Below are 574,180 nucleotides of genomic sequence, written 5' to 3'. Positions count from 1 at the left end.
GAAAAAAAAATCTGCCTGAACCCATCCTACGATGACTGTCGACGTTAACGTGATCGTTCATGACATGTTGTGACACACCGCGTCCCCGAAGGCACCTATATTTGTAAGTTGTTGTAATCATTCTGACATTTGCGTTGCTTCGGCTATATGCGGTATACACTGTCTCTTGGATTGGCCTAGTTTACTATGACACTAGCTTGCCATGGTCGGCCGTGAATGTGACGGCATAACGAGAACCATATGATAACGACGCGGTGACGACGATAGAATGATGAAGGAGAAAAGGCGTCGATGAAACAACGATGGCGGTAAAAAGCGATGGCATGATGACATGGGATGATGATTCTAAAATGATGATGGTGGTATAACGACGACAGTGTGACAACGACGGCATGAGGAGAATAGGATGACGATGATGGGGTGGTGACGAGAGTATGACAACGAATGCTTGAAAATAACTGCACGACGACGACAGAACATTGACTATGGCATGACAAATATGGCATAATTACAGTTGAATGATGACAGCGTTATTCAGATCGAATTGAGGAATGGGGGCGTCGATGTAACGACGAAGGTGGTATGACGACGACAGCATAATGAGAAACGGATTACGAAGCTAGCATGACAGTGATGTAATGAGCGCGACAGCATCCCGACGAGGGCAGGGCATCGAATGCAAGATGAGGACTGTACGACGACGATGCAATGAAGATGACGTGACAACGACAGCATAGTCATGATGGAATAACGAAGAAGAAATGACGTCGAAAGAATGACGAAGGCGGTTTGATGACGATGACATGACAATGGGGTGACGTTTCTGAAATGATGACGATTGTACTACAGCGTGATGACGATGGCATGACGACAATAGAAATGACAAAGATGGCATCATGACGACGGCATGACCAGAGTCGGATGACGAAGCTGTAATGAAGACGATGGAACGAACACGACGTGATCACGACCACGAGCACACACCTAGCAGCCTAAGTTAGCGGACAACTTGACTCACTTGATTGGCGTAAGAGGCTACACAGACTCAAAGTGCCTGAAGTAGGCAAAGAACGCTAATAGCAATGAGAAGTAGTGAGAAAAAATCACGCAGACTCAACTATTTTGTCATCTAAATGAGGCGAAGCTTCTTTGACAAAGCAAGGTAGCAGTAGTAGCAGATGGCACGAGCACTGACTCGTGGTGTTTAGCTGTTGCGGGCTGCATCACAACGTGAAATTGGTGCTCGGCGAGTGTCGAAGCAAGAATGTTGATGATAGTTGTATGCACACAGATGTACCACGTCACATACGTAAATGCATTTAAGGCTTCATACCCCTTATGTCACAGAGCGAATACCATCGTGGGGAATTGACTGATAATGGACACAAACCTATTGCCGCATAACCACTGACCCTAGTTGTTTATGGAACTAGATAGGAACCAGAATCAAGTTGTCTATTGTGGCACATACAGTGTGTCCCAACTTGTCAAATCGTCAAGACAGTAGTCGGCACATACTCATTATCCCATATTGTCTATATGCACACCAAATATATATCCGGCAAGAAAGCGACGTCGAACCCTAGCTCTCGCGGAAGAGCCATAAAAAGCTTAGCCTTTAAAAGAATTACCCATCTAACGATGACTATCGATGGTGATGTGTATAGCATTGAATGAACATAGCGATACAACGTATTGCCACCGTCGAAACGAGTTATGTATGGCACGTGTGCTGCAGTGAGAACTCGGCGCCATCTGACGCCGCTGCCGCGGAGGCTGCACATGGCCTCCGAAATGCATATCGCGCCGCTACTTTGCGAACGCTAAAAAACGCGTAATGCTGCAAGCGGGCTCCTCTCTAGCGCGTCTTTCTGTACGCGCTGCGGCATCTAGTGGCGCTGCCGAGAAGTCTGCGAATGGCCTCTGAGACGAGAAGGGCGGCGCACCGGTACTGAGTATTGTTCCCTCGCTTGGTTCCCATTCTTGTTCTCTCGAGTGGTTCATTCAAGAGCGGCACATAGCCAGTGCACTTGAGGCGCAGCCTCCCAAAGCGTCTGGTTGCGGTCCTTGAGGAATCCTTGCGAGGCGAGTTAGACTCCGTCCAGCATCGGAGAAACTTAAAGGATCTATTTTGTCGTTGTAGAGTGGCACACACCTACGAACAGATGCCCAGCGATCCCAAGTTGACATCGAAGAGGTTCATTGAACTACGGTACCTATCCAGTCCCCGTCCGCAGTAACATATGTTGGCTTGAAAGAGGTTGGTTGAAGGCTGGCATAGGTACATATTGCCGCATAAACATCGACCCAAGTTGGTCTGACAGTTGGTTTCGACCCATGCTCCCTCAGCACAGCAACCCGATGCGCTACGCGTTCGACCATGGACAACCCAGTGAGCCAGTTAGGTGGGAAAGTGCTAGAGACAAACATAGATAGATAGATAGATAGATAGATAGATAGATAGATAGATAGATAGATAGATAGATAGATAGATAGATAGATAGATAGATAGATAGATAGATAGATAGATAGATAGATAGATAGATAGATAGATAGATAGATAGATAGATAGATAGATAGATAGATAGATAGATAGATAGATGTAGTGCTTCCTTGCACTTTTTCTTACTCATGAACTCATCAGAAACACAGAAGCAGAGCGGGCGAAAGGGACCACCTGCTGCCCCAGTAGAGCACGCCAGGTGTTGCGTGAGGGGAGAGCGCATCGCCGCGACGCCACGTCACCCTCGCTTTTGCTTATCCACGAATTCCTTGATCGCGCAAGCTCTCGCCTGCGTTCCAACTGTGCAGCGATAAGGCCACATCAAAACGTGCAAAGCGTCTCAACGCGCTCGCTTGCCCGCGTTGAGTTCATTACTCAGAAGAGCGCTCAGCGGCTATTAATTGGACGTTAATGCTTTCGCATTCACAAGTCATACGAAGTGCATAGGTGTCCCAGGATTCTTTTTATAACTTGGCACGGCTTCGTTGAGTAATCTCAAAGCGGATTTCCTATTACTGTTCGCGCTTCTGGCTCATTGTACGCTTGCGCACTACATTTCTTTAGAACAGCTTTTAGTTCACATACACTTAATGTTACTGCGTAATTTGTTGTAAGCATGTCAGTCATGGGGGGACCCTTAAGCATTTGTGCTTTTCTATAGACATCTTCGGCTGGACGGGTCGGAGCGCTCTAGAGCTCCCTTAAGAGCAGTGATGTAGTACAGCAGGAGCACCATAGTACACTATAACGGTACGCCCATACTTGAGCTAGTTAAGAGAGCGCACGCCTTGCCCCCCGTTCGACTAGTTCTTTTCAATCACTCTGCTCACGCGTCAAGCGCACACAGCCACTCCGAGCCCTGTCCTCGGGGCAGTCGACGAGATTGTGAGCCTTTCCCGTCATGTGATCACCAAACAGTGTCGCGGCGCCTCCTTGAGCTACGTCTCAGCGTACCTCGGCCACTTCGCGTGTTTGCGTCTCAGCAAATGATCGCGCATGCGCCGTTTTCCTTGGCACCGTCGGGTGCTTTGGCTAGACTTTTGTGCGAAATAGGAGGTTTGCTGTAGTCACGCCCTTTCGTCTCTGTCATTGCTTCCTCCGAGAACAAGTCGCACGTTCGGCTTCTGTGTTCTCCTCTGCCTCCGAGTTCGAAAAACGCTGGATCCGCCCGACTCTGTGCCGGTGGATGTAGGCGACCAGTCAAAGATGTCATTATTATTTGCTTGACAGTCGGGCAGAAAGAACTGTGGGTTAATAATTTTCCACAGCCTGTACACCTCTTTGCATCCGTTATGTTGTTGTTGTTGTCCTGAGTGGCCGTGGCACATACCCACAGTGGGGGATTGGCCAAGAATCGGGCGGTTTATTTAGGTGCCTAAAAATAATAATGATAACAAAGGAGTTAACAATTTGGGCGTGTGAGTTTAAAAATAAACGTTATGTTTCTTGTTGCCTCAACACACGGCTCCCTCCGTCGAATCGTTTCTATCTTAACGTTTCTTCCTTTCCCTCCGCTGAATCGTAGAAGAGGCTAAGTAACACTGGTGACAGATACAATGTATTTACACTTCCAAATTAGATTCAAATATGGTGATAAAAACGCCAAAAAATATTTTCCAAGGAAGTAGGAATGTGTTAGGATAGATGATTTATGGCTATCGAGTTAGTCTCCTGTGTTCAGATTTTCGGGAGCACGCACAATCCTCATGGCAATCGCACTCTCTGCGAGGCAGGTGATCGTTACGAGTTGCCGGGCACTTGCACTGCCAGGCCGAGGCGGCAAAATAAATAGAGTAAATATGGCACGGAGTACGAACGGACGGAAAAAAACTTTAATAAGAAAAGTACCTGCGAGGTTGCCAGCCCGGGCTCAGGCCACGCGGGAATTATGTGCGGTGAGGCATAGCCTTTCCACCGCTGCCCGGACCCGCTGGATTGCCCATAGTTGGTCGTGTAGTTCCGAGCTAGTCAGAGCGCTTAGCCATCGCTCCTCGAGAAGGTCCGGTTCTATGTTGTCCTCTACATATATTGATCTCACCTGTGCGCACTTCCATAATATGTGTGCCATGTCTGCGTGTTCGTGCTTGCAGACCTTGGAGCTCGCGTCTGGGTATTGTCTTGAATTTACTCTGTTTAAATGTGCTGGGTTTCGGAACGTTCTGGTTTGCAACCTTCTCCAATCTGTCTAGTTGTCGTTAGGTTGTGGGTATGCTTCTCTTTGTTTCGTATAGTGTGTCAGTATGTCATGGTACGTGACCACACTGTCCCTGTCGTCTTGGATTGCTACTTCGTCGTCGTCGCCTCCTCCGTGTTCTCCATCGCCGCGGCCGCAGTCTTCCTCCCTTCCCAGGGGGTTTCAGACTGTTGGGCCGTCACTGTCCGAGCCGCAGTAGGTTAGTTCTCGCGCGACTCGGTGGGCTTTCGGAGTAAATGTGCTGCCTTCTGCTCGCATGTCTTGTACCTGTCTTTGGGAACCCAAGGGAGTTGTCTAGTTCCAGATCCACGGCTCTGAGCCAACTAATGAAGTGGCTGGCTCCCTCACGGAATTATCCCTCGATGGCCCTTCTTATGCAATTAGGTGGAGTTTGGCTTATATAACCGCTGCTTATTATAGAAAATTTTGACATCAAGACACTGCAAAACTATCAGTTCCGTTATCATCACGTTTTTACATCTCCTTTTTTTTCTGGACAATCAGTATTATCCCACGCGTCAATTCAAAGTTTGACTTGAAAGATAGTGCCGCGTTAACATAATTTGTTTCTTTAAACACGTAGGCTCAGGCGTCATGCCCTCTGCGCTACGTTTTCAATGAGCCGAAGTCCGCTGAACATTTCTTTCGCATGCTTTTGAGAAGGGCATCGTTTCTTGAACTGTCCGTGCATGTACCAAGGGCCACCATTCGCAAAACAGCCTTGCGCAAATGCTCCCCACCATTTGCTATCACCGATGTCATCGTCTCATTATCACGCCACTCACAATTTCTGGGCGTCCGAAGAACGGCCAATACGCAAACATATTCTTCCGCAACAGAGAGAGAAAAAAAGAACAATTTTATCTTTCAAAAATCTTCGTGAATATGTGCACCGATGCATGCCCGCTGCACTCACTTTCCGAGCCATCTATTCTGGCGTCTCGTTTTCTCTCGGCAGAAGAAAGCCACACACCGAGCTGTGCTGCTCCTTGATACAAAATACACTATCCTGGCAGAAACACCACGAGCCGAGATCAGAGCCAAATGGCGAGTTGTCTTTATCGTATTCGTTGGTACACTTTGTTTTCTTTGATTTCGCTACTCAATATTGCCCCTGGGTACTCGGCCGATCCTCTAAAATGAGTGTGTCCCCCTACGTACGATTCCTGCATAAAACGTGAAGATATAAGCCGGTTCACGGATGTCTTTGACGTGCTTAGTAGAATGATTTATTTATTTATTTATTTATTTATTTATTTATTTATTTATTTATTTATTTATTTATTTATTTATTTATTTATTTATTTATTTATTTATTTATTTTCAATACTCTCGGCTCTATAGGCATTACAGAGAGGAGGGGCGTACAAAATCGGCAGTGGTTTCCTTAAATTTGTTAACGTCGGTGAAGGCTGTTCGAGAAATAAATGAATTCATTTCAAAGCTAGTTCGACAGGGCCGTACACCCACCTTGAAGTTGTGGTCAGTTGATGAAGATATACAAGATGGAGAAAGGGGTAACTTATCATTGAGAGTAGGGTTGGTACAATAAATTGCACGCAAAGGAGATAAACAAAAGTATTTCGGCGCAGACAAAGAACCTGAAGACCAAGGCCTGATTTCATTGCAGGTACACTTGATGCTTGAGAGTTATTTGAAGCAATAAAACGGGGGGCGCAGTTTTAGACAGTCTCTAAAGGGTTAATTAAAGTTCTCTGATTAGGATGACAAATGGAGCATGCATATTCTAGTTTAGGTCTTATTTACGTCCTATAGAGGCGAAGCTTAACGGTGTTCTTAGCAGCTATGAAATGACGCCGTAAGAATCCGGGCGTGCGGTTAGCCATGTTAGATACGTAGTTCACGTGCATTTTCCAGGACAGATAGTGTGTTATGTGAATACCCAGATATGTGTATGATTTATTTAAAATTATGTGGGTTTTTTTTCTGATTATGAGGCACGCCGTAGTGGAGGAGTCCTGAAATTGTAACCACCTGGGGTTCTTCAGCGTGCACCTAAATCTAAGTACACGGGTGTTTTCGCATTTCGCCTCCATCAAAATGCGGCCGCCGTGGCCGGGATTCGATCCCGCGACCTCATGCTCAGCAGCCCAACACCATAGCCACTGAGCAACCACGGCGGGTTGATATTTGTATGATGAGACAAGTGATAACGGAGTGTTATCAAGAAGATATCGAGGGGTTTTATCGTGAGGGCGGCTAGATATAAGGAGGTGTTCGCACTTAGCGTTGTTAAGTGTCATGAGCCAGCCGCTGTACCCTGAAGAAATTGCGTTCAAGTCCGATTGCAAACATGCTTCACAGGGATTAGTAATTAAAGGATATATCACATAGCAATCTGCGAAAAGTTTAATGTGGGACATGACGTTGTTAGGAAGATCGTTAATGCAAATTAGGAGCAAGAGAGGACCTAACACAGAACCTTGAGGAACTCCAGAGGTTACGGAAACAAAAGGGGAGTCATATAATCATAAACTGAGACATGTTGGCTATGGTTGGAAAGAAAACATTTAAACCAGCCTAATACCTGATCTTCGATATTGAGAGCACCGCGTTTAATCCGTAGTAAATCATGAGAAACAGCGTCAAGCCCCTTAGCAAAGTCTAAGAAAATGCAGTTCACAATAATGTTAGTATCCGTAGTGCGAAATAAATCATTAGTGAAAGCTAGGAGTTGTTTCACACGAAAAAAAAATTCTCAGCCATGTTGACATTAATTGTAAAAGTTGTTAAATTCGAGGAATGTAACAAGATGAGAATAAATTATGTGCTCAAGAAGTTCACAGGGGACGCTGGTTAGTGAAATGGGCCGATAGTTAAGCATTGAACCGGTACTGCCTGATTTACGTAATGTAACCACCTTCCCCGCCTTCTAGCCATGAGGGATGGAACAACTCTGTAATGACCGTTCAAATATTTCACGAAGAATCAATGATGAGCACCTAGATCTACTTTTCAAGAACTTCGTTGTTACGCCGTCGATACCTGAGCTATATGCAATCTGTTCTTCAATTAAACATGTCGCACCAACGGAATCAATGATTATTAGATCCACGGGTAGAAAGTCGGATGTACAAGGATGAGGGAATGCTATCGGCAAGGTAGAGGAAGAACAAGATCCAAAAAATACATTCAACACTTTGCAGCAGTCACTGTGGTGTTGTTATTATCGCAGAGACCTACAGTACTCTGCTTATTCCCGCTGACCACATTCCTAAATTTCCTCGGGTTACCTCAAAGAAGGGACGAGAGTGTGTGTTGGTAGAAATCTTTTTGCTTCAGACGAAATTTGTTTATACTCCATGTTGGCGGTGGCGTAAGCGTTTCAGCATTCGGCCGTTTGAGTTGCCTTGGCCCGCCGCAACAGTATTTTCTTTTTCGTCAGCAGGCGCCGCAGGGGCGGATTAAACCGCGGTGCACGAGAGATGGATATAATACGCTTCTGAAGCATTAATTGATTAATTAAAAAATTTACTTTTTCTTTGAGTCAGGTCCAGTCTTGATCAGCATTGCAAGCGTGGAAACTTGGAATGAAGTGAGCGACAAAATCCATTAGTCCGCTGTTCATAGACTCAAATTTGGCGTCCTTATACATAGTCTTGGATAATTTCTGGCGTTTTGGCATCGGAACAGAAGTGTGCAGTTCCAAATAAATGAGACAATGATCACTTAAACGAAGTAAATATCCTAAACAGGAAACAAACTGGGGTGTAGAAGTGAGAAGGAGGTCAAGAATGTTAGCACAGTGCTGAATAGATCGTGTAGGCTTAAGGACAAGCTGCTAAGAATTAAAATCCAGGCAATTGTTAATGAAGAGAGAGCGCCCAGATGAGCCGTCAAGATAAGGGAGTAGAGTCATGCCGGTCAATTGCTGGAAAATTAAAATCGCCTAGAAGAAAGAGTGGACTTGAAGGTGACCGGATAGTTAACTCATTTAATGCATCATCTAAATCGAAACTAAATGACATGGGCTTTCTAGGTGGCCGATAGCACAAGCAGAAGAAGGAGAATAGGAAGAAGAAGAAGAAGAAGAAACAACTTTATTGAAGAATGATCCCGCAGTTTTCGTTGTGGTGGCCTCACGTGGCGGCTCGAAGTTCTTTCACTCGGGTGGCATCTTCGGCTTGCCGGACGGCCCAGAGATGGTCTGCCAACTCTGAACTTTTAAGAGCCGCCTCCCAGTGGCAGCGACGCCGACGGAGAAGGCCCCCGGCGACTCCCACAACCGGGGCGGCGTCGGGAAGAAGCGAGCTCGAGGCTTCCTGTACTCTGGCAACGGCCGCGATTATGGACGCGTCGCGAACGGAGGTGGTTTCATTACCGTTGTTACCGACACATTCCCAGAGAATGTGTCGCAGCGTTACACTCTGTCCACAAACTTTACACGCATCTGTTCGATACAAACCCGGGTAGCAGTGATGTAAGACGGCGGGGCTAGGGTTTGTGTGCCCCTGGAGCAAGCGTAATGTTACCGCCTCGCCCCTGTGTAATTTATCGTGAGGTGGCGGGAATGTGCGTCTTTCGAGTCTGTAGTGTTGGTTGAGGTATCTGGACGGGGTTAGGCGATCACCCCACGCCCACTGTGATTCTTGTTCCCGCATTTTTGTCGTGGTGTCCCGATCCGGCAGATCTGATGCCCCGCTCTCGGGGGCGGAGGCGGCGTTCACATAATCTGCGGCGGCTCGGCGTGTGAGACCTCGAGCCGTGACGTGGGCCACCTGGTTGCCCGCGAGCGGGACGTCGGTGTGTGCCGGGGTCCAGAGGAGGAAGACCGTAGAATTTTGGGGTTGCGAGGGCGATGACGAGTCGCCGTCGTCACAAATTTGGAGTATGCGGGCCGCTTCCGGCGAGACGCGACCGCGCGCGAAGCCGCGTATTGCCGCCTGCGAGTCGCTGATCACGATCGCAACACTCGGCACCGCGGCGAGAGCTATAGGGCTATTGCGGTTTTCAGCCGCCTCTGTGTGTCCCGTGGTCACCGTGGTGCTCGCGAGGCACTTACCCGTGCGGTCAACAACCGCGATCGCGTGTGCGCTTCTCCCTCCTCCGTACCGCGCAGCGTCTACGTACACCGCCTCGTTGCTGTTGCCAAACTTCTGAAGGTCGCTTGTTCGTTTGTTGCGTCTCCCGGCGTGGTGCGGCGAATGCACGGTTCTTGGGAAGCGGCGGGATGATCAGGCGGTCGCGGACCGAGGCTGGAACCGCCGTCTTTTCTCCATGCTGAGTGTGGTACGTGATGCTGAGTGACTCGAGGATGCATCCAGCTGTCTTTGACTTCGATAATCGTTCGTATTGCGCGACATCGTACGCCTCGATTAACTCGTCAAGTGAGTTGTGAAGTCCGAGCTCTAGAAACTTGTCGGTGCTCGCGTTGAGTGCAACGCCGACCACACTCTTGAAAGCCTTTCGTATGATGCATTCGACCTTTTTTTCGGACCCTATCCACTTCAGGTAGGGGGCAAGATACGTTATGCGGCTTATCGCGTACGCCTGCACTAGACGGATCGCGCAGTTTTCACGCATACCATTGTGTTTATTCGTGATGCGACGCAAGAGTCGGATCGTGTCATCTACCGAACGACGACAAAAAAAAATCACGATATCTGATAGTGACAGGTGCACACACGATTCCAAATGTGTAGCAATATCTAAAACACGAGAACTCAAGCCATCCCGTATGGCGATCAGCACCCCGCCACCACTAACGGTCACAGCGAAAAAAAAAGTTGAAAACACTTTCACATTCAAAGATTTCATAATCTGAAATATCACTCGAGAGTCAAGTTTCAGTCAAGATAACAATGTCAGCTGAACACGAATCAATAGCTGAAGACAGATCATCACGTTTTTTTACTTACACTGCGCACATTGGAAAAAAGGACGGAAATTGTTTTTGCGACTGGGCGAACAAGTAGCTATACTGAAGAACGGCTAGTGGTGAATGGAGGATTCGTGATATTGTTCGTAGAAGCCGAAACAGCAGATGTGCCTCTACTCTCTCTAGGACGACTGTCGGCAAAATCTTTCACAAATTCGCAATTTTTTTTATTTACATAATTCTCTTTGGCTTTAGCCATTCGATAAGTGCCACTCGGAGTGTTCCCTCTCTTGGCTTATCCTCCGTAATGGGTATGTCCCACTGTGACACAAGAAGTACAGAATCCTTAAGTGTTGGTTGATACGTGTCGTACTTTTGTGTTCATGTACCTGTTATCACCAAATTCTAGGCCTTGTGGTTAGCTCTAAAGCATTTAATTAACCGCTTTTCTTAAGCTTTCCTTCGCACATATTTAATATCGTGCGTTGTATCTGGATGTCTTTCTTTTTCTGAGGCATTTCTTTATTTAAAATTTAACGTCATGCAACACTTCATGTTCGGCGTAGACTTGGAGCCGATTTGGAGCCGCTATTGGGCATTTGATGCAGATTTAGGTGCTCCCTTTCATATTAAAATTGCGTACCTCCTCCGCCGTCAGCACCGACTGATGGTCACCGTTGTGTCTCGTGTCGCACCAACAATACAAGGTTTTAGATATCGTTATAGTGCAATAGTGCAGACGTTGTTTAAACAAGCATGCGCATTGGATAAAAACAACTACGCTGGACATAACAAAATGCTGATCACCAATAGCGTGCACATCCTAATCGTATTCTGTATCGCATCTGAGTTCCTGTTCACGGCGTAACCATTACATCATTTCCTTATTCCTACTGAAATGTACTTCAACAACGTTCGGTAGGGCTCTTCGTGCGCGCTAAATGAACACAGGGACTGCACTAAAGAACACGTGAACTTTTACACACCAAAGCAAGTAGTACTAACCAAGACGATGTGGACAGTTTAATTATTCGAATGAATTTTGGTTTGTTGTACAACTGGAATTAATGCAATGACAAAAGATATGCAAGGCCTGGATGCGGTGCATGTTTGAGCAGCAAAGCGGCCCTCGACCTGGCCCGGTGAGCAGTAATAGCCAGTGGGGCCCCGGAAGAGGGTATCCAAACGCAATAGCCAAGCACGTGCTTTATATCAATAAAGGTGTTTCTTTCTCTCTCTCTCTCTCTCTCGCTTGAAGCTTGAGAGCACAGCGACTACGTGGTAAACTGGCAGTTACACTGATCGACACGTGACAGTCACGTGGGACCGCCATGGCGTGTTCGCCCCTATACGAGCTCGACTGAATCTGTCGAGCTCATAAGCGGAAGCGACTAAAATGAGCTGCCCTTGACGCGCCGCTCGGCGCGCAGCATTGCAGTGGCGAGCCTAGCATCGAGAGAGAGAGATGCGCGGTTGAATCGGGGTGGGGGCGGCAGCCGGCATCCGTGCAGACCATTACGGTGAAAGCGACTTGTCGCCACTTCAGCCATAAACGCCGGCCTTCGCCCACCACCCTCACCACTGCCGATTAGCTGTCCTCCGGGCCTCTCGTTGTCCTGCACAGAAGCTGCCGAAGCAGCGGCCGCAGGAGACCCGGGTGCCGCTGAAGTGGTGCCGTCCGAAATAAGAACGCGCCTGCGCCAGCGCGTCCTCTCCTGGGTTGGAGGCCACCGGCTGTAGATGAATGGCGGCCTCTCAACGTCTTGTTGCGCGATCTCATTTCCTCTCGCGGGCTTCGCAGTTCCGGGGCGAGAGCCAATCTGGACGGTGAACGCTTCGCACGTCCTCGCTCTCCGATCGACTAATTTTCGTTGAGCGTGTTCGCAGGGCCAGTTTGGCTGACTGCTGTTGGCCGGCGTCCAAACATCCGTAAGTTCGGTGTCTTCGTCCTCAAACCGTGTCATCCTAGGAACCGCGGTCCATACGGAACAGTCACAAGCTTCGCTGCTGTACCAGCAAGACGGCGTTGTCGGTGATTCGTAGCAACAGCGGGAATCCATAGTTTCTCCTATGTCGATTACATCTAGCAACTCGACGCCCTCGGACGCGGCTCGGCGGCGTTGCTTGGTAACTGGCTGTCGAACTAGTTCCGACCTGTGTTTTCTGATGATCCCGCCGGAGAGCTCGCTTTCGGTGAACCTGTACGACGTTGTAGGCCTTGGACACAAGTGCTGAAGGTTGATCGAGCATGTCGCTCTGTCTTGTTGCGGCACATCGGTAATACCGGCATCCCTGTATCCGTAGGCGCTAGTAACAGGTACTTTGGTCGCTGACGAGGTCACTAATGAACTTAAATTGGTTCTTCGGCCTGCGCGGCAGGGCATCAAAGTATAAGTTGAAAGCGTCGATACTCTCGTCCTTGGCATTGCTGTTGGTTTTCTCGTTTGGTCATTATTTGACTCCTCCGTGCGATGACGCGGAGACTTGTCCTGTCTTAGTGCCTCTGTGCTCTCTTGTAGCAAGACATGCCGTACGGAGGACCAGGGACCGTGCGACGACGCATGGGAGGTGCCCAAGGTGTTCCACTCAAAAGGACCGCTTCTATGTCTCTTGACTGTGATGCCGTGGGTGGTATACACGGCATCTTGCTTGACCACATTTGGCGAGTCACCTGACTGAGAGCCATCCTCTTCTAACCGTGACCATTCCTGGCGAGGCGGCATAAATCTAAAGATTTGGGTGGCACTGAGGGTAAAAATTCGAAGTCGGCTGCTTACGCGCTCTTTGAGCTGGCACGTTTTGAGTAAGTTGCGCAGGTTTTTGATACGAAATTCACTAGTGGCTCTGGGTGAACACGGAAGGCCCGGAGCAATTCGCGCCTTGTCGTCTGGATCTGTGCTCAACCTGCAAACAGCAGACACTTTGTAAACGAGAAGTATTTGTAGAGCTAGCCACTCAAGAAGTATACTTTCTCTTCCGATAGACACTAACACACTAACCTTTTTTAACAACCATAAGCGTGTAAAATCAGCTGGTTGCCTGACGAGCATACTTAGGGTGTTAACTTCAGATCTTTTATTTGATTAGCACCCTTAAGGAAGGGCGTTTTGTTGAAGCAGGAGCAAAAAGAAAAAAAAACGTCGCCCTCAGCTCCTTATACTCTCCACTGTTAACGAGTTGCTTGTTAGCATCACCACATAATTAATATCACAGGAGTATCAAGTCATGCGTAAATAAATTGCGTAAGAAATACAAGAGGCCGATTCGAACCCATGAACTTCACGTGGAAGCTAGACACCCAAACTATTGCTCCACACAGGAGCCATGTTGCAGCGGTTCAAATATTACCATATGCACTTATAAACTGTCGAGAAACTAAAACTGCTTCATTTAATAAGAAACACTGCATAAGGTCACATCTTGCGTCGCTGAAAATTCTTTTATTACCCTTGGCACCTAACGTCCTGCATGAAACTCTCAACTGTAGCGAACGTGCTAGTAGGTGTACGAACACCTTTCGTATAGAGTGTTAATTGCTCATCGTGTTTTTATTTTCTCGCTCACGCCCTTCTTAGGAAATGGTTGGAGTGAAATGGCTGCTAAATTTGTGTACTTAAAGGTATAAAGTTTGAAAATGACGTCTGAAATGGTGAAAATTTAATGGTTGTTAAACTTTTCAGTGCGTAGGTTCCAAGGAGGCGGCAGTGGCGGCTTGAACACGTGGTGTAATTCCTTGAGGTGTTTAGAATTGAATCATGTGCTTTTATTCCGAATCGTAAGGTTCAAACGAGAATGCGATGCTTGAAGTCACACAAATGATTGATGTGAAGGTTTATATAGCTAAATTTTTTTTCGTAGCTTATTGTGTCACCCGAGACGAAGGTATCAGAAGATTTTGCAAGTAATAATGTCTCGAATTACATGCGGGAAGTTGTGCGAGCCACTTACCATAGTTAACGTTCTCAACAAGCTCGCAGCTGTCTTGCGCACTATCAAGTTCATTTGCAGATAATTTGAATATTGATCTATCTGTTGTGTCTGTACCATGTTCTCTCTTCATGCGATCACAAATTGCATGACTCATCAGAAGTTCCTGTCAGTACTCGAACAGTTTGTGACAGGATGATTCCAGTATCAGTTAAACAGCTCGTCGCGCTGCTCCTTGAGTTGCCTCAAAGAATGGCATTATTTTAAGCAGCGAGAATGCGAACAGGGAAAGCTTGTGTATGCTTCATGACATAAAAAGTGCGCCACTGAGGTGCCTGGAAACATTAGGACAAGTGCCTGCCTGACGTTCTTTAGTTATGCTTGTTTGGTTGGACCTTTTCTTTTTCAGTTACAGAACGCTAACAAAGAGGACGTTTTTGTGCAGACGTAATCCAACTTAAATAAAAGCTTTCCTACCAGACAGCTCACCTGTTATAGCCAACAAAGGCAAGCACAATGAACGCCAGGATGAGCAGCACCGCCGGGAACATGGTAATCTTCAGAGGCTTCCATGCTTTTATTTCTGCAAAACCCATATAACAGTCGCAGAAACAGCGTCCGCAATTAGGCACTGTTAGCCATTGGCGAAGCAAGATCGGCTCTCATGAGAAAACAGGCAAACACGCCCTTTGTCTTCCGCGTTAATGATTGCCACGTAGCAGTTGGCTGAGTCGCTATCTTTAAATAATGTATACAATGTATCGGCGTAACACCGTTTTCACCATTACGTGAAAACGATGTCTTATTGCCGGATTGCAACGAAGCCTCTGTCGTAGCTTTAATAAGGCTTGTTCTGAAATTACAGCATCGTCGTGCCTCTTTTGCATTTTCCCGCTCGTATTTTTGTAATAGTGAAACAAACGTACTTCTTTCCTCAACCCTGTAAAAAGCCCAGATTATGGGTAGAATGTTATGATGAAACATTAGTTGAAAAATAAAGCAGCTGAGCTAATCTTGTAGAAAGCCGCACGAGGAAAAGGTTGAAGTAACGCTCAAGATAATGGTGGTTGGGCCGATAACGACGATAAAACATCGGCAACAATAACCACGTCAACGATGGTGGCCCGCAGGCACGCGAATCAAGGTTGCCGAGTCTAATCACGTCCGGGGACAAACAGAAACCTACATTGAAGTTACGTAGAAAGAAAGGCGATCTTATAGATGGTGATCCCTGCGGCAGGCGTCACGAAAGATGACTCAAGCATTACTTTCAGCTATCAGTGCCCAAAGTGGACAAGTAAATGAGTAATAATATAAAAGAATTCAATCACACTGACGACGATCGTTCATAGAGCTGTTGTTAACAAACAACAGGCTGTCCTGCGCTTTTACCGCATTTAGAGCCATAACAATTAGGCTACTAAGACAACCAGACTCACTTGGCAGGCAGAGGGAGCCATCAACCGAGGGATAGAAGTCAGTTTGACACCGGCACAATGAGTCCTCGCAGCGCGTTTGTTGGTTGGCGTAGCGGCATTCGGCATCGCTCAAGCAGAACTCCCTCAGCCGCCGAGCTGCAACAGGGCAGGCGACTTGGGAAATCAGGCAAAAAGCCAGAACCTCGCCCACCCACACATGAACACGTGCGCTGGTGGCGCAAATGCATATGGATAACCTTACTTCCACCCTCAAGACATGACGTACCCTAGGGGTGGCTCGCTCCCTACGTTGCTGTTGTGCCGACCAAGCTCCAAGAAATTCGGAAGGACACTCCCTCCCGAAAACTGCTTTTCAAGAAAAGACAAGGGCCTAGCTTCACGGAACATTTGTCACTTAAACGCCCGGCAATCGGTCCGCGGAGGCATTCACAGGATTCTGTGCATATATACGGGTAGATTTAACGTGAAGGCAGATGTGAGTGAGCAGCGACCTCGCGTAATTCTGGTGGTGGCCAAGCAATTGCATGTCTGAACAGCACCTTGAAACAAAGTGCACCCAGCTAGTCAGGATGTCCACTTACTTCTCTAAATTATATAAGTGTGCAGAATGTACCCATGCAGATATTGTAGGTGGATTAGCAACGACGAAACTCAACAGCACATTAAGACAAAGTTTGCGTGTTTGCGGAAGATGTCGACTAACAGCGGATGTGAGGTCGCATGAAGTGGTGATACAGAAGAGCGAAAAGCACACTCACGCATAAAAGCTTTAAGTGCAACAGTGGTATACAAGTACCTACGGTAGGGTTACTAACACAAAAATGGCCTCTGTATCTCTGTCTAGATACATCCAATCTATTTATTTCATAACACGAGCAAGTATTATTTGGCCGTGTCACCGTCTAGCATGACAACTTCTTCAAAGGCCCAGTGTGTTTCCTATATGGGGAAGTGCACACATAACATTTCCAAAACTTGCCGTACAAAGTGATGTATACTTCTTACAGTTGTTATACAGTTGTTATTATACAGTTGTTATCCCGCTGTAGCGCTCTTGCTTTTCACGGGCTCTTGAAGTAAACGCTGCTGACGGTACCCAACTAAGTTGTCTTTAAAAAGAAACACACACAGATCTAATCTATAGAAACGGCGCTACATAAAATCTTACACTATCTTCATCTAAGGCTGAGATCCATCAGATGCATAACGTAAGAATAAGTACGCAATGAGACTCTGAAACTCAAATAAGTTTTTCAATAAATCTATAAAGAATCCGAAGTCATTCCCGTGAAAAAAAAGAAACATTAAGCAGCGCTTTCTAGCGTCTATAGACGTAGGCAACAAGTAACAGCTAAATCTGTTATACGCCTACACAACCTACAGATCCTTTTTAGAGCGTAGAATGATAGACAAAGCAGTACCACATGTTGTATACAGCATGTACCAGTACGTCGAATAAATGTTTAAATTTTTTCTGTTGTGTAGCCAACACACGTACATGAGACGCAGGCGTAGCTGCCCGCGTCACGCACCAGCACAGGCACGTGTTCTGGGCAGCCGCAAGTGCCGGATGCCAAACACACCAGGACAGTCGCGCAGTGGTCGTGCTCTCTGCATGCGGATCCCGGTCCAGTTGAAGCGGTTTCTGCGTGTAGACGCCGTCAGCGCGGCCTTCATGCTACCTGCGTGACTCGACACTTTTTGTGGTGAAGTTTGGCGATATTTGCTCCTGGAGCAAATGATATCATTTGCAGAAGTGCTCTGTCGGGATCATCCCCGACCAGACGAGCTTTCGTAGGACCAACCCTATGCTTCTGTTGCACGTGTTAGCCCTGCAAGTGTACAGGGCTAACGCAGCTGAGTAGCGAAAGTCTGAGCAGGAAGCGTTAATACAAGAGGAAATGAGCAAAACGCTGGTCTTCATGGCCAATCTTATTAAAGATTTGTATAGTTTACATTTTACGAGGAAACGATATATGAAGCTGCAGATTGAGCCACGTAAACTTTTTTTTGACCAATGCATGCATATCACCGGTGTCCAATTGAAACTACACCACTAAAGCTACACATTAACGGATCTTGCGAGAGATTACCGGAACGTCTGATGCCCTATGGTAGATTATATCGAAAGTGCAAGTCTAAAGACATGTTTTATTGTATGTTGACTTGCTCGTGTTTAAATTTATTTCATTGCACTTGCATTAATTCTAATTCTGCAATGCTAAGTAATGCTAAGAGTAACACGTGCACGCATTTTGTACCTGCCGTGGTCAACAGCGATCATCACTCTGGTGTCTTGGGTAGAACTTAAGAAACGTAGCTAACAAAATGCGGAAAACTTCTCGCTTCGAGCATAATCTTGCTCGCAAGAAATATATTGTAAAACTTAGTAGGCGACAACGGGGTGCCTTTATGTTTGTATAAGCAGTTTTATATCCTCTAAAATAATAGCTCCTCATTCTCGTCGATGTATTACTGTAGTTACTAATGTCTCCGCATTTAGATTCCGCTAGAAGGGAAGAGAACGAAAACTACGCAATTCTTGCTCACTCAGTTACAACGATGCACTCCACTAACCTATTGCAAACGTTAAGTGTGCGCACAGGTTGATCTGGTGCTCCAGCTCTTAGTGGTACAAACACTGTCAATAAAATGAAACACGAGCGAATGAATATATTTCAGAACGCTGTTTCGTAGTCCCGCATTCCCTGCTGTCAGCGGTACCCGTGTCATAGTGGGGAGCTTCAGAGGTTCCAGCGTCCGGATACTCATAGGTAACGTCATGCGAGATGTGCTATACTCGGTATTCCTCTGCGGTAACAGTTTACTTAATCTGATGCTAGTTAGGCGGTTCCACATGCTCATATACCTATAGCATCTTCTTATGTTCTCATCTCGCACTGATCTACGCCTCATGTTCGCTAATGCCATCTGTCTGGCCAGCACATATATTCATTCTCTAGAAATAGGGAATAGGTATGTATATGTGACGTGTTAGAGTACGGTAAAGCCCTTGGCTGGGTGCGGTGAATCTTTGTGTCCCGTAAAACGCAGCAGGTGCCAGATAACGGATTACCGCGTCACGGTATGGCCGGGGGGTGCTCTTTTGTTCGGCAATACAGCACTGTCGAGTCTGTCCACAATCCCCACCTGCCCTTTTTGTATACTCCCCGAAATCACCTTGCAACCTACGCCACTGCTATCGCAATCAGCATCGGTATTGTCTGACAGGGAGATAATCCGCGATAAACAGTACAGTGCATTCATGCAAAGAGATTCCTCGCTCTTCTGCTGCAATAGGTATGACAATTTAATGCCTTTCTAGTGAAGCAGACCAACCAAGCAACACTGGAATCACGATAATATTAGTCCAACGCAGAGCCAACGTGTCCCCAACGTAATGTAAAGACGCTCCACGTTGATCTTACACCGGATATGCTTTGTGTTCTGTGTGGGAATTTGGTAGATACGGACTTAACAGTTCGTACCTACGGATGAAAAAAGATTAGCTTTAGAATATTGTATGGCACTTATTTGCACCGAACATACGCGAGATGGCTAATAGCGGAGAGCACAAGGGGAAAGCGTTAGACCGCGACGGTTTCAAAATAACTGATTTTCTCAACCCGTTGATGAACACCCCGCGAAAGAGCCTCTTGGTGCACCAATGCCATGGCCCGATTTTCGTACTAGGTGTCTTATCGACTTTGTGCAGCGCTGGTATCGTAAGTGCTTTGATGACCTGACACAGACGGCATACCGTTGCTGGAGCCAATTCGTGTTTCTTCTTCCATGGTATCCTCGACGTCTCGTGGTGAGTCTGAGTCAGTCGAGGTAGAAACATAGGGCTTCGATTCTTCTCCCAGTCTACGCGAAAAACAAAATAGCGAATGCTAAGCTGATCGGCGTTAAAGCTTCTAGAAAAACAGCGTTCGAACCAGGGGTGTGTTTAAACATTACTGTAGGAAATTCGTGTAGTAAAGCTCGTTTCGTTGTTATAAAAAGATAAGCAATTGATAATCTCGCATCTTACATTTCATAAAAGGGACCGAGTCCCTGACATCAATTGCAACTACCAAACAATCTATAATGACAAAAAAGCAAACACAGCCGTCTTCACTGAACCACTTGGAACGCTACGGTACTGTATATGACGCTAGGCGCCAACTATGGGGCATGCCGCCTGTACAACAATATAAAATCCTACGCAATTTTATAGATCGCCACAAAGGTAGTATATGCAGAACCATACATTAGCTTGCATCCAAAGAACGACACGCAACATTGCAATTTAGGAAGCGATGTGTTTACGTGGAAGAGCACGCCTGGCAAGTACTCTGTGTTTCTCCTCCACTAGGGAGCCCTCATGCAAGTCTTGCATGCAGGCTGCCTATCTACCGCTGTTTCACCATGGCTTCTACGCGCGCGAAAACGAAAAGCAAATACTCAGTGCTGTATAAGCACGAAGATGCGTAACCGCTACGTGCAGCATTCAGCCGTCAAATGCAATGCCTCGAAGTCTCGAATCTCGAAGTCCGCGCAAGGCAGGGCCGAACTATTACGGTTTTTGTCACATAATTAGGGTGCTTAGTAATCTTTCATGATGCTGTTGATGGTGAAAATAATATAGTTTTGTTTGTTTATAGCCCTACTTTACCCCTTTCGATATCGTGCTGACATATGCTGTATTTTATGCGGCAGTGTCGTGTTATGCATAGACACACCAAGATCGTGCCACATACGTAACCTTATTGGCACCGCCAATAAACCAAGAGGCACTGAAAGCGCTAAGACCCCCATTTCATACCAGCATACGGAATGGCGCAAATTGGTGCGCTGCCACCGACACTCACCACAAACAGTTACGTACAGCCGTTGCCAGTGAAGCAGCAATCACACACTAGACGAGCGCGGTCGCCGCTCGAATAAAGCTTGCAGGAAGCGAGCCTCTGTCCTTCATAGTGTTCTCACCTTACGACGTTAAAGTCCGGAAAGGCGACTGCCACAGGCGCCAGGAGAACAAGTCCGGTGGCAGCTAGAACAAGGTGCGAACAGGTCATTCTTGTATGTTTGCTTGCTGGCCCTCTGTCTTGCTTGCTTGCTTCCTATATTATGGCACGTACCCATTACGGTAGATTGGCCAAGAAGCCGTCGCTCTAACGGGTAGGGCGGTGGACAAAACTTGAGGGAAAAAGTTTATCTGAGAAAACAGTTTAAATTATACAATGACACAAACTATTGTTAGAGATTTTTTTTTCATAGGGGTAAATGTGTGCTTTTTGAATGAGATAATACAAGGTAACAAATTTCGATCAATTTAATTTGGAATTCTGTCGAATAATAAATTACAAAACATTAAATTAACCAGGGGTACTATAACGTAAAGCTGTTCCAAACTTTTCTATTTCATTTCTGTAATCAACCCTCCACGTTTAGTCAAAACATTTTCGGCCCATCCCCACTGCGCTTTTCTGTCAAGCGACGCCACCAAAACCGCGAGAACGCCCCATCTGATAAGGTATGTACACACTAATTATGCGTTATTAGACCAAACGAAACAAAAATAATAACTTTTCATTCGACGCCTTTTTCGCCATTAGCGAAAAAAAGGCGTCGTTTGACTAATTAATATTGGTCAAACGTTATTTGGCAGCGTCCGCTTCGCCTGTCTGTAACGCGACATCACAAAACCGCGAGAACTCACCGCGTCAAAATGACGTGTGAGCGTTAAAGAAGCATTAATATGCCGCACAAAACTAAATTTTTTTGCCTGAATAGCCGGCGCTGCCCCTTTCCGAAAGGAATAAAAGGTGGCTGCCCGCCTATCGCTCTGGCACTGGCTGCTAGGAGCTGCTGGAGAGCATGAATTTATTTGCGTATAATAAATTATTTTGCGTGGTATCGCCCTTATCGATAACCTTATCAATACCTTTCGGCACGCAGACAACATCGCTCTGCCAACTCTTCCTTGCTGAGCATCTGTTTTAGTGGCATTTTAACCTTCCGTTGTAGCCACCACGATTTTCAACCAGCCACCGCAAGCCATAACGGAGGCGCACCAATTGAACACGTCAGTACCGCCCTCCCAATACGTCTATCTATTTTCACTGTGTGGAGCTTGGCCCCATCGAAACTCTCACCACTTGAGCCGCTCCTGGCCTCTTGTCAAACAAATAAGTAAGAAAGAATGATACATGTAGGCAATTCTATTCGCTTTGAAAGCAAAAAAGTAACATCATATAAACGAGAAGTGCGTTTGATTGGGCTTTTAAACAAAGCTGTGGGATACCGTCCGATGGTGGTTACGTACATCTGACGTCAGGAAATTGGAATAAAAGAATTGCTGGCTCTCCGGTAATTGATAATAGATGCAAGCATGAAATTGCAACCGGCAAAACATATTGGTTGGAGATTATACTAGTCACAATCTTAAAGAGGGTGCAGTGCATGTTCGCGCCGACACACCCCACCAAACCACACCGCACCACGCCATAATGTGCACTGGTCCATATGGACGCTGCCCAGCTAGAAGAAAACCACTGAAGGTAGCACGGCAGACAGCGAAAGTCACCAGGAAGACAGATGGCAGTGCCCAGCTTGAAGAAAAAAAGCACCTGAAGGATGTGCAAGGCAGCGTGGCACCATCTCTCGAGGTGACGCAAAAAACCTCGCCGCGGAACTCACAGACCACTGATGTTGAACAGGCAACCATGTTTGAGCACTAGAAGATTACAACGAAGTATATGGTGCCACGTATCCGCCTTTTAAACGTCGCTATTGGAAATTGCAAATAAAACTTCAGCCTGCTAGAAGTTACAGCTTGAGTGGTATTGTGAACAAAAATTTTGAAGAAATTGAAAGAAATATTTTCGTAACTTGTTCGGGTAGTAACTAGCGTATTTAATGCGGTCCTGTACGAAAGGTAGGATGCCAGAGAAAGCGTCTTTAAAGTTTTCACTGGTTGCCCGGATAATTTCGTTCTGTTCTCGCAACTTCTCCGGATGTTCTCGTTTGAGTGACCAGATAACGGCTCTGGCTTCTGCCTGAAGGTCACCTGAAGGTCGCCGACAACGAGAGTTAAAAGCATTTTATGCTTAAAACAGATTGTAACAGTTTCGTGTTATAACGCCCAAAGTATTCTTCTTGTGTCACAAACAAATTCGCATACGGTCATGCATACTTACTATGGCTAAACCCCATTGTAGATGCCCCAAAGGTAAGAATGTCTTCAGTGTTTACAGCAATTCGTAATTTTCGAAATGGAATTCCGAAGTATATCTTTCTCAGGATTGCAAATAGACAGCTGGTTAATGAAAATAATGAATGGTTTCAGGTTCTTTACAGATAAGGCATAGTGGGGTAGAGGGGATAGTGCCAGGTCAGACCTGTGTAAATAAAAATTTAGTGGTGGAATATGGCATCGTAATTTTGTGAAGCTGATTTTCAATTTACGTGTGGAAAACCATTGATTGTCCTGAGGGAAAAACCAATGGTTTAAGTCTGTTGTTTGGAATGTCTATTTTGCAGAGTATTTTAAAAGTTGTAATTTTCTCAATCTAGCCGCGGTGGTATAAGCAGAGGACGGCAGAACATTCATGACTCATCCATCTAGGAATGTACGCGCAAGTGTGTCGGCCATTTTATTTAAAAACAAATTACGGTTGCCTGGTACCGATGCCACGCGCACCAGGTGTAAGGTCGAAGGAATTAACGATTCTAGTACATTCAAAACTGTACTGTCTCAGGCTGAGGTGAGCGCTGTGCACACTGACAACGATTCGGGCCCTATTACAGCTGTCGAATAATTTACAGGAAGTTTTCGAAGAGCTGCGATAATTGCTAATAACTCTGCCTGAAATATGTGTGTCAAATCACGAAGTCGCATTGAATATGACTAGGATAACGCCTTACGAAAAATGCCTACACCCGCTTTCTCTTCACACGTTGACACTTCCGGCGCTATTACATTTTTTATCTTCAACTGCGCTAAATGATCTTGCACAGGCTGTTTAAATATCTAGTGGGCAGGAGTTTAGCACTCGATTGAAATATGTCGTCAGATTCAATCTTGGTGGTATTTGCCGCCTTTTGGGGGAGGGGGGAATGATCTCGAGAATCTGAGCGTTTAGTGGTTCTAGTTGTGCTTGCACAAAAAGAACCTGCGGTTGGTAAAGACTGTCTGTCCCCCGAGCCCAACCTTCCCTTTCTTTGTATTCTTATCGTTCCCATTTTTATGCTCAACCTGACTACATGCTGTTATAGTTGTGCTTTTCTTCGCCCACGAGGGGTATCGACCAAGCAATGATTAAAAAATCTATGTACACTATTTTCACAATATCAGAAAAACAAGGCAAAAGACAAATAAAGTTGCCAATGTGAAAAGTAAAAAAGCGGCTCGTTCGAGAGAAACTTAGCTTGTTTTATTGGTGTTTTGGTGTTACTCAGTATCTGTTAGGCCACCATTTCCCTTGTAGAATTACATACACATTCAGCCTGCCCAGAAATATATCCGCCAAAAACGTTCCGTGTACGTGAATTGAACCGACATGGAGGGACCTACATTGCAACCTGTTTGCACTTCATGTTAGTAGATCTCTTGTGAAGAAAGCGAACAGATCAATATGCTCAGTCTGCCCATCCCTCAAACAGGTGGCGCTAAAATATGAGGATTTAGCACACCACATGATCGTCTCTCGTGACAGGTTATATCATTTGAGTTATTGTTTCAAAGACTGGCGGAGGCCGGATGAATGTGGCGAGACACCTAATTCGTTAAAGCTGTTCTCCAACCAAGGAGAAAATGTGTTGTTACCAGCACCTTCAATTAACTCATAAGCAGGAATGTCAGCTGGAATAACATAGGGTCCCTCTGAACAATGTCTTCTAGAGCCATATCAGGCGTTATTTGTGGGCAACCTACGACACAGCATGCCTGTGCTTTCCAACGTACGTTCAGCTTGTCTGCTGTCTTCGGAAAGTGTTCAGGCCCAAGCTCTGCGAACACGCCCGCACCTGCCACGGTGTACATTGACTTCCGGCGCCATAGAGGAATCACGGACCTGTTCAATTGAAGTTTACATGTCTTGTGAGCGACTTAAAGCTCACCTCCGACGGCTGACTGGACACACACAGCTTCCCTTGTCCATTCAAGGAAACCGCAGCTACTCAAGATGTCTCACTATTCACAAGCATATCATTCCCACATGCTTTCCAACTACCGTCATCTCTGAAGTGCCACCGTGAACCCTGCGTAGAGAAATGTTGCGCATTTACATGAATAGGATTTCGAAGAATCTGCATTTCCCTTCCATTGGACTTAAACAACTAATTTTAGCCCATATAGCTGGGCTTTACGATGGCTCTGTGCTCATATACACATACGGATCCATCACTTCATGCGCCTCGACCACAGCTTCTGTGAGCCTTCAGCTGGGCACATCCTGCTAATATAAATTGGACAACAAATCGTGTTCAACAGCTGCAGAACTTGTTGTAATACGGGCATCTGTCAGCTTTGTATCCTGCCTGACACCACGTACATTGACTATACTTTCGGAAAAAAATCTGCACTGCAAGGCCATCAATTTTCTCTCCAGAAGAGGTCAGTATTATATGCTAGCATTATACACTTCCTACAAATATTTGATCTTGCATGGCACGGTCACTCAATCACCTTCCAATGGCTACCTAGTCACTGCGGCTTGACAGGCAACGATCTACCTCATGCAGAAGCAAGAACTGCTGTTTCTAAGGCCGTCGAAGTAAATATTCCATACAAGCGAAGTTACGCAAACTCTTTGTTGACTGCACAGCGGATTACTGGGCTGAACCAGACCATTAGTACAGACGCCTGCGGGAAATTGACTGGCAGGATTTTTTGCCAGCGATGCCGGTCCAGCGATGCCGGTCAAGCATACTTCACCGGATTCGCCTGGGTGTCGCCTCCACTCGACGCTATGCACATCTTATCGGCCGTGCCGACAGCCCAAACTGTGAACGCTGCCAAATATCTGAGACTCTCAAACATGTGTTTGCGACTGTCCTCTCTACTCATCACACCGGAAGACGCTGGTTTCCGCGCTAGCAGGCACTGGCAGGCAAACATTGCCTCAAAGTACTATTTTGTCCACAATGTGTGATCGTACAGTAGCCACAATAGCTACAAGGACTGCTCTAGACTTTTGGAAGATCACAGTACTAGACCCAAACCATCAAGGAAAGCACTGTGTTGTGTATATATATGCATCCCTTCTTCCTGACCGCATCATCATCTTTCATAATTAAGTTTGTCCCCTTTCCTTTTTCTCCTGTGCAGAGTAGAAGGCCAGAGCATGCAAGCTGAAGGTGATGTCTCTTCATTTCTAATAAATTATCTCTCTTTCTGTCGCAGTCTGTCGACTGGAAAGCATTGTGGATTACGTCAATCCTTCCACACATATCGCCTGCTCCATTGTTGCAAGAACAAGCTCTGTTAAGAACAATACATGAGCTTGATGATCGAAGGTTATTTTTCAAGAATAGCTTAACAGGCTACATACTCGTTCATGTCTGCATCTTCATACCTACATGGGAGATACAGCTGCTCCACAGCCAATGCGCAGCCCTGGTCATACATGCCTTCGGTCACAAACAAGCCGACTAGCAGAAACTCCGCACTTCTGAATATGAAGTGGCTCTACGCAACAATATCGCAAGAAAATTGTTGCGGAATCTCCCCACTGGGGAATTCTCTTATAGCACGCAGCATGATTTGGAATCATTTCTCATGAAGCTTATACTCTACCCTTGAAACCAAGACTACCGCATTTTAAGAGAACTCCAAAGAATACCACGCACATTGTAAGGATCTCCCCAGTAAACTCCTTTTTACTACCGATCTTGTGTTTGGTAAATGAAATAAATATTGTAGGCTTTTTCTTTCGCATAACTTGCCCACCGACACTCCCGCCTGCGTTCCAACGTCTCCTTTTTAGAAGCTTCTCTCTGCTGTTGCAGACGCAATTCTATTGCTTGCGTTTTCCGCGCACACCCGGCCCACGCAAGCTCTCGTCAGCGTTCTGACTGCGCCTCAGTGAAGGGTTGCGTTTCGCATACGTTTCCTCCCTGCATTCTGACGTCTCCGTTCCTCGTCACTGAGCAGTCTCTTAGAGCGTGGCATAGTCGCAGAATGGGAGTCATGGTTACTACATAGGTTTTTTTTCTGATTTTCGTGCTTGCGTCTTGAGACGTTCTTTGTGAGATTTGCAGACCTAAGGTGAATTTGTTTCGGCGATTGACAACTTCGAAGTCTCTCGTAGTTTTGTTACGCGTGATTCTATCTAAGGAGGTTTCCACATGCCACGCTGTTGCCGTCTATAATGAGCCGGCTTTCGTGCCAAAATCTTGAGACGCGCTGCCGTCGCCCTTTCTCCGCGCGTATTCGACAAAGAGGCGAGAAGGCTCTCTTCTCGGGTTTTCTGCCCGCGATAGCACGGTGATAAGCTGCTTCGTAGTTTTAGCGTGACCGTGTAACGGCGACGCCTATCGCGATTGCCGTATCGTCTGCCAGCGTCACGCCCCCACCGGGCGTCTGAGATTTCCCGAAAAGCATCACAAAGATCGGTGTATTACACGACTGACGTCTTGAACCACGGTCGCGCTATATATTAATTTCAAAACATGCCCACTTAAGGTTCAAGCTCCAATTCTTCTGTGTCCCACAGACAAATAAGTGATAATTAGCAACGCGTTGTTAAATTGAGTGGCGCGTCCTACTTTCTGGAAAGCGTGTGCTTGTTTTTGAAAGCCAGATTCGAATTTATACTTATCTGTTTGTAAGTGGCAGGGATTATTTTTTATTTGTAGTTCATTACTTTAAGAAATGGCACTTCATGTGTTTTTTCTTACTTCTTTTTTTGCGTTCAGTGTGCCGTTGGGCTTCCTGCAATGACTTCGGCGGGTATCAGATGTCGCCGAACCAGTTTGAAAGTTATATCTACATCTTGCAACTAAAACATTCTAAGAACGTTCTAAACATAACGTAATGGAAACATTATAAGATATTCACTTTTTGCAGACTACATGAATGAACCGCCTCTTTCCGCAGGTATCGATAATTAATGACAGGCATCCTTATGGTGACCTTAAGAGGCCCAACATGTATTTTCCTTTTGGTGTTCCGTTGAGTGGAGCGACTACGCCTTTGAATGTGAGTCGTTAATACGAAATAGATGCTGTTACAAACAGCCCCGAAGCGGTCATCTCGGTGCCTTTTCTCGCTGGCCCGCGTCAACGTTCTAGCTCCAGCCAATCATGATAGCAATCACCGTGATGACAAGATGACCACCCCGATCATGACCAATCACGAGCGTTACATGCTTAAGAAATTATTTGTGAATTCCGGTCCAGTGAAAGTATGCACAAAAAAACATTTACGCTATAATTGCTCGTAAGAAAATGGTGCAGCCAACCCCGATTGGCCAGGCAGCTCAATGGCGAACAAGCGACCGCTCGCCCGCGACGCTTTGTTGGTGTTAATGTAACTCCGAGTGAGCCAGTGAAAAAAAAGCAGAAAAATACGAGAAAAAACAGGCCTCAGGAAGACTCTCTGCTGTTTTTTGGTCTTCCTTTTTCCCATTCTTCGTTCACACAGTCTAAGTATCGCTTATTTCTGAAAAGCACGCAAACTCGCCCAAACCTGAACCCTATAGTACGCTCCCCCGCACAATTAGGCAGTTCGCCTTCCCTGGTCCTAAGAATTTTCGACTTGGATCCATGTGTTTTGTATTTCGCCGATTAATATCCCAAACAAGTAGGTACATTTGAAGGAAGTTCCCCTCTGTCCGATACATATAACTTTAACGGAAGGTTTTGTTGTTACAGAAAAATTACCATTACAAATAGCTGAAATCACCTGGTGGTAATAACAAGCGCATGTGCGATCCTTGTCTTCTTCATGTTCGTATGCAGTAGTTCAGGGTATTGTATCAGTTGTAGTCTTGTACACACAACATACTGGTCATTCTTTCCACTGTGAATTTCTCACCAACGCTTCTGAGCGCTGATTAGCCTGAGCGTGCGGGATTGAATCCCGGCTTCCGCGACCACATTTCGATGGGGGCTACATGCTCGTGTACCGTGCATTGTGTAGCGCACTTTACCGGACCCCAGGTGGTCAAAATGAATCCGGAGTCCACCCCTATGGTGCGCCTCCTGATGGTTTTGCACGTAACTCCCCAGAACTTTTTTTTACCCAAGGCTTCCGGGTGAGGTAGAGGAGCGAATGATACTTAATAGTTTATTAGGCGGGCTTACAGCTTCTTGCCTTGCGTATTCATGCAACGTTCCCAGGCATGCAAGCACAGCTGAGCTAGTACCCGTGGTGCGAATGGCAACTAAGAACAGAAGCTGCCTTACGTGTGATGCTGAAGCAATGTTCATGAATTGACCACTCCAAGTCCATGAGTGATTCACAACAATGACACAGGTGCGATATGAATGAAAGAAAAAACGCCCGTGCTAATGATTCAAGCCATGATGGAGAGTAACTGCAAATGTCCATGTGCGCATTCACTTGGTAACGTTAGTGAGCTGATTGAAGTTTTGAAACTCCCAGCTATCGATACTCGTTGTCCGAGTCCTCGGTCGGTACTCTGCTCCAGCACCTCCCGCGTGGTGCTCAGGTCCTTCCGTGATGGACAGCCTGAGTGGCATGTGGACGCCGTCACCACTAGTCTTCTCACCACTGCCGTCTTCGTCGTCCACTTCGTCTTCGTAAAAGTTCTTGATGCCTTTGCAGTAATAAGCCATACAGGCCTGGAAGATGCAGCCGGCTAATAGCAGGGCTGTTGTGACACCGTGTATAAGGAAGCGAAGTTTCTTCAGATCGTAGAGCCAGCAGGCTCCCCGCTCGCCGCACCGGTCCTCCCAGACGATGCACGAGGCGTCCGTCAGTGCGCCATAGATTAGTGGGTACGGGATAAAAGCTGTTGGGAAAAAAATGAAGATAGTATCAATAAAATAAATGGCGCTTATCTCGGGGCCACAAACGCTCATTACTGTATGATTTTTTATCATTATTAGTCGACTCTTTCCAAAGTTATTTTCCTATTGACTAAGAATGAAGTAAAAGTGCCTGGATTAGTTTAATAGATGAACTACTGAATCTATTCACCAGTGAAGAACGTGCTTTCGCGTTAACCTAGAGGGACGTCTATATCGATTTAGTACGGACTGATTAATAATTGTGCCTAATCGAGTACAAAGCAAATAACTATGCACTGTGAGAGCTTTCCGACTGCGATGCAAATCTATCAGGCGATTCTCGATTGCCAAAGCGGCAAAAAGGTAACGTGTGTTTCAGATATATATATATATATATATATATATATATATATATATATATATATATATATATATATATATATATATATATATATATATATATATATATATATATATATATATATATATATAGAGAGAGAGAGAGAGAGAGAGAGAGAGAGAGAGAGAGAGAGAGAGAGAGAGAAATTTTATTTATGTAGCCGGCAGATTGGTGGGGGGGACAACCCCGCCTAGATGGCGGCCAGAAGCCCTTGAGCTCTAGCGGCATCCTCGGCCTGCTGGACGGCCAAAAGGTGGTCTTCGGGGTCCGAGCTGAGCCATACGGTCTCCCACTACTTCTAATTCTCAATTTATGACCCTGTCGGGGCGCCCGAGGGATGGCCCAGATAATGTGATCCAGGTACGCCCTTTAAAAATTTATTCTTCAATTATCTCCATGTCTGTGTGCAGGTCACTTCCATTTGAAACACGGGCAGAATTTGGAAAGACTGCTTTCATTTTTTGCTATTTTGGTCCTTCATCATTGACTTGCACAAGACTACCCGTGCTATAGTTGCAATCGGCTACTCGGCTGATAGAGTGGATGATACGAAATGAATAGACGCGGAGGCGATGAACTATTCGGGCCAAGTAACCAAATTTTGATTAGCACGCATTTCATTAGAAGGCTAATCTCACTAGCTATGTATTCGATGTTCAAATTTTTAAATTCTTCACATGCCCTAAGCTGGTCGGGATTTGTTTTTCTTTGCGGAACACCGGTGCGCAGTTAGTTGTTTATTTGCGCGGTTTTCCATACGTCATATTATTGTTGAATAATTGCGTACAGTCATTCGTGAAGAAGCTGCATAAATCGCCTGTGAAACTTATTGTCTTATAATTAAATGTTCATACTCTGTGGGCTGGTAGGTTCGTATCCAAATACCTCAAAGCACTTTTTCCGTTGTGGCTTCTCCCTGGAGACAGCCACAACAGGTGGTGCTATTTATTTTCAATCTATTTGCTAACTGAAAAGCAGTAGTTGGTCACAGAATATGGCGGTAGCCACACTTATCGTTGCATTCGCCTGAAGTTGCATGCTAGGCTTGCCGCCAAACAGAAACAAATACTTTTGTTAGAGAGTCTCTTTCTCTCTCTCTCTCTTTCTCTGTCGAAAATTTATTTACTTTAATAAATATAAAGCCATCACAGCAACGTTGTCATTTTGCCCTACCGTAACATTGTCCCTTTTATGCAGCAGCATACAATGGCAGCTGGAATGTGGACTTACCGAATGCGTTCATAACTACTGACACGACGATCAAGGAGAGGCTTTTATCGCGTGGTTCTATGCACCTGCACGGAAACAAACATCAATATTTTTTCTCCCTATTTTTCTTGTTTATTAGATATTAAAAAGAAAACTCGAAATGGGGTCGGCTATTTCAACATCACAGGTATGGAAAAAAGAAAACGTAAATGAAAGTAGAAAAGACTCAATAGTCTATGACAAAACGGCAACGCACTAACAGCGCAAGGCCGTAGATTTCGAAGAAAATAAAGAGAAAAAAACTGATTATTAGCCTACAAGAATAACACAAGCATGCACAAGTAGTGTATACAGAGCAAATTCTCTGTCCGTAATCCATAATTATGTATGTAATGTGTGTAGTAAATGCGTATTAGGGCCACTTAGGTATAAAAAGCACTGGCTAGGCATGCGCTAAAATAATGTGGCCCACCGGGAATAAAAAAAAAGGCACGCTTACTATTCTACTCGCATCAATATGTTATGTTGTTAAACAGCATAATTTAAAGAGCGTGACACAGGACCCGAACAAGAACCGCCGGACAGGGCCCTGCTTCTATTGCTTAGCATGTTGTACCAACCACCGCTGTTGAACAGCTTGTTAGTCTGTTATATAAACGACACGCAGTGATGGCGTTGCTTTGTTTTTATCGCTGTTCTGTTGTGGTAAGCACCACAATCCTCCTTATCCTATGAGGAAATGGAGGTCAAATCCCCAACTAATGGACACAACCAGGTAGGGAGAGAGGAGCGTTGCCATGTCAGAACAGCCTGCGAAATTTAAAGCACAAAAAGAAACACTTTACAGGTAGGCTGGAAACAGTCCCGAAAGGAAACTCCTTTGTACGTTAGTAGGCTGCCTATGCCCGTAAAGGCATTTCCGCGTTGCTTACTGGAGCTGGCACTCAAAGAGAAAATATGGACATTTAGGTGAGTGCGACGATATTCGCTCAGAATACTATCTTGTCATATTCCTTGCATTTCGCAAATTGGAAATTCAAAGCGTGCATCAGTCTGATACGTCTCGTAATGCTCAATGCTTCAACATTCGTGTGTATGTTCCTCCTCTTAAACGTATCTCATCTATTCGTCTCAATAAAACAAGGACACATGAAATAAAGTCCTACCTTAGCGCGATGATAGTGGAACCAACGTGCGTGCTTCCCAGTACCACTTGAATCACGAAGATGACACCAGCGAAGATCATCATAGCGTCAAAGCAGTCCTGCTCGCATTTGCTGTTTGAAACATTTCCCGTGTTGAACTTATTCATTCCATGTTCCGACTGCAGGCATAGACAATCCAGAAATTCCTGCAAAGCAAAAGAATTATTACAGTAAAGTTCTTCGTTTATGTTTTCTTTCCTTTTTTTTCCATTGTTTCTTACGACAAAATTACAGCGTTCATCACCGAGACAAATATTTCTCCTTCCAGGAGCCTTCTAAATATTGTCACAGACAAAACCTAGCAAGAATAAATCTCGCGCTAAATGTACAGAGCATGTGCTCCAGATATCTGACCTGGTCTGGCAATAAAGTTAGGTCCATGACCCCGTGGTTTGTTTTGACGCCAAATAATAACCAAGCATACTATATTCCAATGGCCATGCGACAGCAAACCCCTTAAAACAGTTCTTTTCTGTTTTGCTTCTTCATCGTCCATGTACAGATTTAACGCTGTGTGCGTGCTACGTCGGCGGCACTCTTTCTGTCATGACACATATTCTTTTGGTTCGCTTACTGCGAGCAACTAAAGAGTGCCGCGTGTTCGTGGTCAGTGTCATTTGCACTTGAACATGAAGCAGCACGAGGAAGGCTCACTGTCTGATTGAACTGGCTGGCCGGACAGCCTGCAAAGCACGCCGAGAAGTACTGCGTTCCTGTCTCTTGGTCACACACTGGACGATGGACTCTCGTGGAGCAGTCGCATCCGTCGCTGCACTGGTTTTGGATGGTCACTCTGCGAATGCGTGGACAAGGAAAATGGTGTACGTGAAATAACCCGACCGCCGCAGCTTCACGTGCAGGTGCTAGCGCATACACATTTGAGCCATGCTCAGCTCACTGCTGGCAGCAGCTGCACTAGTGGTGGAAATGTCTTGTCGAGCTATCGACAGGTTCGTCCTCGACCTTTTTATAACGACCAGTGACTGCTCCTTGCCGATAGCAGTCCCTAGTTAATGCGTCAAGTACATCCAAACTGTACGTACTAGACTTCTCACAAATTCACAGATCCCGCAATTATGCAACCCTATTTCGGTTTTAAACGCGCCGGAAAGGTATGCAAAGGCTGCTGTGGCTCTAGGTTATGGTGCTTGAAATGCAAGGACATTGCAATAGCCAGGGAATTGGTTGCATAGCAATGTTTCTGCATATATATATATATATATATATATATATATATATATATATATATATATATATATATATATATATATATATGTTGTCACAAGATACCACGACTGTGTTCGACGTCTTGAGACAACAGATGAAGTCACATGGAGAGCGCTCAGCCGAAAGTCATGCGCCACTGGCATTCTTCCTGTATAGCGAGAGTCACATAATGTAATCAAATTTCACCAACGGAAATAATAATAATAATAATAATATTAAATGGCCCCTGAAACGGGTCGAACAAATTTGGTAGACGCGTAGGGTACAGCTTAAGTAGAACATTCGCACCACAATTTAAGTGAAGCGTTACGTATTAATGGAGCTACAAGCGATTACAAGTTACCCTCCTCCCTAGCCATGCTTTTCCTCCTCAACTCGTTCGCCGAGCATCGGGGCTAAGCTCCGCTTTCACTGGTTCAGCGTCACGATGCGGCGTTACATCGTCCACTTCCGGTTGTTTTGGAGCCCGCCCCCGCTCGCGCGAAATGTCTCTCCGCTAGCGGCATGGCCGTCAACCCCAAGCGAGAGCTATCGAAGCAGCGTGCGTTGCGAGCATTCTGTCGTAGCGCCGAACGTGTCTGGTATTCCGGTAATCACACACTAGCAGAACGTTGCGACGGAACGGTGAAGGCATAAACTCAAGCTGATGAAGGAACTTTAGCGACGTACGTGAGCTGCCTGATCGGTCTCCACGGTCCGGCCACCCGTTGGTGCAGAGCTTAATCAACCAAAGAAAGAGCTAATGTTGCTCGAACCAAGTGTAAAACATTTTAAACATCTACAAAAACAACGTGTTAACGATTACACTCCTGCCAAAAATTTACGCCAGCAGCAAAGAAGAATACATTTTGTTACTGCTACTGTGCGTGGTCGAGCTCTATGCCACCAAGTGGCTGCACCGTGCAGACCATTCACATTTGCGCTTCTGTTCATCCCCTGAAACACGGCCAGGCCCTGTCCCCTTGCGCTTGCGTTTACCCTAATACCAGACTCGCGAAACGCTATTGCGTAAGTAATCTTCCGGTGTAAAGTGATGGCCGCAATCGCGCGAATCCTGGCGCCCATCGGATAGCGGCGCTGTCCACTGCGCTGCAGCCAGTCCGCTCGTCTACTGGCTTGCAGAAGGACATGATGTCACAGCTTGACATATTGCCAGTAGCTATGTTTGCAGTCCACAACGCAAAAAAGTCGAATCATAGCGCTCGCGAAAAGACAGACCGAAACTGACTGCGGAGCTCTCGTCAAAGACGGAGCACGTTGTAATACAAGCAGACGACACTTGCTGTGTGCCGGAAGTGCTTAAGTGCACTGAAAAATTGTTCTTGTGCATTCTCTTTATGTTACCTTCTTGTTATAAAAACAAATTAACTAGCATTCGAACTATTACAAACATCATTTGTTTACCATAAAGTTGGAAAAATTATCGATCACGCGCCCTAGGGTCAGCCAATTGGATAGCTCACCCCAATGACGTCATATAGGCGATTTCCGTCATATGGGTAGGGGCAGTTTAAAATTCCGCCTAGCAGTGTGCTGTGATCGGCAGCGATGTGCATCTTTAAAACCTTATAATAAATCACACACTTTACGCGTAGCACTTAGATGTGTCAATTAATGATCAGAAGGACCTACTCTAACGAATCAGTACGTTTCTAGAAAATCGTCAAGATCGTTTCAGGGTCCCTCTAATCCAGAAAACAAACAGCAGTAGCTACTTCAATCTGTTGCCATTTTTGGCAGCTTTTAGCCTCCATTTCAACGAATATGAGTGATACTAAGATTTATGGGACTGTTTTGTTTTCTTCTTTCTGTGGCATCAAGCAGGTCCAATGAAAGAACGAGAGCATGGGCTGCAGTAAATTAGTGTTGTCGCTGTACCCGCACAAGGTTATCAACATCGTGTTTCCCACATGGGCTGCACATTCGCCGTTTCTATTGCATCGGTTTTGGCAATGCAATAATTTCTAAAATGTTACCTCGAGCCAACCATCCTCTCAAGTGCTCAGTCATCTGTAAACCTATTCTAAACCTGGAAAACGTCTTGCAATAGACTAGTCGACAAATACAAACTGTGAAAAGCCAACAATTGCGTTTTGCGAGGAAGTTCAACAAAGAATAGTATATCCATCATTTCTGTCCTATCTGCGACTGAATATTTATTCTGTTAGAGAAAGCAGCTTGTGCTTTGTGATTTTCACACCTAAAAACATCACTGTCTCGTTGAGAACTACCCAAACCTCTTTATTACTTCGTTAAGTAGTTCGTTTGTTCTCCATCATTGGTGACAAGAAAACGACAATCCGTACAGCACGTTTTTTTTTTCTTCCCAACCGTTGTAAAACGAAGCTTTCACGCAGTTATCGATTTCTACATAACAACGTGATCAAAACAAATCTTTCGCTTGTTTTGCAGCACCTCGGTGGAGAAGAAATACACAAATTTTTGACTGCTATGACTTACATGCTCGTTAAAAAAAACCCAAGCGGACAAAATTATTGGGAAGCTCCCCACTACGTCAGTCTCTGTATACTCACTGCTGCTTTTCTACGCTAAACTTAGAGGTAGGCGAATATCAACTTTTTTGTTACGAATAGAATACCAATAACAATGATCGAATATCGAACAATCATACGCACGCGCCTATGTTTTCAGCACAAATATTTATTTCAATATAATGCGGTACCATGCCTATACTTCCTATAGTACAAAAACATTACAGCTAGCTATTAAGGTAGGGGCAAGGAATTATTTTTATACACAAGATCACTAATTCTTCTAAAACAAATAGACGGATAACCTCTCAACTTATTTAGAGCCTGGTTGCAAACAGGCTTTCCAAAAATAAACAACTAGGGTATGACTATAGCTTTCCAAAAGCATTAAATAAATTGTCGCTGACAAAAGGGCAGATATTGGGCAAAAAAATAAAGCTACTGAAGGACTTGTGAGCGGACCACACATCTAAACAGGCTCTCAGGAAGAAATGAGTCACTTAATGTCGTGTAAAATATAAAAACTGAAAACCACTGCACTTCTAAAGACAATAAAGGATAGACTGCAAGCGAGGGTCACAGGTGGCAAGCAATCTTTCACAGCGCAACTGGAAAAAAATCTTGCATTACCTTTTTTGCATCTGCATTGCTTAAAAAAATTTTGTCATTTTTGCATTGTCAAAAAATTTTGATGATCTTCCATACTTTATTTGGCAAGTAGATAACAGCAGAAATACTTACACAAGATTATCTTGCTAAATTTTGGTTAGCTTGGAGCATTCGAAAAAAAACCTGTTCTAATAATCGTGCGAAATATTCGATTCGTATACAAAAGTTGGAATATTCGCCAACACCTAGTTAAATTTCACACAAACAATCAATGAATGAAGGCAAAGCTATCTGCGAAACCCGCCATTTTTTTACTTCGATCTATATAACCGTAAGTTCGCGTCAACCACCTGTCTGGCTGAAATTCCCGTATTGGATTTGCCTTTCTGCAAAGAAACACGTTATCTAACGAGCCTTTATATGGCTTAAAGTGACAGAGCATAAGTGAATCAATAAATAATGCTCACCCGCTGACCGCATCTGGAACCACGGGGTACTGTATTGAACCACAGTTTATTGCCATGAGAGAAGTAATGCCAACTGCTGCGACGAACACCACGATAACAGAATGTATGCCGACTACCCGGGGCGTCGGTTTCACTTTGTGCACGAACACGGCACCCAGCACAACGCCGACCACGCTCGACAAGATGTAAGTTGGGCCTGCGTGTACAGTTTCATTGCGTCACAGTTAGAATCAGTGTCAGAGAACTAAACCAAACATCTCGTCATTCCTGAATCGGAAGGTCACGTGGTCCCCATTGTGCCGTTAAAGTCTTGTGCTCCTAATGCACGCACCTGAGTTTCCATTGCAATATCAGAAGAGGCATCATACACGTAACTAACGACTGTCAAGTCGCCTGGCAGTGAAGGAAGGGAACAGATTCTCCCCAAAAAGCATTCCCTAAGCATTGACATAGATGTCATTAGCTTTATCAGGCAACCGTGGTACGTCAGTTTAACGTCAAAGCCCTTATTTCACGCAAATTTCTGTTTGCCAAACGTCAACGGCGATGTATCCGGCCATGAAGTACGGACTTCTTCGAATATTTAGAAGCGACTTTGGCTAGTGACATGCGTGCTTCCGGGCCCTGCTGCAGTGCTCCAGAAGAGTGAGCATGACAGAAGAGTGAGCATGACAGCACCTATCATTCCCTGTAGCTTTTCGCAACAAAAATTCTATGCGTACACCCGCATGTAGTGGGACGAGAAGAGGTAAGCCAGATTCAACTCCTTCGTGCTCTGATGACTTCGCTCTTGTGACCTGTCACCGGAGGCGAGTTAGATATCTCACCTCTCCAGCGTAGGGTAGCCAACCAGACGTCTTTGTGTTTAACATCCCTACGTTCTCCCTTTCTTTTATTCCCTCCTCATCAGCCGGCACAGTGAGAGAGTCACTTAGGAGTGGACTGAAATCTTTCTCATTTCGTTTTTTCACCCTTTTCTTTCCAGGTGCCAGGACGGCGCGCACTATCCTTCTGTTGAAATCGACGAGCGCCGTTCAAGCCGTTGTGTCCACTGATCCATCGGGCTTTCCGTTGCTCCCAACAATTGACACCACAACGCTCTGCCCCCAAAGTCCGCGTACACTGAAGCGCTCTTCTCAAGTAGCCGACCGAGGTGAGTTGGGATGTCCTTACAATAGCCAACTTCCGGTGACCGACACCGGTGTTATTTAAGAGTTTAATTCATAAGTCGATATAGCTGTTGAGACCAGTAGCCTGTCACCCGCAAAGCGCCTCCGAAACTTTCGAAAGATAGTCTACATTCGCTTTTAATTGTTCCCCGACTTTTGCAACCAAATTCAAGGCGGCTGTTGGGCAAGGTCGGGAGTGTTGTGTGTGTGAGAGAGAGAGAGAGAGAGAGAGAGAGAGAGAGAGAGAGAGAGAGAGTTCGGCTGACAGCTGGGGAAGTGTACAGTTTGGCTACCGCACTGCACGTGAATAGAGCACAACCAGCACGTGAACATCGGTAGGCCATTAGGGAAGAGAAGAGAACATGAGGAAAGATGGCAGAGAGAGGGACATGGAGCAGAATAATCGGGCATGGATGTGGCAGCTGTTATAGCCAACCAGCACTGTGAAAGACAAGTAAGAAAGTTGTCTGCGTATATACTCTAAAACTTTGGAGCTCTGTTAATTCAATACGCTATGTGCACCAACTAACGCAAATGTGCGAATTCCTTGTTGCAGTACCAACATCTAACAACACTGCATGCATTTTATCATGCCCTTTTGCTAATCTTTTCTACATAATATGCCTTGCGGCAAAACCCTCAAATAAAAAAAAACGCACTAATGCGAAACGTGGTGCCATGCGCAGTGGTCTGAAAAGTTTTGCATACAAATGGGTTCGTTTGCAGTAGGCGTAAATTGCCAAAGAAAACGCGTGCATGATCAATCTTTGGCCATATGAAATTTCAGTTTTGTTAAGTACCAGCCCGCAGATTTTTCGCAGAGTGAAATAAATAAAGTGAATATATTTGGTCGAATACCCAAACCCAAGCAAAGTGTTAAACATATTCTGCGTTGATTAGAGCAGCATCGAAAGTAAATATGCATCAGAGGGTCGAAAATCGTTTGGTATCGTGTGTTCTTTGTGTGCCCTCGTTTCTTACCGCTGTGCATTTCTCGGTCTCACCAATTCCAATAGTCCATCTCTTCTCTAGACTGCCCACTGAGCGACTAAGGGGAAGTCCTTTTCCACTTCCTGAACGGTTAGATGACTACCTCATAACTTTTTTTTCACCTAAGCCTGATAAGTCCATAGCTTTTTTTTTGATAAGGTGTTGTGATGGTTCACTGTTGATGCAATGGCTATGAAACTACATATTAGCTTACCGCACGTCGATGACTGCGCTTCTGAGAATCCATCCGTTACACTGATGTGTTTTACAACCTCTGAAGTAAGTTCATGCTTCATTTTTTATCTACGAACTCTACCTGATTACTAACACATCCTTGCCTGATACATTACACCTGAGCTCACCAAGAAACTCTGATTCTAGTCCGACATTGTTCGTGATATGGTTCACTGAACTCACCAGCAATGAGACTGGCCTTGGACGCTGTCTGAGAGAACTGGTGTTCCGTGTAGCGCGGAAACGAAATGTAATAGCCCGCCAGAGCAATGTAGCTAACGATTGCTGCGAGAATCCGAAACACGTAGACGGGATTTCGGGCCAACCTTGCGAGTCCCTGCAATCCCTCTGAAAATAAAACAAAAAGCACACATAAGTGTTACCATGCACGCACAATCGGAGACTTCTATTCAAGTGCTCACATTTATAACGGCTTCAACGTTCCAAATTATTCTGCTACAGGAGAACTGTGATTGCCATGGAGAAGCGTCAGTTTCTGAGCAAGCGCATGGAGCAGATAAGTTCTCAATAACCTTCAGTCGTAATTATGAATGTCACACTAGCATTTATGCGAATTTTTTATCGGAATTTAAGGAAAACAAATAATTTAGCCATTCGGACCCTGCTTTCATCATTTTAAAGCAATGTGCTGTACTGTAGTATCCGACTTCGCTCCTTCGACGAACTGAACACACTTTCCCAGTGCAGAGTAGCCAACCAGGCTCCGCGCTGGTTAACCTCCCTGCCTTTTATTTATCTTTTTCCCCTCTCTGTGCATCAGGTTAAATGATGTTTCACCCCCCACCACCACTACTTTCTTTTTTCCATTACTGTCACTGTAACGGGCATCGTGCAACTGAAAGCAGTTGTTTATCATTTACAAGCTCCTCAATTTACCTGAGGTACATTTGGGAACTGCATCACGTTTATTCAAAAACGCATGTAAATAGGCAACGTAATTACACTCAATAAGACGGTTTTTACCTAGAGGTATCCACACAAATTTTATATATTTCGCTGTGTTTAGGAATAAAATGTACGTTATTAGAACCGTTATTCGGAGGTCCTTTATCTCGAATGTTCCAATCTGATCCGATTCGGATGTTCCCCTGATCGGACACACATAATGTAGATGCGTCTGTTGCTTCAAAAGCAATTTTTGCTCAAGGGGAAACTTGACTTTGAAAGGTGCTTAGTTACATCAGAAGCCACTAAGTTGTACACCCTTGGCTGAGGCCATGTACGGAGATTAACTGCTAAATCCACGCGCACAGACAAGTCAATAGCTTATTAAATGTGATAGTACAAATTGAGGGAAGGGAGGAGGGTGTGCGGAAGCATGAGAGTATATTCATTAGACGTAGTGGTGATAAGCCAAAGAAACGTATGTTTTAAGTAGACAGTGCATCGATTATTTTTACTACAGTGGACATTGACGTATCGTTTTCTTCTGCTTCCGTTATTTTAGGAGGTAGCGGGGTTACCTCAAGCTCCTCAAATGAAGCTTTTGTACCAATACCATTTGCCACTTTATTAGGCTATTTATAACGTGACAAAAATAAAATAACTCCTCTCAACTGAACATAGTGGATAGGGAATACTATTCAACTGAGGCAGTTTGTTCACAGATAAGAAGAGTTTGAACAGCCGGACCGAAAACAGGTATTGAAGGCCACACAAGGGTATAATACATATGCGCTTTTTTTCACTAAAACAGTGAGCATGAAATAAGTAAAAAGGAGCAGTCTCCACCATGTCCGTCCACAGTCCCCTCCCGAAACTTATAATCTTTCAGCTCTGCTGTTTCCGACCAAACAAAAATCGAACACTGAGGTTTAGTGTCCCACCTTTGATGTCCGCTTTCATGCTCGGGTTCTTGCTCATCGCGTCTCCTTTGTTGGCTTCGGCTTTTGACCGAATCTTTTTGGGAAAGAACAGCATTGGAAGTGTGCTGAGGAATAGGCCGAAACCGATGAAGATGTAGCCGAACCACCAGGCGCCGATCCAACGAGGGTCGCCAGGCTGAAGCGGGGACGCACCTGCAAGCGTATGCAAGAAAGCGAAGGCTCACGAGTCGTTCGAATTTGATCATTGGCTGATTTCTAGCGGCTTATTTCGCAGTGACAGCAAAATATGTCTTAATTCATGGCGTTCGTATCAAAGCGCACGTCGTGTATTTTCTTTCGTTAGCTCACATTCCTATAATCATGCCCTACCGGTTGAGTCGATCCTCACACTCAACGTCATGCTTAGTTTTTGAACCTTTGAAAAACTCTAATGCAACCTGATATTCCTAAATGTAAGATGGTGGAAGTAGCGCATTGTAATGATCTTATTAACCTTGGCTACACTCTTAATAACTTAGCGTTCAGCTCTGTCACTTTGTACAAGTACATTATGGTACTGCACTTAGCAAATGGATACCGACCAGGGAATTAGCCATAAACGCAATTTTTCCTTTCCGCCTATAAATGGAGATTGAAATTGAGGGCTTGACATTGGCAGCTTGGTATTACGAATTTTCCGGTGCATTTGTCAATTTGACCTCGTCCATATGAATTACTAATCAATTGGGTTTTATTCGGCGGGCCTCCTGGCCCTATGCCGTTGCTCATATGTCTACATATAACTCATAAACGCTCACGACATATGCATGTCAGCAATTATTAATGCTAAGCGCATACTTGGATATCTACACCGAAACGTTCGAACTGCTATTTCTCACCTACAGCTTATTTTGCACAAATATTTAGTTCGATCAACAGATCCCAGATGCTTCCTCCATCTGGGATCCCTCTAGCAACGCATAAAGCCTCATAAGGCCTCATAAAGGCTCACAAAGGCCCTTGAATCTGGTTGAAATTGCTCCGTTTGTTACATACTTTCTGAACATTATCGTTACGCAAGCGTTTCCTCAGTGAAACTTCGAATCAGAATTCAAGGGGAAGAAAAGATGGGCTACGATAAAACAAACCAACTCTGAGTGCACTCACACGACATTCCAGCTTCTGGCAAGATCCGGGAGCTACAGCAGGAAATTTCAATTTCAATTTTCAATTCAATTTGTTATTCACTCTTTATTTTCTCTTAGACAGAGAAGGAGACAGGACTAAAAGATCGCAAGCTTGACAGAGGTCCTGCCCCCTTTATCAACTTGGCAGTACAGTACACAGGCAAAGATTTTCATTTTTCCAAATAAATACTGAAACAAGATAACACAACACTTATAAAAAGCAGCGCTATGCATTGCAGCACCAAACACAGATATTAGAAAAACAAATGCAGGTTATGTGGAAACGGGGAAAACGGTATAGCTTTAAACTGAGTGCAATATCATTACGTAATTTCACCTAAATCATCACGTAAGTCAAGGCAAATACAACGTTTATTATCGTTTTGGGGACACAGCAGCGTAATTGAGGCCTCAGTCGCAGAGATTCCCGCGCTGCGCATGCCGACTGCCTGAATCACGGCAGCCATTCCGCTGTGTGGTGAAGGGGTGATGCCAAGCGTGGTACAGGGGCCAGAATGAAAAATCCAAGTCTCGCCTAAAATAAAAATTAAAAATGAGATAATGACGGAAATTACGGCCAACGAACAGGCCTATCTAATTCTCTTGGGTCATATTTTTATGTAAATCATCTCACTACAAGAATCTGAACTGAAAGTGTACCAAAAACAACAATTTGGTATGTTTGTCTCGTTTCTTTTTTTTTTCGGAAAATCCGAATAATGTATTGGCGCAAGAGAATGTTCACTGTAGAGTACAGTTCTATGTCAGCGAAGTAAAATAAATGCGAGGAACCAATTTATAGTAATAATGCCAGTAAAAATGTGGCAGATTTTTATGCAAATTTGGGTCTCTTGAGGCACTTTTTCCGACTAAAGTTGCCGATAAGCGCCGTCACATATCGAGAGCTAACCTTTTCAGGTTCAGCAGGCGAAGTTGAACTGCTTTACGCACCGAATAACTTTGTAATTTTCTTGAATAAACCTGCTTCACGTACTTGAGCAACGCTTTCAAAGCACGTCACGTGAGAAATAAATTTTTTTCAGCAAACCTATACTGAGAAATGACTGAGCAACGAAGTAAGAAGGCCTGACTTTTTTGTTACGAAAAGACATTAGATGTTCGAGCGACACGTTTGGGCACTTGGCGTAGAACTACTCGTTTGTCTTTGGATTTGGCGCTCTGCTTATTCTCTGCCAACTGACGTTTGCCCACAGCCACGTTCCGCAAACAGTCCCAATTGAAGCAGATGTGGTGTCAAAGAAATGATCAAACATCTCCTGTGTGACTGTCCTACACAGGAAGACGAGAGGAGCACTTAGACGACCGTCCTTTGATAGTGGAGAAGATCTTGGGCCGTGACCTCGTGCGTCTGTTATGTACAAGGCCACAAAGGCACCGGTGCGTTTCTTGAAATGCACCAGCCTGTATGACCGCCTGTGACTGACTCAGTGATGAAAGTTTGTGTGTGCAATAGTGCAAACTGTGAACTTCCTTCTTTATTCCTTCTCTTTCAGTCCCCTTTCCCCTTCCCCTGTGGAGGGTAGCCTACCGGGCTCAGCCTGGGTAACCTCACTGCCTTTCTCTTATGACTTTTCTCTGTCTCTCTCTCTCTCTGCAAACAGTAAGCGTTATTAACCAATGATATTAACATATCGACTGCTGAGGCGGTTGAGTGTATGCATCAATGCTGTTTATCTCCAACGCGTATGTGATATGATGTGAAGAACCAGCAGTAACGCGTAATGACCTAGTGACTGCTCTAGTTTCAGTTTTTCAAGTGAAGCTTGTATTGGCTCACAAGTGGTGTTGTCTTGGTCACGCTAAAGAACCCCAGTTGCTCCCAGAGCAGAGCAGCTGCGGTAAAGGACGGTTTGATGAGTTCAGAGCTGTGCCGGCGCCGGTGCGTGAGTCATTAGCAAAGATTCCAGCTGCATAGGCGCGTGCTCACGCCATGCGCGCAACCAGTCAGAGCCATTTCGCTCCCACTTGGGAGAGAAAGGGCAGGAAAGGGCTTCCCGCACGCTGCGCCGGCTTCGCTTCCGTTCAGTTCAGTCTCGGAAAACGGATGGACGGCCATGCGTTGTGCGTTCCCCCGAGGAACGGGCAGCGTTCGACGAGCGGCGGCGAGAACTCGCCCGTGAAAGGGCTCGCCGTTGGCGCGCCGATCCAGCAGTTAGAGCCGCCCGAGCCAGGCAATCCGACAACAACGAGAAGATACCGAGCTGACAGAGCGTGAAGCTGAAGCAATCCAGCACCGTTATTTGTGGTTACTTAAAGGGACAAAGCGAAAAATTATTTCTTCTGCATCAGCGAATTACCCTTCTACAACACCAAAAACACCACTCTTACAACTATAAGACGTTTGGCAAGCCAGAAAAAGCGCAAGAACGAAATACGGGCGGCGACGCCTACTTAAGTTCCCGCACCTGGGGGCTGTGACGTCTTGGATTTTGATGGCATCTTCTAGGGCCTACTAATTATATATAGCGGTACAGATTGACTACATTGTGTTCTAAAGGAACAAAATATTAAGCCTGCCAAGTTTCGGGAACCTTTATTCAGCCAACGCGGCCCAAATGCGAAAACATACTTTGGAATTCCTGACGTCACGCTGACGTACCGGCGCTGGGGTTTCGGCGTGAAATTGAAATACTGATACTTGGACCTTCATTTTCTCATCTAATAATCAAACTATTTTTTAAATGGCTGCCTGCAGGGTTCTGAAACAATGCTTCATTAGTCTAAACTGATTTATTGTTTCGCTTTTGTGTCCCTTTAACCCTGACGAAGGTCAAGTGCACGCAGGGCAAGCTTCGCTTAACCCCATCTTCCAGTAGGGGAAACGTTGGTCTTTTTTTTTGCATTTGGTGGCTTCTTGATGAATATTTACCGCCAAGCGCTGTTTTCACAGAACACAGATTTGATACAGCGATGGAAAGTAAAATGTTTGGCTGAGATAACATTCGGTAGACGATGGGACAACTATGAGTAATGAGCAAATAACTAGCACCGTAGTCTCATGAGTGTGCGGCCACCAACATTGTGATGGGCAAGGCATGGGCTGCGAACGTAGGTGCACGTAAACACACACGCACTGGAAAGTCATTAACTACTGCTTTTATACTTCTAGCGCTGAGAAGTAGCTATCCTATAGTTAAGGTTGAATGTAACTTGATGTGACTATCTTAGGTGGTGTTATGCGTAATTCAATTTACGCTCCGAGACTCCTATTCGCAACAATGCTTTTGTTCTGTTATCCTCGGCTCAACTATAAGACTTCTGCAGACAAGCAATGGAAATTTGTCAAATCTTTATTCTCTGTCCCTTTCTCTCTAGAAAAGTTGGCTCCTCTATTTAAATATGATTTCACACTACAGTGTACAGTAATGTCAAATCAATGGTCCGTTTGCCTTTCCCAGAAATTGTCAATTAGTTAGAAATCCAGTAGCATCTTTCCCCAAGAGTACATTGGCCTCATTATCACCATTAATCTCTCCCATGGCACGACCACAAGAGTCATTGGTTCTTGGTGGTCAGCGATCGCTCCCGTCTTCTTCCGCCCCCACAGACCTTTGATCAGCGTGAGAACACCTAGTGTGTCGGCGTTATTTTTCATTCTCATAACAAGTGGCTGTACACTGTGTCTTCATTTTCACATTTGGGACTGCTTGTTGGCATAAACCTTCAAGCACCACCGTAGCGCGCACTTCTGGGAATCCGCTTCTTCTGCATGGTGTTACAGTCAAAGCGGTCGCTTCGAGAGGATGACCCCCGCAGAAATATGCCTTGTAAGCGGTCGCATGGCGAATGCCTTTTCCACGTTCCGGCACGCTCTGCCACTTGGACGATTCTGCATCCAGTCGAAGGACTGCACATGTATGGTGCTTGGCAAGTGTTCTGGCTGTTCCGTGGGCAGAGCCGTCGCCTCTGGTTGCAGAGCCCTGCCGTCGCCAGCCTATTCGCTCTCCTGTCTGTAGAGCAGTGTTTACGTCGGCCGCATTGTTAGCATTTATTTATTTATTTATTTATTTATTTATTTATTTATTTATTTATTTATTTATTTATTTATTTATTTATACGCCTACGTTTCTCCCATTCGGGCATTAGAGTAGGGGGGGGGGGGGGGTATTTACATAATTAAAACACATGAAGTATGCACCACATACATGAGGGAACATTATAACTATCATGAGAAGCCAACAAACAAAGACACCAAGGAAAACATGGGGGAAATTACTTGTACTTCCTCATTGAACTAAAGCAATGATAAATTAATCGCAATGAAAGTGGATGAAAAAAGAAAGCTTGCCGCAAGTAGGGAACGATCCCACGTCTTCGCATTACGCGTGCGATGCTCTAACCAATAGAGCTACCGCGGCGCGGTTTCCCCATCCACTTTCTTGGGTATTTATGTGTTGCTACTAGAACTAACTTTGTTAATGTTAGCCAGCGCCACCACTCACAAACCTTGTCGGCGGATGTGGAACATCATTTCGGCCGCAGGCATCCCGAGTACGTGACATTTCTGGGTGAAGGCAACTGGTCATTGAACCCCCACATGCTACCTGAAGGCATCAATGTTGCCGGATTCAAGACCCTGGTTATGTAAGAACGAGAAGAAAGGTGTTAACTGAGGGGCCCAATTTTTCTTATAAATATAAAAAATTAGCGAACATTAGAGAGACAAAAATACACGTGTACAAATTAGCACAGTCGGTAGAATTAGCATGTGAAAGAAAACGCGGGAACAATACTATTCTATGACGGGCTAAGACACGTGAAGGGAATGTGAAACCTATTGTAGAGGTGCACAACCAACCAAAGTGGGAACGCAGTAACAGCACTGGTAAGCAGCTAGTCCAGAACGCAACATACACTGATTATGGTAAGTAAACACGGCATAGACGACAGGCTCCATCGGTGCTCCTTGGGCCTTGCACCTGTCAAGAGACATGCTTCGTTTTCGCTTCGCTGTAGGTAAGGTAGCGGAGGGCTGATTGTTCTGAGGTCAAGTAGATTATGCTTTCCATTTCGAATATGTGTATCTTGCCCTATTAAGGCTACCTAGGGCGTGACATGCATGTCCACTAGACGGCCGAGGGAGTGGCCACATCACAATTATCGCCTAATAATCAATCTGATGTGATTCATTTAGCAAGCTGCGAAGTGCTGTGCCTTACACTGCATAAGACTGTTAGTCGCAAGGATGAAACGTATTTATATGAATTTCTTTTAGTATACTGTGACTTCCTTTACACCGTACATGTGAAATATTTGGTGACAGTAAAGCTATCTTACAGTTCTAATCTGCGGAAACATAGTCTTCAATACTGAAAGCCAACCAGGAATTTCAAAGTGAGCTATCTATAAACGAACCTTTCTCGAAAAAGCCATAAAAACACCACAGGAAACTATACTATTTGACGCGCTTGTTTAGCTGCCGATTGGCTATGTACACTTGTGAATGGGTAATGTTGAAATCGGCGACGAAAGTAACAAGTTTGGGCTAATAACTTCGGCGCAGAACTATTCTGCATATTGCGAAAGTTTTCCGCATAGCGAAGCAGCCTACAGAAATGCAGATTGCAATCGAGCCGTCCTACGAGCTCCCGGACCGTATGAATTGGTGGACCGTTGATGCGAGCTGGAAAAGTCTGCCTTCCTTTGATGAGAAAGGGCGTAGGATTGGCGAGACGCCATCCCAAGGACATCGACATTTGGATGCTATCTGAAAAGCGAGGTTAATAAATGCCGACATCAAAGAAAAACCGTGCAACAGTAGAGCGGGTTGATAGAGTAAAACAGCCCATAACGTCGTGATTCAAGTGTAGAATCTATACCATGAAATAAGTTATGGTTGTTCTTTTTTTATCAGCCATTCCTTTCGTTCTTGGCGTATCATTATTGGCTTTTCGCTGGTATTTGCATGCCATCAACCGCTTGTTTTTCCCAATGTGATTGTGCTTTAATACGGACAAATGAACTCATTACCGGAACACGGTAGTGCACGAAATCTAAAGTACATGGAACACATTATCTGGCGATCTCAAATAATCTCCTAAAAAAAACACTGACCTTTCATTTCCTCGGGGTAGCTGAGGCTAAGCGAGGCCAGTGTGAAGCCCAAGACAGGTCCCAGGAGGCGGAAGACATACAATGAGCCTAAACGCACACGGAGATGCCAACGAAGATGCAAGTAAGTGTGTGTACGTCCTTTGGAAAAAGTATGCAGGTTACTATAGGCTGAACTGAAATGGCAACCACGCCATTACTAAAACACGGAATCTTGAGCAAGTTTGTATGACTGCATAAGAAAACTGCACAGCGTGAAAAACAAAGTGCGAAAAGTAAACAAGAACACGACAGTGCTAGACCCATTCTCTCTTGCTTTTGGTCCTTGTTTTTTCGCGTTGTGCAGCTTTAAGCGTGCAGAAATTCATATCGACTGTCAATTGCAATGTTGCTAACGCTCTCACAGCTTTTGAAGGCAGTGCACTTTCACGAAATTCAAACTTTCAGCATGGCCCTTAGGAAACTTAAACCAAAGCAGTAATCTGTAGATACTTCTATAAAAGGTGCGTGCAAACTTGTAAGCATTACATTGCATGCTTATTTACCTTTTCATGTTGACAAAGAGTCGGATATGATTGTTGGCCAGACTATTAGCGCGATCACACTGTATTGTTATACGGTTGTTTGCAACACATGACGAATTCCAATTATTAGTCAGCAGTAGGAGCCAGGTACTCGCGCCCTACTTCGCCCACGACATATTGTTGTGCGATCATATTTACCGAAACATCCGAAATATGTAAACAAAGAAATCCATGACACACAGCACATACAGCTACACCCCCCCCCCCCTCTTTGCTCTGTTCCCTTCATGTAAAGTCAATAACGATGTGCAATAAAACTTCAGATGGAGCTTAACGTAAAGTCAATAAGACCAGCCAAATACGAACAACCGCCCCTTATCCTCCAAAAAAATTGATAGGGGAGAACTTCAGCTGCTCAACGCTTGTCTGTAACAATGAATACTTGAATGAAATTCTGAGGTTTCACAAACTGAAACCACGGTCACAATAAGTCGCACGCTGTAGATGGGAACTCCGGATTAATTTTCACCACCTGGGGTTCATTATGGCGCACCCAATTCACGGTACAGAAGCGTTTCTGCATTACGCCCCGTCGAACTACGAACGATCAATTTATATTTTTTTTCAACAACATTCATGCCACTGTATTCTATCAAACCTGTGATAATTACGCCGAAAGAACGCATCAGCTCCCTCTAGAGATAATGGGCGACGTCCCTTTTGCCTATACAGCTAAAGTGACTTCAACTTAGCGGTAGCTTTGCAGCGTCGTGATTAACAAGCTATGTGTGTTCGCAAGCTTTAGATCTGCTAAGAAATAGGCGTGGTGTACACGAAAAAGAGCAGACGAATACTCTGACACCTCTATTTTTCTTCATTGTTCGCGGCCTGAAGCAACAATCGGTGCCAAGTAATTTTCTTTTTTTTTTGTAAGCATGGCCAGCCTTTTCTTCAAAAGAGAAAATTACATGAAACGTTTCTAGTTTTCCTCCCTTTTTTTTTCTGCCTACACTGAGTGTGACGTTAACGCCGGCGTATCTGCCTGACGTTTATCCCTGCAACTTGTCTATACAAAAAGAAACATTCAACAAGCGAAAAGGTGAATACTGCCGACTCGCGAACTGCCAGTGACGGTTGTGTAATACTGGCACCGTGCCTGTTCACTTCGTGACCACCGCTCTTATCACAGCCACAGGTTTTACATGGTGTTGTTTGTCGGAAGGGATAGGGGCGGCGACTTAATCTGCTGATTTTTTGTTATTATTATTTAAATTCCGCCGCACTTCTTTTCAACCAGGAAACACGCAGGACGCGGAAAAGCGCTGTTTAAGGCGATAAGCTATCTGCAAAATAGCATATTTATCCTTGTTTCGCAATTTGTCTGAGCAAGACGCCTTAACTGCTGATTAGATCGACTTTATTGTGACAAAGCAATTCAACAGCCGTTAGAGACGTCGTACTAAAGGAATGCCGAATAATTTGAACCTCGAAAACTTTTTCTTCCCTCTTCCAATATGTATGGGGCCGCTGTAGAGGGGCGTCCAACCCGTGATCTCGGGTTTAGTGAAGTAAGGCGCAGCTACTGAGTCACGGTCGTGAGAAAATTGCCATAAGTTATTGCTGAACAATGCTCAACGCAGCAAGCACTGGCACATTACCAATGCGACGAGGGTTTCACATAGTTTACGTGTATTATCACACCAGTTAGTCCAGTGATTGATTTCGGCGTAGTTCATAGCGTATCAGAAATCATACTTTTTTAGTGCTATCACTACCTTTAATGTTACCAGCACCAATGAGATGGCTGCAATTTATTAAGATCGTTTTTTGCAATATTGAATGAACTATTAAGCCAATTAAGCCACTACCTTCGATACAATGTTTGGTTACTCCCACAACTTCCTCACAGCGAAAGTGACTCGTGCAGCATTAGAATACGCAAATTTGGAGCAGCGTAAGCTATAAAATTATTTTACAAACATAATGCACTGCATATTAAACTGGCTTTGTCTTTTTCCTTTTCTTTTTTTTCTTATCGTAGACTTCAATGAAGAGTGAATAAAGGAAGTACCGTGTACGTGCGTTTTTGTCCTTGTTACAGCGAAACAAGGAAGATGTGGCGGGTTACGAGTGTCGAGATCTAATCTAATCACACATGACTTCCTGGGGAGGTGCGATATTCAAAGAGCAGGGAGCTAGTATCCAATCAGGACCAATTGAAATATTTCTCTCGACTCATCCATTTCATGACGAATATGGAACTGGCAGCTCTAACGTCACGTAAAATCACGACATTTAGATTACAGGCTTGTCTCCTACGGCGGCTCATACGAACGCACAACCTTTTTCGAAAGAAGCCAAGCTACTACGCGCATGACCGGATGTGTATAGTCTGGATGCTCTTCTCTCCGCACTGCTCAAAAGTACCTCCGAGTTTTGCTTTAGAACTCCAATACCGTTTATAGTGTCCCTGTGCGTCTTCCGACACGCACTCAGTGCTCACTCTCTCCCTCTTTTCCTCTTTTTATTCCCCTTTCCCCCACTCCCAGTGTAGGGTACCGAAACAGGTGCTCGCCTGGTTGCTCTGCCTGCCTTTCTTGTTCTTGCTCTCTCTCTCTCTCTCTCTCTCTCTCTCTCTCTCCAGTACCAGGATTTCCACGGGCACAACACGACGCAGTCCCGACTCATACTGACGCTTCAGCGACTTTACTTCCTTTTGACAAAGGCTGCACTTCTTAAATCTATGAAGAATAATCATGAACTTACCGAAGTAGACAGCCGAGTTCTTCTTCTTGACGTTGTCGTCCATGTAAGTGGTCCCGATGGCGTAGTAAGCTGAGCCGCCCAGTCCATTCAAGAAGTTACCCATGAAGAAGAATAGCAAAGGCCCGAGTGAGGCGGCGTCCTCTTTGGTCGCTTTGCAACTCGCCGCTGCCGCCTCGTCGTCCGAAGAGCCGCAGAACTGGGTCGTCTGGGTGGCGACGCCACCCACGGTCGGCAAGTCTCCCAGAAGGTGCTTGCCCGGACCGTACACCACGTAGGGCAGCAAGCTGGACACGACTCCGAGGAGCGAGAACAGCATGCCTCCGGCCACCCAGTTAGGTTTGCTGGTACGCCTCAGGCACACAATCATCACCAGGTTGGCCACGATGGGACTCAGGTCGTCGGCAATCATGATGATTCCCGAGGCGCGACTCGATAGCGAGAAGCGCCTCTCCACGGTAGACAGTGTCCCGACCAGGTACGTACGGTAGGCACCCTGAAAGATGCCCAGCAAACCGAACACGAGGGCGTAGTAACGGGAAGTGGCGAACTTCTGCAGCCAGTCCGGCCTGTAGTTGCCCACGCCGCACAGGTAGTCGCTGTCAGTTTCGGCTCCTTGGGTCGAATCCCGCGCCTCGTCTTGGTCCTTCTTCGGCGTAGGAACGTCCGCTGCTTCCGGCGCCGCCGGCCCGCACGCGCCGCCGGCATCGCGGCTGCCGTCGGCTTTGCGGCTGCCGTCGGCTTTGGGACTGCCCTGCTTGTGAGCATTCATGAGAAGTGGCGTCTCGACAGGCCGCCGAGGTTTCTCCGTGTTAGGCTCTCCCACCGTTTATCACGCTCGCGGCCTCTTCGGGCTGCCCTCTTTTTCTCCGGCCAGCGGCGGCGTCCGCTCTCGAGGGACAAAGCGTTTGAGCGTCGGGCGTCGATGGGCCAACTATTTCGTCACATCCGCCAGTCGTGCTAAGAAAGGAAGACGATGTTGTCGTTGCCTATGCGCTGACAAACTCCGCTCCCTGCTACGCAGGCTCTCGCGCTACCGCGGCAACTGACAGACATTCACTCTTTCGACAGCTAGAGCGCGTTCCTACTGACCCGTTCACTCAGTTGAGGGATCGCTCACTCAATCTTCTACCTATAAATCCAAGTCTGTACCAACACTTCCGCTTGCAAGTATATGGCTGCAGCCTTACAATGGCTTGCCAACCTGAGCGTGGAAGAATAAAGCCATTGCCTTGTTCCTTTCCTCAACGCTAATTAGCTACAGCATTGCTGCGTGAGCAAAAATTACTGCAGCGCTGCGATATGCAGTGAAGTTGCCCTTCCATAAGTGTACCGAGAGATCATTTACTCTATTCAATGGACTGTTTTCAGAAACTCGTACTCTTGAATATCTGTAACATGAAATATGTGAAAGTGGGCCTTACTTATTTTTTAGCATTTTGTTCCGTACCTGAAGATTTCTCTTGGGGAAGTAATTCACAAACCTCTTTTTTCTGTTTAGTAGAAACTGTATCCCATTACGATCACACGATATCAAAAAAAGATACTGAAATCCGAGTTGGAAACACTGTAGCACAGGATTCTTTAGCAAGGTGATATTGGACCAGTGCGACAAATGACAAAATAATTAACATGAAACGGAGTTCTTATCAGAAGCCATTGTGTCCACAATAACCATTTTAATAATCAGATATAGCACACGGGGATGCTCAATCCTTGCCCTAAACTGGATCTTGTTCTAAGGTATTTGCGCGTTCAAGGCACTATAACACACAACCATCGAATTAACACCAATACGTCAACACACTATCCTTCCTGTGTCTTTTGACGAGTTTCTCCGCTTTTCTTTTTTTCTTGTCGAAGCCACTGACCACAAAACAAAACTTGTACGGTTGTGACAAACTCTCTATTGTCGCTATATTGTCACCTTTATGCGGTTACTGCCGTTGCTTTTTCATACACGTAAGTCTGGACATTCCCTCCTCAAACACTTCCCGTGAAATGATGTCGGCCTGGGCACTGTGATGTGACGCGGAAAGCAAAGGAAGCCGTGGCTTCTAATAAAAAGCGTGTTTGCGGCCACCTAATGCGTCGGGTTTATAGAAATGTGTGCTGACAGCTACAATCAGTGCAGCACCAAAAAGCTCTCGCATGAAGAGCGCTCAACTCGCCCACTTACCTCCATTCTTCCAGGTGGGACAATATGCCGATACGGTGTCAACACATTGCACCAAGCCTTTTCACGTGACACCCACGTCTTCGCTGTCGATGCTCACGCAGGACTTAGGTCTCATCGTGTTGTTTTACTTTTTTTTGGCTGTGTTTTCACGTTATCTCTCTCGCTTCGTTCGTGGTGTTTGGGCTGGAAGAGCAGAGCGATCGGCGATACGCTTTGTCGAGTAGTCTGGCATCGGTCCACTTGCCCTGTGCCCAATACGCAGTGCGAACTTATCTGTGTGCTCGCGACGTAGCCGCGGCTTTCTTGGAAGTGGCTTCTTGAGAGAAAAAAAAAAGCTTTGTTCGCTTTCTTTCTTTTTTTTTTCTTCCAGTGTGACTCTGTGTGTAAGCGATCTCCACGCCTGTCGCCCGACTACTTGCATTGCTTGTTTGAAGGGTGGCACATTCGCTCCTGTCTTTTGTAGCGAAAAAAAAAGAAAGAAACGATTTCCAGCTTAGCCTCTGTAGTGCAGTTGCGCCTCTTCACTATTAGGCGCAAAGCACCCGCTCGAATATTCCCTTTTCAATTCCAGCTGTGGCCACTCGCGTTCCTATTTCCGGAAGCAACGCTCCTATTTCAGCTCCGGTTTAAAGTGAGTCAAAGTGAGAGAAAAGAAAGAGAGGGTGGCAGGGCTATCAACTAGAAAGACATCTGGCTGGCCACCCTGAGCTGAAGGAGGGTGACAAGACAATAAAGAGAGAGAAAGAGAGGAACGTGGTGAATGTGTGCGCACGCGCGAACTGAACCAAGCAGTCAAGGGGGCTCCCAAAAGCCGGCCATTCTTCAAAAAAAAAAAACAGCATCTTCACTGCTTTCTGGGCCAATGATCGGTTTGGAAGGTTTTCCAGTTGCGTCTGTAGACGGTTGGTGCACGGTCGTCTAGTGGCCGAAATGCCTTGGACATCGATTGTCCTTGTATGTCAAATCCTGAACAGTTGCCAAACAGGTAGTCTTATGCTCTCCTCGCACCCGCAGACATCACGTGCAGTGCTGTGAGTCATTTCGATTGTTGCTGAATAAGCTCTCGTGAAGGCCACTTCTCACCACAACCGATACAGAAGACATGCTCCGCGTCGGTGCAGTCCGAGTGGAGGCCCGAGTTGCAGCGAAGAGTTTTGTTTGTGCAGTCTGGCGCACCTTATGTGGGTGGTATTCTACTCAGCTAACGAAAGTGTGCGTGCAAGAAGGCGAAGCTACTTCACAGCCTCTGTCCTCGAGAGTGGAATAGAAACACAGAAGTCTTCTTCGTGTGATCTACAGATCGCGTCACAAATTACGCAGACAACGCTGCCTAGAATGGCCAGGCAAACATTTTTTTTTTTTAAATCTCGTACCCTTTGTCTATCAAGCGGTGTAGAAGTTCTTTGATTTCTGACATCAATTGGTCATGACTTCCATGTAGGAGGCACAACTGACTAAATTGTAATGGCGAATTTGAGTCGTAGAAGTAGAATTCACTGCTGGTGGGTTATCAGCTAAAGCCTCCTATAGCGATGCGATGATGGAAAAATGACGCGAGAGGAAAACAATGACACAATCAGGCGACGAGCGCAAGCTTTCAACTGGCATATTTATTTAAACGTCTCTCTATACTTTCCAAGCGCTGTAGGGCGACCTGTAGTGTAGACAGCTTTATTTCTCGTTTTCTCCTGTTCTATTGTTCTTTTGTTTTTGCTATATCTGCGTGTTTCTGTTTTTTCTCTACCATACCCTTTAGCCGTTGCAGTTTTTCTTGGTTTGCAAAGCGGTATGATTATGATGATGATGATGATGATGATGATGATGTGCAGAGATTATGGCGCACGGTTGTGTGTGCGTGCGGGGGTGTGTGTGTGTGTGTGTGTGTGTGTGTGTGTGTGTGTGTGTGTGTGTGTGTGTGTGTGTGTGTGTGTGTGTGTGTGTGTGTGTGTGTGTGTGTGTGTGTGTGTGTGTGTGTGTGTGTGTGTGTGTGTGTGTGTGTGTGTGTGTGTGTGTGTGTGTGTGTGTGTGTGTGTGTGTGACGAGAAACTCTTTGGAGCACTGAGTGTCGGTGGTATGGGGCCCATATGTGTAGTATAGTGTAGACATAGCAATCTCCTTGGTCATTTATTGTTTCGCAATACATTAGATAGCGTTCCCAAGAGTACGCTGCTATCTGACTGACACAAATGACAGGTGATACGGGCGAGCTTCTGTCCTGGCGCCTGCAAATGTATGAAGTCTACGTCGCTCTGCGAAGAACGCGCCGGTAACCGAAGATCCTGAAGCCGCTTGGCTGTGCACGTAAGCTATAATCTCGTGTTCGCAGTAGCTAAGGAGCAGGAGATCATATTGATAGAGTTCACAAATTATGCCACCAGCTGAGACCAGATGCGCAATGATAAACGGAATTCTTTCGTGGCACCGATTGCCAAGTAGCCGCGTCGCACAACCTAGAGGCCAGACAGGCACACGATGTTCGAACAAATCGCGAGATATCAGTCACATAAGCCATATTCACGAACCAGAAGCCATCATAAAGACAAGAGAACTCGGCTGGCACATGGCGGCACACCTCAAGACAGCTCGGTGGTACTAAACGTTGCTTTAAAAGAATCAACTGCACCATTTTTCTTAAATCGAGGAGGAAAATGACATTGGAACAGTACACATAGCGAGACCTGATGATAATACAAAAGTTCGACCATCTTCTTCGTATCAAGGTGGCCTCCAAGGGCTCTCTTTTGCAAGCCCGGAAGAATTTGAACAAGCCTACCACCTGAAAATCAGCGCTTATCCTTTGTGATTATCTTCGGGTTGTACCGCATCAATTTGTGGACAGCAGACCACTTAACTGCCGCCTAGTGGCACGCTAAGTGATGCCTTCGGCAGAAAAAGTATGAAGACGACTCAGTACATTGCAATGGAATGCCACGATATTCGCCCAGCAAGTACCGCATAAGGAACATTACCGTTCAAGAAGCGCTGTTATACAAAGCAGATGAAAGCATTAACTGGTCAGTGGTCGAGGTGAGCTAGATAAGGTTAGAGTATTGGTGGAAAACAAGCAGGGAAGAGATGGATAGAGCGGGGCTCATTACAGCTATAGGTAATGTATGCTCAATGTACAATGTAGAGATAGTGGTTTTATTGAAGAGAGAAAAGATGACGAGACAGGCAAAACGGTAGACTGCATTAGATATACGTATCAAGGCCTAATTAGGTCAAGCAGGGTAGACGACTGTTTGATCCCCGCCCCGTTTTGAAGCGAATGTCATTATAAATCAGCAACATCACAGGAGCACTGACGACTGTCACAAAAGTGTTCTAGCCACGGTTGTCACCGGTCTGAGCAGCCCCACCGAGGCGGGCGCAACCTTGTGCAGAAACAGGCTTAGTGCGTTTCTCCGGACTCCCTGATCAACCAACGGGTAGCGTCTCACCTGATAGAGTATGTAACGTGTTTGAGTCAGGCACCGTACGCGGCGCTGAAGACGATGCCCAGCCTACCGGCCAAACCACCGCCCCGTTCCAAAGGGGACGCTCATAACATCCATCCATCCATCCATCCATCCATCCATCCATCCATCCATCCATCCATCCATCCATCCATCCATCCATCCATCCATCCATCCATCCATTCATCCAGCCTACCGGCAATCGCCGCGCTATCCATTCATTTCCGATGAGCGCTGGTTTTACCCCGCTCAGTACATGGGCCTACTTCACTCGATCTGAAAAAGCTTTTGCGTAGATGCGCCCAAAGCAGCTCGCCTGATTTGTGTGATGCTATATGACTACAACTGTCACCGTTAACGCACGCTGCACCCTGCCCTGGTTAATAAATTCTTGTTTATTGTTTTCTACCTAGTGTCACATCGAGTCCATTAACGCAATGTTATATATATATGGCTTAATATATTTCAGTGTACAGATACTTGTAATCGGTGGTAAATATCAGTAAAACATAGGTAAGAATACTTATCAGAAATCGTGTACTTGATTAGCATGACTATACGTCTCATGAGAAATACGTCTCCATGATCTGTGCGCATTGTATTGACGTTTCAGTAAAAACTTATCAGCACTCCCTGTTCTTCACTGCTGATAAGCATTAACCGGGCCACCAATGCAAAATGCTGTTTCAGGCGAACGTTGTATTGATACGAAAGTGCTTCCAGTATTTCGCTATAATAGCGACAAAGGTATTTATTGTCGTGAGCAGTACTTCTTCTGAGCAGTACATAGTTTCACTATATTTAAGTCTTTAGACGAGATAAGGCTGCTGACGCTTTACGTGATGTGGCAGTAGCGATGTAAGGGTAACAGGTACCACAAGGACTAGACTGAGGCACGGCTCGATGGTGCCGCAAATATGACTGGGCAGTGACTTTGTTTGCTTCATGACTTTCGTAAGGGTGAACAGGTCGCGAACGTTTAGATGACGGGCCCCGCGCATGCCACCGGCAGGGCTACCACGGCGCCGAGTGTTCTTATACGCGACGCGTACCTGCGTATCGCGCCAGCCGTTCCCACCTTTCTCGCGCGACTGACAACTCGAGTGGGAAAACGTGCGATGTAGTTCAAGAGCTAGTGGGGGGCGTCGTCTTCCCCGCGAGGCCACCGTTGATACCGTTCATCTCCAGCGCGCCGTTCTCCGACTTGGACGTGGCCGCGTCTCCTTCGCCAACTTCCGCTTCGCCGTACATGTTGGGTACGCGTTTGGCGTAGTAGGACATGATGAGCTGGCACACCAGCCCGAGAGTCATGAAGACGATCGTGACGGCGTGGTAGGCGACGCGTAGCTTGTCGACGTCGTAGAAGGAGCAGTTGCCCCGGCGACCACCGCGGTCTTCCCACACGAGGCAGGTGGCGTCAAAGATGGCCGTGTAGATGAGCGGGTACGGAATGGCCCCTGCAACCGAGAACGTTCTCTTAGAAGCGTCGTGAGCAACGCGAATCTTCCGAGAATACACATTGCTTGGGCTTTTCTTTTTACGATGCAGCCCGCGGAAAGCCACGCACGTGCGGCGTAGAACTGTGTGTGTATATATATATATATATATATATATATATATATATATATATATATATATATATATATATATATATATATATATATTTATACTCACAGTGAAGCAGACGCGCGTATGAAGCAGAGTTTGTTATAGATATATATACATATATATATCATTTTCTATCTCTCTGCCAACATAAGGTAGGAAGTCAGGAAAGGGCGTGGAGTACGTTCGACAGGAATTTCCATAAGCAGATGTCCTTAAAAAGTTAAAAAAGGTAAAGTACTGCATGGCTATGATCTCTCGGTTTTTGAGGATAGAGATTCTCAGAATAACCTTCTATGCTGAGGAAGATGGCTCAACATCGATATAGGTGAATCGAGCGTCTTTGTATTTGTTTACGTTGGAGGGTTTCGCACACTGAGATTTTTGAGCGTTTGTCTGTAAGAACCTCCGCAATTTCTTTGATATTCTTCTTTCTTGTCTAAGATATACTGCAATTCCGCGCAAACATCTCCTGCAGCTGCTGCAACACAAGAGAATGCATTAAACGTTATGCTCTTGTGCGTTAGAATTGTCACGACTCGTGAACTGTTCATATTAACTCATCCTTAGGTGCCTTTTGCGTATGGCCATGACTTTATTATTTGGAAATTGTTGCTTCTTTTATCACCACACGTTGGAGCACACGAATATGCGTCTCCTTGTTATAACTCTATTTAAATACAGAGAACGCGGCAAATCGGGGTGAGGGACTGAGTTTATTTGTTTAGATGAATCAACACCGGCTCATTGTCAATATATATATATATATATATATATATATATATATATATATATATATATATATATATATATATATATATAAAGGAGGGAAGGCACGTAGAAAGGGGAACCCGTGACTTATACTGTCGACAGTAGTTCCAGCGGACTTTGCACGCTTCTGCCTAACGCATGCGCTGCGCACCCGAGCAGTCAACAGTTTTTCCAAGCTGCAATCTGCAGTATACCATATTCTCGTCTTGCTTTACTCAGTTCCAGTATGAAGAAAAAGGACAGGTGACAGGATGAGCGCTAACTTCCAACTGGTTTTATTCCACGACCCCATTACACATTATGGGGGCCGCTCATAGCACATGTGGCAAAAAACGATCAAAACTACAACCTCACACTATGGTGCACCAACTCGCCCATTCAGCAATGCTTGTTACAGTACACCTTACTCAATGTGCTACGTCTTCCACTCTGCTCCCCATCTGCAGTGTAACAGAGAATTGCGTGGCCACTGCCGAGGAAGGAGATCTATGGTGATTTTCTTTCTCTAACTTGCGTCGAATTAAACTCCCTGCCTTTCAACTTTTCTATGTAACTATGTACCTATATATGTCTAATCTAGCGATCTATAACATTGCCAGCCAGTGCCAAGCAGAAGATGAGAGGTCATAAACAGCTCCACTAACGTTGACGACGGAAACTATGCATGAGCTGTCACATCCACCCGTTCTGGTAACACTAAAGGTATATAGGCCGGTAACGCTATGCTAAAACGTCTAATATGCTGAAATGTATCTGCCGCACATGCGCAGTTGAGTTGAAGGAACAGCAGCGATGGTCGGTGCAGCAAATGTTAAAATACTCTGGTATGGCTATACCGTACAACTTGTTGGTAGAGAATCGCGAAGGATTCGCTTCTCCTGGCGAAGTGTTTGAACGCTAAGAACAGCGATGTCCGAGAGGCTGTCTCCGTATCCCTACTCCTTCCTACAGACCATACGTTTCGAGGTTATGTTCAATCTCGCACGTCCTGCGGGGGGTCCTCTAATGCCGGAAGACGCGCAACGTTAGAGAAACGATGTTGCCAAATAAGTAAGCTGAACCATATTTATTCAGTTATTTTCTATGCCTTTCCGATCGCCAGCGTTCTAATGCTTTCGAGCAGTCACGTTCACTGTACCAAGACTCCGGCGCCACGAGCTGGTTCTCGATATTTGGCGCAGCTATCGAGGCACGCGATTGCATGCAAGCAAGTGACGGACTGTTAGCGCAGCCGAAAGTTATCTCGGAAACATTCAGGAATAGATAAAATGAGGAAATTAGGTGTAGTGCACTTGTTTCTGAAGAAGGATCGCTCTTTAAAAAAGGAATTTTCAGGGCACTCAAAACCGAGAACGATTATTCTTTTTTTTTTTGTTTGCTTAAGCTCAGAAAGTACACACACGCGCTTCAACTAGGTGCACGGGAAATGCAGCTGTTCCTTCTCACTAGGGCAACAACAGCGAATGCTCCAAAGCACTCAACCTGGATATAGGGAATCATGGTTCGGTTTTGAGCACTCAGATAGATCTGAGATGTCCTTGGTAGTTTTGTTGAAACTTTCGAGAAGTGATAGGTATCTATGCTTTCGTAAGCCTGCGAGAGAGAGACAGAGAGAGAGAGAGAGCGAGGTTATGCTTGAAGAAAATTGAGTTTCTACGTATGTTGTATACACGTATGCGTGTTCGTCCGACTAGTAACTGGAAGAAATCCGGGTTATCCAGCATTCAGATGTACTATTAGAAAACAGAAGGTTGCACAGCATGCCTGGACGGCTTCTTGCAGCGGCTAAAAAAAGCTTTCAGGGGTTTATAATGCTATAGACGTGCTCCATGCCATGACGTGATGCAGAGAGCTGCTTTCCGCTGCCCACCACGACCTTGCTAATTCTGGCAGGCACGCGTGATTCTAATGGTGTTGTGCCTTTTATCATCGTACAGGAAAAATACGAAAGCCGCAGAATGTTGCGGCCGTGGTATTGGCGGCCAGAAGAAACAGCCAAGCGTTTCTCTTTTATTTTGCCCATGCTGCCGCGTGCCAGCGACATTATAAATTTCTTGTTTAAGAAAAAGAAGCCTATCTATAGATGTTTAAAACGCCATACAGGGATAGGCAGATGTATACAACGCTCTGCCCCATCGTCAGCTTATACGCTCTTGCATGGCATCACTGCTACATTAACCGGGATAATGCACTCCAACAAGCTTGGCACAAGCATTTATTCTAAGTTATGTTTCATCAATGTACTTTATAGATATACTGATTGAAACTAATAAAAAAATAATATATTGCTCAAAGAAGAAGCAGTCAATAAAAATGGGCAAAGTCGCACTACCAATAAAGTAATTTGGATTAGCTGAACATTACCATAGGTCTTCTTTTTTTTACAATGAAAAACTAAACTAACTAAGCTATATAAACAGCGCGAAGGCTTTCGTAGGTGGTCAGTTTGTCGTCATCGCTATTTTTGTTTCAATGAGTATTTTAAAAAATGAAGAACATGAAAATGTACCGCCACACTAAAGCTAATGTTGGTATGCGGCATAACGTCAAATCACTCTATAATTGGGACATGTAAGTAAGGAAACTGTAACTTGGCAAATTATGATTAGTAGGCTGCTTTTGTTGGCATTTTAGTAACACATTTACCCAAGTGTTGCCACAAAGCAAACAATAGTGACAAGGCGTCGCTGTTCTTTTTGTTTTTACACGCTTGGTAAACGGTTATTATTGACATGTATATAAATTCAAACATAGCGCAACATATACAACTTATCGAACGTCAACTGTCGTTCTTCTTACCTAGGAAGTTCAAGCAGCCGGCGAGCATTCCTATTGCTATTCCTTTGTCTGCTGGGTCAACACACCTGCGTTATATGGGTAGGAGAGCATGACATCCAATTTTTAGTGCTTCCTTCGGTGAATTTTCTTTAAAAAGTAAGAAAACAAACATAAATGTTTCCTTCACACAGGAATAAAAAAAGAACGCGCTTAGTACTGCCCTGAATTTCGCTTACCACAGGGGGGGGGGGGGGGGGGGGGAACGAAGCTCTATATTACCAGTGTGCAAAAAAATGTTCCTATCAGCTCCGGATCTAGCCGGTATTAGAAATCGTTTGAATTTTACACCCTTGATTTCCAACTCGAGAGAAATTGTGAGTTTTTAAATTAAATACACTCGTTTTGATTAAAAAAAAGAAAGCTCTGCTAACCGCGACACCAGTCAGTAATTTAAGGGTTGGCAAAAACTTTGTTCGATGTTCTCGGTGTTTCAGTGTAAAAGTAACAACAACCGAATACTATATCACGATTATGCTAATCAATTCGACGTGCGGTAACACTCGAGAGAAATTTGCCAGGATTGCTGTGACCGCAAACTTCAGATGTGAATGGGTTACAGAAACTGCGTCTCGCAGAAAGAGACGAACGCACAAGTAACTTGAGTGTTGCTCAGAGCCCGAAGTTGCATTGCGCGCGGAATTACTGGACAAAAGTTAGCCCCATGAATTGGTTCTCGAGCATAGAAACCGCTCAAGAGCCATGCTGATTGGACTTCACAAATAACACTTAAAAGTTAGATTTGCATACGAATATTTACTCTCGTTCAACGTTTTTCTATTCAGCATAGATATGTGGAAGTTATTGTCTGGAATCCAAATTTATATGCTCCTGTTCATATTCTTCAAGCGAATGCATACTTATAGTCATTCTGCACTAACAAGCAGTTCTAACTTTTAGGCTCTCGTCAGACATATTGAGAATGGTTGATTTCGCTGAGGTGAAGCCTACCAACGTGTGTGGTTGTTTCGTTTTTTTCTCACTCATAGTCAGCGTGAAATCATCATGTAACGCACCCGGGCCTCGGTACAGAATGCTATGAAACGTTTCCGCTTCCGGTAATATCCGGGATACTTCTTCTGACGAGAGAGCTTCGCAGAGGACGCTACCTCGAATCTGCCGCCATGCTTCCAGACGATGACACCTCGCCGCCAGCTACGCCTGCGACTGCTAACGAGCCCCTCCACCAAATAAATGTTACGTGAAAGCACAGTAGCGAATCTATTTACAGGGTTTATATACAAAGGTGGCAAGCAGAAGCCAGCTAACATTCAGTAAAGCACGTCGTCGTCATCAGATCACCAGTGACCGCTTATGGTTACGTCCCACTAAATCCACGAGTCAACTTAGTAGCACGTAGCAATAGGTTACATATTATCATTGCGAAAAGTTCGAAAAATTGCTCAAACAGGAAAATGGAAAACAGTGTAAAGGATACCTGAGTGTGATGAGGGTCGACCCTACCCGAGAAAGCTGCGATATCAGCTTTCCCAAGCTGATGATGAATACTAGGATGAATAGGTTTTGGCAGGGGAAGTCACAAAATCCCATAGCCATACTGGGTAGTGCTGCGTCGTTGTCAGTGCCCATGGCTTCCGTGATGCAGGAGCACTCCATGGAACCCTGCGACGCATGAGCGACAAAATTACGGAAACAGTGGGAATAAGCTGCTAAACAGGAAGTGGTGTGGAGATCGTGAGACGATCGGAAGACGTGTAGTACTAGAATATTTTAGGGACGTTTTTCCGCGTGACTTTGATTCAAGTAAGAAACTAAACAGGAAAACCCTTGGAAAGCAGTTCATGTAGTTGCAAGATATTTATTCTACACAATAAATCAGAACGCATCCGTGCGTAAGAAGCGGAGACCCACAATACTGGCTGAGTTTGTCGCCACAATTTAGCACGGCTAATACAATAGAGGTATTACGTTTACGTCATTCTATGAATGCCAGCGGCGTAGCCAGGAATTTCGTTCGGTGGAGGCTCACGTTCCAGCTCGGCCTGCTCCTTATAGAATTTCTCGAGAGATCGAATACATGAATAATAACTGCATTGCCATTGCCAAATATGTTGCAAACGAATTCGTGAATGCTACGCACAGTCAAGACATGTAAAATATGTATATTTTCCCAAAAGAGTGCATTCGTATGTCCCGAAAAATTGTGCCAGAAATAACTGATATCAATGCTTCCACCTTTTTGGTCTGTTTAATAAGTAAAGAAGGTATCACAGGAACATTAGAACTATATCCATTCAAAACCAGCAAAGCAGTGCATGAAGCTGATATGAAAAACGTGAATGCCATGAAATAAATAAGCTGAGGACAAATATTTTAATGAAACTTTGTAATTCAAGAACCTTGTTTACATTTATGTACTTATGCAACGGCCAGGGAAAATCTCATTGACGCTGTCCTGCGTTCCACTGTATTGCGCAGGAGCAGCCGTCACTGGTCGTGTATTGTGAGTAACTGCACCAAAATTATATAGAAAGCAGGAGTTCTGCAACATATGCATTAGAAATGCGAAGATACAATGCAATATACAAATGCGAAGCTACAGCTTGATAAAGGTCAAACAAGTGTCACTGGAAACAAAGCTCATTGCATGTATACACAAAACCTCGCAACAAGATGTTTAAATATAGGTGTAAGACTCAAATAAATCTACGTATCTAAGCAAAAGTCACTGTATATAATGCGTCAAACAAGGCAAATAAACATATTCGGCAATTACAGATTAACAGATCACAGAATCCTTACGTCCGCCCCCCTCCCTCCACTCTTCCCGATGCATCGAGCGCGACGGAAGGCAGCGCGCTTCCTCCCCGCTTTTCTCCCTTGCGCACACAGCACTGAGCCGCCACCATCGGCTCACCCATCCCCCCTACCCCCCTATGCTTTCACTCGCGCATGCAGCATGCGGCGCGCGTTGACGATCTTATCGCCCTTGGGTTTTATACGGAACATGACGGTGACGTCGACGGCAGGAATGCGCCTGGAGTTTCCGTATAATCGCTATCGAAATAATATAGTACGAGCCCCGTGGCCCATTACTTTCCGCAAAAGAAGAAGTAACAAAATCGAACTTTCACCATGCGACAATTCGTTACGCCACAGCAATGCCTTGACCACAACCTTGGCAACAATCGAATGCCTACTTTGGGCACCTAATGTGGCTATCGAAGGAATATCGGAGAAAACGTAGGACACTTGATCCACACAGAACCATACGCATACTGCTCAGTATCCTATACCGGCGAGGCAAAAGGCTTTCCGAAGAGGTTGCAATAACATCGAAGCGAAATTGATGCACTCGCGCGAGCGCGTTGCTGTCCTTGGAGTCTCCACAGTGGTGGCGGCGAGCGACCATTATTTATTTTTCTCATCTGCTAGCCAGAAAGCGTCCAAAACTTTGCCAGGCCAAAATCTACTTGGCCACAGAAATACTAACGTGCACCAAGGTGCGCCGCGCGGAGATCGGGACAACACGAGGAAAACGCATGTGCTCTGTCTGGCTCTGGCTGGCTCTGGCCGCCCACGGGTAGCGAGAGCAAGAAAATTGAAGAAGCTCAATGTATGCTGGTAAATAGAAGTCAAAGTAGAAAAAATAAATAACAACTTAGTTACCTTTGCTGGCTTTAGTGTCTTGATATGGATGCTTTGACGCAGATGAAAAAAAAAATGTAGGTATTCTTTTTTGTGACAAGATGGCACAAATGAGCTACCACAACGTTTCGTCTCATCGGACCGCGCTGCGTGCTGTGTCAACTTATCTGATAGTATGTTGATTTGGCTTATCTCGTTGTATGGTCGGGTGTGCGACTTCAGAAAAATCAGTGCACCTTCGCCTCAAATGTTTAAAACAACATTAAACCCACCAAGTTCCGCAGTTAAAAATCCAAAGCACGACTTTCGAAATGTCAATGCACCTTTCGCTTCAAAAGTTTATGAGAACTTTATAACCATAGGGTTTCGGAATTAAAATCCATGCACTCCGTAGATTCCGTGGCCTCCGCAAGATGCCGCGACGAGCCCGCGCACCATCAAACCGCTCCTGAAACTTTGTGCTTGGATTGGGCTCCTTGCTTTGTGTGACTCCAGGTGCATGGGCGTTGCGACGAAATCCAGCCCGAGTTTGCAACGTTCGCGCTGAAATGTCTATACGAGCATGAAAAAGGCATTCTAGAAAAAACCAAGACTCATTTCCGGCGCCGGGGTTGTTTTGGTCGGCAGTGCATGACAGCGCGGCAACTGTTCTTAGGGGGGGGGGGGGGGAGCTGAAGCCCCATAAGCCCCCCTCTCTGGCTACGCCCCTAATGACTGCATATTGATTCACATCATTAGGGAAGCAGGAAACGTGGGAAACATGGGCCATTATGTCAAGAAAAATGCCACAAAATGGCTGTGTATGGTTGGAATAAGGCAAAATGTTCAGTACCAGTGTAACCCAGTCGTAGTTTCTGCCCCCCTCTAATGTATATATCGCTCTTCAGAAATAAATAAGTAACGTTAAGCAACATAAATATTAAAAAACGTCGAGGCAGGAGATCTTCTAGGCTCACAGGTACGAGCAGTTGAAGCTTAAGCGTTATGACCATTATTACTCACCACCGATGCAACGAGAAACGAATTCACAAACCTTTTTCGTTTGCATTGCACGTGCTATTTAATTTTGGCGAAGAACCTTCGCTAATGATATATTTGCTATTACTACTAGCTGGTACTTGTTCTTAGGAACCGCTGCAGCGCAAGAACTGCTTTGTGAAAACTATCCCAGGTGGGCCGTAAATTTAAGGTATGTTTTCGTTCTTCTCGCCATGATTAGTTCAAGTGCAAACGTAGCTCCGGTATCGCCAATATCGGCCGCTCGGCGGAACGAATGATTAGAAATAAATAGAACCGAAGAAAAATAATCGGTAATAAATGCGTCCGCAGGATATTGGAAAGTCCAGGCCAACATTTGGCACCCACCGTCCGTTTCTTCTTGGTCTTCATCGCCGGCATCAAGGCAGAGACAAAAACAAATTGTGCATATCCCACGCCATGTGGTAATGGATGAAAGCGAAGCATTCATGAGCCAGCAAAGCAAAATTTCTCATTACGATGAGAGACGTGCTGCAGATTTCAGCGTCGAATCTTAGCCTCCATGGCGCACCTTCCTGAGCAAGCGGATTCCTGCCACAAAGGAAACCCATGCGGGTTCCTCGAAAGAAAAGATTCCCTGTTGAAGAAAAATTCGTCCTGGTCCAAAACTCGAACTCGGGACCACCGCCTTTCCAGGGCAGCCGCACTACCATCTGAGCTAAACAGGCGGCTAGCAGATGGCAGGCGAAGTCGAATTTATCAACCACTCAGAAGCAAAGGCAAGAGTTTGATGTAATAGTTTTGCGGAAGCCCTTTTTTTCCTTTATTAATTACTTCTCTCCACCTTGCGGGTTTCCGCATAACTGTTACATCGAACTCTTGCTTTGCTTCGGAGTTCTTGATCAATTCGACTTCGCCTGTCATTTGCTAGCCACCTGGTTAGCTCAGATGGCAGAGTGGCTGCCCCGGAAAGGCGGTGGTCCCGGGTTCGAGTCCCGGAACAGGATGAATTTTGTTTCAACTGCGAAGCTTTTCTTTCGAGGAAACCATATGGGTTTCCTTTGTAGCACTTAGCTACCTTTGGGTGGATGTCTCGTTTTCCCCTTATTAATTAATATATACTGTATGAAGAATACTATCATTTGTTAAATAACAGGAAGCATTACTGGTATTTAACTGTGTTCGCATTATTTAGGGCAATGTGCACGTAACACACGCCTATGTGTAAGGAAGGCTTTTGGATCAGCAAAGGCAACGTACGTTTCCTCTGTCGAGGCATCCCGCAGCGCAAGGCGAGAAGTACGTGGCCCGCTGTGTGACGTGACAAATGGGCTGGAAGCGTCCAGTAGGGCAGTCGCAGTACTCGTTGCACGGATTACTCAGGGACAGCCTGCATGCGTAATGGTATGGCATGACAATAAGGAACAACATGTAACAAAAAAGCAAGTGTATTTGTTGAGAATGCGCTTGCAACAGGTGAAGCATTACTTTCTCCCCATTGTCCAATTGATGTGGCACGTTTTAACAAAAACCGTGTGAGACATATTTGGGCAGCTTCTAAATTAATAAAGCAAACATCTGTAATAAAATTCTGCGCCGCGAAGTTAGCGAAACATTTTGTCAACCTTGGTCTATCCCTGATGTGGAAACAAGTTGCGACAATTAATAAAGAAACCTATGAACGCAGAGATCTCACTCCGTGTACCGATTTGTCAACATTATTTTTCGCATTCTTTGGAAACAACGCTATTGTTGGCATAATGCCTCCACCGTGGTTTTCTCGTTCATGTATGCGTTGCTCTTTCAGCTTGTAATCTTCTTTATCGGCTGTTATTTTTTTAACAACGAAAACGTTTCGATTGTTTTCAGTATTTCTTTAGCTCTTCTTTGGTCTACTTGGGTAATTTTCTGGCACCGCTGGCCCCATCATTGCCCAACCTTCTTAGCTTTTTCAGTTAATAAAGTAGAACACCAATCGGTGTCTAGAGTTTCTGACTTCGACGACATCAGGAGAATAAAGTTAAACGATTCATTAAGATCGTTAGTGTGACCCATGTGGTCTGCTGCCCTGTGAAGCATGTGCCAGGTTCATTGTGACAAAGCGTAGGCATGCGACAATTGCACACATGCGACAAGTCCGCGGACCAAGCGCGGCTCATTTCACGTTTTTTTCACACTTTGGCTCTTTTCAAATATCTTTTTCTTCACATGTATGTCTGTTTCGATTTGTGCGCAGAAACTACCAACGGATCATACTGATGCAAGTGCGCCAACAGGGGACACAAAGCGCAATGTTATGTATGTTTAACCAATTGACCAACTGTCGAATTTTCCTTGAGTATCTATTCGTTTCGGTAACTTTCCTCCTCATTTCGCTATGGTTATCAGGGGCTAGCAAGATTCTCCAGTCATCTGCCACCGACCAACAACAGTGCACCTTCATTTCAGGAATACCTCGCGGACTAAAGACAGTCATTGGCGGCATATTTACCTCCCGTCGCTTTCGACACGTGTGCCGGCCAATTGCCAGCCAGAACAGCCGAGGAAAATGCCCGCGAAGAGGAACGAAATGTTGATGAAGTCGGCGAAGGCTCCCAGCAGGCCTATCGTGCGAGCACGAGGCTTCCAGAAGCGTATGATCATTCCTCCGAGAAAAAGTCCAACCATCATGGCCAAGACTTTCGTGGGTCCTGCACAAAAAATATTTTTTATTATTTCGCGTTCTTGTGTTATTTGCCAGTGTGGTTTTATTTATTTAATTTATTATTTATTTATACAATAGTGCAGGCTCAAATGAGGGCCCAAGCAGGAGGGGCAGAATACATAAATATTTACATATGTACGTATATATATACATACACACGCACACATGAAAAGGAAATACAAAAGCAATGCAACATATGTAAATAAGGCGTAAATAAGGCACGATTGAAGAAGTAGCACAGTTGAATTTAGAACCTACTAAGTCTGATGCCAGAAAAAAGACGGATTCACACCTCTATCTGCAGAGAATCGATGTAAGCTGGAGACCGCTTTATCGCAAACATATCAAAATGTGCATTTCTGACGCACGTGTTGCAATCTGTGTGAGACGAAGCTTTATTAAAGCGGGCCGGTAAATACGTTACGACTAACGTTGATTCGTAAAATATTATTTACTTTTATCCTATGCAACGAGTATTTTTATGGAACGTTTGTTTATCCAAAAAGGTCTGAACTCTACTATCTTGCAATTTTTATGTTTATGTATTGCATCGTTAACGCGTTATGCCGAAGCGTAAAGTCCAATTCACGCGGATGCATAGCGTGAGACGTATTCCTACCGATGTCACAAGGCCGAAGGCGTCGTATGAAGCAATAGCTAGGAATTCTACGCAGCCTGTGTCACAGTGGGACATACCTATTCTGGAGGACTGTCCAAGAACGGGCACACCCCCAGCAGTCGTACATATCGAATGTCTAAATAAAAGAAAGTAAGTCAAAGTACTCTTGAAATGTAATTCACCATTCTTTTAACAAATTGGTGTATTTTCTGTGAGCAGATATAAAATGTTGAGGTTTTATGTAAGAATCGTAATGGGGGGCGTCTCCATTCTGGAGGATTGGCCAAGAACGGGCATACAGCAAGTGGCACAAACTGAATCGCTAAACCAAGGAAAATAAAGTATATACAAGAATCTATTAAACATAATTTTATTCTATTCTATTAGAGATTATTATTCTATTAAGAGATCAACGTACTTTATTACCCGACATTATACGTTCAGGTTTTATGTAGGATGTCAATATAATAATTAACCTAACTATTGTCTGCATACTTGTTCTTCAGCATTCAACGGCAATATAAGCCACTTCATTGTTAATTGTATGTGACCTTCATATATATATATATATATACGCAAACATATCCGTCGAGATAGCGAGTGACCCATCAGCACCCAGCGGCTAGGCAGCTAGGAAAAAGTGGGGAAAGTAGGCCATCAAAGCTTCGCTCTAAAGAACTGCAAAGCATATGCGGCGAGTGATAAAAACTGCCAGCAATGCTTTTACAGCTGCAATGCCTGCTATAACTTTCCTTTTTTGTTTTCTCGCCCTTTCATACATTTTCTCATCAGCTCGACAGCCAGTACAAACTAATTAGATGTAGTTAGCCACCTTTATTTACCATTGTTTGTTAATGGCATCACTCTGAAGGCATGTTCAAGCATCATTTTTTGACTGGGTCAGCCACCACTTCTTATGGCGTCGTGATGAGACTAGAGTAGTCCCATGAAATGTGCTTCAAGCCACATGCTGCAGGATGTGTGACTATTTTTGCATGGACGTAATGCCCCCCGCTATCACGCCGTTTCTGATGTCAAATGAACTAAAACTGGAACCAATATGAACCGTGTGGAAGACATAGTGGCCGAAACAAGACGCTGCGTGGTGCCAAGTGATAAGAGTCTGCAGATATTGAGGTCGGGAAGTGCACGATTAAACACACGGTTTTTTTTAACAGTGAGACTATGGACAGCTCTGCCATTAATCTCATTGAGTTTTGAACTGAAATGTTCTCCAACTAACGAAACGTTCGGCTCTAATTTTTTTTACCCAGAAGTCGGCGACACACGCTAAGAAACTTACCTGTAAAGAGGCTTGCCTTTGACGCCGAAACTCGGTACTGGTTCTCGACGTACTTGGGGAACATACTGACGTAGCCACCAATGGCGTTGATGACGAAAACAAGCGTTGCCATTTTCCACATCAACACGGGGTTCTTAGAAAGGCGGCTCACAGCAGTCTTGAACTCTGCGAGGATATTAGGTACTGTTATTGCATTTTATCGTTAGACACGTAATGTTATTCTCTAAACTTGATATATAGCTGTTCACATTCTTGATATCGCATTCGTGTTCTTTACGTTCGACATGTGAACGAGCAGGGTGCCACAAGCACAATGAAAAGCTGATTTCCCAGAACGGACAGTTCTGAGCAGTGTCCAGCGCTCGAAAAGGCTACTACGAGGACTTGTGCCTACTTCAGCGATACTTCGAACGTAAGCACGAGTTCGCCTGAGATCGGTGTTGTGTAAACTAAACGTGCTCGTTTCGACCGCTAGGATAGGCGACAAGAGGCAGGCAACTGGCCTTTTGTGACCTTTGACGACATTACTGTTCCTCCTGATAGTCTGCCAACTTTTTGGGAGCCGTGTTGTGCCAAACTACTTTGCATATTTGCTTGAAGTAAAAAAAAAAAACGCTTTTTTTCTCGAGAAATTTTACCTTGAATTGCCCTTACAAATTAGCACAAATTATTACGGCTGGATCGTGTTTGCTGAAAGGGCCAACTAACACCTGACCCTATGGCTAACAGCAATCGCACGGCATTCGTTTGTTGTTCACAGTTAAGGAGCATGCAAGGTTATGGTGCCAGACAATGCGGAGCCATGCTGCGTTACTGGTCTGAAAAAGCGCTCTCACCTCGTGCATCGTTTGCGATCTTCTCACCCAGAGATTTGGGTTCATTCTTTTTGTTCTCGGTGATCGTGTGCACAGAACTCCTCCGAATGTGCTTGGGGAACAGGGACATGGGCAGCGACATCAGAGCCATGGCGCCACCCCAGATGACGAAGCCCAGCCACCAGGCTCCGATCCAGTTAGGGTGCTTGCGGGTTATTCCGGGTTTTTCTGTTTTTGTTGTTGTTGTTTTTTTCGAATAAAGTAGACGTCATGGTATTAAAGAGAATATTTTTTTTTTCGTATATGGGTAATATGTCAACATATAAGATATCTCGCGACCTTTAAAGATCAGCTCTTCACTTAAAAATATTGCAACATGAAGAACAGTCAGGGAAGTATGTGTAATGTATACTAAGAGAGTTACATTAGAAACTCGTCAGCAGTTAAAACAGGAACTCATCACTGGTTCATATACCAATATGTAATAAAGTTGGGTAAACCAGATTGTTATTGTAATGTCGTTTGTGTAGGCAGCCGCAGTACATTAGTGTGCGAAATTTTTTGTTCTCTTTACAAGTAAGAGATATGTAAAGGAAGGTTAGGAAATAATTCAGTTTATTAAATGCATTGTGACGAGTACTCAGTAATGCAGTGATGTGAGTACAGGGACTGCACACCAACCTCGAAGGATAGGACCTGTGCTTTCTAGGTGGTTGTTCAAAGTAAAGGAAGCTAAATTCCATACAATGAGTAAGAGACGGGCAAGAACCTGCAAAATTTCCATAAGGCTGAGAAAGTTTCGTGCAAGTAAAATGATTTGTCAGCAGCACTCAGGTGGATGGCAATTTTGCGTACATACAAAGCTTAAACCAATCACTAGAACAATAAATTTGATATTAAACTGAAATACCTTATTTCCGGTCACCTTAACTATAACAGAAAGTTTTGATGAGCTTCCACGGAAAGGAAATTTTACTTTTCAGAGAAAAGGCGAGCCTAGCACAGTTGTACAGCCATTTAGTGCAACCATTTTTGCAAGGCCACGGCAGGTGTCAAATGACACCATTTCTAACCCCTCTCCTCCCCCCCCTCAACAACTACAGCGATCGCTTATGATCTCTTCAATATCCAGCAATCACAAGAGACTTCTAACTTGCAAGGTAGCCACTCAATATCACCAACAATTTCTGACGTGTGCTTACTGAAGGTTGAGTAAGTGTTCTAAAACTTTCCAAGAGCCTGGCGTGTGTGTGTTTTTGCGAACTTTGCATTACTCCCCTCATAACATAGCTGAAACTTTTAGCAACCCAGTGCACAAGTACCCATTAAGATGGTTAAAGTACTTTGCAACACCTTCAGTCCAAACTATATCTCCAATCTACGGAGACGTTCTGCAGCTCGCAAGGCAGGTAATTAATGACGCAGACGATTTCTGGCACATGTTTATATAGGCCGAATAAGCCTCCCAAAAAAGTGAACTCTGCACAAGTGCCTTGAGAGTGTCCCTGCGTTCTTAGCAACTCTTTTCTCCTGGAGCTCCTTGAGGCTCTTAGCAACGCACTGGAAGCGTCCTTGAAGAAGGCTCCTCCTTCGGCTATCTTCGGCCGCCTACGGCTGCGACCTCCGGCGTGGTCCTTACGACCACTTAAGGTATTGCTGCCACCTGGATGATTTTCCACCAGTGTAGCCAGGTTCTGTGGCGGTAGGACACTTTGCTCGGTGTGACGTGGCATGTCTCTGAATATGACCCTGACACTGCGTGAGTGACGGCTTAGCGCTTTCACAGACTGCTCGCACACAATCGTCTATTGTTTCGCCGTACCACCTTTGCTTCGTTCTTTTCTCTCATCTTTCTGTGCCCCTTTTAGCCGGTCCCTATACAGGGTAGCCAACAGGAGATATTCCGTGGTTAAGCTCCCTGTCGTTTCTTCAGTGTTAAATGCGAACATGTCTTTCAGCCAGTTTTGTTCTCGCAGTGCCGGATGCGGGTTGAATGTTGCTGTTTTAAGCAATTCGCGAGCCCTTCTTGTATCACAGTGCACGAAAAGGTACTGCAAGGTACTACAAACGCATTTAATCAGGGGTCGGGATTTGCGTCAAGGAGCACAATGCCCGCAATATTTATCCAGTCATATGTAGTGACGTAGTGCCATTTTAAAATATTTTCTTCTGGCACATGATTCGTCCTTCGCGAACATCCATAAACCCAGGAATTGGTTAAATATATAATGAACATCCTGTTTGTGTGCTGAAATTTATGTAATCGGTTTTATTAGGTGTGTTCCAAATGGCGCTGTTCGTTGTCAGTGGATTTTTCTAGTTTCGTTTTCTTGAACGGCCTTTTCCCTAAATTTCACCTAAAAAGCGTTTTTTATGTTACCTTTATTTTCTTTTGTTAATCGGTATTCCGTTAGTGAGGTGCTGCGGGCTGGGCACATTGCTTTTGTTAGCTCGAACTTATAATAATTTCTCTTACAGCTGACCTGACCCTTTCTCCAGCTGAAAAATACCGGCCGATCATGGCTTTCATCTTGAATGGTAAAGTCACAGGCGTGCCGGCGCGATTGCGCCCACCATGTATAACGAATCGGTGAAACGCGAGAAACGAAAGCAGGAGTGAAAATTCCTTGCTAGGAATTCTACCCTGCAAAGTCTCGTAATAAGACGGCCGCGGAGAAAGACAACATAACAAAAAGCAATTGCTCTCAGTTTCATACCAAATGGTGACTCATAGATGCTGAGGCAAACAGACGCCGACACATATCCCAGCATAGGTCCGACCAAACGCAGAGACATGATCAAACCTGCAAATAACATGAGCAAGCGAGTGGTTATTTCATTGTATCACTTTTACCGAGGTGCCAAAAATGTTGCCGCGGCTGTGTCAATGTGTTTCACCGTACAAGCACTAGAGACAATTTACCAGTGATTTTTCTAAAGCAATCATCCATTCTACGGTTCTGCAGCTAAGCTTTAGTTTAAGCGATAAGAACACGTTTATCGTGTCTATGGCTTTGACTGTCATTGACGAATGGTACTATAGGTTCTCACTGGAGTGACTGATGGTGTCAAATGTGAACGTTGTGGCGGCGAAGCGAAGATATCGCACATTCACTGTTCGCCTTCTCGCTTCATTGTGCAGTGAAACCTGATCTTGAGGGCGTAATTCATGGACCCAGCTCAGGAAGCGACTTAAGGAAAGCGACTCCGAATTTTGAGAGTATCAGCACTGCGCGACAGGACAACGAAAGTTATCAGACGCCTTACCTCGAGTGCGTAAACAATTCCTTCTTTTTTTCACGCTTTCACTTTTCATTCTCCTTACCTGCTCTGCCATTTATTCTTCCGAGCCTTTTCCCACTTAGGCCACAGAGGTAGCTTTGTGATATAATAAACACTGAATTCTTTCATTCGTTCTTCCCTCAGTGCAGAGTAGGCAGCCTAATTTTTTTTTTCTGGTTATACTTCGTTTCTCTCATCTCCTAATTCACTGTCTCGCTCACTCTGTCTCTCTTTCTTACGAGACCACGTTATAGAATAGAACACGCTTATATTGAAAGGTACAATGGAGTCATAAAATTGTAACGAAACTCGGTCTGTAAGATTTCTCGCTACAAGACTGCGCAACTGCCACCGAGGAACTCGTGACTTTGTTAGCTGACTTAGGTACTTCGAAAATCTCGAAGACTGCAATACTGGCAAAAGTATAAGACTGCACATTGAAAACAATCAAAATAATAACTCAAGACGTCACTTTTGCAAAGACTTATTTAGACACGATTGCGTATCACTGCATAACATGCAAAGTATAGCTTGTAATGATGATAATTTCCCAAACGTTTACTGGCATCGGTGTACATTTAACTAGGAAATGAAGCAGAGGCGTTTCCGGTGACACGTGCCCAACTACTACATTACTCTTAGCAGAAAAACATAGTAGGTTAGAAGACCTAATACGGCAGTTGTGGTTTTACTTAGTTTCTGTGCGTCCTCTACGAGGGGCACCGGCGCCGAAAAGATACAAAATTGTTCTACTTACTGAAGTAGACAGGAGAGTTCTTCTTCTTGACGTTGTCGTCGGTGTACGTTGCCCCCGAGATGTAGAAAGCCGTGCCGCCGATACCGTTCAGGAAGTTGGCCAAAAATAGCAGGCACACGGCCACAATGGCTGTTGGCGCGGGCGTCTCATCGGTTACACTGCTTGCCCCCTCGTTGAAGTCCTCTTCTGCCGCGGTGCAGAACTTAAGCTGCGCCCTGGAACTGTGCGACGCGACGTCAGATTTCGCACCAGACGTGGGCCCTCCTTGATTTATAAATCCTGGCCCGTAGATGATATACGGCAGCACGCTGCAGAAGCATCCTAGCACGGAGACCCAAACTCCGAATGCGATTATCTTTGGCCGGCTGATCTTCGTAGCGTAGTAGCCGATGAGCAAACTGGCGAAGAGCGCGCTTATGTTGTCCGCGATGAGGATGACTCCGAACGTCTTGCCCGTGAGGCCGAATTTCTTCTCTAAGGTGGTAATGCAGCCGTTGAGGTAGGCCTTAAGCGCCCCTTGGAAAATTCCGAACAGCGTGTAGAAAAGGAGGAAGTAGTAAGCCTTGGCGAATCGCTGGAGCCACGGCGGCCTGTATCCAAAGATGCCGCACATAAAATCCGGGTCCGTTTCTGGTCCTGCGTTGCCGTCATCTTCCGGGTCCTTCGTCGGAACGGATTCAAACTTGTGGGTCTTTCCGGAAGACATGAATACTTAGCGAAGCGCGGCAGTAGGGGAGCGAAGCAGTGAGTTGAACTTTGAATTATGACGCGTAAGACGTTCCTAACTCGGCACACTATCAAGCCCGAAACGTGACTGTGAATGTCTGCGCTTGACCAAGATGCCGGCTGGAGATCCACGCGGGTGCGCTTCGCCTGAGTGTGTGCTGCCCGAATGAAGGTGTAGATGGCTTTGAAGGGTCCGCAAAATCGGCCGGCGCCACGTTTCTGATACCCGCTAAACAAACTGCTGATAAAATCTAAATGCGTGTTTTCTAGATACGCCGCACTCCATGAATGTTTGCTGGAAGATATCGGGTCGCACAACGCGACCCGACGCTTCCTCTTTCTCTCTCTCTCTCTCTCTTCTTTCTATCGACTCGTTCTCTTAGCAATGACGTCACGTTCCTCAGCACTTTCCTACGAGCGGCATGATCTTGATAAATCTCTTTAAGTACATACGTGAGGCGCAGTGTCAGTTCACGACTTGAAGACCTAGATTCCACGCTCAAACTCGATGCGAGAAGCACGTTGCGAAGCAAGCAAGGTTTAGTACTCGCGCTTCGAGGCTACAAAATGCAATTTCTTGCTTTCAACTAAAGTACGCTGCACTGTAAAACAGAACATTTTTGAAAGACAGGTTAATGTTACAGAAATTTTCTCATAATATTGGTCATGATTGCTCTTACGCGTTGCATTTAATTGTATGTAACGCGTTACGTACATTCATTCACATGTTACATCATTACATTCCTACAATGTTACATTTAATCATGCTTGTAATTGTTATTATTCCCGCACACAGCTGTAGCGTCACCGGCGTTTTGCTTTTCATTGCTGGTACAGTTTACAGCTACCCGAAGCTACAGTTATACTCTCATATTTAAGATTGCATTGTTGTTTATAGTGATCCTTTGTTTTGTTTAGTATTAAGCCGAACGTGCATTATATGCTGCTGAGCACTCTAGCTATTGGCAAACTATCTTCCGAAAGCCCTCAAGTGTACATTTCCTATATATATATATATATATATATATATATATATATATATATATATATATATATATATATATATATATATATATATATATATATGTATGTATATATATATGTGTATATATATATATATATATATATATATATATATAGAGAGAGAGAGAGAGAGAGAGAGAGAGAGAGAGAGAAATTCTTACTTGTGCATAATTATCCCAAGAAGCCAGCGATATTTTCCCGGGAATTCTAAAGGTATACTTGATTAATTAAAACAGTTTTGGTAATTAGCTATCAAACTAATACATTTATGACACGTGTTGAAATTCAATAATAGTAGCCCGGGCAATATATTTCCTTCAAACTCGAACAAATTTGGCGCATGACGTCATTTTCTAGATATGCGTTCCCAGAACGTGCGACGAACTACACTTGCGTTCGCATTTTTTTCAGCCTACTTTTATGCTTGAATGCATAAAAAGGCGTTTTGTTAGACAAGTGGAACAGTGCATTTCGGCCGGAATTTTGACGGTGTTTACAAGAAATCTGGCACTAGCATCGAAATTCCTTCCAAATTTATGTACCTTGAGAGCTCACTGGTTTTAATTGGCAGGTCGCATATGCAACCTCTCAAAATTAATTACTTAAAAGTATCTAAGGAATTTTTGCTACTTCTACTAATATACTTTTCAACGTGTCCTGAAAATATTATGTGCCGCTTCAACTAATGCTTCTCCAAGAGTGAAATCGTGCTATCTGACATTATCAGTAACTTAGGGTGTTTTACGCACCAGAACCATCATCTGATAACGAGGCGCGCCGTAATAGGCAATTAATTTTGTCCATTTGGTATTCTTTGGTGTGCACCCAATGCACGGCACTCTGAAAATCTTTAAACCCGCCGTGGTTGCTCAGTGGCTATGGTGTTGGGCTGCTGAGCACGAGGTCGCGGGATCGAATCCCGGCCATGGCGGCCGCATTTCGATGGGGGCGAAATGCGAAAACACCCGTGTGCTTAGATTTAGGTGCACGTTAAAGAACCCCAGGTGGTCGAAATTTCCGGAGTCCTCCACTACGGCGTGCCTCATAATCAGAAAGTGGTTTTGGCACGTAAAAGACCATAATTAAATTAATTAATTAATTGAAAATCTTTAATGTCGCCCTCATCGAAATGTAGACGCCGCGGCCGAGAACCAACCGCTGTAAAGGCCGCTCCGCTATCATATCGGACGAAAAGGCTGCGGCACTGAAAGCGCGACGAAGTTTAAAGCGCAACGTCGCGGCCGATCGTAGCTGATATTGATACGACGCGTTTTTCTCGGCAAGCATCTGCCACGACGTGCCGTATCCGTATTTGCGGCTACATGCCGTCATTCATCGTTTGCTGGTACGACCTCCGTTTATTACTCCAACCGTCAATCAGGTTTCATTGCCGCCCATGGTGTCTGGCTCGCGCTGGAGCGTCACCGCACCAGGAAAGAGAAAGACATACTGAGCTGTCATCTCCTGCTCTTGAACAACTGTCTCTGCGCCTTTTACATAAGAGGTAGGCCGACCGCGTACACATATGCACTGATGACTCGGCAACCTTCCAGTGTTCATCCAGAGCCGTGGGTTTTGTCAATGAGAGTCACCGTCGTCAGCTTCAAGACGACATCGACGGCTTCGGAACTTGCAGCTAATCGCGTCGCACTTCGTCTCGTCAGTCAAGAACCTCGAAGATGGTGGATATTCAGCGATTCGAAGGCAGTGCTACACTCTATCACCCTGCTATCACCCCTGCGCCGCATACCAGACGAACAACTAGCATTCGAGATTAGAAAATCTCGAATGCTAGTTGCTAATCTAGATGCTAGTTGCTAATCTCGAAATCTAGAATGCTAACGAGCACGCCAATAAAGCTGCTCTCTGAGCTCCTCAAGGCAGCAAAGAAGAATCTATACCTTCTCAAGGTCAAATGTCGCCAGATAATTTCGAGTGCTTTCACAGGATATCACTTTATGCATCTGGAATACCCCAAGTTTTCAAAGCAACCAGCTGCACCACCTGGGCTTTTCGATCCACCTTCGCATTCCAAGTGCACTTTGCCGAAACAACGCCACCCTCAATTGTCAGCTATGAGTTGCCTCCACGAAGCCTTTTGCTTTTTGTATTGAAATGGCCGACAACACTGCGAGTTGCTCTGCGTAACTGCCCTCGCTGCAGTGTACAGAGATGATCGTCTGTAACCGCGCTACCTCACTTTTATCACAGGCCGTTATCAGAGCAAGCTATTTGAGAATGCCCACCTCATAAGTTATCTCAGGAGAGGACGACAAAGGCATTGCTACAGTTTCTAAGCACAACTGACTGTACCCTGAAGTGGCGCTGAATGTGCTGCACGTGATCCTATACTGTGACAGTATATGATGATTGTGGCTTGTTGTCATCGTGTGTCTGTGAGCCCTGAATCTCTCTCTCTCTCTCTGGCAACCACAACATAATTTTGAAAACTAAAATAGTAGGGAATGTACTCTTGAGCGTAATCGTCCTCCAAGCATGTTCGTGTCGAATTCGAAATATGGGCAAAGACCAACTTAAGCGCAATAAAGGATGACGGACGAGTATAGAAAACAGATGGGGTAGCGCGTTAGCTTCAACTGGCGCTTACTGCTCACACAATGGAATCTTTATACACTGAAGGTGTCGCAAAGGGGCAACATTTGTCTGTTTAAAGAACATGCCTCTGCGACAAGTGTGGTCCATTGGGGACGTCTTCGCTGTGTAAAAATTCCGCTGTGTGAGCGGTGAACACCCGTTGAAGTTAGCGCTCTGTCCCATCTCTTTAACTATTCTCATTCGACGTCTTTTATGGTGCTTAAGTTTGTCTTAGCTTTCAGAAAAATGAGCCAATAAGCCCAGCTGCCTTCGTTAACCCAACTACTGGAGTTAAGGTCCTAAAGAAACTGAGTTATGAAAGACGCCGGATTAAGTTCGAGCACCTAGGTTTCTTTAACGTTCACTTATACCAGTGTAGGTGACTGTCTCTCTTTTTCTTTCTCTTTTCCTTTTTTGTGTCATTCTGCTCCCACTAGAATACAGCCGATGCGACGACTAATCTACCCCGCAGCCTCGTGCTTAGCACCCCAGCGCCACAGGCTCTGATTATTATTATTATTATTATTGTTGTTGTTGTTGTTGTTGTTGTTGTTGTTGTTGTTGTTGTTGTTGTTGTTGTTGTTGTTGTTGTTGTTGTTGTTGTTGTTGTTGTTGTTGTTGTTGTTGTTGTTGTTGTTGTTGTTGTTGTTGTTGTTGTTGTTGTTGTTGTTGTTGTTGTTGTTGTTGTTTCACATGGAAACACGCATATACACTGGGGAAATAGGGAGATATGGAGACAGCATGGTTGGAAAGCGCCACCGAGAGCGGCAAGACGTTTAAACAAGCAGTAAAACGAAGAAAAATAACATACGGGTTGCACCAGTTACATAAGAATGTAAAAACCAGAGAAAGAATTTTCTTCCCACTCAGCCACCATGGCGCTTTCCAAGCATGTTGTTAGATCTAATGTGCTGAGATGGATGGCCGTAAACAAATTAAATCCAGTATTATGCAAAAAAACACTTATATATATATATATATATATATATATATATATATTGTTGCCGTAAGGTGTTGAGACAATAGCAATCCCTGCTCAGAGCATGATATTGTATGAGTATACTTATAGGAAAGTAAACGGAATGTGCCACAGCACATAGCCTTATGCATGCAGTGCACATCTATTGGGGACGTATTGCCATGAGAACTTAGTGAATTCCTTATTTATGATATATTTTATTGCACTAATGGTCACCGTTTGAATACCATAGTCTATAAGATTGAGTAGTCGATCCCAAATTTCGGAGTCAACTTGTCTACTTTTCTGTTCTAGTTCTTCTTTTTTTAATAAATGTGTCTTATATACTATTAGGCGCGCTGTATTGGGATAGGAAATGCCATGAGGAAAACTCAAGACGATACGCAGGAAGCGCGCTCCTCGTGTATCGGTTCAATTTTCCTGTGTCAACTAATGTGCCCCAAGACAGCGAACCTAAATGTCAGCAATGCACAACCAAATATCTATTACCGCCTTTTCAAACGTATCTGTCCTTCTTCCTTTTATAGAGCGGTTTGAACAGCTTCGTAAAGCTACCCAGCTACGTTCACTTTCCCGCCGTGCATTTTATGCCATCCCAGAGTGAGTCCATTACAGATGAGGCCAGTTTCTCAGCAGGCGAGAGGGAACTCCCGTCAGCAGCGCACTTGCTGCTGCGCTGGTTTCTCTCCCTCGGCAGTCATCTTGCGCATGGCGTCTTCGTCCAGTTCGACCATGCGTAGGCAGTTGTCGTCCCACGCGGTCGCGGCAGCGGCGGTCTCCTCCGCACGGGCGTCCGCTTCCCCGTACAAGTTGGTGACACGCTTGCTGTAGTAGGAGACCATCAGGTTGCTGAGGAGGCCAAGGCTCAGGAACGCTATGGTCACGCCGTGGAAGACGATGCGCAGCTTGTCCGCGTCGTAGAACGAGCAGTTGCCTCGGTGGCCGCCGCGATCGTCCCACACAATGCACGTCGCGTCGAACAGCGCGGAGTAGATCAGCGGGTACGGCACGGCGGCTGCGCAGATACACACGAATCAGTAGAGCCGTAACATTCTTGGTAGACAGAAAATGGTGCGGGGAAATGAAGTGGTGTGCCCTACGGAGACCATCAGTGACACAAAATATTTCACTTGCATTCTTGCGGACAGACACAGGGGGCATATGGGCACGTACGGACTGACGTAGGGACGTGGACGAACGGAAGGATGGCATTCAAGTTCGACCCGAGTAGGATGGTACTCACCATTAACAATTCGCAGTGAGATTTCCCTTTTTTAAACTTTGCCAGCTATACAGGAACACGTTAGGAACACGTTTTAAGAGCCTCTTCTCTTGATACGCTAGTCCATTTTCTTTGCTCCGGAAAACTGCTAACTGCTCTACTGAAGTGAAGCTCTACTGCATTGAATGCGAAGAGAGTGGCCACCATAACACATAATGATGCACGTTCGACGCCTTCCTTTTTTTTTTCCTCCTCTGCAATGTAACATCACACCCCTGTTGGTTTCGCCACTAAATCTCATGAAACTGTCGTGGCTCAGACGAAGGCACGAATTAGCTCCGTATTTTTCTTTATGTGTGTGTGTGTGTGTAAATAGAACATTATTCAGACATTCAGATTCAGGCACCTGATGTGAAATTGAGATCAAAGTAATATCGCCTGAATCACTGGACAGCGCACATTGAAAACATACCAACCTAGCAGATTAAATGCCGCTCCAATCATCCCTACTGCAAGGCCTTTGTCCGCTGGATCAACGCATCTAGAACAGAAATAAATGTCAGTCAGTCAGTTTTCGACAATCGTTTTTACCAGCAACAATAGACACAACAGTCTGTTCGATATGCTTTGGTAAAAAATTATGCGGAACCTGGCCGCATTTTGTAATCTATCGGAACTGAAGCTTTCGTGAAGCGCGTAATTAAATGCTGTACAACTGAATATTTTACGCGCAGCGTTTTGCTCCATGCCCATTACGAGCCCGTCAGCGAAGGTGTCAAGAAGCGGAGACCATGTGACCGCGAACTACATTGTCTCAGCGAACGGTCCACTTATCTATGGCACCGTATACAGGGGCAACGCACCTACTACAAGAGGTCGATTCTGGAGATAGTGTGCAATAGCAAACTTATTTTGTCAGAGGCCGACCAAGGAGGTGAGCCAAACTACGGGAAAGTAGGCGTACAGAAGGTTGCTTTATTGAAGGAATTCTGCTCTTGATTACGTATTTTGTTTGCAGTTATCACATTTAGGTACAATTTGTTGCTGTTTCACTGTGTCAGAAAACGGGGCCAGCAGCCGGCCTTGTAGTGCCATTAAAGATGGAAGTGCTGTCCTGTGTAGGAGCTATTCGGCAGGACAGCTGCAGCACTGCAGTATTCAGCAGCAGCAACAAAAGGAAAGTCGAAGGGCAGAGGCAAAAATGCTTCGCTTTAAAATTGTACTCTTTTGACTCATCTATACGTTTTTTTGTACGTCCACTTACAGGATGGCGCAATCTGCCCTCCACTAACTGCGAGTCTGTCACGAGATAAGCTTTTAAGTTATGCACACCCGCATAGGAGGGCGTTTTGTCGCGTCTCTTCGGAAGCTTGCAATCATTGCGAGTCACAGTGGCATATATAAAAGACCTCGTAATCAACGAAGCCTCAAATCAAACTTTTATCAATCCAGATGATGAGAACAAGCACTCTGACCTGAAACTGACAATCACTCCTCCGACCCTCGGTAGCTGTGCCAAGAGTTTGCTGACGCTGGTCAGGGCGACAAGGATGAAAAGGCTGTCGCATCCGAATTCACAGAAGCCGTCCGTCACCACAGCATCTTCAGTGGTGCTGTTGTTCATGAGACAGCTGCAGTGCATTGTTCCCTGTGCGAAAAAGACTTTCGTGTTTCTACGTGCGCGGTTGTCATCGACACAAAACGATATCAAGGTTTGTCAGCGCAAAAATGTAGATGTTGAGCAGCGTGACCGTACAAGACGGTGGATAATAAAAGCAATCGAAAAGTTCTTTTCATAAAGGGTTATATGCTGAAACGCGCAGATGTGTCTATGCCAATACAAAGTTATGTCGACACATTGTACTGAATAGATGACGTCTCCTTCGAGATTTGTCAAGCTCTAAAATGCGTATTTCAATAAAAAGCTTGTTTCAGCATAACTGCTTGTTCCTAGATCTTCACGAAATTATATCTGTCTTCGTTTATATCTTTAATGTGACGCCATCAGCGACTTTTAAGGCTGTCTGGCACGTCATGAAATACTATCAACAAACTATAAACAAATATCCCTAGTGGTATCGAAAATTCAACCTGAATAGCTGTCCGTGTCTCGTAGAATCCTCACTCTGATGATGTTTCCCTTTCAAAATTATTTCCCATTTCGGTATGATTGGAACGTGCAATATGAAGGAAACGACACGCAACGGTACATTCTCGATGGTAAGGTCTGCATGTTGGCGAGCATTTTCTTTTCGGATATACGTTTTTTTTTTCGAAGAAGTGGTAAGATGAAACAATTGCGGTAAATTTACAAGTTTCACGCAAGCGCGCCAACTCATCCCCTGTTTCATTCCGTAGTTGTCAGGCATCCTGTATCTACTGCGTCTTTAGTGACTGGGGCTTTCATTATTGTATACCTGCCTGCTGGCACTACTATCGGCTTGCACAACAGTGAGATGGAAGATTTCCGCGAGCAAGCACGCGTGCCGCAGTGAAGCGAAACGGCGGGTTTTGAACCTGAAAAATGAGAGAGAAGCTCGCCCCGACTTTGCCTGCAAAATGTAACTTCTAGGTTCAATGGCTACCGGAAAACATGTAAGGTGCGTTCAGCGGGAGTCTCTCTAATAAGTGATATTATCTATTTTCTCGGTAAGAACGCCTCATAGAAACTGACTCACCATGGCTGGCGCTTTATATATACAGAGATAAACTTCGTGTGTATGCCCATGTAACGGCAGACAACCTTACGGCAATGTGTAAAGTTCCCGACTTATGCCAGGAAGCCATCTAAAGTCGCCTGTGCTAGAAAAGAGCTGTCAGTACGTCCTGCGTACGAGACGCTATCTTTTCTAATACTGCCCAGCCCTTTTACGTTTAGTTGCTATACCCATCGTCCAAACCAGTTTCCCTTCTGCCGCTACTAATAACAATGAAAAACGCCTAGAGATGCTGCCACCACGTGGCGAGCCGCATGTGTGGTAATGTACAAAGAGCGGCGAGAGAGCAAGGCGCCAGAATGACCGAGAAAAAATTGACACAGAACGAAACCCTTAAGAATGCTTCTAGTCGGTCGACAGGCGGCAGCCTTCCAAGTCAATGAGCTTGAGCGTCCCGCTCGCACTCGAGTTCTCGCGTCGCGCATTTATCAGACAAGCTATTCGAGTAGCGGAGCCACTCGATGACAACAGCCTATCTCCTCAGCTCACCTTTAGCCCTCCCCCACCCCAGCCCCCCTTTAGCGGATCCCTCAGAGCAACAGGAACCAACGGCTCGTAGAGTCGAACGTAGGGGAAAATAAATGAAGTGCTCTCAGGTGGGCGCCATTATCATGTCGCGGTAGGAAAACAGGTCTTAAAGTGATATGCAAGTATAGTTTTTAAAGCGAAGCTTCTTTTGCCTCTTCCTTCGACTTTCCCACTGCTGCTGTTGCTGATGCTGCCTGGTACAGCGCGAAGGGTGGTAGCTCAGAGCCTGTGTATACATGACAGGAGCGAATCAGAGGGGAAAAGCGACGCGAAAATCTCGTTTGAACCCCACCTCGTCGAATGTGCACAATGCCCTCTGGAGCTCCCTGGGCGTCGCCACATTTGCCTCTTGAAATCTGTCATTATCTGTGATCGCCCTCAAGAGCACTGCACAAACTCCAATGCTTCCCTTTCGACTAACGTGCCAGTCCAGAGGGGCCGTGATAGAAGTGTGGAAAGCAGTGAGAAGAAGAGGGCGTTCCCACAAAAAAAAATAGGGGGAGGGGGGGCAGGTGACGCGATAAGGCAGGGAAACCCTACTACTATACGACATTAGTTGCGGGGAAGCTGGATACGCTTAAGTTCAAGGTAAGGTACAGTACGTTCCTGCTATTTCTGAAAAATAAACACCATAAAAATATGTCAAGTGGACAAAATACGCAGGCCGTGCAGAAACAGAGCCACATAATTAAAACGCACCGCAGGGTCCAGGCGACCCTATGGATCGGTCGACCGTCTAATCAACACTTCAGTGCCCACTGCGGTAGCTTTGCGGCTATGTCATTGCTAGAGGTCGTGGATTTGGTCCCGTCCGCGGCAGCCGCATTTCGACGGGGGCGAAACAGAAAACGCACGTGCACTTAGATTTTGGGACACACTAATGAACATCACGGTGTCAAAAATAATCCGGAGTCCGCCACTACGGCGTACCCCATAATCCGATTGTGGTTTTGGCACGTACAGCCCCATAGTCCAATTCAAGTTTAATACTTCTGCCACGGTGCGATGGGTCATGTGAGGCAATGACAATGCTCGACCCTCTCAGAGGTTATGGAATATGGCGCACAACAACGGCTCAAGCAAACACCTCTCCATGTGTGTTCTGTGAACTACGCAGACAAACAGCAGTAGTGCACGCAAGGTAACGTTTAACATCAACTTACCACTATCGTGCTAGACTACACGTTGAATAAATTAATCTTTCACCGTCAACATCACCGCTAGTTATCGTCAATGAAAGCAACCAGCAAAGAAAACTTCGCTTACATTGATTCCCACAGTGCGTGGGATCTGTATAATTTTTTTTATAATCACTATCCAGCTTTATAACACAGCATGTTATAAAGCCTATCAGGTTTTGTATGGCCTTCGAGATTGCAGTGTATCTCTGCTGCCACAGTGAGACGCTTCGTAATCTCTAAGACCGTGCTTCTGGCGTGCTGCGACGTCACCGCTCACTCTTAGACGAAAGGAATGCGCTCTGCACAAGCTTAAATATGCCGAAAATGGCGGTTTTGTTCGCATTTCAATTTATAGCGTCAATAGCACGGATTGTGGAAAGCCGATTACAAAACAATTGTGGGCGTCAGCATATCATAGTAGTAATAACCATCCAGCGGTTGGCGGAACCGACCGACGGCGTCTTCGCCCTAATTTCGTCAACATAACGCATCTCTAAACCAGCGAACAGAAACCTGGTTGTCACTGGGTTTTTAACTAAACCGCGACCACAAACTGTGAGAAGTATGCAGCTATTGTCGTCCGTGCGCCTTGTTCAGTTTCTCCCATGCGGAACTATGGTGCGCCTCATCAGGGCCCGTGTACGCAAAGCAAGTTTGCACATTAGAAGCATTCTCGTATAAAGGTGGCGGCCAATCATAATGGGCACGAATGTCTGCGAACAAAACGTCTTTTTAATCTTCTTTTCTTGGCTCTGTCAGATAGCTGACGTCAGTCCCCATATTATCGCTTGATCACTTTTAGCAAGATCGCTCGCATGCTCATTCATTCGCTTGGCCACTAACACAATGTCCGTCCCTCTAGTCAGGAGTGGCATTGTCGTCATTACGTAGTGCAAAAGCGGATGCATCCACTAAAGGGGATGACTACTACTTCGATTCCAAGACATGATTTGCTCTCCAGTGATCTGAGCAAGCTTTGAGCGTCGATACGGACATCCACCACCAATAACCATGATGGAGTGCATCCTTAAAATGTCTCAAAATTACGTAGAGCAAGAAGGGGTGCCTCGGTGGTCCTTTTTCCATTAGAATATCAAGTCGGCTTCGGGTTTATATGTACCACAGCGCAGTACGAAATCTTAACAGACACTACGAGCGACCGCCGTTGCATTTGTCATTACGTTTTATGTGGCACTAAAATGGGTGAGGTGACACTGTTATAATATGGTATTGTAAGAAACATCTAATACGTAACAAAGCAGAACGACAAGGGTTTCGAACTTATTAAACCTCAGTTAGACTATCCGCCCGTTGCTGAACATGGCAGACAGAACCAGAAGCCCTGGGCCTACATTGCGTTGTTTATATTTTTCTGGCTGCGAATTTCTTTTTTACTTGATTGGATTACATGACAGTGAGCATTACCGTGCGTTCTCTTAAGAAAGGATTTCTGCCTTCACGCAAGCTTAATTCCAAAATTACTAAATTTTCTGAGTGGTATTCATGCTTTAGGGAAAGACCTGACTAAATTTCAAACGCAGATACCGCTATTTCACAGTCTTTGTAGGCTACAGCAAAACTAAATAAAAGATGAGCAGAAAACAGAGACTCCACACTTGTCTTTAGATGTATGTAAGAAACTCCTCTGCGTATCTGATGCCTGGCAGCAGCGCAACAAACCAGCAAGACACATCGAGAGATAATTGCTTATCTTCGTACACATGCCTGGCAAGGAAGAAACGCAAGGGGCCCCTCGAGTGAAACCTGAAGTACTACAGGTGCCACCCAAAAGCAGCGTTAGCTGTCCCGAATATATATGACCTTATTGTTCGACATGTTTGTTCTTGTCAGCGCACCGATGCCGACTTTCCGAGTCTTCTCGGCCGGACAGCGAACTATCGACAACAAATACGTTGCCGAAAAAAGTCCAAGACAGCGAAATCTGCAGAAGCTCGCGCTTAAAAAGTTTTGCTTACATTTCCGTCTTCGGAGCAGCCAGCTGCGCAAGGCGAAAAATACGTCGCTTTTTCTAAAACGTGGCACACTGGCTGAAAGGAACTGCCTGTACAGCCACAGTCCTTGTTGCAGTCGTTGGTTATAGACAGACTGAAATGTAGAAGAAATCGAACATAGTGGGTGCTGTTAAAATCACATACTGAATTGACGCCTTTTCTCAATACTTAATGAACAGTCATCGGCGATAAGCGATGGCAGCATATATAACATCATAAAATTGTAGCTCAACAAAGAACAGCAATATTACGTGGATGACAAACGCCTTTCTATGTGCTACTACGGGCGTGAAAAGTTTTCTGGGAACAGGATTTACGAAATAATTATTTCTTATTTTCAGGGAATCACGAATGAATATCATAAAAGCAAAGTCTGCAATCCATACTAGCTGTCTGCATATTATATGCTACAAAAACTGCATTTCATTCTTTCAGGCACCTCATGCCGGAACTGAGAGAAAATTTAGCCTTTCTTTTCATAGAATCTGCACCCGGCAGACGTTTAAGACCGACTGACATTTGCATAGAAAGAGTGAAGTTGAACGCGAGCAGCTGTGGCCCTTTTAACCTTACAAATAGGTCCCTCACTCAACGAGAACAGCTGAGCTTCACAATTTTTTGTCTTGGCGTTGAATGCCGAAAAACAATACTGCAACAATGGGCGATATGCCCATAAGGCACTAACAAGCTTCTAAATCCTGACCGCGTACGGATGGGCTAGTTGGTAGATCATGACTTAGTTATAAGCAGCGCACTTGAAAAAAAAAAGACGTGTCTTTGTTTGTGCCTGTATCCGTCTCTGTCCGTGTTCCCATACAGACAGCCTAACGGGGCAACCTAATCCAGCACAGCAAGCAACTCCTGAAAGCAGCCACATATTGGGCGAGAAAAAAACAATTTTAAGTTCACATGGTAGACCCATAGCAAAGGGCTCATGTGAAAATGTGTTGGAGCACGCGCAGTGCATGTGAAGTCTTTGGATAGCCTTGCCCGGTTTCAGCTAAACTGAACTGCATGTCAGATTCTGTTCATTCAAGAATGAAATGTACGATGGCTGCCATTACATGCCAAGTGATATGAGCAGCGCGGTGTCTAATTCATGATCGAGCGCACTAACGTGTCTTCATTTAATATGCTAGGCAGGAAAAAAAATTTTCTGCCTCGGGGAATTCATTTTTGAATTTTTGTTTCAATTTTGTTACCATTATGCGTACATAAACATGGAGTACTGCTGAATGTGACAGTTTTATACTGACAGGTTGCCTGACATATTGTCTAAATAAAGGGGAAGGTCAGGGAGGCGGTGTTTCTACACAAATCGAAGCATGTATGAAGTTCGTCTGATTATGAAATAACGTCTGAGTCTGAGTATGAAATAATTTTCTTACCGATGAACGATACACAATTTACTGTCTGTTACCGGCCACCAAATGGCAATTCTTCAAATTTCTTGGAGTTCTACGACCAATTCCTTGCAAGTGTGGCTGAGGCAAAGTATGTATTATGATATGCAGGGGATTTTTATTATTGATATGGGCAGCAACAATGCAACGACAACAAATTGTAGAAACATAATGTAATCCAACGAATTCTTTAAGATAACCAACCAACCAACAAGAATACCAACCGAGTCACATTCTGAGTTGAGCCTATTTTTTACAAACTTGTCCCACTACTGCACGAAAACGGACGTTGTATTTTGTCATATCAGCGATCATTTACCCGCCTTCCTGTGTTCAGAGAAAGACCGCAAGCGCGCGTGTGCACCCACGGTCATTTCTTATCGGTCATTCATAGCCGCAGCTCTCAGTTCCTCTCGCGAAACAATAATAAAAAACTGGCTGGAAAGTACTTCTTAGGACAAGTAGTGCGGAAGAATCGTGTGACTTATTCGTCGAAACATTTAAGCACCTGTAAGAGATTCACTTCGTAATAAAAGTACGTTAAGAAAATCGAAAAATGCTTAAAGTATAGGTAAAATCCGAACTGTCCAACGAGATTAAAAGAAAGGACCAGTTATGTTTGATTTTTATAGCCTTTCATAGCCCAGATGGCCTAGGAGCACGGGGGAAATAAATTAACTAAAAAACTCCGATTAGCACAAAAAGAATAATGTGCATTTTTTGTCTCTTAATACGGGACGACCCAGTGTATCGTGGAATCGATACAATACTTTACCTCATACCGACCAGAAGCTGAGTAACCTATTAAGATGAAGCTTTAACTCGGAGTTTCCTATATAAAAGTATGGGAAATGCGAAATCGTTTTTCTCGACAACTACTGCAGTATATTTGATGAGGTTTGTTGCATCCAAAGGAAAAAAGTTAGAATTTATTGACTGTTGGTTGCGAATACTTTATTTATGTCTTTAATTTTTAATGCTTATTCTCAGACTACCAAACCATCATGTTTACAACTCTAACTCAGCAATGAAAAATGGTATTACAAAAACAAATTAAATTATAGGATCTTACGCGCTAAAACCACTATCTGATCAGGAGGCAGGCCGTAGTGAGGGACTCCGGAAATTTTGACGTGCACCTAAATCTAAGTCAACTGGGATTCGATCACGCGAAACCGTGCTTAGAAGACCAACGCCATAGCCACTAAGCAACCACGGCGGGTAACGGTATTGTAGTACTTTGAATTACACCTAATGGTACATCTAAAGCGGACAAAATTGATATATTACACATGGCTCTTAAAAAGCGAGTCATACGTGAGCCGAGCTTGTGCAAACCTCTTGTAAACAATGTACCAAAATCAGGTAAGATATAAATTTACCTATCACTTTTGTCCGCTTTTGATGCTCTAATGGATGCAGTTAACAGAACTGCGATATCTGTTCCTGGTGAAGAGCTGCGAATTTGTTTTATATCATTCATATTTCCTTATTATATTCACACTTAACCAATTAGCCTACTATGTACAAGAACGAAGTACAACGACGTTTTCATACCTGCAAAGCAATACACATAACACAAGAACGGTTCATTCGGTAGGCTTATATTACCTCTTTTGGGAAACCAACTGTTAATTTATTCATCAGTGCTTGTGTCGTAAGTATCCATCAGTTTACCACCATGTGTTATATATGCGATGTAAAATTAAAAAAGAAAAGCTTAAACTATTTTTCATCAATTTCATGCTCAGGAAAAACAACAGGGCTATGAGACAAGGAGAGGCGAAATATGGAAGGTAATAACCATTTGTTTAAACTCAGGAATGCAATGCTTGTGCTATATGTTGCCATGTCTTCTCAATCCTTATGAATCTACTAATTTTATTTTGTTTTCTTGCGCTTCATGCAAGTTACACTCGGAATTTCTAAACGCGAGAACATAATTTGATAACGTAGATACTTTCATCGTTGTGTTATGATATTTGTTACCTTGTTTCATTACCGATGTGATCTCTAATAATGTGTTTATTTTTATGTGATCTCTAAATATGTCTGTGCTGTTGTGAATTCTTGTAATTGGGGCAGCGGGCTCGTCAAGCTGCCGAAGGGCAGCTTTTGTCTACCGCTTCTGTCTGCCTGTTCAAATAGACGAAATAAAATTGATTGATTGATTGATTGATTGATTTATTGATTGATTGATTGATTGATTGATTGATTGATTGATTGATTGATTGATTGATTGATTGATTGATTGATTGATTGATTGATTGATTGATTTGTGCTCGGGTCCATGTGCGCCGGGCCCGAATCATTTTCACCTACCATGGAGAGGTAACGACGAATAAGAAATAAAAACCGATTGGAATAAATTTACGTTATTTTGGCCCAAGTTTTTGAATGTTACACGCCACATTGAGAGAATGTAGCGTGTGACCGATGCCGAAGTAAGAAAGACCTACGCATTACCAACAACTATCTCAACAGTCTGTATTCACTTGTATGCAGACTACATACCTGTTAGAAGTGCTCATGCTGGTTCCAGCAAGCTGCCAGCCCGAACAGGAAAGGGACATGCCAGCAATGAGGAAGCTGATTTCAATAAGGTCACTGGCCGCCTCCATGAGGGCTATGGTACGGGCCTTAGGTTTTAAGAATCTGATCATCAGACCACCGAGAAACATTCCCAACATCATGGCCAGAATCTTTGTCGGACCTGTCCTAACACGAAAAAAAGAAGATAACAGTTAGTCTTGATCATTTATTTGATTTATTACTTTTTTGTTAACTTCTAAAATGTGTTCACTACTACAACAAGCTGTGCTGTAAGCCGCAGAAGGTATCAGCCTCACTGTAGGTGTAGAAATTTTGGAGATGCTAAAAGTTGAACGTTTTACATCAGTTTTCTTAATGAATGCAAGAAATGCAAACTCACGCTATTTAATGTGATATGTAAATATAAGAGCTAAAATTGCTAATCCGGCTAGTATGAAGAATATCATTACTGTAGTGATGTGCGGTACGTAAGTGTGATTCTAGCATAGATACGAGGTAAACGTGCAATATTCTATTTTAGTGCAATTCGAGTAAGAAAACTCAAAGGAAGGGAGCACTTTCTAAAAAGCACAAAAAGATATTGCATCGTACCCTTCTATTGCACTTTCCTTACATGAATAAAACTGAACTTGATGGTGTTTTATGATGGGTTAACCTTAGCCATTGTGGAATATTCGCTAAAACCTCCATGCGTACCAAAAAACTTTATCGCGCGTTGTGTGATCACAGGAACATCTCAACTATTTTCTTTTTTCCTTTCTTCTTTGATGAAAGGTAAAGTGGGGTAGGCCGGCACGGTGACTGAATATTTACTCGCCTGTAAAAAGGCTTGCATTTGAAGCCGACACCCTGTAGTGTATTTCGACATACTTCGGGAACATAGTAATGTAGCCACCGATACCGTTGTAGACAAACATCATAGTTGCAATCTTCCACATGAGAACAGGGTTCTTGCATAGCCTTGCGAATGACCGCCGGAATTCTGCGAATAAAAAGGAAATGCGAGCAAATAGGAGTGAAACAAACATTTAGAGAATAAGCATATCTTGTACATATACGACAGTATGTCTGTGTATAGTATGTATGTAGTGGATCAATACATTGTCAGAGTTAGACTCAGTGGCTTTTAGTACATACCAAATTGTTCAAAAGTAAATCGCGAACGAAAGCCAGTTCTTTGCATTGACCTAGTAACTATTCAAGACAGGGTTACGAGTGTGCGAACAACGCAACAACATTTCGACAACAGGAGTGATCTTCGTCAGGCCATGACGAAGGCAAGTGTCCATGTCGGAACCGTTTGCTTCAGACTGAAGCTACCGTTGTTTGCCTACTGCAGTTGAAATAAGAATCAATCTTTCGTTATGCATATCAGTTCGCTGTAGAAAAATTCGTTGTATAGGTGCTTGACAGTATATCCCTATCCAAGCAAATAAAATCTCAAAGAAAGCAAGCATTTCCAGAAAATCGGGGGAAAACATTGTTCAGTATACTGTTCGCACGGCACATTTCTTAATTTAATGAAACTTCGTGATGTTTCTATGATGGGTTAACTTTAGCAAATGTCATGAGGAAAACATGCAATACAATGCGTTCACTTTTCTTATATTCGCAAATCTTCAAGCTTCTGTTTTACTGGGAACCCGGCCTTTTGTTTGGATTAGAACTCAAGGTTGAAATAAGAAAGAACATGCACATTGCTTCATAAGGAATAATACGAGTGTACTGACTGCAAATATACATGTTAACTAGACCAAAAGTACGTTCACAGTGTCGCATACACAAAACACTTGGGAGCTAACTGAAGACTAGTTACTGAAAGCTACTTGGCCTTCCGTTCAGTGGACATGTTATTAGCGTCTACGACCGATATGCGTCCACATTGTGTTGTCCAACACGTGCTCAGGAGAATACCAGCTGACCCAAACCCGTTTCATTTTCACTTGTGGAACTTCAAACTAGGTGCCGCGCTGTCTGCTAGCTGGAGTAAGTCTACTAGCTGAAGTATGGGTAGACCAGGACTCTACCTGCAAAATCACCGGCGACTTTTTCTCTGAATGTATCAGTTGTCAACTCCGAAGAGGAAACCTTCTGCATCTCTTGCTTTTCGAGCGAGCGTGACTGTCGCCTTATGTGTTTTGGGAAGAGCGACATGGGCAGTGAAATGATGACAAGCGATACACCCCACAGGATAAATCCCAGCCACCACGCTCCAATCCACTTCGGATGTTTTGCTGTGATGCTTGGAGTCTCTAAAAGACAAAAGACAAATTGTTTAATCACCGTACCAACTAATTCTTCTTTAAAAGGTCGTGAGATAGCCAAACTCAGAGCTATCATCCATTCATTCATTCGTTTGCTGTTATTCAATGAACTACGACTATTTGCTATAGAACGTAAACATCCATGATTGCATGTGGGGGATGCCACAAAATATGCTCGCTTAACGAATCGTATGGCTATCTCGTAAAGACTAAGCAAGTTTTCATAGGGAATAAAGACGAAAGTATGAATGCAGACGGAACTGCAGTTCAGTGCAAATCAGTGGCAAATAATCTCGTCAAACTCATCGGCCAGAGAGAACTGCGAACAATACAAAAGGAGATTTTACGGGACCCACATCTCCGTACTCGTTCTTACACTAGCGAGGCCATTGTGTCATCAATTACTAAAGGCATGTCAGCATATAGGCTTTAAATGTTCAGAAGAAAAACTCAAATAATTGTCTCGGTATTGAAAGAAAATTCCGAGTGCTTACCAAACGGGGACTCGTAAATCCGGAGACACACCGATGCCATAACATATCCAAGCATAGGGCCCAGAAATCGGAGTGAGAACACAAAGCCTGGAATGTAAAAAAAAACGCTACTCGTTTCTCTTGCGCAAATTAAACGAGGTAATCCACTATACAAGACTGATTTTGCTCATTTGGGAAATGTTCGTTAGAAAAAGCTCGGAATACCTTGGAGCTGAGAAAACAGAAAAAGAAACTCCCGTGCCCTTCCGAAGGCTATCGCTTCTCACTGTTACTTCGCTCTGTTTTGTTCACGATATTTTTTTTAGAAAAAGTAAGATACGTTTCTCGAGGTACATGGCGGCCAAAACAATCACTGCTGCTTCTACGAGGTCAGCAAATAAAATACTACACATAGAGTACCATTGACGAACTAAATGCTTATGTAAATGAAAGCAAGCAGACTTCCTCGACAGAGCATACCAGTTCGGTGGGCAGTAAAGTTGATCATAAAAGTATTTTACGTGTAAAATCATTGGAATTACACGTGATTGATTTTCTACAAACATTTCATAAACTGTGCAGCCCCATAAATAGTAACTAGTCATGAACACACATACACACATAATTGTTTTTAGATGTCATAAGATACATTATATACAAGGATTGAGATCAGTTTTTCTTTTAATGTTGTCTGCAGAACTTCCCAAAATAAAATAGCATCCCTGTGGCTAATAAAAGAGTGTTCAATAGTTTCTCCCGAAGACGTTGCTCCACATAAGCTACTAGGCATACCCAATGCACGAAAACCCTCTCGAGTGTTTTACTGCACGCTACGAGTTTAGTTTTCACGCTGCCGTACAAAGAAAATATGTAGCGAAGCTTAGAATATTCAGCATTATGCAAGAATAAACAACTCACTAAAATAGACGATCGAATCTGTCTTCTTAGCGTTGTCGTCCGTGTAGGTTGTGCCTGATATGTAGAAAGCTGCTCCACCGAAGCCGTTCAAGAAATTCGCAAGGAAGAGAATGCACACAGCAAGTATGGCACTGGCAGCTGGCGATTGGTCGTGAGCCACAGACGCTTCATTGCTGTCCGCACGGCTGCAGAACTCCTTCTTAGAATCAGCGATCACCTGGTACGCTTGTTCCTCTCCTTGGAGAGCCGGTTGTCCTTGAAAGTCACCGATGAAACCGGGTCCGTAGATGAAATATGGCAGGGCCGCTAGCACGCAGCCCAGGACAGACATTGAGACAGAGAACGTTATCATCCTGGGTCTACTCACTTTACGGGCATAGTAACCAATCAAAAGGCTGGCGAACAGAGAACTCACATTGTCCGCGATCAGTATGACGCTGAACATTTTACCGGTGAGCGCGAACTTGCGTTCTATGGTTGTTATGCAGCCATTGAGGTAGGCCTTGAGAGCTCCCTGGAACACGCCGTAGACGATGTAGCACACTAGGAAGTACTGAGTTCTCGCAAATCGCTGCATCCATCGCGGCCTGTAATTAAAGATTCCACACAGGTAGTCGGGGTCGGCTTCTTCGGCTTTTGTGGTAGCGTCCGACGTCGGGAGTGCTTGAAATTTTGTACTTTTTGAAGGCATGTTTTCAACGGAAATTTTCTAACCGGCGGGAAAGTGACTAGCCGGTGAACTGGTAAGTCGCAACGCTCTAGGCAACGGAAGCAGGTTTTTCTTTCAAGTGCTCTCATCAGGCCGATGTGCATGCATGTTCTGATAAAGCGAAAAGGACTTGTATCGGCTTGATAACGCGAGAAACCTCCTGCTCCGCAGAGCCTTGTTTTTGGAGTTGCCACAGCAGGCAAGGTGTTATCTACAGACGGCGTCGTAAGGCCTTCGGGTAGCTTGTGACCGAAACGTACTCGCTGACCATTGATTTCGTGTGCACGTGACTAAGGAAATGGTCAGTGGCAGTCCTTATGTTCGCAGAAGTGAATGTTGAGTTCCGTACTGTCAGTTATTGTGAAATATATATTTTGCTGGACATAGGTGTCTTGAAGAAATTATGAGTTGGTAAGGAGGCCGCTTAGCTTTATTGGTGCAATACGTGGAACAAATGAGGGATAGGGACTCAACTTCACTTTAGTGTCCTTCTCTCTGCTTATCAAGAAATAATCGTCCTATTTCTGCTATACACACAAGTTTGCACGGAAACCGTTTATTCGAACAAGGTTTTTCAGTGTACCAATACGTAATGTCAGCGGCTGAGACTTGTTAGAGTACAGAGACAAAATTTCGAAATTGAAATAACTTGTGAGATTAACTTCTGAGTACACACACAATATCTGCAAAATATCAGTAGCAAGGGCAGCTTGAAACAAATTTATATTCAATATTAAAGTACGCGTGGGCAGTCAACCGCAATGTGCAGCACCTCCTGACATCGACATCAGTGTGCTGCAGCTTGTAAATATTTCAGACCGAAACAACAACAACGTTACGTCAAAAGTTTCGTTGCAATTTTGCACACCATTCACAGAGCGGACCGTGATGTTTTCTCTCTTGCTCGTCCCAGGACTGCGACTATGGTTCTGCGCCACTGCGCAGGCTGCGCTGCCAGTCTTGCTCGCCTTCATATGCAGGCTCCAATGATCCTCAACGTCTGCAGGATCATCAGCTGTCGCTCGTGGCGAAACGGAGTCCGCGGTATGCTTGGGCATTTTTTATTTTAAAGACGCAGAAAAATTTAGTTTACGCTTACCACTGCTTCGTTCTTACTGATATTTTGTGGGGAAATCGTATCTTACGTACGGTACGGATGGTTCAGTATTGGCGGCGAGAACTTGGAGTGGCGCCCTCGTGTGAGTGACGTCACGGCCAGCACACCGCTCGCTCCGGCTGGCTCGTTCCCTTCGTGCATGATTGGATGTGGGTGGCTCGAGCCGTACTTATTGAAGGATACGTCGGTTTCTTTCTGTTTCCATGCCTGAACCACAGTTCCTTATTAAAAAGCGCGTGAGTCGAGAAAATTTGCAGCTTGGATATCGCAAGCTATTAAGCGTTGAAGGGGTCTACTGGTTTTGCAATGCATCTGTTCGCCGTGTCTGTCCATAAATTTTGCGTAAAAAATAATGCCTGTAAATTCAACACACGAAGCTGTGTAGGATGCTTTGCTAAACACTTATCATTCCCTTACATTGCATTTACATGAAAGCAAAATTTTTGTATTTGGTATCAACATGTTATCCATGTTAGAAAGACACTGCCCAGCGAAGCAGTCATCCTGATTGTTGTTACTCTGGTGAGTTGTCCTAGTAAAACATGGCCACTTTATTCGTGCGTAAAAGAAAGAGTTAGGCGCACATTTCGTGTCAATAAACTTGCTTTTACTTTCACCGCTCTCTGAAACAAGCCACCCTAAAACTAATTGCTCATGGCTGCTAACACGACGGCGTGTCATGTAGAGTATCTACTTTGTTAATTCACAAATACTATAGTAGAAATCACCTGAAACAAAAGTTTCGTGGTTAAGATTAATAGATAGCCAATCAATTGCAAGCGATGAAATGTTTCATGGCGGCCCTCAGTAGCCTTTATCGGCAATATGGCACACCCCTCACGCAACCGTAGCAACCGACTTTCGTTATGGCGAAGCACGCATTGTTCGCGAAACCCATCAATTCATCACAACTTCGAATTGAAATCATGAAGCAGGTTTTACAGCGCCAATTGCAATGCTTAAATTATACTCGAGGTACTATAGCGCAGCTTAGTGTGGAAAAGGAAAATTCAAGTACCTTCTGTCTCACCATTTCTCAATCCAGCGTTATTTTAATTATACAAACGGAGAACTATTCACTTCGTCAGTACATAAACGAGAACCTCGCAAACCTCCATAAGGAAGACACCACAAGCATTACATATTTCACTTGATTTTTTACCCTTCACCGGGGAATTACGATATCTTCAATATGTCGCATACTACTGATGAATGACGCTTCGGCTTCTTTCTGGCTGCAGCCATACGGTGCAAAAAGCATGTTTCACTAAAAAGCTTCGGCTGAGCAGCCTGTGTCAGTTCGCCAAACAGACTCGTCATGTATATTCCTCAAGCAACAGACACCAGTAAATTGCTCAAGTGAGTGGAAGGTGTAGCACGGAAAAGGGAATATATATTGGTACATTCCTTTTCGTATTCTGCAAATAGCTGTAAGCATCAATTAGCTTTACCTTAAATTACCACTGCTTAAAATAAACACGTGAACAAGCGCCTAATTTTGAGAAGCAGTTTAAGAAGCAAGTGGTGCTGGTAGAATCTAAACTGCAGTGTTAGTTAAGTCGGCGTGTTACTGCCGAGCGATTCTGTGAAGTAATGCCAAAATTCTATATTACACCATGAACTACTCGTGAGCAGACCTGTTTTAGCGGATTAACATCAAGGTAACTGCTGTAGAAGTTATATATAGCTAGTGTTTGTGACACACTTGTTGCACCGCGGCAGGTATGGTATCATAACTGGATTCTTACATGCTATGTTTTTGTGGTTGTCGATCCGCGAATGAAAAACCCGCGATGGTCTGGTCTGCGCTTCTTCGGCTGGCACTGTAGCGTTACCTTTGAGAATTGTATTGTCGTCTAAGGTATGAGCTTTTTGAATAAATTTTCGCGAAAGAAGACGTCGCAAAATATATTTGAGACGACCGCCATAAGTACACAAGTAGAGGGAACGAGAGCGAACGAACGACAACATTGCATAAGGCGCCCGGACACCGCCCGAACCATGCCCGAACTGCAGCAGACGACAAGCGTGAGTCCTTGCACTGACGCACGCGAGCGGCGCTCGCAGCGCCTCTGTAGTTCGTTCTCGAGGTGAATAGTACTTTGCACTCTTACTTGCCTTTAAGAAGCAAAGCAGATAATGTGAAGTTGGCTTCATTTATAGACACTTTTCCCGAACAGTTAGCTCTAGAGGTAAGACATGGCGCTTTCGGCAGCGCACTGCACGTTGCGTCATCGAAAGCCCTCGAATAGGAAAACATTACCGCTTCTACCTTGCTACTGTGTGATCAGCTGTCGGAAATCCAACTGGGCTTCACTAACATATAATATGCTTCATTCGTGCTGCAAAGTGTGGAGCAGTGGATGGAAGACGTATGCAGTAGTTGGCTGCAAAAATAGTGACTCGCGTTAAGAAATTGAATGGAGTTGACAAAGTCTACGGACTGCTGGTTGCAGCTTTAGCGATGCATAGATTTCCTTGAGGATAAAAAAAATTCAGTCATTCACCAGCGTTGTATCGCTAACTTACAAAGAAAGGACTTCCACACCGGAACGTCTGCAAGAGTAAGTACCGCTCATCACACAGTGAAAATGGGAGTAGCGCCGCTTCCTAACGTAGTAAGTTTCTCGCACGCTATCTGCACACATCAACCCCAACTCATACGCCCACTTACGCCTATTCTATCGCCAACGTATCGAGAATAGTCGAAGGGGGGCACACGAATTAATGAGCCGCAGCGAAGGTGACGACGACTGGTTACGCCATGACAATACACAAATGTTCGAAGCTGAACGCGCTTAGTGACAGCCCAGAGGAAGTAAGCTAGTGACCAGCGATAATACGTCTTTGCTGCAAGCTATTACAAAGTACAGAACATCAACGTTCCGAGTCTTGTGCGCAGCAAGAACAAGTCTATCGCAACTGAGCACACCCGCGAGTGAATAGGCAGAAAATGAACAATTCCATAGTGACCGCACTGAGGAACCTTACTGACTGAGAAACATGATAAGCCGGTACTTCGAAGTATTTGCCAAATAAAGAACGATGGAGTAGTGCACATTGATCCTGGTTCAATTCATAAGCGGAAACGATTGACAGCCTGGGATGTACTTCAAGCACCGTATACGCTGCTCGCGTCGTTCGGACAAGCCGTAATGAGCTTCGAACTCTGTGACCAAAACTTCGTGTCGTCCCTCTAATCACAGACTGCGATACCTGCCGAAACAGAGGTTTGCTGAACCGCACCGGTCATCATGTACAGGGTCGTCCACTCTTAGTACGAACACGGCCGTGTTCGTACTAAGAGTGCACGGCCTTTGCACATGGCATTAGTAAATGCTCCATGTGCACGCTTGTGCTAACGTTTCAAAGCACTTCTTTTTTCTTTCAGTGCGACGTATTCTTTGCATCCTTCCAGGCACTTTGCGTGAGGTCGGTCGGTAGGTATTTTGTGTCTCGCCAAAGTATGCACCGCTGTAAGGAAAAAAAAGAAAATTCATGATTGACAGTGGAATAGAACTACTTCCTTTGAGCACATTATCCCAATGCTCTAACCATTAGGATACGATCACAATTTATTTTTGTGTTTCTTATCAGGTTCACAGTTGCACAATAGATAACGCATAGAGAAAGACAGTGGGAGGCATGGCAACGTGCCTGGAAAAATTGCGGCAGAACCCATCTCACGATGACTGTCGACAGTAATGCGTTTAACGTTGAATCAGCATAGCGACAGAACGTATTGCCACCGCCGAAACGAGTTATGTATGAGGCATGTGCTGCAGAGGGACTCCTTCTTCCATGCTTCCCTAAGAACACTTCCCTAAGCAGCGGCGCTGCGAAGTTTGCACATGGGCTCTGAAATGCGTGGTGTGCCCGTGAGTGCAAACGCTGACAAACACGTCGTTCAGCTGCCGGCCTTCTCTCTCGCACTTCTTTCCCAACACGCTGCGCCATCTAGGGGCGCCGCCGTGAAGTCGGCGAGCGGCCTCCGAGACGAGAAGCGTGGTGGGCCAGTGTGTGCGAGTGCTGAGGATTGCTCCGAGCTCGCTTGCCGCATATCCAGTGGCACATATACAGTGACCCACGTTCGTTGAAAAAGTTCACCAGAGTTTCATTGCGAAGCGGTACACACCCAGTGCATTCATGGTGGGGCACGCCAAAGCCTTGGCGTGAAAGACGTTCGTTGAAAAGTGGCAAATGTCTAGTGTTCTAAAACTGGTACAGCGCAACGTACAAAGGAAGAAACAAGCCGAGCGGGCTAGATAAAGAAACAGAGCCTTCTGTTCCTTTATCTGGCCAGTTCGGCTTGTTTCTTCCTTTGTATGTTGCGGTGTACCAGCTTTAGAATGCCGTACCAACTCGCCCAATCCTCAACCGTAGTGAAATAACCAGTGAATTCGCGGCGTAGCATACTAAAGCGTCGGGTTAGTGTCCTTCAGGAACCCTTGAGACGTGGGTTCCATTACGTCCAGCATCGGTGAAAATTAAGGTCTCTTTTTCATAGTAGCGTGGAACATTCCCAGTAGTACATACCTAGTTGCCCACGTTGGCGCAAAAAATGTTCATTTAAGAGTGGCACACACCTACGAGCACATACCAAGTGACCCAAGTTAGTATCGAAGAGGCTCATTGAACAACGGCACTTATCCAGTTCCAGTCTACAGTGAACAATGCTGGCTTGAAAGAGGTTCGTTGAAGGGCGCAACATGTCTACGCATCACCCCATACTCAGCCGCCCAATTTGGTTCTACGGTTGGTTTTCCCCCCTGTTCTCTCAGCACGGCACCCCGATGTGCTACTCATTCAACCATGGACGTCACAGTGACCAATGTAGCAGTGAAAACAGTTTAACACAAACAAACATGCATAGAATCATAGATAGATAGCCCCGGAATGTACGTGAAGAACCCTAAGAATGCGAACGCATTATATATATGTATATATATATATACATATATATATATATATATATATATATATATATATATATATAGAGAGAGAGAGAGAGAGAGAGAGAGAGAGAGAGAGAGGGGGAGGGAGGGAGAGGGGGGAGAGAGAGAGAGAGAGAGAGAGAGAGGAGAGAGAGAGAGAGATGTGGTGGGAAAGGGAGGTCAACTGGAAAGAGATTCTTGTTTGCTACCCAGCACTAGTCGAAGTGTAGGAGAAAGTTGAACACAGAAGCTAACCGTTACACATAGTATGGAATCCAGTACCTGCACGTAGAAAACGAAGATGGTATACCGTATGATGTTTTGAGGAAACAACAGCTTGTTTATGGTGTTGAGTCTTCCCTAGGACCCGATCACATGTATACTTCTCTCATTCCAAAGCCGACTAGCGCTTTGAGATGTTTGGCACGCGCGTCCCGTGCAACTCTCCCGTCTTCTTTGCTCGTGACAGCTCGCGCTTTAGGCGCTCCGTAATACTGCACTATCTCAGGAATCATTCCACATACTTCAGTACTGTCCGCGTAGCAGCCAACGCAACGTAGAAACTGCGCGACGTTGCATCGCCTTCATGATAAGCCCAGGTTGATCATGTTTTGTCCTTTCTTTGCTTGAGTGCAAATGTCATCGTTTTTTTTAACATGACCGCGCGACATTCCCGTAGATACATACGTATGATTGTATAAATATTGATCACAGATCACGTCACAATCCGCAATGGGCCCCCTAACGCCGTTTCAATGCATATACAGAGCCCAAATAATCACCGTGTATAAATTCGCGTCAAATGGCCGCAATGAAAATCATGCCGTTGCCTTCATGCGATCGTCATCAATGTGGTCATCTTCTTGCTGCTGTCCTCACACACACGTGCGCTCGCATCACACACGTAACATTACTCGATTTTCACAGATGCGTTGGTGCACATGGTAAAGCTTTGCAGAACACAAAACATTGCTAGATAGCTAGCTACCTGCAAAACGCTTCGCATAACATCGATTCCTACAATGCGTGGGACTTTCACAATGTTCTTGTTTTGTTGTTGTTTTTTTTTCTCTTTTTGCAGTACGAATCAAAATATAAACCATGTTATCATTGCGCTGTCTTCTCAGAAGTGTCCTTGATTTTATCTTTCTCTGGAAAATACATAGACCAAAATTTGTACGGCAACAACTAATGATATATTTTTCATACCGCTTGTGAAATTATTTTTTCAATCGCTAAAATACTTAACGTACTCATAAATATGTCAGTGCATTGTATATAAAGCAGTAGTGCCTAAGCATAAAAATCTAACAAGAATAGTTGCGCCTTTAGAGGCTATCAGGAGTTCGCGTTCCCAAACAATTATTTGTACTAAAGCGCTAATTTAAACAAAACTGACATGGATAAGAGAGATGAAATAAAAGAACTTTCTTTTCTCTTTTTAGGTGTTTGTGAAGGGGGCGAAGCGTCTTTTTCATACACGTCGCAGAAAACAACAAACAGACACGCAAGAACGACTTGGAAAAACTTGCCCGCGTTGTACCATGTTTGGGGTGCCGATTTTTAAAATTATTATTCGCTGTGCAATTTTTTATGTACATCACAAAAAAACAAGCCTAGCTTGTTGCCGGCGTTGCTACGAACCCCATGCTTCGCATATAGCAGAGAACAGTAATTCTTTCGCCCACAGAAAATAAGTGAAAGTATCAGCTCTGCGTTTAGCTATATGGGCTATCGAGCGAGCAGTTTCATTTTGCCGAGCCCTAGGCAAGATGGCGAATGACGTTTTCCTGCAAGCCGAAAAATAGCGCTTGACATTTCGAATATGTCTACAGGAACGCGAGAACTTAGGTTTGAAATTTAGCGTTACAAAATCAAGTGTTATGATATCCAATGAAAACAGTGAACACACAGTGGCAATACAGGGCCTGGAAATACCTTGTTTAAAAGAACATAAATACCTTCTTATATGGATAAACGAAGGCAAAAGATATATGGAAACACAGGAAAACAACAATAACAGTAAAAGAGAAGAGAAATGCCGCCATAATGAAGCACAGAGCGCTATGGAGATACAATAGGTACGACGTGCTCTGGGGTAGGCGGAAAGGTGTAATTGCTCCAGGACTTACTTTCGGAAATGATGATGTTTCCCTCAAATCAAGGGTACAATCGGGACTCAATGGCAACCAGAGGCCAGTGGGACGCCTCGCATTGGGCGCTCAGAGGAAGATCGAAAATGAAGCTGTGCAGGGTGATATGGGCTGGACAAGTTTTGAAGTGAGGGAGCTCATCGGTGAAACTGATTATGAAGAACGAATGAGGAACATGGAAGAAAGTAAATGGGCTGGAAGAGTGTTGAGGTATCTGTACAAGGAAAACATGCATTCACAATGGAGGAAAAGGACTAGGAAGCTTACCAGCATGTATGCAGCCTGTAGGGTGAGCGACACAACAACAAAGAACGTCAAGTGGAATGTCGGAGAGGCGGAAATAATGTCATGGGCGGCGGCAATGGAAAAGAAACCTGCCATGAGTAACCACATAAGAGGAAAAAACGAAATCAGGAAAGAAATAATTATTGATAGCTCAAAGGGAAGCTCATTAGCTTTCGAAGCGAGATCACGATGCCTTAGAACACGCACCTATAAAGAGAGATGAAGGAAGAAGCATGTGCTTGCTGTGGTAAAGCTAGGGAAACTGTCGAGCATGTTTATTAGGATGTGAAGTTGTCCTTCACTGGCCTCCTTGAAGCTTTTGGGTTCAGCGAGAGCAGGGACAAAGTAAACATGCCCGCAATAAAGATTAGTAAGAGGCGATTGGATGATTGGGGAAGAAAAGTAGGCAAATGACTAAAAACGGAGACGTACAACAACAAAATTCACAATAGGGGATCAGAAAGTTTGGTTAAGGAAATTCATAGTGTTTTTTTTTAACCTAGGTAGCAGATTAGTCAGTATAATAGCAAGAGCTTGATGGCGCAACCCACCGCCCCATTACAAAGGGGACGCTCCTACCTTCCATTCATCTATCCATCCATCCTCTAATGCAACAAAAATGAAGGATTCCAGTTTTTTTGTCAGAACTCCTACTATAAGGGCACTGGTATGTATAATACTGTACTGGTATAAGGGTCATAATATGTCATCCAATCAGGGAGATCCTTGCCATCGAGCCAGCCGTTATAAAGGGGGTATTAGCGGTGGTCGATACTTCTGTCTTCGATATGTACGGCTTAAACCCGAGTGTTTCAAACGGATGTAAGCAGCTTTTCGGTGCTCTTCGACACGAATGAACTACTGAGCAATCGATCATTGTGTTTTCCAGAGAATGCATGGCGTGCACATGCTATAATAGTGGCTCGCGCTATCACGAAAAGAAGGCAACATTCCATGAGCTACGCGAGAAAGAAGATGTCTCATTCTAGTCTCACGCTCCACAATTTAAATCTAGTTTGGCTTTACTTCTAAGCATACGAAAAACCGCCTGCTTCTTGGCCAATCCCCCATAGTGGGTATGCGCCACTGTCTGGAACACAAGACAAGATGTCTCAGCCGAATGCCGACAACTGCCACAGCAGATTGGCAACTGAGAGAAGCACAGAGAGCTTCAGAAAACCAGAATCGAGCTGCGCCGAAGAACCTCCGTTCGGCGACGGTCGCTTCCAGCTTGTGACCCTGCTCAACGTCGTGGTGGCGGCTGCAGCTTACGCACTACACTACGAGAGCTTCACGATGACTGCTTCTCATGGACCACTGGTGCCGTAGCCCCGAGGCATTTGCCAACCTCAGCGTGAAGCAGTGGAAAGAGCCGGCCATTCCCGTCGACAAACAGGGCGTGTACAGTCGGTGCACCATGCGCGAACCGCCTTACAGCAGCGCGAACAGCCGCATCGTTCCCTGCACGTCGTGGGAGTTTGATTTGAGCGAGTACGGGTACAACGCGGTCAGCGAGTGGGTGCTAGTGTGCGACAGAGCGTGGCTCATCTCGCTTGCCAGGCTCGTCTACGCCGCTGCTTGCATCTTCCCCGCGACGGTGGAGTCTAGGCTGGCGGACCGCGTCGGTCGCAAGGTGGTCGTTTCCGTCACCATTCCGGTGGTGCTCATCTCGGGCGTTGCCAGCAGCCTCCCGAACGACTTCCAGTTTTTCGTTGCATTGCGCACCGTCGTGTCTGCGGTGACGAGCTGTACAATGGTGCCACTCTTTGCCATCCTATGGGAGGTGTGCCCGCCGCGCAAGATACCCATCTACTGTATCGTATTTATCCTGATCACCATAGTTATCGGCGACAGCACAGTGTTGACCGCGGAGGGGCTCAAGCCCGGCTGGGCCACTGTTCAGCTAGTCCTCATGGTGCCGACCTTCTTGCTAGTCGGTTTGTACTTCACCGTGGAGGAGTCTCCCAGCTGGCTCGTGGGGACCGGCCGTGTAGGGGAGGCCGAACGGATATCGCAGCGCTTGGCAAAGCTTAACAGAGTGCCCACAAACCGCCGCCGCGAACAGTTCGCCTTGCAGACACGGGCGCACGCGCGGGATGTAGCCGAGACCCTAAAACAGAGCGACCCCTGCAACGCGCGCATGAGAAGCCGCTCGATTCTGCTTTTCTACATGGGACCACCGACGGCATTCCTGTGAGAGTCCTGGTTAAGATTATCGCCGCTGTCACGTCCCTGTCTGCGTGCGTCTTGTTTACGCGTTGGGTTCATCATTACGGCCCCAAACGCACCGTCGTCGTCAGCGGGCTCGGCTTCAGCGCCTCCTTGGCCGCCCTTACTGCCTCGCCCTTGGAAGAAGACACGCTCCTCCTCGACCTGCTGGTTATCGTCATGAAAACGACCGGCTACATCACTTTCTCGAACTTCGGCGTGTTGACCATCCAGCTGTACCCCGTCACTGCCCATTGCACTGCCACGGCCATTGCTCTCATCTCCATCCGTGTGGGCGATACTTTAGCGCAGATGAGCACCGTTCTCATCGGGCCCAGGTGGCACTTGGGCAATGGTCTCACCATCGCCGCTGTGTGTGATAGCGGGCGAGCACCTTCCCGACGAGCACATTCCCGACGAGCCCGCAACTGGGGCTTCCGTCATGCCTGATCACAAGCGCAGCTCACCCGGCGAAGTCTTAAAGCGGATTTTTCTGGAAACTCTGAAGCCACTGCGCAAGAAGCGCGAGAAGCACGGTGAAAAGAATACACGCCGAAAGCAATCAACGAACTTACTGAGACACTAACGGCAATATACCGAGAATCACTCGGCGGCGATAACTGACGCTCTGGATGCCGCCGCATTCTCGCCTTTCTTTACTTTTTTATTTTTTTCGTGACTGCTAGAATTATCGTGGTCTTTCGCAACGTGACTTCTTTTTTCCTTCTAAAGTTTACAATTTTCCTCAGTTGCGATGGTGTAGGCGCATTGTACAAAATTATTTTGTAGTATTGCCCGCGTGTGAATCTCTCTCTCCACAGTTAATTTTCTTCATTTTGAGTGTTGCGCCCACTTCGAACAGTGATATAGTCATGAAAGAAGTTTCAGGCTGGAGGGAAGGGTTATGCGTAACGACAGAGATCGCGTGTGCGCATACACACTCCTGTGTGTGATTCGTGAATTATGGGATTGCACTCCTAATTCCGCCCCCGTTGTCATTTTAATGTGACACGGTTTTAACATTAAGCATTTTGAACACACTGCCTTCTTTGGCGACATTGATTTATGGCTCGTGGGATCAGGGTAGCAAATCATTTTAATTTTGTAAACTATGCCGTTTGAGGCCTTCTTGTGTACGTAGGACAACGAAAATAGCGTCAAAATTAAGCTTCGGATGGAAAAGACGCACAAACTTAGAGCTCTCCACGGAGCTGCAATAGATGGGCAATTGGCAGAAAAAGTAAAACCTAGATGATCCCGTTCAAACTGCGTACGCCTAAAACGAAAACCGTTAGCGTGGTATTACTAAACGAAAAATGTGGACCGATTCAATAGATAGTACTGTAAATGAATGTGGGCCGATCCCGAAGGTCCTGATCCTGATAAGAGAGAAAATAAAGGTTAACTAAAGGGCTCTACGTAAGACTAAGATTGTACTAAAGCAGAGTAAGTGGTGTAGGTTTAGGTGAAGCGACACAACAGCGGTTGACCTCGAAGGAAGACAAGGTCTTGTGGGAGATCCTGTCTTTCCTCCCGAATAATAGACGCGGAAGGAAATGAAACGCAAATCACCTCACTAACGCGCCCCGGAATACTTTGCCTCTATTCGATGTAACACACTCCTTTACTCGGCTTTTCTAGCTGTTTTTAACCGTCTTGCACGCTAGTTCTTTCAACAACAACGGAATTATCAGGTAATTGTCGTTTCTGCATTCACAAGTAGGTCCACCTCCACGCATTGGCCATCTAAACGGTTCATGCTGTTTTATATGGCCTACATTCGATGATGCAGTGATTTCCTGCATGTTGAGCTCCTTATTAAGCAGTCGTAAATTTAAGCAGTTATGACCGTCTTGCACAATTTCACGAGCGTGTATCTAGGGTTATTCTGATGTTTCTAAGTATTGCATTTCTTATCAATATCGTTTTAATCTATACAAACAAGCAGGTACTGTAGTACAGCAGCAGCTTTCATGTTTATTTTATGCGTATGATATTGTGTTGCTAGCTCACAGGCAAAGTGATTTGCAACGTATGGCTAATATCTGTGGACAGGAAGGCAACAATTTAGGTTTGAAATTTAGTGTTAAAAAATCAGGTGTTATGATCAGGTGTCTGTTCACTGTTATGACAACAGTGAACAGACAGTGGCGATACAGGGCCAGGAAATACCTTGGGTAACAGAATATTATTACCTTGGTATATGGATAAACGAAGGGAATATAGATATGGAAACACAGTAAAAAACAAAAACAGTGGAGGGGAAGAAAAATGGCAGCCATAATGAAGCACAGAGCGCTATGGGGATACAATAGGTACGAGGTGCTCCGAGGTATGTGGAAAGGTGTAGTGGTTCCAGGGCTTACTTTTGGAAATGCGGTTGTTTGCTTTAAATCAGGGGTACAATCTGGAATCGATGTGAACCAAAGGTCAGTGGGTCGCCTTGCATTGGGCGCTCACCGGAAGACTACAAATGAAGCTGTGCAGGGTGATATGATCTGGACTAGTTTTGAAGTGAGGGAAGCTGGCAGTAAAATTGAGTATGAAGAACGACTGAGGAATATGGAAGAAAGTAAATGAGCTGGTAGAGTGTTGAGGTACCTGTACAGGGAAAAGATTGTTTCACAGTGGAGGAAAAGGACTGGGAAGCTTACCAGCATGTATGCGGCCGGTAGGTTGGGCAACACAGCAACAAAGAACGTCCAGCGGAAAGTCAGAGAGGCCGAAATCATCTAATCGGTGGCGGCAATGAAAAAGGAACCTGCCATGATTAACTACATAAGAGTAAAAAACGAAATCAGTAAAGAAACAATTTATGATAACTCAAAGGGAAGCTCATTACTTTTCGAAGCGAGATCGGGATGCCTTAGAACACGCACCTATAAAGCGAGATATAAGAAGGAAAAAGAAGCATGTGCTTATTGTGGTAAAGCTAGGGAAACTATGGAGAATGTTTAATTAGAATGTGAAGACGTCTACCCAGCGGATGATTTAGGCACCTCTGGCCTCCTTGAAGCCCTTGGGTTCAGCGAGAGCAGTGCAAAAGCGAACATGTCCGAAATAGGGATCAGTAAGAGGTGATTGGAGGATGGGTGAATAAAAGCAGGGAAACAACAAAAATCGGAGACGTACAAAAGCAAAGTTCACAATAGGGTACCAGATAATTTGGTTGTGGGAGTTCATAGTGTTTCTTTTTTCTTTTTTATTGTTTAACCTAGGTAGAACATTAGCCAGTATAATAGCAAGAGCTTGTAGGCGCAACCCACCGCCCCGTTCAAAAGGGGACGCTCATAACATTCATCCATCCATCCTCCCGATGTCGTTGCGGGCACAGTCATGTTTCCTGAGGCCCTAGGGTTTAGAGATAACAATAGTCATGTAAATAAATATGTGGTGGAAATTAGCAAAAAACGATTGGAAGATTGGTGGCTCAAAAGCAGAGAGGTGACATAAGGTTATATATAACTTATACGTGTAATTAACATATATATATATATATATATATATATATATATATATATATATAACTTCCAACACACTTAAACAAGAATAAAAAGCTGAGCATGGTGGCAAATGCCATCACCCCGTTTCCAAGAGGGCGCTCCTACCTTCCATTCATCCATCCATCCTCTACTGCAACACAAAATGCAGTATCCAAGCTTTTTTTTTAAGAACTCCTATTATAAGGGTACTGGTAATAATATGTCATCCAATTAGGGAGATCCTTGCCACCGAGTCAGCCGTTAGTGGGTGTTACCTGTGCTCGACACTTCTGTCTTCGATATGTACGGCTCAAACCCGAGTGTTTCATGCGCAGGAAAGCAGTATTTCAGTGCTTTTCCCCACGAATGAACAACTGAGCAATCGATCATTGTGTTTTCCAGAAAGTGCATGGCGTGCACATGCTATCATAGTAGCGCGCACTACCACGAAAAGAAGACGACTTTCCATGAGCCCCGCGAGCCCCGCGTCCGTGCTTGGGCACTCACACAGGAATGTGTGCTTCGCCTTAGAAAAATTTGTTATTGAATCAAACCGATTTCATTGATGACCGTATTATTCTTTTCATTCCTCCTCTATTGCCTCATTGATATATTATAGATAAATATTTTTTCCTCTTCGTAGCATGACAGTCTACTGAACCGTTTCGATTTTCTCTCGCCTAAGTTCCTGTAACAAAATTTTAGATTTTTATCTCTATTTTTCGAACACTTAAGCAATGTCTGCCCGACTCTTGGCCAATCCTCGCGAGTTGGTAAGCGCCAAACTAATCAAGGACATCATCATCATCATCAGAAGATGTCTCAGCCGAACCTCTACTACTGCCACAGCAGCTTAGCAACTGAGAGAAGCACAGAGAGCTTCAGGAAGCCAGAACCAAGCTGCGCCGACGAACCTCCGTTCGGCGATGGTCGCTTCCAGCTTGTGACCCTGCTCAACGTCGTGGTGGCGGCAGCAGCTTACGCACTACACTACGAGAGCTTCAGGTTGACTGCTGTCGTCATGGGCCACTGGTGCCGCCGCCCCGAGGCATTTGCCAACCTCAGCGTGGAGCAGTGGAAAGAGCTGGCCATTCCCGTCGACAAACAGGGCGCGTACAGTCGGTGCACCGTGCGCGAACCACCTTACAGCAGCGCGAACAGCCGCGTCGTTCCCTGCACGTCGTGGGAGTTTGATCTGAGCGAGTACGGGAACAACGCGGTCAGCGAGTGGGCGCTAGTGTGCGACAGAGCGTGGCTCATCTCGCTTGCCAGGCTCGTCTACGCCGCTGCTTGTATCTTCCCCACGCCGGTGGTGTCCAGGCTGGCGGACCGCGTCGGTCGCAAGGTGGTCGTTTTCGTCATCATTCCGGGGGTGCTCATCGCGGGCGTCGCCAGCAGCCTCCCCAACGACTTCCAGTTTTTCGTCCCCGTGCGCGCCGTCGTGTCGGCGGCGACGAGCTGTACAATGGTGCCACTCTTTGCCATCCTATGGGAGGTGTGCCCGCCGTGCAAGATACCCATCTACTGTATCGTATTTATCCTGATCACCATAGTTATCGGCGACAGCACAGTGTTGACCGCGCAGGGGCTCAAGCCCGGCTGGGCCACTGTTCAGCTAGTCCTCATGGTGCCGACGTTCTTGCTAGTCGGTTTGTACTTCACCGTGGAGCAGTCTCCCAGCTGGCTCGTGGCGACCGGCCGTGTAGGGGAGGCCGAACGGATATCGCAGCGCCTGGCAAAGCTTAGCAGAGTGCCCACAAACCGCTGCCGTGAACAGTTCGCGTTGTAGACACGGGTGCACGCGCGGGATGCAGTCGAGACCCTAAAACAGAGCGACCCCTGCAACGCGCGCATGAGAAGCCGTTCGATTCTGCTTTTCTACATGTGGACGGCACTAAGCTACGCCCAGGACAGCTATGTCACCACCGACGGCATTCCCGTGAGAGTCCTGGTGAAGGTTATCGCCGCTGTCACATCCCTGTCTGCATGCGTCTTGTTTACGCGTTGGGTTCATCATTACGGCCCCAAACGTACCGTCGTCGTCAGCGGGCTCGGCTTCAGCGCCTCCTTGGCCGCCCTTACTGCCTCGCCCTTGGAAGAAGACACGCTCCTCCTCGACCTGCTGGTTATCGTCATGAAAACGACCGGCTACATCACTTTCTCGAACTTCGGCGTGTTGACCATCCAGCTGTACCCCGTCACTGCCCATTGCACTGCCACGGCCATTGCTCTCATCTCCATCCGTGTGGGCGACACTTTAGCGCAGATGAGCACCGTTCTCATCGGCCCCAGGTGGCACTTGGGCAATGGTCTCACCTTCGCCGCTGTGACATCTGCGCTGTTTGTGATAGCGGGCGAGCACCTTCCCGACGAGCACCTTCCCGACGAGCCCGCAACTGGGGCTTTCGGCATGCCTGATCACAAGCGCAGCTCACCCGGCGAAGACTTAAAGCGGATTTTTCTGGAAACTCTGAAGCCACTGCGCAAGAAGCGCGCGAAGCACGGTGAAAAGAAGACACGCCGAAAGCAAGCAACGAACTTACTGAGATACTAACGGTGATATACCGAGATTCACTTGGCGGCGATAACTGACACTCTGGCTGCCGCCGCATTCTCGCCTTTCTTTATTTTTTACATTAGTGACTGCTATAATTATCTTGGTCTTTCGCAAAGTGATTTATTTTACCTTTTAAACTTTACACTTTTTCTCATTTGCGCTGGTGTAGGCGCATTGTACAACATTATTTTGTAGTATTGCCCGCGTGTGAATCTCTCTCCACAGTTAATTTTTTTCATTTGGAGTGTTGCGCCCACTTCGAACAGCGATATAATCATGAAAGAAGTTTCAGGCTGGAGGGAAGGGTTATGCGTAAGGACAGAGAAAGCGTGTGCGCATACACACTCCTGCGTGTGATTCGTGAATTATGGGATTGCACTCCTAATTTCGCCCCGTTGTCATTCTAATGTGACACGGTTTTAACGTTAAGCATTTTGAACACACTGTCTTCTTTGGCGAGATTGATTTATGGCTCGTGGAATCAGGGTAGCAAATCATTTTAATTTTGTAAACTATGACGTTTAAGGCCTTCTAGTGCACGTAGGACAACGAAAAAGGCGTCAAAATAAAGCTTCGGATGGAAAAGACACACAAAGTTAGCTTAGAGGTCTGCACGGAGCAGCAATAGATGGGTAATTGGCAGAAAAAGTAAAACCTAGATGATACCGTTCAAACTTCGTGAGCCTAAAACGAAAACCGTTAGCGTGGTTTTTACTCAACGAAAAATCTGAACCGATTAAGAAGATAGTACTGTAAATGAGAGAGAGTGAGAGAGAGAGAGAATCAACTTTTATACTGAGCCCTTAGTAAAGGTTGGCGCGCGCTGGCACCAGATGGGGTGGAACCTTCTCAGGTCCCATATGCGTCCAGCAGTTCCTTGACCCTGTGGGCCGATCCTGAAGGTAGCGCCACCATACAGTAAGAGAGAAAATAAAGGTTAACTAAAGGGCTCTACGTAACACTATAAATTGTAACAAAGCAGGGTAAAGTGGTGCAGATTTCGGTGAGGCGACTCAACAGCGGTTGACCTCGAAGGACGACAAGGTCTTGGGGGAGAGCCTGTCTTACCTCCTGAATAGTAGACGTGGAAACAAAATGAAACACAAATCACCTGGTACACTAACGCGCCCCGGCATACCTTGCCTTTATTCGATGTCAACCACTGTTTTATTCGCCTTTTCTAGCTGCTTTTAACTGTCTTGCACGCTAGTTCTTTCAACAACAACGGAATTATCAGTTAATTGTCGTTTCGGCATTCACAAGTAGGTCAGCTTCCACGCATAGGCCACATAAACAGTTCATGCTGTTTTATATCGCCTACGTTCGATGAAGTAGGGATTTCCTGCCTGTTGAGCTTGTTATTAAGCAGTCGTAAATTTAAGCAGTTATGACCGTCTTGCACAATTTCACGAGCGTGTAGGATTATTCTGATGTTAATAACTATTGCATTTCTTAGTAATATCGTTTTAATCTCTCATACAAACAAGCAAGTACAGTAGCAGAACAGCAGCTTCCATGTTTATTTTACGCGGACGATATTGTGTTGCTAGCTAACAAGCAAACTGATTTGCAACGTCTGGCTAATATCTGTGGACAGGAAGGCAACAATTTAGGTTTGAAATTCAGTGTCAAAAAATCAGGTTTTGTGGTATTCAATGACAACAGTGAACAGACAGTGGCGATACAGGGCCAGGAAATACCTCGGATAACAGAATATAGATACCTTGGTATATGGATAAACGAAGGGAATATATATATGGAAACAGGAAAAACAATAACAGTGAAGGGGAAGAAAAATGGCAGCCATAATGAAGCACAGAGCGCTATGGGGATACAATGGGCACGAGGTGCTCCGAGGTACGTGGAAAGGTGTAATGGTTCCGGGACTTACTTTTGGAAATGCGATTGTTTGCTTTAAATCAGGAGTACAATCAGGACTGGATGTGAACCAAAGGTCAGTGAGTCGCCTCTCTATGGACGCTCACGGGAAGACTACAAATTAAGCTGTACAGGGTGATATGGGCTTGACTAGTCTTGAAGTGAGGGAAGCTGGCAGTAAAATTGAGTATGAAGAACGAGTGAGGAATATGGAAGAAAGAAAATGGGCTGGGAAAGTGTTGAGGTATCTGTACAGGGAAAACATTGATTCACAGTGGAGGGAAAGCACTAGAGCGTTTACCAGCATGTATGTGGCCTGTAGGGTGAGCAACACAGCAACAAAGAACGTGAAGCGGAAAGTCAGAGAGGCCTAAATATTCTCATGGGTGGCCGCATTTAAAAAGAAACCTGTCATGATTAACTACTTAAGAGGAAAAAACGAAATCAGGAAAGAAACAATTTATGATAACTCAAAGGGAAGCTCATTAGTTTTCGGAGCGAGATCGGGATGCCTTAGAACACACACCTATAAAGCGAGATATAAGAAGGAAAAAGAAGCATGTGCTTATTGTGGTAAAGCTAGGGAAACTATGGAGCATGTTTTTTTAGAATGTGAAGACGTCTACCCAGCGGTCGATTTAGGCACCACTGGCCTCCTTGAAGCCCTTGGGTTCAGCGAGAGCAGTGGAAAAGTGAACATGTCCGCAATAGGGATTAGTAACAGGCGATTGGAGAATTGCTGGAATAAAAGTAGGCAAACGACAAAAAACGGAGACGTAGAAAAGCACAGTTCGCAATAGGGGATCAGAAAATTTGGTTGTGGGAGTTCATAGGGTTTCTTCTTTCTTTTTTATTGTTTAACCTAGGTAGGATATTAGGCAGTATAATAGCACGAGCTTGATGGTGCAACCCTCCGTCCCCTTCAAAAGGGGACGCTCATAAGATCCATCCATCCAGCCATCCATCCATCTTCCCTATGTCGATGCGGGAACAGTCACGCTCTTTGAGTGAGTGAGTGAGTGAGTGAGTGAGTGAGTGAGTGAGTGAGTGAGTGAGTGAGTGAGTGAGTGAGTGAGTGAGTGAGTGAGTGAGTGAGTGAGTGAGTGAGTGAGTGAGTGAGTGAGTGAGTGAGTGAGTGAGTGAGTGAGTGAATAAACTTTATTGCAGGTCCGGTGAGGACGCGAACTCGTCGCGCACCCGGCTAGTCCCACGTCGGGTACGGCAGGTCTAGCCCACCGGCCCGGTCGCGGGCGCGCCGGACGGCTAGGATTTGCTTTTCTAGAGCGGGGCTACGCAGAAGCGAGTCCCACCCCTCCTTGATGAACTTGGGGTATGTCGACCCGCACTCCCAGAGCATGTGAGGTAGAGTGGAGGTCTGGCCGCAGGACGGGCAGGCGTCGTCGCGATACACTCGGGGTAAGCCTCGTGGAGAGCGGACAGACACGGATATGTGCTGGTCTGTAGAAGCCTAAGCGAAACGGCTTGCGCCCTATTCAACTTGGGGTGAGGGGGTGGAAAGACCCTTCTGGACATGTAGAAATATTTAATAATCTCGTTTTGAGTAGCGGGAGCGTCCCTGTGACCGTAGAGGGGAGGGGAGTCGGTGCTCCTTATAGAGGAAGCGCGGTCGGTGAGGTCACGCGCAGCCTCGTGGGCAGACTCATTGAGGTTCGTGGGAGCACCCTCGACCGATCCTACGTGAGCGGGAAACCAGTGAATTCAATGGTTTGTGAGAGCATGTGGACTCGAGTGGCTAAGAAGACGAACAGCTTCCTTGGCGATGCAACTCTTCTGAAAAGCCCTAACTGCCGTTTTCGAATCACTATAGATTTCGGACCCACGACGGTCTAGCAGGGCGAGGGCGATGGCGACTTGCTCGGCGACTCCGGGGTCTGAAGTGCGAATCGAGGCGCTATCAGAAATCGTTCCGCTCGAGTCGACCACAACGACTGCAAAGGTCTTCCCGTCACTGTACTCCGCGGCGTCGACGAAGCTTGCTCTAATGTCGTGTTGCTTCATCTGTTTGACGATGGTTGCTGCTCTGGCCTTGCGTCTGCCCTCGTTGTGGACGGGATGGACGTTTCGGGGCACAGGGGCCACTACGAGCTTGTCTCGAATGCACCTAGTGATCGGCGTACTGACAATCGGGAATTCCGCAGGGTGGTGACCCAGCTCTTCGAGGATGCGTTTACCTGCCGCTGTGGGGGTCAGGCGACTGAGTTGCGCGCGTTCTTGGGCTTCGGTAATCTCCTCGGCGGTGTTATGTACCCCCAGCTTCAAGAGATCATCGGTATGGGTCCTGATGGGTAGCCCAAGAGCCCTCTTGACTATTTTGCAGATAACGTTGAGCTTGTCTCGCTCCGCTCTGAGCCAGTTGTGCATAGAAATCGTGTACGTGAAGTGGCAGAGTACGAAGGCATTGGTCAGCCTGAGAAGATTGTTTTCCTTCATTCCTCGATGCCGGTTTGCGATTCTGCGAACGAGGCGGAAAGCGTTGTCCGTCTTTGCGATGATCTTGCGGAGAGCAGTTCCGTTCCCGCCGTTGAATTCGACAAACACGCCCAGGACCCGAATAACGTCGACCCTGGGTATTATCCCCCCGTCACAAGTGCGAGGTCTGATGCTGCTTTAGGAGACTGGCTTCCAATCTTTGGGTCTTCCTCCCTTCTCTTTTCTGTAAAGTAGGAGCTCCGACCTGGCCGGGGAGCATCGAAGTCCGGTGGGGCGGAGACACTCCTCGATCACTTCAATAGCCTCCTGCATGGCTTCTTCGACTCTGCCCTCGCAGCCGCGGGACCACCATATGGTGATGTCATCGGCGTAGATGGTGTGCTTGCCATCCTTGACGCGCGCCAACCTCTTGGAAAGACCAATCATACAGATGTTAAACAGTGTTGGGGAGATTACGGCGCCCTGAGGAGTGTCCCGCCCTCCGAGGGGCACATCTTCGGAGCGGAAGTCTCCAATGCGAAGTTTGGTCTTCCTGTCAGTTAGAAAAGAGCTGACGTAACTGTGGAATCTTGAAGCGAGACCCAGGTCTGAAATGGTCTTTTCGATAAAGGTGTGGAGCGCGTTGTCGAAAGCCTCCTCGAGGTCCAGACCGAGCAGAGCCTTGACGTCTCTGGAACGGCCATCCACAATCTGATGCTTGATTAGTTTCATGGCATCCTGCATTGAGAGTCCGGCGCGGAAGCCGATCATGTTGTACGTGTAAAACTCGTTGTCTTCGAGGTACCTGTTAAGGCTGTTGAGGACGACGCGCTCCATGACCTTGCCGACGCAGGAGATCAGAGAAATCGGCTTCAAGTTTTCGATGTTCGGGGCCTTGCCGGGCTTCGGAATGAGCACCGTGCAGGCCATCTTCCATTCTGCAGGTACAATGCCGCTCTTCCATGACTCGTTTACCTTGTCGGTCAGAAAGACAATCCACGTGTCGTCGAGGTTTCTCAGCATTCTGTTAGTGACTCCGTCCGGACCCGGCGCAGACTTGCGGTTGAGCGCGAAGATGGCCTGTCTGACCTCGGCAATGGAGAAGCCTTCGTCCAGCTCGGGGCGTGGAGGGCCTCGGTAGTCCGGGAGTTGGGTCGACGGATCTCCATCGCGACGGACAGGCAGGTACTTCTGTATGAGCTTTGCGACGAGTTCATCGACCATGTGAGACCTGGTGGCTTCGTGAAGGGCCCGGGCCAACGTATGCCTTTGACTTGACTTCGAGCCACTTTCGTCGAGAAGGTACTTCAGCATACCACAGGATTTGCCGTTGCACATCTGTCCGTCGATGGATTCGCAGACCTCGTCAACCTGCTGCTGGCATAGCGCCTTGCTTCCTGAGGCCCTAGGGTTTAGAGATAACAATAGTCATGTAAAGAAATATGTGGTGGAAATTAGCAAAAAACGATAGGAAGATTGGTGGCTCAAAAGCAGAGAGGTGACATAAGGTTATATATAACTTCTATGTGTAATTAGCATATATATATATATATATATATATATATATATATATATATATATATATATATATATATATATATATATATATATATATATATATATATATATATAACTTCCAACACACCTAAACAAGAATAAAAAGCTGAGCATGGTGGCAAATGCCATCACTCCGTTTCCCAGAGGGCGCTCCTACCTTCCGATCATCCATCCATCCTCTACTGCAACACAAAATGCAGTATCCAAGCTATTCTTTTTAAGAACTCCTATTATAAGGGTACTGGTAATAATATGTCATCCAATTAGGGAGATCCTTGCCACCGAGCCAGCCGTTCGTGGGTGTTAGCTGTGCTCGACACTTCTGCTTTCGATATGTACGGCTGAAACCCGAGTGTTTCATGCGCATGTAGGCAGCTTTTCAGTGCTCTTCTGCACGAATGAACTACTGAGAAATCGATCATTGTGTTTTCCAGAGAGTTCATGGCGCGCATATGGTATCATAGCAGCGCGCGCTACTACGAAAAGAAGACGACATTCCATGAGCCACGCGAGCCAGAAGATGTCTCAGCCGCACGTCGACAAATGCCACAGCAGCTTAGCATCTGAGAGAAGCACAGAGAGCTTCAGGAAGCCAGAATCAAGCTGCGCCGACGAACCTCCGTTCGGCGATGGTCGCTTCCAGCTTGTGACCCTGCTCAACGTCGTCATCGCGGGAGCGGCTTACGTACTACACTACGAGAGCTTCAGGTTGACTGCTGGCGTCATGGACCACTGGTGCCGCCGCCCCGAGGCATTTGCCAACCTCAGCGTGGAGCAGTGGAAAGAGCTGGCCATTCCCGTCGACAAACAGGGCGCGTACAGTCGGTGCACCGTGCGCGAACCGCCTTACAGCAGCGCGAACAGCCGCGTCGTTCCCTGCACGTCGTGGGAGTTTGATCTGAGCGAGTACGGGAACAACGCGGTCAGCGAGTGGGCGCTAGTGTGCGACAGAGCGTGGCTCATCTCGCTTGCCAGGCTCGTCTACGCCGCTGCTTGCATCTTCCCCACGGCGGTGGTGTCCAGGCTGGCGGACCGCGTCGGTCGCAAGGTGGTCGTTTTTTTCACCATTCCGGTGGTGCTCATCGCGGGCGTCGCCAGCAGCCTCCCCAACGACTTCCAGTTTTTCGTCGCCGTGCGCGCCGTCGTGTCGGCGGCGACGAGCTGCACAATGGTGCCACTCTTTGCCATCCTGTGGGAGGTGTGCCCGCCGCGCAAGATGCCCATCTACTGTATCGTATTTATCATTATTACCATGGTTGTCGGCGACTGCACAGTGTCGATAGCGGAGCGGCTCAGGGCCGGCTGGGCCACGGTTCAGCTAGTCCTCATGGTGCCGACGTTCTTGCTAGTCGGTTTGTACTTCACCGTGGAGGAGTCTCCCAGCTGGCTCGTGGCGACCGGCCGTGTAGGAAAGGCCGAACGGATATCGCAGCGCCTGGCGAAGCTTAACAGAGTGCCCGCAGGCCGCTGCCGCGAACTGTTCGCATTGCAGGCGCGGGCGCACATGCGGGATGCAGCAGAGACCCTAAAACAGAGCGACCCCTGCAACGCGCGCATGAGAAGCCGTTCCATTCTGGTTATCTACATGTGGACGGCGCTGAGCTACGCCCAGGACAGCTATGTCACCAGCGACGGCATTCCCGTGAGAGACCTGGTGAAGTTTATCGCCGCTGTCACGTCCCTGTCTGCGTGCGTCTTGTTTACGCGTTGGGTTCATCATTACGGCCCCAAACGTACCGTCGTCGTCAGCGGGCTCGGCTTCAGCGCCTCCTTGGCCGCCCTTACTGCCATGCCCTTGGAAGAAGACACGCTCCTCCTCGACCTGCTGGTTATCGTCATGAAAACGACCGGCTACATCTCCTTCTCGAACTTCGGCGTGTTGACCATGCAGCTATACCCCGTCACTGCCCGTTGCACTGCCACGGCCATTGCTCTCATCTCCATCCGTGTGGGCGACACTTTATCGCAGATGAGCACCGTTCTCATCGGACCCAGGTGGCACTTGGGCAATGGCCTCGCCTTCGCCGCTGTGATATCTGCGCTGTTTGTGATAGCGGGCGAGCACCTTCCCGACGAGCCCCGAACTAGGGCTTCCGGCATGCCTGATCACAGTCGCAGCTCTCCCGTCGGAGATTTAAAGCGGATTTTTCAAGAAACTCTGAAGCCGCTGCGCAAGAAGTGCGCGAAGCACGGTGAAAAGAAGACGCGCCGAAAGCAATCAACGAACTTACTGAGATACTAACGGCGATATACCGAGATTCACTCGGCGACGATAACTGACATTCTGGCTGCCGCCGCAGTCACGCCTTTCTTTATTTTTAACTTTCGTGATTACTAGGATTGTCGTGGTCTTTCGCAATGTGATTGATTTTTTCCTTCTAAAGTTTACAATTTTCCTCATTTGCGCTGGTATACGAGCATTGTACAACATTATTTTGTAGCATTGCCCGCGTTTGAATCCCTCTCTCCACTGTTAACTTTTCATTCGGAGTATTGCGTTTGCTTCGAAAAGTGATAGTCACGAAAAAAGTTTCAGGCTGTAGGGAAGGGTTATGCGTAAGGACAGAGATCGCGTGTGCGCCTACATACTCCTAGATATGATTGGTGAATTAAGGGAATTTACTCCTGATTTTTTTCCCGTTGTGATTCTAATGTGTCACGGTTTTAACATTAAGCCTTTATGAAGACGTTGTCTTCTTTGGCGATATTGATTTATGGCTCGTGGGGTCACGGTAGCAAATCATTTTAATTTTGTAAACTATGACGTTTAAGGCCTTCTAGTGCACGTAGGACAACGAAAAAGGCGTCAAAATAAAGCTTCGGGTGGAAAAGACGCATAAAGTTAGCTTAGAGCTCTGCACGGAGCAGCAATGGAGGGGTAATTGGTAGAAAAAATAAAACCTAGACGATCCCGTTCAAGCTACGTGCCCCTAAAACAAAAACCGTTAGTGTGGTTTTACTCAACGAGAGAGAGAGAGAGAGAGAGAGAAAAAACGTTTATTCGGACCATCGAGGTGGTTGCTCTTGAGGTCGAGTGGGTGGCGTCCTCATTCCAGGACTCCAGTGGCCATGGCTGCTCGACGTACTTGCTGGACGAGAGCTTCTTGTCCCGCCAGGGTATCGCCGGTCAGCTGTACCTCCCACCGCTCAAATGACGTGCTAGGAGTCTTTAAGTGTTGAGGTTTGCCCTCGCACCCCCACGAGATGTGAAAGAGTGTAGGGCGTGTGTCGCCGCACCAGGGGCAGATGCCGCGATATGTATGTGGGAACATTTTACTGTATCTGTGTAGGTTTGGAAATGTGTTGGTCTGTATAAGTCGGAGAGCTACGGCATCTTCAGTGCTGAGCTTTTTGTGAGGCGGAGGATAAATCCTGCGGTTGAGTCGCTGGATCTCGAGTCGGTCGCAGTAATTGGATGGCAGGGGCATGAAGGTAAAGGGTGGGGATTGATGAGACGATTGGTCTTGCCCCGCTCGGTTGATTAGCGCTCGAGCTAGGGCGTTCGCCCTTTCGTTCCCCTCCAGACCCGCGTGACCCGGCGTCCACGTGATTTGATGGTATTCTTGCAGCCTCGGGCCTAGAATTTGAGCCGCCAGCAGCGGCGTTCGTCCGTTCGTAAAGTTACGGCAGGCCTGTTGCGAGTCGGTAACGACATGGACTTCCCTGCCTACCCTGTCTTCTTGCTTTATTACCAGCGCCGCGGATATGGTCTCAGCCGCAGCTGGGGTCTCTGCCCTTACGGAGGCCGCGAGGGTCAAGGAGTTGTCTCTCCCGTTGACGGCGGCTACCGCGAAGAGGCCCCCTACAGGGTACGCCGCCACGTCCACGTACGTTACGTACGGGTCACCCTTGAATTGTCGGCGATGTCTGTCGACGCGAGCCTTGCGTCGTCCTTCATGGAGTTCATGACTCATGTGCTTCGGTATCGGGTTCGCCTTGATCTTGCCTCTGACCTCTGGCGGGAGTGATCGTTGCCCATCGAGGGCACGGAGCTCCGTTGCCGTTCCGGTCCGGTGGAGGATGGCTCTGCCCGCCGCCGTGTTCTGTAGTCTGGTCTTTTGCGAAGCCATAACCGCGTCCGACAGCTCAGCGAAGTTGTTGTGGATCCCGAGGGCCGCTAACTTCTCGTTTGAGGTGGTGACAGGGAGACCCAGGGCCGTTTTGTACGCGCCTCTGATGATGGCATCGACTTGTTCTTGGTCGCGTTTGTTTAGCGAGTGATAGTGATACGGCATGCTATACGTTATTCTGCTGATCACCAGAGCCTGGACGAGGCGAATCGTGTCCTCTTCTCGCATGCCCTTGCGGCTTCTTGTAATTCGTTTTATAATCCGCGAGATCTGGTTGGTGGCAGACCTTAGGGTTTGGATGGTGTGGGAGGCTTTCAGGTTGCTCTGGATCCAAAAACCCAGAATCCTAGTCTTATTGCCTTCCGTTATCTTCTGGCCCTCAAGATAGAGGTCGATAGGGCCGGGGGACTTGTAGACTCCTCCTCCGTGCAACCGGATCACTTCGGACTTTTCGGGCGCACAACGCATCCCGCTCGCTGCCGCAAATCTCTCCACGGCCGTCGCGGCCTCTTGAAGGGTCGCCTCTTTTCGCGCTAGGGAGCCCTTGGTGGCCCAGAGCGTGATGTCGTCTGCGTACAGGGCGTAACCTAGGTCGGGGATCTTCCGCAGCTCTTTGGTCAGCGCTAGCATCGCGACATTGAATAGAATCGGGGAGATTATCGCCCCTTGCGGTGTTCCTTTGTTCGGCACGTCGATCGTATCCGATCGAGTCTTGCCTATCCCGATGGTTGCCGTCCGGCCCGTCAGGAACGATTTAACGTAATTAAAGATGCGCTCCCCGCAGCTGATGTCGTTCAGTCCCTTGAGAATGGTCTCGTGGGAGATGTTATCGAAGGCCCCTTTTAGGTCGAGTGCGAGCAGGAGGTGTTCTCCTCCTTTCGGGATGCCCTTGAGAACTTCTTCCCTTAGGATTAGGAACGCATCTTGAGGAGAAAGTCCCGGCCTGAAGCCAAGCATGGTGTGCGGGAAGACGTCACCGTCCTCTATGTAATGTTGGAGGCGGGTTTCGATGACCCTCTCGTACAGCTTGCCGAGGCACGAAGTCAGCGAGATGGGACGCAGGGCGTCGATCGCGGGCTTCTTGCCGGGTTTGGGAATGGTCACGATTTCCGCGTGTTTCCACTCGTTTGGTACGTGGCCCTTGCTCCAGAGTTCCCCGTTTAGGTATTCGGTCAAGTCCTGGATGTGCATCGGGCTCAGGTTTCTAATCATGGCATTGGTGATTTTGTCAACTCCGGGAGCAGTGTTGCGCTGTGAGGCTCGTGCCGCGGCATACACCTCTTCCTCCGTGATGGGAGCGTCCAGTTCCGGTCTTGGTTCTCCTTCATATTTTAGGAGGCAGGGTTGTATGGGGTCGCTACCCAGGTATCTGGTTTTTAGGGTGTCAATCAGATCCTGGTCGTTTCCGGGGAACTTGTGGGCGATTTCTAGAAGCGTCCGACTGGTTGTCGATTTCGCCTTGTCGGGCTCGATCAGGCAACGTAGGATGGCCCACGTCTGCGCCGTACTCAGGGTACCCTTGAGCGAGGTGCAAAACTGTACCCAATTTTCCTGCGTCAACTCGTTTGCGTAATTTCTGGCTTCGTCTGTTATTTTCTCGATTCGTAGACGTAGTTTCCGGTTTAACCGCTGTCGCTTCCACCGTTTGAGGAGGCCCTTACGGGCTTCCCACAAGTGTAAGAGCCGGCGGTCGACTTCGGGCGTCTCGACCGTGCGCTGGATGGTTTTAGTGGTTTGAATGTGGGCGTCCCGGAGGTGCTGCATCCATTCCGCTATGTCCGTTATACCATTTTCGGGCGGAGGGTACTGCCTGAATGCCTCCCAGTCCGTAAGCCTAATTTCGCCAATTGTTCTCTTGAGTTTCGGCGTGGATACCGAGATGCTGAGGATATAGTGATCGCTGCCCAATGTTTCGCCCAGGTGCGCCCATGAGTATTCCCTTACATTTTTGACAAATGACAGGTCCGGAAACGTGTCTCGACTTACACTGTTGCCTACTCGGGTTGGTTGCAGGAGGTTGGTTATCAATTCGAGGCCCATTTGGTCAACCGCATCGAGGAGCGACCTTCCCTTTTGCGTGTCTTGTTGGTAGCCCCAAGTCGTGTGTCTAGCGTTCATGTCTCCCACAACTACCAGCTGGTTGCAGCCAGCGGCTCTCACGCTGTCGTAAATGATGTTGCGGAAGTCGTCTTTCTGAGCCCTCGGCGGACTGTACAAATTCAGGATGAAAGTGCTACGTCTACCCCTCTTTTGCGGGAGGACTTCCACTAGCACGTGATTAATGTCATGATGTTGATAATGTTGTCCCACGGCCGTCACCGTTTTGTGAACTAAAACCGCGACCTTCGGTGATCCCGCGTGTTTAATTACGTAGTAACCCCGCAGCCTGATCGGCTGGTTCCCGACCTCCTGAAGGCAGATGACGTCGGGGGGGGTATAGGTGATTTTGGATGAAGAGTTGGAGTGAACTTGCCTTCTTGTTGAAAGAGCGACAATTCCACTGCCAGATCTCGAGGTGTTCGGGCGCGCTGCGTGTGGTGTTAGCCATTGCTGACGTTCATGTCACCGCCGTCGCAGTTGTCGGCGTCCCTGACATCACCCGTGTTGTTTATGCGCCTGTACGCCTTGACGCGTGGGTTGCTGATCTCATCGTCGACCCGCTTGCGCGAGCCAAACTCAACCTTGCGTATTCTTCTTTCAAGGTCCTCATGGCTTAGTGTGTTCTCCTTGACTTTATTGTTTAATTCGCCCATCTGGTAAAGCATCTGTTGTATCGTAGCATAAATACCTTCGAGGGTGACTACACTTGACTGGACTGCCGCTGCCGAGGCCGCACCGGGGAGCGATGAGGGCGTGGTGGTTCTTGAGGGGGGAGGAATGGAGATGGCGGGCTCGTGGCCTATCGTTCCGCTTTGTGACCCTGCCTGTGTGTTGTTGCTGGTTTTGCTTAGCAACGCTTCTAAGCGTTGCATGCGTTGGTTTAGGTCGTTAACCTGAGCCTTGAGTTTTTTATTTTCTTCCCTGATGCTCGTACATTCTGGGGAGCATTTACTATTTTCACTGGTATTTTGAGCGGAGGAGGTACTAGACTGATTCCGGCTCACCTTGTTGTTGTTGGCTTGGTTCTTCTTGCCCGATTGGTTCTTCTGTTTAGACGTGGATGTCGAGGTAGAAGGCTGCCGCTGCCCTTGCTTCTCTCCTAGCTTTGGCCACTCCGAGCGGAATAGGGTCCTGGACCTGGACTGGGACCGGGATCGGGATCGGGATCGGGATCGGGACCGGGATCGGGACCGGGACCGGGACCGGGACATTGAACTGGACTGGGCCCGGGACCTTGAGCGGCTCGCCGAGGATTCCGAGCTGAACCACCGTAGGCGGCTTCGCCTTGGCCTTCCTCCATCATTCCTCCTTCCTTCCATCCTTCCATCCTTCCTCCTTCCGGGTGGAGGATGCTTCTTGGTGGTAGACTGAGATTGTGCTAAAGCATGGTAAAGTGGTGTAGGTTTCGGTGAGGTGACTCAACAGCGTTTGACCTCGAAGAAAGTCAAGGTCTTGTGGTATAGCCTGTTTTACGTCCCGAAAAATAAACGTGGAAAAATAATGAAACACAAATTACCTGGTACACTAATGAGCCCCGGAATACCTTGCCTTTATTCGATGTCAACCACTGTTTATTCGCCTTTTCTAGCTGCTTTTAACCGTCTTGCACGCTAGTTCTTTCAACAACAACGGAATTATTAGTTAATTGTCGTTTCTGCATTCACAAGTAGGTCAGCTTCCACGCATAGGCCATCTAAACAGTTCATGCTGTTTTATATGGCCTACGTACGATGATATAGTGATTTCCTGCCTGTTGAGCTTGTTACTAAGCAGTCGTACGTAAGTTTTAGCAGTTATGACCGTTTTGCACAATTCCACGAGCGCGTAGGGCTATTCTGATGTTACTAACTATTGCATTTCTTTTCATCAAACCGAGTCGCTTTCGTGGTTACAATCATGGACACCACGTTTGAAATATTCTGCGTGGATTTTTTTTTTAGCTAACACCTCAGAGGAAGCACATCTTGCCCTTGTTGAAATAAAAGAGGACATATATCGTGCCTTCTTATTTTTTCTTTTCAGATTGTAGTTTTTGCGTCTTCATCTGCACAGCTTCGTTATCCCCAAAGACTTCGAAAGCACAGAAAATGGAAGACTGCAGCAACATAGTCATGCACGGGCATAACTTTTACTGCCAAGGCACTAACTACAAAGCTTGCTATTTGATGGAGGTTGCCTTTTCGCTTCTATTAAACAAGTGCACTGGGTCCGACTTTTCTGGGACCTTTAAATGCGGCGGAAACTTCTGCAGCCTTGTGTAGGAAAACTTTGAGCATGTGAAATCCATAGTTGGGGTAATGGAACTATCTCGTATTGGATTCATCCTCATCTCATTTCCTTCGGTGTACTTTTAGACAAATTATGTTTTGTTTAGCGAGGCGCTAGCCGGTGAAAATGAGTCCAACTTGGTCGTGTGGTTTTTGCAAATGCTCGCTCACAAAAACAGCGTTCCTCGCAGACACAAATGAAAGCTTCGCCTAAACCGATCACCCCCGTGCATGGTATCCACACATTTTTTTTTATTTTACCTTCTGGGTCGCAGGTTCTCGGACGTGCAAGGAGGCTGCGCATTTACGCTTGCGCAAACATGGCTGCCGTAAAGAATATGAGATTACAGCCCCTCACTCTACAGAAAGACATCTCGGACAAACAATAAGGCTTGATAACGCCCTGGTCTTATCACGTCTTGACGTACGAGCATCCCAATTACGTTGCGTTATCTTAAGGGCACAGCTTTCTCTCCTGCGGCAGGACCACTGGGCCACTGCGGTTCACGAAATTCCGGTGTATTGCCCAAATGCGGAAGGGTTGGAGCGTCACAAGGTGGCTATGGTGCAGCGTGTCGCAAGCCCTGTAAATCCTCCGGCCGGGCAGCCCAATGTATTGCTTTGATGAAGACAGCACATTGCAGGTGATACCCCGTGTAGAATGGAGGCTTCCTTGCGGCGGTCACAAGCGCGCCTGATATTCTGGAGAAAGAGGTGAGCTTGATTCATTTCGCTCTTGTCTTTTCAATTTGTTCACTGACCTCGGCTTGAAATTCCTCAGTTGAATCGCACAGATCACCTTTGCAGCGCACCTCAATACTTCACTGTCTATGGTGATCTGCGCCCGAGCTATGAATAGACGTTTTCATATGCGTGATATTCTGTGAAGGTAACAATCAAGGTACGCTTGTATTATCACAGTCATTCACGCTAATCTGCGTGAAATACGAATGAATGTCACTTCTTGCCTGCTCCAAGTGAGCAGTCCATACCCTTATCCTTGTTATCATGGGCGGCATATTTATACTTATGTTTGAAAAATATACTCGAAGTTGTGGAGCTCAGAACCTTCCAAACCATATATTCGTCCACAATATTCATACTCAAAATTCAACGTTTTCTGATTAAGCTGAGAAAAGAAATGAAAAAGAAAGCATTCCGAATTTTTCTGTAGAACTCGGTTTTCACCGAAAAGGGCCAGTGAAAGCAAAAATACTAGAACTAAGACGGCGATCGGCGCACCGTTGCTATGCTAGATGTGCTCCGTTAGAGCGAGCACGGCAAGGTCGTGGTCAAGGGTCCTCTTGTGCCGCACAAGCAATCTTATTTTTTAAAGTGAAGCTTTCTTTGGCTACCCTTCCGAGTTTGGCATGGCTGGCTGCTGCCTTCTGCTGGGTCGGTCGATATCTCTGTGGATATATTTATCGGGTATATACACAAAGGTGTTATTTTTCACGATTGGCCGGTACCGGACCTACTGCTAGCAAGTATCGCACATAGCACAAGCGCAGGTGGTCAGAGGCTGCAGGAAATGCTTTCAAGTGCGGACGTGAGCTCTAACACAAGCACGCTGTCGTCGCCATGTCGCTGTACTCATTTCGTCGCCTACGTTGTGTTGTGACCATTTCTTCGTTGTCATGCCATCGTCACTGTTCCGCCGTCTTCATCCTGTCGTCTTCGCACCCTGTCGTCCTCGTCCGCCAGATTCACGACCCCGTCGTCACGCCCTCCTCTTCATTCCATAGCCGTCACTCTGTCATCATCTTGCTGTCGTAATCAGGCCGTTGTTACCATGTGGTCGTCGTCATTGCGTCATCCTCATGCCATTGTCATTCCGCCGGCATAATCATGTCGTCATTAAGCCGTCGTCGTCATCGCATCGTTGTAATACAGGCATCGTCACCCATTCGTGGTCATACCGTCGTCGTCATGCCACCCTGATCGTTCCATCGTCGTCATTCCAGCCTCATCATCCGACTATCGCCGTCTCCGGCCACGCCGTCTCCGTCACGCCGTCGTCATCATACTGTCATCGTCATTACAGCGCCGTCATCCAATTGACATCGTGCTGTCGTAGTTCTTCCATCGAATTTCGACATAGCTTGTGAGAAGTGTAGTGCATAAGCATGAAGAATGCACTGCGCCACACTTACGAGCTTTGTTGCGGATAAACTTAAACATGGCATGAGATTTCAAGGTGCACAGGAGGACTTGGGCGCATCGCCATTAGTCCAATAGCCTTTATTTAACCGCTTTACCGAAGCTTCGCTTCACGTAGAGGCAAAAAAGCCACGTGAACGTTTGAAAAATAAAAACCAAAAACGCTGCACCTTGGCTATGGTGCAACAGCTCCGCTAGTGGAGAAAGGCAGAATACCTCACAAAGAAGTTGAAGCGAGAAAGATGGAGTGAAGGAGGATGGCTCCAGATTTTAACGTATCTATGGTTTATAAGGCATATCACTCTATAAGGGTTCCCCATATAGGCTAAGAACATATTCGTCGTACGGTACTCCATGGATGGTTATACAGCCTTGATAACATGAGTATCAGGGCAAAATGATAAGAGCCAGTTGTCTCTTCGAAGTGCGAAAGCAAAGCGTGGTCGACAATAATTGCCGCCATTAGGTAGAGATAACTGCGCGGCTGCACCTCACGTAGGAAATGGGAAGAAAAACTTCTCGACACGTGCTTGGCTAAGTACAGTCACATGTGACATAGCAAGCGCAGCTGCTAACCTTTTTCAATAGTGTAATTATAAATTGAGCAATTACGTTTCCACAATTTGGCGAGATTTCTTTATTCCTTTGTCGTCTTCCGTCTGTCAGCAATCCCTTCACCCAATGTGAGCCCTTACTGACAACTCGTCCGTGCGCATGATAGAGCACAACATTTTAAAGGGACGCTAAAACGATCCACTCAATCCGTTTAGACTGATTAAGTGTTCTCGCAAAGCTCCATTTTCGTTAATTTCGCAGGACTTACGTCGTTTCACTGAGGAGAAAATCAAGTACGTGTTTGCATTACTTGCATTTCGGGCGGAAAGCCAACGCCGGTCCGTCAGCGTGGCGTCACTCATTTGAAAGCACTTTGTCACATTTGGGCTGTTGTGACGCGATAAAAATTCTCAAAATTTGCTAAGTCCAGTTTCTATTATTTTTTCGCCCCATTAGCATGCAATGTAGTCGGTCATTACCGATAAACAATTAACTAGGCCCTAGCAGGCGCTGCCATAATCTATGACGTCACGGCAAGCCAGTACGGGATATTCACGGTGGTGTCGCCACTGGTCCTTCCTTTTTGCACTTTCCTTAGTTCATGAATCCTCTTCTCGCGGTAAAAGTGTCTTTTCTGGGAGTGTAACTGTATAATTTACTATTGAAGCTATACTTCATCATTACCAGCATCATCAGCCTGGCTACGCCCAATGCTGTGCAAAGGCCTCTCCCATACTTCTCCAACTGCCCCGGTCATGTGCTAATTGTGGCCACGTTGTCCCTGCAAACTTCTTAATCTCATCTGTCCACCTAACTTTCTGCTGCCCCCTGCTACGCTTCCATTCTCCTGGAATTCACTCCGTAACTCTTAATGACCACCGGTTATCTTCCCTCCTGCTTACATGCCCTGCCCAGGCCCCCATTTATTTTTCTTGATTTCAACTAAGGTGTCATTAACTCGCGTTTGTTCCCTCACCCAATCTGCTCTCTTCTCACCCCTTAACGTTACACCTATCATTCTTCTTTCCATAGCTCGTTGCGTCGTCCTCAATTTACGTAGAACCCTTTTCGTAAGCCTCCAGGTTTCTGCCCCGTAGGTGAGTACTGGTAAGACACAGCTGTTATACACTTTTCTCTTGAAACTATACTTATATTGCTCCTAATTGTCACATTAAGCTCAACCTTGTTGTCACATGCCTAGGCGGTCTTATGGGAAGCCTGATCTATGCATCATGTTACCGAGGTTGTTTCATGACGATTATATTTACTGACCCCTAAATCTAGGTTGTAAACAAAAATAGTTCTTTATTGGCACATGCGCAAATGTAAACAAAGAGGTCGCAGCTATATCGAGCACCTTGAGCTGCTCTCCATTCTCTAAAAACTCAGTAAAACAATGGCCGCTGCCTTCAACCTAGACTCATGTCCATAGCCGTCATGTTAGAGACTCAGTAAGGCTAAGTTTCTTCGCTACAAATCAGCAATATTTACACGTGTGCTTGTTTGTCTTTCTACGGCGACCGCTTTTCACCGGCTAACAAATGCTAAACGTTATCACTCGGCGCAAGAATTTTATCTGGTTCTGCTTTTAAATATTGGCTTTATACATGTTATGTCACTGTCGAAAAGCATTGTACTCATCAAGGGATGACGACTCATTACTGTTTTTTTATTTCTTTTACATATTGTAAGCGATACCCGTGAAGGATTTGCACCGTATACGTAATATAACAAGCAAACTAAGGACAGAAGCACCATAAAGGCGTTATAGCCTAGAAGAGAAAGCCCATGAACTAACATCGCCAAAGCACGACAGACGTCGCAGACAGAACGCAAGACGAGCACAAGTGCGCACAAACCCGGACAAGAGGTGTCCACGGTTATAGCCTTGAAGAGAAAGCCCATGAACTAACATCGGCAAAGCACGACAGACGTCGCAGACAGAACGCAAGACGAGCACAAGTGCGCACAAACCCGGACAAGAGGTATCTACGGTTATAGCCTAGAAGAGAAAGCCCATGAACTAACATCGGCAAAGCACGACAGACGTCGCAGACAGAATGCAAGACGAGCACAAGTAAGCACAAACCCGGACAAGAGGTGTCCACGGTTATAGCCTAGAAGAGAAAGCCCATGAACTAACATCGGCAAAGCACGACAGACGTCGCAGACAGAACGCAAGACGAGCACAAGTAAGCACAAACCCGGACAAGAGGTGTCCATGGTTCCCCGTCCCAGTATAGAACAAGCAAACTTTGAGCTCCACATGTGGGAGTGCTCGGGCCTTGGTGTTATTCGCTACCAGGTTCTCAAAGTTTTCCACGTGGAGCAACGACCGCATACCTTCCGGGAGGGGATCTACTCCGTGGGGCAGCCGCCGAAGCTAAAAAATAAATTCGTTCCATTCCACTCTGTGAAAGCGGATGTACGGCGAAGCTGATGTGGACGTCAGACAAAGTACTACCACCTCACAGCTGACGTTTGACGGCGTTACACAAGCACCACCGCCACAAACAACGTACGTCACGCGCACGTGTGCGGAAGTACAGCATGCATCCTCGTTCTTCTAGGCCGTCCGACAAGCGCAAGTGCCTTATTGAACTAAATGAATGTTTGAAAGTAAATTGCGTCGGAAAACACGGGAAGTATGACTTTAACACAACCTGCATGTGTGATAGCACCTGAGTGTAATTCCAATATATGAGAAAACATAATTCTGTTGCTCAGAAAGTCAAACACTAAGCCTACCAGCAGGCCTTTGTTTTGGGGCCCTCCGCCTGGCGCAAGTGCGTTATTGAACTAATTCAATTTCTCAAAGTAAAATGTGTCAGAAAATTCTTGAAATACGGCTTACGCGCAACCGACAGATATAATAGCATTGAATTGTAATTCAAATATACGAGAAAATATAATTCTGTTATGCCGAAACTCAAAAACAAACCCCTTTTCCAGCTGCTGTTCTTTTTTTGTGAGCTCGCCATGAAAAATTCCGACCAATTAAAGGCTAACAGCTTCGCCGTAAAGACACTAGACAGCCTCTGGGACGTCATCAGGAAATCACAGTTCTAGGATTTCATTTACTCCTGGCAACGCCGAAGGGACACAAAACCGTAAGATCCAGGTCCCTATTGGCTCCTTAGTCCAATAATATCATTTACAATCAAGCAGGCATGAAAAGGAGAAGGCTAACTAAAGATAACTTACTGGAAGATGGGAAAATTCCGTGATTTCACTGAAAGAAAATTAGGCCGACACATGCACTCTGACTGATAAATCTGGGGAAACCAAATATGTTACATAAACTACGCCCTAGTTGTCACTTCGGAACTATAGAAATACACTGCAATACTCTTCAGGTGAACGGTACCTCAGGTTCTCCGGAGGCCGCGTATTTCGCGACCGCACGCAAGAGGAAACGATGATCGCGGCTCAATCTCGCGCGCGAGAGGGAGGGAGGGGGAAGCGTTCTACTCCGGTAGCAACGGCGTACTTTGCGCAGGAGCGCACGGTCGCGCGCGCCCTATTATGAAAGCGATCTGCAGACGGCTGATACCTCTGTGAATGCTGTGTTCTCGCCGCTCAATTTGCGTTCAAGCGATAGACAGCAGGAAGGTCACTTCGCTCGCTGCTGCTGCCGCGCTTCCCCACGCCAGCGTTCTGACAGCGAGGGTCGGTCATCGAGTGTGATGTGTTCATTTTTGCCTGTGCGCGCTGACATTGTGCTTGTTAATTTACTTAGTAAGCGAATGTTTCCAAGTTTAAATGGCTGATATCCTTACTTTGTATAGTTGTCTACTAATATGCTATCGCAGTCGATGCTTCGCCTTTCGGGCTAAACTGCGACTTTCTTATGTTTCTTTAATAATAGTTGTACGATTCATCTCCAATAACAGCGCGCACAAGTCTCGGTATCTAAAATTTCTGAAAGCGAGTTGTACAATGTCCTCCCCGTCATTTCTACAGTTTGCCGGAAATATTCTGCACAGCATTTCGAGCTTTTAAGATGTCTCATTTAAGCTGCAAGCGCCGCATCAGTGTATCTTATTCGAGCTCAAGATTTTGGGCATGAACTGCCTGCCAGGATGTTTGTGCTTTAGGCTGCCTGTTATTCACTTACAGCACCTCACATAGTTTACAGCATCCGAGGTGCAACAACAAGAAGAATATTCGCACAGTCACAACGTTATGCATTGTTGTGTTTAAATTGGAGCCGACAGACAGGTTTTGTCATCTATGCTATAGAAAGTTCCGTTGCTGCCTTTATATTTCGTCGGGTGAAAATAAACCGTGCCAAGTCAAAGAACCCGCATTTTAGTAGAATCGCTCACCAAGCGCGAATAATCTGCAAGATTATTTTGCTCTGCTGGAGCCACGATATTGTTTTTAGTTATTTGACGATTCTAATCTTTCTTGTTCCTCTTCTTTTAGACTTAAGTTAAATTCACGACCTTTCAAATTTTCTTTATCCAATTTTGGCCGTTCGTCTGTAATGGGCATGTGCCATTGTCCCTGAGGTCATCATCATTACCATCATCATGCAATGAATTCATTTCATTTATTTATTCGTTCGTTTTGTTCATGTTTATTTACGTTCATTTTGTGGCGGCTAACGTGCTCATAAAGCAAGAGGGAAAAAGAGACAGGAGTTTTGTAGGCTACCTGCACATCGCGCGAATCGGCCTCGCAGCGACACTAGCGCCTCCTGGTGATGTAAATCTAAAACACAAGAGCGCCTGGCGCGTTTCTTGCATGTAGCGGCTGGTAATAGAGAGCGCGCAGCAGGCCTGTCAAACAGCACGAATACACGAATACAGCATTGAATGCGGTGCCAGGGTCGCTACACAGCACTCGAAGGCTCGAAGATGGTTAAATGCAGGCGCAGTGCGGTTTGTACCGTAATAAACGTCACTAGCGGAGCCAAGTTACCTTTCTATTATGGCTCTGTTAGTTGACCCTGTGATGAAGCCTGCTAGCATTATTAGACTGCGCAGGGTCAGCCAGGCACAGCGGCGATAAACTGTCGGAAGAGTTCATTCTTGCCGTTCGGCTGGAGTTACCAGCGCGGTTTGTCCTCCGTTCTCCTTCTCTTACTCATTTCAGTAACCGAGGAAGCGGATTGTGCAATGTTCAATAACAGAGGCGCTGCTGAAAGGGTGTTCTTTCTTCATGCAGACCATTTGGATTCTCCTTTGTTCGCACGTAGCCCTCGTCTCCCCGACAAGTGATCTAGCCTAGCTCCTCAAGCATACAGTGGCCTCTCTATACGCATGCAACCCTCGGTGGCCTGCGCTGCCAAAGTTTCAATTTGCGGTGAGATCAAATTGGTTGTATTGCTCTTAGTCGCATTGTTTTAAACGGCCGTGCTGACGTGACAGCGATCAAGCCTCGCTACGAGAAACGACGCGCGTCAAACCGGATCAGCAGCAACAGCAACCGGTCTTATCGCGGGAGTGAACCGATAAATGTCCCATTCTGCTGGAGTGCTTCGACTGGGACGCCAAGCTTGTTTTCTTTTTTCCGTGCGCCATGCCCCGCAGACGGCACAATAGCCTATCTCGGCTTCAGATAATCGATGTGGAAATCGCCACTACGCTGTTGAAACGCCCTGACTGTACTTCGAATGGACGCGACTGGAACCTCCATAATGTAAGTGAGCATTCTGAGGCGCCAAATGGTTTACCAAGAAGAGACGCAAGTGATAACCAAGGGCGAAGATTTTTTTTTTGTGTGTGTGCCACTGAGTTCTTTCTAATGGTGACGTCTCTTTAGACAAATATAGGTATTGGCAGGACTTCAGGAGCTGACTAGCTTCACGTTTAGATAGTGGCTGACAGCTTCGACATTCTGGCTTTGTCAATCGTGACTTTTCTGTTTGAAGCTAATCATATTTATGGCCCGTTCATGTTCTATCTCAGTGCAATGCCGAATGAGTTTGCACCACTGACTTATTAGGGCGTCTATTTTGACTAGCGGGGCTCACTCTAGACAGGAGGTGTATTGTGCGCGTGTATTTTTTATGTTTCTGTCTTACTTCTTTTTCTGATGTAGGCGATGAATGTAGCCAAACGTTTTCATCTTTGCCACCTACCTTGACCTGCACGCTCCCGGACTTTACGCCTTGGCGCATAATGATTATCAACAGCGTTTTATATTTTTAAGCAATAACGTACACTTAGTTTGGAAGGAGGCCTCTCTATGTGATGACGCTATCTTAGATATTTGAGGATTCTGTAGAAAAAAAGCAATATTTAACAAGAATTGAAATTGCGCACCTGTGTCTCTGCACGTGTCAAAAGTAGCAAGTCTCTAACTCATCGTGTAATACTCTATCGCAAACAGTGCTGCTTTCTCGTGGTTTTCACTATTTTGTGTTTTTATGGATTCTAATTCTTCAAGTGCACATGTTTTCGACCATGGTGTTGGCAATTGTGCACGAAAAGTAATTTAGTTGGTTAGTGCTTAGCGTAACTAAAAACGTGTTCCCTCGAGATATTTATTTAAAATACTTCATCGACACTATCGACACTTTCAAGCACCCCCTCCACTTCATCTCAAGTCGCCATTTTCCCAATCTCAGTCGCACTTCCGCTCGCTCAATGCAATCTGGCGACATTAACCGCAACATGTGTACTTGGACCACTGACACACTTGTCGACGCGAGCACTTAGGGCGGACGGTGTCGTGTGTAGAAAGCTCTTTCATCTTTTAACCTACCTGTCTTTCCTTCTTCCCTTCTCTCTCTCTCTCTTTCTCTCTTTCATCGTTTAGTGTTCCTTGCGGGAGGTATGTTTACAGTCACTTTTGAAGCGATACAATGTCTTCATAAGTGCATCTAATGGCTACCGTAGGGCACTAGTCGTCCTGCCAAGGACAGTTTACATTCATGGCGCCGCAGCAAGAATGTTCTCCGAATATACCACTGATATGTTCTGTTCTTCAGAGCAAGTCTGACTACTTTCTTTTTCTTTTTTTCTACGAGCGTCCATTAGCACTTCCTCGACCTCAGGCGCCAAAACTGCGGCTCAAGGGTGTCTCTCTGACGCCGTGCATTGAAGCACTATCTAAAAACGCTTTTGTGGCTGGACAATGGCAGGCCTAAGCCAGGCCAATGCTATAAGCTCCTACTCTAAATTCGATGGAACTGTACGCACCCGATACGAGCTCGAGAAATCGAAAAGTCTTCATTTCAGCTTCCTCGGGTTTGGTGAAGACTACCATAGAGCTGAAATCAAGGAATAGATAACAAAAATATTGATACCACAGTGCTTAATCATGACTCTTTAGTAACAAAAGTTGAAGCAACAAAATTACAATAATGATCAATTAAAGAAGAATATTCCCAATCAAAACAGCCAGAAAAGTAAGAAGAGATAACAGAATAAGCGACCACTTCCTCAACGTTGTTTTGACACATGAAGCTCTAAAGAAATGTCAGGCCAACAGAAAATGATGCAGTCATAGGGCAATGTACGCTACATGAATTTCTGAATGGCTCACAGTATGCAGTATCAGTAAGTATGCCAGAACACTGACCTGCTAAAAAAAGAAAGAAAAACAAGGCTCACATAATCTGACGATTGCATTTCAGTTGTTCTTGTTTTCGCACTTGTGGTGGTTCGAGAGACTCCACCTTCGTTACTGTAAGAATTGGAATGGCGCATGCCTTTTGTTGAGCGTACAGCACAACAACGTTGCATCAATATGCTATGCGGAATGCAAAGTTGTTCGCGTCCTATTTCCGGGAGTCATATAAGAAACATGACACTGCAGTCTCAAGGTTCTTGCTGAAAATAAACACTTTGAGTTCTCACTGGCTTCTATTATACAACAACAACGACATGCGCACCATACTTATGACATACAAAATACAGCAGTAATATATAATCAAGTATGTTGTTGGATACTTTTAAATTTCTGTAGACCCTGCGTGAAGAATGCGTAATCGAAAAAAACGACCTCTTTATCTGCACTGCGTTACTTTTAGGACCTAATGAATTCGCTGCAACATGCGTCATAACAATAATGCATGTATTGCACTTGACGAATCCCGGACTCTCGCGGACTCTCGCACAATCGCGGGCTCTCGCGGATTGTGCACCTTGAAAACACTTGCGCTATAAAATTTCAGCGAACGTTGAAGAAACCTGAGTTGTTGTAGTTCCTATGCGCAGCTCCTGGATGTAGACATCAAGCAAGCGTGCAATGAATTTCGCCGTTGATTTATTGTTCCGTTAGCCCCACTTATTTTCTTTTTCCTTCTGTAATCAGCATTCACCATTTCTTTTCTTTTTTCGCCTCATTGTTCCCTGTGCAGCCACTATCATTGCCTCTGTGCAATAAAGGGAATGTGACAAAGAAACTGCCGTGAATTTGGAGAAACAACAAATAATAAGGATAACAACAACGTGAGTCCCGTCCTCGTCTCGCCTCCGAAGCCAGCTGAGTCATGGCACCAGCAACGGAGCAGAGAGGCAGCTCCAAGCCAACGGAGAAGAAAGGGACGTGGCAAGCGTTCCTGGACTTCTTCACCAAACCGGTGTGCTACATGATCTCTTTCTCGGCGCTTGGAATCCTGCAAGGCTGTTACTACTCCTACCTCATCGGCATCAACACGACGCTGGAAAGGCGGTTTGCCTACGGCAGTCGCACGGCGGGCTTTGTCTTCTTCTCCGACAACTTCGGCCCCATCCTTCTGGGTGTCTTCATCGGCACGTACAGCCCGAAAAGACACAGGCCTAGGTGAGTGCTACCGTGTGTATTCGTTGCAACCATTGTATATGTAGCTTTCATCATTTCAGGTAGGTAAAAAAAAGCAGCGAAGTCAGGAAAAAAAGGCTGCTATTCGGTAAAAGGTTCTTTCGCTTCAACTGGACGTAAGAGCCGATTGCAGATTGCAACTAATTGCGATGTTGAGTATGCTATTAGCAAAAATGGTAGGTTCATGCCAAAGGGCACATACTTACTTGAAACATTCAATTTTTGGCCCAAGAAGTGCAAGTGCTTAATTCTGCGTATACGGAGGGAAGAGAGGGCAGGGCTACCATTGCGTGTAAGGTCTAATTCGATGATGTTGGGGGGGAAAAGCTACATGACGTGCGCCTTGTTTAGTAACAAAGTGTGGAAGGCATGGGCCAACAAAACAGGACCTATGTTCACAGGGACGTTCTTACGTTATAGGGAGAGGGGTAAAAAAAACAAAGTTAAAGCAGGGAGGTTTAGAGCAAAAGTCCGGTTTGTTACCCTACCCGGAGGAAAATGGAAAGCAGATTTAAAAATTATGCAGATCCCACGCACTGTGGGAATCCATGTAAGTGAAGCTTTCTGTTCTGTTTGCTTTGATCGACGATAATTAGTGGTGATGTTGACGGTGAATGTTTAATTTCTTCAACGTTTTGTCCAACACAAGAGTGGTGAGTTGATGTTAAACGTTACTTTGCGTGCATCACTGCTGTTTGTCTGCGTAGTATACAAAGCAGAAAGGGAGAGGTGTTTGGTTGAGGCGTTGTTACGCGCAAACAGGAACAAACAGGAATCAGCGCACAAAACCAAAGTGGCTCAAGTCACTACCACAGTCCATCTCGCAGGCCCGTAAATAGTAGGAAGCAGGCTAGCACTCTGGTTTCCTTTATCGACAAAACAGACTGGTGGGCTAGTTGGTATTGCATGTTAACAGTTTTTAGTGCAAAGAAACGCACGACACGAGAGAAGGCACGTTGGACACACAGGACTTTTAGCGCGCATGTCCGCTGTGACCACATTGGCGGATTGCCCCATATCCCTAACGCGGTACATAGGAACTGCCTCTCCGGTTTATAAGCTGTGCAGATGCTAGAGAAGATGTGAAATGTTTTCTTCACAGGCGCGCAAGTGACCCAGGTAGGGCTGCCGGCCCACCCAATTGTGAGCAAGTATGACTTAAAAACGCGACAACAAGCCACAGCCGGTACAACAGTTTCTTCACGCCTTGGTAGACCAGGCGGTAGGTATTTCTTCACACGAAGAGTCAATGGACGTAGGCGACCTCTTGATGAAACTCGTTGACTTCCCCCAAGGTCAATGTTCTATCGCGTGCCATCGAGCCAAGTGTAGCGGCTGCGTCGGCACTTGATAGTGGAATTGACACATATCTGTCACTGACATGCGCACAATGGACGGATTGGTTGGTGTGATCGTTTCCGCTGACACCGCAGTGGACCGGCAACGACAGATAAAATATATTGTGTCCATGTTATGTTGCTCGATTGTGTAAATGTTGTATCTCTGACAAAAGTTGTTCATGAGAACCACTGCGCATTGAACTCTGTATACTTTGGAGGGCTGCATTCCCGTCACAAATAATGGCCCAGCGATGAATTGGCTCCTGAATAATAAACTCAAGTGCCACTCGAACCACATAGAGCTCCGCTCCTGTAAAACTAACAAGACAGGATGTCTTGATCTTGATTTCCCCAGACTCCACTTATATGAAAACTGTTCCTGCGAAACGATTACATCTCACAGGACTTTCAGCATAAGCATGGGGTCGGGTGCTGTGTTCCTCCTGCATAAATCGTAACGTTGCTTGTTTAATACAGATTTTAGCACCCCAGCTTTTCTTTTGGAGCCAGGAATAGTGAGTTGGTACCTTGGGTGAATTGATGAATAGGACACAAGAATACGACAGCGCTTTTGCACCTTACTCGGCTGCTATCGCATCATCTGGCCTGCCTATACCTGCAATGAGGCCGTGTACACGTACGCCAACATCGCTGCACAGCAGTACTGCTCTCTGCCATCATAGCGGCAGAGAGGAGAAAATTTCATTAATAAGAATTGCTTGTAAGAGAAATTCCCAGTTATTCGCGATGCTGAACGCACGCAAACAGCTCTTACGAACGAAAAGCTTTTTTGAATTCGACCTTAGGGGTAACACGCGCCTAATCGTAGTTCTAGAAGCCCTGTGCCCAAGGCATACTCTAAAGGTACGCGGTAAATGTGTTTTCACTTGCGTAAGCGGAAACTACTTTCGCATCCTCTCCTCACATTATCACTCGACCCAACATCCCCCCGTCCATGCCTTACACCTGGGCGCGCGTTTAGCCTTACCACCCGAATACCTTCACCAGATTCTGTGGCTCTTCCTAGTGCGCCACGTCCACCACATCTATGGGGCGGTGGGACCCATTGCCAATCCGCCACCGTTAAGCACCACGTCCGCAGGCATGGACGACTCGGACTAAAATCGTCATGCAGTGAAGCGTTCTTTCTTCTTTTCCACAGATGGGTGGGAGTCGCTGCCGTCCTCATGGGCGCCTCGTGCCTACTCGCCTCGCTACCCTATTGGTTGTTCGGCAAGGCGGATGAGGCGTTCAGCATGACGGACCCCGAGGTCGAGTCCGACCTGAACCACTTCTGCCACGACCAGGAAGAAGATCGGCGCTTCGGGGAACTCAATTGCGCTCAGTCACGCAAGACCGAGACGCTTCCCGCGCTGCTACTTCTTGTCAGCTGCAACTTCCTCACGGGCATTGGCACTGCCGTGTACTACTCGGCCGGCACGGCCTATCTCGACGAGCTTGTCAGTAGGAAGCACTCTGCTGTCTACATGGGTGAGAGAGTAATGACAGTACCTATTGTCAGGGTTGAGTGAGTGAGTGAGTGAGTGAGTGAGTGAGTGAGTGAGTGAGTGAGTGAGTGAGTGAGTGAGTGAGTGAGTGAGTGAGTGAGTGAGTGAGTGAGTGAGTGAGTGAGTGAGTGAGTGAGTGAGTGAGTGAGTGAGTGAGTGAGTGAGTGAGTGAGTGAGTGAGGGGATGTGGGCTCACAGTGCAGGTACGATGCCGGCAATCTCCTGCCCGCCTGCCCGCCCTCTTCATAAGAAGTGTTTTTGACAGGCGACGAACTTATAGTGAGCCTTAATTGTGATGTCCCACAATATATCTCGCATCTCTGTGATTTTATATGACCTCTTCGAATGCCTCATTTGACCGAAAAGATTGAGCCCTGCGACTACGGAGGTTCTAGCGCCTAAATAATGTTACCTAAAGGTTCCCTAAGAGGACCACCTAAAGTATACCACGTTGAGAGTTTCGAAAAATGAGCGCCGAGCTAACATGCTCCGCCAGCACCAGCTACATATAGGCCGCTGTGAAAGTAGCTCCCACACATCAAAACTGACAGTCTGCTTCTCTTTATTATTTACCCTTTCTTTCCAACGCTGTGTTAAACGTGGTGCAATAATTTATTTATTTATTTATTTATTTGAAATGTCCTTACAGGCCTCGTATGAGGCATTAGGTAAGGGGGGCGTCACAGAAGAACTAAAATAGTATATATATATTGGGCATATAACAAAACATAATATACATACATTATTATTAGACAATAACGCTGCCTTTTCAGAAGTTCTATCTTAAGTACTTTTACTCAGAGCAGCACAATCTTGGGTGCTGCTCTAAGAGTGCTTGAGTGGTTGAGCTTTACTGGCTGAAACTACTTAGTTATCATTTATAGGATTTTTTTCTAAGAAAATATTAAAAATCATGTCTGGTAGTGCACAGCTGCACTAACATAGCTCAGATCGGTCAACCTTTGTCGCAGTTGAGCTTTTTTGTGTGTTTACTTCCTTCTTTGATATGCTAATATTCACATAACAGTGATGTGAAATTTTTTTACAGCAATCATGACTGTCGTTCGAGGTTGCGGGCCCTGCCTGGGATTCATTATTTCAGCGCTCATTCTCGCAATCTACGAAGATCCGTTTTGTGAGTGCCGGCATCTTTCTTCAAACTGATATTGAGACCCCAAAAAGGGATCACTTGAAAAAAATTATTGTAGTGACCAAATCGACTTCACTAAAAGTCGCTTGTTAGCCACTCCACTAGTAAACGGCCTTAGGATAATCAACAAAGCCCACGTTAGCTATCACGGATGCCATAAACAGGCTACAAAGTCATAAGGTTACCGCAGGTCGCAAAAAAACAAGCAAGTGGTAGAAGTTAGTTGGTTCAGCATTCGGAACAGAATTTTGATATTATTTTCTGTGCATTCGTGCGTGCTTTTCTTTCTCAGCACAGAAGTGCGCATTTCCAACCTTAACTTCACAGTATTATACACCACAGCTTCGCAATCTTTTTCACAAGCTTTCTCGCCCGGCGACATATATAATTGTTCAAGTTCTGATTGTTTTGTTTTTCCCGCAATATCAGCCCCTCCAGGATTAGGCGTTTTTTCAAACCACGGTATTACTTATTAATGACCACTTAAGGTTTTCGATGTACTTGAAGTGTACAACAATGACCCTTGAACTGGAGTGTTTTCTTTTTATGTATCAAACCAGACAACCCAGGATTCGCAGACGAAGACCCACGGTGGATAGGAGCCTGGTGGCTGGGCTTCGTCATTCTCGGCTTCCTCCAGCTCGTGTTCTCCGTGCCGCTCTTCTTCTTTCCCAGACGCATGAGTGACGATGAGTCGGACAAGCCCAATGAGGAAGAGAAAGATATGAGCATCAGAGGTATGTCACTGTGTCAAAAGTGCTTTTAAGGATAATCTTGCTTTGCCTAGCATCCGGGTTTAGTGTGGCGAACATTATAGGAGAGCCTCGCTCTTTAGCTCGTTGGTACATGATGCTAAGAATCAAAACAGCGCAAGAAACTGGATAACTAAGGCGAGCAAGCAAACCCAATATCACAGATTTCGGGTCTGCTGGATATATATGTAGATATACGTACAGTCTGTGCGTGTGTGTTTTTTTTTTTAGGCAAATAGCTTTCTTTGTCTCTTTCGCGCGTTTTCATGGTTGGTCGGGAATCAGACTCGGCAAAAAAAAACCGTTCGTTCGTTCGTTCGTTCGTTCGTTCGTTCGTTCGTTCGTTCGTTCGTTCGTTCGTTCGTTCGTTCGTTCGTTCGTTCGTTCGTTCGTTCGTTCGTTCGTTCGTTCGTTCCGTTCCGTTCGTTCGTTCGTTCGTTCGTTCGTTCGTTCGTTCGTTCGTTCGTTCGTTCGTTCGTTCGTTCGTTCGTTCGTTCGTTCGTTCGTTCGTTCGTTCGTTCGTTCGTTCGTTCGTTCGTTATATTCACTTACATTTACAATGGTGTCTGCGCATTCTTTTCACTCCGTACACTTCTTTTTTAATACGTATGACATATACTCGGATACTCGACATCCCTACAGATTAATTACCTTCCCACGAGGTCACCGTCTTCTAGAAGAACCAAAGCAATTAATTCGCTAACAAAAATGCGCGCAGAAACTCCTCTGGGAGTTGTCTAAGTATGCGTAAGCATTGTGCCATTCTTTCATCTCCACGCAGCCTAGTGTCATTATCAGTGCTATGAAACTTGGTACGACCTCTATAAATGAGAGCGCTGCAACGACACGAACTGCTGCGGACCGCAGCGCAAGGTGAATTGATGACGCAAGCAAGGTACTGCAGGTGGCGGCGCCAGGTGCGATGATGACGTTCCGATCATTATAAGCCGTTATCGGTCTTTAGCGCTTTATCCAACCGCGTGGAACTATTATAAACCATGATCAATCGTACTCCGGTGGCTGCCGTGCATGACGCGGCCGCGCGGACCGTAGCTTGAAAGCGATCCGCGATTCCGACAGAGTGCCGGCTGCTGATAGCTTGGCGCACAGTGTTGTCGCCGCTTACTTGGTGTCGAAGAGAGATGCGCAGCCCTTATCTTGAAAGCGATCTGCGAAACGGGCCGAGTGCGACGTGCTCTGAGAGCTCCGTGAGCGCCGTGTCCTCGCCGCTTTGGTCGGGTTGAAGCGACGGGCAGCACGAAGGTAAAGACGATCGCTGCTGCGAGCTCTGTATTGGAAACGATCGTCTTAAATGACGTTCGGACGGGTGGTTGTCTCGTTGGGTAAGCATAGAAATGTTTAGGCATTTAAAACATGTTGCGTTATTTGCCTTTCCGGTTACAAACGTTACGACACAGGTTTATGTCGGAAAGTTTAAGGAAATCGTCACGGAAGTGTAGTTCCGTATTTCTGCGTTTCAATATGGTCATGTAGACTGAAATAACTAGCGTGAAGTTATTCGTTCAGTTCTCCTGACTACGCATCCGGCATGGTACGTAAACAGGTAAACAAATCTGCCACGTAGATGGATGGCACAACATGAAGCTGCTGTTGCGCTTCCTTGTTTCCACAAGCTGATGCAAATGAAAAATTTTTGCGCAGCTCCCAATTGAATGCATATCACTTCAACATCGGCGGTGAGACAGAGCGCTTCATAGCGTGCTACACTGAAACTTAATTTTACACCGCCCCACGTCATAGAGGATCGAAACACGAGGAACGCTCGTGGATCGTTGTGAGTAATGACGTGAATTCGAAAAATAATTTGGGTACCAGTTATTTCTGTATACGTGGTCATTTTGAAATGCAGAAACATGGAAATAGACTCTTATGATGATTATCTTCCCCTTTTCAGTATAAGCATGTGCCGTAAAATTTGTGACTGGAAAGGTAAATAATGTAATCAGTTTATTTGTGAATTATTTGCTTTGGGTTTCTTTCAGATGATGCCTGCCTCGGCAGGTTATTCATCTGTAGTGACTTAATTCACGTAATGTTCACAGTCAGTTTTTCATGTGTTCGAAGTAATGAAGTCCACCATACATACATACATACATACATACATACATACATACATACATACATACATACATACATACATACATACATACATACATACATACATACATACATACATACATACATACATACATACATACATACATACATACATACATACATACATACATACATACATACATACATACATACATACATACATACATACATACATACATACACGAAGGTAATATATGCGCCGATTGCAGTTGCCCTTAGACGGACATATACGGAGCATTTCAGCACATTTTCAAAATTGTTTGAAAACTGCCGGTGGCAGATGGCACAGTTCTAGTTTATGAATTCATCTACTCGAAGAAGCTGACATTACTTGCACAATAAGCTAAAATACATAATCAATTAATTAACAAGTATTCACTAATTAAGTATCTAAATAATTACCTTATGACACATATATCAATTAACAAATTCTAGCGGGTGAGACTGCAAGGCATATCCACTTGAAAAGAATTGCGTGGATGACATCATTTATAAGACACGCGCCCTCAAACTTGCGATAAATTATGCACGGCCCTTCCACTTAATTTCTTAACAAAACGTCGTTTCCTGCGTTGAAGCACAAAAGTAACTGGAACGCCATTGCACTTCTCCGGAATTTTCGGGAATTAATGTCTCGAAACAGGTGTCATCATGAGAATTCCTTCCTAGTGGATCCGCCTTGCGAACTCCCTGGCTGTAATTTGTAAATTCCACTACGTGCCACAATTAATTAGTTAAAAACATAATTACTGGATTTTTGATAATTTATAGATGATGCATTTCATTTTTTCGTGCACGTACCGTCCGCCCCTTCGAGTAGACGAGCTCATGGACAAGAATTGTGCTATCGGCCACAATCAATTTACAAAATAATTTTGAAAATGTTCGCTGAAACAACCGGTAGAACTCTCCGTGCACTGAACGACAAAGCAGTGTTGTTTATGCACTTCTTTTTTGCCTAACAGAAGAATCTGACGGCAAGCCTGACCATAAGTCAGTTCATAGCAACCTCTAAGGCACAACGACGGCTTAATAATATAACACGTTCTTATTCAAGAAATTCCTCAATTTACATAATTTTCTTTAGTTCAACCATTCGGCATAGGGTATGTGCCACTTCAGAATGGTTATGTGTCACTGTGAAAGAAGGAATAGAAGCCCTAAATGCATTTACATGGATGTGCCGATGTGCGACAATTGATATGAAGTTGTCACCTTTACGGTGCATAAACATAAACATTGCATGATATTGCACGTTTGCATAGGATGAAGGCAAACACAGCTGCACGCATAACCGTTACTTGTTACACCGCTCGACCAAAGCTTCAATATCCATAGATTCGAAGATGTGCATTCGATCCGCATATTTCTTTTATCGTCGCTTTTCAAACTTCGCCGATTACTAATGGGTATGTAGGCCTCTCGGGTACAGCAAATAGATTTCCGAATTCCCGCATGCGTACTGCGCTGTGTACATTTCGAGATATCAGTAATACCGCACAGTAGGAGCGGATGTGATAAACAGCACCTAGCTGCTGATGACAGAACCAGACATGCTGTCCAGCCACTGCAAGAAGAATAAAGAAGGCTCTTCCTGCTCAAACGGCGAGATTGTCTGAATCTGGCAGCGACAGCGCGCAAATAAGCAGTTCGCAAAGCGATGTCGAGAGCTACTCCCTGACTCGCAGCTCAGCATATTTATTTTTTCATTCCTTGTGAGTGAAGAACCGGTTTTCTAGGATAAAGCGGTAGCCGGAAAAAAAGGAGGCCTGTACGGATTCCTGCCCTGACCACTTGCTCGTAACCTCGTTACGAGAACCCAACCTGAGCTGACAATCCTGGCGGTTGGGCGGTTTTGAGCAGTAAGAGGTTGACGTGAAGAAGAGACACATACTTCTGCAGCACGAATGGAAGCATGGCTCAGTGTCTTTGGCCCTCGCCGGGAGTGGGAAGTGGAAAGAAAAATGATAGAAGAATGAGGGAAGGTTTAGAGGGAGAAGGTAGCGCCCCATAGTGGGACTGGCAGTGGACGACAGCAGACTCCTGTGAATTGTCCTTCAGGAAGTCGACGACTGCCTTGAAGGCATGGCTTTGGCGACAGATGGAAAAAATCAGTTCCGCGATGGTGGAGGTGTAGAGTCCTCCATGCTGGCGGAGGGTAGCAGCGAGTTTTGCTCTTTACGCCGCGTTTTCTGGGTAGTGACACATGAGGCGCTCCAGCGTTTCATCTGCCCCGCAGTCTGTGCAGGCAGGGGAGGAGGCCTTGCAAAGTCGGGGCTTTCAGGCAACCGTTACTTGTATAGCAGCCAACTAAAATTCTCAGCAGGCGGGTTAGCGCTTGATTTCGCACAGTGGCCGGGATGTCCCTGCCCCCCTTTCCCCTTCTGTTCTTGCTTGAGCCGCAAGGGTTTCCCGTAGTTTTAACTTGATTTGCATTCTTAGGGTACTTCATGAACTTTCTGGGGGCTGTCTGTCTGTCTGTCTGTTGTCTGGCCATCCATCTAGAGTGTCCTTAACCGTTTTCTCCTCAACTTAGGTCACTGGGCAGGTAATCGATGGCCTAATGCGCATTGGGCTGCTGCGCTTAGGGAATCTAGTTCGATACCAACACTCGGACCAACTTTAGGCATTGAGTATGTGGCACTGGGAATGTACCGTGGTTCAAGGAAGCCCTTTGATGCAAACTTTAGTAGGTGGCTATGTACCAGTGCACATGTGCCATCTCTTCAGTGACAAAAAGGATGCATTAAATTTCCCCGGTGCTCGGTGGAATCGGGCCCTCGCCGTACGATATGATAGTGATTGATTTGCGTCCCCCTTGAAACGGGGCGGTGAGAAAAGTCACCTAGCCTGCTCGATTTAATCAGGTATTCTGTAACTGCTCTTCATTCTATCTTTTTTGCATACATCCCCATAATCTTCTTTTTTTCTTCTAAACTTATATATCTACCTTGCATCGCTACCTATGGCTGTAACTGGCCCGGTCGTATCGATTTCTTCCCTCCTTTTTTTTCCCGTCAATACTCTTATCATCTCTCGCTTATTTCGACGGCTGACAGGTTGAAGCTTCTGCCAACCTTAAATCCAAGCGCTTCTGGAAAGTGTGCGTTACCTACAGAGCTGGAAGATGTACGTTAGCTACGAGATTCCATTTTTGCTGCAATAGACACATGCCTCATCTTGTTGCGAAAATTTGCCGCCTGAAGGTTTTTGTCCGTAGTGAACCAGCTCGAGCCTCAAATAGCAAAGCACTACCCTTTGTGTTGTCGTACAGATCTTTCCTGCTAATTTCTTTCTTCCCATTCTTGTAATTCTACACGGTATTTTTTGTTTCCATTCTTTACATCCGATTCTCTGTCTCTATTTCTCTCGCTTTCTTCCTGGTGACTCCTGGTTCTCTATTTGGGACATAAATTGCCTTGCACTTGGTTGCCAACTTTCTTGACCTCTTCGTCCATTCTGCGTCGTCGCCTTTCAGGTACAGATACTTGTGCGCTTTAGCCGCCCATTTATTTTTATTATTGTCCCTGGATCTTTCTTAATGCGCTGAAACGTGTATCCAGACGTTTCAGCGTTGGCAATACTGTGTGTCGTTACATTGCTTCAGTGCTAACCGCATTAAGATCGACATTCATATTGAGATAGGTTCAGCTGATTTTTTTTAAACTTCAATTATTTAATATTTAGCGTCCCTGTGGTTCCAGTTGTCCACTAATGTGGCCTCTCTTTGCAATCTCTTAGTATCATGGTTGGCTTTGATGGTAGATGGATGGCCGCATAAAATCGTTGGGCCCAGGGTTCGACCTCTGGACTAGGCTCAGTCTTTCTACAACTGCGAAGCATTTCCTTTTTCTGTTAAACCTACGCTGGTTTTATTTGTAGCTGCGTTACTACAGTCAGGCGGATGACACTTTCCCTTTCATTCAATCTTTCAAAGTAGAACGCGATAGTGTTTTGTCAAGGATAAACCATAAAACTAGCCGCCTTGCCTGCACATCAATATTTATGAATATGCAGCCTCTCTCGACGTAATACTTTGTGGTAGACATCAGAAATTTTCGGGAAAGAGCAGCGCAGAAGGAAAAGCCTACTCTGTTGCCTAAGTGTCCGGAGTTTCCGTCTGCTTTCACTCTCCGTTTATCTTACGTCACCGATCAACTAGCCTAGTTAATATTGCTAGCGTTTCTTTCTTTTGCAGTATCAGTTGTTTATTTACTGAATGCAAACCTCCCAGCATATGTTCTAAAACTTTGCGGTTGTATATAGGTCCGAAAAAGTAGTTAGAACCATATACATATATGCCTCAGGAATACATATTTCCTAAGGCATTTCATTACATGGTGTTGCACTGCTAAGCACGAGATCGCGGGATCGAATCCCGGCCGCGGCGGCCGCATTTCGGGGCCAAATGCAACAATGTCTTTGTCCCATATATTAGGGGCCCGCCCTTGCGGTCAAAATTAATCCGGAGTCACCCACTACGGCGTTCCTCATAATCAAATCGTGGTTTTGGCACGTAAAACCCTAGAATTCAATTCAATTCAATAATTTTTACGAATTATTATTGTGCCAAAAACACGTGTCATTGCTTTGTGTTTTCTTTTTTTTTCCAGATGCATTCCACGCTTCAAAGAGGCTCATTAAGAACCCGATATTCGTCGCACAGATGTTTGCCCACGTCTTCAAGTGGTTTGGCGTCCTGGGCTTTTGCACCTACGTGCCCAAATATGTGCAAGAGCATTTTCAGCAGTCTCCTAGCGCTGCTTCAGTCTTAAGTGGTAAGGATCAAGTTGCGATCACTTTTGCGTTTTCTGCGTCAACGTGAGTAGGTTCCCATGGTGGTGTTGTATCTGCCAGGAAGCAAGGACAGAATATTTTCGAGAATGATCCTTGCCTGTTTGCCCCGTTTCTTTTCCTGTCACTTTTTAATAGGGTGAGGGTGCCTCTCTTTTCAAGCTCAGCCAGTGCCCAGTACTTCTGATCCAGATGTAATCGGCATCTTTTCATAGCGGAATACATGGCACAGCATAGCACAGCATCGCACAGACTTGCATAGCACAGCTAGCCCGTGCTTTGGTTACAACAGCACATCGTAAGACAGCCAAGCACAGCGTAGCACAACCCTACAATGCATCGCACAGCCACACAGTATCGCATCTCTAAGCATTGTAATGTTCAGACCAGCATTTGCGTGTTGCGCAACTTAAGCATCGTACAAATTTGCGTTGAAATAAATTGAATGCCGTCCGCCGTAAATATGCTTTTGTATCGCAGACAAATTAGAGTATCCGTCCCGAACTATAACGGTATCGTTGTATTGGAATCGTAGTCTGCTTAATACCTAATGACATGACACAACGTAATATTTCTGGAAGTAATTCATGACCAACTCAAATAAATTTAGGATCTCAATCCCCGGTGTGTAAACGGAGCACATTGCAAACGCAGTTATAATGAATAGCGGCGTCTTTAGTTAATATTCATTGACGCGCTTTACTTTTGACGGAGCAGCAAGGCAAATAATGACAAGCCGAAGAAAGTGTGGCTAATAGGGCAGTATCAAAAACGGCGGCCCCACATGGATGCACCGCATAGCCAGCACGTAAATAATTTTAATGAAACAAACTTCGTGAAGCGGTCGTTTGTGCCCCTAAATATGATTTATTTTTCTGCAGCACTTGAAAGCCACATACACAATGCTGTGGCGTGAACTTCTGTGAATGAATATCTAATAAACCACTTTACAGCTATGTCTATTTCTTCGCTTCGTAGTTCTTGCTTTTACCAGTGTTTACTCTTGATGTGTTGTATTCGCTTTCAAGAAATAGTAGGTATATTCTACTGCCTCTCCTTTCGCGCGCGTGAGTATGTGTGTGTGCGTGTGTGCGTGCGTGTGTAGTAGAATAGAGTTGTCTTCACTGTCGAACACATGCTGTCTTCTTTCTAGTGTATATTTTGGTTTTAATTGAATCATGTGCCACCAACTCGAATGCCTTCGTGCTAATGCAGCTATGTAAATGAGCAAATTAATAAATCAGTTTTAATTCTGGTTTCGCTCTTCTTAACCGTTCCGTTTTCACCTTGCAGGAACGTTTCCGATTGGATGCGCCATGGTGGCGACGCTTGGGGGTGCATTCCTGATGAAGACGTTTAGGCCTTCTGCTCGCATACTTACTGCCATCATTTTCGCAACAGAGCTGATAACAGCGCTGATCTTCATCTCGCTCATGGCTTTCAGCTGTCCTCAGCCGCCATTGAGGGAAAAGGGTGAACTCAGATCAAGGTACTGTCTAGGGTGCCAGAAGACTAGGTGAAAAGTGCCTTAAATATCGGAAACTCTACATATGGACCCCTGAACACAAATAACACAGTAGTCAGCAGCCTTATACACATACACACAAATACTTACTCCATGTGATTTCTATATTTTCTTTCGTTTCCTGTGTTATCGATCGCGTTGTTTTTCAACATGCTACAAAACTGTCATGCGCGAAAAACGTCAACTTCGTTCATTAGAACTACCGCGTCTCTTCAACTCACGCCACATAGTTATTCAGACATTGGCAGTGTGTTGGCAGCTTGGGCCTATCGGAGTTATACACGTAATCAGGAATAATTCTGTCAGTGCACAACAAGAAGGACTGGCCCTAAAGGAAAATGTTCAGAGCATCCACGTTCGCGCTTGCATTGCTCATTGTAGACTTTTCTTTTCTATTGGCATACGTATTTTTTTGCAAACTAGAGCTGAACAGCATTGTTGCTGCATTTTATTGTGGTAGAAGTATGCTAATCAGGATAGAAATTCCAACAATCTCGCAAATGCACTGAATATGTAGCTCATTTAGTGGTAGTCTACGCCACACTCTTGTTTCATTTTTGAGCTGAGCGCATTGCCTTGTGTTTATTTTCATCCCAGATTGGATCTCGTCAACAGCTGCAACCAGAACTGTTCTTGTGCGACCGAAGTGTTTCATCCAATATGCGAAGGCAAGACAACTTATTTTTCTCCTTGCTTCGCCGGATGCTTCACCAAAGGAACCAATGGCACAGCGCAGAGAGGGGTGAGGACCAATGGCTCTACGATTGTACTCCCTGGGGATAAAATTTAGCATTCTTTTGGAGATGTCAGCACAAATCTTTTGATGATAAATGCAACAAAATTAGTCAAATGTCCCTCTTCTTAAGGTTATACTTGATGATTTCAGGATTCAGTCGAGGCGCGCTGTAGTGCCATTTCAGGTACACGAGACTTAGTGATAAAGATTGGTGCTGTTCACGTAGAAATTACAAAGATTCAGGGCTAGAAGTTATGAAAACTGGAAAATAGTGTCCTTTCGTTCACAGCAGCATTCAAACGATGTTTGAGACAGGAATTATTGGTAAGTGAATATAAATAGTGCATGTACCACAGCAGAAAGAGGTCTGCTCTACAGGCAGTATAATTTACCCAGAGAATGTTACGGCACGAAATGGTATTGCAAACTCACAAAATGGTCTGCAAGGCACCCATTCCCAAGCAAGAAAGCCAAAACATACCTGGCTTAATCTTAGAGCCTTCTTGTATAAAGATGGCAACTATACATGACACATGCCTATTGCATATGCCTCTGTTGTAGACCTACGACAACTGCATGTGCGTCGACGCATTCGACAATGACGGCTTGGCCCGGCGAGCGAAGGATGGATTCTGCGAAAGTGACTGCCCGTTCTTGACCTTCTACATATTGCTGCTGTGCATCGCCTATGGCTTCTCATTCAGCACGAAGGCTGCTCAGATAGTCATTCCACTCAGGTAAAACCCGTTTCTTTCGTTTTCATTTTGATTTGCGCACAACTTTATTCAACTTTTGGCAATGAAACTAAATGTAGCACAGTTTGTGTCACTCGGAACGCTGCAAACCAGTTGTTGGAAGTCATAAGTTACTTTCAATCAGTGTATTGGTTATAGAAAAAAAAATCTGCTTAATCAGTACCAAAAAGTTATTTAACTGCTCGCTTAGCATCCCATACACGGAAATATTTACATACCTGTAGATACGCTCTGGTGCTATGGTGGCACTAGTGCTGGCATGACAGTTGTGATGAAACCATTCCTGTAATAACATTTTGTTTCTTACCACGGGGTTTCCAAGTCGTCCAGTTTTATTGCAATAGTCAGTGAACTCCTTAGTTTTTCATTGGTTATTGCATAATACGGTTGGTAAAAAAATACATATATGTAAGCAAAACCTTGTACTGACTTGCGCCCTAGCTTTATTCGCGTTAGTATGGTTTACGCTCGACGCAACCGCAAAACTAAGAGTAATACTATTCTTGTTTTATTCAGGTGCGTCGACCAGAGTGACAAGGCATTTGCACTCGGCTTTGCTGAAGGAGTTCTGGCATTATTCTGTAAGTTACCCCAAATTAAACACATTGTCTTCTGGGTCACTACAAAAGCGTGTAGTAGTTTCTTGTGTATTAACATGTTTTTCCATCTATAATGTAAAGCATGAGCCAGGCGCACCATCTCCGGATCATCGCCGGATAACAGTGAGACAAGATCTCTACCACAAACAGCCGCTCTCATGGCGACATCGCGTGATATTGCGCGTAGCCAGACAGCCAGGGCCCGCATTCACAAAACGCTGTTGCGCTATAGAATTGTTCGTAAGAGCAAATTCCAGCCAATCCTGATACTTGACATATTATTAGCGAAGGCGGCCAACCAATGGTTGGAGACGCTTACGAACAAAAAGCTTTGTGAATTCGGCCCAAGAACTCGTATTGCAATTGGCTATACTTAACTATGCATATCCGCTAGCGTAAACGCGTTGTCACAGTCCGACAACACAAACTTTCTGATCAGATATCGGACTGATATCAGAAACTTTCTGTATGACCACTCTGGATTACCTTAATGAGCGTCTTACTGTCAATGCAGCGCCAGAACTTTTCGTCGCACCTGTTTATCAGAGTTTTTTTTTTAAATAGCAGGCTCGTATTAGAAAGTTTATATCAGTTTATTCGAGTTTTTAATATCAGACCCATGTGAGAGAGCTTCTGATCGTAGACCGGTATCAGGACCTCTCTGATATGTGTGTGATACTAAAGATTGTCTGAGAAACTATCCGACGAAAAGTTATGGCATTCACAGTAAGGCGCTCATTAAAGTAAGCCCGAGGCCTCGCTTGGCGACGCCCTATTACAATTATTGTAGAACTGTTCTCTAACTGATCGCAGAGGGAAACAAATCTGTTATCGAGGATTTCACGATTGGTTCTCGTTAATTTTAATCATTCGCTCAGCGAACAAGCTGTACCCACTGGTGCTCCCATGCTATATGTGTTTACACGAATGTGTGTCTTTCTGTCGATGTAGGTTTTCTGTCCGTAACATTGCCAGCCTACCCACCCCTCGTTTTGCGCATTGCTTGCTCATTTTCAGCGTTCCTGCCCTATCCTCTGGTGTACGGCTCGCTCGTAGACTCCACATGCGTCGTCTGGGAGGAAAGCTGCGGTCAGCGCGGCAACTGCTGGGTGTACGACCAGCGCACTTTCAACTACTCCTTGCATGGCACCACTTTTGTGCTGCTCATGGTCGGCGTGGCTCTGAACTTCGTCGTGTTCCTCTTGAGCGGTCGGCTCGGAAACCTCTACGGACGAGAGAAGAGCTTCCTGGCAGACAGGAGGCGAGTTCCAGCCCCAGGAGAGGCCGACCTGAATTCGTCATCCCGAAGATCCTCCAAGGGATCCTTCAGAAAGCTGACGAGAAATGAGATCTTTCACATGGTGGCCACGAGTGATCCCGACGACGAGTGAAAAAAAAATGCAAGGACGCCGGTGTGGTCCCACTCGCAACCCTCGGCCGGAATAGGCCGCAGTCTGCGCACACTAGATTTGTTCGACTGAAGCAATAGGTTGGTCGCGGTTGTCACGCGAAAACAGACAATACTCCTTCTGCAAGTTTGTTTGCTTTCAGGCTTTCAATCAGCGATGACTTGCTATGCGACTTGGTTTGTGTGACAACAGGTTTAATGGGCATTTAGAATCAAGCATTGTGTTCTTCTGTTGGATCCAAACTGCGCTTCGAACATCGACGCCCGTTGTCTGCAATGGCGTGCCACTCTGTAACTCACTCCCGTTAGCGCACACATCAGTCCCAGACAATTTGCCTTGATCAACAAAGTGCATCTCTCAGGATTGTGGTACTGAAGGAAACATTATATAGAGATTGTGGCTTCGAGAAGTTTTGCAATGCGCTTTGTTTATTGCTTCGTATAGACCTGCGCTCAAATGCCTTTCGGGGGCATTTAACAGGAGCTGCAGCAGACTAAGCAATCATATAGTTTTTTACAATAAATTAGACGCACGCCCCCTGTCAATACGTACTTATTATGTGTAGTATGGCTATAATTTGTCTCCTTTAGTTGTGACGAACTCTAGAGGCTTGTGTGCCAAACTCGATATCGTCAGTACCTCGTGAGCTTAAATTTTGGTGGTGCCTGCGACAACAGGCCTCTGTGACTGTTTTGCTTTTGTGTTAATGATGATATCAAAAACACCGATGTCAGAATTGTATGCCCTGTCTCAGTCTCTATTTTTCAAGTTCGCATTCTAAAATTGAACGCCCATGCCTGACACAGCAGCCTTCTATAAGTGTAATTGCAAGACTATCGATTGCATATGCGATCTTGATATATATAAAGTATTTAAACTTGACGCCATAGTAATGTGACCATGCGAATTTTTCATGCTTCGAAAATCAAAACTTCTAATTTCTTTCTTTTTTTAGAAGTTGCACTGATAAAGGATACTTCTGACAAGAATTCCACGGTGACGTGCCAGTGGCTGGCAACCAAACTGCATGTGGACTGCTTCACAAATTCGGGACAGTGTAAAGGCTCTTCAAACACAACGTGCAGACTAAGGGCAAACTGATTATTATTTAACCTAATCTGGACAAGACCACACCACTCTATGTACTCTATTCTACCACGAACTTTTCTGCGGGAAGATAAACAAAAAAAAAGTTAATGCTTGCTAGATTCGAGTATGAAACTACATCAGTAACTACAGCTATCGTCACTGGCGTAATATAAGTCTTTGTAATCGAATTCAATGCACACGTCGGTGCATCGATGCAGCTGTGGGAGCTGCTTAGAGCTATGGCAGCTTTATGGCCACTGGGGAAGTTCTTCAAGATAGCATTATACGCAAAACATTTAAGAAATGCGGCATCTTAAATATGATGCAGGTACCGAAGATGAGGTGCTTTTGTCTGTTAAGGAAACCCTGAATGCTATGAAGAGTGACACTCGGGTCACTGTAGATCATGTGAAACACATTGTTTTTTCGTCCGCGTGAGAACTAATTACCGTAACTGTCTGTTTTTTACTGCAAAAACAAGTAAGTAAACAATGAAGTGGATTAAATTTACAAATGTTCGAAGTATGAAAATTGGGGTGCATGTTACAATCGAGGACATTCCCTTTTTTAATTCGGTCCGTGAAAATCAGGAGCGCGTTTTAACTGATTGCGCGTTATAAAATCGAGTAAATGTGGTAAACGCGGAAGCAGATGTTACCCGCTGAACATAAACTTTTCTAGCTTTACAAATAAGACACGTCCGTCTGCTTATACAGCAGGGGCACGTGTAGGTACGATTGCTGTGTATACGACAGACTATCGCAAAACATTCCTCCAAATCGTGCACAACCCAGGTTTTACAGAGTACTCATAACGCACATCAAATATTGCTCCTTACGGCAAATTGTATCGAACTTAGTCTATATTCACAAGAAAACACAAGCATGCAATTTATGTTCTCTATTCAGTTATACGTAAAAAAATCCTGCAAATCGCAAACGACGTTCGTTCACAGTGCATACTGAAAAAGAAAACAAGAACAGACTTGAGAGGAAAGTTTGCTTACTCAATTTTACGCCATCGCTGTTGGGTGGTCCAAAGCGTATTTTTCCACCAACTTCAGGTAGCATTTCCCACCAGTTGCAGCGCTTAAGAAACGACGAGATAATATAAAATAAAGCCCTGCAATTGTGTGAACGAGAAGAGTAATTGAAAAGCCATTACCATATATTGAAAATAAATTGTTCTAAGGTCGCCACTCGCTTCGCGCAAAGCGTCGAAGTCGCGAAAAGATTGCGCTGGAAGAACCTTTTTTCTTCGCTATTGGGCCCTTTCGAATTCACAACTGTGGTTTCGTATCGATATTCCTAATTCGAGCTGTGTTGTGCTGCTTCTTGCAATCGCCCTCTTCGTCTGCATACACAGGCGCAGCGTCATGTACAGGTGAATCCGAGTGGTCTATTACCAAAACTCTGATGCCCCTCAAGCGTTCCCCACCACCCATTTTTGTTTTTCTGGCCATGTCGGCCGCATTTCGATGGGGTCGAAATGCGAAAACACCCGTGTACTTTGATTTGGGAGCACGTTAAAAAACTCCATGTGGTCCAAAGAATCGGAGTCCCCCACTACGGCGTGCCTCGTATTCAAATCGTGGTTTTGGCACATAAAACCCCATAATTTAATTGTTTTTCTTTTCCGCGTGCTTGCTTTCGGTTTTTTTTTTCTTTTTTCAGTTTTCTATTCCTCGTAACCTTGTCCCAGCATAAGGGTTCAAACACCTTGCGGTGTATATTGTGAACCCACTACCGGTGAAACCGTGATTACGTGTAGCTGTACTTGGCTTCTCTGCGTGGAGCGCGTAATTAGCTGCACGGCGAACTAGCCCTGGAGGTAGTTGAAGGTAGCAAACCAGAAGCTTCTCCTCCAGTTAACCTCTTTGCCTTTACCATCCCACTTTTTTTTATCTCTCACATTATATTTGCGTGACTACCGAGGCAAGCTGCGAGACCCACCTGCAACTTCGTTTCAGAAACACTGAAAACAAAAATAAATTGTATTCGAATAGTCAACGTACGTCTAACGTTCTGCTCAGTTGTTTCTAAGCGCGCCTATGTTACTACACGTGCACTTTTTGAACGCACTCAACGCCTTTGCCACAGCTGCGGCCAAGTGCGGCCTACACCCAATTGTCAAGGGTCATGCATTTTCATTTAGGCTTAGCGCGGTCCGCCGATGTGCGATGGCATGGTGCGCGATGCCGCGCTGTCAAGCAGCTGTGGCAAGTTCAGCTTGGGAGCTAGAGTCTGAAAGTTCACGAAATACATATTCAATGTAGCCTCTCCGAACTTTTTCAAGCTTCGCCGACTCATAGGAGGCTATGGCCGACTACGACCAAGATTGTGGCAGTGATGGCATGGAGTCACTGGCTAACCGCCTATGCTACAAGCAGCATAGTGTGCATGCATGCGTGCCTGCGTGCACGCGAGAGAGATGGGGGAATAAAGGAATCTGAGGGAGTCGTTTTTTGTTAGTCACAGCCACACGAAGTGACAGATAGTAAAGCCAGAGAAAGCATAGGGGAAGTTAACTATTATGTTTCATTGAAATCTAGAAATTATAAAGTGGATTGTTCACTAACGACTGAGACTGATGCTCTGAGATCGTTATTACTAAAAATTAATATTCGGTACCTTTAAACCTTTCTATATGCTCCCAAGTGAAATTCACGTGCACAACCTTGTCTACCAAGCGTATATAACATGAGCCAAATTATCGTTTGACACGCCTACTTCAAAGTGATCTCCAATGCATGAAGTACACCTTGTTTCCTGTGAGAGGGGACAATGTCGCTTTTAGAGCACAGCTCTTAATAGCTCGACCCTGCGGCGAGCGTTTAGAACCGTATTAGAAGGCGGCGGAGAAAGGGGGGTTTGTACCTTCTGAATTAGCCAGTAGTCGCCAGGGAGGGAGATTCATTCAAGTGAGGGCTCTTCCAAAAGAGCAGTTTTGCGTTTACCAGCTCCTTGGTTGGCCGGACTTCCAGTGGCGAAAGACACTACATCCTAGGACGTAAATGTCGTTTTCTAACAAAATAACTCCATACAGACTTCATACTTGCCTTTGTTTTGAAATTGTCAAATACATCACATTTAATTCAATATACCGAAGCCGCTTTTTTAAAATATTCCTATTCGATTCGATCGGAATTTCCACTGCTCGAATGCATCTACTGGAAACACTTTTATTTTCGGTCAAAGGGCGTCGCTTACTCCAGGTAAGCCACCCCATATAATCTTTAATAGTAGAAGCTCTCCTGATGTTGTACCATCAGAAATACGTTGAGCTGTTCGAATCTGCATCCGTTCAAGCAGGCTACATAAGTTAACAAGATGCGGGTCCCGAACAACAGAAGTATGGTTTATGGGGAATTGCCTTAATGTTTCAAGAAGAAAGTATTCTTTTTATTTCCGTTTGTGCGATGTCCGAGGGAACGACTGATGAAAGTGAGCACATTTAAGTTCTCAAGTCCACTTTATAGGCATGCGCGGGCCCTTAAGCTTGAGTGTCTTGTCCATTCCGTCAACACGTTTGTTTCTTTTTGGCTTCTTTGCTCGGTTTGACATTATTAACTGCTTAATTTGAGCTCCCGAGCGTCTTTGATTCTTATGCAATCCATTGGCACTTTCCGTTGCAGCGAATAAACTGCCGCCAACAGTTGGTTTCCTTCGGCAGGTACATGACCACATTTCTTTGTGTTGGTGGCATCTCCTCGTTACTGGGAAAGCCGTGTGTCGAAGAAAGCTTTCAATTGACAATGGGCGCAGCCAAAACTTTGCAAGAACTCTGATGGCTTTTCGCGAAACAATATTTGCAGTAAAAGTAGCGTGATAATTACAGAAGTATGTAAGGCACGTCGCCTGCTTTATATTTTTTTTGTTTGTTTAGGTCGTGCGTATATATTTCGCATATGTGTCAGAACGCATTACGAGAGTTACCGTTCCCGTGGCTCGACCTACGCTTTCGAAGCAGGCACCCGCTGTTTTATCTGGGTTTTGATTCTGAGACATATTGTCTGCACTAGTGGACCTACACTGTAGGATCTAATGGATGTAAGCGCACTTTCACGTTCGCGTCGCCAGAGGCCGGCGTCTGTATATTTTTCAAAACCTCGATTATGTTTTAAATGTCTTTTAACACTGTGTGCAATGTCTGTTTCGTGCGTCTCTATCTCACAAGCACGCGGTTTTGCTCATAAGGTCATTTTTAATGCCTAACGCTAAAGACCTTACTTACGAAATGTAAGCTGTATAAGGCCGCCATAGAACACGGTAATAGCCTTGGGCAAGAAGTGTTTCTACTCTTTATTTTCCGCGTTATTCCGTACTTTACGTGCCTTGCAGGTCTTCAATGCTGAGAACGCTATCGCTAGGCTGTCCAAAACAAGTTTAATCAACCATCACTTGCATCATCCCGTGTTTGTTGGGGCCGCCTAACCTAGCCATCTTTGAAAACACAATATGAAATTTGCTTTTATAATTTACCGGTATTTTATCAGTGTTATCATTTTAGCAATGTTTACGCTACATTTTGTGACTTCTTTGTCTGTTTACGGCAAAGTTTGCCATTTAGCAATCAGTGACTTTTTTAGTGATGTCAGTGAACATTTGGCGATATTTTAATGACTTATAAGTTACAAAGATTGCTTGAAAAATGGAATTTAAGAACGCGCTTTGATATTCAAAAACCACATGCAAGTGGCCAGAACTCGTTGTACGATGCATAGGCTCATGACCACGATGACCCAACGGTTTCCTTCACATTGGGAGCCTTCACATTGTGCTAGGGCTTCACAGCACAGTGGTCGCCATAGCCTTGACATTGTGGTCACAGAATTGAAGTTTATTTACTATTTACAAAACATATTAAATGTACATACAATTGAATGTTACAAAACCTATGGTGTCATTAAATCCATTCAATTGGTAGACGCTTGGCAAGTGTTTCAGAGAACGAATTTACGAAAACCAAGTGGAATGAATTTTCCGTTCAGATTTAAAACACAGCAGATGAATAAGACATATCGGCTGTCTAAAAGCGTAAATATCGGAACGGCTTTGCTCGTTCCCGCTCGACTGAACAAATTGCTTCCGTTTCTCACACCTTTCAGACCAATCAGTGCTTCAAGGCGGCTTTCAGCTAGATCAAGGGCAAAAATATGGTATTTAACCTGTACAAAGCTCGGGTAATCGTCATTGCCATGTTAACAACATGCGGCCAAGCGCGTTACACAGAATCTAGTTCTGCTACCACGAATGTCGACAAGCACAAAAAATTTAGGGACAACATGCAGCCTAAATGCATTTTCATGCTAGGAAAACTACGTTGCCGGTGCTCTCTTGAATCGTGCTGTATTTGTGAACTTCCAATCTGAAGATAATGAAAATTTTAAGCTGTCATAATCCAGTATGTAAATATTAGAGATAGACAATGTAATATCGACTTTTTCAGAAGCGAATCGTATACGAATAGTAATTATAGAATATGGAATAGACAAACGCAGACGCACATATCTACAGCAGGAATAAATGTTTCAGTATAATTAGGAACTACCCGCCGTGGTTGCTCAGTGGCTATGGTGTTGGGCTGCTGAGCACGAGGCCGCGGGATCGAATCCCGGCCACGGCGGCCGCATTTCGATGGGGGCGAAATGCGAAAACACCCGTGTGCTTAGATTTAGGTGCACGTTAAAGAACCCCAGGTGGTCAAAATTTCCGGAGTCCTCCACTACGGCGTGCCTCATAATCAGAAAGTGGTTTTGGCACGTAAAACCCCAAATAAAAAAAAATAATTAGGAACACGCTTGCACTAAATAGACAATCCACTATCACGCACACTTAAGATCATTTTAAACACAAGATCACAACAGTCATGAAAAGAACTACACGAATAGCCGCTTGACATCAGTTGCATTGGCGCCAATCCAGAAATGCACTGGCGTTCAAGTTAATTTGTTAACAAAACGTCGTTTCATGCACTGAAGCACACAAGTAACTGGAACACCAATGTATTTCTCCGCAAAGTTCGGGAATTTATACCTCGAAACTGGTGTCGTCCTGAGAATTCGTTCCAAGTGTATCCGCCTTGCGAAGTTCACTGCTAGAATTTGTAAATTGTAATATGAGTCATAATTAGCTAAAAAGTTGATCAGTGAATACTTGTTAATTAGTCGATTTTGCATATCAAATTTTTGTGCAACTAGTGTCCGCTGTATCGAGTAGACCGGCTCATAAATTAGAATTGAGCTATCTGCCACAGGCAACCTTTAAAAAATGTTGAAAGTGCGCGCTGAAACACCCTGTGTGCATATATATATATATATGCGGAGCAGACAGTACGACGTACGTTGAATTAGCACAGTATATTTCACTGACATATTGACTGGTGGACCAGCCTTTACTTTACTTTGACAAATGTGGTTACTCTGTCAAAGGCTGGTCCACCAGACATTATGTCAGTGAAATATGCTGTGCTAATTCAACGTCCGTCGTACTCTCCTTTTCTTCATTTCACTACCGGGGCCAGCGGGATGTCCTCAGCCACAACTATATATATATATATATATATATATATATATATATATATATATATATATATATATATATATATATATATATATATATATATATATATATATATATATATATATAGAGAGAGAGAGAGAGAGAGAGAGAGAGAGAGAGAGAGAGAGAGAGAGGTGACTTGACCCTCAACTCGAAATATAGTTGGCACGCCGTTAGCCAGAGCAACAAAGCTACCAAAGCTAGAAAAAGAAATGCTTAGCTGCGTTCTTGTCATTTACATTATTGTTAATCCATGTCATTTTACTCTTGTTTTCTAGGTTTGTGATTGTTATAATAGCAACGTTCCACACCTGTAGCATAGAGGTGTATGGCTTTCCGGAATTGTAAACGCATGACTGTTAGTGGCCATGATAGCTTTGATTATTTAAAGCGAATTTCCACGCATCATTTAACGACCACGCAAAAAATTAATCTTCCCAAGCCAATACCAACGTTGCACTTGGCTCGGAAATCGAAATAAGCTTTATGCCATGGCTAGCGTATTAAGATGCACTTCAACGAAGCAGGATCATTCGTTCATGAAAATAAAAAAACAACTACTGCCTTTTACACTCTTCTGATTATTATTTACCTTATTGCACGCAATACCATATTTGATATGCAAACGTTTCTCTGGCACAGCAAGGCACCTTTATGGATGTCAGCAAAGGTGAGAAAGCCTTCGGCACTTTGTGTTTTGCTCGGACACTCCAATATATGCGAGACTGCAAGCATTTATTAAACCAGTTTGTTATTATTGCACTATAGAATTGCAATGAACCATTGCAACAGTTACCCACTGCACTAATCCGTAGGTTCAGTTTTAAAGCGAATAGCTTCGTTTGGCTCGTTCGCCCCTTTCCGTGGTGTAGGGTGGTGGTCGGGGCTTTCGCCGCCTATACAAAGGCGCCAGTGCAAAGGGTTCTCGCGGTAACCGAGCATGAGGACGCGTTAAACCGTTACAGCTCTTTGAGATGCACCTGCAGTAGCGTGATATCTCTTGGGGCGGCTGAAAGTTGGAGCTGTCGAGAAGGACAGCCCTAGCCTTCTCCCTCCAACCTCTCACCCTGTGATGGCTGTGCGAGAGGAGGATGGCAGTCAGCTTACACTATTCTATGTATGCTGTGCATAGCATAGCACAGCTACCTATGCTGCCTGTACTACCACTACATATTTGCCTGCATGGGTAACGGCTCCGTTATATGCTGATTATAAGCAGTTAAACAACGAACGTTATCTAAGTATTCTGACTGTAACAGACTACGCTGTCAAGCGCTTCGTTCCTTTAATCAAGCGAATGCCTTTATGGAAGGGCTCGACCATTCGCTTACAGGTATTAGTCGTCGACGGCGTTCTGGAAAGCGTTCTTTTCTTTTTTAATCATCCGCCGTGGTGGCGTAGTGGCTACGGCGCTGCTCTGCTAAGCCCGAGAGCGTGAGTTTAAATCCCGGCCACATTTCGATGGAGACGAAATGCAAGGACATCTGTATGCCGTGCACTGAATGCACGTTAAAGGACCCCACGTGGTCACAATTGATTCGAAGCCCCCCAGTACGACGTGACTCATAATCATGTCATGGTTTTGGTACTTAAGACCCTCGAATATTTATACATCTTTAAAGATTCCCGTAGAAAATGCACGCATGTAACTCAGTTATGCTCGATCCAACCTGCAACCATTCCTACTATAAGCTATAAAAAATGCTTGGTAATAACGGACGAAGACGCCGTATCATGATCAGGATGTGAATGCGGACATAGGCACACCGTCGGGGATATAACGATCATCCACGCACCGACAACTCCGTTACAAGGAATGAACGGCCGCATCTATCTCGAGAAGCAAAGGGGGGAGGGGGGGGGGGTCAAATAGCACTGCGCGCAACACGTAGAGGCCCACTAAAGGCATTATACACGGACATGATGATTATGACAATGACGACGGTGATGATGAGCAGAGGCACACTAAAGGCATTATACATGGACATGATGATTGTGACAACGATGATGGTGATGATGAGCACCCGTCGTGGTAATCCAGTGACCATGTCGTTGGGTTGCTGCGTTTGAGGTTCGCAGTGCAATCGCGGCGGCCGCATTTTGATAGGGTGCGAAATGCAAAAACGCTCTTGCGCTTCAATTGGGCACACGCTAACTAAGCCCAGGTGGTCAAAAAAGATATTATTAATTGTAACAGAACAGGTAACTAGATCGACAAGGCGGCCATCACTGTTTATTTCAACTCATCCCAGCCCGTCACTTCTTCGTCTTCGGAATCAACTTTCTCGCTTCTTCTTCTTCTTCGGCTAGGTTACACTTCCCCACTTTTCTACGTCACTCCTCCTGGAGTGTGAGTGAGTAAAAAACTTTATCAGCTCTAGGTTCGCTGGTCTTCTGCCGTCTTCAGATGGCTTCGTCCATCTTCTAGCACAACGGTCGGTTGCCCTTAATCCAGGGCTCCGCTGGATGCTGCTGCCAGTTGTGCTCGCCGAATCAGACCTTCTTGGTCGACCTGGCGATCGCTGGAGAGCACTCCCTCCCATTGCTCCGCACTCGGGTTTGGTATAACGGATACCACGTCTATCTTCTGGCACGCCCACGTTATGTGATACAGCGTGGGTATTTCGTGGCGCCAGGGGCATTTGTCATTGTATTGTGTGGGATAAATTTTGCTGAGTACGTTTAGGTTCGGCTACGAGCCCGTTTGTAGCTGCCTCCACGCGACAGAGTTCTCTCTGCTAAGAGAGTTGTGCGGTGGTGGATACCGCTTTCTGCAGCCCTTGTAGTAATTAAGTATCGCCGAATAGTCTTGGGGTACAGATTCGGTCCCCTCGAGGTCGCCTACGTCCGATGCTCGGTAATAAGTGTACCCTCGAGCTATCCTGTCCGCCTCTTGGTTCCCTGCCACTCCCGTGTGTCCCGGCGTCCATACTATCGTATGCCTAATTGGCTCTTCTTTTGTTTGTCGTTGGGTTATGTGGACTCCTCTTGGAGTGATAACGAAGGACGCTGCTTATGGCCGCAAACTCCATCCTTCCATTATTTATGTACCCCACAGTCCTGAGTACACTTTGTTGCACCGATAACTTCTCTACTTCAAAAGGTCCAAGAATATTTGCTTCACTGGCCAATAGTCGTTTTCGAACGAGCACAAGGTCTTGTAGTCCAACATCTGGGGATATGGTCTTGGGCGCCGCTTGTCAAAGTAAACATGGCTTTTCTATATCTGTATCGCTCCTCAGATGTTTTGCAGCGCTCAGTTAGCATTAGCCTGTCTGCAATTCCAAGCTCTTTGTCTACGCTTAGCTTTGGAACCTCGCCATAGGCAGCAAAATATGGACTGCACCCAAGAATGCTTGTATGATTCCGGTTATGATGAGCCACAGCCGCTTCTAGGCAAGATTTCCAGCCGCCGTTAAAATTTCGATACATCGACATGAATTGTTTCAAATCACGTATCACCCTCTCCGCCATTCCCTTTCCCTGCGGGTGATAGGTCGCACAACGCCGCAGTGTGATGCCACGGTTCTCTGCCCACTCTTGAATCTTCCTGCTAATTAATGCAGGCCCATTGTCCGATATGACAACCTTCAAATGGAGAATATGTCTCTGTCAAGGAAAGCTATGAAACTCTTTGCGTCTTCCTTGTTGGACGGTGCAGCCACCATTCTGGTACATTGATCCATTGCGACCAGAAATGACTGAGTTTTGCATACACCTGGACTTTTTCTTTTTTCTTTTTCAGCTCGGCGAAGTCTACATGTATGGCTTCAAAAGGTTTGTCCGAGTGATCAGGCAACACAAGCTCGTCTTGTCGTGGCCGGTACTTGGCTTTGTTTATCTGGCACAAATGGCATGATCTCACATAGTTTTCAATGTCTCTTTTGATGTGTTTCTATATAAACCTTCGAAAAATATTTTATGTGCGCCAGAAACCATCGTGGCCGCCTGACTCTAAAGTGTCGTGGTACAGGTGGAGTATTTTTGAAAGAAGAGTCTCGGGTACCATGAATTTTCCGTTTTCAAAGTGTAGGTGGTCTCATCCTTCCCACAGCTTGGTCAGATTAATCATCTCATGTAGGAGCTCAATTGCCAATCGAGACAATCGAGGGTATGTCAGATGGCGGCCTGAACGATGGAACATATCGAAGTCACATTGTTGTAGTTGATTTATCCAACGAGAAAGCTCCCCTCTTGGTTCCAACATGTTTAGAAGATATGTCAAGGCTTGATGATCTGTATATAATTTATACTTTCTTCCATCGATATATGACCGAAAATAGCGCACTGACATTAGAATAAGCCAGGGCCGCTTTCTCGGTCGTAGTACAATTAACTTGACGAGGGCTGAAGGTGTAGGAATAGTAACCTATCACTCGTAGCAGCTGACTCGGGGAAGATCGTGTGTCTCTTTGGTATAAAACTGCCCCGGAACTGTAGTTAGATGCGTCAGTATTCATCTCAAAGGGCAGAGTGAAGGCAGGTAGCATAAGCACTGGGTCAGACGATATACGATGTACGAGTTCCTGGTAGGCTGCCTCACACTTCAGTCCTGAGAAAAGGGACACCTTTTTTGGTCAGTTCAGTTAAGCATATTGCTATTTTAGCGAAATCTTTGATGAATGCTCTGAAGTGTTCAAAACGTCCAAGAAAACCTCTGAGTGAATGATGATTACGTGGCTTCCTAAGCTTCGAGATTCGTCGCACCGACTCTTGTTTGGTGCTCTTGGTGACGCCATCAAACTCCCAAGAAAAACTACCCGAGGCTTGCAGAATTCACTTTCGCTTTCGTTAACCTTCGCATCTGCATCACTAAGTGATTGCAGAATAGTGGTCAAGTGCTCCGAGTGCTCTTTTTCTGACCTCGAGTAAACTATGCTGTCATCAATATAGACGTTGCAAAAGCGTCCAAGATGTGGTTTCAGAACATTGTTCATCATCTTTTGAAACCAAGCTGGCGAATTCTTCCAACCAAAAGGCAGTCTATTATATTCATGTATGTCAAAAGGTATCACAAATGCCGAAGACCTTTTGGTCTCCTCTACTAAAGGCACTTCCCAAAAGCCCTTGCAAAGATTCAAGCGAGAGAAGACACTGCAACCACCAATTTCGCTGATAATTTCGTCTATGTGTGGCATCGGGAAAGGGAACAGGTCAGTTTGTTTGTTAATTTGACGGTAATGGGTGCAAAGTCTATAGGTTCCGTCTTCTTTCGGTGCTATAGTGGTGGGTGATGCAAAGGTAGACTTGGATGGTCAGATAACACCAGCGTCGAGCATCTTCTGCTGTTCTTCCTTGAGCCATATCTTCTTATCTCGCGACATGTTGTAAGGCTTGCGTTTCACAGCTCGAACAGTTGAACAGTTCACAGTTGTACCTCGAAACTCGAACGGTACTTTAAACTTGGATGTAGCCTCAGGATAACCTCCTACACAGAGGAGCTCCAGGTACATACTGGAGACGTCATCCGCTGTAGCGGGCTTCCGGAGGCTTTCACGAAATAGGGAGAATGATAATTACTGGCGATCATCTTGACTAGTAACTTGGCCATCCCATTAGAGATTTAGACGGAGCTCTTGCATTACTGGGCGTGACAAAATCATTTGATATTTTACTCCATTGAAAACCAACGCTGTGGTTTTGATACTCTTGCTCTGACACAGGACGATTACCTCCGCCCATTCATTGTGCACTTGTTTTCTTTTGCCGTCGTATCCATACATACACACTGACTGGAAAATCTTTCACTGGGTTCAAGTCAGAAATATGTTTCTTTTTCACAACGGTGATGGAAACTCCACTGTCAAATAACGTGCTGACATATTTTCCATTTATATGTACCGGAACGTATACCAAGTTAGTGCGCTCTACAAGAAATATTTTGTGTTGTGGTCGCATTGAATTGTAATCAGAGGTGTGTATCAGCCTTCCTGCTCTCCTCTTAATATGCGACTTGTTTATTCGGTGAAGTCAGTTCATCTTGGGATTTCCCATTATCATAACGGCTCACAGGTTGCTCAACATTATAACATACGCTTTTAAATTCTGTAGTAACTCTTCTGCGTTGTTTGACTTTCGAAGCTGAACACGACACCGCAGGTCTTTCGACAGTCCCAGCATAATGAGCGCGACCAATAAAGCCTGGGATAGAACAGAGTCAGTTAAATGCAGCAGTCTCCATTTCTCATAGAAATAGCGAAGAACCGGCCCGGAGTTGTAATTTTAAGACATAGCGTTATCCCAGCTTTGAAGCTTGTTCTCACTGAATGAAAATAAAAAGCACTGTTTCCACTCGTTCCATGGGCGTTCACCTTTTTCAGAAGCTCGAAGCTCGTGCCAAATCTTTGCCCTGCCTCTCAGGTACAGACGCACGTTCATAACTTTGTCTTTCTTCTCTCGCCAGCAATTCCTGTCACAAGCGTATTCGTAAAAATTAAGCCATTCCTGGGCACTTCCTTCGTACGACCAGTCGTAGACCTCCGGCCTGACAAGCTGCATGATGTCTTCCCCATTTGCCCAAAGTTCGCTTGCAATAAAAAATCAAATAGTTGCTGCTGATGCTGGCTATTCGTTTCTTGCAACTTGATTATATCGTGCATCAGCGCACTTGCACTGTGGTCCTCTAAATCGCAGTTACGAGAGGTTACTTCCGTTTTCGTGAAGACGGGATTTGCTGCGGTGGAACCGCGAAGCTCGCCGCACGACGTCTGCGTCATGCTGGGGATCACTCATGCCAATCTTGAAAGCCCTCGCCAGCGTTCGACTTCAGGTAAACAAGTTGCACTAGAAAGAGTTCAGTATGACAAGTGCTCACCCGAACAGGACCGCTCTTCACCGTAGACGCACTGTGCAACGTTCACCTGCTAAACACGGCAAACTGTAACGAGTAGCACAATGTTCCATATGCGACTGCGCCAAATTTGTAACAGAACAGGCAACTAAACCGACAAGGCGGTCATCACTGTTTATTTGTTGTTGTTGTTGTTGTTGTTGTTGTTGTTGTTGTTGTTGTTGTTGTTGTTGTTGTTGTTGTTGTTGTTGTTGTTGTTGTTGTTGTTGTTGTTGTTGTTGTTGTTGTTGTTGTTGTTGTTGTTGTTGTTGTTGTTGTTGTTGTTGTTGTTGTTGTTGTTGTTGTTGTAAGTGGCTGTCATGAATAGGGTGGTTAAATTAGGTGTATAAAAAAACAAGGGAGTTACAATTTGAAAGGTGGAGCTTAAAACGAAAACGTGTGTGTGGAGAAAGAAAAATAATGAGAAGAAAACCGTGTATAAAAAAGATCTAATAATAGATAAGAAATAAAAGAAAGCTATGGTGGGGAGAGAGAACGATCAGTCTAACATGGTAATCGATTGGTTTCAATGAGGTCATTTTGAATTACCAAGCAACGATTTCTGTGACTGAACCCAATAATGGAGGCTCCAAAAGATAAGATCACGGGCACTGGTAAATTTAGGCCAATATTGCCAAGCGGGATTTGGAGTAGTCGTTTTCTTATCATATAAAAACGCCTGCAAGACAACAAGATATATTCTCATCCATCATCTATCGGCTTATCCCAGCCCCCCACTTCTTCGTCTTCGGAACCGCCTTTCTTGCTTCTTCTTCTTCTTCAGCTAGGTTACATTAATCCACTACGACATGCCTCGTAATCGTATTGTGGTTTTGCACGTAAACCGGGGAGACGAAGACAAAGTGATTGCGATACAGAACGCTAGTTCTCTAGATCAATCATTTGTCTGCACTGGAGTCCTGGCCGTGGTGGAGTACCCGTATGTGGTACAGGGCCGCGTTTACAAAGTCGTAATAATTTCCTATGTTAATTGCCTGCAGCCCCGCCTGCGATATCTGCAGTAGTGACAGGGCTGTATCAATAGCGGGACAACTGACTCGACCATCATCTCCACAGGAAGCCACCAGAGACTGTTGCATCTTTAATGCGATTAGCAATCTTAGTGTGCTCGACGCACTTTCCGGGGCCTGACTGAGTACCTGTTTGTATTTCTCTTCATCTATCTGTGTCTCTAAACGATTTCCCGCAATTCTGTGTCACTGTGAGTGGGTAGTGCATGGTCTAATTGGTAGCTCATTGGGCTGCTGTGCTGCTGGAACAGGGTTCGAAACCAACAGTCCGGCCAACTTGGTTCGCTCTGTATGTGGCATTGGTGTTGTGCAGCTGTTCAGTGAATCTCTCCGACGCCAACCTGGAGCACTAGGTACGGGCCCCTTGGCTTGTGCCACTGTTCGATTAACCTGACGCCAAAATGGGGCACTGGGCATGCGGCGCTCTTCAGTGGATCTATTTGACGCCAACTTGGGGAATTGGGCATGGAACGCTGCGTGCGTGCCGCACTTCAATGACAAAAAAAGGGTCCATTAATATTTCGCCAGTACAAAGAAGAGAGAGAGCAGGGAGAGGAAAGGCAGGAAAATCAACCAGACGAGCACCCGGTTGGCTACCCTGCACTGGGGGTGCGGGAAAGGGAAATAAAAAAATGAAAAGAGCGAAAGAGTGAGCACTTACTGCATGTGGTAGGATACACAGGGACACTTTAAGCGGTCTCTTAAGCCGGTGCACTTCAAGTAGTGTACTAGTGCACGAATCAATTTCGTGCCAGTGACGGGTGTGGCCACGGTCCGAGTATCTTCGACTCGCAGGACAGTCTCGAGTCCAGTCGGTTTTAAGTTGTCCGCTGAGAGAGGCTTTGCACGTCGTAGCGAGGGCAGGTACACAACAGGTGCTCGAGGGTTTCCTCGCACCTACAGGAGTCGCACATCGGGCTCTCGGCCATTCCCGTACGATAGGAGTAAGCGTTCGTGAATGCCACTCTCAGGCACAAGAGGCACAGCAAGGTTCTTTGTCACGGGAAAGGCTAGCAATTGAAGGCACTTGAACTCCATAAATCTCGTGAATTTTTACGTGCAAGCAGGCCAAGTTTCCTGGCAGCATCCGACCTCGCCAAAGGTATTGGACGCATCTGGGTGTCTTCGTGGGCAGAACAGGCAGGTCTGTCAATAACGTCGTTGGCGACGATGCCACAGTTAGCAGGAATCCACTGAAAGATTATGTTGTGCCCTGTTTCCAGAGCTTGGTGGTGTACTTCCCCTATGTCGGACATCATCTGCTCGTTAGTTCTGTGAAGTAATGCAGACTTGATACCGTGAAGAGCTCGCTTAGAGCCACAAAATACGACCCATTTCCCTTTCAACTCTTCGGTTACGTACGTCATAGTGACACGGAGAGCTGGAAGTTCTGCCGACGTAGATGTAGTCATGTGTGACAATTTGAATGTAACTGCAACTTGCTTAGTTGGAACGACGAATGCGGCAGTTGAGCAGGTAGGTAATGTCGAACCGTCGGTATATATGTATGCAGTCATGATATGTCTGGTGCGGTAATATAAGCGTCAGTTGCTGCAAAACCGGCGATGGATGATTGGCCTTCTTTGTAATCACGGGAATAACAAAATTCACTTGAGGCGGTCGCAAGCACCACAGGGGAAAAGAAGGCTTCGCCACCAGTGTATAAGATGACGCACTCTTGATGAGTAATAATCACACTTGAAAAGGTCGCTTGAGGTGTCTCGGCTGGTAGGGAGGCTAAGTGATTCTTGGGGATCCTTGACAGATGGCGAATGTGCGCTATGAGAGAGTCGACAGCTGCGTGTGTCTGAATCATATGGTCTCCCGTGACGGCAATTGCTGTTGCTGTTGACCTTGTATGCTCTCCAAAGCACGAAAGTTCGTCTTGCATGCATTTGACAAAACTGTTAGACTGTAACGTAGGAGTCCGAGAAACAGTACCCTGTATAGCTGCAACACAGAATAGTCTGGTGTACTCCAGTTTTTCCCGCAGAGAAATTTGAAGGCCTGAGCAATGGCAACCAACTTCTTCAGATAGACGTAGCGAGGGCTCCGCGAGAGGTTTCGGTCAATGATGACACATAGAAAGCGATGCGTCTTAACATAGAACGCAGCTTTACCATTGATTGAAACTGGATACAATGGCATTTGTTTGCGCGCAAAGCCAACCAATGCGCACTTTTCGATAGACACACTGAGGCCTTGTTCGCAGTGCCGCCCGCTGAAGCCTAGCCCGTACCTGAGGACGAGTTGCCTCAGAGGCCCAGATGCAAATGTCGTCGGCGTATATTGAGGCGTGAACTATCCGCGGTAAGTACTCCGCAAGTCCTACCAGGACGAGGTTGAACAATATGGGGCTCAACACTCCACCCTGTGGCACACCACGGCAGATGTAATTAATGTTCCGAAGTTGGACCGTCTTCGACCTGTAAGAAAAAGCCCCTCTCAGTCAAACAGTCCCAAACCCGTTGATACATCCGACCACCAACTCTCACAGCCTCAAGTGAGTTCAGTGTGGCCTCATAGGCGACGTTGTCATATGCTCCTTTGACATCTAGAAAAAGTGCCACTGATAGGCACTTGAGGCTTTTTTATTCTTGAACACAGGTAACGATGCCATTGACCTTGTCGATGGACGAGCGACCTTGACGGAAGCCCGCCATGGCGTTCGGATAGATGTCTAATCGCTCTAGGTACCATTCCAAGCGAGCAAGAATAATTGTGTCCTTCACTTTGCCGACGCAACTCGAAAGCGCAATCTGACGATATGATGATAGATCAAGCTGAGACTTTCCAGGTTTCAGAATGGGGATCACGCGGCTCGATTTCCATTGTTTAGGAACGACGCCGTTATGCCAAGACTCATTGTAGTAGTTGAGCTGCTCACCACGTGCGTCATACCGAAGGTGGCACAGGGTAGCGTACGTGATGCCATCTGGTCCTAATGACGAACACCTACAGGTCGCTAACACAGCCTCGTGCTCTTCCAGTGAAAATATCACATTCATTTGTGGTACACGTGCATCAGGGATGTCATTCAGTGCTGCGTCAATAATGATGACCATGGACACAGCAACATGTGCACAGAACTTCAGCCACTTCAAGCTGCGAGCGGCGTTGGTAGAGGGCCAGAGCACCAAAGGCTTCCTCTGGTGCGGAGATGAGCGAAGACCTCTAACCATTCTCCATATGTGCGAGAGCGATCTTCGGGGACCAAGCGACACACAAAAAGTTTTCCATCGCTTGTCTTCAATCTATCCATACAACGCTGGACTTTATTTTGTATGCGTTGTAAAGCCCTCAGATTCAAAACGGACTTCGTGCGCCGATACCTTCTCTCGGCCTGTCGGTGTGCCGCACGCAGCCTCTCCAGTTCTATATCCGAGTCTGTTCGCCTTGCTGACTTTATAAGCGAGCAGATTAATGCTTTCATTGCTTCTGCGATTGCATATTCGATATTGTGTGAGAGGCCTTCCCGATATGCGTCATCGATATGCTTCTTAAACCTTGACCAATCAACTGTACGCAAGACAGGAGGAGCATTGCTCAACTCCACTAATCTTTATGTATGTTGGAGTATGGTCGCTTTCATGTGCCTCTGTGTCCGTAAACTATTGGATGCTCGAGGCAAAGTGCCGTGACACCAATGGTAAGTCCAAGCAGCTACTATAGAACTGAGGTGAAACAGCGCGAAAAAGACGAGGACACAAGGAAACAAATACGACAGACAAGCGCTGACTGCCAACTGGAAGTTTATTTGAAATTCACCGGACATTTATACCTTCTTTAGCATAGGCATGCGCACATCAGTCGCAAAAACATCTGCAAATCAACATTTTAATCTTTCTTCCAAAAATCTGATTTCTTTTCCCGACAAGGCAAGAGAGGGAGTGCTTACACATTTATCGCCTTCCTTTCTTATATGAAAGGCCTCTACTATTTCCCTTTCCTTCTTACTATTTCCTTTCCCTATGAATTTTGTCTTTTCAAATATGGAGGTGCATTGACACTTGTTAGTGTCCAGCTAAATGACTCCCATAGCCATTCTTTAGGTTGGTGCTGTGCTGACGAGCTCTTTCATTGAAGCACTGTCCCGTTTGACCTATATAAGATTTCCCACAGCTGAGCGGTATTTGATAGATGGCATTGCGCCTGCACTCAGTGAAACAAGTTTTATGATTAGTGGTGCACAGGTGCCTTTCGCGCTTGTTCATACGATTGCATATTGAGGACAACTTACACGGGGCACTGAAAACCAAATTAATGTTATGTCTATTGGAAACTTTCTTCAGATTGTGAGACAATTTGTGTAGGTATGGCACCACGTGCGCTTGTCTTTTGTCTTTGTTTTCTTCTTGGGAAGCATCGGAAGTTCTTTTCTCTTTCTGCAAAATGGCTTCGCATACTGAAGTGATCACAGAACTGGGAAAGCCTGCGTTCTGTAGTCGCGATATCTGATTTAAAAAACTATGATCGCACTCATGCTCACATGACTTACTAAGTGCTGCCTTAATGCACGTTGTTGCTATGCCTCTCTTAATCAATTTAGAGTGTGCGCTGTCGTAACGCAACAAGGTTTTCTTAGATCTGGGATGATATCCCCAGCATACGTGCTCGTCCAAAGAAAAACAGAGGTTAATATCTAGAAACTGAATACGGTTGTTAATTGGCAATTCATACGTGAACTTAAGTCCTCCCGATGAGTTGATGAACAAGTTCAAAATTTTCTTCGACCGCGTCATGAAAATCCATATAGGAATCTTTCTTCATAACAATTAAGTAGTCGTCAACATATCTAAACACTCGCGTTACAGGCATGTCTGCCAACTTAGCAGAAATTACATTGTCAACCGAGGATAAAAAAATGTCACATAAAATGGGGGCGATGGCTGATCCTATACAAATGCCAGTGCGTTGGATGTAGAATTGGCCATCATGATTAACAGCAGTTGAATGAAGATAAAAGTCTAAAAGCGCTAAAAAATTGTCGCTATTGACACAACCAGAATTCTGAAAATTAACTTCCCCGAAATCTTCTATCCTATCGCGCACAGCGCACATCAAACCATCTCGCGGCACAGAATAATATAAGTCCTCTACATCCACTGAAAATGCGGTTAGTGTGGTTCCCTGGTCTCCATTTATGGCCGAAATAACTTCTTCCGAGCTTCTTACCAGGAAAGGGTCATTTATCTGCAACATCTTGAGATGGCCTTGCAGAACTTTTCCTACATGACATTGCCATGACGTCTTCTCGGACACAATAACCCTGAAAGGGTATTCAGGCTTGTGTGTCTTGCAAGTGAAGAAAACATCAAGGAACTCCGTCTCCGCTTTGTTCACAAGCTGCCGTAAAGAGTCTAGGTGCAAGTCTTTGAGTAGCTTCAGGGCGGCCTTCTTTTGCTTTTTCGGGTTGAAGGGAACAGCTTTAAAATTCTTAATAATAGCTTGCATGGAAAGCTGTGGGAAATCTTATATAGGTCAAACGGGACAGTGCTTCAATGAAAGAGCTCGTCATCACAGCACCAACCTAAAGAATGGCTATGGGAGTCATTTAGCTGGACACTGTAACAAGTGTCAATGCACCCCCATATTTGAAAAGACAAAATTCATAGGGAAAGGAAATAGTAAGAAGGAAAGGGAAATAGTAGAGGCCTTTCATATAAGAAAGGAAGGCGATAAATGTGTAAGCACTCCCTCTCTTGCCTTGTCGGGAAAAGAAATCAGATTTTTGGAAGAAAGATTAAAATGTTGATTTGCAGATGTTTTTGCGACTGATGTGCGCATGCCTATGCTAAAGAAGGTATAAATGTCCGGTGAATTTCAAATAAACTTCCAGTTGGCAGTCAGCGCTTGTATGTCGTATTTGTTTCCTTGTGTCCTCGTCTTTTTCGCGCTGTTTCACCTCAGTTCTAAGTATGAACCAACTAGCCCTCATCAAGATCTTACTAAAGCTACTATAGGTCGTGCCTCGCAGAAATGTAAGGCTGCCGTCATTCACAAAGCCCATATCATGGTCGGCAGCAAAGGAGGCAAGACTTCTGCCTCTGAAGTCAAATTTAGTGCTTCCCCGTAGCTGGTGATGCGCGTTAAAGTCACCTGCGATAACACAGCGGCCATTGGTCACTAGTAATATTTTCTTAAGTCTTTTGCCATCAAAGTGAGCCGCTGGGATATGTAGGCTCTAATTAGTGTAAATGACACAGCCTTCTTTTTGACACGCAGGCGGACATATTGGTTGTCGTCATGAGGCTCTACCGTATTAGCGACGTATCTAAAGCCCGTGCGGATGTAGATCATTACTTTGGTGCGCGCACCGCATATGGACGAGATGAAATATTCATAGCCATACAGTCTGAATGGAGTTGATGTATTTGGTTCGCAAATGACCAGTATGGGGAAGCTATTTGTAAAAACGAATTGGCGAAAGTCTGCTATACGGGTTCTGAGACCTCTGGCATTCCATTGAAAGATCGACGCACCTTTAACTGGAGAGCAGAAGGGGACTATTGGTCGAGCCATGGTGCTTAAACGATGCTAGCTAGCACTGAATTTAGCACATCCAGTATTTGCAGAGCACTTCGAGCTGCTGATATTTGCATCTTGATCATTATCATGCGGATTGTATTAATTAACGATTGCAACATTGCAGCCATCTGCCTGTCATGGTCGCACAAATCACCGACAGTAGACGTTGGGGTTTGTCCATGAAAAGTTTATGTGATTCTGTTGGTGATTTCTGTCGTTTTTCTAGGGCCGGCCAAGATTCGGCAGATGTGCTCTTCTCAATGGCCTTGTTCTTTGTGGTCCTTTTTTCCAGAGTGCCTGGCCTGGGGGGCAGAGGAGAAGGTGGTGTTGTAGAAAGTGGCATGCGCGGCGCAGAGGCAACAGCCTTCCTTAAGAAACGTCGGTGATTGGGAACATCGCTTCCTGATTTTATTGGCAATTTCGCAATGGGATTAATGATCGCTCACCATCTCTTTCAAGATGGCCATTTTCTTCTTTACGTGGCCAATTCTTAGGAAGCTTCATGTGGCCCGCCGCAGTTGGAACACTTCATTACAGTCCCGCCACATTTACCTGCAGCGTGGGGCGCGGCGCATCGGAGGCATTCTGCCCGGTTTTCACAGACACTGCTCACGTGTCCCAGTTTCCTGTATTTGTGACATTGAAGGGGTTTCGTATGAAAAGCCGCACAGCATGTGCGATGTAACGATGTAAATGTAACGTCGTAGACAACGCCGGTGACTACAACAGACCCCAGAGGGATGTATGAGCGCACCTGAATGCCATCCAGGTCCGTTACGCTTCGTAGAGTGGTCAGAGCACCCACATGCTGGACATCAACCGCCAGTAGGTTTTTTCGGGTGTTCACTCGAATGTTCGATATTTCGTTTGGCACCGGGGCTTCCACTGACATCTACACACGTTGCTTGTTAAGTAGCTTCATGTTGACGGTAGGAAGCACAGGCACAAATATGATGGTATTGGCGTCCGGCCTCTACGTGTGTTTACTGTTTGCGTGCTTCACGATGAAGACGTCTTGGTGTTCCTCCTCTTTGCTTTGAGGCTCTGCACAAGCTGTAAGTCGTCATCGGAAGGGTCCTCACTACTGAAAAAGTAAACATGGGTGTCCTCGCTGTCGCTGCCGCTCTGTTGACCAATCCGCTTCCTGGAGGCGGCCACCGCTGACGCCACCATCGACGCAAGCAAACTACTGCAGGTGGCGGCGCCAGGTGCGCTGATGACGTTCCGATCAATATAAGCCGGTATTGCTCTTTGGCGCTTATCTATCCGCGTCGAACCATTAATAACCGCACTAAGGCGGCGGCTGCGTATGGCGCGGCTGCGCGAACCCTATCTTGAAAGCGATTTGCGAGGGGGACACAGTGCGCCGAGTGCTGATAGCTTCGTGTGCGCTGCGTTCTCGCCGCTTAGTGCGCGTAGAAACAAGAGCCAGCACGAAGTTCAGTTCGCTCGCTGCTGCGGGCCCTATCTTGAAAGCTTACATGACATCTTACGTGACAAACGGAGCGACGGCCTTTCTCATTGGGTAGGTATAGAAATGATTACGCAGTTAAATGAACGCAAACACCGCACAGCTGGTTGTAACGATAGCCCCACACCACGGTGAAAGAATAATTTAGGAGGCGCAACTCGGCTCCTTCCCGCGTCCTCATACGGTCATGTTGGGGTCCAGCGGCGGACTGTAGAGAGGCTCTACGGCGGACTAATGCTTTACGGCGGAAGCAGTGACAGCGTCGGCTACAGAACGCAGACCAAACTGCGCCGCACCCACTCCTGCGCCAGACAGCTGACCAACGTTACTGAATCACCTCACTTAGAGTCACGTGATGGTTCGTCAACGCAGTCGATCCGCCTAACGCGGAGAGCGTGGGGCGCGCTCTTGCATGCTCGCGCCCCAATTCTTGATGCTATAGCTTCAGTGCACTAGCTGAACACGACGCATGTCGCTAAACGAGATGGCAGCTATTACAACGGGTTCTCGATAAGCAGGCCGGAGCGCCATTACAGAGAGACCGAGCGAACGCGTGTCTGCAGTGGAGAATTTGTGCTCAGATGACTCGAAAGCTCACACGTGCACGCCTCTTTCGCGACCGAGCTTACCTGGAAGTCCGCAGTAGTTTGGAGGTTCTCACTATGAAAACGTCTGATTCGTAACGAGGATTGTAGACCTACTCATAACGAGTACTGTCTGGAAGTGTAACGCTGGTTTTACCGGAAATTTTTAGTATCTTCCGGCCCGCTCTTGGTTTCTTTGCAGTCAGGTGAAACTTCCGGAAAACGGCAAGGTACTGCCCCAGAGATCAACAAGGATTTTTTTGGCTAGTCAAAGATGACTGCGCCTTCGAGCCCAGCGAATTATTTACGCCTGCAGACCATTCCGCTGGGGAAATGCTTTTCGCACACGGAGTCACTTTTTGTCAGTTCTCGATCCTCTCTTCTAATAGATCATGCCCATTCTTGCAGGCATTCAGAGTCATTTGGATCTTTTAAAATTAGAAGGTTTCTGCGCAAAACCTATATCCGCTGTTACAGTTTGGGACGAAGCATCGGCGTCCCATCGTCTGTTATTAGTGAACGCTTACATAGTGAACACTTACGTCGTAGAGGAGCAGTTGAGAACTGCACAAATCACGAAGCGATCATTCTGACTGCTCGAAGCGAGCGGTAGAGCGGTTCCGTCTCTCCACATCTGCCCAAGCGTGCTGCAGAAATATGATGACGTTTATCATATTAAATATGATAAACGTGCTGGAGAAATATAATATTGTGATGCACAGTAGCTATGTGTCGCATACTGTGATCTGATTTTTTGTGGCGCATGTTAATACACTTGAACAATTTCTCGCCTTTCGTTACGTCGGGAAAAGAATGCAAAGCACCAAGCGCACTTTTCTATACGCGCCTGGCTACGATTCCAGATCACCTGCTCTTTCCAGCCTGTTAGTCTCTTGCTCTCATTTCCGCATAAAAGGGGCGTGAGGTTAAGTACAAATCTTGAAGAAAAAGTTGGGATGCCCGCAACACTTCCGGGGAAATCACTAAAGTAAACACATTGTGGGACTACTACACGAGGGACTACAATGGGAAACTATTAATATTCACTTTTGTTTCCTAATGTAGTTTCCGAAAGTAGTCCCCCGTTTAGTCCCCCAATGCATTTAGTGCTTTCCCTTTAGTCCCCCTTTAGTGCTTTCGCAGTAGCCCTGGGAAGTGCTGCGGGCTCCCCAAGTTTATCAATGGAAGCACACACATTTAGAACCATCACAATCTCTTTATTTACTTCATTGACAAGCGAGGTGGCGGTGCCTCTTCTTCCGTTTAGCTTCGGTCTCGCGTTTACGAAGGTCGGCGTCTTCTTGCCGCTTTGCACGCCGAACCACATTGTGCTGGTCCCGTGCTTCTTCTTCCGAGGCATACTTACGCGGTCGATCACCTGGTTTCGCAGGCGCCGCCGAGGTAGATGCTCCTGGATCCAATTTTCAACACGCAATGGAGACAAGCCAATGCGCACGTCTTTTTACATACAAGTGGCGAGCCCTCTCCCCTGACGTCACGTCCCTCAAGGCGTGCCTCGCCACAGGTGCACCAGGGGCTTGAGGTGCGCCGAGCTCCCCTTTCCCGTGAAGTCAGCAACTGCTAGGCGCGCCGCGCGAACGAAGCGCATTTTTGTCCCCGCAATAACACTTGTTGGTGTGGGTCTAGAGGTAACGCTTCCGGCTCTCACTGAAAAGCTTTCTAGGTGTGGCCTGGGCTCGAATCCGCTTACTGGCAAACGCATTCCGAATTTTCTCTTCAAATATCTTAGTTTATTATACTTGGATATGTCTGCTACATTCCAACATCTTGAAGGCAATCGTTTTACGTGACGGACGGACAGAGGAATGGACGGACAGAGGGATGGACGGATGGACTGATTGACGGACGGACGGTTTTCCTCGTTGTGTAAGCATAGAAATGCTAGCGCATTTAAAATTTCACGGTTAAGGTCATGGTTAAAACTCATTCTAAGCGCTTCACGCGCGGAAGCGCGAGAGGGTAATGCTCGGCAGTACGTTCCATCACATTTAAAGTGATATCAGCGCTAGTACACGCTCTATGGAATGTCACGGTTAGCGTCATAATTAAAACTTATGCTAAGTGTTTTACACGCGAGAGGTTAATCACGCTCGTATCGCCCAGTAATCAAGACGTATACGAGTAGCTTTTCTTATTCTAAAGGTCTCAAAAATTGTTCTGTAATTGAAATAAAGCTTTGAAGGCGCAACCACCTGCCTTCTATTACGCTTCCCCTGCCTGTAGATGCACATATTGTTTTAATGCGTTATCATTAGGAGGGTCAAAATGTAAAAAAAAAAATAAGATGTATGTGTGTGAAGTGAGGGCAGCCGATCTCGTGGTAGATGTAGAACCCCTCCTCAAGTTCTTTGATCTTGGAAAAGTCATGAGAGCACGGGTAGCGCTTTGGGTTGATGAGACCGGGCACCCAGAATCTTTGTCTCTGTAAGGGGTCTACCGTCTGGTTAGACGAGCACGCGCCGGAGAGGCTGACGTTGGGCATCAACGCGGGTGCAATGGTGGAGGAGGTGTTCAATGGACTCCTCACTGTTTCAGTGATGGCATACAGGAAAGCCAGCCGTTGAAATAAGGAAAGAGTATCAGTCGGTGAAAGGTGTAGTCACGATCAAAAGTTTGGGGACCACGGTACCAGGAAAAAATTCAAATATATACAAGCGCATCTATGCGCCGCCTGGAATTGGTTTAATACATTGTGTTATCAAACACGACCGGGTGCTCGTGCGCTCTTGAGTTCAGCCAGAATGCCGTGGCTAGGAAAAAAAATCGCGGCACCTTTGGTCCCCAAACTTTTGATCGCGACTGTATACTCAGTCGTAGCCGGCACAGCAGTATCACGTCACAACGGCAAAGGTTTGATGGTAATCGCAGCTGTAGTGCACTAACGTGCGCAAACAACGGTTGCAAATTGCAACCGTCGTAGTTGCAACCGTCGACACCAGAGTATAGCAACTTGCAACACTCCGGTGTCTTCCGAAAAGACACCGTAGTGTGTCGCGAGCAATTCTTTAGGTTATCTGGCTTCGTCCAATCTTGGTAGTGGTATAAGTGGGCGTGAGCGTTGTCTATGTCTTATCGTGGGCTCACCTGGCAGCTTCATCAACAAGATGGCTGCGGAAAATGCTGCAGTGACGAGGTAGCCACTGGAAAATGATATCACGTCCTTTTCAAAAGTGCTACCTTAGATTTCAATTACTTTTGAAATGAGCTGCTCATAATTCCTATGGCGCAGAGCCGCCTGCGGGCTTTGAAGACCCAGAGCACTGCCCATTTACTTAGCACCAATTTACCTGAACATAACGTATAATTACATGGTGATTCCTGCTCAATATATTCGACAGCGGCATGAAATGTGGCTAGTTGTGATTCTGCAGGCATGACCATATGTGAAGTCCAAAATTTAGCTGTGATCAGATAAGCTGCAACAACAACCAAAGCCGTTGAATGGGTAGACGTGACCTAACCGTCTGTATAAATGTGAACGCACTCCGCATGCATGAGATATTGTCCTCATGTTCCAAAAACAAGGAGTCCTTATATTTTCGTCAGCGCAATCTCGAGGTCATGCATAATAAAAATCAGCATTTCTTAGGCCCTCAGTGACACTTATTTGATGTCAGCAAACACCCGAAGCCTCCTTTGTTTTAATTTTGTCATCACAGTTCCTTCTTGAGGACTTAGGCTTCGAACATTTAACACTCCTCTTGCTGAACGCGCAAGTATTTTAAGGTTACATGCCCAATGCACTATATATGGCAGCAGATAAAGCCAGTGGTACCTACTACCACTGACTTTTGTTAGATACATATCACATTTCACATTTGTCGTGACCTTTGTACTCGTCAAAGACAGTCATATGTGGAAGTAGGATTTCAAATGACAACGCCCACAAATTTGTATGAACTAGGAACGCATCTGACGGGGCAATATGTGCAGTAAAAGCTATGCGATAATTGGAAAACCATTTCAAGACCCTCACGCTGCTTGCTTTTCCCTCGTGCGTTTGTTTTCGCATGTGTTACAGGTTCGCCGATTCATACGTTGCCCGTGGCTCCTAAGTACACGTCTCCGAAACAAGCATGCACCGTTTTATGTGGATCTTCATCCTTCCAGTTATCGTGAGTCCTAATAGGCCTACATTACAGGATCTCCGCAATGTAAGTACCATTTCTTAGTTTGTGAAAGTGTGAAATCTAGCTTTAATTTTATGTAAAAAAAGAAACAAGTTAATTTTATATGACCTGCTTTAGAAAAATGGACTTAAGGTAGCTGCATGGCGCACATTTATGTGCCGCATATGATACTTACCCATGTGTCCACATAATAGTTATGTGCCGCATTTGGTGTTTTGGGGTTCTTCTTTGGGGGGTGAGAAAGGATTGTGTGCGTCGCTTGTAACTTTCTCAATACAGTATGCATGACTTCTCAACAGTGTCGCATTGTGGGAAAATGTAACAAAAAGTTGGTATAAGAGTAGAGACGGGAGGAGATCACGGAGAAATAGCACCGTCGCCCTGCGTTTTAAAGTATGGTCAGAGCCGCGAGGAAAGTTGAGCAGAGTAAACAAAGTCAAGCAGTCACGAAAATGCGCACTCACGCTTTCGTGATGCTGCAGTGGTCGTCATCGGTGGCCCGTATAAACCTTTTCGTGGCTTGTTTCTGTACTAGCGAAGTGAATTTAGTCAACATACCCAAAAAAGGCGGTCGTTAGAATCTCATGGGCTTGAGAATTGTTAATTGTCCGTATTCAGTCAATCGGTGCCGTGCTGTTCTTTTTCAACAATAGTTGTATGTACACACGTGAGCAAAAGTATACGGACCAGACAAAGCCGATTTTTTTCCTCAGCCTGTGAATGCAACTTGAAATCGAGGGCTGCAGTCCAAACTTGGCATTGCGAACTTTCCAGTCTATACTCGTCAATTTCAGTTTATGCATGCTAATTGCAAAGAAATTTAGTTTTTTGGGGAGACCCTACGGCCCGTATACTTTTGCTCACGGGTGTACAAACAAGCGACAAGGCGCATGCTTGTACATACAAGTAATTCGCGTTAGTGAATGACTTCAAACGCGCGTCTCCTTCATGTTACGCGTGCCTGGCGTTGATAATATACAGCTTTATTGTTGTTTTCCAGTGCTACCAGCTTCTTGATAGTTTCATAGATATTGCTCCAAAATACGCGAATTTTTGAAAAACGAATAATGGACATCGTAAAATATCCACAGTTAAGTATAAACGCAATGCAATGCCGAACGACCAGTTAAAATAGTCAATCAGGTACGTTAACATCCCTGCCTTCTGTCTTTATTTCCTCCTCCTCCTCCTTAGTTTGCTGCTCGCTGTCCGAAATGTTTTTTATTAAAAAAAGAAATCCGAGGACACCTAAACACTTCGTATGAGTTGGGAATGCGAAAGCATTAATGTCAAAATGAACGCCACTGAACGGTTCTTCGAGTTATGAACCCCTCGCCGACGTTGGCACGAACTGCTTTAAAAGCGCTAGTGTGCTTTTTAAAGGAAACAGGACTCAATCGAAACTATATGGTGTGTTAACTGATGCTTTGCTTTTTTTACTGCGAAGCTGTATACCTCTACCGTCCAAGGAAGTATTCGTGTCGTTGTGGTAAGCAAAAAATTCCCCATATGTGGGCCGATACGGAATATAGTGCAATACCGGCCCGACCCGAGGCGGAAGTGAAGCAGGCGTTAAGCACTCCCCATGCGTGGACCGATCCCGAAGATAGTGCAATGCTGGGCCGACCCGCGGCGGAGGTGCAGTTCGCCATTCAGGGGCCCACATACACGACTTCCCTGGTCAGCCCTCTTACAAAGTGGAAGGGCGCTGAGTTCTTTCGTAATCTTTTCTTGTTGTCTTATCTTTTCTGCCCCTTATCCCATCCCCGTGTGCAGAATAGTCAACCGGACACGGGTCTGCCTTTCACTTTTTGTTTTCGTTCCCTTCTATGAACTCCTCGCAGGCCAGCGAGCGTGTTGAGACGCTTGGCTGCTGGATTAGTCCAGTGGGTAAGACACCCGACCTCTGAGCCTGGGATCGTAGGTTCAAAACTCACTATTACCAGCGTTTTAAGCAAGAAATGCTTTTAGCTCCCATTGTGGGCGAGCTTCAAGTGACCTTGAGCCAAAAGCCAGAGCCGTTATCCGGGCAAGTTGCGAGAACTAAACGAGATCATCCGGGCAACCAGTCAAGAAAGCATTACGGGCGCTGGTTGCTTCCCAACAAGTTACAACAAAGATTGCTTCCCAGTTCTTTCTAATGTTTGTTCACAATATCACTTGAGCCGTAACTCTAGTACGCTGAAGTTTGATTTGTCATTTCCATTAGAGACGTTCATAGCAGAAAGAGGCAGAAAGCGAAGCTTTCTTTGCCTCTTCGACTTTCCTGCCGCCGCCGCCGCTGCTGCTGCTGCTGCTGCCGCCGCCGCCGCCGTCGTCGTCGGCGTCGGCTCGCTGCCAAAATGGTGGAGTGAGGAGTCACGGCAGTAGCAAGCGAATTGACCTTCGTGCATCTTCTCGCTTCAACAAGAACGAAACGTCGAAAGCACAGCGCATACGAAGCTACCAGCGCTACACCCACTCCGTAAACATCGCAGATCGCTCTGAAGATGAGGCCCGCGCGGATGCACACTTTGGCCACATCGCATATCGCTTTCCATACACACGAGCGCCGATAACGCGTCACTTATTTCCTGCCTCGGTAAACTCTACGAACGTATTATCACTAGCCACCTGCAAAACTATCTCTAGGACAGTGACCTTCTCCCGCATTCTATGTGCGGATTCCGGGCACATCTTTCAACCCAGGATGTGCTGCTTCAGCTAAAAGAAGGAGTCATTGACACTGCCCCAAAGCAAGGAGAGAACATCATTCTGGCCTTGGACATCAAGGCCGCCTTTGACAATGTGAGACATCAGGCCATCCTCGAGGGCGTCGCTGCCCTTCACTGCGGACAACTCATCTACAGTTATGTTCAGACATTCCTGTCGGATCGCACCGCCACAGTCTCTCTCGGCCCAATCCGATCAAACATCATCAAAGTTCCGAACAAAGGCACCCTGCAGGGTTCCGTGATCTCCCCGCTACTGGTCATCGTAGCCATGTCTTGCGTATGAACTCCAGCACATCGATGGCATCCATCACGCAATGCGCGTGGATTATATCACCATCTAGGTCACACGAGGGTCCGTTGGAAAAAAAGAACATTATCTGCAACAAGCAGCCACCTGGGTCGAACAATACGTACAGGCACGCGGCCTCGCCTGTGCAATCGAGAAGTCTGAGCTCCTGGCAACACAAGCCCTCCCCCCGCCCCCCAATCGGCGGTTAAAGACCCAGGCTACCGCCTCCGTGTCGTTATCGCCGGCCAACAAATCCCAGAGAAAGCCATCATCCGTATATTGGGAATGTGGATCCAGTCAAATCGCCTTGTAAACCACATTCTTACCCTCCTCCGCACAACCATGCTCCACGTGGCCCGAATGATATCCAGGGTCACCACTCGTCGCCACGGTATGTGCGAGGAGGACACCCTGAAACTCACACGCATCTTCGTGGTTAGCAGGGTGACATACAGTTTGCCCTATCAACGACTTACCAACGGTGAACAGGACCTAGTTGATGTCATGCTCCGGAAGGCCTACAAGGCGGCACTCAAGCTGCCCCCGCTATGAGCAAGCTTCTCGCATAGGTCTGCACAACACCTATGCGGAACTTTGCGAAGCGCAACTGGCCGCACAACTTCAGCGACTTGCGCAAGCAGCAACGGGTCGCGCCCAGTTGCTTCCACACCTCGGCTAGACCGATGAGTTCCATGAAGCAGCTCGCCGCGAGTTCATTCCAGACCTCCTTAGCGCCACCTAATAGTCATCCCCATACCCCACACTATGGACCCCCGACTACATCACGGCCGGCGAGAAGCCAGAGTGGAAGCCCTCGAACGAAAGTACGGGCACAAGAACACCATAGATTATGTTGACGCCGCCAACTACGACCTCACTAACTCCAAGGCAGTAACCACAGTTCTGGACAACACACTCCAAGAACTTACCAGTGCCTCCATACGCTGCCACAACGTTACCGGGGCCGAAGAAACAGCCATTGCGCTTGCTCTTGCCCACGTCTACAGGCATAGACGATCGCTCGAAGTTCTGAAGGACTCCCAGGCGGCTTGCCGCAACTACCTACAAGGGAGCATCAGCCAACCTGCCCACAGTATCATCCTGAGCGCGACAGACACTGGCGAGCATCCTAATACCCACACAACCCCGATTCAGCATCGGATCATATGGACCCCGGGACATATGGGGCTGGAGGGAAACCAGGCAGCGGATAGGGTAGGTCGAGGGTATACGAGCCGAGCACCCTTCAACTCTGCCCCTGAGGAATCCCTTCCCGTCGCGTACGACTACTCGGCCATTTTAAACCACTATAGAGAACTTAGGTGAACCTATTCCCCACCCCACCGAGCACTAAATAAGGAAGAATCGGCCAGTTGGAGACAAATCCAAACTGGCACGTATCCCAATTTGCACAGCCTCAATAAAATACATCCTACGGCATACCCTCCTCGCTGTCCATGGTGCTCAGCCAAAGCCACCCTACACCATATCACGTGGGCGTGTCCGGCAATCACTACCGTACCTTTCATACAACACCCTACAGCGGAGCGATGGGAGGAGCTTCTGGCCATCGAGAGCCTGGAAGATCAGCTGAGTCTGACTGAACGGGCCCGCAGAGCAGCAGCCGCAAGCGGAGGCCTGCACTGAGGACTCCACGCATCGGAAGCCAAGAACCTCCGACCACTCGGAGTCTCTCCGCAGCAATTTCACTGCAAATAAGTTTTCATCATCATCATCATCTAGTGCAGCGTCCGCCAATCGCGTGCCCAGCTTTGGCCCAACGCCGTAGTAGACGCCGCGGTTGTCTGCACGCGGTGGGCAAAGAAGACATCGGCCGCCGGAGAAGAATGCCACTCCTCCCCTCCTGGCTCCCTTCCTCGTGCGCTACAGGAGAGGGCACGCTTCTGGCCAGCGCTCCTCGCACGCGAGATTGAACCATGTTCGCTGGCTCACCCTCGAAAACATTCACTCGCACATACAGCATACGACGCCGACGGCAGAAATGCTGGAGTGTTCATATAATTGCTATCGCAATAATAAACTTTTTCTAAAACGCCTTAATACATGACAGGACTGTGGCACAAAGGAAAGACGACCCGAGAAGCTCGTGTCAACGTTCACGCCGCGTCGCACGTGCACAATGCTCTCTGGACACCGAAAATGGGCGTGACCCCCCCCCCCCACACACACACACACAAAAGCAGTGCAGGAACTGCCGCACTTGCCACCCGCAGCAGCAAGGACGGTAGAGCGAGAAGATGGGAATAATGTTGGAGAGGGAATAGATGGATAGAGAGAAGGCAGTTTTGTGAGTTACAACGCAACAACCCAGAATGGCGTCGAAGCATGCACTTAGTGCCGAGGAGACGAGGGCTCGTATAATGCGTCGAGCGGTGCAAGAAGAGCACACACGCGGAGCAGGCAAAGTAACATTCAACATCCCGTCACGACTGCCGTATGCCGTCATCACTGCCAAATGTCAATGAACGCAAAATAGCAGACAAAGCTTCGCTTACATCGAATTCCACAGTGCGTGGAATGTGCATATTTTTTCTTCTCGAAGCGGACCGTAATTCTTGAATAAAGTTTACTCTCTCTCTCTCTCTCTCTCTCTCTCTCTCTCTCTCTCTCTCTCTCTTTCTCTAGAGTTTATTCTGTCTTTTATTTTATAGATTAATTTCTTTATGGCGATTACCGAGGCAAATTTAGAACAGACACGAGAGCTGGTGCGGACAAGGAACGCGCGGTAATTATACTCTGTTCCATACACAGCAGTCAACGCTGTGGAAACTGCAAGAAATTCGATGAAGTAATCACTCCGCGCGTTCCGTCCATGCTTCGCTGCGTGCCAACAGCGTTCGCTCACGCGAGCATGCACGTGAAGCTTCTCGCGACGGATTCCAAATGAAAAAGCCCGAAAAGAACAACAAAGCTAAAAATGATCTCAATCAACGCATTAGCAGCCGTATACCACGGTGTCTTTGTTTCTGAGGGTGAAAACTTGTTTCATTCAATACTGAGCCTGTATTGCACTTGCGCACATTTGCAGTAAACAAACGTCGAACTATATAGAAGTGCAAACGAAGCCACTGCAAGAAGTGTCTCTAGCCTCCCGAGCGTTGACTGCTATGTATGGAACAAAGTACAGGCTTCCGAGAGCGAGGGTGGCATGACTTCGCGGTGATGCCCTCTCTTTTCACGCAACACCTGGCGCGCCACTGCACCAGCAGCTGATCTCTATCGCCCGCTCTGCTCCGTCGAGGTACGCACGTGATGTGACGTCACAGCCAATTCGAATTTAGGCTGCTACAGGCGCCAGCTTTTTCGCTCAATGAATCAGTTGATGCTTTCCAATCAAAATTCGGCAGTGGCGGTTGGAAACGCTCGTTGGCGGTGGTGGAGGTTGCTCCTGCTTTGCGGAGTCTGAAATTATTCCGTTGTAAGCAAAATTTGTAACAATTTCTGGGGCTTCACGTGACAAAACCGCGATATGATAATGAGGCATGCGGTAGTGGAGGACTATGGATTAATTTTTTTGCCATCTGGGGTGCCTTAACGTACGCCCAATTCACAGTACATGGGCGTGCTTGATTTCGACCCCATAAAAATGCGGGCGCCGCGGCCGGGATTTCATCCCGTGTTCTCGCGTTTATCGACGCAACGCCATAGCCACTCCGCAACCACGGTGGGTGAGCAAAATTTTCGCCTAATTAAGCTTCTGTAGTCAATTTTATCTAACATATCCTTTTTCCTTGCAGTTTCTTAATACACACCAAAAGGTTTGGTTGTTCTTGACTAGCAAACCGAGGTTGACTGGAAAATACCAGCATAGATGCATATTTTTTCAAGTTGTAGACAACGAAAGCAATTGGTACAAAATATGCGAAGCCTACGAATACAGCGTGTTTTGGTGAGTACATGTGCCGCCCTGAATTCAATGGCATCACAAGGCCTAAACGAGTGGCTCACAGTCGCTTATTGTTCGGGAGAAACGAGTATTTAAATGTGTAATTTCCGGAGGAGTTGTATGGAGTTAAAGAGTAGTCGTGATGATGCCTCGTTCGTCTCGTAGTTATATGGCTTAGCTATACTTCGGTGTGGCGCAATAAAGAAGACTACACATGAAAGACTTGTGTTTCTCCATTGAATGACTCTGCATCGAAACACCCCATGGGGCTGCTCAAACGTGTCGCCTCGCTTAGAGCATGCAGTCGCAGCACTGTATGTTCGCTACTCATTAAACTTCTATGCAGTCGCATGGAGGAATAATAGATCCACTATAATCGCTTGAATCGGTAATGAAACTAGGACCTTAAGAATTTATGTTTACTAAAGGGACAAGAAAGCATTTCCGAAAGACCGTATCATTACGTCCAGCGGTAGAAGTGCTAAAATAACGAAACTATTAAAGCGACAAATATTGCTTAAAATTGTTCATTATTCTTTATTTCATATTTTATTTTATTTTTGCACTCGAGACTTGTGACCGTTTAATAGCAAAGCCCTGCACGCGTAGCTTATGGTCCCTTTCCTTTTCTTTTTCTTTATTTTTCTTTATTTGGGGGGGGGGGGTTATGTTATTAATCTTCTAACACCAAAACTAACGTCGTATTCAATTTATAGAGTGAAAAGTACTTTACGTTAAAACTGTCAGTCAAATAGAATCATTTTCTCATAACGAAAAGATCTACTGTCGTTTACGTCATTCTTATAATTATCATTGCGTTGCAGGGAACACTACTATTTATATGCAAACATTTCTATGGTGCAAAACGGCACTGAGAGAAACCCCGTCATGGATGTTAGCAAAGAAAAAGGTGAGATGACGTTTGGTAATGTATATTATGATTATATATTGACCAGATGGCATATGCGTATTCAAAAGCAACGCGATTCTTTAGAGCATTTAATATCTACTATATTACGCAATTTCAGTGAACTCCGCACGGTTGTCTGACGCACTGATTGGCTATGTCTGTTTTATTATTATTTGTTTGGAAAACATATATACACTTTGAAGCGTCCAGACACGAGCATGCGAGAGTGAACGAGGTTTATTCAAACAGAGGCTTTTTATAGCCTCGGGCAGTATCCGCAAGGAACATGCGCGATATACAAAAGACATGTGCCAAAGACGCTCCATCAGCCTTCTTTCCCCTCATGGCTGGTTACGATCCGGCGGGCGTCGGGTTCGCGTTGACCTCCGTAACATGGTGTGGCCAGACTCGGAGTTCTTACTGACATCACGATCGCTGCGGACGGCAATTTGAACTTGACTTCCGTCCGTAATTCGTTGGCTGTCGCTTACTGGCCCACCGAGGCTCTCGGATTTTTAACGCGACAGCGTTAAGGAGCTCATGTCGCAGAAAAGCCGGTGTCGTCGGCGTCAGCGTCGGTGTCGGCGTCGGCGGCGTTGGCCGTGAGCGATAAATCCCAGCAGGCACTTCATGAATAAAAAACAACTTGCAAGATGGGCTGGGTGGGAATCGAACCAGGGTCTCCGGAGTGTGAGACGGAGACGTTACCACCGAGCCACGAGTTTTCTTTTCTTTGTTTGTTCTTTATTTACCACTGAGCCACGTGTTAGATGCTTCAAAGCGGTACAAAAGCGCCTCTAGCGAACGCGGTGTTGCCTTAGAAACGAGCGGTTTCCAAGGCTCAGGCGTGCGTCGCTTGCTCAGGCGCACATTTCGTTGCCGCGCCGAACGCTGCGTTGCTCGACGCTCACCGCGTCCGATGCGGGGCGCGTAGTCGCTGCGCCGTAGCCCATTGTCTTACACCCCTTGGCGGGTCGACGGGAACGCTGTCGGGTTCCACTCTCGAAGGCGAAGCTTAAGCGTCCTCCAATTTCTCTTCAGTAACTTGTGTGTCAGGTTCTGCAGCTTCGGCTTGCTCTGCTTGAACACTCGACTCGTGCTTGATCCCCGTGTCACTATATATGCATCTATAGAGGCGCATACCACGTGGCTGGTCTTTCTAACCTTCGACTTGTCGTCGTGTCGATTATGAATCTCATCATCTTCTGCCTTGATCGTTGCCATGCGGGAACCTTGAGGCGCTTGCACAACGCCTGGCTTCCACCTGGCTCCTGTTATGTAGTTTGTGCACGAAACCGGGTCCCTAACTTAGCAGGTTCTGGGACACTCCGTATCTGCGTCAGAAAATGGGCATGACACGATGTTATCCAACTGGCATCGAGGCGCGAAGCCAAGAAGCATAGTGGCTGGTGTTTCCCCGCTTGGCCGAGTGTGGCGATACTGACGTAGAATTCTATCCAGGCAGCCTTGCAGCGCGCCACTAGGATTCTTGCGCAGTCCTATGGTCCTAGCTTAATCGTCCGGACTGCCCTCTCGACTAAACCATCTGATTAGGAATGACAAGGCGTGGTTTGTAAGTTACGAATCTCTTCTTCCATGAACAACTGAAACTGCACTTATGAACTGTGGGCCATTATCAGAGACCACGGTTCGGGGAAGGCCGAACCTACAGAACATTGCAGTGCCTCGGTAGTCTACTCCACACATCAATGGGCTCACCCATATCCACTTTGTGTGCAAGTCAACCGTGATGAGCAACATATGCCCGTCAACAGGTCCAGCGTAGTTTATGTGCACCCTTGACCACTTTTCCGGTGTTTCCGGCCACGGGATTGGCTTCTTGGCCGGTGGCAAGCTGGAACACTGCACGCACACAGGGAACGTGCCGACAAGATTTTCGATATCTCTATCCAGCCCAGGATACCAAATAATCGAGGGTGCGAACTTCTTAATTGATGTTATTCCTTGATATGCGCAACACGATATCCCGCGCAGCGACTTGAATTACTGTTGGATGGCCCCAGCAGACAATAGCATTTGCTAAGCACAAGTCCATGTCGTGAAAAAGAACAGACGCAAGTATTTATTTGAGCCCTGCAATTTCCGAGGCCAGCCATCCATGGATATAGGCGGCTATTTGTTTGAGGGTGCCGTCGGCTTCCGTCATTCCGGTCAAATCCCGTGGCGACACCAGCGTGGTGCCCAGATGCTCAGCGAGACGTACATACTCACGGGCGTCCTTGCTAATGGACCCCCGGGTACTGTGATCGTGCGGAAGGCGTGCCATGAGGCGGCTCAGGGCATCTGCTATACTGGAAGGGCCTTTCCCGGCTTGTACTCTATCTTGTACGAGTAACCGAGCAGCAAAAGCCAACGTTGAATGTGTGCGGCTGCCAGCGCCTGCAGCACGGGCTTGTCTGGGCTGAAAAGTCGTAGCAGAGGCTTGTGATCTGTAATTAACGTAAATATGTTGCCGAGCAGGTACTTGCGGAATTTCGTTACGCCAAACACCCCTGCCAGCGCATCACGCCCAATTTGTGCGTAATTCTGCTCCGCGGCGGTCAGGGTGCACGACTCGATCCAACCAGAGTGGCCTCGAGTCTCCGTTGACGCAGTGGTATAAAACAGCGCCGACGCCGTTCTTTTCTTGCTCCCCACTGCCAGCGTATGTTTTTTCTTCGACAGCTCGTAAAGCGGCGCGAGCACCATACCGAATTTACCAGAAACATGTAATACGTCAGGAAGTCGATAAAGGAACGCAGCTCAGACACACACGTTGGCCTTGGCATTGTTAATATACGGCTTCAATGATTTCCGCTTTAGGCAACAGACCTTCTGCGCACATAAGGTGCCCAAGATGCTGGACTGGACTTCTTTCTGTCGTATTTTACATTTGCATGGATGAAGCCTGACACCATGCTCTCGGAAACTCCGGACAACTTTGCGCAACTTGTGGAAGTTATCCTTCTCGGCCACAACCACGTCGTCCTAATAAACTTGAACACCTGGTAGTCCCTGCAGGATGACTTCCATACGTCTATGTAAAATGGCCGGGCCGGAAGCCACGCCAAAAGGTAGCCTGTTCTAGCAGAATAGCCCCTTTTGCATGTTCACCCCTAAAACCACCTTTTTTTTCCTCATCTAGTGGCACTTGACTGTATATGTCCTTCAGATCGATGGAGGTGAAAACTTGTCTTCCGCTCAAGTTCCCAAAATCGTCTTCTGTTTCAGGCAGTGGATATTCATCTGTGTGACAGGCAGTGTTGGCAGTTGCCTTGAAATCGCCGCACAGTCGAATTCACCTTTTTTTTTTACGACTGGAACGATACACGTTGCTCATTCAGCGTTAGCCACGGGCGTCAAAATTCCAGTTTCAACGAGACGGTCTATCTTCGTACAAACTGCTTCTCTAATCGCATAGGGCACCGAGTGCGTTTTAAAAAAAAGCGAGGTACTGCTCCCTCACGCAATCGCAGATGAACGTGGGGCCCTTTAATTATTCCTGGCTCATCCGAGAGCAAATCACTCAACTCGCTAAGTAATTGCTTCACTTGCCCCGAGTTCTTCTTAGTCGATGAAGGCTTACCGAGAGCGAATTTGATGCCCACGTCGACCACCTGCTTTCCGTGTTGTTCGAACGCTTTGATGACGTCTCGCCCACACAGGTTAGACCCAGAGCATCACAGTACCGCCAAGGCAGCTTCCAGAGTAGTCCCGTCGTACGTTACTAAGACGTTCAGTTGACACTCTACGAGAAGCTGACCGAAGAAGCAGGACAGTTGCAAGGCTGTTTTCTGAAGTCGGTGCCAGCGTTGACGGTTCTTGGCGTATGTGGGCCATGGGATGATCGACACGGGGGAACCAGTGTCCACTTGCATTCGAAGCGGCACGCCGTTCCATTCCAGGGTACAGAAAAGTGGCAGAACCATGTTTACCGACAACGCTTGTAGGATGAGCAGGAATTGCTCATATAGCCACCATTGTCCGACCCACGCCCTTCACAGCGAGCTATGCTGCTCTGTTAAAGCTGTCGTTGCTGGCACACACGAGCCAAGTGCCCTTGTCGATGACAACAGTAGCATTTTGCATGACGGAACTGCCTCTGTATGACCGGTTCCGCCGCAGCATGCGCACTTCCTTTCGTGCCGGCTGTCTAGCCCGCCCGCCGCATTTTGCGGTGGTTGAGATTTGCTCAACTGGCGCTTGTTCCTTACCACATTGATCGTATTGGATGCACGTGCCATCTGTTCCACATTTACAGCCTCCATCTCTGCTGCACGTGCTGCCTCTTCCGCGTCTTTCAGTGTGAGTTGCGTTTTTTGGCAACAATTTCCGGCGCAAATTCGCGTCGCACAACCCACAAACGAGACGGTCCCCCAGCATTCTGTCGAGCGTGTCACCGTAGTTGCAACCGTTCGCAGTATTTCGTATCTCGACTCTCGTCAAGCGTAGCTATACTACCGCCGGACGAGGTTAGCAAACCTTTGGTGTCCTCTTGGATTCCATTTATGCGGACCAAGCGCCTCACGCACGGCAAACAGTCTGGCATCGTATAGCAAATTATCAACTTACCGAGTTGGCGTGGACCAAACTCGGTAATAGACTCTTCCGCATAACGTTTCCAACGACACGTCCATTTATGTAAACCTGAGGAAGGTACAAGCTCTAAAATCGGTATAGAAGTGGGGCATGGCGCACAACGCAGATTTGAAGGTCTCGCTTGACTTTCTGTGACACATCAGCTTGTAGAGACAGAGATGGGGCTTCTTTGTCTCTCTTTTTTTTTGTGTTTGTTCCTCTGCTTCATGTTCTTCTACGTTGCGCCAGGAACAATATGTATGATAAGCCTAGGCATCAACTTGCCTAAGAACAAGTTCTTTTGGCTTGTCTCGACTGTACGCTGAAGTGCTCGGGATCGGTGCTGGAGAAGCTGGAGCATGCGGCCGAGATGGAAGAAGCCGAGGGTTTGAGTGCCAACGTCGCGAATCTGGTGAACTAGTCGCCATATACATGCTGACCTTGCGCTAACGGACCGTGCTGGGCCGGTAGTTGCGTGCGCCTCGTCAGCTGTCACCCTAGCCAGTCGTGACCCCTACGTGTAGAATTGCTGGTGTTATTATCATGCGTTTTGTCAGTAGAACCTAGACCTCGAACATTTCTCTTTATGCCTCGTATTTCTCGAGGCACGTGTTTCTTCTCACTGTTGCACAAAGTCAGCAACAACAATAATAATAATATTTGGGGTTTTACGTGCCAAAACCACTTTCTGATTATGAGGCACGCCGTAGAGGAGGACTCCGGAAATTTTGACCACCTGGGGTTCTTTAACGTGCACCTAAATCTAAGCACACGGGTGTTTTCGCATTTCGCCCCCATCGAAATGCGGCCGCCGTGGCCGGGATTCGATCCCGCGACCTCGTGCTCAGCAGCCCAACACCATAGCCACTGAGCAACCACGGCGGGTGTCAGCAACAACAAGAACAGACTATGAGATGGTGTGAAGCATCGTTCGGTGCATCTATACTGCATTCAGGACACGACGCCCGTGCAGCCTGGTGAAACAGTGGTATCTGAACTCGCATTGGCGATTACAAAATCTCACAATTCTGACGATGCTTGACGTACAGAAATTGTGCGCATTTAATGTGCATCAGTGTCGTGTTGCAACGACGGCCGAATCTGCGTCGGAACATTTGCTAACTATATTACGTTTGCCTGATTGCGATACGCTTGAATAAACATTGCATTGCATTCCCGTCATTTGCGTTACGTTTGTATGACATTTGAATTAACATTTGCGCAAACATTAAAGAAATATTCGTTTACCACTGAGTCCCATAGAAACGTGAGATTCCCCGATTTTCTTTTTCGTTTACGTTACATCGTGCCCAAAGAAGCGTGACAAGAACGAATATAATCGGCCCATTTCCAAGCTCATACCATGGCCGCTTGCAACAACACGAGATGTCTTATAATTACCCCAGTCAAAGAATTTTCACAAGTGGGCATGTGCTGCACATATCGCACAACATTCGTACGAACCATAGAGCACATATATATATTGTGGGTGCGTGCCACCCTCCCAAAGATGTCCTGCAGTCGGGAGAAATTCTGAAGCGTGTAAAAGTGACGTAATAGAAAATGGGTTGCGTAAAATTGAGTCACGCGCATTCTTTCGCAGGGGGACCTGGGATCCGGTATACCCTTCGAAAATGGGACCCAAGAGACCTCTGTGCTGTCCGCACTTACGAAGAGAGCGGTAAGTTTGAGGCTACAAGCCCATCTATAACGAAATTGTTTTTTAACAACTTAAGAGTCTTAAAGGTATGGCCGCTCTACTAATTCTGTATGGGTGTCAATATTTTATTTGGTGGCTGTGAAGGGGCACGAGTTATTTCTATAGACACATGAACCATTAACCGAAGAGCTCTAATCATATTATTACAGAAGTATTTCGGGATGTGTGTTCATATGTTTCTCGGCTGTAGAACGGATTCGAATTTTCGTGCGACAACCCACGACCTTTAATGGGAGGAAACAAGTAATAAGAAGTGACAGCGCATTCGAATGAGAATGTCAAGTGATTTAATCGATGTCTTGAGCGTGCAGGCTTTCGAGGCTTTCGCCTTCAACTTCTTTGGCGTATGTTAAAGTGACTGTCAATTATTGGCATGGTGAGTGGCATTGGAGCCAGCTGTGGAAGACAACGACGACGAACGCGCGAGCAGTAGGGTGTGTCTGCGCGAGGTGAGCTCACGTGACTTTCTGCACCACACGCCGCGTTTTCCAGACGATCGGGGTATGAACCACTTAGCGCTTTCGACTTAATGAGGCGAATAGCTTTGTAGAAATGTTCGGCTATTCACTTACATTGACAAACGTCACCGATGGTTTCTGCACACTTTATTGCGATAGCAATCATACGGACGCTCGAGGCGCGTTCATGTTCACGCCGTGCTGTCCAGCTATCGACGGCTCATACGCCGTTCGCGCTTGGAGGGTTAGAAAGCCTCCAGAGACGCGGGAAACGCCTCCTGCGCTTGTCTATAAAAATGAGGAAGCTATAATAGTGGACGCACTCTCAGGCTCTTCACTCAGTTGGCTCTGCAGCAGAGCCAGGGCAGTCTCAACGCTCTTCTAAGCTCTCCTACACCCTCTGTACCTCTACCACGTGGCCAGCTTCACACACATACTTTTTTCCACTTCGACATTCCTAATGCGAACGCATTAAAAGCTCTCACTTGACGACCGCGAGCATTCGCTGTCACAAAGCTGGCGTGAAGAGCGTCGGCATTGAGGAGCGAGCTCTTCGCGCTGCCCTTCGCCCCACCGCGGCTCCGCAACTTGGATTACACGACCTCCAACACTGTAGGCACGCGAGAAGCCGGCGCGCATGGAGGCACCAACCATCTTGACTCGCCCGTATACTTTTAGCAATCGCCGCGGATGACCTCCAAGATGCGACGCGCGGGCCACGGACGCGCTCAGCCGCGCTGACAGCTCCACGAGCAGCCACGTGTGGGTGTGCACGTGTCGCACGCTAAATTATGCATGACCTCCAAAATTGAGCGCGTGCGAAGAGAAAACGCACCACGCCGCCATTCTTCTCGGCTCACCCTCCCTCGCACGCTTTCCCTCGAAACCGCAGCATACGGCACGCGCAACGCTCATTGTTATCTCCCATGGACGTTATGCGAAATAACAGGGCGAGAGCAAAAATTCGCCTAGTGTGTGACGTGTTTTCAGCTGGCGACTCGGGACATCATCCGGGATTCTAGACACGTGACGTGTACGTCATAGACCTCCTATATGTAGCCGCGCGGAGCAAACAATAAATGCTCAATTTTTCTGCGTTCACCATGTAGAGAAGAAGGCTGGCGACTGGCATGTGATGTGCACACATGATGTTTCAAATAGCAACTTTGGCAGGATGAAAGCATGCGTAGCCAATTTGTTAGGCGACTGTGCGGGAAGTCAAGATATTCAATCTCAACATCGGTGATGCATTCTTTAATAATAGCTAGGTGGACTTCAACCCTTTCGGAAGTGTCCAAGAGAAAATTCGAGGTGTGTCCAGTGTCCGCAAGCTCATCACAGTGTGCCCGAAACAGCAAGGCTCTTAAGGGGGGAAGAGGAGTTTCGCAACGGTTTTTATGCGGCGAAGGTCGGTGTGGGATGGCGTGATCAATATTACATGCAATACGAGTGTTGGAGCCCCAATTTGATTTTAAATGTAATAATAAATTATTATTATTATTATTATTATTATTATTATATGATATAAACGTTACCTTGTGCATATCTCATTCGATCAGACAACAGCTTGTATGTATATATATATATATATATATATATATATATATATATATATATATATATATATATATACCAGTTGCTTTAACACGCAATTGCTTATTATAATATAAACGTTGCCTTCCGTATAGTGGGTGGATTGAGAATACTGCTCCGTTGTCTTCGATTTATCAGTGGCTCAGAGTGGCCGTATATCTGTGAAATATATAAATATATTTACTGACGTTCAAAAACCGTTTTTCTTTCCTTTTTTCTCCCAGGAAAGGTCGAGTGCGAACTGTATGTTTGGGATGAAACAGTTGGAAGGAATGTGACCAAATGTAAAAAGGTTTACAAGAATTACTGTAAGGGTAGAAAGCACCGGGTTTTCTCTCGCAAGGCATGCACTTAGAAAAATAAACAAAGGTGAATTCTCAAGAAGTATGCTTCTTGGCACTCCTTTGCAAAAGGTGTTCAGCGACATTTTATGCCATCCCGCGGATTCCCGTATACCTAAATACTCGAATTTCAACAGGAAACTGTGCAGCGAATCCCGCTTCTCGCTTCCATCGTGTCCTATCATACGCATCACATGTTTTGTTAACGTCATTACCCCACATTGCATCGCGGAATCATACATTTTGTCACAACTGATCCACACCCTCGATCGATGTCGCCAGAGCTCGAAGGCATGTGAACATTCACGTTGTCACCAACTTTCCTTTGCTTTCCTGGTCTTCCGCCTGAACAATTAGTGTCGACAAACTGTCACAATGCTACTGCCTGTGACGCAAGGCTGCTCTTACAAAGCCATAATTCTTTCTTATAATGGCCAACGGAACCGCCTATATGATACATTCGGGCTGTGATAAGACTATCACGCATCAAGCTCATCTGCGTCTACCCAGTTTCAGTGAAGTAAGACAACTATTAAGCACCTCACTTGACAGAATTGGCCGATGTTAAAGCAGAAAGGTATACCAACAAGCGGTGAACCAACATTATACAGTAGAATCTCGTTGATACGTTCCCGTTACGTACACCCGCGAGCAAAAGTATAAGGACCACAGGGTCGCCTAAAAAGTTGAATTTATTCGTAATTTACAAACATAAACGGGAATTAACGAGTACATAGAAAAGTTCGCAATGCCAAGTTTGGACTGCAGTCCTCAATTTCAAGCTGCGTTCACAGGCAGAGGAAAAAAAAATGGTTTTACCACGCAACCCCTCGTTCGTATACTTTTGCGCACGGGTGTAGTTTCCGTACCCCAACTTTCGCAATCGAGAACACAAAAAATGACGCAACAGAGTTACGCTCACTTTTTACCGGTTCATACGTTCCCGGAAAACACGATTTTTCGGCACCAATGTTCAGTACATTGCCATACTGCGATCGTATACGTTTTCTGGCCACTAGATCCAATGTAAACAAGAAAATGCGCGAGGCACGCATGATCGAGAGCAGTATATAGCCACCCGTCACACGCGAGGACGACGACGCGCAGTTTCTTATTCCGGTACCAGCAAATCTCCGCCCATGTCATCGCACGCAGCATTCACAGCTATCGCCGCCAAACATCTTGCGATAAGCATCTTCACCTATCTTATTTACAGCACATCATCAGTAGGGTCATTGGTAGCGTCCTGCATGCTTGTAGTAGGCGATAATCCAAACGCGCCGCCGTTCCCTGCTGCAGGCAGCGTGATGTGGGTATCACGTTTCGCTTTGGCGGCATCAAGTGTCACCCACCAATACGATTTAGTTTTGGTTTCCCATCGCCTTCTTAAAACACCGCACAATAGGAAACAGCAAAACGCGTCTCGGACAGCTGGAGCACCATCAGCTCTACAGGCTTCGGTGTCTCGTGCTGCAACGATCCGCACGATGCTTCGCATTACGTAGGTGCCCGCAATAGCTAAGTCTGTCAAATTTTTTTTAGTTACTTCAGATTGGACATTTTCCTGCTTAGTACGTTTTTCCCGCAGTTGTTTCCAAAATGTATAAACGAGGTTCAACTGTATTTGTCTTTCCTGCATGAAACAAACACTAGTGTCCCTCAGGCACACTGGAAATATTGTCTGCAAGGCTAAGATGACTTATCTACTGTTAACATTTTTTCTTACACATATGTGAGCCGGTGGCGTTTTCGTGGTGCTATGTTAGCAATTGAGTCAGTTGAAAATTTCTTTTAATGCTGCACCACTTTTCGAACAAGAGGAAAGAGCTTCTCAAAGCACCACTTCACCAGCTTGGATTGGGCTTTATTGTCCCTGTTATACCATCTCTTGTGATATCGGTCATTAGCTTAACAAGCGATATCCCGCTATATTTAATTTCCAGGGGAAAAAAAGACATAAATAAAGCTTGCCTGCTTATTTCTTTCAGTGTTAACTTTTTTTTTCTCTGCAGCAGCACTTGGTCTTCATAACTCTTCGAAGAATTAAGTTCTGTTAGTCTGACTTCTCAATCTAGTGAGATCTGTTCATGTTTGTCTCTGTGTGCGTTATACTATGCTTGGTCATTTAATTAAAGCAAATGTTTAACGCAATCTTCCCTACATTGTGCTGTCGTCTAATATTTTGCCACAGCTATCAAGGCTTCACCTTTCAGGTGAAACTGCGACTTTTTAATTACTATACTGCAAGTTGCCAAGTTGCAAACCAAATGGCTTGAAACTTGGCATGTGCTGCTGCTGTCACATGACATAACAAAATGTCCATCATGCGGACCACACTGTTTACTGAAATTTTGCAAATATAGTTTGGCTATATGTTGGACAGGCCAGCTTCTTAGCTGTACTGTACTAAAGCAAGTCTTTCAATAAAGGGAGGGTTTTATTTAAGACTTAGCCAAACACACACGCACACACCACACAACAATTTTATGTTATGCCCAGTTTCCCACAATAATGCACACGCATGAAGTGAAAAATTGGGAATTGATGTAGTCTAACATCTACTGCCGATGATGCCAGATGAACCAATGAACTATAGGTGCTTTGCAATCTGTCGCCCAACTGAACCAGACACCAGGAGCCAAGGTGTGAGCCCAATCCCACCTGCAAGATAAAATACCGACAGCTCTAGAGGCACACTAAATAGATTTCTCAGATTCGCACTAGACATCATACTGCATACATGGTACATAGGACTTAGTGGTCCACTCTATAGCATGCTCCAAAAATATAGGTTCCACTGGTCTATCTAGAGTTTTTCTTTGCTTCATGAATTAAAATGCATGTTTATTTGTTTCGTTTCGTGCAAAAGTGTATGTTATGTCAGTTGTTTTGCAGAGCTTTGCTTTGAGGGCACTGGCAAGGCATAAGTCAGCAACAAATTAATTGTATCAACGTACATTCTTATCTGCACATCACAAATAACTGCTACAAATAGACCAGTCGACCTCACCGCAATGCTTTAGGCACCTTCGATATATGGGTAGAAGTGCGAGTGTTCAAGAGGGCAACGTGAATTGGATAAAACATCATTGCGGTTCACATGAAGTTAAGACCCGCACAACAGAACTTTTTGCCTAAGGCTTGAAAATAAAGGTAGAAAAAAATTGGACTTAGTGGATTACCGCATTTTTGCGTGTGTAACCCACCTCGGCAAATAACCAACGCACCCAATTCCAACACCTCAGAAACAAAAAAATATCAGAGCGTATAACCTGCAGAGGTAACTTCATACAACAATGACCAAATCTATGTCAATTCAAATCTCAAATCAACACAGTCTTCAAGTCCCCGATCGTGAGTAAATGATTCGACTACGCCGTATATTCAGCCAACAGCTCTACTCTCTACCTCTTAAGCTTCTGCTGTGCTAAAGCACTACTACTGTGCGTGTGCTATTCACTAACTGCTAGCACCGCCATACCGCAAAACGGCAAGCAAGAAGGAAGGGGAGAAAGTGGACAGAGATGAATGGGCGACCATGAAAGAGGGGAGAAGAAAAGCGGGGTTCCATAAGAGATAACTAAACTTTGAATAGCAGAGAACTTCACTTTGAAATGTGGCTTTCCGGCATCATACTCCACTGCCATGAAGCCACACCTCAAGGTGAAATGCACACTGTTGTGAAGTCACACCTCAAGGCATATAACCTGCACCCTAACTTAAGTGTTATTGAATCATTGGTGCAGGTTATATGCACAAAAATGTGTCATTTTTAGTGCCTAAATCATGAAATTTTGCAATGAAAGAGCATCCTGGCATTGCAACATCTATTTTCTCTTCTCTTGTCTGTACGAGTGCCTATCTAGAGGCTTTCTGGGTTTCCGTAACTCTTGGTCACAAAAAAATTCATCACAGGCGTGTGCTATCGCTCACCCTCTGCACAACCCCCGTTTTTCCATGACCTACAAAACAGTATAAAACTTGTTCGCATGAAATTTCCTTCATCTCCCGTCCCACTTCTGGGCGATTTTAATCTTCCAAACATAACCTGGAACCATCAGCCTTCTTCACTCTCTCCCCTTTTCGGCACAAGCTAAGGAGTTTTTAGACTTGTGTGCAGTTTTTTCATTGTCACGACTAGTAACACAACCTACACATGTAGCTTCTAATGCCGCAAGCACCCTTGACCTGGTTTTGACATCCCACCCTGATACAAGCTCTGAGATTACACACCTACCTGGCATAAGCAATCCCTGCCTACTTCCATTTTCAATTAACGCTTTAACCCCCAAACCAACCAAAATCATAAAAACTATACCATATTTACAAAAATGCTAACTTTACCGCCATAAATAACGAATTAACTGCATTTCCCGACACTTTCCTACCGAATTTTGAAAATCATTCGCTTCAGCACGATTGGGACATGTTCGCCGCTAAAGTTCAGGAACTAACTGAAAAGTACATTCCATCCCACAACATTACCTCCAATTCTGATGCTCCTTGGTAGAATACCCATCTTAAGCACCTATGTAACCACACGAAACACCTATATCACTCCGCAAAACACTCACCAATTGCCACATGCTGGTCTGCTTATAAGTCCACATTTGACACGTACGTAACAGCACTAAAGAAGGCTAAATCTAACTTTCTATCTAACATACTTCCAACAATGTTAAAGACTGACATTAAAAAGTTTTGGGGTGTAATCAACCCCTTGCATGATGAGCGACTAACTCTGAAAGACCCATTGGGCATCCTTATACCTAAGGAACAGTGCGGTACCACCTTTAATGACACATTTGTGCAAAATTTTTGTCCCCTACAGTGACCGCCTAACTCCTACTCACCAGTACGATTATGTAGTTATGCCTCCAGTGATCATGGATACAGCTGGTGTTGCGAAACTTCCCCGAACCAACACTTATCACCTGGTTATGACTCTATTAACTCAAAATTTCTTAAAAATACCAACGCCGTTAGTTCAGTTATAATAACAAAACTTTTTCAGCAATGACTAAATGCACCTACTCAACCTAGCCAACGGAAAATTGTGGAGGTGGTTCCACTGCATAAATCGGGTAACAAAAATTTAACAGCTAATTATCACCCCATCTCACTCTCAAGCACTTGCTGTAAATTGCTCGAACATATAATTTTCAAACATCTCGTTCACTTCCTGGAATCCGATGCATTTTTCACACCAGCTCAGCATGGATTTAGAAAAATATTTTCATGTGAAACTCAACTTGCAATCTTTATGCACAAATTGCATTGTACATGTATTCTCGATTGTTCGTCATTTTTTTAGACTTCGCCAAAGCATTTGATAAGGTCTGTCATAAACTTCTACTTTATAATCTAAGTCAGCTGAACCTTGACACTAACATCCTTAAGTGGACTGAATGCTTCTTATCTGATGGCTCTCAATTTGTAACTGAAAACTGCCATAGCTCCCCGCTTTGAAGCGTAACTTCCGGTGTACCTCAATGTTCAGTACTTGGGCCTCTTTTGTTTTTCATCTATATTAACGACCTCCCTTTGTCACTATCATCTAAGATTCACTTATTTGCTGATGATTGTGTTATCTTTCGTGAAATAACTAAAGCAGAGGATGCTAACCGCCTTCAGTCTGATCTAGTTAATGTAGCTAACTGGTGCAAACATTGGCTTATGGAACTAAACATTGGCAAATGTAAAGTGAAGCGTGTATCCCGAATAACTAACAGCATGCATACATATTACCTAAATAATGTTCCCTCAGGATTAGTTCACTCTCATAAATGCCTTGGTGTGCATATCTCTGCTAATTTATCCTGGAATGTTCATACCGACTAAGTAATCTGCAATGCTAACCGCGTGTTTGCCTACCTACGCTGCAACGTTTCAACTGCCCCTTCATCCCTAAAAATGCTTCCTTATAGGTCTGAAACTTGAATATGCATGTGCTGTTTGGGATCCTGCCACTGACAAGCTAATTAATTCATTAGAACTCATGCAAAATACCTTAGTTCGTTTAATCATACGTAACTACAACAGAACTGCAAGTGTGTCTGCCATGAAAACCAACCTTGCACTTACCCCACTTTTTTCTCATCGTAATATCGCACGTTTAGTTCTTTTTCATAAAGTATACCATCATTCAACACTGCACAACAATTTCATTTTTCAGCCACAATACGTATCGCTTCGAATCGACTACTGTTATAAAGTTGGTCTTGAAACATGTCACACTAAAACTTTCTTGGAGTAATTTTTTCTGCGGTCATCCATGGATGAAACCATCTTCCTGGTGAAGTCGTATCCATTTACGATAACCAAAGATTTCGAGCAGTTCTAGCTAACATTGTGTAATTGAAGCATTTGTTTTTGTTGTTCTTTACTGTATGGTTGTAACCTAAGTACCTTTGTATTTACCGCTTGACTATGTTAGTTAGCTACCAATTTATCATGACGTTATTAACCCTAGCTAAAATTGTATAATCAGAAGCCTTTGTACTTAAACGTTCTAACTGCTTATATTTGTTTCTTTTCTAATTTGCTGTAACCCACTCCCCTCGTTAATGCCTTTGGCCCTGAGGGTATTAATAATAAATAATAAATTTGTCTATCGAAGAACATAATTCTGTTGTTTGTTTTGAGAATAGGCAGTGTCTACACATGACAACATTAAACATGACACCTGATTCTTGTGGGTTTTAGGCACTTGGTTGTGTATAGCGCTGCACTGGTGCAGAAATTCCAAACGATGTTTTATGGTTCCCTCAATCCCAGTCATAGCTTTGATGCTGACAATATTATGCAATGTAAAAAATTCTTATTTTATGAGTTTCAGTATTTCCACAGATGACTGTATGCTCTTGTAGCAATAACGGCCTGCAAAATAACATCACTTTTTGTTATGCAGACATTTGTGATCTTGGAAGCCATGCAAAGCAGTTCTAAGTGCTAACAAACTTGGGAAGCTCTTGATGGAAATACGTTGATGTATGTCTCTTGGTGATAAGTCTCAAACTTTGAGTATGCCAAGCAACAGTTCACAGATGGTTTCATATTGGTTTTCTGTTGTGTTCATTCTACACATAAATTTGTTTGCCATTCTGTGTTTGACAAGTTGTTTCACATATCGTGAGGAAGACAGATGCCCCTTTGTGTGGTTTGGACACCGCCTATGTAACTGTAAAAGGAGTAGCAAGAAAAGAAGTTAAACCTCCTTTTCAGTTTGTTCAGCAAGGCTCGCCATGATGCATATCTCAGTAATGTTGAAGGACTTTGCTGAAGACAGTCCTGGTCACTCGGGGGCACTCATTGCCTAATCTCATAACCCCAACTGTAACAAATAAAATTATTTCTTTTGAACTCAACCAGAAATTTTTGGTGTTATGAGGCACATAAAACAAGCAGTGACTTTCCAGATGCATTGTACAGCACCACAACAGAGGAGCACTGGTATCAGAGAATAATCTCAGCTTCAATGCTTCCCTGAAACACACAACATATCAGTTAGACAACTTACGTCTGTAATGTGACACTAAAAGTCAGATGCATGGTATAGCACTTTATCTCAGCAACAAGTTCTATGAAATGCAAGAATCTTCAAAAATTGTAAAGCACATTGCTGCATTTCCACCTAAGAACATGGTCCAGTGGCAACAAGAAAGGCAAAATAACCAACTACTACAGTAATTTAGATGCAAACAAAAAGTCGCTTGAGCACTCAAAAGATGTTGCAACTTGAAAAAAACATTCTGAACTTGTTTTGGCAAAGTGCTACCTCCACCTTCAAAAGTTGTGCCATCTTGGTTAGCTATAATATGCAAAATATATACATCTTTCTTTACCCAAAATCAGCAGCAGTATCAGCAATCATTAAAAGTTCAATGCTTGGGCAAGGATGCAAATATCATGTTTCTTGAATATTTAGTCTTCTTGTAGCTTGACCAGGTGTTTTTGTTGAACATTATAGTACTACTAATACAACAGAAAGAAAACTGATGCCTTGGAACTTGGGAATGGCATGGAGCTTTAAGCATTCCATGAACTTCAAAATGAATTAATCATTCAATCTCATAAGAGATAAAATCGAACCTCATATTGAAGTGAGTTCGGAAATGAGTTTCCATTTTATGGCTGTACAAACAATGTGTACTGCTATTCAATAAAAAATTTTTAAAAATAAGTGGTTGCTAACTTGAAGGCAGTAGATAATGCAGTCACTAGTGTGAGAAATGGACAGATGGAATTTTTCAGACAAATGTTTCGGTGAGCTTAATGTACATGTGGATCATAGGTCTCACAAGAGGTCATTTATCCACGTAGTCACAAGCTATTGAACAAAACTTGATAGCACTTGACAATAGCAATCAAAAGACCTAAGATTATAAAGTAAACATTTCAATTTTTATGACGATAATGAATAACCTAACACTGGGTATAAGAGTTTTTTGCTAGCTGTAATAAATTATGCACCAATCACCATCATTAGGTGCTGGAATATAAGTTCAATATATAGATGAGACACATAAGTAGTCCAACACGGAAATTTATGCACAAGATGACCAAAAGATGTACAAATTTCTGAATGCAATAATCTAGGGCTTAGCTGTAAGACAGCACGATACCTTCAGACGATAGTTATGATGACAACATAGATTAACATCAAACAAGAACTTGTGCCATGACGCAGTGCAGCCAAAATATTGAGCTAAGAGAGTATAGCTATATGTTGGAAGAAATCCAGGGAGATATGTTTGTGTGGTGACTTAAAGCCTAATGGTCGAACCTGAATTCTTTGTGAAGAAAAGCCTCGCATAAGTAAATGGAATTGACAAAGAAGGTTTGTGATAGAAGCCTTGATAACAAAGTCACTCTCCTCAAGGAGCCAAGGAGGACAGTTTTCTTCACTTTTCTGAGCTTTAAAGCAGCAGAAGTAAGAAAACAGCTTGTCACAGGGTGCAAGGATAACTCTGGGAAATTGCACAGAGGCTTCAAAACCTTCGACATATGCTGAACAGATCTATGACTTACCTGGTGAAGCGGATGCAGGTGCAAGTAGTGCACCAACAGGTGAGAGCCATGCCTCTGGCAAGATCACAACAGGTTGTGTCCTGTAGTTCCACACAAGGTAAGCGACTGTCATACCCTGAAACACAGACATCACCACCACATACATATAAGTAGACTGAAGGCACTTGATGCAGTAATGATTTGTGTGTGACAACAAATGTAATAATTGTATCAAAGAACACTGTATCTCACTGCCTCTGATAGGTTATGTGTATCATATGCCAAAGTATGCAAAAAGTATGTTCAGAATTTGAAACAACTCTTTGCGTTATACTTACATATAGGAGATCACTCATTATGGGCATGTTCAAATTACACATCCCCGAAACATGCTATTAAACAGCAAATTTTCACAGGGATTTAGCAGCTAAATCTTCTCAGCCTGCACACACAACTTATTCCCACACATTGGGATTAACTGCCGTGAACCACTGGTGACCCACGCTGCAGTGAACATATGTTAATCATGCTTGTAAATGGAACGAAAGTTACAGGTTCTTATCATCCTGGCTGTTCAATTCATAAGAGGTGGTAAAATTCATTCAAAACCTTCAAGGACTATTTAATAGGTTAACTGTTAGATAAATTGAAGAGCACACTTACCATGAGTGCATAGAGAAGTGCTGTGGCTGCCAGCCTCACCTTGAATGTGTACATTGACTTTAGCTGAGCTGATAAAGGCAAAAATACAAATGTCACAATGCTGGCTGCATTTCGATCAAAACAAACATACAATTTTTTGTCTCTGGGTGGATCAGCTAAGTGGCTTGATATGGAGATTTTGGACTGGCAAGTAATACATAGCATTCACGTGAAACACTGAGAAAGTGGAGCACGGTTAAAGAGGATCGACAAATGCAAAGCTCACTAAACGAAACTGCTGTAAGTGAGGCGATTTCACCAGGACAGCCAGTAAACGACGCGTACTACTTGCTCCCAGTAAAAGGACTAGCTCCACAAAATGTTTCGCAATTATTGGCGAGGTAAATAACGTTCTTATATACACGGATCGTGCTGACGGCAAGGTTCTGTTTGGTATTCGTGCTGACTATACTGCAACTTACCCTGGTGCGCCAACTCTTCCGACATCTTGTTAATCTTTCGTTGTATCTTTGCATACTTCGCGAACTCGTCGACTATGTTCATGCTTCCAAGTTCGGCCCTGAGATCACATACTTGTCGACGCATGTTCGATTCCATCTCTGTCTCCTGTGAAATCACCTGAAGCACCTGAAATCAAAATGTAGGGAAATCATAAGCAATATAAAATGCAAACCAGCGCTCCTCGGTAAGCTCAAATCAGCAACTTTAAATAGGTTCAGCAATTTTCTTGCACTACTCGTATTTTGCAGTTCAGTGAAGACGTCACGGGAACACAGTGCCACGATGTGTACTTGCCATTCTGACGACAAATGGGATGAATGCCGTAAACATGCCGCAGAACGTCACGAACCAAAAGAAGACATAGCTTTCTTGAGTTCCCATGTTAAAGCTTTGAGGTTAATTAAACGATAAAAATTCTTATCAACTGCCGAAAGGTATCCGACAACCAGAAGCCGGTCGCTTCATCAGCAGGTTACGATCACAATGCAGTCGAGTGTCTCTTTTCGGATGGAAACACAATCGCAACCGCAGTCGAATACGAACAGCCACAAGTAGCTTCTTCCTTTGACTATCTTGGCGTTGTCCTTAAAAAACAAAAACAAAAAAAAACTTTCGTTTCACACAGGTGTCAAAGTGCCTTTTTCCATTCACGTATTGATTATATGCGAGTTCTTGGGTCTTCTCGTTCTCGGCTGCTAGCGCAGCCAGCGATTGTTACGAGAGTTCTAGGTGTCGCTAGACGTTTCCTGTTTTGGTTTCACTTTTCCCGTATGTCGCCGGCGGCAGGGAGAATGATCGGTCCATATTTTTAATTTTCACTGCCACCGTAAGCTCGCCTCTATCAGTTACGTGTGCGCTCATCTGAATAATACTGCATTCAGGCTATCCACTACGTCTTCCGCCTGCATTGCGGCGCCTGACCGCGCGAAAAACTGATTTTATTCGTCGCGGCTTTGTCGTGCTTTCCTGACAGCTGTGCTCTCAAGTTGTCGAGTGTTTGCGGTTGCTTCGTGGACTGCAGTGCGCGCCCATGCTGCATCTACACGTACTGTTTGAGCACGTTGAGCCAACCTCGGCAAGATGTGACACAGCCGAGCGTCTGCTTTAAGCATGGAAGACATATTCCACAAACTTGTAAAGGAAGCTTCACATCAGAAGCACCCCGCTTTGCGTCAAGCATGCCAGGAAGCTCAAGGTATGAAGTTCTAGACCAACGAAACTACTAGCCATTTTTTCCCGACCAGTTGTTTTATATACAATTGTAGATAATCGTGTGCTCTTTTCTTGAAACCTGTCTCTTGCACTTGCAGAGGCCTTGGCAAACAAGTACGCTTTGTTGAGGAATCCGCCATATGAAGTCAGGTAAATATGATATTGTCCTTTCTAGTTTGTCCTTCTTGCGTTTCGTATGATTAGTTGCCAGATACAGCTGTATTTGTTTCAGACAAAAATGCTTTGACGCTTTGCAACTGGCGCTGGAATCCAAAGAAAAGAAGCTTGTTTCCCTGTCCTTTAGTGGCTTACAGGTACGTTCTTGTGTTTGCTTAGCACAAAAGCACCAGCTTTGTGATATAGCTTTTGTACCATATATGAATTTCCAAATATAGCTGCATACCTAGAATGTGCTTTTCGTGACCCCAACGGCAACGCTGCTCGCATAGCTTTCCTTAAGTTTTGCTTCGCTAACGTCCTCACGCCTGTGTTGTGTAGTTCCTAGAATGTAGTTTGTGTCCAATCTCTACAGTATTCCCATATATCCGCGCGCCACTATTGCAGTGACACTGTGTTTCTTCATCCGCGCAAATTCTTGTCATGATTCTGTCATGCTGAAGTGGCAGATTGCAAAACATTTGTGAAGCTTGCTAGTTAACATAGAGTGGGAGTTTATCATATAGCTTGCTCCAAATAAGGCATTTTTAATTAATTCCTTACATTGTAATTAAGTCCTTATGCCAATGCCATAAGAATATTTCGTTTACAGAGTCATTTCAGCAGCTTGCAGTGTAATGGTCAGCACCTGTAAATCCAATGACTGTTGTAATATGAGTAACTTATTCACATCATGCAACAGCAATGTTTCTCTATCCTAACCCATCTCATATACTGCCAGTTCAGTGGCATGTGCAACAGGCGTACAACGTTGCATTTTTAAAATCTGTTGTATTTGTTTACATCAGAGTATTTTATATTTATACCGTCTAGGCAAGTTTTTTTTTTTCTCTTTTTTTTGCTTTTGTCTTACAATCAAGAACCATCATTACTGCTGTCTGCATGTTCACTGGTAGCATCGACCAGTGGTTCTCAACCATTTACAATCGTTAGACTTATTGACCAACTCGTAGATTATTCAGGGCCTCCATTAAGCACATTTTCTTAAAGCACACACAGACAGCACAAGGTTTGGCTGGTGCCTTAGCAACAATTAAAGAGCTTGTATTTCAGTCTGACAAGATTACCCATTGCATGTTATGGTCACTCATCAATTTGTGTGGACTATTTCTTAGTTACTTTGTGTGTCATTTACAGCATGTCAAGATTACCGTGTGGGTGCTTTCTGTGGTAGTCACTGTGCGATATTGACAGAAGAAGTGTTATTGCGTGCTGATAGTAAGAGTGGTAGTGTTACATTCTGTTCACTGCAGTCAGTCTTCTTTTTGTTGTTGTTGTTCATGTTGTTGTCAACTGGTTTCCAATGTTCAATTTCTCCTAGATAAAAGAGAATAACATGTCCTCATGGAGACATGTTTCGGCAAACACCCTACCACACTTATGCAAAGTCTTGATAGACAGTGCTCTTTAACAGTGCATCTTTAGAATGGTCTCTGCAATTTCCGCTAGCAGTTTCTCAAAGACCCTGGGGGTATATATAGCTTAATATCTACTGGCATATATTGTTAATGGAAAACACTAATTATACATTGCACACACCAGAGAGCAGTTTATTGGTGGTGATTTAAATAGCTTGGACTTGTAGCAATTTTGTCTGTACCCACAAGCCCCGTGGTAGCCGTTTTTCCTTCTTATATGATGACATTCCAGTTTTGAGGTGCTCACAGATACATACGACCATTTAACATGATGTGTCTCTAAGGATTGCTAGCTCATTTGCTGCTACATTTACTATAACTAGTGAAAATTCTTATAATGCTAGTTTATAAATTGTGCTCACTGTATTACCGAAATTTTAAAGAATGCTTTGTAATAGCCTCAAGGTAGTCTTAAACTTGTTCTTCAACATCAGTGTGCAACAGTCATCGTAGAAATCAGTTGTAAATAAATGTGATTTACATTCACTGCACAATACGCAGTACAATACTTTTTGTATAATATGTGTCATGAACATGAAACAGCATGCAAGCAACTATTTTTAATGGTTAACGGTTCTTTATTAAGTTTATGCATATTGTCTAGTAGCTGCACATTCTTAATCGTGCTTCATTTTAATCTGTGAGTTCTATGCAACTGTGTAGCATTTTTTTTACTTCTCTGGCAACTATGTATACATGCAAGACTAGCTTATCTATATGATTTCATCAGAATGTGTAAACGAGCATAGCCTGTCAAAATTGTTTCATTTGCTTTGTAAACTAGACTACATTCAATGGTTTTTCTGTGTCTTGATGCTTGTTGAGGTTCTAAAAAGTTTGCAGATGGCATTTGAACAAATGTAATTTTGTTTCACTGCCATTTAAACCAACATTTAAGAGAACTGTGGCCTATTGTGGCAAATTTTCTGGATTTTATGCAAGTTTCTTTCAGTGTCTTTTGAATATAGAAAAGGCTAATAATTTAAAATCCATACATACTTTAAGTTCATTTTGAATTTAGTAGCAGAAAACAGAACAATTTCATCACTGCTTACATTGTAGAATCTTTCTGCCTCCTACTTTAGTATGACTGTTTTAGCAGACTAATTCTAAGCACTACACATGCCAAAGTTATTGTAGAATCTTTCTGCCTCCTACTTTAGTATGGCTGTTTTAGCATACTAATTCTAAGCCCTACACATGCCAAAGTTAGGCTTGCTTATTTGGTAAACAACAACTGCAGTTTATTAGGTTAGACAGGAAAATTTGTAGTAAACAATAATCGGAGTTTAACGTTCCTTTTATAATGCTCATTTGCTGTGTGCATGGTCACACATTCTTTTAAAACATACTTATCATTTCACGATCCTTGCAGCAACTGCTTCGAGAGCAGCTCTTCAACCCAAACCTGGAATGTGACGACGAACAGCTGTGGCTGCCGTCTCAGTTGATGAGAGCAATCTCATCTCTGGCCTCTCACACGGAGGAAGCACAAGTCGAAGGCTTGAAAGTAAGCTTACCCTGACATTAGGCATTCTTTGACAGTGAGTCGAAGGTGGTGATAAGTTCTGCATTTCTATCAGGCATGTGCAGTTACCACAGTCAGAATAAAAACTGCTTACACGTGCATGCAGGACAGTAGTCACGCAAATACAAATTCATTTCCATTATCACTCATTACAAAAGTAAAAGGACTGTGAGGCACAGTGATACTGATGCTTGCTAACCTGGCAGCTTGTTGCCAACAGCACAGCATTCCTCAATGAGAATTCACAGCTTCTTGAAATAATGCCATAATTTCAGTTGCTATTGAGCTTGGGTGAAAGAAAATATTGAGGTGAAGAGGGACGGGGGGCAGTGAGATGTGTAAGGCACATCTTTTTGCCTTTGCTTAAAAAATAGAGTGGCCTTCCTATAAAGTAATTTCAAGTAAGGCTGACTTCCAAAAAATCAATGTCAATGCCTCCAGCCCACTTATTAATTTCACTTTGTTGAAGAGCCCTGAGAGATCTGTATTAGAAATTGGTTTTAATTTGTATGTCAGATAACACAGATTTGGCTGGTCCCATCACGATCGAATTTACAGAAGTTGACTTTACATGTGCTTCCTTTTCTTCTTTCATTTAATTTTATTTTCCTATCAGTGCCATAAAACTTGAATTTCGGCTGGGTTGCATGCAGTTAGATTCTGTCTTTGCGCTTTCCTTTCTCAATATGTTTCTACACCACCCAGCGCACCTCCTCCCCCAATTTGCCTCCCATAGTAATAGATAGAAGTAATGATGGATTGAAGGTAACTCGCTGGCTGTAGTATACATTCAGTGATCACTCATATGATGAACAGCCTTTTAAAGGGCTTCTGCATAGTGTCAGTTCTCAAGCACTTGTTGCTTTTGGACACTAAACTCTAATTCTTGGATGGCCTTCCTTATGACTTGGTGCCTGTGCTGATGGTTTCATATTCATGTATATGTTTCAACTTGCAAGTGCTTGCTGACATATATCATAGATGATGTACTTGTGAGCAAGTGGAACATTCAACATTGAGTAAGTTTAATGTTAAACACAAGGCACAAGTATCACCAACTCTTGGCAATCTCATGTGGCTCGAAAAAAAAAAAAGGTGGCCTTTTTGACTTCTAGAATTGGGTTTGCTTTCAAGAATTTATTTCACAGCTTATTCACTTCTGCTGTGCAATGTATATCTTTGTTCAAATATAGAGCATTTCTATTCTAACCTAATAAGGCCACATCTACCTAAACTTTTCAACGGGCATAATTTTAAAACGATCACCACTGCATGTGTTTTACTCTTAACTACATAGAATGGCTTCATACTATACTATAGAAATGTATTAAGTATGAGGGGGGTGGGGTAAAAATATAAATTTTTTAGAATATGATTAAAATATGATAGTAAATGCGGAATATCGAATAGTCAAATGCAGACGTACTATATAGTTACATCAGAAATATTTCTTTTGGTATAATTGGATACCACATTTGTACTGACTAGTGAAAAAAGGGCAGCTAATAATTAGGGACAATTATGCTGAGGTTTAGACCCAAGATCAATAATTGTCATTAAAAAAACTGCACATATAGCCTCTCAACATCTTCAGAGTCAGGCTGCAAACAAGCTATCCATGAATGAGTGGCTGCCCTATGATCAGCATTCCAGAAATGCTAAATAAATGATTTCAAAAAAAAAAATCTGAAATTGTGGAAAAATAAAAATAAAAGGTAATTAAGGACTCGTGTGCCATAGACAATGTAAGAGGGGCCGTTGCAAGGAAAGCATCAGTGGCTGTAGCATAAAAGATAAAAGTGCTACATAACTAGACTGCCAAACACTAAATGACAGACTACAAGCAAAAATCATAAGTTGTCATCTAGGCTTCTGCCGTGACACCAAAAACAAAGCTTTCCATTATCCATTTTATTTCTGCATTCCTTCTAAAACTTCTGCCATTGTTTCACTTCTGGTAATTTTCAACACTTTCTTTGGCAAACGGGAAACAGTAACCCGACTTTCAGTTGGTTGTTGCAAAATGTTTGGTTAGCTTTGGTATTTAAAAAATACTGAATAGTTTGTTTTCAAATGTGAATACTTAGTCTGTAATATGCAATCCATATTCGAAACTTTGAATATTTACCCGCCCAGAGTAGAAAGCTCTTAACATTTTCGCTATTCTGGAAAAGCAGGACCTCCATTAAATACATATCGAGCCTCCTCCAATAGACTTGTGAGAAATGTAGTGCATGTAGCCTCTCTAGTTGGCCACCTGAGCAGAAGGCGCGCCTATCTCATGGAATAAGGAATTCAGATAAACCTAGGCATTTGTTTATCAGTGAAATGAAACAGTTCAGCAGTTTTTTTACTTCTTCAAGCCGCAGCAGTAGTGAAATGACTCAGCGTAATGTGCATGGCCAGCCTCCAACTACTTTGTGTACATGACAAAGCTTGCTGCCATGCTTGGCATTGATTGCTGCTCTACCTGTGAAGCAGATGTCACCTCAGGCCTAGAGTGCGATTTAATTACGTCCTGTGCAAGTGAAGGGCCGATCACGAATCACTATTATTATTTTTTCCCCCCTACCATCTGTGTGCCAGCTGTGGCTTGGGTACGCCATCGCAATGTTCTACTGAGCATGCGGTCACAAGTTCAGTTCTTAAATACATTTTGATGGGAGCGGAATGGAAAAGCACTTATTTATATTTATTTAAGTGCATATTAAAGAACCCCAGGGGATCAAAATTAACTTGGAGTTCCACCATGGCACTTATCATAGCCCCTGTGGTATACCCTGGAATGTTAAATATTTGATTGATTAATCAATAAATGAACAAATGATTCAATCAAACAGTTCATTGGCTGCATCTATCTTATACTCATGAATGGCTTAATTTCACCACTCTATGATTCTCTTCTCACTGGCAGGTGTAAAGAATGGCTGCCACCATTTTGATTGATTGAAACTTGATTGAAGCATTCGTTTGAATGTGCAAGAGACAGTAATGCCTAACGATGACTTCCCCCCCTTTCTTTTGTGTATTTCGTGTGTCCAATTCATCACTTACATCACTAATATTTCCTAATACATCAGTACTCATTACAAGTATACATCCAAACATTCACTGTTCTTGAACATTTCAAACACAATTTTTCTCGCACCTACAGATGAAGCAGAAATAGTATGCACATTTCTTTCTCTAAAAAACAGTAAAGCTGTCGATGTCGATGGATTTCAGGTAGAGGCGATTAAGCACGTAATTGACCTCCTTGCTCCTTGTTTAACCTACGTGTTTAATCTAGTCTTTTAGTCTGGCTGTTTCCCAAATCTCATGAAAATCTCAAAAGTTTCTGTTATATTTAAAGGTGGAGATATTAATGATGCTAATAATTACCGACCAATTTCTATAATTCCTGTATTCTCCAAGGGATTAGAGAAGATAATATTCTGCCGCGTAAATAGCTTCTTCAACAAACACAATATACTTTCGGAGTATCAGCACGGTTTTCAACGTGGTAAATATACACAGACTGCACTGTTAGCTCAAAAAGAACTGATAATTAATAACATCGAAGAAAGAAAGCTTACTCTGGGCGTTTTCATTGACTATAGCAAAGCCTTCGATACCCTAAACCATAACATTTTACTCGGGAAATTAAGTGCTTATGGGGTACGTGGTGTAGCTAATTCACTATTTAGTTCGTATCTGTCTGAAAGAAAACAATGCGTCTCAATTGCTAACTGTTTTTCATCCTCTAAAACCATTTCTTGTGGCGTACCTCAAGGAAGCATTTTAGGACCAATGCTCTTCAATATCTACATAAATGATATTGTTAAGATAAGCAATGACGCCTCATTCCTGCTCTACGCGGATGACACTAGTATTTTTGTTTCTGGACAAGATCCAACTGAAATTGTTGCGAGAACTCAAAGTGTACTTTCAGATGTGCTGCAATGGTCTACAGCTAATGGCCTACGAATAAATGCGACAAAAACAAAAGCTGTCTTTTTCAGATCCCGAGGCACTGAAGTCAACGTCAACCAATCATTAACGCTTGAGGGAATACCCGTCGAAATAGTGGAGAAACATAAACTTCTGGGCATGACTTTTTCTGCTCATATGACATGGACGTGTCATATTGAATCACTGACTAAATCGTTATCGCGTGCTGCTGGTGTTCTGTCACGATGTAGGCACTTTCTTCCAGAAAATGCTAAACTTCAGATTTATCATACTCTGTTTTCTTCCCATATAAATTACTGCCTGTTAGTCTGGGGCACCACAACCCTTAGTAACATAAATACAATTCACCTATTGCAGAAAAGAGCACTTCGGTATATTGCAAACGTCCCGCGCAATAGTTATACAGTTACATTTTTTACCCGCTATAAAATATTCAGTGTGAAACGCATGTTCGATTTTCGTTTAATGTATGCTTATTTCTTTTCAAACGAGCAATTCAAAGTTTCTATTAAAGATTTATCTAATATAAGCGTGCATTAGACTGATTCACGCACCCGCAGCACCGACAAGTGGCTTGTTCCTCGTTCCCGCACGACCTATTTTTTGCAGTCTCTTCGATTCACACTGCTGTCCCTACTTAATAAATATGAAGAGAAAGACGCCAACTTTTCTACGTTTACAAAAAAAGAAATGCGTGAATTTTTTCTAACTCTTGTCTAATGTGTTTTGTACCGCCCGAACATGATCAAGTATGTTTCGTTATTCCTTGTAACACGTTTATTTTCGTCATTTTATGATGTGTGTTCACGTGAACATTGAATATTTCAACTATAATGTACAACTGTTCTGGAGTGTACTTATACATTGACATTATTTGTTCTATTGTTCCGTTGTTGTATTTGCACAACCTCTTCTTAATTTTTTTTGAACTGCATATTTTACTTGATTATTGTAAATTTGTTTTTGAACGTATGAATCATAATACCGCTGTTATGTACGTGGGCCTTTAGGTATTTTCAAGTGGTGTTACTACCGCTTTTCGCCTAAGGGACCCCCAACTGTCGAAAAACTGTCGAAAAAAAGAAAGGCTTTGGCGTTGGGATGTGTGCTCTCACTCATCGCTCAATCACCCTGGAAACACTCTTGCAGGTCATCCTACAGTGCTGCTGCCTTCAGAACTGGTGCCTCTCGCAAAATGCAGTCTTCTCGATCGTCACGCTGTGCCTGGACATCTACAACCACGGCTCTGCTGGAACCAAGTCTGCCGCCGTGGCTTCGGCCAGCCAGAGCGTGCAGGGCTACGTCTCCTTCCTCTTTGAGTCTGCCGCAGATGATGCAGCAGACGAGGAGGAGAGGGTGAGATGATGGCATGATTTATTTACAAAAGGCTGGCAAGAGTACACCGTATGGTACTGTGTTTACCGATTATGCTGTCCCATCACAGCATCATTTATGAGAATGCACAAGCAAGGGATAGGCGTACACAACAATACTGCACAAGGTATCTTTTGTTCTGATAATGTCACGTGGAATGAAGCCCCCCCCCCTCTTTCTTTTTTTATTGCCTCCAGGCTTTTATGGAGAAATTAAATGAAATAAATGATAAGTTGAAGGACGATTAGAACAAAATTTCACTTTTGGCTAAATTAGTTACAAGTTACTGGTTTGGTACTGTGAAGCAATTTACGCTGCATTTCTGGTAATTGTCCGATTATTTTATCAACAGCCTTCAAAGAGCACCTTATCAGATGATACAGGCACATTGTGGTGAGAGGATATGGTGCAGATCCCAGAACACTGCATTCTAGATTTGCCGTGCACCACGTGATCTCAGAGGTCATGCCCAGGCATCACACTGGTTCCAGACTCTGCGTCATTTCTGGCAAGCAGTAATGGTGGAACTTTTTCAGTTTCGGTCTCAAAAATGTCGCTTTTTGTGAGCTTTTCATGATGCACCAGCTCATATTTTTGCTTGGAGGCTGCCACACTTTTACGCTATCTGAGAGTGGGCTTTTTATGCAGTTTCAAATTTCATTGCAGTTGGCCTTTAAGCTACTTTAACAAATCATACATCCTCAATACAAATTGAATGGAGTCTTATGAGTGAAAATTTCGCAAGTCAAAACGAACAAGGGAATCAAGGGCAGACAGGTAGCAATATTTAATGTTCTTGCCCCGGTCTTCCATGACATTGCGAATTTTGACCACATCTCTTTGTCGCTAGTTTATTGTTAATCAAAACAAAATTAGATACCTGCCAACTCCCCCAAATTTTATGTCAATTTCATGAATTCAGGCTTGTTCTATGATTTTACTAATGCCTTCATCAGGTCTTGTGGAAAATAAGTTATATTGATGAAAACATTTACTTGTCGGTCTCTGACCATACATTTGGAAGTCTGCTGATATTTTAAAGGACACCAAAGGGGTACTTGCTTGGAGCAGTTCTTTTTTTTTTACAACTTTCTGATGCAGGCAAAACTGGTGACAGCGTCACTGAACAAGTCACTCTGATCTAAAAACAGCATTGCTTGTCGGTCTTTGCTGTTCCAAGTTTTCTGCTGCTTGTGTCTTGCATCTAGAGATAAATCATCCTTAATAAAATGCATCCTCAGGCCAGACATTTAAAGAAATCTTTCTATTCTTCTCCTCTTCCCTTCTTGTGCTGTGTCCGAGGGATATTAAAAACTTCAACGTTGGCAGTTGTGGAACTAAAAGCTAGCCGAAATTAGAAACTTGCCGACTCAGCCTAGGAGCGTTCAGAAACTTTTCAGGAACTGACCCAAATATGCACAAATAGTAGATTTTTGCAATGTTTTACGATTCAGTGATTTACAATCACCTTTACAATTTGATTTTAGTTAAGAAAAGATCAGTATTTGAGGAAAACATGGCATGACAGAAGAGGAGTGTACAGGAAATAACTACTTGGGACTTATGCAGATTTGAAGTTTCACACCTTGACAGTATTGTATATTATTGCAGAATTGGCAAGGAATAAGCACTAAAGCATGAAAGGTATTCTGGGAAATGTTACTCTTTAAAGTGGTGGTGATATGGGTAAAAACTAGGTGAAATACAGTAAACTTCTTCTCAGCTCTAGTAGTAATGATGATCTGATTATGAGGCACACCGTAGTAGGGAACTCCAGATTAGTTTTGAATACCTGGGTTTTTTTTTAATGTGTGCTCATTTCACGGTACACGGACATTGTTGCATCTCATCCCCATTGGGATTTGAGCCCGCGACAGCATGCCTAGCAGCTTGTAACCCTCTCTCTCAGTTAACAGTAAATTTTTTCACATTTACTGTAATTATAAGTTATATTACTCATTAGTGTAACAAGCTTGTCAATAACCTCTTAACTGCGTTGACGATTTTAAAAAAATATTTAAGTGCAAACTTGTTTTAGACCTTCATATTTTGTGCCAATTTTTTCACAAAGATATGTTACCAGGAATGCCTATTGCATATTTGCTGACCTTGTAGAAAAAAAAACTGCTAAAGTTATTGTCTATCATATTTATTCATCAAAATGACAAAAACTGCACATATGCACATGTGCAAAATTTGTACAAAGTTCACGACAAGTTAACTCATTATCGGTACCAGAAAACATCATTGCGATGACAAATTGCCTCGTCATCCGCAGTAAGGTGTTAATAAGTTCGTGTGGTGTAGCCTCACAGGGAAATGCACAAGATTTATAGTCAGTAATTCATATGAGAGTTTCCTTATGTGCGGTGGCATAAACGCTCCTACCATGGTTCTTGTGCATTGTTCATGACAAAGTGATTCTCATCTAATAAAGAAAACAAACCAATAGGGGTGACAGCATGTTGTGTTGAAATGATATTACTTGGAAAACAGGTAAATTGTCATGCAAATGACCAACAAGGAATGTCATGAAGTATTCGTGCGAAAGAAAATTATCACTAAAATAAAAGAATGGACTGTCATAAAAATCAAGATAAAGTGTGCAAAATTTTTTTTGAATGATGAAAATGAAAATATTTAAGCCTTGCCTATGCATAGGCTTTTCACATGCAGTCTTGCCAGTGACAGACCCATCCCTTGGCATGAAAAAAATGTGGAAGGATTATCAGGGCCATCGTCTGTCATCCTGGAAGCAATAAATACTGCGTTGACGCTTCCCTTTAACATAAGGTTTTGAACGTCTTTTCCTACTTGCAAAATGCTGTATATGTACTAGGATTGCATGATGTTAACTGTTTGCCTTGCTAACATGATTTTTCTTGCAACTCGCTCACTAACACCACATCCCAAACAGAAAAGTGTGGACGAAGGATGCGATCCCTATAACGAAGGTTTGTGCTGTTGCTGTTGCTTTCAGTGTCTCATCATATTGTAACTTACCTATAACCCCTTTCCATGTCTAGTTTCAAACTTTCTGTGTTTATTTTCCATGCATGACAGTGCTGCTTTCGCCTGCTACACTGATTGCATGTTGTGCTTTTCTTCCTTTCTTTTTCTTCTATTCTCTTCAACTTGTGACCTTCCTGCCTGCTTTGTTAAAGTAATCACTATTATAACCATGTTTGTCTGAACGTAAAAGCTGTTCTTCAGAAAAATCTCTGTTGGAGTAAATTAGTAAGCCAAGGAATCGGTCGTGCAAAGTAGGCAATCATTTAGCTTCTGTGGAAGACAGCCAATTGACTGCTTAAGCCTTGAATGATTCATTGGAGTGTGTGTGCGTGTGCGTGTGCGTGTGCGTGTGTGTGTGTGTGTGTGTGTGTGTGTGTGTGTGTGTGTGTGTGTGTGTGTGTGTGTGTGTGTGTGTGTGTGTGTGTGGTTTAAATTCTCAAAGCTGTCTCAAGCTCAAGTCTGTAGTGGAGGGCTCCAAATTAATTACTGCGTGGATTTCTTTAATGCACACCTTCCACATTAAAGCATTCTTGCATTTCTACCTCATCAAACTACGGTCGTTGTGGCTGGTGAATAATCCTTATTCCAGTTGTAGGTTATTGTGGGAGTTCCTGTTTTATTGCGAAAGCAATACTGCTCGCACTTTCGGCCCATCGGTGGTCGTGGCGCCTCCTTACACAGCTGCGCGTCACGTGACCGTGTGACGTCACGCCAGACCGAGAGACGGAGCCCCAGCTCGCGGCATCGATGGTGGAGGCGAAGCCTTGCGCGCCGCTGCTGCGGCGCTACCGAGAGAGGGCGCTCGCTGGTGTGACGTCACGCTAGGAGGATAAATGGGGCTATAGCTCGGCTCCTCGCAGTGGTCGGCGCGCTGCCTTGCGCTATGTCGGATGATGTATAGCCATAAGTTTAACAAAGGGCAACCATGTCCACACCATCAGCCGAACCAAGGCGCAGCCAAGGGTATTGCTTTCACAATCTTCCAGGCGTAACCAAGCTAAGCCTTCAGCCAATTTTTGTTAACATTATTGATAACCTTCACAACATTTTGCATTGAATCCTCCACTTTCCTAAATAATATCAAAGTAATAAGCTCCATATCCTTTAAAGGGGCCCTGAAACACCTTTCTAACTAAGCATAGAATGACATCACTGTATTATGTTACATTGCCTCATGAATCTCCTGCTGCAAAGATTTTCTAATCCTTCAAACACAAGTGAAGTTAACTGTAGTTATCGGACCAATCAGGGCAGCTTTCTCTTTGCTTTCATTTCCACTAGCAAGCTGGAAGCTAACAGAGGAGATAGCAATAGGGTGCAAAGGACCACTTAAATGTTGAATGCAAGACAGCTCGTGGTGGCACCCCGTGGTGGCTACAGTATCTACACTGCGTTTTTCATCTCGCAGACGATGCAGCAACGCACAACTGTCTTGTTTAGACCAGCAGTACAAAGCTGGAATGGTTTTTCTGTATTTTTGAGATTGCAGACATATATATATATATATATATATATATATATATTTATATTTGACTCGATTGCACAATAATTTTATTACTGAGAATGTTCTCATGATCACGAGATCAGCCAATATGTGTTATGAGTCCAGTTGCGTATGATGAGGCTGCCTGATGGCATTGCGTAAGTGAGAGAAATAAATTTCTCGCTGCTTTTGACGCGAGATTGTGCTTTCCCGCAGCATGCAGTACAATATTTGGCTCCCATGTTCACAGGAGCCTCGTTAACACATCGGCAGCGTTTTCTCACTATGTTCAAAAAGTGTTTCAGGGCCCCTTTAAAATTGTGAAGTATGAAGCTTCCCATTAGGATATATTCTTTCTGTACATGGTAGCAAGGGAGCATTCACTGATTGCTTGTTTAGTTGGTGGCACTCGGTGTCCAAGCATTGTACATTCGTCGTGAGAAATGCCGTAGCAAAGTGCCCTGGGTTTATTTTGGCTATATTACATCCTTTATCAGACTCCAAGATGTTGTGCACAAAATGCTTCTCCACTTTTCTTCAGAATGCAGCAATCTCAGCTTTAAAGTGAACATGAACTTTTGTGCTGAGCAAGTAGAACACTTTAGCTGCTAAATTACTGTGGGAGATGAAAGTATGTGTTGTTCGTTGTACTACAGCTGCATGTTTAGATATGTTTTGTACGTAGTTGTTCTTCTTCATGAACCGCTTCAATTAAAACAATTGTTCACAGAATTGTAGCTCTGTGCAAAATATCCCTGGCATCAAGAAGCCCCCTGCATGTATAAAATCATTTTTCTGTTAATGGTCATTTCACAAGTGAGCGTGTAACATGCATTCGCATTGGGTAATATTATGGGTCGGATAATTTAGCCAACAAAGATTTTAAATGAGGGAGCGAAAGCCTTAGTGTAGTAACTCAGAACTTACATACTTATGTACAAAATGTGTGCCTTTTCTTCTTGTTTTCTGTTCCATACTGCCTTCGCATAGCTGCTGCTTTTTGGCTGATTGTTAAAGAAAGCGGAACATAATGTTTATTAAGTCCAGCATAACTGAATCTTATGCACCTCGATAGTGTCCAGAATGTAACAATAGTGGCATCTTAACAATATACTTGCTAATAAATAGTGGGTGCATAGAAAGAGTTTATCACCACAGAACATGTTTGTTTGCTTGATCTTATTTTTGTCTTAGAAATTTGTGGGCATGTGTGAGCAGCAAGCAGGCTTGCCTTTTTGAATGCAGTAATCAAGAATTCTGTATCTATGCAGATGAATTAAATGTTTTTTGTTGTCATTATTGACAACCATTTAATAAGTAGAGGCAGAATTGCATGTGCTCAGTTTAAAATAAATATGGAGAGATGGTGGGTATGGTGATATTAAGGTAGGCTATTTACAGATGCTTTAAAGTTCAATCGTAAAGTGCACTGGCACACAGAGAAAAGGTTACAGAAATGCAGACAGGATAGCACTGTCCTGTCTGCTTTTATGTAACCTTCTGTCTGTGTGTTGATGCACTTCAAGATCTGTTCAACCTGAATATTAGCCAACTAACCCATCTCACCATATTGTTCGTCAAAAATGTTCTTCATTCAAGCAACATCACCTGAGTGGCTGGCATACTTTATCCATGATGAGCATTTCTTTAACTATGACATTCAGGACTAACGTAAGTTTGGACTTTTGTATCTATTTAAATAGTTCAATTGTTCATTTGGTGTTTATTTTATTTTATTTTTCTTTTGTAGCGGTTGGACAGCCTCTAATAACTTGTATGTCTAACTATGTATATGCAAATTTGCAGTTCATAAAAAGAACAGCTGATTACTGCTTCAAGGGAACTATCGTAGACAAAAATAGTTTGAAGATAAAACATGGCATATTGTGCTCAATGCTATTATTGCATCTTGCATCTCGGTGTGTTAATTGTGAACCATTCCACTCTGTCTCTCGTCAAACTCTCTGCTGGAACTTGACACATTTGTAACATGCACTTGTTTGCTTGTTCTTTCAGGCCATATTTCTCCATTTGATGAAGTCGTGCCTCTGTTCCTTTTCCTCTGTGAAAAGCTGAAGGAAGACAAACGGTGATATAATGTTCAACTTTGTCAAAGCATTTTATGTGACACTGTTTGCCATGCCGTGCTTACATATTTTCATTTGATTTTTTTGTTAGGAATGGTGCCAGCTCAACGGCTCCACTCCTACTGCACTGTATTCAGACAGGTCTGAACTCTCTGAGAGGACAAGCCAGGAAAAGTCAGCCTTTTCTAGACTTCGTTTGGTGAGCGATACATCCTTGTAAAACTTAGGAGTCACCAGTGTTTGACATAACTAAATCTTATTCAGCCTTGTTGTTCAGCTGGCACGTATGTATCTTTTAGCATTACTTCTTTTAGCTGATTGTTGAGACAGAAATCTAAACAGCAGTCCTGGTTGCAGTGATGCCTTGTGATGCTACGTTCAAACCAAGATAATCTGTAATGTTCTTCTGTTATGTGAACATTCTGGTTGTGCAAATTTTTAGCAATATTAGGAACTTTCAACTGAATGGGAATTGTGGAAGGTATTTCTACAATTAATTAATTAATGCATTTATTTATTTATTTATTTATTTATTTATTTGTTTGTTTGCTTGCTTGCTTGCTTGCTTGCTTGCTTGTTTGTTTGTTTGGTGCCTCTGCAACACCTTGATATGCGCAGATTCTAAGACAGCCACAGAAGGCAGTAAAAGTCGCATGGACTTTGGTTCATCACTGTGTCGCAAGATATTGCAACCAAGGCTGCTGTTTGTGATTCAACCAAAATATTTTATCAACGCACCAATACTGAAATGATAGTGCTAAAAATGATAGCAACATTAAAGTGTACTGGTTGAAGCTCTGTTTAAAAGTATCTATTTGCATGTCCATTGCCCATGGGTGTGCGCACGCACGCACATGTCCATTTTTATAGCAATTGAAATTTTAGATCCATTATTTGCGGTCACTTGCTTTTTCTCACATACTCATCTTATTTTCTTTTATCTCATCAACTCCATTGCTCCTTTTTCTCAACTTTCCTGTCCAATTTTAATATTTGAAATCTTTTAACTTCATAAAATTCAGTTTTGCAATTACAAAGTTTTGGAACCTAAATCAGTTTCTTTTTTCCTGTTCTTTCATTCTGCTATAATAAGGCTGAGCAGAGTTTTTACATGTTTTCTCATATTCAGGCAGCAGCTTTGCCCAAGGCTAGTGGGCTGCCTTGGCTCGCCACTGAAGGACAAGAACATAGTGTCGGCACAGCGTTTTGAGAAAGGTGAAATGGGCAGGGGATCAGGCTGCCTCACTACTGCTCCCTCATACCACGCTGAAGAGGCAAGGCTTGTCTATGGGTGAGCATCACTGTGTACCACACTTTTCTCTGCATGACTGCCAGGAGCTTAGTTAGGTGTTCAATTGATAAGTGGCTGTAATGTGTATTGCTATTCACTTGACCTTATATGTGAGGCCTTTCTAGGCTTCATAGGCTGAAAATGATAAAATGACATGTTGTACTTCTGCAAGATCATAAATGTTCAGGCTTCATGATTGATTGATTGATCGATCAATCGATTGATTGATTGATTGATTGATTGATCGATCGATCGATCAATCGATTGACTGACTGACTGACTGACTGACTGACTGACTGATCAATAAATCAACAATTAGATTAATTCATTCTTCCGTTCATTCAACTGGTTTAATGCCCCAAAGCCACATTGAATGAGAGACACTGCAGTGGAAGGCACTGGATTAATTTTGGCCATCTGTGGGTCTTTACTGTGCACCTAAGTCTACATGAGCGCATTTACCTTTCGTCTCCCATTGAAATGCAGCTGTGGTGACCGGGAGTCGAACCTGCTACCTTGTGCTCTGCAGCAGAAGTCAGTAGGAAGGCTGTTTTGGCATTGCTAGTAAATGAGTTGACTGTTTTTGCCTAGTATTGATCCATGTAATTCGAAGGGGACCTGTGAGCTCGTACCTTATGAATTCAACATTAGCTCAAAAAATAAAATGCCTCTGTGAGCTCTGCGAAAAGGCTTATGCTGTCATGTTTCTTAATAAGTAATCTTTTCCTAATGCAAAAGAAGCAAACGAAGTAAAAGCAAGGTTTTGTGTAGACTTGCACCCACTTCATAGGGGGGAAGCGCCATTGTCATCAACTGGGTCTTAAAGCCAAAGAAATGGTAGGTTCAGAATCGTTGACTCATGGGCCAGTTGGTACATCATGTTGTTTCATTGAGTGAAATAAGGGCAAAAAGAAAAAATGGGGACAGGACAGATGATGTGGACAGCATATGTCCTGTCCGCATCTTTTCTTTCCACCCTTATTCCACTAGACGACACAGCAATGGTAGGATGGAACAGCGCAGCAACTGGTGCTTAAATGCCAACTGCAATGAAATTTCACTTTCGCTAAATTTGTTTAAATGGTGTTTATGCTATTGAAGCAATCTTGGCAAAGCTGCAGGGCTTGTAATTGTCTAATTCTTTCTTCAGTTAATTATTTCTTTCAATCATCATCATACCATTGTATTCATGCCGTAATCCTCACGCTGTCATTCTAACATTGTGATCACTTTAGAAACATTGTTGTCATGCTGCCATCATCATACTACCTTCGTCATTCCATTGATGTCATTCCTTCTCCGTCATTTTTTCGTAATCACGCTGCCGTCATTCAGTCATGGTTATCCCACAGTTGTCATGCAGTCGCCGTCATTATGTTGCTGTCATGCATTTGTTGTCATGTCATTGTCGTCATTCCAACTTCATCACCTGGTTGTCATCATACGCTGGTTGCCATCCAAATGTTGTCATTATACTGTCATCATCATTTCAGAATTGTCCTTCCGTAACATCATCCTTCTGTAACAATATCAATGGCGTAATGCCACCATCGCCATACTGCCTTTTTCATTCTATCGGCACCATTCCTTCTTTGTCATTCCATCGTTTTCACTGTGTCATCGTCATACAGTTGTCATCATGCCGTCATGATCATGGGTGAGTTGGGCAAGCGAGTACTATACCAAAGTGGGCCAATACTGGAGGCAGTGTATGCCACATATAGCTGAAGCAATGGAAGTCTCAGAATGACCACTACGAGTTTGAAATAAACATTTCTTCAGCTATATGTCATGTTGCTACATTACTTGAATGCTAATCAAATTACCTTTGACAGTCATCACTAGGTAGGTTCTGCCATAATGTTTTTTCTTTGATATTATAAAACGAACACAATGGTTTATTTCCGATTATCTGGAAGGAAAAAGAATTACACCAATAATGGCAAATTCACTCTTAGTATAGTCTTCACATTCCAATCTTCGTTTTCTATCTTCTACCTAGTTTTGTTCTGACACGCACACTTCCGCAATAGTGTCACTGTGTCAAGGTTTAAAAAAAGAGGGAAGTGCTGTAAATGTACAACAGTGGTAGAAGCACGCAAGAATGGTCCTTGCACCACGGCATGAATATTTAAATGGAAAATCGCCGCGGTAATGATGCACAAGGTCCAGAAGCCATCGCTTCTATCAACAGACGCACGCTCCGTGCGGCACAACCACGTCCACGAAGCATAGTGTTTCACAGTGTGCCAACAAAAATCTAGACTTCATGAACCCAGAGAGATGAGATAATAGCTTCTAGAAATATACAACAAATGGCAGAACTATCTCGGAGCTCTCCAATTTCATGCCACTATACACATATGACTGGAGATAGTATAGGACATACCGGTATGTCAGTGGCACTGAAAACAAAGGCACTAAGTCTTGCACTCTGTAATCAGTTTCACAGTTCAGTACTATGAGGGTTGTTGATTTGTAGCTAATAGTAACTGTAACTAAAGTCATTGTGTATTTTTCCTCTACTATCACTTCGCAGCATTGCCCTGGAGTTGGTGACCATCGTGGGTGAGGTTGGAGCCCTGCGACCTGTGTTGGGGTCTTTGTTTCACAGGATGTTGCTTTACCCTTTGCCCCAGCACTGTTTCGAGCCACTCAAGTTTGTCAAGCAGGTGATTCAATCAGCAACAACCTTTTCCATGGCATCTTTAACCCTCAAGATGCCACGCTCAAGATAACTAAGAGAACCTATACCACCTTTTGCTACTACTGGGAACACTTGTTTTGTGTTTCAAATGCTCTCATTAGCTCTCTTGAAGCAACTCATGCGAAAAGCAATATTGCAGACTCATTGCACCATCTTACAGAGAGGTTAGCTACGCATATAGAACTCGTAGGCTAAATTTCTGACTGCATGTAGAGCACATGTTACGGTACTCTATCCTTGTGTCTCGACAGTGCAGCCATGGTGAGCCAGCGTGGTTAGTTGGTCTATGCTTTTAAAAATGAACTGTTGATATAATATGACTCAGACAGAAGCGATGACGAGGTACTAGCTCATCTGTACCAAGGAATGTCCACTGAACGCACATGGCAGGCAGTGGCATTAGTAGGTTCAGTTGTGTAAAGGGCCCCTGAAATGGTTCGGACAAGTTTTGTAGACGCGTAGGGTACAGCTTAAGTAGAACATTTGCACCACAATTTAAGTGAAGCGTTATGTATTAATGGAGCTACAAGCGATCAGAAGTTACCCTCCTCCCTAGCCATGCTTTTCCTCCTCAACTCGTTCATCGAGCGGTTGGGGCTAAGCTCCGCCTTCACTGGTTCTGCGTCACGATGCGACGTCACATCGTCCACTTCTGGTTGTTTTGGAGCCCGCCCCCGCCCGCGCGAAACCTCTCCTCTAGCCGCTTGGCCGTCGACCCCAAGTGAGAGCTATCAAGCAGCGTGCGTTGCGAGCATTTTGTCGTAGCGCCGAACGTGTCTGGTATTCCGGTAACCACAGGCAAGCTGGTCATTTCGGCAAATGACTGGAGGCATAAACTCAAGTTGATCAAGGAACTTTAGCGTAGACGTACGTGAGCGGCTTGATCGGTCTGCACGGTCCAACCACATGTTAGTACAGCGCTTAACCAGCCAAACAAAGTGCTAATATTGCTCTAACCAAGTGCAAAACATTTTAAACATTTATAAAAACAACGTGTTGATGACTACACTCCTGTGAAAAATACACACCAGCAGCAAAAAAGAATACACTTCGTTACTGCTACTATGTATGGTTGAGCTCTGTGCCACCAGGTGGCTGCACCGTGCAGACCATTCACGTTTGCGCTTTGCTCATCCCATGGCTCATCCCGTTATGGCACAGTCAAGCGGCCAGACCCTGTCCCCTTGCACTTGCGTTTGCCCTAATACCGGTCTCGCGAAACGCTATTGCATTAGTAATCTTCCGGTGTAAAGTGACGGCCACAAACGCGCAAATCCTCACGCCGATCGGATAGCGGCAGTCCGACGCGCAGCCGCCAGTTCGCTCGTATGCTGCCTTGCAGAGGGACACGATGTCGCAGCTGCCAGTCCCTACGTTTGCAGTGCACAAGGCAACAAAGTTAAATCATAGTGCTCGCGAAACGACTGAGACCTACTCTGACCGCGGATCTCTCATCAAAATGGAGTACGTTGTAACACAAGCACACAACATTTGTGTGCCGGAAGTGCTTTAGTGTACTGAAAAATTGTTCTCATGCATTCTCTTTATGTTACTTTCTTTTTATAAAAACAAATGAACTAACATTCCAACTATTACGAAGCAAATTTGTTTACCATAAAGTTGGAAAAATTGTCGATCACGCACCCTTGTCAGCCAATCGGATAGCTCACCTCACTGATGTCATATGGGTGATTTCTGTCATATTGGTAGGGGCGGCTTAAAATTCCGCCGAGCAGTGTGCTGCGATCGGCAGCGATGTGCATTTTTAAAACCTTATAATAAATTACACGCTTTACGCGGAGCACTTAGATGTGTCAATTAATGATCACAAGGACCTACTCTAACGACTCAGTACGTTTGTAGAAAATCGTCAAAATCGTTTCAGGGTCCCTTTAACTCTCCATGGGCTCCGTATATTGCGGGCACCCCCGTACCTCGGTTTGCTGTCAGAGGGCGGGAGCGCCGCAGGTAGCTCTGCACGTGTGCAGATAAGCGCTGGCAAAGCTGCTCTGATCCTCCGTCTTCGCAACTTATGCACGCAGCAAGTGTTTTCACTGATGCGTTTTTTAATGTTTTATAGCAGATTGATTTAAAAAACTTTACATCACTGTGAAAATGCTGCTCCGCTCCCCCCCGGAGTGCGCTGTGGAGTCCTTAGTCCAGGGCCGCAGCAGCCCCGGCTGTCCACTGCACTCTATTATTCAGCTTTTGCTGACTAGTACTGATTAATTATTAATGCAAATGCTTTGTATCGCTCATGAGGCAGCATTAGCGTGACCACAAAATGGTCCAAAAACTCGAGGGAGCCCAAGTGAGCCAATTGAGGCAGTTGATGATGCCAGTTAAGGCAAAGTTAATTAAGGCAGAGTGAATTAGGTGAAGTTAATTAAGGCCCAGTTTATTAACATAGAGGTAAGGCATTCGAACCCACAACCATTGGTGGAAGTCAAACCCCCGACCGTGGGTGTTAATTGGGGTAAAGTTAATTAAGGCCCAGTTTCTAAGATATAATTAAGGTACTTGAACCCACGACCTTTAGCGGGAGTCCAACACACAGCCTTTGGTGTTAATTAAGGCATCTTTAATTAAGGTACAGTAAATTAGGACCCAGGTTTAATTACGATAGAGTTCATAGAGTTCATTACGGCACTTGAACCCACAACCATTGGTAGGAGTCTAAGCCACTTAATTGTGTGGCAATTAAGGGGAATTTAATTAATAAAGAGTTAATTAGGGCACTAGAACCCAGGATCATTGGTGGTGGCAATGCTTTTGCATGCATCCACCTATATATAACTAAGTCTTTGTTTCTTTCTGTCCTTATTAGAACTTAACATATGCAAATCAAATATTTCATCAGGGCAGTGCCTCCTGAATTTTATTTATTTAGTCATGTGATTAAACAATTAGCTTATTAGTACTAAAGTTGCTATAATCAGCTGCTGCAGCTGTCTGCAGGTCAATCAGGTAAGTAATTATTTAATTAGTACTAACAGGTGCTACTCATCAGCAGTTGTAGAGGTCAGCAAGCCAATTGATGCACTTTTAAAATAGTAGGAATAAACCCAAGGAACATTCTCTCAATATACAGGGTGTCCCAGCTAAGCTTAGCCAGAGTTTAAAAATACGTGAATGCCATGTAGCTGCTCAGAACCAAGGCAGTGTTTGCCATCGCTTATAGATACTCAAATTATTGTTTTAATTATACCTAATTAGATCATTAGTCTTATTTAATTAATTAACTTCTCTAATATTATAATTAGTGAAAAGTGTCAATGAGAAATTGTAGAGCAACATGAAAAACTCATGATACAGTTTCCTGTTCCTCAATATGTGCTACATAAAAGTCTTTTTTCCGAGTGTGAAACAAGCCTGCAAATACACACAAAATTGCTGCGTGACTGGCCACTTGAGGCACTTTGCATTATTCGCGAGCTTCTTTCACACTCGGAAAAACACTTTTATGTAGCACATATTGAGGAACAGAATACCGTATTGCGAGTTTTTCATGTCACTCAACAATTCTCTCATTGACACCTTTAATCTAATTATGATACTTGGTTAGGTGATTAATAAATAATTAGGACTAATTATCTAACTACGCAAAATGAAAAAAAAAATAATTTGAGTGTCTCCAAGCGACTGCAAACAATGTTACCTTGGCTCTGTGCGGCTGCGTGGCATTCACATATCTTAAACTCTGGCTAAAGTTAGCTGCAGAGCTGCAGAGCTGAGTATGCAGACACTCTCAGCACTTCATTTTGGGATGAACAAAAAAAAAATTAAGCTAGCACTATTTCTTTCATCACAGGACTGCATTCACAAGGGCAATGTCAAAACCTATATGAGCTCTGCTCGCTTGCAAGCAGACTTGCACATTCAAGGCAAGTTCTCGCTGCAGGGACGGAGCATAAACATGCACTCGCGTCACCAAATAAAATTGGATGATACGGGCCGCAAGCTCGTCAACATTGCACACGGCATTGAAAACGCACAAGGGTGCAGCAAGAAGCACCAAGACTACAGCAAAACATGCATGTGTACAAACAGCACCAACATGTGAACAGCCGTGAACAGCGCTTCGCCGCCCCACCTGCGCCGTGCTGACCGAGCAAAGTGCGAGAGCAACGCCACGAGATTCTAGGATCGGTGGTGGGTCCACGCAGTCACAGGAGTTTGAAAACTGAACCTTGTGTAGCAACGTTGGGGGAAGGGGGGTGAGGAGCAATCCAGAAAAAAAGAATGTAAACTGCTGACTATTGTCTTCCAGACACTTTCTCAAAGGAAGCACAAACTAGCACACTTTGGCCCTTGCGTATACTATTGTATCCATCCCTTCAATATGTGTATAGTATCAGGAAGAGAGTGAAAATTACAAATTTATGAAATTTTAGCGAAATCAACTCGGGAAGAAGCTCAAGGTAGCTTATTTAAAACAGTGAATATGACATCTATGTAAACATTAAAAAATGGTACATGCGCACATTTTTTCCTCGGGCAAGACAGAGGCGGGGAGCTCAAAACTGTCTTAGTGTAGTTGATTGCTTACATTGTCTCTTCTCGTTTTGCAGTGCATTTTCCTTGTTTTGTGCAAGTTGTTTTATTGCAATTAACATACCTACTAAATATTCTACATTTGCAGATGCTGAACAACCCAGAGCAGTTGCTGCAGTTTGCTGGGCCTCCTTTGTGGGAAGACACCAAAAACCCACGATTGAGCAGCCTAGACCTGCTAAAAATGTAAGCAATCCTGTGCTTGTTCAGGCTATTGTCTTAGTTTCAAAGCATTCAATCGCGCATCAACATCGATCGCTTTACACGGGTCCACTTAAATTGTGTTATAGAAGTAGCCGAAACTAACTTGTATACAGATGATTGGTGAGATTACCAATTCCCAAACTTGAAAAGTATCCACGAAATTTCCTGAGGTAGCTAAAGCTGGCTAACCTAGGCTACAGGTGAGGAGAGTAAATGAAAAAGTAAGGACGACCATGTCCCTACGATAGATGAAATGTAAGGCTATCATGTTATGTTTTAGTCCGTGTTGCTCTGAAACTGACCTGTCGCACAACTCACGCCAACTTGCCTTACAATATGTACTATTGTCCAGTGCAGGTCATACACCCAGTGTTTTTGTGTATCTCTTGTTGCACACTTTTTCACATTAGGTACTGAATGATAATAGTGTCATGTCCAAATTTTGCCTTCTGTGTTCCTTGCCTTGCCACTTTATTGAGCAGCATAATGTTGTTCATGCAGCGTTGTTGATGGGCTCGGAGAGTGCTGCCACAGCAATGAACCCAGTGTCTGCTACATCAGCGTTGAATGTGTGGTGGCGCTGCTGTCGAGTTTGGAAACCCTGGTTTCAGGCTCCAAAATCTCGGACCAGATGGCAGAACGCCTGAACTCCACGTTCCCGACATTGCAGAGTGCAGATTATGTTGGTGAGCGCAGCTGTTCTGTACTGAAAGAATCACATTGGGTAGAAGTGTGGTGGGACAAAGTCTGTTAAGCCTGATTTCCAGTTAATATGAAAAACTTGAGGACCTTTAATTTGATTTCTGAAACTGTAGTGCACTTGTGGAAGTGCTGACTCCTGAAAAAAATGGGCCGTTTTCCAAAATGTCAATACGGCATTTTAAATCTCTAGTACTGTCAGATCTCCTGTGAAGTGAATGTGCTCGTCTATAGTCCGAATATTTTAGTAAGACACTGTAAATTATTGAGGCAATAATACATGATGTGTGCGTGCATCCTAATGCTTGAAATCTTCGAAACTGCAATCAAGTTGGTAACTGACAGTCAAGGCAGTTTCACTGAGTAGTTCTCGAATTCAGGAGTAAAAGGCAATGTATAAAATGGGGGTCAAATAACCGTTCCATAATGTTTTTGCTTTTTCTGAAACCACCATTCGTCAGATAACCCACACATCCGGTGTGTGATTTGGCAATGCATCTCAAATCATATTGAAGTACTGTGTGCTGCTTATCCCATGTTTTGCTGCTGTTATTTGTCCACGGGAGAACCTTTCATGCAAAACTTCAGGTGTGTTGTTGATTTACTGTTGAAACTCAATATAACGAACATGGATATAATGAATCTTTGAATATAACAAAGGTATTTGCCTGTTGGATGCAACTTTGTTATAATGAGGTTTGACTACCATTTAAACATTGTTTCGTTATAAATGTCTTTGTTGGATGCTTCTGACTTCTCAGTCTTAATATTGTATGCCATGTTTTGCACAAGCACTTTATAGAAGAATGCTTTTTGTTTTGTTACTTGCAGGTGCGTCATTCCTATACGAAAAGTCAGCTCGAGGTGACATTCGAAACGGTTGGCAACGGACAGACATCAAAAGTGGAGAAACTGAAACTGCACCTGTGGTTGAAGAAGCACAAATTTTGCACCAGACCAGCATTAGCCGAAGCTCTGATGCCCACTTGGAAGATATCCAGGGTTCACCGAAGCACTCACTTGTGGATGAAGCTCTTGAAGTGTCAGAAGCATATGATGTGGAGCCTCCTGAGCAGCTGCCCACTGAATGCAAAGGTCTTGATGAAATGAAAGAAGAGAATCTTGATACTGGGACTCGTCTACCAGAACCAGGGGCAGGAGATGCTAGGGAGCATGTGGCAGTCACTCCAGAAGAGAGTAGTTTGCCAGATGAGGAGCTTCAAAGTGGCAGCTTTATGGAGTACAGCCAAGGTGATGAAGCGTCAGAGTTTGCAGATGAAAGCCTTTATGACACTGACTTGGTGAGTATTTAGGTTTTTGTACCTTTCATAATCTGGTGATTATTTATGACTTGGGCAGCTTTAAAAGTCTCATGACCTATTTCTACCTATATTTGGGGTTTAGTGAAGTCACCTAAAACTAAGAACCACTGTAAAAAATACACTGAATTTGCATTTGGAAGTTTTGTTTTGATGAGGTATTGAACAGCAATATGCCTCTACCCCCCCCCCTCCCCCCTTCTCAACAACACAAACAAAATAAAAAGAAGGAACTATGGTGGTAGTTATGCACAAAAATTTGTTGCAGCTTTGTTTGCAGGTTCTTAGTCTGGAAAATCAAGTAAATTCAGTGTTTTTACCACTGGCATTCAAGTGCACATTCAAGTGTTGTGTCTTGGTAGCTTTTTTGCAATATGTTTTGAGTAACAAACAGCAGACTGACATCGTTCTGAAACTATCGCACATGTAGGCTGAGAAACCATTGGAAGAAAAAACGGACATCTCAGCTGAAGCAAGAACTTCTGTAATGGAGAGAGCAGCAAAGACCTTGATGAAAGATGTCAACGAAAGCGAGCGGAACCGGCTGGAGAAGTTCTTCGAATCTAATAACGAGTTTGCGGAGCGAGAGCGCAAGACATCCAGGGATTTTGTCAATCACTTGGCCTCCTTTCTGCCGCGACTTCTGCATGTTCTCAGCTCCATTGAGGCTGACCAGGAGCTGCAGCAGTTTGCCAGTGACTACGCAGAAGGTGACCGCTGCCACGTTTCTCTAACTGTTAAAAGCAAAATGTTTGCGCTCAAGAATACAGAAGTTTGGTGTACAGGATAGCTTGAGGCCACTAAGGACATTATGCTGGGGCAGTCATTTGTTGGAATATCTATTTTATCCTGTGCCGGCACAGCTCAGATGTCAGTAGATGGCGTTATGAAAGATCTTTAACCACAGACGCACTTTCTATCATGATTTTCTATGTCCTGTCCTCATCAAGTTGATAGATGTGCTCGGCCAATCACTGTGGGGTTGGATGGAGCTAACATCCTGCATTTGCCTGCCCTCTACTGCCTCCAGTGGCTTATGTTAGCTCCATACTAGGTAACTGCATAGTTAATAAGTCTCTCAAATGGTGCTATTCAAGAACATTTCATCATAATAGAGAAATCTGAAGCCTGTGCTCATTACTCAGTGCCATTAACTTCACCAGTGCATATGATACTTCTTCAGATTTTGTTTTATAGACATCTGTAAGCAGTGCAGGATACCAGAGACAGACGCTCTGCCCTGTTTGACAACTGCGAGGCAGGGGTGCCATCGCCCCATTTGTAGCCCCATGGCCTGTGACCAAGCGTACTAATGAGATAGGTGACACATACATTATGCGGGATCTTCTTTCACAGAAAAGCAAGAGTATATGCTAAAGTGATTAGTATTCCAGAAGTCGCCTTGGCATATGTGGTATTGCCATGTGCATTTGCCTTTTTCTTTTCACTTGAGCACAGGAATTTACAAAGGTATTTACATGTTTCTGCTTCAGCCCAGATTCTTCTTGCAATGTCAGATGGTTTATTCACTGATCATTATGAACATTGTGTAGCAGCCAATCTATATTAAGTAATGGACACAGAAGTCGTCCTATAATGATAATGACTGTCTTCACAGCCTTCAGACATGTAAGCTGTAGAACACCATGAAAGTACTATTGAGATTGAAAGTTTCTGGGTTGTAGTATTGATGAAAAAGCAGAATTTCCAGGGAGCATGGGCACATATTCTTGAATTCAGAGTTGCAGTCTGTGGTTATTTTGTATACAACCAACACCGTCTCCCATTCATTTAGATGCTACATACTCAAGCCAAACAGGAATTGAGATTGTTCTTGAAATATGTGCCCCGGGAACTTTTACCATCGGCTATACATGACGTGTGGTGTACGACGAGCAGCAAATAATGGGAAATAGCAGGTTGACAAGAAAGCTAACAAAAAATAAGTGTGAGGAAAGGAAAATAAAAAACTATTGAATGGAGAGGCATGTAACTGAAGATGTCATTGTGCTTATGGCTGAATTAGGGTTGAATTATGGCTGAAGTATGTAGCAAGAAAATTTTTCAGTTATGTTGTTTTTTTAAACAGGTGGCAGTGCACTGTGCTTTGCAAATTGCCTGTAAAGCCTTATGACACATCCTCTTGCATTTTTGTTCAGCCCTCTGGCAACAACAGCAGCAACAACACACTGGCACTGAACTCGAGAGCACGCCACAGCATATCACAATTGTTAATGCTGATGGCATCTACCTGGCAACCTACTCAGCCCTCCTGTTGGACCTAAAACTCATCCACAGCGGATACCGCAAGAAGCTCACCAGGGAAGTGCCATTGACAGAGGTTGGTAACTTACAATTTAGTTTTTTCTTTTAACCCTTTCCATGCCAATTTTCTTTTCCAGAAAACCACCAAAATTTCCCTAATTGTTTTATGACTGATTTTTTGAGAACAGCTTTCATTATTGCAATATCAACAGTTCATTCATTATTCTTGTATGTATTTTACTGTAAGCTTTTTTTTTTCTTCATATTTTCCTGTTGCAGATCGGCGAGGCCACAGAAACAGTCTATATGATGTTTGATATCTCGTGAAACAAAAGTCAGGCTTCTTTTTTTGCTTGCAGAGTCATTGGCAGCAAGGCACTTTGGTTTGGTCTAGCCACATTCAAACAAGAGAGGCTGCCAGAGGCTCTAAATCTTTCTTGCAATTATCAGTAACAAAGTTGAAACTCCCAGTGCAATTCACTAGCATTTTACAGGTTTAATTGTTTACATGAGGTGAAAAAATGTCCAAAACCACCACTATTTCTGTGTTGTAAAAGATGGCTGCCATTTGCTGCTGCCAGCTCACTCTGTGCTGACACATTTAAAACCTGGTGGATACAGACTTCCAGTGCTTTTCCGCCAGCGACTCAAAAAATGTGCTTTCTGCAATGCTGAAGCCATGTGATAGTGCACATTCCACACCAGAATGATTGCCACTCATCTGCGGCACTGAGTAAAATACTGTATGTGGACAAGTGAGATTCGTCCTTGACACGAAAAGGGGTTAAAGGGACCACAAAACATGTTGAACATGGTCTGTAAGCTTGTGTAGTCACCAAGGGTTACTGTCATGAAAATCTGAGCTATCTCATATGCACGAGGGAGTTTACAATTGTGTTAAAGGCTGCTTGTCTTTTCCTTCAATTTTAAAAGCTCCTTCCACCTATATTGCTTATTCTTATGCAAGAGTAAGCACAATGGCTACTGGGAGGAGGATTTCGTAAACAGTCACGACTAAGCATTGCCTCTGCCAAAAGCAAAAGCTGAGTAATCTCTTCACTGACAGGGCAGTGGCTTGATCTGTTAGTGGAGAAAGCTACCATGGCACTGATACTATGAACTTTGAGAGATGTGGTGCAAAAGAGGGTCATGACAAGTGTAAGGTGCAAATGACCGAATGCCTTGTTGCACTACCTGTGCACAAGAAAACAGGGCTGTTACAAGTGGTAGCATAAGTGGCATTAGCTGTGGTGCAGGCTAGGTGTTTTTTGCTTCCAATCTGGAGCTCATGGAATCATATGGGGTTCTGGAAGTCCTGCTTACTCCATGACATTTAAGTGTAAATAATACTTTATAGCATTTTTGTTAAACTACTACACTCTTCTCCGATGCTCGAGTGCTCCCTAGCTTTCTAAGCATACACTGACACAGCCGAACGTGTTATAACAACAATGGGACAACGATTCTAAAATGATGTTGATGCTATAACGATGACAATTTTATGACAGTGGCATGAGGATAATGGAATGATGAAGACTGTATGACGAAAGTTGAACAACTACGACGGCATCATGACGATGGTATGACAACAAATGCATAGCATTGACTGTATAACAATGGCACAGTGATGATTCTGAAATGATGACAATGTTATAACGATGACATTGGGACAACAATAGCATGAGGACAACTGGGTGACGACAGGTATAGGACGATGACGACGTGATGATTACTTTATGACGACTATGTGATGACGGCTGTATGGTAATGATGGCGATACAACAACAGCGTGACCATTGAATGATGAAGCTCAAATGATGACAGTGGAAGGACCATGACTGCATCAAGAAGGTGTGACAATGAATGCATGATGACGATGGTATGACAATGGTGTCATAGTCGCAATTGAATGATGATGGCTTGATTATGATGAAATGAAGAAGAAGGAGTGACATCGATGTAACGATGAAGCTGCCTTTGTTGTTCAATCAACATCATTCCTTCTTCATCACACGACTGCTGTATGACAATGGCAAAATGATGGTTCCTAAATCATGACAATGATATAACAAATCACTGCATGACAGCAATGACATGGGGACAATGGGATGGCAACGGCAGCATGGTGGTGACTATATGACCAAATGGAATACTGCCTTTGACTGATTTGCGTCACATCACTGAACACTCCTCTCTCACATCTCTCGCTGTGGACAGCACCATCGGCGCAAAACTGAGGAACGAGTTAAAAAAGGCTAAAGCATTTTAAGGTCTTTCAGAAACACACGCAACACACATACTGTTTTGTATTGTACGGTGCTGTATGCCATCACACAGAGCTGCAATTTTTGTTAGCTCTTCAAGTTTTTAAATTGTTAACCAAATATCTCATGCGCAGGAAAAGTTTGTGGACGAGGTGCACGGAAGTGGCGTGCTGGTGTATCTCTCAGCAACATGGCTGTCAGAGCTGTATCAGCAAGTGCTTGCTAGAAGCTTGCTGTGCGAAGCTGGATATGAACCTGATTCCAAGACAAACCTTGCACTCATCAACTTGCTCACAGGTTAGCACTCATGCCTTGCACTCACATTTTTTTTTTTATTTCTATGTTCTCACTGCTACATATGCTCCCAGGAAATCACTTGCTGAGTACAGGCTACATATGCCTTTGGGTTCCAACTGTAAAAACAGCTACTGCTGGTGGATATAACATTCCCATAAAACATATGGATAAAATATAAAAGTTTCGTTCAGAGCTCAGGCATGCAATAATTGCTATGGCAAGTTTACAGCATTTCATGTCAGTGTAAATGATTTGATAGACCATACTGCATTGATATCACTTCACTTGTTCACTACCACCAATGGTGCCAAAAGCACCAGTTGTGTTCTTGTTGGCTGTTCTCTAGTGTCAGGGCATTTGGATGACTTGTACATGTATCTTAGGCGCTGGTGATGCTTCTTTCCTGCCCACGAGTACTTTCAAGCATTCTCAGTTTCTGGCTCCGATTCAGGCTTAAAGATGTTACAGACTGAAAGTGATGCACACAACCACATATCACGCTGTTGTTAGCTTAAAAAAACCAAAAACAACTTGTCCATGGAATAAAAAAATTAGGAAGTAGCAGCACCATTTCAGACAGCCTTTGCCAGCCTATGTCCTTTGACAATATACCTTCACTGTTTTGTTTTCTGAGGCTGCCAATGTGAACTGAACTAACACTCAACACCAGAGTTTACAAATGTTTGATTTTAAATGGTTTAGTAGTTGATTCCATCTTATGCCTGCAGATTTTCTAATTTTCTCACAGCACTTAATAATTCTCTGCCCTCCCTGACTTCACTTCCCTTCCCTTGGCACCCATTCTGCAAATGTAATAGACCACTGGTTATCAGTCCTACGCATTGGGCCCCAGGTGTAAGATATAATCAACTGGTGCTAGGCAGAGGTAATTGCAAATTAGTAGGAAAGGCCTTCATCCTGTAGTAGTCATCAGTAGGCTGATGATGATCATGATGTTTTAGTAGACATGTGCCTATCACCTGCTCCATGTTCTGCATGTCATGCCTATCGCAAGTCATTATCACATATAAGGTCAAGTTCATTGTTACTCATGACACTGCAAGCTTGCCACATTGCACGTTAATTCTTACTTTCTTTTGTATTTCTTTCACATGGATACTAAAAGTCAGAAGTTCAGGAGCATGGTGTTTCATAGCTGACCATTACAACATTTGCAGAAATCATGCTTATGAATCTCTGCCCTTTCATATATCTTTGATAAAGTAGTATGTTCTTTTATTAAACAACTCTGTTTCCTCGCTATATGAATCATCAATCCAGTTCACTTTATGCACCATTTTTCGTGTATATTATGGCGAAAATCATTACAAGAACTTAGATTTGTGGCACTGCATTATCAGTAACAAGCTTCCTGAGCCATGCCTATGATTCTTATTAACGAAAAATGTAGAGAATAATCCAGAAGATGTTGTATTGCAGGTGTGTCCCAATTCAGCAATAAGCGAAATCAAGCATACGGATGTTGGGTATCTGATGTGCGAAAACAGAATGAATAAATTATGATAATTATTTAAAAAGATATTATTACGTTAACGTAGGCTTTCTTCAAGCCTTTTGTCTATACCAAGAACCGCATCATTGATATCCTGTTTGGAGAAACTGCACATTAAAAAGAGGTTGCTCATTAGCTGATACATGCTATTATTAAAAGCACCATGTCATTGTGGGGCATGTAATGTAAGAACCTCTCTAGCCACTAGTGGTGAAGGCTGTTTTGCTTTCTTTTTCAGATGTAGATGGCCTGGGAAGTGATCAGTTAGGTTCACGTCAACTCTCCGATTATCGAAGACTTGAGAGAGCTGCCACCAATGTGGTGTTTACACCTTACATGCTGGCTGGTAAGTGGCTTGGCTACCCTTGAACGGAAAACTAAAAAAAAAAAAAAGAACTCTGAAATGGAATATCTTCTTTGTTCTCAGTGAGACAAAGATACATGAGAGACATGCAATCTGTTAAGACGTCAGCAGAAAAGACATGTTTTTATAGTTGGAATCATTGTGCAATGGGGACTCTCACTGCATGTGCTGAAACACAATCTGCGTAATTTGCTGGCTTTTGAATTAGATAAGTTGAGCTGTCTTGAATATGTAGCCAAAGTTTAGGTGGTAGTTTCAGGTATTCTCGCAGAAGTTCCTGCTATGTTACTGTGATGTCATATTCGAATTGCCGCAAGCTAACATTGCCATGGAACAAAATTTTATAGAGAAAATCGCATCTGGCAAACCTTTCCTCAAGGCACCCATGTCCTGCAGGAGTTAAATGAGAAGAAGTTTATTGCAACTGCCACTAGAAGAATTGTGCCATCACCTCATCTGCAAATGAAGTCATTCACACGAGCCAACCACTGGTGCTAATCAATCAATCAATCAATCAATCATCAATCAATCAATCAATCAAAAAGTGAGCTTTATTTAAACAAGTCAAGTAATGGTGTACAAAAATAGTTGGACCAATAGCCTATGTGGCTAGTAGCTGGTCCAATACACAAAAGTACATATACAGATCAACCAAATACATATTTGCTCAATGAGTAAGAAAATTTTTTTACATGAACAAGTACTTTTTTTTTTTTTTATGGAAGAGCTATTACGTTTGGCTAGACAAGAAGAAGCGTTTACATGCAAGATCAAAATTTCTGGTTACTTTTATTTCCACAGGCAAAGTGTTCCAAGTTATGGCGCCAAAGAACTCTATTAATCGTTCACCATATACATTGCTGCAATAAGGAAGGTTTAAGTTAAAGTTAGTTGTTTGCCTGGTGTTTGCATGTGGGAAGTTAAATATGGTGTTGGGTAACGGAAAGTTGGTGTTGAGTATTTTGTGAACTAAACAAGTGATCTTATAAGTTCGTAACGCCGTGAAAGAAAGAATACGAAGGTCAGTAAACAGAACGCTACTTGGGTGATGAACACAGGAAAATGTTATTATTCTTAGGGCGCATTTTTGCAACTGCTCTATAGGTGTTAAGTAAGTTTTATATGTTAGGCCCCATATTTCACGACCATAGCTCATGTGGGTATGAAACAAAGAAAAGTATATGCAACGAAGCAAGGCACGAGGAAAATATTGCCGGGCACGGGCCAGTGTGTAACAGCTGAAAGCGAGTTTTCTACAGACAACGCTAATTTGTTCTCTCCAGTGCAAGTGACTGTCTAAAGTAACACCTAAATATTTTAATGAATCAACACAATCCAGAGTTCGGTTCGCTAAAGTCAAAGTGAACTCACTCTAGTCTAGTATTTTCCTGTTAGAGTGAAATATAATATACTTAGTTTTATCAGTATTTAGGGCTAGTCTGTTTTCTGAAAAATATTTAGCTACTTTTAGCAGTTCACCAGATATAGTGTCTTGTAATTACGAGAGGGAGTCCCCTGAGTAAACTAAGGCGGTATCGTCAGCGTACATCAAAACTTTTGACAGGTTAAGTGCGCCCGGTAAATCATTTATATATAATGAAAACAGAATAGGGCCTAAAACCGAGCCTTGCGGTACACCGCATACGATATCAGTGAAAGCAGAATGATGTTTGTTAATTACCACTTGTTGCCTTCGTGCCTTAAAGTAGCTGTGGATGAATTGAAGCGTGTTTCCAACGATACCATAAGATTCCAGTTTGACTAACAGTATGGAATGACAGATTGTATTGAACGCTTTTCTTATATCAAGAAAGATTGACACAGCAATGTTATTCTTGTTAAGAGCAGAGTTAAACAATTGCGAAAGTGTTAAGACTGCGGTTGATGTAGATCTACCTGCAACAAAGCCATGCTGCTGCGGGCAGATAACGTTATTGCTTACAAGAAATGCATTTAACTGCAGCACAATGAGCTTTTCGAATAGTGTGTTAACTACACTAAGATTTGAAATAGGTCTATAACTACTCGGATGGTTCGGATCACCAGTTTTGTATACAGGGATAACCTTTGACACTTTCAGTATATTTGGGTAAACATTACTACTTATCGCATGGTTAAACACGTGACAAAGAGGCACACATAAGACATCAATATTGTTTTTCAATATCTTAACTTGAATGCCGTCAAGTTCGGATGCCTTATTAACCGATAATTTGTCTACGATACTTTTTATTTCCTCAAGAGTTATTTCACCAAACGAAAAATCACTGTCAACGCTTCTCTGGATCCTGGTTGTGGGAATTGAAAGTACAGACTGCTTAGATATATTGTCACCAACTTTTGAGAAATAATCATTGAAGTCATTAGCAATCTGAGGGGACGGATTTTCGGGAGTAACATACTGTTTATCCTGTAATCCTAATACATCTCTTACTATTTTCCATATTTGCCTTCCATTGCCATTTAGTCGTTTAATCAAGTTCGTATAATAGACCTTCTTTGATTTGCGAATTAGCATAATTGATTTATTTCGAAAAAAATTTAAACTGGCTTTTGTAGTAGTTGTTAGTTTTGTTATGTTTTAATTTATTATAATAGTAGTCTTTCCGTTTCAGTAGAGCAAGTATGGACTCATTCATCCATGGACATATGGTGTAATCATAGCTGTGTCGTGAAGCGTACCGCGATTCTTCTATCGCATTTGTAATGCAGTCAATAATGTTTTGACATTCCATGTGAACATTGTCATTGTAGGGGTTATCAAAATCTGTAGTGAGTAAGATGCTGCGTACACGTGGATAGTTAAGCCTTGTCGAATATTTGTGGTGCGTTTGGCGAAAAGAATGCAAACAATCCCGAGGCAGAAACAAAAATGTTGGGCAATGATCAGCAATTGTGATATCATAAACACCTGCCCGTACATTGATATCAATATTGCACAAAATATGATCGATGAGAGTTGAAGACATGTTGCAAACACGAGTACGGGATGAAATCACATTTTTAAGATTAAAGGACTGTAGAAAAAATATGTAATCATAGCAGTCATCTCTAGACAAGTCGATGTTCATGTCACCACAAATGATAATTGGATTGCGGACATGTATTAGAGGGTCGATAACAGTTTCCATCACAGAGATGAAATTATTAATACATGAGCTAGGAGGACGGTAAACTACGCCTATAACAACACCACATTCAAGTTTCACAAGAAGGGTTTCGGCACTTTGGTTGCTGTACGAACTGTTGACTAGGCATTGAAACCCGAGCCTGTGGCTTATAAAAAGCGCAACGCCACCACCACGTGCTGTACTTTCTCTAGGTTGCGATAGCATTGTGTATCCAGGTATTTTTATTTTTTCATCCCTTCTGAGCCATGTTTCTGTTATTGTGATGATATCGTAAGAAAACGAGTGTTGCGATATGTAGGGTAAAAATACGTCTAGATTTCTGTTAATACTACGGATGTTGCAGTGGACTAAGGACAAGAAATCATGTCCTTTCCATGTTTCTTCAATATCTGTTAAAGTCTTCATTTTTCTGTCTTTCTTTTTTTTACGCTTACTGCACCTGAGCAAGGTCCTCTGCACACATCAAATGCAGTACACGCGAATTTTCTGTTTTGCGCATGAGGATCTTCCCATCAGACAACCAACTGAATTTCCAGTTATGTTCCCTCTTTGCACTCAGCGCTTTGCCCAACAATACCTTGTTCGCTAGACACAAGTGTTCATTAATAAAAATTGGAGAAATATCCTTAAAGCCAAGAAGAGCCGTGTTTATTCTGTGCTTTTAGCCACGTTAAAGACTCTGTCCCTGACCTTACGGGACACAAACCGAACTACGATATTTTGCTTCGCTTGTCTCTTATGGGAACCCGATGAATTACCTCCATGTCTGAATCCTGGATTTCAGATTCGACACAGACAGCAATAGCTTTCATGGTTGAGGCAAGGTTTTCATCTGGAGCCACAGGAATGCCTTTCACCTCCAAATTGTTCTTGCGACTGTGCTGCTGCAGGTCGACCAGTTCTTTCTTAATTTCTTTCAAGTCTTTTGAAAGGCGGGTGTTCTCATTCGTAATTTCCTTATTCCTGGCTTTGACTTGAACAAGTTCCTTCCTTATTTCTACAATTTCTGTCTTGAACGTTTCAAATTTTTCATTAATGAACTCCATGCTCTTCCTCACGTAATTGATCTCCGTTTCTATGACTTTTTTTATTTCGGCGTGCTGCTTATTGAGCCGATCTGACAAATCTGCAAGCGCCTTAGCTACTTCCTTCACAGTCGAAGGTGGCTTATCAGACATTCTATTGGCAATAGATGGAGCAATCGAAAAGCCTAAGTGTTGTATCTATTACGAAGTGGGTAGTTAGTGACGTACCTCCGTAGAACAAGCAAGCGGTTACTTGTCGATCGACTCTGTGGTTGCCTGGATTGCTCCGCTATGATGCCTTCTTCTGCCGGGGCAGCGTTTATGTAGTCGCAGAGTGACGTCAACGCTGGTTGGAGCGCGGACACAGTTTGCAGCCTGGCCGCTGTAAGATGACTTGCACTCGACCTGGCGCTGCGCTGCTAGCAAGCTTCACAGCGACGTGGTGGCGAGTGATGATTTCGGGGCTGTCTGGTGATTTTAACTGCATAGAACAAGCAAGCGGTTACTTGTCGATCGACTCTGTGGCTGCCTGGATTGCTCCGGCTTGCTGTGGCTGCCTGGATTGCTCTGAATCCCATCTGAGTGCACATGATCTGGTTCTTTTGTGACCACTTGTCTTTCTGTTATTTATTGCAGGCATGAAGTTTGCTCGCCACGTGCTGACTGCGTGCTGGGACACTATGCTGGAGGTTCTGTCGGTGCTCCTTAATGGCACCAACTCCTGTGGTATTGCAAGCTCTTTGGGCCTCTTGCTAGGCACAGATGGTGCCAAGGAAGATCATCGCAAGGCCCGAGAGGCTGTAGCCAACTGCCTTGATGGGCTGCAGTGTGCTGCCAAGCTCTGCAATGTCCTTGGTGAGATTTTTTTCTCTGCATTGAGGCATTCAACTTATAGAAATTGATGGGCTTTAACAGTTCCAAGGTAACACCTTGATTATAAGAGATGCCGCAGTGGAGGGCTCTTAGGTAACTCTGTTCATGCCAGTAGCTCAGTTGCTGTAGTATTCTGCTGTTTAGCATGCGGTTGTACTCTGATGGGGATGGAATGCAGAAATATTAGTGTACTTATATTTAGGTGTATATTAAAGAATTGCAGGTGGTCAAAATCAATACGGAGCCCTGCACTGCAGCAACTGTCACAGCCTGTGACTTGCTTTGAAACTCTGGACCCCATAATCTGATTTTGATTTTTTTAAAGATAATTTCTACCTATTGGGGTTCTTTAATAATGTTTCAACATCAACATATGCTACTATTTCTGCATTGAACATCTGTTAGAATGAAGGCATAGCCAGTATGCAAGAACACCAGGCATTCAAAATTAATCTGGTGCCCTCCAATATATCATCTCTCATAGCCTAGATGCTGCTTTGGGACGTTGAATGCCATTTATAACACTACATTTTCACAGCTATCCTCATTAGTGCAAAATTCAGGCATGCGAGACTACTGTTGTGCTTTTGGTCACATGGTTCTGTTCTTTATAGGCCTGCAGACGAAATGTGGGGCCATCTTTGCCCAGCTGGCAGCGGCATCGTGTCCGGTTTTGGACCCCAGCGGGGCTGTGGCAGGCCACTCGCGTAGGTCAGCTTCCAGGAAAGACCGTCTCCGCAAGACGATGCTGTCTAGCCGCAGCAAGTCTGTGCGGCTGCATGCATCGCATGTTCTCAGTATGGATGTCCTGCTCAGCCGGGGCCTCGAACTGGGGAGTCACAGCGCTGTGTGCTGGAAGCACGTGTTCAGGTGCAGTGTCGCTTTACGATCTTCTCATGTGTCTTGGTTGCTACATTGTCAAATGGTGTGTACAGTTAAATCATGCATAAAGCACATGAAGTAGTTGAGCTGTGATTTAGCTCATTCTTTATCAAATTGAGAGATTTGCTATTGGCAGTCATTTGAATCCTTTTTCAATGCACAGGATTTGTTTGAAACTCAGAAAATGTTTTACTACAATGGTCATTTCTCTGTGCTGTAAAATCTCATTAATTTGAAGTCTTCCAGACTGAGAGGGATATACCAATTAAGCACGATTTTCAATTATCCAAGAATGAAAAAATGTAAATAGGAGTCGTAAAACGTGATACAAACGTGGCAAACCCTTATTGATTGGTGAGCAGTGCTAAGAAGTGCAATAAAACCGAAATTTTGGATGCCGCATGATGTGCCACTAAATTTTTCAGACTGATCCACGAGCATAAAGTTGCAACCATAGTAGAGTTTAATCAATTCGGCACCGAACTATGTGGCTGTAATTGAGAGGACAGTGTTACACTCGCAGACAATTTTCTGTGGCCATGAAGGGAAAGCTATGGAGGCGGAGCCTCTTCACATGTGTTACCGCACCAAGTAGTCCGCCAGCGTTTGACAGTGCTTTCGGTTGCTTGGAAAAGACACTAAATCGACGCAGCTTCCAAGTGCGATGGTTTCACGTTTGCTCAGACGTGGAAGGGAAAAGTTGTAAAATAATTAATTTTTTTACATTCACTTTTGCGTTTTGTCTTATTTAACTGTTGATAATAAGGTGTTTGTTTTCTCTTCCCCAGCTTAAACCAATGCAGATGAAAACGTGGGACTCTTTTCAGAGGCGCTCTCACCTGTGCGCACTTTGCCTCCATAGCTTTCCCTTCATAGCCAGAGAAAGTTATCCGCGAGTATAGTTAAGGCACGCTGTTTGGAGAGGCTACCAGAAGAATGAAAATACAGTCTGAAGCAACAGAAAATAAATGAAATGATGACGTTAATAAATTTAAAGACATGTCAACCACCTCTCCACATGTAAGCAAGGCTCTGTCATGTGACTTGTGCACTGCAATACAAGCAGCAAAGGCCGTGTTTCCCAAGTTTGCCACTTATCTCACTTGTCAAGTAAACTTATGAAACCATCACAGTCACCACTCTGGATGGCAGCCTCTTTGTCATTAGTCACCTTCTACCAATCAGCTTGCACAGCTGTCCATGACAGTATACACATATCAATTCTGTTGTACCTCATACAAATATGCCTGTAAATTATATTTATGGGGACGAACTCTTTGTCGTCATGTCTAATCTAGGCATTAGCTCTGGTATGCAGTGGTATGTCAGGTTAGGGTAGGCATTGTTAGGCTCCGCTAACATAAGTGCTGCCATACCTCTGCGGCATTGCAATGGGAAGGACGCCTTCACGATGGGCATGCTTAGCACAGAAAAATGGGTGGCTGAAGTGTTGTCTAGAGTCCCTTTCCCTACCTCACGATGGTGGTTTGATGACTTGCTGTGTATCAGTGTTGATTATGATGAGGCTCAGCTGCACTGTACATGTTCAGGTGCTGCAGCTACATATTGGAGCTGGAACAGAGCTGCTTCCAGGTTAAGCCAACTTCTTCATCACCTTCGGGGTCTTCTCACCTGAAGCTGCAGCTCTCCTCCTTCTCGTGGGGTGAAAAGGTTCAACAGGCACTGAGCCCAAAGCCCCAGCCTTCCTCTGACTGTCTGCTGCTTCAGCCACCATCTGAGCAGTTTGAGTGAGCTCCATCCTTGCCCTCAGACGAATGTTCCTTGTTGTGGTTTCTCTTTGCAAAACGTGTAGCTTGCCTCATTCATTTCATTTATGTCTAGCTAAAAGGGCCCCTCACCAGGCCCCATTGCAAATTTTGGTTATGCACTGGAAGTTTCAGGATGACATCTAGAAAGCTTATTACCGCAATAACTTTTTTAATTGGTTAATTATTAGAGGATCTGCAAGCCACATTTCTTCCCTGCCTGCTCCCATACCACAGTCGAGAGACTGCATCACACTTACGCCACAAATCCTGCCGCCTTTCTTTTTTTTCCTTCTTTGCTATGTGGTGCACTTCTAGTGGTGGTACTACGCATTATGCATTGGATGATTGATTATTGGCACATGCCGTAATAAGTGACTTTGCAGGATGTGTGTCTTATGTAGAGGCGCTTGCGCATGAAACCTTGACTCTCTGGCTAGAGGCAGGGCACACTTAAATAAATGTCACACCGGCTTCTGTTAAAAATTTCAACCATTTTTGTACCGTGCAGCTGTTTGACACTTTGCAGACACAAATGGCACCGTGGGACCTACACAACCCTGCTTGTCTATTTTCAGTGCCCAAACCTGGTGACGGGCCCTATAAAAGGGCTCTGCAGTGCCGCTCACTGATTAATCTGTTTCTACGCTCGCTCCCCCCCCCCCTCCCCCCCACACACACACATTTTCTTTCATAGTTTTAGGTGTTTGTCCATGCTTGGTGCAGCATGTGGGGTGCTCGTAATACATGACCAGCCATGAGCAAATGTGGCTTCTCATAGTCATTTTTCTTTTTTTCACCTGTAGCCTGTGAACGTGCTTCACTGTACCATTATAACAAACCTACCAATTGTGGCTTTTATATTTTACAAGAGTATAGTAGTACCTGCAGTTTTGCCAAGACACAAGAAGGTGTGAGGCATTGATGCTGAGATGCAGAAAGGACTGAGATGCAGGATGGATCAAAGAGTGCTATTGCAGAGCTCCCTTTCAGGCAAACAAAGTGTAAGAAAATGCCAGTCTGAAAGGCATTAGCTACAATAAAGCTTAGCTCAGAAACAAAAAATAAAGCATTTAAATTTGATAATGAGTAATGTGCTACTTTCATTGCTGGTCGGCATTAATGGAGAAATAATGTGATACACAAAAGTAAACATATTGTGCAACCTGATAACTTGCTAAAATGCTAGTGCCATTGTGAATATGAAGTAGATCCAGTAAAAAAAAAAAATGGCTGCTTTTTCTTTAACATTTTGTTGTGCAAATTTATCTGTAAGTTTCTCTTGGAGTCTTTCATACTCTGGGTATAAGATCCACACGTTCAAGTGCCACAACTTTATGGTGAGCTGCATGTTTCTTGGTGAAAATATTCCCAACTTGCCCGTGTGCTCTATACTTGCAAATTGTCGTTAAACAAGAACAAGGTTTTTTGCCAACTCCAACAAGAAGCTTCATTTATGGCGATTTCCACAGCATGTGAGATCTGCTTTGTATATATATATATATATATATATATATATATATATACACACACATATATATATGTATGAAACATTAACTGTACTGTGAGGTGGTTCTCTCTGCAGCTAACTTGTAGGGAAAGTGCCTTTAGCAACTGCGCACACTTGTAGGCATTTCTTTTTTTTTACGGTCCACCCTGCTTAGACATAAAAATTGTAACAGTTCAAACACATGCAACCACAAAGTAACAAGGACGAGACACAAGCGCTGACACCCTGCTTAGACTGTCACAAATTTCCTTGGATCCTTTGCCCGTGAAGTCTACATGGTAACTTTTGTGCACTTCATCCAGAAACCTGTATGCATCATCACTTCCATGTCCACTAATCCCACATGGTCATTTGGAATTCCTATATGAAAGCCTGTATGATCCCTTATAATTGTGCGGAGTTTTTTGGGACATGTGGGTTGTGTCAGCAAAGTAACTGACAACTTCGTTCAATATACAGGGAGGAGATGGCAGTGGAAGCCCTGTCAATGCCTGGTGTTGGTCATGCGGGCAGCGCCAATGTCGGGGACCTGGTGAAGAATGCCACCCAAGCCACTGGCTCCTCCATCCTCGTAGGCAAGCAGCTGCAACCACTAATAGAAGCACTCTCACAGCTGGTCGACAGGTGTGTGCATTTGCTTTGACTTGCGTGGTTGGGTCGTTCAACAACTTTGCAGAGCACATGCCTACCTTGGTTGGCCACGGTATTTTGCATAGTAGTATTGTCGTGCCAGCAAAAAGCCAACTCTAGGCTCAGTGCCTATCTGAAATTTCTGCTCTTAATGTTAATGTATCGGCATACTAACCACACCAAGTATGTACCTGTAGGTTTTCATCAGTGCAGCTGATTCTTTGCCACCCATCACTATGTTCTCCTTCCTTTGATATCCACTCGCTTAGTCAAACAGATTACTGGTTATTTTTTCTAGCCGCAATATAAGTGCAGGTTAATTCATTCCTCCTTAATTTTGAGCTAGGATTTTGGCAACTTCCATTGGTTCCCAAATTTAGGTTTCTTTTGATATCTCAATAGTATGTCTATTATTTCTGTAGGCTTTAGTGTATATACAGGGTGTCCCAACTATTGTGCACTGAGTACCTCCTGGTGAGTCTGTTTGATGGTGCTGCTTTCGGGGCAGGCGGGTGCGTGGTCGCATGGTATATTATTGCAATAGCAATTATACGGACACTCCAGGCACATTTCTGTCATCGGCGTCACTGTGATGTTCCATATAAAGTCCAAGTGCGATAACATCGTGGCCACGCGCCGTACACTTTGTGTGCTATCGAAAGCGTGCGAAGGTGAGCAGAGTATCTTGGCTCAGTCTCGTGCACACAATGGAGTAAGGTGAGGAGGAAGTGCATCGTCTTCGATCGTGTGCACGGCACTGCCGGAGTCGGGAAGTGGGCGTTCTACTCCAGCAGCGACTGCGTATGGTGCAGCTGAGCGCAACCATGCGGGCCCTATTTTAAAAGGGATCTGCGATGGAGACAGAGTCTACGTGCATTAAGAGATGATGGCTTCATGAGTGCTATGTTCTTGCCACTTAGAGACAGCATGAAGGTCAATTTGCTCGCTGCTGCTGCCACGCTTCTTCGCGCTGACGTTTTGACAGCAAGTGTCCATGTTCCTCGAGTGATATGTGTTCATATTTGCCTGTGCATGCATGACACCATGCTTGTTAATTTGGTTATTAAGCGAATGTTTAGAAGATTATACAGCCGATGAAACTACTATCCTGACTTTGTATAGCTCTCTAATAATTTGCTATCACAATCAATGCTTTGCCCTTCTGCTGAAACTGTGACATTTTTTCATATTTTATGCACTTTCTTTTGCAACCAGAAAGAATAAGCATGCAATTAGCATATTGCTGAGACTATACCAGTTTGGTGTTTCATATAGTAATTTTCTACAACTTTATAATTGACATCTTCACAGTTAGAACACTAATTTGTGAGTTAGATAATTAATCACAATTAAGCAGTTTATTGTCATCAACAATAAAAATTACTGGTGGCTGTCCGTCAAACTGACTGGGAATAATGTATACTTAATTCTATACGCCAAAAATAATCAATATATTTTTATTTAAAAAAAATTAAATTATAGGGTTTTACGTGCCAAAACCACTTTCTGATTATGAGGCACGCCGTAGTGGAGGACTCCGGAAATTTCGACCGCCTGGGGTTCTTTAACGTGCACCTAATTCTAAGTACACGGGTGTTTTCGCATTTCGCCCCCATCGAAATGCGGCCGCCGTGGCCGTGATTCGGTCCCGCGACCTCGTGCTCAGCAGCCTAACACCATAGCCACTGAGCAACCACGGCGGTTAATATATATATATATATATATATATATATATATTCTAGAGACACTACGAGTGGGATCTTTCCAGAGTAGGATCTACGAGCAGGATCTTTCTCTCTCTTTGTGCTGGGCAGGCTTTTTGATGAGGCAGCTGGCAAGCTGAACCTGTGTGCTTTGGTCGACTTCCTGTCGGAGCTCTGTGCTGCCAGCCGGAACCAGCTGTTCAACCATGGTGCCCCGATCAGCGCTCGCCACCCTGTGCTGCTGCTGAACAGACTGAGCGAGGTTATGCTTCGATGTTCCCGTGGCGGTCGACCACTGGTGCACATCATGAAGGCCTGGAGTGTCGTGGCTCCTCACTTTGTAGAAGTGAGTTCTCTTTCTGAGACTGGGAAGGCTTAGTAATTAAGTAACAACCCATCCCGCTGTGACTTTGTGAATTGCGAAATTCTGGCAGTGAGGTTGGCTGTGAATAAACCCTGCAACTGCTTGCTATCGCACTGCATAACATTCCTGACATATATCGGAAGTGGTGCGGGTTGTGTGCACTGTGAGATTTAGACTGGGTTATATACATGGTCTGCATGATCTGCCACATTATATAGCGCATTAGAGCAGCATTAGCATATTCAACACCACCAGAAACAGTGCAGCATGTGCATTATGGCTGTGACAGGTTGCGTGGCATGACAACATAGGTGAACATCCAGCGGAGAAGGGATGATGCACATCTTGGTACCTGTGTTGTAACATGTAGCAGGCAGCTGGACACTGGGCTGCCTTCATATCAAGGCCTTGATGACAACACTGACAGACACTTGCACTGTACCTGTCATGTCATGGTACTAGCATATGGCACAGGCCAGTAAGAGTGATCTGTTGCCAGTGTGGACATTGTGTTGAGGTTGTGATGCAGAGCATGGCTGGTGCTATTGCCAGGAGCACAGGTCAGCAGCCAGCTTTGCATCAGTGCTACCGGTTGATGCCACTGAGGGGCTCGAGACAGTCGTCATGTCTCTAACTCATAGTGAAAAAGGAGAGCAGGGGTGCTCAGTGGCAGAGGCAGTCACAAACTGTTTTCAGAGCTCAATTATTAAGGGTGGGCTGTTTTAGTGTGCAGCTATTAAATAAGTGGCACATATTCAAGGATCCTATAAGAAATCTTTATCTTCTTTGTTCGCTGCTCTGGACATAAATATTTCAGGTATCCTGAAACCGTGTGTTTGCTCTGTACAGACTTGCTGTTAAGCACTAGGTGTCACAGCACATTGCATAATTACAATTCATGGGTTCAACTGCCTTTAATGAGGGCCATTTCTTCCCTAAGGTGGCTTGTCACAAGGACCACGTGATTGCCAAGAGGGCAGTGGCTTCAATCCATGACATTGTGGGTGCCCTGTTGTCAACACACATTGATCTCCCTCACTTCCACTTCAATGAGGCGCTGTTCAAGCCTTTTGAGAACATTCTCTGCCTGGAGCTGTGTGACGTTGACATTCAGGAACAGGTAGGCTGCCAGGTTGCTAAGTATGTATAACACACATTATGCTATTGTATACTGCATAATGCTAAACTTTCTTAAACACAAATGCATTGCTTCACGCAAATGCATTCTGGTGTGCTTCACTACTCAAAAACGTATGAGATTTAAGTAATTCTGCTAAGCAGACTTTGAGACAGTGTAGATGAGAGTTCAACATATAACTTTTTCACTCTCAGGTTCCACACCTGCATGAGGTTGCGCCACATAATGAAAATTGAAACATCATAACTAGCACTGAAAGACACAGAACCATAACAAAAAGGACACAATGCTAGTCTTTAACTAATTTCTCACTTTCCAAACAGACCTAATCCATGGGGTGTGCACAGAACCAAGACACTAGAAAAAAAAATTGTTTTCTTTTCACAATGAGAAGTGATGTGGACAGATTAATAGGCAGTCTCTCTTAGTGATTAGAGCCAGTGGCGGCCAGGCAGATCATTTCCTCGTAATATTAAACTACTGCACAGCCACACTAATATGCTCCGTACACAATTTTTTTCTGTCTTCAGATTGTGAGCAGCATCTGTGAGTTTGTCGAAGGATCAACTGCAGAGATTCGCTCTGGTTGGCGGCCACTGTTTGGTGCTCTGCGGGCTGTGCGTATGCCATGTGCTGTAGCAGGACCCCACAGTCAACATGGCAGCTCCACCAGTAGTGCCATATCGGAAAGAGAACAGCTGGAAAGAACTCATCACCTGCGAGTAGTTCTTGACGTGTTTGATGCCTTCCTTGGCACGGACAATCCAAGTGTCTTTGCCAATGCTGCTGTGGACTGCCTCCTCTGCCTTCTGAAGCATGTCCGAGGACCAGGTACCTCCTTCCAAACTTGCAAGCGGTGCACTTAACAAAACCTCTTTGTTCACATTTGCTGTGTCCTTACAGGCTAGGGTAATGCCTATGATGGGAAGGATGTGTGCTCAATAAATAGCTGGTAAGATTGTAAGAACTAGTACAAAGAAAGTGATGCAGTAAATTACAATCTAGAGAGGAGCATAATGAATGTACTTGTTCATTCATTGGTAGGTTAGGGTCATCATGCATGCAATGAAAAGCAATTTCTTCTTTGTGCATAGGTGCATGTTTGTACATGAAGTGGGTGCTACAATGCATAGTTTAAAAAAGTGTCTGGTTGGGTTGTGGCAGGGCTGTGGGAAAATAAAGCAGGTGAATTGACTTTCGACATCATGAAGCTTTAGAACACCTAATTCCATTGTGGTAATCATGGCATTCAATAAAATGCGGTTCATTATAAATGTGAGGTTCACTGTAATACCACATATATACAGGCTGTCCCAGTTATCACACACCGAGCTTTAAAGAAGATGGGTCATTTTATCCAAATAAGATCAGGTGCATGTTGTTTCAAGTCTATTTGGGAAACCACCAGTATCCCCTGACATCTGGTTAGTTAATTAAAAGTAATTATCTAACTTTTTAATTATTGTTTTAATTGTCAAGATGAAAATAGAGATAACCGTAAGAAGTGTCAAAAATGAAATGTTTCCAGCAAGGTGCACATTGAATGCGTATTTCTTCCAGTGAGAGAGAAAACCCATAAAATATGAAAACTATCATGTGGCTATGCACCCATGTGCATGGGATAGCAGCGCTTTCAAACAATCTCTGTGGGAGAGCAAGCATGTATGCTGACCAGTCAAGTTCGAATTATCTGGCAAAGGCCAATTTCGGGATCCAAGGATTGGCCATAAGTGCCAACTGGTACTCTCAGTTTGCATCAAATTAACAAAAAAAATAAAATTAATCGGAGTCAAATTAACGGAATTCTACTGCACTTAAGCTCACTCACACACATTGGGCATTGAGCATGATCATTTGTTTTGCCTGCGCAAACACTGATGGCAGCGCCGTTTCATCTCATGACGTTACATTTTGCACCTCGTCTGTGGTGCACACACTAGTCATCAGTGGCTGCCATGCTCCACAGAGCTTTCACACAAATGAATATACATAGCTGTCTATTGACATGAAAACATTCATTCTGCTTGTAATGAACTCCACATTGCAGAAACACTTATAGCCTTTTGGTTACCTTAAGCTAGCAAACAGAGCTAGTAGATGTGTTTAGCCAATTTTTTGGAAGTCCACATGATTTGGAGGAAGCCTTATGCAAGAATAAACTTCAATCCATCGAACAATAGCAGGATGTTACATGGCAGTAGCAGAATGCTACAGAAGCAGAATGCTACCAAATGCCTATGGAATCTTGTTCTTGAAAATCAGACTTCATGGTCCCCGAGACATATATTGAACCTAAATTCCATCCCCTCACTATGCAGTGCTCCCAGGACAATTTTTTTTTTTTTTTTTTTGTGAATTGTGAATTTAGGAGACCAAAGTAGGTCTATTGGCTGCTTTACAGTTTGGTGGGTGGCAGTTTTAGGTTGTATACTTAATGTGATGCATAATGATGTGTGTTTTGTTGAATTTTTGTGTGATGTTGTGAAGCATATCTGTGTAATCTAAGAGTTGGGACACAAAGGAGGTAGGCCATAAAGACATGACAGGGCACTTTTTCATCTGCGAAATTGAACTTGCCTACATTATCTTGATTTTGCATGCCAGAGTTAGGTATTTGTGGCCTATAACACTTTCGAACTCGTCATACATTCATCTGTGACATTTTCTGTTCTCATTTTGTTTTCTCAGTGTTAATGTCATAAATTTAGTCAGTCAAATAGTACATCACTGACAACACAGCCTCCTGTCACTTGAACCTTTTCAGCTGAGTTGCAAGACCAGGCTGACCCTGAGGCATGCCTTGCTCAAGACGTGGAGGTGATTCCACTCAACTTGTGCCAAGCTGCTCTGCGCTACCTGGAGAGATGTGCCCAGATGCTCTCCTCCATGTACCTGATGCCGGCATGTCCCGTCTTCCACTCAGCTCGCAGGTGAGCCTCTTTCCCTTTGTACATTTTTTTGTATTTGTTAAGATTTCAGCAAACCTTTTCCATCTCTCATATACAGAGTAGACTCCCTTTAAAAGTACTATGTGACGACACCTCCTGCCTAATTAGCTGTTCACTTGCTTTCTCCCAGTGTCCCTATGCTTTTATCATTTCAGAGATCATTGCGTTGCATTGTTGCATTACAATTCAGGTCTCTCCTTTCCCCCGTCAAATGTCGGCATCCATACGCTTTAGATTTTAAGAACTTTCTGCATTTCATTCCGCCAGTGAATATGCTTAGTAATATCGTAGCAGGCATCGTGATGATACAAGAATGTAAGGCACCACAAAGTATTGCAGTTTAAGAAAGGGCATGTGATGCTGAACATTGTTAACTCAGTATTCAGACATATTTAAAGTCGACTTATAAGCAAGCATGTTATCTGAGTAGACTTGCTTTGCATTACTGCATGCACATTCCAATTACTTTGTCACCGGCAAGCGTGCCAACAACTAACTGCCTATCTCAATGTATCTGGCAAGCTTAGTGCTAGCGCACAGGCTGCAGTAAGATCACTTTCAATTCTCAGCGACCAGTCTGGTTTGAATTATCCGGCAAAGACCAATTTTTGAATCTAAGTAACAAAAGTTTGGGCTCATAGAAATGTATGGGCACTGACTAAAACATTCAGTTGGGATAAAATAATTGAATAATCTAATTACTTGAGATCGGATCAATGGAAGTCTACTGAATTGTGTTTTGGCTGCGAGCTCAAGTAATGCTCTGTGGCCACTTGTTGCATAAACATGTCACTTCACTTGTTTGCTGTTAAATAAGGTCGAATCTCTAGCTTTTTGCATATAAGAAATCCTCCCATTTTGTGACGCAAAATATCAGACTTAATTTTACATTGAATGACATGATGCATACCTATATCTTTCATTAATATTTGATGCACTGATTTCTTGCTCATAAATGCAAGCAGCGAGAAGTAGCATTGCCTGAAATGTATGAAATGAAGTACAGTAGAACCTTGTTCATGCAATCCCATTATTTACGATTTCCTGCCCCAATGTTCACAATCAAGAACATAAACAATTACCCAATATATTTATGCTTCATTTTTACCGGTTGATACATTCCCGGAAAACACAATCTTTCAGTACCAACAGTGAGTAAATCGCCAAACTGTGATCACACGATACATTTTCCAGCCGCTAGGTCCCATATATGAATAAAAAAAGGTGTGAGGCACGCACGATAGAGAGCAGTAAAAGCCCTCCATGATAGCTTTCTCACAATACTAGCCCGTCCGTGTCACACGAAAATGTCAACAGGCACTCAGTTTCCACCACCACCAACCTCGTGCTTTCACCACCAACCTCGTGCTGCAGTGATTCACAGTTACAGTTGAGTTTGCCAAATTTTTTACTGAGTTCGTATTGTCCGACTTCTCGGTTTGTCTGTTTTTCTCGTATTTTTTATTATTTTTTTTAAATGTATGTCAAGGTTCTACTGTATAGCTAAAAAGCACTTTTTCATTTGAGTGATATTATAGGTTTCAAGTCACTAGAAGGCTGTTTCACAGTCAGCAATTTCAAATGCTTATGAGTACAAGTGTTTTCTTGGTACAAGTGTATTATACTAAAGTGCCTGCCTTCCGATGAGCCACATTAAAAACCATATTAACGATGCTGTCACTTGTATATTAAGGGAATATATCTACAAATGAGGTGGCGTGGTTCCCCCACAGTTTCACGCAGTAAATGGATGAAAAGCTTTTTTATTTCGGAATGAAAAAATGGTAACATAGGGGGGGTGGCTCAAGCAAAAACAGTGATTTTTTTGTTCAGCTCTGGTCTGATACCTTTCTCCAAACTGCCCCAAAATTACAATTTATCTGCCCTAAAGACCACTCTAAAATGGCTTGGGCCTGTCCCACCCCTGAAGAGTGATTTCAAACCGATAATATATTTATAAGGGTTGCCTTGAACTACATAGTGTCAGCGTACACTGTTGACACTATGTTTCTGTGAATGAATGAACATATTGTTGCTTGTACTGACTGGGCATTACGTCGGTTTCAGTAAGTTCTTACAGAAAAACTGTGCTGGGGAATCCTGCAACAGTTTTCGTGCAATGGTGGCAACCTGTGTTAGCACGGTTGGTATTGAGGAGGCACAGGTGTATCACACAGGGTGGAGCTGGCGCAGTAGCGCCGGCGTAGCTTACAGGAGCATGCATCAGGCATAGCAGACAGTGGAGAATTTCCAAGCTTGAATATGCAGTCAGCGCCTACTTTTTGGGACTTCCTAGATGAATCAGGTATTCCGAAAAAAATGAATTCATGCTTTTTACTGTCCTCAAGAGCTCTAATTGCCACAGGCATGTCCAAAATAGCTCTGAAGGCCTGCCATTACACTTATTTAGCATATCGGTGATCACACTGCGACAGGTGATGGCAGGTGCACACGTGTATAATTATCGAAATCATGCTTTGTGCCACAACAGTGGTCCCTTTTCATTTTGGTATGCTTTACCACAATAAATTGCTTTTGTTTGATTGCCTAACACCACCATATTGCGACGAAGCTGACTTTTGTGAACCAGCATTATGCAACGCTCGACTGTTGCTGTACTTTCTGCGCTTTGAAGCTGTCCGCCAGGATGACAAAGGCGGAGTCATTGCCATTGCTGACAGCATACTCTTACAATGAAGAACACAGCAGTGAACATTACACATTAAAAAGCTTGGTAATGCACATCGAAGCAGCTAGGCCTAACATGGCCGCAGTAGCAGCAGCTGCCATCGAATTGGCTTGCGAGAGCGCTGGTTCGACACTGTTGAGATAATTAAAATGGAGGAGTTGGTGGCTTTGATTAATGCCGTTTCAGACTCATCGTCACGGCAAAAAGTCCAGCGAACAGCATGGCAATGGGTTTCAGCATATGAAAGTTCACTTGTCTTTATACATTGACTCTATGGGATACGTGGCAGTGTCGCAGAAGCATCCAAAAATTCGGGCGTTGGCTGTAGTCAGGCATTCTAAAAAATTTGGCTATAGCAAAGAAAATGCAGCTGATATAGTTAAACCTTGTTAACTGAAGTTGAAGGGGGAGCCAAAATTACTTCCTTATTTTCATTACTTTGTTATATCCTTTACTGCAATATATGCCCAATAAGGCGCACAACTTTAAACATGCATAGAAGAAGATGGCTTTGTGGCTCACAAAACTGCTATGTGGCTGATGAAATTTTAACAAAAGAGCAAAAGAATCTCCAGCTTGCACAACATGTATCTATTTAGCACCAGGTGGGACAGTTGCTTTTTGTGATGGTGTTTTGCGTCCACTTTCCACTGGCTCGTTTGTATTTTCATGAAACTGTCAAAACAGCAACATGTTCAAAGAGAACAGCTTGCATGCTGCCATGCAAACCATCGTAGAACATGATGTGCCAAATGTGCTGCTGATCCAGGCTGATCCGTTGCTCTCACATGGCACCACACTGTAAAGGAGGATGCCAGTGAGCATCGCCATGCCAGTTCGGCTGGGCCGCTCGTGGCCTTTGAGATTGCACTGCAGCTGATGAAATCTCGGAGGCCACGCCTAACTACACCAGCCTGCGTGTTGCGTCGCAGTGAGGGAGAGAAGTGGATGGCACTGGTCATTCGTACTGCTTCGCATAGCATCACTATCCCAGCACAAGCAGCAGCTCACCATCGCCATCGCTCTTTTCTTTCCCACTGCGGCATGTCATGCAGGCTGGTACAGGTTGAGTGCAGCTATGCATGGCCTCCGAGATTGCGCCTGTACGGTCTCAGAAGCCATGCCTAGCTGCACCAGCCTGTGTGTCACCACAGTGAGTGAGAGAAGTGTGATGGCAACAGTGAGCCGCTGCTTGCTTATGGCTACATGTGGCAGTGAAAACGTCCACTGTTGCTCGACGGTGTATTCAGTGCCGAGACTAGAGAGTATTGAACTTCCGCACTAAACGAGTGCTGAACCCCACAAAAAGTGATACATACACAGCGCGCTGCAGTCAGGCATTTTTGGTACCGGAGATAAGTCTAGTTCATTATATGTATTGGCAAAGTGATTTTATGTCATTAAAATTAGATTTTAAGTGGACCTTTGTGGCACTTTTAAGGAGAGTTTCATTTACTTAGTTATATCCATTATTTTGTTTTTTGTGGGTATTTATTATGTTCTTCTTCCTCGTCTGTACATAATCGTTATCATATGTTTATCTTTCCTCTTTGTCGCCGTTGTGTGCTCATCATCATCGTGTGCTATGCTGGGTCTTGGCCGAGTGCTCAGGCCGATTAAAGGTTCCAATTGCTACATCATAAGCGGTGGACGTGCGGAGTTGAAGTATTGGGGGCTACTAGCTCTGTGACGTGCTGGCAACACTGGGCATAATCGGTGACCTGAATGAAGCTCCAGGCTGTCAATCGGGTGAGCAGAGGACAAAGAACTGAGCAGCAATGGATCTTGGCCAAGTTCTCGGACTGTTTAAGGCCTGTTTAAGAGAGGATTGGTCTTCCGACAGCTACATCATATCACATTTCATTATAGCAAGGTTCTGCTGTAGGCAAGCATTTGCAAATTCTTGAGTAGATTTCGGGCAGTGGGAAACCACGTCCCTAAGATTTCCAAAGGTTGTGCAAAGTCCCATATACAGTTTTGCTGCCGTTGATGTAGGAGTTGCTCGAATTTTCATACATGTGTAAAGGCTTTTCTTAATGCTTTCTTCTTATTTTGCTTATGCAGGATCAAGTTCAACTCTGAGCCTAACTGTGTAGATCCAGTCTTGCCCAACATGGAACTCATTCTGTTCAAGGAGCCAGATTCTGTGTCTCAACACTCTGATAACGAAAACGCAAATGACGAGGAGGCCAGCAAGGTGTGGTACATTCAGGTGAGAGTCCATATTTCCTGGCTGGTACTAATTGGCATATGCAAAAGGCACATGCAGTAAGAGCTTCGTTTGTATCTCACAAGACTGACAAAAACTTGAATTATTGTGTTCTGTAATGTTCAGTTATCTAACGAAAACCTACCGAGAAAACATTTGGTAGAGAGTTTAGATCTGTTAGTAGCAACAGTTGAGCTCGTGGATAACTGTACCATTCCTGATGTCTGCTGATAATGCCTAAGCACTATAGGTGATAGTACAGATGTATGCCACAATAGCGCTGGTACTCATTGTTAGACTTTGTCCATTTTTTAGTAAGGCCAGTAATACCAGCATTTAGTAGTGTATGGTCTTGTGTGTCTCTTTGTCACTGTGTTCTTTCACATACTGCCTAAGAGTTTCCTCTCCTTTTTCCTGATTCATATGGCACAATAATCTTCTCAGATTCACCATGCAGCATTTGTTGTGGCTTATGAACATCTATGAATGCACGCAGAGCACTGAGGTACTTTTGATGCCATATTGTGTCAGCCAAGTTGTTTTGTTTCAAGCTTCAAATAACAGGTAAAAAAAAAAAGCTTTATTAGAATTTATGGTTCTGCAAGATGATCCTTTCCGGTTTCCCCGATATTGCACATCACTTTTCTGCTTTAACCCTTTCCCTACCGAGTTTTCTGGCCAAAGACAATACAAAAATATCAATCTTTTTTATTTGCCTAAATAATTATACGTATCTTGAAACAACCCAAAATATCCTTAAAAGCACTTTATTTGTAATATACATGCAAAATATTTTTTTGAAGATGTGCAGAGAGGATTGGCTTCATTGCACTGCACAGTGGGGAGTCTCCGACATTCTGTAGTTGTCTTTGCAAAAAAAATGTCTCTTGGAAATCCTAAACAATACTGTGACAAGAGGGGCTCATACGTGTGGTACATTTCAAAGCACGGAATAATGCAGAGTGTTACTCCACATTCCTCACACCAGGTATGTGTTTCCTTCCTGGAGGTCTTTGTGACATCTTTTCCTGAACGCTTCATGCAGATGAAGCAGTGTCTTGTTGGCTTCTGTTTTTTTGCAGTGGGAGGGAGGTACCTTGGAAAGTGGCGGGCGAGGAGTCTCGGTACCAAATTGTCGTTCACCCTTCCTTTCTTGCTGCGAGTTTCACTTCGGAAGTTTTCAGTGATTAATGCCTCCACGAGATTCAGTCGAAAATCTGGGTGTTTGTTTTTCCCAGCTCCAGCTTTCTTAAAAATGACAAAAGCATTGAATGTGGCCAGGTCGAGAATGTGACTGAACACCTTCTTATAGAATATATTTTGTTGGTGGTGTACAGACGAGTAATAAGAAAGATTTTGATCATTCTTATCTATACCTCCCATTGTGTTATTGTAGTCAAGCACTACATGTGGCTTTGTGAGCATCTCGTTCTGCTTGTTTCTCACTTCTGTGGCTGTTGCAGCAAGAACAGGGCTCAAGAGAGAGATGCGTTTCTTATTGCCACTGAAGGGCCATGCATGTCCCCCATTGAAAAGCAAGCAGGTCGACTTTCTTCAACTTTTTTTAGCTTGAGAAAGGTTTGTCCTTGCGTCTTGCACACACGGTACCATACACATCCGTTTACCATACACATGCGTTTTCCTTGAGATAAGAGAATTGACAGCTGAGGAGGGCAGTAGAAGCTATCTACTGTTAGGCAGTACCCACGATCAAGGTGTATCTCCATCAGTGAAAGGCTGGTCTTACCCTTTGTCCCTTTGTCCTTTACCCTTTGTCCCCATACACATGCTCCTGTTACTCTCGATCATTCCTTTCCCAGTGTATATAATCATAGTGGACACATACCCAGATGCCGACTCGCAGAACAAAAAGCTTCAACGTGAACTGGGCCCTTTTTAGAGGCATGTATGGCTTCCAAGCGAGGTGCCCCTTGTACGAAAGTAGGCTCTCATCAACAGAGACATCGCATTCTGGTGAGTAAACAACATGGCAATGCTCGATCTCAAACACAGGCCAGATCTTCCACAGCCTTGGCTGAGGATAATTTTCTTTGTCAAGGCCAGCTTCATCGTCAACGAAATGAAGGCTCATGAGTTCATTGAAAATTGGCGTTCGAAGGATCGCTCTCTATGACCAATACATAGAAATTTCCAGTTTTGGTATTATCCCCTCAAGAATAAGTATCGCCAGAAACATGTTGAGCTGTTCCGCAGTCAACTTCTGAAACACATGGCTCAAGTTGCGCCGAGCAAGAAACTGTTCAGCATAGTGGTTGATTTCATGGAGAATTAAATCTGTTATTGCATTCGTTAGAAAAAATTCAAAATACCACGCACAGTTCCCGTCCTCTGTCACAGGTACCTTTATGCTAGGTGCGGCCGGCCATGAAAGCAAACCTTGGAGGCGCCGATGGGGGGCTCTTTGCATCTATTGGCGTCCACTGCTGACACATTGAGATGCTGTCATTGTTCGAATCTGATGACTCGGAGAAGATGTGCTGCTCATTATCGTCTCTGCCACTCTTGGAAGAAAAACGAACTTCTTCTTCACTGTCCAAGTTCAACAAAACTTACACGAACAAACATTTTTTTTTTCTTTTTTCCGGAGTAGAGCCATTGCTTGCACATGCACGCACAAAGGACAATGCCATATTTAAATCCTAGTTGCCAGCGTCGACACTTTTCTTGAACAAAACGCAAGCTTTGAGTGCGTTTCTCATTTTTTTACTGCACTATCTTTGAAGCCAAAAAGAACTAAACAAAATTTATCGCGGTAGCTTGACTGTGGCAGTGCGCAAGCGCTTGTTTCAGCGTGGACGAGCCCAGCTCGTCTTCGGTGGGAGCCGTACAAACCGTGTGGACGAGCTCAACTCATCTATGGTAGGGAAATAAACAAATATGTACCTCTTGCATTTATGTATGGCTATTCTTACTATTATCTTTGTGTTGTAGATCATGCATAATTCTTTACCAAGTTTGAATATTTCTTGAAGGTATGTGTACCTGTAACATCTATTGCATGTATGTCTGGGTCCAAGGACAAGGGGAATCTTTGACACATTTAGAAATATGGTGGGGCTGCTTGAAACCAGCAGTCAGGAGGAAAATTCCTGGCCTAGCTGACAGCTTGAACTTCTCATCCCAGAATGAAATAGCTGAAGAGCGAGTGCCGGCCTTCGTTGACCAGACCGTGATCCTGGAAGAGCTTGATCGGCCAACAGGAGTGCTGCACGTGTGGTTTCTGCTGCTGGAGGGCCTGGCTGGGGCAGTGGCCACATGTCCTCGCCGCTACCAACCGCACACAATTGACACACTCTTTCAGATGTTCAGAGGACTTCGAGAGGTTCCTGGTGAGTTTCTTGCCACTGCATTCCATGTCAAGCAGAGCAAGTTGGCTAACTTATGGAGGACACCAGGGTTTCAGTGCATACAGCAAGCATAACCAAGTCATGATCAGCAGCTTACTACTACTATCCACGAGAAGAAAAGGGTGTGATCACTGCATTCTACCGATACTAAATTATGGAGCAGGAAGTTGGAGGTTAACAAAGAAGCTAGAAAAGTTGAGGACCATGCAACAAACGATGGAGCCAAAAGCGTTGAGAGTAGCCTTAAGAGACGAGAATACAGCTAGGACTAGACAGCAAACGGTGGTAGCCAGTATTCTAGCTCACGTTAAAGGACCCCTGAAATAACTTTCTAACTATTCAGAAAATCACCTCACTATTAAAGGACATCGACTCACTGATCTCCTGGCAGAAAAATTTTTTGAATTCTTTAAGTATATATAAAGTTAGAGATAGTTATGGCACTGCTATGCAGCTGTCTCTTCTTTCGTCTCCACTGGTGTGCTGGAAGTTGCACAGAGGGTATGGCAAGGGGCAAGTCCCCTCCTCCCTCGCCCACAAGCTGGGCATTTTCATTTGCTTTTCTTTATGATTCTACTTGCGGTTCAGGCGTGCACAGCTCTCCCTAGATGTGAGATGGGTGTTTGAGCATCTGTAGCTAAGTTATTTGCAGAGACCAGTCAGACCACACAGTTACAGAGTGTCACGCCGGTGAGATCGGTGTTTGAGAATCTGTAGCTAAGTTATTTACAGAGACCAATCAGACCACACAGTTACAGAGTGTCACGCCGGTGAGAGGGCTCGTCCCAGTATATGCTTTATGAAGCATGCTGGGGCAGTCGCGAAGGCTGTAGGCAGCAGACGCAGCTGCGCGCAGCTGTCGTGTGCAGACCAGAAGTGCAAAGATGAAGTACTTTTTGGTATTTTTGAGATTGCAGACATATGCGTATGTCATTTATTTAACTCAGAATTAGCATTTGTATAGCATTGCTGAGAATGCCATTGCAGTCACAAAATCTGCCAATACTCGCAGCTTGGCTGCTTGGGTGTAGCCGCTGACAACCTTGCGAAGGCAAAAGCAAGCAATCTTTTGCTGTTTTTTGATGTGGGGTAGTAAATAACCTGCTGCACGCAGAGCAATAATATTTGGCTAACATGTTCACAACAGCCTCCTCTACAAATCAGCAATGTTTTCTTAGTGTGTTCAGTAGGTTTCACAGCCCCTTTAAGAGGAGAAAACAGAGCTGCACAGTCTATGTAATGCACAGGGTAGATTACCTGCGGTATGTTAGAGTTGCAGAAATGGGTGTCAAGAGAAGGGAAGTACAGTTGAGGATGGTAGAAAATTAAGTGGCGTAATGAAATTAGGAAATTTGCCTGCATAAGATGGGGTCACCTGACACAGGACAAGGGTTAGCGGAGGTCGCTTTGAGAGGCCTTCATTCTGCAGTCGACATGAATAAGGTGGTGATAAGGAGGATGATATTCATCATCAGGGTTCTTGCTTTTATTATTGAGTACATGAAATGTACTCAGTAATAATGTACATGAATTTAAGCTTCAAGTGCACCTTCGCAGCATTTCGGAGAGCACCACCATGCAGCCACAGCTGCAGGCCAAATTCACATCCAGATTCACCTTGCAATGACAGTGCATTACATAGCAGTCTACAGTTAATTAAGGTTTCTTGCTTCCTTTTGATCTTGAGATGCCTAATGTGTGCGTGCATGCATATTTTTGTGTGTTTGACGTGTGCTGCTAACTGCTTAAGAGTGCACTTCGCATTGTCTGCCCTCAAAAATGAAGAGGTGGGAGTGGGCACAAGCACTTTTAACTGATGAAATGCAGTGAATGGCAAATGAGTGAGTGTGCATGTCAGCCAGACTTGTACGTAATGAATTACAGTGAAACCTCATTAAATCGTAGTTGGCCGGATCTTGGAAAAAGTACGTACTAAATGGTAGTACTGCTTAACCAAAATAGCGCAAGATCGCCCTCTTACCTGTCAAAAACGGAACTACGAAAGGTTGCAATGAAAAGGCAGAAATCATGCAGTATTTGTGCACTTTGCACGACAAAAGCATGTTATTTTCATCTGATGCTGCGGTGGGCTAGCACCAAGGATGACTGCCTCAAACTCACTCAAGCTACGAGCCAGCTTTTTCGCCATTCCCCTCTTCTCAGCAAAAACCCGCATGAGGCTGACATAGCGTGCAACATGTGCCACTGCCGAGCCTGAATCACCCGTGCTGTCGCTTTCCGTGTCGTTCTCACTACTGTCGTTAGGCGACACTTCGGCAATAACAGAGGTAACGGTGGTGAAAGTCAAACCTCGTAGCCGACTTATTTTCACAGTCACAGCAGCATTGCCTACCAACTTCTTCATGCTTCCAAATGCCACACACTGTAGTGAACAGTAGATCCCTCTCACATGCCAGCACCGACTTCTTTGTGCCACGTTCGATGGCACGAACAATGTCCAATTTTTCTTCTATGCTGAGCATCCGATTTCTGTGCTAGCTTGCCCGACACCACAATACGGGCCACAACGCTCCGACTCTGGACTCTGGCACGACACTGAAGTGATGTTGATGTGGCTTCACCCTTCCAAGCGCACTCTGCATTTACGCTTGGAGGCCATTCTGATCTCTGAAGCTCGTTCTGCCGGGCTGACGTACTGCCATGATTTTGTGACGAAAATTGGAAACACTACGTGTTAACCGATACATATGCAATAAGCTGGTACGGTTTATGCGGATACAAAACGCATTATGTTCAATGGCCGCTGAGTCGATAATTTCACTTTACTACTTTTAAAATGAAACTACTGTTTAAGTGGGCACAGTTTAACGAGGTTTTACAGTACATGTAATTAATTAATTGTAATCAACTACATTTTCGAGTAATATTGTAACTTAACAATGACTTTGTTTACTTGATGATGCATACTGTAATTCAATTACTTTTTAGTAATTAATTACATGTAATCAGTTATTTTATTAATGAGACAAGCAATAACAAATGATGCATCTTCAAGAACCTGAATTTCGCGACAACTACAGTAGAACACCCTACATTGTGCCAGGCAGCAGTGTCGCAAATGTACATGTTCAGGCAGGCAAACCTGAGAGGCTCACTAATAATTTTGCTTCCTCATCTTAATGCTCCACCAGATGTTGACTGACAAATTTAACACGTGCTGGTATGTCTCGATAGCAAAGGCCACTTAGGACATTATAGCCAGGAAATTACATGCGGACAGTTTTTTCAGTTTTTCGTTCATCCAACTAGGAGCGTCTTCTCCGAGTCCCAACAACAATGAAGCACTACGCTTCATAGAGGGCCCAAATGCCGAGCAACCACAATCTTGTGAACAAGATCCATATATGCCATAACACCACCCTACTCCCCCTCCCCCCCCCCCCTCCCCCCCTCCCTTCACAGCTTGCACATTGAGAGAACTGGCTAAGCTTGCCCTCATTTTCTTCGAGCAAGTTTTCAGTGTCGCTGCTGATGTCTCGACAGCAAAAAAGAGGGACAATGATCAACAAAATTTTTTTAGAGCAGTTGTTAGTGCAGATAAGCATTGTGTGAAGGGCTGCAGAGGATGCACTAAAAGTGCTCGGCCAGCTCATATTCTTTACTGTATCGATGCAATGTCAAATAAAGTTTAGAGGAAAGTATCATAGAAGTAGTTGATTAGTATTGTACAATTCCTCAATTACTTTCATGGGGCAGTAATCAGTCCCTGTAATGTATTACATTTTTGAATGAAGTGATTGTAATCAGTTGCTTTTTTCCTGTAACATATACAGTTCTTATGCCAGAACAGCCATGGTGCGGGACATATTTTACTGCAAAACAGTAACTCAACAAACAGTTAATCAAGCGATCGCATGAGCCATGCTAGTAGCCGAGTTCTTGTTATCTTATGAGCACCTCACATTTTCTGATCAGTTTCCTTTTCCTTTTTCACACTTTCCACGCTTATGCGAAGGGTGCCTGGGAGGTAAAATTACCCTAAAGCGCTTGAATGCTTTCAAATCTCTGGTGTCTCCGAATGCATTCCTTTTTTCTTTCTCCTTTTTTTGGCAAGCAGGCTCAAAGTGTTTACTATAAGAGCACAATAGCTTGAAAAATTGGAGCTGTATCTGAAGTTCAAGTGGGTAGGTTCCTAAATTGTTGGTGCAAATGAAACCTGGCCATTGCAACCAATAGATTGTTACATGTGGGGGGTGGGTCGTAAGTTGCTTTAACTGTGTATATATATATATTATGTATACCTGCATCGTGAGGGCAGGAAATTTTACATAGCACTTCTGCAAAGGATCTACATTGAGCTTGTGAGAAATATTCATAACCAGATTAATGGCTCTACTGCATCTATTTTTTGCAGGGCCAGAATTTGGTGTCTATGCTGTGAATCACTTGCTGCTTCCAATGCTTCAAGGATGGTTGCGTCGAGCTTCAAAAACATACCGTGGTTGGGATGGCTTTGCCAACAATTTCAAGCAGTGCTGTGGCCTGGCGACAGAACTGGTGGTGGAATACCTGGGGGAGCTGTCAGGTGAGGGCAAAACGGAAATGCCCACTAATGCTTTGACCACAAGCATGTTGCTTATAAAGCAAAGCAGCAGGGAAGCTCACAGTGCTTATCCATTCCATGAAGAAAAATTCTGATTGGGGGAACACGGCACTGCAGTTTGTTGATGATCCTCAGCTTAAGGTGTGCTTATCTTGGTGGCCACAGCTGACTGTGCTTAACTTGTCCTATGGATGTGTCTTTTGCAATTTATTGACATAAAACCTATAATTGATAACCTGTCCTAAACCTGATTGATAGAGTTAAACGTACGAAACCGTTCCATATGTAGGCTCCAAAAATCTGCCATATTTAAAGTGCACCAGTTTTGGAAGCTAATGTTTTTTTATTAGCTGGCTTGCACTTCATCAAGTCATTCTTTTCACTAAGAACTGCATTGGTAGGTGCCGTAAACACATGTTTGAACAACTAAATCCAGTGATTAATTCTATTCTACTTGCTTTTGTCGTGGTAACAATAGGGAGGAGCTTGGAGAAAGCAGTTGCTCAACAGAGTCAAATTAACATAGCACCTTTCTTTTGTACATGCAGCATCAGGTGCTCTTACCCAAGTACGAGGTCTCATGCTTATGGTTCATCAGCTGTTCCTGGTATTAGCCGAATGCATTGCTCAACCAGTGGAGGTTGTGTCAAGGCTCGGATGTGCCTGCATGCGGTATGTAGCATTTCTTTCTTTATTTTTTTTTCAGTTTTATTTCTTTATGCTTTCTCTATGGTTACCCATGTTTTTCAAGAGGTGGGGTTTTACATTATAGCATCTCCACAGATTCCTCACTGTGTGTAGCGCAGTCGACCCTGACCAGTTAGATGAGAAGAGAACATAAATTACATGTATTGTGTGATTTAGTCATTCCAAATCTTTGCATAATAAGAGTAGGTGAGTGATTCTTCACATTGTGGCATCACAGTCACGAGAAGAATAGGTTTCCAAGCTTGAAAGCTGCCTGAGAATCAAATTGTCTTGAAATTACCAGAATACAGAGAACTAAGTATTTCACGATGGAGTGTGAATTTTTTTATTTCTTTCTCTTTTCTTTTGTATTATTTTTTCTTGCAACACACGCCTTGCAGTGGACAAATTAGTTATAGTAAAATGATGTGAAGCTTCGTCCATTACTGCCAGTACATGTATGCCTGACAACCATTTCGTGTCGTTGGACAGTGTGATTTTTAACTCTTTCGTTACTGCGAGAAAATGATCATTTTTATAGGCCACGAAAAAAAAATTATTTGCTACTACAAATAATATTTCAGTGCACATTGCAGCATAGCATATTATGTGTAATGAAATGCTCTTTCGAAAAACAAACGTTTCCAAAAAAAAATGTATTAGGTAGGTCATAAAAATTCCAAAAAATGCAATTTTTGCTGCCAGTTCATAAAAACAATAAAAAACATTAATATCAAATAAAATTCGGAAGATACGTTTCAAAGATAAATAACCCAGCAATAGTGTCCGAAAAAATGAATTCTCAGTACACTGCCATTCTTCAGATACAAAAAGAAAATTAAGACCAGTTCATTGCTCATGCCATGCGATGAAGCAATCCTAGATTTTGTGAAGCATAGGGGCACTCCACACTTTTCCCGTGAAACGTCTGGTTTTTGTTCAACTTTGCAGTTCTCGTAACACATTTTGTAGTTCCGTCTCTTCGGCATCTTCTGAGCATGGTCCGATGAGAAGTCCAACAAACGTGTTTCACCAGTTCATTAGTCAAGCACCTCTTCCAGGACTGATCGCTCTCAACGTAGCTGGGCAACTACAAGATTATGCATACAAGCATATCTGTCTGCATTTTTGCAGATTGTCTTTATCACCTCTGCAGAGAAGATGAGTAGAAAGAAATCCCATGCCGTTGTAAACTGTCTTGCACTTATCTGTAGTGCTGGGTCGAGATGTGCTAGAGGTGGCCTTCTTGGCGTGAACGGAAATTTCGTTGCTGCCGATGGCAGCGCATCGTAACCAAGCAAAGCATGCACCCTGAAGATAATCAGTAGAGCTCTCAAATCCTGCAAAAAAATCGGCAGATAAGTGTACACAAGGAAGGGGACCGCTCAAAGTCGTATGGGAAACTCGCCGGTGAGCAGCTGTGGATGTCCCATGCTGACTCAAAACATTTGTCGCCATCAGAGCTTTAATCTGCTTTGCTGTCATCCTCGGAATTGTAACTCGAGTCCTCATCACTAAATTCAAGTGCGGGTGCAGCATAGTTTAGAGCAGGACGCTTTCCTCACGACACGGCCGTGCAGGACGATGCCGTGGGAAGGACTTTCAATAACTGTGCACCAAAAACTCTTCGAAACTGATTGCAAAAGCCAGGTCCACATGTTGGACACGCGGCAGACCTTGAGAAATATACTTTAACGGAATAAAATGACTCGGACTCCAAACCAAAGCTTAATAGTGAACAGGTGGCATCATTTTCAGTTAATTATCACCGCTCAGCACTGTGGGACAGCAAAGCTGGCGATATAATTTAATTCGTAACTTGCTGGGAGTCATTTGATTACAAAATTTTGATGCTAGTGCGACGTGATCATGAGCAGCATGCTTTTTTCTCGAGCACGGCAGCAGGTGTTCGCAAGAAGGTCCATCCAAAATCACAACATCGCTGTAGCGCAAAAACTTAAACTGATTCTGAGAGTGCATTGCTTGTACTAACTACTGGATCGCCTTAGCCCTTTCAAATGCCACTTTATCCCTTTGGTGGAAAACTTGCTTTTATCACATTCTTGCTTCTTCAGGGTCATAGAAAGTGTACAGCTACAGAAAAGATTGATAATTTTCATGTGTTTAGTGAGTTCTGTCAAGTTTACAAAATGTGGACTCCATGCAAAAATTCTCTACAGGGACATCAAATATGACCACATAAACTATTCTGTGTTTTGAAAAGCTTGAATATCCCTTATCCGGCCACTTGAAAATTATGCCTGGTGCATGGCATTGTGAAAAACAATGAGAGAAGTGAACCCGTTGCATACAACATGCTGACACTAAGGAAAAACACCTAACCATCTACCTTCCCGTTCATTTTGCTAAAATATTCTCTACGTTATTCAAAATTGCAGCACAATTCCATTCATAAGTGTTTAAGGATGTGCGCAACACATCTTAAATATCATTACTTTCATCAGTGCTTTTGCTGTTGATGCTCTATCTTGCTGCACACAATTGTGTACATAGCGTCTGAAAGGGTTAAGTGGATAAAAAATGGCTCCAATATGTCAAAATTGCCACTCTAAAGCATCAATCACCGATGATCGATTTGAAAAGGTCTGGTAACTAAAAAGTTTAGTTAATGCTTTTGCAAAACAATATAAGGGGCATACATGTATCTGAATCAGCGTTAGCTGATAACCTTTAACTTGTAGAGACCCCTACAAGTTTACTATCATCTGCATAGTGCAATATTATCCATAAATCAAGATAAGGTACAACAGATAGAAATCGCAGCAGCAATGTTACTTGTTGTCATGAGTGCAATATTTTTGCATTATTGATCAAGCAATGTCTGCACCATTTACTTGTAAAGAACATTGAAAAGGCGTCTACTATTGGAGCTCGTCTAAAAGTTCCATGAGGTAAGAGTGTAAGTCGATAACTTCTTTCATTTTTTTCTTTGTAAAGTCTAGCATCGCCATAAATTCGTACACAAACAGGAATATGTAAACTATAACACATGCTAAATTAAACCTAAGTGTGGTGTTGTTGGTTTGAATATTCCTTTGCTAAAATTTTGGTAGCCACTAACTATGCATCAAGAAACAAACTTAGAGAAAAAGTTTTACGACTATAATGAGAAATGACGGTGCATATTGGGACCATAACTGGGAGCCTAACGTTGGACATTGTCACAGCATCGTGCACGATCCGTTAGAATAGCATGTACATGCAAATGTGAATTCTCTTTGAAACATAGACGTCGGCTTTTCCTGAAATCATCACTGCTTCGTGGTTGAATTCGTAGCTTAAATTGCGAAATAGGGTGAGTTCATCATGTAGTATCTGAAGTGTGGTTCCGAAAACACGAGGTACTTTTTCAAGCTTTCATTTCACAATATACAATGTTATTTTATTGGTGAAATTACGGTATCAGCTAATGACGTTCATGGGAATTTACGTAAAATTTGAAAGAAAAAAGAAGCATCGCAAAGATTACAAAAGTTACCCATCAGTCACTTGAGTGGGCTTCTTGTGGACCACAACATCCATGAAAGTTCAGTCGTATGTGTTTAGCAAATGAAAAAACAATAAAAGACAGGCAATTTATTACATAAAGTTGCATTTTGTAGCTTTCTTCTCATCTGTACTTCCACTTGGGCAACTGCACAAATGAATTAATTAATGTGGTTAGGCTTTAGAAGCTTCCCTTCTAGTCTGCTTCCAAATGAAAACACCCATTAAACTCCCGCCCATCCGCCCAGTGCTTCATAACGAAACCTGTACAGTTTCATAAAATGCTTGCTTGAATTTCTTGAATTAATCTTGCGCATCTAATGCTTTATTCTGACTGGGGGATTTCTGAGCAGTTCTGATGACCGCTGGCAGGATTTCGTCGACAGAATATTTGCTCCATAGGAAAAGCCCGGTGTACTTTAATTCGCATCAGCACGTAAAGCTCACTCTTCACATAGGCATGTCCTGCACTTTGTTGATTTTAGTTCTAACAGTTACCCTTTTTCTGCCTTAAATTTTCAATCTCACAATGTCGACCGTGTTTCCATTTCCTCTGCCAAGTCCTATTTTGCGTGACTTTCCTTTCTGCATGTCGGCGTCCCCGCGCCTCCTCCTTATCCGTCCTAGCTGCTGTCGTCGTCTGCTCTCTATTCTCACGGAATCCCATTACTGTCTGCCATTTTTCAACCTCTCTATCTACCCTGTACTGTTGTACGCTGTGCAAAGAAACGGGTGGAAGCCTGCGACTGGTTATTTCTTTCTCCTTACCTCTAATAGACGTTTATGCCTTTCCCTAAGGCTTTCCCCAGGCTTACCCTGTTGCTATTATTGTTCCTCTGTCTAACGGAAATTCGACTGCATTGGGGCCTCACCCCTTTCCTGTCTCACCGTGAAACGAACGGAGCAGTCTTCCTTTACGGGAATGAAGGCTGCGTGCCTCAGTCCGCTCGCTGCCAAGACTTCCTTTTTTTTTCTGTTTCATCCTTAGAGCAATACCGTATTTATTCGAATATAAGGTGAGGTTGTTTCCCAGAATCATTAGCCTCGAGGTCACCCCCCGCTTTGTATTCGAGGCTAATAGACTCAGTTACTGTTTTAATATGGCAGCAGCAGCGCCACATTTCCGGCGATCCAGATTTTTAAACGGCAGCGCAAATTGTATCAGCTAATTTGGTAGGTGAAGCAGTGCCATATTTTCACGTGTATAACCCACATCGATAATTCGAAAAAGTTAACAGTAAAGACGGCGTGCGGATTATGTGGGAATTTCTCCTTGAGGAGTGGCTTCACAGCAGCGTGACTTTCACCTTATGCTGTGGCTTCACCATGTGGCGGCGTGTGCTGTTGTGAATCCACACCGCAAGGGGAAGTTCTCGCCAATCCAGTTTCGTTATCTCCTACGGAACCGCCTCCCTTTTCTCACCTCCGCGTGTTGAAGCTTCCTTCCCGCCAGGATCACTTAAAATTTGCCCCCTGTATAGTTCGGCGTGTTGAACGCGGCCCGCAGCAGCGATCAGCTGTTGCCACAACGCACGCGCGCATGTGCGCGGCGAGTGAGCCCATTTGCATTTGATGCAGACTCTGAACTCTCGCTTCAGCGCAGCTTAACTGTAAGCCAGCATGCTGCCGGCCAGCCAAGCTAGCGCACGATGTACTCTTGTCTAGAGGTTCTGACGTCAGATAGGACATGTTCGGGCGCCAAGCGCCGCCGGTCACGCTGATTTCATTTTCGCCGGCAAAGCGTACTGCGCCGCGCGTGGCGCACGTACGCGTTAGCTGTATCTGCGCCTTTAATTAAACGGTCCCTGAAACGGTTCGTACAAGTTTTGTAGACGCGTAGGGTACAGCTACAGAAAAACATTGGCAGTTCCGCCCGAAAGGCGAAGCGCCGATTGCGATAGCAAATTAGTAGATAGCTGTATGAAGTAAGGATAGTAGTTTTAAACGGCCGTACGAACTTGTAAACATTCGTTTGCTAACTAAATTAACAATGATAGAATGCGTAAGCGTGACTCAACGAGGACGTAGAAAGAAACAGACACACGGAGACAGCGCTGTCTTTGTGTGTCTGCTTCTTTCTGCGTCCTTGTTCAGTCGCGCTTACACATTCTATCATGGATTGAAACCAACTAGTCAGTCAACGTGTTTTAAGTAAATTAACCAGCACGGTGTCACGCGCGCACATGTAAACACGAACACACATCGCTCCATGACAGCGGAAACTGTGTGAAAACGCTGGACATATAGGAATCGTGGCAGCAGCCGCGAGCCAATTGACCTCTGTGCATCTGCCGTTTCAACGCGTACGAAACGTCGAAATCACAGCGCATATGAAGCTACTGGCACTACGCGCACTCTGGAAACATCGCAGATAGCTTTGAAGATCAGGCCTGCGCGTGCGCGCACTTTAGCCACGTCGCAGACCGCTTTCAAGACACACGAGCACCAGCAACGCGTCCCTACAGCTTCGCCAAAGGTGTCCGCGATTCGCGTTGTCAACGCTGTTGTAGACGCCGCGGTTGTGTGCACTCTGTACGGAGTGGCGGGCGAAGAGGACATCGAAGCACCGTAGCAGCCGCCGGAGAAGAGCGCCCTTCCTCCCTCGCCTGACCCCCATTGCCTCACACGTCACAGGAGAAGGCGCACATCCGGGCCGCGTTCCTCGCTCACGCACGCGAGATTGAACCGCGTTCGCCGGCTCACCCTCACGCGCTTTCACTTATGCGGAACCTCACGACGACGGCGACGGCAGAAATCCGCCTGGAGTGTCCATATATTTGCTATCACAATAAAACATTCGTGCCACATTTTAAGTGAAGAGTCTCATATTAAGAGCGCTACGGATGATTACAAGCCTCCGTAGCCATGTTTTCCCCCTAAACTCGTTCGCCGTGTGATCGGGGCTAAGCTCCGCCTTAACTGCCTCCGCGTCATGATGTGACGTCGTGTCGCCTACTTTCGGTGTCTTGGAGCCAGCGCGCGAAGCCTTTCCAACCTCTCCGCTAGCCGCCTGGCCGGTGCCGTGCGTGTACGGTATTCCAGTAAACGCAGGCGAGCTGGGCGTTTTGACGGATGGGCGGACACGTTAACCAAAGCCCCTCCATACTACTCCCGCTGTAATGAAGGGGCTTTAGCGTAAACGTGGCCTGAGCGCTGTACCTATTTAGTGGCGCAGGGCTTAACTGACCAAATACAGAGCTAATATAAATGTAAGCGAATGTAACGCTGCATTAATATCTTGCAGAGAGGCCTAATTACCAGGAAAGTACGTGATTACCTGATTACAAGTACGTGCGCCAGCGTCCAAAAGTATATAAGGTGTCTATCGAAGGCTTCACGTGCGCCAGCGTCCAAAAGTATATAAGGTGTCTATCGAAGGCTTCACAGACTTGCTGGGGTGCTTACATAATGACTTCCATGCTCTCTAACAGCTCGTAAAGCCGCACTGACACGATGGATCAAGAGAACAAAGTGTTCAAACCAAGTAAAACGAACAACATAATCTGCATAGACGAAATAATTAAAGAAATATGAAAATAAATGCGAACGAAGTGACAAGCCACCGGGACGGCCGGCTATCCATCATTTAGCGAAATCGACGCATTGGTTGACCCCGATACGCTAGCATGCCAGAAGTGCGAAAAAAAACAAAGGGGTCCAAAACGTAAACGTTGCACTCAGTTTTGTCCTTTGCGCACGTTCATGCGACGACAGGCATACGGAATGTACTGCTAGTTAAGCCAAATTCCGACTCAATATCATGTTTAATACAATTCAAAATAGACATCAGTATGCATACTTCAGACAAGTGCCTACAATCCCGAGGCCCTTTGCTCGTCATCCGGAGCTTAGTCCTGAGCTCCTCCCACCGTTCGCCTGCCTTGCTCAATTAGCCTCAGCAAAATTGCTAGGCTTTGTCCTCTGGCTCACGCTGCCGGCCATGATGGAGTAGACCGCCGCGTCGCCCACCGTCTTGGCTGTGGCCACTGCAGCTGACGTGTCGCCGTCTCTATCACGGACTTGAAGCGTGCGCATCGCTGCGCCAGAGGCTTCCTGCCGGGCGATCACCGGGAAGGGGTCGCTGGCGTTTCGGCCCACGGAAATGGCGTCGCTTCTGTTCCCGTCTGCAGCATGCTGCCTTTCCAGGTCCATACTGATCTCATTGCCAGCATTCACCGGACCCCTGGAGCTCACGGTTGACGAGGTTGCGTCACCCATCCTAGAACCACCAGGCTGAGTAGGCCTAATGAAACCGTCGCTCTTCTGGACAGCGGCCACCTTGGCGGCGCCAGAGGGCGCCGCGACGTAGTTGCGCACTTCTTCGGCGTTCCGCTTCAGCTTGCTGTAGTTGGTGAAGGAGTACGTGAGGACGCAGGCGCATCCCAGGATGGAGACGCCCAGCACGGCGAGGATCACGTACAGGCCCTCGCGGTTGACCAGCACCACCGGCAGGTTGACGTGCGCCCGCACCTCGGGTTCCATCGCGCTCACGATTCTGCGGCCGATGCCGGTTGAGTTGGAGTGCAGTGCGACACGGTATAAATGCTTCGAACTCGATGGTTGTGTCTGGAACTTAAGTCGTCTCGAGTGCAGCCTAGGCTTCCAGAGCATCCAGACTGCGACGCCGCTGCTGAACTGGGGGGGGGGGGGGGGGGGGGTTCGAATGTTCGGCAGTGCGCGTTCTGCTCGTGCTCTCCGCCACGCGACTTCTTCGTCTTCAGTCTCAGCTGTCGCTTACGCACCTCTTACCTGGATTTTTGCATTGCGAGCACTGCCACTTACTATGGTATGGACCTGCCCTTGAGGTATATTTGTAGAAGTAGCTTTTTAAAGTTCGTTCTGGAGTTTCGCGTCATTGGCACACCGTCTGCAGTGAGGGAAGTGAGCGATAGAGGCGACAGGCGCCAGGAGGTGTCATCTAACCTTAGTAGCCTTGCGCGTCTTTAGTTGTATGCAACACCACCGTCACAACTTGTACCATAGTTGTAGACGTGGTTTTCGTAGTTCTGTCTGCCACAGCATGCTGAGCGATGTTCTCGCTATTGGCCTTTTAGTATGCACACGGACGGCTACGCTGTGAAGTTAACATATGCATATGTTTGTCTATTTCTTCTTTCTGTATCACTCCCCCCTCCCTCTTTTTTGGGGGGGGTGATATTTTTTTTATTTTTGTAGTCGTCGTTGACTAGCTTGTGCGCAAGTGAATTTGACGGGTCGCGCTTTTAGTAAAAAACTCAATATTTACTTTTCTCGTAAGTCTTTATCTTTCTTGGTATTAATGTTTTCAGTTTGTTACGCGCCATTCGCATTAATTAAGCTGCCACTGAAGTCAAGCTTGCATCTTCCTTCATTCACATATTCGCTGCACGTCACACGCCTATGTAGCTCGCGCCGTCGAAAGTTGAACAGGTTTCTTTATTGCACGTAATTTGGTTTTCGTTCGCGCCCAGAGAAATTGGCTCGAGAGCCTTGTGTAGAAAGGGAACAGTGCATTTCGCGGGCCAGCTCGCCCGTAATTAAATTTTTATCTCGGCGACCTCTTAAGCCACCTTCGGGAACTGATTGATTCCTTTTCGCGGTCTCCTTTTCTTGCTTTTCTTTGTTTCTTTGCGATTTGTTTATTTTTGCTGAGCGTGATCGATACGAGAACCGCGTTTCGCTGTCTATCCACCCTTGCGTACTTTCACGGCTGGTGTCCGCGTGTGCGTTTAAAGCTTAAAGTTCTGACTTCGTTTTTCGCACTGCCCAGGACCTCCTTCGTTCCTCTCATCTTCCTGATAGTGTAAATTCCGCTTCGCTTTTCATCGGTGCTTATATCCCTTCTTCTTCTTGCCTTCGCGTATTGTAAACGCCGCTTCCGGTATGACACCCTCCCCACTTGATGCCCACTTCGGCTGCAATACTATTCGCCGGCCCCTCAGAGAAGGGAAGGCGCTGATATCCTCCGAGAAAGAAAAAACGAGACGATGATTAGTCATTCTGTCTGGTTTGTGCGTTGTCGCTTTCCTTTGTTCTCACGTATAGAGAAAGACTTGGAAAGAAAACGAATCGGAGGGGACAGGAGATAGAGGGCGCTGTTTATCTCGGACCAGACCAAGCGGGCGGTTTCGCCGGGTGCTGCGCTCTCTCCTTCTGTCCGCTGCCCGCGCTTCGCACTCGAATGTTTTCTCCGAATGCTAATCAGCAATGGCTAGATTGCCCGCGCTTCGGTGGAAACAATCTCTTGACGTCGTCTCGTCCGTCGCCGCGGCCGCCGCTTCGGGACGATTAATTACTTGGGGGGAAAAAGAACCGCCGCGCTGGTTGGTTCTTGGGCTTCCCTTTCGGATGCCCGCGAGTGTGTGGACGGGAAGACGACAGGCCACGTGACTCGCTTATATATTTGGTTTCGAGGCGAGGCGAAGAGGTCCTGGACTCTTCACTCTTTTCCTATCTGCAGTCGTGTGCGACGCCTTACTTTTCTCACCCCTTTTGGTGCCTTCTCTTTCCCTCTCTCTGTCTGTTTATTAATGGTGTGTCGGCCTTTAATTGATTAGCGTGTGATTTGAACGTCTTGCATCGCACTGCTCTCGTTCGCTATAGATAGCTTTCTTGGATTCTTTATACAAGGACAATCGACGTCCAATACATGACGGGAAAAGCGTGCGAGGGTGAGATTTTGGACTCTTCCTTCTTTTCCTATCTGCAGCCGTGTGCGAAACCTTACTTTTCTCACCCCTTTTGGTGCCTCCTCTTTCCCTCCCCCTGTCTGTTTGTTAATGGTGTGTCGGCCTTTAATTGATTAGCGTGTGATTTAAACGTCTTGCATCGCAATGCTCCGGTTTGCCGTAGATAGCTTCCTTGGATTCTTTATACAAGGACAATCAACATCTATAATGCATTGACGAGAAAAGCGTGCGAGGGAGAGCTGAGAAGGATGGTTGCTTGATACGCGCCGTCTTCTCATGCTTCCAATGTTAGAGGTCACGCGATGAAACACGCGCTAGGGGAGGAGAGCACACATCCTCTTCTCTAGCCCGGCCGTGGTTGCACATGGCTGTCCGCGCGGCTGAGCGCGCACGCGGGCCGCTATAGCCGCGTCTTAGAAGTAATCCGCGGCGGGTGCAAAGTTTGGGCGAGCCAAGATGGCTCGTGGCTTCACGCGCACTGCCTTTCCGTGTGTTTAGTGTGGAGGTTGCGTAATCCAAGTATCGGAGGCGCGATGAAGCGAGCGGCAGCACAAAGCGCTCGCTCCCCGCTGCCGGCGCTCTCCATCACGCCAGCGTTGTGGCAGCGAGTGTTCGTGGTCATCGAGTGAGATCTATTCATGTTTGTCTGCGCGCGTAATAACATGCCTGTTAATTTAAAGAGTAAGCGAATACTTACTTCAATTCATACGTCCGATAAAACTAGGAACCTTTCTTTGTGTATTTGTACGATACTTTGCTCTCGTTATCAATGATTCGCCTTTAGGGCGAGACTGCGACATTTTTGTCTGTTTGCCCTGTTCCCTTTCCCCTGCGTACGGTGGCCAAGCAGACGCTTACCTGGTTAGAATCTGTGCCTTCACTCTCTCTTTAATGCTGCATATATATATATATATATATATATATATATATATATATATATATATATAATATCTTTAAACAGCAGTTATGACTGAAAAATGGGACCGATCGAGTTCTTTCGGTCGTTCGCCACACCTCAGAAAACATCGAGGACGAGCGAAATATAATGGTGAGAGGTTCGTGAATAATGTTGCACAGTCCATGGCTATACGGAACCTCCTTCACATGTTTCTTTCGGCCACAAAATAAATTGAGGTAGAAAGTCGCAGCACATTTAGGAATGCAATGCAACTCTCTTGGTCGGCCCAAACAAAGATAAATGGCATAACATGCATTGGCTCTTAAATAACGAAAAATATTAGTCGCGAAACAAAAGCTAATTGCATGTCATTACTTGCAAACCAAGTACAAAGTTTGTTTCTTCGAAGCATCTGCAACTTTCGTTTACTTTACGACGGAGTGTTCAATAGGGCAGTGGGAGTTCTCACTGTTTCTCGTTTGCTTGTTTTTTTCGTTCCTTAAACACCTGCTGCCACGCTCTCCGTGTACCTTCTGTCTGGTATGCATTTCTTGTCCTTAATTGGTCTTGTCGTTTGCTTTAATGCCGACTCATGTTTGTGCTCCGGAAACCGTGGGCCCTCTGCGCGCTCTCCCTATGGTCTTCAGGTGTTGGTTCCCAACGTGTCTCTTAAATCTTTCTCCCTCTTTCTCTCATCTTCTTTCCTTTGGCCACTATACGCATTTTCGCGAGACCAATTTCTCCTTCGCCCCCTTCTCTTGTGCAGTCCCTTCTTTGTCAGATTCCCTGCTGTGAATGCACGGCATACACCGCTTCTCTTTGTATAACTGCAATAAAGAGGAATAATAGCTGAACAGGGGGAGGCAGAGCCGTGCAAGAATTAACAAAAGGGGGGGGGGGGGGGGTGGAATCCTGCTCAGGGTGGGATGAGCGTTGGGGACGCGCAAATTTGGCAACGTCACTAACGATGCTTGACTCACCACCCCCATCGCGCGCAAGTCGCCACCGTTTGGTTCCCTTTTTTCCCCTTTCTTTCTCTTCCTCCTCTTTGTTTCTCTCTCTCCCTCTCTTTTTTTTCTTTCTACATCTCGCTTGGCGTCAGGGGCGCATCAGCTTTCTTAACGCGCTTTGGCCCGCTTTGGAATGCGTAATTAATGCCCCGTTAATTACGATTTTATCGCGAGCGCCGCTCGCTTTCTTCGTTTCCCCGACTACACGCGCGCTCCCTGGCCTTGTGTCGCGGTGTGGGGAGTACTATATATCTCTCCCCGGTTCTCGGAGGCAGCCGTACGTGCTTACCCGTTGGTCTCGCAGGACGTGGCTCGCGGGGCCATGTGGCGCCTGTGGGGCAGTTCCTTCGTTCGTTTTTTTTTTCTGTGTGTGTGTGTGTGTGTGTGTGTGTGTGTGTGTGTGTGTGCGTGTGCGTGTGCGTGTGCGTGTGTGTGTGTGTGTGTGTGTGTGTGTGTGTGTGTGTGTGTGTGATTTGAGGCCCGTGCGTGCGTGCACTTTTCTGTTCTTTATTTTCTTAAATACCTCGCCCCGTTTTTTCCTGGTTTTTCTTTTTTCGTCAGCAAATTTAGGAGGGTTGTTTATACATCCTGAGAAAACGTTAACGGGCTTCGCCTGATTACTAGACGCATATCGATCGTTTGGTGCTTCTTTCGCTTCTATGTAACCTCCAATGAAACAAGATTTCATGTCAAAGAGACCATAGTGTGACGTCGATAAAATCTGCTACGGTAAGCAATTTTTTTTCTTCTTTTTTTTTCCAAGCGAACTTGGAGTGTTTGCAAAGCGAGTGTTGTCAGTTAAATGTAACGTTGTTACGATGACGGTATAGTAAATTATTTTGGCAAATTTTTGTCATCGCAGGCGAAATGTGCCTATACAGAGCTGTGTGCGCGAAGGATTATGCGACTAACAGGACACGGACAGAAAAAAAATATATATATATACTGGACGACGAAAGCGTTGCATTCATTCAATTTGTGTTCGTGTCCTAATTTACGCGTTGTTTTCTGCATCATGACTTCATACTTACTCGCTAAACTTTCAGTCTTAGTGAGATTCGGTGTCTTGTCGTAAGTTACCCGCCGTCGTGGCGTAATGGCTTTGGTATTGCGCCGCTAAGCCCGAGGTCGCGGGACCAAATCCCGGCCGCGGCGGCCGCATTTCGAGGGTGTGCAAAATTCAAATAACACCCGTGTGCCGTGCAATGGGTGCGCGTTAAAGAACCCACCCAGGTGTTCAAAATTAATCCGAAGTGCTCCACTACGACGTGCCTCGTAATCATATCGTGCTTCTGGCACGTAAAATCCCAGAATTTAATTTTTAATTGCAATAAATTAATCACTGTACACCTCGTAACACGCGGACGCGAATCGGAACTCGTACCTGCCAAGTCTCACGAATTTTCCCTAACGTTTACGAATTGGAGCTCGTTGCTCGATTTTACGAATTCTGCATTAAGTTCTACGCGAGAATGATTCTTTTTTTTTAGAGTTGCTGAAATATGGGGTGCCGCAAGATCTCAAAAATGTGGCTGACAAAAAAATTGTGGTGGTACCTGTGCCAGCTTCTTCTGGCTGCGCAAGATGCCATATGCCGCAAACAAAGCCACCCACGTATACTTCTGATGGGGAACCAGACGGGTGCTCGCTTCGATCGAGTTTATTCGATCACATAAGTTTCTAAAGCTGGCAAAATCGACAGCGGTAAAGTCTCTGAAAGAAAGAAATCTGTGCTACGTATAAAGGTATAAATAAGGGGCCCTTACATAGGGAGAGAGGACGAGTTCACAAACCACTAAAAGGATATGTCCTCTCCCGATCCTTCTATCGTGTCAGCCGCTACTTCCGTGTTTGTGTCAGCCGTAAATTGATTTTCTTTTAATGACATGTGGCTAGGAAAGACGCAGAACATGCTCAACATTGCAAGCTTTTGTCGTATCGTCTTCTTCTAAGTTCCTAACCTTAACTACTTCTAGACAAGTGGCAAGTTACCCTGGCAGATCTAAAATTGCATGCTTTTCTTGCACAAAAAAACACAGAAAAATAAAAAAAAACTGAGCACTTCGAATTGACAACGTTCACGCCACTACTGCGTCATAGGCGCCGTTATCTTGAGCGCGAAAATTCCATTGTGACTTTTATTTTATTCTCCAGAAAGTCGTCTCTTTAGCTAAGCAAGTAGCAGGTGGGCTGGGCTCGCCTTGTCAATACGTAATCAACCAAATATGCCTTAATTTAGCAGTTGCTTTTAGAGTGGCTTTGAAATCGACCGTTAACGTCGTTATGCGCGGTCCTCTACATCGCCATGTGCGCCGGCTCGTGGCCATCCTCGCACGCGCACATTTATACAAAGGCCAACGCGCACCCTCGATCGAGGCTATCTCTAGCCAAAAGTCTTGTCTCTCCCTGTAGCCTTATACATGCCGAACTTGCTGTGCCCCTCCACTGCGAGCTGATAACGCACTCGACGCTGTATAGCCCAGTGGCTAGCGCTTTGCGAGGCTGAACTCGAGGTCTCGGGTTCGATCGCGGTGGCGGCTGCCTCATTTCGATGGGAACGAAAAGCTAAAATGCCGCTGGTGTACTTAGTTTAGTTGCACGTCACAGAACCCCAGGTGGTCAAAGTTAATCCGGAGTGCCCCACTATACAGCGTGCCTCATAATCGGATCGTAGTTTCGGTACGTAAAACCTTAGAATGAAACTTTTTTTTTTCTTTGAACCGCATCGCTTTCTCTGATTAGGACCGCTGAGGTGCCAGCCCCGTCCTCGCCCGCTCAGGCCGCCGAGACCCTATAGCGATCGCATCCGCTAACCTGAACCCATGGGCAGAGCGTCGATAGCTCCAGTGATTCAAGCGAGCAGAGTACCCTCAACCGCCAAGCTGTGCATACGCTTCGTGTATGACTAAATAAAAACATTTTCTGAAAAACTTAACACAACTTCGAACATGTCGAGGCAGAACATCATCGAAGCGTCCGCTCGGTCGGTGGAGCCAACAGGCGCTCTCTTCCCAGTTGGGGAAGTTTTCTCTTTCAACTCGGAGACTAGTTTTCCGTTCGCTGCAGCTCGCATTTCGGCCGAACTCCGCAACATCACCGCCGGCGGCTGTCCGGTGGGTTGGTTTAACGCCGGTGTTGTTTGCCGTTCGTCCTTTGGGAGCTCCGTCGCTGTCGACGTCGGCTCTGCGTTGCCCAATTTGGCCACACTCTGCGGCACACCGCGTGGGTCCACCGGGCAGACTTCTTCGTTGCCGGGGGTGGCGGCGCAATCCATGAGTCTCAATTAAGCCGGTTCGAAGTTTGCTAACCTTTGTTCGTTCGCGACTCCTATGGCGCTGCCAAAGGGGCGAAGTTTTCGGTGCGTTGTAGGTAGCCCGCGAAGCCGTGCGGCGTCCTCTCTCCGCCTTTCCGCGAAGCAAGGGATCACGGTCACTTAACGGGTTGTGCAGCCATCGCGCGGCTGATTTTATCTTTCTTTCTTTTTTCTTGGCTGGCTTTTTACAGAGGCCTATGTCAAATGAAGAGGGGGGAAAAGAAAATTATAACCGTGAAGCTGAACGTTATGAATTACAGCGACCTCCTTGCTCTGGACAATAAGTTTTTGAAGCTTTTTGTATACTTTAAACCACTGTACAGGAACGTAAGAACGCATTATGAAATATACCACAGGGACAGTTCTGATAATTATCACGTTTGTTTTAATGAATATCCTATGAAGCAAAATGTCGCTTCAAGCAAACGTGACTGTCTGAGAACACAATAATACAGTATTTTGTACTGCGCGAGCAATACCCACGGGCTTAGTGTACGCGGCTATATGGAATCCATTGGCAATCGCTACGGACAGCCGTAACATTTCTCTTGGTTGAAAACTAGGGCCCCGGCGCTATGATAAAAATGGAAAGCGGCAGAATAAAGGCAGCTATATAGTGGGAGCGTGGAGGGGCGGGAAGTGCAAGCTCGTACGTATGTGCGCCTCAGTTTTCGCCAGGAACGAGCGTGAAAACCCGTCGAACCGCGTGCATAGATTTATTTCCATCTCGCGCTGGGCGCGCCCCTAACGAGGCGTTCGAGAAACGCTTTGGGTAAAAGCAGCACCGCTGCACCAGCAACGACAGCGGTGGCGGCGTTAGCGGTGAGGCGGGGAAAAACGAGCAGCAAAATTGACGCCTATACCGACAAGTGACGGAAACAGCTACAGCTCTGGCTCCTACAGCGGGACGTGACCGCGTTGTTTAGCGCGTAAGCCGCAGTGCGGCTATAACGCGCCCATTTCGCCGGCCTAAAAGCCAAATTCTTGCCTTCGCCGCCCGCACACGACGAACGACGTTATATAGCTTTCGTGATGCTATACGGGGACGTGCACTTTTGAAAGGAAAAATGCGTCCGCAGAATAGACGACCGAAACCAGGCCGCCGTGGCTTGTTGTTGTTTTGTCGATCGTCGCACGCTCATGCATGTCGTTAAAGGAGCATCGAGAAGTGATGGCGCATAATAGCCCGGAAAAGTTGAGGGGCTCGTGTCGCACCCTTACTTGCAAGCGCGTGCCCTAAAACGCTCTGCTCGAAAAATCCTCCTCCTTCTTCCATTTACCCTTTGTCGCCTTTCGCGTCCTGTAGCCCGCTCGCCTCCGACTCCTTTTTGCCTTCGGCGGAGCATTGCTGACTGCCCTTGGTTTTCGAAGCGCCATTTCGCGGGTAATAGGAAATGAAGAAGGGAGAGAGCTCTGCCGCCAGCGTCCGTTGGGATTGTGTTAGTATACTTGAGGAGGGAGTAGCGAGAGGCTAGGCAAAGTATGCGGGAAGAAGACCAGGGACAGATGATCATAGAGGGGGGAGGGGAGAGGGGATGGGGTTATATAGGGAAACGAACGCCCTTTAAACGGGTAGCCACGGCACGAGTGTGTGAGAGGCAAGAAGAGAAAGAACTAATTGGACGTTTTCGGCGCCGCGTGGGGGAGGAACAATTGGAACGTTTTCGGCGTGGATGCGCGCGAGTTATGGCTTTCTTCCAACTCGGCTCCGCCTTACCCGTTCCTCTCTCTCTCTCCCTCTCAGCATCCTCTTTATTCGCATGGGAACTTGTGAACTCTTGCATCCTTCCTCGAGGCACGGAAGCGTTTCCCTTGCGCGGTCTCTCTTTGCAATGGTAACGCACCGCCCCTGTTCCCCCGACTTCGTCCTTCGTCGCGAGCATTGCGATTGTTCGCACCGCGTGTTCACGCATCGCTCCTGAACTGCGGGATTCGCCGCCACTCGAAGATCGATTCGCGGGAGCGTGCTGCCTCCGTGGTTGTTTGTGTTTGGGGGTGTTGTTTGAAGGGGTCGCGCGGGAAAGAAAGAAAGGGTTGCGCGGAGTGAAGTTGGATGGTGGGGTTGGGAGAAGACGCGCCGCTATAGTGAGGGGGGGGGGCTATCATGCGTTTTAGGCAGCGGGCTTGCGGCGAACGAATTTGAGACCCGAGAGTCGTCGTCGCGCGTTCGGGCTCGCCAAGTATTTTGAGGGTTCGCGACTTTTGTTCTAAACACAGGTTTGGCGCGAGAGTTCCATCGGTCGCAGCGTCCCTAGCGACGTCGGCGCCGAGATAAATGAGACCGCGTTTCCCTAACTTGTGCCCGTCGCTTCCTGCGTTTCAGATCGTGAGGAATGAGTGCAGCGTCGGCGGTTATTTTTGTGAATTGAATCGCTGTTGTAGCGTTAAGCCATCTTAGATTATTTGAACCGGGCAAAGGTCGAAGCGTTGCTTAGGCTCGCTTTAGCGTCCTGCTCGTCGGAACTTCTTGGGCCGTTGTGATGTGGTTATCATTACAATTGTTTCCTTCTTGACCAAAGTTCGTTGTCCTGGCACGGGCGTTTCGCAAAGTGTCATGGTTTCTTCGTGATTTCGGATTCGCGCATTCTGGGTGTCTACTTTCTTAAAGAGTATGCAGAAACTTGTGGCTTGTCATGACGTCGGCTGTCAGTTTCCGTCGATCCTTGATGTCATAGCACCTGCAAGTGTTCTTAAACTTCTCTTGAACAAAAGTTATAAGGGATTTCGCAAAGTACCGTGTTCAATGATTCACTTAAAGTTTTCGCTTCTTTGTCATATATGCTAGTCGGCAAGATTTCTGACTACGTTTGGATCGCGTTATCAATCTGGTTTCTTTAATCTCTGTTGGAACTGCTGTCACGTCATTCCTTAATTCCACTCCGTACATATCCGATTGCGCTATACATACGCACGTGTATGTTTTCCTCGCATCAGCGACTTTCAAGACAGAAAATGGAACATCTATCAGAGAAAATAGGCACCGTCTGTCGAACGTATACCGTCGTCGATCGTGCATGCGGTCATAGCTTGCGTCAGGCGAAATGAAGGCTGCGAACAATGCTTCCGTCGCGGTTGCCTTTCCCCTGGTTCCTCTTCCGAGAGTTGTATTCCATCTCGACCGGTGCGCCAAGCAGGACGTTGTTGCACAAACATACAGAACCTGCATGTCTTTTGTCTGCAGTGCACCGAGCCTTCGCGTTTCTCTATAAACTCCTTACCGCTTTGGCTCCTTAACGCCACCCCGCTATTCTGCAGCCCCCCCTCCCCCCTCCAGCAGTTTCCCAGCCCTGCGCGAGCTTCTCAACCCGCGCTCAATTTGCTTCGCGCAAGTGCCGCGTCCCTCCCGAGCCGCTTATTAAATTCTCATGCTCTCTTTGGTTCTACGCGCGCCCGCCGCGTTTGCCGCGCGCACTCAGCTGTAGAGCGCGGACTTGGGGCTGATGCAAGTGCGAAGCACAAGACAAATTATAAAGTGCGGCAGAGTTCTAAGCGCGCGAAATCCCGACGGCGCTGGTCAACCCTTTTTTCGTCGTGTTCTTCGCGTCCAGCTCCCGAGTCCCCGAGTCCGAGGCAACAGTAAAGAGGAGGCGAACAGCGCGGGCGGGTACAGTATATATATGCCGCCGGGGAGTGAGTGACCACGTGTCGCGTTCGCCACTGGCCGGTAGCGCGCGCATCGTGTCCAGTTGGCATGCATGCATGCTCGCTTTGTCCGCCCCCCCCCCCCCCCCTCCTTGCTGCCCCATTCGTTCCGCGAAATTAGTCTTCGGGTCCGGCTTCATTTTTCACCGCGCCCCATTAGCGATGACGTAGACAGCTGCGTGCCTGCTGGGACACATGCAGTATATGCGCGGGACGTTCTCTGCCCCCCCCCTCCCTTCCCCCCGTTCTAAGAGGAAGCATGCGGAAGTCCGAGTTAGCTCGCTTGCCTCTCGTGCCTCTTCGGTCTCTTGGTTAACGTATGCGCCGTTTGAGCTCTGATCCCTTTGCTTGCGACAGTCGTGCCGGATTTAAGTGCCGCACATATATATGTGTGTTGTATAGGATTGAGCAAGGCGGGCGTCCGGCTTCGTACGTGTGTGGGGCGTTACTTGGAGTTCCTTTGGATGGAGCGCGCGACCTAATTGGGACGCGCCGCCTTCGCTTGTGCGAGTGAGTGCACAGCTTTGTCGAAATCATGTCTGTACTATTAGCCATGTAGGCGCGATTTGGACAATCCCGTGCGTGTCTGTTAACACATTGCGAACTGCTTGCTGAAAAGAAAAGTAATGAATTGCACCATCGAGCGCCATTGACCCTCTGTGATGGCTAGGTGCAGGTTGCTTTGTAATATGTGCTGGAGTGGAGGAGACTGACAGGCGACCGTGCTTGAACTGGTGATTTGGACTACATGTGGCAACAAATGGGCGACCGCGTTAACGGCCGGGAATCAGTCGGCCCGAAACGCTCACTCGTATTGCCAATATTATCTGTGCCGGTTTATTATTATTTTTTTTTTCAATGTCGAAATCTGATCGCGAATAATTTATCGGCACCGTTATGCTGCGGCAGTTGTGCACCTTTACCACGCCTGGACCCTCGTCATTTTTATATCATGCATTGGCCTCTCCTGTATATATGCATCTCACTTCGCTTCGTGCACGCACTTGACACGTATTGTTTAAGTGTGTATTTCTTAGTCATTGACCAGTTCGCTGTCGGAGACTATCGTATTAGATTGCTGCTACACTATAGCTCTATTCGAAAACATTGCTGGCGGCATCGTGGTGTGGTTTTCGCGTTTGCTTGGACTGCCGTTATTTGAGGCCTCACCGGCCGGGTGAGGTACGTGCCGGTTTTCCTATAACCTGCGTTTTCGTGATATGCCTACGCGATATTAAAAAAAAAAAAGATCAAAAGTCGCTGCCACCTTCTCGACCATAAGACGACAGTGAAAGAAAAATGAACAACGATAACGTGGCAATTCTGTATAATTGCGGCAAAGCTTCTCTGAATGCGGCCGCTGCTTCTGTGCGTCTAAGCGCACCGTGATTTTGTTCACCCTGCTCGCCGCTGTGTCGAGACTCGGCTGGCTGTCTCCCGCTGGCTCTCAAATTGGATTAAGATTCTCCCGTGTCGACGCGCGAGAGCGCGTTCTTGTTTCACTGCGACCGCCGTCACCGCTGCGGCGGCGCTAAAACCCCGCCGAAACCCCGACCCCCGAAACGCTTGAGTGAAACCGTGGACTGCGCTTTTCAGTGGGCGATTGTTACTGCTCGTCTGTCGCACTGTCTTCTCGCCGTTCCTATTATCCCCCCCCCTTTTTTTTTTCTTCTTTTTTTTAATTTTATCTGGAAGTTTACGGTATCCCGCTAGAGTTCTTAGCCTACACGGAGCGACTTCTCCCGAAAAAGAAAAGAATAAAGAAAGGAAGAAGAAGGAGACGAAGATGGAGAAAAACAAAAAACGAAATAGCTAGAGCCTCGTGACTGCTTAACTCCGGCGGGGATATGTCGGATTATATGTGTCGGTGGTTGGGGATGATTGTCCGCGGCTCCTCCTGCCGGTGTCTTTAAGCGATCGCGCCGTGTGTGTTTGCACCTAGAAATCTTTTAGAGATCCTTCCTTCGTTGCGGCCCGTGTCGGGCAACATTGCGTTGCTCCTCGCCGCCTTCTCCGCCTGCCTACACACGCGGCCACATTCTCTCACCGCTAACCGCCTTGCGTATGTCTTTTGTCTTTGCTCTCTCTATCTGCTGCGGATCTTCAGAGGCCCAAAAGCGGATTAGGAGGAGAACGCAGTCCAATTTGTACCGTCGAAGACTTCTCCATGCCCCCGAGTCTTTTTCTGTGGTATAGCCGAGCGCGTGGTGGGCGCGATTCTTTAAATAGTCGTCTGAAGCTGTTATAAAAAAAAAGAAAGCTGCACGCCATCTTGAAGAGGTTCGCGTCGTTCTTGTCTTCCTGTATGGACTATGAAGAGCCGGGAAGGAGCGCAGACCTCCCTCGTGATATCTTTCGCGTTATTATGTCGTAGTAGTTCCAGAAACTAAAGTGTCCTCAAGTCCGTCAATACTATATATTTGTCTTGCGTGGAACCTGTAGTATATGGCACGTTGGATGTCGTCCAGTCGCCATTCGTCACGAACACCCAGTAGCAGCATCACGGACTCGTCTCCTCGTCTGGAGCTTCAGCCTAAGTCGTCTCTTTTTTTTTCTTTTTTTTTTATAGCGGCAGTTACTTTGCGCTACCAAAACAGTCGATCGTCTATTAGACGCAATGGCGGCTAGAGTGTAAAGGAACTTGCTCGAAGAGAGACCTCTGTAAAACATGTTCCATGGAGAAGGAACCTTTAGAAGAAGCTAAGTTGCGCGATATTCATATTTTATTGGCGGCGAGATTGTACAGCAAGCCCGCTTTGTGCCTCCTTTAGTTCCGGTTAAGTTCTCATACTGTTCGTATTGGAGTGATCATATTTCTTGTATAAAGTGCACGGTGCTTCTGTGATAACATCGCTTGGCTGCCTTGCCGCGTGCCACCCTCCAGGATTTTGTACACGCCGTCCGACTTCACTACGCGCTCTCATCATGTACTTTTATTTTGGAAACGGCGATTCTAGATTTTCGTTTGCATCCGTTGTGCTCTGGCGTGTTTGTCGTAACCAGAAGGATGTGCAAATTTCAAAAGTTACTTTTGCTATATGTTTAGCGCTACTGGAGTGTGTGTACGGTTTGTTTTTTGTAATTTTTTAACTAAGTTTTTTTTTTTGCGTTAGTGCAGGGCGTAACAAGTTTTTTTTTTTTCAGCTCACGCGCGCTGACCTGGTTGTGATTTCAGGCGTTTTATCTTGCTTTTTTGTCGTTATTGTATCTCCCCCTGATAAATTAAGTGCGAGTGATTTGCTCCTTCATTTGCCGACTTTCAACGGGCGCTCTCTGCGTTTCTTCTATGTCTGCGTTTCACGCGTCGTAGAAGGAATATTTATTTACCCGGCCGTTCTTGAGGCTACATTTTTCTTTTTTGTACCAACTGTAACCCCCCTTACTCAATGCCCTTCGGTGGGCCTGTAAGGTATCATGAATAAATTTTAAAAATATTCCAGAAGTCTGCAACTGGAAGCGGACAATGGTCGCGGGAAATGCTCCTGCTGCTTCGTTCTGCCATGTTAATCGGCATCGCACATCAACGCGCCATGTACCTCGTTAGCCAAGATTGTAGGGCAGTAATGCCAATCGCGATCCTCTAATGCTCCCAGGTTCAGTTCCTTAATGACCACGACTATTTTTTTTGACGTAATAATTCTGCGGAAACCCGCAAGGTGGAGAGAAGTAATTGATAAAGGGAAAATCAGACATCCACCTGTTCGTAGCAATTGCTACAAAGGAAACCCATACGGGTTCCTCGAAAGAAAAGCCTCAGAGTTGAAGAAAAATTCGTCCTGGTCCAGGACGAATTTTTCTTCAACTCTGAGGCTTTTCTTTCGAGGAACCCGTATGGGTTTCCTTTGTAGCAATTGCTACGAACAGGTGGATGTCTGATTTTCCCTTTATCTCGACTATTTTTTCGTCATCAACAAGGCGTGTTTATTCTTCTTTAAAGAAACTCGTGTGGGAGTACCTTTGCAGGTGAACGGCAAATTCCCCTTACACGTTGACCCTGTGGTAATGTTGTAACGTTACACCTTAAAGCAACAACGCCAGACCTGCTCCTCGTTCTCTGCTGTCCGCAGGCACCTGCTGGTGAGCGGCGGTCCTTCGCTGTCTCCCGACCTCTGGCACGTGGCCACGTCCAGCGTGTGGCGGGCCACGCGCGCCACCCTGCTGTCGGCCCAGCAGCTGATGGTGTGCTTCCACGCCGGCTCGGAGAACTTCTACGGCGACGTGGGGCAGGCCAAGGTGGCCGTCCGCAGAGACTGCACCCGCCAGGAGGCCGACCGCCTCAGGCAGCTCTGCCGGCAGGTCAGGGCTGCTGCGGCGCGGTGACGCACGACGTCGGCGTACCTCTTCTGCACGTGATGTCCTGTTCGCGATCGGACCTCGCAATCCGTTTGAATAGTAGTGCCCTCAAACGAACACGAGTTGTGCGACGTAGTTTGGCCCCGAATCGGCTTGTCATTTTGGATCTGGCAGCGCAAACGGTACAGTTTGGGAGGCAGCACTGCACGATCGTAGCAAACAACGAGGCAGGAGCGCGCCAGATACTCTTGGAGCAAAAATGGAGATGGTCTCACGTGCAGTGTTCCTGCTTGTTTAGTATCTCACTCTTGTGTCAGGCCAGACGCTCCTGCAGATCTCGGCGTGCACTTTATGCGTTGCATGGCCGTGCCTGTACCGCCGCGACTGTGCGAGCGATCTCGAAACTTGCTCCCTGCTTGCGTTAGGAAAGGGGCCGAAATCGCACAGTTTGCAGCTATATCGCTGAACGGTAAGTTACGCAGACTACACTTTACTTACTTAAACTACTTTACGACTCGTAGTTGCGATTCCGTACTCGTGATGGTATTTTGGGCCACGTGTGTACTGTTAATTCCAACCTATCCTCGCCGACTGCGCTCCAGGAAATGCACGTGTCGTCGACTTGCGCGTCTCGTGCAGGTGTTCCTTCTGGACGCCCAGCGTGCCACCATGAACGTTCCTTCGTGCCGCGCGGAGTCGGCGCCCACAGCGGTCGACCAGGAGTGCTCCTTCATATTCCTTCTACACCCACCTGACAGGGACCACGTGCCAGCGACGGCAGCCCACCCCAGCAGCTACGTCGTCCGGTGCGTTTGTTTCTCCCTCTGACTCTTTCATATCTAGCGCGATCGCTTCCTGCGTAAACATCTTGTACGCGAAAAACAGTTGCATGTGTTTTGGTTCAAATACGTTTGTAGCCATGCGCTGGTCCTCACCAGATGATGTTGTAGCTTGCGCTGGCCATGATATATGTTAATATACATGGCGTGATTTTTGCAGCGCGAAGCACCAAAGTGCACGAAAGAAAAGTAAAAAAAGAAAAACGGACGGTTACAGAAAGAAGGACAAACGCGAGCCCTCGTGTGTGTCCTTTTGCTAATCCTTCGTTATTTTCTTTTCTTTCCGCACTTCGTTGCCTCGCGCCGCAAAAGTTAGGCCATGAACTTAGACCAATTCCCTCAAATCCGATATATTAAAATACATATGCTGATGAAGAGTTGCAAAGTTATTGCTGCAAGTGATCTAGTCTTCTTGAAATTCCGGAAAAAAAATGATTCGCCTTAAAGAAAGGACTTGGCTTCAGTGACGGCAAATGTTGTACCAGACAGCTTAAGAAGCTAAGCGAAGTTTCTCGGGCTTTCAGTATACTACTACGCGGGTATCCCTGAATTTACAATAAAGCACCCGTGTTAAACTTGGGGGATTGTCAATTCCTTTGAAAGAAATATTAACTTGTAGATTGGCCTTTTTTTTACGCTTCCACTGGGTTGCGTTTCGTGACGGATATTTAACGCATTTTCGCTTGAGAAAATGCTTCGCGCACTTTCAGGTTTGCTCCTGTAAAGGATACCTCATTGCGAGCACATGAGCAACGCGGGAAAGTCATAACTGAGAAAGCTGTGTCGCCAGTTTTGTTTTATTGCGACAACAGTTTATGAACACTCCGGGTGAATTTTTGCCTCGATGTGATGTAATGTATAAAATCCAGATGCAATACGAATGAGCGACCCACGCCGTCCTCCCGGGCGCCTAATGTCGCAGGTCACGTGATCAAGCTTGCTCTACGGTTGCAGATCACCTCCTCTAAACCGGCCGGGGCTGCGCATGACTATGGCGCAGCTGAGTGCATATGCGGCCCGTGCACCAGATTTGGGACGTAACATATACGGCGGGTGCAAAGTTTGGGCGTGCCGAGATGGCTCGTGGATTCCTGCGCGCCGTATTCTCGCTTGTTTAGCGTGGAGGTCGCGTAATCTAAGTTTTGGTAACGAGGCTGAAAGTTGGGCAAGTTTGTTTACGTTCGCGGTGAAAAGCAGCGTAAAATGACCACGGACGAACAGAAGAAACCCACGGACCGAGGCTCAGTTTCACAGACGCGGTGAAACGAGCGGCAGCGCGAAGAGTTCGCTCCTCGCTGCCGGCACTCTTCATCACACCAGCGTTGTGACGCCGAGCGTTCGCGGTCATCGAGTGAAATCTGTTCACGCTTGACTGTGCGCGCGCGCGACACCATCCTTGTAAATTTAATTAGTAAGCGAATGTTTACTGCAATTTATACTTCGGGTAATACTACGAACCTTATATCGTGCAATTGTCCAATACTTTGCTACCGCTATCAACGCTTCGCCTTTCGGGCGAGACTGCGGCTTTTTTTTTTTGATAATTTGTCAATTTCGATTTAATTTGCGTAGGGAAATAACCAGACGTGGCAAGTTACAATGGATAGCGATGCTTGCACTTTAAATCACCGCGGGCTGGCGTACAGGAACAAGAACACCGCGGGCTGACGTACGGCAGACTCGTGTAGGGACGAGCGATCGTCATCCGCAATAAATCCGTTTTCTTCTACAAAAGTAAACCTAATTGCTTGCTCTGATGAGAAGAGCGAGATGGCGGCCTGGTGAGCGCGAACACAACACACAGATTGCATTGAACACGATCGTCATCGAACAATGATAGTTTCCTCGCAGGCTTCCAATACATAGGAGGAAGAGAAGCGTGGCGAGTGATAAATACGAGCACGTTTTCTTTTGTTTTAGTGCTTTCTTTTAAAATCTTCTGTGGCTGCTGCTGTTGTATGAAGATTTAACGGAGATGCGTTCACCGCTGCAACGAAATAGCCTTGGTTACGGCTTCTTTTACTGGCATTAACGGAGACTCATTAACAGCGATTAACTTCGCGCATCAAGAACAATGTACATTGCTTCACGCCTTGGCGTGATTCTCGCATTCTTCCATTAGCGTTGCGCACGTCTATCGTCTAAGCTTTTATTGACTTCTCGTTGCTTGGTTTAAAACGGCTTGCAGGAGTAGAAGACTGAAGGAATGACATTTGGCAAAATCCTCGAACCCCCATCCCCTCCCCAGCCCACTTCTATTTTTTTCCGCGTGTTTTCAGGAAATCGCTGTTGTTTAGCCTTCTACCCTGTGCGAGACAAACAGCTCATTTGCTGTTTGGGTTGCTCATTTGGTTGCTCATTGCTCTTGCTACCTTTGAGCTCTTTCTCGTGCTTCGTGTTTATTCGTTGCGGTCAGTGTTTGTTGTGTTTGCTTCTGCCCTTTCGAGCCGGCGTAATCAACGCCTTCTTTCAAACCCTTGCCGCCTGTTGTTTCTTTGCTTAGCGTTCTTTGCTTAACGTTCTTTGCTTAACTTTCTTTGCCTTTTATTTCCTTGTTTTGTTCGCGCTGTATTTCTTTTTCCTTGAACGATCTCGCGAGTACAATGAGCTGTTTGATTAGCCTCTAATGTGAGTTTAACGATGCGTTGACGACTCCGGGGGCAACGGATGGTTCCCAGCACAGGCGCGAAGTCGGAAGCGATAAAAAAAAACAGAAAAAAAAGAAATCGAAGGGGTGATACGACTGCGTGGGCAGCGATGCATCTGTATCGGGAAACGGCGAGAAACGAACCGTTGCTGCTTTCCTCCGCAGAATCCGTGACAGCGTAACGCTCGTATCTGTCTCTCGCCTCGTCTGCGCTGAGCACTCCAGAGGTTGTTGCTAGTTCAGTTCTCGCTTTTCGGGACCGGGAGATAAGGAGAGGAAGGTGGGGGGGGGGGGGGGGGGGGGGGGGGAGGGGGTTATTTTCTAATTCTTGGGCTTAGAAAAATGAATCGTTTTAAATACTTCTTCGAATTCGTTTTATGGCCCCTCACCCTTTTCTTATTTCTATTTTTAAGTTTCTTGCCATTAACGTTCGTTTGTTAACATTAACGTTAATGTTAACATTTGTTTGCTCCCCTCTAACGATAACTCTCTATTCGCTGTGGGTGATTTTCTTTCTTTTTCTTTTTTTATGTTTGAATATGATACTTTCCGGTTGTATATATGTGGAGCTCGCGCAGAAAGATTGCGCATTTGCCCCTGCATGAAAGGCCACGCATGCCCTTATATTAAATCCGAGTGCCCACATTCCAACAGGTTCGTGAATCCCCAACAGTGTTGTATTTTTGTGTGGCCTGTCTAATCTTCAAACCTGCCGAGTCGCCTGTTCTTTTTTTTCACTAGCAAGCAGCTTCACATTCAGTAACGTCCGATGAACGGAAACAAGCGAGAAAGGCAATCGTCTGTTGTCTTTGTGTAGTCGAAAATCAATGCTTCTTTCGTAGCTCATACGCGCGATGTTCCACACGTCAGGACAGATACAGAAACGGTTTTTGTGCTCTAAGGAGGTCCTTGCTTCATTCTAAGGAGGTCATATAGAGTTTACAAATGGTTTGAAGTGGCTTTTTTGAATGCGTAAGCGTTTCTATGCCAACCCAACGAGGAAACCCGCCCGTCCGTCACATAGACGATCGCTTTCAAGATAGGGTCTGCATCAGCGAGCGATTTGACCTTGAAAGCCTCTCGCTTTAGCGCGAACTAAGCGGCGATAACACAGCGCACACGAAGCTATCAGTACTGGGCGCCTGTGTCCCCATCTCAGATCGCTTTCAAGGTAGGGCCCCTCGCGGCCGGGCCATACGCAGCCGCGCAATACGCAGCCGGCGCCGGTGTACAGTCGATCACGATTGATAATGGTTCGCATCGAGAAGAGGCAGCATCATCGTCCACTTCTACGTACGAGATATACCAAACGTGACACTGTTCAATTACGTCACGTACTATGGCACACATCGGCCAGTGCTCTTCCACGAAGCAGCGGCATCATCAAAACGCACCATCGTATAACATGCGTAAACATTGCTATTATACTCGCCTCTTCGTCGTCTCATACTGGTGTCAGTTAACATTTCGATGTTGCAACCACGCTTCTCCGTTTCATGATTCTTTCGGGGTGTTTCTCGCAATTATACCAAACATAGCATACGAAGACGAAACAGCAGGTGATTAGTAGCAAATGCGTACGCATCATTTAGATAATTGCCACTGGACATTCGGCGTGTAATTCCTCTCACTCTCTCCCTCCATTTTTTCGCTCAACTTTCGTGCATATCTTATTTGTATCGTCACTAAGGCAGTATAGCGGTCCTTAACGGGAGTTACTGCAAATTACGGCAACTATACTTTCACGACGAAAGTAAGTGTAACACCTATCACTGCAAATGAGAGAGCAATAGAGAGAGAAAGAGAAATACGATCGAATCGTACTATATATTGCCTACTCGCCGTTGCTTTTGGCCGCCCCTTGCGCACTAACGATGCTGCTTGATGCATTTTCTTCTTGCCCGTCCTTTTTCTCGTTTTAGGGTTCCGTTCCAGCAGCTGGTGGTGGGGCTTCTGTCTCACCAGATTCTACTGCAGACGCTGGCCACGCTGCTGCTCGAAAGCACGCGGTTCCGGCTGCCTGCCCTTGCCAGCGTGCTAGCTTGCCCCGCGTCTCCCGCTCGCAGCAAGGAACAGCCCGGGCAGTACCGCCTTGCCGGTGAGACCTCCCGGATATACTAACATCCCTGCATTTCTTGCGGCGTAGCTCATGTTTACAGTGTTCGAATGCTTAATGTTCATATACTTAGAATGGGGTCTGAATGCGTGAAGTCGTGTGTTGAGTCAAGCCAACTGCGATAGTCCGTGTGAGCTATGAGGACTAGCGTTCAATTTGTGTAGGACAAACAAAATAAGAGGGCACTCTGGGGTGCTGGCAGATTAACTCAGCTTGTCGGATACATCCTTGTCGCCCCTCGCACTGAAAGGTTATGCCGGCAGAAGCGGGAGGGGGCAGCGTATGTTACTAACAATTTTTATAATTACTGAAGCTTGTAGTGACCCTGCCTAGGCAGCAGAGCTTGATAACGAATTGTGGCGCGACGTCAATTACAGATGTTCAGGTCGTTTTTTTCTTTTCTTTCTTTCTTTCTTTTTTTGTCTTTTGAATTTAGCTCAAAACGCTGCGACTTACGCGGTTTTTTAGTGCAATGCGTTCTTTTGACCGCAGGTCAGCTGGAAGTCATACCCTTGGAACAGCTTCGCAGCCTGCTGTCCGTGCTCGAGGAATCTTACAGCACGGCCACCGACTTCGACGAGAGGCCGGGCCTCAAGTTCTTGGTGCAGAAAGTCGCTCGCTGCGAAGTGGCCGCCAACCTATTCAAGCAGGCGGCCATCAGCTGGGCCATTCAGGCCGTGGTCCTGCTCGAGCTATGCTTGGGCCGACCCGCTGCTCAGCCGCTCACGATGGACGTTGTGAACCGGCTCGTGGCGTCCGGGGGGTCTCCCGAAAGCGCCGGCGACGGAAAACGGGATGGAGAAGAAGGCTTCGACGACGAACGAGGCGATGTCAGCGAAGGTGAGGACAGCGAAAGTGACGAAGAGCCCGAGCGAAGAGCACGCGCGGGAGGTGATCGGCAAGTTCAAGAGGAAATCGAAGACTCGAAAGGAGAGGACGAAAAAGCCGAAGAGAAGAATGACGTTGTCGGGAAGGAAGAAGAAGCGCTGAAATGCGAGGAAGCAAGGAAGGATGGCAGTGCTGTTGATGCTTTCGAGGAGGAAAGCGAGGGGAAAGCAGACCAGGACGAGACGGCCCGGGACACCGTGGTCCGTGACGAACCTGAGCGGGACGCAGCTGCAGGCGAAGGTGTAATTCAGGGTGAGAGCGCCAAGGATGACGTAGCCCAGGTTGTCGACGGTCACGGCGAAAGAGGCGAGAGCATCGAGTATGGAAAGAAAGAAGAAATCGTGGAGAACTTGGGAAAGTGCGGGGATGTAGCTCATCCGGCACGAAAAGACGGCAACGTGTCGTCGTCATCGTCTGAAGTAGGACCACTCGAAGACAGGGAAAACAGAGGAAAAGCACCGATGGACTCCTTCGATGAGGATAAGTGCCAATGGAGAAAGAGGAGGCGACGACGGTTGCGCAAAGAGAGGCACATTTCCGAGTCCCTGAGCATCAGGAGAGCAAGGAAGAGTGTTAGCGAAGTACGTATAGCGCGGTTCCTCATTTTCTCTTCACAGTATGTCGAGGGCCTCCGTAATCACTAACTTGGGCATGCGCTTTCACCAGTGGTTTATAACTTCATTGAAAAAACAAGTTCACGAAGTGTTGAAGGTGTTCTCACGTTGTCATGACCTGAACGAATAAGACATTTCGACAGGCGGGAGTTAAGAAGTTAACAGTTTATTAGGCCAGCTTGTGCACAGCGAAAATGAGAAACGATCAAAGCACAGTGTTAGCGGCGAGCACGCAGGCTTCGGCCGTCGAAATCTGATCTATGGGTCAAGTGCGCCGGCTGTTTATACGTGACTAATCGTGCATTCCAACGTAATCGCCGGTGCTCGCGTGTGTTTGACAATGTACGCCACCGTTCACGTCGTACGCGCAACCTGATTAGATCATACTTTTTCGCTATAAGATCGGATCGGCGACAACATGCTGTAAATTTCGAATGTGTGTAGGCGCGCCAAGCGATAACTTTGTAACAGCAGTTAGACGATGAAAAATGGTTGGAAAAGAAAAAAAGATAAACTATGTACGTGTGTCAATATCGTAATGTTATTAACCTGACGTATGTGCGTTTTACTATATACTTATTGCGCCATGCTCGAATGGCAGATGGAAATTCTTGGCGCGCATATTCAGTGAAATTTTGTTCTCTTCACGCTCTCTGTCGAGAATGAGCATTGAAAATACTGTGGCCGATTATCCATCTAAGCGCTGGAATGTTGCCGTACATCTTGCGTTGGTGTGTTCAGTCTGGTACCGTTAGATCTCTGCGAGAAAAAAAAAAGAAAGAAAAAAAGGGGGGGAGCGAAACCTGCTGCGTAGCTGCCTTGTTTGATGCTTCCGTGCATAGGCGAGTCGGGGAGTTTGGCCGCTGTGATGTCACCTGGAAATGTAATGGTAGAGTAAAGTGCAGGAGTAAGACATTTTAGAATTAGAGGAATGTTCACTGGATGGGAGTATACCAACCAGTGGTCATGGACATCACGGCAATTCGTCTCTTTTACAAGTCGATGACTAAGTATCGATGTGGACCGCGTAGAGGCATGCCTTTTGTTTCGCTTGTGTGGTCTAACGAGTGCTTGGCTGCGTTGCGTTGTGAAACTGCAGTGAAGCCAGTGTTAGGGAATGTACACCTGGGCATTTGATCTCGAGCGAGTTTGTTCCTTTTCAACTGTAAGGGTGTGTTTTAAATAGAGGGAAAGTGTTTCGAGTGCTTGTTAGCATGGCTTTCTACTTCTAATGTCTTTCGCTTCGGCTTAGCGTCGACCTTTGCTGCGTCTGTAGCTTTACCCGCACTGTTTTTATTTTCGTTCCGGCCTCTAGGCTAGCGGCGAGGAGTGGAATCCGTACCGGCGGCTACGGTCCCTCTTTGCCGAGCTCTGCGCGCATTACGCGCGGGTAGCTTCTCCCGAGGCCAAGGAAGGCGCCATCTTGGACCGCGTGAGCGACCAGCCCATCTTCTTCCTCATGGCGCAACCGGATACCCTCCCGGAAATCTTGCCGGACAGACGCATGTCGCGGTGAGCAACTCGTTTATCTTCTTCGTTCCTGTTCAGAGAGAGCTGGAAGTGGCTATCAGATAGTTCACCGGTCTCGGCCTGTTGTCGTGCAGTGAGGTCGCCTTAACGATAAGGGCCTGTGACTAAATAGTGGGACCGCGAAACGATAACCGATGCTAAGATGTCTGTCTGATCGGCGCCCGTGGTGCTGCTTTAGATTAGCTGACGTCTTGCTATCGTCTAGTCTTGCAGTATCACAGGTGCATCGGGTGTAAATGGCGAGTTTGCACATGTAATTACGTCGCTTGTGTATGTTAAAATATATGTTTCGTCATATTACGGTTTTAGGTAGGTACTGCGAATTTTTTTCTTCCGTATATACATTCGCACACCCGCTCATAGACGCGCTAGCTGTTCGAATAATTGTCTTCTTAGCAATGTATTCTGCTAGTTTAGGCACATATGCTTCTTGAGAGTGCCATTGAACCGCTTTTCAATGTTTACTGTTGGGGAGTGTGTGTCCCGGCTGACAGAATCGGCGAAAGGTCATTGAAGAACCTTACCTAGTTGAGCGAGTCGGTACGATTGCAGCCGTACCTACAGTCCAAACAAAACATCTTTTGTTCCCGCTGTCGGTAAACTGGTAAATGTCATTGCGCACCCGCCGACGTGGCTCGATTGCTGCGACGTTCTGCCGTGGATTAGATTCGAGGCCGCTCCGACCGCTTTGCCAACAGAGCGGAATGTACAGGCGCAAGATACTTCTCTACTAAGATTATGGGGTGCACATTAACGCTGCGGGGCGTCAAGCGCTCTGCGGAGCAAGGACTCAGTAAATACTGCAGCTGAACCGCAAAAGGGCATTTATTACACTTTCTGTGCAATAAGTAAGCTAAAAAATAGAATAGTTCCTCGAGCGAGTAATGTTCGACCATGCCCGACGCCGAAGCCGTTCGTGGCCGTAGTCTCGTAAACGGAGGCGCATTCTAGCGATCCGGAAGCCCTCCGCAGTTGGCTCCCTCGGAACGCGCGCTCGGTGCGCGAGCTTTGCCAACCCGCAGCCAGAGAGGAGGAAGTAAGCGCTCCTTGCGCCAGAGCGCCCACACTTTCAGTAGCGGTAGCATTCGAACACTGCGCCATCTCTCGTCGTACTACGCAGCTCCGACACCCGACTCCACCGCCGCGTGTGTGCTATGCGGGGAAGCCGGATGCTAAGACACGCGAAGGCCATGCGGAGGAAACGACATCAGGGGAGGCGTGAAAGTCAGCGTCTCCACAATACAATGTGGCCGGTATTCGTCCGGAGACCTCCCCCTACGGCGTCTCGCGTAGCCTGGATGTTGTTTTGGAGCATTAAGCCCCTGCTATCACTCACTAGAGGTAACTGCACCTCTCGTGCTGCAGGGCAGAGAGCGCCGGCTCCGCTGCGGGGTCCGAACCAGCGCCTCGCCATCCGATTCCACTACTGGCGACCGACTCGTCGTCAGACTCTTCCGAGCCCGAAATGGCGGCAGCGTCCGAGTCGGCGCTGCAGCCCGACCGCGTCTACTCGATCGTCACCGAGCGCGCCATCCAGTCCATGGTGTCCGAGTACAAGCGGCGCAAAACGAGGCACTCGATGCCGGCCCCCGTGCCCGCGGCGCCGCCGTCGACAGCAGGAAGCACCCTGCGCCACCAGAGGTCGTCAGTAAGCAGCGTCGTTAGCAAGAGGTCCTCCCTGTCGAAGGGCGCATCGATGGGCTCCGAAGAAGGCGCAGCGCTAGCCGACAGCGCCGGCACTTCGCCTCCCCCACTGCCTACAGAGGTGGAGAACCAGCGCAGGAGCTCCATACTCAAGGTGGGTCGACATTTGGAAGTGTCCTAATCTATAGGGCCGATTTCAGAGCGAGCCTGGAATTTTCCTTACTCTGTTTCTACCACGTTGCTTAGCTTATTGCAACGTTGGAATTCGGCTCTGCTCGTGGTCCGGTATCACTGACTAGTTAAAAAAGTAGAAACAAATAACAAATTTCACTCCACTCAGTACTTGAACTTGGATCCGCTACTTGTGGAATGGCTGTTCTCCCATGAATTTCATCGCACAGCTTGTAATGCATTGCTCAGATTGGCATAGGTAGTTCTGGCATCACCTCCAAACTTTTCAGTGGAGCATGTTGCTTCACACTATCAGAGCATTAAAGACATATATGGTCCTGAACATCATATTGTCGTGGTAACATCTAGCTAGCCCCATGATACTCAGGAACTCACACATGGGAAGCCTAGATCTTCATTGTGGGGCAGTGAACCATGCCAAAAATATTGGAGAAGGACGCAGCAAGAGTCTGTTTGATGTCAGGATGTGTAAGAAAAGTTTTTGAGAAGGTATGGAACTCAAAATATAGAGGTCTTATTATGATTGTTTGTTTTTGCCTGGAATTATACCAATGTCAATTTGTATTGAGGAGAATAATTCAGAATTATTGATAAAACCTCCAAAGTTCTTGGTACACTTACACTTTCTCACTGCTGAGAAGCTGTAGTTTTGGTTTCAGGATACAGGTCTGTTTTGTTACCTACATGCATGATAACCTGATGATTATACCAGGCTCTCCATTTTCAGACCCATGGTGTAAAGAAAATGTTGTTTATTAATTAACATTGGCATTTGCTAGATTGTGCTAGTGTGAACACTGTTCTAATGAAATAATATATGATTTCCTTGCTAATTTTAGAATTTGCTTGCTCAAACTTTATACAAAGTGGTTGCCTAAACACACCAGCAGCCACATATACAACATCACCGATGGATTTGCTGATAAATACAAGATGGGTTGAAATGTGGGCTGTTTCTCAGCTTGTATATGAGACTAAGACAGGATTAAGGAGTGATATAACCACACAGTTTTGGCCAACAATAAAGAGACAGCGTCTGCAGGTGAGGTATGTCCCTATTTATGCTCTAGATGTGGCACTGTCATTAAATGGTGGCAAATGACACACAAACGCTGCAACAGGGTTTCTGAAATTGTTGACATCTTTTCCCTCCAGATACTCCTGTTATACTTAATATCCAATTTTACTTTTGTGCATGCATAAAGGTATCAAGCAGGAAAAATGGGGCTCTTGATCAAACTTATTTGCAAAGAACTTTTATCTCAAGTGATACCAAAAATCTTTAATGTAAATTGCGATGTAACGAAACACATTTAAACTTCACGCTAATTTTGTTTCCTTTGCTTTTTCCTCTCATTCTTTTACTATAGGATGCAGAAGCCCACGTACAAGTCTGGTCCCAACTTGCCCAATCTGTTCTTGAACTTCACCTTTCTCTCTGCGAGGCTGAGTTCTTGGCCCTAGTTCCTGTTTTCTATGCAGGTGTTGAAGTGCTAATCAATTGTGGGCCTGCAGAGCCTGAGTTGAGGGCACTCACTGTGGACTGGCTGCATCGTGTGGCTCTCAGCTTAGGCTTCAGTGGCAGCCTGACATCTTCCAGCAGCTTGCGGCGACGCATCTAAATCATGGGAAACGAGCTTTGTGTGTTGGCGATCTCTATAATGTTGCCTAAATGTCGAGCCCAGCTTTATTGTTACTGAATTTTATCCACTGGCAGCACTTCTCAATAAGCCCTTAGCGATCCTTCATATCTTTTTTTAATATTTCTGCCAACATTGCTGCCTATAGCTCACTTTGTGGGACCATTTCGGCCTGCTTGATCTTAATTAGTTCTGCAGTATTGTAACGAGACAACAGTATGAAGCATTGCTATCTCATTATTTGTTTTAAGGTTACAGATACTTTCACAAGATTATGACTTTGCTCGTTTTGGCCGCAATGTGCTTGTCCTGCAGTTGATACTAGAAGCAGCTTGACTTAGTTTAATGTAAAACACACGTGTAAAAATTGTGTTTCCCTGTAATTTGAGGAAGATCACACAAGCTCCGTTCACATAACACACTTTGTTTATGCAGTAAACAAAGGTTCCAGCACATGACTTGCATGGTAATGGTTTTTAGGGGGGAAGATGAAGCAAATTCTATCTAGTTTGAGCATATATATTTCTTTGTACTGAATATAAAAAGATTACAAAAATAATGTTGATCGTCCCATGTTTGAATGCATACCAGGGAACAACAGTAAGCACATATATACAGAATATGAGTGTTGCAGCACAGAGGACTGTTCATATATATGGGATGGCTCTGCTCTCTCCCTCTACTTCTTACAATCACCTTTTCCTGTGATTGTTATTTGCATTTACTTTTTCGTTTGATTTCTTGTCACTGTTGGAACAGTCTGTCTTATCAGGTTGAGCATTCACTTATCATCTCTTTCTCTTCTGGCCGGTTTGTAGCACTATTTGTTGCAGAACACACCACCAAGAAACTAGTTTCATTACCTTAGTAGGCATTGATGTACCTCAGCATCAACTGACGCAAAGGACACCTTTATACGAAAGTCAAGTGCCATTCAGATTTCACCAGAGCTGAGCATATCCTTTCTTCTGCTTACACTGGGCCTAGTTAGTGGGCGCAATTATATTAAGTTAAAAACGTCACCAGCACCCAGTCAAGAGTTTGAGATGGTGTACTCTCACATCAGTTAATGTAGTACCTTGTGTAAGCAAGCATATTCAGAGTTTCTGAAGAATCTGTGCATTTAATTCCACTTTTGACTTGTTTGTATAAAATATAGGGAATGAGTTGAACAGTATACGTTTCAACCTTTGTAAAGTCATAAGGAAGATGCTGTCTGAAACTGTGCTGGTATAAAATTCATCATTGGCATATGAAAAACCTCTCAGTATTTGCATTTTCCTTCTGCAAGGCAAATCATTAGTGGTCATTTATTGCAATGGCTATGAGACTATCCTTAACTATATGTACAAATTCAGTACGAAATGCAAACCATTTCTGACAGTTCATAGTCTACTGTTGCACTGTTTGACTTGCTTTGATTTTGCATCACACATATTTCAATGAAGGTGTGCTGTTGCTGTGTGTTTGTGAGAATTCTTGCTATGTGCTGTAATGTTACATATTTTTATGAAAACAGAACATTAGTAATTAATCAAGTGCATACTTTTCTCAAGTCATGCTTTGTTTTGCATCTTTAAAATCTTTGTTTTGAATTTTCTTTCTGTGTGAGTTGTGATTGAATGTATGGTTTCTACTGACTCTTTAAGATTCAATTTCAGGAGGACAGGACAATCTATTAGTCCTTGTGGCATTTGCTTTCAAAACCAAAAGGCGAATATCTGTAAGTGACTTGAAGTTTTGTTGCCAGTTCTGTTATCAGTAATGGCTCTGCCATTATGGTTATGATGTTTCTGCAGTGGCAAACTTCACTTATAGTGACCACTTGTGGTTTCAGACTTTTTGAGGCTCTCTTGAGCTCTCAAGAGATCTCTCGTGCAGAGCTCCTTAAAGTTCTTGAGATCTGTGAAATAGCATTGAAATGCAATGCACTTAACTAAAAATTTATTTGCTTATTCTTTTGTGCAAGCCTTGGCTGCACAATTCTATACTAGACGACGACAACACGTTCAGGCCCTGTCCAACACCCTCGGGAATGAGCACACTCGGGAACGCTCATGAGCAGCAGCGGCGGCCTGTAGACACCGTGTCCATCACGGCCTGAGTGCCTAGCTCGTACTTCTATACTGTGACAGTGTGTTTAAGCAATGCAACATTCTTTCAATTCCTGGGTAAACTTTACACTTTTTGCTAATCTTCATGACATGCGTTCCAGGTGTATGAGCTATGAAGGTGCATTTCTTTTGAAAACTGTTTGTTGGATGTAAAATCTGTGTGTGTATGTCTTAGTATCATTTTTTTACCCTTTCTTATGGTCAGTGCATGGTTGGGTGCCAAAGGTCTTTATGTTCACACAGATGCTAAGCACAGTTCAAGGGAAATCGATATATATATATATATATTATACACACACAAATGTGTGTATGCCCGTGCAACTTGTCGACATCGCTAAGAACATTCAGGGTCAATGTGGAATCTCGAGCTGTTGTGTCTCATGTGATTAAACATCAAAGGAAATCATTTTTCTCTGTCTTCTTATTCTTTTTGTACTTATCATTCTTTTGCCACTTGATGTATGGACAACTCGCCATACACATTCCTAGACTGAGCTTACATTTCACAAATGTCGCAATAAGCCAAAATTATAAGCTCTGGGATTTAGGAATGTAATTAAAGCATTCAATGGCACAGCCATAAAATCAGAATAGGGCTGATTAGTATCAGATGCGGAATTATGGTAAAATATCGCTTACATGAAAGTTTAAAACGGAGCACTGTCGTTATCCTTTTCGATTTTATTTACAAGTGGAAGATTGGAACGGGCTTATGCTGTGGATAAGCTTGGCCCATATTTCGCGAGCTGTGGAGTGCAATTATGTTCAATGCTTTCTAAAATGCAAGCACGATTCGAAGGTACCCAATGTAGTCTAGAAAAGCGCAAGTAAAGCTGAGAGAATACATTCAGAATGCCAAAGGACTCAATGGAAAGCGTGCATCCAGCACCACCTGCCAGATGCAAATGGCGGAATGAAATGTACTGTACGACGTATTTCAATCACGAAAAAAAAAACTAATTTGATAAGTTTTAGGTTGCAAGCTTTCGATATACCTAACGGCCAACTGCAATGAGGCACCGCCGTCGGCGCTCCCGACGCCGTCATTTTGAAGACCATCTGGTTAACGCGACGCTGTTGCAAAAGCCCGCGTCGCCACCGACACACGAAGGGGAAAACATGGCGGGACCCCGACGCGGCAAAGCTTCCACGATATTACAGTGTACTAGACACTGTAACGATACTGCGGGCGGGATCTGTGTTTCCCCGCCCATGACGCGTAGGTTTCCTCTACAGGCAGGTACCCTAACGGCGCGCTGAGGGCAATACATATCCGGTGGTGTTACAGAGAACTGAGCTTCGCGCACGTCATTGAACACTCCTCTCTCATTGGTGAAAGCGCTCGCGGCGTCGCGTCTCTCTCGCTCACCTCCCTCGCTGCGGAAAGCACCAACTGTACGAAACTGACCAACAAGCTTGTCAGTTTTACGTGAAGCCGAAGCACTGAAAGAGAGAGCACTCTAGGTGTCTCAGGAGGCTGGCGTGATTAGCACGATTAGCAGGCCAGTAGCGTTGCAGGTGTCGGCACTCGATGGCGCACGTGATGGGATTAACGGACAACACGCAGACGCTGCTCGGCGCCGTCGGCGCTCTCGTCCCAGTTTGAACTTGGCTGAGCTTTAATTAAGGTATACGATTTACGGAAACAGGCGTATTCTGTTTTTGTACCTGGAGCAGCAGAGCTATCGCTCTAAATAGCTGCACCACCGTGACAGGCCTGTACCGCAGTAAGTGTAAGCGCGAGCTGGGTCTGAGGACGAAGAAGTCGCGTGGCGGAGAGCGCGAGCAGCGCGCGCACTGCCGAACATTCGAGACTCCATTTCAGCAGCGACGCCGCGCTCTGGAAGCACAGGTTGTACTCGAGACGCCTGTGGTTCCTGACGCTACCGTCGTGTTTGAAGCATTTCGACCGTGTTGCACTGCACGCCAACTCGGCGGCATCGGCGGCAGAATCGTGAGCGTCATGGAACCCGAGCTTCGGGCGCATGTCAACCTGCCGGTGGTGCCGATGGACCCATCGCCTCCTGTATTACAGGAGGCGCTGATCAACCGCGAGGGCCTGTACGTGATCATCGCCGCGCTGGGCGTCTCCAACCTGGGATTCGCCTGCGTCCTCACGTACTCCTTCGCCAGCTACAGCGGGCTGAAGCGGAACGCCGAAGAGGTGCGCAACTACGTCGTGGCACCCTCTGGCGCCGCCAAGGTGGCCGCTGACCAGCAGAAGAGCGGCGGTTTTACTAGGCAGCCTTCCGAAGCTGGTGGTTCTGGGATGAGTGACGCACTCTCGGCGACCGTTCTGCTGTATGCTGGGAACGAGATCAGCGAAGACCTGGAAAGACTGCGCGCAGAAGACCGGAACAGAAGCGACGCCTCTTCACGAAGCGCCAACGACCATTTCCCTGTGTTCGCCCGGCAGGAGACCTCGGCCGTCCGCAGCGATGGGAACGCTTCAAAACTGCGGTAGAGACGGCGACACATCTACAGTGGCCACAGCCAGGACGGTTGGCGCCGCGGCAGTCTACTCCATCATGGCCGTCAACGTGAGCCAGGTGTCAATGCTGAGCGATTTCGCCGAAGCTAATTGAGCAAGGCAGGCGAACAGTGGGAAGAGCTCAGGACTAAGGCTCTTGCTCTGAAGTGTATATATTTACGTCTAAATTGAAATGTAGGCAGGTAGAGAACTTGCATATTGACTATGACATAGTCCGAGATATGACTTGAGAGGGCAAAACATTCTCAATGCCTCTTCTCGGCATGGACGCGTGCACTTGAATAAACTCAGCGTGACGTTTGAGTTATTGGTCTTCTCATTTTTGGCATGCTGCCGTGTCGGGCGTCAACGGCTGCGTTGATGCGATGCCAGCAGACAACTGTTATAGGAAACGACCGTTCCTCTGGCCCGTCTTTTTGTGCGCATTCATTATTTTCCTATTTTTTATTGTTTTACTTGCCCATAAAACGTTGTTCGTTGTATTTTGTATTAACCCGTCGAATTCTATACGCGCGCAATTCGGCATAGCTCTCCTTGGCGCTTGCTTAACAATGTGGACTTATAGAGGAACTCTGTGGGATGCATTCGTTGGCACACTGACATCATTTGGACGCCGGCGCATGTTCAGAAAGCTTCTACAGCTTCGCTGATTGGCTGAAAATTCCGCCATTAGAGGCATGACAATATGGCGGAATTCGACACTCATGAATAGCACCCCTACTTCAATGGTTTTGGGAATGCCGGAGGAAATTCGCCAGATTTCTTCATCGTTACCGGAATGGTATATTCGACGATCTCCCGGCTCCCCCTGAGCAGACGGGCAGGCTCTAGCCCCTTCAACCCCTAAAGAGATTAGGCGAGGGAGGTGCTGAGGAGTTAGATCTATACGCCCAAAAAAAGAAAGTAATCCGCTCGTAACGAAATCTTACAGCGGCTCCGAATAGCCCTATATTCCGTTCCATACATAGCAGTCAACACTATGGATGCTAGAGAGACTTCTTGTGGCTTCGTTTGCACTTGGATATAGTTCGGTGTTTTTAGACCGCAATTGTGCGCAACTCGTTTTTATATAGGCTCAGTATTGAACGGAACAAGTTATAATCCTTAGAAACAAACACACTGTAGTGGTATACGGCTGCTAATGCGTTGTTTCAGATAATTCTTATTCTTGTTGTTCTTGCAACCCGTCGCGAGGAGCCTCACGTGCATGATCGCGCGAGCGAACGCTGTTGACGTGAGTGATGACGCGCGGAGTGATTTTTCTTGAATAAAAATTCTTGCGTAGCTTCCACAGCGTTGACTGCTATGTATAAAACGTAGTATAATGCCGAACAACTTTTCCTGTGGTTAGCTTTTGTGGTGACCAGTTGCACGATCGAGTACATTGACTAAATATGCCGGAGCACGTAACTTTTATTTGGCAGTAGCTGCATGTGACTGCCGATCAGCGATCGCTGCATTTTCCCATGAAAGCGCACTCTATAACGCTCAATGCGCACACCCGCTGGTTCTCGTTAAACGCATGCATTCGTTTCTTTAATCGATGCCACCGCACGAAGGAAACTCGAGCGTTTATGCAAGCATTGTGTGCAGATGCTGCAAATGTTTGTACCATTCGCACTGATGTCGAGCGTCGTAAGTGCGGCGACGCGTGCTCAAGACAATGCATGAAACAGAGTAGGGGACCGTGTTTAATTACTGCGGCTGCCAAACGGTGGCGTGCTCCATTTGATTAATAGCTTTTCTCGTGATGCATGGCCGCTACAAGAGGGGGCTGACTGTGTGCCCGTGCCGGCAAAGCTCGCAGAGCCGGCAAGAGAAGAAGCAAAAGCAAGATGGAAATGGAAGGAGGTGGTATAGGGAAATTGGGATCGCGATAGTACGCGGCTGTTGACATCCTTCCGCGTCTTACCGAGCTCCGTCTCACATCTCTGCATGCTTTCTACCACGCGTGTCGCTTGCACACGGAAAGCATACATTAGCTCGGATGTTTGAGACGGGTATAGTAAGCACAGAACAGGACAGCCATCTATAGGCTTGAACAGTCGTTTAACATGTCATTCCATATAATTTCAATTAAGCCTATACCGATATCCGCGACAGGTGTAAGCATGAACAGCTTATGACATCATAAGTCTACCACTGCTTTCAGTTAGCGAACACGCTCGAATCGTTGGTCAAACTATTTGTACGCGCTACTTGTTCTTGCAGAAACCATCGGTGATGACTGTCAATGTAATCGAATAGCCGCACGCTTCTAGAAAACTATTCGCTTTATTAAAGGAATGATGCGCTTGAAGGCGAATATTTGGATGCCGTCGTTGTTTAATTTGGCAATTCTGTTCGGAATAAAGCCATTAGCTAGCACATCTCTGTCGGTAGTATATAGGTGGTGTTAGGATCGGCCTGCAGCTATTTCAGCCCGCTGCACGTGTTCCGATCCAAGCGGGACGGTGGCGCACTTCAGAGAACTGCGGATAACCGGCAGCCACGTGGCGAGGGGTCAGCTCAGGGGAGTTCTCGAGGGGAGGTAATTGGCGGAACCTCCCCATGCGCTTTTCGAGACACCAGACAATGTGCTACCCGAGCGAGCCACCCGGGACGGCTCCGAGTTCGACGAAGCAGGCTTTGTGCGCAACACGACAGCGCCGCCCTGTTCTGCTATGAGGGAGGGAGTTGCCGCGGGAACGCCGACGAGGGCTCCTTCCCACGCGCCGACCAAGACGCAAGACAATGTGCTACCCGGGCGCGCTACTCGGACGGCTCAGAGTTCTACGAAGCCCCTCTGACGTCGGCTCCGGATCATTGCACCTATGTGTGTGCGTGTGTGTGAGCCCTCCTCCTCCTCCAAGTCGAGAGCCCGCCTCCTCCAAAAGGGCGGGTCATCTACAATGACATCGAGCGGAGTGCTTATAAGCAGCGATTGTCGGATGCTAGAGTGTGCTCGTCGTCGTGCTCGTTGTCGTGCTTGAAATGTACTCGTGAGCTGTGTGCTCGTAAGCTGTTTGCTGTATGCTCGTCTTGCGGGCTCCATTTGGGAGTCACGCTAGACTGTCGATGTATCTCATGTTCAACTGTAAATAACATGTAAATAAATCCTGCTCTCCTAAGTCCCGACGAAGAGTCAAGCTCCTTCCTACAGCTACGACTGCCAAATCTTACATCTGAATGGCAGCGGTGAGATCGGCCTACAGCTCGTAGATCGTCCGGCAACTCTAACAAATGGTGGCAGCGGCGAGATCGTCCGACGAATCTAATAGTGGGTAGCAAGTGCGTCTCAAAGAGCTGCTGTGGCTTTTGACGACAAAGGTGCCCTGAAATACAAACAACGCTTTGGCATCGTGCATCCTTGTTAACCTCTGATGACAAAGGTCAAGAGGGGAAGAGAAAATTTTGAAATACGCGTGAACAGAGTACAGTGTAATAGTGTTCAAGTGGCAGAAACCAGTGGTCACCAAACAGCCTTTACTGTTCTGCTTGTTTCTTCTGCTTTGTTTATATTGAGTGTGTTGTCTTGCATGCAGGATACATTGTATAGTCATTTGTATGCACTTGAACTGATACATACCTCTCGGTTGTACGTTTGCCTATGATGAATAATAATATGTTTTTTTTTTATAATTCAAACTCGGTTATGCAAGAGCACGCGCCTTTTGTATCAGCGATGAAAATCCGACCACCAGCCACAGACCACGGAAACCGCGAATGAGCCTGAGAAAGCCATTAACCCTAAAACACCTGCCATTGATCTGACATTGTACGGCAGGTATAGACTGAACGGCCCTGCATGCTCAGTGCGGTTGCACTTCAGCTCGGAGCGCTCAGTATTTTTTACAAATGACCAGTTTGGTGAAGGCGCTGCCATATTTGACGGCGGAACGCTCCATGTGCTGGGTTCTGTTAGGGATATAGCGAATGAAACGTTTCTTCTTTCTCGTCACGTCCGCAGCCAATGACTGCCTTGTTCATCTCCTTCACGTTCGACAGTCTGTTCTTTTCATAGAAAAAAAGAAAACTCAGTGGTGATTCAGCGGTAAATGCGAGAGAAGTGCGTGAGCATTATGTCGCACCTCTTAGAGGTCCCGGATCGATTATTTAAACCGCGTTCACCACATTGCAATGTGTTGTTCAGGGCGAAGTGTAACTGATCCTGGTCAGGAGCAGATCGCCGTCAGTTGCATTATATATACCACCTGACCTTCCCACACTTCACACTGATACACTTTTTTTTCCACTTTGACATTCCTTATGCCAACGCATTAAAAAATTAAGATGTGATGCAAATGCTTCTGCGCCGAGTTTTTAATTACTCCGCAGTTATGAGTGAAAAATGTAAAATTTACAGAGCATCATCCTATTGCCTTGACTTTCCTACAGTTCAGACTTCAGCGCGGTAAAACAAGGATATATAACTCGGACACATTTATCGGCACTCTACCAAAATTCAGGATTTAGAGGGTACAGCGCTGCTTGGTCTGCAGTGGCTAAGCACCTCGGCAAGTAGGCACAGTTCTTTCGAAGAATGATCGATAATTTACGGAACGATTGATGATTTACTTTCGTAACAGTAGAATTGGCTCCGCTTTGTTCTTAGCTTGCCCCAGAACTGGCGTCGGGGGTGGTTCGATAGTTGCAGTTCATGCCTTACTGGAAGCGATAGTGCGCTGATGCTTAATCACCGTCGTCGTCTTCATTCCGATAACGTTACCGCGGCCTTCTTTTCCTATGTCTAGCCAGACCGACTCCACCTCACTTGTTCATCGTCGTTGCCGTTCTTGCATTTACATTGGTTGTTATGCTATCCCAGCGTTCAGCAACGCAGTAACCGTTGCTGCAAGTTGCTGCTTCAGTTTAGTCTTCGTCGTTTGTGTTATTTCTGGGACATGTACGGCGCGTTCCGCAAGCGACGCATTCTGTTACTGGTGAGCACTTTGTTACGACGCCGGGTCACGGAACAGCGTCCTATTTACGATGTGCGTTGATGTGCGGAATTGTCTTCTTTATGAGCCAGTCAAAGTCGTCGATGTGCCGTTATAAGCCAAAAACATGGTGAGCAGATTTCGTCGTCATTTCCTTACCGTAGCCCTGCGGTTCTATATTGGTGTCTTAATACACCCACAAGCTTGCAGTGTTCAGGGCGCGAAGTGAGACGCTGTACTCGGAGCTTGTGAATGCCGGTGCTTCCGTCATTTCTGAGTGCTGGAGGCACCATGCTGATTACTTGTACACGATGAAGGCGTGAGCCTTTGTGAAGGCATTGTGACTGAATTTAGTGCCCCAGCAATCAGCCAGCGTCAAGACACGGCAAGACACGTTTGTCTAGTTAGTGCGTATGATCCGCAGTAATATTAGGTATGTTGTGCTTCAGAGCCCCTTGACGGGGGGCGCGCTTTGTCAAAAAAGATGGGAGAGGGAGTGAGATGTGATTACTGGAACTGCCAACTAAAGCATTTTATTGTGTCGCTTGCCTTGGTCATTTGCTAATCCGTGGTTCCGTTTACTTCTTGTGTGTGTATATTAGCCGCGTTTACATGAATGCGATAGTATAGCGTATCACATTTCTTGCCGCAGCGCAGCAGTACAATACCGTGTGTCACAACTAACGTTAGCGGAGCCAGCTGCTCAACGAAAAAGAAAGAAAAAACGAGCAATAAAAGCGGTGCAGGATACAACTATAAAACCTACCTTGTTCGGTTGTCGCGGCTCTAACGACCGAACATCGCAGGTCTTGTGATTGTATCTCGCGCCGTGTTTTCTAAATATTTTAATTTTTTCGTTGAACAGTATGGCTAACGTTAGCTGATACGCGACATCGTTTACGTGTGGAGCATCCCCCTCGCGCATCTCCGCCCGAAACAAGCCGAAACCAGTTTCTGGCGAGTGCCTTTCGCCGTTGAATGGGGAAGAGTCACATGACAGCAGTCTGTTTTCACTCTCCCCCTCGGCGTGATACGTCAACGTTTGCATGCACCACTTGAGTCGACTTTTCCGTCTCAATATTAGCATCTCCTCGCGCATTGATTAGATTCGTCTGCCTAGACCACTGCCGCCGTTTACATGGATGCGATGCGCTAAAAGTACGATGCGTTGCGCCATTGTCGCATTCATGTAAACGCTGCTGTTGTGTTTAGCGCCTATACTATGTACACGTTGGATACATACCGTGTACAGCGCATGAACTGATGTTGCGCCCTTGACTCAGATCCGCGTGCTAGCAAAACGTGGCGCATGACTTACAGCTGCTTATCCTACACAAGTCATGGCCCTGTTTCTTCAAAGAGCAGGCCGTCATTCTTTCGCATGCACAGATCTCTTGCATATTTTGCTGTACGGTGCTTATCAGTGAAAGTTGCAGGGAAAAAAAAGGAAACAAAGAAAGAATAATACGCTGAGAGCACATAACAGTGACAGACGTGGTCTGTTTTATTGCATGTCAGTATTACCTCCAAGGGTGGGATGCTACATGACAGATACGCAAGTCTTTGGATTCAGGTGAATATACTATGTACAGCATAGTTTGACTCAGGATGACGCGACACAGCGTTGTTGAACATTTCGGTTTCGATAGATCAACTTGGGCGCGGGCGGATCTTCTGAGAAGAGGTGCGTTTTATACGCGAAGGTCCAGCTCTGCGACTATTGGGTTTTTCGCAGACTACTAGTACACCAGGTCGAAACGTAGACATCTCACACTGACGTTACGATAGAGTGCTTTTTGCGTTTTCTCTTGCAGAAGGCGCCAAGGGAGCACACACATATTGGAGCACGACGTAAGCGGTCGAGGTGTCCAAGCACATATAACTGTATTTCGAGGTTGTGCATTATTGATAGTAAGGATGGTTCAGGAGCCCTTTGCACGATGTCCTACTCATTCACTATCCCCTGCACTATGCGCGCATGTTTGCTGTCAATACAGCGATTCTTCGGTCACAGAAGGCCCCTTGTCTGCTTCTTAGCCCATATGCTCGCAATCGCGCATATCGTTCGTGATGGCATCTTGTCGAGAAGAGCCTCAATTTGGGTCACGTTTGCCTAGTGATCAGCGCGCGAGGACCGTGGCCTTTGTAGGGCCCCACTGTATTCCATGTGACTAAGCACGGGTTCTCTCAGTTCCTCCCACCATTGGTGGCCGCATCGTGACACTTCGACGGTGAATTAGTCGTCGCCTTGTGACCCCTGAGCGTGGGCCTAGGTTACCGCAGCACTCACAGTTCCAAAAATAAATAACGTTCGACACGTGCTCTCACGCACACACGGACATCATCAGTACTGCTCGGCTGTGTTCAGTACGGCCTCCAAACGCTGTGGTGGTCTCCCGGCGTCCGTAACGAATCCAGCACCGATCCTGCGAGCGACGGGGTCTGTGGCACGACGACATCGTCCGCCGCGTGTTGCGGCTGCTGCTGTTGCGGCGCCAGTGACTGCAGCTGGTGTTGCTGCGCCCTGATGCTTGCCGCGTCCGCGTGAACGAGCGCGTTGTCCGGCCTCTGCTGTTGCGTCTGCTGCGTCGTCGTCGTCGTCGTACCGAGTCCTGCCGCGTCGATGACACACTTCAGGTCGTTGCCCAGGAACTGGAAGGACGGGTGGGACATCGATCCGTACAGCTGCGGGTAGAGCAGCGACGGCGGCATCACCGGAGGGCTCAGGTACACGCCCGTAGTCGTGTGCGGCTGCGTCGTGGTCGATGACGTGCCCGTCGACGTGCCGTTGCTACCGTAGTAGGAGTGCGTGGGTAGGAACCCGCCATAGTTGGCTGGATTGGGCAGGAAGTCGAGGCTCGAAGAGGAAGGCGACGAGCTCGAGCTGCCGCCGCCTCCTCCGTTGCCGTTGCTGCTACCCAGCAGCAGGGACGGCGGCGACTTGTTGACGCGCGGAGGCGTGAGGAGTGAGTCCGAGTGTTGGCTCTGCAGCGCGTTGCCTCCGGACAGGGCGTTGACGTCGAGCGTCAGCGACCGCGTGCTGGAGAGCGGCGAGTCGGAGGAAGGCGTCGAGGCTGTGCCTAGGAGCGTGGACGGCACGGCCGCGGCCCCCGAGTGGCTGCCGATCGTATCCACGGGACAGGAGCCGAGGCTCGCCGGAGAGTGGCTGCTGTCCAGGAGCGCTGCGAACAGGAGAAGGCGGGGGAACGCTCGGTTGAGAATTCGAGACGCCGAAGAACTAGGACTTCTGACGTTGGTGTATAGCAGCACATTTGTGTGCGCGTAGTCTGTTTATCAGAGACAAAGGAACATCGCCGTGGTTTACCAGTTTGGTGATGCGTGGTGATGTCTCTTCGCTACTTGGTAAAACCCGCTATGTGCAGCACTCATTTCAGGCCCCCAATGCAGAAAAAGGACGCTCGGCTAAAACGAAGGTTCATAGCATGCACTTACTGTTGTGCAGAGATAGCCCCGCAACGTTGTCGGATGCTGCGACGGCGGCCAAGGAGGAGACGTTAGCCGCGAGCGAAGTGGCCACCGCGGCGCTGGCGTCCAGCGAGTAGCTGACTGGCACGGGCGCAGTGCTGAAGCCACCGGTGGCCGTGGCTGGAGCGAGGTATGGGTTGTAGTGAGGGTAAGCCGCGCCCCAGTGAGCGTCGGCGGCGCTCAATTGCTGCAGCGCTGCCTGCGCCAGCTCTGAGAAATCAAGAAGAGATGGGAAGAAAATGAGGTGCAAGTCACGTGGGCAGTTAGTGACAGCAACCGTATACACTTGGGGTGTCATAAAGCTACAAGAAACATGAAAGGATGAAATAACTTTTACTAGTAAACTGATGCTTGATTTGTTTTGTTGCCGGCCTACAGAGATTTCCTTCTATCTATAGATTAGTCTCATCTTTCTTCAGTCTTGTCACCATTATTATTACTAAAGCAATTTTCTTTTTGCGTCAGCACATTATTCTACGACGAGCTCGTTGTATCACAGTGACCTAGCGAACGCCTTATGAAGCATGAATTACCAATTACATTCTTGCTAAAACTAGCGTAACGGGGTGTCTCTTGCTGCAGAGCTAGGTCACTAGCGTCTCTGGCATCCAAACGCCATTCTCTCCTGTGCATTGGTCGCTCCAAAAGCGATTCTTTGAGTATATATATATATATATATATATATATGTGTGTGTGTGTGCGCGTGTGTGTGTGTGTAATTATTACTCAAACTCTTGCCTTTGCTTCTGAGTTGTTGATAAATTCGACTTCGCCTGCCATCTGCTAGCCGCCTGCTTAACTCAGATGGTAGAGCGGCTGCCCCGGAAAGGCGGTGGTCCCGGGTTCGAGGCCCGGACCAGGACGAATTTTTCTTCAACTGCAAAGCTTTTCTTTTGAGGAACCCGTATGGGTTTTCTTCGTAGCGCTTAGCTACGTTTGAGTGGATGTCTCATTTTCCCCTCATATATATATATATATATATATATATATATATATATATATATATATATATATATATATATATATATATATATATATATATATATATATATATCGCAACTCTTTCTTTTTTTCATTTGTTTTTTTTTTGTTTTTTTGCTAGCACGACACGCGTATCATTAAACCGTCAAGCTATAGTGTTCTTCCGATTTTCCTCGAACGTATCGAAGGTGTCGTGGCCTTGCCCGACTGCGATCGCGAGTCTCACTTTGCCGTGCTTCAGAGATGGATGAGAAAAGAGAAGTAACGATCTCATCGTCGGTACTTATCGTTCATCATCATTTTCTTTTTCACAGTTTTGTATTTCAACTGTATGCTACACGACCATCGGAAGAAACGGTTCATTTTCGCGAGACCGTAATAGAGACCAATACGGGGAGCCACTTTCTGACCCACGACAAAGCACACGAAGAAAGCCAACGGGAGTCAAAGCGCGGGTCCGTCCCCGACGTATTGACTAAAGCGTCAAGGGCCGAGCGCATCTACCCTGTTTGCCGTGCGGATTGCTACCGAAGACCCGAGGAAACATTGTTGACCCGAAGCTATCCCCCTCCTCGAGGCATCGGGGGCGGAAGCGACCGTGCAAGCGGCTGCAGCGGCTGGCGCGACGGCCGCACTGCCTGCTCCGCAAGGATAAGGTTATTACACCGACATCTCTTCGCTCGGGGCGCAGAGGAACAATCGGCTCTGACTCGGGGTCCCCCTTCGTGTCTCGGAGTCTGGACCGCGCGATGAGTGCGCCCGTATGTCTTGAGACGCGAGACTTGTTTACGCTCGGGTCTTAAACGTACAGCGTGAGGGGGGTAATCTGGCGGTCTTGACGAATGGATCGTAAGGGCAGACGGATTGCCACAGGTTATCCCCGTTATGGCCATAGTCGCGGAAGTTAGTGGCGAACGTGCTACACGGCTGGGATTGTGTAGAGCCGCGTATATATACCTGGTGCGCCGCTTCCTTAAAGGTGCTTGACGCGCGCGCTATTCTATGCAGCCCCATAAGGGAGCAGTTTTTAGAGCGACTCAAGTATACAGGACGTCCGCGTGGCTTTGGGCTCAATCCGACTCCGTTTGTGACGACTTTTACGAGGTGACGTTTGACGCCGTGAACCTTTTACGACACTGCGCCTCTTGATGCTCTCTCAAAGAATAACTCTTTTGTCATGAATACTACGTGAAAAGTGCGTAGTGCTACATTTTGCATTGCAGTTCCAAACTTTGAGCCGCGAGTATTTTGTCCGTAGCGTCGCAAGGTAGTGTGCTAAAATTTCTAGTGCGGATATCTCGTTTTACCGTATATATATATACGGCCGAAGGGAAAATCGACCATTACAATACGCTCGAGATTCGGCTTGTCCCCACTTTTGCACAGCCGGCAGGAACCGCCTGACGACCTTTTGTGTTCGCGGCTGTAATGTGCTGTGCTTTGCGCGTCACCTTGGCAAACACGCGAGGTTTGAGGAACCTGGATCGGAGGCGTCCCGCTTAGCCAATCTGACTCATTGTTATGCGCCATTGCTCTGAGCGCAGAACCGGTCTTTATTCATGATCGATTTCTGCCTCTTCTTTTTTTGCTGGCCCCGTTTTTTATTGTTGCACTGGGCTGTTGGCAGGCCTGTCGGAAGGGCTCTCTTTAACAATCCATGCAGATGCGGCGGCAGCGTGGTACAGCTTCCTCACAGCGACCCTAATTATCATCCAAATTGAATTTCTCGTTCTTTCTTATTTGCTCACGCTGACGGTGTCCTTCTGTTCGTTCGTTGGTTTCCACTTTTTTTTAATTTTTTTTTCGCTTGTTGTTCTGCAAAGTTCATTTTATCGCGTCGGTGCAGCTCGCTCATCTCATTTTGCTGGATGAAAGCCTTCGCCGTGCTCTAATTTAAAATATGTGAATTCATTTCAAATGCTGTCTCATCGCAGACGGTTACCGGCGACCCCGCGTAATATGTCCGGTTATTGCTCAGCCATACAGTTTTTCTGACGTGCAGCTATATAATAAGACCTTAAACTTCCTAAATAGGCAGTGATTCCACAGAAAATTCCTATCTCGGTTTTTCTCGTATGAATATGGTTCTATTGACTTTAACAGTCGCGGTGTGTGCGCAGTTGTGGGAAAAGTTGTGCTCGAAAAAGTTTGCATTAGGCGTCGAATCTCCCGTCATGATCATGTTGACGCATTCTGGATTGCTATGAAATAGCGCAGCCCAACGCAAGCGTGTCGTCTTGCCGTGCTTAGAGCTACCGCACGAGCATATACAGTAACTCTATAGCCTTGTTCGTGTCAATACGGCATCTAGCACCATTGGGCGATATCAACGGAGCACGCGATGGCTATTCGCAGAAGACCACGAATCGAGGCTTCGAGTTACTCAAAACGTTAACATGCGTATTTACATACTCCGTCGATAGGTTGCCGAAACACATCAACTGAATTTTTGGTGTTCAGATACATAAACGTAGAGCTTAAGGAAAACCCACAAACCATATACTTCTAATAAGCCCGGAATTATGACTTTGTTGTTATTGTTATTATTATTGTCGTTATTATTATTATTATTATTCGAGAGTTTTGTCACAATGAATATTTAGTAGAAGAAATGAGCGAACGGCGAGCAACATGAGCAAACAATGGGCAACAGTGAGTTTCCGCATTTGTTGTCCATTATCGATCGGGTACATAGTCCCCCGGAGGCTTGACTTTTACCTCCCTGAGCATCTTGTTCATGCATTCGCTCATGCATCATGTTCATGCATCCTTCACTGTCACGTTCACGTCGCCGTTGTAGACACTGACCGTGGTGCGATCCAGCGCCGGGTATCCTCCGTGGTATGTCCAACGCCCACTGCTCCGCCGTCTTGCGACGCAGGTGGTCCCACTCCCGCAGAGGGTCCAGGAAAGGGGGCCGCTGGCCAAATGCGGTGGCGAATGCGCGGAATTGCTGCTGTTGGCCTGAGCAGGGGGACAGAAGGAGCAGAGCCCCTTAAAACACACACGTTGCTAAATTGGTACATTTAAAACGACGGCCAGCGACTATAGACTATGCTTGCTCTTAAGAACTTCCTTAGAAGTTACTCGAAAGTTCCTCTTAAGAACAACATTAGGGAACTGGCATATTGTGCGCGTGTTTAATGAACTATGACAGGCAGCAAGACGGCTCGTACGTCATGGGCGTGGAGTCGAATCGCGTTTGGCAATAAATGTGCGTTTTCTGCTCTGGTAACTTGTTCTGCCAAGGAATCATAAAGACGAAGAACGTGATGATGGTATTGTGTACATTGCGCTGTGCGGAAAAATTGCACTAAAAGAAGAGAGTTGTTCTCCAGCAATTTCTTCACTCAGCGCAACGTTCATATTGCATAACGAACTGCGCCAGCAGTCACTTGAACGTGCTACAATAATGGCACCTGCAAAACCCGTCTTAAAATTTCGGACAAGTATCCTAAATAGCTGTCGCCTTAATAAAGTGTTACTCTAATACCGGTCTCACAAGCTGCACTTTCGATCGCGATTAGCTTCCTTGCGCATGCTGCGGAAGGGAGCCAATCGCTGTCGAGAACTCTGATCCCGATCGGGCTCGATGGACATCGAGAATGCGCCATGTGACACGTGTATTATTAATAGGCCAGCAACAGCGCACCCCTGGTAACAGAAGCGCGTTGTTGATAAACAAGGCCGTGATTGAGAAACGACTTTCTTTTCCCTTTCACGGCGGCCTCCTGACACGCGTGCTATCATTCTCCGGAGGGACCCAGCCGAAGGTTATGTCCACAGTTGTCGCAATGTTGCACCGCGTCTCCCATCACGGGGAGGGCAAGATGCCACGCCACGCGTGTTCTGCAAGTCTTTCACTTGCTCGATGGCGCCAACCGACACAGTGCAACTCTTGGCAACACGCAAACACACCGCCCCTGCTTGCGAACCCAGTCCTTGAAGCTAAGTGTCCTGCGAAGCCCGTGCATTCAAAAGCAACGCAGATAGCGAAGCCGACCAAGCTCCTCCGCGGTTGGGGATCTGTTAGGCTCGAGCCAAGACGTATATATATATATATACGCTTGTGCTTTTGAGAGGGGGCAGAGAGAGAAACAGAGAGAGAGAGAGAGAGATTGAGCGCGTGGCACTGGAGATAGCCCAGTTTCCGTGCGGGATCGGAGGTGACGACGAAAGCCACGATGCGTGTTTGTTCTTGCGGTGTACCGGTCTGCGGCTTGAGATCTGAGCTACGCGGCCGATAAACAAAGAAGATTCTGCTTTTTTCTTTCCTTTGTCTTATCCTTATCTCTAGGTGCGCCTCCAAGTGCCCGCGAAGATGTGGCACAGCAGTAGGTCCCTGTAATATACCGGAGGACATGTCTATACCGTGAGCAACCTGACGTGGTAATGAAAATGAATTAAGCCAATGGATGCAAAGCAAGCGCTAGAGCGTTCCTAAGGGGAAAAAAATTCCACATTCTCATCATCGTTAGGTTAAGCTGGGGAACATAAAACATAAGCATCTTATCTATAACAGAAAACTAACACTAAATATACAATTGAGTCTTAAATCTGACTTGGTTTCCTGCTTTCCTCATCGACGATTGGGCAAATGCAAAGTAGTGGCTCACAGAAAATGAGCTTACTCCACCCCAATATCTGTTTCAAGAAACCAAAAGCGCTGTCGAAAACTGCCGGCCTTCTTGACGCAGTAACACAGGCGAAGAAACTCTTTCCGCGTATCCCTCTCTCCCATCACTGCAGCAGAGATATGTATAGTCGCAATGATCGGAATAAGGGTGCATGTTTATTTGTTCTTCCCACAAAAAAGTAGAAAATCAGGAAATTGGCACAAAGAAGTGTACTGCATTAACAACCAAATCTTCGTGTTGTGCCTTCTTCCGTTGATCGGTCGGTCTGTTGTCACAATATTGCATTGAACAGAATATGGAATCCTTGTCTCTGGGCGCAGCTCAAACTCGCGGCTTTTCGGTTGCGTGTCAGCTGCTCCAACCACTGCATCGAGGCAGTTTCAATGAAGTTACTGAATCGTAGGAGCGCAAGTTATGCAACTCGTTCTAGGTGCTGCCAGGCGATTAGAAGTATCAATTTGCACATGCTTCACGTGCTGCAATGCCGACTTTGCAAGCACTGGAATGCTATGCGCGACAAGGAAAAGACAAATTTCTTTGTGTGCTCAGCCAGATTCTTCGTGCGATAAGTATAGCAAATTTGAAACATTTGCCAGTGGATGAACAGCCTCTGGAAATCGTACTATTGTGCTAACGTACTTGAAATAACATTACCGCCTTCTGAAAGGCTTGTATAAACGCTTTTATCAGAGTTGCACATGGGTTCCCTTGGGATGTCACCATTTTATCTCGTTCGCTCTGTAAACTATAGTCTCGTAGTTTCTTTTATTCTTATTTAACCACATGGGCGCCTTCAGGCACTGTGTGCACATTCGTGCACGTCAAGATAGAGCATCAATATCAAAAGCGTCGCTGAAAAAATAAGTGAAATTTAAAGCTTGCCTAGTGCTCCCTGAACTACATTTAAGTTAACCTCTGCTTCGAGCTTAAATAACTGAAATGTGAAAATTGACTTAGAGTAAAACGAGTTGGAAGGTACACGGCTGGTGTTTACTCATGTTGTCTGTATGCGGGCATGTAGCTGGTTCGCTTCTTTCATTGTTTTTAACAATGTTTCGCATCAGGCATCTTTTCTAGGTGCTGGATAGCTTCCTTCCGAGTATTCCAATCACCAAAGAGTTGATATTCTCTTATCTGATGTTCCTGTAGAGAGTTCTCGTATGGAGTCCACATTATGTAAACTTGTTAAAATAAGACTCACTGAAGAAATGAAAATTGCTACTCCGCTCTGCAGTTTTACGCTTGTCATGATTCTGATGATGCAAGAAACGTTGGGAAACTTGATTTTCAGTGCACATAATTATTTAGCGTCTGACGGGGTGATTGAATTCCACTCCAATAAAGCTGGGTCATCACGGCCGGAAGCTTAGCCTGCGTCTACGTACTGAACAGCAGAACATACCTCACACAAAAGCCGTTTTTATTGTAGAACACACGAACAATATATATCTAGTCACGTACATTATAGATCAGGCATCTTGGGCTACACTTTCTGTGCTTCACGAAACATCCGGCACGACCCCTTGTGGTGAGAGGCACCAGCTGACATTGCCAGCAAAAACTGATGCCGGGTCCCATTGGTGAAAGTAAATTCGCCCACAAAATTGATATAAACGTTAGCAAACATTAACGAAGATGAGTTGAGCGCCAACTGCCGTTAGTAGTGAGTTCACCTCACATAGTTAAACTGAGCGTGTATGTATTTTTGTTTCTTTTTTATTTATAGATGTCCCTATTGTTTCAACGCTGATAGAAACAATATAGCTATCAACCTGCCGACAGTAAAATAACGAGTTGAGGGAGGGTGACAGGTGATTAAGCAATGAGAAGGCATGAATGTGCGAATCATGATAGAGTGATGGAGTTGGTGGCGTAGCTCCGTACGTATTGTGAGAGCATCTCAATTTGCGAAATGCGGTGCTTGTCTCTTACTACCGTTGTCTTGCGGGCATCCTCGTGCAGAGCACGCTGCCCTATAATATGTCGACGTTTACTAAATTGTCTTGATGCGCCACCACTTGTCCCGCTGAAAAGACGCAAACCACGATTCTCACACATTTTTATCTTCCCTCCTTACGCAAACAGACGCCACGCCGCTGACTTTCTTTTATCCATGCGTCAGCAGCAGGTGCTTTTCGCTATCAATCGTACATGAATGCCAGTCGCCCGCGCTCCGCGGCTCGCCTATATGTGTGTGGACCGCGATAAGGCAATGAGGAACAACTGTCGAGAGGCTCACTTTCGAGGGCCCCCAAGTCCCTCGTGCACGCTTTTCCTCTACACAATTTGTCCTTTTGCTTGAACTTCCTTCTCGTTTATACTAGGAAGTAGTTCTCGCACTCTTGAGTTATGCAGCCGCGTGCCCCAGCCACGGTCAGAAAAGTCCGGGGGGGGGGGGCTGAAAGTGATCGTCGTAAGGCCAGGAACGGTTTGCAAATCCGATATTTAGCTGACTATGCAATCATGACAGCGAACACTGAAGCGCTCAGGCGTTCACGTGGCTATGCATTTGAAGAAACACGCTAAAACTAATGTGCCTCAAAAAAGTGAAATTCGGGTTTTCGTAGACGATGTAAGCAATTTTGAGAATTTTATCCTCCGAGCATCGTGGCGCCCGCCCGCTATATGCCAAGGGATGCCGTATGTTTGGTAATTATCGGCCCTTGGCATTTTATCGCAAGTTCTTTATGGTGGTTCCAGTGCCTGCGCGAAGTCTGCGTGCTATGCCTGCAATCAGGACGTGCTCTTTGATATGATATGGATTTAATGTGACGATAACTACAATCACAGTTGCCGGGTCCTTGTTTATGCAAGGGCAAATGAACGAATGGCTTTATGAGAGACGCCACATTTCATTTCATTTCATTTATTGAACCCTCAGGGCCAAAGGCATTAAAGAGGGGAGTGGTTACAAAACAGAAATACATAAATAAATACAATGCATATTACAGAACAAGTATTATCATCTTCCTGTTATACAATGTTAGCTAGTGCAGAACGAAAATGCGGGTTATCAATTATGTTGACTATATCTGCAGGAAGGCGGTTCCATTCGAGTGATATGCGAGGCAAGAAAGACTGAAATGCAGTTTTAGTGTTACATGTTTCAATGCCAACTTTGTGACGATGGTCACTGCGGTTTGACACGTATCTGGGGGACGAAATGAGAGAATCGCGTAGCATGGGGTGATGGTATAGTTTATGAAAAAGGCTCAAACGAATTGTCTGCCGGCGGGATGCTAGAAGAGGTAAAGAAAGATTAGCTTTCATGCTTGTTACACTTGCGGTACGGTTAAAGTTGGACAGGATAAAACGAGCAGCGTTATTTTGAACCAGCTCAAGTAAAGTTATCAGTTTTTCATGATGCGGATCCCATATCGCGGCGGCATATTCCAAATTAGAACGTATTAGTGTTTTATAAAGCAGTAATTTCAAAGAAGATGGAGTTTTGGAAAAGTTACGGCGCACGTAGCCCAACATGCGGTTAGCTTTGTTAGTAATGTATTCAATATGGCGCGTCCAGTTAAGATCAGCACAAATATGAACACCCAGGTATTTATATGAAGTAACCGCTTCTAACGCAACGTTATTTAGGTAGTATACAGGCGGAGAGTTGGCACTTCTTGATATTCGCATAATTTTGCACTTACTAGTATTAAGTTCCATAAGCCATTCATTACTCCAAAGAGAAATGTTAGAGAGGTCACGCTGAAGAATGTTAGCATCGTCGGGGGATTTTATTTCGCGGAAAATAACACAGTCATCAGCAAACAAAAGAATGTTAGATGATACAATGGAAGAGAGATCATTGATGTAAATAAGAAATAAAAGGGGTCCAAGCACTGACCCTTGTGGCACGCCCGAGTAAACTTCGCTGAAAGGGGAGTTAAAATTATTGGCGTAAACGAACTGCGATCGGTTAAGAAGAAAGTATTCAATCCATTTCAGAACATTGTAGTCGATATTCAGTAGGGTTAGCTTTAAAAATAATAAGCGGTGACATACCTTGTCGAATGCTTTCGAGTAATCTAGGAAAATGCAGTCAGCTTCTGATGCGCGATCTAAAATATGGTGAAGTTTGATAGTGAAACTGGCAAGTTGTGTTTCGCAAGAAAATGACCTACGAAAACCATGCTGTGCGGGTGTAAAAAATGAATTAGACTCGAGAAAGTTCACAAGGTTAGTGAAGATTACATGTTCTAATAGTTTGCAACAAGTACTAGTGAGCGAGATGGGGCGATAATTTATAGGGGATGTTCTACTTCCTGACTTGAATAATGGAACCACCTTCCCGACTTTCCATTGTGTTGGCAGAGTGGAACTATCGAGAGTCTGCTGAAATAACTTTGTTAGTATTAAGGAACTGTAGACAATTGTATTTTTTAAAAATTTAGCATGAATGCAGTCAAAACCGGGCGATGAATGAAATTTTAGGGCATCAATAAGTTTAGCAACGCCAGAGGAATCGATGAAAATTTGAGGCATAGTTGGGAAATTATACCGGAGTGGAACGGGATGTTTGGTGTTTGATGTGCGCGAGAAGTTGAGAACAAAGGTTTCGTTAAGTTCTGATGCACATAAATGAGCCGGAATAGGGTCACCTGACGCGTCAGTTAAGTTAATAGATTCTTCGGTATGCGGGTTGATGACGCGCCAAAATTTTTTAATATTGGTAGATAGCATCGAAGGTAAAGTGTTAGAGAGGAAGTTATCTTTTGCTTGCTTAAGCGCAGTTACATACGCATCAGCGGCAGTCTTGTATGCGTCCCAGTGTGCGTTACATTGCGATAGCCAGGCTGTACGATAACGGCGCTTTTTTCTGTTAGATAGGCGTCTTATATGGGCGGTATACCATGGGGCTTGAGGATTAGAAGTGATGGTGCGTCTTGGAACATATTTTTGAGTTAGTTCGTGAACTTTGGCCGTGAACATATCCCAGTTAGCTTGCACAGAGCGTTCGTAAAAGTTTCTGAAGAAGTTTTGAGTAAAAACTGATAATTCATTGTTAATGGCATCGAAGTCTGCTCTAATATAATCTAGTATGGTCTTTTTCTTTCTTGCAGGTTTAGGACAGGCAGTGTTAATGTTGAAAATGAGCAAAGAGTGATCACTTATGTTAGGTAAATAGGTGATGGCTGAAGCAAAGTCGGCTCGATTGGTTAGGATCAAATCTAAAGTGTTGGCTGTGTTGACAGAGATTCTGGTAGCGTTAGTGACTGATTGGGTAAGTGAAAAAATAGAGCATAAATCAAGAAAATCGCTGGCATCGGATGAAAATGGAGATAGGGTGGGAGGCTGGGTAACCCAAGAAATACTCGGAAAGTTAAAATCACCTAGTAAAAACAAGGAAGCCGATGGAAATCTAGTGTGTATTATGTTAAGTTCGTCATGAAGGTCGTTAATAAACGAGCGTGGAGAAGAAGGAGGACGATAGCATACGCCGAATATTATTTTCTGATGGTCAAGAGTAACTGATGCCCAGACAGTTTCCAAGACGCTATTAGTGTAGATGCATGATGACGGTATGTCTTTCGAAATAGCAAGGAGTACGCCGCCTCCCCGTTGATTAGTTCGGTCATTGCGATATACTGCGAAGCGGTGTGCGTTGTGAAAGAGTTCATTATCGTGAATTTGAGATGATAGCCAAGTTTCAGTAAGTGCGATGATATGCGCAGAACAGGTGTCGATTGCCGATGAAAAAGAAAAGTTTTCTTATTCAAGATACTTCTGATGTTAGTATACAGAATCGTAACATCAGATGGCGATGATGAATGACCACTGCCCCTCTCGCGCCCCTAGGACGCCCCATGTGACGAAGCGCTTGATCCTTGGGGCGCGTGTTTGGATGGCTGCTCGATTTCATCGATTGTGTCGTTAGAAGGATTGTACATGAAGCATTTGCCGCGTATGTATAGCTTATTGTAGCGAAGGCGAAATTTGGGTGATCCCGGCCGCCTACGTTCGGCCGCCTACATCGGCCGCCTACGTTCGCGTATGCCGCCAAGGCCTACACGAGCGCTTACAGCAGCTGAATTTCAATGTCAGTTGAACTCAACACCTTGATTTTTCCTTTACGTCAAAGGAAGGGAGCATTCATTAAAAGTTAGTACAATTGGTAGCTTTGACGAGGTGAATGTTCCATCGACATGACGGCAATGGACCTGACAGGTATATAGGCATAATGAAGAACTGCATATTGGTGAAGGGGTACACCGTTGCAATTTTTTCATAATATCGCGCGAACATTGACCGTACGCGTGTCAGTGGTCTTGTAGCGGCTAGGGGTGGCGTTATAGGCGGAAATATGCGCGAGCGTGCAAAGCGATGTCCACTTTTAATGCATTCTGCTGCGCTGTTGGCTTCAGGAGTGCCCCTCAATCCTACAAGGCCGCTGTCACACAATGCGGTCGACGGTCGCGAGATATTTGCTATAAAAAATCCAACTATGTACTGTAACGTACGCATAACACACGCAGCTTTCTCAGCCTTCAAACAAGGCAAACAAAGGCGAATAAAAAGAATAGGAGCGCACGCGCAATATACATTACATTTGGAAGTCTGGCGTCAGAGAACTGTTAACAAAGCCTTCGTGAGAAAAAAATAATCGGTGTCCTTACATTGAACACAATCATTACAAAAATGTCTCGCGTCACTTTTACCGGTATTGTTGTCGTGTCAATGCCCTAATTTAATGTTGATTTAACGAGGTAGTGAGCCGATATCGTAGCATCTGCTTTCCGTAATTCACACAGCAACGACTGACAGTCGATTGCTCAGTGTTGCGAGTATCGTATACGTAAATTTATTAATTTCAAACCTTGAAAGGTTTTCTAATGTGTTGTTTTTCTTTGTTGCATTTATTGCACAGGAGCGAGATAGTATGAAATCATGAAGTTGAACCACACTAACAAAGCGCATTTACTTTAACAGTTCTGCAGTATGGGACAGATAAGGCATCTTACACACTACGCAAATGACACGTTTTTGCGTTATTGCAGAATTAAATGCTCATTTATGTTTTCAGCCGTTGTCGTCGTAACAAGTGCGCCGTAACTAAGAATGAAGGAGAACGAGTTGTACATTACAAAATTTACTGAAATGAGAAAAATCCCTGCAGTGACACCGCATAAAACCGACAGTGCGAGTCAATTTGTTGACGAGAAACGCTCCTGTTCGTCTACAGTAAGAGGAATTGTTAGTTTCTGCAGAACTTTCGGTTGATCAGTTCAGTATTTTAACTATGAATCACGCTATTATTCACTGTACACGTAAACCAGTTTTTTTTCCCTTGTTTATCTTTGTACTTGGTGCTTCGTAGCACCTTACGCCTCACCAAGCTAGTAACCACCAAAGCTGCTAGATTACAGTTTAAAGCCAGCAGTGCAAATGCCAGTTTGACAACCTGCTGGACATATGGTAGCGCACTTTCATTGCGATTCTCTTTTGTTAACTCACGTCTTGGCTCCCGGGGTCCGTCGACGGTGACCTTGATGGCCTTGGCATACGTGGCCACCTGGGGGGGATTGGTGCTTAGGGTGATGGTCAAGGTGAAACTCTTTCCTGCGCCAGAGAATAGAAAACAAAATAGGAGGTTTAGATGCGCAGCGCGATGCATTAAGCGTGTGGACGTTTGAAGCAATCGAAAAAAACAAGCTCCAATAAGGCACGTGCAGTGGGACACAAATGTTTACAAAAACAAGGTTCCACAACAGATCTGATTTTTTCAGCTCTGTTAATGTGTCGAGCTTCGAATTTACCAGATCGCTGTGTGGGTCGCAAGAAAGATATACTACAGTCTGAAACTTTGCATTCGAGTACTATATGTGTGTGCCCCGACTTTGCGGTAGTTAAGTCTTCTTGGCGCAAATCACGTGTTCCGTAACCCTTTGTGGCCCGATTGACACGACGCTACAAACTCGCTGAGTTCGCGTCAAACAGATTCAAGTTCTGCGTAAGTGCACACGGCAAGCGATAACCACAGCGCCGTCACACAGCTTCGGCGCTTGGCATTCTTTTTTTTTTCTTGCGGAGTTTTGTGCGCCACGCAGACTCTTGAAATAATGGTGGTGCCTGTTCGCGTATACTTTGGAGGCCATAGTAGAGGCAATACTGTACAGCAGACAGTGTTCTTGTGGGCACCGCAATTCAGTTCTTGAGAAGATTGCGGTGTTCACTATGAGAGCCTCCCACCGTCGCATACATGAATTCAGTCGGAGGAATTGCTAAAGTCTACCGATTTTTGTATTATTATTATTATTATTATTATTATTATTATTATTATTATTATTATTATTATTATTATTATTATTATTATTATTATTATTATTATTATTAGTTGCTTCGCATTTGTTTCGTTGACTGGAACATGTGCTGTGATGCTCTTTCGTCTAGATATGTTTAACCTCACCGTGAGACTCTTCGACCTCGAAGTCCCCGCGATTCCCGCCAGAACTGGCAGGGCATCCCTGGTATAGGTTCTCCTGCTCAGGGCCATGGTAACATTGAACGACCGAACCAAAGGTCTGTTTCATTTTTCCACAGGCCAGTCGCCGCTTCGTTTCTTTCATTAAATTCCAAGCATCTCGCGCGTCATCTTCCGCGCATCTGAGACTATTTCACGTGTATGCTCTTGAAAAACGAAAAGAAAAACAAAAGAGAAGCACCGCGTGCTTTTTTTTTTTTTAATGATGCCGCTTCCGTAGCGTTGAAACATGGTGTGAGCGTTGATGGCATTGCGCAGTGTTACGCATTCGCGTTCCCTTCGAGGAGAAAATTTTTCCGCGCTCCACCGAGCTAACTCCGTAGCAGTGTTACGCGCACCACTTTTCCGAGGCTACCGCCCCGTGTACACTCTCTCCGCCTGCCGCAGAGCACTTACCGGGGTCTGCGCCATTTTTCATCTGGTTTCATGCACCAACCCCTGCGCACCACTCTGGCCTGCCCGCATTAGAGAGCCGCAGCAGCAGCAGCAGCAGCAGCAGCAGTGAACTGCTCGTCGACATCCAAGTGGTTTTTTGTTTCTTTCACTTTTGAGCACTGCCGGCCGCCATGCGTGGCGTCTCTCCCTCTGCCTCTTTTATTGCTTTTTTTTATTTTTTCTCTCTCTGGAATATTTCTAATGTGGGGTACTAAGTAGGAAGATGAACATCAGCACTCGCGGGCATGGCTAAAGGGGCACGCCCTTTATTTGATGTTTTCGCCCCTCGAACACTTTTACCGGCAGCCGGGAAGGCCTTGCTTCTAAGCTGTTTCACTACACCGTGTCTTATAAGACCCACGGTTGTCGCTCTTTCTTAGCTTCCTCGCCTCTGCTTAGATCGTTGCGTGAGGGTGGGCTTACGTTTTTATTGTGCGTTGTCACTTCTTCCTTATTCACTGTCGTTCACGGTTGTGCCGCTGACATGTCTTCCTTTTTTGTACGTGCACTTCTTCGTCCATACTATCAGTGTGACTTGCACGTCGTGAAGTTCTTTCCTTCTTTTTTGTTAATGCAGCACATGTGCACCCACGCTTTCCTTGGGTGTAACTGCTGGAACCGAGTATGTACTCTCGCCTTTAGCTGAAATGGCTTTGCACAAAACGTGCTGTTAAACGGTGCCCTTAAAAAAGAAGTGGCTTCTTTTCAGAATTTCGAGGAACTGTATTGTGTTATATGTTGCTATCTTTTTCGCAGTGGGGCAGGGGTAGGTCGCACGAACTTTCGCCTTCTTTTTAATTTCTTCAATTTCAAATTAATCTTCATTTTTTTTAGAGTTACACGCGACGGGTGGCCGGTGCTGTTCTCGCTTCAGCACTCCCCTGCTGCTGCCTCTTTACCAGATACACTGAATTCAGTGACCGCGTGGCCAATATCAGGAGTGCAGGTACTTCGGTGACCGATATTGGAAATGATTTAAAAGGTCTATATCAAGGCATTCAGAAAGTTTCCATACTGACCTAATTGGTACAATCGCGCGCAAGACGTTTCGCCGCAGAAAACTCTCGCAATTTTTTTTTTTATTGCGTCAGGCATTGATGTTACATGGAACCGAGTTTCAGCGTAACGCTGATTGCGCGAACACACTTTACAGGGCAACGTTCAGAGCGCGAACTCTTAATCGTGATAATATATAGACTAGGTAAGTATAGATAAAATTGGGCATAGAGAGGGTAAATTAATCGAGATAAGATTAGCAAACTGTCCTTGTATAAGTCCTTGTATAACTGACATATTCATAGACAGTTGCTACAACAAATGCGCAGAATTGACGCCATTGGCCAAGCGAAGCGCAGTCGTTCAGAGCGCGACTTACAGCGGAGAGTTCGTATTACAAACGAAGTTTGTCTTTGATGCAAGTCGACGAAGTGTCCTCGTTATTGTAGTCGTGGTGCCATCTTCGTCATCGTTTGTAGCACACATCGTCATCAAACCCTCAACACACCGCCATCTTTGTCATCGATGTCGTCGTGATTATGGTCACGGTGCCGTCACCTTTGTCGTGCCATCGTTACGCCACCGCGCCCTCGTCGTTGTGATCATCGCGTCGTAGTTGTCATACCGCAGTCGTCGTCGCGTTTACACTTACCATTAAAGATGCATTACATCGAGAAATCCGGAGGCATTTTTTTATTGTTGTCATTATTACTTTTTTTTCGTTGCATTTGAAACGGTCGAAAAAATGTTATACCCAGTGAACTGATTTGCCCAGTAAGTGACCTTGTCCTTGTTCCATAATGAAATGGCGCAACCGACTCTGTGGAATCGGTCATGAATCAGGAGGTATAACTGTTACCGTCTTTTTATATATATATAAATTAAGCTGACATGAAATAAGTATCTTGCAAATGGGAGTTAAAGTGGTTACTGTTACAGATATGAATAATCAATTATCTAAGTATTACATAAAAATCAGTTATGTGAGCATAACAAGTATTAAGAAGAATTCTAGCATGCAATTCTTTTTGTCTCACGCATAAAAATGCAGAGTGCTCCACAAACGTTCCTGTGGCTCTAACCCAGTACGGTAGCCCCAAAGAAAAGAATTACAGGAAGAGCCAAATTCAAGCCAAGCTTCTGGAAGGGTTCTTATAAAAACATTTTCAGTTGAATAATGAAACGGCGGCATGTCAGAAAGAAGCTAGTGTTGCAGAGATTCACTCTCATTGCATAAAGGACACAAGGGCGACATAGCCAGACCAGACCTGTGGAGGTAAAAGTTCAGTAGGGGGACTCGGCACCGTAGTCTTGTAATCGTTAGTTCAGTTTTTCTAGAGGAGCACCATTTCTTGTTTCAAGAAAAATTGAGATGCCGGAAATCAAATGTTGACAACGATGATTGCGTGAAGTTATTTGCAGTAGTGTATTTTCTGAATCGCGTCGCAGAGATTAAAGCTGACGTAGGTAAAATGGGGATTATAGGACCCTCGTAGGATGCTACTGCGAGTGCATCTGCAGATTCGTTTAAGGTTAGACTTTCCTGGCCTGGCATCCGCACTAGACGACCGAGACGTAAGTGTATGGGGAGAAGAGAATGAACAGTTTCTAATGAATCTGACAATTTGGATGTGGTTAGGGAAGAACAAGCAGACAGACAGGCAATCAGTTAAGATTACGGCAGATGACAGAGATTATGGTAATTGGCGTAAAGCTAAGAGAATTGCCAATAATCTTGAAAGACAGGTTTGAAGTCAGGTAGCCGAATGGAAAAAGGCCAATCTAGATGTGGTGATACAATGCTCACACCTGCCTTTTCTTCACAGACGGTAGCATCAGTAGCTATAACGGTCTTTGTATCCAAGATTGCAAGGTGTTCTTCCAAAATACTATTCAGACATTTATAGAGAAAAATGTTTAGCATTGTTTGGAAAAATATCCAATTTTAGTGACAGGAACAGATAAATTTAGTAAGACCCCCTTGCTTAAATGAACATTTAATGGGTCCAATAGATTTTGTACGAAAACAACTTGAGGGAAACGTGAGCGATACCACTGGTAGTTATATAATTAACACAATTATGCTAATTAAGATTTTAATTAATCATTATACGGCACATATTTTAATTTTAGGAATTGTAGCTAGCGAATTGGCAAGGCTTATCCACTTGAAACGAATTTTCAGTACTGCCCCAGTTTCGATATATTAATGTTCAAGTTGTCCAACAGAACGCGTTGGCGTTCTGCTTTTCACCTTCAATGCATAAAACAGCGCTCTCTTTAAAATAATCGCCGCCCAAACAGTCCGTGCAGATGGTTAACCAGCGAAGCTGAAACGTGCGGCCCGGTGTTTATCACCGGGTCAATCCCGACGGTTCCTTAAACCACGGCTTGGTAGGCTGCCAGATCCTCGGTACGAAGTTGCTGCTTGCGCTCGGCTGCACAAGCCTGTTCTTGTGCCCGGGCTGCAGCATCGACACGGCGTAGACGAGCTCATTCCTGGTTCCGCTCGCGGCGTCGCTTATCGAAAGCTGCCTGCTCCTCACGAGTACGTATGACGTGTGGCCTACCCATTTCGGAGCCGGAGAGAGACTGCTGCGCGAAAGCTTGCTGCTACGCAGAGCAACGATGTCACAACTGATGCAGCCAATCGCGCGTCTCTATTTCCCTCTCTTTGCGCATGCGCGTGGGGTTGCACCGGAGTTTTCGGCGTACAGGCGACGGACCATATACGGCTAGCCATATACAGCTTCGCTGTAGAAATGAGCCTGATTCATTAATAATAATAATAATAATAATAATAATAATAATAATAATAATAATAATAATAATAATAATAATAATAATAATAATAATAATAATGCCATCGGGGCCTGGCGCTAAATTAGGCAGTTGGCTGAGCACATTTTTCAGCTCCGAAACTGTAACTTCTGTGAAGTCTTCACTATGAATAGGCGGCGCAGCGTGATAGGGCAAAATCGACTTAAAGCGACATTCTAGACCTTTAGCAATATCTTTCAGTAATTTGGCCAATGCAACCCGCCGTGGTTGCTCAGTGGCTATGGTGTTGGGCTGCTGAGCACGAGGTCGCGGGATCGAATCCCGGCCACGGCGGCCGCATTTCGATGGGGGCGAAATGCGAAAACACCCGTGTGCTTAGATTTAGGTGCACGTTAAAGAACCCCAGGTGGTCAAAATTTCCGGAGTCCTCCACTACGGCGTGCCTCATAATCAGAAAGTGGTTTTGGCACGCAAAACCCCAAATATTATTAATTTGGCCAATGCGCAGGGTGTTGGAACCACAGAGTCGACGCTTATTTGTGCCGGAAGGACCTCTTTATTTCTCAGAAAACGAAAGAGTGCTTTTCTCTTGGGGGCCTTTGAAAGAAAGTCAAAGTGCTTGCAATCAAGGTTGTCTTTCGCATTTGCAACTGTTCTTTTAACTGTTGCTGCCGCGAACTTATAGTCTCTCCGACTGCTAGGACACTGGTTATGAAGTAGCTTTTGCAACACTACTTTTCTTATCTTGTAATCGCGTGAGCACTCTGCATTTCACCAATGGTTAGACGGCCCACTTTTAGCTGGAGTGCACATTGAATTAAGACTTTTCTTTACGAAATCTTTTAAAACAGAAAATAAATCTACAGCCTTTTCTTCTTCATTATCCCATTGCTGATTAGACAAAAACCATCTGTATGACCTTTTTGAATGTGTTGAAGTTAACAAAAGTATTTGAATGCATAGTAATTTGAGTCAATGGGGTATACAAGCTCAATAAGTATAGGAAGATGGTCACTGCTTGTGCCCGAGTTTGTAGCAGACCACGAGGAGATAGACAAATTTGAGCCTGAGAAAGTGAGTTCTGTCGTGGCAAGTGACTAAATACAAATAAATGTGGCTGTTCTCGCGTTAATGCGTGATAAATTGTTGTTAGCAGCCCAATCCCACAAACGTTTGCCACTCGAATTGGTTTTGAACCCCAACGAAGTATGATGGGAGATAAAGCCTCCGACAAAAAGTATTTATTTTCTACAAGGCGTAATTATACTGTATATAGAACGCTGTAGTATTCTGAATGTCTGCGGGGAAATAAACATTAACTAATGTCAGAGGGACGCGGCCTGGAATAGAAATGTCTATAGCTAGAATTTCTCTTTTGAAGTCATTAGCTGGTAAGCCATTTTAGACCGGTGTGCAATTTTTGAAGAGATAAAGATAGCTAAGCCGGCATCACGAGAGGGATGGTCTAAATGAACTGTACGGTAATTTTTTTACATGAAATGTATTTTCTGCTGATAACCAGGTTTCTTGCAATGCAATGATATCAGGGCAGTGTTGGGTACAGAGGTAATATAAGTCGATTGCTGCGGAATAAATGGAACGGCAACTCCACTGAAGTATATTTAGCGTACTTATGTTGCGCTAAGTCCGGCCGCAGAAACTGCCTTGTCTATGATGCTATCCTTCAAGAAATCTTCTTTAGAAATATCTTTTAGGTCCTTGGCCTAATGCAACCAGCGCAGCCGTGGTAACAAGAGCCGCTATAGCTTTTCTCCAAGCCACTGGGCTCGACTCACGGCTTTAGAGATACCACAACTCTGTGAATTTGTATATACGCATCTCTTCCTTATACCATCATCATTCATCAGCCCTTTCCCTCCCCGTCCCTTTTCCCCAGAGTAGAGTAGCAGGCCAGAGCAAGTTATAGCTCAGGCCGACCTCTCTGCCTTTCTGTAAATAAATTTCTCTCTCTCTCTCTCTCTCTCTCTCTCTCTCTCTCTCTCTTCTTTCTGGTCCATTTTTTATTCATCTTATGTGACATTGTAGATCCCTGTGCTGCGCAGGAGATGCGCGGCGTTTACGAGCACGGGAGTCAAGCTCCATCTGTGTTTCTTGCGAGCCACAATATGAGCTCCAATCTGATTCCTGTTCCGCAAGATACACCGGAGAGGTCTCGTTAGGCCGAATTTGTGAAGGACTTCTTTGGGGATTGCAAATGAAATTCGTTCGAAAAATGTGGCTATACTTGCTCTGGATCACAGTATAAGCGCCATTATTTAGGCTGAATGCGTTGTGAGCCCTCCATAGATGATGATGTTGATGATTATGATGCCCAAGGGGAGATTGGCCAAGAGTTGTGTGATCAAAATGCCCACGCCCGTCTTTTCGTTGTTCACTGAAGCCCCTGTAGCTATCATATGTTATCTGTTTGTACGTGTGCAAGGTAATCTTGCAACGGGCTATTTAACATAACTTTGTCGTTTTCTTTTGTTGCCTTGACACATGAGTGCGGCGCAAGTCACGTGGCAGTCATCATCAGTATGGCACCAACTCGCGAGGACGAGGCCACGCAGCTGTGGCACGCGGCAGTCGCCATTGACTCGTCACAAGAACAGCGACTTCGGCGCCATGAGCGTAGCCACGCCAGCTGCCCAAGCGAGCTGCCCAGCATCGCCAGAGACGCCACGTCCACCAAAGTCCGTAAGGTTGTGGCTGGCGTTCCCGTTCTTGCCGCTCGCTCTCTTGGTGGGACTCATTATCTTGTTCATCGTAGCTCTCACCGCACCGGTGGCCGTATTGATTCCGCCCCGCACTTCGGCCTGCTGCCTCGGTGAACTGCGGCTCCTGTCTCTTCTCGTTAACGACACCATCAAACCATGCCGCGACATATTCGCTCACGTCTGCGCCACCTACTGGCGCAAGGAAATGCCAGGATCGCTTCGCGACATGCGTTTGAGCGAAGAATCGGCCCGCTACAAGCCGGATGGAAGCGAGGCGGGTAAGCTCATTAATAAGCACTACCAGGTCTGCTTGCAAGCCATGTCGAGGGCCGAAGAACTGGCTCCCGAAACTGTGACAAGCATCACCCATTTCATGGGCAATGAAGCCTACAAGACGCAGAGGGGCATGCTCCGTTTCGTCGTGGAGATGACGCTCAGGTACAGTCTCGAAAGCACCGTGTTGTTCCTGACTTCCGATCTGCGAGACATCTGGACAAAGCACGTGAAGACGTACAAAGAACGCCCAAGCGCAGACACTGGCGTGGTTGTGGTCATCACGCGACCCATCCTACTGCAGGTTAACGGCTCCATGGCGCCACTGTATGCTCGCGTTCAGCGGGAAGCACTCGAGGCCGTGAACCAAGCGCTATCGACCAACGTGACAAGACACGACATCGAGACACTGGTCGGGGACCTGACGATCGTGAAGGACGAGGAAGCTCTTTCAGCGAGCGACATGGGCGTCCTAACACTCATGGTCCCGAGTGTGCCAGAAACCGAATGGCGAGCACTTCTAGGGAGCATCGCCGGAACACCGCTCGGTGAAGACGTGTTCCACACCTCGACAGACGAGATCAAACACCGGCTTGGCGTACTCCTGGACACCGCGCGGCAGCCCACGACCATGGCTTTCCTCTTGGTCGACGCCACTTCCAATTTGATACTGAGCATGCTGAACTCCAGGCTCAAGACAAGCATCCACGAGAGGTACTTTAGTCGATGCACCGACGAAGCAAAGACCCTGGTCCCGCTCTTGGCCGTCCACAGGCTCAGCATGATCAAGTCCGGAGAGAAGCGTGCCGAGCAGTTCCGATTCGTATTCGAGAAGATAGCTGGCATCGTGGCGGACACGGCGCCCCGCTTTGGCGCGCCCAAGGACGCCGAATTTCTGAAGCAGTACGTTAAACGGTTTCGCATGTCCCTGCCGGTCGACATTTTCCGGATGAAAGCGCCGCTACCGAAGCTGGGCGACCGCTACGCGTGGAACTACATGTCGCTGCAAGCGTCCGGATGGACGGCGCAGAGGATGCCTCTGCCGAAGAACGTTCCGCGACGGGCGCTTAAAGACGCCGTAGAAACCAAGCACCTCAGCGAGCATGGCGACACCATATTCGTGTCCTTGGGCCTGTACACCGCCATGAACATATCAGACGACTACGACCCCGTTGTCGCATACGCCACAATCGGAATGTCCCTGGCCGACGCACTCTGGAACAGCGTGTTCAGACTGAGTTTTAACATCGAGTCGAGCCGCCTCTTCGACGTTGTCAACAAGTGTCGGAACGCTTCGGGACGTTTCTTCCCGAAACTCGTGTTCAGGTACGCCGAGCTTAGCTTCAATGCGACCCTGGAGGCAGCGCGGAGCAAGCATTGGTTCGACGAATTCCCGGTGGATGCCTTAACGAGGGCGTCGCGCTGTCAGCTGTTCTTCCTGCTTCTCCTTTTCCACTACTACTGCCCCGGCCGTATCTGGAGGCAGCGCATGACGGGACAGGAGTCGAATTACCTGTTCTCTAACACCGAGGACTATCACACCGCATTCGGCTGTCCCTGGAACGGTGTTAGAGACAATGCGACGGAGGTGTGTATTTCCGAGGGTCGCAACGCAATCATGAAAGCGAAAGACATACATGGGGCTAATGGCACCTGGTGATGCGCAAGTACACTTATGCGAAGGCATATTCGCTGTTCATAGGTATAGTGCCTGGCGTATTTTGTCGCTGTAATTATTCAAGACTGCATTCGGCGGAGCGCTTTAACGTATTGTTTGAGCAATTACTGATGTACATTTTTTGGACGTATAACTACTGGAGAGTAGTTCCTTTGTAGTCTAACCAAATGCATCATTTTCGTGTTCCTTTGTTTTCTGTCATATCCCCATCACACATATACCCGCCGTGACGGCGTATAGTGAATTTGACGTAGCGCTGCTGAGACCGAGGGGGCGGGATCGAATTCCGGTTGCGGCATGCACCCTCATTTCGATGAGGACGAAACGCAAAAACACCCGTGTACCATGCAGTTGAGTGCAGTTTAAAGGTCCCCGGTGGTATAAAAGACATAAAAGCACGTCGTGCTTTCACAGTACTTTAACCACTATACGACACAAACGCTTGCTTGTCTTGATCATCTTTGGTCTTGTACTCGCTGTGCCACGGTTTCCGGGAGGCAGCGATGCCAGCCTGACTTCGCGAACGTTCGTTTGTATATACTTGCTTCACCGGCGCACCTGCAAGTGTGACTATAGATACACTTCCCCTTACGTGATTTCATGTCACGGGTCTTGATTACGGGCTTCGTTATCCGCGATAGAAGTGTATATACAAGGCAGGCAAATCTGTTGACCGCGCCGCACCGTCGGCGTCGCGTTCCTAACCTTGGCGAGTACGACGTGTTTATGCTCAATTGTCTTCTCCGCTTTCACATTCTGCTCGTCTCGGTAGACCTTATCGAACGCCGGCCGACTGATCCGTATGCAAGGCCAGGCCAGATAAGGAGAGAAAAAAAATACATATGGAAGAAAGCTCCGGCCACTTTTTCGTATAGCGGCTGACACTTCTTCTTTCATGCGGCAAGGACAACCTTCTGCGGTCGGCATATCGCGGTGGCATATCTGCACAGGCACCGTTTCGAAAGCGAAAGAGTGAGGCGCAGTCTTCCGGGAACGGCCGGTTTTCAGCAGCGCATCTATCCATTCAAAAACGGACAATAATTGTGTCGCATTTTTGTTCTCGCTCGCAAAAAAAAAAAAAAAATCGTTTTGCGTGCCAACGCCACGACCCTTTAATGAGGCACGCCGTAGTGGGGGGACTCCGGAAATTTGGACTACCTGTGGGTTCTTTAACGTGCACCTAAATCTAAGTGAATCTGAGTGAATATGAACACCCGCAGTGGGCTTGCAACATTATTGGCGTTTGCGCGTTGTGGCGTATACAGACGCGCGACCGCGCGCTCAGCCATGGTTTTGACCGGTCCAACTTGCGAAACGAGCAAATTTTCCGCAAGTGTGCGCCTTTTCGAAAAGAAGCGACTTCCTTTGTCGCGGCGGTGTAATGCAAGAAGAAACGGAGAAGGAAGCTGAAGAAAGGCCACTTTCGCATCCATCAAACTTTAGAAAAGGAACGATGGACGTCGGGGCTAAAAGGAGCGCGACTTCTCTAATCCCCCCCACCGGGCGCTCCTTTCGTTTCCCACCACATTGTCAGCGCTGCTTCGCCTAATTCCTTGATCTATAAGCTTCGGGAGCCGTCGGCGTGCTGCGTGGTTATTACGAGGAAATCCGCCGTGCCTGCGCTCTCTTTCCAGACACGGTCCGTATGTATACGTTTTGGGGGCGCGCGCGCTCCTGTGGAAGGACGTCCGGTTCCCTGCGTGGATGACAATTCTCCTTCCGGCTTAGGAACAACTACAGTATATACGAGCCCTGCCGGTCTATAGCCCGCAGTCAAGACGCCTGCCGTCTCAATTCCCTGTTCGCCTCTCCGGTTCGTCGTGGACTCCCAGTGGCACGTTTTCCACTATACGTATACCGCGCGCGAATGGGGCCTGCAGCTCGTGAGAAGTGCGCCGCAAAGGTTGTGTAACACCTCTGCCACATTTTTCGCTTTTTTTCTTTTGCTTCTGCGCGTTAAATGATCACAAAATGGGAAGGCAGGATACTTTAGAGTTGGCCATTCTTTCGTCTCTATTTCTGCTAGAAATTGGCGCAACCGCGCTGTTGCGTTGACCCAACGCGGGAAATTGGGGAAAGAAAAAGCACTCATATGGGCTGGTTGGTAAGCGTTATAACTGAACAGATTAACAGCGCATGTGGCGGGACAGATGGAAAGAACGGACCTGGTGCTTGTCCGTTTCTTTCATTTGTCCCGTGCCATGCGGTTTTACTCCATTTAGCTTCGATTGGTAAGCATGTCGGAGAGTGTGAGAGCGATAAAGATCTTGAGCACGAACGCCGAGTTATGGTTATGGTGTCCCTCGAGATTGGCAAAGGCCTGTACTTTCTACCGAATTCCCTTTTTTTTTTTTTCGTTAACGCTCGCCGAAGAACGGCCGAGTGCCAGAATATGCGCCCAAACTTCTCGGCGGAGTTTGGACCGTTGAGAAGGATCCGCGGCGCCTCGCGTTGTGAAAAAGTTCCGGGGAGTGGCCTTTTCCCCCAAGGCGGACACTCTCTATATATATATGTGGTGCGGGGAACAGACGCGTCCTTTTTCACCCGGCAGCCACCTTGTCTCGCCATGCCAGCACCTTATTCTCACTCTTCCATTGCTCTCTCTCTCTTTTAACTCCCGACCTGTAACTGCGCCCTCGTTTTACCTTTCCTGCTGCAGCGCGACTGCTGCGGTCATTGTAGCAATGCCTCCTTTCCTATTATTCGTCGGTGTATTCGCCGTCCCCGAAACCACTCTGGTCTGCGGGGTGCCGCGTCTCGAGGCTTGAATACATCCGCGGACCTACCCATACACGCTCGCCTTTTCTTGCACAGCCGTTCGGTCGCGCCACTCTTGGCACGCCTGCCGTACCGAGTGACGCTTTATTTTCGCGGTGATCTCTCAATTCGGGAGGCCCGTTCTTTACGCCGGTATAGCTTCCCCTTAACCTCCTTTCTTCGGGTATTATTCATCCGTGTCTATCCCCTCTCTCCTTTCGCGCTTCAGAGACGACTTCCCTGATTTACTCGGTCACAACGTGAAATGGCAGCTCCTGCACCGCATACGCGAAAGTGTTTGTCCAGGCTCGCGAGACTGCATTCCAGAATAAAGCTATGTATTGGTGTATGTAGTCGCTACCATAGCGCAAGCTCTGTAATAGGTTTGAGCACAGTGTTGCCAGCAAGTGTTGTTGGTGATAGACTTATCAATGATGATGATTAGTATTATTATACACCCTCCTAAAAACTGTGGTACGTGTCGACATATTTGTCCTTTTCACCCTTGTACTGAGTATCTGAGTTCTGAAACACTTTTACCCGCTAAGATACGGTATTTAAAGAAATAGAATGTTCGCTTCATTTGATGTTTTCGTAAATTTTGTGCCGCCAATCTATCGCACATCTATTACTAGACTGCAGTGCCCACATCTACTTATGTTTACCTTACTGGTTCCTAAATACTCAGAGCCTTGTACAGGCGGACTATGTCCACATTTAATGCACGATGGATACTGTTACATGCTCAATGCTTGATGTACCATTTTTACACTCCCTCTGGCTCACTGCACACCACGTGTATATGTCTATGTACAGTCTGCAATGCTTTCCAGACGTGTAGCTGTCGTGCAATCTGTAACCAAAGTTTAAAGGCCGCCGCTCTCTCAACCAGAGCGTACCAGCTCTTGTACATGCTGGAGCTATTCACTATACACTATTCGCTATACGCTTTTCCGAGTTAGTGAACCCTATAGCCTTGCCACAGGCGATTGCCGGCAGCTTCGATGTATATAGGACGCTCCAGTGACTATAACGGTGGCCATGACACTTCTGAGACAGTCTGTCGATGCTTCGTGCTGTTTAGCGCTATAGTTTGCATATACTACCATGGGTTGCCGCACAGGAAGCAATTTCGCGTGAGACGACAGCTTGAAAACTGTAGAAAAAGTCTGCGCAATGTATATAGCTTTGTTTTTCACCCTGCCGTTGTTCTTTGATGCCAGCGTTTTCAAACACATCAAAAATCATTTGTTCTCAAACGCGTCAGTCTCCCCAGTGATACTCTCCAAAAGTTATGATCCACTAAGAAGCTATATACTCTTGCGCAAGTAACGACTTTTTCCATATCAATACCCTAATTTTTGCACTGGAGCTCTGGTACTCCTCGACAGGTGTAGTTTTAGCCAGCTTGTGCCCAATCGGTGTGAGCGTACTCCAGTAACGTGGTGCCATAAAACAGTAATCTCGAAAATGAGGTTAAATATGAAACAATGCCGTTACTCGAGTTAAATGAGCCGCCATGCAGTCGCTCCCCTTGTCATTAGCCAGCACGAAAGCGTAGTGCTTATAAGCCCTCGAAGCCTGTGCAGTTCACGTGAGGAGACGTTAACTCACCAACATTTTCAACGTGCACAGTGGGACGGACACGGTGCTCTCGACTCTCTGACGTATTAGGTTACCGCCTGATAGAGCATTGCACGTGCATGTTGCTTGAACGGTGATACAAACAAACGACTGGTTCTGACAACCTCGATCCTTCTTATGTGCATTCCTTGCAGGGAGCACGAAGTAGAAGACCGAATGACAATGAATAAATGAAAACAAATAAATAAGTAAATAGGGATGGGAATAAACAAATAACAAAATAACACGTGGATACGTTTGAGGTGGGAGTGCAAAAAATACAAAAGAAATACACGAAGTTGACCACCAGCAGGTATACAGGCGAGGACGCGATAAATAGCAGAGAAAAGCGCGTTGATAGACAAATGGATAACCAACGCGAAACCGATCTCGGCCCGGGGTCATCCCTGCCGATCCGGTGACCACCGAAACCATTAGGGTCGGCGGAAAGACTCGTGGTACATGCCCGTGCAGCGAGAGCTCCTCACTCAAGGGTCGGTTCGCACCGGAGCCCACCGTGCCCCAAGTATAGGGCCTGACGAACGCTCGCCTTCAAGGAAAGCGCTCCCCGATAACAAATGGAGGCTCGTTTACCGCCTCCCGCGTCGCTCTCGCCCGCCGCCAATCGAAGCGATGGACGCCCCACTTCGGAGCACACCGACGAGGGAACGATCAACAAAAGGGGGGAGATCTTCTATAAAGCGGCCACATTGAACACATTAGGCGTCGCAGCTTCGGAGTAGTAAACCGGTTATTGTGAGCGAGCCGCTGGTCAATTTGTTTTGCGGATGCCGGGTCTTCTGTGTATGCATATATACGCGTGATTCACGGTCTCGGGTGGGAAATAATAAAACGATAAGAATACTGAGATGTAACCGCGGCATCTCTGAACGTAGTACAATTGAGGAATACTTGCTGTAATTTTTCAGCTTGAGTGCCCAACTTTGGCGAAACCGCGCAGTCTGTTACATTACAATGGCTGCAGCCCACGAATTCACCTGAATTCACCTCTTACCTGTTACACCTGTCTCTGTTAAACTGTATACGTCTAGTCTCTCTCTTCATCACGTTATTGTCCTTATATATCTTTGCTTCGCACGCAGCGCAGTGTTTCGCCATAAAAGCACTGTGCTTACTATGTGTACTTTGTGACATAGAGTACAGGACTTCAGTGCTCTGTCTCATCGCAAAATGTCGGCATAGCAGACTATAACACTGCAACGAGAGGCTTTGTTTCCTTAATCCGACCGAAAGCATGATACCGAACACAAAAAGCGAAGGATCATTCGCTTCGGTCAGCACACCCGCGCACGCCGACGGAGGCGAACCTTTGCGGTGCCGAAGCAAAATGCGGCAGCGTGCTTTCTCTACTGCCCCTCCAAGGACGGGCGCACAACCCACAAATTCGGCAGCGGGAAGGGTCGAGGCCCAGCGTGCGGTGCGGCGGCTACACGCCGATAGATATCTGCCACGCGACGGCACTGATCGAGGGCCGATCGCGATGCCCACGGCGTCGGATGGCGGAAACAATAGGTGCTCAGTTCTCGTCCGATATCCGGGCCGCTTTCCACGGGTGCGGAAGTAAGAAGGATATAAATGACGTGAAATCTTTGCCCCCGCTGATTCCAGCGCACGCACAGTCCACCTAAATGTTTGCTTTCTTCATTTTTCTCTCTGGGAAACCAAGGGCAGGGTATAGGTGTTCTCCGCATTATACCCGTCGTCAGTTCGTGCTCGCCGATGCAGAATGGAGACGATTATAGTTTTGCCGCATCTCTGTTGTTGCTGCCGTTCTTTCTCCTGACATCAGTGACCAGCGCGGTGTGATCAGCGACCAGCATTTCCTATGGTTTACTGTAGAAAAGGCGAAATTGGCGTTGCAGTAGGCGGAGGCGGTTATAACTAAGTCATCAATTTGCTGCCTCAAATGCGCAGAACGTGCACCTATACGGCAATTCAGTGCATGCGTTCTGCTCGCGTTTCATCGGACTCCTATAGATGTTCGCAGCAACAATCACTGAGTCAGTCATGCTCTTTCTCTCTCCATCCTTACCCTCTTCTCTCTACCAGCTTAGCGAATCACCGCAGTACAGAATGCGACACAGAGGGGCATTCCATTTCACATCGCTTACAATATCGACGGACTCGCAGCGCTCACTTTCGCTCTCCTGCTGGCTACGTTCGCTTTCCTGTTTATCTCGACTAACTCGCCAACTAAAACAATCTGCCGCCATGTCCATCCGGGGCAGGCTCGGGAAAGTGTCTCCACACGCACACGCCGTCACTCGTTCTTGTCCTTTACCGCACCAGGCTGTAGCGCGGATTGCAAATCCCTCGGAAAGCTCTTCGTGATTGCGCGCAAGCGCATCCCGTAGCTGGTTCGGTGCTAAACAAATTAAGTTGCCTATACGCTTGTACAAACAAGCGCGCCCCCTGTCTGGGCTTCTCTAATCCCGCACGTTTCCCCAGATTGCTCTATAGCTTTCTATACACGGCTGGACATGTCCACTTGCCTGTGAGCTCCGCGAGCAGATCTGTACGTTCAACCGCGGCCCGGAACTGCCTCGAAAGGATTAACCAGTCGTCACAGAACAACGTACGGGGTGCGGACAAAGCGCTTACCTAAAAAAAAAAAAAAAAAAGAGAGAGAGAGAGAACCCTAGGCCTAGGAGATTTCGAAGCGCATGCGACGAAACGCTACATGCCTTCGTCCATTCTTCCATAGTTTTATTTTATTTTTTACTTTGCTAGACGTCCTTTCTGTTCTGCTTGTGAACCGTACGGTGTTTACACTAATTCCCGTCTACTGCATACTTTGCTCTCTGCTTACTGTGCAGGTTTAATGCGCTCTAATTCCGCTCCTAAATCCAGGTGCGGAGGAGGAAACGGAAGGGCGCGTTGACGGCACGTTAGTCTATAGAGTGCATCTCGCTCGCTAGTGTCCGCCGAGGCACGCGAGGGTGCGTAATTGCCATCTGTGCGCCGCCGTGAAGACAGCACCTTCTGCGTGTTTGGTCTATTTACGATTTTAGTGGACGGTAAGAGAACCTCGTAATGAGAAAGTGCAGGCCGAGCAGTTTGAAAGCATTTCGCTGGACTTTAAGTAGTATGTGTTATACGTTTGTTCTCTCCTATGCTGTGTGTACGAAGATAATGTGAATTTAAAATTACTATGAAAGATGTTGAATTGACGGCTGTATACAGCTGTGACAAAGCTGCGCACCAAAATAATACTATGAGGGACGTCGCTGAGGAGCGCGCCGGATTTGTTTTGACAACCCGCTGGGCTTTAACGTACACTCATATATGCGAACTCGAGTATTTCTTGCATTGTTCCCCAATCCAACTGCGGTCGCCGCCACCACGTGGTATCGAATCCGCGTCATAGTATTCAGCAGCGCAACACCTTATAGGTACGTAGGCATGAGCGGTATTCCGTTCCTGTTACAGTGTTAAGCACGTCCATCCATCGGCCGAGCAGACGTGAAACAGTTATGGAAACCAAGACATGACCATCTTGTTCAGATTCATACCATGCAGGTGTTTAAGAATAAACCGAGGTCGTAAATGTTTGTGTACCAATGGCTGGAAAACGAAATACTGAGTATCACTGCTCTTTCGTACAATCCGTTTCCGAACTTGATGTCGTGTACAATCACTTCACAGTTGCCGAAATTAGGCGCGTTCCCCGCTGACATCAGCTCGCTTAACAGCCAATTGAGCATAAGGAACCACTCAAAGACTTGTCAAATGCGCTGACACCAGCCTTCGTTGCCATCGCCTGTTCGCTGAACCACTCAAAACACGTTCGTTCCATCTCGTGGATTGTATCTTCCTTCTCTCTCTCAGACGCACGGACGCACACACATATACTTGCACAGAAGTCGCGTGCACAGAGGTTCGTTCCTGTGAACCCAAGCACGTGACCATTGTGGCTCGCGCATAGATGTTGGCTATACGTCGCTCCCCGCAGCCCACGTGCTACCGCCGTCGGTGCAGAAGAGCCATTTGTGTACAAGCGTCAAAAAAGGACGCATGTCCAGCGCGGAGGCGACCGTTAGCTAACGACGCCGTCGCTTTAGACGCCAAACCTTTCGGCAAACCGGTCTTCCCCATTCCTCATGAGCTGCACCCGGAATAGCGTCCACTGTTCCTAAACGGTGCCGTTTTGTCGCCTATTTGGGTAGATTGTGTAGCGTAAATGCCTACCCCATCCACGCCCAGCGGGATAAGAAAACAGCGACAAATCAGCTTGACGTCCCACTCGCTGACTCCACGACCCCCGCTGGAGTGGTGAAGTGTCCAGTCTGCGCTGCTCGCTCCGTGTAATGGACGGTCCGGCTTGCTGCGTGCGGTCATTAGATCTCCCGAACCCCTTCCCACGCGCCTCTCATTTTCGGCGGACCCTGCACCGTACCGCACGCCACCGCATTTCTACGCCGTGCATACACCCCTGATGCGTTTGAAACTGGATCCCATGTTCAGTTTCCCCGCTCGTTGTCCACTTTGGGGAGGACCCGGAGTGGAGGTGTTGTTCGCAGTCGCTTGAAAGCAGTATGGAAGAGGGTTCTTCCTGATGACCACTGCAACTTCTGGGTGGACTCCGCTCAATATGACTGTTGTGGGCAGCCCCTTCTCGGAAGTTTGCTCGCCGCGGTCAGTATAGGCGGGAAGACTTTCTTTTTTCCGGGAACAAATTTACCCTTCACCGGAAGCCGCGGAGGCTGACCACAGCGTACGCCGCGTGTTTGTGAGGTGGGCTTTAGAGTGAAAGCTTTTCATTGGCACTGTCACGTCGAATTCTAACAGGAGTCGTAACTGCTTTTAACTTCTCCCGTCTGCTGCTATGTTAGAAAGTTTTAGTGATGCCAAGCGTCGTATTATCTCGTAAGGTAATATGCCAGTTATGTGATTTGGACCTGCTCTGTTGTAACGGATGAAAAGATTTTCCGTATACAACAAGGTGATTTTTCACGCGACGAGGCAGCATGGCTAAACTTTCTATTCTGTTTGCACTTGCTGATAAAATTATGCGAACCTTTCTTCAGTAACCCGTAATATGTCTACCATTGATTCAATTGTAATAGCAGAGGCAATGCTAGAAAAGTTCACTTCAGTACCTAGCATGAACTGGACTTTACGTATTGAAAAGCCTTGCTATATGTATGGCTGAAACACCATGTACAGGATATTTTATTTTAGGTGCACTAAATTTCTAAAAATTGCCTGTAGGCGATAGCACGATTCTAATCCGTGATGTGAATTACTTGATCAGGCGGCCGCTACTTCTACGAGAAATCAAAACACTTAATTGAATAATTAACGTGATTACGTTAACTAACTCTTTAATTATTAACCTTACGGCCTCTATTTCAATCTACGAATTATAGCCGGTGATTTCGCATAGGCGTATCCACTTGGAACGAATTCTCAGGATTGCTCCAGTTTCGATATATTCATTTTCAAGGTGTCCGACGAAATCATTGGTGTTCCAGTTATTTTTTAAAGAAAACGCTGTTGTATTGATTGAAGCACAAGAGTAACTGGAACACCAAGGCATTTCGTCAGACAGATTGAAAATTACTATTTCGAAATTGGAGCAGTCCTGAGAATTCGTTCGAAGTGGATACGCCTTACAAAATAACCGGCTATAATGCGTAGATTGAAATAGTGGCTGTAATATTAAAAATTTTAAATAATTAACGTAACTATGCTAATTATTTAAGTATTTTGATTTCTCGTAGAAGTAATTGGTCAAGGATTTGAATTGTACTATCTGCCACAGACGATATTCTTTAAATTCGGTGCAGCTAAATAAACACCCTGTATATTCAGAACAAAATGTCGTTTCGAAATTTTAACGGATCCCTTGTTTACAATCTGAGCACCAGCAAGGTTATGATTTCGGAAACAAGGGATCCGTACGGGTCTAGAGACGTCATTTTGTTAATGGGCTGTAACCTGCTTCGTTCTTAACAATAATTTTACCCGTGCAAAAGATATTCCATCGAACTCTCAACTACACAATAAAAAAGCCGAAACTTGTAGGTTTCAGCACAAGAAGCACCCGGTTTGCCAAATTGGCTGCGTCATTTTCGCTTACCGGAGCTTCGTTGAAAAGTCGGACATTCAAGCTCATTTTTCTCCGTGTCGCTGTTACAATTGTTTTACGCCTGCTCCACACACATACACAAAAAAAGAAGAAAGAAAGAAAACGCGTGAAGCCTTGGTGCAGTACTGCCGTCTCCGCTGGTGTTTCCGCAAACTGTGAAGCAGGAGTCACATGGCACGACTCGGCACATGTGACGTGTCGAAAAGTTGGCTGCTCCCCGCCTGTTCCAACGCATGAGAATTTGTTGGAAACATGTTGGATGCCTTTCTTGGTACAAGTCGTATGTCTACATGTTAAGGGCGACGGTAAAAAAAAAAAATATCGTAATTTTTCTACACAATCCACGAACAGGGCTTAAAATTACTGTTCACGGTGGTGTCCGCACGTTGAAGCGCAAACTACAGATAAGCGCTACAGGTTACGTGTAGAGACAAGAAAACTGATTCCTTCTTGGTGGTATGAGCCTCCGTAATCTTTTCACGTAGAGTATTCGCACATCTTCAGTTAGGTTTAAAAAGGTGGGTTGTCAAACGACTTGTTCCAGATTTGATTTCGCGTGAATATCGAATTATGGAGGCAGCTGCTGCGGTTTTTAATAGGTACTCTGCTTTGTCATGTCAACTCACACCATTGTCGTACTACTGTATACGTTTGTGCCAGCTGTGCTAACCGCGCATGCTAGTCGCAATACAGGGGACAAGCGCGCAGTGTGGTCCTATACCGGCTAACGGTATTCGTCAATCGGTAACAGGATTCTGAAGTTTCAAAGTTTTGCGTCATCAATGGCACTTTCAGACACAGATACGTTAAGAAAAATAGCAGCGCGATTCTAGGTAAGGCGTCATAACCACGAAAGACTTTTATATTTGCAGACGCAGAGGCGCAATGATCAATAATCATTACGCACCTTTCGCGTAGTGGCATCAACAGATAACAAAACCTGAGAGCTTCACTTTTTGTATGCAGCAATCAATTAAATGAGCATGATACTTGTGGTTTCGTACTTCGATAAAATTAGCATAGAAAATGCGCGCCCCAGTGGAATGCTTCTGTCTTTCGTATGAGAGCGAAATAAAACTTTGCTGATAAGTCATACCATTATGAAAAATATACGGAAAAAAACTTGAACACGAAATTTCGACTGCATGCCGTTCTAGCAGAAAACGACAGACTGATGTGTTATATCATAAATAGTTTTTTTTTTCTTTTTTGTCTACATGTAGCTGAATCTTTCTCAGTGGTACACCCTACTAGTTCTATAGGAATATCTACGATGGTTTCTTGTTGGTGCCAGTGTGGTGAGAATTGCAGAAGCAACTACCGTTACTTTCGACGCAGCGTCTGTGTTCAAAGACACCACTGATAAAACATCTTTCAAGCAACATATCGGTGTGCCTATATGCTTAAGAGCCACTTTATCAATCTTACATAATGTTCAGCGGTGTAGGTAAATTGTTCTCGCCTGTTGTAGAAATAAATAGTCCACGCTCGTTGCGGAACATATTACGTTTCGCATATTACGTCACTACAAGCTTCCCTCCTGCACACAAATACTGAAACCCCAGTCCGTCGGATAACGTGGCCAAGAACATTTTCCCGCTTATACCTAGAGAGCACGTTGAAAACACTTCAGAGTGTGGCTGTCAAACAGCACATGTGGTTCCTTGCATCCTTGCAGCAGTTACACTGTTACCACCTTAGATTGGTAACTGCCAAAGTGGCAACGCACGCAGAAAGCCAAAGGAAGCGTGCCTCGTTCGAGCCGCCTGCTCGTAAACTCACCTCGCCCGCTTCTGCCGACGAATCGCAGGTCGTTGAACTTGGCCACCTGGTTCTTCATGACGGCGGAGGCGTTGCGCAGCTCCCCGCAGTAGTTCTCGTCGTTGCCCGCCCTGAGCGTCACCAGCGTGCCGTCGCAGACGTCGCCACCGAGCGCCAGCACGCGGAACGACATGGGCAGCGTCTTGTTGGAGCGCCAGTGGCTGGGCAGCACCGAGCACACCACGTTGGGGCTGCCGGTTCGCATCAGTTCTCCGGGGTGCTCGGCGAGCACCTGCGTCAGGGCCCGCTCGCCCGGGAGCATCGAGGCCAGGTCCGTAGTCGTCGTCGCCGCCGAAGACGACGTCGTCATCACGCCGCCGCTGTCTCGGGTGACACACGTGGACGAGATGGGAGCCGGTATCACAGTCTCCCGCGGCTGCTGCTGCTGGCCGGGGTGGTGGTGGTGGGGTTGTAGGTGGTTGCCGACGGCGCACGGCAAATGCATGGTTGGGCAGCGGCGAACCGGGCTCTCTCGACGGGCTTGCAAGGCAAGAAGGGGGAAACGGCGCGCTGGGGAGGAGAGTCCGCGGCCGGAACGTCCCACACGCACGCACGCACAGAGTTTTCGGGAGCGTGAACACTGGGAGGGTGGGGAGGATGTGGAGAGCACGGGAGGAGGGGAGGCGGCAGAAGAAAGTTTGGGCCGCGCGCTCGGAGCGCGCGATCCGAGTTTTGCGGATACGGTGTGCGCAGGCGCGCCGACGGAGAGGCAGAGGTCCGAGTTGCTGCACCCGAGGAGCGCGAAAGAAAAAGGCGGCGAGTACTTCTCCCGGGGTGCGAGTCTTGGGAGCCGGTGGAGGAGAAGAGAAGGGAAATAAAAAAATAGTGCGGAAGCAATACGGTGGATGCGCCGCTCTTCGGAAAAGTGGACTTTGCGTGCGGCAGCGAGGCGGTTCTTGCGGGCGGTCGCTGCTGGCGGGCTCCTCGCGGGGTGCGGCAGGGCGAGTGGAAGGGGACGAAGCCGCGATGTGGATCACCGCCGCTCCGGCCTCATTGACACCGGGGCGAGCGTGGCCCGCGGAGAGGGCCAGCCCCGTGGCGGATTGGCGGTCGACCTGAGTGACGTGTGCGTCGCGCCGGCCAATGGGAGCCTCGCCCGCGTCTCGCCTCCTGCGGTTTCGTTTTCCCGTACGGGCGCCTTGCCATGCTGGGCAGCCCGCCGCTGATGCACTTTGACGAAGGCGGGTGGGATAGAGTTTGGCGAGGGGGGCGGAAGGGGGTTACAAGGGGGGGGGAGAAGGCAGGTCGTAGGAATCGTGAAAGTGGGTGACAGGTCCGCTTCTACGAGTTACACTTCTTCTATTTGGAAGGAAACCTCCGTACTACATGGCTTGGATATAAGGATTTCTCCACTCGTTTCTTATATGCCATGATCATATTTTCAGAGGCCGCTGGAATTGACGATTTTATGTGCACGGGCAAGTCATACTATACTGTTTCACCTTGCGCGGATATGTGTTGTCTCGGTGAAAAGAAGTGTTCTTCGCTCCGTATATTTGACTAACGATATCTCACCCTTCTCAAGTATTTCCGATGCATTCCAATAAATCAACATGTTTCTCCTATTAATAGTTCACAAACTATAGTGACTTGTATGAATACCGCATCCTTAGTTCCTGAGCAATGTTTCAAAAAATGCGTACCAGTTTCAGTATCGTAGGAGAACTAGTTCTCTGGGCGCCTGCCACTGAAAGCGCGGTTGAAAGAAATCGCGGCTGAAAGAAGACCGTTAATTTGCATCATGATGGAAGAAGGAAAGCGTTTACATATCGTGGGATTGGAGATCTGCGCCAATTCGTGAGACGGTGTACAAGATCTTGATCCCGCAGTTACCGTGCTGCCACATATTTGCGTTTATGTTTCTTATAAAAGGCAGGAACAGTCACCGTGGGTACAGACTCCTGGACAGGCTGCTTCGATGCACTTTTTCATCGCTATTACGAATGAAACTTCAAAGCCTCTGGGCCTGTGCCTATTCGCAAGGAGCCTTTAAGCTAGAGAGAGAGAGAGAGAGAGAGAGAGAGATGGAAGCTTTATTATGCTGGAGATGTTAGCGCAGCTGTGGCCGCTTGACATGCTACTCCAGGTGATTGATGCTGATTATGATATACACTGCTAGAATTGTTTGTGAGAGGAAATTGCAGCCAGTTCTGATTCTGGACACATTACTATACAGAGTGCCTATATTGACACGTAGTCGTTTCTTTATTTTTGTCGCGCGTACTACAGCTTACCTGTTAAATAATTTTCGCTTCGGGGAAATAGACACCCTTTGATGGAATGCACACAGCTATGGCAGGAATAAGTTATCACACGCAGTGCCGTCAGTGTAAATGTGACGACGTTGTTCGTAGCAGCATGAGGTGTGTTGTGTCGGAAAATATTTTAATGCTGGCACATAGGTTCTTCTATGGCCTTTCATTATTGACATGGTCGTAGCGATAGACCAGGCAGATAACTTTCAAGGAGGCAGTATAAAGGCGCAGAAGAAACCTCGGATAGAGAGCAGACCAACCACTTCCGATATGTGTGTGCTAACAAGGTGATATTCAGGGTCTCTGTCAGCATATCGCGAACGAGCGTGATTTAACTCGTACGTTTGTACAATTGGCAGCGAGAGGCGCCTGTTTCCTGTTATATAGTGTGCCCATTGTTTATGTGTTCAACCGGAAGGGGTAGTAACATTGACAGATATATATTAAAGTTTATCGTTGCACTCGGGTTCTATTACGGCGTTCTAATGACATGTCATCATGGGGTGGAGCAGCGCGCGAGAGAACTGCGGCTTCAATGCAGAAACAGTGCCCTGGATGCTACCATGCAGGCATCTCAGAATGCTGGCGTGGGGAGGTGCTCCGCCAGCGGCATTGCATTGCATTACAAGCAAGCCAAAACCCTGTATTGAACAAGCTCCTTAAACACATTCACGTAGCGTATAAACTAAACCTTGCTCTTGTATGCTGGGTGCCAGGCCACTCTGCGATCGCAGGCAATGAAATGGCCGGCGGACAAAAATGCTGAACAAGCGGCTCATTGAGATACAGTTGAGTAAGGTAAGGGGTAAGGTAAGGGATAAGTAAGGTAAGGGGTAAAGTAAGGTGGGTACCTGGTGTAGACATGAAACCTGCGATACGAAAGGCGCTCCGTAATAATTGACAAGCTGTATGGGACAAGGAAGCTGAAAATAAGCTGCACCTGCTTAAACCGCAGTTAACCAAATCTTTCCCACTGAAGCTTGATAGGCTCACCGAAGTCACTCTGGCACGACTCAGAATAGGACACACTTATGGCACGCATAAATGCCTCTTGACTGCAACTGACCCTTCGACGTGCAGACGCTGCGGTGAGAACCTAATCGTCCTACATGTCCTCATTCTATGTCCTGAACTTCACCGAGAGCGAGTGGCTCATTTCAGGGGACCGTACTCACCCCCCCCCCCCTATACCTAGATATTCTTATCAGAGGGTGCACTGTTTAACTTTAAAAGAGTGCTTAATCATCTTGCACAAGTTAACTTTTTAGAAATCATCTCATTCCATCCTAACCGTCAGATTGTGCCTCACAGGGGAGTTACAGTCTGATGCACAAAAGTATGTCTGAGCTCTTGCACTTCTTGGGTAAGCAAGAACTGTACAGCAAGGGACTCGGACTATCCACAATCAGTTAACACGTTTGCCTGTAGCCAATGCATTTAAGGCCTTATATTTATTTTAACAATTCTTCTAGAATTGATACTCTAATATATATAGATCTATCTTACGCGTAGGCCTCTATAAAGCGTCTAATTTAAAACATTGTCTTAAATTCGCAATTTTGCTAAATCAAGACATATGTCCTGGCGCTCTTTGGCCTTAGATGTCCTTGCGCCAATAAAATGCAATAATAAATTATCTATCTATTGCATGTCGTCGCACCTCGGTGGTGACGAGATGATACTGACGCGGTCGCGACAGTGTGACGCACTTATCAAGCCAGGCATTAGCCTGGGTGCCTTAAGTCCGCCTCCCCCCCCCTCCCCTCGTGCTCACATCAGATCACGTGATCACTTGGCGCTATAGCTGCGTATGTGCCGTCGTAACCGGGACCACACGGTGGTGGCGGGCGTGACGGCGCCTCGAGAGTCCGTGTAAGTACTATCGCAACAACATAAATGTCGAGGCCCATTTTGCAGCAAAATAATTAAACTTGAGAACCATAGACGCAAAAATTCTAAACTCTTCAGAAAAAGTTTTATTTACATACTATAACGATAGCGAATGTATATGTATGTGACTTCGTACACAGATAACACATACGTATAGATGACCTGCACTTTCGCCCGAAATTTCTCAAGATTACCTCATGTCATTGCCTATCTGTTTTATGTAGATGTAGAAACATGTTGAATTATTTGATCATAGTACACAAAAGAAAAGCAACGTCCAGTGTGATTAGCTTATATGCTGCTACATTCGGCGTTAGGACTTTGCCTCGCGCGAGCGTCAGGTTTGATGACGGTTTTCATTTCTCCAGCGCACTTCCATGCAGAGGTACGCACTTGCTTCCTTACCCGTCGCCGTATAGCTCTGTGGCTACGACGTTCTGCATGCTGAGGTCGAGGTGGCGTGTTGGATAAATGGCCGCGGCGAAGGCATTACAGCGGAGGTGATATGCAAGAACAACAGTGTACTTATAGATTAGATTTAAAGAACCCCACATGGTCAAAGCACGGCGTCTCTCAAAGCGCCAGTGTTGATTTGTGAATCAGCACAGCTGCGAATCAATGAAGCGCTTTCTTTGTAAGAAATGCGAAGGCGGGATTATAGGTAATTACGGTGGCACAATGGACATGTGCCATTCTCTTGGTGAGCACGATGTCACGGCTTCCGATTGTACTAACTGCATGGATTGGACGCTCTGACCGGTAAACCTTTTATTGCGCAAAAAAGGGGGAAAACGTTGGGGGGGGGGGGGGGTGTGGAGTTTACTCAATGTTTCTGGACACACTGGCAAATACGAATGACCGTGGTTTAACCGAAACTGTCTATGGCTCCCTCAGTGACGCAGCTCGCTCCGCTAGAAAAATTTATCTTGTTTAATTTCTACCATATGGTCGAGCGGGGATAAATTTTGTCGCACCTCTGCTGCAATTTTAATGCTTGGTCGCGCACAGTTGGCAAATTGAAATATTTGAGAACTATTACAGAACTATTCGTATTTACGAATTATATTGTCTATATTCGATTTCCCGCCAAATAGAATATGGCAATATTAGTTAGGAACATTTGCCCACCCATACATGCTCATAACACCTGCGTTACTTTGAGAAGATTATCCAAATAAAGAATGATAAATAATAAATAAACAAATTACTTCCAAGTTAATCGGGAAAGCTTTAGCTCTGACTCCATACACTTGTGTTATTAGGCGGCGACGTAAGTTAGTCTTATGTCAAGGCACAGAATAAATATGAAATCCCCCTTCGGTAACTTATGCGTCAGGTGTACATTAATCCCGCCAAATGCAGTTAAAAAAAAGAAATAACCGGTTAGTATTTTAAACTGTTTCTTCTTTACCACTTTAGCCACTTTCCGTGATGAATCAAACAATCAGTTTATTAATATTATTATTACATCGTAGGTTAATTACAGCATATAAAATATACTCACGAGTGTCCCTATATGTACAAGACTACAACGGGACCCCCGGTGAAGATTACATATGAATAATACAAGGATTAGCAGCAGCGCGAACAATAGAACCGATATATGAAGCAAGGAATAGCAGTAAGCATAACGGAATAAAAAAAAACATAAGAACGCCTGAAAGCAAAAAACGAAGAGCTTGAGAAAAAAAAACAGCATATATAGGGGCACAAATCTACAACTAAAGCTGCACGAACGTCCAAAATTTAGCAAATAATCTCTGAATGAATTATTGAATGAGATTAAATAAACTTCGGATTTTATAAATATGGGTAAATGATTCCATAATGTGATCGCGCAGAAGGATGATGATGATTAAACGTAATTAGTAGAAAGCTTAGGCAGCAAAAGCTTATTGTTAGCGGTACATCTGGTACAGGTGGCATTTCCTAAAAGTTCGGAATCAATGAAACTATACTAGAAAGCTTATTCGTTATTCGTTTTTACAACACAATTAGACTAAACCGGAACAAGTTATTGATAGTCGATGTGTTGCTGCAGCGAAGCAGAGCATCGTTGGCTGGAAATGGCGTTTTAACTTAAAGCGAGCTGATTGGTCGAGACATGCGGCGAGGGTGAGATGTATGGCGTGTGTTTGTCACCGAGTATTGATGGACGAAGCGTTCGCGGCGCCGATGAATCGATTTTTATATGGCCGTACTTATGAGACCTTACAGATGTGTGGCCGGCCGGCTTTGTTCTGAACAGAATCACGCGGTGAAGCAAACATTACGTAAATATGCTCAGTTAACCGAATATCCGCCTTCAAATGCATAACCCTTTTTTTTAATGCCTAACTTTCTTAGACTACCTACCCGGTTTTTGTGTGCGTGCTGTTTAGTTTCTCACTGATCAACTGGGTCGATCTCGGAGACGGGAGTAATCAAAGCTGGTGACTTGGTGGGCGGCTCCTGATACTATTTTCCGAATTCCCATAAAGAACTGCAGGTCGCAGCAGAAACCATCTTCCCAAATTAAAGCGGGATGCCCCACCAAACTCAATTTCACGCTTCAAAATGGGGCGAACTTTGTCACAAGGTGGCTGAGTTTTGCACAAAACAAAAGACAGAAAAAAAAGCTAGGTTGGCACGAGGCGTAGGATATGTCGAGCGCGCAACAACGAACATGTTTAGCTATACGATAAGAAAGTTTATCGGTGGACTTAAGGTCTTGCGGTCCGACCCGTATGAGCGATACTTATCCAAGCGGCCTAATCCTCACAGGCATAGCTGCCCCGGCAAAAATCAGCGCGCGTCACCAGTACGTTGGTGTTACTGAGTCTCCTTGGTGAATTGTTCATTTCCCGCAAACTGCGACGTTGTACTCGCGAAATCTCGGGCGCACATCGCGCGAGGACGTAAAACTGACTAAGTATTGCCGAAAGTTTAGCGAGTTCTTGCGACTTTATTTGGTGAAATTAAGTACGCGTAGGGAGGCGATCGTCACAAAGAAAGAAGCGATGGGACAAGCACTTGTCTTGCATAAGATGTACCGATCAGTGCCATACCCAGGATTTTTTTTCGGGGGGAGCCGTACACGGGGTATTGCATGTAGAAACGCCGGCCATTTTGAAAAATTTATACTGGCTTATTTTCGTGTGTGAATTAAGCACATAGCACATATAATATTTGGAGGGTACTTTTAAATTAGTTGTACCTAAACGAGTAATCCATACATATATATGAGTCACGAGAGACATAATAGCGCCAGCGCCCATCTGCGAATCTTTGCGCGTCCTTTGAACATTGGCAAGCACGCATGAAGGCTATCGAGCGTATATAGGCGGCACTGTAGCTTGTAATACTCTATGGAGCCTTCGGAGCAGCGATCGTTCGTTCCCTCTGTCAGACATGGTGCGTAGTAGCTGATATGCACGCTGCGAATTCACCTGGTAACGACGGCGCAGAATGTCTAGGTTACTGAGGGCTTGCTGGAGGCCAAGATGTTAGCGGTTGATCATAAACGTGTTATTTACGACCATTCGTAACAAGATACTGCGACCGATAAGGCGGGCGGGAGAGGGAGCGCTGAGGTGATTTTGGGAAGTCTCAAGGGAATTTCAAAGGAAGAGGAGGGAAGTAATATCAGGAAAGTTGCAGTGTTTGAAAAATTTTGGAAACTGTTGGTCCCTGTGGAGGGGTGTATATATTTTAGTATCTTCCTAAAAGTTAAAGCATGAGAAAATTTCTGGCGGGGGGGGGGGGGGGCGGGCAGTCAGGATTTCTTAAACCACCCCGCAGTTGTGGCGCTGGTCCTGATGCATTGGTACCGCCCGTTAGCGCCAAATGCCGCTACTTCCGTCCTAACTCGGTAGACGGCAGCAGCCGCATTTTATAGCATTTCGTCTGCCAGATCTACTGCACGTCGACTGCAGCCGTAATAGAAAATGCAAAGGAACGAAACTGAAAGTGGGAGATGGGAAAATAAGTTCAAATACTGTTGCTTCCTTCATGAGATCAGTTATCAGTGCACTTTCAGAAGGGCCTGTCGAAAGGATTTCTCTATATTTATATTAATAAAAGAAGCCTGTCTAGGGACTATTGTAGCATCGCTTCTTTCATCGCCGGCCGCGTTTTCCTTCGATTTGTTTCTTCAATTGGAACAGTCTCAACCAGACGAAAAAAATCTGCGAAACCAAAAGAACCGATTCGAGGAAGCTCAGCAATCGTTCATTCACCTGCCTGGTTCCTCCGGGGGAACTGTGAGGGCCGCTCTTGTGTCACAGTGCAGGCAGCGAACATCCAAGCTTTGCGTTCGTTCCGGTCAGCTGACCGGCAACGTTCGTTCACGACGGCCCAGTGTTTAGCGCGCACCGTAGACGAGAGGAAAGGAGAGCGGAAAATTCCGTGCGTGATCCTGGGAACATTTACGGCTCCGAGCGCGGACATTAGGAACGGAGAAACGGACTCGGAAACGCCATCGGACCGCGGGTTTCAAGGTTTCGGAATGCAATTTCTGCCGCGCGCGCACGCACATACACATACATACACGCACGCTCAAGCGTCTCCGGGCTCGTCTCCCCTCACTGCCGGCCCAATCCTCTTTCTCTCGCTCCTTTTACGCATATACGGTCCAAGAGTATTCCTCCGCGCCGGCAACTTGCAGGCTTCTGCGGCAGCCCGGGTCCGCAATGACTGCCGGTTAGCCCCACCGGGAATCGCCCGGCACAGACAAACGGCCTAGCCGTTTAATTAGCGGCCGAATTCCTTTCTCGGTCGTCTCTGCGGAACGGGGACACCGAGGAAAATGGGAAGTTGGCCGGGCTTGGACTCTTTGTGTGACCCCTGCTGTCGACACGCATAGCTATAGACAAGAAAGTAGCTGAGAATGTTTCTTCTCCTCCATGTCCCGGCACTGTCTAGCGCCATCAACGGTATATATATATATATATCTTTTTCATGTTGCGGATGATCTTGCAGGTCGCTTATATGGCCGCGAAAGAAAGCTTGCCACTCGACTGTGCCGCAACGAGCTCGTGAACACGGCAACCGAAATGCGGCGAGCGTAACGAATGGTCGTAACGCATAGCAATCATGGTGGTTCGAAGAGAGAGAGAGAGAGAGAGAGAGAGAGAGAAAGAAAGAAAGAAAGAAAGAAAGAAAGAAAGAAAGAAAGAAAGAAAGAAAGAAAGAAAGAAAGAAAGAAAGAAAGAAAGCGACCGCAGTGGGGTGACTGCCCCTGAACCGGGCACAGCGTGTGGGACTTCGTTTCTAGTTTTGTCGTTTCTTCTTTTACTGCTCATCAGAATCGGTGCGCCAGGAAATGGGCGCCTTCTTATTGCGGGGCCACTTAGTGGATTTGTATATATCTGCACGTGTGCGTGGGCGCTGGCATGGTATATAGGTGCCTAATTAGAGCCTGTTTTGAAAGCCAAAAACAAGGCTGTCTTTTCTAATGTCTAACGACTTGTACAATGTACGTCACGTTCCAAGCTCTAACTCGAAAACAGTAACGTGTCAGCAATGAAACGTGGTCACTCGGTGCGAGTGAAACCGCGTAGAAACAACGAAACTTGAAGTACCTTGCAATGCGCACGAACTTTGGGATCGAGTGATGAATCAGCGAATTTGTGCATGACCTATACGAGAAGTCTAAATTGCGCGCTCACTAGGCGTCCTTTGCGACGATGACGACAACTAATATAACGCCGATGGATAAACGTAGAATCGAAGATGATGATGACAGAAACGATGATTGCACGACCACAAAAACTTACTGCAGAGCCTCCGCGGCTGCATTTGATCTACGTTGTCGGTATAGCACGAAGCACTGCGTCGATGATCAGCCTGTTTATACTTCAAAGAGTGCAGATTCTTAGGCTACTTGGTTCGCTGTATCAATTGAAGTCATAGCGCTAGAATGACAGGAACATGAAGACATGAAAGACGACAGGACGTACTGTCGTCTTTCACATCCCTGTCAATCCAGCGCTGTGACTTCAATTGATGCTTATACTTCGTTTCATACGTAGCAGGCAATGCCATGGAAGCTAATTACGAGTATTGCTTATCACGTACTATTTGTGGACATTTTTGCTTCGATGCAGTATGCGACGCGTATCATGTCTTGGTCGCGAGCGGAACTGCTGTAGTATACGGTGGCCACTATAGTCGCAGAAACGGGCCACTCCGCTCGATTGGCGGTAAAATACGTTAATATCTGTGAGGCCTTCAATGTAATAAATAAGGCATATTCTGCGATACTAAAATATGGCACTCATTTGTACGTCGATTTACATTACGCGTGTACCTATGCCTTTTCTTCATCTGTGACGCACAACTTCTGGTCGCAAATGCAAACATTATGAAACGTCTCTCCAACCTTCGTATACCGTTGTTTTCTATGTTATGAACGGAATATATAGCTTCAGGTTGCGATGCACATTGCAGATGCAAAGACTTTCCAGTGCTGTGAATAATCCACAACTGCGATCGCTATGGCAAATTGAATATATACGATAGGGGCATCAGATATTACAGCGCTATCTTGACATATACCTTCTTCTTAACTCTCAACTCTTTTTATTCCCCTTTCTTCCATGTCCGTGCAGTACCGTTGAGGTGTTCTCACATGGGAGATAGTTACGGCACTGCACTTACCTCTTCCTTTTCTTTTAATGGCCACCATCTCTTACGTGCACTGTCTTTTGAATCATGCACGCGCATATAGCAGAAGATACGTGTATAAACTTCTGAACTGATTCTTAAGAAGTAAATCTGTCTCATCTATTTCCTCTCAGATACGCCGATAAGACAAATTTACTTATTTTCCTTCAGGTACGTCTACCTTCCATTTCTATGTTTCTGTCTCCTCCCTTCTGAAGAGTATAAGGCTGGCGTAGTGCCCCGTCTGGTGGCAGTTGCCATCCTGCTCCTCGCTTTCTCTTTCCTCTCAAATGCATGTATGTTTTCGAACCAAGTAATAATAATGATATAATACGTGATGCAATAGCTCATCGACCGCGTTTAGTTTCGTAGCGTGCATTTCCACGACCGCTGATGAATGCGAACCCGGTTTGATGAACTGATATTTGAAATGGTGGGACGTGTAACTCCTTTCCCGGAAAGGAAACAGATAAGCGCTCAACAAATCATCGCCTATTCACATGACTCTTAATTGTGAACATCTTTCGCAACCCAGCTTCCTAATCTGAGACCATGTGAGGGCACTTTTTATGTAGCTGCCCATGAGGAGGCAAACGGTGCAAAAAAAGAAAAAAGGGAAACAAACAAACAAAGAAAAGATCCAGCAGATTTGTGTGACCTTGCAGAACGATGAGCTAAATTCCAGTTATGCTGTCTATGGTGCCGCCCATATCATGCCTGTGGTGCGCATATGCCACCTCGTGGGTTCGATTCAGCCACCGGCTCGGTGCAACATCTCGAGTTGACTTTCTGCTTGCGGTTGCAATGGCTTCCCTCAAAATGAAATTCGGTTGACATCGTGCGCAGAAGTTGACCACCGCGCCTGGTCGCACAAAAGGTTTCGCACCAATATATTATTTGCAGGTATTTGCAACACAGTCTATATACACGGCGATTACGACAAACAAACTCGTAATGTTGCCGTCGTCATATCATCAGCACAATTCCCGAGCTTCTTTTTAGCCATAGTTTTCTTATTTTTTTTCATAGCAATGTAACAATTACGCTTCACACTATAGCAATTGGAGATCGGCGCAATCACGCGTTTTCTCTTGTGACATCGAGGCTTCGGGGATTTGTAAAGCCTCCTGCACTCTGCAATAGAGAGCCTTACACCCCTAGGCCCTTGATACGCAACAATTATAACATACATAGAGAAAATAGAAAAATCTATTCAGCTCCGCACGGCAAACTCAGCGCTGCGGAGACAACCGTGTTGCGAAGATTACAGACGAACACATAAATAAATAAATCTGCCCACTCTCCAACCGATTTACACCACGGCATATATAGAGACATGTGCACGTGGTGTGGAGCAACCCCAACACTGTTTCACATCCCATGGGAGTGTGCAAAGCACGGCAAAGAGCATGAAACAAATGGCACATGGACCGAATGGGAGGCGCTGCTGTCTAGCCCGACCCTGGAAGATCAGCTACGATTGATCCAACGGGCTGAGCGGATGGCCCGTGCCAGTGGGGCGCTGTAACAGTGGCACCCCTCTGCCGGACAAACTCTATTTTTCACTCCCCTTCTTCCTCTGGGGAACTGGGGTAGGAGCCCGTCCGGTTTCTGTATATAACAATGTTCTACTGCTACTACTACTACTACTACTACTACTACTACTACTACTACTACTACTACTACTACTACTACTACTACTACTACTACTACTACTACTACTACTACCACTACATCGAGTCTTACGCCGCTTAAACGTTCTGAGTGACATGCGGCAACCTATAAAAGGCAACTATGTATTCGTGTTACAGGTGTCAATAGTGCATGACAGCGGTCTTTCCTTTTGGCAAAATTTCGTTAAGCCACTGCTCAAAGCTGGTCGCCGGCCAGGGTCTTTCACGCCTCGGAAACGAAAACACCCGAAAGAAAGGAAGGAAACAGCAACGAGAGAGGGCCAAATGCACTTGCCATGTGGACAGCACGCAAACCAAGGGTAATTCCCTGAACGTGAGAGACAGAGCGAGAGAGAGAGAGAGAGAGAGAGAGAGAGATCGAAAGAATAAGAAAAAGGAAAGTGACTAACAAAGTGAAGCATGTTGCACGTGTTGTGCAGTATCAACCCGAGCGGAATACCAAACCGGCCGCCGCACACCGGTTTTCGCGGAGGAAAAGACTGAGGGCGAACGCGTGCCCGAGCTCGCACTTTTGTTCCTGCTACACAACTGTTCGTGTGTGTGTGTGTGTTTTCTTCTTTCCTTATTCCAACCCCCCTCTCACTTCTTCCTTTCTTTTTCTTCCATTGTTGCCATCTGGTTTTGCGTCGTCGTTTTGTGTGCGCCGGCTCGCGCGCGTTTCTTCGCTTCCGCTGGGTGACGTTTCCTCTCCTCCTCCTCCAGCCTGGCTGCACTAAATGAAGTGGCCCAGCCTGAGTGTTGCAGCCGCGCGCGCTAGCCCCGAGGCGACCGGAGGCGCGACGCATCGGCGGCGGTGGCGGCGTGTGGCACCGGCGACGACCGTAAAACCAGGCCCAGTACGCACACGGCCGCCCTTCCTTCCATGGGGTGTTGTTGTTCTCTTTCTCTTCTCAGAAGCGCGGGCGGCAAATGCAGCCAGCGAGGCGACAGCGCGCGACACCAGGCCGTGAGGACCGCGGCGGTGTAGCGGGCGGTAAAAAAAGGCAAAACAGCCAGGAGGCTTGCGCCCCCGTGGCCTTCTTTTCTTTTTCCTCGCAAGTGGGGGAAATGACGGAGGCAGAGCCAATACGAGGCAGATAAAGCGATGAAAAGAACGACGGAGAAAGAGAGAGAGGGGGTGGGGCGAGGGTAAGCAAGAATAAAGCACAGAGTACGCGGGGAATCGCTCAGAAATTAGAAACAAGTGCGCAGCAGATACGAAGCGAGCTGAAGGTGTCAGTGTCAGCCAATGTTTGTATCTGCGCATGTGGTCTCGTGATGGACGTATACAGTGAGCTGATGACGTTGAGTTTGTAGAGTTCTGTTGTAGACGAACAAAACTCAAATGAGAAAAATCAGACGGGCGGAGAAGACCAAAATAATTGCGCTTGAGGTACGATACCTGTGTACTTGATTAAACTTCGACGCGCCATAGGTGGTTCCGTGTGAGGTGAAGGGTAACTGCAGCTTTACGTTGAATCCACCGGCAAATTTCTTCCATTTCTGTGTGTGTGTATTCTTGTATGAATCATGTGTCCTTGCGTTACGTTTGGCACACGTGGGTACACAGCTGTTGCTGTGTCAGGCAAATCATATTACAACCTGAAATACAGATGTCGGTGAACTGATGTTCTTGCACCACGTCTTGGCATCACACGTGCGCGGGGTTAACGCCCGTGCAGAAGGATGAACGAGGTATGGCAATAGGGAGGAGTGGGAGCTGCTAAGTTGTGCTTTACGGGGAGCAGTGCAGCTTTGAAAACTTCCGTGGAACAATGTTCTCAAACCATGGCTGTCTACGCAGTACAACATCAACTACGACCACCTCAAGCGACCTCGCAGCGAAGTTTAAGTCCAGCACTCTGATACGAGTGTGTTCTAAACTTGCTTCCCGCGTAATACCGGTGTCGATTCCAAGTTTGTAATGTGGCCAGTACGTCAACGTGGGACAGCAGAACGATACCCACGATTTCACGTAACTGAGACGTTGTCTTTACTCCTAGCCTGCGTCTTCTCGCAAGCCGGTGACCACGCTTGCTATAGGGGCTTCAGGCTTGTTTGTTCGCCGCCCGAGAAAGGTCGGTCGCCGAGCACGCGACCTTAAAGGCACGCGCCGGTTTCGGCGCCTCGCTGTGCCGCCAAACAATGACGGCTTCCAGCCGGCGCCTGCGGCGCTGTCTTGGTTTTGTGCCCTTCTTCTCCTCCCTTTTCTATACAGCCCCGCCCTTGTGACTTCTAGCCGTTCCTTCTGCCTCACCAGCGCACTGCTACGCTCCGGTCTATGCGTGCCGTAGGAACCTCTCCACCTCGCGGCGTTCCTTTGCGAACCGCGATCCTTGTCGCAATCCTTGTCCTTGTCGCGCTGGCGTACGTCGCCGACTCCCGAGGCGGTGTTGCGAGTGGTGGGACTTTTAGGTTTTCTTCCGCATTTTCGCGCCTTTCTTTTTTCTATTTCTCTTTCTTCCACTCTCTCTCGTCGTGGCTTCTCATCCGAGTGCTCGGTTTCTGTTTTACAAGGCCATAAAACCGGACCCAAGAGTGGCCAGTACTTTCGGCTGGGCTAAATAGCTTTCGCGTTCGCTCCTGCTTTTCCTCCTGCCGCGACTTGCTTTCTTTTTTGATTGTATGTTTTCTTTGCTGTTCCTTTGCTTTCCTTCCACCCTCCTGCTTGGTTTTGGCGCAGCGCTTGTTCATTGCAGCCCACAACACGCTGCATGGATTTGAAGTATTCCAGCGTCCTTGTATGCGTTGCTTCTTCCCTGCATTCAACATCTTTTTCTTTTATTTTTCGCGCTCTTTCTTCGTCGTTTTACGCACGAGAAGCCGCTTTCCATTCCTGCGTTCCACTGCATTTCATTGTACGCGCGCGCTGCCTGCTGCGCTCTGTCTTCTATTTTTGTTATAACGTGCGTTCTTCTCGCTGCACCGTAGCTTTCGTATCGCTCTCTATGCCGCCCGGCGTTTCACTTTCCTGCACTGCATCTTTGCTCGCGTCTTGTGCTCTCTCTCCCCTGACACCCTCCCTGCTCCGGTGAGCCAGCTTTTCCTCGTTACTCCTCCCCCGCCCTCGCATCCCGGCATCACTTCTTTGTGCCTGCGCCGCTCCCTTTATTTTGTTCATCTCGCACACCATGGGGAGATATGGGTTGTAAAACACGATGCGTCCCAGATTGAATAAACGCTTCGGGGAGCTGTGAAGGAACCGCGCTCCGCGTCAAAGATAGAAACGCACGCGGGCGAGAAAGACAGGGGATGAAAACAATGAAGGCAAACCAGAAAGAGAAGCACGCAGAAAGCAGCCAGCTTCGGCATCTAGTGTGTACGTGTGCTCGCGGCGGCGCGGGCTGGGCGAATTCATCGCTGCAGGACAGGGCGGCGTTTTTGTTGCCTCCAGGCGTGTTTTGACGCTCGGTTTGCCGGTAATTGTCGGGTGCCCGTGTTCTCGGCTCTCCTGGTTATTTGCCTAGTTTTCCTTTTTCCTTTTCTTTTTGTGTTATTCTTTTCAGTGTCGCTGTTATTTCAGGATGTTGGTTCTTTGCTTTCCATTGATTGGTGGTGCTTGTGGTGACCGCCTTGGCGTGGCGGTGACTAAGTTATCTGGCGGCTTTATGCCGCAGAAGTCCTTACATAGCAACTGACGCTCAGCGCAAGCGCGCACGCATGTGTACGCAAGCGGCTAATAAGACCGACTGGCGTTATTATGGAGTGTGTTGTTCGGCATGCGCGTATCGTTGAGAGAACAGTCATTGTCCAGCTCTAACCGCACTGGGAACACCTGCTTCTCTGTTTCTGATTAAGCACGGAAGTCAGCTCCCAGCATCGTGTGTGCGTTGTGGCTAAAACAAGTATATATATATATATATATATATATATATATATATATATATATATGGTAGCAGAAGGGAAGAAACAAACTGAATTAACACAGCCAGCTGGGCGAGTTGGTGACTGAACATATTCCTAGGGGCGGGCAGCGCAACCAGGACGAAGGACAAGAGGAAGTGCCCGATACTAGCGCGATACGATACGACCTTCGTCCGTGTTGCGCTGCCGGAAGAAACACTCTTTTCTGAAAGAACGTTGTTGTTGTTGTTGTTGTTGTTTTAGTGACACAAGGAAGGCGTATAGCGCTAACTGCATGACAGAAGACCAGCTGCAGATTTTCAGGAAGCTGTATTTTTATGGTGACGATAAGCACTCCGTGCGTAACCACTGTCATATAGCCAGCCACCCAATATGAAACCAAAGAAAGATATGAGAGAGAAACGCGAACGACAATATGATATGATAACCAGAATGCATGTTTGTGTGTGCGAGAGAGAGAAGAGAGAGGGAGGCCTTTTTTGAAAGGCGGGGATTTTAACCGGCGTACAGACATCGCGGACATGCTACTCTGCGTGGGGAAGGGAATTGGGGAGAGAAAGAGGAGGAGGGAGGCGCAAAAAAAGGAATAAGTTAAAAAAAATTGGGCACTGAGTTTTCTGACTCATGGTCAACGGCGTGCAATGGTATAGAGTCCTTCAATGTATGCACCATCCTACAATGAGGTGATAGAATTCGTCGCGTGAAAGGTGCATGAGGGTTACAGAGTAGAACTAAAGTTTGTCGAGTTGACCAATGTTTTCTAAGTATTGTGAATAAAAAGTTCATCGCATGCCTGTGTTGCGTGAGGCAGGCTAAAGGGCCTAAGACGAAGTCAAATGATAAAGGTCTCTGTGTGTGTGAATGCATGCAGTGTTCATACAACGCACGCTCGTCTGCATACGCTCAACACTCAAACAAGATATGCTCCACGGTTTCAACTGAGGAGTTGTTGCAGTGTGGACTTGTCACTTGACCGAGGCGGTACCGTAAGCCGTTTCCATTGGCGATGTTCAGGCGAAGGCGATGATATCCCTATTGCAAAAACCACCGCCACTGGGACCCAGTGCGCCGGATTATGGGCCCAGTGCAGCGCGCAGGACGCTGGGGCGCTGGGAAGGCGCGGTGTACTGGGAGGCACTGGCTACTCGTGCGAAAAACAGCTCTAGCACGTTAAATATGCGGTGCCTGCACACCGTATATATTTTTTGGAATACAGAAAGCAAGAAAGAGCGCTTTAGTGCAATAAAAAAGAAAAAAAACGTAAAAATAAAACTGCTCCGACAAGGATTCGAACGTCCGACCTGCAGACTCCAAGCCCGTCACCTTACCACTATGCCACGCCATTTTTTTTTCTTTATTGCCGGAAGTTTCACCTAGCTAACAAAAAGGGCATCATTTCTTGAAATAAGGTAAGCGATACATAAATATACACTCACACACATTCAACTTTGTGCGCATGCATATTGTGCGGTCAGTGACATTGTGGCTGGCCATGTCAAGTTTAAAATTCCTTTAATGTGGCGAGGGGCTCAATCCTCGCCAGCCAATCCGGAGGACATTCTTGTTCTTTAATTACATCAATGAACTTGGAAATAACTTCCCGGAAGAGCAGCCGTGCAGGCCGGCTGTCAGGCTCACAAAAGAAACCGGCCATTCGAGCCCTCCATAAACAGTGGAGGCCCATTAGCATGATTAAGTCCAATGGCATGCCATCCTCATTTTCTACCGTCAAAAATCTAATACCTAATGGGCTTAAAGGCAATTCTTTCTGTAGTGTTCTTTGAAGAACGTCCCAAAAGAAAACCCCTGCCCAACAATGCAAAAAAACATGGTCAATTGTTTCTAATTGTTTACATATAAGGCAGTTTGCTCCCCATGGTAAATAAAAACCCTTCTCTTGTAAAAAGGCCCGTACCGGCATAGTTCCGGTATGCAACTTAAAGAAAAAGGATTTAGTGCTTGGCTGCACCTGCATTTTCTTGACACGCTTTAACACGTCGTTTCCCTGTCCTCCACTGTTTATGGCTCTGTACATCGGAACCGGCATAATCATGTCAACTACATCCCTGTACAATTTCTTCCGCGACACCGAAAAGAGATAATCATTAGAAAAACGTACGGACAGAAAACGGACACTGTCAACGACTTCCTTTAGGTACCCTCGAAGAGCACCAGGCATACTTAAATTGCAGACCACGTACATCGGCAGATGCTTGCTCAGTCGTAACTGGCACATTGTGCGCAGAAAGGGGTCATGCACGTCTCGAAAGAAAGAAAACCGGTTTACTAGCTGCTTCGCAAAAAGATGTGACAGGCCTAAGCCCCCGTCCTTGACTCTCCTAAACAAGTTCGTGCGGCTACACCTCTCCCATTCTGATGCCCAAATGAACACAGCAAAAACTCTGTGGAACCTTTGCACATTTAAACGAGAGCAACAGAAAACTTGCATAACGTACCATATTTTGCTTATTAAAAACAAGTTACATACAGTAGCTCTCGCAAACATCGAGAGATGAGCACCTTTCCAATCTGTTGTTTTTTCCTTGAGTCGTTTGGCCTCTTCTAGCCAATAGTCCTCATTCCGCCGGTAATGTTCGAGCGGAACGCCCAAGTATTTAGCTGGCGCTTTAATCCATCTAATGTTGGCGAACATTTCCGGTGTTGACTGCCATTCACCATGCCAAAAACCGAGACACTTATTCCAATTTGCAAAGCTCCCTGTTGTGTTTCCGAAATGTTTAACAATGGTTGTTACCTCTGTAATGCTTTCTTTAGTTATACAGCACACCGCTACATCGTCTGCATATGCCAGGAGTTTCACTTCGGCTTCCATGAGTTTGAAGCCCTTTATGCTACTGTTTTGAATAATTGCCAAACATAAGCTTTCTAGATAGATGGCAAACAAAAGCGGGCTGAGAGGACACCCCTGGCGCACGGAACGCTCTATCTTAATGGGGGCCCCCAGTGTCTTGTTAATTATCAGCCGTGTTGAGCAGTTCCGGTACGCCAGAGCTACCCCATCAGCGATGATTGATCCTACATTCACGTACTCAAGAACTAATAACAAAATTTCATGTGGGACAAAATCAAAGGCTTTTTCTAAATCTATCTGCAGGATGGCAACGGCATATTGAAAATCGTCACAGCATTCCAAGACCCCTCTCATCGTGTGTACATTTGTCGCAATAGTGCGTCCCTTTATACCACAAGTCTGGTGTGGTCCTACAAGATCCTTAATTATTGACTGTAATCGGCTTGCAAGAACTTTCATTAAAACTTTGTAATCCGTGTTGGTCAATGAAATGGGTCTGTATGCTGTGACTAGCCTCAGCATTGCTTTTTGGTTCGTCTTAGGAATAAGGACGGTATGGGCTTCAGAGAAAGACGGTGGTAATCTGTTGGTAGTAAAAACTTCGTCAAACAACGCTTTCAACAAAGGCACCAACTCGTTCTTGAACGCTTTATAAAAGGCCGCGCCTAGACCATCCGGGCCTGGCGACTTATTAGGGCTCAGGTTATCTATAGCACTTTCTACTTCAGCATGCGTAATGGGTGCTTCTAGAAGTGACTTCGTTTCCGCTGATAGTTGAGGCATACGGGAAAGATAGTTTGCTCTGTATGCCTCGATATCGACTGGCTGGTATGCAAAGAGCCGCTCGTAATGCCGGTGAAAAGCACCTGCGATGCTCTCCCGGTCATTCAGTTCTTGGCCATTCTCTTCAATCACTTCTATTTCGTTTCGCCGCGCATGCGTCTTCTCGATACCTAGCGCCCGTTTCGTGGGCGTTTCACCCACGGCCCATGATTGTGCTCTGGCTCGAACGAGCGCCCCGCGATAGCGGTTCTCCTCGAATTGTTCCAGCTGTTGTTTTATCCTAAGTAGGTCTTCTTTAAAAAGACCTGGCGCTTTGCTTTCCAGCGCAGTTAGTTTCCGCAATGTTTCCTTCAGCCCGTTCTCTCTCATTTTTTCACGGTATTTCAAGACGCTGCTTCTTTCGATTGCCTTCACTTTAAAACTTTGTTTCAGTAATTCCCAATCAACACCTATCTGCTTATTACCGTCCAGTTTAACCTCGTTTATTTCTTCTGACACAAAACGGATAAAGTGCTCGTCGCGTAGTAGCGTTGCGTTAAATTTCCACAGATCCCAGTTAAAACTATTACATCTTTTTTTTCACCAACATTGCATTTCACTAAGCAATGGTCCGAGAAAGAGATGGGTAGTACAGTGTAAGTGTTACATGCAGGTATGATTTGAAGGGACACGTAAATCCTGTCTAGCCGAGCATGGCTAGAGCCCTGAAAATGCGTGTACTGCACCTCGCGTTCCCCTTCTAGACATTCGGCAACGTCGGCAATATCATGCTCGTCTATCAGTTCTTTTAATAATACGGTGCTCTTGTCGTTTGGTCTCTTTTTTGTCGCTCTATCCCTCCCACTCAATACGCAATTAAAATCCCCTAGCAAAACCAGTTGTTTCGTGACATTGAGATGCTTCTTAATCTCCGAAAAGAATAAGGTTCGGTCTTTATCCGCGTTTGGTGCATAAATACAAATGACCCGCCAGTCACGCTCGCCCAACGAAAAATCGCACCACACAATCCTACCCGACACACATGAGAAATAATTTTGTATCACAAGGCTTTGCAATTTTTTAACAAAAATGATGCAGCCAGCAGATGTTCCCACGGCATGGCTAACAAACACAAAATACTTAGACGTGAAACGAAGCACCATGCCTCCGGTTTCCTCCTCCCCTTCAACTTTTGTTTCTTGTACTGCCAACACGTCAATGTCCTGGTCCACCAAGAGTCGATAGACCTGACTCTGCTTTTTCTTGGCAGCCAGTCCTCGCACATTAAGTGTGGCGAAACTAAAAGACAGGTTGGAAGCCATCATTCACTAATATTTTTAAAGGGAAACCCGAAGCATGGTGCTTACCTTTAACGTCTAGCACAACGCTAGACGTCACCATGCTTGTCAAAGGCTCGACGACGAGGACCGTGTGGATGACCTGCCCCATCAGATCCGGGTCGCCGGTGAGCTGGCCCTCGTCGTCGCCCCTGGACGGCCGATGCAGTGTTTGCGCTGCAAAGGAAACGGTCACGTACGCCGCGACTGTAAAGTACCCCGATGTTCTCTGTGCCGACGTTTCGGGCATGTTGACGCCAAATGTGAGCGTTCTTATGCCGCAGCGGTAGGTCAGCCTGAAGGTGACAAGACAGCAGAGGAAGCCATGGACGTGGCTGAAGCTGAGGAAGCGGCCAGAGGTACAGGAGACGTGGCCAAACTGCAGGAGACCACCACTACAGTGGCACCTGCTGCAGAGAAGACACATCGCCCCCCTAAACTCCCGAATAAATCTCCGAGGACACCGGAAACGGCAGGGAAAGACGTTGAGAAAGGGGAGTATTTTCCGCAAGTTGTGGTCGGCGCGCTGACCGACTGCAAGGACGAGGCAGCTGACGGGACCACCAATACATCGGTTGCTGGCGCGGCCGTCAAGCGACCGCTGGAAAAAGAAGACCTCAAAGGTAGCCATGAGGCAAACAAGACGGATGAACCGCCTGCAAAGGCGCCTCTGGGGAGACGCTCCGGCTACAAGCCAGTGCCGAACGTCGGGGCAGGGAGGCGTGTCGGGGACAATCCGGCGCCGCAACAAAACCACTATGCCACGCCATCAGACGAAAATGCGCGGATAATTTGGCATGTCAAAGCCGAGAAGCAGTTTGTTTCGCAGAGCTACGTCTCGTACAGACATGGTTGATGTGCTATCGCCCAGCAACTAAACCTCACGTCTGTACCAGAAAGAAAAAGTTGCTGTCCTTATTCAGCAGTATGCTTGGAAGTGCCACGCCATCGATTTTCACTTGCGATTGCTATTTTAATTTCGAAAAAAAGTCCTAAATGAACCGCCGACCCGGGATGGTGTATGGCATGTTACTGCCGATTTCGATAGCCATTTCTTGTTCTTCACGCAAAGGATATGCACCGTTTCCTTAGTTCAGTGATGCCTTTCAGTCAACACGCATGTCTAGTGATAGATCTTCGTCAGAGAAGCGCGGGCTAGTGCTGGGAGCCTTCGGCGATAGCACACATACCTGTGTTTATGACACGTCACGTCTGCGGTCACCGCTTCCTGTGCTGGCACTGTAGACATGAAAAAATCGTTTATTTAAGAACATCGATGCGAAAGCTGAAATATAGAGTGATTTATCCGTGTTAGATTTCTTGATTCCTGCGCCTAGACACGCCAAGAGGACGGACTCGGCGGATTCGCTAGGCCTAAGCTTCGGTGGGGAGCGATCTCGGCGCGGGTAGTTAAAATAGCAATCGCAAGCGAAAATCGATGGTGTGGCACTTCCAAGCATACTGCTGAATACGGACAGCAACTTTTTATTTCTGGTACAGGGGTGAGTTCTAGTTGCTGGGCGATAGCGCATCAACCACGTATGTACGAGACATCTCTGCGAAACAAACTGCTTCTCGGCTTTGACATGGCAAATTATCCGCGTATTTCCCGTTGATGGCGTGGCGCAGTGGTAAAGTGACGGGCTTGGGATCTGTAGGTCGGACGTACGAATCCTTGCCGGAGCACTTTTATTTTTTACGTTTTTTTCTTTTTTTTTATTGCACTAAAGCGCTCTTTCTTGCTTTCTGTATTCAAAAAAATATATACGGTGTCCAGGCACCGCATATTTAACGCGCTAGAGCTGTTTTTCGCACGAGTAGCCAGTGCCTCCCAGTACGCCGCGCCTTCCCAGTGCCTTCCCAGCGCCCCAGCGTCCAGCGCGCTGTACTGGGCCCATAATCCGTCGCACTGGGTCTCAGTAGCGCTGGTTTTTGCAATAGGGATAGAGCTTCCAGATGGGGAAGACTGCTGGATGGCAGTCTATATCTGAGATGTAGGGCGATTTTTGAAAGTTTGAAAGTTTACTTAACAAAATGAACGTATACAATGGCAAAGTACACACTTTTGGGACCCAACAAATTTGTTAAAGGGTCCCTACCGATTGTTATTAGGAAAAAACACTTCTATGGCAGCTGTTTTTTTATACTGTAAAATCACATAAAACTGAAATAGCTGAATAAGTAAAACAAGAAAATACAGTAGTAGGGAAAATTTCACAGATGAGATACATTTTTCTAACATGTTTCTTTGTTACGTCATCGAAAACATCGGCACAGGAAAAGAAAATAAAAAAAATAAAAAGTGAGGACATGTGCAAGCATGTGCAGTGTTACGCATTGTTAATAAGTGATTGTTTGAATTGTTTAAGAAATATATGCAGTGTTCTTAGAGTGGTTAGGTCACTATCAAGCTTATTCCAAACTGAGGTGCCTGTAAACTGTAGTGTAGAGCGACCGTAATTAGTATTTATCTTAGGTAATAAAAAACGACAGCGAGATGCGTTTCCAACATTGCGAAGTGAGGGATGGAGCGAGACTGTTGTCAAGGCTCGTTTTTCATTAACATTACGGGGGCGATGTTATATGTTGTCAACTCGTAAATGTTGAGGATGTTGAGGGTTTTAAATGTTTTTCAAGGTTTCAAGGTTTTTTGAGGGTTTGAGTAAAGGAAAGGGTAATTGTGGGTCGGCAAGCTCCAGAGCCAATCCTTTTCCTCAGAAGATTATCTGTTAGCTAGTTGGGAAGCATCAGATCTAGTGAAATAAATCCGCGTATAGTTTTGCTGTTGAAGACCTTTGCGTGCCGCCTCACCTGCTTTTTCGTTGGTCAGAATACAACAATGAGCCGGTGTCCACTGAAATATGACACAGTAGCCTGATGCAATAGCCAAGTGATGTAAGTAAGTGATGTCGAAAGAAAGGGGCTGATGATTTTTTTTGTTTACCAGACTGCACAGAGTTTGTAGTGCTCCTTTAGAGTTAGTGAAAATCACCCATTTGTCAGGCGCTCGGCGCTGTTTGGGATCGGACTGCTGGTACGATCTGTTAGGAACTCGGCGCTGACGCCCGTGGTTGTACCTGGGTCGCAAGCCCCAAGGGTAGCGTTGGCCTGGCGGCCTGGGGTACAACTGGAAGCATCCGAAGGTCCCGGCAAAGCATGAGTCGACTGGTAACAACGAAACAACTTGTTTATTTTAACATCGCAAAGAGTTGGCGGTCAGGTTTGACCGAAGTAGAGAGACGGGAGAGCACTTCACTCAACAGAAGAAATCGGAGCCCTCCTTTTGGCGTCCGGGGGCAGCTGTTTTTATACTCTCGCAGTTGAGGGCAAGAAGGAACCCCTCAAAAGACGAGCACGTGAATGTACAATGGGCTAATGGTGACGCACACTGTCGTGGCGCTGCGCACGATCTCGTAGCACCCTGTCGTGGCGCTGCGCACGATCTCGTAGCACCCCGTCGTGGCGCTGCCGGTCGGACACAATGACTGTAACGAGAAGATGGTCCCTGCTTTGGCATCGCCTGTTTCGGGCACAATGACTGGAACGAGATCCCTGCTTTGGCATCGCCTGTTTCGGGCCCAATAACTGGAATGAGATCCCTGCTTTGGCATCGCCTGTTTCGGGCACAATGACTGGAACGAGATCCCTAGGCGGTCGCATCGCCGCAGACGCGCCTGGAAACACCTGGCGATGAGTGTTGCGGCGACGACGATCGGGCCAAAATGTCTGCCGCCCCGCCGCAGTCGCGCCGGCAAAACCACGTGTCGCAGGCGAAACGCAACAGACCGCCCCGCCGGGGGAAGGAGATCCCGATGGACAGGGGACTGCATCCGCTGTCCGGAGGGATGTCGCTCGATGATGCTCATAACCGAAGTCGGGCGTCCCTCGACGTTTCTTGAGCGCAGCGCACAGAGAAGGCCTCGTTCTCTCGTTCAGGTTCGCACGGGACACTGCAAAGTGACTTCGGGAGAGTTCACATTTTTGTTCTCGTTCCCGGCAAGCGTTAGAACTACGCTGAAAACTCAACCGCTCAGTCAGCAAGCACGGCACAACCCTCACTAAGCCCTGCCAGGCTCTTTCCCCTTTTTATACCACTGCCTAGTTCCTTACAGTAGTCTAGCATCACTCAGAACGCGTCCACAAATTGAAAAATTGCACTAGAAAGCATATCATCACTTTGAAACACTAAACAAAAGCAATATGTTAAAAAAAATCCTGCCTCAGGAAGAAAAACATCAGTAACAAACAATTTTGAGGCTGATTCCTACGTTAGGGGCTTCGACTTAAGCCATCGGCGTTACCGTTGAGACTCCCCTTTTTGTAACGCACCTCAAAGGAATATTGTTGTAAAGCGAGGCTCCAGCGCAGGAGGCGGCCATTTTTGGGAGAGATGGTCTGCAGCCATTGGAGAGGGCAGTGATCCGTCTCAATGATAAACCTCGAGCCGGCTAGATAGCATGACAATTTCTGAACGGCCCACACGAGACATGCACACTCTTTCTCGGTGGCGCTATACGCCTGCTCACGACTGGTCAGCTTACGACTAGCATACAGGACGGGGTGTTCTACTTCTCCATTTTCCCGTTGGCACAGTACAACGCCCATGCCTCGCTCACTAGCATCGCACTGAACAATGAACCCTTTTGTATAGTCTGGCGATCGTAGCACAGGCTGGCTTGTTAGGGCACTCTTTAGGGCGCTAAAAGCTCTTTCCTTTGTCTCGTCCCAGACGACTGTTTGAGGCTCTGTCTTTCTTAGAGCATCCGTCAGGGGAGCCGCGATATCAGAGTACCTAGGGATGTACCTCTGATAGTAGCCGGCGACACCCAAGAACGACCGAATATCGGTCTTTGTGCGCGGTTGCGGAAAGTCTCGCACAGCGGCCACTTTTATTTCAGAGGGGCGGCGACGACCCTGACCAATCACGTGACCGAGGTAGACAACCTCGGCCTGTGCTAACTGGCACTTAGGAGCCTTGACTGTCAAGCCCGCTTCGCGCAGGCGGGTTAGCACTGCCCGCAAGTGTGTCATATGCTCAGACCAGGATGCGGAGAATATCGCTACGTCGTCTAGATACGGTAAAGCGAATTCTTGCTGTCCCCGCAACACTTTATCCATGAGGCTTGAAAAACAGTATGGCGCGTTCTTCAAACCAAAACTCAACACTTTAGGACGGAATGTTCCCATTGGTGAAATGAACGCCGCATACCTACTAGCCTCTTCTGTAAGTGGAACCTGCCAATAACCCCTGACAAGATCTAGGGTGGAAATAAACTGAGCGCTACTAACTTTCTCAAGGCGCTCCTCGATGTTAGGGATCGGATAAATTTGATCCTTAGTGATGGAATTAAGCCTGCGGTAGTCGACGCAAGGACGAGGTTCCTTGCCCGGTACCTCAACTAAAATCAAAGGGGAGGTATAATCACTCTCACCTGCCTCAATAACACCGAGCTGTAGCATTTTCTTTACCTCAGCCTCTATAATATCGCTCTGGCGTGGTGACACCCGATACGCCTTGGATCGTACTGGCTCTGGGGAGGTAAGTTCTATATCATGAGTAAGTACCGAAGTCCTACCAGGCCTCTCAGAGAACAGACCTTGAAACTCTTGTAATAGCTGGTGTAGTTCGGTTTTCTGCTCGGGCGACAGCGGTGCTTTACTGATAAGGTCACTAATGACTTGACCGGTGTCTTCCCTGTTCGTCACTGAGCCTAGTCCTGGAAGCTCGACCGGAAGCTCTTCAGGAACGTTTACCATCATGCACACCACTGCTTCCCTTTGTCTATAAGGTTTGAGCAGATTACAGTGGTAAACTTGCTGTGCTTTCCGCTTTCCTGGCAGACTTACCACGTAGTTAACGTCCGACAGTTTCTGAACAATTCGTGCTGGGCCCTCCCACTGCACGTCTAGTTTGTTGTTTAGCGATGTGCGCAATATCATGACCTCATCGCCAACCTCAAAACGACGGGCCCTGGCTGTCCGATCATAATAAACCTTGGCCCTCTGCTGGGCCTTTGTCATTGCTTCACCTGACAACTCCTGTGCCCTTCTTAAGCGTTCGAGGAGCTTAAGCACGTACTCCACCACGACTGGGTCGTCGCCCCTACCTTCCCATGATTCTCGAAGCATGCGAAGCGGAGATCGAAGCGAGCGACCGTACACCAGTTCAGCTGGCGAAAACCCCGTAGCCGCATGCGGCGCGGTCCTTAAAGCAAACATCACCCCAGGCAGACACAGCTCCCAGTCAGTTCGATGTTCAAAACACAACGCTCTCAACACGCGCGTCATGACGGAGTGGAGCTTCTCAACGGAATTCGACTGTGGGTGGTACACTGAGCTGTGTAACAGCTTTACCCCACACCTTTCGAGAAAAGTTGTCGTCAAAGCGCTAGTAAACACTGTGCCCTGATCTGATTGAATTTCTGCAGGAAAACCAACTCGCGCAAATATGGACAGTAGTGCATTGACTATCTCAACTGAGCTGAGTTCTTTAAGCGGCACTGCTTCAGGGAACTTTGTCGCTGGGCAGATCACAGTCAAAATGTGTCTGTACCCCGTGGCTGTTACCGGCAGAGGTCCCACAGTATCAATAACGAGCCGTCTAAAAGGCTCCGTAATGATAGGTACCAATTTCAACGGCGCCCTCGATTTGTCCCCTGGTTTGCCCACCCGTTGACAAGTGTCACATGTCCTCACGAAATGGTCTGCGTCCCGAAAACACCCTGGCCAATAGTACTCTTGCAAGAGACGGTCCTTAGTTTTCTTAACTCCTAGGTGTCCGGACCACGAACCCCCATGTGACAAGCGCAACAGATCCTGACGATAGCATTGAGGCACGACCAGCTGATCGAACTCCACTCCTCTGCGGTCTAGATACTTCCGGTACAGGACTCCACCTCTTTCCACAAAACGCGCAGTTTTCCTGGCGATACCTTCTTTGACATTGCAGCGCACGTTTTCCAGGCTGCCATCCTTTTTTTGCTCGGCTATCAAAGCCGTCCGGCTGACTTTTAGCAACCTATCAAGTCCGTCTGACGTAGGCGCGATGAGCAAATCAGTAGATAGCTCTTCTAACTTTCCCGAATCGGGATTTTCCTCTCCAGTATCTGGCGCCTTCAACGCTACAGACTCAATTTTATTCAGTTCGGGCGTGCTCTGAATATCAGCTTGCTGCGCCTCTGACCCTTTTTCGTTGTTTGATAATGTCGGCCCCGCAACTACCGCCTTTGCAGCGAGCTCCCGAACCTTCGATCTGGTTAAGGCCTGAACACTAGCTTCACCAAACAAAAGCCCCTTCTCGCGCAGGAGGTGATCGGACCTGTTTGAAAATAGGTACGGGTACTGGGGTGGCAGCATAGATGACACTGCCGCCTCTGTCTCAAGCGCTCCGAAAGGTCCTTCAATAAGCACTTTTGCTACCGGCAGACACACGCTATGAGCTTCCACGGCTTGCTTGATCCATGCGCACTCGCCCGTGAACATATGGGGTTCTACGTAAGATGGGTGAACTACATCCATCGTAGCTGCGGAATCGCGAAGCACTCGGCACTCTTTCCCGTTCACGAGGAGGTCTCGCATGTAAGGCTCGAGAAGCTTCATGTTCTCGTCAGTGCTGCCTATTGAAAAAAACACAACTTTTGGTGTTGTTTCCGGACACTGCGCCGAAAAGTGACCCGGCTTCTGGCACGTATAACACAAGCGCGCTCGCCTCATCTCGAACCGCTTTCTGCGTTTGGCTGCCGCCGTCTCTTTACGTTTGGTCGGACTGCTTTCACTCGCATCCGCACTACGCGTGTCCCCCTTTAATCTCATGGGTGTGAACTTCGGCCTCTCAAACTTCGAGCCAAATTCACCCTTTTGACCGTCCTTAGCTCCGCGAGCCCGACGCGTCACAAACTCCTCGGCTAGCTCAGCGGCTTTAGCCACCGTACAAACGTCTGGCCTATCCAAGACCCAGTATCGCACGTTCTCTGGTAACCGACTATAAAACTGTTCTAGCCCGAAACACTGCAGAACTTTATCGTGGTCACCAAACGCTTTCTCTTCTTTGAGCCACTCCTGCATGTTCGACATAAGCCTATACGCAAACTCTGTATATGACTCACTTCTGCCTTTCTCATTTTCCCGAAACTTCCGACGGAACGCCTCCGCAGACAGCCGGTACTTTTTTAGCAGACTCGATTTTACTTTGTCGAAATCCTCTGCTTCCTCTCTATCCAAGCGAGCGACTACGTCGGCCGCCTCGCCGGGTAACAAAGTGAGCAAGCGCTGTGGCCACGTTTCCCGAGAGAACCCCTGCTTCTCGCACGTTCGCTCAAAGTTAACCAGGAACAAACCAATGTCCTCTCCAAGCTTAAACGGCCGCATCAGGTCAGTCATTTTGAACAATACGCGTTCTCCTGCACCGTGTGCCTGACTTCCATTACGAGCGCGTTCCATTTCTACCTCAAGACGCTTCATTTCCAAAGCGTGTTGACGGTCACGCTCTTGTTGCTCTCGCTCTTTCTGTTCTTTACGTTCACGCTCTTCTTTTTCTTTTGCAGTCTCCCTCTCTTCAATAGTCTCAAGGCATTCCGACAGCTCGTCATCCTCAGCCTCTAACTCAAGAATAGCCTTTAGCAGTTCTGGTTTTCTGAGTTTGTCCGAGACATCCAGACCCAACTCTCTTGCAAGCTCCAACAATTTCGGTTTGCGCAACGACTTCAAATCCATGGCTGCTCTGAATGCTGCTTTCTCTACTGCTTACTATTGTCTTGCCGCAAACTAACCCGGCAGCAACGACAACCACAATTACCAGCTCTGTTTCTGACACTAACAAAAAGCCTGGCAAAGCTCAGAAGAAGAAAGTCCCGCACTCACCAAACCTCGCAGGCAGGAATTCCGCGCAGTCGTTCCGCTGCAGGCAACCAGTCGTCACACAGGGCTCGTTGCACTGCTCCCGGATCGTCGTTGAGCTGCTCAGCATACTGTCAACTGCATCTCTTTGCTGCTGGCCTCCGTTGTCGCGATCTCGCCGCTGGCAGACCGTTGTTTGAAGTCGTAGGCGATCTCACCGCTGGCAACCAGATGTTTGGGATCGGACTGCTGGTACGATCTGTTAGGAACTCGGCGCTGACGCCCGTGGTTGTACCTGGGTCGCAAGCCCCAAGGGTAGCGTTGGCCTGGCGGCCTGGGGTACAACTGGAAGCATCCGAAGGTCCCGGCAAAGCATGAGTCGACTGGTAACAACGAAACAACTTGTTTATTTTAACATCGCAAAGAGTTGGCGGTCAGGTTTGACCGAAGTAGAGAGACGGGAGAGCACTTCACTCAACAGAAGAAATCGGAGCCCTCCTTTTGGCGTCCGGGGGCAGCTGTTTTTATACTCTCGCAGTTGAGGGCAAGAAGGAACCCCTCAAAAGACGAGCACGTGAATGTACAATGGGCTAATGGTGACGCACACTGTCGTGGCGCTGCGCACGATCTCGTAGCACCCTGTCGTGGCGCTGCGCACGATCTCGTAGCACCCCGTCGTGGCGCTGCCGGTCGGACACAATGACTGTAACGAGAAGATGGTCCCTGCTTTGGCATCGCCTGTTTCGGGCACAATGACTGGAACGAGATCCCTGCTTTGGCATCGCCTGTTTCGGGCCCAATAACTGGAATGAGATCCCTGCTTTGGCATCGCCTGTTTCGGGCACAATGACTGGAACGAGATCCCTAGGCGGTCGCATCGCCGCAGACGCGCCTGGAAACACCTGGCGATGAGTGTTGCGGCGACGACGATCGGGCCAAAATGTCTGCCGCCCCGCCGCAGTCGCGCCGGCAAAACCACGTGTCGCAGGCGAAACGCAACAGCGCAGTATATAGAGGACAGCTCCTTTGATGCCGGGAAGCTTCTGCTGTCATTAAGGATGTCCTCCGCTGTAGCCGATAAGAAAGCATTTGACTTGTTGAGACTGTGTAGGACCGTTCGGAGTATTCAAATATTTTCCTCTCTGTTAAATAGTTTTCTTTCCACTTGTATAGCTTTCCTCCGCGGCCAAGACTGGCCAAATCTGTGACAATGGCGTGATGAAAAACAGTGTCAAAAGCTGCCATAATGATAAGGAAAACGGCTGTCGGAATGCGCCAATCGTGAATGTCCTCTTCAAGTGAAGAGACGAGGGTGATGACATTGTCAGTAGCAGACCTGCTTCGGCGAAACCCGTTCATTTCTTCGGGAATCTTATTGTGGCTTTCAAGCAACCATGTAATACGTTTGTAGATCGTCCGCTCCATAAACTTGACTACACAGCTCAGTAGGCTGATGGGCCGGAAAGAGGCGTAGCTTATTACCACGCGTCAGATCTGCTATATACGATTCGTGGGATAGTTCAAATTTTCGAGCTGAGAGAAAGTTTTTGATACTGTAGCAAGGTGGCCACTCATCCCATCATGACAGTCACTGTTAAGTAGCATTCGCAGCCTGTTTTTTGGCTGTGTACTTTGGCTGCTTCACTTGTACCGTGGCGCAAAAGAACTGTGATCTACTGCATATAACCTCGCCGTTACAGAATGCTTCATATATCGTATGGTAGAGCGATCATCCTGAAAAGAAGTTGATCCCGGATTCAATCATCTGACCATGATATTTTTTTTCTTAAATTGAGGAGTTTGCTCATCGAGGGCACGGAAACTAGTAGGTTCCTTTGTAGCATACTGCCCCAGTCAAGTGTGTGAATTAGATTATCCTAAGATGGGGCATTTAGCGCGTGTTTACACTTTGCAGGAAGAGCAAATGAATTTGCGGAAGCCGACTTGGAGTCAAACGCCGGCGGCAAGCATAATCGATAACTCCAGCTGTATAAGATTAGGGTTCTTCTCTCCATACGTCTGTAAAAAAGAAAAAAAAAATCAAAGAAAAAGTAAAAAAAAGCAAATAAACATTCCGGTTCATTGAACTTTGCAGTCTCCGGGGGAGCCCGTGCCATCTGGTTTTTTGGCCACACAACCCAAGCGTCTTGTTCATGTGCTGTCAGTTAGGCAGCCAAACAGCTTCCAGCTGCAGATGCAACCATTTGCTTGCACAGCGTGCGCCGGCACAAGCGACGAAGACCGGGAAGCCGCAATGACGATTAGCGGGATATCAGTTAGAACGTGCTCTCTCGAAGGCATGGATGTTTGACAGCGCTGGGCCGTTGCTTATACTGCGGTTACTCAGGGGTGCGCTACGAGCCTCGTTGATATTTTACGTACATTGCGAATACGTATCGAGGTAGTATTGTGAGCCACTTTCCTCGCGAGTCTCATTATAGGCGCCTCTACAGATTCGTTACCTTCGTCGCTTGAGCGGTCGTACGCTATACACTTTCAAGCAGCTGTTCGAGATATCGGGAGCAGGTACGGCAAAAACTGACCCCATGAAGCTAATGCACTTATTTTCCCTCCTTATTTGACTTTATAGGAAGCGTGCGAACACGTGAATACTGGGAATGCTTAATTCTATATACATAATAGGACGAGCGAGTCGCAAGCTTTGTTGAAAATGCTAAAATGACGTAGTTTTAAGCCTTAAACTGCTTATTTGGTTATGATCGAGGCCGTAATATGTGGTTCCGTATTAATTTTGACAACTCGGGGTTCTTTAACATGTAACCAAAGCACAATGCAGGATCGCGTTTTCTCTCTCTCTCTCTCTCTTTATATATATATATATATATATATATGCCGTTTCCAGAAATCGAATCCGTGACCTCGTGCTCTAACGCGGCTACGGCAAATTAGGGAGTTACAATTCGTACAATCTCTGTGCATTTTTCTTTCTTTTTTTTTGCGTGAATTAACTACCAATACATGATGTCAAATCAATAATTGAAATTGTGCGTCGGTTTACGAGCACGGGAGCGGTTCCACGAGTCTACGCAGTCCAACCCCACCGGACGCAGCCGTGCAGCTAAACGCCGGGAGGACAACGTAAGCCGAAAGTGTAGGCGAGGGGACGTCGTCGCAGAATGGCGCGCTCGGCGCGTGTCGCCGCAGCATGAGGCCAACAGCGCGCGCGCGCACGCATTTCTGCGGCGAAGGCAGCGGCGCCGGAGGCGAAAGAAGCGACGGGGACACCCGGGAGCACGAGAAGCGAAGCAGAGTGGGGCCCGTTCTTCGGGCCAGCTCGCGCCCTTTGTGATTGTTCCGCGTTCAGCGCCACTTAACCCACTTTCACGCGTGTGCACCCCCCTCCCCCTTCCTCCTTCCACCCCCTAGCTACACGCCGCAGTCACGGTCCTGTTTTTCAGGCTCGTGACAGAGGCAGTGCGAAAGGGGAGGGGCGCACCGTCTCTGTCCACGGAACCGCCCCGACCCAGTGAGTGGGCTTCTTGTGCCAACCTCTGGCATGGACCAGGCGCTCAGCAGGCGGCTGCAGTATGGTTGTGGTGGAGGGCTGCGGGCTCCGATGGTGGCGTGCTGGCACTTCTCTTTCTGCGTCTCCCCCCATTTCTCTGTCTCTTCGTTCTTTCTTTTCGTTCCTTTTCTTTTAGGAGGGATGCTGCCGCCGCCTGTGGAACGGGACGCGTGCGGCGTCCCGCTGGGTCGAGGGCGCGCGTGCGATTGTGCCGGCGCATCGGAGGCGCCCACGTGCGTGAGGCCATGTAGTCCTGCGTCCGGCCGGCGCCAGTTTCTTGCGCTTGGAACTTCGAAGCGCACTTTTGTTTCGTCAGCGAGTTAATTTGGGCCGGTCGGTACATCGTGTAAACAGCGGCTTTCAACAGCGTGACACAGGACACAGCGAAAGAACCACGTGGGCATAGCGCTGACTAACAGCCACTTTTTCATCCACTCTAATTTCCATTAATTTATCGTTTCTTTGTTTCATTTATTAAATACAAGTAATTTCCCCTATGTTGTCCTTGGTGTCAGTGTTTGTTGGCTTCTTATGATATGACTAATAAAAATCGGGCCCCTCGGTTAACCCCCTTTCTTCTCGTTTATTACATAACGAGGGTCTCGAATCCGGCAACATTGATGCCTTCAGGTAGCATATGTGGGTTTATTGACCGGTTACTTCCACCGAAAAAGATCACGTTCTCGTGACGCCTGCGGCAATAAAGGACGTTCCACGTCCGCCGCCAAAGTCTGTGAGTGGTGGCGCTGGCTAACAATCCCAGGGTTCTACTAGAACATATAAATGCCCAAGAAAGTGGATAGGAAAACAGCGCCGCGGTAGCTCAATTGGTAGAGCATCGCACGCGAAATGCGAAGGTTGTGGGTTCGGTTCCCACCTGCGGCAAGTTGTTTTTTCATCCACTTTAATTTCCATTAATTTATCGTTTCTTTGTTTCATTTATTAAGCACAAGTAATTTCCCCTATGTTGTCCTTAGTGCCAGTCTTTGTTGGCTTCTTATGATATGACTAATAAAAATCGGGCCCCTCGGTTAACCCCCTTTCTTCTCGTTTATTACATAACGAGGGTCTCGAATCCGGCAACATTGATGCCTTCAGGTAGCATATGTGGGTTTATTGACCGGTTACTTCCACCGAAAAAGATCACGTTCTCGTGACGCCTGCGGCAATAAAGGACGTTCCACGTCCGCCGCCAAAGTCTGTGAGTGGTGGCGCTGGCTAACAATCCCAGGGTTCTACTAGAACATATAAATGCCCAAGAAAGTGGATAGGAAAACAGCGCCGCGGTAGCTCAATTGGTAGAGCATCGCACGCGAAATGCGAAGGTTGTGGGTTCGGTTCCCACCTGCGGCAAGTTGTTTTTTCATCCACTTTAATTTCCATTAATTTATCGTTTCTTTGTTTCATTTATTAAGCACAAGTAATTTCCCCTATGTTGTCCTTAGTGCCAGTCTTTGTTGGCTTCTTATGATATGACTAATAAAAATCGGGCCCCTCGGTTAATCCCCTTTCTTCTCCTATATATATATATATATATATATATATATATATATATATATATATATATACAGCATTACCTAGCCGATGTAATGCACTGCTGAGAAACTCGCGTGCTAGGTTGTAAATGTTTTTTTCCCTTACTCTGTATATGGAACTCAACTTACAAACACTGGAGAGAGATGTAGTCGGCAGGGGTGTAAGGAGTCGCCGATAAATTATATATAGAGAGCATAGACTGGTATCAAGTGTGCAACTGTGCAAATGTATTTTTTTTTCTTAGCAGGATAGACTGACGGGTTAGTTGGTATGACATTGTGTACAGTACTGTAGTGCGATCCTCCACATTTCAAACACGTGCGTTAAAATCTCGCGAGTTATTACTAGCACCACGTCCGCGCGCCTTCTTCGTCTCGATTGTTCCAGTTGTGCTGCACCACACATAAGGGTTCTTCACTCCTTTCGTAATCATGCAACGCGGCCAAAAGCTGATTCTCATCTGACACTGTCGCGTGATCCTCACTTGGAAGAGTGCACGCATAACACGTTTTTGAAGTCCTTGTAAAAATGTTATTGTTCTTGCGAAAGTATGCCTGAATTGTGAACACATCTTCAACGTGCTGTCGAATTCGCAGGTTTTGGTTTGATAAGCTGAGGCAGGGTAAGTGCGAAACGCGCACATCTCGCACAAAGTCGGGGCGACTTTTCAGAAAAGTAGCCGCTCACTAAAATCCACTCGACTTCTCACTTCGAGTGCTGGCCGCTATCGAATATAGATCATCACTCGAAGCCAAACTCCCAGATCGCTTTCTTCTCCCGGCTTCTTCATTCATCGAGGCGTTTCTTCGTCGCCTTTCTTTCGAAGCTACCGGACCAAGAGAAATTGCAAGGAACGAGCGACTCCCCGCGCGCCATGCTCTTGGAGAGAATGAAGAATCGCGGCAGAGCGCAACGGGACAAACCTGCGTCCGGTGCCGAGTTCATATTTCACTTTAAAGCCTTAAAAGATGACGCGCAGGAGCGCATCGCTGAATGGAAGGCGCCAATGCAAAAAAGAAAGGAAGAAAAGAAAAGCACAACAAATGTCATCCTCTGCTAGTCGGAAGTCAACGAGGCGTTGAAAAGAACGCACAAGGGCTCGATAATAAAGCACCTGATACATAAGGGAAGAAAAAAGCCGGCCAACAGGACTAATGTGTAAAAAAGAAAAAGGGGAGAAAAGCAAAGCTACTTTGTACAAAAATGAAGAAAAAGAATTCATCGGGACGAGTGTAAAAAAAGATTGGGAAACGCATAAAAAAAGGCAAGGGAAGCAAGCCGGATTGAGGGGCTAACACTGTTTGTTTATAGCTCCAAGTGAAACGTTTTCGCATCCCATTCCACGTTTGCCCTGCGTTGCCACGCGCACGCCATATCACCACCCTCGCTTTCGGTTTAAAGTGCTGACTTTTTTTTTTTTTTTGCTTGTCGGGTTTGGCGGGAACGGGAACACTGAAACGGTTCTAAGGGAGCTGCGTACCATACCGTATGATGCTGATCTCCCCCCTCCCCTCTCGCCACCCAAGTTTTCCTCCTTTTTTTTTCATTTTTTGTTCAGTTAATATTTGTGCCGGCGCTTCCACAATGTTCACGATCGCTTGGCGTGCATTACGGAATCCCCTCCCGCCGGCGCCTTCGCACTTTTTTGCCCTCCGAGGCTCGAAGGTCACCGTATCGCGTTTTAAAGCGCAGCCGGGGTCCCGGTCCTGCGTCTTTCATAACTTCGGCCTGCGACTTCGTCTCCTGGGGCCTCGGACCTCCTTTGTCCTTAACCTCGCCGGGACGAATCGTTATGAGAAGTAGCGCGGTTGTGCTCCTTACGCTGGTGTCATTCTTCCAGGGGCTCTTTTTTTTTTTCAATTTTAAAAAAGCACTTTGAACCAAATGGACTTGATGTTGAAACGACGCTGTGACGTGATTTTCCTATTTAGAGTTCTTTTTTGTAAGAGAAAGATGCTCAGCGAGCTAATACGAGATTTCATTGTACGAAACTCCATGAACAGTGTATGGCTTCCAGCAACGCGTCAGTAATTCAAAAGTGTTCCGAACTTGCGAGGACATGTTAGCGTGGCTTTGTTTTAATGTTTACACTGTGAGCCTCTGTAATTACGTTTTCTTCTCTCAAGCATTAGGTGACGCTGCTTCAGAACAGCTCTCCCATTTTATAAATTCTAGGTTCACGTTACTTGAGTCGCCTTATTTACAGTCACGAAGCGCTGCTACTTATTAACCATTTCTTTAGCTGGCCGAGTGCCTTTCTGTACTCGTAATCCGAGACGAACATAACCATTCACGAATTCACTGAAGTGCGTGCAACCTATCGCGAGCCAAACCTCCGCGAATACGATGCGATAGACGGCGTATATACGTACGTTCGAGGCTACTGGGCATGATGAGCGGAAAGTATTCAGTTTTAACGAGGCTCTCAGGCGTTTCTGCTAAGTTGTAGATTGCTTGTCTGCGACGAAACGATCACAGCGTAAGAGAGGTGGGCGTTGTCTAGAGGCAACCCTATATCAATTGTCATATATACGTGAAGTGCCCGACCATGTTTTATGTGACGACGGTGCGCTATCTTACATTGTCATAAAGGCGTGCCAAAAGCTGTGCCATGCTAGCGCGCGTAGCTAGCTAAATAAGCGACAACGCAAGTTCTAGCTTTCGCGATGTAGAAAACATTGTCGAGAGAAGCCTCCTGCACTTATTCTCCGCATTTCGTAGCCTCGTGTTTGAGTCGTTTATGTATAAGTGTCTCTGAACGCCTTGCCACGGAAGCGGTAGTCGTCTTTATAAATGAAATAAAGATGATGTGCGCGAGGTGGAGCCAAATGTATTGGTCATCTCTATGCTTCAACTACGCTCGGTCGACTCGCAAGCAGGTATATAAAATTAGTCGGGTAATTTTTTTTTTTTTTTTTTACTGATGAACCTGCAGGCATGGAATCCAAGCAGGTTGGTTACGACAGAGCAAAAAAAAAAAAAAAAACACTGTTACACGAGGTTTCTAAGAGTGCGAACACAGAACTATTACATATGATAACACGCGAAATACCAAGAAATATTAACGCTAAAGCGCATATATTTAACACAACAAGTAGGAAGGATGCACGTGTTTAGCTAAAGGAAAACCAATAAAAACAAAAAAGAAGAAGCCGATTTAAGTCATTTATGGTTCGCGGAAAGAAATAGTACTTGTACACGTTAGGTTCAAGCAAACATTTCTTTTGAAAAACTAGTGTGGTGTTTTTTTTTTTTTATTTGTCCGGGTATACTATAATCGCAGTACATACAGCAATAAGAGAAATTAAAGGCTCGCTATGCAGCGTGGGATGAGCGTAATGCATGCTAAACTCAGTGATGCATCGCAGAAAGAGGGAATTCATGGGGCACTGTGTCAAGAGTGGGAAATACGTACCAGGCCCGATAACACGGAAGACCATCGCTCATATAGCACTTCAGCAGTTTCAAGCTTTCTGGAATTTAGTAGAGTGACTTTGCCGACTCGAGGGAGCGTGTATTCTACAAGAAAGTACGCCAATGGAGCCTTCGTAGTTTTTGACGCAACAGAATTCACCGCAAAATAGCACAGACAGTCGTCAAAAGTTAGGACAGACGGACAGACTAGGACAGACGGAAGTGTTTCGGGTACTTGTCTAACTGCTCTTCTCTGATGCAAACTGGTATGGCGTCCTGCATTCAACGCGCCAAGGAATGTCTCGACATCCCTACTGCAACTACGCAGCGTTGATGCTGATACTGTGTAACCAATGACGCCGCATGAAATGCAAAAGCGCGTATTCTCCGGTTAAGGGAACGCTGCAAGGACGTCGCCACGCTATGCAGAGATGTCGCCAACGGGCGACACTTGTTTATGTAACGCGGCCGTTTTCGTGTCTCGTCGCGGTCGGCGTCGACGTTTGCTCTCGGAAGCGGCGGAGACTAAACCGACCGCAAGCGTGGGAACCTTCTTTGACCGTCGCGCTCTGCTCTTTGTCTATGCGGTACCCGCAGTGGATTACACGCTTGCAACCGGCGGCGTGCAATGCAACGCTTCGCTTCGCCCTTATTCGCCCGCGTATATTTGCGTTTGCCGACAGACTGAGGAGTGTCGGTGTCTCGCGACTTGATCGCCTGCGCTTTGAAATATACCGCAATCGGCTGGTGTACGGCGGTTTATAGAGTCGTCGCTTGGCGTGACGTTGCTTTCCTTATTTCAGAGCAGGGGTGTTCGAATGGCACAATTTCCGAATCGAATTGAATACGAATTTTCGTCAAAGACGGCCTTCGAATTTCGAATATTTCCCCTCTCTAAACAAAGTGAGAATTAGTGGCTCCCCTATGAGTCGACATAGACAAACACTGTAGCACGGGGTCGTTAACTAGTTCTTTGATGCGGATATTTGCTCCTTCGCTATAGATGACATCACCAGATGCATGTGTAGTAGACTTTAGTGCATTTTCGTCGAATGACCACAGTGCAATCCAATAGCACTACACACCGTACTAAGGAATCGAAGCGCTGGTTGATTGGCTACATAATGAATTGCCTTGCCTAAGTCGAAACAGCACATTTATATAGGCTGTCAAAGCCGATATATACTCGCTTAATGATTTGGAAAGAGAGAAACGAAGAGGGAAAGGTAGGGAGGTTAACCAAGGATGTGCCCCGTTGGCTACCCTTCATTTGGGGAGGGGGAAAAGAGAAGAGCAGATGAGGAGATAAAAACATAGTACAGAAGTGATCTCATGCGCTTGCTTGCTCGGGAACTGGTTCTTATGCGAGAAAACCGGCAGTATTATTCGGAAGAGTCTCTAACCACATCACCTTTTCTCCCTGTAGATTGTAACAGAAGTATTTGCTCGCAATATGCGAACACAACGAGCAGTCGACAACTTCAAATGAGAAATTTTCGAATAGAATGCAAATCTAATATCAAAGACCATTTGATTCGTACTAAAAATTTCAAGTATTCTCACATCCCTATAATTTGAAGTTGTTTCATGGTGTACGCGAACGTATACTGATTTCAGCTTCTAACCGTATCAGTTCATTCGCGGAAAATCTTCGAGCGACGATTAAAAGAATAAGTTACATTAGAGAATTACTAAACCTAAAACTCTTTGGAGGTCCAATGATTGACGTCCATTGGAAATTTTGTTTACTACAGGCTACTGCAGCGCCAAAACCAAGTTATAATTGCGACGGAACAAGTAAAAAAAGAAACAGTGTGAAGCATGTTTAACTTGAGATGAGCGAGGATAATGAGTTTCACTGATATTTTGGCTAGTGCAAACGCAGCAAAAAGAATTCTTCACCGAGTGGATGGATTGCAATATGATTATGTTTCTTACCTCTCACAACTTCAGAGTACCGGCAATGTGCACGCATCTAACTTAAGGACATTTGTTTAACTGTTTCCTTTCTAGGTCGTTTTTAACAGGTTGCGATTTTTGTCTGTCCTATCACTTGTAACTCTTTATGTAAGTTTACATTTTTAAAATAATTGTGGTTATTCACAGTGCTTTATTCTTTCCATTTTCAAGTGCTAGCGCGCGTTGCATTCGATTTTTCTTTCGATTCGCGAGAACAACCGAATAACAGGAAGTGAGTGCTTCCACTCTCTACACTTAATGCATTAGTTGACCCTAAATCCTGCCTACTTCGTTAAAACGTCGTATTATCAGTAATGTGTAGCGCGATCTTTGCAGTGCAGTACCTTGTAACTCGAACATCTAGTCAGTTAGAAGAATAAGAGCATACGAGTGGCTACATTTCTTTGTTAGCGACAACTATACAAAGCAACGGCCAATGGAGTGCAGAGAAAGCGTATAGAGAGAATTAATTGCTATGCGTAAATGAAATGGCAGAAGCAATATAAGGAGAAATGAAATTGGACGGAAAGATAACATATACTGTAGGCGGAAGCCGAAGCCAGATCTCCCGCATTACATTTGCGGTGTTTTCTTTACCCCTTAAGTTACTGCGGCGACCGTCTTCCCGTCCACATTCTTGTATCGGAAGTATGTGCTCATGAATATAGTACTGGGAGTGTTAGCTAGCACCACTCATGGCCAGGGCGACGGATGATCACTTTAACCGCTGGTGTAACGTGAGGCTCTCGCTTCCCGAGCTCCTTAATCGTGTGCCAGCTCTGTCACAGGACCGAACCGCAAAGAGCTCTGTTACACGTTGCCGACCAAAACGAACGAGGAGGAGAGAAGTGTAGCTGTCTGCAGTCGGTTCTACAGTCTTGACAGTTCTTCGTACCAATAACGAGAGCCTAAATGCGGAACTCCTATATACTGTAGATTCACAACCGTTAGCATCGCGTGCATGTGTTGTGACTCGGGGGGCAGCCCTCTCATTACAGCCTGTAAACACGTCACCGCCTTCTCGTAAGATGCGACCTACCACTTTCACTTGTCGGCTGCCAGGGCCATGAAAACTGCGGAAGCCATGACAGCCGCAAGAGGTCATCGTCCCTCATTAACGGTCTTCCGTGCGGCTTCCCAACTTACGCGTTCAAAAGCTGCAGGCTTTTCGCACTTTCCCCATCGTTTAACCGCTTTGAAGTTGTGCCGCCCTGCCCCGCGCAGCGTTCGTAACCTTTGCACTGAGGAGCCCAGTAAGTGGTCAGCAATCTCACCGCTTCGAGCGTGTTGAGAAGTTGGAAAACCAGGCATTTCTTTCAGCGCCTACGCGTTTTCATCCGTCGCTAGAAAACTTGGGGCTGTAGAAGCCAAGCTTGCCATTTGTCACGCTCTCTCGCGCGGTCTGTCACGTCGATGGCTTCTGTATGCGGCGCATCACCCTTTGCTTCCGGCACTCCAGTGCGTTCGCGGTCTCAAAAAAAAAAAAAAAAAAAAAGGAGCGGGTCCGTATAATGGTGAAAACGCAGGAGGGGAGGAGGCGACGGGGGGAGAGGGGGGGGACTACGGAGGTAACAAAGCTAACTGGTGATGTGGTCAGGCAAGTGAACGCGCCTAACCCTTTCGGTAGTTTCTGTTATCCAGCATGGCACGGCTTTTTTTTTTCTCTTTCATTCAAAAAAATAAAGGGGGGGGGAGTGAAAAAAATATCCTGTATTTCTCACGCTTCTTCACTTACCCGAGGTTTCTTTTTTTTTTACCCTCCATTTTCATAGCCGTCGTCGTTTCTTTTTTTCGTTCTTGCCTCGCTGTCAACTAGACACAAACCCAAGTGGTCGGCTTCTGTACCGGTAGCCATCAGCTTTCTTTTTTACAAGCCGACCTTTGCCTGTTAGTCGTGCTTCCCTAGGAACAGTAGCGGGTTATCAGCTGTGGCAATCGTAAAAGGTAAAAATGAGGAGCTAAAACGAATGAACACATTTTTTTTCTCGTTAAGATGCCAAACCATGCGGCAAAAAAAAAATAAAAGCAAGAAGAACAGGCTATTCGGCTTTTTGCATGATGGTGAGTTATGCTGGGGCGACACTTTTCTAAGAATAATGTTCTTTTTTTTTTAAAGGCTGAGTATCCATCTTCTCTAGGAGGAACAAACGTAGTTTGGCTTTTTTTTCTTCTTTTGTATAGATTCGCTCTACCCATTCTCTTTATTTTTACCTGTGCATTTGAGTCATGGTATATACTTATATGTTTTTTGGTAAGAACATCAGCACGTTCTTTACCTGTCACGCTTTTACAGGAGAGTTATAAATTATCATGTTACATTCCTCCGTGCATTGTATATATTTTGCAGACTTTTTTTATCTAGGAAATTTCACGCCGTCCGTTCACACACAAAAAATGCACGTGTGTGTGTTTGTTTGTTTGTTGAGAGCTGGGGATGAGGTTGCAGAAATATTGGTTGACTTGGCAGTGCGAGGCAGTTTCCAGGAATAACACAAAGACGATATTATTTTTTTAAACTGTGAGCTCCAAAAAAGGTGCAAGAAAAAAAAATTGTGAAGTAGCCTTGTAAAGGGGGGCCTTCGTTTTGTATGTGCTTGCATGCGCGCGCGCTAAGTGCATGAAAAGTAAGGGAATCCACACTCACTGAAATGTGCTTCTGTGATGAAACTTCGCGTAAGCCATTTGTACAAAAAAAAAAAAAAAGCGGATGCGTCAATGGTCTCGACATTGTGCTGGTATACTTTTGGTTGACTTACTGTGCTGGTTCGTATTTAAAAACGTGCCCGTAAAACATTTCACTGTAAACACTGCTGTCTAGCTTGCTCTATAATCGTATTTGTGCTCTATAATCTGGTATTTGTACTGAAATCCCTGTCCTCAGATTTATCAGTTGTCTTTTTCTCGTCGTATTATGATTTTTTTTCAATGCAGCAAATCGATATCTTAACAAGAGAGAGAGAGAGAGAAAGAAGGGAAGATGGAAAGGCAGGGAGGTTAACCAGACTGAGTCCAATTTGCTACCCTACACGTGGGGAGGGGAATAGGGAGTGAAAGAGAGAGAGAGAGAGAACTTAGGTTTAGGATGTCTATAGTCGGGCACGCAAGTCTGTTGCCCTCAGGTAGCGAAAAAGAGCTCGAACTGCTTTCTGGGCTAATGAACTGTGAGGCCAGGCTCCCAAGATCTTCGCTTCCGTAAATGGCCTGTCATCCAGTCTATTTAAGGCACACTGGAGAGTCTCACGTTGATTATCGAAGCGAGAACAGTGGTACAGAAGGTGACTGATGGTCTCTTCACACTTGCACTTAGCGCACATTGGTGAATCCGCCATTCCAATACGATAGCTGTAGGAGTTGGTGAATCTTCCTCCTACCCACAGCGGACACAGCAGTGTTGCGTCACGTCGTGGAAGGTTTGCTGGTAATTTAAGTTTCAGTGATGGGTCGAGGCTATATAAACGACACTTAGAGTTCTGTGGTGTATGCCAGCAACCTAACGTGATGGTACGAGCGAGACTGCGAAGCTCTCTTGCAGCGTCGACTCTGGATAAAGGTATAAGGAGTGTCGGTGAGCCAGCCTGGGCACGTCGGGCAGCGTCATCTTAACATGTTCTTAACATCTTAACAAGGTTCTCTACGCTAGTATAGCGTTACTGAGATTTTACTCTCTCTTTCTCTCTCTCTATCCAGCTTGTGATTCCATGGTTAAGGCACTCCCAAATTTCGCGTCTACGATTTCCTCCTCATTTTAGGATCTCGTTCGGTTCTTTGTACCGCTGTGTATTCTTTTCGTTCATTGCGATTTTTGTGACTATCAGAGAAAGGAAACGGATGCAATGTTTTTTAAGAGCGGAACTGTTTAAGCTTCAGTTCAGCCGTGGAGCGTTACCAGAAAACTCAGCCCAGCTGTGCGCCACCTCGCGTTGAGCAACCACCTGCGAGAGCACCGAACCACGTAACCTCCTCGCGCCCCACGCGCGTAGGACGGCGTCGTGACGTCACAGGCGAGTAAAAGCTCCGAACAGCCGGCGTGGCGATACACCCCTCGCCTCCTATACTCCGTGCGTACGTACTGGTGCCATGGGAAGACCGAAGAAAGTCCGGACGCCCGAAGAAGCGGCTTACCAGGAAGCGCACCGTACTGTTAAGCGAGAAGCGATGCGTCACAGCCGAGCTGATCCGGAACACCGCGCTGAAGATCCGACTGAGAAGAGGCGACGCCGAGTCGAGGATCCCGAGTTTCCGTCCAGGGAACGCAAGAGTCGGCGCCTGAACGCTCGACGCTGCCGAGAAAGCGATCCCGGCCTGAGACTGCTCGAAACTTTCAGTGTCAAGCACGCCGAGACAACAACTGAGCAAAACCTGGCATAACCTCGCAAAACCTAGAAACGACTTAGCCAAGCCGGCCAACAACATAGCAAAACCTAGCATAACCTCGCAAAACTTACAAACACCTTAGGGAAGCCACGTAAAAGGTAGGTGATCACAAGCTCCGCTGTTTACTCCAGCCTTGCACCACTAGTGCAAGCTGCGCACGCCTTTTTTTTCTTTTTTTAGCCAATATCTCGCTTCTATTTCCTTGAATTAGGTAGAATGGGAAAATGAACCTTCGTTTACCAGTGTGAGTTAGGCAAACTGCTCCTCCCAAGTTTATCGTGGCGATCAGCCAGGCTTACACCTGCAGCGTGTAATTAAAGCTTGTCTCTCTCTATCTCTCTCTCTCTCTCAGGCTCCAACCGAGGGGGCCCGTTACGATTTGCCTACGTCGGGCCACATCTTCGCATTGCCTTTGTCGCTTCATTCCCTCTCTCTGCGCCCGCCATTGATACGCGGAGTGCCTGAGGCGCCATCTGTGAAAGTACGGTCTTCGCAACTGTTACGCAAGGTTCCCGTTGTTAAGTGGCCTGGAATACACTATACTCGTAGTGCATCTTTGAGCTTGAGGTGACATGGGGTCATACTACAGATGAATCCCGTTGCGGACTTCGTAGAATAAGCTGCCGAGTACACCGGGAAGAATCGATGAGGTACCCGGCCTGTATATAAAGTATAAGTGCTATCGCCGTTTAACCTTACGCACAGATAATGCAACCGAAATAGTATTTAGGTGCATAACGGGAAATTGCAATATTCCAGGCAACACAGCAGCCGACGGAGCAGCACGACAAACACGTTTGCACATCGCCGAGATATCCCACTATCAGGAAGTGAACTGTTGTGTTTTCTAACATCATTCAAAATTTTTATTTACTAATTTACTTATTCCATATGCCCTCAAGTGCAAAAGCATGTAGAGAGGAGTGGGCTACAGATTGTGTATATAAAAAGACATGGTATGACTAAAATTCCGAGATCTCCGTTATATTTTACATTGATCCACTTATTGAATTCTATATTCTAACAACTTTCGATAGAAACATAGAAACTGTTATAAGGTTACGGCTGGGCACCACCTACACAAAACACAATTCTTAAACAGAATTGGCCACGCTGTAATTCTGCAGTATGATCGTGGCTTTATTGACGAAGACACATGGGTAATCTTTGGGAATTACGGCATCATGACACACTATTACGCCGACTCAAATAGTCTCCAATGACATCAGACCGTAGACCACTCATTTTAAAGAAATAATTGGGCCCGTAACCAACAAGAGTGATGCAAAACAGCACATATTTCTTAAAGACATCAGCATTGTTAGGTGTTAATAACACAAACATATGAAGAAAACGGTTTGTTTATAATAGCGTTCTTTATTTGTACTGTCGCTGTGTATGACACGTGATCGTATGGTGGTTCGCACTGCTGCAGGCTTTACTGTTTCTAATTGCGCTGTGTTATGTCACCTTCTTGCTGTTCGGATCGTTTCTCTGACAGTTTTTTTTTTGTACTGTCGTGGTGTTGTTTAATAATGATTTTGTAATAGAAACTCAGGGTCTGTACTTCTACTCCTGTCCACGTGGCTGCTATTTCTTGACTCCGACAATTTAACAGAATTCGCTGCAATAATGTGAAGTATACGATGATTGCCGTTTCAGGATGCGTGAAACAGGGGGCAGATCGGCTTATAAACGTGAATGTCTCTCCGTATACCCGTGCTTGCTGCACTTGCCGACACAGTTGCACTGACACGAATTCTTGTCTGCTCTTGCACATTCTTTTCGGGATATGTTTCAATCGTTTACATAGTCGCGCGAAGCCAAGTTGTTAAAAGGGTGCGACTTTCTTCTTCACCAAAACTTTTCAATTCACGACACCTCCCGCATTTTCATGCCTGGACGAAATCGAGGGAGGAGGTGCTCGGGATAAAATGACGACAAGGAAAGGTATTCGATAAAACGAGTAAGTGGTATCTGTCGCAAAGTGCTTAAGACACGCAGTTCGAGCAGTTACGGCGGGTGGTGTTTGATTTGCACACGATGTGGCTTCCATCTTTTCTTCTTTTTCTTTTTTTTTTTCTGCGAGCGAGCGGGAAGAAACACCTGCTGGCCGACGAGCGGCAGGGATAGTTTTGGGGGAACGAGCTTCTTCTCGCGTTCATGAATATGCAAACACCGTAAGCCGCGAATGAAGTGGTCGTTCTCGAGGCATTACTCGCGTGAGCGCCTAAGCTGCCTGAGTGCATAGAAGCCTACATCGACGCCGCATTGAGGCGGAAAATTCACCTTGATGGAACTTGTCGAGCCGTCCACGTATTTCTTGCTTTCTCTCTCTCTCTCTCTTTCCATTGAGTGCTGCCTCCATCCTTTATGCTTTGTCGCAGGTGCACATATTATATAGCAGGTGGGAAACGCGAACCGGGTTTTACTAAAGAGATGTGCGCCGGGACACGCGTGGGCCACAGGTTAACGTAAAGTGGCTTTTGTGGACAGCAAAAGCACCCTATTACTCAATGCAAAAATTTATTTTTTTGTTATCTGTGTGATTATTTTCTTTTTTTATTATTTTTGTTATGTATCGTAGTTAGGTATCTGTGTAAAGTGCTTGTTTTCTCGAGTAAGGCACGAACTGGCTGGGTGTAAATTTGTATTAAATTATTATTAGCCGAGAGCATATGGGTACCGCTCGCTTTCGAGCGATGAACTTTAATTCATTTTTAGGACGTTTCCTTGCTGATTATTATTTTTTTTATACCTGTCAAGTCGTGAACTACAGAATATTTCTTGGTGTCTTGCTGTATAGAAGAGATAAGTTCTTGTTCTTGCTTCTTCAAAGTAAAATAAAAAGAAACGCTAGAAAGAGCGCAAGCAATGTTAAATGCCATTCAGATGCTACGTACGCGGTCCACGCACATTTTTCTGTACTCTCGGGCTTACTTTGGGTGCAATACGCTGCTTTAGAGCCGTTAGAAAAGACTACCGGTACGGTTTTTGCCATGGTATAGGTGCCATCTGGTGTCAGCTATAAAGAGCGCAAACGCCCAATTTGTAGGCAAACAGTCGGATTTTTTTTTTTTCATTCTTGCAGGCCTTCTGCCTATATTCAGCCCCGGAATTTGAAGGACAACGGCTCTCCTGCACGGCTGAGCTGGCCTTCCTCTTTATCTGGCAAGCCTTCTCCGCCCATGCGGGCCGTTTCCGCAGCAGCATAAATTTCGCCGAGCTCAGCAAATTAAGGCCCCTTTCAGCCGTTGGCCGCCTCCTCACGGCTCACTGTCCCCGTCTTCCGCAACTCGAAGTAGCCTTGCTAATCGGTGCGTGACAGCTGATACAGCAACTCTCTCGCTCGGCAAGTTATCCAACTCGTTGCGACAGTCAGAAGAATCCGCGCAGGCTCACAAACACGTACAGCTGCTTTTTTTTTTCCCACCAAGAAGCACACACAGACCTTCCCGATCCGTCAGGTGAGCAACGCTGTAGCCGTATCTCCGAGCCCCTCTACAAAGCTCTTGTGTCCGAGCGGTCACGATCGAGCTACACAGCAGAGTCACGGTGCAGAGATGGCAAAAACAAGAAAAAAGAAAGAGGAAATAGGGACTGAGAGGCCACCCGGGGTTCTCTGTTGACCTTGGGGCTAAGTGGAGATCGATGTACCGCTTTCGTCGCCCACTTCCGTGTACACTGTTTCTCGTGAATGCGGAAAAAGGGAGCGACGACGCCCTTATAGCGCCCGCATTTTCCCTTGCACGCGTGCTCTTGTCCCACGTCTCCGCTGCGCGCTCTCCCGGTGTCTCTTCCCACTGTCTCCTGAATAATTCATCAGTGACGGACACTCGGGTGGATTCCTCTTCTTCAGGCGTCACGTCGCCGATGTGGTGCAGTGTCCGCCTTCTGTTCAGCTGCCAAGGGCGATACGGAGGCTCATGTCTTCCTCGGGTCTTCGTGCTGAGTTGGGCTTTATATTCATCGACGGGCTTGCCTCTTTATTATTTTCTTTTTTTTTTTGCGTCCTTCACATTTACGCCTCAACTGATCCCCCTTGTCTTTTAACCAAACGCAACGCTTTTGTCATCTTTATTATCAATGACGCTTTGCTATTTATCTTTCTTTCTTTAGTGTCTCGAACTGCAACCAGTGCACGTACGCAATTGCGTAGGCTTCAAGTATAGACTTCGCGTTCTGATTTCATTCGAGTAAGCATGGGAACTCGAGTTTCTATCACTCGAGTGGAAATTGGAAAATGTTAAAGTTCTAGCCGGACGATGACGTATAGTCTTACGTCCTTGACAGCCCTCTCTCACTAAACTGTTCGAACGTATAAATAACGTCTAACTGCGTCTTTTCCTTGGGTTATGTGGCTATTCAACACCCTTAAACGTTAGAGAGATAGTTTAACAATACCCGCAGACGGGCTAGATGGCGCATTACAGGTCGACCGAAATAAGCACGTGTGTCTTCCTGTGCGCTTATTTTCCGTCGATCTGTAAGAAAGATAGGGAGCATAAGCTACACGTTCTACTGGCCTTTACTCCTTGGTCTTCATCATCGAGGGTTCCTTTAATAAAGTGGGCTACGGATTTTTGGAGCCGTGAATCATCTGTAACTCTCTCTCTCTTTCTCTTTATTCTCGGGGAACAATGCAGTCTTTCGAGGAGTTTGGTTAGAAAGGTGGGATGAGGGGGGGAGGAGGGGAGGGGAGGGTGGCGGGTCTTGCTAGTACGCTTGGTTAATATGTGTTGTGTGTCTGGGGACTCTCCGAGATAAAAAGTAGAGTAAGGGACAACACTTCGGGTAGTAGACTACATTACTACCAAACATTCGTTGGTGCTTTGAAACCCACCGGCGAGATCACCCCTTGTATGATTCCTTCCGTAAACTCATACATCTGCGTCAAGTTCTCTTGGCTTGAGCTTAACCATTGTACACGCTCAAGCTTCAGTCAATGTCGGTAAGAATTTTCCTTTCACTGCCGTTGCCGTGGTGAAACGGCAGTCTTTTTTTTTTCTTAGAGCACCCCGTTCATGTCAACGTACTGAAGCCGTGTTTACTTTCCTCCACCAGGCAAACTTTGCGGAAAGCCAACACTTCGCCTCAAACCACTCCCTCTTTTCTCCTCCTTCCTTGACCTCTGCATTTGTCACGTCGCTCCCGCAGCTCTCGCTATTACGGTCGAGACGATATACGCCGCTTATTCTATTTGGGGGTTTCGCTTAAATCTGCGCGATGCCAGCCATGCAAAGCAGCGGCGAGATCTAGGAACACACTGACGCTGCCCCGGACTCTTATCGAATCAGGCGACCATCGCCTTTAAAACTTTTGAGCATTGTTGGGCAAAAACCGCTTCCCCGTGGTGTAGCGCCTCGTGCTGTAGATGCACGCGAGTGCGTGTGTCTAAACGGGACGCAAAGCTGATTTATGAGAGCCTTTCCTTTTTTTCTCCTTAACCTCTATTCCTACAGTATCCAAACCCACGCTCAAATAAATATGTAGTTTATTGCGTGCTTTTTTTTCTTTTCCAGCTAGTCTTAGACAGCTCTCTCTCTCTCTATTTCTCCCTGTTTGTCTCTCTCTCTCTCTCGCATGAGGCCCATCCCATCTAAACAGCAGCCCCAGGATTGAGGCGGCGCACGTTGTACGGAACAGGCTTTTGTTGCTTCGTCGCCTCTTCGTCTCTTTCTTCCCGGTCTGCCCCCCGCCTCCCCAACACCCCCGGGCGCCGGTGCGATTGAAACCGCTCTTAACTACGTGATGACCCCCCTCCTCTCTCTTTCTCTACTACGGCCCACCCGCCGGTCCTTTTCCCCCCGCTCCAACCACTGTACGTTTCTTTCGCTGCTTGGCTCTCCTTGCACTCCTTGCAGGCTATTCTGCTTCTTTCGAGGCCCCCCGACTACTTTGGCTGGTTTCATTCCTTCCATACTGCACCCGGTGAAGCTTTGCTTTGAATCGTGAGGCTTTGGAGACGGGCGCCTCTCTCGTAGAGTTTGAGTGCGCTCCACGGTCTCGTGGCTTGCCTCCGACTTCACTGCTACGTGTCAGAGTCCCTCTCGACGGCGAGAGTTCCGGCTACCGGCTCGATGAAGCTGCCCACGGCTGACGGTAACACGTGTGAGGAGGTCTCTCTCTCTTCACCACATAGTCCGCCATGGCGGGGCTATGTTACTTAAACGGTAAACACTCACTGACACGTACAGGCACGTACACACACAAAACGCAAGCACGCGGATGTGCACAGTAAACTGGCGCAGAAGTGGTGCATTCGATCAGGAGTGTTGCAGCGCACTAACCGAGAGACCTGAGGACATTGAATTCTTGAGGACTTTTGTGTCCCACACCGAAGTATGCACCTATTCGTAATAGAAGCACAAAGGGCAAGAAGCTATCGCACGAGTCTCGGTGCCATTCACATAAGCTTCGCTTACATGAGCTTCACGCGAGCGTGTCGAGTCGGAAGTCGAGATGGCCGAGCCCGATCCGACCACGTGTATACGCATCTAGCGTAGCGTGTTGGCGGAGTTAACTCGCCCATTGCAGGCGGATTGACAAAACTCGCCTGAACGCCCGCTCGAGCCGAGCTGCTAGCCTTTAATTGAACCCGACGAGTCGAATTCGGCCCGACAAGTCAATTCTACCCGACCTTATCGAGTTCATGTAAACGTGACATTAGTGCGAAGGAGAGGAGAAAGCGTAAAATGCGAAACCGCTTTAATTCAGGCGTGACAATAACGGCACATTATGGGGATATACGCGACAGTTGATTCATTGTGAAGAAAGGCGGCAAACTGTGTGCTCTCTCTCTCTCTCTCTCTCTCTCTCTCTGCAAATATGCGCAAGCTCACAACGCTTGCACCGCGCCAGATGGCGACGCAGGTTGCGTTGAAAGCAGCCGAGACGTTTCTTGCTATTCGCTTTCACCGAAAAGACAAACGCCCGTCGTTGGCCTGACCATCGACTTCCCTCGTCAAGACCATCACGACCCGCCGAAAGCTATTTATACGGCACCGAGGACTCGCGAGAAAACAACGGGATTAATAAATAGCGCGTCGCGGGAAAAGTGTCGGGAAGCCACGAAGAAGCAGAAAAAAAAAAACAATCTCCCTTTTGGCGCAACGGCTTTGTATGGAGGAGCCGCGACCCGAGGAACCAAAACACAATCTTCGCAGGGGGGGCTCTCTTCACGACAGCGGAGCGGTGTCAGGTGCGTTCGACAGGTCGCTGATGGCAATCCTACGTCGCCGCGCCGACACCGCTGGCGCTTGAAGATTGCTACAGAGGGTCCACTCTGGGCGCCTTATGACACGGACAGCTTCCCGGACAGCTATGAAGCCTCGCTCGCTCAGTACAGCGGCGGATGTATAATGCCATAGTTTGGCTGCACGGACGGGTATCGCGAGAGGTGACAAGATTGAGAGTAACGTCGTTGGGAAGGATCTCGCACCGTATTGTGAGGCGATTAGGTGTACCGTCGCAAGGGTATTTTGTTTCCCTATAAGCAATCTCTGATGAGGAGGCAGTAAGTATAGAAAAATTGTAGAAGTCGATAATAGTCGTATGTTCCCGAACATAAGATGTTCGTGAAACGCGCTGTGTCTACACGGCGCTGTGTCCGCGTCTTGCCACTGCCCTTCGTCCCTTTTCGTGCGCTAAAAAACCTCAGTTATGAACCAACACGCCCTAACCTACGCTCTTATAAGATGCATTTTCAGGCCGTGGTGTTAACCACCGTGGTCGAGGCACGCCGTGTAAGTGCGATTCAATCAAAGGCACAACAGGTGCCTCTTGAAGAAACTGCAGCGTGTTAAAGCCACCAGTATATATATGCGGACACCATAATAGTGATCGCGTCTCGTTTCCAAAGAACGTTTTAGCATGCACTGTTCAATACAGTATCTTGAGATCTTTCGCTCAACTATACCGAAGGTATTGCTGTGGCGCGAATGATATATATATATGCAAATTCATATAGAGAGACGTGCTAATATCCAATGATAAAAGCAGAATCTTCAAATGCCGTGTTTTGATCTTTACAGTTCGGCAACGAAATTATTAAAACAAATATCAGAGTTCACATTATTTTGTGTAAATCGCCCTCTTTTAATGAAGTTCCAAAGTGAAGAGCGACCGCCTTCAGTGAAATTGATAAAAGAGGCGACTTTGTTTGTTTTGTACGCTTTAGCAGATGTAATTTGTATTTCGGCTTTCAGGGATTGTATATTCCAATGACCTGTTCTTGATTATTTATTTATCGTCTACTGCACCCATACAATGGCTGCTGTAACGGCGACGTGCGAGTCAGCCGCGGAGGGCGAAAGGAATCTCAGTTGAAGTGGAACCAAATCAAATCGTGAGGTTAGGGATTTGATATATATATATATATATATATATATATATATATATTGCATGCCTACTTCTTTGCTAAGTTGCCATACTGCCTTGTTTCCTTCTGCAGCAATATTAAGTGCGACTATTATAATGAAGGCGCCTAATAATATTATAGGAGAATAATATTTTATAATATAGTCCTTGAATAGTACGGAAGTCCACCGTGCCGATACGCTGCTTTTAAGGGTGGCGATATGGCGCTTTGACTGTGTCTGGTTAAGCCTTCGTCGGCTACGTGGGACCGATACCCGAGAGCTTAATTGCAGAACGCATGCAACGGCGTTCCTTTATGTCTATCACCTTGTAGCCAGACTATCCCACTTCTCTGATAGCCTCAGCTAACTGATGCTTTAGTGTAAAGGTGTAGTTCAGCGTATGACGTGCTTACATATAAATGCAGGGTGCGGCTAGTCTGGTTGACGAATGCCAGTCAGAGCACGTAACATCCATTCGCGTTAGACCTCTCGTCTAGAAGTGTTTGCAAGCTTTAGAGAAACAATCGTTTCCACAAGCTGAATTTGCAGCTAATGACAGGTACTGCTGTTAAAACAAGTTCGGCGTCCTATTTTATCTGTCACTGTATACCTCCTAAGCAACAGAAGTCACACGGCACGTCTTGAACACCTTAACGAACACTGAAATATATGCTCCATTCGGAGTTCCTGGCACTAATCCCTTAATTATTATTTGTATTGTAGCTCATGGTTCTTGCAATCATTTACGATATGTACAAAGAGAGTGTGGTATCTGATACCTAGCTTATGCAGTCATGCGTTGTTTCTTCCATCCCAACGAGAGCTCTCCAGTCCAGCTGAAGTCACATGCTAATTTATTGCAGCTAAACTGCAAACAGCATGCTGTCAGAATTTTGCATAGCCATTATTTCATAAGGCTTCAGTTTATTGTTAGCTTTACATAAATGAGTATCATCGATTAGGCAAGAGAACACCACGAATACCTAACAATAATGCGAACAGCGCAACATACAGCACTTCTGAAATTACACCCTTGTCACTACACGTAATTTGGTCTTTGAAAAAGAGAAAGAAGAAAAAATAAATATACACAGAGTGATGGGTGTACTGCTAAAGTATTCTATAGGAAAGACAAAACCAAGCAAGACTTCCCGGCAGCTCAGAGCTAGAAGCAACTCGCATCGTACGAACGGCGTGTTTTAGTTGCGTGTTCAGCGGCAAATTTGGCCACTTTGCGACTATTGTCAAGAGGGGGCGGTCATAGCGTTCCTCTTGTCTGGCACAGAGAACCTCCTCTACGAGGCCTTCATTGCTTTTTCTTTATTTCCTCTTTTTTCAGTGATGTCCCGCCCAAGCGCTTTTGTCTTCCCTCCCCTCTATCTTTCCCTTCTCATTTCTCTCTCTCTCTCTTTCTCTCCGTCTCCCCTCTTTCAACCAGTCACTACGCTTTCGGTGTTGGCTGTTCTTTCTTTCTGCCTTTCACCCGCTCTCACTTCCAGCCGGTTCCTCTCCGCTTGCTTTGCTGCTTTGACAAGCCGTTCACAGCGACCGAAGTGCTGTAGTTGCCTCGAACCGTGCGTGTGTGCGTGTGCCGCGCTCGCGTGCCGGAACGAAGTGTAGCAATGAAACACTGTCTCGTTTCGCTGCGCTCAATTGACTAATGACTGCGAACGCCTGGGCGGCATGCCCCCTGTCTTTTCGCCCTTTACTCTCACCTTCTGATGTTGTTTTGCAGCCGCTTCCTTTACTCCTTGCAGTTCTCGCTCCTCGTTGCCATGTAACATTACAGCGAAAATTTAAAAACGTTTTAAGTGAGCCAGGAGAGAAAAATCTGCTCTGCCAGTTTAAGCGCTATTTGAAAGAGAGAGTGTGTTTGATAACGACCAGAGAAATTGACCTGGCTGGCCTGTTGCAAGCTCATGGCGTATTTTCTGGACGCATGTCTCAAAGCATATGGACGGTAGTTTTTATATTACCATTGAACTAAAAAGAAAATGGCACCCATTCCACTCTGTGAAGATGGAATGGCAGCGAAAGCTGACGACAGTCAAAGCTCTCAAACGAAAAGCTAAGTGCTTTCGCTGCCATTCCACCTTCAAAGAGTGGAATGCTTGTCATTTTTTGCGTTGCGAATCTGGCGTCGTTGCTCGTTCAGAAGTGCCCGGGCTCGCGATTGTCGCTTTCGTTCAGCATCGCGGGAACGTTCTTCGCTGGTGGTCGTTTCGCACCGGCGCCGTTTACATTCTCCTTGCTGTTCCCTCCGGCGCTCCACGTACGTATGTTGTTCTTCGGGTGTACGAACTATACGTGTCCGCCCCATCGCTAACGCAGCTATATTTAGCGCCGATACTTCCGCTGCCAATATACTGCGATAACTTTGACATCATGCTATTGTTCACGGCGAGCGTTCTAATTTGTTCCACATTTAGACATTAGCGCAGCCGCACTGCACCCGTATGGGTTTGTTTAGAAATCGCTAAGTCCGTTTCTGTTGCCGGACGCCGAAAAAACTACGGAAGGTTAGTCATGTACAGCTTTCGCCGTAAAAACGGATTGACGTGCTTTTTCGAACCAACAGTCTTTTGCTATTGACAGTAAGCACGATTAAGACCTCTCACAGAGGAACTTATTTTGAAATTCCGCCATCACAAGCCATCGCAGCAGAGGGCGACGAGGGCATTGTTGCGGTTTTTGAGGGCGACAGAATTGGACAAGCGGCTGTAGCCTGAACAGATGTTGATAGTGCTGCGAGTGTCACTGTGCTGTGCGATGACAGTATGCGGTGACAGTGACCGATTGTGATTCTGTGTCTATGCTCCTTTCTTTCCTTATCTCTACTTTGTTACCACTTTACCTCCCCCTCCCCTCTCTCCCCAACGTAGGGTAGCAAACCGGATCTTTTTCTCTGGTTAACCTCCCTGCCTTTCCCCTTTCCCCTCTCTCTCTCTCTCTCTCTTGGCGTCTCGAGCTTTCGTGCATAAATTTTTCTAATCGCCCTTTTCTGTGCAGTTATCAGCTTACTTCAAAACTGCTCATATATTGCACGAAAGAACTGGAATGAATTGAGCGCTTGTACCGGTAGAAGTTACGGTCATCTTTTGCAACAAGACTTGGAGAAGCATTTGCTACAATTTTCATAGAAAGACACCAGCAAATACAGCTAAAACATTTTGCCCGTACCCGAGAGAAAGAAAGAAAGAAAGAAAGAAAGAACATGAAGACCTATACAAAGGCGAGATAACCAAGCTCTAGTTTCTCCGTCCCACCTTAGCTGTGCCCTAGAGGCATCATTCTCCATCGACAACCGATGACAGCGCTGCACCAAAACATTTTCCCGCGTGGTTAAGAGAGCGTGAAATGAAGCTTTCAAAGCTGGATAACACACGAGGAGCCCTCGCGGGACGTGATCTCAGACGGCCAATAAACGTCGCGCCGTTTGGTAACTAGCGCCACGGGGTAGGCTTTGCTGGAAGCTGCAGAATTCAGACGAGAGGGAAAGAGCGGCCGACGGGCTGTGCGGAGGGAAGAAATAGCGAGCAGGGGGAAGCCTCTGGGATTGCTCGTTATCCGGGGCGGCACACAAACTCGAGCCGAGGCGAAGGGTCAGACATCGTGATTTCTGCATAGTGAGGCTCATTAGGCGCCCGCTGTGTCGAGACCACCCGCTACGTTGGTTGCGTCACACTCGGTGCTGTACACAGCCCGAGCGAAATCGCTGTATCTCTCGGCCGCGCGGCGTTAACTCTCTTGTGGGCTTCTTTAGCGTGCCCTCCGGCTATACCAGGAACCTCCCTTTGTTAGCGTGACTGCTTATTAAGTTTTATTAGTTACTACGTGAGCCGCTGATTCACGGTGGAAACAGCGGCCGCGGCCGCCTACACTTCGGCGGTTGCCGATGCGTGTCGACGAATAAAGGCTGCAGTTAAGAGGACTCTTTCCTGCTATATGACTCACCTTGCTGTGAAGCGTGATTTTCGGGAGCACGGCGCACACTTTTCGTTACACCGCAGCCGTTGGTGAAATCGTTAAAGGATAACCTTTCGATGACGGGAGAGAATAAGGAAAGTGGTCAGATGAACAGAAGGAAGATATTTCAACAGGTAGGTAAAAACATTTTCCCTGGAAATTTTCTTCCGGGGGGGGGGGGGGGGCAACATTTAGATCATGGTGAAGCCATAGCGATCTTTGAAGTAAGGAATCGGTCCCTATGTGGAACTATCCCTACTATATGCGAATGCTATCAGTTTATAACCATAGCCATTTATAACCATAACCATCAGTTTATAACCATAACCCAGCTTATAACGCTGAACGCCCTCAATATATAAAACTGAAAGATAATATATTAATATATTATAATATATTAATATATTATTATATTATATTATATATATATATATATATATATATATATATATATATATATATATATATATATATTAAAACTGAAATTCAAACAGGATAAAAGCGTGTTAGCATAACGTAGACTGACTAGCAGACGTGTGCACCGGGCTACCAGAAGACACCGACTCGAACAGCAATTAATGGTGGTAATAGCTTGCCCAGTTGTTTTAGCCCAAAGCGCGGAGAACACATATCGCAGATCACAAACTGTGCTCTGCTTATGTACTGGTGTAAGCGTGCCGGTTCCGGCACAGTCATCGTGGAGATATCTTTCTACTTTTAATTTTTCGAACGAGAGCGGTGCGATACAGCAACCATTCCTGTAGTACACGGTTATCGTCGATTACAAAGTCACAAAGTCCCGCAACCAGCTACGCTGTTCCTGGGTACGTATTCTGGTGTCCCGGCATTCCGTTGTGTGCCTCAAAGCACTGCACAGGCCTCGTTTCTTGGTCAGGGTCCGGCGCGGGCCCGTCGTTTGCAGCCCGAGCTCAGCCCAGGATGACCTGTTACGCCGAAGGACATCTGTCTGCACATGCCTTAAATATGGTGCACTGAGAATAAAGCAATAGAATAAAAGCGTTTTTTTCAGCATATAAAGACCAGTGACCAGTGACCAGTGACCTTCACTGGAGACCAGTGAAGGTATCTTGTTTGCCGAGTCTTTCTGGCAAGTAATATATGATAACTGCAACAGAAAACACGAAAGATGTATTGAATAAATTTTCAAAGCTGTCGCTGCCAAATTCTCTTGTAAGATATTTCTGTGCGTCCAAGGCTGTCAGAATTTTTACATAGTTTTCAACCATGCCATTGCTCATCGCACGTCTAGTTAGAGGTTGTTGTCATTCGCTGTAAAATTTCTTAAAGCCCTAACCCATGGGCGTTACCCATGGGACAAGTCAACACTCTTAAAGGTGTAAACATTTTCAGAGTGTAGCCAGCGCTATACTGGAATACGCAAGTCGCAATGTTACTCCCGTGCGTTCGCTGTCTTACGCTGTTACCCGATTTGGTGAATGCTTCAAATTAAAGCACGAACAAAGAAAAATGCTGCATTCATGCAAAGCCTTTTCAAAGCTCTGACGAGGAGGAGCATGGCCTGTAGACGCACACGCAAGGAAAAAAAGAAAGAAACTGAACGAAAAAGACGCGGAGACCTTCTTACTGAAACGAATTTCCATCTTCAGTAATCACTTTATTTATCACGCGGTGAAAGGGGAAAGGAAGGGTGCTTGGAATTCGTCGCACTTTCCCTAAATTCTCTTTCGAGTTCCCTGCAAGTTGACAGGATTCTTTACAGCTTTATTTTTTTTTACAACATCGCGTATTTTTTCCATCTTTTTTATTTTGGCTTCTCCTACGAGAACGGTAGCAAAGGCTAAGTGACATGGTTCTCCCTGGAATAATTTATTTATCCCATTTTTCTAGGCGAAGATCGGGGTGCTGCGGAGACGGTGTTAAAAGGACCGTCCTGAATCCTTTCACAGAGTGAAAAGAAGCGGTTGGGAAGATTGGGGATGGAGTGGGTATAGGGTGGGAAGGGGGAAGGTAACTGTGGGGTCGAAGGGAGTAAAAAGGAGCATAGCTTCCTTAACATGGTGAAAACAAAGAATGCGTAATAAAGGAAAACTAAAACAGGTTGTCCCGCGTAGAAAAGAAATATAGAAGCCTCAAATGTGCTTCCGTTCAATCTGGCTCGTTCTTCTTCGCGGAAGAGCATCCTTAAAGGTTTTAAAATGTGTAAAGAACGAAACATCGAGAAATGAAAATCTCGCGATAAGCATAAACACTGTGAGTGCTATAAATCAAGGCCGAGTTTACGCCATTCTTTACAACGAAGAGCGCTAATCTTGGTGACGCTGGTTTTGTGCTTTTTGTTCTTTGCTTTCTTTTTTTAGTGCCTCGAGTCGATCACTCTGTCACTTTGGAATCCGCGGTGTGGAAAGACCTCGGTAAGTGAGTGCGTCCTCAGCGTCAGACAGAATTACTTCTCTGCTCTGGAATGCTTTGTCACAGCTATTAATTTTAACTTCAGCGCGTCGCCTTGGGAGTCAGGAACGATGAAACCACTGACTTGACAGTAGCCTTCAGGGACGGGCTTGCTGAAAGTTTACCCTTTAGGTGGGCGACCAAAGGAAGCATATTTCCGATGTATTCACAGCGTGGCGTAGGCCCGTATACAAGCACTTAGTGATCCGATCAGCGCGCTGTGATTCCATGCGAAATCTGTTCACTGAGTCAAAGATACTCGGACCGTGGCCACACCCGTCACTGGCACGAAAAGCGATTCGTGCACTAGTGCAATACTTGAAGTGCACCTGCTTAAGAGACCGTTTATAGTGTCCCTCTGTATAGTGTGCCTTCCACACGCATTCAGTGCTTACTATTTCCCTTTTTTCCTCTTTCTGTTTCCCTCTCTCCCACCCCCAGTGTAGGGTAGCAAACCGGATGCTCTTCTGGTTGACTTCCCTGCCTTTCCTGTCCTAGCTTTCTCTCCTCTCTCTCTCTCTCTCTCTCTCTCTCTCTCTGTTGCACGTGGTCACGGATCAAAGCAGTACAGTGCGCCTTTATTTTACCATCACCAGAGTTGAGATTTCCGTGACATGTCTAAATTTAGAAAAAAAAGAAAGAAATGCCCCGATGTTAGTGACAGCTACGTACATGCATCGGCCGAACTGCTTGGATCTCATCTTGAGCAACTCTGTTGTCCCGAAATGTCCCGAATTTACATTAGGTGTCCCGGAATCTTTGATTGTCCGCGCAGTTCAGGTTTTGTATAACATTTCCAGCGATTGACTGAACTAGCTTGTCCCCACTTTTCCATGCAACTGCAGGTAAGATTTTAGCCTTGGCAGGGAGAAATAATATTTCACGCGCAACGGCGTCCGAATAACTAGTGCTGTAAACTTCCTTCAAAAATGCAAGTACTGTGAAAGTAATACATTTATTTTACGCGCATCACATGTCTGCTGCACCTGAAAGAGTGGTTCATGACGTGTATGCGTTCGCTCTCAAACATCTCTGAAACGGAGATGAGGATCTCATCGCAACCCCGTAGTTTCATTTTCATTCCGGGCGCTATCCTACGAAACATCAGAGGTTTGCCGTAAATTCATCCGGCTATTGAATCGTGGCTGGCGATACTTTTTGTCTTGTATGTACTTAGTGTGCGCTGCATCGTGTTCCACTATACCAGAGTCTTGTGTTATTCAAGCACTGTCGATTCGGTTTGCTATCACATCCCGCAATGTTTAATTCACCGAGCCCGGGCGAGAAACAAAAGCAGCATACGTTTAGGTTCCTTACACTTGTGCGCTGCTTCCCTCCAAGACATGATACGCGCTTAACACGTACGGACACTCATGCGGCTTCGAGTACCATTGATGAGTATAGGTTTATAGTGAGAATGGCGATGTTGGAAATAGCAGGGCTTGACGCGGAGGTGCGACTTGAAACCTTAGGTTCTGTAGGAGAAAAGTTGGACGGCCGGTCCTGCTAAAGAAAAACTCGCGTGGAAACCTGACATTGAGTGGGCGCGTAACCAAGAGTAGCGATTGGCGATTACAACTGGGCTCGGGTTTTTTGCTATTCGTCTCTGTGGAAGCGGAGCTCTTGCCCTCCAGACGACTTTAAGAATATCCTAAAGGAGAAAAGACACAGGTTGTGCGAGCAGCTGCCTGAGATGTTTTCGACAATTCTTTTCAATGCACAGAGAATAAATCAGCACGTGTTTTGGCCGCCAGATCATGATAACCATTTTGATGCCAATAAAACAATCTAAACGTATATTGGTGTTCTATGCACTGTCCCACAATGTGTTTTGGAATGGTCTTCTTTCTCAATGTCCACTTTTTGTCGAGATTTTAATAATGTTCCGTTCCAGGTTTGCCCAACTCTAATCATAACGCTGTCTTTAACACGAAGTGGATACGCAAACGCACCAACCTTCTGCGTCGTCACGGGAAAAATTATTCAGAAATACTGTTTTTATGGTTGAAGTTTTACAGTCTGTATTAACGCCCCTAATCCCTGTTGGCATAATTGTTCAGTAAAGTATTGTTTAAGTAAAGCATTATTTAGCTGACCCGACTGCTCTAAAGTTGCCTATTGAAAGGGGCTATAGATCAAGTAGCTAATCACAAATTACTTAGCGAAAGTTGGACTTCGTGCTTAGCCATCTCTTAATCCAACAAAAGACGTTCTTCATTATATTTCCTCAACTTAGTGCTCCTCGGGCTCGCCGAACCACTACGGAAACAGTCAGTGTGCTCTATCAGCTATCTATTCGACGTGGGTCTTGTGAACAACTCGTGTCGGAGATACGTGAAATGCAACGTAATTATGAAAAGGCACAACAACATCGGGCTTCAGTGGCAGCCGGGATATGGTATCTATGGCAATGACCTCGTCGACGAAGCTTCTCGAAAAACACGCGAAGGAAAAAAGTTTTGTTTCTCTAATTTTATTGATAGCTGAAGCAGCTCAGCCTGTAAACAAACTAGCACATAATTTGACATTACAAAAGCGGAACACAGCTGACTGTATGCGCAATCCGTAGCACTCACTCGACCCTTATGCGCATGCAATCGAGCCTGTTACCGGTTCATGCGCTGCATTACGCTCTGCCTTCATTATATCCATTAACGGCCAATTCCTGCGAAAAGTGATACGAAATGAACAGTCTCGAAGGAAAATAATCCTTACATTAAGTTGACAACGCGTCTTGGTGGACAAGCTTGCGGGCGTAATAAGAAACTTCGTTAGAGTGTACTTAGTTCAGATATTGTTTGGAAACTTATATTGACCTGACGTTGCTCTTCAAAAAGTTTCATAGTATCATCGACGACGCAGAAGCACTCGCTGGCAATACAGTTAGTATTCCGCAAAAGCTCACAAGCTGACGTAGGCCTTTTTTAAATCATATCGCAAAACTCTAGTGAAATTCCAATAAAACGCATTTTACGAGTTAAGCTTCGAAGCCAGCATGTTAACTTTTAATCTTCACTACATGGGTTGCCTGAAGACACTTTGTGATCACGGTCAATTAAGCGGAAACGGAGGCGCAAAGGCTGCAGGATGTTGGAAGATGGGAGGTTGTTTAGAAACAGGGGAGCTGCGCAGTGACGCAAATGGTAGCGGAAGCACGCAGAGTAGCCAACCAACCCTATAGGACATTCTTTTGGCATGTGGTGGTCCCGGTTTCGAGCTCTTAGTGAGCAACATCCTGTAGAAAGAGCACCTACAGCTAAAGGGATGAAATGATCGCTGTACACATGAGACGAACGTTGAGGAGTAAACGGAGCGGGAGAGAGAAAGCGACTTAGTTGCACTTGTATCACTTTTTTTTTTTTGTAGGAACGATCCCGCCTGCAAAGTTTCGTGGCTTCCAGCCATGGCAGCCTTTCCACGCGATGATTCTATACACAAACAAGCGCCTAAGGGTGCGCCGGCGATGCGACGAAACTTTTTACCTCCCGGAGGGAAAGTTACCGTCAACGTTTTTTGTGCATGCTTCGGTGTTGGCTTAGTTGGCTACAAACACGTACGCACGCGCAGAGAAAGCCCCACTAATGCGATGAACGGAGTGGTTTTTTTCAGCCAACGCACAAGGGCACTCGTTCGGGGGTTAATCGAGTTGCATAATTGCATTCTATCCCGAAGCTATTGAGTACACAAAGAATCGGAGACCCCGACCCCGTGTTGATTAACAAAGCCAACCTCCCCAAACGCTGCCGATTCGTAGGCACGCCTCGAGCGCAGCACACATTTCTGCGTAGGTGTTCAGCAGGAATGCGACTCTTAGTTCGCCACATCGTTCAGGTGCCTCGTATTGCGGGGTTAGGAAAAACTAATTTTCCTGGCTGTGCCTGCGATCGTTGGCACACTGCGCACCCACTAGCAACCCTTTCTCAGAGTTGGCTGCAGAGGACAGAACGTTTTATTTTTTTTTTTCTGTTTGCGCTTGTGCCCAAAGGGAAAGACCGATAGGAACGACGCTCTGTCCTGATTTACACATGCCTGCGGGGACACCGATCTTTTGGGCTTTCTAACTTCTGACGCGCATGATGCTTTGTCTGCCTGTTTGCTGGATGGTCATCGGTAGCGAGTTGCTGGCGCTGTAAACGCATCTGCGAGTCGAAACCTGGCATCGTGCGGTATCGACTGCACACGACCGGAACGCACCGAACGTTCGGCTTCGCCACTATACCTATACTTCTGTATCCAGCCAGTTCTCTTCGCTGTTTGGCTTTGCCGTGTTGCGGTTTGTTGCGGCTTTCTTCTAGCTTTAGCGTTTCGTTCTCTCCTGTTTCCTCGCGTGGGCAAGGAATGCGCTGCTTTGCGTTCGATTAGTCTGGCAGCGTGCGTCCCGCATGGACCTTATACGCTGAAGCGAGCGGTATTTCTGATGACTCCGCTGCACTACAGGAACGACAGAAATTCGCTCCCAGGGGAATGTAAACCGCAAATGTGAGTTTGTGCGCGCGTGTATGCGCGCGTGTGTGTGCGTGTATGCGTGTGTGTGTAAGGACGTAGCACTGAACGTTAGAGGCACGTCCGGGAACAGCGTAGACGTAACCTGAGTAGTATCTGCGTTCGGTGCGACAAAGAACATAAAACAAGACAAAAAAATTCACCAATGATTACGATACTCCCTAATGCAAAATCTGAGCGCAGATCTATACGTGTTTTAATTTCGCGATATATTGATGCATCACACCGATCATTGTACTGATTGGCAAAGCCGCGACGTGCGGCGCTATATATAGACCAGCCACACAGTTGCCGCTTCCCGACAACTGCATTTTATGCAACCATAATCTTTACTGAAGAATGCTTGCGGCGAACGCTCTGCACAAAGGCAAGCTTTCTTATTTATTGATTTTTTTTTGCTTTCCCCTGCACAGTCGATGCCGCGGGTGCCCGGACGATAGCACCATCTGGTGGGGCTTCAAGGTGGCTTCCTCCGCTTTCCTTCTCGCGCTCTCTTTGCTCTCGCCGTCTTTCATCCGCCGCTGCGCTCCACGTTCACTCTGTCATCGTTCGCTGTACTCATTCGTTCGGTTACGCAGAGGGAGGACGAGGCATGCCGACGCTCAACGCAGTAACGGGCGCATAAGAGGTACGCTCTAAAATGGTTCACGCCTATAGAGGACTCAGGACGCCGTAATAAGCCAATTCAAGTAGCACAGCCTGTATCTGTTTCTTTTTCCCTTGCCGTATAACAATCGTCATCGTTATGTCCTGCTTCTGCAACAAATTGAGCTAGAAATATTAAGATTGAATAACTTTTATGGGCGTATAGTGAAACAACGGTCATTTCAACGAAAAGCAACATGAGTCCTGGTTGTTACTTTATCTATCTCTACTGCTATAATATGCACTTGGTTCGTACATACGAAAACCGAAAAGAACTTCCTTGTTTCACGTTGACAAAATGAGCTCCTGGTTTCCGTTATACAGCTCTGAATGGCATGAAACGCTGCTTTTGTTCATCTGTAACCCTATTCTTTTCATCAGGACGCACGTTTTCAGCGTGCTTGTTTTACTAACATGGCTAATAAATTTATTTCTATAGTGTTTTTGGCTAACCTTTAATTAAGGGCGCGTTTTTCTCCCCCTGATAACCTCTTCTTCTCTGCGGGGCGCTCTCAAAGGGACAAACTACGACAAACTAATTTTGCAGGTGTGTGCTGACGCGACATTCTAAACCCAAATGTGCTCCCGCCTTCTTGTAGTATTCGTTTGTGCTGGTTTGGCGGGTGACCTTAGATGAAAATTCGTGCGGAAGTTAGCTGCTGTGAAATTAGGCGACAGTATAATCCTATATAAGTTCGAAAAATATAAATTTTTATATCGCTACAATGACGTCAGATCCAATGCACATGCTGGAATGTATGTGAAGCGAACCTTTCGTGATGCCGTTATTTAGACGCTGTTCATAAACTGTTCATATTCTGCACCGCATTTTGCAGCATAGCGATTACTGAACCCAACGTATAGCGTGAAAGATGGGTCTTCATCCGACGCGCGGTAGCCATCTCGACAACCGGGCGAACGTGCGTCGGAGGCCCCCTATAGCATGCTTTCACTTATCAAGGTGGCGTTTCTATGCTACGCATATCTTACAAAAAATCTGCGATTTCGGGCACACTGTATAGTGTGATCGCGTACGCTCAACACGCCTCGTGCCTCAACACGCCATCGCGCAGCAGCCCAAGTGCTCTAATCATTACGCCACAATCGCAAGCATTCTTATCTTGTGGCAAGGTGTAGCTCTTTTCCTTCTGTTAGACTGCAATGTATGCGGAATCAACTCATGTTTTTGCTTTTGTTTTTCTTGTCAGATGGATACCTATAAAGTGCGTGCCATTCAATGTTATCTCATTACAACAAATGGCAGTTTTGCCCTATGACGAAGCATAGAAATCGATAGCAAGATTTAACGTAGCGCTGTAGGTGTCTCGGAGCGGTACGCGATGAGCAGCGCTATTAGCGGCATTGCAGACTTCGCACCCATGGCGGTCCCACCTCGATGGCGCCCGAGATGACACCGAAAGACTGGGACTGAAAGAAAACCATCGACGTTTGCCAACGCCCGAAGAAGAAGAAAAAAGAAAAGATCATATGGCTTTAGCTCGACGTTTACTGTCCGTTCACTTCTGACCAGTGAATGCATGAAGTACGCGCACAAAGCTCCTCAGCAGGAACGTCAATGTGTGTGCTCACAGAGCTCACGCCAGGTGGTGGTGGTAACAACTTTATTGACACTCTGCTCAGTTATGACCTGGCAGGCCCGAGTCCTAGAATGGCCCCTCACGAGGAGCGACCCTTGCGGCCCAGGCAACGAGGGCTTTTTGTACTTTTTCTTCCGGCGTTCTGAGCAGCTCTTCCTCACGCCAGCAGCATGAAGTCAGAACGGTACACCCTCGCGCCTGCAAAGCCGACTGAGCGGAGTGCGACGGTGAGTCCGCTTGGCTTCGTCGCTTTTGGAGCAAAACGCACTGTGCACGTCTCTGGGGAGTTTCTAAAGCCTCCACACGCGAGACCACGCAAGTGCCGGCGATACCAGAACGATGCCGTCGATACCAGAACGATGGAAACGACGGCTCCCGGCACCAACGCACCTCGAGTAACCGGATAATTGCTATCGCAATAAAATGCAGATCCCACACAAAACAGACAGACAGACAGACAGACAGACAGACAGACAGACAGACAGACAGACAGACAGACAGACAGACAGACAGACAGACAGACAGACAGACAGACAGACAGACAGACAGACAGACAGACAGACAGACAGACAGACAGACAGACAGACAGACAGACAGACAGACAGACAGATAGAGAGACAGATAGAGAGAGAGAGAGACAGATAGACAGACAGATAGATAGAGAGAGAGACAGATAGACAGACAGATAGATAGACAGACAGATAGATAGACAGACAGATAGATAGACAGACAGATAGATAGATAGACAGACAGATAGATAGATAGATACAGACAGATAGATAGATAGATAGATAGATAGATAGATAGATAGATAGATAGATAGATAGATAGATAGATAGATAGATAGATAGATAGATAGATAGATAGATAGATAGATAGATAGATAGATAGATAGATAGATAGATAGATAGATAGATAGATAGATAGATAGATAGATAGATAGATAGATAGATAGATAGATAGATAGATAGATAGACAATGGTTGACAATGGTTGACAAAGAAGAGCAGAGCCTGCTGTTCGTACCGTAACGTTCTAGCGCACGGCTAACACCCGAACATCGGTCACCAGAGCGGGGCAAAGAGAATGAACGAAAAGATGACAGAGACAGAAAGGAAGAGAGGGTACGGAGCTGATAGCTCGGCGGCCACAAGCTGCTCTTCACTGTGATAAACAATGATATGCGAATCATCTTCAATGACGGCGCATGCTTCAAATTGCAACATTTTACCACTGAGCAAAGAAAGATTTATCTGTGGAGTCCCTATCTAAATACGTAGAGAAGGAGAAATAAGTTTTCTCGTCAATCACTGCACCAATTTCGATGCCATTTATTCCATTTAAATGAAGTTAGAAACTTGTATTGTAGAAGGGAATCTACAATTTATGCCGTTCACTTTCAAAGAAAAATACTTGAATATTGCAACATTGAAGGAAACGGAAGTATCAAGCTTTCAACCCTAACTCGCAATAAATATGATATCACAATTCAGCAAACCTCTACTAAGCATACATCTAAAGCATATCAAATTTATCTAATATACACTGCTCTAAAGTGTATGTACCACTAATTTGTGAGTATGGCTTTTGCGAAACCCTCATAAACATTGTAACAATTTTTATATACATTCTCATATATACTATTTGTCCCTTTGAGATGCTTTAAGAGATGCAGTTTACAGAACAACGATATCCGTTCATGATGCAGAGTTACCGATTTCTAAGCCTCGTGCTTCTATTTTTCTGAAACTTGTTGATTTCCGGCAATTATTGTAAAACACACGCACGCGCACGCATGCACGAACGCGCACACACACACACACACACACACACACACACACACACACACACACACACACACACACACACACACACACACACACACACACGCACACGCACACACGCACACACGCACACGCACACACGCACACACGCACACGCACACACGCAACAAAAAAAGCACGGCGTAGCTTTATGCTACAGATGCAATCGGTCCACCGATTGTCTCAGAAGTATTTCTGCGGGCTTCATGGGCTTGCATGCGGACTTCCTACGGTAACATGGTGCGGAGCGGAAACTTAGCACGTAAAATAGGCAGGTAGATCACCGGTGATTGCAGGGTTGTGGCAAACAATGGGGGCCTCGCTATAAAATGAGAACGCGATAATGAGGCTAAATGTGTTTAAGTGCCACTCGAAACAATTTTGGGGGGGGGGGGTGTAGGGGGGCGGGATACTAAACTGTAGCAGAGCGAGAATAGCAGTTCTTCAGACCGAATCAAATACCAATCGAATACTGCAAAAAGCGAAGCGAATAGGAATCAAATAGTGCCGGAAGGTAATCTATTAAAATCGAATATTGAATATATTCTAACACTGCGTATATTGTACAGCTTTCTGGCCAATAAAAACGAGCGATGTTAATATCCTCCTTTCACAACAATAAAATGCTTGTCATTGCGATCCACACCGGCCATGCTTTATTAAAAGTACAAAGGAAGCAGTAAGTGTTTATGCATTATTAGTTTATAAAGATAACATTGTGCACCAATTAGTATCGTTTACCATCGCTACCAGACATTCATGTCGTCTCCTACGATGGCAGAGGGAAATAAAAGAAAGGCACTTTTTCTATAGTTCAAATTTTCTCGGCAGATGGGGCTATGCTATATCAATAATTAAATAAATTTTTGGGGTTTTACGTGCACAAACCACAATATGATAATGAGGCACGTGGCAGTGAGGGACTCCGGGTTAATTTTGACCACCTGGGGCTCTTTAACGTGCACCACGTGCTCAGTACACGGTCTCTTTTGTATTTCACCCTCATCGAAATGCAAAACGCCAAACGCCACCATGGTGGTTTCGCTGCATCGTATAAAATATGCTGCAATGAAACGTATTCTGATGTATTGCATGAGAGCTAACAAGTGCTATATCTATACATAGTACTTAAAAATACCCACTGACGAATTCATTGTTTAACTACTTTATTGCGAGAGATCGTGTTTAGCCGGAAAAATCGGAAACAGCCTGGCTGACTGAACGACACAGCGTGCTCTAGTATTTTATGCCCACTGTGAACGGGATGAAAATACCGCATTTTCGCTTCAATTTCATGTTTGTCCGTCTAAAGTTGATCACGAAAAGTGTCCGAAAACTATTCGACAAATATTTCTACTTAGAAAATGTGTACTCTGAAACATCAGTTCTCGTAAAACATTTCTCGTGGCCTGCGATGTAAGATATACTGGTGGCATAAAGTCGCGCAAAATAAAAGCAATCACGAAGGAAGTTATGAAGAACAACCGCTGTAGTCATTCCACAAACCAAATTGACCACAAATCGAATAGTATCAGCAGCGAAGCAAATTTAATATTGAGTATTATTCGAATAACTTTCGAATAATGAACAGCAGTTTTCACCGTTACTATAAAACAATGTTCACATCCTAGTATTAACAACTTCAGCAAGCTTCTGTTATTACATTGCACGCTATTAGGCCTTGCTTATTAAATATGCAGATGGGGCATTATGAAGAAATAAGCAGTTTGGTAGCATACCTAGCACTCTTCGGAGAGTACGAATGATCGGTTTAGCCGGTCGAGTCTGGCTCCCTGGACGAGATAGCCTGCTCCACTACGTAAGCGCTCATGCTCTGCGCCTACTATACTTGGCTACGAGGATGAAATTTATCGTACTTTTATTTTGTTTGATTGAGCGCAGTTCAGGATTCTAAAATAATAAAGAAATATTAGAAAAATGTTTGCATTTACAGATAGTGACTATTAGATTCGAAGACAGAGTCGAAAAAACAATATTCGATTGTTTATATTAAAGTTTAGAATTGTGGCTGAAGAAAAAAACCAGATAGACGCTGGCGCCTGGTGTCCACAAAGTATATTTTTTGCCGAGCCCGCTCAATCAGGCGGAAGCCTGATTCCGCCGATTCCGCTGCTCGCGCATCGTCAGCCTGCTGGGCGTGTCCTCGTCGTCTTCGTACGTATAGCGCTGCGTAGTCGGTAGGCGTAGTCGGAAACGTTGGCAGGTGCGATGGGCGAGTCGTCGAGCAATTCGCCAGGGACTCGTAGAGTGGTGCTTCAGTTGGCGGTGAGAACGTTCGGTCGACCCATTGGATATCGGGTGGTAAGAGGTCATCTTGATCGGGAGAATCCGAGGCCCTGACTGACTGGATAGAAGGCGGACTGCGAAAACAGCGGGGCTCGAGGTCCTTGGAACGGTAGGCTTAGCGAAGCGGCTGAGGCAGTCGGAGCTGAGAGCGATGATGCGAAGTCTGGAGTCACAAATTTGTGGGTGAAGAAAAACCAGACAGACGCGGTGCCTGGTGTGCACAAACTATATTTTTAGCCGAATCGCTCAATCAGGTGCAAGCCTGATTTCGCCGATTCCACTGCTCGGGCACCGTCACCGTGCTGGGCGTGTCCTTGACGTCTTTTGTGCCCGGACCATTGTGGCACGTATAGCAGTGCGCTACATAATAACCGCACGCCCCTATACGAAGTTACGCTGTTTTTTCGCTGAAATGGGCACCTAAATTACAGGGCTAGATTAACTTGCAAGCTAAGGAATCTGCAGCCATAGGCTCCACGAAAATGTTTTCTTAACGGGTCCCTCACGAATTTTATAAGGCCCCTCACCAGGGCACCGTTGGAAATTATGGTTATGCAGTAAAAGTTCTAACATGCCGTCCAGCGAGCATTCTACCCCAAGAATTCTTAAAAGGATTCTACTAGTAGCCCAAATAGTTTCTGCTATTGAAGAAGAGGAGAGAAAAAGTCAAGAGCACGTCGTCTGACCACCGAAAGTTAGTTGTCGGATGCATAGATGACCTGATCAACCGCTGTGAAGACATAAGACAAAGATTTTGCTAAACAGTTTGCCGTCCAAACAATGTACTGGAAGGACGTGCTGAAGCGTGTCGTGGTTCCTGTCAGACTGCTGGACTGGCTAGGTCTAGCGCTTAATAAGGGTCGCAAGGAGGCATTCGGTTACCCTAGAAATAACCATTTTTGGGGCTTTTATATAGGTTATCACAGAGTTTGGCTCATCCCTAAGTAAAGACATTGTTTGCCATGGCAACAAAGGCAAATGTTATCCATTCTGTTGTTCCAAGTCGACCTGCAACGACTTTGTTGACATGATGGTGGGTGCTCTACGGAGACGAATTGTTGAGTAGGTGCATGAAGACAAACGTTACTACCTCGATGTCGACTCCACGCCAGACGTCTCCCGTGTTCACCAGCTTTCCACTGTCCTCCGATACAGCTTGATGGTGACTTTGACGAGAAAATTTATTGGGCTTGTACCAATGAATCGCACATCTGTGAATATCTCGACGCAACCATGTGTTCTGTTGTTCAGGAGAACGAAATTTTATTCGAGAACTGCCGGCGGCCAGTCCTACGACAGTGCCAGCAACATGACAGAGGAATACAAGAGCCTTGAGCTAATAGTTCTGCGGAAACCAGCAAGGTGGAGAGAAGTAATGAATGAAGGGAAAATCAGACATCTGCCCGTTCGTAGCAATTGCTGCAAAGGAAACCCATACGGGTTCCTCGAAAGAAAAGTCTCGCAGTTGAAGGAAAATTCGTCCTGGTCCGGGACTCGAACCGGGACCACCGCTTTTACGGGGCAGCCGCTCTACCATCTGAGCTAACCAGGCAGCTAGCAGGCGGCCGGGTGCAGTCGAATTTGTCAACAACTCGAAGCAAAGGCAAGACTTTGACGTAACCGTCTGCTAGCCGCCTGGTTAGCTCGATGGTAGAGCGGCTGCCCCGGAAAGGCGGTGGTCCCGGGTTCGAGTCCAGGACCAGGACGAATTTTTCTTCAACTGAGAGGCTTTTCTTTCAAGGAAGCCGTATGGGTCTCCTGTGTAGGAATTGCTACGAACGGGTGGATGTAAGGAGAATCCTCTTGCAACATATGTTCCATGCTGCAGCCAATTTTCTTAACTTGGTTGGTTCGTGCAGTGCATATTGTTGTGTAGAGGCAGTTAAATGTTTTAGTCTACGTCTAAGGCAAGCAATAATTCTAGGTATTTTCTTTAACGTCTCTATTTCCCTTTGCAATTATTTGAGTATTTCAATTTCAAACTGTGAGACCAAACGGTCATTTTCAAAGCTTTACTTCATTGAGAATTGCCTGCCCTCCTTACTCGGCGAGAGAAAGCTGACATCCCTAGCCATTATGTTCATCGAGTGGAACTTGATGAATAATTCTTTTGATGAAACAATATATAGATTTGTTTGAAAAAGGCTATAAGAGCCGTGAAGGTGGTGTTCTTGCAGATGAGTTTATACGCGGAGTGGACATAGTTTGCCGCTGATAACTACAGCTTCAGAAGACCGATTAACAAAAATAATAATTAGCTATTTAATTAGTGCCTTAGGGGCATTTGCTTAAATAGAGAACTTGAAGGCAGTCACATTTTAATGTCCTCTCACATAAAAAAAAGAACTCTCGAAAATCGCACCTAATTCGAGATATTTACCACCAAATTTAACCGGTAAATCCAGGCGATATCGAAACCGAGCGCCGCGGGAGCACAGCTAAAGGCGCGCGCCCCGATGTGATATTGACACGTGCAGTTGCTTATTTTTATCGGGCGACCATGTTTCGCCGCCTAACAAATGTTATCGCACAGCGCGGGACGCGCCTGCATGTATCCGAATTATCTGGAATGTTATCGATGCTTCTATCCGTTGTCTGTTGTCGCCGAACCTTGTGTTATCTGATTTCATCGCGTGATGCGAATGGTGTATAGAGCTTTGTGGAAGACACGCGGGTCCCAGCGATTAGTCTGGAACCTTCGACGACTGCTCTATATAAGCCGACGCGCTTGACCCGCTGATCAGATTTCCGACGATCGCCGACTGTGTTCGCCGTTTTCGTTGAGCATTGAGTGCAGCTTGTTTTTTCTGGACACAGGTTAGCCCAGTAAAGTTAGTTTCGTCATTCGCAGTTTTTCTTGCTGTGTCCTCGACCGTCACTACCACGTGACAATATCAGCAGATCGAAAGGGCCCATGACGACGAGCTCGAGGGAGTTGGAAACTAAACGTGTCGGCCAGTGGCGCCAGCTACTGTTAATAATAATAATAATATTTGGGGTTTTACGTGCCAAAACCGCTTTCTGATTATGAGGCACGCCGTAGTGGAGGACTCCGGAAATTTCGACCACCTGGGGTTCTTTAACGTGCACCTAAATCTAAGCACACGAGTGTTTTCGCATTTCGCCCCCATCGAAATGCGGCCGCCATTGCCGGGATTCGATCCCGCGACCTCGTGCTCAGCAGCCCAACACCATAGCCACTGAGCAACCACGGCGGGTGCTACTGTTACGGCACGGTTTGCCTGGGAAGCATGTGCGCGGCTGTGTGTCGCGACAAACTGTCATTTAAACTTCCCCTCCACACTTCTTTACGGGGCGCTGCCGCCTTACGCACAGCGGGACCCGCTCAGTCTCGACATCGCCTCGACACAGCTTTGGAATTTGATAAAGAATATCTCGAATTAGGTGCGATTTTCAAAAAAATTTTTTTTAAAAGATGGGTGTGCATGAAAATATCGCTGCCTCCAAATTTGTCCAGGGCACGAATAAACATATTATTCTTTATGAATTAGTGTACTGCAGTTCACGTTATTAGCCCGAATGTATGTTCACCTCGCCTAGTAACTCGTCTTCAAAAGCGCCGCGTTCTCTGTGCGCATTACATCTTTTTTATAAAAAAATCTGTTTCACATTAAAAAAAGAAACTGCCTGTATATCGCAGTTCGCTTGCCGCGAAAGCCGCAAGAAGCATTTTTTTTTAGACGTAACATTTGTTTATGCTTCACCATATTGCCATAACTTTATCTTTCTTTTTTGTCATAATATCGAGCGTCCCGAGGCTACTGCTTAATGTCATATTTATTTATTGGAGATCAATGTGAAAAGTTGGGGAGCATTCGCGTTGTCCTCTATATCAGGTCGCAAATGGCGGCCAGAATTGCGCTCGCTATAACCCTCTGTAGTCCCTTTGTAGGGTTAAAGGTAGAGTAGTACATGCGCTTTCTGGTAGTTTCGTAGAGTGTGAAAGTGTCCATGTATAACTAAAAGACTTGTTTCTTTACAGCGCGGTGGTTTTTCGTTTTTCCTTCAGGGATGGCGAGGGAGAAATTGGTGGATATATATGACTTACCTCACGCTTAAGTGACAGCGACGTGCCCGTTAGGCACTAAACATTAGACAACAACGAAACAGAAGCAAAGAAACACGTTTTCTCAAAGCGCAATATGTTGCAAACGTTATATCAAGATGCAAGTTGCCCTCGTATGTGTGTCCATGGGCATGTAACCCTTTATCAGAGAATAACCTTGAAAACGGTGGGCGAAACATGTAAAAGTCCAAACATTTGGCATCTTAACTGATCACCGGGATCGTTGTTATCATCATTGTCGTCGCTTGCAAATCGTAATCATCACCACTGGGGAACTCGAGGCAAATTTAGCCCCGGGTCGCAAAATTACTTAAAGCGACACTGGCTAAATATGAAGGGTATACATGACATAAAGAGCACAAGCGCGAAACAGGGCCGTCGCTACGAAGGTGTCCACACATGCGCGTCAAGACAAGGTTTCGCTCAATCATCAAAATTGAGAGAAAGAAAGCTTCGAACCGCAGTTTCGAACAGAAAAGGAACTGGTTGTTTTTTGTCCGCAAATATGTCAAACAGTCATTTCTATAGGCTCTGCGATAAAAAAAGAAAAAAAAAAGAGTAGAAACACTCACCAACGAATAAACTGTGGCATACGGCTCATAATAGGCTGCTTTATAAGTTCGAATACTTTTCGTTTCCTTCCGTTTAGAGCTTTCATTTTTCCCCCATCGCGGCAGCCTCACGCGCTTGCATGCTCACGCGAGCATACGCTGTTAACGCGCAGTTAAGCACGAGGCCGAATGCTGCAACTGTTCTGCAGGGTGTCGTGTAATCTCGCAAATTATGGCTCTCGAAAGACAGCATGCAAATTTCACGTGAGGCGAATTGAGAAGAGAAAGAGAACGAAATCTACAGACCAGGCATCGAATCCAGCCGAGTCTACGCTTTTGCCACTCACGCGAAGAGGGATGTCTGATCTACTGGAACTTGTCTAATCTACTGCAACTTGTCTAAATCTCTTGGCCATGAACGCGCGGAATGATACACTTTCAAGACGGAACTTCTTGCGCATATCCCACAGCGATGTAGTCAAAGTGTGAAACGGAGCTCGAGAGACGCAGTTGGCGTCTTGCCGCGCTTCGTTGCTCGTGCTTGCCGAACGGCCAGTTCTATGTGCTTGGCATCGCTAGGTGCCTGTATATGCTGCAGTGGAACCGCCGGCCACAGAAGCACAACGCTCGGCGGATCGAAGAACATTCTGGCGCCTCAAAAGCCGTGTCAGCAAGCAATGGACGAGCAGCGTTCGTCAGCCGAGCGTCCTTCAGTCACTCCTGCAGAGAGCTCTTCTTCCTCTCGTGCGGTGGACGTGCCGATCATTGTGCCAGCGTTCGTTTTCAGCCTTGGCTTCGGTGAGGGGGCCTTGATGGACCCGGCGAAACAGCGAAGCGCGTTCGAAGATTCCCCGCGCTCCGACGAGCCAGCAGTCTCCACATTTAGCGCGGATCTTGGTAGTGAGGCTATCCAGCGCGGATGCCAAGGCGCCATCGAGGAGTCGCAGAATCAGCAGCAGGCAGCATCGGCGTGTCGCGGAGGTTTCGGCGACCAGTCTGGGATGAGCCACCTGGGTGGGCAAGACGCTCGCAGCAGCACGCTCAGCTCCGTTCAGCAGTCGCCCGCATCCTCCAGTCCAAGCTCCAGTGACGAAGATTTGATGTACCACAGAGAACAGCGTGACTCCGTATCCGGCTTCGGCCACAGCGACGGTGATATTATGAACCAGCTTGTGCCCCAAGGAATGTTCAAGTCCTTGGACTTAAACCATCAGCAACACAGTCTGCACAATTTAGGCTCCGGCGACCATGAGTTCACGAAGCTTGAGCCGCAAGACGCCTTCTGTGAAACGCTCCGCGGCGATCAGCAGCCTGCCTTTTTGTACAGTCTAGGTTTAAGAGACAAAAGTGTCGCCGACCAGAAGGACTCGTTAAGTGACATACTACGCCAAGATAAGACGTATGAATCCACATTGAACCAGCTGGGATTCCATGATGAGTCGAAGAACCAGATGAATTGGGAAACGCAACCCTCCGCAGAGCAGCAGAGTTCAGCTGCTGATGCATTCCGGCAGCCAACTCAGCAGTCGATCGTAGGGTGTAATCCTCCGGACGCTAATGAGAAAGCGTTCCATGCCTCTGAGGACGTTGAACCTTTGGCGGTTGATTTGATGCCAGCGTTACCGTCTTCCCCACCTAGCGGACAAATGAACGGCGAAGGCCGACTAAAGGAGCAAGACACGCACGAGGAACTACTGAAATCGCAGCAACCTGAGCACCTCGTGACCGCCAACGCCTCTGCAATGATGCCCCAGCAGCCTCCTGATCAAAACACGGAACTCTATGATTCGCCGATCAACCACGGGACGATGGAATTGGCACTCGCAGCGGCGCTGTCCGGTGCAGATGAGCCTATGGTGTCGCAGGAAGCGTCTCTCCGTACTCCGAGCCCCGACGACACTGCGATGATGTACCCGGGAAGTGAGTTGCACGGAGGGCAAGCCTGTCACCAGCAGTGTGTCCGCGAAGGTTGCCCTAACCCATCCGTCGTGTCGCGCGAATGGGATGGCGAGTACTGCAGCACTGAGTGCGTCGTGCTGCACTGCAACAGGGTGTTCTCAAACTGGGTGGCCCGAAGGCTTGGCACAGAAGGTGCTGTCCAGCACATGGGTCTTGCCGCTGACCGGCCATATCTGCAGCACTAATATAATACGTGCAACGTAATTGTAACTTAGTACGAGCAAATTCAGCAGTTTGTGAAGGATTCGATTCTGAACTTGTTAGGTGTAACGGTGTTTTATGCGTTCTTTGCGCGTTGTTGTGTGATAGCAACACGGCCTTGGGTATCTTGTACAACAAATAAATGAATATGTCACCTGCGCGCATAGAGCTCGCGTTCGTGTGTGCCCATGCGCGAGTGCGTTTCGTTACGTATGTGTGAACGCAGATATGCACTAAACGTGGTTTAATTCACTTCGTAAATCAGAGAGCACGTTTCCGTCATTAACTGATTTGGGTCGGCATACTCATCAGTACACTCAATGATACACAATAGCGAGTGAGTGAGTGAATGACGAGGGGCGAGGGTAGACGCGAGTATGGAGGTGAACCATAGAGAAAGTATGGGTGAACTGACTGTCGGCGTGTGTCAGTGGACGCATGAACGCGAGTGTGGGCGTAAGCCCAAATTAGTGCGAGTTGATATGTCCACGAACACGAGTGAATGCTGGTGAGAGTGGTATGTGTGATTATTAAAATAAGTGACTATCGGTGTGTGCGAGTGGAAGTCGATACGAGCGTGAGTGAGTGTCAATGTGTGCGAACTGCGAGTTGATGGGAATGTAAGCGTAACTGAGTGCCGAGTGTGTGTGCGTTGGACATGATTACAAACGCATGTTCCTGTCACCCTTGAGTGCGCGCGTGGCCATGAACGTGAGCACCGGTGAGCATGAGTTGACGGGTTTGTGAACGTGAGTGCTAGCCGGTGAATGGGAGCGCATATGACTACAAACGTGAGTGAGATCGAGTAAGTGGGATCGGACGGGACTGTGAACGCGATTGCCCCTGATTGTGAACCTGACTGAGCGGAAGGGAGTACCGATGAGCCGTGGAGAATGCATAATGATAGTGCCAATGGCGGTGTGTGTGTGTGAGTGGGTTTGAGTGTAGCGTATACTGGGTGTTTCAGCGAACACTTTCAAATTTTTTTTTAAGGTTGCCTGTGGCAGATAGCTCAATTCTAGTTTATGTGCCGGTCTGCTCAAGCTGGCGGACACTACTTGCACAAAAAATTGAAATGCAAAATCGATTAATTAACAACAATTCATTAATTAACTTTTAGCTAATAATCTTATGACCCATATTGAAATATACACATTCTGGCAGTGGACTCCGCAAGGCGGATCCACTTGGAACGAATTCTCAGGACGACACCAGTTTCGAGATATGAATTACCGAACTTTGCGGAGAGATGCATTGACGTTCCAGTTACCTGTGTGCTTCAGTGTATGAAACGACGTTTTGTTAACAAATTAACTGGACCGCCAATGCCTAGTGAACTCTATGGATATAATTTGTAAATTGCAATATGGGCCGTAATGTAATTAGTAATAAAATTAATTAGTGAACTTTTATTAATTAGTCTATTTTGCATCTCAATTTATTGTGCAAGTATTGTCCGCCGCTTCGAGCAGACCAGCTCCTCAACTAGAATTATGATATCTGCCACAGGCAACTTATAAAGAGTTTTGAAAGTGTTCGCTGAAACATCCTGTATAAGTGAGCTCCTGTGCCCACAGGTATCGAAATTATCAGTTGATTGAAGGTAGGCGCTTAACAAGTACACAGAACACCTAGTGAAGGAATATCGCACCGCCTTTCTCTTTGTCATATATATATATGCTTGGGAATATTCTTGCTGTTGGTTTAATTAAGGGACAGTGAAGGTTAATATTATATATAGGCAGAACTGTGCATCTAGGCTTCTGCAGCAGCCAAACCCTCCTTGCTACCGCGGAAGGAGGCTTCGTAAACCAGAACGCTAAAACAAGAGAGAAGTGGCGATACCACAATAAAGTTTCCTCGCTATAGCTCACCGTGAAATCAGCGCAAGAGGGTACTTTACATTGTGACAGAACGGGGCAGCTTCGACAATGGAACTTATTAGAACACTTTTCATGTCAGAATAGCCAACACACGACGAAACACTTCCTAATTTGGGAGATCACCTTAATTTACCTCAGTCGAGACGCTTTCTTTTCTCGATTTGTCCATGGCAGCTAAGCTATAGAATGGCTCAGCTACGCGGCCGCAAACATTGTGCGAACCTCCGCGCAGTCGCCGTTAGTGTTGAACCTCGCCATTTAAGCACTAGCCAACAGTCGCACAGTTTCGCCAGAAAGGCGAAGCATCGACCGCGATGGCAAACTATTACAGTTATTACGCCCGAAAAGCGAAGCATTGATTGCGATAGCAAGTTGTTGCACAGTTGTTACGAAGTAAGGATTGTAGGTTTATAGGCAATATAAACTTGTGAACCTTCACCTACTAACTAAATTAACAAGCATGGTGTCACGCGTGCCCAGACAAACATGAAATAATCTCACTTGATGACCGCGTACACTCGCTCTCAAAACACCGGCATAAGGAAGAGTGGCAGCAGTAGCGAGTGAATTGACCTTTGTGCTGTCTCTCGCTTCAACGCAGACTAAGCGGCCAGAGCACAGCACGCCTTATCTCTGTACCCACCACAGATTGCTTTCAAGATAGGACCCGCGTGGCCGTGTTTAGCCGCGCCGTACGCAGCCGCCGCTGAAGTAGAGCATCCCCTGCTGCCTTGTGTGCGATGGAAGACGGCGCGCTTCATCCCCACCTGTTACGCACTTCGACTTTGTACGGAACGTCACGGCGACGCTGACTCCGAAGAATTGACATTGACGAATTGACATGTTTGCCAGAACGAGAAACGTTGCACGTGATGATGATGGGCCTGATAGTGATCTATAGAAGGAATTGTCAATGTTTAATCTCACGCTGAAGGCGTTTTTGAATGCTGGAGTGATGAGAGCCGCCAGCGGCGTTGCTGGCATCGCACCTCATTTGTACACCAGATGAGGCCGGGGCAAAATCGTCGGTGTTTGCGAGGGCCGAAGACAAATTCAATTTGCATTTACATTTACAGTTCGTTCAAACCATGAGGGAAGATTGGGCGTGCCTCATAACCAGATTGTCGTTTTGGAACGTAAAAACCCGTAATTTAATTGTTCTAATGGTGGAAGAATACATATATATCGCACCGTGGTTCAAACCAGCGTACACATCATAGTGTGGTATGCCCCAAGCTGTTCAACAGGAGCGCTAGTGTATCAGGCTGATTCTCGTCATCAGCCAGATTGTCTGACGGTTCTCAACAAATTTTTGTATGAGGCCGGACTGGACAAGAAATTTTGAAGAGTCTTGGAGCGTGCAATATTTTCCCCCCCATCTTCATCCTCATAATCAACGTCATCTCTATTCTTCTTGTCATAACCCTCTCCCCTTCCTCCACGCCGAGTAGCAGGTCAGAACATTGATTCTGGCCGACGTCTCAGCTTTTCTATAATAATAAATACCTCTCTCTCTCTCTCTAGTGTGTGTGTGTGTGTGTGTGTGTGTGTGTGTGTGTGTGTGTGTGTGTGTGTGTGTGTGTGTGTGTGTGTGTGTGTGTGTGTGTGTGTGTGTGTGTGTGTGTGTGTGTGTGCGTGCGTGCGTGTGCGTGCGTGTGTGCGTGCGTGCGTGCGTGCGTGCGTGCGTGCGTGCGTGCGTGCGTGCGTGCGTGCGTGCGTGCGTGCGTGCGTGCGCGCGCGACGCTCATGCCATCAGCAGAAGACAGAATGCTGACGTAGCTCTGACAGAGCCGATTGAGCGTAGCTTGACGGTGCGTCTACTTCGTCGCTTTTTAAAACCAAACGCTCTGCGCGTTTCTGAATGTCGCATGCGCGTCGATACCGTGACAGTAATACCGCACTACGGTGTTGGCACTGGCACGAACTCACCTCGAGCGTTCGCACGATATAATTACTATTACAATGAAAAGCGCGATTGCAAGAAATTGAAAAGCCCTGGGACGTACATTCCAGCAGACATGCAGAGTAGTATAACAGTGTGCCCGTCGATACAGCAGGGCTGTATCGATGGCTTCGCTTCGTCTGTGCGCAGCTGCTTTTAACAACTTGCTTCGGGTATCGGTTAAGCACATGATTGCACCTCCGCCCAAAACGGAAAGTTTGCGTTTGCGTCATCATCCATCATTCGGAAGATGCAATATCAAAATTAGCAGTGAATAAACTATCGAGTAATAGTTTTTATTAAGCACGGCAATGTGTTGTTTCGATAATTTTCCTTAGCTATTGTAGTCAGTGGCTCCTTTTGAGCAGCGAGGTGGCATGATATGGGCGCGAACTCCAATAACGTCTTTGTTTGTTGGATCATGTGCGTGCAAGTGAAATAAAGAGGGCTCAGAAAGCATGTAGTCAAGGCGCTTTCCATAAGCATTTATAACCCTCAAGTGGATGTGGGGCGAGGGGGGTGAGGTATCGTGCAATAGCGTGAGAGAAGGATTCGAGCTTAACGCCAAAGCTTGCTAACGCATTCAATGCTCTTCGTCTTCGAGTGAAACTTCCAATTTTTTCCTAACGTGAATCCTGCAACAACAAACACACAGGATCGCGAGCGCATGCTCACTGCATTTACTTGCCCAGTCCTGGGAAGCCATCGTGGTGGCCCAGTGGCTATGGCATTGCACTGCTACGTCGATTTGATTCCGGCCGCCGCGGCCGCCGCGACCGCACTTAGATCGGGGCGGAATGCAAAAAACGCCCGTGTTTTACAGCGTGTATCAAGGAAAGCAAGAATTTGCATAGTATTAGTGTTAATAAGGTAAACTGTATGGACATAACAACAGAAAAATTCTCCGAAGATTATTTTTTTAAACGAAACTTTCTTTGTTGTTGTTGTTATGTTGCAGCTACGAATATATCGGCGGCTTGTAGTAATTCTGAAGCTTGCAGCTCCTCGAGTGTTCAAACGGCGCGCGTTAAGCGAGGCGCGGCCTTCGAGATTCGGAGGCCACGAGTGAGGCGCTGTTGTACTCAGATTAAAAAGCAGGTGGCAGCACGAACCAATGCTACTGGTGGCACCGCAACGGTGGCCCCATTTGCGACAGATGCAGTGCTTAATATTTCTGGAAATCAGGTGCTTAGTTTTAGATGCCACTAAGTGGGAAGCCGTGGTAACCCACCTATGGTGTATTATGTAGGCCTGCATTTCCTCGTTCATAAGCTGTTGCGCTTGCAGAGAAATAAAAGAAAAAAAAAAACGAAATCGCTGCCTCTAAAAATGTCGCATGTCTCGGAGGCAACAAATAAATACGACGGGAGTTTTGCAGTATCTTGCCTAGGCGGCGACACTCGATTGTTCGTATTAGTGCTTTAGTTCGTATTAGAGGTACTGTAGAATCACGCGGGTATGGTCCATAATGTGGGAGGGCCAAGTCGGCAGTCTTGGAGGCTGGAAACGTAGTCAAATGCCACAATGTTATACAGAGAGGGCGCAGGAGGTCTGTGGTGATGTGGTGCATAGAGTTAGTGGTGCCACAATACATGAGCTGAGCATGGTATCGATATTTTCTAATTCTATTTATCTGTTCTTGTCGTTGTCGTTTTCTTATGTTCATATCTCAGCAGTGGTGGTATATCACTGATAATGCTGGGATAGCTCTTGCGCCTTATATTACCAAAAATTAGGCGAAGTTCTCTGTGCGGATTGTACGAACGTTGTGTTATTGCCAGCTTCCTGGAGAAGCATACTGGCGTACTAATTAGCACAGATGAAATCACAAGAAATTAAATTATTACCTTTACGGCCACACTCTCAATGGAAGGTTTGTAGAGCCCATACGATCACTTGCGAGTCGTTTGCGCAGCTCATGTCCCCAGCTTTCCTTTTTTTCTTGTTCTTTCTTTTCTTCTTTTTTCTTTAAGGAAAGCCGCTGTAGCGTGCAAACAACAGCAGGCGAATTTGAGTCGTTTCGCTTGCTTTATTTTAGGCACTCAGAAAAGGCTATACAAACATGGCCATTTTATTTATATATATATATATATATATATATATATATATATATATATATATATATATATATATATATATATATATATATATATATATATATATATATATATATATATATATATATATATATATATATATATATATATATATATATATATATATATAAATGGCCATGTTTGTATAGCCTTTTCTGAGTGCCTAAAATAAAGCCAGCGAAATGGCACTCCCAGGCTTCTACTAGTACACATAAATACCCAAGAAAGTGGATGGGGAGACAGCGCCGTGGTAACTATCGCACGCGAAATGCGAAGGTTGTGGATTCGGTACGCACCTGCGGCAAGTTGTTTTTTCATCCATTTTAATTTCCATTAATTTATCGTTTCTTTATTTCATTTATTAAGCCCAAGTAATTTCACCTATGTTGTCCTTGGTGTCAGTGTTTGTTGGCTTCTTATGATATGACTATATATATATATATATATATATATATATATATATATATATATATATATATATATATATATATATATATATATATATTGCGCAGTTGAGCAATGACTACAGCCGCGAATAGTGGTGCAGTTATTGTGACACAGTACTTAACCATTCCATAATTATCACCAAGCGAAAAAAGCAAAGAAAGACGTGAAATTCTGTCTGCGTTCGTAACCCATTTTCGAGTAGTACATAAATGAGAATTAATTGACCATTTGCATGTAATGGGCAATTGTGCTGCATGGATAAATAGTGCCAATTTTTTATTGACGTTATAAAAATGTTATAATTATGACATGATACCGTCCTTTAACTCTATCGCTCGCCAACAGAGCCTTAGTCATAGAACAATTTGGCTTACACGCACTGTTTCGTTCTCATAGCAACAAGCAAGAGGAAAAAAAAATAATGTAATGACACTTGTCGAGTTGTAAGCGTTTTGATGAAAGTTCTTAACGCACACGATCACACCATGATCGAAGGGTGCACCTACTCGCAGTTTCCCCACATATAACAGCAGACGCGCGACCTCGAAGAATCACAGCGCAATTTCCAGTGAATCTCTGTCTTTCGGGCAAATACACACGCAAATTAGATTGCCACTAATTAAACCACATTTAAAACGTTATACGCATATGAATCAGCCACTTGCAATGTTGCCCGCCTATAATGCTTTCGAGCAGTCAAAGGACGACCTCTCAGGAGGTTATCATCATCATCATCATCAGCCTGGTTACGCCCACTGTAGGGCAAAGGCCTCTCCCATACTTCTCCAACAACCCCGGTCATGTACTAATTGTGTCCATGCCGTCCCTGCAAACTTCTTAATCTCATCCGCCCACCTAACTTTCTGCCGCCCCCTGCTACGCTTCCCTTCCCTTGGGATCCAGTCCGTAACCCTTAATGACCATCGGTTATCTTCCCTCCTCATTACATGTCCTGCCCATGCCCATTTCTTTTTCTTGATTTCAACTAAGATGTCATTAACTCGCGTTTGTTCCCTCACCCAATCTGCTCTTTTTTTATCCCTTAACGTTACACCTATCATTCTTCTTTCCATAGCTCGTTGTGTCGTCCTCAATTTGAGTAGAACCCTTTTAGTAAGCCTCCAGGTTTCTGCCCCGTAGGTGAGTACTGGTAAGACACAGCTATTATATACTTTTCTCTTGAGGGATAATGGCAACCTGCTGTTCATGATTTGGGAATGCCTGCCAAACGCACCCCAGCCCATTCTTATTCTTCTGATTATTTCCGTCTCATGATCCGGATCCGCCGTCACTACCTGCCCTAAGTAGATGTATTCCCTTACGACTTCCAGTGCCTCGCTGCCTATTGTAAATTGCTGTTCTCTCCCGAGACTGTTAAGCATTACTTTAGTTTTCTGCAGATTAATTTTTAGACCCACTCTTCTGCTTTGCCTCTCCAGGTCAGTGAGCATGCATTGCAATTGGTCCCCTGAGTTACTAAGCAAGGCAATATCATCAGCGAATCGCAAGTTACTAAGGTATTCTCCATTAACTTTTATCCCCAATTCTTCCCAATCCAGGTCTCTGAATACCTCCTGTAAACACGCTGTGAATAGCATTGGAGATATCGTATCTCCTTGCCTGACGCCTTTCTTTATTGGGATTTTGTTGCTTGCTTTATGGAGGACTACGGTGGCTGTGGAGCCGCTATAGATATCTTCCAGTATTTTTACATATGGCTCATCTACACCCTGATTCCGTAATGCCTCCATGACTGCTGAGGTTTCGACTGAATCAAACGCTTTCTCGTAATCAATGAACGCTATATTCTGCACATTTCTCTATCACTTGATTGATAGTGTGAATATGGTATATTGTTGAGTAGCCTTTACGGAATCCTGCCTGGTCCTTTGGTTGACAGAAGTCTAAGGTGTGCCTGATTCTATTTGCAATTACCTTAGTAAATACTTTGTAGGCAACGGACAGTAAGCTGATCGGTCTATAATTTATCAAGTCTTTGGCGTCCCCTTTCTTATGGATTAGGATTATGTTAGCGTTCTTCCAAGATTCCGGTACGCTCGAGGTCATGAGGCATTGCGTATACAGGGTGGCCAGTTTCTCTAGAACAATCTGTCCACCATCCTTCAACAAATCTGCTGTTACCTGATCCTCCCCAGCTGCCTTCCCCCTTTGCATATCTCCTAAGGCTTTCTTTACTTCTTCCGGCGTTACCTTCGGGATTTCGAATTCCTCTAGACTATTTTCTCTTCCATTATCGTCGTGGATGCCACTGGTACTGTATAAATCTCTATAGAACTCCTCAGCCACTTGAACTATCTCATCCATATTAGTAATGATATGGATGAGAGGTTAACTCAGGATGAGAGGTTAACTCAGGAGGTTAACTTGGCATGCATATCAGCCATAATGTACCCCCCATTTTCTCCGAACTTGACCGCGGTGGCTTTCTTAGTCCAGCCAAGACATGGAATATTAAAAAAAATTTTTAGATGCAAGTGAGCTTTGTTCTGCTCAATTTCGCACCGTAATACAACTCCACACTTAGAACTTTGCCTACATCCCGCCCATAGCCTGCCCCCTGTCCATCGCTCAGAGATGGGGGGTCAACTGCCTCCCGTCGCCCTTCATTTTTTACCAGATGTGAGCTCTCTGTCATGCAGGGCTCTATCAGCGCATTGCATGGGAAAGATAGCATATAATGGACGTATAAGGCTTTCAAGTACTTGACGAAGTTCTTTTTTTCTTTTTTTTTTACACACGGTGTGATCCATGCACACCATTTTAAATTGGTGTGCACGTCGGCCATAATGGATCCCCCATTTTCATTAAATTTGATTTATCACATATATAGCTCCCACAGGACAGCGAGCTAAATTCGGCGCTGTTTGTTGAGGGCACTTGTAACGCTCCGAAGCTCTCGAATACGCAATGCAAAGCAAAATACGTAGTTGACCCACGCACTTCGGACTTTTCTGTATACGTTACTCATCATAACCTGCACCTTATTTTGACCAAATAAAACTCGAGTATCTCGGTTAGGCGACCGAGGACACCGGATAAACCTGCGACGTGCCTCTTGGAACGCACGGAAATTAGCTGAAAGCGAGCATTTTTTAACTACTTCCAACAGTCACTACTATAAAAAACAGAAACCATTTTCACACACCGCCACTAACATTGCCCGCGTTTTCGCCTGCTGTTAACTGTGTGTCACGAATAGTTCTAGGACACTGGGAGGCATAGTGTCCATAACGGCCGTATGGCGTGCGCGAGCAGTTGCAGATCATCTCTTTCTTTCTTTTTTTTTTTTTTGAAGAAGGCCTTGACTATCTAATCCTCTTTACTCCTTGCCCGCATACCGCCCATGACGTTTCCCCTATTTACTCGAAATGTGAACTTTGTAGCACGTTGAGGTCTTTCAGGATGTTGGGCGAGCTTCCTACGCGGTTCGCATGCACTTACAGTACGCTTGCAAAGCTTGGAATGCGTGTCTAATTAATTTTCGATAAAACCTGCAATTGTCTTATACACGTTAAACATCTATCGTACAATACCTACGACGTGCTTTTTGTTTCAGCAAAACATAAAAGACGTACCTTGATTACGTCATGGAGACCGGGAAACCAACTACGGGCCCATGGTGTATAATGCATCAAAGTATGGAGAAAACCAGCAGTCAGTGTTAATCTTGAAAGCACACAATAACCAACACACTCTACACTTTCAGTGCATGTCAGCCACAACATGGCCCCTATTCCCTCCAAATACAACATGGATACCATTTTTGGTTCCCCAAGACGCAGCGGAGAAACTTTGTAAATGTTTCAAATCACGCCTCTAAACACCCAGAAAACGAGCCCCTTGTGTAAATTCATTCAAGTTTGGCCATTTAAATTTAACGCCGAATTAACCCCAACACTTCACAATCTCACTGCGTATCACTACTAAATTGCCATAATATCCTTTAAGTATAAACTCTGTGAATGATCTTGTTTTTTCAGAACACCGAGAAAATTCGCATACCGTCGACTACCGTTATTTGACCTTAGTTAATTGTACTTTTCGCTTAATTCGAACGCACTGAAAAATCGCCTGCCTGATGCCGTACATTGTCATGGAAGGAAAGTTCATTTAGTTCGATCTCGAAAGCGTGCAGCTTCGGTTAATTCGATCGTCACCGACTCGAACCGGCGCACTTTTAGGCACGCATTGGTTACTGCAGGCTTGAAAACACAAGAAATTCAGCAGATGATGCTACTGCTTCCCTACAAGCGAAGCTGTTTGATATAAATTTATGTTTATTTTTTAGTGGCTGTCGCTACTTCCGCCCGTGAAGGAATCCACCGCCGCTTGTTTTGCATCGTGTCCCGCTGAGACAACGTTTAGACATGTCGGAGTTCTTCGCTTAATGCTGGGTGAGTCGCCGCTTCAAGAACAAGAAACAAAAATGCATTACAGACTACTTTTGAATTCGTTCATTGTGTTGCAGTTTCTTAATTCGAGCTTCGCATGTTAATTCGCATGAAAACGTTCGTGTTCCATGCGTTAGTTTATGTTAAAGAACACCAGGGGCTCAAAGCTAACAAGGGGCCCGCCAGTATGACGTACCTCATGACTCGCTATGCAGCTTCGGGACGTTAAAAACTCCACAATTTAATTTTCTAGTCGCCTACACTATGGGGGCGCGGACGCTTTGGTCTCGAAATTCGCGCGCGTCGATACTCGACGATGTGTTTCGCGGAGTCTCCACCCCGTGGCGTCCGTCTCGTGGATATTGGGAACTGAAGCTGTCATCCCCTCACTACTTCAGTCCTCGCCTGCCACGCCACGTCATTGTCAAATGAAAAAAAAAAAGCACGCGTACATTACTAATGGTACATTCGGATGGTCGTTTCAGAGCACGGTAGCAGTGCCACAGAAACCATGTAAAAGAGCAGCTGACCAAGCGTTACTGCCAGCATAAGCGGGCTTCATTGAGGATAAGGAAGCGCGATCATCACTTCCATACCGGGTTATTCTTCTATACTGGCTTTAAGGCTGCGTTTGATCCGCTTCGTAGCACGCCCGGAGCGCTCTCAAACAACCGTAACCGAATACGCCGTAAAGATGCCGTTTACCTATAATATTGAGATGATGGCTCTCGTGTGCCATTATTTGTGGCAACGAAAGAGTGAAAAAAAAAAAAAAAGAAAGGAAGCCGACGCGTCCTCATGAGTGGCACTAAATGCACCTCTGTATGCGAAATTCAATATCTGAACTCTTCTTTATTCTTGGCAATTTTATTAGGGTCTTTTATTTATTGGTATCATTACTGATGATGATGGTGATGATGATGATGATGATGATGATGACGACGACGACGACGACGACGACGACAAGATGTATTTATTGAGGGATGGCTGGAAGGCCTATAATGGGGAATAAGAATAATCTTTACCGATTACCGATAAAAAGGAATTAACAAAACATGAGCGGACGTGGTCAAAATTCATGACGTCACGTAGAGCTAGTGCGCGAAATTCAAAGTGGCGCTGCCACTCGTTCTTCGATCTTGCGTCCTTGCTGGATCCCTAAGCACCTTCTCACGATAAAGTCGGCTTTTTAAGTACTGTACAATAATTTACTAACGCGGCTCCACCTATTTTTTTCTCTTTAGTGTCTCTCGAAAGAATATTGATAGTTTCAGCAATGTTCTTCAGTTCGCCCTCGAAGCCGCTCTTCATTGAGGCACTATTTCAGATGCATCAGAAATATGGAAGACAGACGAAAAAGAAGCGACAGGAGACACATAAAAAATTATGGACACCGTTTTATAAACAAACGGCCCCGATTTTTTTTTTAAATCATAACCTTATTCCTATTTTTACGTCACTTGCCTGCCTTTCAAATTTTAGAAAGGAACACGCGTGCTTTATATAGACTGGATTGCAAAACTTCGGTCTCAATCACTTTCTTACCATTCTTCACGTAAAAGTATAACTTGAAGCCCGAGAAGGCACCGTTTTACGAAACAAATGTGTATTGCCGCTAATTATTCAGGACTATTGCACAAATCTGTGGACCTTAGAGCCACCAAAGTACAACTCGGCTCCACCTCACGACCTCGAGAGTTCCTCCGAAAATGTTATCGTGGCACCCTCAGCAATAAAGGGTTTGCAGTTGTGATAGTTTGTACATGGTATTTAGAACAGTAACCGTTGCTTGCCCTATTGCCGTCTTAAATTCCCCTTGAGTTTCCAACTAAATGGAATTCGCTTCCTAACAGAACTGTCGCGCAAATGAGCAATGATAAATTCAGACAACTTCTGAACCCGCAGTTTTCATCGTAACAAATATATTAATCCGTACAGATGTCATGTCGTATAATATGTGTCATATATGTGCCTTGTCTCTCTCTTTCCTTTTTTTTCAATTTGTTGTTTCTAACTTTGATTTACGTGCTCGCGCTAGGTGCGTTATTTTGTGCGAATGATACGCCGCTTTTTATGTTACCGTGAACTGTACTTTTCGTTCCTTTCCTGACAACTCTTTGTATTGCTTTAGCGTTTTTTTAGTTGTAACACTGTTTTGCAATCATGTTATCATTGTAAACATTTTTAGCTATCACATTTTAGCTCTCATGTATAGGTTTTCTGTTGTCATTTGTTCAACGACTCACCCTTTACCCAATGCTACCCTTGGGGCCTGTACGGTACTTTGAAACAAATAAAAAAAAATGGCCACAAGAAACTCTGGCGCTTGTGATCAGTCAGTTACCGTGGAAATAAGGGATATTACATGGATTTCTCCCATCTTCTTACCTTAGGCTTCAGCCGCCCGCGCGGCTTTATTTATTACGCTTTATCTATATCTATTGGCCTAAATTTCCAAGCAATAATATTCTTTTTAAGAACGCGGATGACACTAAGATACTGCGCACAAACATAATCATTGTACATTTCGCATTTAGAATGCAATAATTTGTCCAACAGAAACATTTTTTTTTAAATTCACAGAGTCATTTGAAGCGAGAACGGTGAAGATTAGTTGAATTAGTTTAATACCTATCATTCCGATACCGGCATGAACCGCCGTATACTTGCAGCTTTCGTTGGTTCGGGTGCGAGATTCTCTTCTAGCAATTTTTGTAGGAAACCGTATGCACTTACCTTGGCCTGCGAGATTGCACGGGTGCCGGTGTAATCTCGGAGGTTACGCAGTTACCCTCCTCATGGCCCTTGCTGGTTAAAATCCCTTAATTCATAGAAGAGAGAGAGAGGGAGGGAGGGGAGAGAGAGAAGAAAATGTGTGGAGGCTGGAGGCTAACCTAGAGTTCCTGTATATGCTCGTATATAAGGTAACTCTAGTTTAACGACGGTCGCGCCCGGTAGGCTGCCCTATACGTGAGGAAAAGGAAAGGGGGAAGAAAGTTAAGCTGTAAGAAGTGTGCGCAAACCCACAGACGAATGTTGACTCAAGTATTTAGTCGCACGCACTCGTCTTGTCCAGTTGCCTTCAAGAATCGTACTAGCGCTTTGGTGGCCTTGTGCTTACTAGAGTTCATCGGCCGAGGTGCCTGGGCTTTTGCATTCTAGGATGGTCTGTCCTCTCAGCGGCTGAGTCTAGTACGAAGAGCATATCCCTGAGACTCGAAGGATAGATAGTGGCACAGAATGGGCTCTGTAGTTTTATTAGACCCGCAAGAGGGGCATGCGGCGCTGTTCGCCATTTCTACAAAAATGACTAGAACGACCTCGGGCGTTGGGATCGTTTAGCTACCGTTTAGCTACAATGGTAGGCATATGGATTTGTCTAACCTGCGTGCTTGTGGCTTCAGAAATTCTTGTCACGTTCTGTATTCCTCTTTATATTTCTAAATTTCCAAACACTCAGTTTTACAAACAGTGAAATGCAATAGGTGGTGTTCAAGTCTACGCCCAAACGACAGCTCCGTTGGAGTAACAGCAGGAAATTTCGAAGGTCATGCTTTTATCAACTCCACGGGGCGGAGGCGATTGCGGAGCCGGAAATACGACATAGAACCCATGTTTTAGACACAACTTGGTATTTGCACGCACGTGCAATTATTGCGACTCGTGGCATTTATAACGCAACGTGTAGTTGAAGATGATCAATTTGCAAAGACACGATGCCGCTCGAAGAGAGACAGGTGAAGTTTAGGCAAATTCATGTAGTGCTCATCATTCCTACGCTGGCTGAACCGACCTGCTTGCATCTCCCGTGGACACTAGCGCCAGAGTTTCCTCCGGTAATTTTTCTAAGAAACGCTATGCCTTATTTACTGTCGCTCGGGGCCTACAACCGTCGGCCGGTGCGTTCGATACACGAACGCTTCAAACTCGCAAACTCGCTCGCACGCGCTTCTGCGTGCGAACTCGTAGCACGCCGAGAGAACGACCCGGAGCGACGTCGCACGATGGGCCCAAGGCGAGCTCTCGTCACGGCAGGGGAAAACAGGCGTTTAATTAGGAGCTCGGCCCTCCTCGCTCGTCGACGGGACGCGTGTGTGCCTTTCTCTCTGTTTGCGCTGGTTTCGATCCCGCGAAAGTCGGCTCTGATTTGTCGTCGTCGACGTCGCCAGATGCAAACAACACTCGCGCCTTCGAGCGTCTCTGCTGGGCACGCACACCAGGCGAGATTTTGACGCTGCTTCGTTCATATGATCGGCATCGCGAGATACCGTGCAGTTTTGTGGAAGCTGGCCGGCTTGTTCGGGCGATCGCTGGCGCTCGACGGAAATCGGTGATTCCGTGTTTCGAAACGGTTCAGTGCAGTGGCAAGCAATTGGAAACGTTTTGCTTCTGTATGTATGTAAGTTGAAGAGGTTGTCACTGTAGCTTGCTTTCTTAGAAAACATAAAGAAAGGGGGGACAGGGCTGTTTGCATAGAGTGACCACGTAATACCTACGGTGTCGGCGTGGTGTTATGGGACGCTTTGTACCCAGATTTACACCATAATCTCTCTGCCCTCCCCCTTGATTCATTTCCCATGAAAGACAAGAAATGCAACTTTGAAATGCGTCCTTGTGGCCCCTTGCATTCGCCTTCTTGAAAAGTAACGGTTGTGACACATACGTAATACGGAACACTACAACGTGGTCAGTGGTTATCTCAGTCGATCCTGTCAATGCTACCAGTCGACACACTGCAGCAGAATAAACGCTTGAGGATCTCCAATGTCTATTTAATGGCGAGAGTTCTGATCTGAAAGTAATATTCACATTTAGGAAGAGACATACATTAGGGAATGGTTATTTATTTGGAGAATTTGTGCTATAGAACATTACTTGAGAAATTACAATGGCTCCTAACTACAATGAGAACGCTAAGACAAAGGATACGCTCTGATGCAAAAGAGACGCAAGCTTAAAAAGTTGTAGTAGAAGCTGCAAATGCCTTGGAAACAAAGTTCACAGCGAACCAAAGTAAGAGTGCTTTGTCTCCCCGCGTTGTTTTTGACTTCATGACTGCGTACTCCAACCAGCTATCCAAACTCACTTATAGCTTTTCAGTGTTTCCATCATTGAAGTAGTGCGATTAAAGTGCCGTAACACACTTTAGTAATATCTAAATGAAACAATTTGTTCTAAATATACCACAACACAACTGATTAGTACCTGAAGTAGCCATATCGTACACTCTCTCAATAAAAGCGAACGGCGAAGTCATGGCTCTATGCTCCAATGGGACCCAGTGCACATCTACACGCAGACAAAATATAGCCCACGCGATGTGCAGTTTTCACAACACTGCACGTATTTATTGATAGGAAGCACCTTTCCTTCGCTGCCCCTGGAGACAAGCAGGGTGGTTGGAGACTCAACTGAGGATACGAACAGTCGGTAGGCCACCTTGGAACCGAAACCACGTTTGGTTTGGAGAAGAGAAAGGGCTGCAAAGAAGTCAACGTGTGGCAGAGAGGCAGGGCGAAGCGTACAGGAAGGTGGTTGCCAACTTGTCAAATATCGAACTGTGTGCGCAGTAAACGCCCTTTGTTCATTCGGATGGCAGCCACGCCGGGCGCGTGGTCTGGGGAGAACAAAGGGGATCGTTGGAAAAGTTTTATGCGGGGAATCGTAGGCCTAGTGTTGTTTTGTTTGTTCGTTTGCTCCTTCGTAAAACTTGGTTGAAAACGAAACTTTCGTTGAAAGAACTTGGCTGAAAGGCATTTTGCTGCAGAGAAGTCCAAGAGTGCGAATTGAATCCCGGTGTTTTCTCACTGTCACAGTGATTATGCTGAAAAAGAAAACAATATTCCCGTGAGGACGCTTGCTTACGATGTATCATTCAGAAATTATAATTCAATGAAACGTGTTTTATGACATCTTTGTGTTGCATACGGGTCATCCTGACAGCTACGCCAATTTTGTATTTATGGTAAGTTGATAAGATTACTATGAAGTATTTTTGCTACACTGCCCATTGCAGTACATGCACTCTGTCTTATGAGTGCATAATTATTAACCGAAGCCCACTCTATACCTGTAATAATGACATATTTAGGTCATCCTTTATCGTAACACCAGAAAAGAAATGACACTTTTCAAGAGGTATAATTATGAAGGCATTTATTTAAGACTGCTGCCGAAGTATGCTTACTTTTCCGTTCGCAGTTCACTTGGCCGTTCGTATTTGGGTTATGCAATAAGGCGCATCATATTCCTTGTACCTGTGGCTGTAGTTTTTCTAATAATGTAATAATATAGGAGATGCTGGCGTCTTTAGGTGGTACTGACTACTCCTCGTCTCATGGCAAACGAAGTAAAATCACGAAAGGCATTGAAAAACACTGAATAAAGTCAAGGAGCACCAACACAACATGGTAACAGAACGCAAGAAATTTGAAAAAGTTATGTGTAAGCAAGCACAATACCATAAATAAATAAAGGTACTGTAAATTGCCAGTGAAAACACACATCTCGTAGTTCTGCAGGTCGCTGCAGAAAAAACAGCTGCGGGAACCTCGATGCAGATGCCAGTGTTCCGGCCAATAGAGATTTTTTGCGCTTTCGATTAGCCTTTCAAATCAAATTTAACGTTCATCGTGTCCAGCTATGGCTCGGGATATGGGCATCTCTGCTGTTTCAGAACAGTTGACGGTGATGGGCTTCATTCACCCGGCACAATCATCCAGCACTTCTTGTTGCTCTACTTGACGTATACCGTTTCAATGTCAAGTCGCTGCTCAGCAGTATATAAGCTATGTCGGCTACTTGCGACAAGCAATAGATATGTTACTTCCTATAGTCATATTTGCTCCATGGCTCATGCGCAGCTCCCCACAAAGTGTTTGCAAGGTGCGCTTCCTTACAATATTACTCTATCTGGGGAAGAGCCTGCTTTACAAACTTCATCCGCATTGTGGGAACACACTACCGTCCGTCCGTCCGTCCATCTGTCTGTCTGTCTGTCTGTCTGTCTGTCTGTCTGTCTGTCTGTCTGTCTGTCTGTCTGTCTGTCTGTCTGTCTGTCTGTCTGTCTGTCTGTCTAATCTAATCTAATCTTATTGCAGGAATTTATGTGTACACGCACCAGAATTAAAATGGCACCTTCGTCAACGAAAAAAAAAAGAATAAACAATTCACCGACGATTACGACAGTCCCTAAAGCAAAATTTCAGCGCAGCTCCATACGTGGTTTCATTTCGCGATATATTGGCTTTTGAGGACAATCTGCGTCGTGCGGCACATTGCGAACGAAGCGAAGAGCGGCGCGATTGCCTCTCTAATCGGGATATCGCGAGAGGCAGCAAGTGGGTGACGCAGACTCATGCTTCGCTCATGCAGTGCTTTGTAGCCATATATGGTATCGGTCGACGCGCTTGCCGCATGCCATCGAGGAAGAGACGAAGGCGTGTTACTGTGACGCCATCTCATAGTCGTTTTCGCCGCAGAGCCTGTCTTGCGCGGCAACACGCTTTTCTTCTCAAGCTTTCGCCATACCCTCCGCCTCCGCTTTCCTCCTCGCGCTTCCTTCGCTATCACCGTCCTTCATCTCCCGTTGCGCTCCGCGTTCGCTCTTTCATCATTCGCTGTGGTCCTTCGCTTGGTTACGCCGAGGGAAGACGCCAAGGGCCGACGCTGACGCGAAACGCAGAAACGGGCGCCTAAGAGCTGCGCTCTAAACTGAACAGTAGAGAGTAGTTACCGCTAAACTGGTTCAGGTGCAACAAAATTAGGAACGGCTACGGCGCTAAAAAAATTCACCTCTTCGGCAGAATAGGAATCGGTCTCTCTGGCGTAGCAATTGGCCACTAGCTCCGGGGTGAATCTTGCAATTAGAAATAGTGTGAGCTGATTGTAATTGGAGACCGCTGGAAGGAATTGTAGCGCCACTCTTCCAGCGGTGATTAATAGGAAGAAGTATCGTATAAACACTTGTTGCTGGGCTAGTTCGTTCGTCTTATTACGCAATGTTAAGACGCAAATGAGGGCGGAAAAAAGTACAGGACAGGAAAGAGCGTCACTTGCAACAAAGTTTATTCGAAGCAGACGGGATAATATTTGTAGGAGAAGGTGGCAAGGTGGGCAAGTACGTTTACACACAGTGATCGGAATCAAATTTGCTCCTTTATCCAATCATGTAGCCAAAGAACTGGCGTATTGTGCTACGTAGAGCCACAAGCGTATCGCTGACGCATACGCCACATTTCATATTGATAAAATAAGCTTCAATTATTTCCCATGTCAAGGCAAGGAATCTTTGTTTATACCAAGTATGCCTCTTTCCTGCCCTGAACTTTTTTTTCCGCCCTCGGTCGTGTCTTAACATCGCGTAATAGGATGATGTATGACGGGCGCGTGGTTAAGAACACGAGCGTCATCTGATTGGACAGTCACCATCTTAGCATTTACTTAGCCGTCGATCATCACGCCCGCGTCCATCGTGAGGCCGGCTCCTGCAATAAACGTGATGACTCATCCCCTCTTCGCCACCGCCAGGTCTTCATCCTGCATTGGGCATAATCTTGGCTGTACGTGCGTATTTGCCTAAATGAACAAAAGTGTGTGCGCGCGCGCGCGCGTGTGTATAAGCGAAATAAGAAAATAAGAAACAAACAAATAAGGAGCCTCTTATTCACTACCTGCGTTTTTTCAATTTGAAGCAAATAGAACAATTTATTCATGACCCCTGATTCTTTCGTGATTGGCCCAACTGTGTTTATCGCACCTCTTATATATTTAGTGCGACGCGCAGCATGTGTTACCTTGAATGTCTGTCAGAGATCGTCATATTGAGCTTCATATTACTTTATCGCAACACGCATGCACCTGGACATGCAGCACTTGAATTTCTGGCACGAGCACCGTCTGGACGTTGGGATTTGTATCAAAATGACATGGGCCTCTAGCATTCCTTCCAATCATTATTTGCATGAAATGGTACGTAAAGGAAAAGCGTCCTTCGTTTCAGCGCTAGCTTACAACAGACACGAATAAATTAAGAAAGAATCACACCTGTCGAGTGCACAGTGGAAACATATGGAGGCACCCACGCGTCATTAAACCGATGCCGACACGGCATATATCGTCTCATACAGTGGTCCGAAAGTGGTTGTCTCTTGTGAGCGCTCTCTTTGTCACTACAAGAATAGAAACGCGCATGACTAGGCAAAATGTATTAGCTTGATAGTAAAGGCATATCCTCAATGACTTTGATTCCATGTCCTTTTCCACTGCTAGTCATGTTCTTCCTCGCCATCATCATTCTACCCTTTGATCAGTGATACATCTATGCGATATGTCCGTCCAAATCTATACAAGATGCTAGAAAATAAAGCTGACATGTTACATTGTTATCTTGAAGTTCCTTTCTTGTTATTTCAGTCTTTAGCGCCTTCGAGTCATCGCGAAACTTACCAGTCTAATTTACCCAGCGCGATTGCAGGTCAGAAAGTATGACCGGATCACACACCTTACAGTTCTGCATGTTACTAACAGACCGTTGAAGTGTTGCTATGTAGTTTCCTTTCAAAGGTTTGCAGTACTTGCCGTTTACATCATTCGTTGTTTGTGTTGGTGTCAGTTGATTGACAATTTATAGGTTTTCATGGGATTTCCTTATGAAATATGTCATATTTTTGTTGTTTTTCCTTACGGTAATACCCTGAGGGCACTGTAGGAAATAAGTATACATTGTACTTGCACTTGGCCTACTTATTATTATTATTTTTTTATCATGTTGTTGCGTTATTTCTTATGCATTGCGTATGCTAATTGACCTCTTTGTTCTACCTGATGCGTATGTCTGGCCTCCATCCCATACTGTAATACCCCGTTCAGGGGCCTTTAACAGTAAGTAAATGACTAGGATGACGTATCTCGTGTCGTGACTGTCTGAGCAGAACATTTGACTTAAACGAATGGCCGTGATATTCTTAGAAAGCCCTGTCAGAGCGATGTGACTTTGAATCACCATATGGGATGTTATCTGTAAACTCACTTCACTGCATGGAGGAAAAATAATGCAGAGGATTGTGGGACGTGACAGGCATGGACACCGCAGTGAGTTCAGCAACGTCACTTTTCTTTTTTTTTATATGCCCGCTCCCGCCCCTTGAGTTATTTTTGTCTTTGTGACCTTAGGGCAGATTTTCGTAACATTTCTCGCAGAAATCTAGAAAAAAAGAACCGGAATAATCACTTCGGCGTGATAAGCCTCACGAAAGGCATCAGTTAGATATCCTGACAAACGAAACCAAACAAAAGGAGAAACACCGATAGGACAGCTAACTCTTCAATATGTCAAGAGAGCACATTGATTCGATAAGAGGTGAAATATCGGCCAACAAAATAGGAAGCCAAGGGAAACAAATACGCTACTGTCCACGGCAAATATTTCAGTCGCACCCAAGGTGTATCAGCGCACGCCGTATCCCCGAGAGCGCAAAGCGAACCTCTTGTGGTACTCTGGTCACGAGCCGTGGGGTGCAGCTCTTTCCTCCAGTTCACCCTGAAAAAGAAAGCGAAAGATTTCGGCGAGGAAGATACCGCTCATCCCTCGTCGGTGCGGTAGCCGCTGGCCTGCTGTCCAACCGGTCGCTAAACTCTCCACGGAGGACAGACGGAAAGACCCTTGATCTCCGGTCCGGCAGCACGGCTACTGCGCGTTGATCTCGGCAGAAGACCGGCGCTGGTACAGCGCCGCAGTAGCAGCAGCAACGATGCCAACACAAACGGCCGGTGCCGGCTGCTGCGTCCGGCGCGATCGCGCTAGAGGTCCGCGGAGAACCGAGTCGCGGGCGGAGGTCCGATAGCCGCAGCTCGTACTGAACACACACGCACACGCGCGCATGGCTGTCTCTGGGCAGTACGCGGCTATGGTGATATCATCACCCACTTCGTGTCTTGCTGCTTCTGCCGCTGCCGGTTCCGCCGTGTTACAGTTCCCTGTGTTTATATATTTCATCTTTTACTGATTTCCTTTTTACTCGTAGCGCGTGGGAGTACTGGAGAGCGTATACGTAGCGTCTATCTAAGGGCCGCGTTATCGATTTGATGGATATGCTGCCCGTCGGCGAGTCGCTTTGCGCGCCGAGCTTGTTCTCCGGCTCCGCTGTCGCGCGGACGCCGCACAACGAGAAGATAAGACGGACGCCCTTGTGCCGTGAACGCCTTTATTCATTTTTAGCTTCTTTTAATGCCTTCGTTTTCCTATATTTAGGCGTTATAACTACGGGCGTGTTCTCTCGATCAGCGTTTGTTACTATTTTTTTTATCCGAGATGGCTACTCCTGGGGTAAGCTGCTTGCGAAAAAATCTTGAAAGATAAGAGTGCTGCTTTGCGGTATTTCTATTCCTCTAATCTTTTTATGGCTTTAGTTTGAATCCGATCCGCCTTATTTGTTCCCTATACACCTCGAATGATATCACCGGCATGTGCTGTATAGAGTTCAGGACGTTTCACGGATGGGCGAAATTCTGTGAGCCCCAGAACCGTATATTATCTGATCATTGATAGACCTATACTTCGAGGGATCGAAAATGGAGTCCTGTTCGGTGAACCGGGCGCTATAACGTAAAGCTGTTCGAAACTTCTCTATTTCAATTCTGCAATCAGCTTTCCACGATTGGTCAAACAGTTTTCGGGCCACTCCCCCCCCCCCCCCCGCCCCTCCTCGGGAATATCCCCGAGCCGAACGAGACAGAGTGACCAAATACAACGACATCACAAAGATGTGCCAACGAGCCAGAGGAACCTTCCCGCAACCACACAAAGAGCTAAACAGGGAACAAGCAGTGGCCTACGCCAACTACAAACAAATACATTCCCGAACCCGATTCACCTCAAACGGATATTCCCTGAAGTGCACGAAGAAGACACATGTAATATATGCAAGCAGGACACAACTACACTAAAATAAATGCTATGGGAATGTAACGCCCAACGCAAAAACGAGTTAAACTGCGAGTCCGTATCGCTGAGGTGGGCCGCCGCTCTGCGCAGCTCCGACTTCGGCGACCAACTCTGGGCCGTCCAGCAGGCCCGCGAGGCGGCGCTGAGACAGGATCTCGTCTCAGCGCCTGAGCCCGGGTCGCCAAAAACCTGCGGAAAAATTAAATAAAGTTGCTACAAACGAACCCCCACTTCACCTGTCTGTCACGCGACGTCAAGAAAACCGTGAGGACGCCCCATCTGATATCATGGGTGCACACTTATTATGCATCATTAGACCAAGCGAAAAAAAAAATTATTTATGATTCGACGCCTTCTTCGCCATTTGCCCTGTGCTATTGGTCAAACCGTTCTCGGGCTGCAGCCACTTCGCCTGTCTGTCACGCGATGTCACAAAACCGCGAGAACTCACCTCGTCAAAGTGATGTGTATGTGTTAAACATGCATTAATAAGCCGAACAAAACTGAATTTTTTTCTGAACAGCCGGTGACTGCCCCGTTCCCAAAGGAATAGAAGATGGCTTCCCGCGGATCACTCTGGAACTGGCTACTCGGAGCTGCCGGGGAGCATGGATATATTTGCATATAATCGGCATTGTTGCGTGCCAGTATAAATTTATCGAGCCCTTTCGGCACGTATACGACATCACTCTGCCAACCCTTTTTTGTTCAGGATCCGTTCTAGCAGCATTTTTAGACTTCCGTTGCACGCCGCCACGATTTTTCATCATCCACCGCAAGCTGATTAAGGGGAAGCGGACCAATCGCAGACGCCGGCACCACCACACTCTTCATCCGGGGATCTACTTTCACTGTGCTGGCTCAGCCTCCACTTCAGCGTGCTCCTTGCCTCTTGTCAGCCAATTCTATAAAAAATCTGCTTATTGTAGGCAATGTTATTAGTTCTGAAAGCAAACAAAAGGGACCTCCTATAAACCAGGAGCGCATCTGATTGAAGGAGGAGGAGGAAGAGGAAATAAAGAGAAAAGGCAGGGATGTTAATCGGAAATGCGTCTGGTTGGCTACCCTACTCTGGGGGACGGGAAAGAGGGAATATAAACATAAGATAGAGAGAGGGAGGGGAGGGGGAGGAAAGCCGCGGTGAGCTCCCGCACGCATGCGCCTTGCCTTGTCCAAAAAAGCCTTGTCCTTGCCGTGTCCTTGTCACTTGCCTTGTCCAAAAAAGAAAAAAATGTACTTACAGAACAGTCTTCCACATTTTGATTAGAATGTGATTGTACTGTTTTAACACGTGTGCGCATGCACCAACGAAATGTATATATGTACCTTCGCTCGCAGTAAAAACCAGTTGATGTTTAGCGCTCGTTCTGTCGTCTTCTGTCTTTGTCCCTGCTATTTTGCGCTAGTCTTTTGAATAATGATGACACACCAACTAGCCCAGCTTTCTGCCTTGAGTCAAAGACGTTCACATATGCCAGTCGCCCTCAAGAAAGACAAGGAGTGCGTTCATAGCTTCGTGGGCCGACGAGCGATGGGGACGGTCTTCAAGTATCACCTTCACAGACAACGGCCGATTGTCAAGTCGTCGCAATGCGACAGATAATATTCATCTTTCCGACTGAAATTGATGACAATGGCATGGGCTTTTCAAACAACGCAGCGGGTTACCGCCCGATGCTTGCATCGGTCGTTACGTAAATTTGAGGTCAGGAGATTGGAATAAAAAGAGATTGGAATAGTTTAGGTTACAGGGTCCCAGGAGGGTGTTTAATAGACGGAAAAATTCTCTCGTTTATGCTCGCAACAACCACAGTGATTGCATCTAGAGCTGCATAGTAAAACTCTCTTTGCATCATACATTAGGTGGCCTTACGATATCGTGGATGAGCGTAATTTATTTGCTGGTTAAAATCCCAGCCTGAAGATGTTATCAATTCCGGTGATTTGAACGCAGTCATAGCCTACTTGGCCGTGAAGATTGCGTTTGGTTATACGTACAACCACATCGGCATTTGTAACTACATAGCATTATTAAAGGGAAAATGAGGCATCCACCGAAACGTAGCTAATTGCCACAGAGGAAACCCGTATGGTTTCCTCAAAAGAAGAGCCACGCAGTTGAAGAACAAGTCGTTCTGGTCCGTGACTAATAATTACTTAACTAATTACTTCTCTCCACCTTGCGGGTTTCCGCAGAACTGTTACGTCATACATAACATTATTATGCTGCTAACACATTGATGGTGCGTAGTATGTATTTGGGCTATTTACATATTTTATCAGCATTGTCGGCAAAACGCACAATTTTGAGGACCGAAACAAAATGTTCGGTATAAGTAGGCCAGTCATCACTATGGCTTGTGTTTAGCGCTTCAATTCCTAAGCCATAAACAAGTTTTAAAAATAACGAAGACACACCGCTTTCTCTCTAAATGCATTCGGTGCGGTTGATCTACACCTGTCTGCATAAGTTGCTGAAAAGGAAATTTTAGCATGCAACAGAGTGATGTCACCGCAAAACTTGCACTCGGCTGCGCAAGTCGTACATTAGACAGTTAAACATTTTCTGGTTAACTTGGAAGGTTAGTTGTATCCATATAGAACCTCTGTAATAATTGTTCCTTTCTACATTTCTGCGTTATTTCTTTTAAACTGCAGTGACGTTTCTCCATTCGTTTTCTATCTTAGCTGCCCTCTCCAGCTTCACTAGCTAGCTTCGGGAAACGGGCAGTCTTCCATTGAAAATTTTTCAGCAAGTTAGATCCACCCTCCACCCCCGCCCCTTTTTATAGTGAAGCTGTTTATCGCTAGGGTTCCATGCGTTCTTGTTCTACATGTGCTAAAACCGTGGGTCGGTCCCGGAGATAGTCCAGTACCGGGCCAACCCTCGGTGGAGGTAAAACTGGCTTCAAGCACTTCGCCAACTTGCAAAAATAAGTTTGATATCTTGGGTCCAATACAACCCGCGTCAGATATTAAGCTGATAAGAACACATATATTTCCGTTTTAGAATACGCTAACATCTGGTTTGCGCACACATCAACTAACATCTAAAAACTAGAAAAGGTGCAAAGAAAAGCTGTGAGGTTCATATTTAACGAATACAGGCCCTATGACTCCGCTATAAACATCTTAGCTGATGCAGGTCTTAAAACACCATCTGCTGGGGCCAGACAAGCCCGCTCAAAATTCATCTACCAACTAATGCACAGCAGTTATAGACCGAGCTAAGTACGTTACTTTGTCTACATCACGTCTATCGCGAAAGAAATACCCATTTACACTAAACCAGTACAGTGTCCGCAATGACGCGAAGTTCAAGTTTTCACTTTTTCCACGGGCGATCAAATAATGGAATCTCTTCCACTGAGACATAGTTTCCTCTCCGTCACTTTCATCGTTCATCAACCAACTAGAGACATCAAACACGGAAGACGCCACTTAACGCACCCGCATAGCTTAACTGTAATACTTATTTCTGCGTGCGGAATTTCTGCGTTTCAAGCCCCAAAGTGGTCACTTCTGCGCTGTTATCTGTTAGCTGTATAACTTCTGAATCTTACATGGGTCATATATTCACTATCTGTATATAAATTCTAGCAATGCTATGCTTGTTACTGAGCGAGATTTTTATACCAACCAAAAGTATTGTATTTCACATCGTCATTGGTGATTTCTGCAGTAGTTAAGGAAACTTTTTCTCTTTCTTCTTTTTACTGTACCCTGTAGCATGACCTGTTTGTTTCGATTTGTAAAACTGTCTGATACAATGCCCACCGGCTTTGGCCTCACTGAGACTGGCAGTATCGCAAACAAATAAATAAAATAGATACTATGCTTCGACCCGCGTCGGCCATGTCTACGTTCGCATTGCCCTCTCTTTGTCGGCGTTCCAAGTGCTTGTGTATCTAGTTTCCTTCCCTTGCGTCATCCCGTGGCGGCGGTCCCGTCGTCGACGTAAATGCGCATAAAAATCACGGTAAATGAGTTCGTACCTTTGTTCAAAATTCTGTGTTACCTCTGTGTCGTGTTCTAAACAGCTTCGCCGGTCATCCACCTTCACAGAGTGGAATGGCTCATGATATTGTTTTTACCGCACCTTCTGCCATGCGGCATATTAATGCTAAATAAGTGCGTGCAGTCCTTCTTCATGAAGTAGCTGCACAAGTGGCGTATGGAACTTATTGTCCCTCATTAACTGTTCGCGGTCTGTTATCTGGCCTGTCCTTATTCAGGCACCTCTGTAGGACTTGCTTTATTGTGGCCTTTGTCCCTGGACGCAGCCACAGCAGGTGGTGAACATCCGCTGCAGACGTGGGGGCAGAAATCGTTTGGCATTTCACAGGGCCTTATAGGCGCTGCGCCACAGACCCAGGTTACGGAAAGGCAACTTAGTCAACCGATCTCTTAGGCGTAGAAAACAAACGCTGATATTCAGAACCGTAATCTACCTCTCGAGCTATATTTTATATTTACTTTAAGTCTTTCTTCAACGTAATATGAAAGATAAACGTTTTAGTAAAAATACGAGGTATCTGCCATGTTGTTCCTTCACATATGGCCGTTAAGACACGGAAGAAGAAACTAGTTTAATAGAGACTGCCTCGAAAATGTATTGTAGTCGCGCTATGTGAAACACCAACATTTCAAATTACTTTTTGTTGACTACAATCCGCATTCAGTTTTCAAACTGACAAGTAAAAAAAAATAAGAATTAAGATGATTGCACACAGCTTTTTTTCCCGAATTTTTCTTTTTCCGAAAATTCATTTTTCGCATTTTGATAAGTTCCAACACACCGTCGATTTCTCGAAGTCGGTCATAGTCGAACTGAACGCCTGTCTCGATAGTTTTTAATGGAAATAGAGAAACAAATTTCGGGCAAAACTTTAAAACTAAAGTTGTCACAACATTTGGAATCGTAAGAACAGCGTTCTTTAGCCCAGTAATGTGTATGCTATGCAGTTCGTGAGGAACTGCGCCATGATATCTGGCTGAAACTTGTTGCGTTTCCTCACACACCTTCCTCAAGAACTAAACAGAACTGGTGGTAGTTATTTCTCAAGAAAAAAAAACAGAGTCGTGACATGGACAAACACGGCTTTCGGTGGGCAAGATTGGTATAAAGTCAGACAGCCTACCATAAAGAATGACCGCCCTTCCACTACTATGAAGAGGGGTGCAAGCGAAGGTTGTGCTTACTCGTTCAGTGCTTGTGTTCTAATGTGTATAAGTTTAGTGTAACCTTATTTATTTATTACAATAGCGTGTGGTAAACTGTGTGAGTTTTATTTGTGTAAGTATAGAAGCATCACAATGCATCACAGATAACGGTATTGCATTTTGCTTCACGGTTTTCATTCATGGTTTTTTTGTTAGACGGTATTGACACTCAAATGAACACAATGACTTTGTCATCACTATGGTACACATGCCATTAGCAAAGGTTAGTTGACGTTCGGCGTTGTCTTGGCGCTTCCTCACGGCGAGGTCGACCCATCGACGACGAGCCCTTTCTCGAGCGAGTTTCGGCGGTGTTTATAAAACGCCGCCTGTTCTTCAGTCGAACGCATGAAGTACGGCAGACCCATCGCAGCTACGATAGTGTTCTGACACTATAAACACTCGTTCCTCTCACGTTACCTAGACACACGACTCCGATTGGCGGAGAGAGGCGGCGCAGCCGAATTCTGCAATCAGCGGGTCTGTTGCTTGTTTATATATATATATATATATATATATATATATATATATATATATATATATATATATATGTGTGTGTGTGTGTGTGTGTGTGTGTGTGTGTGTGTGTGTGTGTGTGTGTGTCAATCCCTGCAGCTTCGCAGCTCTGAGAGCAGCTGGTTTTGTTTAGCGCTGCGTCGCCGGCGCAGGCTAGCGTATACAAGCTTCGCTTGAAAAAATGAAGCAGTTTTAGGTGACCGAGTCATGTACACTCCGAAAAACGGCGCTTGCTACAGGACCGCAGGAAAACGCGCAACGCAGTCGTTTGGCTAGTAACGTCGTGGTTTCTTCTGAGGGGAAAAACACATACATAATAAAAAGAATGAACGGGAGAGATAAGAAGGAAAGTCAGGGAGGTTTACCAGAGCCCGGTTCACTACCTTACACGTGGGGAAGAGGAAAGGGGGAAAGAAAGATAAGAAAAGAGATTTAGTGTGCGCGCCCCCGCAGACAAATGTTCGCTCATGTATATGTTAACTCACCATGAATGTTCACTCACAAGGGCTCGTCTTGTCCGCTTGTATTCAAAAAGCACATGTGCTACTAGAGCTCTTCGGCCAGGGTCCCAGGATATTAGCTTCCGAGAATGGTCTGTCGTCTAAGCTGCTAAGGCTCATATACGGAAAACACCTGGTTGAGAGTCGCCGGTTGGACAGCGGCACAGAGTGTGGTCGATAGTCTCGTTAGTTTAGTAAAAGTTGCATACGGCACTGTTGAGTCTTTCCGATAAGGAACGAATAAGTTGTGAATGTGACGCCTAACCACAAGCGGCGCACTAAAGTTGTTTCGCGACGGGAGAAACCAGGGGGCATGCAGGTGAAGTGGCACTTCGGGGTCTAGTAAATATAATCGCAATCTGGTAAAATCTGCGAACTCCGATGTCGATTGAGATGGTAAGCCGTGCACGCTGTGGCAAACAAATGGATGAAAATCGATGGCAAATTACTACTAGGTGCGTGTTGCATAGCAGCTTTGTGCACATTATGTTTGTTATGCGGATTTGACTAACAAGCACGTCGGCCATAGCTTACTGGTCATTCACTCGTCTTCCTATGACACTATGTCCCCTAACCTTCATCTGCATTTGTTCTCAGTCCATGTCAGAGAAGCGAAGTTTTTTCTCTGCGACGTTTTTTTTTTCCTTGTAATAAATTCACTCGTCACTCTCCGTTCAGTCACCTCCACGTATGATTGACTCATCTCGCCAGGTCGCTGTGAGTGCGTGACGGCAGAAATCGATATTCCCGGCCCACGAACTTGGGGAGACTGACTGCGAAATTTATCGCTACCGTGAAAAGTGGCTCGGCATTTGCAATATACGTTGCCTTGAACTGCACCGAAGCGCCACGGCCTCGTCGCATACATACGTGTGCACGATTTCCTGAAAATACTTTTTCAACAGAAAAAAAAATTATTCCCTTTTATCTTCAGAACCATTTCGAACTTTATATTATAGCACCATGGCAAAGTTGGGCGATATTCTTCCTTTGGCAACGCGAAAAAAAAAAGTAAAGTAACAGTGAATGATGGAGTGAAATCGGCAAGTGCGAATGGAAGAATTCAGAATTCACGGAAACTGCGACGTCGCGCAGTTAGGTGGGGACGCTCCGGTTGAACAAGAAAGCGGTAGGCACATAATTTGCACGTTCGCGCCTCTTTTGCATACGCGATTGGAAGCCTTTGAGAGCTTGTCATGATGAAACACTGGAGCAGAAATGAAGCGGGAGAAGGAAAAATAGACGTGAAGTGAAAGCGGACGAGTCAGTGCTCCCCCGTCAGTTCAGGCTTCCTAGATGGAACTGCGATTCTGCGCGTACCGTGTGATTTTAGAACGCTGCACTGCTCTCGCACAACCGGGCCACATTCACGTTCGCGTCAAATTCCTTGTGCAAATTTTTGGACACTTTTCGAGCGTTATCACGCGTTTCAACGTACTCTGCGAATATCATTTCTCTTTCTTCACTCTTTTGCGTTCTCCCTCACTTGTGCTTCGAACCGACTAAAACTCGCTTTCATGAAGAGGGGTTGGTATTTCAACCCTTTGCACTCGTCGGGAACTTGTACAATGGTGTCCCCGAGAATTTTTGGACTGTGTTCGGAGTGTGAATACCTTTATCTCCTCCCTTTTACGCGGAATGTTTTTTTATCAGCTTTCACTTCGTTCCTATTATTTTTTACCATTTGAGCGTGAAAACTGCCTTAATGCTGATATACTTCGTTTCTTTGCATATTTACGTCAGTAGATCTTCGCTTACTTGAGATGAAAATCATAAAGAAGTGCCAGGCATGATAGAAAGCATGCTCCAAATTTCGGCAATAATGTATTTGGAGGATGCGCTGCCTCGCAATGGGGTACGGCAATGGGGAGCGAAATCACACATAAATGAAGTTCAACGATCGTACATATTACAAAATCTCATTTTATAAAGTATGACGTTATCAATGATACTTGTAAATAAGTTTTCATCTTTTATGACTGCTTAATATTTCGAAAGCTCGAGGCAGTTGCAGGTGAATACCTATTCAAAAACAATTAGTTTTATATTACCTATCTTGCTATATGTGCTTATTAGGAAACCAACATTGGCTCCTCCGCAACTTGTCCTGACCAGACAATGAGGGTAGCATAATAAGCATGTGAACCGCGCCATATAGGAATAGCAGAAATGGCACTGCTGATTCATTCATTCATTTACCAAGATAGCCACGAAGCCTTTACAGCACCTCCAAAATAAGGAAAGACAGAAAGAATGAAAAGGGATATAATGATGACAAGAAAAGAAATATTGAAGCGAGAGAAAGGACTAATTAGATTGCACACATCTGGGGCTGCTTATTTCGCCTACAGACAGCCACTGATGTTAGTCGACTTCGCGAACTGCAGCAAAGCCCGCGTCGTTTACTGAACCACGCGGTAATTTAGAACAGTACATTGTGACGATGTCGCTACCTATGCAATGGCTCGATTCTATCACGAGTGCATGTGATGCGCTGTTGTGAAATACTTTTTAACATGCTCTCTACGCGTCGGAGGATTAGCAAGCAACCCTGTCTAACACGGACGCGCTGCCAATATGTCGCCACACTCCTGCAACGTTCTCCTTGCATCACAACATCGTAAGCAAGTCACCTCAGAACTACGCCAATACACTGAACAAACCAACGGCTATAGCGCCCTAAAGTTCAACTGTGCGCAATATGATTTGCTGCTGGCGGGTATAGCACATTGAGCACATCTGGAAGGTTCGTCGGTGAGAGCTTCTATCAATTTCACAGGAGGTAGTGCTGCGACAGAGCAAATATTTGACGCTGCTACAGCGTCGGGCTGGCGTTGGACTCTCGTTTACCTCCGTGTCGTCGAATCTGAGTTGTTGAAGACTCTCAGCCCGTCCGGCTCGGTAGGGAAATGAGGCGGCGCAAAACCATGTAACGGTGTGATGAAATTCTTGCCAGGGAGCTGTCCGGTCTTCTCTCTTCGTAATTTTTGTTTGCATGAGAAAAAAGAAAATGTAGAACCTGAGCTTTCTACAACGAGAGGGGGAATAGATGCAGGACAACCGTGGAATGCCAGCTAGTTTTTTTCTCGAGCATACATAATATTTTAATAGACAGGACGGGGAGTAGAATGCGCAGTGCATGCAACGATACAGGACATTTCATCATTCCCTCAAAATTTCAATCAATCAATCAATCAATCAATCAATCAATCAATCAATCAATCAATCAATCAATCAATCAATCAATCAATCAATCAATCAATCAATCAATCAATCAATTTCAGTTTACAAAAGTGAGGGCGGCGACAAAGTGCAGGGCTTCTGCACCATTTGATTTACCTCATAGTACGTAAAAGAGCCTGATCGCAGCAGTTAAAAAGAAAAAAAAGAAAAGCTTTTTGAGTAATGCTTTTTCCTTTTCTCTCTATCTGTTTTCATTACCTGCGAAGGTTTTGTTTTTAAACCTTCAGATGAGCATGCCTGTGGCCTCTCCTGAAGAAGGCTTCATCTGATAGCTGGGCAGCTCGTATGGGATGGTTTGGCACAGGCATGCACGCGCACATGAATTCGATAGGCAATGTGAAGGCAGACATAGAAACAAAACATGCCAGCGACCTTCCTCGTAAAAGTTGCCGCTTTTGCAGATTGCCGCCATTTTCAGTGGCATCGGCTGAGAGAGACAGAACAAGGAGACCTAGTAGGTCAGTCAGGCTTGCAAACTTAAGATGTACTTGATGTCAGAGAAGGCTAATGGAACTTCGAGTGATCTTGTGGGGGTCTCACCCGTGCTCTTGGGACAAAGGAACTGCAACACTGTAGTGCAGACAATCGCAAGGGCATTTATTGCACCTTTCATACACTAATGCCTGCTAGCCGACTTTCTATCCACAAAACATGGCGATGGGCGCACTACAAATCTAGGATGTCAGACTTACCGCGACCTTATAGAGAGCGAATATGTTCGCCCCATGCTGGAGACTTACACCTGGTCGTTCGTGCGTACGGTCACGCGAACGGTGGCGCGTTCGAACGATCGTGTTCGCCCATTCGGGTGCAGGCCTCGCCAGACGGTATCGCAGAAGCATGGATCGGCGAACGGGAGGAATGTCCGTGCCGCTTCCTGATCCCGAGCCAAAGAGGAAGAGCGTACTCGCTGGGTCGCGCCCGACCAACCCCGCCGCTAGGTGGCGCTAGCAGCGCCACACTTGCGCCACCTCTCGTAGTGCACTGCAACCCGACCGATCGCCGACGGCGCTAAGCTACGCGGAGAAGCCGGATTACAGGAGATGCGAGACATGCGGGGAAAAACAACATATCAAGGGGACGCGTGAGGGTCGCGCTTCCCCACAGCCTCCCTTCAATAATCGCACGAAGAAATGGTACGCTAAGGCCTGAAGGAATACCCGACAAAACAGGTTCAAGTATTGCAACGTCGGCCAGCCTGTCGGAGGTGCCTTACCGTGATTCACACATTATTAATGACCTGCCGTGGTTGGCTCCCGATAGCCGGTCACGGTGGTCGCCATTCAATGAGGGCCGAATGCAAAGACACTCATGTACCAATTTTTGGGCGCACGTTAAAGAACCCCAGCATGGTCAGAATTGACTCGCGGTTTTTCCCATTATGGCATCTTTTGATCATAGCCGCAGTGTTGCTTCGATACATTAAAACCCATTAATCATCAACATCGCCCATTTTTCATTCGCCTTCTAATTAATTATGCTACCGAGTAAAATTTGTATTTCTTATATGCAGGGTGGTCATTTCTAAGTATTGCGGAATTTTAAAAAATCGCCGATAGCGTTATAGCAAAAGCCGATAGCATAATTCTTGTCCTTGAGTTGTATTATTCGAAGAGGCGGTCATTGCTAACACGAGAAATCGAAACGCATATTTACCTAATTAACAAGAATTCGCTAATTAATGAACTAATTAATTACATTACAGCACATATTTCAATTTGCGAATTGTAGTCGGTGAGTTTACAAGACGTATTCACTTGAATTGAGCCTCCCGAATGACGCCAGTTTCGAGATCTTTCCCGAAGTGTTAAACAAGATACATGGATGTTCCAGTTACTTGTGTCTTTCAATGCATAAAGAGCGTTTTGTTCAAAAAGTAAGCGGAACAACAGTGAATTTTTACGGTTGTAGTGATGGTGCATATCCCCAAACTTGTCTCATTCTGGAAATTCATTCAAAGTGGATGCGCCTTGCAGGCTCAGCGGCTACAATTTGTGTGTGCCGTAACACAATATGTAATCTGTAAATTATATTATTTAAGCTGCTAATTAGTGAATTTTAGTTAATTATTTGAATATGTGTTTCGCATTCTCGTGCAAATAATGTCCGCGTATGTGAATGATCCAGACCAAGTGCTAGAATTATGTTATCTGCATCAAGCGAATTGTAATAATTCCGTAAAACTTAGAAATGATCACCCTGCGTAAACAAAGAGCGTGCGAGTGATTATGTACACGCCGGCAGACATATGTTCTATTGAAAAAGGGCTGTGTCTCTCTCCCAATCGATACTGCAGCCACGCAGTGGTGAACGTTCGGTACCCGACGCAGCAAGCACACATACATGGTACGGCACCACAGTTCTTTTTGCGCATTCTTCATTTGTGCTGCTTATCCTTTGACCGATGTCAGTAATACTGGCACCAACCGGGATTGAACCACGCAGAGAATCGTGTATCACTAAAGTGTCTACTACTACTACTACTACTACTGCTACTACTACTACTACTACTACTACTACTACTACTACTACTACTACTACTACTACTACTACTACTACTACTACTACTACTACTACATGGTTAATATGCGTATATATGCTTCAGTTCAGTGCAAGGTGTCATATTTTATACAAAATCTATACCGGCAATCCGTAACCCTTTCGTCATTGCTGGCCGATGCCCAGACGTCAGCCACTCGAGCTAAGCTGTTATAAGGGGGCCAGTAACAACTTCCTTATTTTATATTCCTTACACAGTTTATTCAATAACCACTCACTACACTTACTTCTACGATCGAGAGTCAAGCAAATGTAATTTCGGCACCAGGCGTCGTGTTATACATAGCATGACACAAGACGCTGAAATCAATTTTAATCTGGTGTCGTAAATGTTACCCCTATAAACGGTAACTAACGGTCCATGAAAAAACGTCCCTAACATCCGAATTGGTATGGTCGTAATTGATATTAAAATTAAAGAGCGCTCTCCTTACATTTAATAATTGAACGTATGCATCTTTTTAAAAGCTACAATTTTTGGAGTCGTGTAGCAGATGCTTTAAGCATCACATTGCGCTGTCGTTATGCACGTTCTGTTCTTTATTCTCATTCCGCCTCCTGTCATATGAAAGTGAGACAGAGCCATTTCGAAGTTGCAATTGGGCGGCCTGACGTGATCCGATGTATGACAACGGGCAATTTGAAAAATGCGCGCTTTGCGCAAGCCAACCCTGTCAACTCCGAAAGCCGCGTTTAATATGCAGTTCCGTCCTCGTGTTCACGAACGTGACAAACTTGTTTTGCCAAATCGCGCGAATGCCGTCCGGTCATGCGCATGCCGAATTTCGGGGGGTGGGGGAGTGGGGGAGGGTGAGGGGGGCTCGTTCTGAGTTTCTGGGGCCGTAGAAGTCACTAACTTCGTTTACGGCGCAAACCGAAAAAAAAAAGAACAAGAAAAAGTAAAGTCCTGAACTAAACAGCGCGAGGAGGGCGATGCACAACGACCGGTGTCTCGGGGTCTGTACACGGGAAAGAGACGTAATGGAACGGGCGGCTGGCAGCAGGGCGTCCGCCATCTCTGCGGCGACAGCGGCCGCGGCAGTGGTCACCTTACCCTCCCGCCCATTCCTACACCCCGAGGCGGCGGCGCCTTGGACCACGGATCGCCATCCCCCGGGGTCCCATCGCAGCTAATTAGGCGCAGTAGACATCCAGCGCACGCACTGTGCTCCAGGCATGCATATGCCCGCGCTGGCTCGGCGATTCTCCCTAGCTGTTACTCTGCTTACTTTTCTACTCCCGAATTTTTTTTTCTTTCTTATTCTGTTTCGAGGTAGGCCGCAGTGGCCTGGCGGTGACGACCGGCCACTGCCGAATTTTTCGCTGTTCAACGTGTGCTTTGAAGAGCGACGTGCAAGAGAGGCGCACTGCGACATTTCTTGATGCTTCGAAAAGGATTGGAATAGTGTAGTAATTCGCGCTAAATTCCCCTGCCCTACACCCCTGTTCTGGCAATGAAGGCTATAATAATGATTAATGGGATGTAGCGTTCTAAATTAAAGCATTGTCTATGGGAAACGACGCTACACGAGCGTTGTCTGCGATAGATGACACGAAAATGAGCTTCAGGACACATAGAAGCTGTTGCTGTGGTTCTGCGAAAAAATTCCGTAAACGTTTCCGTAGAGGTCCTCTAAGAGTCCTGTCAATATTGCACGCACGTCACTGAGAAATCCTCTCAAATTATGCAAACGAGGGACCACATCTTGCTCCCGCTCTCTCATTGTTGACGTGAACAGGGTGAAAAAAAAATAAGGAGGACGATTCAGAGGCAAAGAAAACGAAGACATTTCTTACCTTCGAGAGAGAACGCGCTTGTTTTGACCTGCGACACGCGAGCGCGTTGTACGCGACAGGATGCGGCACAGACGTCATCGCTCGCGCACGCTTTTGGCCGGAATGTCCGCGCTCGGCGGTGGGTGTCTGGCGTGCTCCCCTCCTTCCCGAAAGCGCCGGAGGCACCGACGTGCGCGGCGCGTTACGCAGCGACGACCGGTGTGGAGGGGGTGGCAGCGAGAGAACTGCTTCTCGTGGGGCAAAGCTTTTCTTTTTTTCATTTTTTTGTTATCTCTCAACCCGAGCCACTGAAAACGACACCGCCGCGTCGTCGCTCGCGCGCGCCTAAATTAAATTTGAGCCCGCACGTCCGACCATAAAAGAACGTCCACGCACGCACGTCACCGGCTCGCAGTCGCTCGCCGTCGGCCGCAGCCGCAGCATGCGGGCACGTCGGCGGTGCACCGCGTCCTCTCTCTCTCTCTCTCTCTCTCTCTCTCTCTCTCTCTCTCTCTTTTTTACTGCCCACCTCACTTTTGGGTACCATGTGTGCGCGCGCCCGAAACTCTTCTCCTGCTTTCCACGCGCCCAAGAGCACGAGGCTCCGCACTTCCCTTTACTGTTCTCCCGTTTTCTGTCTTTCCTTACGGGCCTCGTCCTTGTCCCTACGTTCACCCCTGGCCCCTTTTCTTTTTTTCTTTCACGTGGCCGGCAACCTGCACTCCACCTCACAGACACCGCGCAACGCAACGAAGGGTGTAGGTCGCGTTAGCGGGCAAGTAACGAGAGGCGGCTGCGCGTTCCAGAGAACGGAGGAGGTGCTCGCCCCCATTGCGCGCTATACAAAAACCTTCCGTGAAGTTTCGATGCAGTCGGCGCCGCGTGCAGGGTGACCCGAAGTGGACAATTGAGGAGTCCTGCTTTTGGACCTCGTTTCCTGTTGGTTGGAGTGGCACGTAGCTTTTGCCGCACTGCACAGAGTTGGCGAAATAGAGCGTAGGCGTTTAACGAGGAGAATGGGTCGCATAGCTTCTTTTCCCCTCGTATTTCACTTGGCCCTATACTGCGGCATCTGCGTTGCCGTAGCCCAGCTGCAGTTTTTAGGTGTCACACATCGTGGATCCGGAGAGCATTCGTTGTATCACGGGGACGATGATCTTGCTGTGGCGCAGTCTTCTTTAACTTTGTTTCTTCTTGCGCAGTAATTATCGTGTCGTGTTACAGGAGCGCCAGGAATCTGCAAGATCGGAAACGAACCACAAGAAAACTGAAACTGTTAACTGCTTGAGAACGCAGCTCACATTACACTGATGAACGTGGGATATGTTTGTGCTACACCCTTGTGATTTTGAGTATCATACCTATACGAGAAGCAAGTATGTTTTCGTCTACTACTGCCGTATCCCGCATGCTTATGGAGCCGATAGATTGTGGCCCCCGCCACTTCAGTGAAACGACGTCAGGAGGGTCCATAGGATTTTCATAATCTGCTTTGGCTTCTGAAAAAAAGTTATCAGACTTCGTGTGACTACTTGTAAATATATCTGCAGAGAAGCTCGAGTTCGTGACGTCCCGAATATGTGGCAGCATTGCCATCACTTTCTGTGCAGGCAACAGAGAATCTGAGCAGCTCGCGCGTGATCTTGCAAGCGTGATAATACCACATAGCCCTTTTGATTTCTGGGTATGTTAGATAGATGAATGCCGAAAGTTTAAAAAAGAAAGGTCACGTTGATTATGACCATTACAATGAACGTATAGCTGAGAAGACTAGGAATGTCAATGGCATTCTTGTGCCATTTCTTGCTACGGTGCATCCAACTGTCTATTTTCTGAATATGGTGCTCGCGATGATAATCATAGTGATCATAATTATCACTGATAGCATCCCTTTTAGATCGAGTTCATCCATATGATTTATTTTGCCCACCCGATCATTTCCGCGATTACCCCTGAACAGTTTACTCTCCCATCAGCTTTGAACCTCGATGCTTCTGGAATGTGGGTGATGCTTTCAGATCTGACAACGGGAAGTATATTCGCATAGTGGTCTCCAATTTCTTTTCTTTTTCTTTTTTAAGCAGAAGACATAGTTCTCCCTCGGTTTCGATTTTTTGTACGTGTATGATCTTGCCTTCAGACAGTTGCGCGCGTCGCAGCGCGTGCTTTTGTTCAATAGTGCGTTGTCTTTCATAGATTCTCTGTTGATGAACGTCATAAGCAAGCCTTCTTTTCTTTTTGCCGCTTACAAATCAACAATTAAATTATGGTGTCTCACGTTCCAGAACCACATTATTATTGAGGCACACCGTAGTGGGGGACTCCAGATTAATTTTGATCGCCTGGCGTTCTTTAACGTGCACATAAATCTACGTACACGAACGTTTTTTTTTTTTTTCGCATTTACCCCCCATCAAAATGCAGCCGCTGCCACAGGGATCAAGCCTGCGGCCTCGAATTCAGCAGCGCAACGCCATAGCCACTAGACTTACACAGCGGCTGGTTTTATGCGTCTTTGAAAGCGATCCGTAAACTTTCAATCTGTTTGTTGATCATCAGTCTATATGCACTTAATTAAAGGTCTCTATACTTTCTAAAAAAATACCGGAATGAATGTGTGAGGGTAAAGAGAAAGTCACAGAGGGTCGTACACGTTGCGGGGCCTGTGTGGCTTGGCCGAGTGCAAATGCGGTGTTAATGGGATTCTGTAAGAATGTATTGAACCGAAATCATTAGAAAATCTTCTTGTGTTGCACAGTTCCGACTGAAAAAATATAAAGCAAAGGTATCTACACAATGACCATGCATCGGTGCCAATGGCAAGTATACATGCAATGCAGTTGCACGTTGTATCTCCTCTGCACATTCTTCCTAGAGGCCACACCCCCAGGTATCGCTAAGGGCACAGTGGTTCTACACAACTGTCGATAAAGCAGCGAAATGATCCAAACAATGGAGGCCCCACATCAAGATATTGCTCTCTATTTACTTCGCACACTGTTGCGATCAACCCAGAACGTAAATCTGATGTTGTGCGAGCGGTGACTTCTGAAATTGAATACGAATAGAATAGGAACGGCGCTGAATCAAATGCGAATCGAACAATGGAGAGAGCAAATAGAATGACGACTTCGGCGAATCGGATAATGTGCTGGTAGTTTCCGAACAGGATTGCACCCACCTTGGTAGCGTGGTGGCTTGGGCGTTACACTACCAAGCCCAACGGCGCAGGATCAAATCGCGGCCGCGGCGGCTGTATCTCGTTGGGGGCGAAATGCAAAAACGTCTGCATACCACGCATTAATTGGGTGCTCGTTAAAGAACTCCAGATGGTCGAAATTATTCCGGAGTTCCCCCATTACGCGTGCCTTAACTACAATCAAATTGTAGTTTTGGCACTTAAAAAACAAAACCAGAATTCGATGCTAAATTCAATTCAAACAGGCTGGTAACCCTGTTTGAATTGAACTTAAGCGTTGTAACCTTTGCTACCATTGTATGGTTGCTCCGGATGACTTTACATTTGTGGTCCAGGTGAGCTGCATCTCGGCAACGAAATGATTCCAATTCCTCTGTGCGTCAACCTTACACAAGTGCATACCTTTCGGATGCCAATGAATATTCAAAAGTTTGCACACACATCCTTCAGTCGAGTACTGGAATGACTATACGAATAACTAAATTCGTGATTCAAAAGTTTGGAAAGATTAGGATGAGTCATAATTATAAGGAGCTGTTACAGTGATAGCTGTAATGACACCAGCGTAGTTTACTTTCTATTTTATTTCCGGCTATGCCTGCAAGTGCCAAAATCTTTTAAACTTGACGCATGCACGACAAGCTTCACAGATTGGCGCCTCTTTTTCTTAATTTTCTTTAACTGGCGCTCACTTATTTACATAAGCGCTGCCATGCTCGCTATATTGCTCGTTCTGTGTGCGCACAATTTACAGTGTAGTGTCGTCCTTGACGCACATTTCGAAGCTTTTTTTCTTTTTCTTTTTTGTTAATCTTTCCCGTTGTTCATGAGCGTAAACACGATTTTGCAGTAGCACCGGTAAGCCGATGTGATTAAAAGCTCTGCGACAAGACGACGCAGGACGCCTTTGTTTTTCCCCCTTCCAGTACAGTAGCTTTGCTGAAGTCTATTCGTCTGGAAGAGTGACTGCAGAAACAAGGACAGGGGTTCGAGTCGAGCTTTTAGAGTTTCATCGCCAGTGCTCGCGGCTGTAGTATAATCTTGGCTTAGACGGTCGCACTTTTTTTTCTTTCTTGTTTCTGAATGAATCAGCTCCTCGAGGGGCCCTCTCAATATGGCCTTTAACCGTTGTATACTTTTTTTTTTCGCTGTCATGTCAGAGCGTTTAAAGAGTTCTTACTCGACGATCACGGTGCTCGCAACAGCGTAATTTCTACACGAAGAACAGGAAAGCGAAAACGTTTTAATCACGACACTGACGATACCACCCGCTCGGTGAAGATTTAGTGAGAAATAACACGGCATATGAAGTTTATGAACAGTTAAGAGGAGGTGTTGTTCCTTGAAACGCCTGACTCGTTTTCAGGCTAAAAGCCAAATCGGAAAGCGCTTGTCGTTTTAAAATTTTCGTCGAAAGGGACGTCTTTTGGGGACAGAACGCCGGGAACATGCGTGACTGAAGCAACTAGTGGAAGCGACTTGGAAGCGACTAGTGGCACATGATGATAGACACGACGTCGATTATGCTTATTCTTGGTTGGCTTCCATCGAGTCTTGTACGTCAAAGCAGCAACTCTCTCTTCTTCTCCCCTTTCTTATTTTTGCTTGAAGTCGCTGAGCCTACAACATGTGGCGCCAACTCTCATCCTAATAACCTCTCTGAGTTCCGTGAACTCCCGGATAGTAAACGTTCAAGCAGAACTAGAAGCTGTGACGCGTCGTTGTTAAAGCTTCTTTAACGCTTTCAGCGCACGACGCGCAAAATCTTTCTCTCTCTTGTCATCCGAGCGGAATCTCTTCGAAGCTACTTTGGGATCTTTCTAGTCTCGTCGCCATTCGAAAACGTGAGCGAAAACGTACCAGCTTTAAGACGCACTTGTTTCTTTTGGCTGCACGCTTCAATAACGTCGTTCTCATTTCTCAGAAAAAAAAAAAAAAGTTGAGCAGAACGGCTCAAGAAAGAAAGCAAAGAATCGGAGACGAGTTCTCGCGCAGTGTGCGCGCAGGATGGCACACGATCACGCTGGCCGTTTTAGATCGCTGTGTTCTGACTGCGAAAGGAGTAGAAAAAAAAACAAAAAAACAAAGCACGAACAGCCGGCTTGCCGCAGGGCACATCGGCCGCGATTAGCCCGTCGGTCGCATCACGTTTGCCCTCTTCTCCGCTTTGCTTTCTCGCCAGTGCGGCTCATTCCGCTTGAACTGAGCAAGAGTCAGGCAGCCCCGTAAAAAAAGAAAAAAAGAAAAGAGGGAAGCAGTTAGGCAGCGACCAAAGCAGGCTTGCGTTCTCAGGGAGCCACGGTGGTAGCAACTGCCCGCAGCAGCATCGGCCACTGCTCGCTGGCCTATAGCTGCAGTAGACGCCACTAATCAGGACTGTACACGAAACTCCGAGTCTCGACGACGTGTCTGCGCGCCATACCACCTCCGGTCGGCCGCTCACTTTCGGGCCGGCTCCGCTGCTCTCTCCCTCGCAGTTCGTTCGTTCGTTCGTTCGTCTCCACGTGGCTCTCCAGAACGAGACCGAAAGTGGCCGTGAGCGAATCCGCAGAGAGGGAGAGAGAAAGAGAGAGAGAGAGGAACGAACGGAGCACAGCGAGCCTGGGACGGGCCTTGTTAGGAGGGAGTGGTTCGCTTCAATTAGGGCAACAGGGCTCAAATTAGCGCCCGAGCGCTGGTCGCACGTCCGTCTAACGAGATACAACGACACGCGGGCGTTTTGCTCGCCGCGCGTCGTATTGCCTTCGTCGCCCAAGCCAGCCCGCTCGGTGCTTCGTTCGGAGAGGGCCACGGGGAGAAGTTACAACGGGTTCGGCCGCAACACCACGTCATTGCGTGAATTCGCTCTCGAGAGCTCTGAGAAAGATACAACGCACCGAGTTCATTTTTTTTTCTTTCCGAGGCGGCCGTGGATTGTCCCACTGCTGTCATCGCAACCTGGTTGTGAGTTACACTCGCGCGCTGCGCGTCGTTCGGCGGCGGAGTTGGTGCGATTAGTCGCTCGCCCTCCAGTTGGGCTTTCGGTGTGGAACCACGCGGTGGCGATTGTCGCACTTCCGCAGCGGTCGTCCACAGCGGCCGTTCCTGCGGCGGGCGTGCGATGCGCGCCTGGCTAACTTACCGAGCGCTGTCTCATTGACCCTGCGTGAAACGAACGATGCTCCCGTCCGAACACGCGCACGCGCGCGCGCGCGAGTGTTAATCACGTGCCGCGTTCTTTAGCGCGTGCTCCGGCCCGCGCAACGTCGGTGGTAATTAGGGAGAGGCGTTCGTCGAGTCCACGGCTGAGTGAGGGACTGGTGCCGAGCACAAATGCCCCTTGGGCCCAAGAACGATGATTGCGTCGCGCAGAGAGAGGGAGAGAAAATGGAGCCCGCCATCTTTCGTGAAACTCGGGTGCGAGCTAGTACCGGACGCGGGCTACAGGTAGTTTTCAGACTGGGGAAAAGAAATGAAGCACTTCAGTGACGCAGGTTGTTTGGTTCACGTCAGTATAGGGCAAGTGTTCATGTGTCGCGTAAACTCAATAACCTACAATGCCATGTGGTCACACGAGATCCTCTACAAAATGTAAGGTCATGAATGGCGTCATTAGATTACGAGAAAAGAAGATTTTTCATCTATGTAGATGGCGCAAAATACTGCGAAGTAAATGTTACGAAGCTTCCTAGAAACAAGCATTCTGGTAAAATGAAAACTATCATGTTGAGCGAAAAATCTGAACAGCTTGGATTTCTGAAGAATCAAGTTTCGGCCCACCTTTTCAGCCTCATCTCTTTCAAGCTGTCGATTATTCGAGCTCCAATGTTAGGTGGATTAGTAAAGCTATCGCTCAGGTATGACGGCGGTCCCTAGTTCGCTTTTTGGATCAGCATAAAAACATTGGCTTTCATCCTTCAAATCTGCCGGATGAGCAATTCTTCTTTGGTGATGCTGCGTCTATATTTGTGATTCCTGCAAAACTCACTTGACGTCTCCGTACTAGATATTAAATTATGTGTAAATGCCATAACCGTGCAACCTCTGCGAATAAATTCACTGAGAGTTCCATTTTTACGCATATGTCGCCCTCGCAGGGGGCATTTGCGTCAGCAAGAGTTTGGTGTGTAGCGACACCACGTACCCGAACACACGAGGGTGGGACCCTCCCGCGCCTAGCCGTACGTGGTTTTGCCGCGTCCGGGGAAAAGAGGATCCTGGGGGTTGAGCCAAGGCCAGGTGTTTGGAGCTTAAAAATACAACCAATTCTTTTTGTTATTGACCTGCTCACCCTTTGCCTCACTCACATTTACATCATCTCCATAACATTTAATTGGCACGTTTCCTCAACAGATGAAAATTGCAAGTGTAGCTGTGGTGTACAAAGGCGGAGAAAGTGACAATTTAAGTAACTATAGACCAATCTCAATTCTTCCACTGTATTCAAAAGGTTCAGAAAAAATTATTCTCCTTAGGATGACTGCTTTTTTTAACAAGTATTCTGTTTAAACACCATGTCAATATGGCTTCAGGTCAGGCTGCTCGGCTGAAACTGCTCTTCTTAAACAAACAAAAAAAAAACTAATTTTGAAAAATATAGAGACAAGATAACTAACATTGGGAGTATTCCTTGATTTCTCAAAAGCTTTTGACAGAATTAACCATGGAACACTGTTACAAAAAATCGAATTGTTATGGTACACGCGGAATAGCTTTAGCGTTAATTTGAAGTTACATAACCAACAGAAAGCAATGCGTATCAATAAACAGAAAATTATCTTCGTTTAAACTTATTAAGCAAGATGTGCCTCAAGGTAGCATATTGGGCAACTTCTATTTATCATTTATATAAATTACATTGTGAATATTGACGATTCGATTAACTATATCCTACACACACTGTCATGCATAAATAAAAGCCACTCAATTCATTTCTGCTGGGTCCCAAGTCACGTTGGGCTCCTGGGAAATGAAAAGGCGGATATGTGCGCTGCTAACGCGAAACACAAAACTGTATCAAAATAAAGGTACCCTTGAGGGATGGGCTTCAAGCTATTTGTAGACCACTTAACAAGAAATGTCAGTGTCAGTGGAACCTGAAAGAGAGTAACAAATTGCAACCTCATCAAACCGGTGAATGGAAAACCTGCTTTCACCAAGAACGCTTCACGAGGTAATATTAGCCGGACTCCGAATAGGGCGCACACACCTCACACACAATTATCTACTAGAAAGGAAGCACAGCCACTATGAGATAAATGTAAAGAATCACTTACAGTACTACCCATTCTAATTACATGCCCACATATCGACAGACAAAGACCAAAACACTTCCATTGCACGTACCACTGTACCCTACTCTCATTTTTCGAGACAATTCACTTGTTACTTTCACAGATGTAGTCAATTTTTCAGATGAAGTAGGCTTTCTGAATAGACTTTAAATAATACCGGCTGTACTTTTTCTACCATTGACTTTCTAACACCATGTGTCTGGCACAGCAAATGCTAAGTTGCTTTTTGCGCCTATAAACCAAATTTAACGAGCTAACTAACGGTGGTAACAACTTTATTGAGATTCTGCTCAGTTATCTGGCAGGCCCGAGTCCTAGGATGGCCCCTCACAAGGAACGACCCTGTCGGCCCAGGCAACGAGGGCTTTTCGTAGTTTTTCATGCAGCGTTCTGAGCAGCTCCTCCCACGTCTGTTGTGAGGGAGCTGGCAGGAGCGACCTGGGAGGGGGTAAGCCCTCGGACCCCCAAAGAATGTGATTTTGGGTAGCCAATGTTTCATTTGTGCATTTTTGGCATATTGGGTTCCATTGCCCGTTGGTAATTATGGCCAGCCAATGTGGGCTGGGGAACGACTTAGTTTGGATTCGACGCAGGATTGAGGCTTGCGTTCGCGTGAGGCTTGTGTTTGGAGGCGGGTAGATTCGCCTTTTTTGCTTGTAGTAGTTTGTTATCTCGTGGTATGTCGTCGGTGCCTCATCCATGGGATCCGAGTCTGAGGGGCACACCTCCCGGTTGATTAGACCTCGGGCTAACCAGTGCATCTCCTCGTTCCCTTGATTCCCCGAATGGGCAGGGACCCATACGAGTTCAACAGTATTTTCATTTGTAAAGTCCCGTAGGACTCGCGCTGCACAGACGCCTATGCTCCCTCTCGAAAAGTTGACTATCGCCCTTTTTGAGTCGCTTATGATAGTTTACACGGAGGGATTCATGATGGCCAAAGCAATGGCAGTCTCTTCCGCTTCCATGGGGGACGCTGTTTTTATGGTCGCGGCGTTGAGGATACTTCCCTCTCCGGTCATGACGCTCACTACGTAAGTTTGGTGATTTTGCTTTGCTGCATCGACATAAGTGGTGTGCTGGTTGCTTTTGTACCTTTCTTGAAGGTCCTTGGCTCTGGCAGACAGCCTCTTTTCGTGTCTCCCAGGGAGCATGTTCTTGGGTAGCGGTTTTCTAACCAAACGGCGTTTGACCGCACCGAGTAATGTTGTTCTTCCTGCTGAATTCATAACGGGATTCAGCCCGAGTTCACTTAGAATGACCCTGCCAGTTGCGGTGCTGGAGAGTCGTTCACGTTGTGCTGTTTTATGCATTTATAGCTATATTGCAAGCTTTCTCAACGATCGCACTGCAGAAATACATTTTGGGGACATTAAAAGCGGACAATTTTGATTAGGTACAAGGGGCACCCCTCAGGGTGCGGTCCTGTCCCCCTTCCTTTTCAATGTGACCATGCGAAACCTGCCTCTATTACTGGAAAGGATCCCACAAATCAAACACTCTATTTATGCCGATGATATCACCATCTGGACCAATAGCGGTTCCGATGGAGAAATCACGGAAGCATTACAAGCGGCCGCGGATATCGTACAAAATTTTGTGCGACAGAATGGTCTGGTGTGCTCGCCGACAAAGTCGGAGCTTCTCGTCATCCGAGATAAATCAACCAAACACGCCACCGAAAGGGACGCCACCTCACCTATATGAGTCAGTATGGAAGACGGCCCAGTTCCGCCCGTGCTGACTATAAGAGTCCTGGGCATGCTAATTCAACAAAACACCCATAATTCTGAGGCGATTGTCCGATTACAGACGACAGCTCGCCAAATATGTGGCCTAATCAGACGAGTAGCCACACGACACCGCGGTATGAAGGAGGCTGATATTTGCCACCTGACGCAGGCTTTCCTCATCAGTCGAATCCTCTATTCCTTCCCTTACTACTACATACGCCTTTCTGACAAGGAAACGGTTAACGGCGTCATTCGCACAGCTTATAAAGCTGCCCTTGGTCTCCCGAGGTATGCGAACACTGAACGATTACTTGAGCTAGGTATATACAATACCCTAGACGAACTCGTGGAGCTAACTAGTATATGTCGCAGCTTTGGCGGGATACAAGTTTGATCCAACTGAACTAGGGTCTATATCGGAGTTAGTTGGTATACGGCGACATTTTAAGGCAGGCAAAGCGCAAATAAAACACGGACAGAGGAAATCGCTCTGTATGCCCTCATTCTTTCCGCTGTGCCTGTTTTATTTGAGCTTTACTTGCCTTGAACAGTTTAATCCTATTACAGAAACAAGAAGTTGGCGGATTGCACAGTAGACTTAAAGCATTCCCTCTGGTCGCCAATGTTCCAATCCAAAGAGTCGAAACTGGGACGTCGTGCCATTTTTGATCTCGCCTCCGGCGGAAGGGCGGACCCATGCCGCTAAATCTGATTTACCGGGGCAAACAATGACGCCCTCCGGTGCAATACACGGAGTCGTGACGGAGTTCAAAGAGAGGTCGAGACCACGTTGCCGACACGAAAAACCTCTACCAGTAAACTCGTTCCTATAGACCTGCGATCCTTTGATCTGCCACGTCAACAGTGACGCTATTGATGTCTGTCCGAGGTTTGCCAAATAACCATGCGTGCACGGCTGAATGAATAGCACGATGGAGACCGGTTCCCTTCGAACGCAATCTAGAAACATACCAGCGGCTATGGTAACAGCTTAGTCCGGGCCAGTAGATCGAAAAAGCACAGATCGACTACTATGTTGGGGAACAGAGGGCAAACGAAGCCTGCTTTACCGCCGTGGTCTGTGTTTCAAAGCAATGGTGCTGATTAGATTTGCCTTTCGCTATTGCTAAAGCGTGGCTTTCTAACGCTCCCCCCCTTCCACCCCCCTCGCCCCACACGCACACACGCACTCCCCGCTTTTCCTAACGTTCACGCCTCGTCTTTGTAGCTGTCTCTGTTTTCTGTCTGAATGACTTTGCTCTACGCCGCACTCCCGCGCTGTTCCACTCCAAAAACCAAGGCGAAGGGGTGGTCTTCCGTAGCCTTCTACTCTAATTTAATCGATAGAAACGCAATTAAACAGGACTCCCAACCCACCCTCTGTTCTTGCATACGCGTCGTGTAGCCCTGGCATTAATACACTCTCGGAGTCTGCGCTAAACGTTAGTTGGCGTGTCTGAAGCGGTCGCTGAGAACCGAGAAAAGGCCGCGTTCGCGTGCCCAGTATGCCTCGGATGTGGGGAGGGGGGGGGGGGGTTCAGTGCCGTGTAGAAGAGTGCGCTACTGGTCACGAAATGCTGGTCTGCCACCGCGGCGTGCTGCAGGGATTCGCGCTAGGGACTTGGTGAACGGTAATCCTTAGCCCTGTGCGCTTCTGTGCAGGCTGACATACGTTTGAGACTTTCTTTGAAGATGTTTGGCACATACTGTGCCAATCTGCCATAACCATTCGATCTTATATGAGGAAACCATTCATGCGAACCTGTCGAGTTCATAAAAAAGGCGGAGGTGGCATATAAGCTGGCCGTGGCTGCATTTGTTGAGGCAGTGTGCACGGTGACGAGGGACCGACCAGGCATGCATGTGTGTACTATAAACGCAGCTCCACTAGAGGGATCATATACATGGCATATCCAAAAACGTAGAAAGTACAAACATTTAGAAGCGCGTATTAGCGTCTGCGTGTAGAAATACTTGGGTTTCAACTGAGACCCAGATAAATATGTCGCTTCGTTAAGCCCCACATGAACATTGCACTACAGGTAAAGCTGTTCCAGCTCTAAGAGCACAAATGCGTGTAGACGGGCCATTTTCTACGCAATTTTATATACGTGCCAGCGCTAACCGTTTTCCCCCTGCTCGTTATGTTACTGTACATGAAGCTCGATACATCGGGTTGAACTAGCGCAGCAGCACCACCTACAGTAGCAGAGAGCGCAAACAAACATCGGCAATACAACCGCGATACCTTCGCCCACGAAGGCCACCGTATCGTCGGTGTCTACAACTCGGCAGAAGGAGGCCGTCGAAGCGCTTAGTTGTGCCATTCAGCCACAACCCCAGTGACTGCCTTAACCAATCGACATCATGACATAAGGTGGAATCATATTTCACGCGCTTCCCTCGTAGCCACCAGGACAGCGCGCTGGCGATATAGAAAGTGCTCTTCAACGCCGTGCGCCCCAGTAACGGTCCTTTCATATTTTTTTCCTTCTCTCACTGTACGTATATCTCGCGGCCATAACGAAAGGAAAGAACAACTGATGGGACGAGGAGGCTCAAAGGCGAAGACCTTCCACAACGCAGAAGCGAGCCGTATGTGCGTGCCAGCAGAAACAGGGAGAGAGTATGAAGGGGAAGGGGGGGGGGAGTAGCGACACCGGCAGTCTATAAAGCCGGAGGTTTTCCCTTCACCACTGGACCCCTGCTGGCCTTATCAGTCCGGGCGTAGTGCAACAATGGATGACGGAACGATCTATTTACCGATATATTTCCTGTCGGCGGCAAAGCGGCCTGCGGCCCGCCCCCGGTGTCGGAGCCCGTGCCTGGCTTTCCATCATAACTTATCGGCGATCAGTGTTCCGGGGCTTTGGTGCCGGGATACTCTACACCCTCTTACCCCCCCCCCCCCCCCTCCCTTCCTCCTGGCCCTTTGCCTCTGTTGGGTCGTGGGCAGAGACAGCAAACGAAGCCGTGGTGGTGGCCCTCTGCTGCCACCATATGCGAACAGCTTCCGTGGGCCTGCGTTCCTTGGCCCGCGCGGTGTGCGGAAGGCTTTAGCGTGCAGCCCTCGCGCTCTCCGCCGCTTTGACCCGTGCTGGAGGACACGGTGTCCCCGGGGAGATTAAAGGGTAAGAAACAGGAGCACCACCGATGAGCCTCTAGTAGCCCTCGCTACGTTGGCTAACACCGCGACACGAGCTTCCTTGCTTTCTTTCTGACGCGACGGTCGCTCGGGTCGATCGCCCCCCGTTGGCGACGACGACTTTATACTTCTTCGGAAAACTTTCGTTGGCCGAGATGTAGCGGGCCGGTTATCTCTCAGGATAAGAGGCGTGAATTGCCGTCTTTGGCCTCCCGTCTCCGCGGCAGCGCTCTTATTCCCGCGAGCTTCTGCCCCGAAGATGTATATGTGTCTACACATTCCTCCTTGCTGCTTCCGCACTGCTCCGTGGCATCTTTGGGAGAATCGGATTACTTTGACGAAGCGAAGTTCTACAGGGTGATAATAACTGTAGAACTTCGCTTTTTCAATGTTACGGCGCCATTTAGTCATGGTGTCGTTCTGCAGACGACTACATGAAGTTGCTTCTCTCTCTATTATAGGGTGAATAGTAGGTCGCATCCGCCAGGATATCTTCCTGCATGTTAGCGTGTATTAATAATGAGGGTGTAATGAATATTAATAATTGGTTCGGAATGTGTGATAGGTTAATTTAAGTAATGTCGCAAGGTTCTGAGGAAGTCGAAAAGTCTTTTATTTGTTAGGTGAGTCGCTTGTAGGGAGCTGCGACATTGATGTATTCAGTGGTCAGCTCAGCACGCATTAACAGAGGTGCAAGTACAAAGTAAAAAATATGAATAGAAAATCAGATGTCAAAATACCAGAACACGCTCCATCACTGTGCATCGCGTGTTACCGGGTAAGGTAAGGTAAAAGTCGATAGATCAAATCTTTTGCAAGTGCTATCATTTATAATTTATCTCCCTAAAAATTAGGCTTGGAGTTCGCGCTTGAACTAAACAAAAATAAAGGCTAAAGTTATTTTGTAATGCAATAAAAAGTGCGCCAAGCTCAACCAATAGAACAGAAGTTAGATAAAACCACGGAGGTTATCATAAAATCTTCCTTAGGTCGAACGTGAGCATACTCTTTTTAACAGACAGCGAGACAGCCTCTAATGCAACTAATTAGAAAAGTTATAAAACCCAGCGTTTCTCCAAAATTACACTTGAACAGGAAACAACGGGGAAAGACGTGTTTGTTTGACGGAAGTGCGTCCCTGCTTGACATTAATTTTTTCCTATTTCAGCCGATTGTCAGATTTTTGACGTCTATTGCAGAATATTTTGCTTACTTAAAACCTTTCATTTGTTGAAACTTCACGCCCAAAGAGACAGATAGAAAGGCAAAGGAAAGACAGAGAAGTTAACCAGAGATTATATCCGGGTCGCTACCCTGTACTGGGAAGGGGCTGCGATAGGTGAGAGAGAGAAAAGGATAGCAAAAGTGAAAAATAACAATTAAAACACACACACACACACACACACACAAACACACACACACACACACACACACACGCGCGCGTGTGCGTGTGTGTGTGCGTGTGTGCGTGTGTGTGTGTGTGTGTGTGTGTGTGTGTGTGTGTGTGTGTGTGTGTGTGTGTGTTTTAATTGTTATTTTTCACTTTTGCTATCGCACGCACGCACGCACGCACGCACACACACACACACACACACACACACACACACACACACACACACACACACACACACACACACACACACACACACACGCACGCACGCACGCACGCGTGCACACACGTACACACGAACTGTTTCTGTGGGCACTGTCACGCAGCCTGCAAAGACGTTCAAATTCAAATTCAAATTCTTTATTTATCCATGAAAACACAATAAAAGTGTGTCCAGTACTGGTTTGGACCCGTAGCCGTAGGCTAGTTATGGGTCCATGAAATGAAATTCTTTAATGCAGACGCTTCGTCACATGCACAATAAAGACTTGGAAGAGCGGTGAGGGGGGATATATATATAATACAAATGACAAAAAGAAAGCATAATCAGAAACAGTCGCTTCAATTCAAAAACATCGTGCATGCTATATTACAATAATAAATAGGATGCGAACAGCAAATAGATGTCTTTTAGCATGTTTAATGCATGCACTGAAATAATTTTTTAACTGTAAGTGCAAAGTTTTGAGCGTATTTTATTTCTTGTGGAAGAGTATTCCATATCTGAACACCAATGAAAGAGAGCCGTCGTTCTCCATAAACGTTTTGCGTGGGCGGTAGATTAAAGTTGTCTAATAATACATTTCTGGTAGTACGCGATGATGTACGGGAGAGGGACATATGTAAGGGATGGTTGTTTCGTACGATTCTGTTTACGACAGTTGCTGTTCTTAGGAGGCGCAGTGAATCGAAGGATAATATCCGCAGATCGTGGAATAATGGGTTGCTGGGGTGATCCTGCTTAGATTGCGTTATGATTCGTAATGATCGTTTCTGCAATTTCTGATTGACTGGAGATAACTATTGTAGGTCCATCCCCATGATTCCAGACAGTATGAGAGATGACTGTGGATAAAGCAGAAATATAATATACGTAATGTACTTGTATCAAAAAAGTCACGTGCTTGAAGCAGTTTATAGCACGCCGATGCCACCTTCGCCGCCACTGCTAATAAATGGTTTTGCCAGTGCAGGTGTCTATCAAAGATTACGCCAAGATATTTAAAACACGGAGTATATTCTAGTAGAGAGTTGTCAATAATAATGTTTACAGACTTGGCATCTTGTTTTCTACGGGAGTGAAATATAGTATATTTTGTTTTCTTGACATTTACAGTAAGCTTGTAGGCTGAAAACCATTCAGAGACGTTTGCCAAGTCTACGTTTGCTTTGGACTGTATTTCCTCGATGCTATTGTCTGTAATTATTATAGCAGTGTCGTCTGCATGCATCAGCATTTCTCCGAATTTTAAGACACGTGGAATGTCGGAAACGTATATAGAAAAAAGAATGGGTCCCAAAACAGACCCTTGGGGCACTCCTATATGAATACGTTGTGGTGACGATGAGACATTATTTATGACAACTATCTGATGACGTTCATTGAAGTAACTAGAAAACAAATCGAAGATCCGTTCCCGAAAACCGTAGTGCTTTAGCTTGTACAAAAGGATGGAATGGTCGACCGTATCGAAAGTCTTTTTAAATGGAGAAAGACGCAAGTCAGAATGTCAATTAGATTACAGTTCCCAGTGCTACGCCTTGTCACCGTACTATCTACGTCACACAGTGTACAGTCACAATTTGTCAGAAAGTCCCGCGTCTTTTTATTACCGCAGCAGCGCCTTCATAGCGGATCGCGCTGATGTATACGCAGGCCTGTTTGCAAGGATGTTGTTTTCTGTCATTGGGCGCTGGTCCAGTTTGTATAGGGGGGCTGAGAGGACTGCTTTTTGCGGGTTTAAACGATAACACTCACAAAGAAGGAGCGCGATTGTTTCATTGCACCTGCAGAAGACACCAAGTGGGCTGTTGGCCATTCCGATAATACAGGAGTATGCATTTGAATATGCTACTCCTAGCCATAGGCGGACTAGAAGGGTGTAGTTCGTCGTGGAAGGTCGGGCGGAATACGAAGCTGTAATTTAGAGTCGGACAGGCCGTCATTGGAATCTGAACCTGGCAACGTTTAACGTTAGAACGTTATCTAGTGAGGCGAGTCCAGCAGTGCTACTGGAGGAATTAGCGGGCATTAAATGGTATATAATAGGGCTCAGTGAGGTTACGAGGACAAATGAAGCATATGCAGTGCTAAAAACAGGGCACGTCCTGTGCTACCAGGGCTTAGCGGAGAGACGAGAACTAGGATTCGGATTCCTGATTAATAAGGATATAGCTGGTAATATACAGGAATTCTATAGCATTAATGAGAAGGTGGCAGGTCTTGTTGTGAAACTTAACAAACGGTAAAAATTGAAGGTCATACAGGTCTACGCCCCTACAACCAGTCACGATGACCAGGAAATCGAATGCTTCTATGAAGACGTGGAATCGGCGATGGGTAAAGCCAAAACAAAATACACTGTACTGATGGGCGACTTCAATGCCAGGGTAGGAAAGAAGCAGGCTGGAGACAAGTCAGTGGGGGCATATGACATAGGCTCTAGGAATAGCAGGGGAGAGTTATTAGTAGAGTTTGCAGAACAGAATAATATGCGGATAATGAATACCTTCTTCCGCAAGCGAGATAGCCAAAAGAGGACGTGGAGGAGCCCGAATGGCGAGACTAGAAATGAAATAGACTTTATGCTCTGCGCTAACCCTGGTATCATACAAGATGTTGACGTGCTCGGCAAGGTGCGCTGCAGTGACCATAGGATGGTAAGAACTCGAATTAGCCTATACTTGAGGAGGGAACGGAACAAACTGGTACATAAGTCGATCAATGAGTTAGCGGAGGAATTAGAGGAAAATATAGGAATTCCGGATCGAGCTGCTGAACAGGTATTCGGCTTTAACTCAGGAAGAGGACCTTAGTGTTGAAGATATGAACGCCAATCTTGTGGGCATCATTAACGAGCGTGAAATAGAAGTCGGTGGTAACTCCGTTAGACAGGATACCAGTAAGCTATCGCAGGAAACGAAAGATATGATCAAGAAACGCCAATGTATGAAAGCCTCTCACCGTACAGCTAGAATAGAACTGGCAGAACTTTCCAAGTTAATCAACAAGCTCAAAACAGCTGACATAAGGAAGTGTAATATGGATAGAATTGGGCATGCTCTCAGGAATTTCATATCCCACGAGTAACGCAGGAAGAAGTAAAGAAAGCCTTGGGAGCTATGCAAAGGGGGAAGGCAGCTGGGGAGGATCAGGTAACAGCAGATTTGTTGAAGGATGGTCGGCAGATTGTTCTAGAAAAACGGGTCACCCTGTATACGCAATGCCTCATGACTTCGAGCGTACCAGAATCTTGGAAGAACACTAACATAATCCTAATCCATAAGAAAGGGGACGCCAAAGACTTGAAAAATTATAGACCGATCAGCTTACTGTCCATTGCCTACAAAGTATTTACTAAGGTATTTGCAAATAGAATCAGGAACACCTTAGACTTCTGTCAACGAAAGGACCAGGCAGGATTCCGTAAAGGCTATACAACAATAGACCATATTCACACTATAAATCAGGTGATAGAGAAATGTGCAGAATATAACCAACCCTTATATATAGCTTTCATTGACGACGAGCAAGCGTTCGATTCAGTCGAAACCTCAGCAATCATGGAGGCATTACGGAGTCGATGTGTAGACGAGCCGTATGTAAAAATACTGAAAGATATCCATAGCGGCTCCACAGCCACCGTAGTCCTCCATAAGGAAAGCAATAAAATCCCAATAAAGAAAGGCGTCAGGCAGGGAGATACGATCCCTCCAATGCTATTCACAGCGTGTTTACAGGAAGTATTCAGATACCGGGGATTGGGAAGAACTGGGGATAATAGTTAATGGAGAATACCTTAGTAACTTGCGATTCGCTGATGATATTGCCTTGCTTAGTAACTCAGGGGTCCAATTGCAATGCATGCTCACTGACCTGGAGAGACAAGGCAGAAGGGTGGGTCTAAAGATTAATCTGCAGAAAACTAAAGTAATGTTTAACAGTCTCGCAAAAGGACAGCAGTTTACGATAGGTAGCGAGGCACTGGAAGTGGTAAGGGAATACATTTACTTAGGGCAGGTAGTGACTGCGGATCCGGATCATGGGACTGAAATAATCAGAAGGATAAGAATAGGCTGGGGTGCGTTTGGCAGGCATTCTCAGATCATGAACAGCAGGTTGCCATTATTCCTCAACAGAAAAGTGCATAACAGCTGTGGCCTACCAGTAGTCAGGTACTGGGCAGAAACCTGGAGGCTTAGGAAAAGGGTTCTACTTAAATTGAGGACGACGCAACGAGCTATGGAAAGAAGAATGATGGGCGTAACGTTAAGGGATAAGAAAAGAGCAGATTGGATGATGGAACAAACGCGAGTTAATGACATCTTAGTTGAAATTAAGAAAAAGAAATGGGGGGGGGGGGGGCATGGGCCGGACATGTAATGAGAAGGGGAGATAACCGATGGTCATTAAGGATTACGGACTGGATTCCAAGGGAAGGGAAGCGTAGCAGGGGGTGGCAGGAAGTTAGGTGGGCGGATGAGATGAAGTTTGCAGAGACAACATAGCCACAATTAGTAAATGACCGGGATAGTTGGAGAAGTATGGAAGAGGCCTTTGCCCTGCAGTGGGCGTAACCAGGATGATGATGATGATGATGACGATGACGACGGCGATGACGATGATGATGATGATGATGATGATGATGATGATGATGATGATGATGATGATGATGATGATGATGATGATGATGATGATGATGATGATGAATTTAGGGTCCAGGGTATGAAGGCGTGCACTTGCGAACTCGGATGAATTCCATTGAGCTAATGTCAGGTCACGCGCAAGTGCGGAAAGTTTTTTTCGAGGCGTCGGCTCTTGAAAGAGGAATGGCAACGCAGTTGACGCCGGCATGGGCAAAATAAGGCAGCTGCGTCTGCTCGATCATTGCCATGTATGCCACAGTGACTTGGCAACCACTGATATATTTTATCGTGTCCTTCGTCAACTATGCGATGGGGGACTTCTCTGATCTCTGCGACGACCTGCTCATGTGATCCATGGTGCAGTGCAGAGAGTATACTCTGGAGGGCTACCTTGGAATCACAGAATATTGACCATGCATGGGGTGGTTCCTCCAGATTTTCTGTTGTGACTAGAGGGCAATTAGCAACGTGAATTCACCATGTATCTCACATCTGGTAACGAAATATATAATTTTTAATGCAAAGGAAACGTAAACACTTCAGGTTGTCAATACTACTAACGCATTCCATATGTGGTTACATAATTCTAGATATTTTTCGTTTTCTTTCCGTATAATTGTTATGGAATCTATATGGATTATGTATAAATTCCGTTTATTTTCGCAATAATTACGCAAGAAAACATTAAAAAAATTGAAAGTAGGCAACATCTTGAAAATGTCATGTCGTAGTTGGTTACCTATGGTCTACAATATTTAACTACTCGAAAAACCTACTCCACAAAGGCCGTTATAAAATAAAAGTGCCTACAAAAGTGTGCGCGCGAATACATATTTTGAACATAGCAGATAAAACTAACCCCACCGAATGTTTTGTATTCTTGGCTTCATTATTAAGAAATCAGGCTTCTACATCTAGACACTGTGGCCACGAAAAACTCTGAAGGACCGATTCTGCTTTTCTGGCACCAAAGTTTGCCAAGGACAAGTACGTATTTTGTTCCGTAGGTTAATATACGTACACTATTTCCTTCATATTTCCAAATGTTCGAAGCACGCTTCTTTTGTCGAGCTCACGTGTGTAGTTTTCGTGAGCATTTATCGTACAAATCCTTTAGGAAACAACGTTTTAACGACGCACGAAAGCTGGTGTACCAGCTAGAGGGTCTCATATGTTTGAAAACTATTGCAGCTTGCGCTTTCTTCGTTACCCGTTGAACTTAGCGCTTGGTGCTCAAGAGAGCAATACCGAAAGTCTTTCGGGATGTGTGCGTGTTTAGATAAAATGGGTCTATGAAGAGCTTTTTCCACAGACGCTCTTTGTGCGAAGAAATCACCTTCTTCGGCATTCTTTGTTTAGTCACTTACGGGTTATGTGAAAAGTGACGAAGCTCAGTGGACTCAGTGCCCCGTAGCCAGGGCAGCGTTCTGGCTTCCACTGCTTACATGACCGTTGTGTGCACGTATATCGGCATTCCTGCTAAACGGGTGCGGCGGGCGGGGTGATTATTCAAGTGTTCACCTAGTGGACATGTATATTTTGTTAACTGCTGGAGTGCTGATTGACTGGGAGTGCCCGTTTCCTTCTCACGCGTACACCAACCCACTCAATCAGAACTTCAGCTGCAGACAAAATAGGCATATCTAGGTGGACACTTACAGAATACCCATTTCCCTCCTCCCCCCCTACCTTCGGCTGTCTGCATACTAAAATGTGGTGCATACAGTGGTCTGAGTGGTATGGACGGTACACCTCAGACTAAATTTGTGTCATCCTTGCTTGGGACGGAAACCTTGCTTTCGCTTTTAGTACTTCGCCTTGGAGCAGAACTCTCAATATTTATGAACAGACCTGCACAAACAGCTGTAGCCTGAGCTGGTGTTTACTGCTGTGATACTCTGTTGTGATAGTGTGCACTGATCGCGCCTGGCTGTGATCTTTTGTATGGGATCCCTCTTTGTCTCTCTGGCTACTTTATTTTCACCTTTCTACTTCCCCCGTTGTCCAGCGTAGGGTAGCAAACCGGGCTATTGTTCTGGTTAACTTGCCTGCTTTTCTTCTTTCTTCCTTCCTTCACTCTCTCTCTCTCTCTCATCTCTTCTTGCCGTCATTTTTCTTTCTCTTTTTCGCGCAAACGTGCCGCACCGCAGCGCCCCCAGCCGTAGCTACTCCCACGATATTGCGTTTCTCCGAGGCCATGGGGGTGACGCAGTCCGCCTCGCTTTTCGCGGTCCTCGTTCATTTCGGTTTGGCTCTGCCCCCGAGAAACACCACCCGGCGCAAAGAACCAGCGAACATTTGCTGTAAGGACGCGCGCCCCTTCACTGAGTTTTGTTTGTGTGCTTTCCGTATAAGGATTGTTTTCTTGATCTCCTCCCCATTTTAGCCTGCTGCGTTTTCCTGAACGTAACAATCCTAGCCAGCGCCGTCGTTTCTGAAACCATATCCCGCAATACCAGCCGCGGTGGACGCAAGATGTTGCGCTATGCTGGCACCAGGTGGCGGTGAATGCCGAGACAGAACGGGACGAGAATGCCGGGGAAGTGAGCAGGGCGTATTGATATATATACATACAGCCTTCTCGCTTAGTGGTAGCCCCTTCTTTTCTCTCTCTATGGAATATTTTTCTTCATCGGTGGTATGGTCCTTTTCTTATTTTCTTAGTCGTCGTTCATAATGCACACTGTATACGCTTACTGTATGCATCTGGATACGCAGTTGAGCAATTTAGGCTGTAATGGACAAGTTTCTAGGAAAGGACAGGAACGAATAAGGAAACTTGCCGTTAATAAGGGACGAACCTATATAGTAACGCGCATGCATCAAGCACCACCGGTATATTCAGACATCCTTGTGAGTCATTATAATGGCGAACACCAAACATTTTTCGAAACGACTATTTCTCGATACCAGCGGGTACGGAAATGACAGTGTGGATATGCATACTAGGTACATGCTTCCATGGGCAGCTAGTTACCTTTTCTGTTTAACATTTAGTCTCATAAAACCCATTCCGATTAAGCGTCGAGGTGACACCGCATTGTCGCTTGAAAATGCCTTTCACACTGGTTGCGACGGTGCTTTTTTAAGCACTATCTTCCTGTCCTTTAGCGACAGTACTAGGTATTTCATCATCTCTAGAGAAAAGTGCTGCTCTGTTCTCGAAGAAAAAACAAAAGAATTCCATTCTTCACCACAGGAAATTTTGGTACCCAGTGCAGTTCGCGGGGTAGTCGTATGGTTGTTTACCACATAAGTGCGAACATACATGGATGTGTACCATGGTACGCAACCATGTACAGCCAGAGATACTGTAATTAATTGGTGCGGTCGCCGGTTATTAGGGCCTCGAAGATGAGCTTCCTCTAATATTGCCGCTCATTCTTGAGTCGGGGAAGCTGGCACACCTTTTAGCAACTTCTAAATGCGCAATAACAGAGATACATACTGCTAGTAACAGCGCAAAATGTAGACAAGAGACGAGACAAGAAGACACCACAAGCGCTGCAGCGCTTGTGGTGTCTTTTTGTCTCGTCTCTTTTCTACATTTTGCGATGTTACTAGCAGGATGGAAAACCAACAAGCCCAAGATGCTATTCTAGCGAGAGAGATACATAGATCCTCATTGCACAAAGTGATGGTTACAGACGGCAGCAACTTTTTATCATTGTGCGCTTTCTTGTTCTCGTTACCCGCCGTGGTTGCTCAGTGGCTATGGTGTTGGGCTGCTGAGCACGAGGTCGCGGGATCGAATCCCGGCCACGGCGGCCGCATTTCGATGGGGGCGAAATGCGAAAACACCCGTGTGCTTAGATTTAGGTGCACGTTAAAGAACCCCAGGTGGTCAAAATTTCCGGAGTCCTCCACTACGGCGTGCCTCATAATCAGAAAGTGGTTTTGGCACGTAAAACCCCAAATATTATTATTTCTTGTTCTCGTTGTTGTTGCACGGCGTCTGTCACGCGCGTAGCACTTAGTAGAACGGTGCCACTTGGCCCCTTTCTACAAAGCGCAGCACCATTCTTGCGTCCTGTTGGTGGTAAGTGTGGAGCTACGCTTCAGACAGGTTAGTCGGCACTCTTACCTCTCTAGCCGCCATGCATATACGTATGCTACACGCTCTATACACGCAGGATAACCTTCATTTGGGTCAAATTTCATCTCATAAGAACAACTCGTAATAAGAAAGGACTCAAAGGCGCATGAAGACTTACATTCACCACTGAATATATGGGCCCGGTGTCTGATCAGCTTACCGGGGGAATCTTTGAGCTGCGCGTTCGGTTATCTCTCGCCCCCCTAACACCTCGTGCCAATTTTCTCCTTATTTGGGCTGGATGAGGATGAAATCCTGCAGCGCATGTTGAAAGGGAACTGCGCCAACACAACTAGATCCTTCAACGGCTCTCTGCGTTTGTCCCCCTCATCATTCACCTCGTCTCAACTGCGGAAATGTCTTCATCGCCGCAACAACTCTGGCGTACAACTACACATCTACCGCCAGTCCACGCTTCGCGGATCTTCCTCTCGCCCTGCTGCCGTACATCCAGGAGATTTTCCTTTGCCATAGAGCGTCGTATGTGCCATCGTGGCTGAGAGAGTGGAGATTGAGATCCGTTAATCCGAGATGCTGAAGTCTGCCCAAGCTCGAGAAGACCCTTCGATCATCCGGCAATCTGATTCGTGGACACGGCTGTGGGGAATTTTCCTCTCAGTCTTCGCTTCATCTCATCCGACCCCACCATCTCCTTCTCTGAGGGCGTGTCTTATTGCCAAAGGTGTCCTGAAACTTCTTTATTTTATATGTTTGTTTCAGAATGCCGGTTCTGTTTAGCCGTTTGTGTGACCGTACTGCAGTGGCAGCGGTGGCTGTCTGCTGCCTCTAAAGCGCTTGCGGGCTCGCCACGACCTCATTACATTATGTTTCCTGCCTTCCTATAGTACCTTTTGTTTTGTATTGTTTGGCAAGTTTTATTTGCATGTTGTAGCTGCTTGTTAAGTAATGCCTGCGAATTCGTTTTCTTTGTGCGTGCGCGCGTGCGTTTATCTGTTGTAGGCTTGTACCCATAACCAGATTGTATGTTCTGATCGAGCGGCCCAGCATGTTCTCTTGCGACGGCTTGTGGAAGCCGGGGAAGGAAGCCTGTAATGAAAGAAGCTGCAAGAATTCTAATGTTGCACGTAATTTTTGTTGGCTATTATTAAGGTATCGATTTGGATAACACATACAACTTTATTTCTGTCTAGTAGGTCTTGGACCGTCGTGTCTTTTACTCTAACTTTTCTTTCAAGTAAATATTGTTTGTTTTTGACATGGCGGGAAAAATGGAGGGCGAAATGGAGGTCTAAATTGGCCCTAGGTGAGCCAAGTTATTATTGGTCGCTCCAAATTTTATGTGCATTCGTACAGCGTGACTCTATGCTGGACTTACGCACTAATTTAGGTATTTCAATAGACAAATAAAGCAGCGAAACACGGAAGCGATGGTCGTGGTCACAAGACTAGCCTATTACAAAGCAAGCCGCCAACGTTTGAGGGAATAAATGAAGCCTCAGCAAGAAGGCATAGCTGGTGCAAGCCAAAGCGAGCGGTTTACAAAAACACGGCGACAAAGCGTCCCGCGGCAGGATAATTTTCGACAATCCCTGCCCCCACCAGCGGGCAGGCGAGAGCGCAGGCGTCCAGCGATCGCACAATCCGCTCTTTATCCTTTCGTTCTTCTTCCCCCGTGGCTCGACCAGTGATCAGGGTTCCAGAGTCCCTGCCACCGCCGCTTCTGCTGGACTATCTAACCAGCAAAAAGCGGTGCCGGCATAAGCAACGCGCCAACAACAGAAACAGGAGCGGGAGCTCGAGCATAGGCCCTCTCTGACGGCGGGCGACGGTGCATATGTGGGGCCCATAGCACGGCGGTCCGTGTGGAAGAGGCCCACACCGCGGTGGTTCTACCCCAAACACAAACCGCTTTGCCCGGGGAGCAGTCTGCGCCGGGATTTGCATATTTATTATGAGGGTATTAGCGCGCGCCCCGAGGCCCTTAGCCTCGGCTCAACCTCATTTGAGGCGCGCGCAAGCTGCTTTCTTTCTCCTGAAGCCGCGCCTGCCACTGACGTGGAAATCTCACGCCAGCCGCCGCCGCTGCCGCCGCCGCCGCCACTCGCTTAGGATGCGCCGCAGCTTTCACCCTGCTTCGGCAGTGCGCGCGAGAAACGGCTTTGCCTTCCTTTCCTGCCTCTCCGTCTGTCTGCCTTTGCTAACTCGCCTGTCCTTTCTCTGCCCGCGTGTTTGTGTGTCTCTGGGCGCCAGTGTGTGTGAGCACGTATAGAGCTCACGTGCATGCCTAAGCGGGCGTTTGTGCGCGTGTGTGCGCCATACGGGCCGGATTACTCTTTGCGGTGCTGCAGCTTTTTTCGTGTTTTTGCGCTCCTTCGCGTGGGCGTCCCGGGCAGAGGCTTGCCACTACGAGGCTTTCTCAGTGAGGCGTACACCTGTTCCCTCTTCCACAGGAGCCCCACATGTCAGTGCGTTGCACCCCTGTGTGCGTGTTGTGGGCACGGGTGCGTGGAGGCGATTTTTCTTGCTTTTGCGTCAGCTTCAAGGCCCGTTTTAGGGTTGGAAGTTTGGCTCTAGCGCGCAAGCGTTATCTTCTTTATTCTCCAGAAGTTCTCCCCCTTTCACCGAAGCAGCTACTTTCGCATCATCGATCTCTCAGCCGGTTCTGGCACGAGCTGATGCTCCCTCTCCCCGCCAACCTGCTGTTGGCCGGAGTCTAATCTAGTAACGGTCCTTGCCGTGGCTGCCACTGACTGCAGCAGTCGCTACTTTCTTTTCTCCAACCACCACGTTATTACCCTGTACAGAGCCCGGCACCCTGCCTTCTACTGCCGCGCTCGCCTAATCTTTTATTTACTATTTTTGATCCTTGATTACAAATGTACCGTCACTAGCTGCTGAATGGAAGTCGCTGATGGGACATAGATCACAGCTATTTAGTTTCCGAAAGCTTAAGCGTGGTCAGGTGAGTAAGCTTAGAAGCACGTCATGTCCGAGAGAGGGTTCACAGGGAGACGAAGACTTGAAATGACCAACAGTGAGCGAACTAGCAAGGCTTCACACTGAAGCCAACGTTTCAACACAGGAACTTGTCTCCGTCAGGACAAATACAAGTCGCCTTGACTAAACGTTGGCTCCAGGCTGAGGCTCCCTTGTTGGAGGCCACTGCTGATCACATAAAGTGCAAGAAAGTCATGAAAGGTATGGGTCTGGTTTTCCCGCTACTGGCTGATCACAATATGTGCTTTGTTGTCAGTTGCTTGCGAAATCAGTCACTAAGTTTACGCTGATTTATTCTCTCCGGCTTCCACCACTGCTGAAACGGGACGCAGAGCAGGAGGTGCATGACTGTCGTTTATGCATGCGCACAACAGTACATTCTTAAATCTGTAAGTCTAACTTCACAAGACAGGTTACTAATACACGTGCTGTCGTGTGCAAACAGACCTGCTCAGGCCACTTGAAGCAAGAACATAAATGCGGTAACGTATTTTGCATAAGAATGCAATTCGTTTTCTTCTTAAACGAATATTGTATCTAACTTCAAAGTTCTAGTCGAGTACACTAGTATATCCCATGCCTCAAGTAGAGAAATCACAGCACTTCTATAGAAGCGCACGCCTGTCGCATCTGCCAAAGCATCAGGCGACAAGCAGGGCAAGAGGAAACAATGTATCTCGTAAATGTAGCCGCACATGGTCACATACAGCTGTTCTAGTACCACGCGTTATCACTAACGTCGCCAGCGCAGTCCGGAGAAGGCGCCTCGCGCGTTCTATAAACATGTGTCGGGACCCCAATGCAACTTTCCGAATTTGTTCTTCTGGTTTGTGACCTTCCCTTAGGATTTCCTTTGTCTATAGTAGTACTGCCTCTTCAAGTTAAGAATGACCTCGGCCGTCATAATTCCTCCGAGAGAGCTTGTCTTACAACGAAGTGTGTCGAAAAAGAAGAGGGGAAACCGACTGGCGTGATTTTTGTTAATCACAACCACACAAAGCGAACAGATAATGAAGCCACGTAAATCATAGGACATTAAGAAAATAGGTGAAAAAACTTGCCACCGGTGGAAACCGAACTCGCAACCTCCGAATTACTCGAAAGGGTTTTCCACATCCCCTGCTATGGCCTTTATCCTACCTTCGAGAACATGGACTTCATATATCATGTGAAAAGTGTGAAGTGGTGGCATTTATCAAGAAACCAATGCCTCCGTACGTGATATCCGTCGACGGATAGCTGATCTCATACACCACAAGTCACAGATTCTAGAGGGTGGTCATTGGCAGTAATCTCTCCTGGACCCCTCGTGTGAATTATGTGAGAAAACTCCCGACAGGAATTTGCCAGATGCTTAAATTCCTAGCAGGAAAGACCTGGGGAGTATCAATACAATCTATGCTGCAACTGTATCGGCTCCTGTTTGCTGTACCCCTGCGGTACAGCCTACCGGTCATCTCCAACACCTGCAGAACTAACCTGAATATAATCCAAGGCATCCAAGCCCAAGCCCTCAAGATGTGCCTTGGTCTACCGCGGAGTGCGTGAACGACTGAAGTTATTGCAGTCACTCAAGATTATACCATTAAAACGCGCATTATCATTGAAACAATGCGTGTGCACATAAGACACTTCGCTCAGACCCCTGCCCACCACCATGCAAGTCTCCCAGTAGAAAGGCCCCACACGACATTCAGAGCAATTGCTTTGCGCACCGTGCCTCTCCCAGGTCAGGTGAGGCACCTGCGGCAAGACCTTCGATTCGTTTATAGTGTGTGAGCCGTACTCAAGTAAACCTTACAATCTCAGAACTTCAGAAAACGTCGGACTTGCCGTCATCATCACTCAGGCAACTTACTTTACTTCTCTTGTACGAGAAATATAGCGACTGCGCACACGTCTATACTGATGGATCAACTACATCAACCAGTTCCGGTGGCGCTGTAGCTATACCAACAATGGGAATAACCCAGCGGTTCAAAACTTGTCATATTACTACGTCGACAGCGGCAGAGCTCGCGGCCCTCCGCTGCACGATTCATGTGATAAATGCTGAAAGTCCTCGAAAATGGGCAGTCTTCTGCGATTCAAGGCCTGCCTTGCAACATGTTCAGTCGTTTCTCCTCCAGGAAACTCGCGATCAGCTCACGTGCGAAATCGTGGAACTTGTCCATCACTTAAGAGCAAAAGGCCATGATATCTCCTTTCAATGGATACCAGGTCATAGCGGTATCATTGGAAATGATGACGCAAATAAGGCACCTTGGACGTCAAACAAAGAAGACCGCTGCGTCCCAATTCCTCTCTCAAAGACCGACGCTGCGAGACAAGTACGCATTCTAGCATGCACACTCTCCTTAGCAGAGAGGAATACCGCACATACAAGGCGCACAAGACTCCGCAGACTAAACCCTTCACTGCAGCTCAGACCTCCGGCCGGACTGCATCGACGCGAAGCGTCTCTTCTGTGTCGGTTGTGGCTGGGAGTTGCCTTCTCGAAAGCTTACTCAGCACTAATTGGAATAGCTGATAGTCCTGCATGTGATGTTTGCGGATGCGAGGAGAACATTGACCACTTATTGTGCCACTGTCCTCAATTTCAAGCCCAAAGGCAATATTTGTCCAAAACATTGAGGAAACTAGATGATCGTCCTCTAAGTGAACAGACAGTACTAGAGCACCGTCCTCACCGATCATCGGCTCAGAAGGCAGTGAAGGCACTTTTGTGTTTTATCAGAACGTCTGGTTTACACGCGCGGCTTTGACTTAATGATTGTCTGGGCACGTATCTGTACTCTCTCTCTCTCTTCCCCTTCTCCCTTCCTTCTGCGTAGGGTAGCCAATCAGACACTTGACTGCTTAACATCCGTGCCTTCCTTCTCTCTATCTCTCTCTGCTATGGCCTGGAGTCGCGCTGGCTAATACTCCCAGGGTTAAATCCTGTACACATACATAAATACACAAGTATGCAGACCTGAGAATAGCCTCCGCCATAGCAGCTGAATTGGCAGAGCACCGCACGAGTAATGCGTAGGTTGTCGGTTTGGCTCCCACCAGAGGCAAGTTTTTTTTTTTTTTTTGGTCCACTTTCATTTTCCTTTAGCTATTTCTATACTGTTCAATTAAAAAGTGCAAATTATTACCCCTATGCTTTCCTTGGATTTATTATCTATACATATTGGCTTCATAAGGAAGAGTCGCCACTGAAGCAGTTCAAGTGCCTTCTTTATTTCCTAATATCTATTAAGTGCCTCTCCCCTTTGCATGTTAAGAAACACCATGTCAGGTTCTAAAGCTTTTACCTCAGGTTAAGAAAGCAAATGTGATATTCCCAACATTCCGAACGCACTTTAATCAGAACCGTTCATATGCGTTTAGGGGGGCATCATTCACAGTGGTAATAAACATAACTAAGAAAGACGCCTGCAGGGCGCAGAGTATGACCCACAGGAGCGGTCCTGAGCGTTGTTGGTGATAGTTATATGCTGTGTACTTGTTGATTACAAAAAAAAAATTGTTAAAATCGTAGCGTTCCTCGAGGCATTCTCAATGTAACATAGTTTCAGCCATAACCGCAAAGATTCAGTTTCTCTCAAATGAACTGAAGGGAACAGTTTTGGAGCAATTGCGACACGGACTTGTATTCCTCATACAGATTCATTAAAAATGTTTCCCGTGATTCGGCAAAACACACCATAAAGATAAGCAAATATTTTAAATAGCGCGACACAGGACACAGAAAAGACCTACAAGACCGATTGTTGTCAAGATGTACGAACGAGCCCAACTGAGCACCCCGTTAATGCTAAGCAACTCTAGTAAACGAATAATTAGTTTTAAAGGAAAGGAGGTTCACTCGGTGTTTCCCAGTAGGAATTAGGGCGCCGGCTTGTGCGACGTGTGTTGACATTTAGCCAATATGGTTTCGGAGAGAGCAATATGAAGCAAGACAACGCACGCAGATGAAGTAACAAGGCGTCACGTCGTAGCTTAACCAGCAAGCCACAAGTTCGGAAGTTGACACTTAACAGCCACATTGTCTTCACGCACCTATTGCGCGGGTCAGCTATGGTCGCGGAGGTTTGAACGATTGCGGCTTGAACTGGGGCCTCTCACTTCGAGCCGACATTACACTCGATCCTGCGCCGTGGGCGGTGGCGTGTGCCATCATCGGGGTCGATCGGTGATGGAGCCGTAAAGGCCTGGCTCCCGGATCCCGACACGCTGACCGGGCTTTCCATGTTTACCCCCCGGGCTCATCCCGAGTCCAGGCTCTAAGCGGATCTTAGCGGATTAAAAACGAACCCCTCCCTCTTCCTTCCCCAGCATTCGAACTCCTTACAGTCCCTCTTCGTGCTCTCGGAGCTGGGCAATCTCACTCCTTCTGTCTCGAGCTAGTTTCGGTTGCTTTTCGTGTTCCTTGCTTATGTCGTCTTAAGGTTTCGTTTCGCGCGGTGCGTTGTTTCTTTACCTTCTTTTTTTTTCCCCTCCCAACTTTATCTGCGTCGTCTTAGTTTTTCACACTCTTTTCGAAGACATCTTTGAGCTTAAGCAGCCATGGATCGGGTCTTCGGGGCGTCTAATCCGTCTCAACGGAGTTGCCGCGTGATCATGATCACATTTTCAGCACGGGCAAGACTATCAGTCATACCAAACATAACATCTGTTCGAGTAGACGCTGCAATACGTATTTCTCAGGCTGATATCATCTTTGAACAACATTTGCTCTGCCGTCGTATTAAAAAGCAATGTGATTGTTTGCGCCAAAACACTCGTAAAAATTGCTTTCAAGGTGAAGTGAAACTTAGCACCGAGGCTACACAAAAGCAGAAATGCAGAACGGGGCGTGTGTGAGTTCATTTCCGGAACGCTATCGCCTTTAAAGAGCAGATCATACTTCACTCATAAAGTTAGAAAGGAAGAAACACACAGTTGACTGTCACCATGCATCGACCGCGTCACCACCGTTCCCGAACGAGCGCAGCTCGAGAGGAAATCTTTGCGAGAACCTGCAGGGAAAACGCCGGAATTGTGATAATCGTGGAGGTTTTGATTGAGCAACATAATTTTTTAATCATTATTTTAACAGTGGCTCGATGTGACGCCTCAAGAATTTGTGTTATTACTTCGCCACAATTGGCTTCTAGGGTTAGTCGGCAATCGGGCATGATTAAGCTGAGCAAGAAGTCAAGACGCAACCAGAGGCGAAACGTGAGCAGAGCCGTGTCTGCAATGGCGCTTTTTGTGTCGTGCCTTCTCCCATAGTTCAATATCTCGCCAAATTCGAAACTTTGGAACTAAGAAAATGACATCAGCAAATAAGTAGGCCTTGTAGTATAAGCTGGACTTCCGTGAATATTGAGAGCCAAAACATCTTAGTGGCAGTTGATCATATGGCACCTAAACGTAAAAAACAAGGAAAAAAAAGAAAAATATAATAATGAAGGAGTTAATGGAGGACAATGAGCGAGCTGAAGAGACCTGAAAGGCGTGCTCGCTATGTCAGTTTTCGGTGCGTGTCTCATCATGGAAGAAGGGAAGAGGGAAAGATGGTAGAAGAAGGATCCTGGCGGCAAGTTAGGTAGGACGCGATGATTCCTACTTGTACAAAAGAATGAGCGGTAGTTCTCCTCGACCTATACAGAGCCTACTTAGAATTCGCTACCTAGCGCTTCTTTGCTTCACACTACGTCACAAATTGCCAGTAGATCCGGTTATGCATGCGGTTTAGTAAAACTTGAATACGTGCTGCGCTCTCGAGTTACGGTACAGCCTTCACGGGAAGCCCTTTACGGGAAACACTTCGCGCACTCCCCAAGGCCCGTTATAAAACTCCTGAAATTCGGAGCACCACTTGAAACGGCACGTCGGCCGCTCCTGCTTTGCGGCGAGTAATACAGCACCTCATTTACCACACTTCTTGGAGGGCGGGTTCAAACTTGTTCTTCTTCCTCCTTCTCGTCGCGTTCCCCGGGTGACGCTTGGACTTAATCCGAGCTGAACGCACTCCCTCTCGGCTTTCCTTCCAAAAGAGAGCGATGAGCGCTCAAGAAACAAAAAAAATAACATGGTCTGGAGGAACGAAAGGAAAGCCGAGCCGCACATGAGGTCCCGAGAGGAAGACAGACGACGAGACAAAACAGCCACCACTGTATTAGCACAAGCAGAAGCAACAGCAGAATCCATCCGCCCGGATTTAAGTCGAGATGATGAAAGCGAGTTTTAATAAATTAGGCTGCCCCCGTGATGAGAGTGTACGTCCGCACACCCTCGCCATCCAATGTCCTTGCCGTATCTCCTCTTCGCGTTCGGCTCCACATGAACGAATTCCACGCGCACATGCCCTCAGACTAGTAGCTTGCTCCCTGGTTGTCTTGCTTTTCCGCAATGCGCGTAGTTTTACGGAGAACCTAGAAGCACCGAGACGAGATGGGCGGGAAAGACTAGGGAAGCGAGAGGGTCCAGAGGGGGTTATCATATGAGCGTTACGCACGTGTGGGGGTTGTGGCGCCGGTTTAGCGCTCGGACTCTGCCCAGTCGAATCCGCTTATTGGCTGTTCCTCTCCAATCGTGCTCTTCCTCTCTTTCTTTGAGCCCTTCTCTCGGAAAAGCCACTGTGTGTCTCAGTGTTTGTATTACTCGGGTCCTAAGGCGATCGGAGAAGGATCAGAACGGCCTGTTACGCGTCCTTCGCTCGCAAATTAGAGTCCTACCGAAGAAAAAAAAAGACGTAAATGTGGGAGTAGACAGTCTGGGGAAGACACGTGTCTGGTGGATTATCATCGCTGTGGTAATACGCTGTCATCAAGTGCTGTATTTCGACAGTCGGTGCTATTCTTCGTGGCTTCGTGTTTCCAAAACGTCGCCACCGAAAGCATGCCTAGTCCGCTACGGAGGTTTCCTCCTCCCACTTAGGTGCTTGGTGGTTTCTACAGGCGACAAAGCAGTGATATCTCTCCTCAGAAAATGGCTCCAGGACTTGACTTGTTTCACAAGTGGTAGACCGACACTCTTCGCGCTAAGAACAACGCGTTCAAATGGAGCAAACGTCGACGGTTTGGAAAGCTAGGGCCCTATAACGTAAAACTATTCCCCCCCCACCCCCCAATATAGTTTTATTACAACCTCCTGATGACAAATTTACGTAACCGCCGATGCAAGCATCGGGCAGTCACCCGCAGCGTTGCTTGAACAACCCAATAAAATCCTCTCCTCATTTACAGGAGGTAACTTCTGTTTGCCTTCAAAACGAGTAGCGTTGCCTACATTGAGCGGTTTTTCTTATCTAATTGGTTGACACGAGGCGAGGAGCACGCTCAAGCCGGCGCACTGAAACTACATAACCGGATGAAGAGGGACGTGCCGGCTTCTGCGATTGGTCCGCTTTCCCTTACTTTGCTTGCGGTGGCTTGTCTAAAATCCCGGCAGCATGCATCGGACAGTGAAAAATGCCACTAAAAGGGATCTTCGGCAAAGAAGAGTTGGCAGAGCAATGTGATATACGTGACGAAAGGGCTCGATAACATTCTACTGCCACGCTGCGCGCTTAACGGTTTGTTATACGAAAATAAACCCATGCTCTCCGACAGGTGCGAGTAGCCAGTGCCTGAGCGATCGGTGGCAGGCATATGCTATTCCTTTCGGAACGGAGCAGTCTCCGGCTATTCAGGAAAACAAAAAAAAACAAATCCTAAGTTTTGTTCGGCATATTAATGCATCTTTAGCGCGTATACGTCACTTTGACGCAATGAGTTTTCTTGGTTTTGTGACGTTTAGTGAAAGACAGGTGATGTGGGTGCAGCCTGAAACCTTCTGACCGATAGCAGGGGGCTATTGGCGAAACGGCGTCGAATCATAAATAATTTTTTTTCTGTTCGGTCGAATCATGCACAATCAGTGTGTACACGTTATGTAATATTGGGAGCTAGCGCGGTTTTCGTGACGTCGCGTGACAGACAGGCGAAGGGGGAGTGGTCCAAAGAAGTTTTTCAGCGATCGCGGAGGGCTGATTGCAGAATTGTAATAGAAAAGTTTGGGATAGCTTTACGTTATAGCGCCCCTATATGAGCAATACAAAGTAAATTAATGTGAACACGCGCGCAAACACGCATACTCGCATGCACGCAAACACACATCCGGAGACACGCACGCGTGCGCACACTGGCTTTCCCTATCGAAACTCTGGCAAGCAAGAGAAACGCCTGCTTTACTACGAAGACACACTGACGGTTTAAGTAGAGCTAGCATCCGCTATGGGAAACAAATGTACTATTCTTCTCGAAGATTTAGGGCTTATTGTCATGCTGAAGAAGGGAAGCTTAAATACTTCAGGCAAGTGTTACGCCCCTCCACCAAACATTGGCTCCATCCATGCCTCCACTCCACTTCGTTTCGATAGTGACTGAATTCGTTCGAAAGGAAGCAGGAGACAGTGATATCCATGCATAAAACCAAAATGAAACTCTTACTTTGATTGTTACGCAATGAAGATGCATTTCGCCTGTCCGCGTTGCGTCTACAAACTTTCTCGTGTTTCGACTCAAAATTTTAGCTACTGGGCATAGCAGTCCCCAGGTGTACGAGAACGCTGCGTTGTGGTTGTGAGGGATAGTGAACATGCGCCGGTAACATTAGCAGAGTCTCGATTTATTATATGTTGGGGGTTACTCGGCGCTCGCGATTCGTTCCTAAAGGTTACCTTACTCCAAAGCTTATGGCTTCTTCTTTTTCTTTTTTGGTGAGGAGGCGGGGGGAACATCTCCTATTCTTTGTCATGTTTAAGTCGAGACAGGCAGACAAAAATTTCAGAGAGCTACAGTAATGTTCGTATTGCAAATGTTCCTCGCTCTTTGGCCCGAAACTTTCTAAAATATAAAACTGAAAAAAATTGTATCGTTCTCTATCTGTTTATGCTAACTTGTTGCATAGCATCGTATGTAATCTTATCCTATCATACCCTGTCCATTCATTGCCCTAAAAGCCATGTACATTTGGATAGCATATCTTTCATACGAAGATTGCGCTGCAGAATCCCTTTTTTTTTCTTTTTTGTTTCGGGCTGCGATAGGACTGAATGAGCGATTTAAAAACATCTAGAATACAGCTGAATACTACGCCGAGAAAATAAGAAATCAAAGTTTTCAGGGGGTACGAATAAATTATTATGAAAAAGAAAGATGAGAAAGTAGGACGGTTTCCGACGCAGTGAATCCTCTCTTTCTCTGTTTTTCATTTTGCCGCCCAACCTAAATAAATGAAAATCAGGAATGCGCAGCAGCGTGTCCTTTCACTGCGCAAATTCTTCGCGTTTTCACTTTTCACCGTGGCATACCTTTCACTCCTCCCTCTACGCATAATCTAGATGAAGTTAGTACGCACGAATGAGCGAGAAAGAAAAACTGACGACGGCCGCATATTTTCGAGCGAGAAATAACGCCATAAGCGAGTGAGAAATGCTCCCGGACGTGAAAAATCTGGGCTTTACCGACGCTATACAGCTGATGCGACGGATGGTTCAACGCGCTGGCTTGTCGGTATTTCTACTTGCTTTTGATTTGGGAACTCGGCACGAAAAAGCTGACGCACTTTCGACAGTGAACGTGACGAATGTCACGTCATTTGTTTACCCCAAGTTGCTGACGCGGACGACATTTTTTTTTTCTTCGTTCCTTCATTCGTTCGTTCGTTCGACAATGGACGTTTGCACTTTGCCTTCACCTACAATGTTCGGACTTGTGAAGCACGCGGCGAATACATGTTCAAGTCTTCGCGGAGACGGCGTTCTGCTGTACCGCGTACGATGTCGCGGATTCGACACCCGATCGCGACGTATGGCTGCATCACGAAGGAAGCGTTCTTGCATTACGAAATGAACAGAAGTCAAATGCGAAGACCATGAAACCGAGTACCGCGTGAATGTTAAGAAAAGATAAGCCTAAGGGGATTAAAATTACTGCGGAACCCTTTACTCAGCGGTGGCGTCTCTTACAGCGCGTGCGTTTCTTTTGAGTGGCAAACAACCATCACCTAAGCATCCAATACCCGTGAGGCTTTTCGTTGGCATGCGTCAGCGTCTTCGGAAATTAGCGTTCAAGTCATTACGAAATTCTTCATGTCACAGCCCCAGAACTCAGTTCAGGTGTAGTAGAGGACACCGACTAAGGCTAGTGAAAAATATATGTGATGTCTGTAACAAATGGCTTTATTGGAGACGTGGCGTAGTAAGCGCAGGTATGCATACCTGCCAACTACCCCAAATTTTTCGACACATCTTGCGAATTCAGGCTCATTTTACAATTTTAACAGACAATTTTAACAACAAGTTTTACGAAAAATAATTCTGCTCGCGAAAAAATTTTGCTCCTCGGTTTCCGAATCTTTTGTTGCAAGCCTTCTGGTTGTGAAAAGACACCAGGTGGGTATCCGCGTTCATCAACTTCTTTACAGACAAGTTCGTGAAGCAGGCGATATGGGCAACATCAATGTTGCGAAAAGAGTCATTGTAATATAAAAAAAAATTGTTGTTTGTCGGAGTTTGCTGTTCTAAGCCTGCTGCTTGTGTGCGGAGTCAAAAGGTAAATGGTCAATGGTAAAGAGTCAATGGTAAATGGTAAATGCATATGTATCCCAAATAAGTAAGGTGCGCGCTCAAAGCGAAATAGGTGCAATACATGAGCACTTATCATGTTCGGGTCTCATTTGCACATTGCCCCAGAGGCATTGATTCAATTCCCAGTGGCGGCGGTGGTGGTGATGAGCGAATTTAATTTTTTCTTCGCCATATGTGATGACGACGGAGTGGCCTCAGGCTGCTCGCAACACGACACCACACGATACGCCACGACGATGGCATAAAGAAAAGTATGGACAGACACATGAAGCCCAGTTCCGACTGTCCAACTGCCGCCGCATTAAAGCGTTAGTTATTTTACATGCAGTGCCGCATGCGGCGTGCACACCCTCTGAAAGGGATTCGCTGTGCGCGTGAAAATTTTGCTTCTTTATGGCCGTCATATACATGTGGACGTATTGTGCCAGGTTTCGGATAAAACCGCTTGGTAAAAATTTAGTGCGTGTGAGGGCTCGTTGGCTTGATCCATGTCTACTGTTGCCTTCGAGTGAGTGAGTGAGTAAAAACATTATTGAATATAAATAAAATAAGGCACGATGGTTGGAACCCCTATTCCAGGGCCCCACTGGCACGAGCGGCTCGCTGGGCTTGGTCCAGAAGAGCCAATTGGCTCTCCCGACCCTCGTCCGCAAGCCATGCCTCCCACGGCCTATGCCTCATTAGAGGATGTTGGTGCAATACGGGGCTGTCTATGTGCGGAGCCCTCCTGGGGCACTCATATGTGATGTGTTTTAGTGTGGGTGTGTCTGTGCACCGCGGGCACTCGTCAGTGAACCTCGTGGAGTGTATTCTGTGTAGGTGATGCAGGTTGGGGTATGTATTCGTCTGAATACGACACCAGTCCTTCTCCTGTTGGCTGTTTCAATCGGAGTGAGGATGACCAAAACGTCTCCGCTCCTGCCTTTCCTGTAGGAGGATGTCACGAGAATTCGGTGGAAGGTCATCGCTAGGCCATGCCGTTGCTCGGACGTTTAATTCTCAAGCAATACGGTCTGCCCTCGCGTTTCCTGCCAGTCCCTCGTGTGGACACTATATGATACTGTGGTGCCCCTCTAGTTGTTTGCCTAAAATTTTGATTACTGATTTGTTTGCCGTTCCATGTAGAAACAGGCGGCAAGCCGCTTGTGAGTCGGATAATATGACAGCCGAATTGGTTTGGCGCTCGGCGATGACTGCAGCCTCTACCACGCATGTCTTTCTTAAACCTACTGTGATGAGGTGGTAATGATGGAGCGATTACGTAGGAAGATGTATTTACACATTATCTACACGGTGCAGGCACTGGCACATGAACAAGATGGCTGCGAGAACCAGCTGTGAGATGATCCGGCCAAATCGCCTGTTTTGTCGCTCCTTTGTCGTACTTCTGTTGGCGCCCTGCCGTGAATTCGCAATCTCAATTTGCCAAAGTAACTATCATATTCAGCCAGCCCAAGAGGATGTAACTTCAATACGCTAGGATATGATTTAGAGAACCTGCGCACTTACATTTCAATTCATTTCTTCGCCAACTTGAACTTCACAGATACATCATATTCACTTACCTTATATTTGTTCCCGCATAACAGCTATTTCTGTTGTTTACACCTGTGTTCTCTCAAAATACTGGTTGACGCATGTGCATGCCGAACAAGGTGCTATGAAGTTGATGATTAGACAGAGAGAGAGAGAGAGAGAGAGCAAGGGCAGGAAAGGCAGGGATGTCAACCAGACGAGCACCCGGTTTTCTACCCTACACTCGGAGAGGGGGGAAGGGGAATAAAAAGAGGAAAGAAGAGAGAGAGTAAGCACTGAGTGCATGTGAGAGGATGCACAGGGGCACTATAAACGGTATCCTTAGCCGGTGCACTTAAATATTGTACTAGTGCATGAATCGCTCTTCGTGCCAATGACGGGTGTGGCCACGGTAAGAGTATCTTTGATTCGGTGAATGGTCTTGAGTCCAGTCGGTGTAAAGTTGCCCGCAGAGAGAGGCGTTGTAAATCTTAGCGAGGACAGGTGCTCGATGGCTTCCTCGCACCCACAGGAGTCGCACATTGGGCTCTCGGCCATTCCCATACAATAAGAGTAGGTGTTCGTGAACGCCAATTCCAACCACAAGCGGCACACAAAGGTTGTTTCACCGCAAGGTTGTTTCACAACTCAAAACATATTGAAAACTTTGCGATATTAAACGTTCGACTAACACCACGTGCTAAAGGTTCACCGATTAGTCATAGCCAGAAAGGGTGTTTGCAAGTTCAAAGAAGAGCTTAAAAAGAACGAAGCGGGCCGTGACTGTAAGGAATCTCATCCCCGGAAACACGCCCAGCGATGCGACAAATACGCACCTCCGAGTCCAGAAAAAAACACACACTGTCAAGCGCAGTGGAAGTGTATGCGACGGGCAACATTGCACCCGAAACACGAGGCAGGCATCTGCAGCGCGCTCAACAAGCAATAGCTCATACTCAAGGAATATCCGAGGAAGTACACGAAGCACGACATTATGCCACTGCCAAGCCATCTAGGTTCAAGGAAAGGCGAAAGCAAGGGTGTCTGCGTGTGTGTGTGTGTGTGTAAGTGCGTGACAGCGTAGCGGAAGAAGTTTGCTGCGACGCACGGCCGGTGCTCGTCGTCGTGACACGGGCGCGAACAAGCGATTTCTCAGCCGGCGACTCCGTCACATGCTTGATCAGGGCCGTGTTTGTTTGTTCGTCCGTTCGTGCGAGGGAGCGTTGGTACGGTGCACATGTAGGCGTCGTGCCTGACAGCGACGAAGAGGGGACAACGCGAGAGGAATGCCGACCGAGTGGTCTTGCATCCTCCGGCTCCCTATTTTCTGCCTACCCCGAGGGCACTACGAAGGCGCCTACCCCTTTCTATCCCCTCGTGATGCTCGCGAAGGCACGCGCCTTCTAGTTGGCGTTCTGGGACGATGCGTGCCAGAGAGGAACCGTGTACCGTTTCTTCGTTTCGGCGTGCAGCGTCCGAGTAAGCATTCGCTCGTATGTATGCCCTCGTCCATCAGCTCCGTAGCACATCCGCTTCAACCACCACCACCACTGCTGCGCGAGAGTCTACGCGCCAGTAGCGGCTCGTGCTTCTCTGTCGGTTCTCATGTAAGGGGTGGGCGCAGCAGAAGCCTCGGTCGAAGCCGCTTTGCGTGGGCTCGTCGGAGTCGCTGTGTTTGCACGGCCACCGCCTTCCCCGTGCAGCCCCCGTGTTTGCCCTTGTTGTATGGGCAAGCAGAGCGTGCCACGTCCAAACCTCGTCGTTGGTCGTCTACCCCGAAGCACAGCCCCTCTTTCTACGCACGCCCTCAACCGCCCCTCCCGCACACACACACACACACACACACACGTACACAACTCTTTTCCTCTCTGACCTTTCCCGCCATGCTCCCTTCTCTACTTCACTTCTCGCGGCATTTCCTTTCGCCTTCCTCGTGCCTGTGTAGCTCGATTTTTTGCATACGCTCTGCCTATCCTTTCTCTTTTTATTTCATAGGACTATTTTTCTGTGCAAGAGCCGGGCAACCAAATCGACAGGCCTAGACAGCGCTGTCAATCTTTATTTGTACAGCTTATGCGCCTAGAGAGTACTACTACGTCAAACCAACCAACGCACCAGCTCATTCTTGGAGAAAAAAACAATTTTTTTTAGTTGGAGCTGTGCGAGCCATTTGGTCATCTCGCTAACATCCGTCAATTGCTCGTCATCTCATGATTTCGTCACCGTCAATTGCTTCTGCGTCACGGCAGGATAACCCGTCAGAGAGACAGCACAAGTCTTCTAAGAGGGGTGTACCTACCGTGGGCAACATATCTTTTGCCTTTACTAACATTAGAAGTGTCATTCACAAACGAGATGATTTGTCTTCTATCATTGATGATTGTGCCGCAGCTGTGGTTGTACTGACAGAAACTTGGCTTTCAAGTAAAATTACTGACAATGAAATTTTACACTGTCACAATGATAATAATTTCTTTAGATCTGATCGAAGCGGAAGAGCAACCGGTGGTATGCTTATTGCAGTATCAACGCGTCATTTCTGTCAAGTTATTACAGTCACATCTCCACTAGAAATTGTGTGCGCATGTGTTCGTTTCGGACGTCACGAAGTAATTATTTGTGCCTGTTACCGCGCACCTCAGTCTTGTTCTAAGTTCTGTGATTCTTTATATGACGCTTTGAATAACATTCTAGTACGATACCCTAATTCTCCCCTTCTAGCTTTAGGTGATCTTAATTTCCCAGATATTTTATGAGATAGCAACCATGGCTTTATTTGTATACGCATACTAATGAAAGCTCTAATTTTGTTAATCTCTGTCATGATTTCAATTTAACCCAACTAGTAAAAAAACCAACGCGAGTTACTACTACCTCAACAAACGTGCTAGATTTAGTCCTTACGTAAATCCCGATGTGTTTTCAGCATTTACATATTTGCCTGGGCTGAGCGACCATCGTATCCTTCACTTTGTTTGCAACTTTCCTTTCGAGCGAGCGTCACAGCACAGCGAAATCATAAGAGATTATGCTAGAGCGAATAGCGCCGCTATTGACGTCGAAATGCAATCTTATTGCGAACCGTTCCTGCGCTTCTACACACATAATAGTGTAGAAGAGAACTGGGCAACTTACAAAACAAGAATGCTTTCGCTTGTAGAGATATATATGCCTTTGCGTACAATTCATTCCCAGTTTCACTCTCCTTGGTTCACTCCGCTGTTTAGCCATCTACGAAACAAGAAAAAAGGAATTTAGAGAAAAGCAGTATCAAGCGACAAAGCTGAGAGCTGGGCAGCTTATCAAAACGGCGTCTCTGATTACAAGCGTGAACTTGAAGTGGCCAAGCGCAATTTCTTTTCAAGCACGCTTCCTTCGCTGTTTCGAAATAAACCGCGTAAATTTTGGGAAGCGGTTAGCGGTACACCGAAACAAGATATCCTGATGAAACGGGGAACGTCACACCATTTGATATGTGCGGTGTTGCTCTGCATAACGTATCTAAATGTTCGTTTTCTGATGATCAGTCTTTTTCACCACCCGCATTTAACAACCTTTTGTTTCCCACGATGGATCCCATAATCATCGACTGGGTTGAAATGACAAATCTCATAGAAAATATAAAGGTGTCTGCACCCGGCCCTGATGAAACAACTGCTCAGTTTTTTAAGTGCACTATAACCCACTCATCTATTACAATATGTAAACTTTTCAAGCAGTTCTTAGAATGCAGTGCGCTGACAAACGACTGGAAGGCGTCGAAGGTGGTGTATATTCCAAAACAAGGTAACCCTCCATGCGCTATTAACTACAGACCCATCTCGTTAACCATCAGTCCCGGGAAACTTCTGGAACACATCATTTTCTCCAATCTCGTGCTTTTTCTTTAATCTACCAGCTTCTTTTTTTTGTAAATATCAGCATAGTTTCCGAAAAAAATTTTTATATGAGACACATTTATGCTTACTAATGACCTGTTCTCATCTCTAGACCGAGGTTCTTGCATTGATTGTATCTTTTTAGACTTTGAAAAAGCCTTTGACACCAGTATACCATCGTCTCCTTCTTCTGAAATTAAACACACTTAACATTGACCCCTATTTACTTAAGTGGATTGAATGCTTTCTCGACAAACGGACTCAGTTCGTATCCGCTAACAATACCGTTTCACCAACCTGTTTCGTAACTTCTGGTGTGCCACGAAGCTCAGTCCTTGGGCCTTGTTTATTTCTTATTTATATGAATGATCTGCCGAAGAAATTTACGTCTGACATCAATCTTTATGCTGATGACTGTGTTATTTATCGTGAAATAACTGACCCATATGATTCCTTTTTACTTCAATCTGACCTTAACGCCATTTCTTCGTGGTGTAACCAGTGGTTAATGAAATTAAACGTCAACAAATTTAATATGGTAAAAATTTCTCGTGGTAGTGTTGTTTCTACAGCCTCATACAAAATTAGCAACTCTATTCTGTCCTCTGTCGCTTCCTATAAATATTTAGGTGTTCACATTACTAACAATCTGTTTTGGCAAACTCTGCCAATGGGACACTAGGTTTTTTACGTCGCAATTCTTCTCGCGCCCCCTCTTTTCTATAACTTACATTATATAAAACATTAGTAAAAGCTAAACTAGAGTATGCTTCATAAACTTGGGATCCCTCTACAGCACAGCTAACATACTTACTTGAAGCCATTCAGAGCCGTTCTGCACGTTTCATTGTGCGCAATTATTCCCGCAGTGCCAGTGTATCCGCCATCAAAAATAGCTTTCATCTGCCAGACCTATCATCAAAAAGAAAACTCGCCCGGTTATCGCTCTTACTAACCCATACTACTATGTAGTATGGGTTAGTAAGAGCGATAACTAACTAACCCAGAATTATTATATACTAACCCAGAATTTTAAAAAATTATCTTTTTATATCACCCCCTTATATTTCATTGCAAATAGACCATAACGTCAAGATAAAAATACCAAGTTACCGCACAAACCTTTTATTAAAATAATTTCTGCCCAAGACAGCATCCGAATAGAATCACCTCCCCGCTTCGGTCGCCAGCAATCCGGTTCATTTATCCTTTCAAACTGCTATATCCAACATTGTATGATGATTCACCACTCCTCTCTGTAACGCCACCAGGCATTGAGAGTATTTTAAATGAATAAATAAATAAATTTACATGTCTTCTACGAACACCTTGATCTCAGTGAAAGTGACGCAAACCTGTCGGTGGATTTTCAAGGATATAAATGGAGCAGTTCTTTTTATTAATAGTTGTTTGCGTGAAATCTGTGACGCTGTCCTTTTAAGGCAAGGTGAGAGTTACCGGATTGCGAAGCGCAAAAGAGGTTTATTTCGGACGCTTTGATAATAACAGTTGTAAATGTGAGTCGCTGTTGTGTATTCTCCTCAAATACGGCACAAACAATCTGTAGGCGCGACCGAAGGTTAGAGAACCGGTGATAAATGGGTACTGCTGCTGAACGGACCGAATTGTCGTCCACTCTTCAGTAACGCGGAGCTACAAAGAAAGCCCAAGCCGGTTTCTCGCAAATAAAACTTCGCAGTTTAGGAAAAATATTGCTCTGATCCTGGGATCGAGCCTGAGACCAATCCTTTCCAAGGTGGTCGCTCTGCTACCATCTGAGCTTCCTTGTTAGCTCAGATGGCAGAACGACCGCCCCGGAAGCGCCCTGGTCGTGTGTTCGAACCCCGAACCAGGAAGAATTTTCTTCGCCTGCGAAGCTTTTATTCCGAGAAACAAGCACTGGTTTCCTTTGTAGCTACGTGTTAATTTCGGGTGGACGACACTTCTCTTTTGCATAGAACCTCTTACACCTTGAGAATTATCGCAGAACTGATTTGCCAGAGACTTTTGCTGAATGAAATAAGTGTTACCCCTGCTAGCGTAAGCACAAGTTTAGAGATTCAAACTGCTGAGTAGACCATAAATATGATCACTTTGGCGCAAACAAGGAAGCTCAGATTGTTCCCCTTGTTCCCTTTCGTCCTTCCTTGCTTACGCCAAAGCGATCATATTTGTGGCCTACTCAACAAGTTGAGCGAATGCTGCTATGAAAATTACTAGAGAGCCGGCCACAATTGCAGCGCTGTTCTAAATTAACGAATTGACCATGCTTACGCAGGTCAAAGGCTTCCTCCTTACTTCTATTAAAAGATTTCGAGAAGTCTTCCTTTGTCTCCGCATTAGCGTAAAGCACAAGCCATCTGTCAGTGCTTGGTCATCAAACCGCGCCGGAATAACAATTATCGAACTATCAAGAAAAAAAGGAAAGGGCGTTTTTGGACATAAAAGGGCAAAACTTTTCTTTTTCTTTTTAAATATAACACGCGATAAGATCAACAAAATGCTGAGGATGTTGATCATTTCATCTTTCTGTTTAAAAAGAAAAAGAAAGGAAGGAATGAAGGATGCGGGAGAAAAAGAAAGTAAGGTAACAAAAAAAAAAAAAGAACGGAAAAACAGAGAAAGCTACAAAGAAAGGAGGAGAGGAAGAAAAAAAAGGAAGAAAGAAATTAGATCGCCGCATTAGTCACGGTATCAAGAATAGTGAATATTCGAGCGCAACTGACGACATTACAGCGTGTTTCTACCTACGATGGTGCCTGCCTGTTCTTCAATATGGTTTGTAAATCGGTCCCTCGTAATTTTGGGATATTTCTTTTTATCATATTACCGCGCGGGGCAGAGCATTTTGTTCTATTCTCTTGTTTTCGAAATCACAATATTTCTTGCTTCTTTCTTTCATATTTACGCGTGCATGACCAAACACTGACAGGAATCAACGCCTAATGATGACTTTACCCGAGGGGCCAAGCGACCAGAATTAGTCCAGTGCGAGAGAAGGCCGACTTTGCCAAAGCCTCTCGATTTTCGCTCGCTCTCGCGGCGCTTCGTACGACGGCTGTTTCCTCCAGGCCAATAGACCGTTGGGCCTCGTAGCTCGTCTTTCAAGACAGTCAGTTTGGCTCTCATTATTTGCGAATGAGTCGCGCTCGCGAGCGAAATTATTCGCCTTCATTGGATGTGTCACGTGTAGGAGCCTGATTAAGGGAGAAGTTGCCTCCGCCTAGAAAGGGCACCTTAGGGCTATCAGTATAATGTATTAAACGAAAGGAAAGAACGGTAGAACGCCGATAGCTGATATGCCTAATTACTCACTCGGACTCTATGTCTATATTTTGCGAACGCTCGTCAGTCCAGACAGTTGCCTGCGCTTCGTTTTTCTTGCATAAGGATCTGCGCACTTCCGATTACAGCCTGTCCCCTTTTCGTGTAAATATAGTTCCCGTCTTCTGAATGTCTTTACGCATAGCCTGGGGTCCTTTAGACAGAGAGTGTAATGACGGAAAGGTGGAGAGGTTGGTCTGAAGGTCGTATGCTTCTGACCTGCTGATCGAGACCCGGGGAAGGAAACAAGCGGGGGTATAGGCACAAAGGAGGTGTATGGTGGCTATCCTTTAGTTTTACTGCGTTAATTAAGTTAATTAACTGCTCTAAACTTGGTTTGCTTTGTCCGTCCGTCCGTTCCGCTACGCTGACAACGACTGTTGGTGGCATCAACGTTATTCAGCCTTCGTCAGGCCGCCCCCTCAACATCGGTTTCACCATCTTCGTATGGTTAAGAAAAAAAAATTGTGCTCCACCGCGTTGTTCACGCTGCAGACAATCCAAACCACAGTCAATATCTGTTCTTGCGCAGTCAAACAATCAATCGCGGCATATTACCTGCATAATTCATAGTTGGCTCATAAGTCTCTTTAAAGCACAGGGACCTGCTGATATAACAGGAAACAAACAACAAGCAAAGAAAATGACGGTGACCATTGTAGCAGTATGCTGCAGTCGCAGTGAGCAAGCTCGGAGCCGAAGGAATCGCTGAAAGCCTGCCGCATGTTTTCTTCAAGCGACTACTGTAACAGTCACACAATGATCAGCCTTGGAGCGTGTGGTTATATTTTGCTGCTTCAAATTGACAGCATGAATCAAGACAGATCATACCAATGAAACGCATGATCGTTAAGACGCATGTTGCTCACACTATCCCAGTGCCGCACAACTGGCCGCTCGCGACAAACCGCATAGGCGCGCAGGCCTCGTACATGTTAGTGGCGCGCATGGGTCGACACAGATCACAACAGCGAGCTGAATGCGCGAGGCGCTCATGGTTTAGCGTCGTTCGACAAGTGATATAATATCTCGTGAATCATATATAGACAAGTAATACCATATCTCACCCCTCCCCACGACTTCGCGAAACACTGCTTACAATTGACCAGCAGTGCTTGAACGGGGGATGCTTCTGGGGTCAGCATTTCGACAACATTTCGAAACGTTAAACTTCGGCGATATGTCACGTTCGAACTCTTTTCGGATAATATTTCTGGCACATGGAGGTGTGGGTGGACCGTGCCGAACGCGTCATAGAATCCCCTGCTGAACTTTCTATGTGGGCTTAGACGATCGTCTCTATAGAACATGCGTAGTGGGAAGACTACGAAATGTGTATGCGCGAGAACATTTTGTATGAACATGTTAGTCCTGCGCCTAGCGCATATACAGTGCACATCCGCGTATGGGACAACGTGCGTGTATAGTAGGCCATTGTACCATAGCATAGTTAGTTCCCATCTACCTTTAAATTTCCCCATATCACCCACTTCTCCTTACTCCAGTAAGGAGTTCGACGCTAGAAATACACTCGGCAGGCCGACCTTTACTCCTTTCTCTTTATTAGAACCTCTTCGTCCTCCTCTTTTTCGCTCAACTACTATAGATCCTTTGAAGCCTCCATTTTCCTTCGAAGCTCTATGTTGTTTGTACTGATATACTTGGGGCTATTTGATAACCGTTTTCTGCTGCGTACGTGCGTAACGAAAGGAAAACGGGAGTGCTACGAGTCAAAACACGAGACAAACGATAGTCTTTCGTCATCATTGTCCCCGCTTCGCGTTACGCATTTCTGCAAAAGAAAGAAAAAGAAAAATCGCTCTCTCTTCTGTAGCTTACGATCATTTCCGGCGGAGCTAAATATGATCGAAACCCAACATTCGGACAACTCGCAATCCCACGTTCCTACTCGGCGCATTAACTCGTGCGGCTCGTACGCAGAGTATTGTAGAGGACCGCCAGTCCCTGATTGCGGACGTACGGCGCTGCTCTCTAGATACATTTTTCCCTTTGCTTCTTCTTGATACGTTCTTAATTACGTTCATCTCTCTCACGTACGCTTCCGCTTGGCGAATTATATTTTTCGTAATTCTCCGCGTCTTCTTCAGAACGACCTTAAGCCGGCGGCGCCAGTGCGTTCTCCCCCGGCCCGGCTTTAATTACGAAGACGCAATCCCGGCAAAGGACTGGACCCAGCCGGACGCTAAAGGCGCTCTGCTGCCGTGTGTGTTTGCACAGGGCTCGGCTTCGCCTTTTCTCTTTCTCCCGCCTTCCTTCCTTCCTTCCTTCCTTCCTTCCTACGTTCTAGCTCGCTCTCTCTCTCTCTCTCTGAGACACCCGCCCTCTCCACAAACTCTTTTGTTTCTAAGGGCTTACGGTCCAGCCTTCCCTCTGCTGGTGAACGATTCTTGTTCTCTTTACTTGATTAGAATCTAGCACAGCGCCCCCTCACCAGACACGTGCCTAGCTTGAGTCCTATAGATAGCTTTGAAAGTTGGTTATCCTATCTTTTGCTTTGCTTGAAATAGCTTGTGAATGTTTTGGGGAGCCTTCTACTTAACACCAGCGCTTTGCGTCTTGTGTTTTGTTATGTGTGTCGGTGTGTGTTTTGTACGCTCCTTAGCGACCGAATTTACTTCGTTATTTTTTTTTCAGCAGGCATTCTTTAGAACGGTATTCTTAACTATTTTTTTTCTGTCTCTGCCTGTCTTCTCTCTCCTTCATTGCCCACCTAATACTCCGGCCTGTCGCTCCAACGCTGTACTCGCAGAGTGTTTTTCTGTGCAGTTATTTTAGCTAAAGCCTAGGTAAAAAAACCAAGGGTGCTGCAGGATCGCTATTGGCTAAGATCTAGGCCTAGAGCCCCTGTCTGATGAGAAAAAATTAAGACGCTTCCCTAACGAAGCAGAGCCTTTTGCTTCTTGTGTGTTCAGTGTGCAAAAAGAAAAAAAAAACATAGAGAAGCGAGAGGGGGAAGGGAGAAGAGAAATAAAAATTGAAGTCCTCTGAACTTGCCAGGGTTTGTGAAGGTTGGAAGAATACGATCCAAAAAAATAAATAAGCCCGATGTAAACCTGTGCATATCCTTAAAGGATAAAGTCAGGATCGTGCGTCGTGAGTTTTTTGCATTCTGCACTTTTCTTTTATGCTTGGAAGCGCTGTGACTTGGCATTACCTGCTGGCTTCGGCTGGCGCAACGCGCGGGGGATTGTTTTTCAATCTTCGCGTTACGACGTAGCATGCTATTTGTGTTCTCTTTATCTCTGCGTCCACGAGCCCTCCTTTCTGTTCTTGACGTTTAAGGATGATAATCTCTGACGTTCATTCTATCTTTGACGAGCACAAAGGAGCAATCATTTTGGAATGAGAACATCCTGGTCCCTTCCTTTCGGTGTCTGCCTTGGCCTTTTCGTTTCGGTGTTTTACTGGCTATACGCATCCACGTACGCATGTCTTCGAGTTTTCCTTTTGGTGATGTCTTTTATTCATCTGTCCGTAGACAGTTATGAATGTTTGGGAGCTTGCGTAGTGCTGTTCGCTGCTATTTCAGCTTCATGAAGTCAGTCCCTGCTGGAGTCCTCATTTTATATTTCAGCGCGCATAGTGCTGTTATTCGCTCGAATGTGTAAAATAGAAAAGAACATTAGGGCCAGAACAGCAGCGGTGCCGATTAGAAATGATAGAAAGCTGAGACACATGGCGGACAAATGAAGGTCTATGGAAGAAAATTAATTCAGCTTAGTGATCTTGATTAAAGCTGTAGAGACATATTCTTAAATCAGAGCCTCTTTTTTTTTCTTAGCAATGCTCTGACTGACGACCAGCAGCAAAAACACGTTCCGGTTGACTTGGGGAAGGTCTTCTCAGCCAGCGAAAAGTGACGTTTTGGTATTACACAAACTGAATAAAAAGAAAATGTGGCTAAGCTGTGCGAGGCGCACACTGCATTGGGCGAGGCCAGGCTTCAATCGCAGTAATCTATTTTCACGTATTTTGTTAAGGCAGCCCCGAATGTTTTTGTCCTCTCTTGCTTACGAAGGCATCCTAAACGTGAACACTTGCGAGCACCAGATGATTACGGCAAACCCGTCTAAGGCGAAAAAACTTATAGGTCTTTATAGATTGGCTCATCCATTTGCCTAGCCTAAAAGCTAGGTGTAAAACAGGACAACCGTTAAGAGCACTTCTCCCTTGCCTTTCTCCCCGTATCAGTCAAAAAGCAATCGTTGCAAACATGACCATTCATTCATTCATTCATTCGCTCCTTCACTAGTTCTTTGATTGCTTCCTTCTTTCGTCAGTAAGTTAGATTATTTTTTTACCTTCCATTCCTTCGTTAAATTTTCATTCATTCATCATGAACTCTTTTCGTCGAACTTCACCGCTGCTTGACGAGTCCTTCGCTCCTTCGTTCGTTCGTTCGTTCGTTCGTTCGTTCGTTCGTTCGTTCGTTCGTTCGTTCGTTCGTTCGTTCGTTCGTTCGTTCGTTCGTTCGTTCGTTCGTTCGTTCGTTCGTTCGTTCGTTCGTTCGTTCGTTCGTTCGTTCGTTCGTTCGTTCGTTCGTTCGTTCGTTCGTTCGTTCGTTCGTTCGTTCGTTCGTTCGTTCGTTCGTTCGTTCGTTCGTTCGTTCGTTCGTTCGTTCGTTCGTTCGTTCGTTCGTTCGTTCGTTCGTTCGTTCGTTCGTTCGTTCGTTCGTTCGTTCGTTCGTTCGTTCGTTCGTTCGTTCGTTCGTTCGTTCGTTCGTTCGTTCGTTCGTTCGTTCGTTCGTTCGTTCGTTCGTTCGTTCGTTCGTTCGTTCGTTCGTTCGTTCGTTCGTTCGTTCGTTCGTTCGTTCGTTCGTTCGTTCGTTCGTTCGTTCGTTCGTTCGTTCGTTCGTTCGTTCGTTCGTTCGTTCGTTCGTTCGTTCGTTCGTTCGTTCGTTCGTTCGTTCGTTCGTTCGTTCGTTCGTTCGTTCGTTCGTTCGTTCGTTCGTTCGTTCGTTCGTTCGTTCGTTCGTTCGTTCGTTCGTTCGTTCGTTCGTTCGTTCGTTCGTTCGTTCGTTCGTTCGTTCGTTCGTTCGTTCGTTCGTTCGTTCGTTCGTTCGTTCGTTCGTTCGTTCGTTCGTTCGTTCGTTCGTTCGTTCGTTCGTTCGTTCGTTCGTTCGTTCGTTCGTTCGTTCGTTCGTTCGTTCGTTCGTTCGTTCGTTCGTTCGTTCGTTCGTTCGTTCGTTCGTTCGTTCGTTCGTTCGTTCGTTCGTTCGTTCGTTCGTTCGTTCGTTCGTTCGTTCGTTCGTTCGTTCGTTCGTTCGTTCGTTCGTTCGTTCGTTCGTTCGTTCGTTCGTTCGTTCGTTCGTTCGTTCGTTCGTTCGTTCGTTCGTTCGTTCGTTCGTTCGTTCGTTCGTTCGTTCGTTCGTTCGTTCGTTCGTTCGTTCGTTCGTTCGTTCGTTCGTTCGTTCGTTCGTTCGTTCGTTCGTTCGTTCGTTCGTTCGTTCGTTCGTTCGTTCGTTCGTTCGTTCGTTCGTTCGTTCGTTCGTTCGTTCGTTCGTTCGTTCGTTCGTTCGTTCGTTCGTTCGTTCGTTCGTTCGTTCGTTCGTTCGTTCGTTCGTTCGTTCGTTCGTTCGTTCGTTCGTTCGTTCGTTCGTTCGTTCGTTCGTTCGTTCGTTCGTTCGTTCGTTCGTTCGTTCGTTCGTTCGTTCGTTCGTTCGTTCGTTCGTTCGTTCGTTCGTTCGTTCGTTCGTTCGTTCGTTCGTTCGTTCGTTCGTTCGTTCGTTCGTTCGTTCGTTCGTTCGTTCGTTCGTTCGTTCGTTCGTTCGTTCGTTCGTTCGTTCGTTCGTTCGTTCGTTCGTTCGTTCGTTCGTTCGTTCGTTCGTTCGTTCGTTCGTTCGTTCGTTCGTTCGTTCGTTCGTTCGTTCGTTCGTTCGTTCGTTCGTTCGTTCGTTCGTTCGTTCGTTCGTTCGTTCGTTCGTTCGTTCGTTCGTTCGTTCGTTCGTTCGTTCGTTCGTTCGTTCGTTCGTTCGTTCGTTCGTTCGTTCGTTCGTTCGTTCGTTCGTTCGTTCGTTCGTTCGTTCGTTCGTTCGTTCGTTCGTTCGTTCGTTCGTTCGTTCGTTCGTTCGTTCGTTCGTTCGTTCGTTCGTTCGTTCGTTCGTTCGTTCGTTCGTTCGTTCGTTCGTTCGTTCGTTCGTTCGTTCGTTCGTTCGTTCGTTCGTTCGTTCGTTCGTTCGTTCGTTCGTTCGTTCGTTCGTTCGTTCGTTCGTTCGTTCGTTCGTTCGTTCGTTCGTTCGTTCGTTCGTTCGTTCGTTCGTTCGTTCGTTCGTTCGTTCGTTCGTTCGTTCGTTCGTTCGTTCGTTCGTTCGTTCGTTCGTTCGTTCGTTCGTTCGTTCGTTCGTTCGTTCGTTCGTTCGTTCGTTCGTTCGTTCGTTCGTTCGTTCGTTCGTTCGTTCGTTCGTTCGTTCGTTCGTTCGTTCGTTCGTTCGTTCGTTCGTTCGTTCGTTCGTTCGTTCGTTCGTTCGTTCGTTCGTTCGTTCGTTCGTTCGTTCGTTCGTTCGTTCGTTCGTTCGTTCGTTCGTTCGTTCGTTCGTTCGTTCGTTCGTTCGTTCGTTCGTTCGTTCGTTCGTTCGTTCGTTCGTTCGTTCGTTCGTTCGTTCGTTCGTTCGTTCGTTCGTTCGTTCGTTCGTTCGTTCGTTCGTTCGTTCGTTCGTTCGTTCGTTCGTTCGTTCGTTCGTTCGTTCGTTCGTTCGTTCGTTCGTTCGTTCGTTCGTTCGTTCGTTCGTTCGTTCGTTCGTTCGTTCGTTCGTTCGTTCGTTCGTTCGTTCGTTCGTTCGTTCGTTCGTTCGTTCGTTCGTTCGTTCGTTCGTTCGTTCGTTCGTTCGTTCGTTCGTTCGTTCGTTCGTTCGTTCGTTCGTTCGTTCGTTCGTTCGTTCGTTCGTTCGTTCGTTCATTCATTCATTCATTCACGGACGCATTTGATACAATACCGCCGTTGCTTGATAAACAAGCGCAAGCTTTGTACTTCACAGAGCAAAGTTTAAGCGACAGGTCAGTCTTATTCCTTGCCCTTCTCACAGCGCTCATTTACAAGCCAAACGAAGGCCAATGGTCACGCCGCATACTGAGCGCAGCGTTCGTGACACAGTTGCTGCCTGCTCGGTAGCGAACTGGAAGGATGATTAAAGAAAATAAAACAGCAAGGAGGCCAAGGAAGGGAAGGGCGGTGGATGTCGGAGAACTCGCAGCCTCCGAGGCAAGGCGTCGTCGACGCGCTCCGAACAAGATTGGGCGCGACAAATCAGTCCTCTTCCTCCGCCACCGACTCTCGCCAAAAGAGCTACGAAAATCCGATTTGGCTAGGTGGAAGACGCAGCAGCGGCAGAAAAAAAAAAAAGAAAGTATACAGGCAGCTGGGCTCGCCGAAATCCTGGGAAGGCGAGAAGACTTACTCGGAATATGTCAGCATGATTCGCAGGGAAAAAGAAGTACACGCATAGGGAGCAAAAAGGAAAAAAAAATAACACGCAAAGGCAGAGAGGGTATGAAGGAGCAGTGCGCCACGCGGGCGTTCTGCCGGAGTCTAGCAGTGAACTCGGGAGTTCGAATACTGCCGCTGACGCTCGTGTAACTTGCTCGCGTTGAATCGCGGGTCTCGTCGGGTTTGCGAAGCGCGCGCGCTCGCGGAAGATGGGAGCAAGCCGGGCGGCCCGCGCAGTGCGAGGGGAGCGCTGAGCTGGGAGAGTCTTTATTGGCACTGAAGGGAATCCCTATAATCCAATTTGAAAATAACAAATAGTCGTCGTCGGCGCCGCCGCTTCCGCGCTTCCTTCTTCTTCGCGCTGCGACGGCGACGGGGAAACGCCGTGCGCGGCTCACGTTCGTGAACGATTGGCCTCGGGAGCATCACTGTGTGCCGTCGACGAATGTTGCGCGCTATTCTGCCCCATCTGAAGAATTTCTTCCCCCCCTCAATGGTTGAAGCAACGCGTGACTTGACAGCGGTGATATACACACCTGCAGCGTTTCTTCATTGGCTAAATACATGTCACAAACACGTTTCTGCGTGTTGAATATGTTCTGTTCGCAATGCATGTTTCCCTGCACGCGTATACTTAGACAACTTCTTGGTTTTGTGCAACTGTTTGCTTTTCTTTGCATCGTTTGTGCTCTACATCTTTTTGCTATAGTGTCTTCTGCTATGCCACTTATGCCATTGCTCGAATAAACTGTTATTCACCTAATAGACAACAACTCGCCCATGGCTAGGGTTCCATATGTACTTGTGCAAAATTTATTTATTTATTTATTTATTTATTTATTTATTTATTTATTTATTTATTTATTTATTTATTTATTTATCATACCGTCAGGTCCAGAGGAATTAAAGAGGAGAGTGGTACAAAATACGGCACCAATATGTCTGTAATAAAGTGTGTGATAGATAAAAAGTATGATGATGGGGATGATGAACTTTATCGGGAAAAATGGCTACTGCTAGTGTCACCATCTTTATTTGAAATGTCCTACAGGGGCCTGCTCTTGACTGCAACTTAGAATCCCGGCCAGACACAATCGTGTATGAGAGGAGCAAGCTACGGTAAGGGGCGCACACCCGCGTTCGGAGGCCATCCGAGTCGCTAAGGTAGATATGAATTCGAGGAAACTGTTGTTACATCGCACTTCCAGATAGGGCACTCTGCACCGATTGGTTCTTTTGCGCAAATGACACATTAGACAGGAAAGCCTCTGTTGCCAGTTACTCTGACCTTCGAGGAGCCTTTTATGCCAGATGCAAGCTGTCGCAGATGGAAAGACGCTCACTAGCGGTTCACCACACTTTACCCGTCTGATAATTTTCCAGCGCTAGCTCCCATTGCCGCTTGGGTACAGTGCATATATCCGTAAGGCGACCGCCTCGTCGTCACGTGTTTTAACACGTTCAGTGCATGTTCGCACCGGTATCTATAGATAAAGTGAGTACCAGAAAATCCATCGCAGTTGCTAAACGCTGTGCCTTACTTTTTAAAAACAACAATAAGAAATGGCTATTTACCACGGAGCCCTTACTATAAGGCGTACGCTCGAATGTCGTAAGCTAGAAGTACTTTTTAGTCAGCGCACCGGACTGTCTCGTTTGTTTGTAGAAAAAAAAATGTTTTGCTGTTATTTAAAACACATAGGGTCAGCTCTTGCTACACATGCAATGGTCACAGGCTGGTGGTTTCACGAACTTATTGAACTGATGCCGCAGTATTCACATATTTGGCAGTGTCAACAACAGCTAAGCGCACCATTTCGATTCATTATTGTACCTTTGCTTTAGCATAATCGTCGCGACCAATGGCTTGGTGTTAACGTGCAAATATAACAAATTATGCTTTCCCGTGTTTCATCTCATTTGCACCAGAAATACAGAGCATCATCTGTTGGACAGAGCATGCTGAAAGGCTCATGAAAAGCGTCTGCCTTCAACAAAGAGCAGCATCTTGTGTAGGCTGAATGCTCATGAATTACACAAAAACGAACAAAGAAGAAAAAAATAATGCGAATCAAACACAGAGGTTTGAATCTATGTGAAGCAAAGCTTTGTTTATTGTTGATTCTTATTTGATTGTATATAAAGAAGGCATCGCTCATTTATCAATTTTTTTCTTCAAATTTTCGCACAACGATATATTTACGTTTAGTATCGTTTGAGCGAAATTTGAGTGATAATTTTTAAAGGTTGAAGTGGCTTCTTTAGCGGGGTACGTCAAGCTAATATCTCTCTAAGTTCATAAGTACTGGCCTGGGAGAGACTGTACCGCGTAACGTCTTAGCCTAAATATGGGCACACGCTTATTCGCACAAGTACTGAATTAGGAACTTTAGAAAGTTCTGTCCTGGCAAGAACTGTTCCATTAGTTGAGTCTGCGATATGTTTAGAGCGTAAAAGAAATTTGATAGTAGCGCATCACGGCCTCCTCAGTTCGACACTCTTGAGCGGTGGCACTGCGAGGGGAGAAACCTCATTAGCTTATCTCTGACACTATAAGGAAGCCTGCGAGCCGAAAGACGTGTTAGATTCAGCACCGGAGGGCAGTCATTGTGAAAGCCTCATCACGAGCCCAACTAGAAACTGTGACGGCGTTCCTTTGCATCAGAGTGCGAACGTATCCGTCGGCCGGGGCGATGAAGTGTACCAGTTGTGTTTCAAATTTAGACGTCTTGTCTCGACCGGCCTATACCGTGAACGAATTCCAGCGAACGTGATTATGCAAATTTTGTGCTTTTCTCTAAATTAGGAGCCTCTTAGATTTGAATGCGCGCTACTGCTCTTTGCCAATCCTTTCTTTCATGCTTTCTTGTTTATTTCTTCTTTTTTTTTTTGGGGGGGGGGGGTAGGACACTATCATTATAAGAATACTTGATGTTAGTGTCGCGCTTGCTTTTTTTATTCTCAGCAGAGCGAAGTTTGCTGCACACTGGAAGGTGTTTCTCATATGGTGAGTTCAGCTGCCAACTGGCCTTTCTTCCTCAATAATGCAAGAGTCCTTGCATATATTCCCCGAAGGAGAGCGTATGCAAGGGACACTAAATTTGAATATCACTACCGTTAACTCACTGTACTCGCTATAACAAACGGTGCTACGAGTCGTGACTGCTGCAGGTATTAACACGATAACCGAAATGTTCGTTCCGATGAGCGTAGCGCTACCATCACAGAAACACAAGCGTATAATCTTCATATGATTGGTTCAATCTTGAATGCATCATGCGGGTGTTTTGGTCACTTCAAATTTTGCTAAGCGCGCACGCGATAGTGTGTCTGCGAGAGAGAGTGTGTGTGTGTGTGCGTGTGTGCGTGCATGCGTGTATGAGCGAGCGAGCATTTTAATCAAATCAAGGAAACTTTTTCAAGCTTCCTGCAGCTCTCATGGTAATAAAGAGTAGCGTAGAAAGTTTCTTTTGTCTTTCGTTTTTGTTCACCGGCCTCGCCACACCTAGAATTCGACGATATACCGAACTTAATCTTTTTTAGTTTTAACAGCTCAGCTGCTGCAGTCATCATCCCGGCAAAATCTGAAGAAATCAAATTAAAAGCTTCATGTGTGACCACAACGATGGGTTCTGAACTTGCGGCATTCTGTGCTGCACTTGATTTCATTAATCAGTAACCACCGCAACGATGGACAGTCTTCAGTGATTCCGAGGCGGCCCTTCAGTGCATACAAAGCCCAATGCGCGACGGACCCAATGAACAACCGGCCTCAGAAATTCGACACATGTATCATAGCAGCCATGACAAGGGACACAACATAATCTTTCAATGGCTTCCAGGACATTGTAACATCAGTGGGCACGACCACGCCGACGAAGCCGCCCGCTCTGCGCATGAAAGCGGTCAACGTGTCTTGATTCCGCTTTCGCGAACAGACGCTGCGGCTGGGCTGCGAGGGATGTCCCGTGAATGTACTTTGCCTCTGTGGGACTCGAACGCTTTCACCATGTGTCGTTTGCGTTCGTTGTCTCCGGACATACAGGTGCACCTGCCGCCTGGGTTACCACGACGCGAACAGACCATGCTGTACCGTCTGTGGCTAGGTGTCGCATTTACGAACTCGTATGCTTTCCTTATTGGAATGGCCAAAAGCGCCACGTGCGCCACGTGCAACATCGATGACAAGCTCGCACATATTATCTGTGTCTGCCCGTCATATAGTGCCCAGAGACAAGTGCTGTGCAGTGTACTGGACCAGTTGGACAATCGTCCACTATCAGAAGTCAAAGCTTTAGGTCAGTACTCCCACAGAACATCCACGCTAAAGGCCTTACTCGCGTTAAGGTTCCTGTGGTCTGCGGGGCTTCACAATAGGCTGTAAAAACGCCGCCCCCTACCGCTCGGTAGTGTACACGGTTTGTTCGTGGTCGTCTCTATTTCTTTCTATCTCGCCCTTCCGTTCTCTTTCTCTTTTTATTACCCTTCAACCGTGCAGGGTAGCCAACCGAAACTGCCTCTGGTTAACCTCCCTGCCTTTCTATGCATCCTTATTTCTCTCTCTCTCTCTCTCTCTCTCTCCTAAGACATAACATGTTTCACGCGTGCACGTCAAGCTTTGCTTAGAAAGTGAAGACCATCCAAATTTTCATTACATCGTTGGCCAGCGCACACGCCCGACGCGGTGCGCCCAATTTTCGTAAACTAGGAGTACGAAAAAAAATAATATTAATAACTGCGAACCGCTGTCGTCCGCGCAAAATGACACTTTCCTTCATCACTCCTGTCTCCTCGGTGCCTCGGACGTCCCATGTAAAACAATATGTAAGCGGATAAGAGAAACTGTGAGAAATTGTAAGGGGTAAGGGGGTAGAGAGAGAGAGAGAGAGAGAAGCGCCGTGGAGAGACGACGACACAAATCCAGCTGTCGTCACGCCGTCACGACTTCGTCCTTCTTGATTTCCCCACAACAAATGACGACGTTCCCAAGACGACATTGAAACATATATAAAGAGTTCGAACAAAGCAAACGGGCAGCGGCGAACAATATAAGTGGCCAAACGCTGGTGGCGGTACAATCTCCGCGCAGGGCGCCAAGCTTCGAGCCAAGCGGAGACGCCGAGAAACGAAGCAGTCAGCCAGCGCTGCACGCTTGAACGAAGCAAGGAGCGACAGCGTCCGGGCAGCAAAAGAAGAAAAGCAAGAAAGAAATGAAAGAAATGTTGCTTCTTTGTGGCGGTGGTGGTGGCTGACGAGGCGGGAGAAGAGGCGAGCTGAGGGGAGGCGACTTGGTTGCTCAAGCTTTTCTCTGGTCTTTTATTATTCGCTTTCGTTTAACACACCTCATTTCTATCGTTACTGTTCGTGCACGTGGTTGGAACACTCGGAGACGCGCTGAGTCCGTCAGACGTTCGTGTTTTCTTCTGTTTCTTCTGCCTGAATTTCTGAGTCACTCTCTTCTGTGTTCAGGAGGACAAGTTATTGTTCCCCCTTTCTCTCTCTCTCTCTAGGACAAGTACAGTAAGCTCTGAAAAAACAGACGATCAGGAAGAGGGGATGATAAAGAAAGGAAAATCTTTGCAAAACAACGAGCAGCAGGATAGCTGAAGATCCACAAGAGAAGCCTCGCAAGAACAACCAGGGGTGTTATGATAGACGTCAGATCCGCCCCGATGAATCCGACTTCGGGTTCGATATATCTACCGCGTTTTGGCGAGGCCTAGCCTTTTCGTGTGGTCGGAGACGTTCATCATCTTAGAGGACGTGCGTGAGTTTGTGCTGTTCTCAAACGCAGTTCTGCCGCCTCGGCGGGGTAGATTTTAGTATTTGTGCCAGGACAAGTTATTTGGGTCGAGGTGTCTCTCAGCTGACGATTATTCTAGCGGTAGCAAACGATCACATATTTGTTTCTCATCCGCTGGAGAGCGCGAATTCTCAAAAATTGACAAGTTGTCAAAAATCACGCCCACTCGAGAGTATACGACATGGCCAATATTTCTCTGTTCTGAAGCTTCCTCCAACTTGCACATTTCTGTAGGAATGGCCCCTTAACCACGAGTCTGCAGTGTTCTCCTTGTCCATATCATTTAGGTGGAGCTCCATTTCTTTAATTAGAAGTATTGGACCACTATTCCATAATTAATTATCTCCGTTTGGATTATGGTATCTGAACACAGGTTCCCCGTGCGGCATCTCGTGCTGATCCGGAACGTGCACACAGTGACGCGAAAGTGAGCTAGCCCCTAGAAGCTTAATTTTGTACTGTCGCAAGTTAGGACAGCAAGAGTTGGGAGAACATATAAATTAAGAACAACAAGGTGAAGTTCTACGCTCGTGAGTGATGCATCTATGAAGCGCGTTTGTGTGATAGGCTAGGAAATATCACGTGCTGAATAAGCGACGAAATCCAATGCTGTAAGTGATAAACAGAAAAAGAAAAGAAAGAAATAATAATAATAAAAAAAGGACTCTCTAGATCTAGGAACCAGGAATTCGCTAAACGAATGTGAAGGCAGGAAAAATAAAGTTACATGCGCCTTGGGGATATGATTATTTCGAGAATGAGAGAAGTGACGCCCTTTAGTGGCAATGCATTTAGGCAAGCTGTTAGTGCCTAAGGAAGCGAGTGAAAAAAGAAAAAGAGCTGCAGAGAAGTAAAAGTAGGAAGAAAAGAATGGGAAAGATGGAGAAAGCGAAATGAAGGAAGAAATAAAAGAAAAAGAAAGAAAGAAAGAAAGAAAGAAAGAAAGAAAGAAAAAGAAAGAAGGAAAGAAAGAAAGAAAGAAAGAAAGAAAGAAAGAAAGAAAGAAAGAAGCATTGAATGGTTGGGGGAGAACAAAGGTGAAATGCCGCGGCTGAATGGCAGCGATTGAAGAGAGACGGTGATTGGCGCCCTTTTCTTTCACGCAACGCTCTGCTCGTGTACCCATCCCGTCCTTCTCTTCTTCGACTTCAATCGCGTTCAGCGCGGCCCGCGCTTCGCCCATAACCCCAATTTGGAGAAGCGCTTCCGATTACACACCGGGTGTCATCAATGCTCGCTTTAGCGTTGCGCCAATGCGAGTTTAATGGCCCTTGAAGGAAGGAATAACGCGCGAGCGGGGGGGGGGGGGGGGAGGGAAAGGTCCGCAGACATTGAATGAAAAGCGAAACCTCAAGAATGTAGCGCCGTTGAAGGGTCATATGATGGCGCATAGAAAGAAACTGGAAGAGAGAGACAGAGAAAAGAAATATCCCCAAACTCGCATATAGTGACGCTGTGGGTTCGTCTGGTCTGAGAAGCAAGAGGAAGCGCCCGCAACGACACACACGTCCTCGGCCTCTCTCCTCGCGAAGCAGTGTGATAGCATTCGCGAAACGTATTCGCGATTTGTTCGCGTCGATTTCGGTTTTTTTCTGTTTGTTTCTCTGTTACAATCCTGCTAACTCCAAGGGCTTGCGAATCATACGCTTTTGTCAACAAACTTTTTCATTGCTTAGTTTTGCGAGCCTTTCTTACTTAATTTTCTTTTTTGTTCGCCAACTATTGAGAAGTCGACAGATGACACGCTTAGGTTTACCGCGCAGAAAAACGGTTGCAATTAGGCGAGCCTAGTATAGCTATGGCTTAACTACTAGGATTGGCGCGTAACATTGGACTCGCAGAAACGGAAGACGTGCTAAGGGAAGGATCATGGTCTATAGAAGTGGCAGGAAGCTACCTCCCAAAAGTCGTTTGCGCTGCCGTAAGCCGCAGTTCCGGCAACAGAGAATTACGAGGAACTCTTTTGGGTGCGCTTTTCCTCAAAAAGGCCAGAAAAATGCGAGAGGCAATTTGTCGAGAGTTACTTTCCCCGAATATTATTGTTCGTAGCTGCAGTAACGAAGCTCTGAAAAGCTTTCACTACAGCACGACGAGGGTGTCATTTTTTGCAGTGGCGCCCTCGGATTTGCCTAGCTACGGCTTTGTGCGGCTACGGCTTTGCGCGGCTATGGCTACTATGCACGGCTAAGGGTACTTGATCTGCGGGCGTCCGCGGCGCGGCTACTTACAGTAATGCAGACCAGTGCTAGGCCCGACTATCTCCTATTCATTTCATCTTTGAGGTGCATGCAGTAAAGGTCCTCCTGTAGTATCCTTGTTTCTTTATTCCCAAAAAGAATTTAAAAAGGAATATATGAAGGTATAAAATGACGGCTATGTCTAAGTATTCGGTTGTCTAGAAGCAACAGACCAATGAACTGATGGTGGCGTCGTTTAGTCGAAGACTAAATTGAGAGATATAAACTTCAGTCCCATTCACTGAAGTTTGTTTAACAGAATCTATTTAGTCGGAATAAAGCCACCTTCATTGCGAGCCAGTCTTAATTCGTGGCAGTTTCAACAACAAGTATTTAATGTTTTATTTCCGAATCAACCGGGGGAACACCACGAAAAAATATTACAGTTCCTCCAGATTGAACGAAAGAGGCAAAAAGAAAAGAAAATGAAACTAAAAAGTTGTGGTTTTAAAATAGCCTCGTGATACAATGAAACCTGTCCAAAACAGCCCGAACAAACCCTCAGTGTGAGAATGAACGCTCTCAATGCCTCAAGATAAACAAGCTACGTACAGAAAATGGCGCAAACACTGGGCAGCAAGAACGCTTTCCGTGTCCGCGGTAAGGCTGCGGCAACCACGCAGCGTCAAGCAAATAAATAAACGCAACCAAATGATGCATCGCTCAAGGCGACCACTGTGCGGGGCGTGTACAACGTGGCTCTGGGAATCGAAATCCGGCAGAGCGCAATCCGATGGCGTAACTGGTTTTCTCCCAGGTCCGCAAGGAATACAGAAAACGGACGCCACAGACAACCGTGCTACTGAAGCAGCGATGAAGGGGACCAAAAAAAAAAAAAGTAATAGTGGCAGGACGAAAGACCAGACCTTAAGCCTGAGAAGAATGAAGGAAAAAAAAAAGGCTTTTAGTTGGTCTCATATTTCTCCAGCCAGCGCCCGTCAAAGGGCGGTTTGCCGCAATCCTTTCTTCAAATGGAAGGTTTTCGTCGCTCAGTCGGCGGCCAATGGCCACTCTTTCTTCCTGTAGGCGCACACACGCACACCACACGACTGTAATCCGCAGGAGTGGAGCCAACAGGAGAAAAGGATCACGTACGCATACGCACACACGTTGGACAGTGGCGGGGAAAAACGATAATAGAAAGAAAGGAACCTAGAGTAGGAAGCCTACCGAATTCTTGCTGGCGGCAAGCCATAGCCGGCTAGAGTTGCTTTGCGCGAGCTTGGCCAGCTCCAGCGGAGATATAAGTCGTGGGCTGCGCCTTTCAGTGGCCACTTCTGGCGATGCACGCCTCACAGAAAAGCCGCGCCCGCTCCCTCCGAGGATGAACGCGGGACAGGATGCTGCAGAAACCAGAGACGAGCCAGAACGCAGGCTGAGAGCGAGGGAAGTGCAGCACCGGCACATGAGAAGAGAGCAAGAAATGACGAGATGAAAAGAAAGAAAGAAAGGAAGGAAGGAAGGAAGAAAGAAAGAAAGAATCCTAAAGACTGCGAGGGAAGCCGTGGCCGACAAGTCGACGCCTCAAAGACGGCAGTGCGGTGGCCGTCGTGCTCTGCGGTAGTGGCGGTATACGGCGAGCGGGGAATGCCCCGGACGCCGCAGCAGGAACAAAAGAAAGCTGGTAAAGGTGAACGAGATTGAACTTATTGGGGTCCGGGAATCGCCACAGCGCTGCGTCGCTGTCGCTACGCGGGGACGCCTGCAAGGCTTGTCCCCCGAGAGGCACGGAGTAGGTAGGCGAGGAGACAACGCTGTTGCCGTAACCTTCTGCGGTGCCTTCACTTTCTTTTCTTTCTGAGCCCTTCCTTCACGCACTTGTATAACTTCATGGGCAAAAGTGTCTCGTCTTTTCCGCTCTGTAGCTGCTCTGAAATCTTTGGCAACGCATGTTTGTGCTACTACCCATCACATGAAGGTCAGAGGCGTGCCCCTCGGAATGCTCTGGGGAAACTAGACGACCGGCTTTTTAGAGAACGGAAGATACTGAAACCATAGCCTTGTGTGTCCGCCATGTGTAAGGCCACGAAAGTGCTGCTGCGCTTCTTAGGGTCCTCCAACTCGTGCGGCAGCCTGTGACATACTGAACGATGAACGCTTGTGCACGTGTATGCGTGCACACTATGAACGTTTTTTCTCTCCTTGCTCTCATCTTTCGCTACGCATCCTACATTCCCCAGTGCAGGGTAGCCGACTGTGCTCAGCCTGGTTATCATCGTGCATTTCCCTTGTCACTTCTTTCTCTCTCTTTTGGTATTGCGTCAGGGTGGGAGGAGCGAGGGAGCACTGCTAGCCATTTAGGCAAGGAGTATAACCCAAACTCTCATGGAGGACACAGGGTGGTATTCAATTGACGCAAGACAAGAACAGCTTCAGATCTTTGGTACAATTCTGTGGTAGCTGTCCTGTAGCAGGCATGACTGTACTGATGATGATGGCTGCTTAGGTTAATAAGGCGTACCATGGGTCATTGGTAAAATTAAAATTTGCTGCTTTTGACGGTCTGCAACGCTCGCAAATCCGCAATCAAGCTTTTATGGTGGCAATGGCAACACCTTCCGCCTTTCTTCAGTTTTCGGAGGCCCCGCTTACAACTTCACAAAGAATTATCGTATAGTTTCCCCATCCTTCACGAAAAAGAACCTTTCATCGAGGTTGGCGTAAGTCGGCTAAATGAGGCGTTAAGGTTAGAGGCAAACTGCTCGAGCAAACTAGTCCAGCTTTCTGCCTTAGCCTCACTTACTGTATCTGTCGTAATATACGCCGACAACCGCTACGTTAACTTCCGTATTGAGCGACCTCCGATGAAGAAATGAATGGCGGTGCGGTGTGTGGTATCGGCTGTAGGCACGTTAAGGAGACGCTTAGCTTACAACGGTGAACGTTTAGGGTGAGCAAGGCGATGTTAATTGCCACTCACTCGAATGGAACCTGCGAACATGGACATGCTCTTTTGTCGACACCCTCTGCACATGGCCCATTAAGTTTTCCATGTATCACACAGCTTTAAAGGGCGGTTAATTTCTTAGGTAAATTGTTGAAGGGTTAGAATATCGCGTTGAGCGCGTCTTACTCGGTACCAAATCCGGGACCCCACTCACACACATATAGGGCTCTACACTTTCCTGAAGGGCCCTTCACACGGGCCCCGCCAAGGCTCTGGTTGGCAGACACGATAAAGGTCGTTCGCTCCTTCGGGCTTGCTCATCATCCTTTTCCCGCAATTTTCGGGAAGGTTGCGTAGAGGAGTGCAGCAAAGAAAACAAAGCGCGAAGAAAGGCTCAAGAAAGCGAAAAAAAGGAAAGGAGCAGTTGCAGTGGAAGCCGAGACGACAACCATACGAAGAAATATGAAAGGCACGTATCTAGACGTATAACGTACGTTAGAAGAACAGGGGAGGGGGGCACCTTTATGGAAGATGGAATTCAATCAGTGTCTCGGCAACGGCACTTTGAGGGCGTGCTATGGGAGCGAGCGCAGCCGACCACCGTCCAGTCTGGTGTGTGTATCTGTGCGTGTGTGTGTCTGAACTTGTGTGCGTCTGGTGCCAAGTACGTTCGTTTTCCGGACTCTGGGAGAAGAAAACGTGCGTGGGCTTGGGCAGAACGCATCTTGCGAGCTCTCATGGATGTACGAGACGACATCGGCTATAGGCAAGCCAGCAGCGCCGAGGAAACGCAAGAGATAAAGTGGTAGCAGCTCTCCGGAAGCTATAGGGTCAAAGAGCGCTTCCGGCCATCTTTTCCTGGATACACCATAGCCGTCTCCTATGGTCCCTTTCATTTGGTTCTTCGCTTGTGTATTTTTTTCCTCTTTTCTTCGTGGTGACGAAGGTTTCTGCGGGCTTCTTGCTTCGTTTCTATTTATGTTTTGAATGTTTCAGCTAGGTGCTACCTTCCCTTCACGTCGTGAGCTCCCAGACTTTTCCTGCCATCTCCGGCTGACCACCGATCGCACGGAGAGAGCGCTATGCCTCTCGGCATGCGTGCGATTGGGCACCCCAAGATTCCGCGCGCTCTATGCACTTAATTCGCCGTCGCGGGACGAAATCATATCATTCCTTCCTTTCTCTCCACGAGTACCGGTGCACTCCGAGCTGTGGGGCGTTCGTCGCCTGACCAGTAGGCGAGCCAGCAAAAGAGGCTTACTGCTCGCGGTCCCGCAACTGCAGATGGAGTGGTGCTTGCTCTGCGTTGCGCTGCGAGACTGGCACGGAAAGAAGACGTCAACGAAAAAAAAAACAAAGAAGCACAGAAGGAAAGTGGACAGAAGTGGGGCTACGTCCGCAAATGCAATCCAGTCCAGATCAGGAGGCGGGGAGCGGAGCGTTCGCCCTGGAGCAGGCAGTGTGGAAGTATGGCTGGCTTGCAAGATATGAAGCATATGAGGCGCAAGATTCCAGGGAATGCGAATGTCTCTCGAGAAGAGGGATCTACTGAGGATTCGGTCGAGAAATAAGCCTCGAAGAAACGTAACTCGTGTTACTGCGGGTGAAACAGCCTATCGACGACGACACGACATTGTCATGACCGAATAGCGTGACACGCGCTCTGAGACTGGACACCTGGGGCATCCACTATACTTCAATTTTCGTGCACAAAACAGTTGCTGGCCAGTGCATTGCCTCTACTGCTATAGGACCGGATCGCCCTTTCTTTGTACACTATAAACCCTTACAAACTTACCAAAATTGTCTGCCTAGTGTTGCTACACCAAGTAACGGGGAACACGTTGGTCTTTACCTTGGCGTAATTCGCTAAGAATTGCTATACCTTCTTCATGATGTGCAAGGGCTATCCGCTGTGGTCAATCATACTTTAATCAATAACGTAGCGAAAAAAAAAGAGTAACGTAGTAGATCTGTAGTGCGGCACGAAAGGGAGCATCATTATCGTCATTCTGTGCGCCTTAACATAGAAAGTGTCGACAAAACGCACCATAAAGAGGATACGTGCCGCGGCTATGCCTTAAAAGAAAGAGCAGTTGAAATAGTCTGCACCTCTATGTTGCAGGCTGAGGGCGCAACCCAATCGACTATAATGTGGTTATCAAGCGTTACATTGTCATGAACGTCTGTAGAAACTTCACATCCCTAAATCTCACGCTTCCTCTCGTGACAAAAAGAATTCACGGGAAGGACAGGTGTAACGGCGTGTTTTATATATCGGGCGCAAGATTCGCATGCTTGGCGATTTATTAATTAATTGTAAGAGTGCCTGCCTGGACTGTCAATAAATGCCCGAAGGTCCGCTTTTCTGGCTAATCCTTGTCGGTCGCCACAAGAGCGTTTCTTTATATCTTTTTATTGCTAACACAGTGAGATATAATCGAAAAAAAGAAACTTGTGAAATGAGTATTTAGACCTTGTCTTTCGACTGTGATTCATTATACTGATAGGAAAAGCATATGGGAGCTCCGGAGATATTTCGCCACTCTCACATCAATTTATCAAGGCCCTGAGAAATCTGCCATGGCGTACGGCTTGTATGTTGTGGGTTTGAGTTTGCGTATACAAAAATTAAGTTCTACGGTTGAAGCACCGTCACGGCGTGCGTTTGTAAAAGGTGGCGTGAAAGAAGTTCTAATGAGACATCAAACTATGACAGAATGCGCAGGAAAGGTTACGTATCTTCCACTTCAAAATACCGAGGCCTAGACATCCTATCGAAAGAAAGGGGAGAATATTTTCGCGAGGCCTTTGCTGGCGGAGTACGTTTTCTGACGCCTGGCGCTTAATTAAAATATGGTCTGCCCCAGTGGGGAGAAAATTTTATTAATAAAGCTCGCGAAAGCAGTGTGGATGTCAAGCAGTCCGCTGATAACTTTTTCTTCCCCTATTTCTCATTGCGCATCATGGTCGGTAGACGTATACGTGCTTGTTTTCCTTGTGTCTTTTTTGTCTCTTTACTTCCTGCCTGTTTCTACAGATTTAAACTTTCTGTGATTTTTTTATCTATCACATATCGTTTTACACTTCACTTCAAGGAACTCACAAGAGGTTCTTGAGTGTTTTACACATTGCGTTTGATATAAGTTGACTGGTGGTGTTGCTCTTCGATCATTTTGGTCAAAGGAACACAAAAAGGACCCGGTTTAATTTTGGGATAGTGAAAAAGGACAACACACTTTTCTTTTTAACGCCGGTTTTTTGAACGTAAGATTGTGGGTAGCGTATGGTTGAAAGGGCAAGATTTTTCAGAGCACGTTGCTCCTATTCTGCCTTAAGGCAGCAGCTTACGGTAAGCCGGTGTCATACTTTATTAATGGAAACAAATGATTAGACTTGATGAAATATAGCTCCTTGCATGTAGTTGTGCTGAAAGGAAAGCCCGTCTTTCATGTATTCGCCTTAATGGTATTCTTGAACTGTGTATGTATTAGAAAAAAATTAACACAGATCTGTAAATAAGCTTCTGAATAATTTCCACCTGGCTGACAGATTTCTCGGAAACATTGTTTGCCAGCAACACTGCGGATCTAGGAAATTCGATGCACTTCAAGTAATAGCGAATTTTCAACTGATTCCAATTTTATAAGCGTATACACTACATGTATAAAGCGGGTACGACTAAAAGAGAAAAAAAAATGGGGGGGGGGGGGGGGGGGGGGGGGGGGTCTTTACCAGCATGGCATGACACGAACAGATGTGTTATGGCAGGAACAAATTACGAAATAACACTTACAGGCGTGGTTTCTCGCCCAGTTCGCGTCGCTTTGCAAAACTTCAATGAGTGTCTAATTTATTCTATGTATGTCCTTACATTTATTCTCGCGTGTGCACATTGATGACACGAAGCTACGAAAGAAAAATTATTGTAGCATTTTGTTATTACAGTGCTACAACTTCACTTTGTATTCGAAGAGAAAGACATCAAGCTTGCCCACAATCAGTGCACTCAGGTGACTTTTTCACTCAATATATTTTTTTTCAGTACTCGCTTATAACCTGCGAAGTTTAGTTCAGTTAGAAAGGACATACGGATAATGGCGATATAGATGCGACCTTTCTGTTTAAGGATGTCAACAAATAGGCAGCCTTCAAGAAAATGTTTTCAGCAGAAAACCCCCAATAAGGACAGATGGGAAGAAGAGACACGACTTCTGTCCTTGTCAGTGTTTTTTGCTGGGAAAATTTTCCTGAAATGGTGCGCAGAACAAGCTCAGGCAAGTGCTACTTTCAAGATATGCAGTAAGTCGCTGCAACACGGATTGTTGTAACTGTGCAGTTTTCTGATGTGAGAAGGCTGGCTAGAGTGGCCACTAATCCCTTGTATAACGATGAACCTAAATAAATAATTTTCACGACGACGATAGTGAATTTAATAAGGGTGATCGCGATAAATTTATTTTCAGTACTTTTTCATTGCTGTGGCCCAGTTCAGTCATTTGTCTTGTTTCTCTGCGTATGTTTCGTGCAGTTTACCTTTAGTTTCGTGATCGATCGACCAGCCTTATGCGTGGAGAGGTGTTTTACTACATTCCCTACATGTCGAGTCCCTACGTGTCGTATTGCCCAACTGCGTCATTTTCCACAGTTCTAGTTTCTGCCATTGTGTTTTCTTTTTTTCTTTGTCTCCAACAGTTAGTCAGGCCTTTGCTATGACAACGGCTGGTCTGCCTCTCACATATTGACCTTTGTCCGTAGCTCAGCCTGTATGCTTACCTTATCACCTTTATATGCATTTTTCTTGCTATAGGACATTAGCAGACACCGCACTCCCAAGCTAAATATGTGTCAGCATTGTTTTGATGGAGGCGAGTGATCCCTTAAGCAGCTGTGTCCTTTTCACGAATAAATATTGTATGAAAAGCCGGCCCGCCTACTCGCCTGCATATTCTTTATGTGAAAGCTTCTCCTGAGTGTGCAATGTTTAGGGTAAAGCACGCTTTACAGGACCAAAAGGGACTGCATTATTTCGCATAGACATTAAAGGGGCCCTGAACCACCCCTCGGACTTGGTGAAATAACATAGTCCGCGGGTAGCATACGCTGTTGTAAACATCTCAGTCAAGTTCTGTTGTCGTACGTGCTCCGTGGAGCTCGCAAATGGAGCGCGAAGTCACCTTTCTCTCAAACGCTCTCGTTTCAAAAACCCCGTGATCCTGGCTCTCCTCTGTGTGCTTTATTTCGTCATAAAGCACGCTCAAATACGCGGCTGCTATTGGTCGCTGCGCTCGGCTACACCACAGCCGCCGCGAGGAGCCGCCACGAGTCCAGTGGCTAAGCACACTGAGGACAGCCGCGTTTGGCCTACGTTTAGCGCGGCATAGGCACCAAATCGGAAATTTGAACTGCGCGCCATGGTGACGTCTCCGACGTAGCCTTCGCAGTGCAAGGCACTGGAGGAGGCAGGGGAGCATAGCTGAGGCCGTGTTTGATTGCCGATAACTCCGCTTCTGCTGAACGCATTGAAGTACTTTTTGCGGCAAAGTGGTTCTGAAATAGCCTATCTTCACTTCAAATGTCTTTCTCCGCTTCGATAAAAAGTGGTTCAGGGCCCCTTTAAGAGAAACGCCCCGATGCAAATTAAAAAAAAAAAATTAGGAATTAAAAAGGGCCACCAAGTGTGGCCCTCGCCACTACCGTTGAATGTAGCTGCTTTTTTCTCTACTTATACTTCGCAAAAGTTATTATTATTGCTACTACGAGCTTGTTGACTTGGTGCTGTGAGTGTCTTGTTGATATGGTATTGGTATGTGCGATAGAAGCTAGGGGAGGAAGAAAGTGTCCACTATTATCAATGTCGCCTAGCTTCTGCGTTTCTGATGCTTAATCTTTTTCCCCGAGCTGATTTTAAACGATATATAAATGTGGTATTGTTAGAGTGTCCTTCTGAGGGATATCATGAGAAGCCAACAAACACTGACACCAAAGACAACATAGGGGAAATTACTTGTGCTTAATAAATGAAACAAAGAAACGATAAATTAATGGAAATTGAACTGGATGAAAACACAACTTGCCGCAGGTGGGAACCGAACCCACAACCTTCGCATTTCGAGTGCGATGCTCTACCATCTGAGCTACCACGGCACCGTTTCCCCATACACTTTCTTGGATATTTATGTGTACTAGTAGAGCTCTGGGAGTGTTAGCCAGCGCCACCACTCACAGACCTTGGCGGTGGACGTGGAACGTCCTCTTTACCGCAGGCATCACGAGAACGTGATCTTTTTGGGTGGAGGCAACTGGTAAATAAACCCACATATGCTACCTGAAGGCATCAATGTTGCCGGATTCGAGACCCTCGTTATGTAATAAACGAGAAGAAAGGGGGTTAACCGAGGGGCCCGATTTTTATTAGTCATATCATGAGAAGCCAACAAACACTGACACCAAGGACAACATAGGGGAAATTACTTGTGCTTAATAAATGAAATAAAGTAACGATAAATTAATGCAAATCGAAGTGGATGAAAAACAACTTGCCGCAGGTGGGTACCGAACCCACAACCATCGCATTTCGCGTGCGATGCCATAACGTATAACGTATAAAATGTGGGCACGGATGGAGACGAGGTGAAGGCGCCTCATCCGTGTCCGCCTTTTGCTCTGTTCACTAAATATGATAAGTCAACGACTAGCCCTTGTACGCCACCGCAGTATAGGGACATTGCAAGCAAGACGTACACATAATTTCGCTCCCGTTAAGACAGGTTTTGGGTCCCATCCTCTTAGAGACACCAAGCGGTACCCCTTCGTTTTCACATTTACCAGGACGAAACTGCTTCTAAACAAAACCACTGGAATTCTTCCAAGCAGTACCCATACCATAAACTAGAATGTGAACAGGGAAAAGTAAGTTATATCACGCATTTGCCGTTCCACGTCTGCTATTTATGAAGAAACTAACCACGACTCAGGCTGGGGCATTACTACTCAGGTCTATGTCACGCCTAGACCTTGCCTGACCAGCGATTATGCATCTATCTGCAAGTTACAGAGAATTTAAAAAGCGCTGTTATGTTCCTTTTTTTCAATTTGGTAGTTTTTACGTTTCATATAAGCGACAACTGTTATACCCACCAATTGTGCCTGTTTCCGCTTCCCCATATTTCCATCTTTACGGGGAAGATTTCTCGGATTATTTTATAAGCGTGAAGCTCACTTTTTTTTCCTTCTCAGAGGCACTCGCTAAAGTGCAAAAATATCCATTGAAACTACCACACATGCTTTTACGACACAGACGGGAACGCCCATTTTCTTTAAGACAGTTCGTTATTTTTTACCGTTAATAGGACAGGATATACGCACTTGGCTTCCAGAAACTATTTTGTGTTACCGGAGAGATTCACAAGGCAGCTTTACTCAGCCCCATCGCCTTCCGTCGTCTGTTGAAGCTATATATTTATGACCGCTGGCATAGAGAATGATGCGCACGGAATAGTCACTCGTGAAGGACGTCAGTCATTGAAAGAATATAGTGGAAGTTAAACACTCTTGTGAAATATGACAGGCAGGTGGGGGAGCTCTATAAAAAAGATTCAGTATAATGCGTATGCCAGATATCCAGTAATCTCATATGAACAAGCGTTCTATAAGTATCTGTTCCTATGAGAATATTCACGCTCATAATTTATATGTGCCTTCTGCGCATGAGATGCCAAGTTACCCATAATACGCAAGAAGAGTGGCTTCAGAAGAAATGTTAAGGGGGTTGTAAAGAACAGTTAGTTATGACCAAAGAGGTAGGACTTCTTATTTTTTTTTGTACGTGTGTGTATGTTCTCGAAGGAACAGGTTCAGTATCCAAGTTTACAACCATACGGAATGCTTAAGAACACTGCTGTGTTTCCCCGCATCCAGCCCCGGCCTCTATATTTTGACTTGTGCGGCTCTTTAATACCAAGATGCGAGGAGATCTTCTTTGACCAAGTCGTTGCAACCTCGCCTCCGGGGGGGAGGGGGGGCTTTGCCTCCAAGTTGCTGCAGGGAGCACGCCCGATTGGACGCGCGAATGCGACGGCTTTGTCTTTCCGTCGCTCGGCCGGCCGGCTATCGCTGGTCTCACTCTCTCACTTTTCTTTCCTCCTACCCTTCTGTGCCCACTTCTTGTTTCGCTTTCGTGATATAAGAGCACCCGGCCAGGCGCAAATAAACCAAAAATCCCCCCTGCGCCGCACGCGGACGTCAGAAGAAACGCTCGGGAACATACAGAAAAGACAGGAAAAGTGCGGGCCGGGTGTTAGGAGCAGTAGCGTCGGCGCTCTTTGGTGACGTTTTCACGTTTCGTACACGGTGTTGCGTACTGCTAAGCGCGTCGTGTTTGTTCGAACGAAGCGGTCGCGCCCGCCGTTGTTTTACTCTCGGGACTGGCGGGTACGGCCGAAAACGGCTGGAGAGGCAGGCGCTCTCTCGCACTGCAGAGTGCTAGCGCGTGGTTGCGCTTGTGCGAGCGTGGTTGGGACTCGAGGAGCGAAGCGTGCGTTTCTCGGAGTGAGAGAGCGAGCGAGTGAGATTTGTCTGGGTGCCAGTGCGAGGCGCGAATGAGATAGGGGGGGAGAAACCCTCGGACAAAAAACAAAGCAGAAGCGAAGGGGAGGCAGCCGTATAACCGAAACCGGAGCGTTTGCGCCTTTTTTACGATCGCTGTAAAAACAGGACGCGCCCGCGCGCCCGCGCGCTCGGCTTGCTCCGCTTTGACGAAGTGCCGCGCGACAGTAAAGCGACAGCGGCGGCCTCCCAATCCGACCGCTGCCCTTTCCGGTTGGTGCGCTTTCTTTCCGCTGTCGCCGTCACTACTTTCCGCCCCCCCCCCCACCCCTACCTCCATCTCCATCTCCTACCCTGCGCCACTCAGTAGCGTTGGCAGCCCTTCCGTTTACCCATTTCAACTTTCTTTTCCTTTTTCTCGGACAACATTCGAGCTGGTAACATTCTCATTGTCGCCCAGATGGAAGAGTATGTTCTCGTACGGAGCGGGCGTGTTGCTTTTGATCGTTAAAACGAAAACACAAATCACATTGGTTTTGCATATTTCAGGCGTAAGGCACGAAAGGGAGACGACACCGAGATGTGTATGCGTCATTCTCTCGCTGTGACGGCCTCCTTTCGCTTCCTGTGCCGGATATGACACCTTTTAACTTCCAACGGTAAAGAAACTGCCATGATCTTCATCGTTTTAGGAAAGGCCGTCTGGGTGATTTAGCCAGATATGTTTTAAGTGTGAAGCTGTTGAGAGAAGGTATATTTAAATATGACGCTGGCGGTGTCGTATTTTTCTCATCTTCTCGTGTCCAAGCTATTGTTGATCTGTGAATGAGCGAAATTTTTATCGTGTTACCATCAGTCGCCTCTAACTTGAAACCGAATTATCACTGCAGAGTGATTTCTGCATGTTGAGCTAGCCTGTTCCACCAGGTTTAGAGCTAACACTGAATGATTGTTTGAGCTAGACTTAAAAGTTGTGCATCCACTAAAGGAAAAAAAAAAGGCAAAGGAGCGCGTACCGCTCTGCGTGCGTTCTATATAAAAAACATTTCGAGGGGAATGTATTTATATGTTGAACCTGAACACGATATGGTTTGCTACTGTTCAAGACATTCCATTCAGAGAGGAGCTCATGCTTACAATATGTGAATAAGGATAAAAGTGAAAGTAATAATTGCGCAGGGAGGCATTAGCCCTGCTAACGACGCTGACACGAGAAATATCAAAGGAAAAGAAGAAATAAAAATCTAGGAGGTACAAAAACAGGACTGCTTGCACTGTTGAAGGCCTGGAGGGAACGAGCAACAAGCGTGGGGACATATCGGAAGCCTGCAAATTTCGCATAACCGTGTTCTTTAAAATAATAATTCAATTGGGGAACTCACAGCAACAGAGTAAAGGCGAACTTCGAATACGAACCATTATTGGTGGCAGAATAAGCACACCACTAGCCACAAACTGAGCGTACTTGATGAATGCTTCGAGGCTATGTCTTAGTGACAGAAAAAAAAAACACGCGACTCAGTTAAGCCGTAGGGTTTAACGTGCCCAAAACTGCGCAGTAGATAATGAGGGACGCCGTAGTAAAAAGACTACGCATTAATTTCTTAATCTCCCGAGCTTCTTCAACGCACACACAACGCAAGGCACACGAGCGTTCTGGCGTTCCGCCGCCATCGTAATGAAGCTGGAAATGCCGAGGATCGAACCCATGCCCTCGTTTGCAGGAACACAACCCGATAGCCATTGAGTCACCGCAGTGGGCGCATAACGGCGGAATTCAGGTGTAAATTGAAGAGGTTGCCACGTTGGACGTCTACGTACTGCAACCAAATTTCCGCATCAATTTATGAAACGGTAGGCAGGAAATGAGTGCTCGTAACGTTTCAAGCTCTCCCGACATTAAGACTTCGCCAAGCCTATTTTTCATTTTCGCGAGAGTAAATGAGTATTCTGTTTGAGATCATGTAGAGGGAGAGGTGGAGTGTACAAAAAACAGTAATGAGTAAAACAGATTACCCGTGTCTTACATAGAGCAACAGAATTGGTCCCAAGAAGCAGAAAGCACAGGTCGAGGATAAACGAAAATTAGGTGAGGTGATGAGAAATCTGGAATTAATGTTTTGTTCAATTATCATACGAACAAGTTTAGTTGTGCGCGGTTAGTCACTGCTCTGGAATGGGCATAATTGTTCTCTTATTGCAGCATTGCGATAGGCACCACTGCGACCGAAGTTCGATGGGGCCAAATGCAAAAAAAAAAGAAAAAAGAAAAGAACGCCCGCGTACTATGCACTGGGTGCACTTTGGAGTACTCCAGGCGGTGAAAATTAATCCGCAGTCTCTCCGCTACGACGTGCCTCAAAATCATATCGTGGTTTTGCCACATGAAACTCTATAATTTAACATTGTGACAAGTCTACATGAAACGTCGGTGTTTTGGCGGTGAATACTGAGCACGGAATCTTTGCCATCTCGATAGGAAATTTCTCTCGTTCGATGTGGTTGTCAGCCATTTTCATTGTCTGTTGGCTTCACATGGTTGTAACTGAAATTGATCGAGCCTTACTCCCTTTATTCTTTCCCTTACTGCTCCTTCGCAGTAGTTATTGAGAGGGAGATACAAATTTGTATGATAAGTTGTATTTATTAGTGCGAGTGATCCACTGGCGTGCTGCTCCAGGTGACAGGCGATAATGATCACAGCGTACGCTGTGATCATATAAACCCACAAATACCACATACAGTCCCAGATACTCACAAGGACACACGTACACAGTACAACTTTTTACAAAGTTTCTTTAAGGCATGCGGACCTTATAAACATCGGAATTGCGTTGGAGCGCGCAACGCGCAGGTCGACCTCTTCCACGTGCCTAGAATGTGTCGCAGCTCCCAGCTTGAGTCGAGCTGCCGGTGTAGTGCGGCCTTCGTGACAAACTAACTAGCCTCATGCATCACAGAATGCAAGTCGCAAGTCATCTGAAGTGTTACACGCTATGGACATTGGCCAGAGCATTCGAGGCACGCTAGGTGTGTTCACCCCGCTCACCTTGCCGCGCTGCACAATTTGTGCCGGGCGTCCACTCCGCAAGGGACACGCGTATGTTCGCCGCACCGGGGCTGGTCGGTGGTCTCTAGCGACTTCCCCGAGCCAGATTTCTCCTTCCGGAGGCGCCACTTTGTGTTTTTTTTACACCCGTCGGCTTGGGTCGCTCGCGGGTCGTAAAGTACTGAAACCCTCGGTGCGCGGTTTCCACGGTGGTGGCGGCGGACATTTGGCGCGAGACGCGTACTCGCCCGAAAGGCAACGACATCCTGCTTCTGCCGCCCATGCTCCGTCGCGTCCAGACTTGACCGCTTGCATACTCCCGGTATATGACCATGTGCGTCGCCTTTGCTCACTTTCTTTTCTGTGCGATTTGTTTAAATTGTTTACCACGGGTTTATGCGACCAGTCTCTGTCGGGAGAAAGAATTCGGAGACATCGACGTGACTTAACATTGCATCGGAAAGCTGTACAAGCGCTACTGCGCTTCTTGACATCGACTGACCTGTGTGAACGCCTGTAATTGGAACGCCTTTTCTGTTACCCGTTTTCTGTTTTCTTCTTCTTTCTTTCCTTCTTTTTTTCTTGTAACTTTTTTAATACTCTCACACTTTATCCTCTTTGCAACCCTATATGCCCCACCTCAGAGCAGGGTAGCAAATTGGAAACTCACCTCTGGTTAACCTCGCTGCCTTTCCTCTCCCTTTCTCTTCTCTTTCTCTTGAGTTGCTTTTGGAATTCAAGTCATAGTTCCCTCGCTTGTCATGCTCCAGGAATTCAGGTGGTTTCATATAGTGGGGGGGGGGGGCATAAAGGGAGAGAAAAAAGAAATAAAAAGGAGGCAGGCAGGGAGCTTAACCGGAGCACAAAATCTGGTTTGTTATTCTACACTGGGGGACGAAAGAGGGGCCGGTAGAAAGACAGAATGAAAGTAGAGACAGAGAAAACCCACAGGTACACGATCATAGCTATTTACGATCACGGTACATGGTCGCACCACAGTTAATTGTGGTCCTGTGCTGTGGTGACATGGAAAGGTTTCGTATATGAAGTGACGTCATTCCATTATCAGGTTGCATTAGGTGTGCTCATTATGTCGACTGTCGGCCATAGCCGCGTCGTTTGACGAAATCGACTACAGTGCTTTAAGTAGCATCAGTGTTTGTTTCCAAGGACCGTATTAAACGAAAATTGGCCGACCTTAGCATAAGCACGGAAATCTGGCCTATGATCTCGCTGAGGTGACGTGCCAATTTTTTTTTTTTTTTATAAGTTACGTCGTGGTCTCGGCTATCAAGCACTTTGACTTAGTGGTTGCTGGCAGAACTCACCCGGAAAATGAACGACGTAATAACCGTAAGTTTTAACAGCCGCCGCATGTGGGGGGAAAAAAACTAGCCAAACTGCGGAAAAGACGAGAATCGAATGGGAACTCTCGCGGTGACCCCAGCGCCGCCTCGAGTCGGCGGACGGCGTTGATAAACTCGAGAGAGTTCTGAGGCGATGGACAGCGAAGCGAAGGCGCGGCCAACGAACCGTGAGGCGAGTAGAAAACGCATCCATTACGCAGCGAAGTTGACCGCCGCCGCCGCCACCGCGCTGGTGTCTCCGCAATGGCGGAAGCCGAAAGCAGACGAAGCATTCGGGCCAGGTCGGCAGGCCCGATGGCTAGCCACTTCGGGACTCGCAGGCGTGCGCTCATCAACGTAGACGTGTGCGTAGAGACGACACGTCCTGATGGGTTCGAGACGCGCATCGACGCCGTCTCGACTCGCGTCGATGCGCATCGCTTGCTCCGCAATGAGAAGCGTCGACTTTCTTTTGTTTTTCAATCTTAGCACGCGTCGTGTGCTTGTTTTGTCCACTTAAGCGAGGTTAAAGGAACTGCTCCTAATAGCAGTCAGCTCGGCGTCTGCACTAGTTAAATGTGTCGTCTCGGTGGTTGCCATTCATCTTCTGCGTCACACTGTGGCTCCCTCTTTTTCCGGCTGCAGTCCAAACGAATCCGCTGCGCTGACCTACGACTTATCGCTCGCGTATACGGTGGAGTTGACGTCACTGGTCAGATGACATTCCAGGAGGAAGGAATTTCACAACTGCAAACAACAAGGCATGATTATATTAAAGCGAAGCTATCTTTGCCCTGTGGCTTTGACAGTGGATCTTGCTTTGAAAGGTGCGGCCTTTGCGATATATGAACATGAACATTTGCATGAAATTGCTCTTAGCATAGGCTGGAAGTAAACCAAATTGTAGGCATCGCCGTTTTTTTTTATATAAAGCATTTAATTATTCGCCTCACTAAAGCTTCATAGAGATTCGAACATCTGCGGTGTATCGGCAGCGGGAGCTATGAGCGAGTGAGCGTGCTTGTATTGCTGCGAACGGGATTACATACATGAATGTTCATTTATACTAAACAAAGCCTCGCTCAAGTGTATTTAATTCCTTCTTGCGCAGAAGTTCAGCAACTCGTTTTTCTTTAACCTGTGCAGATCCCGCATTACGTATTTATTCTAGTCTAAATAAATATTGTGGAATAAGTTTACGTTTTGTGAATTCGTAATAATAATAATTCGGAAGCTTACTACAGATAATTATATATTGCAAGTCTTTTGTGTGTAGTGAGGCACTCATCGGCTAATTAACCGCTACAGTCTCGGAGTGCACAAGGTTGGCAAGCGGCCTATACCCTGCCATTTGTAGCCGACAGATTTTACCGATAACAGCAAGCGTTGTATACAAGCTTCATCAAGTTTTACGTGTGACATGCACTTCATTTTACAGGAGGGCCCCATATTGTTTGGTGCGAGGGGAACGAATGCTTTCTTATATTATTATTATTATTATTATTATTATTATTATTATTATTATTATTATTATTATTATTATTATTATTATTATTATTATTATTATTATTATTATTATTATTATTATTATTATTATTAATCATGTAAAATTATACAAACACCGCAAAGAAATAAAATCACAGGCCTGCGCGGCACAAGCAGCGCATTCACAGCGTAAGCTGGAGGAGACCTTCCATAGGAGTCCGTAGTAAAAGGCTTGAAGGGTAGCTGCAAGTACTGAGTATACGGAAAGTAGCGTTTTAATTTTCACACATTTTTGAGAACAAACTGAACTGTCCGCCCGGCGTCAACGGCAAGCTACGGCTTGTGCTGCTCTCTGCAAAGCCTGTTTGCAGTCGCGTGAGTAGCTCTACGATTCGCTTCTTCAGCAACGGTTCGTACCTTGCGAGGAGGCACCATAACCTGTACCAAAGAATAAATACAGGTATCGTGACTACACGGCGCACATGTCACATCCCTTGACACGTGGCACGATACGATGCAACTGCTACATGTCGTGAGACCTGGTGGAATGCAGCGCAACTGCAATGCAAAGTTTGCACGTATCGACGCTAAGCGGCGCGCATGTCACATCGCGTGACTCCTCGCGCGCTTGGATGCCTGTATAGGGCATGTTTCCGCAGCACCTATAGCAGGCGCTGGCGTCGCCGCGCAGCGGTAGTGTAGCTGACTCCCGCGCAGGGAGGCGCAGAGGGTTCGATCCCGGCGGTAACTGGGCATTTTTTTCTCATTCCTGGCGATAGTTGCGACGGACGTTGGTGGCGGTGGACAACGTCACCAAACGAAACGGCTATTGGATTGAGCCGGTAACAGCTTACGCTGTAAAACGAAGGACAATGAGAAGAAGAAGGAGATACAAGGAGAGGAAGGCGCACCACATCACGCAGTCGCGCGCATAGCATGATCGTTAAATACGAGACTGTTGTCCTGTGGTTGGCAAGAATGTCAGCACAGCTTTGTGAGCATCATATCGAAATGAAGCATTGGCTTTCGGCAACAAGAAATCGTTAAGCGTAGTTCGAGAAAGACTGAGGTATGGGAACTTGCTAAGCAGCACGCAGCAACAACAGGGGAAGGAGGGTGTTTCTAACAGCAATTGCTCAAGCGTTTGCTATTGTGTCCATAAGCCAGGCACGAAAGGTTCGGGCGCACGTACTTGTCGGCGAGGGCGTTGGGCTACAATAACAGCGCTGACGCGAAACTTGCACAATAGAGACCAATCGAGGGAGGGAGGTTACAGCACATCCAGAAATTTGTGTATACTAAAATCCCTTGTCAACATGTTCATCCGGATGTGAACGCTGCAGGTGGTGGCGTACAAGGCAGTTGAGCCTCGTCGAAGTGGCACGACGATGTTAAAGGAAAAAGGAAAATATCATTAATGAAGTCAAGGCTTGGCACTGACGTCGCTTACTGAAGTACAGGCGTCCTTCCGACAAGCTTTAGTAATGAAGATAAGCGCTATGAAGCTAACAAGTTTGGTGATGAATGTTAGAAAGATAGCTGCAGAATTCGTCAACTGCTTCTTCCTGGCAAACGTTAGGGCAAACGCAAGGCAAAGAAGAACATTGTTATCCAGGGGTGGGCTGCGTTGGAGTCGCTAAATAGGATCCATTTGCGTAATTCCTCTCGTCTGCCTTCTCTGGCGCAGAAAGCAAACAGGGTGCTGTTATACCACCTGAAGTCAAAAGGTCCTTCCGGCCATTTATGTATAGCCATCCGCTGTGGTTGCTTAGTGGCTATGGCATTGCGCCGCTAAGCACGAGGTCGCGGGATCAAACCCCAGCCACGGCGGCCGCATTTCGATGGGGGCAAAATGCAAAAACACCCGTGTACTTAGATTTAGTTGCACCTTAATGAACCCCAGGTGGTCCAAATTTCTTCAGTCCCCACTACGGCGTGCCTCATAATCAGATCGTGATTTTGACACGTAAAACGCCATATTTAAATTAATTCAACTTTTTACCCGTTCATAGACTTGATGTGCCCATTCACGTGCGCGCCCAACTAGTGGTCTCTCTCTAGCCTTCTTTCTCTCCTCTCGCCCCTTCACCTCCTTTCCCCAGCACAGAGTAGCGAACCGGAAGTACGTCTGGTTAACCTCCCTTCCTTTCCTGGCTCCTTTCTTATAAGGAATGGTGAGAGGGCAAGAGGCTGCTATAGTAATTTAGCTGTTGTTGTTTTTTTTTCGTCTGAATTTTGGGGGGTGTCTCTGGCGTTTAAGTACATGGTGCAAAATTGGGTTTTCCTGAGCCTCGTCAGCCTATATCTAAAGCCTTCATGCAACGCTGCTAACTGACTCCAGAATTTCTCTGTTCTTGATTTTTCTGTTGTTTTACTTTATTTCTGAGCGCTTCAGGTAACTCGTGAATTTTTTTCTCTCTTTTCTCCGCTTCGCTAAGCACGTCTCGGAATTCGACTTGCGCCATTCGTAGCACCAGCTAACAAAAAAATAATAATAATAAATTTTAAAATTAGAAAGAGAGGAAAAGGATCTGCATCTCCTCGTTCGTTCACAAAAACTCAATTTTCCGAAATAAGCACTTTATGCATCGGGCCTTCGCCGCCTGCCTTCGCCGTCACGACGATAGCGTTTATCCCCCGCCCCGTCGCCCATATTTGCTGCGCCCGCACTGCCGACTCATCTGAATGTCTTCATTCCGTGCGCGCGTGCATGCGTGCGTGCGTGTGGGTACGCTTCTCAAAGGCACGTCGGCATCGAGACGGCTTCACGCTTGCGTGGCATCTTTTAGCTCGCTCACCTCCGCCTTCGTATCGCTCCCTTTGAAAATTCCCCGCTCGCAGACTTACACACAAACGCGCACGCGTTCCTTTCCTAAAATCACCATTGCCCGACTGTACACTCCACTGTGTGTGTGTGTGCGCGCACGCACACACACACGCACACACATCTTTACCTCTCTCGCTACTTGTGTGTTTTCTCGAGAACGTCTCGCATGGTTCGCGCCGCGGAGACGTACCGCTTCGGTGCGCTTATGCCCCGATAGTTTGCATCAACCTTCTGCCCTTATCTTCCTTACTTTTGGCACTGAGTGCCTTTCCTTGCGTGAGTAGCAAACACTTATTTCTTTCATTCTCTCTCTCTCTCTTTCACATCCAGGCCGATAGATTTGCCATAGCTCACTCAATTCTCGCCTCGCCTGGGTCGGATATAGTATTACAGTTCTGCGCGTCGCTGGAAGCGCGATTGCGTGCTTGTGTTTATGTGGGAGGTGGGCGCAGTCAAATTGGAGAATCTCGGTGACGGCAGGGATGCTTCGAAGCAGAGAATCGAGCGTTTTACTTTTTTCCTCTTTTGTTACCTTAGTAGGCTTGGAAGCCTAAGCCGAATATACGCTGGAATAATGAAGAAATAATAATAAGGAGAACGAAGTAATGGTGATGAGTTCGGAATCGAAGAGGCTTTGAAAGCATGAGCCTCGCGCATCTCTCCTGCGCCTCCCTGTCTATGCGCCGTCGGCTGCTACCTCTGTGAACCTTTAGCCGGCCGGTTTGGCTTTGAGATGCCTTTCAGGAAGAGTGGTGACGAATATGCTATGGATTGGCAGTGCTACTGCGATCACACCACAGACGTGCTGGCGGCTGGCCACTATACTTCAAGTTGGCCATCGGCAGTTTGGTCGATGGGACAAAGGAGGAAAACTGTCCGCCTTAGTAACTGCCAAATATCGAAGCAGATTTAGCCTTCTGGCAAATAACATTATTTTGAAGTAGACGGGTGTACTAGCGCTGTCTAGTTATGCAAAAGTGAACATAAAAACCCCATATTAAAACATAATTGCCACAAAGATTGCTAATACTCTGTCGATGAGAAACCCCCGGCAAGTCCTTCCGCTGCCGCATAAAGTTCTTCGCTCAGCTAGAAAGATGGGTATATATTCAAACAAAATCTGGAGAGCTTAGTCTATGGCGACAGGTTTGACATGGGCACTGCAGGTGAGATGGTGAGGGACGGGTGCTGGATGGCATTCTACGGAGTTTATTTCCGTCTTCGTACCCACTCTCAATCGTGTTTCGTTCGTGCTTGCCTCTCCGCACTCCACGCTTCTCTCTCAAGACTCCACCGCGCTCGCTCGTGCGCAAACCTTTGCATGCGTATACCACGGTACAGTCTCGGAATTGGAAGAGAAATGTTTGTGAGCGAGTGGGGCCGGCTTTGATCTAATTTCATTCAGCACTCGTTGGGCGGCGCCCCGCGTGGCGCATCTTCGTCGCTAGTGTTTCGCTCCGACGCGCGCAAATCTGAATTCGCCCTCCCTCTCTGTCTGCCGCGCTCTACGTTTTATTCGCGATTCTACTTGCTGCCGGTATACCTCACGCTCGCGTAGCGTTCCCCTCTTTCAATCTCGCCACCCCGCCTTCTCTATTTCCAATCGTTCGCCTAAATCATGTTCGTCAGAGAGCTGACTCTCTTTTCAGCTGCACCGTTTGATTTATAAAGAAAAAGAAACAACGGGAAGCCTCCATCTGCGTGTTTATTTGAAGAGCGCATTACACAGCGTGAGCAGCAGTTGGCACGTACGGTAATAACCTATCGCCTCCTACACGTAGAAGACTGCGCTTCGACGAAAGGGCTGGGGGGGGGGGGGGGGAGGGTGCGAAGAGTTGAGTGAAAGAAGGCGAGGAGGAATTGGCACGAGAACGACCCGCGCTTGTCGGCTTCACGGTATCTGCATTTCTCGCAATGCGTCCCATGATTTTGCCCAAGCTCGTCGCCCGTGCCTTAATTTTATTTTTGTCGAGCTAGCAGAGCTTGAACGCGTTTGAGCGTGTTAAAAATGTACCGATCTATTTCGACTTTCTGTTTTTGTATTTCCGGAGTTTGCGTGGATCGTCTCTGTCGACAGAAGCGAATCAGGCTTTGGTGTGAAGGCCGTTGAAGTAAAAGAAGAACGCATGAAAAATACGGAGCCTGTTCAGTTGGCCCGCCCGAACTGCGTGCGTAGAAGCTTGCGAATTCTATCCACGTGCGATACGTGACAAAAGCGGCTAGGGAGGAGGCAAAATTAGGATATGAATACGTGGCGAATAGGTTTTCCTCTCCAATAACTCGCGAATGCAGGGCCATATACATCCGAAAAGAGCTGGAGTGTAGAAATATCGGATTGCTCTCCTATTTCGAACTGGAGCGGCACTGTTTCTGTTGCCTTTTGCAACTTCTGTCAAACTTTTCTATTTTTTTCTTTATCTGTATATGCCAGCATTGCATGAATCTCTGGCGTTACTGTGTGCGTACTGGTTTCATGCCGTGCCAGGCGCTGCTCAGAAATCACAGTCCATGTTCGTCTAAACAGTTATTTGTGCCTGATATTTAGCAACCGACATACGCCACAAAACTGCCATACAACCGAAGAAGCCTCCTCTTGGCTTATTTCGTTGACTTGGTTGGTAGCTGTAGTGCGTTGATCGTGAGACGAGACAAGAAGGAGAGTACAAAAATGTAATCGGAACACGCGGTATGGAGTCATGAGGGCAAATAATTTCTCCGCTAAAGGTGAGCGAGAGGCTGTCTTGACCAGGTCCATTGTTTAGTAATGTGGAAAGTTGGGCTAGTTGGTGATTAATCACCATACCTTGCAGGTGAAGCAGCGCACTCACACGAAACCATTGTTTAGCTCGCCAAAAATACTGAACGCATGCGCATCTATTTCTTCCTTAATATCTCCACAGCAAGTCACTCGTGACAGAGCAGAGCTGTTGCGATCATGAGCACCTTCCACTAGTTCAGGGATTCGGCTGGCTTGCGTAGAAACGGGATAGCATAATTTCGAGCAGTTGTGGTATATATCTAAAGACAAGCGAGTAGTATCGGAACGACGAGCCCATTGACAAAAAGGAAAATGAGCGAAACTTCAGCGATTCCTTCGTCTCCACAGTTATTCACTGCGGCAGCTGTTGCAAATTTTACTGCAGGCTTACTGCAGACCATCAGTCATCTGTGCCACTGTTCTCGCTTCGATAATCAACGTGAGACTCTACAGTGGGCCTTGAATAGACTGGACGACAGGCCATTTACGAAAGCGAAGATCTTGGGAGCCTGGCCTCACAGTTCATTAGCGTAGAAAGCGGTTCGAGCGCTTTTTCACTACCTGAAGGCAACAGACTTGCGTGCCCGACTATAGACATCCTACACCTAAGTTTTCTCTCTCTCTCTTTCGCTCTCATTCCCCTCCCCACGTGTAGGGTAGCAAACTGGACTCAGTCTGGTTAACCTCCCTGCCTTTCCTTCCTCCCTTCTCTCTCTCTCTCTCTCTCTCTCTCTCTCTCTCTCTCTACTGTAGGCTCAGTAAACGTTTTCCCAATCCAATCTTGGTTCCAAAGGCACGCGGAGGTTTATGCAAGACTCCTGCTCATGCATGCATGCAACCCATACATGCACGCAACAATTGACGATAACGCGCATGGTGACGATGACACGACAGCCGCCGCACTGGTGTGACAGTAACGGCACGATGAGAACGTTGGTACAAACGACGGTTACAAGAGCCCGGCTACGACGAGACCTCGTTGGCTGACATCTAATGCGGTGAGACGGAAAAGTGAGAAATGACTCTTGCTTTGAAAGCCAGCCTGGAAATAGCCGCTGCGTGACGCAGCAGCTGTGCATCGAGGGCGCGTTACGTTTTGTCGACTCCAAAATGCACATACAGGCGCGCCTGCACTCCGAGCCAGCTTAGCGCCCGGTACAAACCCAGCACAACCTGTCCAGTGCACAAGTTGCAGAACAGCTGAGTAGTTAGCTAGTCCGAGTATCCCATGCAGTAGGGTGACTTACACAGGAGCCGACTACGACGGGGGGGAGACCTGAGCGCCCCCTCTTTCCACGTCTTCTTTCAGTGCCCCCATTTGTCGTTGGCAGGCCTGTCCCCCACATCTGAGGGTACCTTAAGTTGTTCCTAACTTTCCATTCGTTAATATTTTTAATTGACTAAAAGCTTGTTATATTCTTGTTCACGCGGGCGTGCTCAGCTTTTTATAAATAATATTTTCGCTCAATCTCTGCGAATGCTGATTATCGAGCAAAGCGCGCATCAAAGAGGTATTCAGCAAGCTGATATTCATTCCTAACAGTAGTATATGGGCGGCGTCTACCTAGAGAACAAACATGTTGATAAATGTTCAATTGCTTCCAACATGGCTCTGCAAGTTCTTACAGCGCAATAACTAGTGCGATTAGGTAGAAGCGCTCGATAATGTTATATGCTTATTTCAATGATGTCCTGGGAGAACTAGATCATTCACGGAGTCCTGATGAGCTGGTTGGTAATTCAGGACATTGTACTTAAAAAGCGCTCCTGTAACTTAGACACAATAAATGTGGACACCCCAGAAGTACTTAATATTTACGGCACTTCATTTCTTTGTGTCCGTGCTACTCTTAGTGCACTGCCTATAGAGCTTAGCTATATTTAGATGGAATGCGGGAAATATTGCCGGTAAAAAAAAAAAAGTTTTGAAGTGTGTTGCTTAGTTAGTAACAATGCGAGAATTACTAAACCTTCGTTTTTTTTTAACTGTGTAGAGGTGTTATTAAATCGCTCACAAATTTCGCAGTCAGCCTTAATGAAGCAAAGACGGATCAATCATATATTTGCAAACAACGGGGGTCTTGCTATGGATGACGTGTGCCGAAAGCTTTTCAAGCTTACTTTTACGATCTGCGCAGGAAGTTTGCCCAATGCCCTGAAAGAACCCATTGTGCCACGAAATTGACATTCAGATGAAATAGCGGGCACATTATGCGTGCTGCATGGTCAAATTTTCAGAGAGCGTCAGGTACTTACACCATATGCGAAAATGTTCTTGAGCAAGTGCTCGAAACCTTTATAGGACCATTATAAGATATGTTTCACAGTGTTGCGATAGAATACTACGTCACAAATCTTTTACATGTGGTGAAAACGGAGGGTCGGGTTGAGCGTAATGTGCGAAGAAACTTCCGCGCTTTCGCCTTGATTGTGAGTTTTGCAAATAAATACTTAACCCTTTCCTTTTCAGTGAATAAATTGGGCTGCCTTGGTTATACTCTATAAAAATAAGGGGAATGTTACTTTAATGTGTAGGCGAAATGCAAAGTTGAGAACATGCCAAGCGCATCTGCAAGATTACGCGTTCCGAGCTAGCCATTTCTTCTTGAAGTTCTCGAATGTGCTATACGGCTGTTATCTGCCTTGTTTCCCAATGGCCCTAAAGGACTTACGTCACAACGTGTTTACATTTGGTGAAAATTGGGGCGTGTCATGTTTAATGTCTAGCCAAATGTTAACTTTTCTAAATTAATAAGGAGCCTAGCAAAGAATTACTAAACCATCGTTTTCTCCATATTATCGTGCGTTAAGTAGGACGCCTGTGGTGTCCCTTATGAATACACGAGTCACATTGTTTATATTCCGCAGATTTATGTGAAAGGTTATGGCTGATGTTTAGGCAAAGTTCAAAGTGCGTTCTTCATTTAGAGCGTAGAAATGATCCAATCATATTGAGAGAACTATAAGCCCCTGATTTCAAATTTGGTGGATGGGGGAAAATTGTCGCCAATGTGCATGCGAAGATAAAAGCACGTGGGTGAAGTGCAGCCTTGGCTGTGAATTCCGTGAACAAGAGCAACAAGGGCAGGGCGAGTTGGTGGGTAACACGTTGAGACAGCTTTAAATATGAACGCAACAAAAAGAGAAAAGAAGGAAAGATAATTGCGATTGAATGCTCGAAAATGTTATAGTGTACAGGAAACAGTGCCAACGCGTGAGTCATATGCGGGTAGCGTTTTAAAGTGTGTGGTTGTTTTACAAGCAAGTGGATGTTTTAATGCGACTGCACGATAGAAAGAGCTTCACTGGAAATGGGGCCCTGATTCCGCAAGGTCGCATGAATCCGCGGTCTTTTCTTTCTTTCTTTTTTTTTCCTTGTGGCCATATTAAACTGCATGCTTTAGTGATTCGTATACGGTGAAGTCGTTTTCAATGACGTGCGAAATCGACGAGAATAATACGTGTGTGAACATTACTGCTGCGCTTTTGAATAGGCAGCGCTAACTGCTCCCGAAGTAACTGTTTAGTTATTTGTATTTATCAGTAACCCGCCGTGGTTGCTCAGTGGCTATGGTGTTAGGCTGCTGAGCACGAGGTCGCGGGATCGAATCCCGGCCACGACGGCCGCATTTCGATGGGGGCGAAATGCGAAAACACCCGTGTACTTAGATTTAGGTGCACGTTAAAGAACTCCAGGTGGTCGAAATTTCCGGAGTCCCCCACTACGGCGTGCCTCATAATCAGAAAGTGGTTTTGGCACGTAAAACCCCATAATTTGTTGTATTTATCAGTAATTGAAAGCTCGCCACTTACGTAAAGAGGTCTGCGTAAGTTATGCGGCTCGCTTTATGCTCCCCGCGGTGGACGTTACGTGACCGAACAATTACACCCGTCAATCACGTAAATAACTAACACTTACTAATAAATCTGGCAAAAATTTCGGAACGCGTCGTAACGTAAAATTGAAACTATTTAGTGTGCAAATCATACCCATTCACTAGCAATCTCGAGCCTTGCACCCCTATTGAGAAATTCAGCCTGGATATGTGCGGCGTGTTAGATTGGTGTTTAATATTTATCGTGAGCGCATTTTTGGTCAGTCTCGATAAGCGGTAACTACTAATGCAGTTGCAACGTAAACAAATTCCGACCATATATATATATATATATATATATATATATATATATAGAGAGAGAGAGAGAGAGAGAGAGAGAGAGGAGCTTGTCGGGCCGCGCCTCCTCAGAAAAATGAAAACCCTCCGCCTATGATGACTTGGATTTACAGTGGTGACGGGGAACGAACTCTTTGTTTTCTTCGATATGTGATGAGAAAGAGGCAGAGGATAGACGCGGTAAAGCAAGATAATGATGGCGACGACACGACGACAATGGTGCAGGTTCCGACGTAACGGAACGAACGGACGGACGGACGGACGGATGGACATCGGATGGACGGAATGAGCAAGCCTAGTCTTCAGCTCTTAACTGGCTGTTGCAGTAAAATGGCCCCGCTAACTTGTATGCGTCGAAGTATTATTCTCTATAAGTAGATGACAAAATCTAGAACGGCTTTAGGAGCCCGAGGTACCCCACAACAGCTCGAAGGCTTGCCATGTTTAATTTGCTCTTCTGCCAAATATTTTCTTTACTATGGGCGCATCGTCGTCGGAACCAGAAGCAAGTCTTCCTTTCACGCGACATCGGCTGTACTATTCAGACGCTTCCCCGAGTGTCTACAGGTAAACCATCCATGACTATGCGGATGTCAGCGGACCCTCGCACCATAATTTATGACTTGACACGAGCTACTTTCAAACTTCCCGTCCTTGGGCAGAAAGCCACGCGTACCGAAGTTGGAAGCGGCGCAACTGCCGTTAAAGCAAGAAAGAATAAATATATCCACAACGAAGCGGCAGCATGGCCTATACGTGAGGGGAGGGAGGGAAAGGGGGCTGGTAAAGAAAGTAAAGAAGTAACGGCCTCTGCTACCTTGTGTGCGAAACCATTACAATGACTTAGCAACAGGCGCGAGCGTTTTCCTTTGGAAGAAAGCAAGCGGAACATAGACCGAGGAGGAAAGAGCCTTGCTCCATGCGAAAGTTCGGCCCACTACCTTCTGACCCAAGTTCAGACCAAAGCTAGTGCGCGGAACGATGGAGGCGTGGCTGGCGCCTTGCCGAACGGCGGAGAATGAAGAATGGAAGAGGACGACGTTGGCCCCAGAAGACCATGAAACGCGCTCGGTCTTGTTAGCGACCGCTTGTGACGCCGGTTCTCATATTGTCACACGAGAAAGGTCACGCTACCGACTTCTTTACCTCGTGCCCGTATAAGTGCAAACGTTTATTCGCACAATGTCGCGTACAGTTGGCGAGAAACTCTGGTTTTTGCGAATGTTCACCAACGAAGTATATTCGCGAGGTTTATTTTAGTGTAGGAAATCGTTTAGCGTCGATCGTGTCCATGTCGATTAAAGCTTTCTTCGTTCTTTAGTACTGTATTTTCTTATAAGATTTCTCTGGGTGTGAGGCGAGAAGCGACGAGTGCAGAAAAGACACGTTGTGATTATGTAGGTAACAATCAGCTCGCCGCGATATCACGTTGAAAGCCGCTGGACATTTCTGGTTCTTGCGAATGGAGAACTGGCGACAGAACCAGTCAGTGCAAGAGGGCTGTGCAAGCAGACTTCATCAGATAGTTTAATTGAAAGATTGGATAATTTGGGATAACTGAAGTACAGTGTTTTCAGGTTAGAACACGTTGGCAGGCTAGTTGGTTAGAATCCATGATAGAGTGTATAAACACGACTGAACGAGGACTGTTTCTTTCTACGTCCTCAATCAGTCACGCTTATACACTCTATTAGTGTCTTAAGGATGTATGGTTCTCTTCAGACCGTATGGAACGGTTTTTGGCGCCTACACGATATTAAAGGGTGTCGACATAAAATGGAAACGAGGGTGACTCCGTTTTGAAAACACGCGCTAGCGACGTTGTCATTCACGTTTTTTTGTTGACAGGTAAGGAGGACTTACAAATGATATGACCTACACAAAATAAATATAACAGCGCGCTTATATCTGAAAGCGTTCAGTCGTGAAGGCATCGAAGGGCGTATTGTTGAAATAAGGGATACAAATCATGATACGTTCAAACTATTGTTGCTGTGGACGGGTCATGTCGGGACAAAGAAATGACGTGTCCTTGTGAAGGACTTGCAGATTTTTTTCCCCGATTCAAGGAAACGACTTATGTCGAGCCGTCAACTCGCAGTCGAAAGCAATTATTTACATTGCTTGGACCTTGACTCCATGGCCTGCCACGCGTGTGGGCTGCGCACGGGTGTAGGCATGCGCGCGCGCGTGTTTTTGCTTTTATATTCAGTATTTCCTACTCTGAGCCGGCTGCCTTATAGAATTGAAATCTAGGTGTTATTGTGCATCATTTTTCGGGCACACTATTTGCGAGGAGTGTTTTCTATTCACACACACGGCTTACCTTGCAAATACTATAAATAAAGCGTTCTTATTGGGAGCATGAGAGTTAAAAGAGAGTTGTTTTCCTAAATGATATTTGGACAAATATCACATTTTGCTTTTGCGCTCGCTTGCCATCTTCTTAGTGTTCCTTACCTTGTTCCGCTCTGTTTCGCTGCATGAATGAAAAGAAAGTTAGCCAGGACCGATTCCTAAGGTCTGTGTGTAAGCGAAGCTTTTTTTATTGCTGTATACAACGGTGCAGTCAAACACAACACGTGCTATGTGTAGTATTCAGCGATTCAAACGCGATACTTCGAGTGAAGGCGACAGTATGACGGAAGCCCGTCTGGTCGGAAAGATGCATACTTAAAAGGAAGAGGCCCAGACACCGACCAAAATAGCTTAGAAATGAATTTACGTTTCGACTCCCCCACATGAGCCTTGTTCCCAGTGACTTGCGCATTGTTCACAATTGCGCATTGTTCACAGTACACAATGACTTGTGCATTGTGAACAAGGCTTCCGTGGGGGAGCCGAAACGTGAATATATATTTGAAACCCGTTTGGTTGGTGTCCGGACCTCTTCCTTTTAACGATATTCGGAGTGCGTGGAGTTTTTAGCGCCACAGTTTGGCTCTAGGGACACCGCGCTGATGCATTATGGTGTGCGATGAAAGCGATCGCTTGTGGCGCATTGTGACTGCATTCGGCCCACCAGTGATCACAGGGGTCGCAAGAAGCGCCATCCGCGAGCGCGTTTCATTGCCGAACACTGCGCAATTTGCAGATCTCTTTATTTACAGATTACGACGTGTCCTGGGTTGAGGTCGATTCTCTTTTATTTATTTTTCTTGTTTCGCAGCTGTCAGGATCTTCCGAGAGGGCACCATTCGCAACTCAGATAAAGGGCCTTGTGAAAACGCTTTTATGTATGTATGATGACGTCAAGTGCCTCTTTCTGATCGGCCAGCAGTTTTGAGTAGTTTTTTCAGTTGTTTGCCAAACGTGTCTGCTTTTGCTACTGCCGGAAGACCCCGTACTGACAATTTCCGCGCGTTTAAATCGCCTGCTACTATGCGCATGCGTCATAAATAACCTGAGGGAACTTATAACACATGTAGTACGTAACCTTTAGTCAAACTCCAGAGTCGACAAGTAGTGATTACACATTTATGAGAGTTAAGAGTGCGGTAAGAGTGCGGCATGGGTCGTGGTCGGAAGTGGGCACTATATATTAGCTGATACAAGACTGTATGATGGCAGTACGCACCTGCACACTCGATAGAGGTTAGAAGAAACGAACACCGAAGTGCGGGAGTGATTAAGCCTTGCTTTAAATGAAGCAGTGGCGCCTAGCCATTGCTTCGTGTAGCGTACCTAGCGAGGTCGTCCCATAACAAACAATACAATCACAACGACGTCTCAATACAAGCACTTCTGAATACAAGCTATGGTGATTCTCTTGCCTGCCTTCTGCCAATTTTCTTGTACCAGCAACGTACAAACACGCACGCACGCACGCACGCACGCACGCACGCACGCACGCACGCACGCACGCACGCACGCACGCACGCACGCACGCACTGAATAAAGGAACAAGAACGGAAACAACCGGATACGTAGGAACATAAGCTCTCAAGATCTCCCTTGCCTTCTTTCGTCAATTGTTCTTTAATATATAGCGCAAGGTACTCGCCCTCTACGGCGCAGAGCACAATCGCAGGGAACAAGGCAATAACGGATACAAAAGAAAGCGGCGCAAACTGAGCAGGGAAACGAACAGGAGACATTTCATCCACTTAAGATCAACGTACGTTTCAAGTTCCCGGCCCTCCCATTACGTTTCGCGGCGGTACACTCTGCGGCTAGGCGTTCCTTTCTGGCCATAGAGAGGGGACTGGCTTGGGTGATTAGGGTTTTCCGGTTGAACCACACCGGGGTATAATTCGATTGTGCTCATACCGCCCCGCGGCTGGCGCTCCGCAGGAAGCCGACTGTCGTTACGTTCTCTCGCGAACACGTACAGACGCACATACTCAAGGACTCACCTATACGTATGTTTTCAACCTTCCGTAGCCACGCTGACTGCCATTGAAGCTTCTCCCAAATATCCACCTGATTCCTCTTTCGAAGACAAGACTGTATTTCTCGGGCTCTGGATTGCCAGACTCGAGATGATCAAGAGGAGAAGCGGTTCGAATTCGTCCTGCAAGGTAATAATGACTAAATAAAACGAACCAACGAGTGGCTGCTGAAAAGGACAAATAGTTTGTCTCTGCTTATCTTAGACAAGCATCACTGTAGTCTCATAACTTCAACTCGAAGTTATTGAGATTGAACGAAATACAGAGGCTCACTTTAGTCTTTTATGAATAATAAAGATGCGCGAAAGACATGAGCGAGCGGAAAACGAGAGGGACAGCATCTTGGTGGGGTCTCATGTCTTCCTTTCGTCCATGCCTTTCGCATTACCTCATATCATTCCTAATGTTCAACCAACTAGCCCGAGCGTCCATTCTGGTCCCTTGAGAGTCTATTTTGTATAGTATAATGTTGTAAAACTTAAGCACTAAATAATGAGAGCAGTGTACAAGCTCTGACCAGCGACATGAGTTCGAGCGACCCGCCTAGGCAATGTGGTGGCAAGGGGACGTTTGTTTGTTTGTTTGTTTGTTTGTTTGTTTGTTTGTTTGTTTGTTTGTTTGTTTGTTTGTCTGCTAATGGTTCATACGCACTGTTGGATGTTGGGCAAAATCCGTGTGGAATTAGGAGGTGATTAGGAATTCCAAAAAAAGAAAAACTGAAATAAGTGGGGAGGAATCTAACGAATAGAAAATAACAATGAATTGGAAATTCAACTGAAAAGCCGTTTTGACACCATTATAAGCTTTTCAACGGCTTAGCAAGCATTCTTGTGACATTGGCCAAGGGAGAAGGCTCCGCGGGAGATAATTTCAGGAATTTTAAAATTCACTCCAATTTGTCTAAATGTTGTTTCTGAAATGTTCTTGCTTGCATTTGTGAATCGGCGACTGAGTAAGCAAAAAATTATGAATTGTTTCACCTTCACCACAAAATGGACACAGCCGGTACCGTTTTCGAGTCAATACTACTTCAAACAAATTCTGCGCCGAAGAAATAGTAGGTGCCAATACTCTGAAAATTAGTTATTTCTGGGTTCAGAGTCAAGCAAGGTAGCACATGACCTGAATTTAGCTGCAGTTAAGGTACGTTTGGGCCACTGAGGCTGACTCTCGCTGGGCTATCTGCCATTTTGTTCATGAATATTCCGCTATCTTCATGTGCCTAAACTGTTCTTATCATTTTAATTCAGCAGGCACTAGGAAAATAGTATTTATAAAAAAATGTGAGAGTCACGATTGACAGTGAGTGATGAACATAAATATATGAATCTTTATTTTGACAACATTGAGTCTGCCAACTTCTTTCCCTGCTTGGTTTCTTTGTAGCGGGCGGGAATACGTCAAAGATAGAAGCCAAGGACGGCCGCGCAGGGCTTTTAAAGTACTGGTAGCAAAAAAACGCAGTTAATTATATCAATGAATAATACTAACAATGCTCCACAATTACATTTGGCAAATCCCTCCCCTCTTGTGTCAGAAAGGCGAAGATATGATATCGAAATTGCAAATAATGAATAACATTAATTTTTTTCGAAGTTATAAATCGCCTTATCTGTACTGTATATTATCTTATCTTATCTTACTCATCTGTACTATACTGTACGTTTAATAAAATCCAAGTAGTCACCTACTTGGATTTGAAAATGTAGACTCGCTATGGTTGCTTCGTGGCTTTGGTGTTGCACTGCTAAGCCCCCAGGTAGCGGTATCGAATCCCGGCCAACGGCGGCCGTTTTTCGATGGGGGCGAAATGCGAAAATGCCCGCGGTACTTCGATTTAGGTGCGCGCTAACGAACCCCCGGCATAAAAATTAATCGGGAGCCCCCACTACGGAGTGCCTCATAATGAGATCGTGGTTTTGGCATGTAAGAGGCCAGAATATAATTAATTTAGAAAATGTAAATTTATTTACTTATTTACTTATATATTTAACATTTTACTTGTGCCCGGCTTTTATTGAACGAGACAACTTCTTTATTCTTAAGAAAGCATTTCTCTCTCGGAACGTCCGAATGCATACACATCACGGTGACACACGCTTGTTTTGTTTGTTCGCCTTTTTCTGGCTATAAAAACCCCTATGGGTGTTTATTGCTAGTTTAACGCCAAGGTACCTTGATGTCCTACTTTTCATCGGAAAGAGCTTGGCCTTTTCTTCCTATTACTTCACACACGTAATGTATGCACGCAATTAAGTCCTGCTACGTACGCTATAACTAGCCTAATATAGGCGATTACCTACGAATATATATCGCTCAAACTTTTGTAACTGTAAAAACCTGCAGTGCGGACAAGCAGCGAGCAAGAAACAAAATACAAAGAATTTAGTTCGAGCTAATGTAGCTGGCTGCTCTCGGTCACGTTGCTGTCCAGTGCCCCTGTGTAATATATATATTCTTTTGGGGCATCATATTTCTTTTTTTTTTCTAGTATTACACGCCAGAGCTGACTAGAGGTGAATTTGTCTTTCCTTTTATTTTATATTTATTTTATTTTTTTATTTTTTGTGGGAGAGAGAATTTTAAATATTGTGATGCGCTCTCATTTACTCTGGCGGCGTCTTCAAACCACTCAGTGCCGCCTCCACCACTGCGAAACGAGCCGGAAAACTGAGGGAAAGAAAGGGGAAAGAAGGAGAGGGGGAGAGGAGGAAATTACTGCAGAAGTAGCAGACGCGAACGACGCAGAGCTACGACTGTGTCTTCAGCACAATCCGTGTGTTTTGTCTCTCGCTCCTAGCCTTGTTTTTGCTCACGTTTGCAGCCCTTCTAGTCTTTACTGTTTAAAGCATCATCTTTTCTAAAGGGAGCTGAAAATAAAATCCAAGAAAGGTGCGAAATGACCTCTCTCTATAATGAACCTAGTTGGTTTTGCACTCATGCGAAGTAATACACTTCTTCATCTTACGGTTATAACGTACCATTCTTTCCTGGCTTTTTGTTTTAGTGTGATCCGCTTTGCTACTTCTCTCGGTTTCTTTCTTCTTCTATCTTTCTTCTTTCTTTTTTTTTTCATCGCTCTCTTTCCGCCGCTTTAATTTCGACGCTCATCATCTTCCTTGCATGAACACCCGCGAAGGTTTTAGAAGAGAAAAAGAACATGTCCAGAAATCATAAGCTAGTGCGCGGCACACGCTTGCCTTAAGCACGTGGTGGTGCGTTTGCCTCGGTACACGGAGCGCAGCTGGCGAAGTTTGTGCCAAGAAATGTTGCGCGGGAAGCAGCTGACGGGTGTTTAGTCATGTCAAGCTCGAGGATTTTCAAGCATTTTCCCCCCTCTTTAACGCTATCGGCTGTCGAATCAAGCTCGAGGATCTTCAAGCATTTTCTCCCCTCTTTAACGCTATCGGCTGTCGAATCAAGCTCGAGAATTTTCAAGCATTTTCTCCCGTCTTTAACGGTATCGGCTGTCGAAAAATGTGACTGATCAAGGAGAAAACTCGAGAAACGAAGATCTTGTGCGAAAGAGCGCGTTCTGGGGTTCCGCGTGGAGGTTGTGCCCATTTTTGCCCCTCCTTTTCGCAACGACTGGCCGGGTCATCGAATTATTCAACCACTGTGGATGGGCTCGTGGTACCACAGGTGTTTCCTGCGAAAGTCACCACTGTGAAGTTGAAAACGTGGCACCGGACAACATTGACAGCAGCGGAGCTGGCCGCACTTCGTAACGCACTTCGTGTGATTCATAAAGAAACACGTCAAAAAGTTGAGTGTATTCGGTGATTTCAAGGCAGCTTGACATTTTTAAAAAAATTAATACGTACTTGTAGTCGAGGCTTGCGTGTTTAATGGCGCCACCTACTTCTCTTCGCAGGGCAAGGAAACTAAAAGCACGAGAACATAGAGACCTTCAAATATCAAATAGCACTTGCCAAGTCCGACACAAGAGTAAAGGAAGACAGATAAAGAAACAACAGAAGAACACTCAGAGACACACAGTTCCATAAATACAAGGGAGTTAGAAAACACGCACACATAAGTTGACAGTTTCTTCAGGGGAGGCGGCTGACCAATCTGCACATATCTACATAAAAAGAAACAAACAACAGATAACCAAAAAATCAGACGTGTGTTACAAATATACGGACGTGAGCTTTCCATATACGATATATGGTATTAAAATAGATAACAGTGGCGTGATTTACAAACATTTAGTATGAGCATAATCTTTTTTTGTATTTTCCACAACGATTTTAAACGCCACGGGGTGCTGTTCTTTGTAGCTCCATTGTTGGCCATGGACCAAGTATTTTGTTCATAGTTAGTGGCCGACAGTCTAGACACATCAAATCAGTTTCCAATCTCTCGCAATGGGCACTCAGTATCGTGTCGTATCGTGCTGTGTCGTGGGCACTCAAGGAGGAGGTGTATGTCTTCGTCAGCATGGCCACCAGTGTACTGCGGACTAGCAAGGCATCCAATTGTGTGCAAAAAGTGACACGTATACGCTGTGCCAAACCGCATGCGGTGCAATAAAGTTCCGTAATTTCTATTCTCGCTCAACTTTCGCGCAATGACACGCCGTGGTTGATTAGTGACTATGGTATCGGGCTCCTAAGCACCAGGTCGCGTGATCGAATCACGGCCACGGCGGCCGCATTTCGATGAGGGCGAAATGCGAAAACACCCATGTACTTAGATTTAGGTGCTCGTTAAAGAACCCCAGGTCGTCCAGATTTCCGGAGTTTCCCACTTCGGCGTGCCTCATAATCAGATCGTGGTTTTGGCCCGTAAAACCCTGTCATTTAATTTTAACTTTCGCGGAATGGATAATTTAAGGTTAGGGTTTATATAAAGAACAAGTCTGAGCACTTTGATTTCTGATCAACCGATGTGTTTGCGCTGAATCGTCAGGATACCTGTCTCAGCAGCAGGTGGATTTCACTACTAGTAAGAGGCCTATTTAATGTATTTTCACTATCGTGAACCTGTTTTGCTGCCGCGTCCGCTGCCGTGTTTGCAGGAATATTGCAGTCTCCCGGTATTTTTTTTTTTTTTTTTGCCTTCGTGTCAGCCTTTTCAGATCGCGAATGCCTGGAGTAACTACTGCAACATAGAAGTGGAATCGATGCCTGGTGCGAAGTTTTCTGAGAAGGGCTTTGGGATTTTGTGGGGAAAGGCTCACCAAGCCATAGAACCTGGGTCAGCAGCGCTTTCTTCAGCAAAGCTCTTCATCAACGCCCTTCTCAGTATGCTAGGAGACGTAGTGGTAGAGACTGGGCCTCGTGTACAACTTTCTTGCTTGAGGCTCCCTTTGGAACGCCCAGAGACAAACGTAGACTTTTCTATATGTATGAACTGTAAGCGTTCGTATTGGGTCTTTGATACCACATCAATGGCAGCTCGTAAAGTGTCCTGTTGGTCACTATATAGAGCGCTGTGAATTTTGATCATCGAGCTTGGGTAATTATCACAGTGCATGCCGGCAATTCGCTGGAGTGTGTGAAGCATTGATGTTTCTGGCGCATAGTCCACAGTTCGTCGTCATGAAACCCTGCTGTCCAGAATGGCGAAGGAAGCAGACACTGCAAGCAAGTAGGATTAGATTACCTCCCAAGTTAAGCTGCAACTGCGTAACTTTTCGTCTTATCCCAGGAAAAAAGCATAAAAACAATTTCTCTGCTGCTATTGACTGATGAAGTGTAGATAAATGGGTCTGTAATGAAAAAATTGCTTTTTGGACGACGCATGGCAAACGCTTGTGACTGTATCCCGACACCCACATACACATGTCCTCCGCATATATTGACATTCTCAACGGTGTGTGGCTACAACCAACTGCATATAGGAATACTGCCTTGGCAGTGTGAAACAGCAGGGCATGGAGGACACACCCTTGCGATACACCGAGATAAATGCGTCACTCCTCGCTACCAATGTTTCGAACACAGACACGAATAAAACGGTCACTGAGAAAGGCGTGTATATGAAGCGTAAGATGCTGCAGTAATGTCCACATACACAGATCGCAGTTTGGTGTTTATAGATCTCTGTAGTGCACAGTCATAGGTCTTGTAAATGTCCATGAAAAGCATGAAAAGCACGAAAAGCATGTTCTCTGGGATGTTCAATGTGGTTTATGAGATCTAATGCACTATATGTGGTGGAAAGTCGCTGTCTAAAATTAGTCATGTATACGGGAAGTTTTCTCTTCTGCTCCACAAACCAATTATACCTAGTGTGGACTAATTTTTCCATTGTTTTCACCTCGCAGGATGTTTGAGAGACCCGGCAATACGTGGCTAAGTCAGTAACATCTTTTCTACTTTTCAGAACAGGCACCACCCACGCCATTTTCCAGAGCTCCGTAATGACACCTGTGCTATACACGTCGTTGAAGAAGGAAAGAAGCTCTCGCTTTAGAGGCTAAGGCAGGTTCGTGAGCACCTGGCCGCTGCCGAAGTAAGGGTAAACGGCATAAGGTTGTCGTAAGCTAATTATCACTGGCTGTAGTTCCCGAAATGCGAAAGGACAATCCCGAAATGCGAAAGTACAATCCATGGAGAATAAAGAAGATGTGGCATGGAGTCCATGGCCTCATTGACCTGCGAGATGAGTAGGCATCCGCAATGTGTTCCGCTAAGATAGCAACAGTCTTTCCGAGCTTCACGTATAGAGTTTCAAGAGGTCTTCCGGTGCGAGGCTTCCCAACAAGCGTGGCAATAATTCTCCACATTATTACCATTTGCATAACCACCGGAAAGCTCGTGCAGAATGCCACCCACTGTTCTCTTCTTGACATTTTAGTGTACCTGCTAATGACAGCATTGATGCGATGAAACGTGGTTTTGAGTGCTGGATCTTCCCCCTTGGCTCTGCATCATACGCTTCGCTCTTCTGCGGGTGCCATAAAGGTTCCGTAACCTTAAGTCTGGGGCAGGGAAATGATCTGGCAGTTTCATTAATATGGTAGCCGCTTTCTTGCTGTTTAGCATATTAACAAACAGGTCTCCGGCGGACTCATCAAGAGTTTGTCAAAAAGTATCCAAACATGTGACGGTGGAGTACCTTCATCCGCTCTTCTGGTAATCAGCAACGTTTATAAATATGGGGAAATAGTTATCCATTCAATCTGAAGCTGTCGTCGATGAATCCATGACGTCTGCTGAATAAACCACGAGGTCAATGACGCTGGTGGAACTTGGGAGTCTTAAAAAGGTTGGTTCATTGTCATTCGTCACTCATAGGTTCTCCGCATCCATGGTATCAACAGCTGTTTCCCGCGAGTGTCAACAATCCTTTCACCCCACATCTAATGTTGAGCGTTGAAATCTGCGTAACAAATCAGAGGAAGGGCCAACGGTTGCAGATATTTTTGAAAAACGATTTCATGGGCAACTTCATTTGGGGGCTAATGTACATTGACACCACACTAACGCTTCTACTGCCTAGTCGCACTTGTACAGTGACTACTTCATGGCATAGTGTGTGGTATTTCGCGTCAAAAGAAGAGCATGACAGTTCAATTAGGAAAAGAGCGAATACTCTAATTTACGTGAACAATGTAATCTGGCATCGAATGCCCATTCAGTAGACCGGCTTAAGAGGAACAAGGGTGGGCACAAGGGTGCCTTGCAGGAATAAAGCAAGCTCAGAGAGGCGGAAATGAAGACCGGAACAGTTCTACTGCATTATACGGGGCACTTTGGGGCGTGAAGAGATGCATGGCAGTAGTGTTATGCTCACGTTATAATTAAGCGGAATCGTTCAGTATTACTGACTTTAGAGCAAACACTGCTTCCAATAAGTCATTCGCTGAGTTTTCAGAGATCCTAGAAATGGACGAATGCAAGGCAATGAACAAGACGC

The 574,180-nt window shown here is 46.0% G+C and overlaps 8 protein-coding genes, 1 long non-coding RNA gene, 1 other non-coding gene and 1 pseudogene across 17 annotated transcripts; 6 read left to right on the top strand and 5 right to left on the bottom strand.

Annotated features, from left to right (window-relative positions):
- Nucleotides 1-29,164: 29,164 nt before the first annotated feature.
- Nucleotides 29,165-98,556, bottom strand: LOC142586336 (uncharacterized). Its single transcript, XM_075697586.1, has 27 exons — nt 97,745-98,556; nt 96,848-96,934; nt 96,117-96,341; nt 94,907-95,071; nt 94,051-94,249; nt 90,098-90,227; nt 85,171-85,343; nt 84,172-84,236; nt 83,132-83,488; nt 77,151-77,861; nt 75,829-75,915; nt 73,133-73,339; nt 72,297-72,461; nt 70,162-70,360; nt 68,931-69,060; nt 64,522-64,706; nt 63,048-63,112; nt 59,004-59,329; nt 52,242-53,067; nt 48,955-49,041; nt 41,714-41,905; nt 40,050-40,214; nt 37,474-37,669; nt 33,333-33,471; nt 32,640-32,824; nt 31,495-31,559; nt 29,165-29,866 (listed from the first exon to the last, which is right to left on the bottom strand). The coding sequence occupies exons 1-27, from the start codon at nt 98,433-98,435 to the stop codon at nt 29,451-29,453; spliced, it is 6,438 nt and encodes a 2,145-aa protein (XP_075553701.1). The 5' UTR covers nt 98,436-98,556; the 3' UTR covers nt 29,165-29,450.
- Nucleotides 98,557-108,251: 9,695 nt separating this feature from the next.
- LOC142586335 (beta-alanine transporter-like) lies at nt 108,252-109,139 on the top strand. The gene has a single exon (XM_075697585.1). The coding sequence runs from the start codon at nt 108,252-108,254 to the stop codon at nt 109,137-109,139; it is 888 nt and encodes a 295-aa protein (XP_075553700.1).
- Nucleotides 109,140-113,449: 4,310 nt separating this feature from the next.
- LOC142586334 (beta-alanine transporter-like) lies at nt 113,450-114,421 on the top strand. Its single transcript, XM_075697583.1, has one exon. It carries the CDS (start codon nt 113,450-113,452, stop codon nt 114,419-114,421), a length of 972 nt encoding a protein of 323 aa, XP_075553698.1.
- A 7,153-nt stretch (nt 114,422-121,574) lies between these two features.
- LOC142586333 (solute carrier family 22 member 7-like) lies at nt 121,575-132,487 on the top strand. Its single transcript, XM_075697582.1, has 3 exons — nt 121,575-123,246; nt 128,279-128,494; nt 132,468-132,487. Exons 1-3 carry the CDS (start codon nt 121,575-121,577, stop codon nt 132,485-132,487), a joined length of 1,908 nt encoding a protein of 635 aa, XP_075553697.1.
- LOC142585532 (solute carrier organic anion transporter family member 74D-like) lies at nt 129,966-158,390 on the top strand. 4 transcript variants are annotated; one of them, XM_075696348.1, is made up of 12 exons: nt 129,966-130,205; nt 133,239-133,303; nt 140,521-140,945; nt 143,466-143,794; nt 144,860-144,946; nt 145,522-145,698; nt 152,445-152,609; nt 153,919-154,114; nt 154,748-154,892; nt 155,448-155,623; nt 156,158-156,222; nt 157,258-158,390. In XM_075696348.1, the coding sequence occupies exons 3-12, from the start codon at nt 140,653-140,655 to the stop codon at nt 157,629-157,631; spliced, it is 2,007 nt and encodes a 668-aa protein (XP_075552463.1). In that variant the 5' UTR covers nt 129,966-130,205; nt 133,239-133,303; nt 140,521-140,652; the 3' UTR covers nt 157,632-158,390. The 4 variants fall into 4 exon arrangements, with proteins under 4 accessions (XP_075552463.1, XP_075552462.1, XP_075552460.1 ...); XM_075696347.1 differs by having other exon boundaries at nt 133,239-133,313; XM_075696345.1 differs by lacking the exon at nt 133,239-133,303.
- A 45,855-nt stretch (nt 158,391-204,245) lies between these two features.
- Nucleotides 204,246-213,281, bottom strand: LOC142585531 (guided entry of tail-anchored proteins factor 1-like). Its single transcript, XM_075696344.1, has 5 exons — nt 212,870-213,281; nt 212,536-212,701; nt 212,075-212,142; nt 211,433-211,547; nt 204,246-205,063 (listed from the first exon to the last, which is right to left on the bottom strand). The coding sequence occupies exons 1-5, from the start codon at nt 212,954-212,956 to the stop codon at nt 204,993-204,995; spliced, it is 507 nt and encodes a 168-aa protein (XP_075552459.1). The 5' UTR covers nt 212,957-213,281; the 3' UTR covers nt 204,246-204,992.
- Nucleotides 213,282-213,341: 60 nt separating this feature from the next.
- LOC142585530 (brefeldin A-inhibited guanine nucleotide-exchange protein 3) lies at nt 213,342-313,742 on the top strand. Of its 3 annotated transcripts, XM_075696341.1 has the most exons (36): nt 213,342-213,770; nt 213,886-213,937; nt 214,020-214,101; nt 216,758-216,892; nt 222,011-222,217; nt 225,153-225,189; nt 228,747-228,819; nt 228,909-229,016; nt 229,947-230,108; nt 232,648-232,780; nt 237,458-237,555; nt 238,075-238,259; nt 239,104-239,573; nt 240,022-240,301; nt 241,751-241,932; nt 244,255-244,417; nt 246,169-246,276; nt 251,087-251,305; nt 251,938-252,193; nt 253,756-253,953; nt 255,941-256,105; nt 257,926-258,160; nt 259,119-259,298; nt 259,847-260,147; nt 262,081-262,246; nt 267,018-267,165; nt 270,308-270,512; nt 274,906-275,076; nt 275,643-275,766; nt 298,887-299,115; nt 299,752-299,918; nt 304,521-304,696; nt 305,207-306,183; nt 307,532-307,728; nt 309,112-309,544; nt 310,953-313,742. In XM_075696341.1, exons 1-36 carry the CDS (start codon nt 213,686-213,688, stop codon nt 311,202-311,204), a joined length of 7,359 nt encoding a protein of 2,452 aa, XP_075552456.1. In that variant the 5' UTR covers nt 213,342-213,685; the 3' UTR covers nt 311,205-313,742. The 3 variants fall into 3 exon arrangements, with proteins under 3 accessions (XP_075552456.1, XP_075552457.1, XP_075552458.1); XM_075696342.1 differs by lacking the exon at nt 253,756-253,953; XM_075696343.1 differs by lacking the exons at nt 213,342-213,770; nt 213,886-213,937; nt 214,020-214,101; nt 225,153-225,189; nt 228,747-228,819.
- A 7,037-nt stretch (nt 313,743-320,779) lies between these two features.
- On the top strand, nt 320,780-527,928 carry LOC142584410 (uncharacterized). Of its 2 annotated transcripts, none has more exons than XR_012828783.1 (3): nt 320,780-320,876; nt 419,076-419,129; nt 527,861-527,928. It is a non-coding gene; the product is annotated as an uncharacterized LOC142584410 (long non-coding RNA). The 2 variants fall into 2 exon arrangements; XR_012828784.1 differs by lacking the exon at nt 527,861-527,928 and adding an exon at nt 447,517-447,616.
- Nucleotides 322,221-360,497, bottom strand: LOC142585529 (uncharacterized). 2 transcript variants are annotated; one of them, XM_075696339.1, is made up of 5 exons: nt 359,490-360,497; nt 337,306-337,410; nt 328,022-328,207; nt 324,200-324,442; nt 322,221-323,928 (listed from the first exon to the last, which is right to left on the bottom strand). In XM_075696339.1, the coding sequence occupies exons 1-5, from the start codon at nt 359,971-359,973 to the stop codon at nt 323,111-323,113; spliced, it is 1,836 nt and encodes a 611-aa protein (XP_075552454.1). In that variant the 5' UTR covers nt 359,974-360,497; the 3' UTR covers nt 322,221-323,110. The 2 variants fall into 2 exon arrangements, with proteins under 2 accessions (XP_075552454.1, XP_075552455.1); XM_075696340.1 differs by having other exon boundaries at nt 328,022-328,177; nt 359,490-360,496.
- Nucleotides 462,406-462,583, bottom strand: LOC142586422 (U2 spliceosomal RNA; annotated as a pseudogene).
- Nucleotides 527,929-543,810: 15,882 nt separating the features above from the next.
- TRNAS-CGA (transfer RNA serine (anticodon CGA)) lies at nt 543,811-543,883 on the bottom strand. The gene has a single exon. It is a non-coding gene; the product is annotated as a tRNA-Ser (tRNA).
- Between the last annotated feature and the right edge of the window lie 30,297 nt (nt 543,884-574,180).

Source organism: Dermacentor variabilis, chromosome 6 (assembly GCF_050947875.1).
Source record: "Dermacentor variabilis isolate Ectoservices chromosome 6, ASM5094787v1, whole genome shotgun sequence".
Taxonomy (NCBI): domain Eukaryota; kingdom Metazoa; phylum Arthropoda; class Arachnida; order Ixodida; family Ixodidae; genus Dermacentor; species Dermacentor variabilis.
Note: the sequence above shows the minus strand (reverse complement) of the source record. Positions and strands in the feature narration are given on the sequence as shown.

What these genes read in the sequence shown, in the direction of transcription:
- LOC142586336 (XM_075697586.1), bottom strand. Translation starts at nt 98,435, where the DNA reads ATGCCTTCAAAAAGTACAAAATTTCAAGCACTCCCGACGTCGGACGCT. An exon ending in AGTCGCCGGTGATTTTGCAG is followed by an intron (nt 95,072 to 96,116) that starts GTAGAGTCCTGG and finishes TTTTATTCGCAG; the next exon opens with AATTCCGGCGGTCATTCGCA. An exon ending in GCTGCTCCGAAGACGGAAAT is followed by an intron (nt 85,344 to 90,097) that starts GTAAGCAAAACT and finishes TTTTTCGCACAG; the next exon opens with GGAACAATGCACTGCAGCTG.
- LOC142586335 (XM_075697585.1), top strand. Translation starts at nt 108,252, where the DNA reads ATGGACCACTGGTGCCGTAGCCCCGAGGCATTTGCCAACCTCAGCGTG.
- LOC142586334 (XM_075697583.1), top strand. Translation starts at nt 113,450, where the DNA reads ATGTCTCAGCCGAACCTCTACTACTGCCACAGCAGCTTAGCAACTGAG.
- LOC142586333 (XM_075697582.1), top strand. Translation starts at nt 121,575, where the DNA reads ATGTCTCAGCCGCACGTCGACAAATGCCACAGCAGCTTAGCATCTGAG. An exon ending in CAAGAAGTGCGCGAAGCACG is followed by an intron (nt 123,247 to 128,278) that starts GTGAAAAGAAGA and finishes TCTTCTGTTTAG; the next exon opens with ACGTGGATGTCGAGGTAGAA. An exon ending in GGATTCCGAGCTGAACCACC is followed by an intron (nt 128,495 to 132,467) that starts GTAGGCGGCTTC and finishes TTAATTTCGCAG; the next exon opens with GACTTACGTCGTTTCACTGA.
- LOC142585532 (XM_075696345.1), top strand. Translation starts at nt 140,653, where the DNA reads ATGGCACCAGCAACGGAGCAGAGAGGCAGCTCCAAGCCAACGGAGAAG. An exon ending in AATCTACGAAGATCCGTTTT is followed by an intron (nt 144,947 to 145,521) that starts GTGAGTGCCGGC and finishes GTATCAAACCAG; the next exon opens with ACAACCCAGGATTCGCAGAC. An exon ending in AAGGGTGAACTCAGATCAAG is followed by an intron (nt 154,115 to 154,747) that starts GTACTGTCTAGG and finishes TTTTCATCCCAG; the next exon opens with ATTGGATCTCGTCAACAGCT.
- LOC142585531 (XM_075696344.1), bottom strand. Translation starts at nt 212,956, where the DNA reads ATGGGAACTCAAGAAAGCTATGTCTTCTTTTGGTTCGTGACGTTCTGC. An exon ending in GGAAGAGTTGGCGCACCAGG is followed by an intron (nt 212,143 to 212,535) that starts GTAAGTTGCAGT and finishes TGCCTTTATCAG; the next exon opens with CTCAGCTAAAGTCAATGTAC. An exon ending in CACTTCTCTATGCACTCATG is followed by an intron (nt 211,548 to 212,074) that starts GTAAGTGTGCTC and finishes TCTGTGTTTCAG; the next exon opens with GGTATGACAGTCGCTTACCT.
- LOC142585530 (XM_075696341.1), top strand. Translation starts at nt 213,686, where the DNA reads ATGGAAGACATATTCCACAAACTTGTAAAGGAAGCTTCACATCAGAAG. An exon ending in ATACCTGGGGGAGCTGTCAG is followed by an intron (nt 275,077 to 275,642) that starts GTGAGGGCAAAA and finishes TTGTACATGCAG; the next exon opens with CATCAGGTGCTCTTACCCAA. An exon ending in CGGGCAGTACCGCCTTGCCG is followed by an intron (nt 304,697 to 305,206) that starts GTGAGACCTCCC and finishes TTTTGACCGCAG; the next exon opens with GTCAGCTGGAAGTCATACCC.
- LOC142585529 (XM_075696339.1), bottom strand. Translation starts at nt 359,973, where the DNA reads ATGCATTTGCCGTGCGCCGTCGGCAACCACCTACAACCCCACCACCAC. An exon ending in CGTCGGCAGAAGCGGGCGAG is followed by an intron (nt 337,411 to 359,489) that starts GTGAGTTTACGA and finishes TCTCTGGCGCAG; the next exon opens with GAAAGAGTTTCACCTTGACC. An exon ending in CGGACCCCGGGAGCCAAGAC is followed by an intron (nt 328,208 to 337,305) that starts GTGAGTTAACAA and finishes GTGTGTTTTAAG; the next exon opens with GGGCTCTGCTCCTTCTGTCC.